At 38.5% G+C, this 576716-nt stretch overlaps 7 protein-coding genes and 1 long non-coding RNA gene across 21 annotated transcripts; 5 read left to right on the top strand and 3 right to left on the bottom strand.

The window, feature by feature from the left end:
• Positions 1 to 5584: 5584 nt before the first annotated feature.
• On the bottom strand, positions 5585 to 25938 carry BNC1 (basonuclin zinc finger protein 1). 2 transcript variants are annotated; one of them, XM_075045150.1, is made up of 5 exons: positions 25772 to 25938; positions 13180 to 13282; positions 12785 to 13020; positions 9631 to 11558; positions 5585 to 7564 (listed from the first exon to the last, which is right to left on the bottom strand). In XM_075045150.1, the coding sequence occupies exons 1-5, from the start codon at positions 25778 to 25780 to the stop codon at positions 6883 to 6885; spliced, it is 2958 nt and encodes a 985-aa protein (XP_074901251.1). In that variant the 5' UTR covers positions 25781 to 25938; the 3' UTR covers positions 5585 to 6882. The 2 variants fall into 2 exon arrangements, with proteins under 2 accessions (XP_074901251.1, XP_074901250.1); XM_075045149.1 differs by lacking the exon at positions 25772 to 25938 and having other exon boundaries at positions 13180 to 13348.
• Positions 25939 to 133761: 107823 nt separating this feature from the next.
• On the top strand, positions 133762 to 191957 carry SH3GL3 (SH3 domain containing GRB2 like 3, endophilin A3). Of its 6 annotated transcripts, none has more exons than XR_012652787.1 (10): positions 133762 to 133896; positions 174569 to 174637; positions 175857 to 175929; positions 177422 to 177565; positions 179153 to 179286; positions 180655 to 180813; positions 183668 to 183771; positions 184991 to 185118; positions 187468 to 187575; positions 191081 to 191196. XR_012652787.1 is itself a non-coding variant. In XM_075045147.1 (10 exons), exons 3-10 carry the CDS (start codon positions 174629 to 174631, stop codon positions 191284 to 191286), a joined length of 957 nt encoding a protein of 318 aa, XP_074901248.1. In that variant the 5' UTR covers positions 133783 to 133896; positions 141767 to 141920; positions 174569 to 174628; the 3' UTR covers positions 191287 to 191957. The 6 variants fall into 6 exon arrangements, 5 of the variants coding, with proteins under 5 accessions (XP_074901245.1, XP_074901248.1, XP_074901247.1 ...); XM_075045147.1 differs by lacking the exon at positions 187468 to 187575 and adding an exon at positions 141767 to 141920 and having other exon boundaries at positions 133783 to 133896; positions 191081 to 191957; XM_075045146.1 differs by lacking the exons at positions 133762 to 133896; positions 187468 to 187575 and adding exons at positions 140265 to 140374; positions 141767 to 141920 and having other exon boundaries at positions 191081 to 191957.
• Positions 191958 to 192687: 730 nt separating this feature from the next.
• Positions 192688 to 210406, bottom strand: LOC142039036 (lamin-B3-like). 4 transcript variants are annotated; one of them, XM_075045140.1, is made up of 12 exons: positions 209988 to 210406; positions 205334 to 205490; positions 204239 to 204364; positions 203142 to 203312; positions 201685 to 201810; positions 201341 to 201561; positions 200418 to 200643; positions 199396 to 199503; positions 198350 to 198466; positions 198143 to 198250; positions 197945 to 198015; positions 192688 to 196274 (listed from the first exon to the last, which is right to left on the bottom strand). In XM_075045140.1, the coding sequence occupies exons 1-11, from the start codon at positions 210353 to 210355 to the stop codon at positions 197974 to 197976; spliced, it is 1770 nt and encodes a 589-aa protein (XP_074901241.1). In that variant the 5' UTR covers positions 210356 to 210406; the 3' UTR covers positions 192688 to 196274; positions 197945 to 197973. The 4 variants fall into 4 exon arrangements, with proteins under 4 accessions (XP_074901241.1, XP_074901240.1, XP_074901244.1 ...); XM_075045139.1 differs by having other exon boundaries at positions 192688 to 195658; XM_075045143.1 differs by lacking the exon at positions 197945 to 198015 and having other exon boundaries at positions 192688 to 195658; positions 196243 to 196274.
• A 10481-nt stretch (positions 210407 to 220887) lies between these two features.
• ADAMTSL3 (ADAMTS like 3) lies at positions 220888 to 409985 on the top strand. Of its 4 annotated transcripts, none has more exons than XM_075045138.1 (31): positions 220888 to 221034; positions 223278 to 223369; positions 253084 to 253203; positions 307864 to 307991; positions 310401 to 310446; positions 317519 to 317755; positions 330725 to 330851; positions 339907 to 339981; positions 345383 to 345540; positions 346536 to 346647; positions 349940 to 350078; positions 351677 to 351727; positions 355879 to 356083; positions 356949 to 357096; positions 358467 to 358551; positions 365274 to 365560; positions 372688 to 372817; positions 373868 to 374060; positions 374725 to 374904; positions 375695 to 375848; positions 380192 to 381272; positions 383381 to 383508; positions 383851 to 383979; positions 396035 to 396217; positions 398222 to 398341; positions 399156 to 399368; positions 401846 to 402029; positions 404566 to 404770; positions 405630 to 405739; positions 407272 to 407486; positions 408019 to 409985. In XM_075045138.1, exons 2-31 carry the CDS (start codon positions 223295 to 223297, stop codon positions 408126 to 408128), a joined length of 5328 nt encoding a protein of 1775 aa, XP_074901239.1. In that variant the 5' UTR covers positions 220888 to 221034; positions 223278 to 223294; the 3' UTR covers positions 408129 to 409985. The 4 variants fall into 4 exon arrangements, 2 of the variants coding, with proteins under 2 accessions (XP_074901239.1, XP_074901238.1); XM_075045137.1 differs by lacking the exon at positions 220888 to 221034 and adding an exon at positions 221639 to 221820; XR_012652786.1 differs by lacking the exons at positions 220888 to 221034; positions 405630 to 405739; positions 407272 to 407486; positions 408019 to 409985 and adding an exon at positions 221639 to 221820 and having other exon boundaries at positions 399156 to 399271; positions 404566 to 404700.
• Positions 409986 to 411659: 1674 nt separating this feature from the next.
• SAXO2 (stabilizer of axonemal microtubules 2) lies at positions 411660 to 423788 on the bottom strand. Its single transcript, XM_075045136.1, has 4 exons — positions 423620 to 423788; positions 417397 to 417576; positions 415990 to 416192; positions 411660 to 414322 (listed from the first exon to the last, which is right to left on the bottom strand). The coding sequence occupies exons 1-4, from the start codon at positions 423658 to 423660 to the stop codon at positions 413340 to 413342; spliced, it is 1407 nt and encodes a 468-aa protein (XP_074901237.1). The 5' UTR covers positions 423661 to 423788; the 3' UTR covers positions 411660 to 413339.
• EFL1 (elongation factor like GTPase 1) lies at positions 423776 to 504335 on the top strand. Its single transcript, XM_075045135.1, has 20 exons — positions 423776 to 423837; positions 424435 to 424537; positions 425231 to 425298; positions 425495 to 425579; positions 427007 to 427140; positions 427760 to 427897; positions 428789 to 429003; positions 433423 to 433546; positions 434450 to 434526; positions 434664 to 434800; positions 435625 to 435747; positions 438360 to 438459; positions 448310 to 448461; positions 449161 to 449339; positions 450035 to 450170; positions 476526 to 476657; positions 478514 to 478661; positions 484857 to 485860; positions 490732 to 490916; positions 503774 to 504335. The coding sequence occupies exons 2-20, from the start codon at positions 424447 to 424449 to the stop codon at positions 503960 to 503962; spliced, it is 3417 nt and encodes a 1138-aa protein (XP_074901236.1). The 5' UTR covers positions 423776 to 423837; positions 424435 to 424446; the 3' UTR covers positions 503963 to 504335.
• A 42071-nt stretch (positions 504336 to 546406) lies between these two features.
• MEX3B (mex-3 RNA binding family member B) lies at positions 546407 to 552519 on the top strand. Its single transcript, XM_075045133.1, has 2 exons — positions 546407 to 548746; positions 549677 to 552519. Exons 1-2 carry the CDS (start codon positions 548479 to 548481, stop codon positions 551131 to 551133), a joined length of 1725 nt encoding a protein of 574 aa, XP_074901234.1. The 5' UTR covers positions 546407 to 548478; the 3' UTR covers positions 551134 to 552519.
• Positions 552520 to 567195: 14676 nt separating this feature from the next.
• LOC142038506 (uncharacterized) lies at positions 567196 to 570556 on the top strand. 2 transcript variants are annotated; one of them, XR_012652583.1, is made up of 3 exons: positions 567196 to 567939; positions 568340 to 568533; positions 570213 to 570556. It is a non-coding gene; the product is annotated as an uncharacterized LOC142038506 (long non-coding RNA). The 2 variants fall into 2 exon arrangements; XR_012652582.1 differs by having other exon boundaries at positions 568340 to 568649.
• The last annotated feature ends 6160 nt before the right edge of the window (positions 570557 to 576716 follow it).

Below are 576716 nucleotides of genomic sequence, written 5' to 3'. Positions count from 1 at the left end.
TGTGCTCCATGCACTCCTTCACCCTTTAGAACCACCATGTGGTTGCTCTCCAAATTGCAGCCCCCCAGTTTCATTCCCAGCTACCGCTCTTCTTCTTTCTTGTTTGTGCAAGATAAGGCTGAGAAAAAGCAAAAGGAGCCTGGAGATTTTTGTCAAACTCCACAGCAGTGAGAGAAACCCAGGTGCCCCCCCTGGAAAGGAAGGAGATGGAGAAATAGCTGAAGGATAAGGATGGGCACAGCAGAAGCTCTAGCTACTCCATCCTTTGTATACAGAGGGTAAAGACATGGTTTTTTTGCTAAAGCAGGGGGAAGCAGAGTGCTGGGAAAGCAAGCTAAGTAGATTATTTAACTCAAATGAATTTTTCCTGCATATGCCTAGGAAGGCAGAGAGGCTCACAGTATAGGACATCAGTGAAGGCTGGAAGCTCTGCACAGTGACTTTCTGAAGAAAGATAAGCCCTCATTTTTGTAGATACTATTAAGCAGCCCAGCATTACTGTGCATATGATAGTATTAGGCAAGTTGTTAGTTTGGAGGACGCTCTATTCAAGCTGTTCGCAGCCCGAGAAGCCTGTGTATACCTCTCACTTGCACATGGCCTCTCTGTGCTCAGGAATCCAACGTAAGGTTTATATCATCCCACACAGAGATGCAGATGTCAGCTCCCCAGAGCAGCAATAATGTGTCTCCCCTCTGGTAAGTTATGTTGTTTTCCTAGCATCTCTTCTGAAGTCACTCTGGCTGCTCCTGGTTCTCCCACATCTCTATATGCCATACACTCACACATTTTGTTGTCTTTAGAATTTTTGGCTGGAGACTGTCTGAATGTCATAAGGTATATCTGTCCAGATTTTGAACTTGCCTAAACTGGCAGAGCTCACTCAGTGCTAGTGTTTTACATCTACACAGGATCTGTCTCATGCTATCTTACCAGCAAAGATAACACTTTTCATAGTACAGTTGTTACATTGGTCATGTAGAAATATAGCTGCAAACTAGTAATTTGTAGTGGGCATGGGGGCATAGAAATTAGTAAAACTTATTTGTTCTTTCAAAGTATTATATTTTGACCTGCTTCAGTAAGCTAGCAATTACAAAGCAGTATAAGCAGCCAACATGAGCCTATGTACTCACACATGTAACTTAGGATCCTTGTTGAGACATGACTCCAGCATTATATGCCCTGTTCTACTGAATTAATTGAAATTACTCCCAACATATATTACCATAAATGAGAGTGGAATTAGGTTTAACATGAATAAGCAGCCCTATACATATGCAATTACACTATGTATGGATATATGTGTGCATAAATTACCTATGCATGGAGTGCATATATATATTGTCATTCTTATAAATCAGCAGATTCAGATAAGATAAATATTTTTCTAGAAAAGGGCTTGTATAATGACTATAATTAAAAATAATAATTTTGGAATTAAAATGAGAACTCGGATTGAAATCTTTTTGTCTGCTCAGTTTTACTGCAGTGTAAATTGCTCAGTACAGACCTTAACAATGATGTGTTAGTTGCAACTCAAGGATCCTCTTTTCTAAAAAATTAGGAAGCCATTGCAGTTTATTATTGTGACTGAACAAATGTTAGGACTAGTTGTTTCTGAATTTGAATGAATACAAAGAGGAGGTGAAAAAAATCCAGGGTGGTTCAGTTCATCCTTGACAGTTACCTCACTGGTAGCAGGGTTTATGGCTTTAGGCTTCAGTGAGAGGGCAGGCTGGGCTTCTGGACTTGAGAAATGCTAGTCTGTGGTAGGAGATGTGCAGACAGGGAATGAGTAGGAAATGTGTTACACATCCTAAGAAACTTACAGTCTGACTCAAAACCTCAAAAAGTCAACAGGGAAGCTTCAAAAGTACTGAATTCTCTCACTCATATCATTATAAGAAAGGGAAGGCTTGGGCTTTTTCTAGTACATGGTGCTTCTAGGACCTCTTTTCAAGCAGCACATCAACATGCTTTCCTAGAAAGTGGTAACTGATTTTCACAGTCTAACCCTGACAGTTTCTCGGACTTGCAACTACCCACTAAGTATACAGTCTTCAATGACTGCCTCTACTTAAATTTGTAAGCTTCAAAAGAGCAGTAGAGGTGGGATCTAACAATAACAGTAATAAGAGGACATGTTATGGAAATCTCTACACTGAACGAGCAGCAACTATAGAACAGGAAGATTAGTGACCAAAGATTTAAAAGATTGAAGCAAAGAATCAGCTCACTCTTAAGACATGTTTGGATTGGCCTTAATTTATTGAAAAGAAAAAAAAGTTTCAAAAAATTGTAGAAGGATGCTGATAGATGGTACTCCTTACAATTCAGACTAATGAGAGTTTTGCTAGAGACTTTGGCAAGCACAAGTTTGACAAACTCTTTTAGTATTGCACTCATGAGTTAAAAGCAACTTCTCTGCTTGTGAAACACATGCATCTGCAGGCAATAATGGCAAGTAATTCACAGTCAGTTTTACCAGCTTAGGATAAGAGCTACAGAGACACAATACAAAGGGCTACAAGTGCTTCTGTGAAGTTCTAGACCAGCGCAGAATTAGGTGAAGTGCTCACCAGAGGGGGACTGTCACTTCATGGCATTACCTTTCCTTTACTCGTTTATAGCACACACATGAAAGCTGAAGGGTGCTCACAGGGAATGGAGCCGACAGGGCTAGAGCTTAACAGGGTGATGTTTCAACAGTACATTTGCAAGTTAGCAACTTCACATAATCCAAGGAGTGCCAAAAGGCATGGGGAGCTGGGGGGTGGGGGCTGAAGGCAAGGGGAAATTAAAAGCCAGTCTACCTTCAGAAACATGCTTGCTGAGGTTACGTGGAATTCTCACTAGCCAGCAAACTGTTCAAAAGAGTTTTCCAAAAGTTTTCCAAGTAACTCAAAGCTGACTTGATCACGCTATGTGTACTTAATCCAACTTCAAACCTTACCTTTTTTATATATTGTCTTACCCTCCCCTCAAATGGGGGGGACTGGCAGTAAATGCTGCTCTGAACAAAACCTGTAGCCTGGCTTTCTCTACAAAATCTCTTTGATCCAACCTTCCTTCTCTTATTGCATTGTTGTCTCCTTCCCAATTCAGAGTCAAACTCTCATTTCAGTTTGGAAATGAACGCTCACTTGCAGGCTGAATGGAATCCTTATGGGCTGTATCTCAGACTCTAAAGGTGTTTTTAGTTTAGCTGCATTTCTTAAACCTATGCTTGCTGATTAATCAGAAGCTGCTTGTGAACCCTTTTCAAGGAGGACCTGGCACCCTATTTAAAAATCCCTGGACTAAGTCCAAGTAGCTTAGCTGTTTTTTAGGCTTCCCTATTCAATGCAGGGCATCAGACAGGTATTTTCAGAACTTGTTTCTCCACTTCGCTGGGTTTTACAGTGTATAACTTCACTAAAAATTCATCAGAAACAATAACCTCTAGTTTTGCCACAGTTCTTTTCAAAGTACTCAGAAAACTGGAGCTATAAAAACAGATCCCTTACACTCAGTTCAAAATGGATTTCTGCAAATACTTCTGTAAGCACTAGGATACTCATTGTTCCAGAGAGATATAGGCTCACTACCAAGAATTATTCAAAATACCTGTATTCTGAGAAATCGGATGCTCAAACGTACAGAGTGGCTACCCCGCAGTGTGCATCTGTGCGTTCTCCTTTGGAGTCACAGAAAGATGACAGGATCTAGTTTTTGAGGCTCTTGTTTTCTAAGGAAAAAAAAACAACAAAACCAAGTAAAAAAATGGAGCAACATACGTGGGTAGTAAGGGTGGGCACGTCCAGGCCCAGTTCAAATCTCATGTAAAGATTTGAGCCTCCAACTGTACATACTTGCAGCATCACAGATGTAAACATCTCTGGAACAGAGCCTCAGTCAGTGGGAGCTGCTTCAGCTTTCCAGACTGACTCTGAAAAGCTCAAAAAATAATGGTACTACTATTCTGAAGTGAGGTTACTTCCCTCAACATCTGTGGTGAATATGTGATACAGGCTGCTATAAGCATCACACATATTTAAAACTAACAGGAGATGTTAAGGCTTGGTCCAGCCACATTGTGGTCATTAGGAGGAGGGAGCTACACAAATGCTTCATGAGATACATATGCTGTACTAGGGGTACGAAGGGCTTAGCCTACTCTGATAAATCTCCCATCCTGACCGGATTTTTGAGAAATAACAAAACACCCTTTCCAGAATACAAAACATAAATAGGGACCAAAATATCTATCTTTTAGCACAGTTCTCACTGATGAGATATTTACCTTCTGTTTAGCTGATGGCATTTAAACTAATCTTTTCCTTTGCCTACTGTGCAGAGAAAAGAAAAGAAAAAATCTATAAAATATTTGGCAACATTCATTACATTATTTCTAATGGCTCATTAAAATAATGACACTTCCTTATTATGGAATAACTTAGTACCATTGTCAAAACATTTCTACAGATGGAATATATTTTCAGAATTTTTTTTTAATAAAAATTAAGAATAGTAGGGTTGGTTTTTTTTTCAATCACAAAAGCCTACTTTTTTAATCAACCAGAGGCATTAGTATTTGTTTTTATTAACACATACAAAATTATTAGGGTATACAAATGTGTTTCCTTTTTGGACACAGTGAAAGCTAAATTAATGGGCATTACAGCATTAGTTTACATCACACTGTTTCAAAAAAACACCGTTTATGATTAAACAAATAGGTTTATATATATATATATATAAAAGAGCTTGAAATAGCTGGATAACAAATCATTGATTTATACTATCAAAAGGCTGGGAGCAATTGTGTCTCCTATGATTGTGCCCTTACCTTTCAAACCATGATCTCCACTGATATGAGTTCCCGTTTAAAACAAACAAACACACACCACCCAACTCCCCCCCAAAACCCCAGAACACCACCAACACCCCCCCCCCCCCAACACAAAAACCCAAAGCAATGGCACAACTTTCCCCAGGCTAGTAATTTTTCCTGACAGCTTCAAGCACAAATGGATTATTTTAAATATCACATAAACCTACTGTAAATTAAAAAAATAGAAGATTACTTTACACAATGCATGGAAACCATTTCTAGTGAGCACAAACATTTACAACTGTGTCATGTTTTTTCCTCGCATAACCCATACTCACACACAAACCAGTTTTCAAAAGAATTAGTGAAATATTCAGTCCACTTTTGTTTTTTTTATACAATATGAAATGGTTACAATACCATAGTATTTTAGAATAAGTTAAACATCAAAACATATGGCAATAGCATTGTACTATTCTTTCTACATACATATGAAATCCAGAAATTCAGTCTATTTTTGATTGGTCACAAAAATGAATAAAGACTAAGATCCAGTTGTACTGGAAAACTAGACTAGTTCTAGAAACCACAAATACTGTAAGCGCTTTGGTATATGTACAGATTGTGTTGTTAATATAATGCTTGCATACTAGAATTGATCAACAGATTTCAAGTGGTGAATTAAAATAAAAAAAAAAAGGTACTGTAAGACTTGCTTTCTTATTTCTTTTGCTTTTTGGAAATGATTCAGTCAAAGATGATGCACCGCAAGTACACACACAACATTTGTATGATGTGACTACAAATTAAATATTAAAGTGTTTTTTAAATACAATGCAAGACCAGTCTTCTTAAGTGCATAGAACATAATGCAGAATACTGTTAATTACAGGGACAAGTACAAAGATATTAAACATTTTAACAGGTAATGAACAATGTTCTCATAAAAAAAGGTGTGAATGAGAATAAGCATTCTTCTATTGTTACAAAAATCAATGTGGTTTTTTCCCCCACTGGTAAGAGAAACAATAACTGCTGAATCATGAAAGATATCTACTGCATCCATTTTATCTCTGTCTCTCAAAGGCTTAAAATTGCATTTTTAAACTCTTAAGCAGTTTGGATATTTGGTTGTTCTGGTTTTTTTTTTCTTTTCTTTTTTTTTTTTTTTCTTCCCCACCCCCTATTTTTAACAAAAACTCTTCCCTTCCTGGAAGTGGAACTCAAAAAGTGCATTTTAAATTAAAGGGTTTACTTTTCCCCCCTATTTTATGGATGCATTTGCTGTGGTTTAGAAATTTTAGCTTAACCTATTCATTCTTTCTATCACTACAATTTGTCAGAATGTTTGACATTTATTCAGGCAACCCTACCAAGTTAGGTATCCCCTCCTTTTGCAAACCAAAGGGTACTAAATTCCAAGAAAGCCAAAATACTGCAATCTTTATTCAAATGAAATGTCAACTTAAAGAGTAAGGACTGTAGGATTTTCAGAAGATTTGGACTGTATGTAAAGTCTTCCCAAATTTGTGTTTTAGCTTTTGGATTTTGGGATATAGTAAACTGCAAATACCACATTCAACTAATACTGCAAGTCAGCTTCAGACTATGGTCTCAGGAACGAAATGGTAGCCCCAAAACTCTCAACCCAACCAGAGGAAACTCACCCCAATCGTTACTCATTTCTTACATGACACAACAACTCATTTAACATGTAAACACAAGGGATGATGGTTCTCATTTGAAGCTCCTATTGTTGGCAAGTAATACTTCACAGGTATCAGAAATACTTTAGTTAATGTCACCATATTTCCCCCATTTCTAAGATGCTTTCTTTTCCTTACAGAAGCTTTAGCTATTTAACATCAAACCAAATAATTGCACAAAAACTACAGCACCAAGCTTTGCTAAATGAAACTGCTGGAGAGCACACACAGGAGAAAAGAATTTAACCGTGGTTGTTGAGTGGGCTAGAAGTCAAATGAGTTTAAATAAAACTAATGTTAACACATTCCTTAATTGAAATGATTAATTCTTAGCAGAAATAAATTAAGATCAGCATGATCTTACTGTAGGCTAGTTGGTGACCCAGCCAGACTTTTGTGCAGATTAGGGTTTTGACTGTGCCTGTTCCGACTGCGAACAGATGAAAACATTGTGTTGCAACCTGGGACTTTACATTTGTGGAGCTGGCGGAGATGCACAGTTTTGTAATGAGCCCTGAAAGTCCCTTTATTACTATATGTTTTTTGACATATGTGACAAGTTATTGGCAAACTGGAAGGTAGATTTGTAAAGTTTTGATTAGCTTTCTCAATTAAAGTACAGTCTTGGTAGAGTTCATCATTGGTCATTAGGCTGGGTCCTTCACAGCTTTCATCACTATCATCCAAAGGCATGGTGCATATTTCACTTCCTCCGTCGGAATCCCAAGAAGAATGAGCACTGCTCTCAGATTTAATGCTGGAAGTAGTGCTTAGATCCAGAACAGCTCCATCATTCAATGGATCGTATCCATAACTCTCAGAACAGGGTTCTCTAATTTTGCTCATTGGAAAAACCAAGCTGCCTGTTCTGTTCATTCCTTTGAAGATTACAGAAGTATGTCCAACATGTTGTTTTAAAGAGACATCTTGACAAAACTCCTTAGCCATGTCTTTCAAGAGGTATGTTGCATTGAAATGGTTGTTGAATTCCAGTGTATCTTTAGTCAGAAGCTTATGATGAAGATTTAGGTTTGAACTATGTCTAGAAGAACAAAGACAAGCTTAGCAAGAAAGTGTTTTGCCTCACTTAACAGCTGTTTCATAATGATCATTAACAAAGAAAAAAAAATCAATATTTAGTAGCATGCATGAACTGTATACTTCTAATTTGACCAACTGCCACACTGGGAGTGCACATGGGCGATTTACACACGTGACTGGGTATCTGAACTTGCTTGCACTGGCATATATCAGAAATAACTCTACAAAAATCAATGTTTCAGATTCTCTCCTGCATTGTGGATAGCTGTCTGCTCCACTCGATCTAGTGCTGGGCCTAAAAGAGTTGGAGGACAGACTGAAAACCTGTATACTGAACTGAGATCAGAGAATGGACTGAGGGGGGTAAGAAACAAGATTCTTTCTCAATGGACAAAGCAGGAAAGGAGTGACACCTGAGTCTGCAAAAAATATTGATGATCTCAAGTACTGTAACCATGTGCCAGGATGCAGCTGTACACATGAGTACAGAGCTTCTCCTTGACAGGAATTTCCTTGAAGAAAGGAATACTGCATTTTATGCAACTTGTAGTTTTCAAATGGGCATCTGCGGATTCAGTTTAAAACCACCAAAACAAACAAAATCACTGCTCCTCATTGAATACTATCAATAAGCTCACTGGGAACTTCCAGGCTCTGGCTAGAAGATTCAGTTTATTGCAAGACAGGGAAAACATTCATTTTTCCCTTTGCCATCATGGTTTAATCCAAACCATGAACTGTTCAAAAGGGCATAGAAATATTTTGCACTTGCAGTCACAGCACTCTATGTAAAAGTGTTGAAAATTCTGCAGAGTTTTTCCAAATAACTACTGTTTTGCACAAAGCTTGTCAACTTTCTTGTGAGTTGGCTTTTTTTTTTTGTTAATAAACCATCTTCCAAAAGCACCTGTGTTAAAACTTAACTGAATATATTGGTGTGGGAAGGAATTCGCGGCATGTGAATGCAAATCTTACTGCTGGCCTTCTTTCCTGTGGCCCATATCACAATTACAGTGGAGAGGAATTCACATCTGGGAAGATGCAGGCAGCAGATCAGGGTATGAAGCCCTGCCAGCAGCAGATGAATCTGTGCATCTCAGATGCAGCGGCCAGTCCTCAGAGACTGGCTCATCCTCTCTCTGGACTGCATCAGCTGGCTCCAGTACTCCTAGCAGATTACGGACAATCTAAACCTTGTGTCACTCTGAACTACTATCCAGGCATGCTTCCTGCAGCCAAAAGCTGCTGTAACGCTGTTACAGAAGAGTTAGAAATCTTAACAACACTTAGTTGCACTTTAGCAGGTTTGTTATCTACCACTTATCAGTTCAGATGCATAACTGATGGTCAACAATAAAGCTTCAGTTCTTGTTTCTCAGTTTATGTGCATAATAGGCTGAAATAAAATGATTTATAGCAACACAATACTGCAGCTAACAGTAAACCGAATCAAGCTCATGATATAGTTTAGGAATTAGTATGTAATCTCACATAAAAGCACTACCAATGTGTATACACACCAGATAGTGTTAGTTCAACTAGCACTGTGTGATGTTAATTTTGTACTGACATAGAGTAACCTTGCTTTTCTTATGGGCTTCTTCCCACCAGCCTGTTCAAAATCCTTGAGTAAAGCAAGGACAAGGGCAAGTGAAGATTTCCTGACTTGATCTCATTGCTTTTTCACTAAAGAACACTGTATACATTAAAATACACATGAAAGTACATATTAAACATATAAGTCCACACATGCGTCTACTGGAAAATTGCTGAATTCATACCCTTGTGGCTTTCCCTTTATGTTCTAAAGTATTCTTTCAACTATTGCAGTCTTTATCAGTTATGAAATTTTCATGGCTTTATTTAATACCTTGTAGCCTAGTGGAAAGGAAATGTTTCTTTCAATGGATTTTCATTTCATGAATGTTCTGATAAGTTATCGTACCTGTTATACGAGGATACACAGAAAATCTTTGCAGGCTCCATTCCTCAAACAGTCATTTTAATTTCAAATTAGGCTCCATTGTGATGGTAAAATAAATACAATTTTGTTTATAATTTTCTTACCTGTCTCGACTTCTACGAGAAGGGAAAGCAGCATTACAGCCCTCAACTGTGCAAATATGCATTTCTTTGAGATGTACATTTTTAAAATGCATTTTTACACTGTAAGGGTTTTTAAAAGTCTTCTTACAGATGTCACAATGAAAGCGGCTTTCTTCCTTCTGAATCCCTAGTGCATGTTGACTGACATGATCCATATCTTTAGAGTCTTCAAAACAAGGAATGGCAGCACCCCTGTTTGACAAAGTGCTGAAAAAGCCCCCAGTCAGCAAGTGGTGTTGCAATTCAGGGCAGTCATTTTTAGGGATCCTGCGCTTTGACTGCTCTTTAATATACATGGGGGCTTCAGTCATTGGTTTTATAACATCATTGTGGTGGTGTTTTGGATCTTCATATATAATCTCATGGGAAACTATTTTTAAAGGTTGGTTTTCTTCTGGTTTAACCTCTTTCTCACAGTGATGCAATTCATTCTCAGGGATATCCTTGATGTATTTGTTATTTGGCGCAAAGACAGATTCAAAATACTTTGGGCCCTCTACCCCAGAGATAGATTTCCATGAATTACCTGAATGGGGGTGCTTTTCCACCCTGTCGGTCACCCGCTTCTCTATCTTATGCTCACAGGTCTCAAGCTCTCCATCGCTTACCACCTGCAGACGTGTATCATCTTCAGAACTGGCAACATCACTACTTTCATTAGGTGTCTCAACAGCTTCTTTCTCTATCTTAATAGGCATACTTGATTTACGAGATTTCTTCTTGGGTAGCATGTCAAATGGCAATTCATTTGAAACAAGCTGCTCTGGTATTGAGGAAGAAACAAGAGGCAGAGAAGGAAGAGTACCTGGAGTATTAGCAAGCTCAGCTGGTGTGACTGGACTACGATAAAAAGGAAGAACAGGCTGTACTGTCTTCAGGTTTGGAAAGAGGACACCATTCTGTCCAATACTGGGAAATCCAGCCTGACCCTTCGAATCTGTACAGGAGCTGGCATAGCTGGTAATAGTTCTGCTATCCGGAGTTAAAATTGTAAATTCTGTCCTTTTACTATCTCCAGGTCCAGCAATGGTCAAACCATTTCTTAGATCTTTATCCCTGTTATTTCTGTTCATTGGCATATGGAGTCTGGGGTTAGGATTTGCACTATGACGATTTCGGCTACGCAAAGAGCTAAATACCATATTGCAGCCCTCAATTGTGCATTTGTGCTTTATCTTCAGATGAACAGCATTGTAATGTATTTTCAAAGTACCTTTGTCATAAAATGTCTTTTCACATGCAGTGCAGAAAACACGCCCTTTCCTTGGCCCAGCGCCATTTTTTTCAACAGATTTAATTTTGTTTTCTGGAGATAGTGCTGTCATTTCAAGCTTTGCTGCTGTATTATGTGAACTGGAATCACTTAAAAGGGCATCATCTTCTGTTTTAGTAGTGACATCTGGACCATTTATGCTGCTCTCATTTTCAACTTGAAATGGTGCAGAACTAGAAGTTAAGAAGCTGCTTTCAGAAAATGGCATCTGAACATCTTGTTTAGTTTCATTGCTATGGTCTTGACCTTGCTCAATCAAATGTCTTTCTGGTGGTGAACCTATCAAAGGTGGAGGCACTGGACTGAAAAACTGAAATGGCAGCATGAAAGCCATGTTATTTACAATATTTTCAAAGGGATGAATGTTGGTGGGACTCATTTTGTCCAAGGAAGCAGAAAAATTAGGACTGTGTTGATTGCAGCTCTCAATGAATGCCCTAATATCCAAATTAGCAGTTGGTGGTGGTATTATAATTGATTGCCCTTCTTTCTCTTGAATTGCCATTAACTCTACAATGGACTTAGTTTCTCCAAAACGAAGAAACTGCTGCAAAGTAGCCAGTTCTTCTTCAGTGGTCATTATGCTCCAGTGATCCAGCACCTTTCCTGAAGCATCCTAAAGCCAAAAATATTTAAATGAGTCAGACATTAGTTAAGGCAAACAAAAAAACCCTCTCCCTGAATCTCTCATTTTTTCAGGGACTAAAAATTCTTCTTCAGCAAAAAGATAAAGTCATTCTATTTAATGAGAGATTAATGCCAATTCTGTGATACTTTCTTCCAAAATTTACCACATTGGTGATATTATTTCTTTCTGAACTGACAGTAATACTTTCCAATAAACTATTTTTTCCACCAAAATTAAGACACGTCACTTGAACAACGGTTAGTAACGTGTAAGTACAGACAGTGGAGATGGAGCAATCAGACCAAGATTTAGCTCCTCATTTAAGTCAAGTATTTTTTCATTGCAAGTTTAATAATCTTCCAAGCAACTAAGATCAGAGAACAAATGAACCTGTATTGATCTATTGCCAGTGTTCACAGAGCACAGCTGTAATTACACTAGAGTGTTGGAGTTCTTTCAAACTAGCTATGCCTAACTTTTCCCAATAACTACAATAAATATTTTATCACAGAACATGTATTTGATGGCCTACTGAGATTTTTCACAGTGCATGTAAGAGTTTCTAAGATGATGAAGAATGTAACATTATAAATTTTTCATGTGGTAGAGGTTCAAGGTAATTGATTCCATATTTTTAATCCTAACACTAAAAAGCAAGATTATCAAGACCATTAAATATTGATTCGCGTCATAATGTAAGATCATAATGTTACTTTACATAAAAGGTAACTTCCACAGTAGCAAGGACTAACATAAGTGTAAGCACATAGGGCCAAATTCATCCTTGATGTAGCTCCAGTAAGGTCAGTAGCACGACACCAGAGATGAATATTGTCCCTGGTGTTTAAAATGATGGCAAGTTGATTTATCAATGTATTATTCTGCTGTACAAACGTAAACTCACTGTTTAAATACACACTACAGCAAATTCTGAAGCCTTTACTTCGATACATTCCAAGTAACTTCTGATCTTGGCTTACCTTTGGTGATAGATTTGAGCAAAGTAGGAAGATTTCAGTTAAGTCTGACTAAAGAGAGCAATGACCAAAAATCCACCCTTTCTTTTCTGGCACTAAGCTTGTACAAGTCTATTACTGCCTTTCAGATGTACCATACTGTTAACACATTGTGAACCACTGATAAGATTAAGCTAGAAAACATTACGAAATACTGCATAGCCATCGTATTTATATTTAAGAAGCCCCTTTAAATACCTGTAGCACATATCCACGTATATAATCCTGTAGTGTCCAATCCAGAGCATGGAGAATTTGTATCACTTCTTCCTGCTTCAGAACACTGAAAAGCCGATCTAGCAGAATTTTAAGGCGCACAGGAATGGCTTGGGTTCCATACAACATGAGGCTACTGATATCAAAGACAACATTGGATTGAACTATTTCTACCTGGCTTGATGGGTAGAGGTTGGGAATCCTTAATTTGCTCAGGGCTGAAAATAAAATCACAAAACGTAAATAAACTTGAGTCACAGGAGGTAGATAAAATTGAATGCAACTATAATTGGGGTGTGTGAGGGGTGACACAAAAAGCATGCTATAGTGAGGAGGATCTTAAAAGGTTTTATATAGATTGTAAGAACAAATATTACCATGTGCTACCCATCCATGCCGGCATTGGTCACATTGTCGCTGATTTATTTTCCCAGGTTTGAAACACTGACAACTACAGTTCACGAGAGTGCATCGAATAGCCTGGAAATCAATAGAAAGCATGACAGGTAATATATAAGCACCACCTAGAGTGTGCAGACTATACATGTACCATACACCCATAAAATCCATATGAAGACAGAGTTAACATACCAGCACATACCTATCAATGTGCAATATAAGTAATGCAGGCAAAACCTGAGTTATGCAAGACTACCTCTGCTTTAAAGAGAACTGGTCACCAGCTAGAACACTGGAATATTATGGAAACAAAATATTTAGTGACATATGTAGCAGCACTTTTCTGGATTTATTTAGGCTGAAGAACCTTTATAACAATAATAATATGTTCTTGTGCATTCATCTAAGCTATGATCTTCATGTAAGATCACTTTTTCAGGAAGGTTTGAAAGAAAGACATACAAATGAAAGTCCCACTCTCTTGAAATTTTGCTGGAACTCCATACTGCAATATAGGAAGTTCTAATGAGCAATGTATTAGCTCTGCATAGGTGCCCATCCCTTACATACAGCAGTATCCACACAGAATATATCTATCCTGTCACAGATACAGGAGTTCACCAACGCTCCTCAGTAACAAAGCTCACCAAAAAGCACTCCAACTCCTCAAAGACTGTAGCAGTCACATTTTGTAAGGGAAATGCTTGAAAGAGAATAGGCAAAACAGAGCACACAAACAGACAGCAACCAGTTGCACAGTTCAATTTGTGCATCACTTTATTCTCACCAAGGTCATCTATAATGCAAATCGAATTAGTATTCAGATATTCCTAATCAACAGTGTAATACAAACTTACTTCCTGAAATATATGCTTTCTTCTGTATGTGCCCATCTGCTGCAGAAGGCAGACAGACAACTTTGAGGTCCTAGTTAAAGCTCCATAGGGATTGCTATAGAGCAAAGCATTTGTATGATTCTGTATTGCTTAGATCTGATACTGAGAATAGTTCCTGCATAAATAGAATATTTATTAAGGGAGGGAAAGTGAAGAAATTAATGTGCAGAAAGTCTGCACTGGAGTAAAAAAAAAGTTAGATTATGCAATTGTAGCATGTCTGCATTTTTCTGTTTTTAAACCAAAATGTTTTACATTTTAAAGTACAGAGAGGCAAATATGAAATAAGGCAAAGTTATGCCCACTGCTGGCTGCTACTCCTGCTCCTAGGGTCTTATGCAAAATGGGGACTTCCACTACTTATTAATACCCACAGAAAAGCAAGACAAGACTTGAAGAAAAAAGTAATGTCTTTTCAGTGCAGGCATCCCCACATTGGCACTTTTGGAAAACATATGAAGAAGCAAGTTTTTGGACAATAAGGCTAGGAAAGATGGATGCAGGAAATGTTTAAAATGAAAAGAACAGGAGAGAAAGGTAATTTCACTTTGCAAGGGGCATTTCTTTGGGCTTGACGAATTTGACTGACTCAGGGCAGAAGAAGACATGACATACAACAGTTTACTACAAACAAGCATGTGCAGGATATTTGGGTGCCTAGGGCTTTACATGACTGGATTTGGAATGAGATTTTTAAATCTCAGTAGCTGGCTTATCAAGGAATTAGCTTACATGCACATCTCCAAACTGCAGTGACTTGATGCTGAGATTCATCTTTATTTGAAGGACTGGAACAAGTGGCAACAGGGCTATTGAAATCTCTGAACCACTTTGCCTTTAATCTTTTAAAGGAGCCGTTGCAAAATACTGATTCTCGGGAAAAGCTCTGTGCTCCCCATAAAGTCATAAAATACACATCAATACCCTACGCAGTGTGAATTGCTTCAGTTTAATGGAGGTTATATTTTCACTTAGATGCTAAAATACTTTCATATAACAATAAAAAGCCATAAATTTCTTATGGAAAAGTTGGGGAAAAAAGGTGTAGTTGTCTGCTGATTCATTTCTATTGCAAGAATTCAAACAATAATGCAGTTCAAGTCTTCTACATACATTCATAATATTCTGTGACTTGCACAGACCGAGCCCCTTCCATAGGCAATCCTGCTAGGTTTGGTAAGCTACAGTGCATTCCATGAATGCATCTTTTGCAGACCCTCCAGACAAAATTACGAAAGAGTTTTTCCTTTTTTTTCTGCAAGAAGTAACAGAAATATGCACAATGAAAAAAGCTGTCATGATGATAATTTAATTGAGATTTCAATTTTTTTTTCCATTCCTTTTCCTTTGGACATGTTCCACAAGTCACTGACCTTTAGAACTATTTTTTTTTTCTTAATTTGTGTACTTAGACAAGAAAGATACACCGCACAAAAATTTGCATTCCATAGCTTTGTGTGAGACCTTTCTTCTCTACTGTACATGTATTTATTTTGTCTTCCTGTATATGTGTAGAAGACTGCATGTGCAAAAACCAGAGAAAGCAAAAGGAGGACATTTTGTTTTACATATATGAAAGTGGCTATTAGAAAGGGAGTAGACTTCCCCTTCTATTCTAAATATGGGATTGATCCCCTCTCAAGTCAATACATTACTGCTTCTGGACACTAGACTTAGATGTAGTTAGCTTGCATACTGCTAACATATCAAAGGTATACCCTCAAATCAGGGATCTGTCACTGACTTAAAAAACTACTTGTAAGAATCCCTGAGAAGAAACAAGTGTGATTTTCAGGTTGGTAGCATTTCCTTTCATTTGTGCTTGTCAGAGTCTGCATCTCCTAAAACTTTCCTATTTGTGTTAATATAGTCACAGAGAACATATCACATGGCAAAATTAACTTTTAAAATAGTCAGGGAGGCACAATTTTAAATCTTCGTTCATTGTTCAACTTAAAAAGGCACTTGTAAAAGATGCACTTTGATTATCTCCCAAATTAACTTATATCAGAGTTTAATGAAGAGAAACTTAGCAAAACTTCATGAGATTAATATGCTTGTCTTTTGCCTGCTAATCCTACTATCCTTAATACGCCTATTCTAAGGTACTGTAATTATATCAAGTCTTTTAATGAGCTTTATTTTCCCAACAAGAGGAATGTACACACAATTTCATTCTACAGAACAAAGGAATAACTTTATATATTGCATACATGTAAAGCTTCAAAATCATAAAGGATTGGAAATGTGATGGAAATTAAAGTGGAAATTTTTAAAAGTGCAATCCTTTCATTCAGGTTTATTATTTAGTTTCGTTTTCCAGAAACATAAGGCAGATGTTGAAAAAAAATTCAATCTTTTGCTATCATGAAGGATCTTGTTATTGTTTTCTGGTCACTCTCTCCATCACAAATGGATCTTTCCAAATCCATTATCAGCAACACTTCCTTCATTTTTTTTTAAATAAAGTTGAAAATTCTGATAAAAATTTTCTGTGGTTTTACCAGCATGACTATGGGAAGCTGAATGTCAGATTTTTAATACAAATGATTCCTTATTACAAGAGAAACAGATTAACCATTAAACTGGCCACTGAATAACATCTAACTACTAACCACTGAAAAACAAATCTTAATATCTGTTGCCTGAAAGTCACGACTGCTGTCATCTTTTCTGCCAGATATTGATGTGGCTTCGATTATGCTTCAAAAGTTACCAAATGTTTCTTTGCAACCCACTCAAAGCCTTCACAGCTGAAGAAAAGAACAAGCTAATGGGACAAGTTCATTCTGATTCTCTATATGTAACCAGGCTTTGTTTCATAAAATAAGTTTGAGATCATCTATGCTCTCCTGAAGCCTTTTGGGACATATGCTCACTTGCAACATACTAACAGCAGGTTTTAAAAAATGCAGCAAGGGAAGAAAGGCAGTATAACTGTATCAAATCTCATTCAGTATTAAGTGGATTCTGGTTTGACGGCACTTTAGCTTGGGAAACAAATTAAAAGTAAGACATCTCTGCTCACGCTAGAAAGCTGGTCTGGCTCTCTGCACGCAGTGAGACCTGCAAGTGCAGACACCAGTAAAATGGAAGAGCAAGTCCCAGATTGCCCTGGTAGTATTTAGTGTCAGTAATGTACAGGTCAGCACCTTCACATGTTTCTGGCATCCAAGAAGAACCCCTGTCTTCTTTGCACAAAGCTACCCCTCACTTTAGAAAGTGCCTTTTTTTTTTAAGCTACTGCCATCACATGAAGAGCATGAGAGCTTCGCTGCTCTGCTATGAGGATTACTGACAAAATGGTGTCATTGATGCCACGTTACAGCAATATCTTTTGCAAGCAGGGATTAGAAATTCCTGTCAGTTTAAAATGCAAGTTTGAAGAAGAAATAGGAGTTACATGAAAGAAATGTGTGAGAGAAACTTTCATTAGACGAGATATAACAGATACGGCTTTTCACGTCCTTTATTGAGAGCTTCTAGCAACAAGCCATATCACTTTCATTTCCCAGAAAAAGTAATCCCACTGAATATATGCCCCACTGAATATATGTAACCCTGCAAAATATGTGCTCCGGTGAGCACATATCCTATAGGAAAGAACTGGGATGTGTCCCATTTCTGCAGAATAGACTTGCAGTAGCTCCACAGTAAGAACTCTTGTGGAGGAAGAGGCAAGATTTATAACAGGGGAAGAAGATAAATTTGTAAAGTATTAGGAATTTTTTTCTCTGCCGATCAGCTAAAACATGAAAGCCTTTTTCCTTCCTAGAGTACAGGTAAAAATATCCTCACATATTAAGAACAATTCACAGAAATTAAGCTCTCTTTTTGGTTTGTAGAAATAAATTAAACATGGGACATATGTCTGGTTATTAGGAAATATTTTCTTGCTTGCATGTTGTAAAAGATTTGCAAGGGAAGTAAAGGGATGGATACATTTACCATCTCTTAAATTAAAAGTACAGCCCACAGCTAAATCAAAGGCCAAATCCAAATCTGTGTGCATCTTTCAGTAAAGAAAACAGTAACTATACATGAGTGCGAAGTTGCTTTCCTGTCCAATTTTTCTTTCCTGTTTTTACTGTTAGCCACTGGGTTTCTTGCGGTTGCAAAGTTTAAATAAGTCTTCCTTTTTCATCACCCAGTTACATTTGATTACTTCTGCATTTGAATCCTTTGAACAACCACTGAAAGCAGAGACAAATTAAAACCCCCTTATCTTAAGCATCTCTGTCAATGCTGTACTTTTCCACATCATACAATGAGCAAAGCTTTGCTTTGTCCATTTTTTTGTCAGGCAACTTTTGCCACTTCCCCTAGGGATATATTCCACTGATAAATAATACTGTCTGTCAGTTTTGTCATGATTTAAAACAAGTTCTCAATTTACATTTTGTCCACCTTACTTTCACTGTATCATAACATAGCTGTGCCTATCTGTATCATGCCAATAATATTTGGGTTTTTTTTCATCTACCCCACATGTATTTGTATCCACCCTGTCCACTCTATAGTACATATTTAGCCCTTGTGTGTGTTCTTCCTAAACACAGGCTTCAGGTTTGGGTACTCTGTTGAGCTCCCTGCAGTTTATTGGAACTGAAATATATTCCAGTATATTCCAAGTACAATCACAAAAGGTGTTGGGCTGCTCTAGATAATATAAGCACTTGTTGAAGACATAGCCCAAGAATTAAGCCTAAATTGCACATTGATATTATATCTGTTAGAGTTTAGATTAGGCATCTTATATCTCTATTGTTCCTTGAAAGTTTAGTAAGGCTATGAATCCCATCTGCCTGCAGACAACATGAGGAGGGCTGCTGCAGCATCTTCAAGGAAAGGCCATTTTCTTCTTCCTGGCATGCTTACTTCCATGAGGAAACAGGATGCCTGAAGGATGGACAGAATATGGAAACCCTTTGCTGCCTGTAAGTAGAGCTGGGAGGACACACAGGGAATGGGGAAAAGGGAGACACTCAAAAGCAATAGTACACTGAAAGGCACTTCCATGTGTATAGGTCTGATGGCAAGGACAATTTGAGTGTTACTCTGCACAAAGTAGACTTGGTCCATGCTACAACTTGCACACATTCAGCTCAGTATTATGGTGTTTTCTTCTGTCACGTCTTTAAGGTTCTCAGTTATGGCTGAGGTCAAAGCTGTACTGGTAAGTTACACACCACCGATAGTATACATACACTGCCTGCCTTTAACAACCTTAGCCCTTGAAACAAAGGGATTTCCATTCATGTACATTTATGCCTACTCAAGTACATTTGGCTCTTGCAAGTTCAGCTGTTTCTATACTAAAGTTTAAAAATCCTTAAGACTAAAATAAATAATTACACAAAATTATTAAAACAAGGGAAAGGTCCTTATAAGATTTCTAATTATATTGGACTGAATGCTGCACACACCATTTCCACAGTCTTATCTCACTAAAATATTTCTTTCAAAGAACGAGCTGATGTTAATACAGTGTTTTAATAAACATAATAAGTAACAACAAACATCTTTCATGAGAAGTAAACAAGCCTTGCAGTTTGTTGTATACAGAAAACAGTCTGATATCCTCCATATTTTGAGCTTTTAATTAAGTAAAGTTGCACTCGGCTGTGACAAAATAAACAGCACTGACCAAGTAGCTCCAACCTTCTCCATTAACAGACATGTTTAAAATGCTAGCCCTAGATGATTCATTTGGCAAACTGCTTATTAGTAAAATAATTTAGCAAAATTCTTGTCTCCTGCTTAAGAGACCAACTAGAAGAGAGATGGGAAAGATGGAGATGGGTCACAACTTGCCTTTTACAGTGCCACTAAACACAAAGTTACACTCACAACTCAGTTCCTAAGTCCATGACGGCTCCCAAGTAACTGGGCTGGTTCTCATACACACCAATCATGTGCGCTTCTACCAAGCTCAGAAGGTGCAAGAACCTTTGAAAAACCCAGACAAAAAGCTTTTGTTTCAGAAGCCAAACATGGCTTTAGGAGTTGAACTTAACACCTATTACACTGAAAATTTTGGCTGGTGCTGATACCACTCAACTCCCACTTAGCCCTTCTCTGTGGGGAAATTATGTTATGATTTTTACTCCTATAAGAACACAAAGGCCACAAGTTGAATACATTTTCTAGATAAGACCACAGAATACATCCCATTAATTATCTGGCTCCTTATGTATATATTCATATTGTTTATTTGGGGTCAGATACCAAAACCTGACCTCCTTCTAAACAGCCACAGCTTGAGAATACACGTAAACAGAGTATTTACAACCCAGATCCTGCAGCAAGTCGCATTATCCCATTACCGTCTCCCTCAGTGGGGCTGAACAAAGCCAATTTTGGCATAGAATTTGACCAAATCTCTCTTGTGGGTGCAGTCGAGCACCTTGAGCTGAAAATGTTTAATTGTCCTTGTAATAATTAACTAAAACATACTCAAAAACTGCCAAAAAGGGGGTGGGGGGGGGAGTGAAAAAGCTCAGTAAGATGGAATTGAAATTAGGTAATACCTTCACACGATGGCACCACCCCATCAAATCAGCCATGCTTGTGGATTAAAGAGACAGTTTTAGGTAGCTACTGAATTATGGACCACGAGTCCACATGTCGCCACTTCGTTAAAAAGTTTTTCTAACTCAGAACAGTCCCGAGAGTGGGGAGCTGAGATAAGAGGCTAAACTAAATACAGACTCACAACCCTACAGCCAATTCGGGCTCAGCGGCAGCTTTCGCAGCTAACGGAGAGGAGCTCTGGGCAGTCTCGGGCAATGCAGCTGGGTGAGGAAGCAGAAGGGAGCCGTTTCTGAGAAAGGGAGCATGCTACAAGGCCGAACCTTAATCACAGCATAACTTGTGGGATGAAAATCACTCCTCATGCATGTCACTTACCCTAAAGGGCCCCTTAGGGCAACTCTTGTTAATGACACTGTCAAAATAATTATAAAGAGAAAAGAATGTGTGTGTGTGTGTGCGTGCGCGTGTGAGCACACACACTCAGACTGCTACTCTTCAAACAAAAAGCACTGGACGGTAAAACTTAATTTTGCTGTTCAGCAACATGCTTGTAGATACATTGGCTTATGCTGCAATTAATCTCACTTGTTAACAACAGGTGTGTGCTGACAGACAGCTTGGTCAAACTCGGGAATGTATTTAGATCCTCTTTTACCGTTTGGTTTGGAAAAGAAAACAAGAAATACAAATTGAGGGATGAAAAATGTCACATTATCATGATCTTATAGTTGTGATTTACTTTTGATTCTGAAACAGACTACAACACTACAGTTCCCATGGCATACCTGCCCTAGCCTGCGTAGGTCAGAAACATTTCGCTGAGTATTAAGCAGCGTCTATCACAAGATATTGAAGTAATTTTGCTTTTTAATAGATTTACAGGAAAAACTATTCTTATTAGTGCATTTCAAAAATGAGTAACAGATTGCTGCATACTGATGAGAAAAAATGCTCAGGCTTTAGGGGTAAAGATAAGTCACTAGATAGAAATGGTGTGAAATTTCTTATGATAAAGCACTAGATGCTATTTAACCTAGCAAATAAATTGCGCACATACTATTTATCTGTATTGGCATGCTATGCACACCATGTTAATGCTGAAACTACAGACCTATCCATGAACTGAAGTTTAATTAAATATTTAACTCCAAGCCCTACGTTAGCAAGAAATAAGTGTTATAAACGCAAATGCACAAGTATCAGAGAAATGACGAATATTAGTATAAATCAACTGCAAACCCCTTAAAATATGTCTCTAACTCTTTTCCTAATTTATAAGATGTTGTATATGTGCAATGTGGGTGAGCTAACATTTCAAAGACAATCCTAACTTTTTCAGCTCCCCACATCGCTGCATAAGTCTCAAAGCCATAAAATATGCATGCTTAAATTTTTTTCCTTTTTTCCTGTTACAGTTCAAAGACATAGATTAAAGAATAAAAGAAAAGTAACAGCGCTCTGAAATATTTAGCGTTACACAATTTCATTTAATGCAATTTCATAAATTTTAAACCCAAACAATATTTGTACACACATACATGAAACTATCACACGATACTATCTATGGTGCTACAGTTATGCAATATTTTATGCAACAGTATAGCTTCATTGGTAAGTTCACAATTTAAAACTGTATTCCTTTTTGTTGAACACAGGCGAGGAAACTTTTAACTGGCTTTCAGACATCAGCTACTTTCAAATGAAGAATAACCATTTCTCACTGTTCATCAGCTATATTTGAAATTTGAAGCCAAAAGTTTGCATTTTGCCTTTTTCTTGTTTTGTGTTTTTTGTTGTTGTTGTTGTTGTTTTGTTATTTTTTGAAGAAACAATCCTACTACGGTTTTAAAGTGTGGAATGAAAATGTCATTGTTCTTTATTCTAAAATGACAAGTCTGTTAGAAATTGTCATTTTTCCTTATTCCCTGAATAATATTTTTTTTTTAGTCTGAATATTGAAGTTTCAGTCCCTAAGCAGATTTTTTTAGATAGCAATTAGCAACAAAATAATAAGAAATAAAAACTAAAAAGAAAGGTAATGACACTTGCTGTAAAACTTCAACTGTAGCATCTCTTAGGACAAAAACTGCTGGCTGCCCAGCACATAGGGACTGTGAGAGTTCCTGCACCACTGAAGGCAGGAAGGGCAGGAGATGATCCAGAGGGCCAAAACAATAGTTTTTCTTCCCTGCATTTGGTGGATGTTTTGCTGGAATAATGAATTCAAGATCCGTACCTAAGTTTTAGCTCAAATCTGCATGGAAAATGTTTACTAAATGCAAAATCATACAAAAAGTGCTTTTAAAACATACACATAGCAAAAACCATAATCTAAAATAAAATGAGAACATTTATGTTCTTATCAGAGGTGTATTTAATATTATCATAAGTAAGTCTTTATCACTGAAAACAAAATAGATCACTGGCTTGTTTGATTGGAAATGGAATGACATGCTCAATGTTGTATGAAGAGATTTTTCAACAATATGAACAGTCATGGAAGCTGGAAGTCAAGACATTTGGTATCAAAAGGCCAAACCTTGTTGCAGCCTAAGTAAGAAGAATTTCATCTCGGCTATAGTAAAGCCCATGAAGTGGCCCACAATTTGTAGTAATTTTTCCTGTTTCTGTGAAGATTTAACTCTCATGAATGTGTAGATATGTTTGCAGATACCATTATATTTAGAGTTCTGAATAGGTTGTAGATGGTTTGGTAGTTTGAAGAATAAACAGAACAATTACTTTTTAAAAAAAATTGAGCAAGCAAAAATCTGTATATTAGGTATAACAAAAATGCATTTTCCATAACATAAGATTAGTTACTTTTTACATGTTCACCTACTGTTAAAAGAAAAGTCTGACTAAGCTGCAAACTACTAAAAACTCTAGAGTTTAATTCAAACAGAAATACACAATTATATTGATTGTAAGGAATAATTATTAGCGTTATACACATAATGGTAAATAGATGTAATGGAACATACATATGTTCTTTGAAAGTCTGTATTTTTTCCCTTTTCTGTAAAAGAAGAAATTAGAAAGGTATTCCTTAGTGTATATTGTTCTAATCACTAGAACAAAAGAAAACCAACATGCACTGTTGTTAGTAGTTAAAAATAATGCTAGTCCTACTTTGCACCATGACCTGAAGTGGAGTGAGGCTCCCCACCTCCCACTCCTCCAGCACTGAGAGCTGAGCCACAATTTCAGTATTTTAAAACCAAAGTACAGAAACAGAGACTCTTGTCTAACGTAACGCATATTTTCCAGCAAACTGCAGTAAACAAAACTGTATTTTCCAAAAGGATGTTGAAAATAGAAGCATACGATCTTTTCCCACCTAGAATTGTATCCTTACAATTAAAGACTATTAGCTGGCATCCCTTTTAACCGTCAAACTCAGACAGTGGCAGTTCTATAGCCACAAAGAGAAGCAGTAAATGAGAAGAACATGTTACTACACTGCATTTGAGAAAGTTTGGCTCCAAGCTATGCACTGATTAATATCAGATCTCCTTCTTTACTTGCCTCTTGACAATCTTGTCACATCTGGCTGACAAATCCTTACAAGCTTATCCAAACCAAGGCAGCCCAGATCATGCTCCGGGAGTAGCTTGAAGGAAGCGGCAACACCAGCCATGCACTGATGTGCCATCATGAAACTAATGAAGCTGACTTCACTTGCAGACTGCAGGAACACGAAGAAACACAACATGCCTCAAGGTTTTGCAACATAACGCAGAGTTAGCTCACCAAAAGATAAGACAAACAATCAGCTCCCGAGGTTCAAGAAGCCAAGTAGTTACATGAATTACAAAAATTTATATAGAAATCGCTTGAACAACAAATCTCAACTAAATGAGCACAATAAACTCCAACTTCAGATCAGATGTGAAAATTGACTGCTAAATGCCTTTCAAACAATGGTTTATTTTAAATTAAAACTAAACTAGTTTATTTCATTTTCTCTCTCACACGTCTCCAAAATATCAGAATGTTGCCTGGCTCCCAGGTTATTCAAACTGAAAAACAACGACAACAACACACACACACACACACATAAAAAAAAAAATGGTGGGGGGAAAATAGTGTCACTTTTTACCCACAGGATTTTACAGAAGGATAAACCACAGCCTGTGTATATCAGTAGTCCTCCCCTGGGTTAGCGATCTGCCCTCTCCTCATTTTTAAACCACGGATTCTTTACACAGAGGACTAGAAGTATTTGGCCACTTAATAAACCAGAAAGTAAAATGCTGTATCTTAAACACATCTAACAAAACCTCATCATGTATGAGCTGACAATTAAACCATGTTTATTTTTCTATGTGATGAAAAAAAAAAAAGGAGAATAAATTAGTATCTTGTATTCTGATGCATTTAACCTCTTAATTAGCACAATATATTTAAAAAAACAGACCCCCCCATATATACATACACACAAACACACACTCATTCTCCCCCCCCCCCGCTCTCCCCCCTGAAATACAAACAGATTGATCCTAAGAAAAGAATTACTGGCCTTATTTTCTGGATGCTAAATAGTCAACAATAAATTGTATATAAAGGACATACATTAGACTCCACTTTAGTGGTAATTTCTAAAGAACTTCGTAGTGAAATTACATTGTTGTCTGCTCTCCAGTGCATTTATACGTCATGATAATGATAATGTATCTGCTTAAAACACTTGACTCAGAACACATCTGAGTCACAAATCACAGATTTTATTGCTATTAATGTATACCGAGGATTTGTACAATTAAACATTGTCAAGTATTTATGATTTACATGCTACTACTTCAATTGGAAAACAATTACACAAGTGATGGCTCTGCTTATTATAATCAGCCTGCAATTCTACATTACTTACTGTAGAACAGAAAAGTCATACAGTTGTTTACAGTGCACAGCAGAAAGAAAACCAGGATTTTTTACATAAACTAGTTTTCTACTTTCACAGTATCTTTTCGTAATTAAGATATGGAGAGTACAGCTCCCTACAGCTCTCATCTCCATTGTTCATTACCCAAAACAACACCATTGCAAGATTTTTTATATCTCCACAGTGCATAACCACAAGTAAAAGTTGCACAGTAAAAATACACATTCATATAGAACTGCAAAGAACTTTCCTTACCTCAGACATTCTTACTGTGCTTATGTTTCCAGAGCTATAAAACAGTTTCCCATTCCCTCAGTGAGTTGTACAAAGAAGTACTGGAAACACTCCTGCCTGTACAAGTACTAAGGCAGAACCATCACACGCCTCTTTACTCTTGTCTGACTCTGAGCACCTCAAGGTCTGATGTATGCTCAGGCTGTGCACAGGGGAGTGAAATAAGATCCTCCCCCTTGGTGTTCTCCAGACCTACAGTACGAAGTTGTGTCTGCCTCTCACCTCTGCAGCCAGCTCTCACCTCGCTGCCCCGGAGTGGTGTGCTCCAGCGTGCTCCTCCAGTCGCAGGGCAGTCCCCTCACAGCTGGCTTGAAGAGGGCATGACACTCATCTTTCACAGAGATTTGATCAAAAGGAGTCACGGAGGCTTGAGGCGCTCCTAATGCAGTGCGAGGAGATTCTACCTCTGCTCTGGCAGCCTAAGTAATGCATTAAATCAATGCAGCTGACCTAAGGCCTATTACAGGGTTTTTTTTTTTCTTCTCAGAGTGTGCAACTATCTGCAAATAAGCTATGAGGTACTTACGATTAAAATTACTTATTTTTAGCGCCAGAGTGTTGTTTTTCAAATTGCAGCTGCTGTGGCGTTTGTTTTTTGTTTGTTGCTTTTTTTCTCTTTTTAAACAGTTGCAGGTCTCAAAGGTTCACTGAGTGGGGTGTGTATTTTTTAAAGTGAAAACATTTCCCTCTATCAACTTACTTTTGAGCTAGGGCTGAATTCTATTTCTTTTTATGAAGTTGAAGCTTCCTATTAAGAGAAATACAGGTCATAAAGACAGGAGAAGAATTACTTTTCAGTAATTGGGGCAAAATCTGGTTTCAGTTATTCAGGTGTTAGGTTGCATTCATGGGTTAGAGCAGGATTTTTGTCATAGTCGTTTCTCACCTATTTAAAAAAACAAAACAAACCCCCAAACAAAACACTTCTCCCCTTCTCTCTACTCTACTTTTGCCTCCTGTAGATAATTTCTTGGCACTCTCCTAACCCAGGAATACACTGTGCTACGCCCAGAGATAGACATGAGCAAGTCGCATTGAACTCAGTGGGAATCCTTGTAGGAATACACCAGGACATATTTGACCAGATGAATACCTGAAATCCCATAGGAAAGGCAGCAGGAAATAAGACGGCTGTAGGGAGAAGACAGCTAACATATTGTTATTGTTGGTTAATTTGTTGTCTTCTTCTAATCCTATTTACTAGTTGCTAGATAGGTGCACAGTGCTTAAGGAGAGAACATAGTTTATGTTTTACTTAATACTGGAGTACAGTTAACGTTAACTTCATGGCAGCAGCTGGAACCAGGCCAGCATAAAGCCAGTGTGATACCAGAATCTGGTCCCACAGAGCACGACATGAAGCATACGCTTTCCCTAAATCCCTAGGTTTCTCCACCTTATACCTTATTTCTCTCACCAAGCTATTGAACAACACTGAAAAATAGAAAGGGGGATTTAGTTTCATAGTACCATCTGCCAGATACTTCTGCCGAAAAACACTGAAGTGTGAGAAGAGTCAACCACTGATGGTGGCTTGGTCCTTCCCCAGCAGATCTCTACACGGGAGCTCCAGTGCCACCTCTGCCCCCCTGCAACATGCCAGGGCACTTCTCTCTCAGGCACACAGGACAGTTACAGGTTATCAGCAGTCTTGTAAGCTGTAGTAAAAAGTGCCTGAGAAGTCATGGCCAACATCATGCTATCTGAGGTGGCTGTTAACAGCAGTGTTTTAAAAGCATATGTTCTATGATGAGGACAAAGCCTAACTGCTCTCTCAGGATGATAACTCAAAGCCAAAGGCACACCTTGTTACTAAAATCATATTTCCTTCTTAATGAAATAAGCAGCGATGTGACTAAAAAGGACTCTACCTGATTGAGAATTCTGCAACAAAAGTGGGAAGAGTGGGTTAAGATTACATAAACTGCCAGAAGCTCTGAACTGACTTCAAAATGATAAGTGACTAAAACTTAGATGTGTGGAGAGCTGCTCTCCCCTCTAGCCAGTTCCTAGGAAAAAACTATTTACTAGCTATCTGCCATTTGCCTGGAAGATAATTCTTATTAAATGGGCTAACTATCCATAGCAAACAATTTAAGACCAATTTACTTTTTTCTTAATTAATTATCTACTAACAGTCTTTTATTTTAAGGATTATTTTCAGTAATTGAGCTTTTTCAATGAATATTTTATGGGGACATATTCATGCCTTGTTCTTTTTAAAGTATTCACTGTTACTGATCAGCAGTTTTTCCACATTTTACTATCTGTGCACCTTTTCGTAAAATCCAACTATCTCTAGCATAATGTGACATGTGCAAGGCACAGTTTTTATCTACAGGTCAACTTTTAAAGAAATACTGGCACATTAACAGCGTTTTCAGTAATTTCAGCTGATACATAGTTCAAGCTTGCTTGTACAGAACAGCTATCAAGACGCATCTTGAAGAATGATCAAAATGGAAACCAGAGGGCGACTCCCATAACTCCTCTTCCAGCAGTAAAATCTAATGGAAAAACAGCTTCTTGTAGAAAGGAACAGGCATGGGAACAGGGCACCAGGCTTGAGCCAGAGGTCTTGGGCTTCATTTGGGGCTCTGCCACTGAGTTGCTATTTGACCTTGGACAAGTTACTTCAATTATGATTTCTATTTCCTTGCTTCAGATTTGTTGTTTTCTTTTAATCTCTTTGAATTGTAAGCTCCTTGAGGAAACCATGGCATCTTACTGTGTTCTAAGGGGCAGTGCTGAGGGCAAAGGAAAGTGGTCCCCAGGTCTGAACTCCAGGTAAGTCATAACGTAAATACCTAGAATCATGGCGTAACAACACAGCCCAAGGAAAGCTGCTTTCTCCTCCCACCTGCCCCAGCCTGCTGCTTCTTCTCCGTGCCCCAGCCTGTGTGTTCAGAGCAGCATGAATGTAAGGGGATGTAGGGCAGATTGTGAAGTGCTAAAACAACCAAATACAAGAGTATTCATAGTTTTAAGAAACTGACTATAAACAAAAAGCTGCTGCTCTTACCTGATTTTATTATCTAGGATGCTTAAAAAATGGATATTAATCCTAGGGAATCACTGCAACTGAGCCAGTGTGTTACAGCACAAAAGCACAATACAATCCCTAGGAAAAGATTTCTCCTAACTTTTAAATTTCAATCACGACCTGAATTTTGGTGTTTGATTTCAAAAAGAAAAAAAAAATCATTCTAAAAAGAAGATCAAGAAATTAATCAAGCACAGACTAAGCATTAGGAGTAGGTTTGGTGTTTGCTGCTGTGTTCTCTAGGCAAATGGGCACGTAACTTCCCCAACCGCATGCTGCCTGCTTCCCGCTTCTATCAGAGTTAGCTGCAAATGGTGTTAACCTCTGTGTCCTGCCTGCTTGGCCTAAATTCCAAACACATAATACACTATGTTCCTCTTACTTAAATCAACTGCTGGCAAAGATCTTAGCACTAATTTAATGCTCTGCTCACTTACCACCTTGGAAAGATGTGTGGATTAAACATTTCACCTTTCAGAAGACAAGTGAAGTAATGGTCAGCCCCATGATCACACAGATGGGCACTGGGTCACCTTTCAGGGAGAAAAGCCAACAGGAGTGGGAATTGCCATTCAGGACTGAAGGGACACAAGATTTTGGGGAAATAGGAGGGAAAAGAGGAAACAGACCTTGAAAACGAGGAGAACTGAGGTCCTGTCAGCAAGATAAACAGAGTTGAGGGTTTCAAAGAACTTGCAAGCCCAATGTTTTTTAAAATTTAACAAACTTTTGCACATGAAGATGAAAATAGTTTTAAACTTAGTGTGCTGCAGCATAGGTTTTGAGCACTAGTCACACTAGAACTACAAACAGGCCTGCTAAAGCCATAAAGTACTTGGTAAAGTTCCATAAGATCCATGAAAGGTCAGGTAGGGCACTCCAGTTCTCATCTAAGCAACAGAGAACCCCAAATCTCTTGTTCAGTATTTCCAGGTAGGCTGATTTTTTAAGTTTGGTTTTGTTTTGTTGGGTTTAAGTTTTTTTAAGCAGATAATACTGAGCTATAAAGTGTCCAAAACTGTTTTCCACTAGCAGTTTAACCAGAGTTCAAATGTTGATCCCTATCTTGCCATTTACATCCCCTTTAGTGCAATTAGACAAGAAGAACCCAGTGAAAATAAGAAGTTTATTTAATACCTTTGCATTTGCGCCCTTGCTTCAGCACTAATTTTCATCTAATTGCTCACTGCATTACTTCTGTAGCTCAAAGTAGCAGTGAAGTTAAGTGAGTACTGGCCATTACAAAATGCTAATATTTGAAGTAGTGCATAAGGCAGACCCAGAAAGACATCACCAATACCAGATCATACCACTGATCCATTACCGTGAAACAGTGCCCCTCCACTGAAACAGCCACTAGGATCAAGAAACCCTGCAATTAGTAATTATGAAAAGCCCTGCCTGAACAGTGTTTCTTTTTAACATTTATTAATTATTGCCTTATGCCACAATGTATTTGTCTTTGAAAAAAATTTGATTCTATAAAAGTTTGTCTTGTAATATAGTTTGGTTTTTTTAAGTTCCATCCTTTTTCAAGGCCAATTTCTCAGCATGAATGGTACCATATTTATACAACATAGCTTAATTATGCATTGTGCAGAAAAAGCCTTTTAATATACTGGTTTTAAAACATTTTGCTTTAAAACATGAAACAATAAACCAAAGGACTTGGTTTGGCTTCTCTGTGCTAATCACTACATTTGTACATGTCATATCTTATTAATGTCCTCACTAATTGAGGTGGTCCTGTTGATGATCCTCCTACCAAAACCTTCCCCTGCTTCCAATAATTTCTATAATTGCATATTTTGATTCTCCAATTTTCATTCTTCGTTCTTTGTTGAAATCTTTTTGGGGATGTCTTAGGATCACCAGAAAGGATACAGTGCCCCTCTTGACTTTTTGATAGCATTAACATACTTTAAATATTACTCTATTCCACTCTTTTGCTTTCTAGCATTTTAGTTTCCACCCTTTAATGCTGTTTTTCACTGAGCAAAAGAGACACACAACTTTTAACATATACTTGATGACAGATAAATAAAGCATTTTCTCTCTCCTAGTAAAAGCAGTAGAGTCAATCCATTGTTCATATATGCCATACTGGTGAGTTCACCCAGTTATGGGATAACTTTCTGTTGAATGTTTACAATTTCTTTCCAGGACATTACAGCATTTACAAAAACTCCAAATTACTTCTTTCCAGCATGCTCTACTTTGCATCTTTCAACAGTTTTATCTGCTCTTTAGGTAGGTTTATTAGATCCTTCAGAGAGCCTTACAATTCAGAGTCTTAATAAGTCTAAAGCATGTATCTTCTCTGCAAGCAGCATACCTTCTGTACTCTCTCCACCCTCCCCAGCTTTTAAAAACACTGTCTGACCCAATGTGGAGCCTGGAGCATCCAGCTAAACTATTAGCCATTTGCAAACTCACTGATTGTTCCTATTGTTTGTTCTCTGTCTTTTTGCCAGTTTATAATGTTAAACTAAATATATTTCCTTTCACCTTCTTGCTTAGTAACTTTCTATACTTGGGTTTCAATATGTACAACCAAAGAGTACAAGAAAAGATTATAAAAGAGCTTACATAGTGACATTATCTTTAAAATGTTTTGTAAAGCAGATCAACCTCCACAAAATTTAAACTTCAAGGAGGAGAGGGCTTCACAATCTGAATCTGTATTTGTAACTAAAGCTAGTAAATAGGCCAAAAAAGCACCAACTTTGAAGTTGTCTAACCCCTACAAATATATTTATTTAAAAACACAGAAATAGAAACATTTTGTATATATATGCAGTGAATATCAAGATTGGAAAAGTTGTTACGAAACTATGAATCGCAACACATTGCTATCCAAAGTAAGCATATTTAGTGACTTGCCTGAATTGTAACAGTTTTAGAGGTACACTAAAGGACTTTACTTGCTCCCTCCTCCCAATTCCCCACACCACCCCCACCCCCCCCACCCCCCCCCCGCCTGTGAGAGACAAAACTGGCTTACCCATATATTCTGTTCTCTACCTTTCTATTTTTTTTTTTTAAACTGCAATGAAGTATGCAGCTTCCATCTAAATGGATGGAAAAAGACTGCATCATTTTGTCATATATCAATGTCACATATATGAGATACCTACCCAACTAGAGATACCACTCTAAAGAGTGAGATGGGAATGCTGCAGCAAGGGCAACATACCCAAGCGTTCCCTGCAGCTCTGCCCATCTTTCTTTGCATGGTCAGTCTAGTTTGGGGTGGGCTCGCACAGAAGTGCTAGCAGAGAATATGAACTTGCAAACCTTTGCGCTAGATGAGAAAGGTGTTATCAAGTGAAATGCAATTTTCAAATATTATCTAATAACCAAACAATAATGGGAGTTGAAGTCTTTTGCTGTCAGGGATTAAGGTGGGAGCTGTATTGGCTACACATTTCCCTTTCTGCACAATTCTACCACCCCCCACTCTCATCTTGCAAGTTCTGTGAGGACTTTAAAACATTTAATTGCTAACTCTATTATTAAGGAATCTACTTTGTCAAACTGCAGCTCCTAACAACATTAAGTCTCTTAGAGCAAATCAGTTTTGATACTGATGTTTCTCATAGGTGCAGCATTTAATCCTCAAATTACAACACAAGTTTTAACAGGCAGATTTTGTCTGTCGCTGAGATTTAGTAATTAACAAAAAAAATTCAACCCCCTTTCTAACACTAATGGTTTATCAAAAGAATACCAGTAATTTCAGTTAAGATATACAGATGAACCAGGTAGAAATACAATGGGGAGACAGATGTGTTTACGCTATCTGATTGAAAGGGCCGAGACAGATTTCCAGAAACTTTGTGTTGTCGTAAGAGGAATAGTCAGGAAACACATTTGTGCCCCTGGGCCAAAGGGTGTGACATCAGTCCAGAGGTGTGTCAAAGTCAGAATAAAATGCCTGCCATAAAACCGGTAGCTACTCATATTTTACATGGTTAAAGAAAAGGAGTCTCGGCAGTATGATACCTGAAAAGGTAATGCTGTTGGGGCTTTTTCCAAAGGCAATTGCATTCTACTGGTACAGGAGACAGTTCACCTACAGTGTGGAGCTTCATATTTATTTTCACAGCCTCCAGCATTTTCCTTCCTTTTCGTTGTGGTGTTTTTTTTTTTTTTTTTTTTTTTTTTTTTTTTTTTTTTTTTTTAAGTTTTCAGTTGGGTTTTTTTGTCCTCCTTGTTCTTTAATACCAGGTAGTGGTTTTCAACGATTTAAACTACAGCATATAATAACCGATGAGTAACATAGCAGTAATACCAGTGGTGGCAATTTTGCTTTGTTTCATGGGAATGTTAGAGTATTAGAGAGATGACTAGGACATGTCTCAGTGGCAGACTGATAAAATGAAAGATGAATTTTCCCCATGTACAAGTGTTGCCAAGTTTTAATCATAAACATCACACAGGTTACAGGACACTTTTTTTTCCTAGACAATGAAAAAAAAAGCAAATATTTATATTTTTAAATGATTTTTTTGATGAAGAATTATTGAAAAGAAATTACTGCAGTTTATCTGCAGAAGATTTTTTTCCAAGGTCATAAGCTACAAATTTCTGAACAAATGGTTGAGTTTAACAGCCATGCCTAAAAGTACTGTTACTACTAGGACAATCAATGTTTATTACAGAGGTATATTTACCAGCTCTCCCACTCTGCTGAAGACTTTTCTTACAACTTTATGCTTTAGCCAAAAGTTTTATTCTCAGTTATCTTTTCCCATATACATTCCCTTCTTATTGATTAGGAGGAAGAAATTTCAGTTCCTATTTTACAGTGACATTCCATGAAAACTTCCTTGAAAGGGTCACCCATCCTCCACATAGTAGATTCCTTTAAAACTGCCTCTTTTATTAACTTACTCCAGACATGTACCTGTTCTTTTTATGTCTAAAATACTTGTTGAACTTTTGAATTTTACCCAGGAGTGAAAGCAGAAGGTATAGCAATGTCCTGGAGTAGCACGTGACTACCCCCTTCAACCGGCAGAGCACATCGATACCAGGATGGTTTGCAGTGGGCTGGTTTTAATGGACAGCTCCCAGGTGACACCAGACACTGCTGCTGCTGCAGCCGCAATATCATACATCCTTGATTGAACTTTGATTAATTTTCCAGACTTTCAGAGCCTGTGGCAAAAGGATCCACAGCGGTAGCTGTAGCCATTAACTCCATCTTTTGTGATTTCACCTTCTTCATTATGTTTGGGTCTTGATTGAACTTTGTTCCAAGTTAGTAGCTTTTGGCTATGGACAAGGGAGATAAGACTTTAGAAATGGAGTGCAACGGGATAATATCTGAAAAACTTGCAGTGAAAGCTGCCTGGCTAGTTGGTGGTAGTTTTAGATATACCTTGATGATATGAGTGGTGTTAACAAAAATGTTAGAATTCAGTCTAAACAACACAAACCATCACTTTATGCAGCCATAGTCCAAACGTCTTCCAACATTTGTGCATGGCAGATGCCATTTTATTACGCTGAACAAAGTCAAAGTTGTTGCATTCACATAATGAATAAAATTATCAGTCCTGGGCAAAGCCAGAACTTTACAGAAGCACTTGTTTAAAATACATGAAGTCTCAGTGGCTTCCAAAGATTATTTGCTGAGTGTGCTGCTAAATGGTGTGAGTAACTATCCCTGTATTTGTCTGCTCAATAGGACAACTTTACACTGTAGAGTCAACCTAGTGTCTGTTACAGTATCTTATCCAAAAAAAATAGTTTATCAGCAGCTAGGACAGATCTTACAGTTCTGGGGAAAAATCTAAAACCAATGATACTTTACTGAAAATGTTACACCAAATTCTTCCAAATGATCCTTCAGTGTTTTCATTACCTTACTCTTGCCCTCATTTTTGGTCACAGAATGTCTAAATACTTTGCTAATAAAGGGACATTTCAATTCTAAGAAGATTACTTAAAAAAAAAAGTCTGGTTTTCCTAGTCTTTTTTCAGTTAATATTTGACTCCACCACTGTGATACATTCTCAGAATCACTTATATCTAGTTTTATTGCCTGCTGTTGGTATTTGCCAATGGTGGTGTATAGAAATGGTATGCAGAAGTGGCTGTAGTGATCTGTAGAAATTTTTGCCAGAACCTACAAATGCTGTGTAAAAGCCCCTTTCAGAGCCTGAAAGCTGAAATTAACTGATGGGGAAAAAAAAATATTAAACTATTAAGGGTGATTCAAAATCCACTACGAATTGAAGATCTACATGATGTTTCCATAACATCTGACACAATGGGTCTTTGTCCCTACAAGAGGCCTCTAGGCATTCTTGTGATATAAGCAATAATAGATTTGTCTCTGTGAAGATTTGAGTTACTGTGGCACCTCCAATACACGCAACCTCGGAAATAATTGAAAACCTGGAAATAAAAACCACCTTTTAAAAGTAAGATACATACATACATATACATACACACATATATAAGCAAATATAACTCTTCCTTGCTTTAACCTTTTTATTCATTGCCAAGAATAGCTGGCTGAGGAATCAGCATCTGCTGTGAGCTCTCATTTATTTTCCAATGCTGCCTTGCCCCATTGCCCAGGCGGTCTCTGCAGTTCCCATCCTCTCACCCCCTCACCACTTTGCCTTCCTCTGAACCCAGGATACAGAGCAGCCTTCTAGCACAGAACCCTTCTCCACTTACAAACACCCTGGATTTCCAGCCCCTTTCCTCCTTCTCCCAATCTCTCTCTCACTGAGCTTTCTGACAGGAGACTGCTTATACAGAAAAACCCAGAATCTCTCTGCTACCTGGTATTTTTTAATAACAGGAGCATTAATAACAGACTTTTAAACTGGAAATTATTAGCTTAAATGTGTTCAGACTGGAACTGAACTCCTTGTCAGCTCAAGCTGTAGCTATTTGGATGATCTGGACACTAGACTTGGCTGAAGTGGCTGGGAAGCTTATTTAGACAGTTCCTACTTCGGAACTAAGTAACTTGTGGGAATGTTTGAATGTTGCAACAGGTGGAAGCAATTCAAGAAACACAAAGTTGCTATGAATAGGTGTTGTGTTGGCTACCGAGTCCCTTAAATTTTAGCATCCATGCTGCTTGAAATGCACTTGAACAAGCACAAGCCTATTTTAGGGTGAGACCGGAGCTGCCCTGTTAACAACTTTGAAGCACTGGACTGGTTACCACGGCTTTCCCTCTGCTAATACCCTGGTTTAAAATAATAGGGGAGTATGCATAGCATGAAAAGTGGAAAAGAAGAAAAGTGCTTCAAGACCAACCACTTTTTAGTGGACGCTTGGGAATTGCTTGGAGGAGCGCCAGGCCTAGAACAAGGTGCGAAATCATACAATTAAAAGAAGGATGGCAGGTGTAAAACAGAAGCCTCTTATGGAGCAGTGGTTTGGGGGTATAATATCTGCAGGAAGCTGACTGCCAGACCGACACAGAAGTGATTGAAGGAGGCCTGGCAGCATTACCACAAGGAAGTAATGAGCCTTTGGGTATACTAAACACACACACATTTTGTGTGACTTTTCACAAACCTCCTTTTCTCTTTTATGTTGTCCTAATGTTAAAATAAACCATACAGTAGTAGTAAGAAGCAGCCTGAGGCTCCTATAGAGAAGAGCTGAATGGTCATTGCCCTATAGGATGTAAAGGTGACTATACTGCAACAGACTGTATTGGAGCAGCATGGGGTTAATGGGAGTTCAGGATTACTTTTGATGCCATTTTCAATGGCTTGGACAGGTGTCCCCTCCTGCTGAGGGTCTCCACAAGCTGAAGGACTTTATCCTGCCTTTGCACTGCCAGCATGACTTGTATTGCTTGCTTCAAGGGGAGCAGGATCAAGCCCTCTAGCAGTAACTGCGAGACATTTTTATTAGTCCAGCCACATGCCTTGTTCCAAAGCCCCCAGCTTGTCATAAATTTTTCTGCATTAAACTCTTCACCCAGATATGGCTCTACCATACGCACCTTGCCCAACAGATTATTAAGAGAATATTCTTTTTGAACTGTCTCTTCTACAAGCAGGCGATGCAGCTGGCATCCAGCCTCTGCGACTCTCTAGTAAAGGAACTAAAGCTCTATGTTGATTAGACAAAAACCTGAATAGGGAAGTAACACTAAACTCAACAAAAGCATTTAGTGCTATCTTCTTTTGAAATCACTCATGCTAAAATGAGGCCGTGATATTGTCAGCACAATCTTTATTAAAAACCTGTTGTAATTTTAAATAGAAGTTAAACACTTGGTGTGATCTTTAATTTTCTCTATAGTAAAGAAGGACTACTAAGAAGGAAATACCTTTTTGTACTTCGAATATATTCAAATCCTCATTGGTATAAATCAGTTTAGTTCCAAGAAACGTGATTTATACTGAATCTGTAATAAATTCCATATACCTCTGAGGCCATTCTTTTCAAGTAATTTCAATGCATTTTATTAAAAAAAAAACCAAACCAACCCAATAAAACATCACAACCCTCGCCGTAAGCTTAGCATTATCTCCCTTTTACAAACCAGTAAATTTGTGATTTACCCAAAGTTATATAATAAAACTGTGACAGAGCCAGCCTGTCATTCAGTCAGTTCTGTGGCTTCATCCTCCTCCCAAGAATAGCACTTTCTCCTGACCTCCATTTTAGCAAGTGAGTGACAATTGTTGTTTATAAAAATAGCAGAGTATAGGTACAATCCCTGCCTTTACAAACTCTTCCTCTATAGACTTAGAAAAAGACGTCTTTGTGCAGAACCATAATATTATACCGGCCAGTAAAGAGAAATAGCAGAGCCTTTGCAATACATGTATTAAAAAAAATTGGCTTCTTTAGAAAGCTCTAAAAACTAATTTCTAGCCATAGAAATTGTGTATTCTGTTTATCAAGATGCTTTCCCCATACTCCAAACTATATTATCTGGATGACATTCATTGTGAAGCATCAGCCTCACAGAATGTGAAACACGTGTTTACAAGGGAGGAGGGATGCAAGCTACTTTTATATACAGATTTTGTGATGTAAATAAGCTGTTGGAAACCCAGTTTGTGACAATGCCAGTATTTGGTGCTTCTTTAGGCTAATTAGAAACTGCTCTGCACAGCCCAGCCATTAGCAGTGGAACACACCGCTTATTTTACTTACCAATTAAAGTGTTGCATTGCACCTAGCCAGTCATAATTAGAAAAACTGGCACAGTGAGCATAAGTAAACAACAGTTGTGATCAGGAGTCCAGCAGATCCCTACTTTATTATCTCTCTAGTAAATAAGTGCAGTTTGAAACAATGACTGTTTATCAAAGACCTGTAATTTGCAAACCTCAAGTGACTAACAACGGTATCCTGGACTGGAAATTACCAACTGGCCTCTTACCATCTATACCACGCTCTCAACACTCAGCTAACTTTGAAACATGGCTGACAAGTAAATGAGCCTATAAAATAACAGTAACCTTGGGAAAAGACAGACATGCATATTAAAGAGCATTTGCTCCTCCTGTCTGAAATCATACAGTTCTTTACCAGGAAGCACAAGTATCACTCAAGCATCCACCTAGGGAACACAGAGGGGATACCAGGCCCAGCATCCTGCTGGGATCCTTTAGGTGAAAATACACCCATTTACCGATGCCAGTACCTCGCACCAAGCAGTTAGGGCTGCATAGCAGGACTGACATTTGCACTGATCTCCTTTTAAATTACCTGTAGGTATTTATGATTTTTTTTTCTTAATTATAACAATTGCATTTTTAAAAACAATTAACTTGAGCTTTTACTTAATAGTAACAGTAAGAAGATTGTACTTGGAAAATAACTTGACAATTTGGAAAAAAATATTTGCGTAGCTCTTCATAATTTCATTTTGGGTCAAACTGCTTTATCTGTGTCAAAAATATTTCATTTCAGATTCAGATGGTTTCTTTAAAGTTAAGTTTAAGCATAAGACTTTTAATGTTTTTAAAATACTTAAGTGACTTGTGTGTCACATTTAAATTTTCACCCTACAGATGAAACTGCACAAGAGATGTCACTGAACCTGCAATTAAAACCCAAATGAACAAACATCAACCATGTGAGAGAAAGGTTTTCTCTTCTTCTTGCAAAAAATTCTCTGGCTGCTCAGACAACAAAATCCACGGGCCCCATGATAGTGCAAGCAGATATTTAAAATTTTATCTTATTTTAGCTGTTGAGGAAAGGCATCAAACAGACATTTGAGGGGCCTCCAGACAGGGACTAGGTGTGTATGCTTTCCCACCCTGTCCCACCTACCACCCAAACCTAGCTCTGGAGAGACCAACTCTAGAAATACATGTTCTCTTTTCACAGCTCACTCAAATCCTTGCTTTCCCTGATCCTGCTGAATACGGTCTCATTTACCAAAGAGAAAAAAAAAAAAAAACAACAAAAAAAACCAAAACACAAAACCCGGAACAGAAAAAAAGATGGCAGTTTCAGCGATGTGTACACCTTCTCATGTGAGAACTAAACTGAATCCACATGTGAACTGAACTGAGACCTATCAACTTTCACTTCTACATGGTGGAACAGTTTCCAGTCATCGTTACTGAGGTTAAAGCAAGATAGTAATCCATCCTGTTTTAAAATTATCTGTACTATATTTTGTGAAATTCATTCTGCTCTGCAGTGATCTCATGTAGAAGAGTGATGAGCCACAGGTTAAGTTTTAAATGCCAACATTTTATCTCTGTGGAACAATGATGGTTTTTATTTGTGGAAGATATATTGCATCTCTTTATGTACAGCAACACCAATACACTATTGGAACAAATGTCACATGTTTCTTTGTCCACTTACAAAGCAATGCAAGCGATTTTAGGCACTTCTTTCAATTACACCTGGATTACCAACGATCTATTAAGAACAGGTGAGAACAACAGGAGGGTGAACTTGAAAGTGAAGCAAGGCAGATTTTGGTGAACTATTAAATACCTTTGTGCTTATGCTCACTTACTTTACCATCTGTAAAAGAAACCAAGGACCTCTATCCACTGTAATCACTGCATTTCACATTTCCATCAGTAATAAGGTGAGGACACCAGCTTTTTCATGTCTGGAGACAATAACTGACACTGACCACAAAAGTACACTGGAAAAGGGACACAAAGCACTGAAGAAAAGGAATTACACCAGTGATGTATTTGACTTGCAGGTTTGCTTTATTTATTTATTAGGGTTTTTTTGGAAGTTAGCTTCCTGCATGCCTCTCAGCCAAAGTTCTTTTTGGTTTTATTTATGTGCTAAAACACACACACACCCCCACACCCCCACACACCCGCCCCTTTTAAAATGAATGGATGTGCTCCAAAGCACACCCCTGGGAAGCTGTTTGTACCCCAGAAAAGTCTGCATTCTTCTGTCCTCGCTACTGTGTCTGTAAAGGCTGCTGGAAGGCATGGGCACATATTTTGATCTGCAGTGCCACATTAACAGGCAGATAACATTCAACCACAGATCCACTTCTCAGTGCTTGACAAAGATAGGGGACTTTATGAAACAATCTGCCTGTGACTCATTCACATTAGCTAGAAGAGATTGGGGGGTTTTGGCTGAGAAATATTTGGAGGACTGAGTAGGAGCAGTGCCTGCTCTGCATATGCACTCACTATTCTTGGCTTACAAGCTTATGTACAACAGTGCTTGTCTAGAGAACTGCCTGTTTATGGCTGGGGAAGAGACCATGCAGATTCACCTTGCCTTGGTCACCTCTATACAAGATTAATGCAGTGCATTCTTCTTAGCTGGGCTGAAAGTAGAGCAGGTGCAGAAAAGCATCTGTTTTCCCCCGGAGCAGAGAGAACCTATGTGAGCAGGCAACACCTGTACGCAGGCCCTTTGCTGGGTTCAGTATTCATTGTGCTAGAAAAGTTTCTTCCAAGTCCCGTGTAGTTCTAGACTCAATCGTAAGTGATATCCTCACAACAAAAGTACTGTCACAGCTATTAAGATCTGCCAGGAAGCTCTTGCTCTAAGGCTGAGGTAAGATCTCCTGGGACTGGCAGGCTCTCAACTAATAGTCTCAGTCTTTGAAATTCATTCCCTTTGGCAGCTTCCCAAAGCCAGATGCTAATGACCTTAGGCATGATGCAAGACCTTTTTATTGGCATAATTTTTATTTTTTTTTAATTCCTGAAGTAGCAGTGAAGCCAGACATTTCTTATCTTTGGAGCAAGTGTCCATTTTAGCATTGCAAGTAACAACCTAACTTTTACAGAAACACCATCTGAATCAATCTTACATGTGAAAAGGTCATTCACTCAGTAGCATTCAACAACAAAAGTTTTTGAAGGTTCTTTATATAACAAAGGAAGACCTTATGATTTGAGTTTCAGTTCAAATACCTTTGGACTGACATACATTTATTATACAGTTTTCCAGGGAATTTGGCCTAATGGGCTAAATACTGACTTTGGACTTGAGAGAGCTGAACTGTATTCCCAACCTTCTGCCAGACAATTGTGCAACTACAGGCCAGTGATTCCATCTCTCTCTCCTCCCTATTGCCTGTGCAATGGGGTTTTCCCTATTTGCAGAAGTAAGAGAGTACTTTGGGCTGCACTGCTAAGGGCTGTTTCAGAGCCAAATAGTCTAGTGCTGTTGTTCCATTAGTTAACCTCTTGTAAAGTTTTGAAAACCCTATATTCAAGAGAACAAAACTTGAGTAAACTGATTTTTAGCACAACAGTTTCCTGACTTCTGTGATAATTAGTAAGCATGAACAGAGGATATTCCAAAAGATTATTCACTCCAGGCTTCGTCTACCTTCAGTGCAGAGGGAGAGGCTCCTTCTGCGGGTGTTTCAAAACAGGAGCCTAATGGAGATATTCTGCATAGCTCTGCACAGCCCCCTACAGAAATGTTGATACATGGGGCCTAGGAAGATTAGCTTCATTAAGCATCATGTTTCCTCCCTTCCTTCTCTCTTGCCTCCAAACATATTAAAGAGAACACTACCAAACCAAGGTAATGTCACAAAACTACAGATTTCTTAGTTTAAATTCCCTTTAAAGCATATTTAAAATTAGATCCCAGTATGTTATCAGTGATAAAAGCAGCAACAGTGACTGTGTTCCTGCACAATGACACAGTAAAGAATAACAGGATACTTTGATATTCTGTGGTAAATGAATTTTAGTTTGAGACATTTAAATGTCTTGACTGTTTTCTTGGATAGGCATTTTAGAAGTTCACAAATGGTATCTATGAACCCTCTCAAACATGAGTTCTTGCTCAATATTTCAAACAACTACCATAAATGTAAGAAAACCAGCTGCAACGCACTTGCACAAGAAAATAGGCACAATGAACAGGTTTTCATCTTATTGCAGGGAACTTCAGCCTCTAAACAGACAGAACACCAAACTAACAGATAACAGACAATGAAGGACTTGCCTATGTTTGAAACAGGTCTGTAATTCTAATCAGAAACACTGATATTTTGCTGTTCTCCAGTTTTAAAATTAAGGGAAATCATTATTTTTGGGGTACTTTGTTTAGGTTTATCATCTCAGCAGTAGATTATCAATGCAGAAATCCTTAGTGGCAGAGTTACAAAGATGCTGCAGCACTAACTAGGTGAATACAGAACGATGGAGTGCTTCACACCACTCCTAAATCAGGAAAAAGGAAATCACCACTTTCAAGACCAAAGGGAGGAAGCAAAATGTATTTTAAAACCCTCATCCCTAGAGATTTTCACCTGCTGACAAAATCCATCTTTTTGAATGGGCAAATAATTCATTCAGCTACCTCTTTCTAAAATTCAGTGGGCTGCATCTATTCATTTGCTCGAGGAACCTACACAGGTATCGACATCGAGCTACAGTCAAAGGTTTGGAAAATATCTGGAAAGGAGGTAAGAGCATGAGCTCTACAACTGGAGCCAAAGGATGGAGACTCATACCGCATTTCAGTGGCGGACTCCTGCTCTCTGTGCATTAAAGAAATGTAACCTCAGCTGAGCAGTGGGGATATACTGGACTTCCTGTACTTGACGATGGGAAGTACCCAGCACAGTTTGCCATGCTAATGGTATTTAAGCTCTTCGCAAAGGTTGTCCCCAAAGACATGACTGGGGACTTGTCCTACCCTGCTTTTATGCTGGCTGGAGGAGCTGATGTAGCAGAGGCAGGCAATCACTTGCTGTTAAATATTCTTTCTCTGACAGGCACTGCTGCAGTACTCTGCAGGATTCTGATCAGTTGCACCGCTTTTACAGTTCAATTGTGGATACTTTCAGAGTATTTCTAATGATCTATTATTAATTGCTAAGAATTACATTCCAGTCTTAAATTCAGAAGGGAGAGAAACTGTGCAGCTTTCAGCTGTCAAGGACAGTAATTCAGTACTTAAATCATAAGCGTCAGAAGTTGTAAGTGGACTGATTTATACTAATTTGCACAACCTTGTTCACCTAGGTGAAATCTGTAAATAATGAAAGAAAAACAGGGAAAGGGCATTTGAGTAAGCTGGTATCACTAAACCAGCATACAAGTGATTAAATCAATAAAATAAAGATGTGCTGGTGTTAGTATTTTAGCGAGAAGTGACGACTACAAGTTCACCACAAAGTGTAAAGAAACCGTATTTTGAAAAGATCAAATAAAGGGAAAAATTCAGATCTGCAAGCCAGATCCTTAATATACCTCAGAGTGGTGTAAGACCACTAAGGTCACTTAAACCATGCCATTTCCCACTGACTCGAGGTTTTGTCCTGTGTTTATGCAAAAGAAAATGACAATGTTAACTAGTTTGTAAAATAAAGACCTGGCAGATCTGCAAAATAGTCTGCTGCTTGACTTTTCAGTTAGAGTATGCATTCCATGGCTGTATAAAGAAAAAGGGGGGGGGGGGGGGAGGACTGGAAACTCCACCTGGATGCTATCAGTCTTGCCCAAGTAAACAGTACTGACATTAGTGCTAGCCTGCTGAGTGGTACAGGTTAGGAAGGGTCACAAAGGCAAAATGGTGACCAAACGTGCCTTGAGGTAGAGATGCTCTGGAATCTGTCACAAAAGGAGAGAGCTGAAAGCTCATTTTATCTAGAAGTCATTTCATTTTGGAGTTCAAAACAATTAAAGACATTGAAAGAATTGTACAAATGTGGATTACAGTAAGACAGAAACAATCTCCTTTTTCATATAAACATGCACTCAACTACATGCATACAGTGTGATGTGTATTGTTCTTGAGACAACAGTGAAGCACACCCATAAAATGGCAAGAGAATGTATGAGATATAGCAAAAAAACCCCACCCCTACCCCAAAAAACAAACCAACCTCCAAAAACCAAAACCAAGTTTTCCTCATAATACTAAACAAATACTCATACCCATGTAATAGAGCTAAGAATTTTGTGTTTGTTTGTTTTTTTAATAAAAAAAGGAAGAAAGCCTCTAAGAGGCAAATGCCATAAAAGAATTTCAATGTCATGTCCCAATAGCTAAATGAAGTTTTTGCTGAAGTCCCTTGAGATAAACTTTCTTTTGACACTCAAGTTGCACCCAAATTTGCAAACCAGAAAAATATCTATTTGTATGCATTAATCACTGTGTTGTGACAACTGTTTCATTAGAATTTTTTTCACATGACTTTAAAATTAACTTGAAAACCTTACTAAGGGAAACAGCCTACAATAATTATTCACTTGAATTTTCTAGTTTGTTTTCTTTCTCTTCTGTCTACAAAAGCAACCATGAAACTACACCTGGAAACCCTAACTCCTGAAAAATAAATTTTACCAGTAATACTTTTTTTTGTAGTAAAAGCTACATAGATGAAAGATTTTTTTCCTAATACCACTTGCAGTTCCCTCCCAATGCTTTAGTCCATACCAAGGAAACAGAACAAAGCATGAGTGATACTTGCATATGGCATTAAGCAACAAGACCCAAAGTGTTCACATATTTTGACAATTTTCCAAATCTACAACCATGCTGAGAGGCTATGGCTAACTTGGAAATGAAATGGTTAATAAATCTTAAACACTGATCCTTTTCCAGGCATGTTCAAATAACATGGTAAAAAAAAAAAGCCTCAACTGTAAAGTGAAGTTCTGAACAAATTTTACTTCTCCTACAGCATGCCAGGAAGTGTATTACATGCCATTGGCGAGATACCAAACCTGTGACTCTAGGGGGATGACTGAAGGAATCCTCACAATTCTACATCTTGGAAATAAATTCTATGCTAGAAGGAAAAGCTCTGTAACACATGCCATCTGGTACCCTTTGCTTTCTTTTTATGAGAAGGGAGAAAAGAGAGAGATGCTGCTTCCTCATATATAGACCAAGACACAGTGAACCAAAACCATCTCTTGGTCACAGCAACAGAAACAACTACTCAGCTGGTGCTTTTCTGTCCCAGTTGCATCTCTGTAGAACATGGGCACTTCCATAAGTCTCAGTATCAATCTATGTTATCTCAGATTTATATCAGGAAGCTTATTATAATAACTGGGAGTGTCATTTGGCCCATTAATTGCAGGAGAAGAGCATTTCCATGTAAATGGAAAGGATTATGCTGAAGCCACTGTACCACATTGAACTCGGCTCTCAGCTATTGTATGATTTTTCCTTTAAAATACAAATTTGTGATGTCTTAAGCAAAAATTGAAACTATATCCAAAATTGAAAATCAAGTGTTTTATTCAACCTTAAAATAAGTAAATAAAAGCTCAACTGAAATCAATATTATATATACAGAAAATACAGATGAGAAGCAATTACTGCTTCAGGATTACTGAAAGGATGTTTCAGTAATTCTTTGAGAAACAATTATTTTAAGTAGATGAGAAAAATTAAAATACCAATAAGACTCTTAACCAGACAGGTAAAGAACTGTCTACCATTTATTCCCACTGCCCCAATAAGCTGTCCTACCTATTCTTTATCCTGCTAGGAGTTAAAGTAGAAATGGCTATGAGCCAGTGTGAGTTAGCCCCAAGGAAATTCCAGCAGAGTAGCAGGAGGCATGTTGGGGAGGTGGCTTGAGCATTTCTGCATTCCAGCTCTCTCCAGTGGCTGTAATGACTTAGCAGGGCCATCTGCAGCCACATTTCAGTTTGGGTAACACCCAGGCTGCTCTAACCTGGGATATGGACAAAAGTACCTCATCTGGCTGAGGATACAGATACTGAAGGAGTATAAAGCTCCCTTCCTTGTATATGAAGTACTGTGCTGATGTAGTGATTTATTTGGGTCATTCATTAAACTGTTGAAGGACGTGGCCCATATAAGTTAAAGTTAGTGTTCAAATCTCATGACACAAAGAACACCTCATTTATAATGATAAGAAATCACCAGCATAATAAAAATCAATAATTTAGATCATAAGGCAATACTATTGCAACAGTTTGTTCCATAATAAAGCAGTAAAAGTTATTAAACAAGCAATGTTTATTTAAATTATGTAATATAACCATAGTTTGTATCATGACTGGGGTCTATTTTCCTCTGAGTGCAAATATTTATCTCCCATTAATGTTAACAAGAGGTTACCTCGCATGTACTTTGGCAAGAGAATAAAACCTGAATTTTAACATTAATCTTAAGCAAGCTTTCAACTTGAAAGAATCTTGAGAGTACCTTCTATTAACACTATCTTAATTGTTTTGAAATCTGGATTTTGTGTGAAGCATATACACAGATAAAACCAACTCATGTTAACTTTAAAATGTGCATTTTAGAATAATGGGAAATAATTGTGTCACCTTTCTGTAAACTGCATAGCTCGCTCTGCGAAGGCACTGTTAGCAGAGACAATGATAAAATCTTTGAAGAGTTCTCTCTGTTTCTAAGCACACTTTTTCCCTAGCCTTGCCTCACAAAATTAACTCACAGTATTTTTCACAGTAAGAATGGTGGAGGAAATTCCTATTATATTTGAAAAAGAAACAACTTTTTGGCATTCTCTGTTTACAGTTTGGAGACTCTCCTTGTTCACATACACACTCTCACTGAGGACAGTGAGGTAGCATAGATATATAGTGCAAGTAGAATCTGGCCATTTTCATTTTGTGAAACTGCTTTGATCATGACTCTCTCAAGACATTATTTTAAACTAGAATGCAATTGACCGCTATTGCACCATATGTTCCTTATGTGTGAGCTCTGTCTTGTTCATTAATTTTTATGCCACTACTGTTGGAATTCAGCCAATGTAATGTGGAGGCAATTAGCAATGTCAGAGTGTTCATGCCAGCATATAATGAGAGAGAAAGAAAAAGAGAGAGAAAGAGAGAAACGGGGAGATTATACTTCCTGCTATAGGCAAGGGTCCTCTTCAGAGGGTTTTCTTTCTTTTTTTTAATGTTATCTGAAAACTGAAAAATCTAATAAAAACAGACAGGTCACAAGAAATAAGAGACTTGTTATAGAAGTCAGGTTTACTTACTTATAAAAACTCTCCCCTTAGCTTTTTCATATGTTCCCCTATTTTCAGAGGATGAAACTGAAGACACCCTGTGGCCTGATGACCTCGTCTTCTAATCTTACAAACACTGAAGTCTGCTTTATCTCTGTACAAAATGCTTAATTTTAGCCTAGAAAAAAGGTGCATGCACATACTAGAACAGAAATGTATATTAAATAATATATCTTCCTATGACATAGCATTTACTGACCAAATCTGTGGCTTGTTTTCTTAAAAAGAAAAGAAATAATACTGCAAATCTGGCCATCTGACGTCCAAGATGTTTGTCATTCTTGTTGCTATTTGTGTTTTTTAAGTTTTCAAGATAAAAAAGTAAGATATATGCCAGAAGTTCCAAGGAGAACTGGAGACCTCACTAATGTATCCATCTCTTCCCATTCTAAGCATACACATGCACACAGACACACCCCCCTTTCCCTTCCAGTGAAGAAATGGGCCAGTTTCAGAATATAGTTTCTGCCTTATCTCAGGATACAAATGCACCTAACAAATTCTGCAAAAATTCTGCAGTATTAGAAATCTTGTGCCTGTAAAACCAAAAGTAGAACTCTAATAGGATTATATCTCTCACAGTATCTTCCTATTGAACTCCATATTATTATCCCATGAGATAGAAGATAAAAACCCCACTATATACACAATAACTCCTTCACAGTTCGAGACTTCATAGAATTTTGTTGTTCATGAGTAAACATCGACATGTATGTTTACAAAGTAGATAGCAAAACCTGACTAATAAGAAGAATGGCTCAAGCTGCAAAATCTAAATCCACATTCTCCTCTGCTTCTTTCCACTTCACATCATAAGTGATTCAGACCCAGGCTTGGGTTTCACAGTCCATTAAGGAAACAGACAACTTTGAAGTTCGCTGGGGACACAATTTTCAGTTCTATAGTGTTTAATGGTTTAATTATCTATTTGTGTGTGAAGTCATTAAGCAACTCTACACTAGTAATATGCTTATGAAGAGATACCTCCCACTGCAGTCATTTAAATACCAGTTACAGTAGCACGGTTCTGCTTGTGGTAAGGGTCTTGTGGCTTAGTGGCAGCCTTTCACTTTTGAAAGCTTGGCAAGTTTGACTAATCCACCTTAATTCTTACTGGATATTTACTCTCATCACAAATATCACAGCATCTGGACAGCTTCGTAGTGTACAGTCGTCTTTAAAGAATCCCACTCAGAGGTTAGCAAAGGCATTGCTGCACTGAATTAACACACTTAAAGAGCCTGATCCAAAGTTCGCTGAGGTCCAAGTCATGGCTTATTGGGCTGAGAAGAAATATATGCAGTTTGGCAGTATGGCCTGCCTAGGTTCCAGCTACTGTCATTTGTTCAAACTTCATGAGCAATAGAATTCAGTCCGAGTTTTTAATAGGTTACTAAAGCAGCTCAGAGAAGTGTCAAAAACTTTCTAAATTGGAAGACTTTCAGTGAAACAGTCAAAACCAAATGTTTTGGTAGCACAACACTAGAAAGTTTCATTGAAAAATTGGAACTCGTCACTTAGTTTGAATTAAATGATAAAATATTTTGTTTTGAAAGTACATTTCTTTTGTCCCATTCATTTGGACTTTTATGTTACATATGATATTTAATATTGAGGAAAAAAGTGGAAGAAAACTGGGAACATCCAAAAGGACAGATTTCTGTAGCTTAGCAGCTTCCACATGCCCGTTTGTCTTCCTCAGTGGAAGCAGTAAGAGATCTGCACAGCTATTTAAATCAAAAGCAAACCCCACCTTTATATCAGAGACAAACAAAATCATATCTGGTCATTACTGAACATCTTCTTATTCTACTAGTAAGGAGACAAATTACGTGCTGGCAAAAGTCCAATGAAATCAACTAAATATCAGAGCAATACAGTTTAACTGATAGGAGACAGCAAAGCACTGACATCTGAAAAGTATGTGCTTTGCTTACTTTCATGTTGTTTACAGTAATAATACAGGGGAGTTTCACTTTAATTGCATGTTAAGAATAAAAAAGAAAGGAGAAGACTTAGAGAGCAGTCATGAGGCGACTGGATTAAGAAACAAAACCCAGCACTACTGAGTAGCAGCGTAATTCTTCAGTCAAATGTTATTAGAACAATTAGTATAGTCCCTCCACTGCAAACTAATCTAGTGATTTCAGTTTCCTGTTAGTTGTTTGGGTTTTTTGTGTTTTTTGTTGTTTTTGTGTGCGTTTTTTTTTTGTTTGTTTTTTGGGGTTTTTTTTTTTTTTAGAGTTGATATATTTGCATGTAGCATGCAAGACCAATTTAGGAAAAAAAAGATCTTTTATAGCTTTACAGAAATCTCACATTAGTAGCTAGATTTTATTCATGGATCATATTAGCAAACGGTGTCTCTCAGACATTTGCATGGCAGTTTCAATAGACTGTCCTCCACCTTTTCTGATCACCCAAGAAGAGCGACGGTGAACTCTGCTCACTGAGTCTGTGCAGTCGTCTGCCCTGTGGCTCTCCTCCTCTGGCATTCACTTCCGAGGCCCTCCTCCCCGCAATGCTCCTAATGTGTTCAGACACCCGGGACGCAGGGAGAGGCTGTGCATTCAGCATGAGGCATGACAGAAATGCCAGCTACAATCACAAACTTGCCCCAACCAATTCTGCTTCCGATATGAATTGTGCATCAGACACAGAGTTGGCAGGAAGCAGTTTCACGGGCAAATGGCAGCAAGGACAGCGAAATTTTATTTCTGAAGCAAATCTCTACTTTGTTTCCTTCTCTCCTTGTCTAGAGCTCTCTCCAAGGCCAAAGTATTCACACAGTATGAAAGACAAACTCCAATTTTTTTGCTTCAAAATCTAAGGAATGTGCTGCTAGCTGCAAAACTGCAAGTGAGCAGAAACAGTGTGAGGAGTCTCAGCCTCTATGAAGACCTAGGCACAAATAGTGTTTGATTGCTGAAAAGATACTTCCTAACACATAAGGTGTAAGCTTCCCAAATGCCATAACATGCATACGATGTGACCCTGTCATCTACCTGGGACAGCACAAGTCTCCCCCAGCTTAAACTCATGGGTATTTGTTACTTAACTGAAGATTCCCTTCTAGGGGTAGATTTGCCGCCAGGGGTTCCTTTCTCCTTCTTGAGAGCCCCAGCCAACACACACTCTGTATCTGTGCAGACAGGTTGGCTGAACTCCCGTCACTTCATCCCACTGTGAGATTTTGTGTATCAGGCCCCTAGCAGCACTGGACACTAGCAGTAGAACGCCGAGCACTGTAGGTATGTTCCCAGAGCTACTACCTAGGTATCGCTGCTACAGAGGCTACTATACCTTCCAAAGCTATACTCTGGCCCCATTCCCCCCTCAAAGCGAAGACCAGAAGGATGCTCAATTCAAAACATGAGCTGAGATTCTGAGGTAATCAATCAATTTCCAAAGATGTCCAAGACACAAACTGATGTAGTTACACCTTAATGTGATCCACAGCAGTTACTGGCAGAAGAAAAAAAATCCTGGCTCCAGAGATCATCCTTTTGTCCAGTTTTCAGAGGAAGGAACTCTAATATTTACCTTCTCTCCTAGTTCTGAAATGGATCTGCCACGCACTTTTGAGCACGTCACCTGAAATTTCCATACCTTCCTTTTCTCGTATACAAGGTAAACGACATTACCAATCAGTTGGCCCACTGATCAGGCTGAATTTATCTTTTGTGAGGGACTTGAGATCCTTTGGGATGAGTTGCTGTATATGTGAAAACTGTTATTACTCCATTCTTGTAATAACTCCAGAACATCCCAGGGAGTCCAACAGCAAAGCTCTTCCACTGAACACAAGAATAGTTTTACAAAAAGTAAAAAATAAAATAGTAAAAAAATAGAATACTGAACATTCAGGAGAATTAAATAAGAGACTGGCTTGTAGTTTTCATGTGCAGTCATCTGAGTCAGCTCTCCAAGGAGTGCCAAGGGCTAAATTCAGCCTTGAGCTATGCTGGCTTCTGCCAATGTAAACCAGGACACGCGGCCTCTGCCAGCAAAGCAGGGAGAGGCTGCAGCAGTGGAAAGCACCCACAGCCTTCCTCTTTGTTGGGGGTCTAAATGCAGCCACAGCAACACTAAGAGAGAGCAGCCTGGCCAGGGCAGGTTCATAGCTGTGGCAACCCAAGGTGTCATGGTGTCAGCATCTTTTATGGTGGGGTCTATTACAGAGATTCAAGCAGATTTTAAAGCAGTCTTTGGCAGAGCCTACTGCAACAAGGAATAATGGTGACCCAACCTCTTAGCAAACCAAGGCAGGGTGAGCTTATAATGGAAGGGTCACTGGCACAAAGAGAAGTAAACCCGCCTCCAGGGATTTTGTCCATCTTCATATTTTTCCGTGCAGTTTGTATCACTGGTCAGTTTTGCCAGCCTGTGTTGCATAACACAACTTAATATACAGTCAGATTGAGCCTGTGATTTAACTGGGAAACAGCTGTGTGACTCAGATGTTTTAAGGGGAGGGCAGAATACTGTGTACAGAAAACTGTCCTCATTCCACCATGAACAAAGAGTGGCAAAAACACAGGCACCTCTCCTATGCCAGCTATGTTGCTGCAGCATAGCAGTCCTCACTTGGCAAGATATAAAAAAGGAGATTAGCAAGTATAATAGCATTTTACTGTGCTCTTTAGAGTGAAAAATCATTTGTATGTTACCACTACTGATGATCCAAAACCACAATGCTGAAACTAAACAGGGAATCCAGATCTGAACCTTCATCCAAACCCCACCCTCTGGGTTCAGTTCTTTGTTAGATCCAAGACTGGAAGGTACCTATTTTCTGTCTTCTGGAAGGCTGGCGTTTTGTGAGGCCTCATCAAATTCATAAACTTCACAGCTGAAAATCTTGGGAGGAGAATCTCAATTTTGGTTGCCACAAACCAGACTTGCCAACCTAACTGGCAACCCCCAAACTAAGTCCCAACCAGAAGCATGCACCACTCGCTGCCCAGTCTCTCCCAGGGTGGAGCTCTGCCAGCAGAAGAGGCCAGCAGCCGCCCAGGTATAGCTCCATTACATTACGAGGACGGCTCCAAGTTTAATCCGGAGGAATACACAAAGATTTGGCTTTATGTAAAGACTAAGTTGTGACTGAGTGTCTCATCTTGGTCCCTGCTGGAGTGGAGCCCAAAACCACCACACGCTTTGGCACTGTTTGTTGTACTTGGCAATCTTTGCTCAAGCTAGGTGGGTGCATTGGCAGGACTTGTGAGGAACCCCTCCTCTTTAATTGGTGGGAATGTACCTGTAAGGCTGAGCTGTGTTTGGTAAGGCTAAGTGTTCCCGCAAGGGAAAACGACTTGAGACAATGCAGTTGGTGTTTAGAGTAACAAGACAGAGGATGACTGAGGCACTCTTTCATGTTACCTGGAGGGCCCTGTTAAGCTCTCTTACTGCTTTCTGTTGTTTCACCATGAAACTGTGTCCCTTGCTTTAGTTAAAGGGAAAGCTGATGAAATAGTGAGACAGCCCAAAAGAGGTTTTTTCCCCAGTAATTGAGAGAAACCTAGACCAGATCTAGCTTCAGTTACTATTTTGTTCTATGTCAGAGGTTAAAAAAACAACACAAGTACAATTTTTGCCATGAATTGTCTAAAGCAAAGAAATGCAAAGCTACAACTGCTGCTCTTTTTAATTTATTAAAATAGTTTCTTACGGACAGGAAGATTACATGAAAATTAAACTTTGTTCTACTTACAGGCTGCCTAGGCTTTTTTTTTTTTTTTGTATGTGACAAGAGTTGGTGATGTTTATACATTTCCTGAAGCTAAGTATACATTTCATGCATTGACTTGAGAGCTATTAATTCTACAGACAAGGAATATAAGGGGTTTAAGCTGTGTTGCAATTTTAACATTAGTAGGAGTGTTTTCTCCAAGCCCCATGCCTTTGCATTAGATGACAGAAGGCTGTATATCAATTCCCACACAAAATTAAAAATATTCAGAAGTATGTGACCTCTACTGTCTGAGCTAATGGAGTCTCAGATACCTCAAGACTGAAATTATTACAAACAGATAGCTGAAATATCATATCTTTTATTCTATTCAGTAGAGGGCAGTGGTAGATAAAAGCCATGCACACCTATTAACCTATCTCCAAACTGGTTGGCTGTCATGAATCTAATGGCAGCAAACACACTGGACAGACAGAAACAAGAATGGTGGATTTAGTGCTTTTGGCCATGTTCCTCTGCTCACTCACTCCCATCTCCCCTCCTACCTCCCCTTTTTCTTTTCTGCAATGGATGGTATCATCAAGGCCAAATGCCTTCTACAAGGTGTTCCCCCTGAAAAGCAGTCAGGAAATAAAAAAGCTCAGAACCTTGTGGGATCAAGTCCTTAATGGTTCTAAACGAGAGTAAACACATGCACATGTGCATGCATGCACACACACACCCAGCATCTATTTGTCAGACCTTTTTACCAGACAAGAACACAAGCTGGAAAAAGACTGTTGCCTAGTGGCAAGGGCACCCAGAGGCATGGGGGGGGTAGTAAGTTTTAGTGCAGTCCCTGCACTTAGCAAATTAAATTAATCGATTCATTATACAGTGTCATGGTTACAATTAAATTAAAAGTGCCAAGAAATACAGCAAGAGTGTTACATTTTGCTACATTAGCTCACAACTACCCATGCAGTGTCATTTCACAAACTCTGATTTCTCAACCTGTGCAACTGAGTAGGAAAAAAGATAGATACATACTTTATTAGAGTATGTAGCATTGTACATTTAAAATTATGTACAGAAATATATATATGAACAACTGTACATATTCTAACTCTTCCTGATCTAAAATATCTTATCTTGGCAATTTTAAAGCATACAAGAGAAGGAAAACCCTACCTGGAGACAAACAATGGAGAGATTCCAAGTGAGAACATAAGACCAAGGAAATGGGGGCCAGGTCAGGAATACTGGAAACAGGAATTCTGAAACAAATCTTACTGTATTTGTTTTCAGGGAAAAAAAATTTGCAGGCCCACTTCTTTTATTAGAGGTAAAGGATAATTGTGCCACAATAGAGTATATCTTTATGCCTTATTACAATCATCTTCAAAGAGAATTACTGTTGAATGTAAGAAGCATGGTGCGTGTACGTCTTTACACACTTATACAAGCTGCTGAATGGTGAATGGCAAGAAATATTGATTCATTAAAAAAAAAAATCCCCTGCACCTTGACTGGGGGGGGCGGGGGGGGGAAGGCAATGACTACTACATGCACAGTTTGCCATAAATGCAAGTTACTGCAACATTTCTAAAGATCAGACGGTTTTACCTGCCTGGCTGCAGAGTGGACAAGACATGCAAGTGGCACACCGGTCTGACTGACGAGTACTGTCCTGTAAGGCTTTGCCTCAGCACGCCTACACCTGCGTCCCCTTGTTGGTTCTGTAGGCTTCAAGTTCAGTTTGGTCTACAGCCTTTCCAGAGACCTATCTGCAACTGTCAGACTTTATAGCTGTTGAACGACACTTCCTATCAGCAGCTACTTAATGAAAGAGGCTTTCCAAGAGAAGGATCAAATGTCAGTCTACTTTGCCCTTCTCCTTCTCTTCTAGAAAAACATGCAGGTCAAAATGAGAAAGACTGTTTAGCTGCCATCTCACAGGATTGCACTGCAGCACTTTAAACGCAGCCCAGTTTCATCACTGGGCTGTTTTCTCTTCAGCTGGAATGGATTCACTGGGGGAAATTGTGATAGCCTTTCCACCCACCCCACAGCACTGCTGAAGGCACTGCTTGTGTCTTGGGTCATGTGGAAAAGTTGCAGCTGAGTAACTCTGCCAGCTCACATCCGAATGATGGCTGCATCTAGCCCTGCTCTTCCAACCCGCATTCTACTACCTTTACCAGCTGATTTCTTGAATCAAGAAATATGGCTGGGAAAGATCCCAAGTGTGTAATGACTTTTTTTTTAAAAAAAAAAAAAAAAGCAGATTATGCTTCAGTATCTTAACAGTGATGTATAGCTTTATTCTGCTCTCATTTCAAGTATTCAATGTTTTAAGCTAAATTTAGCTGAAGAACTTTATTTGCATTAAGGAACAAACCCCATATTTACTATGCTAAATGATGCTATTCTGCTTACATATGTGTCTGTAAGCAATAATGTCATTCACCCTTTATCTCAGCCTTTTAATGAAAAAAAAAATCACAAAATGAGCAAACGTATGCTGGGACGATCTACTAAAGCATATGCTGAATTAAGGTACCTTATAACAGCAGTAAAGTGATAAAAAGGCAAGAAAACAACACTGAACAGGTAGAATTAAACACTTGGTTCTTCGTAAAATATAACTGTCCTCTTCACCAGAGCACCAGAGAAGTTTCTTGTTAGCAAGTTGGCAATATTTGAAGTATTATTTCCTGATTAAGTTGATAGCTGGTATTCATTGCAATCAGTTGAGGATATCTTAGTATCCTGTGCAATTTTAATTCCACCATAAAATACCTGGAAGGAAGCCTTGCAAACTATCTAACATTGACTCAGCTACTTGGTGACCAGCTGCTTTGCTGTGGTAGCAGTAAACTGCAAAGTCCTGTACTTACAGAACACTAAACACCAAACCTTTGTAAGTACAGAAACAATACACTCAGCAACTATTTATTTGCTGCCTTGTCTCTCTGGCAAAAGCCCTGCAACTTTCTCATAGCCTGCCTAACAAAAGCCCTGCATGGATTTCCTCCTGCATGATACATGGGAACCTACTGCTTTCTCAGAAAGAGCTGTAACTTGTAATCTTCACCCAGATTTGTACAACCAGCCATTGGGCTAAGGCTTGGCAGTGGTCAGTATGCAAAATGCTCCCACACACAACTAACCTCAGAGGGAAAATTCATAGAGAATCCACCCCATGTAGACTGCAGAGGCATAGCGCAGCTGTCTGCAGCTATCCAAATGTTTCAGGCTTGGTCATCTTGATCTTTTTAATGACCCTGCATATCAGCAGAATACAGGCATCTGTTCAAAAGAACCTAGCAGCTCCTGACAGAGCAGAGCACACATCAAAGCAGAGTGGGTCAGATTCTGCCGTCACTAGATGCATTAATTCAGAATAACTGAAACGAAATCAACAGAATTATCCGTCATTAACACTACAGTAACCAAGTGCTAAATTTACACCATTCTCTTTTCACAAGTAGCAGATGTGCTACTTTTTGTACTTCAAAATATCTATATGCTTTATGGCCTAACTACTTTTCATTTTCCACTGGCAAAATCAAGGGTAGATTCTGAAGAAGATGAGAGAATGACTATATTTCTATAGAAACTTTTTGTCACTGGCATTACTGAAATGCTAGCAAATGCAACAGATCTGCAACACATCTCAGGGTGCAAAGAGTTAATCTCCTTGCAGATCATCTATATCAGTCCAGATGCTTGGTTGGGAGGAAATATAACTCAAGTGCCTGGACTAGTGCAGCAGACTAAAGAATAAAAATATTTTTATGTACTCTGCTTATAAAATATTCTATTTGCTGTGCAGTACCAGTTATGTTTAGAACCCTCCTTCAAGGATTTTCTTTTCATATTGAGAAAAATAGATCCACACACTCCTTGTTAAAAAACACCCCTGCCTAAATGTTTAACCTCCTCTGTGAAAACTGATCCTTTGCTGTTGGTCTGCATCTTTATTGTGCCTTCAAACTTATATGTTAAAATAAAACGAAGACAATGGAAATCACGGTAAAGTGCCACTTAAAGTCAACGTAAAGTTTATAATCTTTTGCAGTCCATTCTTCCATTATGCTGATGACAAGTTAATTTGGGTGATAAAATGGAAACAAAAAGCAAGGAAGTAATCCTGTTTTACAGAATATTATTCAAACAATAATAGCTTCCTTCGCATAACACTTATTTCATTCCATCATTACCACTATTATTACTACTATCTTAAGCTATGACAGATTGTGAAGGGTCAAAGACAATTTTTATCAATCAGCCTCCCTTTGTCTTTGGCAGGTTTAATCATGTCACTTGGAATGTAGCATGAGGGGCCTGATGAAATTGGAAAAGCATGTGAAGATAAAAATCACTCTCAGATGAATTCAGACACTTCCTGCCACTCTGCAGATGCCACAGTGCTGCAAGCCACCCTCCCAGGAGAGATGATTCACCTGGAAGGAGGGCCAGGCTCTGCCAGATGTGTAGGAGGCTGCCTGAGACCCACATGCTAACACTGTCTCAATTGTATGAAGCATATGCTTTCAGTCAAGGGTGAAAAATGCAGGCACCAGCACATGCCAAAAGTCTTTCAAGCATGGCCCACCAGTCAGCCTGAAGCCTAATGCACTGATCCATCGAGTCAGCAGATGTGTGTCACCACAGTACAAGTTGAAGCTGGTTAAAGCTATAAAAGAGCGAAGTGACCTAATCCAGACATTGAAATCTCACAAAGAAAACCATATTGTTGTCACTTTGGGGGGCTTAATGTGGGACTTTAAGCACAAACACTGAAAGCCGCCTTGGAGTAAAAAGATATGTTGCTGTGAAAGCATAAATCCCAACCCTGAGCTACACTTGTACTGATTTCAAGTTGATCTGATAAAAGCATAGCATGGCTTTCCTTTTTAGTACTGCACATACAAAAAAGAACATCTGCAGAATTTTATTGCTAGAGCCATAAATGCTCCTTATCCGCTTGGTTTAAGGCAGAAGTCCAAAAATACCTGGATAGAAAGTTTATTTGCAGAGTACCACTACGTACTTGGTAGAGCCAGTGAGTTATACAACATATTCTTTCACTCCTGGCAGAGTGCTGTCGGTGTCAGCTAGGAGCCCAGCAGCAGAAGCTGGCTCCGTAATGCCTGGGAACTCCTCCCTCCTTTCCATTTAATAATCATTTAGTGGGTACAGTATTTCCCGACACACTCAAAGTCAAAGCACACTTTACAATGAAAATATTCACCTTGTTCACATGAAGAATGATTTGTTTAAAGAAACCAGATCTCCTTAGCACTCAAAGATCAACCCAACACTTGGACGTGTGCAAACCCACTTCACTGTCAACAGCAGTTGTTTCAAATAGCTTGTTTGGAGGTAGGTGATCAGATGTAGTTCTCACTGGGCAAACACAATTAGGCAGATGTAAAGATTTTTCTTGAAGTCCTTTCTGTCTATCACCTGGAATCCAGTTCACAGAGGTTTCTTAAGTATTCCTGTCTGTAATAGCCAGGTCTCTGGAAGAACACTGATGTTTCACAATGACCTCATTGTGCTTTGACATAGCTTTCCCGAGCTGTGGCCTGTGGCAAACGCACACCTGTTCCATTTATGCCCAAGAGGCCAAAAAAAAAAAAAAGGTAACTTGAATATTATTTGAAGTTCAAACAACAAACAGGGTTCTTCTGCCTTAAGAAAAGTCCATCCTGCAATCCATTTTGCAAAAAGCAATACCTGGTCATTTAAAAGTTAACTCTTTTAGCAACCTCCATAGATCAGAGTTAAGAAACCCCATGCCAGCTTAAGGGGGAAACACCCACTGTGCATCTGAAGTTTTTTTCCCCTCACTCATTTCTGCACTTATAAGCATTGAATATTACTATTGCTTAATAACTGAGGCTTTCTGTAGCCTAAAATCAGGACTAAGCTGGTAACTGCACTAGGAATCACACATATGTATTATGAAAAGGTTGCAAGACCAAAAGCTATATAAGCTAAGTGCAGGATGAGAAGCAGCAGAGATACAAGACACAGGTAGTACCGCCAGGAACAGAAGTACAAAGTAAAAAAGTGTGTACATAAACACACACACACATCTTCTGTGTTACTCCTACCCAGAAAATGAAGGATTTTTTAAATTACGTTGATCAAAAATGTTTTTAATTAATTGGGTTGGGTTTTGGTTTTCTGTTTTCTTTTTTTAGTTCTCTCCTAATTTTTCCATTGCCCTGCTCACCTGCAATTTATAGTGGGCCAAAAAAGATTTCTGGCACTACCCTTATACCAAATACCTTCTGCATGTCAGCTATACAATGCTTTGCATCATTTATAGTCTCCATTAGCAAATTTGCCCTTTCACCTCAATAGCACCGATCTGCCATTTCCACAGCTCCAGAAGTGTTTCCTACTCCACCAAAGCACATTTGGGGGTGGTTTCAGGGCAAATTCTTTAATTCTGGTGCTGGAACTTCAGTGAGAAGAAAAAAAAAATAGGAGAGAACAGTTGAACAGTTTCAGAAGAAAATGAATAAGACAAAAGTAGAGCCTCATGATTTTTTTCACAACTCCTCTCTTGTGTCTTTTGTGAAAGAACTGCTGAATGCTACTTTCCCTATCCAAAAAGCTTTTGTTCCTCAGAGGGGTAAAGGATGTGCTGTGGCTCCTATGGAAGAGTAACTGGAGGCTAGTAGAGGAATGGAGGTGAAAGGGTCCTCAAGACATCCCCTGTGGTGCTTGAAGACTTTGTCTTTGACTGTCATGGCAAGACTGGATTCAGCAGGAGCCAAAATGACAATATCAATACTTGTGCAAGATACTAAAAGCATAAACAGAGATGGTAAGGAAAAGATAACAGTGAAACAACAGAACACAAAAGTAGCAGGTATCAAGTTGAGTTTTCTTGTAGCATAAGATAAAACATGGCTTTGCGCTACCTAAATGCCATTGAAACCTCACACAATAGCATTTGTTTTCATGGTTTTATATATGCTGCCTCAGTATTAGCTAGTGTAAAATTAGATTATTCTTCACTCATAATATATTCATCAGTTTTCTGCACTATGTGCTGTAGAAGCATTCATTGCTTATTTCTTTTTTTTGGGACTAATATGGAGAGAATAAATTGAGAGCTCTTCAGGCTTACCACTTCCCCCACCCCCCTCACCCCGAGTACATGGACACTGGCGAGCACAACAGTAGTACTGCTGTGACACTACTATCAACTCATGCTCCTGAGGAGTTTAAGGAAATCAGAAATTCTGCAGAACAACAAAAATGCATTAAGTGATTGAGATATGTTTATGCTTTTTTGCAAAAATAAACTGTTATTAAAGAGTTAAGCCACTGTATGTGTGGGCGAACTGCTTTCTGTAATTGCTATCTATATACAGATCTTGAGAGATGTTGATCTTCTGAAATGAAGGGTGCAGACGCAAGTCTTTTTAAACCAATAAGAATACCAACATTTAAGTGGGTTTTTTTGCCATAGATCCTTTGTATGCAAATCACTCAGGTCAGATAGAAAATTAAAGACTTCTCCTTGGACAAAACATTGTCATTTGAACTTAAGAAAATACATGGCTGCCAATAGAAATCTAATCTGTATTTGACAAAGTTCTCCACTTTCCCATCAGAAAGCCTCATTATGTGATTTGTATTTGGAATTTACACATATTAATATTAAAAAAAGATCATGGCTATCCTTCTCCTGCTTCTTTGGAGTAAGCCACTCTGTAGCACTATGTATGTTATAACCACCACTAAAATCCTCTGGCTTTGCACTGAAAAAAAATCTCTTTCCATCTACCAGGAAAAAAAATTCTTCTAAAACTTGGCCCCCTCACATCCCAATCAAAACATGTTGATGTGTGTACACAAGTTCAGAATTATTTCAGATGGCTCCGAAATATCCTAAATAAATATTTTTAAGGGCCTGTCCTAGTTGTGGATATCAAGCAGTATTTCTACCTTGCAGTGGAATGACTATGTAGAGAGAGGTTAAAGACTGAAAACTAGACCTGACTGCTGCCAGTGTTGGAACCTCTCTCATTGCTCTGTTTTCCAGAGCTTTCCTTGTGTATTACGCTGAAGTTGTATTGAATAAGGTAATACATACATGCCTCATATCTAACATGTGATGTGACCACACGTTTTCCTTTCTTTGGGCTTGATCTTGCAAAACTTTTTCTTCCACAAATAACCTTCTTTCACAAAAGGTCTATCATGGAGGTCTGTACTCAAGTAGGAAAAATACTTCTGAAGATGGAATTAGAGCATGAATGCCAAGCAAACAGCTGGTGGGCTTACCTAGCCTACAAAATATGTCCTGGCCCATGGACTTCCCATGAATGTTGGCTCATGCCAGAACTGTGCAGCAGTGCATGGGGCAGAGTGCTGACTCACACCATAAGATTTCATGAAGCTCTGCAGACCTGTCTGGAGGTACCAGTTCAAACCTGGAAGCAGTAAAGTCACATTTGCATTGAATCTTCCTTGTAGGGTTTTAAGCTAGGAAGAAACACTATGCAGGGGTAGCTATGCCACTTTCCCAAAGCAAATCAGCCCCAAACAGGTTCAGACAGTGCCAAATATCAAGGAGCAGTATATTGGTATTCAAATTTAGATTTTATCTATATATAACTGTGCAGAATTTAGTAACTTTGCTGTAAGTGGCCTTTCTACATGCCAGAATATAAAGTAGATTTGGCATCTTCGGATTATAGACTGGTGCCTGCAGTTTGCAGTTCCAGGGTTTGCTTTGAAGCTTCAGATTTTTTCCTTGCAGTGGTTTGACAATGGTCATGATTCAGCATATTCAACATGCTTAGATCCAGCTGGCTTTTCTTTTATCATTTGGAACTGAAGGAAAACAACAGGGACTTTTTCTAGCCCTTTATGTCACATTAATGAACCAGTTAGATTCTATGGCCTTTGCACTCTTCAGAGGACACAAACTAATTCTTGCTCCTTCCTTGCATCCCAAGAGGAGCGTTACAATCAGATATAAATAACCCTCATTTTTCATCCCACGAGAACTATGAAAGTAGACACAAGATGGAGCAACACTTGTGCTCCCCAGGAATGCCAGACAGTATTCAAACAACACTCAGCAGAAGTACCCTGAGGTGTATTTGCTCCATATTGTTCCCAGCACCAGACAGGACCCAAAATTAACTGTGATCCATTATTTCATTAAGTTTGAAAATGAGGTCAGTGGGAGTTGTCAGGATCAGCCTTCCTACATTTGTGGAAGGAAATATTTCCTTTTCTTTAATATCTCTTATCTATCCTACCTGTAGACATAACATTTGTTACAGGTTCAGTCGATTAATTAGAATATTTCTCTTAAAACCCACATTAATTCACTCACTTGACTCCACTAATTTTCCAAATACTTCACTTGTTACTCTTTTTGTGTACAAATCTTTATTCTTACACAATGATCTAGCTGTTCTGTTTGTAGTTTTCTGACAATAATTGACTCCAAAAAGGGCACCTTCTCCCCAAGTGTGATTAATGACAGTTTGATCTGTCTATAACTAGTCTAGTACAGACTGTTGATTCTTTCACTTCAAACAGTCAGAATTGCAAAGAAGATGAAAATGCTGCATATTTTAGAAAGGACCATTTATGGCACAGCGCATACCCATGAATGAAGCTGTGACCTCACTGGGTTATTTTAGGGGATCCTTCTGCACGTTTGAATGCTAGGGCTGCACTTAGGCCTAATATATATTCTAGTATTTCTAATAAGTTATTTGCATCCTTATACACATACTGCTCTTACAGAATGTCACAAAATCAGATTATGAGCAACAAAAAACTGTGGTGCTACCTTAGGGTTACTCATGGGAACAGGACAGTTACTTAGAAATGTTTTTGTAACTAGAAAGAATCTGTGGGAGGAAACAATCCAGGGAGCAGTTAGTGGGTTTGGGGTTTTTACAGTGGTCTTAGGGATTGGTGTTTCTGTTTAAGACTTGCATTTCACTTATGCGTTTACAATGTCCTTCACGATCCAACTGCAAACTGAGTCCTCACAGCTATGCTGGTCCCGCAGCGAGGCAAGCTATCCCAGCTTCAATAGAAAAGTCATTTTTTTTCCCCATATACTAAGATGAAGTACAAATTTTGAAGTCAAAGTATTATTAGAGAGATGCCAAAAGTGACTTCATTCCTTGCTGAATGCTGACCCTCCAGGTACATTCAGCAACTGCTATAACTAAATGCAACTGGCCATAGTTGGCATGCCCTGATACTACATTTGTTCAAACAGATATTCCATGTAGACTGATGCCAGAACACACGCATGTTCCAGCAGTGAAGGCTGTGAAACATCAGGTTGTGACAGCTGGCTTTAAAATAAAAACTGTCCAATGAAATAGATGAAAACATAAACAAGAGGACTCTTGTTAGCCATGGGGATTCAGTCATTTTCTCAATGCTAGTTTTAACTTTACTATGTTTATCAAATTTATACCTTTAATGCATACATAGTTCCACCTACTTAAAGTGAACAACTGAGTACAAATTGAAGAGTACCTTCTGTGCAGAGAAACAAAAGATAACATCTCTCAGCTTCCTCATTACTTTAATCACTATAACTTGCACAAAGCAAGTAAAGAGGTCATCAAAATGCTGTGGCAATGCTCCATGTTCATGTTGCAAATCCAAAATCAGGAATTTCAAGGTCACGATGTTTGCTGTATTTCTGCTTTTCTCACAGATGTCCCCTTGCAGAAAACAGATAGAGTACAAGACATGCAGTCATCTACAGTTTTAGAGCTACAAGACAATAAGGAATTTCATGAAGGGCTGCAATTTCTAGAAAGAGTTCACCTGCAGACAACCTAGAATGCAACTGCTCATCTGATGCAGAAGAATCCACGGTTTCTTCATTTTGCTGTACCTTCCCTGCCATTTAATAATTCAGTATCACTTTAAAAGTAAGGCTTTAATTTCTACTAGATGCCAAAATTACCTCCACAATTTCCTTTTTAACTTAATCTTTCCTGGGCACCTTGTATACCACCTAGTGCTACAAAAATCCCCAAACAAGCTCTTCCCCTGGGGTGTAAAAGACTGAAGGAAAAAAACCAACATATATCTGCACCTCTTAGACTGAATAATTACTGCAAAAGGACACTCTTAGGCTTATGAAGAACAATAGTTTCAAAGGATAAAATTAGATAAATTACAGTATTTTCATGATTATTTTTGTCTAAAGGTGGAGCTCCTCTAGAAAGGAAGGTGATCGTTAAATGTAGAATTGAGAGACAACTGCCTAATTATTTTTTCTGTCTTATAAGCCCCTTTGGTACTCATTTTTCCAGCCATGAAACGTCTATTTGATCATTTTTTTCATGTGACATGCGAGAGTGCTTTTTCTTGCCTTACAGCATCATCCTAAATGAACCACCCAGCACTGTTTGATTCTTCACCTTAAGAAACGTACGTATCTCAGACTTTAACCCACAAAAAAACTCATTACACAGTGTCCTGCTAAATATGATCCAGAGAAATAAATAAAAGTCATTACTTCCCATCTGTCCCCTTCCAGCTATCCCTATTTTCCTGTTGTCATCTCCTCCACTTACATTCTGAAAACATAAATATCTGCTTTTGAGTGTTATTATATCATTTTTGGGTAAACAAAAGGAAATTTTGAAAGAAAATTTCACCAGAAATCTAAAAAGAAACCCTTATTAAAACTCACAAGCTATAGGTTAAGTGACATGAACTGTCAGTTTGAAGCATATAAATTGTTTATATTTTTGGAAGGAAACAAAACCACTGTCCTAGCTAACGATGTATTGAATGAATTGATCTGAAATGATGATCTTTCTATTAAATGCTAAAATTTCTTCTAATAAATATTTTATTAGCTTGCAAGCTCTGTTCTATATACACAGTCAGACAAGTATTATACCTGTGTCCTGTAGATACAATGATAGCCTACTGGAAACACTATAGGCTATGGCTAGAAAAGAAAAGAATGCCTCCCCAGAGAATAAAGCAGTTGCAACTGTGAATGTATTAGGGGTATGAATAGGGCAAATGGTCAGGTTTTGCTTATTCACTTAATAGGCTTGGGGACAAATGTTACCTGTTTGGCCTGAGTCTACAACTGCCACTATTTTCACTGGCAAAGCGAACTCGAGTGGAGCTGTTCTACCAGGGACTTGGGCAGGCTGGGGCTAAGCTGCTGTTCCCTTTTGGGTCCTAAAGACACAAGAAAAGGCAGACAGCAGGGGATAGATGCAGTATTCCCCCCACTGAGTCACACAGGGCCGCAGAAAGCCCTGTATGAGGCTCCCAGGTGGCCTACAGAGTCCCCCTTTACTTCTGCGAAAGATATAGTCCATATTCAAAAAGCCTTCTCTGCAATAAAGCGTGGGACACAACAACTCCCAGTTCTTGATTTACATGACTATACAACTTTGATGACAATGGAGATACCTTGGCTTCAAAACTGAGTAGTTTGACAGAAGACCTTTACTAGAAGTAGTAAGACAGATTTTATATATGTTTTATGCTGCTACTGTACAGTGCATTCACTGAACAGTACACATAGAAAAATCATTCTTGAACTAGGTTTTGTAACTTTGAAGTAGTACCAATTACACTGTAAAGGTGCACACTGAAGTAAGTATTAGAGGTCTGTTGCTACAGATTGTATTTTTCCTTTTATACAATATTTGTTAATATGAATTTTATAGTAACCAGTGGGAATATATTTATATACATATTTTAAGTGAAATCAGACATCAATGCAGTCCTTACATTTTATGTTTGGAACTGCACAACCATGGCATGGTTTTGTCATTGTTACAGTAGAGCAAGTCTGCTATTTCAGATCAAACACAGTATGTAGTCCAGATGTGTTAGCTGTCACTCTGTGAGTAAACATTTCTGATAGACAGTGTGTTAACAACAGATTATTACTCATGATGTTGCATGATGGTTACAAAAAGTTAGTCTGAGTGTCAGAGATAACACCAGTGAGAACTGCTGGTGGAAGTGATGCAGACTGGTATGTTTACAGTGATTTCTGTCATGTGTCTCCCCCCTTTACTCTTCAAGGGAGAATCAAATATGATTTGAACAACTCCCGATAGGGACTATGGTGGAAGCATGGAGCTATTTGATCTGAGGGGCAGAACTCACACTGAAGCAATAGCTATCAAGGAATGTTAAGCAATGCAATATTAAATTTATAATTGTGCAGTTAAGCTATTAAATACATGCAGGTTTGCCTCAAGTGCTAAGCACATTAATTTATACTGGCATTTATGTGCTCTTTTAAGAGGATACTTGTGAGACGCCTTAGATTAACAGAAGTTAAATGAAAAAATGTTTATCAGTCCATACAACAAAGGCAGGACAAACAATAGTATGTGCAGTTTAAGTTTCTCTCTGCACAGGCTGACCTCAGCCCGGGCAAGAAGAGACCCTTCTGAGACAGGGCTACCATTTATCTTCAATAAACACTCAACCTTCAATTTCCTTTCTGTCACAGGGAGAAGGGGTATCCAACTGCTAACAAGGTATTGTGCCTTTGTGTCCTTGGCACATTTCTAGAAAACATGATGGAGGGACAAGACACGGCATGCAGATCAGCAAATTCTGGTAGTCCTGCAGTGGGCACATTCTGTCGTGCATGTACAACCCAAACAAAAAAGCTCTGCTAGACTTGTGCTGGCTTCATGTAGGGTGAAGCCTGGGTATGTCTGCACCTGGCTCCTCGAACTGGAAGCAGTGGCACCAGAAGCTTTGCTGGCAGTGGTAAAGAAGGTATACAGCAAGTGACAGAAATCCTGAGGCAAATGTCAGTAGTTCTGGCAAGGTGTGAAAGATTGCTGATTTCTTCTAGCCTGGTTAGGTTATCAGCTAATTGAGAACTGTTAGTATAGATCCCTAAACTGCCCTCATGGCCATGACTCCTGCCTGTTGAGCTGAATGCTAGCCATTTCAAAGTACCTTTTTTTTTTTTCTTTCCCCACTTGTTAGAATATGACTGTTGTGATATTCTGCTCCATTTGTCACTCCTGACAACTGAAAATAACAAAGAGCATCTAATATGCAGTTATGTTCCTGCCGAAGACCTGGAGTCCCAAGGCTAAATTGTTACGCCATAGAGAATTACAGGCGATTATGTAAAGAGTTACATATTCATATGCTAACAAGCATCACGAGACATACATGAGAAGAGAAGATGACACTGGTCTATTTTTCTTTCCCATATCTATCACTATACAACACAAATTCTGACCAGCAGGTTACAGTGTCCTTGGGCCCACCCAGCAGCTCAGGTCACTTAAGTCTAATGTAAGATCGTGATCCAAATTTTTAAAGAACAGTTTTATTTTTCTTGAATTCAACAACTCACAGAAAATATAAGGTTTTGCATAAAGTGTGGTTAAGGAAACTGCCCCCCTTTCTTTACTAAAGAGATGTTTCATAGTACAAAATACGACTTGGAAATTTCAGCTGCTTTCAGTATTACTGTACACAAAAAAACCCTAATCAAACATACCCAGCTATTCCACCTGACAAAATACAAACTCCTTACATGTTACAAACTCACAGTTTTAAAATTTATTATGCCACTCTATCACCTCAGGCTAATCTGCAAAACATCACTGACTCCAGTTGACTTACACTGATTTGTGCCAACTGGAAAGATAGCTAGTCCATCCACAGTGCCACAAATTATAATTTTCAGATTCTTATGAAAATATAACAAATTTAGAAAAGTGCAGGAAGCATAAAGTCCACTGCCTAGTGTACTAGGTATTAATTTTATTCTTAAAAATTGCAGCAATGTATGCTTCTGGTTATGGAGGTGTGCCAGTAGTACTACAATTAGGGTTGTGCTGTCACTTCAATTATAAACCCAAGTTTTTGAGGGTTTACTAAAACTCCAGATTAAAAAGAAAAGCTTGCTGCAGGCTGAAATGTTTTGTACAAGATCTCAGCCAGGGGATAACTTGTTTCCAACATTCTGAATAAAATTAATCAGGTGCTTCAAATGTTAGAATTTAAATGTGCTTGAAGAGACAAAACATTAAAAAGAGCATTTAGTTATGAATTCTCAGTGCAAAACAAGTTGCTTCCTGGTTCCTATCAGAAATATTATACAGAAACATGACTGCAGATTATGCAAGTAGAGAGGAAGAATAAGGAAAACAAAATCCCAAATGTTTGCGGGTTTTGTGTGTGGTTTTTCAGTGTTTTTTTGGTTTTTTGGTTGTTTTTTTTTAGGGGGGGGTGGGGGGTGGTGTTTGTTTTTAACAAGCACCAAGCAATTTCATAACTGGGATTGGCTAGATCAAAAAGAGACAGTGACCTATGCAATTTTAAGGAGGGAGGAACAAACCACCCCTTTTAAAAGTGAAAAGTAGGGCAAAGACCACACAGACAATGTAGGCTTTCCTCACTCAACTGAGGGATGAGGCAGAGGTGTGACAGTTTTTACACGTGCACACTGTAGTCCATGGTATTGGCAGCTAGTGTCAACATGCCTCAGACTAAGTTTAAACCAAAAATAATGTAATGGAAGATGCACAAAGCTCAGTGTGGGCTGCAAAATTCAAGTGAGCAGGCAGTTTTATACTGAGATGATTATCTTGCCATGAGCTCTTGCTGAAAACATTGTATCTAAATAAGACAGTTCTTTGAAACCATCCCAGTTAAATTTGAATTCATACTCCTGACTGCAGTGTGGGCATACTGTCCGAGGCTGAAGACCATTAGTTAAACAGAGAAATGGTACCGCACAATGCATAGTAGTGGTTTCTTCACGCTGTCTTTGCTCTCTTCTACAAACACTTCTCATAAAGGAGGGATAACTTTTGCCCTGAAAATTTATTCCTTGATCTCTCATGCTGGCAGGCTGGTGACACTGACACCTCTTTGCTATTGAAACAACTATAAAACGTATCTATGCCATACAAACAGACCCTTGTTTCTGCATCTCTTGCAGCTTAGAAAGTTGCAGGTCCCACACATTCATTTTTGCCAAATTGGCAGTTGCTAGGAAGCATAAGAAAAATGCTGGCAATGGTTCTGTAGGACTAGGGAGCATGCAGGCCGTTTTCCTGCAGCACAGGAAACAGACAGGAATTTTCAAATGACTTTCCAAGCCAGAGACATCCAGGGATGTCTACTAGTAAGAAACCAAAGTAGCTGCAAGGGAATGATGGGAATGGGCTAAACAATAATGATGCAGCTTTTGTAATGAATTTAAATTGGACACCTTGATTTACTTACCTACTCTAGTTGAGGTTTCTATAGAGACAGAGAACTTGGTTAAACACTGATAGCTTGCACAGTCTGTCACTGCACAGAAAAAGCAAGGTTTTAAATAGGACGTAGTCAGCCTGAGCTAAAATACAAAGAGATAAATTGCAACTGATAATTTCAACTAAAGACTCCCTTAATGCATGAGAAATAGTTCAAGAACTGTTCAGAAAATAAACCAACACTGTATTGCTGCCACACTTTAGCAGCAGTTTCTCTTCTTACACAGAGGAAAACGGCACCAAGCAGAAAGACTGTCAGAAACCTGCAAGGTTAAAGGTATACCAATAAATGGAAAGGTCAAAAGCCTATTTTTACAGAGCACCAGGCCTAGCTATTTATTGCTTTCCACTTTTGGGACAGGGGGTTTGTAAAAAAAAATAAAATTATCTGATACCAAGACATAAGATCAAGCAACTGTACCTAGACTGCTGTTTTCTGAAATATTCTTCTCACACAATAGTGAAAAATCACACGGGCAACTGCACTTGGTAGCAAATGAAGTGCAAGTCGATTCTGCTCATTGAAGCTAGTAGCAATATATCACAGTGGTGAATTCTTGCCATTTAAAATATGATTTAAACATGTAAAAAATGATTCTAAGTTCCCATTATATATGCTGTACATAATGTACTTTTATTTTTGATCACACTATACAATAATCAATTATACCCCGCCTTCTACTAGCAGAAGCCTTCTCCATTCCAGCTGCCCAATTCTTGCAAGAGGGTCCATCAGGGCTCTCAAAAGCAACCATAAGCTTCACACTCTGCAAATACTTAGGGTGTTTAAGGATCTGCAGGATTTTTCCCCCTCTCCACTTCCTCCATGGTGCTCATTTATAGTAAAATAGGGAAAATGCTGTTGGCAAGAAGATACAGGAATGATTTCCTTCTCTTGCTACTTTGATGATTCCCCTTAGGGGACACAGAACAAAGAAAATCAGCACTGGCATTAGCAGGGAAGATCCAAAAGTCTCTTTTAGGGCAAAGGACACAGGTTGTGAAATAGCTCTCTTCTTCTGGATCTATTTAATACAGTTCAATTGAAAACTCCACATACCTTACTGCACCTTCTTTTATGTTGCTGCAGTGCCCGATGCCTCATGCAACAGGGTACTGCACAACCTCTACTTCTGACAGACAACACAGAAGAAAATAAAAAGTAATCCCACCCCCCCACCCCCCACCCCCAATACATGGGGAATTATTACAAAAGGCAATTAGGGGAATCTTCTTCCTTCAAGAAATATCAATATTGTCTCAAACGCAGGTATGTTTGCAGAAATTCATGAAGAATTGCCACCCTAAGTGAAACTTAACCATTTTAACACTACAAACACTGAATACCTTCCTTAATCCAGGTTTAAACTGACAAAATATAGACAATTAATACAGGTAATTTTGCAAAAAGCAGCAAATATCTGAAGTACACATTGTTTTCTTGTTAGTTCTTGACCAGAAGACACTCACTGTCTAACACATAACCCACAACAAGATAATCAGGGAAGCAGAGTGATTCATGGGACCTCCGACCTCACAGTATTTGCAACACTTCAGGAAAACTAAAGGCGGGAAGTTCAGGAAGACTGCTTGCTGGACTTTCAGCTCCGTGACCTGTATTCAGAAATACTGTACCACATCTGACTCTAAAACCTGTGATTATTTACTGTATACACTGTACAGCAACAAGTCCCTTCCAAAAATATAAGAAAAAATTGGTTTGGGAAATCTGTCAGCTTTTTAACTTTGAGCACCAACATCACCAGCACATACTTCTCATCAACTAGTTGTACCAGAAGAGGCCAGGCCAGGGTGGAATATGTTGCACAGTTCCTGATTCTTTTTGGTCCTCAGTGAGACCCACTGGCATAATTTAAAGTTCATCTTCATAAGGTCATAAATGGATAAAATATTTCTTAGATATTTTCAAAAGCAAAGATATATGATACAAGACTTTTCACAAGTTTTGAGAAGAACCAAAGCTAAACTAAAAGGTTGATCAATACAACAGTGTTGAGTCAGAAACCCCACTTAATTTACAGTGGCATAAACACAGAACGAATAATTCAACTTGTAAACTCATCCCCTCATGTCTGTTTGTCTGTGTGCACATATACACAAGCATGCTTACACACATGAAACACACATGCTTACACACAGGGCTAATTGAAAAAAACAAAAGAATATTAATGTTTTGGCAAAATACTATTTTGCTTTTACTGGCATGTAAGACCAGGCTGCACTAGGCATATTTTAGCAATAATGATCAAAGCACAGGCTTCCCCTGAAGATTAATGACTGGCTAAGAGGATAGTTTGAGGTCTGTTTACCCCAGCTGGTCCTTAATTCCCAGGAAAAGCATCTGCAAAGCTTATTATTGCTATAAACTTAAGATGGAAGGAGGGGTTATGCTGTTTCAAATGATACGTACAATAACTTTTTAGAGACTTAATGTCTTGTATATTAGCCAGACTGTTTAAACCATCTCTTAAAGAAGTATTCATCTTGAAAGTAAATAACTTCATACTTCCGTAGCGATGCTCTTCATGGAAGCACTACAAACTCCTTTACAACCAATTCATTAACTGCCCCCCCCCCCCCCCCAACTCTGTTATAGCAAGTGAGGAAAGAGATACACAAGGATCATTTCACTCTTCCTTGAAATACAGCTACATCTGGGTGGAGAATGAAAGCTATTTAACAGCAGACAGAACTCCTATGTAATTTTTAGGACAGAAAGCAAAGAATATCATATTTACTTTAAACTGAAGAGGATTTAGCTACATAGAAAGCAATTGCTTGACCTAACAGAAACTGATGTGTAACACTCTTGGAAAATATGCATGTGGTTTTTCAGACAGATTGTGAATCTCTTATCCACACTGCTGAACAGGTACTCAAAGGAATAATTTCACTGATTTAATGGAGGACCTGTTCCAGTTTGAGTAAGTAGTTTCCAACCTGAATCTTATTTATCACAGTGGTCAAGAATGTCATGGCTCACCAGAAGTTCCCAAAAGCCTGCACTTAAGATAGAAATGTTATTCCTTAAAATATATGGAATTCTCAGTTACAATGAATTTGCATCTTAAAATACAAAAGAACAGTGAAGATAATATGCTAAGCTTAAAGTCACATCAAGTTCTGGATTATTAATAGTAACTGGCCCAAGGAGGGGCTATGGATTTTAAGTTATTGTAATGTGGCAACCAACTGACAGGTTAGATTCAAATCTTGAAGGTGTTTCATTTAATTGTATATACGTTAGCAATCATGTTTAGACTTGAAGTAGGCTATATACTATACTTTCCTGTATATTTTCCCACAGACATAATCTAAACAACAACAAAACAAGTTGTTTTTAGCATCATTATGAAAAAAAATAATAACTGGATGTTCCAAATTAAGCGTGTGATTCAAACAGTCTCTTTATAAAGGATGAATAAACCAAACAGGATTAATTTATTAAGATTCCAATGATCGAAAGCCTATTCAGGGCTAGTAAAAATATTCATGGCCTTGAATGGGATTTGCATAAGACAAACTTGTGTTCTAAACAAACTTTACCTTTTCTTGCACAAATAAAGCTGCTTTGCTATGTAGAGCAAGGTTCAGAAAAGTGTGCAATAGTTTTGCCACCTAAAACTCCTTTTCTGCTTGCATCTACTGAATTTTCTGTATCTGTCACTCTCTTTTAAAAAGATTGGCATAATAATAAATACACCCTCAAGTTAGGTCTCTAGATTCTTCATTATCAGTTTGTAAGGTAGAGGGTAGACTAAGTGAACAAAAACAACCCAGTGGAAGATGGTGTAAAAATGTATTTCTAATTTTTTATTCTCATTATCTGAAACAGAGCTCTTAAAAAAATGCATTAAACTTCCTCAAGTGCTGCACTCACTTTGGAAAGAGCCAAAGGTTTTTGGAAAACCAACTTCCAAAACGTTTGAATTTGTGTGTGTGCCTAGGTCCTTTCCTATAATTAAAAGGGCCTTTCAAACCACAAGCCCATGGGCTTTCTGTAACTAGTAGGAATGATCCTTCTCTCTATGACAACTTTTAGCTTGTTCCAACATATCTCCTAAATGAAGACACCCATAAATGGAAAATAAGTTGATCTCATTTTTGCAGGTAGGTGTGATGCAAAACAGCAGAGTAGCCTGGTTGTTAGACGCCCATACCTATACTTACTGGGAAAACACTCTTTGGACATTAAAAAGGGCTACTGCCTGATCATGACAAGACATGATTAACATAATTTGTAAGCATAGTAATGCATGGTATTTCTAGTCACACACACAACTGTGAGGACACCAAAAGAAGCAGAATTCCTCTGCTGGTATATACTTTCTCAAACCTTTTACTTTCATGCATACAGCAGGGTGGCAGGATAACAAAAGTAAAGCTTTTGTTTATGAAAAGTGCTGATTTTTATGTTTTTATAAACATATCATGTTTATAAAAGATGCTGAGTAGGCTAACATTATTTATTAGCACATCATTGTGTGATCTTACACTTCATCACTTTGTTCATTTCCTGTTTTATGCATATATAATGAATCCATGTAACTGGTTGTTTTGGTTGGGTTTTTTTGGGGGGTGGTGGGGGTGTTTTGTTGTTTTTTTTGTTTTGTTTTGTTTTGTTTTTTTTTTTAACTTGGCCTTGTATAGCTGAGCCATTTTCTCTGGCTTCAGGCTCCCTCCAGATATCCTGACTAGTCCAGATCTACATAGTTTTGAGAGAGAATACCTATGATATTGTGATTGTCTTCTTTTGGTTTTGGGGTTGTTGTTTTGTTTGTGGTTTGGTTTTGTTTTTTTTTTAATTTTTACTACTGGTATGTTGTTTTAATAAAGTCTTATTGGCTCCATATTCCACTATTCTAGACTACTTCAGACAGTTACAACGTATGAGCTCAGATGGTACTATATGAGAATACAAAATGACAAAGATAAGATTATACAGAGATCCCAACAAATATAATTGAAATCAAATGACCTGGTAATCCAAACAAGATTCAGACAGCAAAGATGATCAGAAAGATAATCCACTGAGTAATACATATTTGATATCTATGTCTTCATTGCTCTTTAGCTTCTATTGCATCAGGTAAATCACCTAGACCTGTGCAAATTTAATATAAAGCGACAGCAAGACAGACTTCAGTGTACAAAGAAAGGTACCAAAAAGCAGCTACTTCACTGCTTTGAAGCAGGTTAATGTGGAATCCCACTACAATTCTAGCTGCAGAACATCTTAGGGAATGCGATAACATCAGCAATGTTTGAAAACACAATCCTACCCTAAATCTCAGAAATGACTGCAAATTTTTGAACACATTTAGCAAAGCATCTCTAAAAATGGTAGTTTCACAGATGTTTCTGAGTTTATAAACTGATTTGTAGCATTTTTATCATACATCCGGGTGCATTAAGATGAAAAGAACTACCTGGCTGTCAGTGTGAGTAATTGTGTCTGGCAAAAAAAAAATTCCAGTTTAAAATACCTCAATAACAGCACAACACTACTTCTTTCCTTTAAAATAAATGCAAACTCAACAAATCAGATAATGAAAAACAAACAGGAAAAAAACATTTAAATATGGGTTTAAACTTATTGTTTAATATATTAAACATAATATTTAAAAAAACTGATTGTGTTTCCTCCTCAATAAGGACTTAGCATTGCTCTTGCTCCACAGTCACTATGAGTTTTACTGTAATGATAAGGAAGGCAGGATTGGTTCTTCAGGTCATGTTAGAGGATTTATCCTAATACAAATCAAAAAAGTGCATCCCTGACTTCAGCACAAATACCCTTTATCCTAGGAATATTATTCATACCCGAATACACCAAAATGTATTTCCCAGTCTGAAACTTACTTATTACGAAAGAGGCTCCAATTTCAGCATCAACTGGGTAAGTTAGAACTTATTCAAGCATAGATATATCACATTGAGCTCTGAGCTCTTACAATATTTTTAAAGCAAGCAGTATTTCAGAAAACTGGGTTGCATAGAGCAGTTTAATTAACTTTGAAAATATATGACTTTTATTGAAAATAATGGAGTTATCTAAATAATATATATATGTCCAAAAGAACATAACTTTACCCATAAGACTTTATATACATTAGACTAGATCAGAGAATTTTTTAGATACAGGATATGATGTTGATACTTAAGCACTATCAGCTTCTATGACTACATCTGTATTCTACCATCATGAAAACACAATCACATTTATCATTTTGCTTTAAGAAAGTGAAGCAGGAAAAGTAATTTTGTACTATAAAGGGGGCCACTGCTTTTGTATTAAACTTCTGCAAGTTGGGGTTATGCCTTAACTTATGTCCTAAGAGAAAATTAAGAATATTGGGAAACCCAGCAATGTTGAGTAAGTGGCTTCCAATAAGAATAATAAATATTGCTTAAAGAGAAAAAATAATTTAATCCATCCTGTCAAAGAAAGCCAACTTGTTTCACTTAGTTAACATTTACTATATGGGGATATCTTGACAAAAATCAACTGTACTCATTTTGTTCCAACTACTATAATTACTGAATATTTAACTGTATCAGGATAGAAGAAAGTAAAGAATAAAGTCAATTTTATTATGAAAAAAAAATGCTTGTAAGCCTATACTAAAACTTAACTTCCTATAAATGTCAGATTCAAAAAGATGCCAAACCATGAACATAACATGCTTACATTTGAGCTCTGTTAACATATCAGTTAATTATCCAAACTGTCTTTAGTGAAGACAGTTAATTCCCTACTTTCTTCATGTACTGTACCCGTTATATTTATTTGCAAATGAAGGACCAGAAAGTACATTTGTTTAAATGTTATTTACAAGCACTTTCAATGTGCCTCCAATGTAATATATCATCAGCACAGTCTTTGATTTAATTGTTGCCGTCATTCATTTTTGTGCACTAACACATGTAGAAGTTCCAAACGCCAAAATACTCCTGCCTTTTTTTTTGTGCTACATACCAGATTTTGTAACCTGTGTCAAGCTACCTCCGATGCTTACAACTTGTGAACAGAGGCCAACAATGAGCCTCCCCAGACACTAAATCATAATCTTCATGTTTTTCGTATTTCACATTCTAGCCACAGTTTCAACATCCATACCCCGTGACATTAGGGAAGGATAAATCAACGTGGATGACAGCTCCCTTGTAGAGACTGGTACGGCCCTGGGATCTGCCACACCCAACACCCACAGCTTCTGCCAGATGTCTTGAAGAGTTTTGTGGTATTAACCCCTTCAGGAGTAACTAAGAGTTTTGTGCTGAACATTTATTAAGTAATTGCCTTTTTTTTTTTTTTTTTTTTTTTTTAGAAAGAGGAAATAAACCCCAAGCCTTGATCCAGCTTAATAAAACTTTGACTAACTAAAAGACAGATAGTGGGCTATCAGTTATAGTTAGCAAACGAGTACTCATATTTCCTTAAAGACAGGAATTAGAAGCTAAGAGTTAGCGTTATACAACATTCCTTCTTTCATACCATGGTGTGGTCCCACATGTTTATATAAAATGACACAGTAAAAATTTCAAAACAGTTTTATGTTCACTTTTTGAGACCTAGGACACTGCTTTACCTTCTTGGAACCAGAATGCTCATTAACTGCCCTCGAGCCAAACAGACTATGCAGGCCTTAAATCAACAGGATTTCTAACCCAAAATCCGAACGGTAAACTCTACAACTGTTGCTCTGGGTCTGATCTGGCCCCAGGGACATAAATTTGCATGCAACTTCTAAGTTTGTGAATAGTCCCTGGGCTTAAAGTTGCACATGTGCTTAAGTACTTTGTTCAGTCTGGGTCTAAGACAGCTACTTTAAAATGAAAACAGAAGCCTTGTAAAGAATAACATTGTTAAAACCAATTTTCCTCCGTAAGGAAAAAATGTAACAAAATAAACACACTGATTCCTAAAAGCACACACTGACCCAACAGTAGGTCAACAGCAGCTAAAAAGCCATCAGTCAATATTAATGCATGCCAATTCACATAAAAGGGCAGAATCAATTTTATTTAAAAATAAAAATAATAAATGTGAACTGTATCCAAGATTCTTTGTACACTATTGCAGGCAAAAGTATCTGTGGATATAAACCGCAAGCAAGTGGTCACAGCTCTAAGAGTAAGACTGGCCCCTATTCTTCACCTAGTTTATTTTGTGGATTTGAAAGTAGTTATCTAGGCAATTTCATTTGTCTCTCCTGTACAAAATGTGTTCACCTCTCCTGTTTGTGTATGACTTTTCATAAAAAAATAACTCAGTAGAAAACTATTGCAAGGCTAGCACTATTGACAAATATAGTTATGAATATTGTACTTCCTAAAACTACTTCTGATTTGCTTTCAAATGGGCTAGAATTCAAGTGGAACATCAGCATTTCTTTAAATAGTTATAAAGAATACATTTCAGGTTTCCATCATTTGTGGAAGAAATTACACTGAAACTAACAGTTATTTCAGCTCTTGCTGAAAACAAACATACAATAATCAGTGTTGAACTTGGTCAGAAAAAAAATAACATGCTTACAACTATTTTTCATTTGGAGAACATGCCACTAATAATTTTAAAAACACTGAAAGTAACTAACCACAGCTCACAAGAAACAAACTCAGATGCAGGTTTTATAATTTAAATTAATTGCTCATAAATATCAACACTGATGGGCTAAGGGCTTGTTCTCATTTACTAACATTTCAAAATGGAGGATGAATATTTCATTGTTTGGTTCACACCAATATCTTATGAAGAATTTCCCCCCCCCCCAAGTTTGTTCTTTATATATGTGCTATATAAGTTAAAGGGTTAAGTAACCTTTATATTCCAAAGAGCAAACTGTTTGCCTCAGGGCCATCTCCTCCTTACTCCTGATGAATTGCCTGACACTTCATGTATCATACATTACTTTTCACTAGGAAGTAACATTTGGTTCCAGTCATTATGTAAGACCTGACTTTGGAAGTATGAAGCAATATGGGGTAGATCAAAAAAATTGAAGTACATCATCATCTGCTAAATAGTCTATAGCTAATTAGCGATGTACTAATTTATAAATGTGTATGTTTGTACTCAAAAAATTGGCATAGAAGCATATAAAGAGAAATTCTATGCATACTAAGATGAGTAAAAGACCAACTGTGAGAATCAATATCTGAGTGACAAGACACTTACACACTTTTCTGGACTAGAATGAAAGAAATGCTAATGTAATTGAGGGCTTTGCACTAAAAATGTTTGTTAGATACAAGCTAAACACAAGCATAACACTTAAAAGTTATTTTTTAAAAGAATTATTACAAACAAGATTTAAGTAGTAACAGCCCAACAAGTAGCTGGCAGAAACTGACCAAGGTTTCAGCACAAAGGCACAGTATTGATTCTTTTCAGTGTATTCTGCAGAGGAGAGGAGGTAAAACTCCTGTTTGGAACAACAGCAGGAAAGCAAAAACAAAAATAGTGGCATCAACTTCTGGTTTAAATTGTTTTGTCACAAAACATTTAGATACTTATTTCAAACACAACTGCAGATGTGTTGTCACTTGTGTGTGTCAGAACTTGCTCAGGAAGTAAAGGGGAGGAAAAAAAAAAAAAAGAAAAAAGAAATTCTACTTGCCAGTGCTCAACTTTTCCAAACTATTCGAAAGCCAAATTAATGACTTCTGTCATAGGCAATAATCTCTTTATACCATACTATCCAAAAATACTATATTAATTTTGTGAACTAAAATACTTCAGTAAGTACTTCAGAGCAGTTTACAAAGCTTTGCAAATATTACATAAGACAGCAAACCAATCTTCTATAATGAAAAAGGGTTTGAAGTTTTTAGTAGGCAGAGATTAAACTTGAAGAGTTAGGCTTACAGTTTTCTCTTAAATATTTTTTCTCTTGCTGTCTTGCTTTCTAGCAAAACCTGTGCTTAATGGATAAGATTTATATAATCCTGCGTCATATTACTTACTTATCAGGCTCTGTGTTTCAGGATATAAATGTCCCCCTGTAAAATGATTCAAGCTACAGAGACTAAATTCAGGTAAACAGGGCTGGAACTGTGTACTGCTCCTTTGTGGAGGGCAGCTCCTTCCATTAACTATGCATCTGATGCTTCTATGATGGAGCAGTAAAGAAGGAATGAGATTAAAAAAAAAATTTAAAAAAAAAAATCGGCGAAGTCTGGCTACTGAGGAAGGAGGACCAGGTGGTGAAAGCACAGCTCTTGGGTGGAGTTTCTGCTCCTGGGCTTGGCCCAATCCCCTCTGTGATCTTAGGCAAACTGGTCGTAAGACACTAGGGGTTTTTCTTGTGCAGCTCCCACTGCCAGTGCTTCACATCTCCGAATCAGTGCACCTTCCTCCCTTTCTTCTGTGGATGGGAAAATGAATGCTTCCTTACCATAAAGGTACAGCAAGGGTGATTTCATAAACGTTTATAAAGCACTTGAGACTGCAGAAGCTCTGGACTGCAGGGTATGCAAGGCCTGAATATGAATTTTGAGCAAAATACCTCTATGAGATGAAGGAAGTGGTCAGTGTAATAGGTACCAGAAGAGAGAGGAGAAAGGATGCCTTTTTTTTGAACATATCATTTTCAAAACATCCAGATGGTGTAGGAAAAGAAGAAACTGGGGGACAGAGGAAAAGAAGCATGCTTAGGTGACAGACTTTAGGGAAGATGGGGTGGGGGGGAGATAGAAATACATGGGCCAAAGCAGAAGGGTACAGAGCTCAGGAATATAGATTTCTCAAACAACAGCTGTCAGCAAAGAGTTACAAAATACATTTACATAACAGAAGTCTGATCTCTCCCCAGTTAGCTTATTTAACAGCATGTTTATTGTTACCAATAAGCCCAGTGAGGTGAAGATCTGATGTGTGAAGTTCCTTCTACAGGCGCTGCCCTTTAAATCCTATCCTATAGCTAATGAACACAGTTCTATGGGTTTTACTTCAGAGTTTTTGCTTAAGTGAAAAATAACATTAAAATACACGCTGAAACAAAATAATAATACAGGTTGCAAAGTTGAAATTTCCCCTGTTAATACACGCCAGAGGGCTTGCATGTATGTGTGCACCACAATTCAGTTTTACGTCTCACAGTGTGATTATCCGATTATTCCATTAAAAAGGACAAGACATACAAAAGAACCCCAATAAGTCAGCATTATCCTCTATGTGTGCTGAGTGAACCACGTCCCCTGGAAGGCACATAATTATAAGTAATTAAATGAGTACCATAATGCAGAAATCAGCCAGATTAAGATTGTCCAGGCAAACACCATTCCCAATTTGAGAACCTGGCTTTGCAGTCTTTCCTTTTAATTTTCCCCTGTCTCAGACATAAAGCTTTCTGCATTAGCAAGATGGTCATATATTTGAGATCATCAGTAACATTCATAAAATGCTCAAAACTTATAACCAGTCTTCCTTCCCTCCTAAGAATTTACTTCACTGAAGACTTCCAAAGCTGTCTTTGGCATCTGGCTTTGAACAATGGTGTTTTGTGATTTATCTGTCATAGGTTCTTGTCCAGCTGTATGTTTGCACATATAGCTGACAGACTGCTATGTTAGCTAAAATCATTAAATCCTGAGCGTGTTTGTTTGCTATCCCAACCAGAACTAATACAAGCACTCTTTTTCTAATTACAATGATTTAAAGATAAAGGAGATGATGGAAAAAATCTAGAATAGGGACAGCCAGTACAAACACCAATAGCTGAGGAAGTATCCTGTATCCACTCCTTTATTCACATGAGACCATAAAAGAGCCGGAGAGCTGATGGGTTTTTTGGTTATTTTTTTTTAACTAGAAGCATCCCTGAAAGATTAAAAAACACTCCGTAATTCAAAACTGCCTTTCAAAGCAGTCGTACAGCAACTGAAGAAGTGACCAACTGAAGCACACATCAAATGAAATGGTGTAATCAAGAAAACCTATTTCACAGATAAGCAGTTCAATCTTTTGAAGGTAACACGTGCTGATTTGGCTACAAGAAGAACTGCGAAAAGGGTTCTAGAGAAAATGTATTGGGATGTAAAGTTAAAAAAAAAAAGGATAAAAGCATTTTTGCACTTCCCTTACAAGTTGCCTTTTTGGTTTGTAGAGACCTTTGTACATGAAAGGGTCACATTCACCTGTGAGTAATAAACATAATCAGAAAGTTTGCTCACAAGAGTGCTCAACTGGGTTCCGGCCTCTCAGTAGTTGAGAAAGAAGAGGCACTCCCAAAACACAAGATGGGATGTTTGAATGCAGGAGGAAAGAAACCTTAAACATTAACTCATGACACAAAAACATAGTGTTTGTATAACTCATTAAAAATTGAGCATCAAAGCTAAATCTAAGAATTTACCTTAAAGAGCGGTACAAGTAAAATGAAAACAGAGGGTCTTTTGGAAGATTCCTGATGGTAGGCCTATGATATTGCTGTCAAATTTTCAGTGATTTTGGGTACATATATGTATATTTCAATAAATTCCTATGACCACAGAAACATTTCCTTTACTGCTATGGAAGTCTTTAAAAGGTAGCAATTAACCATCATCAAAACGCGTAACGCCTAAGTGTCCTAATGGAAAGGGCAAAAAATCATGTCCTCTGCCAGTCCAAAGAAAAAAAAAAAGAAAAAAAAAGTCAAAAAATCGAGGCCAAAAGCAACCTCGTACTTTAGCGGAGCACGGGTAGGGGGAAATTAACCGTGCCTGCGCCCGCGAGGCCTTTCTCCCCGCGCCTTCGGGGACGCGGCGGCAGAGAGGCCGTTTTCCCGCCGAGGCGCCCACCGTGCCCTCGGCCGTTCGCGCTCACGGGGCCGGGGCCGGCCCGGGGCCGCCGCCGCCCCCTCCCGCCCCGTCCCCCCGCCGCGGCGTCGCGGTCGCTGCCACGTGCGGCCGGCGAGGCGGTGCCGCCGGGCGGGGAGCGGGAGAGCGGCGGCGGCCGCGGCCGGCCTGCCAGGCTCTGAGCGCCCGCACCGACCGAGGCGACCGCGGAGTCGGCCTCGACCCGGCCCCGCCGGCACGTCGCAGTCAGGGACCGGGCGGCCTGCGGGCGCCGCTTCGGCCGCCGGCCCTTCCCAGAGGCTCCGGCGGGGTTTCCCCCCTTCCCAACGGCGCGCCACATAACCCCGCGGTCCACTCGCGCCGCCGCTGGAGGAGAAGCCGCCCGCCGGCCCCCCTTAACGCGCCGGGAAGGTACTTACGGGCTCCATGTCCGAGGGGGCCACGAAGCACTCGGCTCAGGGGCTGGTCCTGAGGCGGCCCGAGCCTGGCGGCAGCATCCCCTCTTCCCCCAGGCGGGGCGGCTCTGCCCCCGCCATGATTTAACGCCCGCTGCCCCTGGCCGGGGGAGGGTGACAGGCTGACGGTCACCTGCGCGGCTGTCACCCCGCGCTGGGCGGCCCCGCTCCGCTCCGCTCCGCCACACCTGGGAGCGCTTTGCAGCCCCGGCCCGCCTCGACCCCGGCCGGAGGCGGCGGCCACCCCGGCCGCCCGCCTCGCCAACCCCGCCGCCGCTCCCTCGCTACCAGCGAGCTCCCCTCAGGTGTGGGCCGCCCCGCCAGCAGCGCGGGTTGGGCGGCAAGGCGCCCTTGGCCCGGTTTCCTCGCAGCGGGGCTGAGCGTCGCCAGGCTGAGGGCGGTGCGGGAGAGCGGCCGAGGCCAGGCCCAGCGGGTTCCCCCGCCAGGCTTTCGGAGGAGCCACTTTGGACGTGGAGGCAGTGCTTCTGGCTTGGAGAAGGCCACAGCTCGGGTACGGTGAGGAACATGGTCCTTGACTCCTCCGAGGAGCCTCTGGTGGGGACCTGCCAGCGGTGGGGCAGGCTCCTCTCCAGACCCCCGCACCCGCTGAGAGAAGGTGCTCAGGACCCTTTGACAAGAGGTGGCCTTTCCTGTCCGTCAGTGCATCAGCACAGAAAGCGTTTCATGGAAAGTCTGAATTTGACTTCTAAAACGGTGTGAAACGCGAGTGATCCCACATCAGTGTGTGAAGTTACGTTAGCGTAAAACTGGGGAGAGTGGCAAGAGAATTAACCTTCTCTTCCTCTTCTTCTAGAGGCTTCCACAGCTAAGAGGGGCCACCAATGTGGTCAGGAATGGAGAAGTGAATAGTTGTCTGAATTCCATTTATCTTCCCAAGAAGATATAGTCATTTAGAAATACTGACTCTGAGGTATGGATCCTATGGATCACTACATGTATAAAAAGTGAGACAATTGCATATTCATTGTGTGCCATATACAAACTATATTTGTGCATACCATATACACAGAACATAGGGGGAAAATATCTTAGCACCTTCTTGATATTGAAGATCAGTTTGCATGGACATAGTTACACCTTTGCTGTTTTATTATTTGTTAAATAATATGTAATTAACAAGGACCACTGTACATGATTTCATAAAGCAACAGGTGAATATACTTAGATGCTCATATGACGTACAAAATTCGAACCCTGTAATCACTTTATGCCCTCTGCAATCTCATTGAGTCTTAGTGAAAACAGTAACTAAAGTCAACCAACTATCCACAGTTAATCATGTGAGAAAATGTTTACAGAATCAGCTTACTAATTAGACAAAAATGTTCAAATAATGAAATAAATTAGGCATATTACAGTAGGCAAACTGAGGATGTAACATGAGGCTTTTGATATGTATAATATCCGCACTGAAATTCTTTAGTGCCAGGTGGTGTTATAACTATTCAGAAAGCAAGCAGCTTTGGGGGAAAAAGTTGTATTGATTTAATGCTACAAGTGAAGTTATTAGTATTCTTTATTTAGTCTTGCAATCAAAATGTGGGAAATACACAACAGAAAAAAGTCTTTTAAATGAAACTTTTGTAAATGTTTAGCATATGATCACCAAAATAATGAAGTTCACAAAGCCACAATTTTTCTTCTTCATGTAAATGGGTCTTTTCAAATTCAGAAGGTTTAAAATGCATGTGAATAATAGAGATCTTATAGACAACTCATTCTACACACCACTCTCCTGTTTTATGTCATGATCATCATGATTCTGAAACAGAATCAAAGAATCTTCAATTCTATAAACAGGAGTTTAAAGACTCATTATTTTCTTCTTTGAAATGAGTCAATGCTCTAAAAGCATAGTGCTGAAAGGCTGCCAAGCTAATAGTCCAGTAAGCACTAGGAAGAGATTAATTTTGTACCTGGAATGAGTATATACAGTTTCCATTCCATTTAGTGAAAGGGCTGGAATGTGAACTAGTGTTTCCTTCATGGTGCAGTGTTATGTTAAACCCTGGAGTAAAGAGTCAGCCTCTACAACAGAGAGAGTCTGAATTCAGGACTGTGACCAGCTAGGGATGTTAGTCCACAAAAAGTAAATCAAAATGGGAAGTTTGAGATGCTTACTAGCAATTTTTTTGCCCAGTATTTTGTTGAATACTGGTACTGGTACTCTGAAATCAACGTGAATATTTGGGAATGCAAATATGTTATAAGCACTTCTGTTTACTTTGAAACATGCCTATATTAAAATGGAGAGGTGTGTGCTAGCAGGCATGGTCTCCTCACTAGAGAGCTCTGCCTGAGGCGTAGCCAGAGTTGTAATCTCCAGGTGTGTTCTTCCTACTTTTCAAAGGATGCCTGATCAATAAGAAAAGACAGAGTGAAGGCAAGGCACTGGATCTACTTCCACAGACAGGTTAGCCAGCAGTAATTACAGAGGAGATTTGGACTTCCAGATCAATTTTGGAAACTGTACCTTTAAAGGTTTTCAGAAAAGCTATATTAAGTTGTCTTTTGTTTTCCTGTTGCTCACTGTTGACTGTTCAGAACCCCAGGAATGGATTTCTGAAACAACCCCAGGCCTTTCTGATTGTTAATCATGTTAAGGTATTTGATGCAATATACTGGGTCATCTAACCAGGACCCATACATTGGGTCGTCCTACCAGGATTATTCAGATTTTGTTGTTCAGTGTGAAGAAATGTACAAGGAACAGGAGGATGACATCTCCTCCATACCTTCTCTAGGGCAGCTGGAAAAGAAGGCAAGCATTTCTTGCTTGGAGGAGTTCAGTCAAGGTTACCGACCAGGAAGAACAATGCTGAAGGAGGGTTTTTCTCCTAAGCAAAACTGTGAGTAAATTACATTCCTGAAAAATTATCAGTTCCTAATGGACATTCTTGGTCAGAAGTAGATGACATAGGATATAATGAACATTTGCAATGTTAAAGAATGATCAGAAGGAGCAAAAGCATTACAAAAGTTGTTCCTTTATGCCACATGTCATGCGAGGTTGCTATTCTGGACAGAAACATACTGAGGTAGGTGACCACACCTCAAATTTTTGTGAGAAGAAGAGGCATTGAGTCATCCATTTAGTCCAAGAAAATCTCCACAGGCAATAGACCTGGTTGATATAACAGGGTCCTATACCTAGAGACTTGCACAAGTAAATTAATTGACTGCTAAATCAGGAAATTGATAAGCCAGGGAAAGGCTATTTAAAAGTATTTGAGAGAATGGCTGGGCCTAGTGGGATGTTTAACATAACACTAGATTTCAAATAAATATGCAAACTTCATGGTTAATTTTCATATTTGGCTGAGGAAGAAATGTGAGGAACTGTAACTGTAGAAAGTTTTGTCAAGAATCACTTGGAACTTTTTTCAGTCATGTAGAGATTCATATTACACAATACTAAATACAAACCCAGATAAAGTATTCATTTTTTTTAGGCTCTTTGAAACTTAAGTATGAATAAATACAACTTTGAAGTAAAACCACATAGACATATAAAACTTAAGGCCAGAGGTTTCATTAGCCTATATTGTCCAACGTCTCAAATACCAGAGTTCATTACCTTTTATTCTTACTCTTGTGTTTAATTCATTAATACACTGCCACTGCAGATCCCAGCAGCTGCAGAGACATTCTGGACCCCAGATCAGATTATTTTCTGACTCCCTTCACCCTCTGGTTATTTTCTGTTCTCCAGCTGTGATGACTTCACTCCATCATAGTCACTCAGATGCTATTACATACTACATATGGGAGAAGCAACATTTGCCCATAATTTGTTTAGAACTGCATTAGAAAAAAGAAGAGTTGTACTTATCAGAAGAATAAAGGGTACAGGGGTAGTTCTGTTGTAAAACGGTTAGCCTTGTCATATAATGATTACTGTATTGTAACTTCATAATGAAAATTAGTTGTAGCATTTGATACACAAAGCTTCTAAATTATTTGCATTCTAAAATTGTTGGAAAATGCATCTAAGAGTAATCATGGTTCTAACCACTGGGGAGAAAAAAAAATCATGTGACCCATGCCAGCTGCACAATTTTGTTGAGCCACTGAAGAGTCTCCCTGCATGAATCTTTGGTAGAGGTAGGATTTTTATCATGTATCAGTACATAAATTCAATAGAATGAACAGCAACTCAATTTTTTTAAAATTTTTTTTTTTAGTAAAAAATTTTATTAATGCCACAGTGACCTCATACAGCTATGTTTTGCGCTTTTGGCATTTTGGCTCACCGCGGCTAGTAGATAAGAAGGATATGTGACCAGCTGTAAAGAAATAAACAGTCTAATCATGAAAATGATATGGTGCTGTTTCACTTCTGGTTCATCTTGTTTCCTCTTGTACATTTATTGCAGGGTGAACATGCAAGGTTATGCTATCATTCAGCTAAAAAACTGGTTAGTAATGCCATGCCAGCTGCAGAGTCTCTGTGTTAAGCCAGCTGAGAGATTCTTCTCTCTGTGGGGCTGTAAATGTGAGTGACAACGGTGAAATCAAGAATTGCATGAGACAACAAATTCTTGGTTTGTCATTCTGCGGTTGGCAGTTGGATTGCTGCATCACACAATGGATCATATAAAATACAGAGAAAAGGTGGCATAACAAAGAAAGTATTAATGAATGCTACTTTTCATTAAGATGTATGAATATATGCTTTTCAAGGATATTAATTTGTTTGGAGTAATGTCAAGGTGTATTAATCCAGAGGAAGTAGCAGGAGGCATTTTGCATGTCCGCTGCTGTGTACACGTGACTATACTGACCAGTTTTGTGGGGACCAGGTCCATGGCCCTTTTCCTTTCTACTGGCTATCTCTGTAACAAAGGTAGCAAGAAAAGAGTACTCTGGAATTTTACTTTCTTCAGGTTATACAAAACAATTGAGATCCCTTGTGGGCTCCTCTCTGCCCAGGCAATGAGACGGCTCTTTCAGCGCTGGCCAGTGGTCAGTGTAATTCCAGTGTTTAAAAAGAGGAAAGAAAGTTTGAGTCATTGTGACATAGTAACTCATGTAACATTTTCTGAGGCAAACGAGGACTTTTCTGACTCTATTACAGCTGCACGAGCAGCATATGTCAAACCCTCACAAATTATATGCTCTTCTGTATCATTATTTTCTTTAACTTTGAGCTTTCTTTAATAAAGAAAGATCTTACCATGTGGAATTACAGACCAGTTAGGTTAATTTAATCTGTAGGAAAGATATTTGAAAGAATTTTAACAGATTAGGGGAAGGAGTATCTAGTGAAAGCATCCTTCAGTCTGATTAGTTGTATACACATGGTTTAGGAAAAAAGAAGTCATGCTTCACTAGCCTTCTGGAACTCTTTGAAGATAACACTGCCAAGATAGGGTATACCATGGACATTATATTTTTAGATTTTCAGGAGTCATTTGACAATGTTTTACCCAAGAGATTAATGCTTAAAGAGAGGGGAGTGAAGGGGCAAGAGAAAAGTTTGCTCACGAAATTGAAAAGTAGGTCTAAGGAAGAACAATGAGGAGCTAAAAATGCCATTTTTACTAGGGGAAACAGAATTTCTAAGGCTGCAGCATTTCTGTGTATCGAGTTAACTTGTTTACATAAATGGCTTGGATGGATGTACTCTTTTGAAACTAAAATAGGCTCATTATCATTCATCTGCAGTGCTAAGAAGCCCTAACAGGATTTGTAATCCCAGTGTGCTGAGCACTGTATATGTTGAGACTGTCCCTGCAGCCAAGTAGACACTGTAGAATAAAATTAGGAGGTAAGTATTATTTTCCTGATTACATACAGGGTGTTCTGAGGCCAGGGCAGACTTGATCCCAGCCACAGAGTAAAATCAGTAGAGCTGATGTGTGAACTCATTTTCTTAGTCATGAGACCAGATTTCTGATTTGGAGATGATACTTTACAGGAAACAACAGTAAATTCCAAAGCACAGTGAAGTACTGAAAAGCAAATATTGCCAGCCCAACAAATGTGAAATTAATTTCCAAATAAATACACATTCTAACCAGAAAAGAGATTTAAAGTTTATTGTAAAAGTATATCTTTCAGCATAACTTATGCATCTGTAAGAAATGTAATTTTTATATATAAATGACTTAGAAGAACACATTTAAAAGAGTTATCTCTCCATGATGTAAAAAATCTTGCAAAAAATGGCGCAACATTCCTAATTAAAACTTGCTTGGTTCAAATATAACTTTCTAAGTTAAAGCCATATCTTAATTATTTCTATATGTTACAATAAAAGAACTAAGCTGCAAAGAGTGCTTATTTTGGCCCACAGCATGTAGATAAAGGTACAGCAGTGACAAATTGAGTGAGTGTGAGAACCACTATGTCTACAACTTGGGTTTGAAATATTAAACTTTGCAAGATGTGAACGTGACCACACACATCAAAAGGATGTTCCAAGGTGCTGGCTGCCTCTTTCTGTGCATCCACTTCCAGCATACTAAGCTTAAAATCATAAGTGGTAGATGAAATTTTCAAAGGAATTGCCTATACTGTAAAAAAAAAAAAAAAAAAAAAAAAATCTTTTTCAACTAGGGATCCATCTTGCATTCCTACATGCCTTTTACCATATACCCAGTCTAAATACCCTCTTTTAAAAAAATGAGACCCTACCCTTCTGCTTTGGTTTTGAGCACCTAAGAATCCTGCTTGACTACACTTCTGATACAGGATTGGAATTTACTCTTGCAAAGGAGACTTCATAATACTTCAGCATAGATAATCCTGATTTACCATGCTATGAAATCGATCAGATTCAGATCTGTAATCTTAAAAAATATTGTTCCTCTCTTCCCATTTTGCTTATCTTCCCCACATTTTACTGAGAGTTCTTGGAACTACTCAGTGCTCCTCTCCGCTTGTTTGTAGTCCCCTTGCTTAGTGCATATATGCACATAACTGGCATGTAACTGTGGGAACAAATTCCTGTGAGGCAAGTTAGGGTGGTAGTTTGCAGTATTTGGTACTGCATGGTTAATTGTTAGGGTATATGCTCTTAAATCTTGGTAAACATAAGGTAATTTTAGGTAGTTTGCTGCTCAATTAAAGTGGGCTAAGCAACTTTGTACCCACCACAGGAAAAGAGTGCATGCATGAATAGCTACCATGGATTAGGCAACACACTGTAAATTCTTACCTTTCGTACTTCACAGTTAATGCCTGGAAATAACTTGTTCTGGTTGCTATGTCTAACTTGTTGAATGACTGAGTGATTGTAGGAACTAATCCATTCATTACCTAAAACAGCCCTTTAGCTGGAGTTGTGCAGGCTAAGGATTTTGATCTTAAAGACAAAGGCTGTAATCCTAGTTCATTATCCATGTGGTTAATAGAATTGCGTGTTTGAGACCACCCTATTCTTTATGCAAGATGACTGCAATAGGGTCTTTTATAATAAGACTCTGATACAGACCTTAGCCTTGCTTAGGTTGGAAGTGCCACACCTCTTATATGGCATAAATAGGTATCTAAGTTAGAAAAGCTGCTCAGTGTGCTGTTATTGCTTGTGTTATGTCCTAAAGGAACATGAGTCAATCAATAATTAAGCCACAAAGTACTGCCTGTTGACATGGCAACATGTTCACAGATGTGACGTGAACTTAATGTCCTTCTTTCATGTCTCCTGTGAAAGTAAAAGTCTCCTAAGCTCAGTAACAAAGAATTGGAGCAGGCGTTGCTGGGCAAAAGGAGAAAATGCAAAAAATAGACAATTTCTTTTATAAAAATGGATGACTTTGAACCTCTTCTCTCTCAAATCTACTGTATAAATGGTTTCTTTTTTTAGTACAAGGACCTTTCCCTAATCAAAAAATCCCCAATTGCTTATTGCCAAATCCTTTTCAGAAGCATGAAATGAACTTCCTTACGGATCGTTTTCATGATTGCTTCTTTCCCATGTATTTCACCCCACCCACATTTTTTAATGGAGCTGAAGCGAACACAACTCTTTTAGGTTACTTCTGTTTAGGCAAGACTCTGTCTAGCTCCAAGAATAACATTAGCTGCTGCACTACAGATTAAGGGTTGGCATGAAGGTCCAAATGTGAAGTTGTCATCGTCAGTTGATGCCTGTTGTTTTGAAGACGAAAGAAGAAGCATGAGTTTGTGTGACATCAACTTCCGTATGTTGGGATCATTTCTGCTGGCTGTTTCTGCAGCTTCTCTGCACGTGCTCCCACTTTCACATTCTCTCTGCTTGCCAGTTACCCTATTCTCCTCTTGGCTTGCATGTCTTTCTTCCAAGCTTTCTGCAGCAGATGTTAATAGGCCTCGCCAACATGCTTTGTTTGCCACATGTGTTGCTACCTGTGTCACAATGGGTGAGGTTCTTTTTTCTTTTTTTCCAGGGCATCTTTTTACTTCTGCCTCAGTCGGTCTCTTGATCTTTCACACATTAAAAGTTTACTAGACATTTTTTCCTTTGGGAGCTTGGTGTCCTCCATGCAGAGGACATGTCCAGTCCAGCAAAACTACGCTTTTATAAGATTGCTTCAACACTGTTTGTGCAACCACTTTGCAGAACTTTGTTATTCATGATTTTATCTTGCCACTTGATATGCATAATAGCTTGAAGGTGCCGTTGATTAAATTTTTCCAATGCTTTGATGTACCAGTACTAGCATTTCCATGTTCCTCAGCTCTAGAGTGAGGTAAAAATTAGTACACTACAGAAAAGCTAGGTTTGGTCTTATGTCTAATACTGTGCTAGTTCCAGATTTATTGGACCTAATTCTCCATCTCAGTTCATCTAAATATATAAAAACTTATTGATGTATAAAAGCCAACTGTTTTGAAACTCACGTTAGGGAAAAACATTAAATGGGGAGTTTAAAATTCTCACATGTAATCCTTGCGCTTTAAGAAATCAGGTAATAGTTTTGATAGCTTAAATTTTATAAAGGTACAAATCTCAGCTGCAGGCTACTGCACAGCTGGGCAGTCTGAATGTTAGGTGGACCATATAGCCTTCAGCAAGTATTAATCCTAACCTTCCAGACATAAGATATGTGGAAAACTAATACACAAGTTCAGTGATAAAAAGAGACTGACAAGATTGCTGAGACAGCAGGATGACTTCATACTTCATCAAATATGTCCCTTCTTTTCTCCTTTCCATTTTATTCTTAATGTATTTTCTTCAGTGTCCTATGTGATTTCAGATGCCTGAGCAGATGAACTTTTATTTTTAAACAAGAAACCTCTTTCTACTTGTATCACTTTTCAGATCAACTTTGATAACAAAACTGTACTCCAGCAATATATTTTGGGTAGGGTCAGGAGCAATTCAAGAACTTAAGGTCCTTAACAGCATTTTTGGGTTTAGGTCTGGGCAAAATGTGCAGCTGAATGACATGTCTGTTGTGCCTTTAATAAAGAAATTGCTCACTGGCTGTGTTGCTTGCAAACTGACAGCCTTTAGGCAATGCCCAATTGCCCTTTGTAATAGTTGAAAGGCAGGTTCGGTTCAGCTGGAGAAAAGGGTCCAAATCTCCATTTTAAAATACTGACATGGCTTCTGCTTTTGATATTTTTATTTACTGAAAAATAATATTCTAAGGGTCTTTACTTGGAATTCTTCTGTGAATTTTTAACACACAAATCAGTTCATAAACCTTATGATACATATAATTTACAAACAAAAGCTAGACATTTAATGGGATTTCTGCAGGCACATTGTAATTATACCTGAACAATAGTCAACAGGGAAGGGAGTGATGGTAGCACTATTAGGAAAAGAGAAGCATGACTGCTACCTATGCAAGACTTAACTTGATGGGAACTCAGCTATTCCCATGGCAATTCAAAACACTGAAATTATACTGATTTAGTACTTCGTGTGCAACCATGACACTTTTACTTTTTTTTTTTTTTTTTTGATCTTACTTGAAAAGTATCACATTGACATAAGTGGGTCTCGTTTCTGGAAGAGATTTATCCCAGGCAATAAAACTGGAAAGATCAGCCCCTTACAAAAGGAATGAATATGTGCAATACCTTTAGTTCTCTCTCCAGCACATGCACATTGTTTTAAAAAAATACAGCAAATTATGATATTATTGAATGCATCCAAATCTCTTCTAAGCTGTAAAGTATACTTTATTCTGTCCTTTATTACTTAGAGAGTTTCATTAATTTTGCAAATTACACTGTTTCTCTGTTTCATTCATGTGACTTTAATAGCCCCATCTGCTGGCTGAGCACCAGGTGAAAGCATTAGCTCATACCTTTGAAGGTCTCTCATTCTAACAGGGCTTCCACGAACTTGCTACTGAATTGTTCTGGTTTTTTCCGAAGTGAGACAAAGGATGGAAAATTGGAAAACTACGTTTTACAGATGCATATTATCTCACAATGTTGTGGAGTTTATTTTGTGTTTACAAAGTTCTTAGTTTCTGCCAGTGTCAGTCTGCTTTGTTAATGATAAATATGCACTTTTTTTGTTGTAGGTTCTTAATTTCCTAAAACACTTTACAGTTTGCTGAAGTGAAAAGGCAGGAAACTGTAGAAACTGTAGGAAAACATCAGATTAAATGTAAATGGCAATGCTCACTGAAAAAGGAACTAAGCAAAGATTTGCTTTCAGGTGCAGTGCATCTGTAGCACTGAGACTGTGTTGTGTTCTGCAGAATTTGTCTTATTGCTACTTTTCCCTAGGTATCCATTTATGTTGAAGATAGGATACAGGGTAGGAGAGACTCTTGCTGTGACTCAGTAGGCTCATTTTTATGTTCCAATGTCCTTTTAATGGGAATAGATGCCACAAATGTCCCAGAAATAAGGGGAGGGGGTGGTGGTGGTGGTGTGTTGTGTTGAGTCATCCCCTCAGTCTTGAAATGGAACTAATGGAACTACACTGCACTGCTTTTTGAGGGAAAGCTTCTGATGTTATATGTACAGCCATGCTACCACTCATTCTACATGGATGTAAAGGGGTAGTTTATAGGATAGCTAAGGAGTATGAGTATGTTTCTTGTGCATCATTCAAACTGAACACAAATTTGGTATTGCACCTGCGGATTGTCCTGAATAAGTATTCTTACAACAAGCCTGTGATTTATCTATGTATTAATATAGCAAAAGCACATGAATAGACTTTAATGTGTTAAAGAATTGAAAAATAAATATTTTATCTATAAAAATATATTCTTTACAAAAACTGTCAAATGGCCTGGGAAAGGAAAAGGAAAATCATGAAAAAAACAATGCTGAGGGAGGATATTTGTTGGAGGGGTGTGCCAGGATGCAGACATCTGATTGTAGTCACTCTGAAGAAACAAAAACTTGAGGGGGAAGGGAAAAGGATTAATGATTGTACCGTTGCTACAGTCAATAAGAGAGCCTAAACTGCGTTATAATTTCTGATGCTGTCTATTGCAATAAAGATCACCTTAATTCTTTTGCAATGTGCAGCAAAGAGAACTTTGCTGAATAAGAGCACTGTACCTTTTCCCAAAGTTTATTCCAGTGACTTAAGACGGAGAGAATGATTTAACAAAGCTTAAAGAAGCATAACAGAAAAAAAAGTTACCACAGCCATCCTATTAATCTGTGGATTCTGTTCTGATAAGATACTTGGATGTTTTTTAGGGCAGTGAAGTCTACAAAAGCAAGGCAAGTCAAAATCACTTATGATATGATGGGCTCACCAATATAGCAATCCACATTTTCTTATGACTGTGAAGATGTTGAGTCAATCTTTGCAAGGAAATCCCAGTGAAACTATTACTCTATTAGTAAATTAATGTTTACAAAGCCTTGTGAACTCAAGTTGGTAAGTAAATGTTATCTTTGCTTGTAGTCTGGTCTAAAGATATAGAGGGAATGAGTATCAAAAAGAAAGAAAAGATTTTGTTCACAAAGATGAAGTACAGGATTGTGTTCATGCTCTTTCAAAAGCTCTTTCAAAACTTGGTGGCTGAAATTTTCAAAATACCTAAATGCTTCAGGTGAGTTTTTCTGAAAGTCAAAAGGGTTTGTGGTCCCCACTCACATAATTGCTTGTGAAAATACCAGCTCCCATCCTAGTTCTATAATAAATAGCACATGACTTACAAGACCAAAGGATAGCTTCCTGCTGAAGATCATGCACTAGCATACCATGGAAAATTTTCTGCTGATGTCAGTGCAGAAGATACAACACAGGATGCCCTGAACTGCATTAAAACAACACAGATGATTTTAAAAGGAAACCTGGGAAATGCATTAATCGTATGTTCAAGATCAGCATTTTCCAGTTAGTAGGAGTGTTCATGTAATATCTTTCTTATTGTGCAAAAAGCTGCTCCTTTTCCTTCCAAATGCATTTAACATAGTGACCCAAGTAAATCCACACTGATGCAGCTTTACCAGCTGCTGTACTGTTTCCCTTCTGCAGAGGTGTTCTTTAATGAACATGTTGGTCACAGATAGTCCGCTTTATGCCTGACTGCATTTCTTTACAGGTTTTAAACCCCAAAGCCTTAAGGCACAAGTCCCGTATGTATATTGGATGAAAGCCTGATCATTCAGTGGACACCTCAGGTGATTACAAATTACTCACTTGTGAAATCCTGAAGTGATATAACCAAAAGGACTGGTGGATCATAAAAACACTGATTTCTGTTTTAAAAACAATTTAGGCAGTTTTGAATCATAGCATCATAGAACTGTTTAGGTTGGAAAAGACCTTTAAGATCATCAAGTCCAACCATTAACCTAGCACTGCCAAGTCCACCACAAAACCAGGTCCCTAAGCACCACACCTACACATCTTTTAAATACCTCCAGGGATGGTGACTCAACCACTTCCCTGGGCAGCCTGTTCCAATGCTTGACAACCCTTTCGGTGAAGAAATTTTTCCTAATATCCAATCTAAACCTCCCCTGGTGCAACTTGAGGCCATTTCCTCTCATCCTATTGCTTGTTACTTGGGAGAAGAGACCAACACCCACCTCACTACAACCTCCTTTCAGGTAGTTGTAGAGAGCGATAAGGTCTCCCCTCAGCCTCCTTTTCTCCAGGCTAAACAGTCACAGCTCCCTCAGCCGCTCCTCATAAGACTTGTGCTCCAGGCCCCTCACCAGCTCCGTTGCCCTTCTCCGGACACGCTCCAGCACCTCAGTGTCTTTCCCGTGGTGAGGGGCCCAAAACTGAACACAGTACCTGAGGTGCGGCCTCACCAGTGCCCAGTACAGGGGAACAACCACCTCCCTGCTCCTGCTGGCCACGCTATTTCTGATGCAGGCCAGGATGCCGTTGGCCTTCTTGGCCACCTGGGCACACTGCTGGCTCATGTTCAGCCGGCTGTCGACCAGCACCCCCAGGTCTTTTTCTGCAGGGCAGCTTTCCAGCCACTCTTCCCCAAGCCCGTAGCGTTACATGGGGTTGTTGTGACCGAAGTGCAGGACCCGGCACTTGGCCTTGTTGAACCTCATACAACTGGCCTTGTCCCATCGATCCAGCCTGTCCAGATCCCTCTGTAGAGCCTTCCTACCCTCCAGCAGATCAAGCCTGCCTCCTAACTTGGTGTTGTCTGTGAACTTACTGAGGGTGCACTCGATCCCCTTGTCCAGATCATTAATAAAGATATTAAAGAGAACTGGCCCCAATACTGAGCCCTGGGGAACACCACTTGTGACCGTCCTCCAACTGGATTTAACTCCATTCACCACAACTCTTTGGGCCCTGCCATCCAGCCAGTTTTTTACCAGGCAAAGGGCATGCTGGTCCAAACCATAATCACACAGTTTTGAAGTTAACTGAAAGATTTGTAACAAATTTCCTGTATACCTTGAGAAATAGATACATATATAAAGGTCTTAAATAATTGTTACTTTTTAAATATCACATAAAGACATGTAGAGAGGTAACCATCAAAGAAACTGTTACAAACAGCAGGCCTTAAACTTTGTTTTGGTAGGATTGGCAGCTAACACTGACCATTTCTTCTCAGCAAAGATCTGGATTTGTCTTCTTCTAAGACTAGCTAATCCTTTCTCTCTTCTCCAGGAATTGTATTCACATCTTTTTGCATTCACTTGAAGAACAGGTGGCTCAGATCAGCCAAACCTTAATCCTAGCAGACCTTGAACTTACTAGAACACTATTGCTGTTCCAGTGGGCTTAGAAGTTTTCTTTCTTTTTCCTGCCATTACTATGATTAATAATGATCTTGACACACAGACACAGATGTGCTCATATATACACTAATAAACACAAATAGAAAACATAATAGGTTAAGATGTTAAAACCAGAAATCAGCCAGGAAGGCAGAAACCAGCAGTTTTTTAATGTGGTAAGGCAAAAAAATCATATTTTTACTGAGCAAAAGCAGAGTTAGTATTTTGGATAGTCTTACAGGTCAGAAACAAATGCTCTTCATTATCCCTTGATTAAAGGAAAGACAATTTCCTAATCTACATTAATTTACTGAACAGCTGGACAACTCTCTAAAACTTTAAAAAAGATTATTACCAAATGTTTTGAAATGTTTTGTTACTGTGCTTTGCCTGTCCTAAGTCTGAATGCTGTACAATTTGATTGTCTGAGATAACCAATTTGTACTCAGAGTAGCACAGAGCCTATGACAACACATCTCTTGTGACTATCCGTACTTAGCAATCGTTTCTAAAATCCTAAACTGCCCACTATGAGTTTTGAGTACTGAGACCACTTACAGACACTTTTCCAAATTATGACTCATTACATTAAGCCTTCTTTTCATGAAACTCTGCTTAACTGTGCATGTGCTGATTGTTTTCTTTGTCATCTGACTTTCAGACTGGTTACTGATCTCCTTTGATATACTGTACATGACATCCTAACAAAACCAAGTCTTTAATCAAAATGATGAGGATTCAAATGTGTGCCACTGTCAGACAGCAGGGTAAGGCTAACATGCAGCAGATGTGTACTTGCAGGTCAGATGGAATGAATGGATTTAAGACATAGAGTTGGTACAATCTTTAGTTTAACCCTAGATCTGATTTTAAAAACCAGGCAGAACATTTTCACAATGAGCCGCGTTGGTTTTAACTGTCAGCTGGCAAAAGACTGGCACAAATATTTCATACATGGGATAGACCTGACAAGCCTTGAAAGTCACAATCTAGAAAGCAACAGGAATTTATTGCAGGGAAAGAGGCAAATGGTTCTGCAACTATGTTTTTTGCTTTATGACAAAAATCACCTGCATTAGTAGCTCTGTGTAAATATTTTCTCTTTCATGCTGCTAATCTACAAGATGTGGAAAAGCCAAAGACACAGCCACAGGTGATTGCTTCTAACAGATTTCATTAATGCAAGCACAAAACACTGAGATTGCATAAATGAAATCTGCAGCTGCAAATCAAAAATAACACTCCCTGGTTAGTCAATTAAGGATCAGGAAGCACCAGGAGCAAGTATGTCAGAATATGATCTGCTTTAATATACTTTAGGAAAGAGCTTGTGAATTTAAACATTTAATTGTGTAAGCTGAACTTTTTCAAGAAAACAATTTATAAACTGTGGGATAGACTGGCATATTTTCCTCCTACACATATGCAAAAGTTTTCATCTTAAAACATAGTTTCAGTCTCACTGAGTTCCATGGGAGCTGCAGTGCTCCATACTTTGTAAGAGATGCTTTGTTGCAAACCAGTTCCGAAGTGACTGGTGCCACTGGTGTTTAAGCTACAGCATGATTAATTTTCTCGAATTTGTTACAGACATTTTAGTAGTAAAGACTGTTCAGGGCACTGCTATTTGTTAGGGAAAGTGTTACCAGATAGATTTTTACTTCATTATAGGGAAGTACAGTAGATATAATTTAATAGACTATAAAAAGAGGAAGGTTATGCTTTTTGTTCTGTTCTGGGAAAATAGAGATTTTTATGCACTGTAGTGATATTTATTTAATGCTGTTGATTGTGAACTGTAGAGTCCTATCCCCCCATTGCTATTGGCAGATGCCAAGAATTTGTGGATTCAAGCTGTGCACTGGTTAATTGTAAATTCACTGAAAGATTCACAAGAAATGCTCATGGCAATAATAATGCTCAACTGAATAAGCAGTTAAGCAGATACTAACAAGTTACCATGTTGATGAGCCCAGTAGAAATACTGAGATGGATAAATTAATCAGGGACTAATTCCTGAGTCCTGCTCAAGAGCTCTGAGCAGAATGTATCATTCTGGGAATACAAAGGAACCAGAAAGCTAGTAGGTATCTCCAGATGTCAATTCCTCTTGAATAAGAACTTTTCATATACAGCATTTCTAACAGTGTCACTAATGTGTATGTCTGTTGATCCCCAGCTGAAGCATCAGTCCTTTGATGATTGTAGGTAGAGGGTTTTAATTCACAGCAACTCTAATGGTGCTCTAACATATACCAGACAATGAAATGGCTTTTGTCAGCCACGAGTTTGGGGAAATGTTACCATTTGCAGCTTAATTTTTCACTGAGAATAGTTTTTACTCTTGGACAGAGGTGAGTGAGTCCACTGAGGTTAATGAATTCATGAATGTGAGTCAGAGATGCAGATCAAAACTCTTGCCTTTATTCTCTTACCATATACTGAAGAATTTGTACAGTCATAGCTTTCGTTTTACTTGGAGAGAATGGCATAATGATAGCTTTTTTTAAGGCATTGTAAAAAAAGTATCCCTATTGTTTAGTCATATAGCATAATGGGTCTACCAAAGCATGACATTTGTATAAAAAATGTCTTTCAAGAGCACTCAGAGACTACAGGGCCCGGTTTCGTACTTGGGTGCCCTACTCAAAACCAGTAGAATATTTTCAGAAGAAACCCTATGTGTGATCAGTACCATTTCCTTTGCGATGCCGATGCTCCATACATTGCAGTTCATCTGCACCCTAGGATCTTTGGGCAAAGAAAAGAATCCAGTTCTACATTTTTCCTTATTTTATTGGAAAGAATTGTATTGAAGTTTTGTATGAGAAAGAGTAACTACTGAAAATGTAACTTCACCTTTGTGATCTTAGCACATTTTCTTCAGTTTTGTTCAGCACACTGAAAACTAACAACGTCACAATGAGAATATGCACCATTATCAGAAAGTAAAGCATAACATGCAAATGCACAGTGCTGTGGTAGTTGAGGATGGGAAATTTATTTCTGTCTTTGTGACCACTGTAGTTAGGTTGTACAATGTATACCTTAATAAGTCAATATATTTACATATTCCTGTAGAGGTATTATGTTCAATAGTATTTATATATATTATCATGGAGCATTATGGCATGTCATTAGGCAACCCCTATTTTATTCTATTAATATACTCTGATATGTGATATACTGTAACTTCAATCATCTGTATAGCCTAGAAGGTAACTTATGCTACCTGTGTATATGATGTCCAACAGCAGTGAATGCCATCGGAAATTCCACATTTTGCTATTCCAATATATTCTAAACCCAAAACCTGTTCTTGGTGACATCTATGCAATAGTGCAGTTTGTAGCAGGGTTGACATAGCATAGCCGGTGCAGGATTTGCCTTTAAAGTACACTGTGGAAAATTTCTGGTTTAGGCTATAAATATTCTGCAGAGAATATTGTCTTAGCTCTCACTCTTGCCATCTTTGGTTTCTATAGTTCAGTATAGACCCACTGACTTCTGACTGAACATCTAACCTACATATCAGATTCTCAGATACACATTCTTCTCTTAAAAATCACAAAGTAAGAGTTGCACGTTATTGATAACCACCAACTACACACCTTCCCTGTGATGAAGAATGTTTTCATAAGTCAACACCTACACTTCTGCCTTTTAATCTTATGTCTCTGTACAGCTCCACGATAGTAATATCGGCTACCTCCTCTCACATACCTTATGATTCTTCCTTCCAGGGCCTCAAATCTTCCACCTGTGCTTTCTTGTCCTCTCTCGCTGTCCATACACAGTATTCTGAGGTCTCATTGCTATACCTAATTACTAGCTGGGCAAGAGGCAGCATGTCCTGTGGCTGGTTATGAGCTGTATGTGTGTTGATTGTCCAGCTGGTAAGCCAGACAAAACAGAACTTTTGAGTTCACATTGCAGTTTTTCCCTTAATGAGGCCAGTCATCTATCTAGTCATCATTTTCATGTAGCTGGGTAGAACTTAATATCTTTGAGATCACTGCTCTTCTATCAAATTTGTTTGAGATTGGCCAATAGATTCAAAAGTTAGTGGGAAAGACAGAAAACACAGTTGCATAAGCTTGGGATGATCAGGTTAGGAACACAGTAATGCTTTCTGAATACTAGACTAGGCTGGTGTACTACTTAGGTGTGTACTTACTAGACTAAACTAGACAAACAGATTCAGAGATCAGATAGATAGTTTCTTAAACACTGTAAATAACGCTATCCCAGGAATGGGTCCAAGGAGACCTGCTTATGTCAGCACACTCATGTTGCCTCTCCTTCCACATTTTGTATCATGGAAATACCTTTGAAACTAGGACAGTCTCTTAGGCTAATTATACTAGCATCTAGGGGAGAGTTTTGGCATTCTGGAAATGTGCAGCGGAATCCCTATACGCTGCATTTGGGAAAGGATTTTCGAAGCTGTAATAAATGCAGTTGTTTCATTTAGTTCTTTGTTGAATGAGAAATATCTATGGTGTGTTGGTTATTCAACTCATACATATTTATCCTTCAAGTAGGCAGAATATGTAACTGAATTTTTATTTGAGGCTTGAATGCTCCTATCTACATGCTCCATAAAAGATCACCATCTTGGAATGAATGACCTCTGTTATGCCAAAGGGAACAGGCCAATTCATTTGAACAAAGTGTGTTGTATGAATTCTTGCTATAAATCCACTGCAACCAGTGGAGTTAACAGCGGTTACAAATTTGACCCACAAATTTTATTTTTTTTTTTTGCCATACACATTCTGTAAACAGTATTTTGAAAATACTCATTTAACTCCTCAGTATCAACATAGTAATGTAACATGCCATGCTTGAACTTACTCTACATAAATTGATTCATATAAAGATTCTGTCTGTGAATTTCTTTATGTAACAAGTATTTGATGCCTTGATTCACCAATGTAGGGGTCACCAGTTGATGTCTCAGTGCTGTTCAGAGCTTTTTGTTTTAATTTTTCCATTTCTGATTGTCAGGCTTAAAAATAATATGATTTCTCACTAAGTTATGATGTTGTGCTGGACATGGATATATATATGCATACACATGTATGTATAAATTCGTATGTATGTTTTGACTGGCATACCAGTACATGTCAGTTAACAGAATCAAATATTTATTCAGTTTTGAGGAAAGCATATCATATGTCCTGGCTGTAAAGAGGCCATAGTCTGAAGTTCTTTGATATAGTATTTCTAATGTCTTTGTAATGGCTGTATACATACAGTTTTTCATTAAACAAATCATAATGTTTACTTCAAAAGAAGAGCTCTTACCAAAGAGCTTCTTATGCTGAAAAAATTGTGAAGATGCAAATTAGTCAAAGCAAAATGAATGCCTGCTTGCCTTAATGAACAACTAATTCAGTTCTTTTTAATTCAATGTTATTGAGCTGCTTCTCTGTGGTCTTATATGATTTGTATTGTGCGATTTGAAACAGCATGAATATACAGACACATTTACAGGACTGTTACTGTGGCAGTAGACAACTATAGTTAGTTTGGCTGGAAGCACTGTCTTTAATGCACTTTTTTAACTAGATTAACTTCTTATACTCTTACCTAAAAACTCAGGTAGGACTTGCTGGTAAATTCAGTTGACTACATGTGTCTTTTAAATTAAAAACTTGTTAAAATTTAGGATTTATAAGGGGGTAATTCATTTATAGAAGTGGTAGACTTCTGTTTACTTTACACAGTAATTAATTAACCTGATTATAAATAGGAAACATTTTTTAAGTTTTCTGCTATCATAAAGCAGTTTGCAAAGTCAGCTTTACATAGTATAAAAATGTCAAACAGAAATCCATCTGTCTCTTATAGTTCGCTGATCACCAGATGTGCTTGTTACCCTGTTTTTCTTCTTCTGAATAAAAAGAAGAAAAAAAAAAAAAAAAAGAATTTGTGACCTCCTTTTGTGCTAAAATATTTCATTGTTCAATTCCCATTTTTTTCTTTTTTTAAAAGATAATCATAGGCAGATCACAAACTTGAAGGTGCGTATATTGGACTCACATAAAGCCTCTGAAGCAAAATGTATCCATTTCTTCAGCTTAGTTTATGTAGAGGCAAAATAAATCAAATGCGTGAAACTTAGATTCAGAGTTCACAGATTGTTCTTCGCAGAAGAAATCAAATGAAAGCTCTCTGAATAACCCAAATAATCAAACTTATTTGGTGATGGATGTCCTGAATTTAGCTGAAAAAGTTAGCAGTTTGTGGTGGAACCTGCTTTATATAATGCAGATAGGAGGCTGCTGTTATAGACATGTCTTCCTGTATCAACAGCAGGATTTATTTGGGTAACCTGTGTTATGCTGTGGGCCTTTATAGTAATTGATTTCTGAGATCAACTCCACAAATATATATACTGCAATGTTACAGAACTAGACCTTTAGTGTACCAGTCCTCTTGAAAAACTAAGAAAAAAACCTTTACTGAAATTAAAAAACATTTTACAAACACCAGTGCTACTTCTTTTGCAACAGTTTCCAAGGGGGGACATTGAGCAATGCTTGTAAATTATCCCCATATTTTTAAGATGCAGGAAGATGTGCCTCTGTTTAGTGCAACTGAGAAGTGGAGGTGATGCTGCTGCTGGATTCCAGTGCAGGACCAAATTCACAGGGCCATTAATTTTGCTTTGCATCACTTCCTCAACACAAAGCAGACTTAATGCTATATTAACTAGCAGCCCAGTGGTTCACAGTGTATTGGAGAATCCAGGTGGTGCAACTCTGGTGAAATGGCTTCTATAGTCCCTTCCTCACAGTTTCAGTGTAGATGTTGAGCAATAGAGGGTGGGCAAAAGCAGGGGCAGATGAGTTTTCAGTACAATCTTTTTCCTAAATTCACAGCTTCCAAAATTCTGTGGTTAGGTAAGAATCTCAGCTTTCATTTAAAAATTAAGTCTCAGAAGCCATAAAGTAAATAAAAACAGACAGATATTAATCTTGTGATGTTTGATCCAATTTTGTGTTTTGGGGAACTGTCTTCTGGTTTTTGAACACCTGGATTTGGCAAGGCTGCTATCATGGCTGGAACAACATACCCAAAGTATTTTCTTACTATCACTATTCCTCTTCCACTCCCTTTCAGGCAAATTAACTAATTTGGACACAGTATTTCAACACATTTTTGCATTGAAGGTGGCTAATAGCCTACTATAAGCAGAAAGAATATCTCTAAAAGCCCAGATAAATAGCTGAATAATGTGCTCTTCACAAGCTAAATGATCAAAATCTATAGTAAAAATATTACAAATTAATTCCTCTACTTAATGGCCTAAGCCCATGTTCAGGATTCAGTGTTTCAAGAGATACAAGAACAGCATAACTGCTATTCTAGGGGCTATCAGTTCTCATACTTTAATGAGTGCCTTGACAACACTAGGATATTCACATTAGAAATATTTTGTATGGTAGTAGAGACAATGTGGGAAAGAACTTACAGTTCATGATTTTGTACTGTTTAGCAGCTTAAGGAGAGTAAAAAGCCGAGTGTATACATTATTTAAATTAGTTAGGCTTTAAAGACCCTGAATTCCCAGATCTGTTAAAACTAAATCCTAAAATGTGTTCTAGCAATCAGCAGTTTAACTGAAGTAAAGCATGCATTTGAAGTTTTTTGCTGGATCAGTATCACATTAGAGGTATCCTGCAGATTAGAGTCCTTTATATCTAAATATCCTGAAACTCTACAACAGTTACTTATAAGCCCAAAACAGAAAACAAAAATATTGCATAAGAACTTGAAATGGAGGAAAAGACTTCGAAATCCCAGGTTTTTGAATAATGGGATCCTATTCTGATATTTGCAAAGGCACTTTATTAATGACTTAGGATCTAAAGAAAAATTTCTTTAAAACTTTACAGTTTATCTTTGTATAAACTAAGGAACACTTTGAAATACCTATTCTTCTGTTAAAATGCACTCTAGGGGCTTCTGTGAATCTTATTATTTACTGAACAGACTAGAGTGACTCACTCAGAAAAGTTAAGGGCTATCAAGTAAAAAAGTATTTAGGGATTTCTTTAAATGTCTGTTATTCACTCAACAGACTGGAACGGCTTCTCTATCACACTAATACTTATGGACCTCTGTCGATAGTTATTCATCTGTTTTGTATAAAAAGATATCTGTATGCTAAGAATGCATTATCAGATTATGAGTGGAAGAATTTCATGTGCTCTGAATGGCTTTTAATGTGGTAATATACTATGCATGTCTTTTACTGAAATACCTGGTTTCGCTTCCTGATTTTTTTTTTTTTTTTTTTTTTCTGGTGTGTGTGTGACTCGTTCTTTTACTTAAAGACCTAAATGCACTGGTCAGGAGGACTAAAGAGCTCAGAATGTTAGTACTGAGATATAGAGCCCTTTTCTTCTAGGTCAGTGGCATGAATTTGACCCTGGTTAGTAATAACGGGGAGTCATTATCAGCTGGTGGCTGTTTGGTGGCCTACAACATACAAGCTGGTGGTTTCACTTTGTGTAATGACCCTTGGCTGCATACACATACACACAGCCTTCAGTTAAAACATGTGCAGATAGCTTGGAAAATACCACATATCTCACGATTTAGCTTCAAAACCCAGGCTGAAAGGTCATCTGTGGTGGCAATTAAGAGTGACAGGCTTTATACCCTGTCAGCCACAGAGAACAAGGTACTCACCAGCATTCACACAGGTCATTTGTTTCTGCTTGGACAGTGGTACATACACATTTAAGGCAGAATAACACAAAATAATGGATAAGTACTAAATTCATTCCATACAAGACAAAGTTATGAAGCAAAGTCCTTACAGCTGAGGAGTCCGTGAGCAAAAAGGAGGGAAGCAGAAAATAAAGTGGAAGAAAACCTGGAAAAAAAGGTAGTGGAAAAGGGAAGATATGGAATGGTAAAACAGAGAATGTAGAGAAATGTAAAACAGCAAATACACTGCTGGCCCATGCTTCTCAAAATACCTGACCTCTACCCCCACCTCCTTTTCAGAATTAATCTACTTCCTGTGGGGGAAAAAAAATTGGCTTGTTATATAAGAAGAAACATTCAGCAAAGTATTTAAGCACATTTTTCACTTTCAACATGTGAGACATCCTGCTTGTTTCAGCCGAGTGACTGTCATCCCTTACATTAGGTTTTTGCTTACCTACCTTACCAAAGCAAAGTTTCATGATTATGCTGTGTAGACTAAGGTAAAGGGCTTGGTTATGATGATGGATGGTGGCTTTACTACATCATCAGCAAGCAGCATGATGACCAGGAAATTAGCAAGGAGTAACAAAGAAATAAGAAGATTCCCACTGATGTCGTATGACCTTTAGAGAGGGTTGGGAGGACTTTTGGAGCACACACACGCTGGGTCAGTATTTTCCACGAACTGGTTCACCCATCTCTACAGTTACTGTTAAATATCTGTGACATACTTGAGTTGATTCAATGGTGAAAGGCTTAAAGATCAGGCTGGGTTGACATTTTTCTTGTAAGGCTCAATATCATGAAAACATTCGAAGTGTAAAGAGCTGTAGAACTGGCTAGTTTCACATGTCATACTGATGCTATGTGGCTTTGTAAAAGAACTGATACACTTTGACGCTCTAGGCCTGAAGCAAATACAAAGCATAGGACTTCTGTGCATGGTAAGAGACCGTGAAGCAGCAGCATAGAGTACCAGGTAAGATCAAATTCCTGGCTGTCTTCCATTTTGCTGTCACACTGCATATGCTTAATAAACTGTTTTTACAATAGTGATAGGATATGACTGCCACCTGCATGCTATGTAATATGTATACTCTACAGTAAGAACATTTAGCAGCTGCAAGATATAACTAGTTTAAGCCTAGAATGCCTGGATGTTCTTAGGTGAGCTCACTACTTTCTAAGCTGTAAAAATGCTTAATCCCTGTGTCACTTTATATTATTTTGTAGTTAATATTGTCAGTGCATTGACAAAGGCATGTAACCAGGGGCAGAATCTGGCCTATCATATTTAGTTGGATATGATTCCTCAACTAGAGACACTGCAACCTCGTAAGGGCACATATTCTGCTTTGTTTTCACATCTGAAATGTGAGAGAGTAGATCTTGTCTTGCAGCACTGTAACTGCCACCTCTGCGACAAACATATGTGACCTCAGTGCTGATACATAATAACCCACAGATGCTAAGACCACATTTTGGTTTAAGAACTTTAAACAAATAACTGACTGACAGCTTAGCAATATATTTGTGTTTGATGCTTTTGACTGGCACTTAGATGGAAAGCTCTTTGGAGCAGGAAATCACCTTTTATTTGATAATTATAGAAGGCCCTGTTCCTAACTAAAGTTTTACAGAAAAATTGTTATTATATTGTTTAATGATTTTTTAAACTTAGAATAATGCAAATGCCATAAGTAGCTTGAATTAAGTTTTGAGACTTATTAATGCTTCTTATACAACAGTACATGTCTCCTCTTTAATTATCTTCTGCTCTCCCATTTTGGGTCTGCAGTCACTTTTCTTTAAGCTTCAGTTATATTACCTCATTAACTTTGTCTTGTTCTGCAGAAGCGGTAGATTCTGCTCTGCTCAAAGGCAAATCTTTACGCTGTAGTTAGTTAGCAGGGGACTGTTTGTATGCAGGTCTTCACTTCCTGCACATTGTGTCTTTTGGTACTTCTCACAATAAACTTGGCAAAGCTGAGGCTTATTGTGTATCAGTTATATCTTTGTCTTTTACAGTCCTCCATTGCTAAATAAGAAAGCCAAGCTTCTTTCACAAATAGAGGAAGCATCTTGCTGCTTTCCAATAGGTAACCACACATACTTCATACGTAACCATTGATTTTCTACCCAGGGATATGTAGGAAATCTTACAAAGAGCATGAGTAAGGACGCATCTAATAACATGTCAGACTTTTCCTGTTTCCACACTTGAATGCTCAGTCCAGAATACTGATCCCCGCACCAGAGAACAACCACAGTTTACAAAGTCAATATATACTGTATGAAGTAGCTGTATACTTATGATAGTTACCACAGGGAATGAAACCTAGAATTTTTAGATGCAAGCAGAGGGCATAGGCAGGATCTGACTTTTCTCTGAAGTAGGCTCAGCTAGAGGAAAAATATTGATTTTCACCACAGCCATCCTTCCTTCAAAAGTTATTTCATGTTTGAAAGGAATGCATGAGGCTATAGAGGAAAAGAAAAAGGGTGATATTTTATCTTAATTTATAATTTTATTTTATTTACAGGATTAAGTTATTTTATGTTCATTCTTCCTTATACAAAAGCAAATAGAAGATTTTCTTTAACTGCAGTATTTGATGCATACTGCGTTGGAAGTTATTAATTCATATCAGTGGTCAGTCATGGTAGTCATGCTTTTTTCCAAATAGGTGTTGCAGATATCAAACAAAAAAAGTAAAAGTAAATTAAACTTGAAAGGTTTAGTTTGCTTGTGTAAAGCACTCAAATGTTAACAGATTTCTCTGAACCAACTGCTAAGTCCTAAATCTGCAAAGTCTGAAAACGACTTTCCTAAGACTGCATGCAAACTGCCAGCTTCAGTTCATGAGGTTTTCACAGACTGAAATGAATTGCTTGGTTTCAAAACCCTTCAGTCAATACTGGCTTTTACATGAAGAAAGGCTGTTGGGCTTGGTGGGCCATTGGTCAGATGTAGAATGAGGTTGCTATTGGGATTGGGTGGATTTTGATAGAACACATTTATGCAGAAATGCAGGTGTTCTTCTTTCAGATGGGGCAAATGAAAAGTGGAGGAGGATGTTGGGGAATATGCAGATTACATTCTCTAAGCCCCCTGGAAAATCTAGTTTTGCCTGTGTTCCTACACTCATTTTTTCAATGTGAGCAACTGAGAGCTTGATATTCATGAGCATTAGGAAAAAATGAAATAAAATTGGTTCAAAAAGAGTATGCTATATAATTCTCATGTTATGGTATTTACTTGAGATAATTACCTGTTTTAGAAATCTGGCTAGAGTCATTGTGTAATAAAAGCAGAATTGGACACTGTACCCAAATTAAAATATACCTGCATTGTAGTATATTTTGTTCTCGTGAATTCTAGTATTATTCCTGTCCCTTTCAAAAGAAAAAAATGTAAGCCTTTTTTTTTTTTCCTTAATTTCAACAGTTCCACTTAGTGTTCTTTTTGCTCATTCTTCTGAAGAATTTCTGCCTGAAGCACAGCTACAGTACACTCATAAAACATATCAAGGTATCAGCATTCTCCAATACTCCAACCACTCCAATCACTGCTGGATGAACAGCTGAGAGTGCATTTTTTTTAATATTTGCAACTAAAAATATTTCAGCACATAGAAGTGCCTAGTTCTGCAAGCCTTCTTGGCCAGGACACTCCTCAAAAGTTCAGTGAAATTCTAATCCTAGTAGGATTGCAGATTCAAAATAAAAATCTTGGGGATGTATACTTCAGGGGGTAAAAAACCAAAGCAATAAATGAACTGTGAGAAAGAAATCCTTTTTGATTTAGAAAGCACAAACTATGGTAACAAAACAAAATTCTTAAAAATACTGACTATCATAACAGTGCTCTGTATTCCTTATGCAGGAATTAACATTAATCTAAAAATTCTAGGTTTCATTCCCTGTGGTAACTATCACAACTATACAGCTACTTCATACAGTATATATTGACTTTGTAACTTGTGGTTGTTCTCTGGTGCGGGGATCAGTATTCTGGACTGAGCATTCAAGTGTGGAAACAGGAAAAGTCTGACATGTTATTAGATGCGTCCTTACTCACGCTCTTTGTAAGATTTCCTGCGTAACTAAAGTTCACTAAAGCAAAAGCCCAAACCTGCATTCTTTTCCCATTCCAAACTTCTGCTGACTTCATGCAAACATAAGTGCTCTAAAAATGTCCTACTTCCTTATTAAAAAAAAATATAAATAATTAGATTTTATAATAATATAAGGAATCATGAACCTTACTAATACAGCACCTATATAAAATTACTAACAGTCATGTAAGCATGGATAGTATGAAATATGCAACAAAAGGTCATGGATGTGAACAGAAATTAAAATGTGATTTCAGCAATGGGCTTTGGCAGATTCTGCTAAAGAAGGTGGGCTGCAAACCCCGTGAGTCCAGCAGAGGGTATTAGATGAACTAAATGTAAGGTTATTCATTCCTCAGTTGACTCTGAAGTAAAACAATTCTGCATGAACGGAATATACCAATGTTTTCAGCCACTGATACTTAGAATGTTTAATTCTTCATATTTAGAATATTCAATATTTGCATATTGTTAAGTGGGTGAATAGTTTTCTGCTTGTTCAGCTATTAACAGTAATTACTGATCCTTAGAAACAAACATGCCAAACATAACAGTACAGAAATATATACGCTGAGACTCCCTCACAGAGTGTTGTCACAGTAGCAGGTACACAAATACTGATTCAGTACTTCAAGGGTAATTTTAGGCATGGTAGTTTGATAATCCTGAAATAAAGTAAAAGTGAATGGAACAGTAAGGAGAAAATCCAGACATTTAATTACCTCATAATTTGAAATGTTTTTTGTTATTATTTTTCAATTTATAAAAACACGATGTTTAAATTAGATGGGTTTATGTGTAGTTCATCCATACTTACTATACCTGCTTACCAACACAAGAGATTTTGAAACGATAATGAGAAGTCTTCCTCTTAGTTCTCAGATAATTTTGTTTCATGCTTACTACTGCAGTCTTGTTTGAACTGAAGGATGCACAGGTTGTTAAGGTGTGAGGTATAGAATGAGATTTTATATTTTCTACATCACGTAGCAGCCAATTAAATCAGCTTGTGAAGGAAAAGAATTCTGTTACTCTTCTCACAGTACACGGTAAAAAAATAGGTCCAAAAGTTTTAGATTTTTTTTTCTTCAACTCTTGAGACCAATTAATCTAGCCAGATGAAAAAATTACAGGGGAACAAGCCCTCAAATGGAATTCTTAATTCTTCAGAGAAGTTCATCACTGGAACAATGCTGCTACATACAGTGATAGAGCCTGAGTGTATATTAGGTCTTGTCTAGTCAGTTGTTCATTCCTCCAGCAAATCCACCTCAAGTCTTTTGCTTCAGTAGCTCCTGTATTTAAGACAACCCAAAACATGTAGATGGTCAGGGGTTTACAGTTTCTTCTTAAAACTGGCTCACAAAACACCTATGACTGCATCTCATGCATCAAATAATGAACAATGAAAATCCATGACATGAAATTGGACCTTGTGGAGCTTCTTAGTGGAGGCAAAGAACTGAAATAGGAGAGGAAAACAACAGCTTCTTTATTAAAACAATTGGAGAAACTAGTCTAGTCTTAAGATACTTAATCTAGTCTTAAGATACTGTTTCTATTCCAACATAAAATGTAAAATCCCCACTGTTCTGGAAGCAAATCTGTTCCAGATTCACATGGCAAGCAACATTGTGTTCAGTTGTAGCCTATGTTTCTGAGCCACAGTAATTTTAATGCCACAAGGAACATAGACTATTAAGTAGAATCCGGCTAATTCACATCAGTGGTTCAAAGCCCCAATGTCTATTACTAAAATTTGTAAATTAGTAGGTTATCAAGCAGCATGGCCCATTTTTACAATTTTCCCATGAGCGTTAGTGATATTTGATGTTTTCTTAAAGTCTGCTCCTGCAGGCTAGTGAGTAGATGCAAACTTCAGCTTCCATCAAAAAAAAGTTCTAGCCTTTATGGTTAGAGATAAAACATGAAAACATGAGCCAACTGAACCCTAGAGTATCAAAAAACAGAAGGCAAATAAGCAGAGCCCCAAATTTATTTATTTATTTTTTAAAGATCTGGCAAGCATCAAGCTAATCTTTTGATATTTGATGGACCACTTTATGCTTTTTAAACACCTGTAGTTAGCAATATTGAACTGGCACAGAATGAAACAGAAGAGCACTCCAAATATCATTGTACCAGATCCTGATTTTGCAAGTCGATAAACACTATGCAGTGGGAGCTTACGGCACTGTGCAAGTTTGAACCTTTATTTAATAGATGCAGTTTAATATTAATTATTTATTAAAATATAGTGTAAAATATTCCTTTTTTTCCTGTATAAAATTAAAGTAGTGCTTGTAATATGAAACCTGAGCACAGCTCTCTAATTTAGCACTGCACACAATTATAGAGTTAAGCACGTGTGAAAATGCTGATTCAGCTTTTTTCTTCTATGTCTGCTGAGAAATAGGGTGGAATCTCTAGATTACTTAGAGTTTTATTTTATTATTCATTTAAGAGCAAAACATGACAAAAATGAAAAAGGTAGTGGGGTCCAAAAGTATTAGAGGCACAAATCTTCAAAGCCTGTGACTCATTTTATTGCATGTGAGATATTGTCAAGCTCCTCAGAATACATCCATGAACAAAATGGTGAAATAAGTTTCTGTATGTAGATTCCAATTTGTGCAAATAATGAAGTAACATTTGTAACAGATTTGGCTTTCTAAGTCTTGTTGACCTAGTAGAATATGGCTCATTTTCCTTCAGGACCATTGCAGGAATCTCAGCTAAAACCTTACATCTGCCAGAATACAGGATTAGACAAATTGGCAGGTGGTAATAGATTCAGAAGTTAAAAGGAAACAAACTAAGCAGCAGGATAAAATCAGGGCAAGGTAATTAACATTCTGTTTATATTTTCAAAGAAGAAACAACAGGAAAAGAACAGATGCCGGTTCAGATTTGTGGACACTCCCAGGAATTTTTTGCTTTAGGTAAAACAGTAAGAACTGCCCAGAAGCTGTGGGACTCAACTGGCCACTCTGGTGAAAGAGGTCAGATTGCACCAAGAAGCAAGAGGCATAGAAGGATGTAATTTAATACACATGGTTGCTTCCTGCACAAAACTGTTTCTCAGCTCCAGATGCACTTCTGAAAAAAAAAAAATAAAAATCACAGAGCAACTAGAATTTAGAAATTATAATATAAATTAAAAGTGATATCAGAGCTATTGGGAGTTTGTTTAAGGCATATTTTAGTCTGGCATCATACCTTAACACACCCGAAGATATATAGTCAGCTCAAGAGCTACAGGGAAAAGCAGAACAATCATGCAACAACCAGTCATTTTTTAAAATACCGCATGGGGCATATGGCAGAGAACTGAGATTATTCTGCCTACAGTACATAGTGCCAATATGGTATTCTTTTAGGGGCCGATTCAGAAGTCAGTCTGATGGAGAGGGGATTGGGTTGGTATCAAAATATGTAAGGTTTTGGGGACTTTACCAAAGGAAAGAGAAACCCGATATAAAATGCTGGCCCCAGTGAGGGCTATTGCAAAATTCCCAACTGTCCAAGATGGACCAGATCATTAATGATTAAGTGCCCCTGAAGCTTTGCAGAAGTCAAATAAGCTTCAATTTCACCCTGTTGGCCACAGGCTTGATCTAGTGACTGCTGAAATCCTTGTAAGTTTTTTTCAATAATCTCAGTGAGCTTTAAAACATACCCCCATTTGGGTTCTGTAGTCTTTCACCTGTGGTGAGCACAAGAACTACCTGTGCATCTGATTTTCACTTCTACACAATTAATATTAACATAATTTTACCAGTTTGTTTGAATTATATTAGGCCTGTAAACATATAACAATTGTATCTGAATAATCAAGTAGAGTTGATTTCATGCAGAGAGAAAGAGAAATTCTCATTGCTTTTCTCCTGTGTAGCAATTTATACCAAAGTAGGATTGTCTTCTGTTCCAGGGAAAAGAAGATAAAAAAGTATAGATGCCAGTGAAAGAACTGTTGAGGCAAAATACCTTCCAAAATTGTCTCTGCAGACTCAAAAATTGAGAATTTAACCTCTAATTTCACATATATTTAGAGTGAAGCTCTGGACAAAAGAGTACTGTGACACAGACTTTCAGTGAGGTGTAGTCTGAACACCAGGTAGGGGGTAAGGCATTTGTCTGGCTAAGGCATAACTATGGAACCTGAGAGAGATGTTCGGTACCCATTTTTGATATCACTTTCTAGGTCAAACCCCTTAACCAGTCTGTATCTCTGTCCTTTCACTGGTAAAATATGGATCACATTCCCCAACTGCACGATGAGTTAAATATCACATCATCCTTAACATTTATAAATGCTTTGTAATAATTCACTGTGAGATCATAGAGAATTGCAAGGTAAAGCATAATCCATGGGTAAAGCATATTTCAAACATACATGCAATGCTACTGTTACACCATCTCAAGTTTCTTATGACAATATTAATCTACTTGCAATGGATTGTAGCATGGTGCTACAAGGTCTTCTTGCCTGAAGAGGGAACGTGTTGATTTTCATGTATACTAATCCGGGGTAGCATTCATGGCAATGAAGGGTTTATTTTACCTGAAGAGATTTGGTTGTTAAGGCAGCAGTGTTTGTTTGCTGTTGTCTTTCTATGTTGTTGTCTTATGTCAGGTGGTAAAATGGACTTTTAGCAACATATTTTAAAGTTTTACTGAAAATCTTTTATAGTAAGCTGATTTTTCTCTGAGATGTGGTGGTTACATTGTTTTTTAAAGTCTTTAACTTTTCCTTTTTTTATATATATTTTTTTCACAAGGATCACAAAAGGAGATTAAAAGCAAATTTCATTTGTACAATTGATTGTTAATTTATTGTTTCTGTGTGGTGCTCTTGCAGAGAGCCTAGATACATGCATTTTGCATATTATGTCCTTCCAGAATTACCACTGTGTGGGTATGCAGGGAGAAGTGGGGCACAGAGGGCAGATTTACATTTCCCCCCTTTATTTTCTTAAGAATTTTATCAACTTGTTTTTAGCCACAGTGTGCTTAACTCTATGTTATATAATGTCAGAAACATTTTGTTGAAATCAAGTTTTGCTATTTGTCTAGTATACTGAATTAGAAAGACGGTAATTTTTCTTTCACTAACTCAGTTCTAACCCAGTGACCCAGATCCCACTGAGTTTCCTTAAGCTCAGAAATACTATTTCACAGAACAGTCTGTACGTTTGTGCTAGTTCTACCTTTTATTTATTGTTTTCCTTATGGAAGGTATTTTCATCTGGTTATATATTCTTTCTGTTTGTTTGCTTCTGTTTTAAAGGAAAACTAAGATAATAATAATAATAATTCTTGGTTTATCAACATGCCTTAGTTGGCTTGCCATCTTCCTTTTCCTAAACTTTTCAAAGGAATTTTAAAATAAAAATGTTATTGAAAAAATGAAATTTCAGGCCATCATCCTACAGCATAAGAAGTAGATTTAAAGGACATTTACCCATCTTAAATAAGCAGCGTAACAGGCAGAAGATATTTCACTTGGAAATATTGGAAGGAAATCAGTGGAAGCTAATTGATTTATAAAATAAATTATTATAATTATTATAAATAAATTATGAGCAGGTATACTGGAGCTTATAAATAAACCCCATATCCCTCTAGATAGTTCCAACAGACTAATCTTAGGAATCAATGTATCAGTCAACAAGAGCAAGGATGCTGTAACATTGCATGGCTAGAGATCATGTGATATTCTTGGCACTTACCACATGTTACTTAATTTATGGAAACTAAATTTCAGCACAGACAAGACTGCACTTCGCATGGTGACAAAATGCCCGATGTGCCATTCCAAAAAAGATGCATTTTTAGGCATCTGGGAAAACTGCAAATAGCCTCCATCTCCCTGGAGGTCAGGAAATCTAAAGCTCATGGAAGTACTACAAAGCAGTTTTGTATTGAATCAACCTTTCAAGAAAAGTTGAAACAATAGGTGGTATCAGGGAGATTTGAATAGCCCCCTTTAAATCAGATTCTACTGTATTAGTTTGCTGAACAAATTTTCACCAGTTTATCTGGAATTCTATATATTGATTTAAGTCATGCTTCAGTAAATGTTCAACATGACTTCAATGGATGAGTGAGTTTACATTTATGGTTGCTCAGTTTAGTAGCAGGCAGTGCTTCTAATCCCTGTGGAGTGGTTATTAGCCATTGGTTGACCTGAAATTCACATGAGCTGGCTTTAGTTCAGAGTTTGGTCTGCTCTGCATGGTTTGCTGGTTTGGGGTGTTTTTTGTTTGAATTTTGACCAGTGGCTTAAGCCAGTTTTTCCTAAGTTTTTCTTCTTATTCTTGAGAATATATTTTTTTAAAAAAAGAGAACAGATTACTTTATAATGACTGAGAGCTTGTAGAAATACTATTAAAAGAAGCTTTTCTGAAGTAAATAGAATGGACACTTTTGCCTTCAGACTTATGTGGTCTTACTAGTACTAACCTATTTTCTTTTTGTAGGATTTCTGTTTTGAAAATACTAACAATTGTCAAGATGAGGAACTGAGAAAAAAGCAATGAGGGAACAAGAATGATCATGTATTTGAATAAAAATAACAGGAGCTACTTATATATCACATGGATGGAGACCATGATGTCCAACGCCAGTGCTGGCTTTCTCATTGATGTTCTTTTGTCATTGTACTCTAGAAGAAGCTAACACAGCCCTTTAGAAGAACACCTTTCTACATCCCTGAGCTATATTGACTGTATTCCACCTTTGAGTTTTCTCCTCTGTGAGGACATACATTGTTTCTCCTTAAGCAATCGTCCTAGCTAAAAGTTTGCTAAATGGCAATCCAAGGTAATCCAAAAGTAACAGTGATTTTGAAAGAAAAATGAGATTAAAATGAAAGGAATTCTTTTCTTAACATATATAGGGGTCACTTCTTGTGAGGCCTTCTTAGCTTAATTACAGGGCTATCTTACATCTTTTGAAATTCTCTTTTTTTTACTTACCCTAGTAGCCAGACTATCTCTATTGCAGGGATATCTGGGTAGCAATCCTTTTTCTGGCCTGCAGGCATCTTATTACCCCTTGTGGATTGGTGGGGCCACATGTACAGGTTCATCTCCTCCAGCGGTTTTCAGTAGCTATACCCAAATTTTCAAACCCTTTGTAATAAGGGAATGTTAGGATTTGCTATTCTATCTGCAGGATTGATCACCAGTGATCTACAAATCCTTTAATCATGATTAATAAGTGTCTTTCAAAAAATTTAACTATCTAGCTGAGACATAACTTGTTGCAGACCATGACTTGTCACCTTTGTCTCGGGCCTCTCTAAGCCATATTTACTTACTAAACCATTTTTCCATCTCAAAAGAAAATTGAATTATGCACCAGCTCTAGAGCCTAACAAACAGGTAATGACTGACAAATACGCTGCTGTACTGTTAACCTTACACAAAGCCCTCTCCAGCCAAATGAGAACAGCAGAAGAGATGTGAGCTCGCTGCAGTGGAATGACCTTTGCAATTAAATTGACACCATTTGAATAAGTGATGTGGAACCTGTAGCCTTGCTTGCAGAGTATCTTAATTCCTGCATACACCAAGCTGGTGTATGCAGGAGCTAAGGCAGGGCATTCTTTGCTCTTCCCTGCCTCCCACCTGCCAGAGTTCCCTCCCAAACTAGATGTCCATATCCCCAGGGCCCAGCCTGCAGTGCTTTTTTCTGCTTGTTGCTAGGTATGACATGTTGGATATTGCTTATAGCAGTACTTTCTAGCACTCCTTGGATGATCATGCTATTTCTTGTGCTTATTGTCTTTAGGGTTTGACCAGAGTGGTAGGGAGGGCCAGGGACAAGAGAATGGGCAGAGAGGAAAGCAAGAGAGTGCTTTCTGCATGGCCTCTAACATCAACATGTTTTGTTCCTTGCCTATTAGGAACACTCTGAGTGTCCGGACAGTGTAATTAAATTCCAAAGTTACTGGAGGGAACATTCCACATGTTTTTAATAATGACCCTTAGAAACTTAATGTGACCTTTTTTTAGTATCATTTCGGGCCTGGCAGTCTTAACTTTTGATTAGACTGCAGAAGGGTTGCGTTTTATATTAGAAAACCTTATGTCTCTATGTGGCTTGCAGAAAAGTACCTGAAAGCTGTGTGCAATCCTTAGTAAAGAAAAGGTTTCTTTTTTGAATGCTATGTTTGACAAGCAAATACATTTCCTCCACTTTTGTAACAAGGGCAATATTGCTGTTGAGTTAAAAGTCTGAGATATTTTCTGGAATAGGGAGTATTCCTCTATGTTTTTATTGCAGATTTCTTTGTATTTATCTTATTGGAAACTACTAGGTGATGGGACAAAACTGTGATTTGCAATATCTTTTGGCTTTAGAAGATCCTGGTCTGTATTCCCCATGTGTGAAAATCTTACTAGCTGGCACTACAAGGGCAGAATCTTAATGCACTTCTTCAGGTTTCTTTGGCAGAGCATTGGTTTGGTGTGGCCTCTGCCTTTTTACTAGCTAATCAAGGTCCACAGGGACTGAAGATGGGTAAGTAGCTATTCCACTTATCTTGTACATGTCCATATACAAAGATACATGATTACTTACCACGGAGATGGACAGGAAATAACAGTGAGGGGGAAGATCTTTACCTCATTAGTAACATTACATTTCCTATAGTGCATATTTTTCATATATTAAAAGTTAATAAGGCGGTGTTAGCTTACAAGACTTAAAAAGAGATGTGATCATAGTAAATGTGTTTAGAGGTTCAAAAAATATTACTAAGATATTTCAAAGCATATCCAGAACTTTTTCCTTCATATTCTTTGTATGTCAAACAATAGTATTTTTTTTGTTCCTTGTTTAAAGTCTTAAGGGCTGCAGCTACCATAAGAAAATAAATGTTTCATATTATATTGGCTATTACAGTTGCACTTCGAGTCCCCTGTCTTGACTGGGTCTTTGGGATAGTAGGTGTGGTGCAACACACTTAGCAGAATAGCTCCTTTCAAAAGACATTGAAATGTGTCTGGACAAGACTCACAGAAGTCCTGATGCATCCCTTTTATAGATAAGGAATTGATAGATTAAATTATGCACTAAATTAGTAACCAAGATACAACAGAAGTGAACAAAATCTTCTTTGGGGAAGGCTCTGTTTATCATTCCTATAGGTATTGTGTATGTTTTGCAGTGGGCACACTGTCAACCAAAGCTAAGTTTAACATGCACATAAAAGGTACTTTGTTGGCATCTTTTCCTTGCCATTATATCAAAATTACTGTAGCTCAGCTGCCATGGCTTCAAATTGCTTCTTCCATATATGAACAAAGTGTTGCTTGTAAGAACAGATAAGAACCAAGAATATATTTGGCACTATATAAGTAATACTTAATATTTTCATCCTTTTATAAATAACTCTTTTGCATTCTTCTCTCAAGTTTACACACATACCTGGATGGGGTTCTGTTTAACATATATATTTTCTCCATTGTTTAGATTAATTTTCTCCATTCGATTAACTGCACATAGCCCAAGAGTTATAAAGGTCAGTCACTTCTCAGAAAGCTTTGGAACTCCTGTAAAATGCTTCCATGTATTTATGTACCTGAAAATAGGAAACAAAAAATAGAATAACAATGATGTTGAGAAAGAGGATCCATCAGAGAGTAAAAATACAAGGAAAACCCCAATAATGGAAGTAACTGGCATTGTCTCAAGTCTGGCCCTGTGTGGTAGACTCACAGCTTAAGTAAAACATAGACTGCACTGCAGTCTTCCTCTGTGCCAAAGGTAATTTTCTGGGAAGTTTTTGAGGAAAATCCAGCAAGGTGCCATGGCCTTTGTGTTATATTCAGAGTCTGATCAGCTGATGCTGTTTATTTTTATTAGCTTTTAGCATTAAACACACTTCTTGAAACTAGCTGGACTATGCTCTTCGCATGGCATCTAACTGTCCAGTAAGCAGCTGTAATTGCTGTGAGGGTGGCGAAGATGACCATGTTCTCCTGTCTCTCTTGCATAAAACACTGAGTAGTGACTAAGTTATATTTCTAGCTATGTGGGTGATTTTAGGTAGTTGGGCGTAGAGGCAAAAGAACCAATTACTGCAAAGTTTCAGCAGACAGATGAAGTCCTCTGAAGAGATTTCTGGTGAGATTTAAGATATTTATTGTAGCCTGTAGAGATGCTACCTTCACTGTTTTCTGATAGATCTAGAAACTTTTGATTATACTGCAATATTTTCAATACTGAACAGACAATAGTACTAAACCGATTTACTGAAAAACAGTTTCTTACACAATACCCATCAAGTATACAAGGACTGTAATTTAACCTTTTCTTCTTAGTGTTGACATTGTATCTTGCCTTACTTTTACACAGTTCAGTGGAAGTTAGGCTTGCAGCAGAATGCAGACTCTTTCCTTGTGTCAGTTCTGAAACATTTTCACTAGGTTAAGCAGTTTGAGTCCTGAGAATAGGAGATACGGGCTCACTACCAGAGTAGTTTTACACAAACTCTTCATTCAGTTACTTTCCTTTTCTTTTTTTTTTTTTTTTTTTACTTTATTTACGATGACTGTATTTGGTCTGCATAAAAGTGCAGAAGTAGTTGGAATGTTTACGTTATCACCAAGTTTGTATGGTAACATTTGCTATAAACTTTTTTTTTTTAAGGTTCCAAGAGAGTACAATTGATTAGATGCATATTTTCTGCCTTATACAACAGATCACACCCAGCTGCACAGCTTTTCTCAGGTAAGTGAACTATTATATATTCCCCTTTCTCTTCCCTTCCCCATCTTCCTTAATTAATAAGGAAAACCAGACATCATCTGCATGAGGCTTATTTTAAAGTCAGTGCATAGATCCATGGAAAATACATATCTAGTTACTAGGATTTATCCACTGGGGCCAGACAGCATAGATAGCTCTAATAATGAATTTGAAATAAGATTTTCCTACTATACTGAAAAAAAAATTCCTCAGACTCAAAGATAAATCAAAGGAAAGTGGCACCCTGGTGGACCAGACAGCCCATTGGCAGCCCAGTCACATGAGAGCCTCAGAGGTCACTACCTCAGTATCAGCAGAACTATTTGTAGAGCTCACTGTGGAGTTTCACATCACGGCTAAATCAGAATACTTAATAATCTGGCACCCAAATTTCACATGTTGCCAGCCTCAGACCTTATGTGAGCCTTCCTTTCACTGCTTTGGAAGCTACCCCTTTGAGTCGTAAAACATGGATACACATTCCTATGTTTTGACAATTCCCAAAAAAATAATTTAGAACCAACATGAAGAGATTGTTTTAATTGTGTTGATGTACAAGTAGGTGAATTTTATTGCAAAAAAGTATGCTTTCCTCACAGCAGACACTCTGAAATGAGGAGGAAGAATTAACCGTAGTGAAATCTTTATTAGTTATGTGCTCTTTCTTCCCATCTATGATACAACTAGGGCCATTACAGAATTTTCCTCAGAAGCCAACATTTTTAGATAATTAACTGTTTTTGAGTAAACTATCTGCTTTGCATGAATTTGATTTATTTTTTTTTTTTAGGATGCTTTGATTTCTTGTGGGGGAATGGACATGTGGGTCAGACGCTTGAACCCATTCCCGCATACATTCCCTTTTCTACACATCCATAAATTTTGATTTTGAAAAGTCACAATGGGGTTTTCTGAATTTTCTGAATTTGTGTCTTATGTTCCTCTTCTAATGTAAAAAGTCTTCCCAGCCAGTTCATATCTCCCAAAAGTCTCTGAAGCCGCACAGGCTAGAGTGGTGGCCCGTCCTCACTGCTAAAGGAGACTGTGATGCATTGCAGGAGATGTAGTTCGACAGGAATGTTCAATCTATACAGGAGATCAGGAGCCAAGAAATACTTGAATACAGCTCCCACGGCTAAGCAGGGCTCTGAGCACCTCGCTTAATCTACAGTGTGACCACTCCCCATCTGTAAATTGACATATACTTCCTTGTTTCACAAAGGCTTCAAGAGGATAAAAATCTGTGAAAGTTATGAGATTCTCAGATACTGTGATAAGTCCCAGGATAAACAAATGTTGAATGCAAAACAGCAGCTTACATAGTACATATTCAAGGGCATGTGGAATGAATTAGAAAGATGAAGAGAGGGAGTAGAAGAATGAGAATGGGAAGAAGCAGAAGGGACGAAGGGTAGACAGTAACAGTGCAAGTCAGGCAGCATGACTGGAAGCTATGGGAGAGTTATGCAGAGTTCTAGCACACTTTGAATTCATGTTGCAAACAATCTTGTAAGTGTATCTAAAGCAAACTGAGCCAATGGCTTACTAAACAGTTTTTTGCAAAATTCTAATGTTGACACTTTAGTGAAGTAGCCAAGAGCAGGGACTCCCAAAGAAGGGACCTTACTGTGTGCATTAGAGTATGAGTGTATATATTAAACCTAAGTTTTATTTAGTATCTCACAAAAGTATTTTTTTATTTTTTGGAGGGAGGGCAATATAAGCAGGTTAAAAAATTAATTTTCTGTACTGTGCCCTATTTTCTCTGCCAGTAGTGTGAGGCAAAAGAGCAAGTCTGGGTATATACACACGCACATGTGTAAATAAACAGGGAATAAGGCCATACATCCTTCCTTAGCTGCCCTTTCCCATCTTTTTGGGGGGTGAGAGTGCATATTATGAAACTGTGTACTGCATACTGGGAACAGATTAATGGAATATTTTTCTGACAATGGAATATAAAAAATTAAACATTCACTCATTAAAAAACAAATCCCTTTTTAGAACTGCAGGTTAAGCAATGTGGATAGATTAGATAGAGGAACTGCTGCTGTTTTTCAAAGAACTGAAGAGCATGGTAGTAAGGAAGAGGAAAAGCTATTTGGCATCATAAAAAAGAGGTGAAAAAATTCAGCAGAGGAAATGTAGGATGCATGTATAGAAAGCTCTTAAGACAGTGATGTCAGATAGATGTTTTTATGTTCCTGCTGGAATGGGTGGAAAGCCTGCTATTGGGATGATGAGTATATGTCCTTTTTCTTCCAGGACAAACTAGATCTGATACATTCCTGTGCAAAAGGAGATAACTCCCAGCTAAGCTTTCCAAAAAGGATTTAAGTGATGCACAGTAATTTATACTGGCTTTCTGCACAAGAAGTTGTCAAAATTGCCACTGGTATACCAATGACAAGCCTCTGCTCGACTGCAGTGAAACAACAGTGACTGTAAATTAGGTGTACTGATGTTGCAAAACATCCTTCAGCAGCAAGGAATGAAATGGCTTAACATTAAATGGAAGAATCTGACACAAGTGATTTCTCATGATTTGCTGAGGAATGTCTCAACTTGGAGTCACTCTAAGGTATCTAATGGTCATACCATTTAAAGTAAACTGGGCTGCCTTAGAAGCAGATGAATAGTTTTGTATTTTTTGCTCTTTGCAGTGATATGCTTTCTACTGAAAACAATGGATATTAAGAAATTAACTGGCTTAGGTACTTCTCTGTGTCCATTTGCATATACATGCATTGTAGGCGTCTTCCTCCCCACAAATCCCAAAATCTCATTGATATTTATAATCTTCAGAAGTCAATATTAAAATGCTATTTAGATGCTGTTTGAAATCCTGTTAGGCACCTTATCTGCATTTGTGTGTCTAGATACCATTTAAAATCTGATGCTAGAAGCCTACGTGACACTTAAAATAGAATTTTAAAAATGTTGTTATTTTTATAGTCTGATCTTCATGAAAAGTATCATATTTTAAAATTCTATAGGCAGAAACATTAAGAAAAAATCAAACCACAACTGAAAATAGTGACAAAAGGGAAAGGCTAGACTTTGTGTTATATTTTGAAAATTCTCTCTGCCAGTCACCAAGCAAGGTAGATTTTGGAAGGCAAGACTCTAAGTCCACCAAAATTAATAGAAGTACTGTCTTTGATTTCAGTGGGCTTCACATCACACCCTTCACTAAAGTATACTCTGACAGCCTTACACACTCTGTTTACTGCATTTTATTTGAATGAAAGTAAAAGCTAATGCAAGTGTCAAGAGAAAAACAGTGAAAAATTAAACAGGTGATACAGACCTGCTGAACAACTGATGAAGGAGGTAGCTAAGTATCTTGGGAGTGTGTGGGGGGGGGAAATGCAGATATTATTTGAATAATCATGTTTAAAATAATGAAGTGTATCAAAGGTATGTACAAGATGTCTAGAATGCCACCATAGCATTTTGATCATAGATTAATTCCAAAACACAGTATTCTAGAATTTGTCATCAAAATCCTTCGATACAGAAATTAAAAAGTTCTAAATGGCATGATGTATTTTTCTCATTATATGAATACAATACAGGGTATACCTTCCTATATTCTTTAAGTACGTTTTAGTTTAAAAAGAAGATTGGTATATAGAATTAAGTTAACTTCATGACTGATTTTCCCCACATCTGTTTTGCATAGTGGTTTTAATTTTAGGATTTACCACCACCACAACCCCTTTCCTCCTGAAGCAGGCAGTGGAAGATCACTGCCATCTACAGATTGGAGATAGTATCACTAATATTAGAGTAAATTGTTCGAACAGTTTCTCTCATGTTGGAACATTTTTCTATCTTTGCCTTGAGCACTTATCTTCTCAACCACTCCTTCCCCTTAAAAAAACCGCACAAAGTCACCCAACACACACTATTGTCTCTGTGGCACCCTGGTCATAATCACCCTCATTAAAGGAAAAGCATAGTACTTTAAGAATCTTAGAAGCCCTGTGATGTTTTAAGTCAAAGTTGAAGGGGGGAAAAAAAAAAAAAAAAAGCCAGATTCACAAATGTGCTTTCCATTACCTAGTATATATGTCAAAACTTAGTATACATGTCAAAATTATAAATGGCTTCTTACAGATTTCTCAGATAGCAGTTGAGAAAAATAACAAACTCTGTGGACATTTGTATAAATGGATTGAGTAAGTGGGTACATGCTTTCCAAGTATCAGTACCTGGGTCATATTTGCAAGACCACCTATCAGAAAAAAACAAGCAAGTATGGCACTGTAGGAAGAGCAGAGATACAGATTAAGCTCAATTTAATCCCCATCTTTTATTTTCTTCCTCCAAAGAAGGGAGTAAAAAAAAAAAATCTGATAAAGCTTCATGCTATTTTTATTGCAGAACCACACCTTTGCAGCACATTGAAACCCATTGCATTTAACATAACAGTAAAATGGAAAAATAATAAAATTCATCATTCCCCTCCAGTATCATCCATATTCAGATAGAAAGTTTTTAACTGTAAGGAAAACTTCTATCAAAAACTCAGACATCAGTTATTAATATACAGTAGCTGTCACTATTTTTTAATCTCTTCGAATGTATGCTGTTTCACTGAATCCTTGAAACTAGTGCATATCTGACAACATTAAAAAATATTAGAATCACAGATTAGGCAAATTAAAAGTGGTCCAGTGTCTACAGTAAGGTTGATTTATCAGCTTGCATAAAATTTCTACCATGTTATACTTGACACAGTAAAGAAATTGATAAGCAGAACCAAAATGACCTAAGAAGATATGACTGATTTCCCACTGATATATCTAAGTGTATGATTAGACTCACTGAAATTATTTTTAACTATGACTTGAGAATTTAAATCTGCAAGAGATCACGCAACTGGAATAGCTAGGTTAAAAAATAAGGGATAAGTTAAATGCAGTAGGGTTAAAGAAATCTGTAACTGCAGGGGATTTCAGCTACTGTCTGCCCATACATTCTTCCTCATGCACTGGAGAAACTCTTCTTATTTGCTTCCCCAGGTGAGAGAAATTCCCTGGCTTGTTTCCCCTGTTGTCGGTATATCATCCTAGCAGCCAGAGTAGAATTTTGCTTTGATTTGGGAGTCCATTACACCTTGATAATATGATTGCTTCAAGGAACATGTTCTAGTACGCACAACATGCTTTTACCTGTACTAACAGCACCAAACAACTGTAAGTCTATTACTGGAGAAGTTCAAGCAATAAAAGTGACAGCTAATCTGGTCCGATATTGGGAAGGAAAGGTCTCTGACTCCAAAAACCTCTCCATCATTGTTTTGCAGGACCAGTTTCCTCTTTAAAATACTGTGCCCACTGAATTGCAGAAGAATATACACCTGGCTTCCTTAAAAACTTTTGAAAATTCAAACCCCAGTTCACAAGAGCAGCTTTCAGAAAATACAGGCTGAAAGTTTGGGCCCCACTGAAGTCGGTGGCAAAAGTCCTGTCAACTTCACTAGGGTCAGGAATTCATTCATGATATTGATTCAGCTGCTACCTTTAAATACAACAGTTTTCAGGTCGTTTCTACAGAAAGTCAATCTGAGGTGTGTTTATTATTTTAAACTACTCAATTTCTTTAGAAAAGTAAATATCTGAGTACCTTTAAATTTCAACAAGCAAGCTAGGAAGTCTGTCAGGAGGCATGTCCATTTCACACATTTTTAACATATATTTAATTGAAATAGTTATCTGGTAACTATGCGATGAAAGCTGTGCTTTTTTCCCCCAATCGCTCTCAAAGGGTGTTTCTGTGCATAGCCAGAAGGTGGCATTCATGGTTAACAGTCAAATTAATATTTGCTATTTCTCCTTTGCATATGAGGGAGGGGAGAAAAAGGTTTCTTAGTATAGCGGCAATTACTCAATTAACCATGATGTTTAAACTAATGCAATAAATTTGATTTATGTATTCTTTGTTTTACAAGGAGTGGCAGAGTTATCCAGTAGTAGACATGAATCTTCATGATGAGACAACAGGGACCTGGCAAGTTGTATTCATCTTCCTGTAAAGCATTTGATATTAAAAGTCCTTGTCTTCAATTACGTCATTTTGTTCCTCCAGTTTCCAATAATTCTTTGACCACTATAATACCCAGTGTTATCAGAACAGTTAGGAAATTCAAGAAAAAAAATGCTGAATTTTATCCAGTCAATGAATCTTAATCAGATTTTTCAAAGTCTGATCATTCCCATTTGTGATCCAGTCGGTCTATGGAGTATTGCCATATTTAACATCTGTGTCACATCATGCCTTTCCTGTTGCCTCATTGATCAACAGACAACATGTGATGATTCCCAGATGTTCAAACATGGCAGATCCCAAAAGACCTATTAAATTACACTGAAAGCAAAACAACATCCATGCTGTAAAAGTTTTGTTAAAATCAGGTATGTCTGAATATTCACAAACTTGCTACAAGGTACTTACTGATATTCAAACTGCTTTTAAACATCAGTCAAATTCTTTGAACTGTCCACATTGTGTATTATGTAAGGATACTGTGTCACAGAGTTGATACGACTTTCTGCCCTGTAATATGAAGCAACTTAAAATAGAATTAGGCATATATTTATACATGGAGAAGATAAATCACTGGATTTTTTACTTTATTTTATTTTTGACTGTTTGTCTCCTTTTATTACATACAGTCTGTGTTCTTTCAGATTTTTACTCAGATTTCTTACTGATTTTATGGTTTTTTTCCCTGATAAAGCTGAATAAATTATTATCAAAGAAGCTTGTGCATTGCATTCCCTAAGCAAAGGAAAGCAGCACATGTTGTTCTTCAATGTCTCCTTTTTCCTCGGAAAGGATCATTATAAAGACCAAAACTTACTAAGATGATACTTAAAGCTTTGTTCTATAACTGAAGAGCAGTTAAATGAAATTCTAGATTGGATTTCAAATAGTAAATGTGATCCAGTCTATGCTGGAGTGCTACAAAATTCTGCTTCGAAACAGTCCTCACCATTTATGATACAGTAGTTTTACCATGAAGATGAATATCTTTTATATCTTCCTGAAGCTAGTGTTACTCTTCTAGTGACATTTCAATTTCAAATTTTGTGCTGCCATTGTCAACAATGAGAATGTCATCACTTTCTGATGAACACAGACAGCTGTATGCAGAAAATTAGTAGCTCTATTTTGTTGCCTGTGAAATAGCAGCACAGAACTCAGGTGAAATTTTTTGAAATCAGAGCAACATTTTTGCTTATTACCATACTGACTCGTTTTAAGTTACAGTTTATTTTGCCTTACTCTTTAATAAGAAGGAACATAGCTACTTTAGAAAGGCCAGCAAAAAGAGGGATGTTCCTTATGTGATTATTTCTGATACACCAACATTTTTTTTTCTCTTAAACAAAATAAGTTTTTAAAATAGGTTGATTTTTCTTCCCCAGAGAAGAGGTTAAGAAATTTCAGTTCAGAAATGGTTACGAATTTCTTTTTGGTATTTTCCAATAGAAAAGGGGTTTTTTTTCCTTATCCTTAGTGAAAAAACTGTGGGTCCGTTTCACAACCCAGCCTTTTCTCGTGGATTTGTTACCTTGCTGTACCTCCATGAAGAAGCTCTGCTTGGCAACAACCTGCTCTTGTCCCCCTGGCTGGCCGGGCTCCTGGGCAGACTACATCACCCACAGTGCAGTAGGCTACTCCCCCGACCAAACCCACGCAGCGAGGCCCCCCTTGGTGCGCACACGGCCGCAGATGCATTAGGGGAGATGTAGTCCCCCGAGGGAACACGGCCCGGAAGGGAGACTCAAGCGGGCAAACCAGGTGCTTGTGCGAAGGAATGCCGCTGTACTGAAACCCACGAGATCTGAAGTCTAAATGACGGTTTTTCCGATTTGGTCAGAAAACTGAAACATTTCCATTTAGGATAGACCTACCCAAAGGAAAACTTCTTACAGTTGTTGTTTGTTGTTGTTTTTTTTTTTTTTTTTTTTTCCCAACGGTTTATCAGGTTAGAAATCTCAAGCATGGAGGAAATAAAAATGTTCTGAGTATGCAGGATTAGCACTAACTAATACTCTATTATTTCCAGATTTGTCTCCACTGTGGACTATTTTTTGACACTCACATCTTTATTCTAATTTACATGTGTAACTAATTTTTGTAGAACAGTCTAGAGTTGCCTGTGAGCACTGAGTGCCTAGGTATATGTTAATAGTAAAAGCTAATTTTTTTACTGTTACCAGAAACAACATAGGCACCTTGAATTTACAAGATCTCCAAGTAGGAGCTCTTACAGAGTTCATCCACATAGTATAATTTGCAAGATTAGGAGTGCAAAATTTTTACAAGATGAGTGTGACAGAGCTGCATACACAAAAAATAGGTTGTTGAGTTTTCAAAATTAGGGTACCTACTTACATTAGCCACATATGTAACTTTAAAAAATATCTATATCTAGATTTTAAGTTCAGCTTCTAAAATGTTTGTATGTCTTTTTAAAAGAAACATGTAATTAGAACTATATTTATTAATTAATGGCATAAGACCTAACAAGCTTTTGTTTTGTTGTTGACACTTGCAGAACAACAGCCAAAGATTTAGGAAAGTAAGTGAGGATAGAACGTATCTGCAGGATGATGGAGAAGCATGTGGAATACAAACACAGGAAGGAGACAAGAAGTGAAGCAAAGATCTGGATAATGGTAACATATGGAAAGTCAGCTTGAGAAGAACAATCACGTATGCCAAAAATAATTCACTAGTTACATTTAGTTAGAAGATCTGGGGAGCAAACATAAGCATCCTAAACAAATGAAGTAGGTTAGCCAGAGTGTCTACCGGCCCCAGGGTCACATATTCTGGCTCTAACTGCCAGCAGCGTCCATGTGGAACGGGATGCTTTCCAAGTACTGGCCAGTGCCGGCTGTGTAGAGGAGACTGTCTGTTCTTTTCCCATTCTCATGAAATGTATACTGCAACGCAAAGCCATGTCAGAAATACTTGAGCTAGTTTATCTGCACAGAACATGCTATGATATGTAGAATTTCTTGGTTATGTTCTAGAAGCAAACCCACAGTGTTAGTCTGCTCCTGTACATGAACATATTTTCATATCACCAACTTTAAATTTAATTTTAAATAATTGCTTCATTTAGGGATATAGAAAGGGTGCTAAAACAGGGTCATGAGATGTCCTTACTGTCTTGGGCATTTTTTTGTATCAGGAGTCTCTTCTGATTTTGTTTTTGGGTAGTTTGCCGTTGGCATTGTTTTCGCAGTGTCAGCTTTCAGGTCTGTCCTGCAACATCAAATGTGGGAGCTGACACCAGGAAAATAATTAAATGGATGAAATTTGGGAGCAATTTCATCCAGTGTTGTAGTCCTTTGGATTTCACTCTGGAACACTATGTTGTACATTACTTCATTTACTTGGGTAAATATTCAAGTATCAGTGTCAATTCAGTTTAGTATTCCCCTCTTTTTTTCTATAATCATCAAATCAGATGAACTCCCACCTTGCTAGAAGAGCACACAACCTTATATCTGAGCCTGCTTTATTTTTAAAGCTTTCTACAAGTTTGCTCTTGTGGAGTGGGGTATTGGCCAACTGTTCTTTCAAATGGCATAATTTTCCTAGAATGCTTATTTTCTAAGCACTAGTTTTCAACTGTATTCTTTTCCTATGACAAAAAAAACCCACAGCCTATGACCACAGTTTTAACAACTAACATGAAAAACTAACCAGGTAATCTGCACTGCCGTTAGATACATATAGTCCTTATGGACCATTAGTGGCTATCACATCTGTTCCTGAGAGTCTTGCTCACTTTTGTTTGTCTAACTCTTCACCCCTTCTCTCCTATTCAACATAGTCCTGTGGATGTACCATTTCTGATGTAGCAATTTTTTTTTTCAAGCTGAAAGCCACAAAAGCCTATAGAAATTTAAGGGTTTGGGGTTTTTTTGGTTGTTTGGGGTTTTTTTGTTTGGGTTTTTTTGGTGTTTTTTGTTTTGTTTTTTTTTTTTGCTTTTGCTCTCCTTCCACATTGCCAGTATTTTGAAGATGAAGTTTGGGAAATCAGAATTCCTCAACATGTAGAGAATTCATGTGTAGTTTCCATTTATTTTTCTATTATGAATCCAGATTTTGGGGTTGCTAATCTCCAGTTCAACTACAGATGAAAACCTCCCTTATGGGTTTCTCAATGACCTCGGTCCTGGTAAGCAATAACTTGGTTACTCATTAGGCTGGTTTCCCCTGTAGTTATTCTTGTCCTGGATCAGGTGAATACATCCAAAGTCTCCTTCTAATGCCATGTGTACAAATTTATGCAAGGTAAGCTGATGCACGGTAACTTGTTTTGGATATTTAAGCCTTAAGGAATAAATAAGTGCTTTACTTGGGTAGTCAGTGTGGCCCAGAATCAAATCCAATAGAATTTCATCACAAACTCATCTTTCCTCCCCTTTTTGATGTTTTCTTTTGTGGCAGTAACTACCAAAGACCCAGATCACATTTCACTGACAGATTTCTCATTATTTTTAAGAGACACTCAGGCAAACATGGATGTAGTTGGCTTCAAATTCGAAGTAATTTCAACCGGTAAGATGCCTCTGGATGATTTTTTAAATATTTCTAGTTTTCATTCTGCTGAAATACTTCATATGGCTGCTATTGCAATTTCAGCTCTTACAGGTAAGGTAATTTGTTCATTGAAAACCAAATGCCTACAAGGTTGTTTGCCACACCTTCAGACTGTGTTTCTGCTGACTGTGTTTTTTGCATAGTATTAGCCACACTGAAATCCAAGTGAATTATGAATTTATCCATTTATCCAAGTATCTGTCTTGTTTGAATTTCACAGGACCAATTTTCAAGCCCATTTCTCCCATGTATGTAGCCAGTGCATATTTTCTAGTTACTGCTTTGATTTGAGCCCAGTTAAGAGTTCTCAGTTTGTGCAAGTTTCACCATCCTTTTTAGCACCTCTGATTCAATAACAATAACGCGTTGGAGCTATCATCTGTTGTTCTTGTGTACTTCGAGATTTCCTGAGTAGCGGGACTGTAATTGTTGTTTAAATGCCCAGACATCTAGAAGTTTTGCCCCTGAAGGCCTCCTCTTTCCCAGACTCTGTGAAGCATTTTTCACCATGCCCATGGAGCACTATGCCCTGGCCTGTCTTCTCCTTTTAACAGTTCTTTTTAATAGAAGCTTTTTTCCCATCATGTCAGCATTTATCTGAACCACTTCCCACAGTTTTTATACTATTTCCGATTTCCCTCATTTTACAGACTGAATTAGTGACTTTTTGTAAAACTTGAGGAATATCATCCAGCAAATCACAATCTTTTTTCCATGAGATATAACTATGTCTGTGATTATAAAGCTCTTAGATACTGCTTAGCCAACGTATGTTATTGTCTACAAGCTGTAACTTTTGCTTGTATCTGAACTGAATACCAGTCTCTTTTTCAGGCTGTGTCTACCAAATCATTAACACCTGGACCATTCAAGCTGGCTCACTAATTAGGTTTTCACCTTGTCTGTATCATTAAGGAATTAGGCTATGAAGTTGAATTTCCACAGGGCATTTCCCACCTGCAAATTCTTGTATCACTTCAGCAGAGACAACATGGCTGCTATCCTTGGGTTACAAGCAGGATATAAAAAAAAAAGGAAGTTGTAGACATACAGCCTTACTCAAGTTCTTTATCTAATCCAATTTTATAGCTAACTGCCACAGTGACTGCATAATCCATTGATTCCCCTCCACAGTGACTTATTTCAAAGTCCTTTCCTTCTTCACTTCTGGTCCACCCTTTCTTAAAGCTGAAGATTGGCAAAAGCCACCTTCTCTCCCTAATTCCATGGTACACTAAGAGGTTGCTTTAATACCTTTTACAGAACTCCCATTTCCTAGTGTAGGCCTTGCTTTCTCACCTGCCATCTCTACAAATGTGTTCCTAATTTAAGCCATAACCAATTTTGCCTGCACAGTTAACATCGTGCTGCCTGTTTCAGTTAGGAGGAGAAATTGGTACTGAAATCAGGTGCCTGTGGTGTAATCATTGTAAAGAGGCTGAAGATGCTCTTTCCCTAGATACAGGCGGCCCCAGATACCATAGTGATTGCAGACCTCTTTCAAACATTACTCAGTCCAAAAACCTGGAAGGACTTCACCTTAGAGTTTGTCTTCCAGAGCAAATGTTGACTGGTACTATCCTCTTTGCTTTCTCTTTTGTCTCTTCTGTCTCTCGGGTACAGAGAGGCCTTTGTCAAATAATAGCCAGTAGGAGTTCCTTAACTCATGAATATGTCTGTCTTTACACTTTGTTTCATAGTGGTATATAATTGTTTCTAACAGATGAGACAGTGATTCCTTTCTCCCAGTTTATAACGTAACAATTACTCTGCAAGTTCTTGTATTTTTTGCCATTGTCCTCTTTGCTATTATAAAGAAGTAACTATAATGCACTCTGGAAACACCTTTCTTTCCCAACGCAATAAAAGTGCAGTAAGCACGACAGTGAGTAACACGAAGAGCCTTGCTGCAGCCAGCAAAAGGTTCTCTCTAAACTGCTTCCCAGGCCCATGCGTAAGTTTCAGCTGAATCATAACTCCCAAGTGATCTTACGGCCAGGATTGAGCAGCACATCGCGGAGCGTATCTTCCCCAGAATCTAAGTGTAGTCTGGAAGTGCTTTACCGGTGCAGGCATAACCACATCGCATACTTGTATCTGCACATTGCTCATACGCAATCATATTTAAGCATACAATGAATCCATCCTGTAACAACCAAGCAAACAACTACACCATTCTTCCAGGGTAGCTCTTTCTAGTACATCTGCTCCTCCGAGAGGGAGGCAGTCGGTGGGGGACTGTGCCTTTCTGAGCCTTGAGCAGCATAAACGCAGCTATGGAGTCAAACTACCAAGTGGATTTTGTTCTGCTGCGCAGCAGCAACCAATCGTGTCCTGGACCGCTGCAAGAGCTTTCACGTGTTAAAAGCTCCAAATAAATTACAACGCATAATAACAGATCTGAGGCGAACGAGCGCAACTAAAGATGCTTCAAGGAAACACGAGAAATGCGAGCTACAAGGAGAAAACTGGAGCCTTATTAGAAATAGGACAAGCTAGAGGCAGCCAGAGAGCTAACAGGCCTGTCGGTGCTTGAGCAGGCGCCCTGTGGCTGGGAGGGTGCCGCTGCCGCAGCCGCCGTCCCACCTGCACGCAGGGATCCTCCCCCCCCGCCCCGTTCCCCTTCTCCGCTGTCTCCATGCAACATCGCGGCGTGGGCGTCGTCGAGCGCTCGCATTTGCATAGCGCCCGCCAGCGGCCAATGGGCCGGCGACTAGGGTTCTGTCATTTGCATGGGCCCCGGCGGCGGCCAATGGGGCGGCAGCCGCCGAGCCCGCTTGGAAGGCGATGTTTCCATCTGCGCGGGGCGCCGGGGCTGTAGGTGCGGGTGACACAGCGAGAGGCCGGGTCGGCCGCTCGGCCTGGGCAGCGCCGCCGCCTCGGGCAGCCGCGGGGGAAAGATGTCGGTGGCGGGGCTCAAGAAGCAGTTTCACAAAGCCAGCCAGGTAAGGGGAGCGGTTCCCGGGGCCGGAGCGGCGGCGGCAGAGCCCTGGAGGGGGCTTTGCTGTTGATGGGTGGCTCGCCCTGCGCCCGCTCCCGGCCGCCCGCCCGCCGCGAGGCGCAGCGGATTCCTCGACCTTCTCCTTCTGGCTGGCGGCATCGCTCTCTGGCACCCCGGGGAGCGTTGGCTTCAGCTTCACCTCTGGGCCCTCCCTTTTATTACTGCCTCTTGCGTTGATCCTTGCAGGAGAGGGTTGCCTTTCTCCTTCTTTTGCTTGGGGCTTCTAGGTGTTAGTATTCGTTATTTCATGCTGGGTTTGTGTTTGTACTCCGAGGCCTCGGTTAAAGATACAGGCTGTAGGGTACTAGCTTTCCCTAACGAGTTCATTGTGTTGTTCTTCCACAAAGTACTGGTTTATTACCCTACCTGGCATAGCGTGTGTTTGTCCTATAGGGGGTATCGTATGTTTCTAGAGTTTTCCCTCCTTTTCTAGATGCTGTACTCTTATCTTTTCCTGGGTGAACCTTCATCTTTTCCTGACCCTTTTCTCTCCTGTTCTCTTTTCTAATGTGCTTCTCTTTAATACTTTCACTGATGTCTCTAAAGAGAGAAACCGCTTTCTGTCAGGCAGGTGGACTGGTTGCATTACACAGCATGATAGTGCCGACCCAAAGCCCCACGTTGGTATGGTAGCTTCAGGAAGCGGCAGCGGTGGGATTCTCCTTGCTGAAGGTGTTTGGAAGCCTCACCTCAGATGCTTTGCTTGCTTATTCCAAGCCTGAGAGATCTGTATTTCTATTGGTTCTCATTAATAATAATGGTAATACTGAAATCAGTGTCTGTAACCTATTCAGTCAGATGGGACAACTGTTCTTGTCTTGGTGAGAGTGGAGAAAATAAAGGTTCATTGAGTGCTTAGCTGTCATCTTTGTAGGTCCTTCTTCAGATATTTGGCTTGTCAGCAGCCCAAATGCAGAATGTGCACTTTGTTTGGACATAGATGCTAAATATTTTTATCTAATGCTTATTTTCAATAGTGTTCTTTCTTTCATGTTGTGTACATATCTTGAAGAATGTCACGAATCTGTATCCTTTAGTTATCTTTCACTGTCCCTTTGAGAAAATGTGGGACTTCCAGGGTAAACAAATCCAAGGACAATTTATAAAAGGTTTTGGCTTGTTTTGCACCTAACTTACGCTGGTAAGTGATGCAGCCTTTGCTATGGTGAGCTTGTAACTCAAGAAACAGAAGGTATTTAACTGAGGAAGTTAGAGAGGTAACCACAACAAGTGCTGTCTCATCTAGCAACTGGTAACAGTGCAAGTTGCTTAATCCTGCCCAGATGTCAGGTAAACATTTAAAAAAAAAAAAAAAGGAGGGAGGGAATCTGATAAAGGTAGTACTAATGGCAAAAAGGAACAATAGAATATGTTGAAGTTGACTGTACATTTATTGAAAAGTTGTGGTATGGCTTCCAGTATTTGTGACAATGAGGAACTGCCATGCATAACTCGGATAATATTCTTCTCAGGGTGGGCCAAAGGTAAAGTTTCCACTTATTTTCAAATGCAGTACTGAGCAAGGAATTCAAAGTAAGTTGACACAAAAAGGCTTTCTTCAGGGAAAGAAAGACTGTTTAGTAGGAGATTAATGTGCAGAAAAAAGATACTGGAATTGGATTTTTTCGGTGCTTGAGGAAACACAAGACGCTTCTTAAGAGCTCATTCTGGAACAATTCAGATAAGATGTTGGTCAAAGTAGTAGTGGAAAAAATAACAGAAGAAATAGCATGTATAGAGTTGATAAAAAACATCCAGGTCTAAATAACTGATTTGTTTATCTCTGACACACAGACACACAGTCATGTCCATATGCATAAAGGTACAAAGTAAACAATTGTTGAAACTAAAAAAAATAAAGTAGAACATGCAAAATGGAAATATTGGCAATCCATCTTTTAGCTAAATTCTTTTACAAAAATGCTAAAACAAGCAAATGCAGAGCATGAAAGAGGTATTTCTCAACAGAACATTTGTTAAATCTCTTAAGTACTGTAGAATCTACTTAAGGAGACATATACCTTTGTGTATTGAATGGATGAAGGATGCCAAGGGTAACTGTTAACAGCAGAGACAGGCATTGCTTGGGGAAAGAATGAAATTAATTCCTTTAGTGTTCCCAAAGGAGAATGGGGGCAGATGACAAAAACTGGCAAATTTCCCAGAGGACACTGAGGAATACTGAAGGGAACGAGACTTGTGCCAGGACATGTGATTAAGGAATAAGAATAATATTTGAAGGCTGACAGAACCTAAAGACAAAAAATCTGAAGGGTGAAGCAAGTGGTTTAAGAGTGTGTGTATTTAACAATTCATTCAGAAGTGGGAATAAATATCAAAGAAGTTACAAGATCCATATATTTTCAAAAGATACTATTTCCATGTCAAAATACATTTCTATTCAACTGAAATAAACCACAATTTTAATTGAAATATAGAGTAATATAGATATATAGTTATAGAAAGATTAAGTAAAATAAAATAAATGGAGTTATTCTGTAACTCTGTACACTATAACTGAACCACTTAACTGTTGCAGAACTGTTTTTGCAAAAGAAATGCATTTTGGTTTTGTTTTTGTAAAAAGCCTGCCTCTTCTGTGTGTCTTTATGTACAGCTTTTGTGTTAACTAGTGGTGATCACCTTTGTGTGTAGGCTTAGTTTAGAGATTCCAGGAAAAAAGCAAACAATACTTACGATTCTATACATGCAGTTGGGGTTTCTGAGATGTTTGTGTGGTGAATGTCAGCTTGATTTATCTAAAGTTACAGTTAAGTAAATAAGTGTTTGCTTTATAAAAGGTCAGCAGCTAACTTGTTATGGTTACTAAAGCCATCACCAAAATCAGGCACGACATGCTATTGCAGACTTGGTTGGTGTATTAAAAAGTCACCATGTGTCTGTTTGTAATCCATTAATTCACAGTAAGTGATCTTGATGGTTTTCTCCTGGAATTTTTTACCCAATTGTATTTTTTTTTTTCCCACTGAAAACAGTGCATGTGTATACTTTTTCACCAAAGTATCTGGTAGTGAGATTCAGAAGACAACTGTTGAGTTACGAGCATCTGTTGGAATTATTGCAGTAAAGTCTGCACCCCAGAGTGAGTGGCATTTTAACTATTTTTCTGTATATTCAAATATATAAAGCTGCAATTCTACTCCATTGTCTGTACCCTAATAATTGCTTCCTCTGGCATCACAGAACTGATAGACCCAAAGCTTATATATAACCCAAAGGTTATATATCTGTTATGTAATAGATAATAGCTTTCAGGTACACTAGAGTTTTCTTTACTATGCTTCTTATTTAGGTTATAAGTTTAAATTGAAACACTCAAGTGGACTGGAATGAGGATGGCTTCCATTCTGTCCATTTAATATCAGCAATGATCCCTTGAGTATAACTCATTTGACTAATGAAATACCAAGCAGAACCCATGTGGTGCCTTACCACCTCTCACTAGCTGGTAAGTGAGGGCAGGCTGCTTCTCAGAGCTGATTAACTCATGTGCAAGTCTCATGGAATTAGCTTTTTTTCTGTTTTCTAATGTATTTTCAAACAGAGGTTTTTTTAATTAGCCTTTAGGGAGCTCTGTTCGTGATGAAAATTTGTCTCCTGTCACTTTCAGCCTCTGACATATCTTATCTGTTTTCCTGTTTTCAGTTTGAAACGTTTTGATGTAGGTAGGTGTATCTCTGCCTACTGTTTTTGTAGGCCTTGTTCTCATGGTGGTTGTGCATGTGGGATAACCCAGATGGTGGGAGGACTGCATCTTCTGATGCATACTGGGAGTATTTTTAGAGTGGTTTTACTGTTTAGAAAAGCAGTAAGTAGAGAGTGAATAAGAAAGCCTTAATAGGCAGCAGATGCTATTATAATTTCTGCTGTGCTCTAAAACTGTAGCCAGGCTAGTATCTCTGTGTAAAGATACATGATTTTTCAAAGTAGTTTGAGGCTAGTGAGCTGAGAGCTTCCCTCCCTTAGGGTGTTTTGAAAGCTTAGCCATGATGCTGGCATAGGAAATCTGCTGTTGACCTTAAACTCACATATTTGTGTCTTTTTTTTTTTTTTTCCAATTAATTGTAGCTAAAGTCTGTGTACAGCAGCAGTCTCATTATCAACAGCTTATTCATAGTGTATTTCTTAGGCTTAGCTTCTCAGCAATAGTAGAAATTAATACTTTTTTGAGGAAACACATGACTGCCAATTACTGTGAATAACTTATTTGTAATGTAGGCATCAACAGTTATTGTTAGCCTATGCAGACTGGTTTCTTAAACCTTCTCCTCTTGTCAGTGAAGGAGAGGGTCCCAGAGAATGTGAATCAGGAGCTGGCTCTATTGTCTATAGATAGGGCCTAAGGGTGGGCAGATTTTCTAACGAAAACAACTAAAATGTGTTACAACTTTTTTTGCCTTCTGAAAGTGATTTAACCTAGTGTAATAAAGTATATGCTCTGTGCTTTCATCTCCTCATATGCTGAATGGCATTTATCTTTTCAAGTACTGCATCTTTTTTTAGATTTTTTTTTTTCTATTTTTAATTTTTTTTTTTAACTTTTGGCTGTCACCAACAGTTGCAGGAATGCTGCTTCTCCTCTCCCAGATTTCTGCTTTTACTCCATTGATTTATGTGGCATTTTGATCCAGTCTGTTGGAATGAAGACCAGATCAGAATCAAGACCTTCTTGTTCCTCAGACAGAATAAGTCTTGTGATTGGGTTTTGTTGTGGTTGGTTTTTTTTAATTCTCCTGACTATTTTTCTTTTCTGTTATGTTGTAAATGAATGATACTAGCCTAGACATAATATTTAAGCCTTTTTTTTAAAGTCCATGTTGACGTTGAGTTAATACAAAAAAACTTTATTTACACAAGTGCTTGTTAGCAAAGGAAGTACTTCGGTAAACTGAGGAAGAGACAAACTCTGTACAAAGAGAACCTGAACTTGCCAGTGAGACATGAAAAGAAACTCTGTATTTACTATGTGCAGATGTATTTCTTTCCAGGACTATTAGCTGTTATCATACAGTCTGTTAGAGATACTGCCATTTCACATCTAACTTGTGTTGGGCATGATGAATCCAAGACCTAGTAGAGAGCAAGCGTCTATCCTGTTCCTAGTTTTTATTAGATAATTGGATATACTCTTTTGCAAATCTTACAGAATTGTGGGGGTAGGATGGTGGTGAAAAGGACATTAGAATTTAGTTTATTGTCTGAGATGTTTTGAAATGGATAATTACACTTCTTGTATGTGTTTCAGAAAGGAGAGTAAACCCTCAGCCACTGGCAAGGACAAAAAATAACATTCCTCTATCCTCTATGTATATGTAGATTTCTAATTAGATGCTATCATTTGTCTTTACCTGTGTCATGGCTAGAGACTGTTGTTGCGCAATCCAGTAATTATAAAACTATAATGTAGATTATACACTGTTCATCTTAAATTTCTAAGATGATGTGAGAAGAGACCGAGGGTTTGTGTAAATCTTTGAAGACTTGTTAGTTCATGGAGTATTTGTTGGGTTTTTCTGTGATTTTTTTTTTTTTTCTTTTTAGGTGGAAAACAGTGCTTGCAAAAGGAGAAGTCCTCATTTTGCACTTTCTTTCAAAGCAAAATTATTAATAAAAGGGAGGGAAAAGTGATCCTGTAGCAAAGATCAGCATGGATTTGGGGGAGCGGGTTGCTGTGGAGTAAGGGGCAGTAATCTGCACTTCAGTCCTCTTCCTTTGGCATTAGTAAGGCTAACTCACTTAATTTTGAGTTAAATGGCTGACTTTTGGTTGTGCAGCCCACCCTGCTTACGCTGAAGCTTGCTTCCTGGCTCCAAAGCACTGGGCTAATAGGTAGGAAATAGGAAGATGATTTCTTGTGGCATGAAGGTGATTTTCAATATTAAAAAAATATATCTGATAGAGTTGGCAGAAGGGGGAAACTAGCTCATGAGATTTAGGTTTACAGTTATAAATACAATTGTATTTATCACCTGCTAAGTAGCCTGCCAGTAAGGCATAACTGTAGCAAAAAGAAACTTCGAGTGCTTCAGTCAGCCTGCAGATTAGCAGAAGATAGCAATCATATGCCTCTGCAACCTTTAACAATGCAGGTCTCAAAGCTTGCAATAGATGGATCATAATGCTGTAAATTGGGAATCTAGCAGAGGTGCAGCTACAGTTTGGAAGGAGGTTAGTTATATTTTACACATAAAATATTTATATATAAAAGTCTGAATGGCATTGCAATAGAAAATAGTATAGCATAATGGAATGGAAACTGAACTTTCTCCTTGAATGCATTTCCTTTTCTAGATTCTTGGCTTTGCCGAAGAGTTTTGCACAGGCATCCTGAAAGTTCGAGTGAGAGCTGGCTCTCCATCCTTAACTCATGCTGTTGCCTGAGTCATTGCGGCACATGCTGGGTAATATATTGCAGTGCAGTCTCTTGAGAATCCTGCAATGCTGAAAAGCAAATAGACGAGTGAAGCACAGCAACAGCATTGCATTAAGATTTTCTTTAGCATCGTTTGCTAAGTTTTACTCGAAGTTGCTTAAATATCTTGAACATAGATTTCTACCAAGAAGTTGCATTCCTGTACAGAATTTGGGACAGACTTTATAACATACATATAGGAGGACAAATTCTGCTTAGTTATACTGCTAGAAATCTGGGCTGACTCAAGGGTCTCTTGCATAGGAATGTGCAGCATAATTGTATAACTGGGAGCAGAATCTGGCCTATAAACCCTCCGTCCAAGTGCTTGCTTCCTATTAAGATAAGAAAGTTGTATATATTCAGTGGCACAATATAGCTGCAGTTCCAGAACAAACTAGTGCTGAAGAATGGAAGTGTTTTTAATACAATGTTTTGTCTGTTATGCCATCCAAACACCAACACTTTCTGTAAGCATGAATGAAATTCAAGTTACAAAATGCGTCCCATTCTTCATACCTTCTGTAAGAACCCTGTAAACCCCAAACTTTGGCTTGTAATGATATTGTTAAGAACAAACTGCTTATATTTATGTTAATGCCACTTTCATTCCAGTGTATTGCAAGTCTAATTCTATACTGTGTTGTGTTCTCATTGTTTGTCTCTTTCCTGTTAGTGGAGAGGAAGCCAATGCTGGAGTTTTATGACTAGTTGAGAATTGAAGATGCAGGTTTTAACAATACTTTTAACAAGTCCAATTAGAAAAGGGCTATCAAATGATAGATTACACCTTGCATTCTATTTTCTAGAGCCCTAGTGTCCTATCACTGTGTACATGTTTCTATTATTAAAGTTATTAAAAGTTACATGCATTGATGGGAGAATATACCAGTTGATTTCCTGCAACATCTCAAATATCAGCAGCTGTGTATGTGAAACACAAAAATAACTTGGCCTTACATGCTTTCTATTCAAAGGACAATGCCAAGCCTCTGATGAGAATTAATTCTGTTTCTGTACTACCCTAATTAAATTACTTTTTTGATACTGTACCTGTGTTTAATGAACTGCGACGAGTGCAGTGAAATTAGCCTGGTTAGGAACTGAACATGATTATAAGAATCCAGGACTCAAAGGAAATCAAGGGGTTCTAAAATTCTGTTTTCTGTGATTGGCAGTATTTCTGTTCTTGTGCAGTCAGGTTACAGATCTAAGATGAAAAAGTGGGGAAAATTTTTTTTTTTTTTTTTAACAAAGCAAAAAAGAAATAAAATATTAAAAACAAGTATAAATGGTCCTAGGTAGTAACAGCCCCTTTATTGCCTTGTGAGTGCTTTGCAAATGCAGGTAGGTCTCACTGTTCCCATTCTTTTTTTTGCAGATGCAAATAAAAAAGGTACTTGAAGGTGACTTGACTTCAAGGTTAAGAAGCTGGTCAGTGGCAGAACCAAAAGTAGATTATGTGTTTCCAGACTATAGCTGCAATGTCCAGTCATTAGAAATTCTGCTTTCAAACTTTGTTGGGGTTTGAAAAGGTGCGTAGAAGAACTATGTCACATTCACTGTGGTTTGTTTTTTTTATTTTTATTTTTATTTTGCATAAGATGTATGAATAAATATGAAATGTAGATATGAGTTTGGATTAAAGCTTCCATATAAATGTGGTATAATTCCACTGACTCAAAGTTCAGCAGGGCTGAACATGGTATGTTCACTTTACTGTTTTTAATACCCTTCTGGAACAGGCAAGCATGTTTTAGAAACTAAGATTTTCAGGTACAAATACCTCCTCAGCAGAGAATAAGTGTGTGTGGGGAATTTACTTGGTGCCATAAATAAGACTTGGGATTGGAGGTCAGAAAGGCATTGTTTTGATTCAAAATTGTGAATTTCCCTTTCACAGTCCTGTTGAGAGAGCTAGAAAGTGAAATTTGGTGCCTGTGCCGTATGGCAGTATGCACAGTCAGAGAAAGCCACAGGCATGGGGAGCGCTTTCTCTTTCCCGCGGAGAATGTAGCACCTGTCAGCTTGGCATCTTGGTCACAGTAGATGTGTGCATGGTGGGAGGGGAAGAAGCCCCGTTAAAGTAAATTATTAATCAAAGACTATAACTTTTCATCAATTCAGAACTAGCAGTTCCAGTTTGCTGTGCAGAAATTCCTTCCAAAGAAAATAATAACATTTTTAAAGACATTGGGATGAATTCTGCTTTTGGTGTAAAAGGCTTGGATGTCTGCCTGGGGGCACTGGAACATAGCAACTGATACCTTTAAGATTAACTGTTTATTGTTTTATGGCTTTAGCATCTGAATACTCCCTACCTGTTGTCTTCTTTCTCTGTAAGTTGTAGTAACCACCTAAAATGACTTTGTTGGTGTTGGAGGTGGGGCTTTGGTTTTTTGTTCACTTTTTCTGGAGGGTAAGGAAAGCTAGCAAAACTTCTTCACTTCTGTGGTCTGTCCTACAGGTCTCCATGTGCTCAAAGACTGCTGACATTGCTCCTCAGTGGAACTTTCCCTTCCTTGTACTGTTAAATCTAAGTTTGTGTTGGTGTCTGTCGCAGTATTTTAATTTAATGGGAAGGAAAACTTCTGTGGTGAACAGTAGGAAAGAGATGCACACAAACACAGGTGAATTGTAAGCTTAGGCAGGAAGGGGGTTACTTGCAGAAATACCTTCATATTTGAGGAAATATGTTGCAAAAGAGACTCCAAGATAACTATGTCTTCAGTGGATACTTTCTCTCATCAGTAGTTATGCTCTATAGGTTTTTCTGAAACTGTACACTTGGTTACTGCTTTCATTTATTCTGACTGGGCCAGGTACAGGCGCACTACTCAAAAAGGGGCTGAGGGCACTGATAAACCCCAATGTTGCTCAGCTGCCAGACTTGTAAATGGTTGATGCTGGAGCATGGTGGATGGTTGCCCCTGTGGGTATGTGTAGTACCAGCAGATAAGATGGAGGAGGTACTCATCCTTTGTACACCTGTAAGAAACAAGAGGAAACTCAGTTTGGCTGCTTGCGTTTACGTCAGGAGCTTCTGTGCCTGATTCTTCAAGAAATTAGGTGTGCAGTTTACAAACCTGTTCTGTGACACAGATTGAGGAGAATGTTTAGTGTGGCAAAGACTACCAGAAAATGATGATAAATTGGCTTTGGCTACCTGTATGAATATACCGTGAAGAGAGTTGGCTCTTACTTTTCAGTGATTTCTGTGACTTTTTTATTTTTGTTTTGTTGCAGTCTCTGACCCTTTGTCATCTCTGTTCCATTTGCCATTACACACGTGATTTCTTTTTAGAAGTTAGTTGTCCTGACTTTATGCTGCCATTTAATATGCTGTCTTGGGGAGATTCCTTTGTTTCCCTTCCATTATGTAAAACTATTTTAGTTACAGAAGAACTCAGACTATCTTTTCAACTGTGTATTTTTTGGGGACTCCCTCATACGCTTAGAGGGAGTGTAGCCTTTTATATCAGTGAAATGGATCTTGCATGATTTCTACAAAGTATTTTTCTTTTTTTTTTTTTACATATTGGTAAATTATCTTGTATGTTTAGTCATTGATGTATTTGATGTGGTCATACGCCATTAAGATTTCTTCCATTTAGATATTCTTTGTTTATAATGATGCATTTTCATTGAGATAAACAATAAAAAATTATATTCTGGATCTCTTTAGGTGGTGGAGAAAAAAAACCCAAGCAGTTTCTGTTTGAGGTCTTATGATTCCTGTGAGTCGCCAAAAATATATTTAGGACATGAGAAAGCTTTTGACTAAAGGCTTAGTTCAGTTCTCCCACTGAAATCAGTTGAAGGAGACAGTGAACACTAGAATTTGAGGTGAGCATGCTATTGTATACTAGAAAAATTCTCCGCTTTTTACTTTCTCAGCCCTCATCAGGTTGCTTTGGAGGAATCGCTGAGCCCCCAAAATAATCTGTAAAACAAGGATGTAAATAAGGTAATACAAATGGAAAGGAAAACAGAAGCACCTACAGTTAGAGATTTGGCCCAACCTAAATGTCTGTTAGTGTAATTTCCCAAAGACAATGTGTTCTTGTTTATTAGTGTGATGAAATCTGATCTATCTTCAAAAGTCAGGATCCCATGGATTTATCTGCTAGAGAGTCATGAAATTACCTATGGAATTGTCTGGTATAGAGTCATGAAATTACAACTGTGTCCATCTGGCCTAAGAGCTGTGGTCTGTGCAGGTTGAATGAAGCAGGTCTTTGCAATGTTCTGTTGCCATTTGTGGCTAAATGCGAGGTCACTAGGCTTCAGCAGCTTTTTTGATGTGACTTGTTTGTGGTAGAGGAATATTTTTCCTGTTTCCAGCTTCTTTCAAAAGGTGAAACAAAGGGCTTTTTTCAAGGTGGTTTTAGTTTTAGGCAAAATCTGTTCAACAGTTTGAAGTGTGTATGTATATATTTTTACAGTTAATATAATATCACTGAAATCTTGAAATGCGTTGGAATTTTAAAATCCCTAATGCTAATAAGAGTGAACTGTCTTACCTCTCTCTGCCTCTGAAAGTTCTGGGCCCCAGTTTTCCTGTGGGTAAATGGAAATTGATGACAGTACTTCCATTATTATGTATAAGCATAGTATATATTTATATATAACCTGTATTTCCTCCCCCACCTTCTTTAAGCCTTTGGACAGAAAAAATGCCTCGTAGATAGCCTCTGCCCAAAATGTATTTGCAAGACAGAACACAAAAAATCTGCTCCTCAGTTTCCAGACTTACATGTCTGAGCAAACATTGCTTACAGAAGAACTGAGAACTCACTGTGTGGAATCACACTGACCCTGAGCAGTACTGCCCTGGGTTGCTGACTCTCTGTCAGAGGTCTAGGTTGAATTACATGGTTTCTTTATCAGATATATTTGCAGCTTCTTATGTTGCTTTTTTGACATTACTTTTGTGGAAACACTCTTTAGAGCTTCTTCATTAGTTATTGTTGTACTTCTGAGTTCTAGTCAGATTGGTGTGGGATGGCAGAAATTAAGCCTTTCTGTGTGGGATTGCAGCCTTCTGCAAAGAAGAAAGAACAAGTTAAGACCAAGAAGTCTTGTGCTATTGATAGCTTGCATAACAGATTTGTAACGTTGCACTTAGCACCTCTTTGTCTATCAGCACATTTGGGAAGCAGCCAGAAGACTAGTATGGCTCACTCTATCGGATGAACAAAAAGTTCGTTTATACAAGGGGAAAAGATGCACATAAATAGAGCTACTCTTGCACAAAAGTACTAATGCTTCTGGGAATTGTGCTTTTTTTTAAAAATTATATCAAATTAATCATCTTAATGTTAAGAAAATGAGGAAATTATTTTGTAAAAAAAAAAAAAGTCAAACTTTATGAACTCATCTTGCCAAGTGTCAATTTCTGTGATACCTTATTCAAAATTACACAAAATTCAAAAAATGATAGTTTTTGAAAAGCCTAGTTTCAGGTGGAAGAAGATTGTTAATGAAGATTGTATGTATTCTTTTGGAACATTACTTATTTTATGATCCAAAATAGTGATTCCTTGCCTTGTTAATTACTATTCATAGTGTATCGTCTAAGTTATTCCTTCAGTGATGTTCAGTTGTTACCAGTGTATTTGAGACTGAGTAAATTTTATGTTTTTTTCATCACCTGGAACATGTAAAATACACCAAATGGGTTGTCTTTGCATCAGTACTTTGACATATATGAAGCCTTGATGCTAATTCTAGTAATGCATATTATTATTCTAGCAGGTGACTGAAATAAATACACGGTCTGGCCAATTACTGTTCTAGATTGGTGCAAAAGAAAACGCAGTTTTTGTCAACTTGCCAATTATTTTCTAAATTCAAGTGACTTACATATACAAAAAATGCAAGTGTTGGTATACCAGTTGTAATTACTACTCAGAAAATACTGCTGTGCAAAAGCCTGTGTGTAATTCTTTTCCTCTTGTAGTACTCCTGGAAGCTTACATCTTTCTGTGTGTTTAATGCAGTTATAAGGATGCATTCAGTACATTCATAAGGATTGCTCAAAATAGCATTCATATTCATATAAAAAATATTCAATTCCTTTATTTCCATAATCCAAAAAGTAACTGTAAAATGAATTGGGTTCTGCAGACACTGTTGGAATCCCTGTCAGTTAGGGCTTTAATTTATGCATGTCATTCTACATGGCACATCTTAAAGGGGTTGTGTGGTGGGTTGACCCTGGCTGCACGCAAGGTGCCCACCAAAGCTGTTGTATCACTCCCCCTCCTCAGCTGGACAGGGGAGAGAAAATATAACAAAGAGCTTGTGGGTCAAGATGAGGACAGAAGAGATCACTCACCAATTACCATCACGGGCAGAACAGACTCAACTTGGGGAAAATTAACTCAATTTATTACCAGTCAACCAGAGTAGGGTAATGAGAAATAAAACCACATCTCAGAACACCTTCCCTCCACCCCTCCCTTCTTCCCAGGCACAACTTCACTCCCAGATTCTCTACCACCACCACCCCTCCCCCCCCAGAGGCACAGGGGGATGGGGGACAGGGTTTATGGTCAGTTCATCACACGATGTTTTCTGCTGCTTCATCCTCCTCAGAGGCAGGACTCCTCACACTCTTCCCCTGCTCCAGTGTAGGGAACCTCCCACGGGAGACAGTCCTCCACGAACTTCTCCAACGTGGGTCCTTCCCACGGGCTGCAGTTCTTCACAAACTACTCCAGCATGGATCCCTTCCACGGTGTGCAGTCCTTCAGGAGCACACTGCTCCAGCGTGGGTCCCCCATGGGGTCACAAGTGCTGCCAGAAAACCTGCTCCGTGGGCTCCTCTCTCCACAGATCCGCAGGTCCTGCCAGGAGCCTGCTCCAGCGCAGGGTTCCCACAGGATCACAGCCTCCTTCGGGAACCCACCTGCTCCAGCGTGGGGTCCTCCCCGGGCTGCAGGTGGATATCTGCTCCGCCGTGGACCTCCCTGGACTGCAGGGGGACAGCCTGCCTCACCATGGTCTTCCCCACGGGCTGCAGGGGAATCTTCGCTCCGGCGCCTGGAGCATCTCCTCCCCCTCCTTCTTCACTGACCTTGGTGTCCGCAGGCTTGTTTCTCTTACATGTTCTCAATCCTCTCTCCAGCTGCCATTTCCGTCTGTCCCAACTGTTTTTCCATCTTAAAAATGTTATCCCAGAGGCATTACCACTATCGCTGATGGGCTCGGCCTTGGCCGGCGGCGGGTCTGTCTTGGAGCCGGCTGGTATTGGTTCTCTCTCAAACACAGGGGAAGCTTCCAGCAGCTTCTTACAGAAGCCACCCCTGTACCCACCCCCCCCCCCAAAACCTTGCCACACAAAGCCAATACATTCCACCCCTTGCCTCTGTGCATCACATTTTTAAGAACAATCATTAAAATCTACATTTGTCACGCAAAATCTTCACTCACATCAACAAAAAAAGAAATCTTCACACTGAAATCAAAATATCATCACAAAACCGACAAAAAGTGAACAATTTACACACAATCCACCCCTCGCCCCTTCACCACAAGTACAACAATAAAAATTCCCTGCTTGTCATGCAGCTCTTAACTCTGGCTGCGTTCAGTCCGTGTTTTGTCTGTTACCTCTCTCAGTTACTATCCTTATCTCGAATTCCTCGCGTTGCCCACATTCTCCACCAAAAAGACTGTGGTGGGTTGACCCTGGCTGGACGCCAGGTGCCCACCAAAGCCGTTCTATCACTCCTCAGCTGGACAGGGGAGAGAAAATATAACAAAGAGCTTATGGGTTGAGATAAGGACAGGAGAGATCACTCACCAATTACCATCACGGGCAAAACAGACTCAGTTTGGGGAAAATTAACTCAATTTATTACCAATCAACCAGAGCAGGGTAATGAGAAATAAATCCAAATCTTGCTTTTGTTGGTACTTACTTTTTCAAGCAGCAATTTCAAATTTTGGGAAACTCTGTGATTCTGTATACTATGCAATTTAGTGTATTATTAATAATGAAAACATTTCTATATGTGTCTTCTTATCGTATATATTTGATCTAGATTTAAAGGGCCATTTCTAATGCTCTGTTTTGTATGAAGAATGCAAGGATCATGACATTTTCATTGCAAGTTAGTTCGTTGGTGATTGAGATTTGCCCTTCAGTGATCTCTTCAGCTGTGGTTAAAAGTTCCCGTTTCATGGAACTTGGCTTGGTTTTGCTACTGGTGGATGTACTGCCTTTTTTGTAGGAATTTCTTGCTGCAGAGCCATGTGCCAGTACAGAGGAGGACAGTGCCTTTTGGCCTCATTCATACCAGTGCTTCAGAGCTTGGAGATTTCTCCAGAGGTCTGTGTTCTGTGTGTAAAGTATGCTCGGAAAAATTTTCCAGTTTTCTCTGTCATTTGTTTAAAGGTAGAATTTGGTAAGGTTTGATGACGATGAAATACAGACAATTCTGTGTACATGCTGAGGGAGGTTTTTTTCTGTCCCCATGGATGAAGTCTGCAGTGCTGCTGTTACTGCTAGAAAGAATTGTACCTTATGGAGATTCAGGGCAGTGCATGTCTGTCTTAGAAGTGTGGCTGGGAAGCCCTATTATCCCCAACTGCATTTTAGTTTGTGGTATTACATAACAACATGTTGCTGCCTAAAACCACTAGTATGTTTTGAAATGGAGTTATGAAAATAAGGCAAAAACATACAGTGACTTCCTCGCCAGACTAGTCACAGTGAACACAGAGATGAAAATAATCTTCTCTTTTTTTTTTCCTCCTGCTGTGATACTTGGAGTTTTTCATTTTCTGTTAAGTGAATGAAGGGAGATGGATTATTAAAAACTTCCAGATACACAAGTGTGTTTGAGACTTGATTGTTCCATTTATATTTTGCAACTCATGATGAGCACAGGTTGCATTAGCAAAGAGAGTAAGGTATCTTAAGTCCTTTTGTTCTTCCCACGGATATCATTGCTAAGGGCCTCGCGTGAATCCCAGTGAAGTCAGCAGTGCTGCAGAGCTGCTGGGAGCACATTGTTGGATTTTTCAAAATATTCGACTAATGAGACTGTAACACCATTAAAAACCCAGTTGCATTTGTAGTGGACCCAGGAACAGGAAGCACATTACTTCACAGTGCTCTAATGCTGAACATGAACTTAAAGGCTTGTGAAAATTGTCAACTAAAATGGCCTAAAAAAAAAAAAAAGAAACAAGAAACCTCTCAAGCAGCGGACACAAAAAAATCTTGCTGATTCAAAGGGAAAGTGTGCAATCCATGTACAGCAAGAACAGGTGGATTGCATTGAGTAGCGAGTAACAGGGACTGACTGTATGGCAGAAGAACGTGGGTGTTTCACAATGTACTAAAAGCAGTGGAAACTACAAGGCTGACTGCTCAAAAAAGTAGGAATGATGCCACTTAAATCAAAATAGTGTGCAATAAAAAGGGTAAGAGAAGGAGTTGTCAATCCATTTTATAGTGACTTAAAATGCAGAAGGCTAGTGTAAATGCTAAAAAAATGTAAGCAGTTGTTTATTAACGTTGAAGGACAAATCTCTAACTTGATTATATGGGAATGGTATTCCATCAGAATTACTGCCTGATGGAAAGTAGTTTCTGAAAGAGCAATAAATGGAGATTATTTGTCACTTTTCATGCATAGAAGGTAGACTTGCTGATAAACATTATGCTGAAGTGGTGATCAGCAATAGTATGGTAATGTGGGGAGCAGTTAATTCTAAACCAAATCAACAAAAATTATGATTTGGGCCTTCAGTGTATCTGGCTATATACAACTTCTGTTGACAGTCTTGTTGTTCTGCTTCCTCTGTACAGCTCACTTGGGGCTCTGTAGTGGGTGATCTTGACCACATTTTTTACCGGTAATGGATTCACTAAAACTGTCACTTTAAACTATGGCACTTCCAAGGAAGTTTTTACTTCAGATAAATACATAGTTGTATAGTAACTTTTAAAAACTAAAAATAGTACTCCTAACTATTTGCAGCATATCTTTTAGTCATAGCAGCTCTTGAGCCTGGACAAATTTAAGAATATTTAACCCAAATACATAAGCTTTGAGCTTAAACATGTAAATCACCATCAAAAGTGCCCGTATCTTGTCTACATTATTCCTCCTGTGGTTCATCTGTATTCGTGCTTAAAAGAATTTGTCAGGTAATTTCTAAGATTCAGATTTACTGCTTGTGGTGTTGAATGTATAGTGAGATAGGTCTGACTTCAGTGAAGATGATGGAAGTATATTTTGACTTTACAGAAATCAGAATTAGGTTAGCCCAAAAGTTGAGTAAAAACCCCTGACTTTTTCCTAGCCCTTACTTTGACAGGGCTCTCTGACATCAGTTGTGATTAAGTGATCTTTTTAGTCTTGCATGTGGGCATTGAGGTTGCGCTCAAGGCATAAAGTCAGGAGGAGGTAGTAGGTGCTTGGTGTCCTGATAAGGAGGCCCAATGTACTCAGCCTTAAAAAAAAAAAATTAAAAAAATTGAACTACAGTGTTGAACCACAGCTGATTTTTATTTAAATGGGTTTTCAATAAAGCCATCTAATAAGCAGAAATTTCTGGTCGTGGAAAATACAGGAGGGCAACTAGATAGTCATGCAGCGCACTTAAATGTTTTCAAGAAGAAAAAATTATTTAAATGTTTTAAGGATTTTAATTGCCTATTCTGCACATGCGAGCTATGAATTATGTGTTGATTGATCTCTATTATTTGAATAACTAGAATTTAATTTTTTGTTTCAAATGATGTAAAAGAAATAACAACACTTGCATATGTTCATATGTTACTTTAACATAAAAATGTTGCTATTGGCTATTCTATAACAACTCTAACCAAGTCAGACTTTGTATGGCACCCAGCTACAGGGTAATACACTGGGCTTTGGTTCCATGAAGCCTTGAAGTATTTGCACAGCTTTACATCCATGGATAGCTCTGGCACTGTTCATGTGCTGAAAGCTGGCTAGACCCTCCTGAGTTCAGGCCTGTGCTATAATCAGTGACTTATTTAATGTAGCTTTTGTGAGGGCCAGTGGGAGCCATCTTTCCTGAATAAGCTAGAATAGCTTAACCTGGGAAAAGGGTGAAGGATCAATTTTCTGGGGTTAATTCCAGGCCATTGTGCTGGAACTGGTCAGATAATGTTCTGGGAATGTGAAATGCAATAGATTCCTCTTAGAAGCTATGAATCAGAGTAGTGCACTCTTCCAGAACTATGACTGATAATATGCCAACATTTTCTAGAATAAGGCAAAGCATAGTTTTTCACTAGACTGAGTGACAATTGCTAGATGTCGTGTGAAGAAGACAGGAATGAAGCAGTATTGAATGGACAAGGTAATGTAAAGCTTACTTTGTTTAGGACAGAGAGGTCATTAAAGAAGTTTGACTACCGCAGTGGATGGTTAGATTGTTTTTTGTACATGTAATTTTCCACTGCATATGCAAGTACTATGTTTATGGAATCGGCTTTAACAGCTGGATGCCGTCAGACTGAGGATGCAGTTGCATGGCAACTTGCATCAGCCTAAATCTAGGCCATTGTAGCCTCGCTCTACCCTCAGAGTAAGGTCCTGCCCACTTCCTTGAGTTAGCTCTGAGTGCTTGTGTGAGCACACACTAAGCTGGTAGAGGCAGCTTATGCATCTGGAAATTAACCCAGCTCAAATGTGTGATGAGCTTTCAGGTAGATTAACTCACTGAAGCAGCTCACAGCATCATCGCACGAGAGCTAGTACCAGTGCAAGGGAAGTGGTGGGAATGTCTCGACAGGGGTGAAAAGGATTTAAAGAAGGCTAAGCAGCTGTGGAAAAATGAATATGAATATTAGAATGTTTTGTTCACATTCAAGTAGAATAAACTGTGCTTTGTTAGAGATTTTTATCATTGACATTCTGAATGATTAGCCAACAAGAGATCTCTGCCACCAGTTCCCCCTGTTTTTCGTGGTGACTATCAAGATTATGATAATAATCATGTGAGGGCAAACAAAGGAGACAAAAAGATCTCTCCGTGTTCCAGTAAGCCTGTAGTCCAAACAGGGCAAATGAGTGATTTAAGTATAATGGTGGTCAAACTGGATGTAGGTAAAAGGAACGTTACCCGTGAAAGTAGCATCTCAAGCCATGTAACATACAAATCCTTTGAGTCATAGGACTTAGACTATCATGGTAACTGAGAACACTGTTGGAGGAGGGGCGGAAAACATACATTTTCTGAGTGGATGAAAGAGTGCTCGTATTTCAACTGTGAGGAGTAACAGGGGAAGGAAGTTCTGCTCGATTAGAGTGAGGACTAGTGTGAGAAATGATGTAGAACTGAGATACAAGTTAGGGTGAAGTTTTAAAAGGATGTTAGAGGTAGCAAGAGGCAAGCTCACAGTAAAAAATAGATGTGGTATAATTTTTCATGTTCTCTCGATATTCTTTGGGCAAAACAAAATGTCATTTGGGACCACTTTGACAATTACATGTTAGCATCTTAAAAGCAATCTTTAAATTCCGTCATGAGAGATGTCTAATATAGAAACATCTTAAATCACACAGGAGTTGGAGTAAGTAAGAAGACAATATGAAAGGTCTTCATATTACTTGGAAAGGAAGCATGTAAAGGGGGTTATTTAAATCTCTAATTTTAAGAGTTTTGTTTTATAGCATAATCACCCTTCTCATCTTCGCAGTGGGCATATATGAATATGTCAAAAGGAAGCCACACCTTCCTTAAAAGCACAAGAGAACAACTTTAGAAAGAGGGATTGTTTTAAGGCCAAATCAGGATTGTATTGCTGCCAAGTGAATTTTTGCACTAGGAGCTTGTGGAAGGAGGAAGAAGTGTTAATGTGATAACAGTCAGTGGAGCTCGCTCTGCGTGTAACTTGTCATTCACAGCTCTAGCTCCCCTCCATGCAGAGGAAAGGGGACGAAATACTGCCCAGTTGTTACACCTGAAAGAAGACATCTAAACAGAGGCAGGAGATGGTTCTGGCAGGGTATGTACCCAGCACTGAGTCTTGCTGCTCATCCTTTGTCACCCTGCAGAAGGACTGCCTCTGTGTGATGCACCCACTACCACTACCACCACTTGTCTGCAGTGCTCATGCACATGCTGTCTCAGTGTATTCTGGCTGGATAAGCAAATGCCAAACAGATTGTAGTTTGGAATAAAAATCCCCAAATTTTACTTTTCAGAGAAATTCAGAATGTTTTCTTTAATAAAAGTTTGGAACTGAGCAAGGAGTCAGTGAAATTGGAAAAGTGAGGAAGGATATTAACTAGAGGTTTTTTTTTTTATTGCCCTTTGATGGCTTTACACTTCTGTTTTTAGGATATGCTCACTTCCACAAACAGCAAGATTTTAAACAGATTAGGGAACAGTATTTTAGATTTGCAGAATTAAATACTGAAGTAAAAGAGTGATTCTGTCTGTGTGGAGCTTTGTGGATTGAGGTATGTCGTTGTTCTTGGCTGCATGAAATCTCACATCAGTGAATTTGAATTTTTGTCAGACACTTCAGTGTAATCAGGTTTTCTCATTAAAAGCACTTGTATCTTCTGAAAAGTGGACAGTCTTCAGTCTCACACTTTATTACATAGTCTTTTAAGTATGCTTGCAGATCAAATAATGTGTCTGCATCTAAAAATTTAGATAGGTTAGTTTGTTACATTTGAATTCTTACAAAAATGTTTTCCTTTTGAGATGTGTGCAATAATGATTACTTTCCATTTACTAATTTATAAATGCATGTGTGGGCATCAGTGTTGAGTTCTTTGGGAAACAGTGGAAGTTTGTCAGGAAAGCGTTCAAGGTTTTGCAATACAAAGTAGTTTTTGTTGTACAATGCATGTGCTAAAGAATAGCTTTAGCAGACAAGTTTGACTAAAATGCTCAGTAATACTGTGACGTGTCACTGCCTGGTGCGAAATGAGTCACTCCCTATAGAAATGCAAAATCGCATTATAGAGTCCAGAGTCTTGTACTTTATTCATATATGGACAAGAATGTCCTTTGTCCACAATACTGTTTTTCTTCAATATCTGCATGCATTTAATTTAAGCTTATAAACACCATGCTGAGTATTGGTGTATACACTATCTCATGCTAATGATCTGTTTGATTTGCATCATTTGCCTCTGTTTTCTATGGGTTCAGTATCTTATTGTCCTTTTTCACTGCTCTTTTAGATGTGATTGGAGATGAGGTATGGTTGTCAAACTCGAATGGCTATTTTGTAATATGTAGAAATACCGGCCTCAGAGCTGTGTTTATTTGCGCTTGTCCAGAACAATTGCTTATGTTCTGTCTGAACAGTTGCAATGAGTAGGAAAGGTCATTTAGTGCTACTTGGAAGGACCATAGCTAGAAGTCATCAAAGGGCAGTGTGAAACCTTTCTGTGCAGAGATCTGGAACAAGTTTGGAGAAAGCATGATTGATAGTTACTGGAGCTCCGTGATTTATACAAGGGAGTGGAGATCAAGGCTTTATTTAGGAATAGGATTTTGCTCTCTGGAAGGGGGCTGGATTTTGCCACAAGTAAGTTGGATTTATTGGCAAGGAGGAGTAGGAGGCATGTAGAAATCTTGAAAAACTATGAGTTTGCAATGGGATGGACTCAGTTTCTGGAATGTACTTCTCAGTGTTTTTGCTGCCTCCAAAGTTCAGCAGCTACCAAGGGCATCAAGAATAAAAGCACTGTGGTTTAGACATGCCTATGTGAAGCCTGCGTTGCTTGCTTTTTCATCCCACTGGTGTGGTCAAACGGTTAAAGTGAAATAGGCAATGCTAGGGGATGCACTGAGAAAGCATATCTAGGTACCTGGGAAGGATGTGAAGTCCGATATGGATTTCAAATTTAAAGCATTTGAGGTGGCGGATCACCATGTCCAAAGGAGAGACTTCAGATCACAATGTGTCGTAAAATTGTAGCGCTAGAAGCAGTGGCTATGCCCAAGTTCAGCTGGTTTAAGAGCCTATAGTACCCAAAGGTAAAAGTCCATCTTCAGGATAATGGTATTACCACAGCAGATTGGATAAGTTAATAGCAAGCTCTGTTAATCATTGGGTGGTCCAGCTCATTTGTGAGAGACTGGGGGGGAGCACTGGGGGAGGAATTATGTTTGAATTGTTCTTTATTAGAGTTCAACTCCTTTGGCCAGAATGTCTTGGAATAGCAAATGCCAGGCCTCTCTGCAGTTGAGATGTTGTGCTAGCTCCGTGTTGCTGGGATCAAGCTTCTGCTTTGTGACAGCTGCTCTTTTTTCCTTTAAATGTACAACACACATTTCTCTTTCTGTTACTCAGCGGCAAATGTTTAAACTCTGTGTTTGTGGTTAAAAAGAATAAAGAATGCGTGTAATTAGGAAGCTGAGAAAGTTATGGGAAAGAAATAAAAGATGGTGCTTTTACAACTACAGTTGAGAGTCTTGCCAAAATTATCTGAATATGGTTACTGATTGCTTAATATTTCCTGTCAAAGAAGTTTAGCAAAGAAAATTATTTCAAACAAGTACTGTATCCATTATAAGAGAAAGGACTTAGCCTTTTAGATTTAGACGTGGTGGAATACATTCCTTAAACACTTCCTGCTAGAATAACATTAAACATTCTGTATGTTTCTAGCTTGTGTATTTGTCTAGTAATCTTAGCTCGTAGAGCTGCAGGGTCTCACCAGGAGCTTAAATCAAAAAGTGTTTTGCTGGTGATAGATCTGAAGGCAGGAGGAGACTCAAGTCCCATTTAAAAATTGAAGGATTTAATACACACTGGTGACATTTTGTTTAAGTGACAGACTTCAAATCAGAGACCTTTACTCTTGCAGATGATACAGAACTCATGGTGTATTGCATTTTCTGAATCTGGCATTGCAGTATTTTATAAGCCGTTTGGCAAGTAGCTGTTCACAGTTAATATAACTGGTGACACTTATATGTTGTGTTCTTAAGTTCAAGTGTCCATACATGTGTGGGAAAGTGCTTTTGCAATTTAAAGGCAGAAGGTCAAATTTAATGAAACAGAATCATAAACAGTGCATATCTTTGTGATAGAAAGCAAAGCTGATAGAAAGTAACTTTTCAAGCAAAGGTTTATTGCAACTCCCCTTGAAAGCAAAGGTAGTTATATCTCTTTCTAGCTGTTTTCTCCCCTCTCCTTTCATTATTACCTGTTTCTCAAAATAACAGCAAGTACATGATCTTCTCTGGGATGTTCGCTGCAGTATTTCTGTCCTAGGACTCTTCACTCTTTCAACCTTGAGTTACAGACTATATAAATTAACAGGATAAACCAGTCTTGTACTTTGATAAAAGAACATGAGAGTGTACCAATAAATGACTCCTTAGCAGAGTACTGAAAAGAACAAAAGTATATATAGCTCTTGCTGGGAACAGAAAACAGAGACTAGTGGCGAGGAGAGGGGGGAAGGCTGGAGGCGGGGGGGGGACCGTGGGGCTGGCTTGTGAGAGAGAATATTTAGGATGGAAGGCTGGATGAATTATCATCTGTAGATGCACAAAGTAACTGGTCATTCTAAAATGTTTCATTTCCTGGCTAAGTATAAATTCTCTGAACAATTTATCAAGCCACTGCTTGTAGCGTGGGAAATTTATTTTTTTTTCTTGATGCTTATGCAGCAAAATGGAACCATAGCTGGACAGTTCTTTTGGCCCTCTGAGTTGGGCTTAACACAGGAACTAACATCATGATTAGACTTTTTTTCTGGTAAAATTTATCTTTAAGTGATTTAATTATGAATTGTTTCATAGGACCAATATATACTGATGACAAGGGCGGAGGGGACACAAGTGCATCTGGAACATGTCCATGAGGCCACCATTCATGAAAGTATCTAGATGAGAAACTTGGCGATGGTCCTGTCAATAGACTTGTCTTTAAGTGGTAAGGAAATGCTGTTCTTCAATGCAAAGCACAACAGGCTCTCACTGTGTGACTGTAAATCTTAAGATACAAAACTAGTGACTTAAGTAAATACACAATTTACAAACTGTCAGATGAATCTCCAGAGCTAACCTGTCTAATGGACATGACATTACATCAGTGGATGCCCTTTTTTCAGTTTGACAAGGCTATATCTAGCTATATCAAATTCCAAGGTGGGAGAGACCTTAGAGATAAAAGCAAAGTTTATCTTCTCTGCTGTTTGAACCTGAGTTGACTAAATCAAACAGGGTGACCTCACATTAAAAATAGACTCTAAATGCAGTGAAGTATGCTCTAAATGAGTTTAGTTTGTGTCAGTATAAATAAATATAAAAAAGCTATTTAAAAAATCTATATATTATAGATTCCCTGAGTTCCTTTGATTTATGTACATTCACTGTAATTTAAAAAAGGAAACAAACCATAAATTCTCTGTTTATGTTCAGGTTAGCAATGGAATGTTTGCATCATGCTAGTGGGAAAACGATTGGACTACTTGAAGGTACTGTCAAATGCAGAAAATAAACACACTGAAGAAGAAAAGACTTATTTTCCTGTCTATTCCCTATTGCACTTTTAAATCTCTTTAGGAGATCATTCCCTAATTATAGGAAAAAATCCGATATAAAATCATTTAAATAATGACACTTCTTTAGTTGTTACTTTTCTTTTAAAGGGAATCAATCTCTCCCCTCCAGGCTAGTTGAGATAGAAGTTAAATTGCTATTTTCACCAGCCAGTAAACAAGTAGCTTATCCAGGACTTCTCTTTCATTCCCATGTGTATACGTGTGCAGATGCAAACTGATAATCCATATGGTCTGTAATAATAGGTTCTGAAGAGTTAGTTTAGTTCATCTCGAGTTACAGTACGTCAAGAAAGTTATACTAAGAGCAATATTTTCTATGGCAAAGATGCTGCTGTAGAATGTGCAGAATTTCAAAAGTTACAAAGGCATTTGTCTGACTAAACTTGAACATACCTCTAAGGAAGAAATGGACAACAGGTGATCTGCTGTCCCGAACAAGATACAGATAGGAAATATTAGAAACCGTATAATAGGAACAGCATAATAACCACAAGGCACTTAGTTTCCTGCGCTTCCTGTATCACCTTCATTAGTGTTACTGACTGTGGCCTGTGTGCAGCCATAGGAAATGGTATTGCTGGATTTGCAGTGGCAATATACTGTGTAGGAAGAAGGTACAGAAGAAGGAACTTTAAAAGAAGTTTAGAAGTAGTAATTGAGCCGTTTTGCTTATAGACTCCCATAGCTGAGCAATATACTTGGTTTGGTTTCCGTTCACTGTGAATGCACATGCATCCCCAAAAGAAATGGAACCAATTAGAAAAAATAAAAACATACCTTGCTCCACTGGCTTTAATCTCTAGTTGTTTTTGGAAAGTTAATGGAAAATATAAACAGTGCAAAAACATAAGCCCTATGCAGAGACAGTGAGTAAGCTTTCCTCAATTTGTCTACAAGGGGGAAAACCAGCTTTGTTTATTTAGGCTTGGTTTTGAGTCTTGGTCTGAAGCTGCAAGGAAGTACTTTACCTCACATCCAGATTTGCACGCTGCAGAACTGCTTTTATCTGACATATGAAGCCTCAAGTCATGTAGCAGGGCGTATTGCTTGAGTGCTGTGATGGGTAGTTTGGCCTTAGCGGTGCTGATAATTTTATTTTTGCACAATATAAGATGGAGGTGATAAATATATGGTAATAAGACCAAATGCCTTGCTGTGATCAAAGTCAGCATTTATGTTTTACACCACTGCCTCTTTATTCCGTCCCTGTCCCACTGACATTAGTAGAAAAACCTTTTTTTCTTTTGAAATTTCCATGGTTCAGCAGCGTGAAGATTTTGTGTGAGGGGTGCTTAAGCATCAACAGAAAATGGACTCTAGATGGATTTAAATCTAAAACCTGGAATCTGTTTCATGAAACCACCTGTTTGAAAAGCTATTCATGGAAGAAAGTTAATAAGTTTGGAAGAAAATGGAAGAAATTGCCCCTCTTTTCTTTCCCTCTGAGCTACTTGCTGGCAGCTGCTGGAGACTGCCAGCTCAAATGCTGCGGCTCTTCCCCCCCCCTCCACGTGCGTGTGCGATTTGCTCAGGTTTTGAGCAGGGTCTTGCATAAAGCATAGATGGAGAGAAGTGTGTGTCAGAAGAAAATAAAGGAAATGGAAAGAAACATAAGGCAAAGAGATAAGTGATAAGGAGCAGTTAGGCAACTGAGAGAAAAACAAACTAAATGGAAGCAGTGGTAGTGAAAAGAGACTAAGTTGAATTGTCTGAATTGAAAAGAAGTGCAAAGGGATCAGTGATCAGTGCATGAGAAGAAAACATGTCTTGGGATGCATGGCTGGCTTAATGTTTCTGTGAGAGAGAGAAAATCTACAAAGCTTAGTAGAAATACTCAAGCGATGGGAGAAAGTGAGAGCTCTGCACTGCTGTACTGTAATGTGAGGTAAGCATGCAAACAGGACTGCCAGGAAGACCTGGCGCAGGAGTTTAGTGTCTTAATAGAGCTGACTGCCCCTGGCACAGAGCTGTATGTAATACAATAGTTGTCAGTGGTGAAAGTGATTTTCTGGCTCTCCCCTTCTCTGCTTCTTGTTTCAGTTTTTGAGCACTGAGCCAAACTCTTATATTTCTCAATTTCATGAAGATGATGATACTCTAACAAAGATCAAGCTTTGTCCCTGGTATTTGAACTTGTGGCATTGATTTAACCTTGATGGTATGGAGGAGCATCGATTTTGCTGTGTATTTCCCAGGAAGGCAAACAGTGTTTATACTTCAGCCTTGCACTGAGAGCTTCAGCAAGCTTTTAGTTGTCACTAGGTCTCTGGGAACCCAGCTGGTAGTGGCTGCCTAGGGAATACACTGAATTGCTGCATCCTTTCTTGCCAGGGACATGTTTCATTCCTGTGCCTCTTTTCCAGTATCAGAACTATGTTGGCTGTCAGAGGATGATAGGTACAGCTAGGGGCCACCTCTTTCCACAGGCTCTGAAACTGGGATCCTCAGGCTGCCAGGAGAAATTGCAGCAAACCTCTATTGAAAGCAGAGCTAAATTCTCACAGGTTCACAAATGAAGTACATAAAGTTAAAGTGCTAATGTTTTAATTAGGATTTCAAATTAAATTATTATGAAGCATTAAATGTGCTACCCCTTCCAAAGTAATAATTTCTGCCATGATTTCCTTTAAAACTTCATTTTTGCAAATTCTGGCACTAGGGATACAGGTGAGAGAAGTGCCAACTTGAGCTAATTTTACCAGCACAAAGGACTGGGATTTGAGAGGTAACAAAAGGAGGGGGGTAGGGGACTCCCAGAAGAAATTACTGAACCTATTGCAGAAAAATAATGCTGTAGAAAATTGAATTTCTGTTTATAATTTAATATTATTATATATGCCTTTTGGGTGGGTAGGATTGCCATTGCTTTACCAATAATCATGCGCTGTTTCTTTGCAAAAGTCTGTCTGTTGCACTGGCAGAGTGCTTCCAAGCCAGGAGCCATTGATCTGAGTTTTGTTGTACAAGTCTGCCTTCTTTCTAGAGCATTTAACTTTTTTGTGTAATTTTTAAACACATAGCTTATTTTTGTGGAGAAGTATTTGCTGATTGTCAGAATTCTTAATGCCATTTGAAATGTATTAGGCCACAGTGCTATGGATCTTTACATATGCATGGTAGTTTGCAAATAAGTGTTGAGACCAGACATGCACAGGTAACTCTGTAGTCAAGCAATAGTTTAAATATTGGTAATTTCTGAAGTATTTTCTGTGTGATAATTGTAGACCATACACAGATGTCCTAATCTGTATGTATGCCCTAAAGGAATACTGATAGTTCTACATTGTAGATGCATAGATTGTTTAAGAAAATACCCACCACCTATCCAGCCATTATTTATGAATGTAAGTAAGAGAAACCTTTGCTATACTGTGCTAGAAGAAACACAAGGACAAAATATTGCTTGAAAAGAAGGCATTAAGTAATAATAATGTAGTAGTTTAGCTGTTTATGACTAGAATATGAAATTAAACAGAGCTCATATTTTGGCAGTGTTGAGTCCTGCGTGCTCCTCTGATGAGTCTCTTGGGCTAGACTCTTAAGAAGTATTTACATGCCTAGAGATTTAGATAAGCACTTGGTGGGGTTTTCAAAAGCATCCAGGTCTCTCATACCTCTTGGGTTTCTTGAGGGGATAAGGGGGTGCATGTGTGTATGTGCATCCATATAAAAGCTGTTGATTAATTCTATTCTTTCGAAGCAAAAGCACATTCAATTTAATAGGAAATAGCATTCCATCCCAGTTTGCTGAGCCACTGAGCTGTTTCACAAATATTGTTTTGCTTGCATCTTCCTTTCCTATAATTTTTCGGTTTATTCTTGTTTTCCCTCACTTGCTTGTATTTGTGAGACAAAGGGGAAGCTTGTTAATACTTGTACCTTCTGACTTGCATGGAGAAGGGTATCCTTTGACACATATCAGCAGGTTTAATGGCATGATGTTGTTATGTGTCCTATTTATTGCTGACATAAATTTTGCAAATTCCAGCTTAGCATGGTTTTGTTGATGAGCGCTGACAGATTTACATTTAAGACAGAAAAAAAAAAGAAAAAGCTAGAAGTGACTACAAAAAAAAAAAAGTGTAAAAGTGACTGAACTAGGGAATATTTTGTAAAATATTGCCCTTATGTTTCTGATAATTGTCCGTTAATCTTCCAGTCAGCACAAGAGAGCAAGTGTGTTATATTTACTTGCATAATCAGTATTCAACATTTTGGTTACTGATGTAGTATTTAGAAATGTTGACTCACTGTAACTGTATGTGATGTGATTTATGATCCTTATGGAGGTTCTCAGCTTCGTTAATGATACTCCTGTGGAAAGCTACTTCTGCTGAATCAGGACTGCAACTGGATGTTGTAGTACCCTGTTGTTTTCTATAAATTTAGTTTTAGCAGAATCTATTCAGCTAGTCTAGGATCTATTATTAAAAAAAAAAAAAAAGTGAATCCTGTAATTGCAGACTCAGTTAAACTTATGTTAGTGTAAAATAAGTGACCACATGTTCCTTGCTTTGTGTACAATTTCAGGTAGCTTTGATACAAAGTTTTCTGAAGTTTGGTTTTGAGACAAAGGTGTTCAGCTGGACAGCACAGAGTTTATTCAATTACTTATTGGGGTCAGAAGTGTCTCGTATAATCTTGAGCAAACTGTTCAGCTTTATGCTAACCAAATGATTGCCTATGTGCACTGAATGCAGATTTTTATTTTCCCTTTTGTAAAGTTGCAGTTATTAAGGAACAATCCATGGTTGCATATATCAGCAGGAAACCAAAACAATTTTGCAGATTTTAAAAGTGTTATCATTCAAAATCTGAAAATTTGAAACATCTAGTCATATCATTTTGCAGATGGAAAACAGGTGTAAACACTTTTCATTTCACTTTTCTAACAGACTGTCTACAATAAAAATACCTTTCTTGCAGAGATTGTACACTCATTTTTTAATTTTGCTCTCTGACAAAACCTGGAATTGCATTCTTATAATAAAGTTTAATGATTGTGCAGTACTTGACAACTCACAATTTGTATCCTGTAAACATAGCTTTCACTTGCTTTGCCTGTTCAGAAGTACATGTAGACTATTTTATGTAAGACAGCTTTCTTCAGGGCAAAGAGTAGAGATCTGGGACTCTGGCATTCTAATTTCAGAGTTACCACTTGTTTACTGTGTGGCCAAGGACAAGTCCGTTTAACCCAAATTCAGTCAAGTATTTAGGCTTCCAATTCCCCCCCTAAATTACTGGCACATTAGGAGCTTGGGTGTGTGGTTCAGTCTCTACCAATTTGTTCCTCACTATTCCTGTAGCATCAAAAGCTATAGCAGTGGCTAATAAGTAGCTGTTGCTGAGAGCAGAAAGTCTGGAATCCAGACCTGTGAACAAGCAACGTCAGCAGCACAAGTAGCATGGGCTTTCTTTTAATGAGAGACTCAAGACCTTTGGAGTGTCACAGAAAAAGTCAAACTGTCCATTACATAGTGAAGATAAAATATTCCGAAATATGTTAAGAACTTTGAAAGAGCATGCTTTCTTAGAGGAAGAGACAGCACCCTTCTCAGTGTGCAGACTTCTTTTTAAGTCTAGATTACACAGCCTATATTTACACATACTTTGGCTGGATTTTGATAATAAGGTTAATTTTAAAAGACTGCCTGGTTGTGTACAGACTGGATCAGCTGGGTACAGGATTTTGAGTGTTGACCAGGTAACAGCAAGTGCACAGCATTCCTGACCCTGCTTAGAATTCACTTTCTGGCACAGACTTCTTGCAGAACAACTTAAAGGAGTATCAGAGCTATAATGTAATGTCTGATGTTTTGGTTACTAAATTAACAAAAACCATAATCAAACCCTAAATTCTGGCAAAAAATTAAATTATAAGAAATATATTAGAAAGAGCATAGCGATCATATGGGGTAAGTTCTGAGTATTGCTGTCAAAGAAAGGAGATTTAATTTTTTTTTCCACAGATATAGCAAATAAATTGAGTCATAAATAATATTTCACTAGATGTTATTGTTGACTTTCATAAACTGCAGGACCATGACTGGCACATTGTCCTGTTTTTACAGATGACTTAATTGTTTAATGCCAGACACTTCATCTTACCTTATGAGTTGTAGATATTTGCTTAGAGCAGGAGGCATTACTACATTGTTTGCTGCTTACTTTAGAGATGATGAGTTTCTAAAGCACATACACAGAATCTTACAGGTCTGTCAAGACCTTTGATATAGTTGTGTCTGTTTGCTTTTTTTTTTTTTCTTGAAAGGCCAGCAATCAAAAAATATTTCATGCATCCCAGAGTTAACATCAGAAGGAATTGCAAGGGTGCTAGGAAATCACAGAAATGGTCAAACACCCACATTGTATATATTGTATGGCAGATCTTTATATAAAGCACTCATTAGCTTTGTCAAAATGGCATGCCCTTCTCTTGAAAAATTTCTATCGTGATAATACTCCCACATGGCAGAATCTTTTGTTTAGACTATGCAAAATCATATAGGTTGTTCAACTAATCAGACTCTTAATATTTTTTTCTTCTATCTTTTTTTGATTGTGTAAGTCCGTCCTGAAGAAAAGAAGGCACTCATCAACCAGTAATCTCGTTAATGTCATGTTCTTGGGTTCTGTGCCTTTTCCTTTTTCTTCCATGTGGTTTCCCAAGCAAAGGCTGTTAGATTGATTAAATACGTTTTGACATGTACCTAGGTGCCGTCAGCAGTCCTTATTCATACAAATTGATTTAAGTTAGGAGAGATCACACTAAGTGGTACAGAAGAACTGTGCATAAAAGAAATTAAATCAGCGGAAATTCTTGTCTGCATAGTTACGAGTTTCTAACACCATTAGTCTGAAAGCAGAACCTCTGGTTGATCAGTTGGTGAGGATTTTTTTTGCTGAAAGACGTCTTGGATTGTCTCTTTGAGGTGTGTCTTGCTGAAACTCCTACATCAGCGGGGAGTTCTGTCATTGCTCAAATGTTCCGGTATGTACCAGTGCTTGTAAGGGCTTTCTTGATCCCAGAATACATGGCTTGTACTATTTGAGCTTCCTTTCTAAATAAAACTAAGCTGCCACTTCTGAACCTTTGCCAGAACTGTGCTGTTGCAGCTCAACAGCTGTGGCTGTTCATTGATTCAGCGTGGTAGCTGTAGACCTTACGTTACATGATGTGAACGGGTATTTTTTTCTTTATGAGCATATGGGGAGTTTTGATAGACTCAGTCCATTCTTGTTGATACTGGCAGCTGTAGAGTTGACTGTAGTGGTCTCAGCTGATTGCCTGGCTGGGTTCTCTGAACTTTGGGTCATACTCAGCTGTGAAATATTTGTTCCATGTTAGAAGGTAGGCTTAATAATAATGCTTTACATATATCTGCATGCGACCCATTAACAGTGACATGCTTGAAGCTGAGTTAATGTTACACCAGCAGCTCACAGAACATCACCACGCGGGAGGTACGCATGTGGGGACACCCTCAGATCCCTACTTCCCAGGCAAGTCACATTTGCAAACATATTTCTCTTCTATTCCTCTTTATTTGGTGTATCTTTTTATATCTTGGTTAATCTGTCTTCCTAAAAATAATCTACTGTGATCTTGTTGCTCGTGTTTGAGAAGTTACAAGTAATGAAATAAAGGGTTCATAAATATTAGTGAGACAGGAATGTTCTTCATGAATGTAAACACTCTGGCAGTACTTTCATGCATTTCTTTAACTTTGTTTGTGTGATTCAGAGATCTCTCGGTAGAAAAAGTATGTTTTGCTTCTTGGGAAAGAGGTCCTTGAGATTCCTGGTGTCCTTTAGATGGCCTGGAGGTTTTTTTGTTATGCAAATAGAATTTCGACCCTAAATCTGTGCTCTGAAAATGACATGGGGCTCAGTTTTTATTTTTCATGTTGTATGAAATTTTTAAAATTAGAAAATATTTAAGAAGTATTTTAATGGTATTTATCTTAGTCTGTCCTTAAAAGTTACACATTTCTACCTATATTTAAAATCCTTCATATTTTTTAAAAATACAACTCTTTTTGGTATTTTGATTTTGTTGGCTGCTGGGACAAGATTTGCTCTTGGGTCCATCACAAATCCCTAAAGGCAGTTTAGATGTAGAGCATGCCCTTTCTTTACTCAAGATAGCATGAGCACAGTCATGAGCTGTCGTTGAAGTACGGGCACATCCTACAGCTCATACTTTGTATTTCTACTTTAAATATCTGGGAGTAGGGATCTTTGGTGAAACACTAGGACATGAATTCCTGTGGCCATGGATGTGGTGTTCTGAAGTTCTGGTTCAGCTGTTTGTAATGGGTAATGAATTCCAAGAGAATCATCCAACTGTATGCAACACTTCTTTGTCTCCCTGCATTTATATAAAAATGTACTCTGCCATAGGTACTGCCAGAACACTGTTTTAATTTTTGTATCCACAATATAATTATAATTTTTAGTCAGTGTTACTGTCTCATGTAAATTCCAAAATATTGTATTACATTTTAGAATTATGCATAAACTGTTAGCAAAAGAGAAAGCTTCTTTTTTGTTGTTTTGTTTAAATACCCATGTACAAGTGTTGTTGAATTCAGAGTTATTTTATACCACTAATGTAGCCATGAGACCAGTAACAAGTGTTTGTTTTTTAGGGTGCAGCTTCTTGCACTCCATGATTTTGATTAAATATCAGCAGGACCCAGTTTAGCTGCTTGATTAATCTTTTCAAAAACCCCAGTTCTCTCTGTCGCTGTCAGAAATCTTTTTTAGTTTTTTCCCAAGTGCTTTGGAGAAATCTGTGCTACTGCTAGCAGAAAGTTTAGTGGAAGAAAAAGTTATAAAATACTCCATGTAAAGGTGATGACCCTTTGAGCTTGATACTGCGAGGTGCTGAGCACTCCAGTCTTGATCCAGCAAAGCACTTACACACTTACTGAAGAATGAACTTAAAACGATTTGCTGGAGGTAAGCCAGAGTGTTCCATATTTGCAAGACTGAAACATATGCACTTTGTAGTAGACCCCTTATTTATTTTGGGGGGTAGAATAAATCTTTTTTTCTTTCAAGTACATCAGCACAAGAATATTTTTGTTTTCTTTGAAAACACAACATAGGGAGGCAACTGAAGAGTTCTTGCCATCGTTTAGTGCTTAACCTCCAAAATAAGAGGATTGGATTTTCTCCAAAGCATTAGAATAGTATGAGCTGTGTCAATATAATTCAAAGAACAGCTTCAAGTACTGGTACACTTTTATAATTTGACTTTTTCCCTCATTCTGTTTTTTTAAGGAGCCTGAGAAAAATCTCTTTTTAGGTATATATTACCCATTTTCATTTGCAGATGATTTTCCACTTTTAGTGGCTCTGACATCCTTGTCTCTGCATGGCTCCAGGCCCTGTCTTGGAACATTCTTGGTGCAGGAGAAGAGACCTGAAGAGGCTGCCATTCTCATACCTGGTTGGTTTCAGCATTCTCTGCAGCTGTTCCAGGGGCGAAGTGCTGTGTTTCTTTTGTCTTTTGTTTAGATTTGTGTTTGAAAATGTGCATCTTAGTTTAGTTTCTCAGTGTGGGGCACCACTTTTTCTTCTGATCACTCAGACCTTCAGTAGATCTCTAGAAGTCAATCACAGGGCTGTCTATAAGCTGCCCATTCATTTTGGGTGCTCACCTAGTCAATAAAGCAGAACGCTTTGTTCTTTTTTTAGAGTATTTTTCTATCACAGTGGAAAACTTTGTGCAGATGGCTCTGCCAGTGTGTACTCCTTTATGTTATCAAAGATGTGCTAAGATACAAGACATTAAGTAAACCATGTTGTAGGTTCAAGTTCTTGGTAATCTGCACTTTATGATCTAGTAGTAACCTTCTTTTTGAGTGTGGGAATTAGCAATCTATATGAAATATAGCAATCAGGAAAGAGGAAAACCAGGTGATATACATAGCATTGTAGTAGAACTTAGAAGCACAAAACAGGGAGTTACGGATATTTGAAGTTAAGCTACTTTTGATCTAGAAGACAGGCTGGCATCTTGGTTCTCTAATCTGATGGAGCATTCTGGAAAAGGACAAAAAAGAAAATCTCTCTCTCCCCTGAGGAGGTTGGACACTGCAAGGAAATTCTACTTTAGCCAGAAGACATCTTGCCAGCCACCTTATTCTTCCCATTGTTTATGATAGGCTTTAATAAGATGCTTCAGAAAGCTATTAGTATTGTCACATTGCATTAAACCCTCTATGCATAATAATTTAACACGAAATGAAACAATTACATGGCTGCAGGGCAATAACTGGAAGTTTTAATGATTTATTAGGAGAAGCGTAACTATTATGCATTAACCATACTGGAATGTAGTATTTTGTACTAAGCGCTGTATTTAAAGATATATCTTAATGTTTTGTGCGGTTTGGCCCAGTTATATGTTTCTGTGGGAAATGTAGCCATATAGTTACATTATTTCCTGGCTTTCTATGTGTTAACTTTGGGATAAATCTATCAGTTTTCCCAGTTGATTGCTTACTTCCTTTTTAGAGAGAGGGAAATAAATTTAAAGTATTTTCATAGCTTTGGCTTTTTTTGTTAAAAGATTTTTCCTAAAATCCAGGTTTTTGCCTCATGGGTTTGCCACTGTGCATATTTATGACAAATGTAGGAATTTTCCATCCCATTAAAGTTTCAACAGATAATTTCAGCAGATACTCCTTCAGAACAAAGTAAATGCTGTTACTTGGTGAGGAGTCATTAAAAGCTCTGAAGTCTTTAATAGAATATGATACCTTTCATTCAGTCATTAAATAGTATTTGATGATTTCTTGGCCAGTTATATACAAGAGAGTTTTTGCTGGCCAGTTAAAGACTTCTTCAGCTCCACTTGTTTCAACAGTAGCTGAGTAACAACAAAAAAACCCGATGGTTCAATTCCAGTTAATGACTGTTGCAAAAGAAAGGCAAAACAAGTGGAACAGAAGGTCAGAGCATGTGTGCAAGTATTGGCTGGCAAGAATCCTATTGACTTGTATTATAAAATACCCAGTGGATATATAAAAAAATAGGGTAATTGTTTTGAGACTTTTATCAGCGCTCTGTTGATCTGGGATATTTTGGGCAGTTTCTCATGTTCAGTAACCCTCCTTAGTGAAATATGAATAAGTACTGTAATTTAGTGGATATGATGTGCAAAACATTAGTAAAAGCATTTTTCTGAAGCTTGTTTTTATAATCCATATGAGAATGGAGAAATGTACTATTCCTGTGCAGTAAGAAGGATAAATCTTAACATACATAAAAGTACTGAAAAATTACATGAAAGCTTGAGGCTTTCTTAGTTTAGAGTTCTGGTGAGCCGTAGATTTTAGTTTAAACTGTAGACAGTTCATGTGCTGTATTCATGCTTCTTTACAATAGAACAAATCAAAAGAAAATTACATTATCTCAAAGAAATTAGACTAACAAAGAACTAGTGTGAGAACAAAGTCTCAATATTAGGTTTGTGGAAAAAAATGTTTTCTCAGAGAATTTATTGGAATATAAATTCCTTAGCAGATAAATATTTAGTCTTTTAAGACTGTATAACAAAATTGCAATTTGCATTTTGAACAGTAGCTGCATATACAGAATTAAATAGAAATCACAGTATCTGGAGGGATTTCTTTCAAAATCTATTTGTTTTTTTCCAGATTTGTCTTCCTAGAAGATTCCACATATGCCCCCCAGAGACTCTTAGATTGTCAATAATACAACATCTTATTTAATTTTTCAATATTAAAAAGAACAGTAGGATCTAGGAAGAAGTTACAAGCAAGGGGCGTTTGCGTGCAAACTGCAGTATTTCTTCAGGCAAAAAAGGTCTTCTATTATATAGAACATGCAAGTTTTACAGTAAAGGTAGTTTGCTATCATATATAACTACAAATGAGAGGTGGCTATGCAATGGCTGATTTGTAAGTGTTTTCAGGTTCGTATTTAGGGGTTATTTTCTTCTCCCTGCTAACTGTAATACATCAACTGTGATGGAGGGAGTTGCACAGACACCTGGGAAGAAGAAATTTTTCTTATTTCACAGCTATTCTCTTGGTGTAAGTTTCGATCCAGAGGAAAACTAATTAGCTGCACCAGAAATACGACTAATGCATGGCTTTAGCTTCCAACCTGGCAGTGGAATAGTAAGATAGTGGTGGCCCCCATGGCGGGAATTGGATTTTTTTCAGAGCCCCCAATTCTGGCTCTGGCCCTGTCTAGTGAAAAGGTGCTGAATCCATGGCACCCAGCTTCCAAATTTGGAGGTGAAGGAATCTTCCTGTACAAGTAATTCCAAGCTCCCTCAGAGTACATGCCTTATGTGATGGTAGCAGTTTCTCCTTTGATTAGCTGACTCGTAAAAACTGTTAGATATTACCACATAACTACACAGCCCCACAGTTGAGCATGCTTCTATTTAAGCTTAAAGCATTTTGCAGCTTGATATAATGCATGTAAGTGATGCTCAGCAAATAGTCAGAGAACTAAAACTCAGCAGCTGTCTCCTTTGTGCATCCATTTTCAATTAAATAATTAATTGGGTATCCTGTGACTTTTAATTGGGAAAGTGGTGAAGCTAGTTTTTCAACTCCTAAATTCAGTATGATCAGAACAAAAGCTTTTGTGTTCCTAAATGCGAGAATAGTAAAGCTGATCACGATTATACCAATATGAAATAAGCTGTAGTGGTGTAAAATTTAGTGATAGCCATTAGAACTTTATACCAATTTTTACTGTCAGGAACGCAGACAGCTTAAAGACTTTAAGGAATCATTCTTCATGGTATCTCTCTGAGCACTGAGGTAGTCTCCTTTTCAAAGGAAATTAGAGCTCAGAGTAAATGTCATTGAAGAAGTGTCTCCTTGGGCTAGAAATTGCAGTATCATTAATGTTTCCATAGAACTGGGAAGGTGCGTGAACAAACTTTTTCTTATGGTCAGTGCTTTTGCTCCTATAGATGTAGGTGCGCGTTAGGTTGTTTTCAGTGTCTGCATGAAATGGCATCTGCAGATCCTGTGGTTGGCTCTATGGAGTTGCATTCACATGTCGTAAATACGGAATTAGAGTTGGAGTCAGGTAGGTGAGAAGGGCCCTCCAGAGAGCATCCACTGCAGCCTCCCACTTGAAGCAGGTCCTGTTAAAGCAGGTTGCTCAGGGCCTTGTCCAGGCAAGGCTTGAATGTCTTCAAGTATGGGTGCTCCACAATTTCTCTGGACGACCTGTTCGGTGGTTTTTTTTCTTCTTTTTTATTTCCTTTTTTACAGGTCTGAATTTCTTGTTTTCCTACTAGTGATGGTTGCTTCCTGTCCTTCCACAAGATTCAGGCTCCATCTTTTCATACGCTCCCACTAGGTAGACACCCACTTAACCTCTTCTAAAGGCTGAACAAGCTCAGCCCTCCGTATGCCATGTGCTCTGGTCCCCTGCTTGTATCAGTGGCCCTCCTTCAGACTCACCTAGGATGTCAACGTCTTGCACTGGGGAGCCCAAACAGGACACATACTGCAGATCTGGTCTCACAAGTACTAGATAGAGGGAAATTATCACTTCCCTGGACCTGCTGTCTGTGTTGTTGCTAATAAAGCCCAGTATGGGGTTGGCTTTCTTCACCTCAAGGACACACTTCTGACTTAGGTTCAACTTGTTTTCCACCAGTACCACAGGTGTTACTCTGCAGAGCTGTTTCATAGCCAGTTGGCCTCCAGCCTGTACTGTTGCATGGGGATATTCCACTGCAGGTGCAGGGCTTTGCATTTGCGTTTGAGCTTCACAAAGTTCCTGTCAGCCCATTTTTTCCAGCCTGTCAAGGCCCTTATGAAGAGCAGCCCCACCATCTGGTGTATCAACTGTTCCCCCCCAAGCTGGTGTCTTCTAGACTCTGAGGGAGTGTACTGTATCCCATCATCCAAGTTGTTAATTAAATTACTCCATTATTCTCTGCAAATTGTAGATGCAGACTCTCTCTCTCTCTCTCTGAAAGCTGGTGCATAGAAGTCTCAGTTGTTCTGTGACTTTCTGGATCTAACTTAGATGCTTTCCTTACTCCCTGCTGCTTCAGCAAGTCCATAGGTCCCCTTGCAAGGAGTGACTCAGTATTGCTGCAGATAGTTTCTCCCTCTGTGCATGGCATCAAATTTTATCCATTGAAAACACAGTGGAGAATTTTGCAACATTTCAGAAAAGAAACCAAAACTAAACATGGGTGGCAGCATTTGAGCAGATGTGCAAAGAGGGTGAGCAGGCTGCAGCGCAGTGCTGAGGCACGTGTCTGTCGGCGCTGGGAGAGCAGCCTCACTAGCCAAGTGCAAATGCCTGGACCAGCAGCTGCAATCCTGGCAAAAACAGCAACAACACAGTAAGCCTAAATTTCAGACTACTATTTGAGGGAGGTGTGTGACACCACATATGGCCATCAGTAAGCCAGGGGGAGCTAAGGGATGCCAATGGATAAAGAGTGTGTATGCCCTAAGACATTTACTGAAAACATAGCAACTTCCAGTGTATCTGATGAGAAATTGCATTTTTTTGACTATCTTTGCCAGCCTTCCAATGAGCCAGTGGAGTTTTTTTTTCTTTCTCTGGCATTTCTGTTATTGTGTGAACTTCCTACTCATCGGCTTGTGCTTCTAGTTACAACATTCAGATCTATCCTCTCCAAGTGTGGGACATTTCGTTATTTTGGTCATTTGGTGCAGTAATTTATTATTAATTATGCTTTCACAGTCGAGCAATCATGTTACTTCATTGCATTTATTCTTCGCCAGCATATAAATGGATTATTTGTAATGAGACAGCTATGGGTTGCTACTGAATATGGATTTTGCAACTTCAGCCTGAGAAGGATAATTCCTCCACTGCACTCAGCCTTTGAAAAGGGATCATCACCATGAGAGGCTTCAGGAAACCACAAACCTGTTCATTGCCTGCTGGCGAAAGAGAACATGTGAGGCTATGGAAAATGGCATCAATTATTTTACAAATTAACATTACACAGAAAGGAGACAAACTGCCAGCATAAAGAAGCTGCACAATTTCTGATAGGCTGCTTTCCATGAAGCTTTTCCATGCATCTTTCTCCATCTGTGCTCAGGGACTCCTCAGATGTCTGCAGAGACCTGGGCAGTGTCCCCTTCCATGGGCGGCCTCTGGTTGCTTCTCTGCTGTGATGTCTTACAGCAGCAAGATGATGACCCACAGGAACTCACTGGTACTTGGGCTTCTCCATCTCTGTTTTACCTGCTTTTGTGCTTGTTCCGTCAGTACTCTGGAAGAGAAATAATCTTCACAAGTTTGTGGGCTGCTTGGCCTATTAAGCATAAAGATTGTGAGTCCTACTGTAAAGCCAATAGAAATAATTAGCAGTATGGCTCTCTTTGAACTCACATTTTCCCTTAAGCAGGTCTGTTCTTTTGGCTGCGTGGTAGCAGTGATACTGATGCAAGGTCAGCCGCCACTGAGCTCCCAGCTCTGCTTCATCAGCTCATTGCTGTTTTTTTGGGAAGACAGTGTGCTTGCTCCACACCTGTGTGGTGCAGGCTGTGACCAAGAAGAGGGAACCATTGCGCTACAAAGAGCCATGACCCATTATCAGATTATGCAAGTCTCCAAGGTCCTTTTAATTCAGTGAGATGAATTCCCTTTTAGAAGGTGCTGAGGACAAACAAAACGCTTTACTGGGGGCAGGTTTGGGGAACACCAGCAGTCAGTGAGCTAGGCCTGGGTTTTACATTACACTGTTACAGATTCAGTGATAAAAGCCAATTAAAACAGAGAAATGCATAGTATTTTTTCATGAATTATCCTAAGAATTTGTGTTTAATGTTCGTTGAGTATGCGTTAAACCACATCTGTCGTAGTTGAGTGATGCTTTCAAAGGCTGTTTCACACTGGGTGAGGATCTGGCTTTCTTTTCATGCTGTTGCAGTGCAGGTACCATGCACTGCAAGAAGCAGACAGCTGAGTTCTGCTCGAGTGCGTATTCCCAGCCATGATTTACTCAGCGCGGACCAAACTCAGGTCTGATAGCCTGGAGTTTTTACACAAAATTTGGATAATGTTAAGGTTTACTGAAATCCTTTATTTAAAATTGGTGCTTTGAGTTTTTGAAGAACACATGGCATATTTTTTTTTCAGCATCATAAAGATGCTCAGTTACACAGGTGGGTCACAGTGCAGCATTTTTCAGAAGTCTGTTCCTTCCACAGAACTGCACACAACTCCCAGGAGCAGGAATGGGAGTTGCATCCCTGAACCTAATGGCATACACGACCAGAAGGTACTCAGAAGTACAGAGCTGGAGAGGCATACTTGAAAGAGTTACTCTGGATTTACCTGCAGTCAGACTCTGGTCCCTATGCCTGAAGTCTGCAGTGTAGGTCAGCCTTTAGGGTACAAACTGTTTAAGCATGCGAAATAATTTTTTGTTTGCCTGTTGTAAATTCCTATCAGGTATCTCTGTCTCTCTTGAAATGACTGCTTCACTTCCAAGACTAAGGTTACTCTTCTCTTGCACAGTTGCCTCAAATGGTTGCTGCATTTTTCTAATCTGGAGTGAATTCCTGTGACTCTGAGATATTTATTCTGTAATTAAATAATCATGCAGTTTTTTTGTTAAAATTATGTTTTTACAGTTGTTCAGTGAAAAAATAAGTGGAGCAGAAGGAACAAAGTTAGATGAAGAATTTCAAGAGATGGAAAGGGTAAGGAAAGTTACATTATGTTTTTCAATATTAAGTTATTGCAGAATCAAAAATGTTTCATGTTTCAAGTGATAGAATGGTATTGTAGATTTACCTGGGCGGGGGGACACCCCACCATGTGCTTCCAAACAGAAATATATAATGATAAGTGCAAATTTATCCTCGAGCCGTGGCAACTCAGCCAAGGAAGAAGAGACATCCACAAAGGCTGTGTGAGCAGAGGAAGCAGGTGTGGGAGATTAGAGAGAGAAGTCTTCAGTGTTTAGTGAGTATTCGTAAATATCACAAAGCCTTCCCATCTGATATTTTTTCCTGATAAAAGTCTAACTACTAGGGTCAAATTTTCTCTTGATACAGAATTATATTTCTTAGTTTAAATCTATGTTCAGAAATTTACATGAATTGTTGTGGAAAGTGAGATGTTTGCTATCCACTTATTGGTTGTGTGGCAAGTTAAACAATATTACTGCTACTTTATGCTTTTTCAGCTTTTATGTGCTTTTTTTTTATTGCTCTTGTCTTTCTGTGTATTTTTTAATGTTCATAGTAGACTTAGGTCATAGGTTTTATTGCTGGCAGAGTGAGGAAAAAAGTCTTGTGTGAGTTGGTGTTTTTTTTTTTTCCAACATGCACTTTTAAATTTATGATCTAAACAGGTTTCTAGGTTTTGGTTTCTTTAGCTACAGAATAATTATTTCCTTTCTCTGCATTATAAGGGGAAAAATAATGTGCAGGCCCTAAGGGAGGAAGAGGGAAACAAACCAGAAATGTGATTATTTTTTTTAATAGCATTTTAGAAACTCTTAAATAGGAAAACAGTGCAAACTACTGCTTTAAATGCCCCTGACCCCAAGATTGTGAGGGATATGTTCAGTCTTTTTCACCTGTGGAGAAAAACAGTCTTAGTAACAACTGTTGGGCTGGCAGGAAAACTGTAGTCTAGAATGTGTAAGCAGTAGTCCAGACTGATGGGCTGGAAAGGCAAGCCCACACTTTGAAATAAACCTTCTCTCCTTCCCAGTACTACCTGCCAATTAATATGTTTTTGGTAAAATCCTGTCATAACTGTGACATGGCTATGTATTTTAAGCTACAATATTTGCTTTATTTTAAATAAAAATTTCATAATCAGCTAGAATAGTATATTATGTATAATAAAATGATAAACTTCCTAGTAATTGATTTGCTTTTTACTATCTGTGTTACTTTTCTTTTCCAGAAAATCGATGTTACTAATAAAGCTGTAACAGAGCTTCTGTCCAAGTCCACAGAGTATCTTCAGCCAAATCCAGGTAGGATAGGAACAATAGGTGTTGGATTTTGCTTAACATTGTCTTCTTACTTGGAAATTCATCCTAGCTAAATAAAAGCTAATTAGGTCATCATTGTGAGGCTTCTGCGTGTCCTAAAGAGCTTTACCTGTGCGTGCAATGAACAGCTGTAAAGTTTATATGCACTCAGTCTGATCTGGGATAAATTCAACTTGCAGCACACAGGGCATCTGATTTACTGGGCATGTGTAGGTTGTGCGTGCGTGACATGTCTTGGACAGCTTGGGCCTGTGGTACAGCACTTGTGTTTGTGTTTGTGCTGGATTTCCTGGAGTGGGATATGGATCCCTAAAGTGAAGAGAATGCCAAGAGGTTTTTCAGCAGAGATGTAAAAAGCCGTTGAATTTAACTCACAGGCTGCTGCCCTCAGAGGTACTCGTAACCACGTAACCACGGGGAAGTGGGCTGTTACTTGCTTACCCGGTATTTGAATGAGGTTTTGCATTTTCTGAACACTGCTAGGCCTCAGTGGATTTTGGATCGTCAGTCAACACAGGTTTTTCAAATGTTGTTTTAAGAAACAAGAAAGGAGACACGTTTACGTTTGCAGTCAGTCACACAGTTTATCTGTTATGACCTTGATTCACTGTCCAAACCAGCTGTTGGAAGAACCTTCATTTTTTGAGAACTGACTGACAGAATTCCTTTAGTCATCTACACCTGTGACTTCAGAGATAGCTGTCTCTTATGGGTACCTTATGAAATGCACATCCCTGAAGAAGTTTAATGGGTTATGTCTACATAAGGATGGTAGGATTCAGTCCTTTACCAAGGCCCAGCCAGCATGTTTAACATGAAGCTAGTCACCATGGTCCACATTCCTCAGGAATGCCCTGCCTATGGCCACTACTGTGTTGAAGAAGCTGTTGAGTGATAATAGTAAGGAGTAGATTGGAAAAACTCTCCAAGAATAAGTGCATGTTTTTGTCATGGTACATGCAAGATAACAATAAATTAATTTGTATGTAGCAGGCCATTCTGCAGGATAATACTGGAACAAAAATAAAGAAGCGGGAAGGAAATTCTGCAAAGCTCTCGCAAGCGAGAGAGAGAGCGAGCATGAAATTGGCTTTGGCTGTGCTTGTATCTAGTCTGTGTTTGCTTTCTGCAAAACTTCTAATCAAGGAGTTTGCAAGCAGAAATATTGAAAGGAATGTGAGTATTGGTGAATATCCACAGAAGATGACAAGCAATCCCACTATATATCTGTGTGGAGATGTGATGCTTATTCAGTTGGGAATGAAAACCATTTTCATGTGGCCCATATTGTTGAATGGAATCTTATTTAAACTTTTGACTGTGAAGTACTGACAACAAAAAACTTAGGAATCTACAGACCAGCTTTGTGACTTGCTTTGTGATATTGCTTGTTAAATGATTTATTGCTTTAAATGTATTAGTTTTAAAAGAGTTTTTATAACTTTTTTGTTCTTTTTTTTTGTGTCCTTCTTAGCATACAGAGCCAAGCTGGGAATGCTGAACACTATGTCAAAGATCAGAGGACAAGTTAAAACCACAGGCTATCCCCAGACAGAGGGACTCCTAGGAGACTGCATGATACGGTATGGCAGAGAGCTTGGCGATGATTCTATGTTTGGTGAGTTTGTGTATCTCCTCTGTGAATATTTCAGCATAAAGTTCTTTGCAGAATATTACACAGTGACATAACCTATGTAAATAGCTACTGCAGGTAAGAGGGAAAGTTAAGTACAGTGATCAGGAGGTGATTGATATAATTAACAGAACATGATGCTTCTGCATATTTGTCCACCTCTCTTGAGGTGGATTTGATAACACTATTAGTGATGCTGTCTGATGATTCATATTATTGCCATAACCATTTTAGTTTCTAAGATGCCAAACCTAAATAATTCAGGGTGATTCTTAGATGCACTGTATTTCTTTTAAGCTTTAAATAAAAATGGTTACTCTATATTTGAGAAGTAAACTAAGGGAAAAATTTTTCATAGAAGAAAATAAACAGTAACTTTGGGTGATTTTTATTTTTTTATTTTTTTCTAATAATGATCTGGTATTTCTGTGCTTTGGAGCAGTGCATCTTAAATATGCGTTTTCTTGGTTTCATGAAAATGAACTCTAGCTTGGCCATGCTACAATTCTATGGTAAACCAAATCTTACCTATTTCTTCTCAAGATATGCCGGTAGTTCACAGCCAAAATCTTGATAGAGTCCTTGCTTGCTGAGCATGCATAGTGTGTGGGCTTGACTGGAATGAATCTGAAGCATTGTCACAGAGCTACTCAGTGTGTGCTTTTTGATATGGCTGGGATTAAGGGAGAACCAGGGAGAAATACATGAGGAAAGGAGAATCCTGGTTTGGGGAGAGAGAGGGGAGTAGGGCTAGGAGAGAGCTGTATGGGCTGGGACTGCATGCAGAAGCCGATACAGAACTGGCTGGCTCTATGTACTGTTGTTAATATCTGCAATTTTACACACCGTGGTTGTCTTGAAATAGTAACGGCTATGTAGGTGTAGGGACTTGACACCTGAGTCCAAGTAGGTGCTGCATAGGAAAGATGCTGCTGATAGCCAAAGACTCATTTATTCTCCTCACAAAGAGTGAAGTGGCACAACTCATCTGTGAGCTGGATGTATTTTTATTCTGCAAAAGAAACAGGGGTGCTAAATAAAACTAGGAAAGGGGAAAGAACATTTCACTGTTCTGCCTGCTGATACTTACATGCTTAATAAAGTATACAGCTATGTTAAAAAGATGGTTTTGAAGAGGCAGCAACAATTTTGACCAAAGGGAGGTTTGGAAAAAAAACACACTATATGTGAGGAAGCTGTAAAACATGATTTTCTGATTAAAAAATTATTCACTTGTTGTGTATTTAATAATACCACTAAAGTTGTACAAGTTAATCGGCTTGGTTTGCAGCTCTCAAAGTGGAGGAGGTTTGTAACCTATACAAATACAGGTGGGAAAATGGTATTATTTTTTCCCTCATGCCCTTCAGGAAAAAAAAATATACTTTGGAACAAAAATTTTCCAGTTCTAGTTTTCTGTAGGAGACAAGCAAGTGCATAGCTTCAATTATTTTTTCACTCTTCAAGGGCCTGCAGCAGATACAAAGATACCTATTTGAAATAGCTGTTTCATCAGACAAATTTTCTGGTTTTACATATATTAAGATATAAGTAGCCTATTCTTTACCATAGGCCTTGCACTACTGGATGCTGGTGAGAGCATGAAGCAAATGGCAGAGGTGAAGGACTCGCTTGATATTAATGTCAAACAAAATTTTATTGATCCTCTACAGTTACTGCAGGACAAAGATTTAAAAGAGATTGGGGTAAGTTTTCCAGGGTAAAGCTTCACTTATCAATAATCAGAGTCAATCACGCTCTAGTTCCCTGAGATACTTTTCTTGAAAGCAATAAGGTAAATAAATTTTACTGAATTTAAGTTTGTCTCTCTAGCAAAACACTGATGAAATCTGCTTAAAATCAATGCCTGGCTATTTCTTACTTGTTTAGCTTACTCAGTTTGCTATATTGCTTGTACATGCAGTACAAGGAGGATAGTGAAGAAAATTATATTCTTTATTTCTATGCTATTTTATTTTAACTGACATTTTTATTAATTGTTATGAACATGTGAGTGTGCTGTGTTTTTCTGCAACTGATTATCCTATCTTGCCATGTCTGTCAGCCTATGGAGGATGACTATAACTGCTGAAAAAGGCTATTGAGGGCAATCACAGGATGATCTGGAAAGTGCCATAAAATGTTGAAGCACCATATGCCACTATAGGAAAAATATAGGAAGTTGAGGAGCACAGTTTTAACCTTTAGAGTTAAGTTTTTCAGTGCTTTTGTTTACAATGTGACAATTCAAAGAAAGCCAAGCAGTCTTTGTATGAGTCTCTTGGTTCCAATAGACTTGGGGAATAAGCAAGTTAAAACCCTGATGAAATGCAGAAATGAACATTATTTTATTTATTTACACATAAATGGATGTGGAAAGCATAGCAAAAATAGTAATAATGTCTTGATGTCTGTGGCTGTCTCCTATGATACATAACCGTTTTCAGTTGTAGTTCTTCTGAACTGATGAAAAGAAATTGTTTGACATTAGCTTTAATGAGTGTTTTGTACTGTCACTTTGAGTCCATTCTGTAAGTCTGTCAGTCCCATGATTTTTGGCAACAGAAAAGCTTGTGTCGTTATATCAGATAGAAGTGTCGGCACCTAACAAACGAAAGCAAGAATACAAGATTTGTTGGAGCACTGCTTATGGAATGAGAGGGGAAAATAACCCTTTAACTTTTAGCTGTCATATTGCAAATAATTCAAGAGGTAAACTTGAATTATATGTAGAATATGGAGACACACGTTTAGATTGGATCCTGCTTCTCATTTAGACAATGTGACGTGTTGCACATCTAGTGAAGTCCATTAGCTGCATGCCTAAGTTTAGCAAATCAAGATATAGCCAATTCCCCAAGTGTTAACAAATGGCTGTTTACTTAAAATTTCATTCATGTATACAGTCCTAGACTTCCCTGATGCTGCCTTAGATCAAAGGGATGGACTGGATAATCTGAGCCTTGTGTTTCTTTGATTCTGCATATATTTGCATCCATAACTGAAATTTCCTGAAATCACGTGTTTGGACATGTCCCGTTTGGACCTTCTCATAAATGTTCTGTCTTATTTAGCATCATTTGAAGAAACTAGAAGGACGCCGTTTGGATTATGATTATAAAAAGAAGCGTTTTGGAAAGATACCAGATGAAGAAGTTAAACAAGCAGTAGAAAAATTTGAAGAGTCAAAGGAACTGGCTGAAAGAAGCATGTTCAATTTCTTAGAAAATGATGTAAGTCTGTCCTGCATTTTTGTTTGCTGCAGTACATCCAGGAGGGCAATGTGTGTGGGATTGGATAAAGCCTGTCCCATCCTTCATAGGAGGTAAGGTCTGAAAGCAGAAAGTGTGCCTCTTTCCTCTTTTAATCTCCTGTCAGTGAGGAACATAATGCACAGCAGTAAATGGCAGAACTCAAGAATTCAGGAATTTGTTCTGGAGACACAGTGGCTCAGACAAAATTGTCACAGAGGTCTTAAGTAGTTTTATAATCTTTGAGCAATGAACTACCTGAGAGTAGAATGCAGTTTGATCAGCAGAAGGGAGAAGGTTGGAAGATTAACATAGTCATAGACCTGCTGCTGAAACTATGAGCAAGGGTATGTACCCTGCACTTTCTGAATTATAGCTCACTTGTAGTCAAAACTTTGCTGCTGATTTGAAGTCTCTGAATGATTTTACCTCTGAAAATCATTATTATTACTATTTGGCTCTGAAAATTACTCCATAGGGTTTGTTTGTGGCTTGGGCTTAAGTACCTGGACTTTGGCTCAGAGTCCAAATCCATCATGAAATTATGTCTAAATAAGGAGCAGCTGTGGTCATGCAGGATAATCCTCTGTTCTGTCCATACACAGAGGAATAGCAGGATGTGCTTTCTCCCATGTAATCATGGAATTGGAGGAAAAGAGAACTGGACCTATTTGGGCCTATTCCAAAGCTTTCTCTCCTGTAGATGCAGCATTGCAGAAAAACACACTTAGAAAGTAAGAAGTGTGCTGTCTTCTGCGAGCAAACTGCAATGAGGAGGAGCTGTTAAGTGGGAATATTGAACTGCAAGCAACTTCTCCCTCTATGCACAGCCATGTAATGGCCAGTTATAAACTAGCCTGCAGTTCCTAACTTGTGAGTGGGACACATTTGTTAGAAGAGTGTATAAGTCAGTAAGCCTGTTGCTGTTTTACCAGTGCAAGTTGTATGAAGGCAGCAAAAAAAGTAACATCCTCTATCAACAGTTTCAGCACACTGTTCCACTGTAGGCTCTACCAGTTGCCTGGTTGCAGTGTCTGTGTTTTATAATTCTGCCTTGCATAAGCAGCTGAGAAATGTTTCACATAGTGTTTATCATTAGTTGAAGCACCAAACTGAGGATAAAACAGTGCATGGATTAAAAGGGTTTAGCTGAGCCACTAGAGAACTGATGAGTTATACGTTCTAGTATAACTAATTCTGCATTTGGGAGGGGGTGAACTGGATGTCCCTTTGAAGTTTTTTCCATACCCACTTCCTGTTGTTTCTGTTTAAAGAAAACTCTGTACTCCTTCCCTTCCATTTTCTGTGCTGAGCCAGTCTGTCTGTCCTCCTCAAACTTCTCATTACAGCCTTGTTGTCTAATCCTAGACTGTCTCACTGGGTTTGCAGAGATCTTAACTGTAATCGCTTCCTTCCGATCCTTTCCAATTCCCCAAATGACTCCCTTTCTTGGTCTCCTTGCCCTGCAATCTCTGTTCTCTGAACTCTGATTCCCAGTCATCTTGGCAGGTGCCTTTGCCAGACTTAGTCCTGATCCACATCTCTTTCTCAGGTTTTTGCACAGCTAGTTTCAGACCTCCCACGTAGACACTGTTGCATGCACTCCTTATCGGATCCATCTTCCTGCCTTTCCCACTCAGCCAGTCCCAGGCTCCTCTTGCTAAGTGGCTTTTAGTCTCACAAGTTTCTCTGGCTCTTTCCCAGTCTCTCTTCTACTAATCCACAATTCCGTATCCCTCCTGGCTTTTAGTCATGTTGTTTGGACAGTCCTTGTCTATCCATTTTCTTTGACTACCTTATCCAAACCCCAGGCACTTTGTGCGTTTTCCTCAGGTGGTTTACATTACTCTCTTCTGACTGTGATGGAATTCTATCAGCTGTTGATTTGGTTCTGTGCATTTCATTTCTGTATGCTATGTGACAATGTTTGGCTTTCTTGGACTCCCGGCGGAATTTCTAATAATCTTTTTAACTGAGTAAAAGCAGACAAAGTAGAGCACAAAATTGCCATGGGTCCATAAAACATTTGCAGAAAGCTTACTTGGATATCTTCTTGTGATCCAATGTCTGAAGACATCACGGTGGAATGGAAACATGTCAGACTTCTTGGGGTCTGTCTTAATGTTGTCTTAAAGGAAGAGGACAAATAAATATCTGTTACTGCTCCATACCCAGTACAGCTTGAACTTTTCAGTTTGTGTTAGGGGCATGAGATTATTTGTTACCTCATGAATAAAAATATTCTGATTTTTCTTTCTTCTTCACATTCTCCCTTTCCTCAGCATTCATATTTTTGAATGATTGGCTGATACTTTTTAAATCCAAGTAGATAAATCATGTTTCATTTATTGGTTTATAAATGCTGCCATCTAGTGAGGTAAGTCCAGATCATTTCAGAACTGTAGTTTGTAAACATTGTTAATAAACACTAATGAGTCTGAGTCATAAGAGCTGTCACAGTGTAATTTCTAGCAACATTGCTGATCAGAAAAGCCCCACTTTCACCTGCTAAGGGGTCATGTCCTTTTGAATGTTTCCAGCTTGGGTGTTGACAGACAGCTGGCTTGGTAGTTGAAAGCAGAAGGGATTTGCACATTGTGAGAGGAAATAACTCAAGGACCCAGCCCTGAGCTAGCAAACTAGAAGTTACACCTCAGTTTTGTTCAGCTTCCAACTGGCAATTTCTTTGATAGAATCACAATGCTCTTTTTCAGTAGCCTCCACAAGGTATCATGGTCTTTTGAGATACCAGGTCTATTTTGAATGATTTGTTTGTTTATCCTTCAGCTGAATGTACTGCAGGCTTCTTACAACTATTTACCTCTCTATATTTCAGGTAGAACAAGTTAGCCAGTTGGCTGTGTTTGTAGAAGCAGCACTAGATTACCATAAACAATCCACAGAAATTTTGGAGGATCTGCAGAGCAAGCTGCAAAACCGGTAAGACTGAACCCATCAGAAGATTTTCAACCTCTTTTTGCAGCTGAGATTCATGAATGTGAAAAGTCACTGAAGCAACAGATCTTGTAGTACCATCTCACAGATGCACATGTGCTGTGCTCTGTGCCTTGCTGGACTTCATTGCTTTAAACCATTGCCACCTGGCAACTTCTTGCAGTGCTGTGAGCCTTTAATGTAATGCAGGGTCTGCCCAGAAAGCTTTGAGTGTGTGCAGAATCTCTCACTCACAGCTGTGGAGGTTAATCAGGACAGCCTCTGTTTGTTTGTAGGTTTCTTTAAACTTACATACTTGTGAGTTGTGTTTTGGAGGCTTTGCTGAGAAGTTGGCCTATTTTCCTTGAGAGTGAGGGGTATAACAAAATTCTGCAGCAGAGTAGGGAAATAGCCAGCTGGCTAGGAACACAGTTGTGGTGTAATGCACTTATGAAAGGCCCAGATACTTTGTGTCATCCTAATAGAAGAAAAAAATGCTGCTGTCATTAATTTGTTATATGTTGCTTAGAGAACCAGCAGAGAACAGGAGACCTAAATGACTTGAGTGTCACCATAGCATAGGCTAACATTACAGTCACAAAGTTGAGATAACTGGGGCTTTCCTGAGATCAGGGTGGACGTGGTGGCTGTGAGTATTAGCATAGGGGTAGTTGTTGTCTGTAGACACCCTGCACCATCCCAGCTGGAGGGGCCAGTGAGACAAGGAGGTCTCAGCCGGGCCACATGCACATACAGGAAGAGGTATTGAGACAGTTGTGCTGACCAAATGGTTGTTTCCCATTTTCTCTAATAAAAAGGCAATGTGTGAGATGCAGTCTCTGGGCCTCTGTCCTGGCTGGGTTTCTGCATATGTCATTTGCAGTTCAGCTTTCCAGAGAGCTCATTCCTGGGACTTCTGCTGAACTCAGTGGCAGCTGTGGATGCTCAGCAATTCTCAAACTCAGGCTGTTAAGCTTTATGCCTCTGTCAGCAGGACCAAAGCATTAAATAAAACAGGGACTTGCTGAAATTGAAATACTGCATGAGAATTGAGCAGCTCTTAGTGAATAAACCTGCCCCCCACGCCCTAAAAAAAGAAGCCTAAAACCAAAACCAGTAGAAGGTTTTTTTTCCCCACCTTTCAAACACCTAAGCACTGAACCTGAATGTAAGCTCTGTAAGTATTTCTTCCTTCGATCTCTTGCCACTCTTCTCTGTGTTCCAGAATAAATGTAGCATCTAGTCGGCCTAAACGTGAATTTAAGCCAAAGCCTGTAATAACTACAACTCTGGAAATTGGTGATAATCAGCAGCACAATGGGATTGCCTATAGTTCTTCCATAAAATCATCAGGTAAGTCTATGGCCACAGAATTAACAAGTCTATAGATGTTTTGCCAGGTTGTTGCTTGAGGTATTCCTTGTACCATGAGAACAATGGATCCATGAGGCATCAGTATCCATGCAGTTTGTTTCCCAGATTTGGAAATGGAACTGTGAAGCAGGGTTCCTCTCAACAGTCTCTCGCCCATCTGAAATTTAGGTGTGGCATTCTGCTTGGTCTTTTAGGTTCCCTGTATTGCCACTGAGGGTGGGAGGAGAGAGAGGGAGAGGCACTTGCAGAAAACAGTTCATTTCTTGCAAAGACAGATGCCTAAGGTGGGTGTGTTCGTTCACTGTCTGGAATATCTCCAGATGCTAGTTTCTCTCCACAGTCTGAGACCATAAATGATCAGGCCAGGATTTTAAGTATTAGACATGTAAAATTCAGAGATGACTCCTACCCTTATTGATTTTATTAACATATTTTACTTTACTGTCCCCTAAAGTATGCATCAAAGTGTGTGCATTTATGAACTGATGTACTTAAGCACCTATTGATGTGGGAGTAGGATCCCTTCCTTTGATTAGGCCCTGATTCCACAAAAAACATCAATTGTTGAAAGCCCTTGAAAGTTGTGTGAATGGTAATAATTAGTAAGGTTACATGACTGATTGAAATAGCTTTTCCTCATCTCATGAATAAAATTATTTTGACCTATCTCCTTAATGGCTACAGTGTATCATGAGAGAAGATCAATTAAAAAAAAAAAGCCACAAAAGACAACAATATCCAAAGAAAAGAGAATGAAGAAGCTAAATTTTTCCATAAACATTATTTGTAAGGAAAATAGAGGGGAAGCAGTGAGCCAAAGGTTCCTTTCTCTACTTGGCATGGTACCTAGGATCTTTTTCTAAAGCTTTTTTCTTTTTACTTTTTTTTTCTTCACTCCAATTTCTTCCTCCCTCCAGTCTTGTTGCTTTTTAAAGGTTGTTGGGAGAGAAATGAGAGAACTAAAGGCAAAAGAATAAAGCTTGGAGCTGTAACTTCATGCTCCTTCTGATGTCTCTCTAATTTCCTTGCACTCTGCTACAAGATGAAGCTATTATACAATCCATACTGAAGGGGATTTGCAGCAGTTTGGCAGCATAAATCCACCTGGCAAAACCTTACTCCTTCATTTGTTTCTTTGGTGCTTCAAGCTGTTTGAGGGTGTGTTAGTGAAGCTCCCCATGCTGCCCAAATGTTAAGAGCAGTTTTTGTGTTGCTGTCAAATGTGGGATTGAGGGAGACAACCCCCTCTTTGCACACTCCTCTCAATTCAGACCACTGGTTCCCAAGACATGTGATTACAAGGACACACTTCATTCAAAGCACTGGGGATGTTTGCAGCAATCAATAACTTCCTAGTTATTTTCACAGCACATCTGGATGAAAGTAGCAAAACCATAGCAACCTTTATTAAAAATTCAGCATAAAATTTCTAGGCCCCTATCAATTACTTATCAAGTTATGTAGGCTTTATGTTTTCTGCTTTGCATGTGCAGTGGAGAAAGGAGATTCGGATTCAGCATTTGTATATAAACTAGCGTGTCAAATCAGAGTTTCAAACCATATTATAGTGGTTTATCATTGCCATGAAGCAGTTGATCCAAGATGTCTTTTAAGGGTAATCAATCCTGCCTTGGGGAGAAAGACAGACTAGATGACTTCTCAAGGTTGCTTCCAGCCCACTTAGTTAAAGAAAAATCCCGGTTTTAATGAGCTGAAATTCAGTGGATAAACTGAAAAAGAAATGACCACTGATCACTAAGATAAGGAAGGAGTGAGCCACTTCCATTTATTGATTCCATTCATGGACTATTGCATCAACTGTTTGCATATCACTAAATGATGGGGTTTCACTTGATTTGCTCGCTCAGTGCTGTCAAAATGGAAAAGAAATAAAACAATAATGAAAGAGATGAAAAGGAGAAATGGGATGTATGTAATAATTGTTGCTATGCCTAGTGTTGCTAATAGCTCAGAAAGACCATGTATCATGGTTTTTATATCCTGAAGAAGCTGTGGGTGCTGTGCTTACTGCCCCAGCAGGTACAATCATCAGTGAAATCATTGTTCATTCTCCTTTCTTTTCCTGTTCATACTCAAAAGTTATCCATATGGATTTCTGTGGAGCTGTGGTGGGGTCAATATGCCCTGCTTGTGAATGGGGAAACCTTTCTGTTGCTGTTTAAAATCAGAATCATAAAACAGATTCAATTTATGGTCTGTGATTTAGAAATGTGAACCAGGCTGCTCTAAGCAAAACTGTGAAATGTTTTAAGGTCTCCATGTGATAAGGGGGATAGCATCATGATCGCCCTCTTTCTTTTTGTTTAGAAAACTGACCTCTTCATCCTACACAAACAAGCACTTTTATGCTTAATTTCCCCTGTTTAGACCCTATCAAAATGCAGACCTTTAATTTCTCTGATACTGTCACTCAAGGTGAGTAGCATCTTAGTGTTCAGCAAACCCATGGAAATGAACAGGACTGTTCAAAGCTGTGATACCTTCAGCACAACTACCACAGTCCAGTTCTGAGTGTTGAAATGGCTTTTTCTGTGTTTCACCATAGCTTTTCAAGTTAAGTATCAGCTTCTTGGAGCAGAAATAGTATTTTCCTTTGTATGGTCCCTAACATGTGGGCGTTATTTATTACTAATGACTTGCACACATTTGCAGGGCTAGATTCACGGAAACCTAATTCTGATGTTGTGAATTATTTAGCTGCTTTGATTAAGCACAGATGACAATATTTTTGTTCTAATTCATTGTTATCCTCATTAATCAGCTGTGGCTATGAGCATCATCTGGCTCATTTTAGAACTCTCTTTAAATGTTGTATTACATCATGCCTTTCATTCTTTTTGTTTGTCAGGTTTGACTATGATATGAAATAAATGGATCTGGTTGGCATGTGCTGGAATTTAACATAAGCATCTAAGTGTTTACTCACTTCAGCTGTGAGAGAGACTTGGATTAATTATCTTAGCAAGCTTCCAGTTTGTGATTATTAAAGTATAATTTTGCTACCATATGTATATAACATGGTATAGAAGACAGAGTAGATGCAGGTACAAGCAGTAACTCCCTTTGGGGAAAAGAAACAAACAAAATCAACATTGAATGGCATTCTGGTTTTATCCTGTAACACTCCAGAAATCACAGATAGCTTCTTGCTTAACCTGTTTTTGTGCTGTCCAGGTTTGAGTGGTCTGGAGATTAATGACAAGTCATATTTGAATGTGACAGTGAAGTGTGGCAGTTTAACTCCACAGCTGGAGAAATTAAGGAGGTGTGCATAGTGTTGCAAATTAAGATAAACCCTATTTGCAGAAAAAGAAAAAAAAAGTTCAATTTCTTTAGCTTAAATATCTGCAACAGGAAATGATGTGCAAGTATTTAATAGACAGGAAAAGGCTGGAATCATGTCACCATTTCTGTGATGTTAAACAGTGTGTGTTGCAGACTGTCAGGCAGTGCTGCCCCCATTACCTCTGTCAGGGAAGCTTTGTCTCATTGGATTATACAGTAGCAGCAGCTGCCTGACTCTAATGAAGACTTTGACTGATCCTACAGCCTGGAGTGAAACCGGTTGTACTGGCTGTGACCATTATTTAAAAATCTTTCCAGGCTGCCAGACATTTCTTTTCAGTTCTTTGGAGCTTAAAATGAACCAAATGTGATCCATCTCATATCAGGTACCTTACTGTCAGAAATTAACTGGCTTGCAATAATAAATTAGCCCCATCGGAGCAGCTGGTGAAAGCAATGCACTTTGTCAATTATTCAGAGTGCTGCCTTCTGCTGTTGACAGTTCCAGTGAGCTGGTACCAGTTCTACCTTGGCAAAGACTGAAAATAACTTGGCTATTTTTGAACACAGTCAGTCCATTTTTGCTGGGAAACGGTGGCTCATCATCTTTTTTTCTGCTTGGACTGTTTCAGAAAAAATATGTCTAGAACCAAGCTTTCACCTGAATTGTTGTATTAGACTACCTGTAATTTACTTTGTTCTTGTAAAACTTTGTCGCTACCCCATGCCTTCCACAGGCAGAGGACTAGTCTGGCATTGTTACAGCAGTGTTCTGGGGAGGTTTGCTGAGGAGGATCTCTGTGTTGACAGCTCTCTCTCATTGTTATAAATAAAAGCTCTCTTCTGTTCTTATAAAGGATAAAACATACCCAGAAAATAGAAGAGTAATTCCTACTTCCCAGTTTTAACACCAAATATTACCCCCATTGTATTATTGTCAATTAAAAAGATGCTTTCACCTGTTGTCCTTTACTGATCACCAGAGTAGTTGTCAGCTGGTTTACTTAAGAGACTTCTCCTAATTCCTTTTACTAGAAAATGCCTGAACAGTTTTCAATAATTTCCTACAGGTTACCATGATTAGCAGATTAAAATGCATTTTTGCACGCATTTTTAACACCTTAGCTATTGTATCTGTATTGCATTACCAGTTGTGTGCAGATTTACCCAAACAAAAATTATTCAAGATGATTGCATAATTAGCATGTGTGATAGCTGGGAGAGAGAGTCAAGACTAGAATATTTGAGAATTGTTGCAATGTTCCAAATAAGACAACCTGAATAACTTAGTATTTAAGAGATTTAACTGCTTTAATGGAAGTACTAGAGTGTTCTAGAGTTGTCATGCTACAGTGTGTTTTACTACTGTTTATATGGCAGCAGCATGAAATCTTTTCTCCTATTCTTCCTTTATAAATACATATCAAATTACCAGACTTTTACTTGGATATGCTGTACATGTTTTTAAAAGACTGTTATGGCTGAACTTCAGTTGAACCTCTGGCTAGTCCTTGGCCACAGAGCTAAAGCTTTACAATTTGAACATTAGATTACATTTTATTAGAACCAGTTATTATTTATAAATATGAATGAAAATATTACATATGTATCCATACCACAAATCCAAGCCAAATAGCACCCCTTCCTGAGAATATCTTTTAAAAAGGTGACTGCATTTACAAGCTTAACTTCTTTTGCTAAGGGTGATTCTGTTTTGTACTTTAATTTATATTTACTTGCTTTCCTGTAAATGTATGTACTTACTATTATGTTTGCATATGGTACCATCAATATTTTAAAAGAGTAATTTGGAATTAAGATCTTTATAGCAGGGCGAACAGCATAAGTCACAAGAACAGCCAGATACTGCATCAGAAAACTGTTTTCATCTGTAAAATAGTTTGACAGGCACCATTGTTCCTAGCATAACCTCTGCTTTAGTTCAGATGGATGTGTACAACAAAGGATTTGAACACATGAACTTGGGGAGCAGTAACCCAGAAATGACTGTCACTGCTCAAGTGAGGTGAGGGTGGAAGCCTTAACACAGGAGTGGCTGGAGTGGCTGATGGTTCCCTTTCCTCCTGCAAACACACACGTAGCATAAACATCCAGGAGGCTGCCTCCAGGCTGTAAGTGTGCATGTAGGACTGGCTGTGAGCCCCTGCCCTCTGGTAGGTATTCGTGCAGTAGCAGTGTGCTGCAGTGCCATTTGTTTTAATGATTACTTGTCACTTCTCCTGTCTACTCTTCTACTCCCTCAACTCCTACCCTTCCAATTCCTCTAGCCACCACTCCAAAGAGACCACACTGATTTTGACCACTGTGATTACTGAAACTATCAGTTTGAGGTAAACATCCTTTCAAAAGGGAAGGCAACTAGGAATGAAAATAGAGTAAGTAGTATCTGAACTTAAGGGAGAAACAGAATTATGCTTTAAACTAATTATCACTAGTATTATTTTTTTATATGTAGAAGCACCAGATGTTAGTGGGTGAAAGCAATGGAAAAACTGTTGGGAAGAATTCATGGCAGCAGGGCTCTGTTTTTTGACCCATTGTTTTATGCTTGGTGGCTGATAGGATGCTGTGAAGCTCTATTAATATGGTGTGTTTCTTCTGTCACTGGGGGCAGGTTCTTCAATGCACATGGATCAGCCTTGCTGCCAAGCTCTCTATGACTTTGAGCCAGAAAATGAAGGCGAGCTTGGGTTTAAGGAAGGGGACATCATAACTTTGACCAATCAGATTGATGAGAATTGGTACGAGGGAATGTTAAATGGAGAGTCTGGCTTCTTCCCCATTAATTACGTTGAAGTGATGGTTCCCTTGCCTCAGTGATTTTGTCATTCAAGCTGTGAACATGATTTCATGACTGAAATGGATTCACAAATGTTCTGTCAGTGTGGCATTCTGTGAAAGCCTTGCTATTTGACTGACTTACTGACTTTTGTATGCGTCTTTTTAAAATGTATTTATTTTATATTCAAAAAAGTTTCACCTTCCCTGACTCATCAACCTGCAAAAAAACCCATACCCAGTTTTTTTGCTTTGTGCCTTGAAGATCACTGTATGAAGTGTTTACTGGTAGCTCACTGTTGCTCCAAAAATGCATTTCCTTGCTATTATTGTATGTGGATTTTTTTTTTTAATCTTTGGCTGCAATGATATTACTATTGAAAACCATTTTTAAAAATACTGTAAGTGAAGCTAACTGTAACCAGTTCCTAAGTTACTGACGTCACTGAGCTCTCTTCATCCACCACACTGTAATTTATTGTGAGCAAGTTAATCCATGTTTCACATTGTATGTTGACAAAAGGCAAAGTGGTTGTTGTCAATATTATGATGTTGTTGTACTAAGTACAAGTTCTCAGCATTGAAATTCCTATAATTTACTGACCAAACTGAATAAATATTTCTGTGGGATAAGAACAGTGGTTGCTGCTTCTATTCCTATAGTACTGGCATTTGTTTTTGAGCTGGAGGTCACTTGCTAAATTAAAAATGCATGAATAAAGCCTAAGTAGTAGTTTTATGACACCTCAGCCACTGGCATTTTAATAATCTTGCTCTCTCCCTACTGACTGTGTAGCCTTTATAATGTCTGTTAAAATTTTCTTCTAGCAGGAGGATAAGAGAAAAATTCCTTTGAACTAAGTACAAACTGATCCTAGCTCCACAGGGTTTGTATAGAACTCCATTGAGATAAATAGGTGAGTATCACTGCTGACTACTGCAAACAAATGAAAAGTCAGTACACTTCTACTTTTTATATTTATATGAAAGGGGTGGATATGGAGGAAAAAGACTAAGTGGAAAGGGAACTTAACTAAAAATATGCAAAAAGAAGCTTCAAAATGAAGGACAGACAGATTCAGGCATCTTAAGCACTATTAAAATGAAGATAGAATTAATTTGCTTTTCTGTTAGCCTTCTGCTTTGCTTAGTAAATGCAGATGTAGTAACGAACAAAAAACTCAGCAGCCTCAGGGGAACATGTAATCTTTTGCCAGTTGCTCTCTGTACAAGACAGAGTGATGAGAGGGGAAGCTGAACTCTTTATGGGCAGACTGGCTTGAATCCAGGTTCAGATGTTCAAGCTCTACTTGGTTCTGTAGTCCAGTTGAAACAGCATTCCCTAGAGCAGTGTTGTGGTTTAACCCCAGTGAGCAGCTAAGCACCACACAGCTGCTCACTCACTCCCCCCCAGCGGGATGGGGGAGAGAAATGGAAGGGTAAAAGTGAGAAAACTCATGGGCTGAGATAAAGACAGTTTAATAGGTAAAGCAAAAGCTGTGTGCACAAGCAAACCAAAATAAGGATTTCATTCACTTCCCATCAGCAGGCAAAACCAGCACAAGAGAAAAGAATTTCACATGTATCACGGGTGCAGTAACTTTTCCATCTAAGAAGGATAAATAGCCTCTAACTGGCTCTCAAAACCATGGCTTTCTGGTTTCTCTCATCTCTGGCCTCAGCTTGCACAATGGTTGTAAGTAGAGGGTTATTCTTTGCAGCTTTGGCTACTGCCTTCTACTTAGGGCACATAAGTCTGAATTCTCAGATTACTCATCTAAAGAAGAAAATTTGTCAGCCCCTTTTGAAATTCATGGGCAAGTAGCTAGTAGTTATTAGAGCAGCAGCAGGGAAAGCAACTTGTCCTGATCTAGTTCTTCAGTGAAAGTAGCTATGATGTTCTGAATATAAAAAGGTATGGGACAACTTTCAAAGGTTTAAGTATTTGGGATTCACAGCTGCTTTTGCTTTTCCCCCAACTTTATCAGAGGTCTCACCAGTCATCCCTTTCTATAGCAGGCAAGAAAAGAGGCACTGAAATCTTTCAGCTCACCAGAATTCCCTAGAGGAAAGAATTGCATATGCACATGTGTGCATACACACAGATAGATACATAAAGGTTTGAATTCTCAATATACTTTGCAGTAGGCAGTTGCCATTTAGTATAGAGCTCCTAGTCAGGTGCAGTAGATGTCTCATCTAACAGAAGTAGCTATTGCAAAAGTTGTAAGTTGAAAGCCAGTCAAGAGAGCTATACTGTTACTGTTTAGGGCAAAGTATAGCGAGAGGTCATAGGAAACCAACCCAACCATCTTTAAGGTTTGCTACCAGAAAGACAATTTGCACAATAGGATCTGTTGCACATCAGAGTCAATTAATATGTGCCTTTTTAAGACTGTATGCTAAGAACAAATTTAATACACTGTCATGTAGGTTCTGTAGTTGAGTAAATAAAGGTAGATCTTGTTTCCTGGACCACTGATGGTGTTACCAAACAACATCCTGTACCACTGCTATTTCCTATCAAGACTTGTACACTAATTCAAATCTTTCATTGTTGTTGCTTAATACCATCCTTCCCTTGTGCTACAAAAAGGTTTCATTTGAAATAGTGATAATTCCTCTTAAGTTCATAGCAGTTTAGCTTTATATTTATCACTCAGTTCTTCAAATACACAGGGCAGCATACGCTTTCTGAAGGTTTCTTCAGTCTGCAGGGAATCTTCCCTAAACTCACTTATTTTATTACTTCAAAGTCTTTTGAGCTACTCTAAGATCAATGAACAAAGAGCTTCTTTATTATTTAATCTGCAAATATTAAAGTACAAGACTGCTTTTATATACATGAAAAAATATCTTTAATAGTTAAAAAAGTTTAAGAAATCAAGATAATATAGCAAGGTTGTAGCAGCAGCTATTTCTATGTGGGCCATAAGGTACAACAGGAATTCAGATCCGTTAAAACGCAAGTATTAAACCAGCATCTACTCTTCACATGTCAAAACTAGACTTTATAAATAACTTGAGAGTTTAAGCTAGTATAAGGAAAGCCTCACCTTAACAACTGCATCTTAAGACAGAACAGGTCTTAAATTCAGAACTGAATACTTTGGCAAGGTAAGAGGCAGCATTTGGAGAAATCTGCCTTCTCAGCTGCTCCCCTTCCCTCATACTCTTAAAGAGGAGTGTACTTTATGTGGCTCATCAAGGCCCTTTACCATAGAGACAGCAGGTAAGCACTTTAGTAAAAAGAGGTTAAAAATAACTGAATGCAGTGGCCCCAAAGGCCAACTGCCTAGTTTGAGGGTTATAGGTCAGGCTTTACATGGACTACAGAGCTATTCAAGTTACAGTAAATTACATACTGGCCAATACAGTATTCCCCCAACTGCTCCATTAGACATACACAGAGCAGTACTGCAGACTGCACAGAGATTTAGGACACAAGGATTCCAAGAGCAGATGTTTTTGATGCACCTTTTACGACAGTTGGTGCTTTCTAGTTCTGATTTTTGTTTCAGCATGTTTTTCTAGCCCTAGAAAGCTGGCTTGTTGGGACCACAGTACTAATATTGCTAGTTACAGTACCTTCTCTGTTGGAATGAGATGCTTTTTCACATTTACGGGATACATCTGTCCAAGTTAAGGCTGACACAGCTACACTGTGATATAGTGTATCTAGGAATATACAGTACTGAAACTGGTGGATTTCCAGGTGCTAGAATACAGAAACAGTACATTTAATAAGAGACAAGAACATTTTTACAACTTCCTTTTAATTTTAAAATGTCTCTCTCTAGCAAGTGATCTAGACCAGTTTCATATATTACAGCATCAGGATCTGAGCAGGAAACATTTCAGACACTCAGCACTCTTCAAGATAGTGTTTTACTTCTGCCAAGTTCAGACTTGCTCAAGGTGCAAGCTCTGGTGTGATCTGGCCCATGTAGTTTCCCCACTCAGGCTTGAAACAGAAATTACCTTTGGAGAAACACCATATTGGAATATTGAGAAAGCTGAGGCAGCCTCATGCTCATTGTCAAGTATTTAGCATCCTTCTAGGGCATATGTTTAGAAGCTTTGTAAACTGTGTACTCGCCTCTGTTTCAGCAGGTCATGGAAACCAGATCCTTGTGTTAAAGTAAAAATAACTTCACATGGAGCTTATATTCTACTGCTCTTTCTATCAGTGAGTCCAAGAACAGGGTCCAGTATCAGAAGGTAGGAAATTTCATCATGTTATGGGCAGTGTTTCTTACAAAGAGGTCAAATAGGAGATGTGAATTCCAAGTTTCAGATATTGCAGAAGATACCAAAACACATATAGTCTATGTCACCTGGTATTGAGAAGTTTTTTCAGATTATCATCTCTTTGTCCACATTACATGATATAACAGCTAGGATCCTCATTTTGCTGCAGAAATAAAACATGAAGACATTAGACTAATCAGCATGTGTACAAACTTAGCATTTATTGCTGGTTACCTATTCAAACCTCAGGTAGGCATATGGGGGTTTTAGTGGTTTTGTAGATTTAGTTACATATTAATAAAGCAAAGCAGGTTTTCAGGGGAGGCAGTACCTTAACTATACTAGATGGTTTGAGGGTGGGGGGAAAAAAGAACACAGGCTTTTAAGAATTTGAGTCCATGCAATACATGAGCCTATGCCTTTCTTAATGAAAGGCTATCAAGCTATCAGTACCTCTGTTTTGAAATATCAAAACTTCACTGGCATGCAGATTCATGCTACCCTGGTTAGGATGGTAAAAGCAGAAGCAAAATCCACAGAAACCCTGCCTTCCCTTAAAGCACAGCATGCTTTCTTTACATCATTTTACTGCATGCAAGAAGTTAACTGTGTTTTACTAAGCTGCCATTATTTCAGTACCACCAATGCAGCAGAAGCATATAGATACTACTGACAAGAGTTTGATAGAAATTCAGCAGACAGGAATGACATTAATGTTTGAGCGGGAGTATTAGAATTGATTCTTACCATAAATGGCACACAACTGTATTGTAAAGTTGCTGATAAAACATTAGAGGTGTAAGGAAAAAAAAGTTAATTCCACTTTCCATCATTGATTGCCAAACAAGCCATATTTTAGTCAATTCAAATAAAGAGCCTTAAAGAAAACCTCACACCTTAAGGAGAGGCCCTACTCTGAACATGAAGAGAAGCTTGTATCAATAAGTCTCTTCATCAGCCTAAAGCTCCACTGGTGTTACTTCAACCATTTTGGTGTATGCTGTGCATTAAGAGTCCAAAGGCCAGAATAGCATTATAGAACCATTCTCAATAGCCTATATAACAGGGTCTCACTCAGCCTTCTTCAGTGAGAGACTGAAAATATTACAAGAACATGCATGTAAGTCAGGAGACTTTGATAAACATCCTTTAAGCCAGATGGTATTATAGTAATAGATATTTACCTAGATTTTCTTGTTTGAAAGCAGGAACAAGGAAAAGAACCAAGCAGCAGGCAGTAACTGCCTGTTCCTAGGTACATTTTCTTAAGACAGTACCAACGTACTTTTAAGTTAAGTTTTCAGACAGGTATATTATGAAAATATCTAGGAAAAGGTGGTGGCTTTAAGACCTGGTGCAGCAAGAAGCAAGTCCTCCTTGTAACCTGTGTAGGATCAGTTTTAGGAAGAGCTGTGTTAGCTCAACATGCTGTTTCAGCAGGAGGGAGAAAATGAATTTTTAGCTAGGCATCCCCTTGCACTTAGGGTCTTGGAGTTTGTACTAACAAAGGGGACTTGGTGCTATTTCAAGTCAAGAAACAAACCAACTCCAGAGTCAAGTACAGTCTGTAATTGTTCAGTTATGACCATTTTAAAGCCCTTGTATTAGTTCTGGTTTAGACTACTTCAGCAATTAAAGATACCTGACTACTAGTATATCAAAGTACACTAGGAGCATCCAATATGCAGCAGTTCAGACTTGTAATATTGTCAGTCAAAAGCCATTTGGAGGGGCTAGAGTGTCTTTCACAGGGCATTACAATGTGAAAGTTGTGAGTAATGCAAAGGGTTATAAGTATATTGAACACAAAACATTCTTATTCTATTTAACTACATTAATTCCATTAGCATGACCTGCATCTGTGCTGAAGTTCCACTTGGAAAGTACTGAAGGTAGTATTTGTAACTGAAGCACAGCCAAGATACTATTTTTGCACAGCAAAATAAGAAAAAGTAGTTCCTGGAATAAGCTGTAACAGAAGTGCTTCAAACTCATGCCTCAATTTGAGGGACTTGCACAATCAATACACCAAGAACTTTGATTTCAGCCTCTTAAAACTTTTTGAATGGAAATATTAGATTTCTTCAGTGTGAATTTAAGTCAGGGACATTGTTTGGAGTGTCAGGTAAGTCACTTCATCCCACAGAAATAAGATATTTCTAGTAAGTGTTTGCATTCTGTTCTTGGGTTAACAGCTTTTAAGTTTATTCGTAGTCACATGTTTAGATGGAACAGACATTAAAGCCAGTATTTTTCTGTGTGTCAGTAATAAGAGAACAAACAATTAATGCTACTATTTGATCATGTTCAACCAGAGAATAAGCAGAACATCAATCCACTTCTGATGCAAAGCCATGCAAGCTATATCCTACGTGGGACAATAGGCTGCAGCAGTATTAATGAAGCAAGTTTTACTATGAGATGACAAGCATGATTCTCACCATCTCACCTGCTTAAGGATGCTCACAGGAACCACTATCATGAAACCAAACAACATTTCTTTTTTCTTCTTCTTTTGGTCTGACATCAAGAAAAATGTTAAGAGTTGTAGGATACAGATAGTACTTGGGAAAGTATTTTCATACAGTAATGAAAAGAAATTGAACAAGACTGTTGGTAGCATGTATTTAAACTTCAGGCAGCTTACCCGAGATGGAAACTCTATTTCACTTCCAGTTATTTCTTCATAATCATCATCTTGCTCACTGCTTTCTTCTGCTCTGGGTACATGCATTATCTTCCTCTCTGCAAGTTCCTAAAATACAATTGACTTGCCACCAAGAACCCTCAAGAATTAAGCACATCAAACAAGTTGAGTATTAGGAGAGTAAAAACTATTTACTATCTCACTTACCTCACCATCATCTGTGATGAGTGTAACACCAATACTATCCCCAGCTCCCCAAGACATCTGAGACTTCCAGACCAGATCACTAGGACCTGGGCTTACGCCAGCAGCTGCGCCCCAGATCTGCAACAGATTCAGAGTGAGCTTCTGAAGAATCTTATTTGTAATTAGATTAGGATTTAGTCTAACATATGTAACTATTAAGTACTCCAATACAAAAGATGTCCAGTAACACAAACTGGACTACTGTGATCCCTGGCAGATTAGTTCTTCCAGGACTACCAACAACAGTGGTAATGTTTTTTTGGGGGGGGAGGTTTGGGTTTTGTTTGGGGTTTTTTTTGTTTTTTGTTTTTTTTTTGTTTTTTGTTTTTTTTAAACAGAAGACTGTAAAGCAGTATAGAAAAGGCTGTTAACAGCTTCTGCCTGAGGTAGAGGTAGCCTTGCTTGGACATGCATACCATTTGATTTACAGAGCCAAGCCAGAATTACAGACATATTCCTGTCAGCAGTTTGTGTATACAAGATAGCCCCTAGCCTGGGGTCACTCACAGATCTCTTGAGCAAGCTCATGCAGTCTGGGAGTACAGACTGTAGAGTTAGGCTTTGATCACTATCTAAATGTACTTGGAGTATGATTTTAGAGTTAAAATCTAGCTTAGTACCATACATGGTGAGCTCAGCATTGCTGAACTGTAGTGGAGTAAAGCTTTTAGCAACAGTATAAGTCTTTGCACAACTTTTATCAAATCACAGGAGTATGGGGAACCCTAAGAATAAACTAGAATATATTGATTCTGTTCACAATAACAGCATGTCCCAATCTGGGATGATCCAAGTTCAGTCCAAGATCTAGCTTTAAAGAAAATTTAATTGGCATTTAAGATCAAGACACTGCAAGGATTTTTCCCATCTCCCTCTCCACATAAAATAAGGATTTCAGTGTTTTAGGCACTTGCAGTGTCAATTTAGTTTTCCTTATTACATGAATCTCTATTGCCATCTAACATAAGAACAGACCTCCGAGTAAGTTTTACAAAACCACTACATACTGTAACTACTTGGCCTGCCTGAAGAGTGAACAGCGAAGGAAATTTGTATGTTACATCTGACACACTTCCGAGATGTCGTCTTAACACCCATCCATGTAGTGGCTGATCCTGTGGGACAAGAAATTTCTCTTAGCATTATAGACCAATACCACATCATACAAGTGCAAGGTTCTTTCAGACTCAAGGGTCAGTTTTAGTCCCACTCCTGTAGCATACAAGAATCTGATCAATTTTGAGGAAGCCTTCAAGTTTCCATTAAAGCCTCCCTATGATTTCTCCCTGTTCTTCCTTGGAATTAATCTTAGTCCCACAAGTTTAGGCACACCTATTCTTGCCTTCTGTTCAAGGCGGATCATGATGCTCTTTACCAGAGAGATTCTGATAAATGAAGTTTGTCATGCCCATCTACCAACTTGGGCCATATATACAACACATACATAGAAGCCTGGGAAGGTTTAAGGCATCTCAGGCTGAAGTGGCTAAGCTACCAGCCACAAGTTTTGAAGCTCTGAGAATTAATTCAAATAATTCTGGATTTGCAGACTAAACTAGTCAAAGAATTATGTAGCTGGTCAGATAAACCCTCTGTATGGATTAGATACTGTCAGCTGTTTTAAGAATTTAAGTAATAAGCTGTCAGTAACCAATTTACTAAGTACCTTATTTAGTTAATCGAGGATAAATAGTACTTCTGATGGTGCTAGCCTGAACCTGATGAGAAACAACTGAAGGTGTTAGATTTCTGCATCATAGAACCCAGTGCACCTCCCCTCAAAAGCACCTCCCAGACAGCCCCATGAAAAAAACCACCTGCAGTAACTGCCCCCCCCCCCCCAAAAAAAAAAGTCTCTAGTCTTCTCTTGACAGCAGCCAGGTTAGCTGAGAAGTCCCCACTTTGCATTTTTTTGGCAGTACTCTTCCCTCATCTCTTCATTCTTCCCTGTTGTCATCTCTGACTAAGCTACAAGTTGGTTCACAAGCAGTCATACTTTGCAAGGGAGGCCATGCAGACTTGAATATACCTCATCAGAGTTGTTTTTAAGCCTGACAAATTTCCCAGCTGCATCAATTTCTTCAATAGATACATTTCCAGAAGATGAAGCATGATGAACAATCTTAAATCCAGCATGATGGCCTCTCTCTTTAGCTTCTTTCATTTTCCTTTTCTTCCCATGTAGGAACCGTCGCCCTTGACTTGTTGCTTGAGTTGCAGTGCTGTGTGAAGATGGACTGGGTGACAGCTTTAGCCTAGAAGGGAGTCATATAACATTCACTTGACTATCTGATGTGCTTATTTCTTCTCACTCCTATCCTCCCACTATAGCCAAGCCTAACAGCTTCTTATATTCAAGCTTTCCATGAAGTCTTGAATATAAGATTTTATTTTTACTGGCAAGAATAGCTAAGTAGCTTGTTAAGTTTGGAAGACAGCCCCAGCCCTAGAGTTCAGAGGAAGCTTATGTCAGGAAAAGAAGATTCCCAACTGCAATAAGTATTCCTTTAAAGTCTCTACAGAGGCAATCTTTAGTGGAAGTAGTTTAAGTCTTTGACCCTTCTTAGCATGTATTGAGAGTTCATGTTGTTCTCACCAGGCAGTATCTGGATAGTTGGGAGTTGATACAATTTCCCAGTTTCATTCACAAAATTTGAGGACTCTGATATGTCTCTAGGATGTAGCATAAAGCTTTGAAAAAATTGAGGGATGTCTAACGGACCTTTGAACTTCTATCAGTTGTGTTTATCAAGTTACTTGATCTTACTACATCATATGGTCGATGTGGGATATAAATACTATCTACAGAAGATTATGCTTCAGGAACTATTATGGCACTAATGACATAACATTTATTTCTTGCCTCCTCCACATTCTGAAGAATATATGGTTAGTTAGTGTAGAGATCTTTGATGAAGCAAGTTCTCATGTGAAGATTTTGTCATAGCCTACCTCTGTTCCTCTCCCTCCAGCATCTTTCTGTAGCTACTTATTTCCAGATCTAGAGCCAGTTTCACATCTAAGAGATGCTCATATTCTTCCAACTGTGCTTGTGTCTGCTGCTGGGCTTGTTCTATTTCTTTCTCTTTTTCAGCCATATGCCTTCGATAGAGATCACGATCATAATCCAGCATCTCCTGTAGCTCTTTTATTCTGTTCTCCAAAGCAACATTCTAAAATTAAGATGATGGAAAAATCAATTAAACCATAACTGAAGATTACAGAGGAGAGGCCAATATTTTGAATTGGGTATCCAAATTAAAATAATTCTAAGGATATACAAATAAACATAGTACCTGGCTTTGATATTGATTAACTTGAGATGTCAAAGTATCAACTCTCAGCTTTGTTTCCATCAGTTCCTCCCGAGCAGCATTGGCAAAGTCACTATTTCTTGCTGCAGATAGCTGGGCATTCTCCATCTATGGATAAGTCACTGTTAGTAATGAGTTGCTTGTGACCATGTATTTTAAATAAGGACAGAAACCCAAGTGATTTCCAGCTGTTACATCTGGAAATAGTTATGTTTCACTTAAGTGTGCAGATACCAATAAAGTCCAGGTCAGAAAGTTTTTCATTGCTTTTCAGGAAGGTTTACACAAGTTTGACATTCATGTCAGAAAAAAGTCAGCAATAATCAGGTAGTGAAAACTGCTGGATTAGGATATTTCAGGTACAGATGCATGAAGACTTTGTATAGATATTAAGTAAATTCATTCTCCAGAAGAACAATGGAGAATGTTTAGAAGCTGTTTGTCAAAGCATGGGCCTACAGGATATTATGTGTTTATCAGACTATTGCTCTTCCCCCAAAGTTTAGTAATAAACAGTTCCTGCATCACTATAAGCAGCACAAAGCTATTTCTAGAGCAATTCAATCTTGAGCTGTTCCAAGAAAGGATAGAGTAGAGCCATGCTCCTACAAGAGACACTCACACAATTTCCAGCAAAAACCTGGACAGAAGCATCCAAAGGAATTCACTGAGTCAGCATATAAATTGGAGTATAAAGAAAACCAGAGCCACCAGGAAGAAATGAACACATGTGCTTGTTGACAGTGCAGAATCACATGATCTGCTACTTCTGAGTATTAAAGAAGGCTTAAGATACTAATACTGTACACTGCAACCAACCCAGAAACCCCTGGGATGTTACCTATCAAGAGTATAGGCCTAAGTATTACTTTTTCCTGCATATGTGGCTGATGCTGGGAAAGAGGTGACAGACCAGTTCTGGAGGACACAGTCAAGCTCCTTCCATAGCCACCCTCTCCCCCTTATCAAGTACTAGCAACTGGGAAGGGACATTTGCACTCATACCTTTAAAAGTGCTCTTGTAGAACTGTAAGAATACCTTATTTCATGCATTTTATTAAAACTATAATCAGCAGATCCAGTTTTATTCAATACTGAAATTGCTTAATAAAAAAAATAGCACACCTTGGTCCTGAATTTGTCAGACAAGCTCTCAGATTTGTCAGAAGTCTGAATTATGATCAACTATTACATTAGCCATTCCTACGCACTCCCCAAAGGGACAGTATTTGTGCTTGAACCAGTTTTGTTTGGGACCAAGTGTTTGTAGAAGTTCTATTGTCAAATTTGACACTGCTTTGAAATTCCATAACAACTTACGCCAAGAAGCTCTGCACTGAATGCAAGGGCTCTATCAGCCAGCTATTTATGCTAGTGTCACTTTAATCATATCAAGGTGCAGCTCAAGCTTTGTTTTATTGGCATTTTTATAGACTCACTTTTGCACTGAATGTTCGCTCCAGCTCCTCTTTGTATCCTTTAATTTGTTCTTCCTGTTGTTTTCTGAGCCCCTGCAGAGCATCTAAGAGCTTACTCTCAAATTCTCTCCGACGGCCAGATTCTATTTCTGCTATCCTGCTCTCGTGGACTCTTTTTGCCTCCTTGAGCTCCTAGAAGAAGAAATTTCTCAGAGAATAAGCAAGCCAATACAGTTTGATTTGAGACTGGACTTAACTGTACCAGCTTAACAAGTAATTCAGTATTGAAGCAGATTTATCATTGAGTGCACAGTAATTCATCTTAATTCAGATCTTAGATATTCATCCATTAGGTCAGGTACTTCTACCTTGCTAGCTGCACTGGGTTGTTTTGCTACCTCACTGCCAACACTGCTTAAACTAATAAATGCAGTAGTTTGTCGAATTCTTTGAACTAGAACGATTTCCCTGCTTTTCTTTACTTAGAACACATGCATATACACATCAGTTTCTTTAAGCACTGTTACTCTGTTACTTCACCTATTCTTGTTTTATTCAAAAAGTAATAGCAGTTGGTTAGAGAAATTGGAATTCTCTATTGCTTAAACCACACACTTTGAGAATTCTTCCAGTCAGAAGGAAGTTGGTTTACATTCACATGTTTTTTAGTTCTATGTACTGCCTTCTCGCACAAAGGTTACCAGACACCTTTGATAAGCGTTAAGGAAGTAGGGAACATAAGTTGCTTATTAAAGGAGATTTAACATCTTCGATTATTTTAGGCTTCTAGCAAACATCTGGAATCATTTAACTTTAACTGTAATATATGCACTTTCAGTTACACAAAGTAGTATATTGGGATTGTAGTTACCTTCAGAAGTGCAGCATGAGAAAATTATGTCATATTCCAGATACCTGTTGGTACTATGCCAGTTAACATGAGGTTGTGTACTTTTTTGAAGACTTCCTAGTCGGTGGGTTTTATTGGCTGGTGGACTGTCATAGGTTGACTCAGCTAGTTACCTTTTTAAGGATAAAGCACATCTTAACATTGCTTTTAAGTGCATCCAGGGATCACAGACACCTAAAGAAATCCTTGTTAATAAGCTAAAACTTACATCTTCATGAAGACGCTTCTGGAATGTCATTTGTTCCTGCAAAGTTTTCATATGATTTTCCAGGTCCACCCTCCTCAACATTTCACTGTGGAGATGCTTTTTGGTATCTTCCAGTGACAGCTTCAACTAGAAAAGACAGACATCAGGGTAATAAAAATTAAGAGGTTATTTTTCCAAACTAAGACAGTCAACTTATTACAGGTCATGCAACTCCATTCCTACAGCAATCAAAACACGCTGCTTAAGTGAAGAACTTAAGGAGAGTAACCAACTTATTTCAGTGGGATCCAGCATATTAGCAACAGAAAGAATCCTAATTGTTATGTAGACCAGACTTCCCACAAGGCAGACAGAGCAGCCCTTAATCTCACCAGCTCAGTTTGACAACTCAGTAGATTTCCGATGAATCAGTTGTACCATCCATACACATTCCTCCCCTTCATAACACTGAATATTCCAAACTTCCCCCTAACTTCCAGTATTATTTGTTTGATGTTTAACAAGTGAAATCCTTCAAATACAGCCTATGTTGAAAAACTATTGTACATCTCCAGTGTTGGAATGTGTTGCTTTAATAATACAAGTTGATTGGTTGGTGGTTTTTTTTTTAAGTTTTCATCCTAAAGATTTGAAGTTAGCTTATTCAGTGATCACGCTAAAGCACAGATAGAAAAGCTACGCTCTTCGAATCTTAGTAGTGCAAGAGCCTACAAAAAAAGTAGTTAGAATTTTACTTATTCTACCTAGATTTAAGCATAGTGAAGCAGGGGTCATCAAATGCTCCCTTTGCTGACATGTTAGAGAATGCTGTAGGGGCTATAGCAGTACAACACATTTCAACTTGCTTTGTCTGTAGAACAAGAAACATTACATACTGTGGTCATAGAAGAGAACTAAAGGTACCTACAAGAGTTGCAAGTTTTAACAGACCAACTATCAGTAGCATTTGCTTTCAACAAGATTGCAGAAATCTTTTTGTCCACCTGTCATTGCCATTGTCTTTCCCTGCTTTTAAATCTCAGTGACTAGTTGGGGAAAAAGAAGCAAAAGCTTCAGGAACAAAAGCACAGTTTAAATTTCAGAAACAAGTCTTACTGTGACTACTTGATCCTTTAATTCATGAAGGCCAACCCCCAAACTTCGGTTCTCAGTCAAAGCTCTTGCTAAGTCAGCTTCCTTTGCGTTCAGCTGAGCATCAAGGTCTCTGATACGAGCCTGTGCCAGGTTTAAATCAGCTTCCTTTTTTGAATTCCTACAAGTGAAAGTTTTACAGCCATAAGTTGCAGCTGGTGAGGGAGAAAGTTTGTTTTTTGATGTGTTTATCTTCACAGGGGTCTGTGGCAGAACTGAAACAGAAGAGAGGTTAGTTAACACTTGTGGGAAGAGCACAGGGTAGGCTGTAAAACAAACCAGACAGGCCCCCCAGACAAGCATCATTTGTTTAACCAGAAAGACTTCTGACCCAGTTTCCAGCTTGTTTTGTGCGAATCCTGCACAGAAGCCAGCTCTTTTCCATGCCATTACCAACCAGAGAGGGAAGGGATGGCACAGGCCACCGTCTCCACAGGGAAGGACTAGTCACGCTCAAAGCCAAAGTTCACCAGTCCACAGTGACCCGCCACCACTGAACAAGCTGCTCACACAGACACCTCCTTTCAGCAGCAGAGGCCACCGCTGGCTCCCTGGCAAAGTGCCTACTGGCCATTAAAACACACCGCACCACCGCTGTGGCCCCCGGGGCTCTGAGCCCCGCACCCCCCTCACCAGGGGGGAGCAGCCATGGAGGCCGCCGGCCCCCCAGGGGGAGGCCCTGCAGCACCTGGGGGCAGGCAGGCTGGGCGCCAGCAGCTGGAGGCCTGCCTGAGGCAGGGTGGCAGGTGGTGCTGGTCACCCATGGGGGCAAAACACCCCCTCCTCCGCAGGCAGAGGCAAAGCACAGCTCTGGCTACCAGGTGGTGTCATCCCTCCTTCTCTGCAAACCCACCCCGCCACGATGTTCCTGCCCACAGCACAGGAGGAGTTTCATCCCCAGGAGGCCACAGGCCCAGGTATTGTCTTCAGCCCATCCCCAGCTGGGGCTTTGCCCCCTACAGCCCCTCAGCTCCTGCCACAGGGCAGTGAGCCCCCGCAGCAACCACCCTTCCCTCCCAGAACCCTTGCAGGGGACTATTCCCCCTCAGGAAGGGTCACGCAGTCTTCCCTCCTTCACACCATGGTGGAGTTACAGGGCAAGAGAAGCTTTGCCTTCAGAAGACGGCCATTTCCTTGCACAAATACCCAGGTACAGGCCCCTCGGGTACCACCTGCGTGGCCAGAGTTGCTTAAATTGTCAGTTTTACTTGGCACCACAGTGGAGAAGTGCTGGCCTCACAGTGAATTCCTGTCAGAGAAAGGGGTGATCGTTTTCCAGACTGCTCTAACTTCCAAAATCCTTGCAGTTGCCCAACAGCTATTCAGAGTCTGACTTCCTGCTCAAAACTCAGATCTGAGATTGCGAAGAGTGAAGTGTTCAATTTATTTTAGCAAAATCTGTTCTGCCAAGTGGCTAAGTTGAGATAATTCATACAATGAGTTTTCCAGTTGATAACTGAACAGACCAGTTGGAGAGAGCCCAAAGTCATTCTGCAGGAGTGATCAGCTCTAGAAAGCTTGGAGTGCAAGGAAAGATTGGAAAAAAATAAGGGTTGTTTAGTCTAGAGAAGAGAAAAGTGACAGGAGACATAACAGTCTTTACCTACATGAAAGACTGCTGCGTAGAGGAAGGGAATCTGTTTTCCATGTCTGTTGTGGAAAAGATAGGAAGTTGCAGGCTTAAATTGCAGGGAGGAGTATTTGGGTTAGATGTTAGGGAGAGGAAACTAACAGTAGTTCAACACTGAAGCACATTGCCTGGGGGGATATTCTGGAATCTGCATCATCTGGAATTTTAAAAAAGGGTTATGCAAACATCTGCTGGAAGGCATGCAGGTATGGTCAATTCCAACACAGGCCTGGGGCATGTGGCTACATCAGGTTCTTGCTCAAGGCCTTTTCTAGCCCTGCTATTCAGAGACATTTGTTGATTGTGTCCTCGTATTTCATGATCATGACAAAACCAAACATTTTGCTAGCAGAGGTTATTTCTTCTTTACTCAGACTCTAGGAAAAAAGAAGCTTTACTGGGGTAACAATGAAAAACAGGATAATGTGTTGTAGGTTTTTTTAGCATTTACAGGTTTCTTTCTTTTCTAGGTATTAATTAGCCACCTTCCTTTTGGTATCTCTGCTACCACTACCACTTATTATGAGTATTAGTTATGATGTTAACAAGTACATCAGTAACACCACTTAACAATAACATTGACTGTTTCATCCTACAATAATGTAAATTTCATGCTGCAATCAAAGCATGTGCAAGACTGAAATTCCATTATTATCTGTGTTTTAACAGTCCACTTTCCTGATGCAGGCCTCTGACAGCCAGGTTCAGGTTTCCTATATTCCTTCCTGACAAACATTATTTTCAGAGAACCCTGAAGCGAGTCTTTTCATCCTTAAGAACAACAATTAAACAAGCCTGGCTTTGACAAGATCATTTACTACCCTTTTAAACCAAGTCTTACATTCAGAACACCACATTATTATGCAGCAAGCAGTGACAGTTACAGTACTCTACAACATTCTATATACCAACCATTCCAGAACTAAACACAGCTTATTGACTATCAATTACAAGCAATAACTTTGAGGCACTGCCAGTCACATTCCTTGTAATTCAGGGTTTCATATATGCTTGACCTGGAGAATTTAAATATTTTTACCAAAAGAGTCAGTTATGTTTGAAACAGACTCATTTGTCAGGACAAGAGGACATTAACAGCACTTGCAGAATTCATTGTTACAGCTTCAGCTTGCTACACCACATATGTCAGATTCAGTAACAAAACGCACATCTATACTCACTGGTGCAGAAAGAAACTGGTCTTGTCTTTCTCTGCTGTGCTACTGTAGTTGCTTTGACCTTCCTCAGGCTCTGAATTCAACCAACTGATATGCTTATCCACAACTTCTCCTCCGCAAACATCTTTGGCCTACTTCCAATTACCACTGTGAATAGTACGAAAAAAGCTGAAATGCAAGCACACTTCACTGTTGCTGAAGCTTTTAGTCTCTTTACCAGCGATTAGTAAGAGCCAATGGTTAATGCTGTTGGAAAATTATCTGGTAACATTCCATCCTATAAGAGTTCCAGGTTATTTAAAGGGTATACATATAAAGGGCACGATACCCTCAAAGTAGTTTGTTCCAAGTCATCTGAGACATTTGCAGTTAGGCAGCCCAGATACAAAACACTCATTAATATTTGTACTTCAGTCTAGTCCTTTCAGAAAGCAGCATGTACTACGTATTATTTCCCATGGGCTGTAAAGTTAACCACTTCTAAGACCTAGTTACTTGAAAGAAAAAAAAAAAAAATCAGTCCAGAGGATTGCATACCTGCCAAGCCTAAAGCTTTATAAACAAAGCCACAAGAGTTATACAAACACAAAGAGCAGCAGAAAAGTTTTAGAACTGGCATTACCCCTCTCCTTACTGTCCACTCAAGTGGCTGGTTAGATTTATGAAACAGATCTATGAGCCAAAACCCAGCATGAATGAGACAAGCCCAAGAACTTCCAAGCAGCTGAAAGCAGAAGCTTAGAGTAAAAACATGTTTTATTCCCAAGCAGAACAGCTACTTAAGTCCTACTGAGCCTGTGAGGGGGCAGTATTTGCTCCATACAAGTGTTAAAAAGCTGGTGCCTAAAGTTGCTATGATGCAAGTTTATAACAAGATATCGGGGGCCTGTGGACACCCAAATTGTTTTAAGTCTGTAATTGATGTAGCAGTACAGTGGCACATTAAAGCGACGAGCAATGCTAGCACTCTTTGTGTATCCATAAAGGAAGATTGTTGGCATTGGAGGCTTCTTCTCACCTTCAGGAGTATTTAATTGCACTCACATTGGGCAACCCCTTTGTTCCAGGCTTGGCAAGACTAGACAACAAGATGATTCCATGCTCAGGATACACAGCTTGCAAGAAAGTCAAACCTGAAACAGCAAGCAGTTCATCCCAGTAGCATGTAAATCAAGACCTAAAAGCCACTAGGACAATTTCTGTGCAGTACCAGCCTGGACCAGGTAAGCTATAGTACTTACAGGACTACCTTCTCTGTGTATTCCCCTCAAGGCAATGTCCAAGCTAAAAAGCCCCCAAAAGATGCAAGCTGACTCCACACAGAAACTCCTCCCCCTACCCCCGTAACTTTCTAGATGCTTTCCAGCATGGCAGCTTCTTGAGTGTCTATAAACACAGGTGTAGTGCCAAACCCAGGCAGCTATACGTTCTCACAATACTGTCCCCATGAGGCTACCCAACACCCCAAATTCTGGAGGAGCCCCGTGCCCATCACGGGCAGGTGCTGAAGCGGCCCAGCAGCACTACAGCAGGAGGCACTCCCAGCGGAGTCCCTACAGCGCATCTTCAGGACGGACATTAGGGTTTCTCCTAACCGAAGGCCCTCCAACCCCACAGGGCCCTGCCTTTGGGGTGTCACCGCTGCCGTGACCCAGCCACCCCGCAGCACCGAGCACTGCCTCCCCAACACGCAGCTGCCGGCCAGCAGCAGCCCCTTCCCCTCACCCTGCAACAGCCCCGAGGAGGAGGCAGCCGCAGGGGGGCTCCCAGCGGGGAGGCCCGCTCGGGGCGGGAGGGCCGGCGCACCGACCTGCTGTGCAGCTGCCGGTGCTCCTCGCCGATATTGCCCAGCTCCACCTGCAGCTTGGCCCGCTCCATGGCGATGTTGTCCAGCGCCCGGCGGGCGTCGGCCAGCTCCGCCTCGTAGCAGAGCCGCAGGCTGTCCAGCTCCCGGTGGCTCCCCGCCTCCTGCTCGGCCAGCCGCTGCTGCAGCGCCGACTTGTCGGTCTCCAGCGCCCGCGCCCGCTCGATGTAGGCGGCCAGGCGGTCGTTGAGCTCCCGCAGCTCCTCCTTCTCCTGCAGCCGGCTCAGCCGCATCGGGCTTAGCGGCGAGTCGGCGGAGGAGCGGCTGAGGGAGCGGCTCCCGCTCGCCGGCGTGGAGGTGAAAACCGTGTCCATGGCAGCCTCCGGTCCGGGTCCGGGCCCGGGCCAGGGCCCCGCTGCCGCTACCGGGACCGCCCCGCGCAAGACGCCGGGCGCTCGCCGCCGCCCGCGTATAAATAGCCGCCAGCTGCTGCCGCGGCCTTGCCGGCGAGGGTGGGCAGCTTAAAGGGCTAGGGCTGCTCCCCCGGCAGCTCCGCGTAGAAAAGACACTTTCTTCTTTGGCTTTATTTTTTGACATGTGCCTTGCCGCGCTTCGTGGGCGGCCCGGTGGTGCTGCCCGGAGAGGGCGGGGAAGGAGCTGTCAGGAGAAGCCTGCTGCGGCCCGGCGTTTTTACAAACCCGTGCGGGGGGTCGGGGTGACAAAAAAATTCCCAGATTTAGCAAGATGCGTGACAGCCGCAGTGATGCGCACACTCCAGCCTGCTGCCATGGCAGTACTCCGCCTGTTCTGTCTGGCTTTTTTTGCAATTTGTTCACCTGATGGAAGTAAGCTAGTCCCTGCTCTTTTTTTTGTTTTGTTGTTTGTCTGTGGGCGTTTTTAGCTTTTGGGTTAGGCTGGGGTGGCTGTCAGCCCTCCCAGTGCTACAGTGTTTCGGTTGAAAGCTGATGTTGCCTGAGCAGAAGGAAGAACGGAGAGGGAAAGGGAACCTGCATCAAAACGAATGTGTGAAGCAGTCTGCAAAGCCTTACGCTAATTACATTTTGTAATAAATCATCGTTCAATAAGAAAGTTGCTTTAGCCCTACTTCAGTAGCAACGCGTACTGGGATAGTTGTCAGTTTTCTCCAGTAGCTAATTAATTTACCCTTTTCTTTTTCACTTCATTTTAGAGAGCAGGTGCTGTACAGATCTCATTCCATATGAGCCTAAAAATCCCTGAACATCAATAGAACTGTTAATTTTGGTGTTTGTTGCAGCAGTTACCAGAAACTTCACTTAAGAGCTTAGCTTAGGTCTATGTTATTTCCTACCCAGAAAAATAGCCTTGACATCCTCTTAGAGTTCTTTAAATGTAAAGATAGTTTTCATGAAGGTCGTAGGCATAAATTCAAGCTTCACTTTATAGATCATTAGGCAGGTAGCATAGGAGAACAACATAGTTGGCCCCAAGATTGTAGCTGGAGATTTTAGAACTGGGTTATGTATGCCCCTGGATACAAAGTTACAAAGTAGATGAGGACATAGAAGGAGATATGGGTGCTCATCAAGTGTTTGTTTTTTGTTTGATGTTTTGGTTTTATTTTCTGAACTTCTTTACACTGTTGTATAAAAAAAACAAAATTCAGTTTCAAAACTCTAAAATTACATGCAGCATGCTAATGACATATGGCCAGACTGAGCTCCTCTGGTTCTAGTTCTAGAAACAGCACCAGGAAATTCTTTTCTGCAGAGCAGTTCCAGTTTCTTATTTTGATATAATGAGTACTTACTTGTCTGCTCTTCATTGCCAATAGAAAGCTCAATTCAAGAAAAATAAAAGGTATGATTTAAATCTGAATATGTACCTCTAAGATCAACATGTGTACATTTGAATGTTTACTTCAGCTTTGAAACCTCAGTCCTCTACGAAGAACACTGTGATAGTATGTCAGTGCCATGTTTGATAGTTGCATGTTACTGGCCAGCTGTTCAAATACAATTGTATGGTTTTGGAACAGATGCAGAACAAAGCAAGAAATCTGCTATTCTAAGAATATTTTCCTTGCCTGCCAAGGCTATGTAATAGTGCAAACAAAAACAGCTGAAAGAAATAGTTCAAAAATAGTCTGAGCTAGTGTAGGGGTCGGCGTTCGGAAGATCTCGCGTTGTCACGGAAAGTTAGAGGGTTAGTCGCAGCCTTGTGATGTACCTGTAACCCCACCTCCCCTTGTTAGTATAAAAGGAATTAACTGCGCAATAAAAGCCGGAAGTTGGCGCTCACACTGTGTGTGTTATCTGTCTCTTTCCCTGGTCCGGGCCGACCAGTGATCTAAGCGTGGCACCTTGATATGTAGCGAATGCTACAAGCTAGTTTTATCCTTTGTATTCTTCACCTACTCTCCCTATGCAAGAATAGAAGGTGGCAACTTAAGAGCATAACAGAAGTCTGTTACTGATTCCTTTTTCTGACATTTTTTCTGACTTTTTCTTTGATTAAGACTGTAGTCTGTACTGCTTAGACCACAAGTGTAGCTGAGGAATTGCTGCAAAGATAAGCCTGTGCCATCTTTTCCTACTGTTTCAAGTATAAAGATATCAGGCATGTTTCAGGATTAAGAGATATGGAGGGTATCAGGAAAAATTGTGGGAAAAGGTACATATCCCAGACTAAAGCACAGTAAAAGCTTTTCTAGAAATAGTCCTTTTGCAGGAAAATGTAGATATGGGAGATTTAGACAGTATTAGCAGATTCCACAAAGTTGGAATAAATCAAACAAAAATAAAAATGTGTGGACTTTTTTCAAGTATCTTAATCAGGCCTTGATCTTGAGCTGGTGAAATTAAGTGAAGAAAATACAGCAATACAGCAGTACAATGAAAACCAGGAAAAAGTCAACTGAACTTTTTGCTATCTTTCCTTAGGTATCTGCTAACTGATTGTAGCCATGTGCAAGCAGTCTGTTAGTATTGGTTCCAAAATGTTGTTAGGGCTCTGAGTGCACTAATATGCCTTAATGACCTTGACCAGCCTCAGCTGGGGCTTCCACCCACGCCTCTGCCCAGAAGTGCAGGAACTCCATTTAAGCTCTGGCCTGGCCCTCAGCTTCTCTTTGAGCTCTATTATGGTTGTATCTAGCTATAAGGTTTGTTGGCCCATGGACTGATTTTTTGGCTTGACCTTGTACCTGCCTAGTTATTGCAGCTTTGCCTGGGCTCTCTGCATGCCCTGGCTGTCAACTCTAGCCCCCTGCATATTTTGTCTAGGAACAGTGGGACAGGGCTCTGGCTGGTGTCACTCCTGCCCTGCCAGCCTGGCTACCTGACTTGGCTCTCTGTCCATTAGGAAGACACTGGACCTTGCCACTCCTTGGATGACAGATTGTTAGAGAAAAGACTGCTAAATACTTAGGTAAGGCCAAGTTTCTTGATAGTAGTATCTCTTTTTAGACTTTTTTGTGACTAAATACAAAATGTTCAAATTCATATCTACTTTCCAAGTGTTAAATACATTTGAGGCTATGCATAGTAAGTGGACAGGCTTGACTAGTGTGAAAATACTGTGCTGGCAAGTGTAGGCATAGATGCAGAATCAGCATAGACAACAGAAACTTTTGTAGTGTTTTAGTGTTTTTCTCTGATAGTTGTTCTGCTCTCTAATTCGTGAGGGTGTCTTCCTAAATATCCATTGGGAACAAAACAAGGTAACACTGGACAGCCTTTGTAACAGTTCAAGAAATCTGTACATATAATAGTAATGTTGTTTCAAAGGTTATTATTCTGATGCATTAGAATATATCAATAAACACTTTGCTAAGCAGTCTGTTTACAGACAAATGTTGGTGACTTACATGTATCTAGAGCTAATGAAGACAGATTGAGTTCTACTAGCCTGATAATGATTGCCACTGTACTAAAGTAGATATGGAGAGTCCCTGGAAAAATTAGAGATTAGCCCCTAGAGAGTTTAAAGGGTAGTTTCTGTTCCTATGTCATTGGTGGTAGTATACATAGAAGGAGAAGTCCCTTCCAGAACATGTAAGTGCACAAGTGATCCTCTGGTGTAGTACTTCATATGCCCCTACTTGCCTAGTTAAATTAAGCAGGACAAGTCAGCTTACAGTGGCTTTTGCCTGTGTTGCAACAGCCTTCTATAAGTTGGTAATCAGTAAAGAATTGAAATTATTTGTGGCATTACTAGATGCAAAAGTAAACAATAGATTTTGTTTGGTAAAACATGAAATATAGAAAATATACCCAATAGCAACATTTTGTAGGTGACACCTGATAAGATTCTGTCTTAGGCTGTCCTAGTTTCCAGTTGGCACCAACCAAATTCTACTCTAAGGTATGAATGCAGAGAAGCTGTTCCTATGTACAGTTTATATTGGTACTGCTATGACTAGAATCTGGCTCACTGTCTGAAGATACATTCTCTCTTCCAGTTTTATGTAGAATGCACCTTAGGTTCTGTAAGCAATGTCTATACAGAATGAGGAGGAAAAGAGGTCTTAGGTACTGCATGGCTCTGCAAAAATAGAATTTTGTTCTGTAGGCTTTACTAATACCTGTATCAGACTTTGAAGAAATGTCACGGATTATGAGGAGTTCTCATAGCATATGGCAACAGAGCCAGCAAAGTAGAAAATATGAAGGAAAGTGGAAAATAAGCTGTTTTTTCAGTGAGTATATAGCTCCAAACTGTGAATCTGGAGCTTTGCAAACTTTCTTTCCTTCCATCCACCAAATCATGCTAACCCTTCTTCATCCTCATTAATTGTCAAATAGATTGTATTCAATTATGTCATCACTGACTGTTAAGAATAATGAGTACAACTACTGGCTCCCACAGGAGCCAGGAACCACCTCTGATCCACCAGGGCTAAGTCAAATCTGAGTCCCTTGTGAAAATGAAGTCACTCCATCTCTTTTAGTAGAACATAATAACAAAAATATCTTCATTTATATCCAGGCAACATTGCTGAGTTGAGATGTGCTGAATGTATTTCATAGAGAGCAAATAGTTTATCCCACTATTATTGCACTTGACTCAATACTTCACTCAATATGGAGCACTTGGGCTGCAGCCAGGCTGTGGTGAGGAGAATGGATACTTTTCCTTGGTAATGATTCACAGTATAGTCTCTTAATGAAGACTGTAAATGTGCAACTCAAGAAACAAGAGTATTTGCCAACATAGCAAAAGAAGTTGGCAAGTAGAAGAGAACAGAAGAATCAAAAATGAATTTCAAACTTGCTTTCTGTCCTCACATTTACTTTCAACTCTAAGTATAAATAGAGCTGGGGGTTCTACCCTCTGTTAAAACATGAAGCCCAAAACTAAGAATGCAATAGTGTACTATTTGCTGCTTTGTTCCCACCCTGTTGTGATTTAACCCCAGTCAGCAACTAAGCACCACACACCTGCTCACTCACTCCCCTCCCCCACCCAGTGGGATGGGGCAGAGAATTGGGAAAAAAAAAAAAAGTAAAGCTCATGGGTTGAGACAAGAACAGTTTAATAGAACAGAAAAGAAGAAACTAATAATGATAATAGCAATAATAAAATGACAATAGTAATAATAAAAGGATTGGAATATATCAGCGATGCACAATGCAATTTCTCACTACCCGCCAACTGATGCCCAGTTAGTTTGCGAGTGGCAGTTCCCCCCAGCCCCACTCCCCCCAGTTTATATACTAGGTGTGATGTCACATGGCATGGAATACCCCTTTGGCCAGTTTGGACCAGCTGCCCTGACTGTGTCCCCTCCCAACTTCTTGTGCCCCTCCAGCCTTCTTGCTGGCTGGGCATGAGAAGCTGAAGAATCCTTGACTTAGTCTAAACATTACTTAGCAACAACTGAAAATGGCAGTGTTAACTTCTCATACTGAACCCAAAATGTAGCACTATACCAGCTACTAGGAAGACAATTAACTCTATCCCAGCTGAAACCAGGACACACCCACACAAGCTTACAGGAGTGTGTGACTGTTTTATGTTATGGGTTTTGTTGTAGTTTTTTCTGTATTTGTATTGACACGCAGAACGTATATGAGAAAGTGGAAATTTTGTTCCTCTTGCTGCCAAACGTTTGATGCGCATTGTCACTTTTCTGAAGCTATTTTCTGGTGACCTCATTTTTGGTTTGGGAATTTAATTTTTTAATCTGTTTGAACTGTTACCCATGCTTATTCTTTCCTCTGGTTTTGCTGCATTTTCCTACATTAATTATTCATCTTCTGCTTTCATAACCACATTGTCTTTGTCACTAGTATTCCTCCCAATGATGTATCATGTATTTCTTCCAACCTTGTCCTTTTTTCATTCCTTCTCACTGTTTGCTCCTTGCTTATGTTCTCCTGTTTCCATATTGGCGTGCATCTCTAGACACATGTAGTGACATGCAGAAGTCATCTTGTGAGGTGGAGGTCACCTACTTTACTCTTCTTGCTTTTCCCCAGTGAATCATTACAGTAAGGGCAGTAATTGTACTGCTGACCTCTATCTGTTGCTCATGACTTGCAACATAATGGATTTCCTCAGAGCCCTTGTTTATTCACCAGATGTTGCCTCTTTCACGTAGCACTCAATAACATTTTATTTTTGACAATCACAGAAGTAACGGCTATCACAGACTGAGGAAAACAGATTGTCGTCACTGTTGTATAAGAAGAAAATGGCAGACAAGTTCAGGAATTCAAATCTGGCATATCCACAGTCCTCAGTGGGGTTGCATTTTTTTGCAAACTAGGGAAAAAAACCTGTTAACACATAGCTACGTTTAAATAAACTGAAGCTATTTTACTTCTGCAATGAATTTTTCATTTTGCCTTATTTGCATTCAATCTTCATCTATACAAGTTCATATTTTCTAATTATGCCCACAATAAGCACCTAAATCCTTTTGAAAAGATATGCTGCAAAACCACAAAATGATCATGTAAGCGTATTATAAATTTATCTCCAAATGTTGGTTCTAACATTTTAGTTAGGGCTATGAACACTAGGCTACAACAAAAAGTAAGTATGTGCCATCTGAATCAAGATGTGTTTGTTCTGGAAAGTCATGAAATTTAATGCATCTGCTACTACTGTACAGGATCATAAATATGCAAATAAGCCACAAGTTGTTTTGCTTGAGGATAAAAAGGAATTTGAGAGACAAGAAAGGACAAATATTTATTCAAATACTTGAAATAGTGACCATTTGTATATACTGTATTGGTTAATGCTACATTCATTTAAACACAAACTGAGAGGAAGCCAATAGTTTTCCTCTATAATGTTAGGTCTATATATAAAGTAGTTTTTCTTTCTTTAAGGCACAAGAATTTTTTTTCTCCTTACTATATTGAAGGAGCTGTTTCCAAAGCCCAGGGCAAGGATCAACGTGGAACGCAATGGGTTCCATAACACCAAGAAATCAAAGACACACTGCTGTAGCTGAACTTTGTACCTTTATACTAATAGAGGCTTTACTCTTTATAGCGCAGAACATATTTGTGAAGTGTGACAGTGCGTGATTGCTCTCTACCCCAGAGAACTTGTTATTTCAGGGTAAACAAGCACCCTGTACAAATACAATGCAGGGCCAAAGAACTGATTATACTGTGTCAGGGTTCTCATGACTCTAGTTACAGGAAATTTAACATTTTCCTTTTATTAGTCAATCAGGTGCAGCTCTATTACTGATAACTTTGAGGCCTCAAACCAAAATTCAGTTTCGGCATGGGGCCTCGGCAGGATACTTCCAGTTTTGGTATTCATTAGACATAATCCTGATTTATGAGCCAAATGTTATTCTGCACTGTTTCAGTGGATTTTAGATTTGTAGTTTAGCCAAACATATTTTTTCCTGAGTAGCATAGACTTTTGTTATGATGAAAGTATGGTCTTCACGATCATCAGATTTGCTTAGCTGAACTTGTTTTGAGAGAATATTTATATATAAGTGGAGTCTGCTGAAGAAGCGTGTATACCTGCATTTCAGGACAAAGATAAATAGAGAAATGTGGGTTTTCTCTTTTAGATGTGAAGGTTTTCTATTAATATTTACTGAGAGAGTGAAATCTGGTGGTTGTCATGTGATCAAACAGAAGTTTTTGTTTACCAGGCCAGACATTTAATTTTCTTCAATTTTGCCCTTAGCTGTATCTTGCAGGATCTTTTTTTGCTGTTGTTTCTGCCTGCACTGTTGAGTGTAAGTTGAAATTTTCTATTACAATTGAATGTAAATCAACAAATGGCAAAATATTTCATGGCTGTGTTCGATAGTGAAGACACATGGTCTTAAGTCAGTATAAAACAAAGGATAAGACCATCATATTTCCCAGCCAGCTTCCTCATGAGAGATCATGCCAGCTGTACAGATGGACAAGATCATGATTGTGTTCAATGAAATAATAAGTGCAAATGTCCATATTTCACAATTTTATGAACAGCAAGGGCTTCACAGCTGTCATATTTAATGTCATTTAAATGATGAATATTTTAGAGAGCAGCAAAAGAAAAGCTTATATGTAATAAAAAAGCATTGCTAATAACAAGAGACAAATACAGGAATTATGCATATGAACTCCGAGCATTAAGAGCATTGCTATAGTTTCCTATTCAAAAATCTTATACCAGCTTTGCCAAGCTAATGTGGCATGAGCGGGAATTAGAAGACTGTGTGGTAAAAACTGCTAATAAGGTAATACCTAAAGGACTTGACACTGGACCAGGGATTGTGGAAACATAATGTAAGAGACAAAGAACAATAGTTCCTGCCTTGAAGAGTTAGCAGAAGAGAAGTTAAATGTTTCCTTAGAAAAGAGTGATTACTTTTAAACTTGAATGGTCAATTAGTTTTTGCAGAATTGCTGACAAACTTATCCAGGGATGAAAATTCGCCATCCAGAACCTGTAGGTTTGTGGCCTTTAAATTTAGGGAGCGTATTGAAGGAGTCTGCCATGGAGCTGCAAGTGCTGTGAATTTTGAAGTGTTTTTTTTTCAAACAGATCTTGCCTGGACACCTGAGTTTCATTCAGAATTTTGCTTGGCTTGGCAGAAGGGGTTATGGAGATCTCCAACAGGAGTCAAAATCTCAAAGCTTCCAGTCACTGGAAGTCTAGAGAGACAAGAGTAAAGTGGCAAGGGGGTGGAGTGAGGCTGAGATGAAGAGTTTAAGTAAATTGGATAAAGGAGACAACAAATCTGCATTCAATGAGAATGAGCTTCACATAGGAAAATGCCCTGTTAAAAGCTGTCCAAACCCCTGTATAGTTTCCAGTAGCAGGCCGTGGCTATTTTTATGCCTCAAATACTGTTATTTCCTGGGTGCTCATCTTCCTCACAAAAAGGATGATTTCGATGGAATAAAAGCAAAACCAGACCATGAGTGGTGGAGGAGAATGGGATTAACAATACTATGTCATTTCAGTAGCTTGGGCAAGACATATCGCCAATTGCTATTTTCCTAGGTAGGTACTACAAGGTACTTGCACTATTTATTATAATGCTGCTTTCTGAAATCTCCCTGATGGGTAGCGCTTGCAGGTGCTTACCTCTGTTTTCTTACATGCTGTATAAATTCAGACATCGAAACTGGACCAAGATCACACAAGGAACTAAGTGTGTATGTAAGCAGCAGCCTCGCTTAAGTCACTGAATCTGATGTGAGCTAACCTAGGCTACTTCCTATTACACAACTTCTTTTCTGCTGTCAAATTTATTGCAGGAGATGAACAAATGTTTCTAAGACTTGCGCACATGATGTTTGATTATCCTTTATGGTTAGGGATGCACACAGCCAACTGATCTGAAGCAAATGACCAGGAGCAGCATTGAAGGAAGGTATCGGAGAAAGCAGAGAACACAGAGATGAGTACCACTGAAAAAGGGAAAAACAAAGAAATGCCGACCAGCATTCAGATTTGGAAAATGTTATTAGAATCTCAGGGCCAAACCTTTCAATATAATCTATGGCTAATACAAGTGCTAGGAACATAGCCAGGGCTATTTTGTCTAAATACGCCCACCTGGCAATCAAATTAGTAGCCCACTGTGCAGCTTTTGCTTCAGGGACCCAGGGGACTGCTTCACTATTGAGGGGTAAATAATTTTAAGAGAAGTGGTATTCTAAATAGGGATGGTGCAAGCTGTGTACATTCCTAACTAGATGGCAGGTCTTGAGGGTCAGCTTCATCCCGCGGTTGTGAACATCTTTTGGTTTTTTGTTCCGGTAGTACTTGCAGTACTACCAGCCATAGTTTTGGGACAGGAGAATTCATTTTTGGCCTCAGTTGATCTAATGGCTAAATTCTAGCTTTAAAATCACTTGCGATCAAGCCTGAAGTATAAGCTGACTGCACCAATATATCTTTTTTGAAGGTAACAAATTGCAGGGTTATAACTGAAGCCATGGTTAAAGGACTAAGGGGTTGTTTAAGTAACTGTAGCAACTGAAATGGATAGAAAGCAAAGCTTTCCAGGAAGCTGATGTACTTTCAGCTGACCAGTGTTAGAAAAAGAAAAGATCAAGTCCTTAGCAGTACTCTTGCCTGTTACGCAGCCTGTTATCGTGGTAACGTGCAGACTGGAAGGAACAGCTCGCCTCAGCTGTGAGGGTGAGCCTGCAGGCAGCGCAGCCTGCGAGTCTTGCAGTGGCGTGGAGGAGGCAGAGCGGGCAGCGCAGGTGTTCGTGCGGAGTCGGGGCTGTCCCAGAGAGCCGTCCCCTGGGTGCCGCAGCGAGGCGGGTGTGCCGCTCTCCCCCCGGGGGTCCGCTCCCCGGTCCCTGTGTTGCCTTTGGCCGGGCTCCCCTGTCAGCCGAGTTTCAGCAGAGGGCACTCTGTTCCTAACGATGGAGGAGGCGCCTCCCGTGCGGGTGAGAAACCTAAACAGATTGGAAAAGTTTCCAGCGCAACATATTTGAACAAACTCTTCATCGGTTATGTTTAGTTCACTGGAGCGTATTTTTAACTTCAGTGGCAGGGATAATAGCCCTTTTTCTACGTGCTGCTCTTAGCGGACGCGACGCAAGCTTGGGACATCAGTGGAAGCCGTAGCGCAAAGGTAGAGGATTTTAGTGTTCCTGTTCAGCAGCCCAAGGCTGTCGTGTGAGACATGCTCGTCAGATTTACAGTAGGAAGCCTAAAAATATCGTAGAGGGCAGCACGATTAAAGACCTCCTCGGTGCGCGAGCAGATTTGCAGCTGTATTGTGAGAGTTACTTGGAGATGAGACACAGGATGGTTGCGGTTTTGGGAGCTGCTTTGCATCAGAGCTGGGGGCTGACTTCGCGGTAGCTTTCGCCCCTCGGGGGAAGACGAACCGCTTGGTCCCGGGCTGCCGGGGTCTGGGCCGCCGGCACCGGAGCGCCGCCAGTGCCTCCGCAGCCGAGGCGGGGGGGAGGGTGCCGGGCCCCCTTGGCCGCCCGCCCGCCCGCTCATTCGCGCCGGCCGGGGAGGCAGAGGCTGCGCGGGGGGTGCCGAGCCGCGGCGGCGGAGCGGGCGCCGGGCCGGGCCGCGGCCCCGCGCCGCAGGTGGAGGCGCCCGGGCGCCTCTCGCCGGGGCCGGGCTGCGGCGGGCGGGCGGAGGCGGCCCGCTGCCAGCAGCCTGTAGGACCTTGGCTAACGTGCGGCGGTGGGCTGGAGCCTGGCGTGAGGGAGGGGCCGCCGCTCGCGATGCAGGATGCTGTATCCCCGGTGCCGTGACAGGCAAGGCTCTCCCCTGCCCTGCGAGCGGGAAGGAGGCGCCGGCAGCGCCGGACCCGCTCCCCGCCTCCCTCCCTCCCTCCCGGCCCCGGCCCCAGCCCCGCTGCGCGCTCCCCGCCGAGCCGGGCGCCGCGGCGCCGCACCAGGTGGGTGAGCTCGGCGGCAGCGCCGGGGGAGGGGAGCCCCGCGGCTGCCCGGGCCGGCCCGCGGGCGGCGGCGGGGGCGGTAGCCTCCCCGACCCGCTTCCCCGGGCGCGTTCCCGCGAGGGAGGCGGGCGGCGGGCCGGGTCCCGCGGGCGGCTCCCCCAGCCGGGCCGGTCGGGTTCCGCGTCAGCGGGGGCGGGCGCGGTGGTGGGCGAGGGTCGTCCTAGAGGAGTCTCCGGGAGGGCAGAGCGGCGCGGGTTGCTTGCAGAGCCCTTGGGGAGCCCCGGCGCCGGCACCTGCGAAGTACCGGACTCCGGTGTGTTTCGCCAGTCGTGGCTCTCAGCAGTGCCTGGCGGGGTGTGTGTGTGCGTGTGTGTGAAATAAAAAGAAATCTTCCTTGTCTTATTGCCGTAGTTGATTGAAACTTTCGAATGACAAAAGCATCCAGGAGAGCTAAACCTTTTGGGAGGGAGGGGGACTTTAAATTTTTTTTGGAGGGAGGGAATAAAACACTTCCTTGTGTAAGGAATCTTAATTATGTTTAGTTGACAGGTGCAAGAACTGTTTGGATAGATGGTTTTCCATTGGGATATCTGACCTTTTAGAAAGGAGTACTTGTTTTGAAGGAGGGATGTGCATTCACTATGGGGCTTTGCACAATAGTGGGGTGGTGGCTGGGAGGAGGGGAGGGAGGGCTGTTTGTGTTTGCGTGTATATGTGTTAGGGGTCCGTGGAACTTGTACTGTTTTGAGATCACTGTGGTAATGAATAGTCTGAGGCAAAAAGATGCATTGGCACTAGGAATTAACAGAATTAGCAGCATTATTACATTACTTTTTTCTTGTTGGCAGTTTTAAGTTGAAGTTTTTAGTAAAAGTGACTGACAGTTTTGTGTTGGCCCTGTAATGGTGATGATAACTAAATTGATGTTTTGTTTGGGGTTTTTTTTTGTGTTTTGGTTTGTTTTTGTTTTTTTTTTCCTCTGCCCTGATCACTTAGTCTCTGAGCTGTTATGATCAGAGCTTTCAAAGGCAGTGCAAATGACTGCTGAAGTCCTGGGGCTGGGCTCTCAGCTTTGAGTGGGTGAAAGTGCTGGAACAGTACATCAGAAATCCTATGCTCCTTGGATTTTACCTTCTGGAGATCAAGATGGGGGGGTTCCCAATTTGATAAATTCTCCTACATTCAGGAGATAATAAAACTTGCCCACTACTGCCAGCTTCCCATTATCTTTAATTTTCCTCCCTTTCTGTTCCCTAATTGGAACTACCCCACCCTGCAGGCAGTGCTCATGGCATGCACTGCGCGTTTGCTCCTCTGGCCAGCACAAAACTCTGGTGTTTGCATTGCATTTCTTCCAAAGGCCAGTTCTATGCCTTTGCCCAGTTTGCTTTAGTCATTGAAATTCTGGCGGAGCCCACTTGATTTTGTTTGTAACTTGAAACAATTTCTCTCAGCAGAGCCCCAAGGCACGAGTATGGCTAGCCCTAAAGCCACAGGGCTCTTCTGGGAGATCACTTGGCTTGCGATTGCTATCTATGCTCATCTACAGGTAGGTAATGATCTTGTTGCTATTGTCATGCCTGGTCCTTTATCAGATGATCTTGCTGCACACTTTGAATTACTCTTTTTTAATCAGAAAACTGCTGAAGGAACTGCACTGTAAATAAAAGGCTCCCGATGAGAAGGTTTTCCTTTCACTGTACTGAATTTCAAAGACATCCAAGTGGGAAATTAATATTCTTTCTCTTCCTAGTAATATTGTACCTGACTTTACTATATGGGGACCAAAGGGAGAGATGTTGCCAGATGTGTAATGCCATGGGTCTTTCTAGGCAGAACAGCTGCTCTTTGCCCTGAGGAGGTTTAGCACCTGATAAATGTTAAGATACTGTAAGTGACAAGGGTTATATAAATACCTGGGTAGAAACATCTAAAGCACTCGGAAGTCAGTGTTGAGGCAATGGGGGAAGGTGGTCCAAAACGGTCTTTGCTTCAAGTGTTCAATGAATACAGGAACCATGGAGGAAAACCATAGCTGCCAACTGATCTATTGCCTGACACATGAGCCTAATCGGTTCCAAGAAGTGAGTATTTCAAGAAATATGGTGTGCTGGCATGCAGCAGAGATGTTGTTATATTATGTCATTCTCTATACTGATAGTTGCCACAACACAGAACGTTTCAAGGATCCTTCAGTCTTAAGCACACCCAAATCCAGAAATCCTTAGAAAAGGACAATTAAATAAACTGAAAAATATCTTTTGAAATAAATAGCATTGTTTTTTGAAGAATTGTAGTAGTTTTTGTTTGTACTATTGCAATGCTGAGAAATGGTCATTTCAAACTGGAGCCTGTTATGCTGGGCATTATATAAATGTACATCCTGAAGAATTTTGAATTGAGGGATAATATAGCAGGCGAAAGTAAATTCAAAAGGAGTATGAAGAACTGAGGAGACTGTACTAGACAGCTGAGTACACTATGATTGATTTAGGGTGGACTTTGAGGTTTAAGGTAGCGGGAATGGGGCTATCCTCAGTAGCACTGCTGAATGCACAGTCTGCTGTGAGTCATTTGGCAGCTACCTGTTGAGGAACACCTCCTGTATCTGTATTATGGTTGCAGCTAGTCATGAAAGTACGCTTGTTACTTGAGTAAAGGACTTGCCATTAAAGTAAAAATTATTAGATTCATATTAATTGTGCAGTAAAACGCAGTGCATTCAGTGCACGCCCAAGCAGATAGGGCGACAGTGGGATCTTCTGCTTTTTGCTGTGCCTGTTCAGCTTGTACTTTTGTGTGCAAGCAGTTGAGTGATGCTGTAATAATGGGCCCTATAAAATGCTCAAAAAGTAGTATGTAAAGTTCACTTAATAGTTCTCTTCAAGATGAGAATAGAAGTTCAGAGAAGGGAAATGTCAACTTTGTGTTTGGGCCTTTTGGTTATGAAGAGACTTTTTTTATATACAATATTTTTCTTGTATTTTTTTCTTTCATATTTTTCTTATTGTAGAACTGGAACCAGTAGTGGCATAGTTTCCTTTTCTCCACGAATGGTTTGGCATAGCTTCACTTGTCTCTTTGTAATAAAAACAACCCAAACACATTGTAGTAATCAATAGGCTATTGTGAGTAGCTTTATGAACATTTCAGTCCAGGTCAAATTTTTTGGTCTTGATTGTCCTTTAAAATATCCTAATCTATTTGGCATATTTGAGTCATTAGCACTTAACCCCAATCTTGTAGGAGGCCCTTGTGCTCCTAAGTTTTAGGTGTTTTATCACAATTTTAGGCACATTAAAGATATTTTATATTATTTAACATAACATTTTTGGTATCCAATAACCATTAATTCTTTAATTGGTTGCTTGGGGCCATACTATATGGACCACACACAGTCATTCTACCCTAATATTGTACCATAGGTTCTACTTGTGTTGTTTTTGGCTATTAAAGTGCTTATGTCTGGAGCTAATCAATTAGAAACAATTGGATGCTGGGCAAGGTCACAAGTCTATGTCATGTCACTTATGTGCAATTGATTAATTTCATCCTGCTTGAGGCAGGTACAGAATAAAATAATGACCATTTTAAAAGAATGTGGTGGAAATGTGGTATGAGTGTAACGCAAAGAAAACTTTAACATGAGAAGTTGTGAAAAAGAGGTAGCTGTTACTGCGAAGAAATGAAAGTTAACTTTGGTTATAGGAGCCCTTTCTGATTCTTCATAGCATGGTAACAAGCACAGCACGGTGTACAGCCAGGCTCCAGACTGAACTCTGCCCTTACAGATACACAGCATCTCAAGTTTGACAATTATTTTGTCAGGGGCAGATTAGTCACAGGTAGGTTAGATTTCATAGGATAACCCAATGAATAGTTTACCACTGAGCATTGCTGAGCTGCCTGTTCATTAATTCTGCTCTGTGACCAAGAGCAGTGGCATAAATGACTCAGGAGATCACTCATGGGCTAGCCTTGGCTGTGTTCTTTTGCGTACATAGAGCCTACTTTCTCTGATATGTACCAATACAAATGAAATTATTGGAACTGTGTTAGTCTAAAGCCAATGGTAATCCAAGCAAATGATGTCTGTATGTTTTTCTTAAAAACAAATTAAAAAACCTCCACCACCAAATGGTAACAGCAACATGGAATAATTTGTTTTTTCTAAAGATTTAAACCATGAATCTATCCAAAGAAGTTACTGTATTCCACAGACTGTATGTATTTGTGAACATTAACTATACCCTTGGCCTTGAATGTAACTATTCATGTGTATTTATTGCTAAATATAGTGTAAAAGGCTCCTAATTTTTCTCACATGATAGCAGGTGAGCTATCAATACTACAGATTTTAGGAGATGATTAAGCTAATAGAAGTATCCAAGTCCAATTTTGCTGCTTTCAAGGGATCTCTTGAGTACCTGTGGCTCCATATTGGTAACTGAAAAGGCAGAACGCTCAGCCTGGTAACCAACTCTTTCTTAACCTTGTGATAGCATTTTATTACACCATTCAGCTAGATGCTGTTACATTTGTTACAAAATGTATGTAAGACTGTGTATCTCTATATTCTTACTAATGGATTAATGGCAGCAAGAAATTATGGTTAGCAGATTCATATAGATAAATATATATCATCAAGAATTTTACACATGGGTTCATTTTAGATTTAATCTCTGGTATGTTGTTTTCAAATCAGGAATATGCTGCTATTTTCTTAGGTTCCTACAGTCCAAATCAAACCCTGTACAAATCAGTCTGTTTCACCTCCAAAGACCATAGGGTTGCTAAAGTCTGAGGAGGGAATAACAGGAAAGACGCCATGTCTGGATATTTAAGAAGCATTAGCTGTGGGTTTCTATGGAAGAAGTTTCATAGGTCACATATTCATTGAATAAACTGTTGGTTGCTCCCATGATTTATGTTTCTGCAATTCCTGCCTGCATTATGTTTTTTTTCTATCTATTTTGGATATAAAGGATATACATGCTGAAAACATTATCAGATTCAAAATGATTCTGCCATAACCAATCTGCCAAAAACTACCAACATAGTAAATGTCTTTAAGGTTGAGTTTTGCAAGGCCAGAAATCTGATGTCCATTATATGACATAGTGGACTTGGACACCATCTTTGTGGAAAACCTTTGGAGTATTGTTTTACAGTCACTGAATGTATTGCACAGCAATGTTCAGAAAATACACTATGATCTACGTGCCATACAATAGTAAGGATTCTTAAATCTCCAGTAACTTTAATCAAAAATATTAGGGTGAGATTTGCAAGTCCAGAGTTAAATCTGAAGCAGTTTCCCTTTTTTTTGTAGGCAGGTTGCAAATTCTGCACCCATCTGGAGTTTTGGTATCAGCCTCGATAGGTCTGTGGTTTTGTTCTTAGTTTGAAGATTGAAATGCCTCTACTATAGAAAAATAACACTTTTGAGACTCTGTAGGAGTGTTCTGACTTAGAATATTCATTGTTATTGACAAGGTTGTAACTCAGTGACAGCATTACCAGAAAACTTCTGTAAGTTTCTGAACTTGCTTTGAATTTATGACTAATAGTGATTGCTCAGCCAGTGCTCATAGGATCTGAACTGCTGTTACCCCCAATTTACAGTCCAAAAGAGTTGAATTGCCAGAAAAATTGTGATGAATCTGTCTTGTGACTTGAGACACAAACTGTGTATGAATACTTACTTTTTTAAAATGTACTCATAAAAAATTTAAATTAACTATGGGAGGTGACCAAGAGTACAGATGATACCAGTGAAGGCATCCTTTTACTATCTAATTTATTTGTTTTCATTTTCTCAGTAAATACTTTTATCACAGTGATTATGAATGATGCTTGCAGTGATACAACTCAAAATCAATCTTTGGTTATTCAGCTAAAGCATGGTCCAAACCCATTCATTCCAATGTGGCAAAGGTGGTTTAATCTCAATATCCAGCTAGATTTTGAATTCTCTATCTATGTCTTCAGACATGGGTATCAATGGTCACTGTGATGATAATTTCTGATGAGGTTACAGAGACAGGCAGAGATTCTCAAATCACTTGTGTGTAGAACTGCAAATTGCTGGTTCCAAAACTAGGTATCCAAGAGTCAAACACTTTTAGAGAAGCCTCAAGTGTAGGAATAATCTCTCACCACAGCCTGTGGCTTCTAATTTCTCTTGAGAAAGTAGTAAAGAAATGAAGGAATAGCTCTAGGATGATCTTTGGTTTTAGCAGATACTTGAACACTTAGTCATTGATGATTACTCATTTAGGTCTGCTTGGTGCATCTGGATCCTTCATATTCCTTACCAAATTGGGGCATAAACGGCACTGAGGTGGCAGTTTTGCACAGTGTACCAAATTCCATTCCTGCCTTTGCATCACAGAAAATGTACGTGACTGATTGTACTGACATTAAAGCCTTTTTACTGTTCATTCAGAAATCATGATTTGGCCATCCAAAATAATGAGTTTTGCTTGAAAAGAACATAAATTTTAAAATCTGAGTCCTTTTTATTTGATTTTACTTCTAGAACCAGTAGGGTTCACATATTTATGTCTTTATCTGCAATTTTGGGGCCTGAAGCTTTTCTTAAAATAGTTCTCCGTGCTCACCTGAATCCAGGAGCTGGGGTTTAAGTAAACACTGAATATAATGTGGCTTGCAATTAAGTAGTAACATACATTAATTGCAGTGATAGTGGGAGCAGATTTATAATTGTGCCTCTATACTTGTTTGTGTGGTAAGGCTGTGAAAGAAATGTTTGGGCATGAGTTACATCATACTGTGCAAATGTTGTACTTTACTGTTAAGTCAGTTTGTCGTTAAGATTTTATATAGTTGATAATACTGATGATAAAGTCTTGTGGCTGTGTACAGTACAACACAGTCTTACTTGACCAATTCCAGTGTAATTCTTATTATGCAAAATCTCTGTAAAACAGAGAGAGTTTGTGCATGGTGGAAGAATGGGTTTGTTTTTGAAGTACAGTTTGCTAGTGAGCACAGCATTCCAGAAAGAACATTGGATATAGCCATGGCAACTCTAGAGAGACAACGAAGACCCACACAGGAACTGTATAGAACTGCAGTTCTGATATGCCCTCTGCACTCACTTTTGTCACCGACAGATAAATAATTCCTTTAGATTTTGAAAGCATGCATATAACTTTCTTTCTCATAAGAGGAGAACTTTTCTTGATGTTAGCTGAAGTCTGTCGACTGTGAAGTGCTCTTGAATTTAAAGGTCATACTTTCAAAATGGCCGCATTCCCACTTCTAGGGGGAGCTACAGTTTTATGAACTCACTTTTTGATGACCGTCAGCCACACAAGGGTGCTAAACTTAATGCAGATATAGCAGCATTTTCAGAAGGGTCTGCGTGATGTGGAGCCTTTGTTTTGATGACTTCATTAAGACTTGGGACATAAGTGAAACACAAATACTGTTAAGTACTTAGCTGTATTGGTAGGTGCTTAGCTGGATTTTTTGAAACAAGTAACAAGGTAAATTTCAATTAATCCAATGGAAATTAAGCATTAGGTGCCTTAGGCACTTTCAAAAGTCTGGCTAAGCATTTGTCATCATATTTAGCTGACTAAACCAAAACTTTCATGCTTAAAACTCTTTTGAAAGAATTGGTTTTTGGTGTCTAAGTTCTAGTACCTGGGTGTGTAGATATTTGATAATACTCGAGAAGTGCAAGTACAAGCATCATGTGTGTATAAAGGAAGGGCAGTTTTTGAAAACTTGGCCTAATATATCCCTTCCAGACAGCATGTTACATAAATTGTTTAGGAACAATGTTATTTCTGTTTCTAATTTTATATTTATTAGATTTAACATCATTATGGAGAGAAAATGAAAACAGTATTCTCAATCTGTTTTGAGAAATGTGGTTTCCAGGAATTGTCGGTTTGTCATGCTTCTGGATGCACTAGAAACACAGTGAATGCAAGTCAGCTCTACTAAATTGTGAAACAATATTAAAAATGCATTTACGATTGCAATTACTAGATTGTTGTTCTATGCTAACTGTTGTCATTTGTGTCATGGTGGGAGGTCCCAACTGGTTAATGATGCTGTTTTGTGGCATTAAATAAGTGGAGCATTTGTTTATATGTGGAAACATGTATTTCTGTATTTATGTAATATTTTTTCTGTCATCAGGTGCTTTGCCAAAAATTGATGCTGCTTAAAATTTATAGGATACAGTCTCTTGTCAGTGCATGCAAGCAGAACAGGGTATCGTTTATAGTGTGTATATGTGAAAGGAACTATAGAGGCTCGCTCTATAGTAAATGCAGACATAAAGAACAGAGTTTTAGCTGATTTATTGCCTTTTAGTATCATGGAAGTAAGATGACATGGGCACACCTGCACTGCCACAGAATGTGAAGGGTAAGGGATTGTGTTCTCTCAAGCTCTGTTTGGCAATAAATGTTTCCTGGCCTGCACCTTGCAGAAGCTCTGAGAAGGTTGCAGAAGCTGGCATTATTCCCAGCTGGCTGATTCAGCAAGAAATTAACTAGCTCCAAAAAAATCCTCCCCTTTTTCTTGCAGTTTCCCTGCTTGTATATGGGGCTGCTCCAGGCCATCTACTGTGAAAGGACAATGCAAGTACTGGTTCCGATACATTCAGATTTGCCTCTTCTGATGGGAGTTTTCCTTGCTTTCCCAGCTACTGCAGCCTCTTGGTGGTGTAGCAGTGGTGTGGAAGCAGAAGGCTAAAGAAGCTCAGTGCTCTCTCTGGATGTATAACAAATGAAATATGCTAAAATATGATTTGGCTTCCTCTCCTGAGAGTCTGCTTTTATTAGATGGTTTCAAGGTCTCATTACTCATTTGGTCTCCAAATAGTTTTAAATTGTTCCTTGGTTGACTAACATGGATGTTGGCTGAAAAAAACAATAGCATAGTAGTGTCTTGAGTATTGCCTGCTTGGTAGATGATGTTCTAGTTGGAAACTGCCAGGTACATCCAACATATTACTGATTCTGTCAGCTGATCTCATCAACACTTTTGTTAGAAAGCAGAAGAGGGGATACATCTATCACTGGAGAGATGTGTTGTGTACGCTGTATGCTATGTAGGGATTTTACTAATGCCCCTAACCGATAAGACTGCTTGAACAGGCGCTGTTTTTGTGGCCTGATATTATAGCTTTATTTATATGAATATAAGGTGCTTTACGTGACTAACAATTATACTTTTCCTCCAGATGGGTGATTCTCAGGTAAGTCTTTTCATGGAACAGACAGCTGATAGCTTGGCAGCAGTTAACAGTGCAAACTGAATGGTAGGAAATGCTATGAAGGGAAGGTGTAAAACAAAGCAAAGAGTATCATCCTTTCACTGTATGAATTCCTAGTTTGCCCACACTTGAGTACTGTATACAGTTCTGATGCCTTTATGAATGGGGTGGAAAGGCTAGACAGGAATCAGCTGGTAGCTTGTTTCTTCCAGCATAAGAACTGAGTGCCGTTAAATAAAACTACTAGGAGACAGATGCAAAACAATGAAAGGTGGTTGTCCTCCATGTAATGATCTTTGGCACTCCTTGCCATAGATTTTTTTTGAGTAGAAGATTACATGGATTTCAGGGGAGAGAGAATGAGTACTGGGAAGATCCACCTAGTACTACTATATAAACAAACCACAGCAGGCTAAGAAAAGTAGGTGAGTCCAGGAAAGTCTTCCAGGGAAGTATTGTACGTACTTGCTCTGGACATGCTCTTTGGGTGTCTGGTTATGGCTACTGTCAGAAGCTGATGGGCTAGATGGATCCTTGGTCCGAACCAGCTCAGCTGTTCATATGTCATTTTGATGTTCCTTGGGGCTACACTTCAACAAGGTTCTTTGAACCAGAAGTTAGAACCAGTCCTAGACCTACTGTCACTTATGACTCATAATTTAAAAACTAACAAAGAAATACATTCTCCAAAGTCCAAGTGTATTGGGGGGTATGTCCTGGATGCATAAGAACTTGCTTAAAACCTGCATAGGTGAGGTGCGTCCATTCTGAGTTTCTTTGTGTCTGCCAGGAATACTTTTTATTTTTACATGGTTATTAAATTTTTTCTTTACAAACAATTTTATTATGTTTCTGGTGCATATTCAAATTTTAAAGTTTTGGAATGGTTTTTAAAGTATACAAGGAGGTTAGGGTCATATTGCTTAATTGCTGCAGTAGTTTCTTGTTTTTAAACAAATGCTAGTATTTCCTTGAGCAAGATAAATAGAGAAATGGTTTCTGATATTTTACTAAATAAGGCTTGGCTTAAATTCTGCTTTCATTATGTGGTCAGTCCTTCTGCAAGACACAAATATTCCAGACATTTTCCCTGCAGGAGTGAGCACTTACCTTCACCCCAGTGTGAAACTGCGCACCCAAATGCTTTTCCCATTTCCTCTTCCTACCTCTTTCAGTTAAATTCAGAACACAATAGGTTGGTTAAAGCTATGAGAAAACCTCCAGAATGCCATCTTAACATATGGGTTTTTACCATGCAGCTGTTTATCTTCTGCTAAGAGGAAACTATAAATGTATTTTTAATGCCAGGAGTTGGGCTTAAAATGCCATTACTTATCCAGTGGGAATAGGTTTGAAAATTAGTAAGCAATTAGATCAGTAGGCAAATACATTTTACTTAATGTTGCAAGTCTCATGGGCCTTTCAAATATCCTGTTAGCATCACCTGTTCTTAACTTGCAACCTTTTAAATCTTTACCTAGTCTTAAATTGCAGTGTTACTTTGAAAGGGAAAATTTTCTGTATATTTTTAATTTTTATTTGAGCTGAATTTTAATTAAAAAAAACCCCAAAACTTGCATGGTTTCTCCAAGGGCAACAGAGATGTACTGGGAACACTAAGCTTTTCTTGGAGAAAATTTCTTCCTGTAGATAACCATCTTGAGAAGGGCCTTAGCTGGGATAACAGAACATGTGGGTCTTGTTGTGATCTTTTGAACTTGCTTGAATTATGTCCTTAGCAAACACCAATGATGTATTTGTTTATAATTGCTTATTTTTCTTGCTGAATTTAGTCCTCTGTGAGCCATCTGTCATATGTCACATAGAAGCCACTATTTAGAAATGGGGAAAACGCAGGAATTGTAGACTTTCTTATTATTTCAAATGTTAAGGCCAGTCCTTGAAAACAGTGAAGAAAAGACCTTGTCCCCTGCAACTGTACTATATGAGTGTCCCATCATTCCTTGTCTGCCAAAAATTCACACTGAATCAGTAGTAGTATGAGGACTCTCAGCCTAGGCACTATAAAACCTCAGTCCTGAAAAAGATCCAGGCTGGGGAGTCCTGTGGACTTCATTAGGTTGCTGTGCCACAAGTGAGACCTTGTTTTGTAAAATTCGGGCTTTCTACTTCAACAGTACAACGTTCTGCACTTGAGTAACAGTGCCAGTGAAGTCCGCAGGCACTTTGTGGGAGTTTTTCTTGAGTAAGACCTGCCCATAGGAAGCAAACTGAGGCTGAATTTCATTTGTGCTAACTAGTTGGTTATCGTATTTCCTGTTGTGTGGTGTGAATAATTTCATCTCTTCTTCATGTAACTGCTAAGGACAGATGGCATTTAAATCTGTGTCTGCAGCTGTTAGTTTTCTTGAGAATTGGCTGTATTTATCCCTCTGGAAAAAAAGCAGAGATGATAAAAAAGATAGTTTGCCTGTTGCTTATAAACCTTGCAAAATTTGAAGTGATTTCCATTTTTTTACATGTCACTTTTTTATTGTGTGCCATTGAAGACCATTTTATCAGGTGTTCCAGACCATCCCTGTTGGCAGGAATTTCTCCAAACTACTGCAGAGGGAAACATCAAAACCAGTCCTTAGAGCATGTACACTATTTTTCAGGAGAACTGAAGCAGAACATGGAAATTCACTTTTTAAAAATCAATGTGACTTTTTGCCAGATTTACTGTATTCAGAAGATTCCTTTGAACCTTTTAAGGGCTTGCACTCTCCACTGCATGGTGCAGTTCTGCTAATGAAAACAGAGGGAAACACAAGCACACCATAAATAAGGAAGATATAGAGAGTTGATTTCTACATGCAGCATTTTGTCTGTGCATATGAAAATTGACATCATGGTGTTGGAATGTTGACCGTGTTTTGCATTTTGCTAGCTGCTCTTACTGGAAAGCATGTGTTTCAAAGGGAGTTTTCAATTTTTATAAGTCTTTGCCTTCATAATAGCCCAGTCTTATTTTGAATGTAGGCTTCAGCTATGAATAAAATTTAACTCATGAAGTAAGAGATTCCTCTGGCATAAAATGTGAATGAATTATGCAAACATTAGCCAGTAATGTGCATGTCTGGATCAGTATAGTCAAAGCCAACCTTTAGGTTCCACTGTTACCACTCAACATTGTCTTACTCTGTTCAAGAATGCCTTACTCTGAGAGTAAGGATACTGAGTTCTGAGGAACTCCTCCCAAAAAAAGCTGCATTAAGTGTGGGGAAAGCATAGCTGGCTGCACAAAAGCAACCCTTTGTGGGAAATTTTCACTAATGTGCTTTCTTAGCTCCAGATGGGTCTGTGAAAGAGGGGAGCTGAGAAGTGAAGAAAACAGACTAGCAGCAATGAAAAAGTGGCACTAGCCCTTCATCTTAAGAGTAATCGTCCAGATAAAATTAGCAAAATTCAATTAGATTATCTTTCAGTAAAGGGCTGGCCTCTCTCTTCAACCTTCATAATCCAACTCATTTTCTCAGAGTTTCAGGGTTATATACTCGGTAGAAAGTTGGCAACCCAAGTTTCCCATGTCATCAACTCTATCCAGTCTCCTGAGAGAAGAGTTTTCTGGTACAACATCCTTGCACCTGCTAGTTCTTCCTCAGCTCTTCTCAAAATCAGGCCACTCTGAGCCCCTTCATGAAATTATTCCATGCTACTTAAGCAGTTTACTAATTTTTATAATAATGTGATTCTGCAAGTGATACGAGGCAGGTCCAGTTCCATTAACCTGTCCTTGTGATGAAGGACCCAAATTCTTGCTGATATTTACAGTGTCTAAGATTGACGAGTTTGAAAGAGTTAGGCATCTGTATTATTCTGAGAAATTATGTCTGCATCTTCAAGTTAAATCGAAAGTACCTAGTACCTGTCAAAGTGTATATACCTTTGTCTGCAGAGAAAAGCTAGCACATTTTTTTTAAAAGGGGCATCTCATACCCCTAAAAAAAATATAATTCCCTTTTTAGGTGGTGGTGTGCAATGTTGAAAGCTTCAATGCACTGCTAAAGTTTTAGACTTTATTTGTATATGTATGCTATATGGAAATATGTGCATGTATAGTGTATGTAATTGCACTAACAAAGTGTCAGGCAAACTGAGATTGTCTTTAGTTGAGTTTTAGTCTGAATTAAGTGTTAGATGCAGGTTCCTGATGGACTCTTCTCTGCATGTAAGTTACAGGGCTGCTGTATAAAACAATATACAATGATTTACCCTGGTTTTATTTTTAGTTGAGAAAGTAGACACAATCAGATCTTTTTGCACAGCTAAATGAGAACATGGGTCAAGACAAATGAAGAATGATATTTCATGTTGAAGGGTGATGCAGCTTGCTAGGCTGAATACGTGCTTGAACTGGGGCTTGCAGTTGCATGATTGGTCTTGTAAAATTGGGGCCTGCTTGCCTGATCTATATTTTGGGTTGGAATTGGCTCTTTTAATAAAGTAGCTAAGAAGAAAATGCTGTTCAGAGCTGCATGATTAGCATCAGAGAGGTCAGACATAATATATGGAGCACTTGAAACAAAGTTTAAATTGGTAGGTACGTGCTTGATTCTAATGCATCTTGCTTTATTCTTTGTGGAGGTATTTGTGTCGATACTTGTTAAGTTCTGTTCATCAATACTTGTTAAGTTCTATTCAGCTTTTAAAATGCTGGTGTAGCTCATCTACATCCATTCCTCTTTTCAGAGGGCTACTCTAGCAGCCTGTGCTGTTTATATGGGCTGTTAGTACCAGAGGATCTGTGCTGCAGTAGTCATTTTTCTCTCTCTTTGGATTTGCATTGAGGGTTGGTGCGGTACTTGGCTCTTCTGCAAGGTGCTGGAGTTGCAAAGGCCTCTCAGTGGGATCAGTCCATTCATGGCTGCTACAGAGGGCACGTAAGAGCTCACATTTTTCAGAGACGTGTACACTGACTCACAGGGATCTCACCTATCTCTTATTTTACTATATCTTGTTAAGGTTTATGTTTTCTTTTATTTACCAGTTGAAAAAATATTCATAATTATTCTTAATATTTCATCAGAACATTTCAATGTAAACAGCTAACTTTACATCTCAAATGTTCAATTATTAATTGTCATGATAGCTACCTATGACTTTTATTGTTTATTTGTAGAATCCTATTTCAAGTATAGTAAGATTTATGCAAGCTTTATTGTTAGGGGTGAAATTTAATCTTTATTAGGATTAAGTGTTTAAGAGTATAATTTGCTGCATATGTTGCAAATACAAGCTGCAATGAATAGATCCTCTGTAAAAAAAAAAAAACATTTGATATGTTATGTATGGACTTAAATCTAATATGTTGCTATCTTTAACTAAAGGAAATTAAAAGAAGAGATTTACAGAGAAGGGTTTATTCTATTAACTTTAATTTGTTTAAAACATTCTCAACTGAAGTTGAATTTGGTTTCTGTATTTTGACTTTGTTTAAAATGTGCTATACATAACTTCCTTTGTGCCTTGAATATTATTCTGAAAATAGTGCAAATTGGCTGTTTTTCATATACATGAAGAGAAAAATATGAGTAGTAGTAGGTGGAATATTTAAGTGGGGTGTCCTGTTAGAAAAACTTGTCCACTCACAGTAGACTTGAGGATTTAAGTGCAAGGTTTCCTGTTATATTACTGTTATATTTATTGTTATATTACTGGAATTTTTTAATGTAATTCTTATACCTTGAAAAGTACTGGGAGAAAGGCTCTCATTTCCCACATGTCTTCAGCCTCCCAGGAAGCAGTAGCATGGAATACATTGATTTAGAATAGGTATCAGGTTTTTGCTTGATGCTGAAGGAGCAAAAACAGGAGGGCAGCACAGCCTTGTGTTTTCCCAGTCTGCATGAAGCATTTGATTAATCTGTGAAATGCTGGTGATTGGTTTGGATTCTTATGGCTTTTAGGCAATTTGGAATGAATCTCTGTTTGTAAATTGCAGGAATGAATAGTTTTGGCTTATTTTGAGATTCAGAGACCATATTAAATCATCTTGGCATAGGCATTTTGACTTGGAGATTTTCTTATTGTCCCATACTTCCTTTTAAAGTGTGTAGTTGCTTCTTTGAGGATTTTATTTAAGTAGGTAATCAGACTTTTTTGAGAAATTGTTGTATTTTTTTATAGAACAATTTGCAGTCAGCTCCTTTCTCTGTTATTAAAGCTGGTGTGACACAAAATGAGGGAAATCGCTGCATGTACCATCTTAACTCTAAGAAAGGAAAAGTACATAAGGAAGGGACAAATCTCATTCAGTCATTTTTGGATGGTTTTCTGCAAGCGGGCAACAAATTTCAGACCTTGTGTGGATGTGTAGGATTCCTTTCAGCCTTTCTACCAGGAACTATAAAAAGGTTGTGTAAAGGCATAGAATGACTACAGCCTGAGTCAGGCCAGCAAGTTGGCTTTTTTCACTATAATCAGGATAAAAGAACATCTCTCTTGGCAAAAAGGGCTGGCTCTGAAATAGAGATGTTCTGGACTGATAATCCCAAGTACAGCCAAACTTGCAGAGAAATACGCAGGTTAAGATTTATATTCGTGTCTTGTTATTTAAAATGGATGCTGTTTAGGCTTCATATAATAACATTTTACTCTGTACAGAGTACAGAGGAAGCCAGGCCTGTAAAAAGTGCAAGTGAAAATAGCACAGCTTGGCTGTGAGAGTGAGACTATCTTACTGTTTACAATTTGTAAAGCAGTGTAGAATGTAAAGAGATGTATAATTATGCAGAATAAGAGTAGATCAACTGAATCAGTAAGAGCACAGTATTTCACACCACTGTTTGCAAATTCACTAGATTGTGTAGTTTCTAGCTTCAGTAATTTCCTAGCGTCATGGTTGTCTTTAGTCTGAGAAGTCGTAGATATGTAGGGCAAAAGGAATCCTCTGCAATTAAATAAAAGGGCGGATGAATTTATTTCCCTGCCTTTGCACAGTCCATTGTTCTTGGATTCTGTCTATATTTTGAAAAGTCTTAGAATGCTAAAGACAAACATATGAGAATCTGGAACCATGCTAAAGCTTTAGATATTGAACTGTTAAGCTTGGCCTCTTAGCTCACTTTAGCTTGTACTGGCAAACTAAGAGCTGACTGCGGATAAGAAAATTCAGGGGAGGTTATTGCCACAGATCCATCCAAAAGTGCTCAGGAATAGTTGAAAAATTTTCTGTAGGAATAGTGCCCTTCTGTAAATCTTTAAAATTAAACTATGCTGTCAAGAATTCTGTTTAACATTACGTGCAAATGGTAGTGGTAAAAGAAAAGCTGCTAGACATGCAAGAATAGGTGATTTTGCACTGTTGGTTAGAAATCAGGCATGTATTGGGAGCTCCACATTTCCTCCTGCTCTTGATGTTTTTAGGAGGAGTGAGCGGAGTAACCCTTGTCCTACAAGAGGCATGAAAGCTTTTCAAAAGACAAAGTCAAGTGGACAAACCAAGATTATGTCTACTCTTTTACAATTCAGTATATAAAAGCTGCTTTTGAAAAGCTGTTCCTTAGTAGCTGTCCCACTTCTGGAGAAAAACAGTGGTGTTTTCCACTTTGCTGGAGCAGGGCAGGCCGAATGACTTGCCTTCTAAAAGATGTCTATGTCACTTAGAGCTAATTGCTTATTTTGCATGCAAGACAAATGCTTTAAGAGATTTGATTGTACCAGCAGCAACAATAAGTGTCAGTCCCTCCACAACCTTTCCTGTATTGGCCAAGGTAGGAGGGCTTTTTAGTAGCTTAACTACAGCTTGTACTTAGTGTTCAGTTGTGTGTCTGATTTTTTGTTGCTGGTAGATTCAGTGAAATGCCAGTAACTAAGTACATACTGAAGAGTTACCACCCCAACAGTTAGATTCTTCAAACTGCTAGAAAAGAGAAGGAAGCAGGACAATTTATCTTACTAGCCATTTGCTATGCCATCATAAACTCCGATGTGGTATTCTGAAGGAATAAAATTATTCTGTTAAGTTTCCCGTAGAAAGACAATCATTATTGGAAAGCATTGCATGACTTATGACATGTCTCAATTCATCTGTCCTGGGAGCTATCCATTGTACATACACATCTGCTTCTGTACACCCACACAGGATGGGAAGATATTACTCCACAGGAAGGTCTTCCGTTCCCTCAGTATGCAGGTGGTATATATTGGCAAATCACATATTGTGGATATGGTAGCCAAGTTCCCAGAGTAATGCACACATAGTGAAGCAATTCACTCGACTTCAGCTGTTCGAATGAGAATACAAGATGAGTGACTACGAATATAATCACATGGCTTATCTTTCAGTATTCCTTCTGTGATACCTGTTTTAGTCACTTATACTTGCTACTGGTTGCATTTGAAAAATAGGCCATTAGAGCATTAAAAATGGTATGTTAGTGAGATCAGTCACAGTGAAGACCCTTGGTGCTAAAAATATTTAAAAAGAAAATGCAGAGCATTTAAGAGGGCATCACCCTCTTTTTAAAACACTAGACAATGTCTTGCCTTTGAATTACAGATGTTCTTCAGTGTTGTCCATTTTTCATCCTTTTTCTGTTGTCATGTTCATTGAATGTCTTTCCATAATCACCTGGATCATTTTAGAACTGCTTAATGAAATTTATTTGCTGGTCATGGAAGATGGGTAATAAAGTCGTAGTGTTGAAACTATCCTGATTGGAGCAGGCATCCTGTCCTGAATTAGCAGTTTCTATTTTCATTTTCTGTCAGACTTGCTCAGCTGTGTCTTTTAACATTTCAGCAATTCCAGTTCATTCAAAGGATTTATTTCATTCTTTCTAGCAGCAGATCCTGTGTTTATCTTTTCTCACCTCGGTAAGAGCCCTTTCCCCTTCACCATATCAGTCCTCCAGCATTACTATACACATCATGTAGAACAAAAATGAGAGTCATTAAACTAATGACCATTAGTCTTAACAGTTGTCAGTGAACAGATGCCTACAGTGCCTGTCATGCAAGCTTTTAATTGCTCTGTTTTTTACTGCTAAAGCATAGTTATCTAAGTAGTGGCTTATTAGTAAGGGTACATGTGAAACACTGTCAGTTAATGCTAGTAGATAAATTGGACCAGGAAGGGGACAATCTTCAGATTAATGGTAGGTCCTCTTTCATATTTGGTCTCTTCTGATTTGGAGACTTGGCATTTTTTGGGGTGCTTCTGCTTCTTTTGCTACATTATTTGCTTTTTGTTCACTTACTGACCTTTTTCTAGTCAGCCTTTGCTTTGTTAATGCTGGGCAGTGTGGCTGCCTCAATATAACACACTGTTAAAACCTTGCCCTGTTTGAGATGCTTTCACTGGCAAGAGACAAAGGCGAAGTACACTTGGAGAACAACCACCCTCTCTCCCCGCCAAAAAATTAAAAGGAAACGAGAAAATGGATGGATCAAAGATATCAAGACCAGCATCTCTGGATTTACAGAATAGTTAAGCTGAGATTTAAATGAGGCTAAATTAAATATGTAACAGTATGGATGCATGCTTGGATAAGTGAATTGCAGTGTTTGAACAGTGGGCCTGGGTCAGGAAAAGCATTTCAACAGCAGCAGATCAGGTGGGAATGATCAAGATACTGGAAGTCAGTGGCAATAATCTCAAAGTGGTAGATGACAGAGATGCTAATAAGACAAAGATAATTTCTTAGGGGAAAATGGCTTACTAGGAAGTAGCAATGCTTTACCTGGTGGTTGGTGTATCAGTATTCCTGACATCAGTAAAGCACAAAAAGCTTAGAAGCTCTAGAGTATTTGCAAAAATGCATTTGAGACTTAGAGGCTGCGTGCTGTGAACAGTTTCTTTCGGGAATTTCTCTTTAAAATTATGCTGAAACAGGTGTGCACGCGGGGAGGGCATTTGGCTGAAAAGCATTCACCTCATGTGCCTTATTAATAGCCTTAAACCAACATTCCTACAGCAGAGCTATGACCATTTAACTGCTTCCTTATTGTGAAAATGTGCCTGACCGAGTCAATGTGCTAGGCTGCTCAGTCCATAAACCCTGCAAAGGGACTTACTGCAATGGAGAAAGAAGAGTAGACGAAGAACTGAGTATCACTAAAATTATCAGAAGTGGTGGAAAACTAACAGTGGAAAAATCACGTTTTCCTCACCATGTGTTAAGACACATTCATGTGCTGAGCTGTTGTAAATCATAAGTTAGCCCGAGAGTGAACATCTGGCTGTGGCATTCTTGGCAGTCTAATTTCTTTCAGGTGAGAAAGGATTCATCAGCTAGAGGTCACAGGGAGGAGAACCATTTTGATTATTTACACTCTTATTCAGGATGGTCTGTCTTTGTAACTAGAATTTTGGGACACCCCCCGCTCCTGGCCCCTCTTGGAAGATACATTGACAAAATGGTAGCAGGTGCTCTCAGTGCTCTGCTGAAAGGTGGATGAAGAGCAGTGCTAGCCCAAGCTCTCCTATTCCATGGGACAGCAGTACCAGGAGTGTGTATATAAGTATTTTCATGGTTGCTGTTAGGCCACCACATACCATCTTTCCCATCTTGTTTGTCGAAAAGTGAGAAAATTATTTCTGATAATAAAGGACAGTGTAATACAGCACAACCCGCCCGCCCCCCAGGCTCATCCAATGCCCTAGATCAGAAGCTAGGCAAGTTCAGAGCAAAAATGTACAGAATTTTAGCAATGAAGGTAATTAAATGTAGAAATAATGTATATATTGGGTATATTCCCTTTTCCTTGATAGACTCTAAACTGACTGAATCTTTTAGAAAATGTTTACTATTTTCAAAAGAAGTGGTGAGCTTGCTGCAGAAATTTCCTCAGCGAGTTCTGTGGGCTGTGTCGTGTGGGTCATGTTAGTGCCTTTGGAACATACAAGAGAAGTTCTGGCGCCACTGATGTCAGTTCTCCATTTACTTGAGCATTTTTGCTCTGTTAATCTGTACATGCACAAGCTTTTACACAGACTTATCTATGTGTATTTATTCTTTGTGGAAGTGACAGAAGTAGGTCAGCAAACACCACTGATCAATAAAGATTGTTCTTGCGTCTTGTGTTATTTTAGTTTTAGTTATTTTAATATAGCTGAGTGACCTTTGTGTGTATGACATAAGTACATTCTTTTTTAGAAGGATATTTATGTATCCTACAGTAAACTGATTTAACTTGTCTCTGAAGAGGAATCTTGCCACCTTATTCTTCAAATTACTGAATTATACCTGTTTATATGGTATTTACAGGATTCTGAGGGTCTCATTCATTGAGAAGTTTTCTGATGGTAGGTGTTGATTGTCAGAAACTTTCTATCTTCCTAATCTGTCAAAGTTGCTTAGTTGCATGCTCTTTTGGTTCTCCTACTTGAGTTTTGGGCTACTTGGTCTTCAAAATAGTTGCACCAAAGTTTATTTTCTTATTGAGAAATTGTTCTAGTTTTTTGCAGCTGAGAGCTTGCCTGTTTCCAGGTCTATGTCTGTTATGAGAATTTGTAGTCATTTACAGTAGCAAAGCAATTCCATACATTTCATCTACCTGTTCAGTTCATGATAAACACCATGTTGTTGCTGATGACAACATTGCATAAACAGTATGCAATGAAGAAAAATTACTAGTGCTAGGGCACGCTTTTTTTGGGCTGAATACTTGCCAATTTTCCCTTGCCACCTGAATCAGAAGCAGATGTACTGAGATTGAAGGCAGGGAGAAAACTCCCTGTCATTAGCAATGAAAGGCATGGCAATGCCCTGCAATGTATGATAAAGAGTCACTGTTCAGCCTTCCCCACATTACAAAAGTCTCTGTAATTGCACTTGTGAACATCTTTAATGATAAGATCTTCAGTATTCAGCTCTGAAGTATATAGTGGTTTAGGATTCTCCCCCCCCCACCACCAAGTGCCATGGTTTTAATACCATTCCATTGCCCCACACATTTCCCTTCTTTGTGTTTTCACTATGCAACAAGAATTCTCTTAAAAATCTGGATCCGCCACTAGTTCTAGCAGGTGTTTGACTTCTGAGTGCCAGAGTTTTTTTCCTTACACAGCTTATGGATGAGAATTTCACTGCCCTTAGGCACAATTTCAACTGAAGTATATGAAAAGCATGTTACTATGTCAGTTCAAATTATATCACTATTGAAGAAAAAAACTCAAAAGGAAATTAAATACAAATAATCACACTAACATAACATAACATTAATAACATTAAGGTTATAATTTAAATTAAAACGAATCAGGAAAATCTGAGTCAGGAGTCTCATGTCATTCTTAGCCAGACTCTCCTGGGAGCAGCCATTGTAAAATGAGAATAATGACAACTTTGAGTCATATGAGATCTCTTGATGAATAGTACTGTAATACTATAGTATATAAGAACTAAGTGTATTTTCTCTGTATAATATACTGTATAGGAACTAAGTATTGTGTGAAGTCTAGTATCCTACTTTCTCTCATCATTAGCCTATTTATCTGATAGTAGCTAACACTTTTTTTTGCAGCACCCAACAATGTGCTAGGTCCCATTTTGCTCACATATAAATATTTATGAATTGCTTGCCACCTGTATTGTCTACCTTGGTGTCTTTAAACCTGTATGTAGGAAAGGTTGGTCGTGTCTAACTAAGGATATTGTTCCTTAAATCCTGAATCCTGTAGTCACATTAGTGTGTGTACGTCACTGTGGCCAAATGAAAACAAAGGGGCTTTTTGCAGCTGCTGTGCAGAATTGCTTACAAAATGGTGCCATGAAGTTTCGCGTGCCTCAAATTCTTGTTTTCTGTTAGCTTTTAGGAAGCTTCCCATTTAGATGCAACTCTTGGTTACCTGGGAGCATTCACACCTTTCTTGTACCCTTTTTTCAGCATTACTAGTGCAATTATCCAGTCTAGATACTGGGAAAGGGGATGAGAAGGAAGTAATCTATTAGAAAAGGGTGATGTTGCCCTTGCAAGCCTATTTGGTGCTATTTATCTTGCTAGAAAAGGATTTGGCACCTGCAGCCCATAGCCTGCTACAGCCTCTCATTCATCTCACGTAGCCCGCAATCATAAATTTATTTTTGTGTTGTTATTGAATAATTGTAAGGTCTATGTTAGTGCATGGCCTGCCAAAGGTACTAAGGTGTCTTGCCTCTATGTGATAGAGGCTCCTACCGCTCATTGAAGGAATCACTCTATATCCTTTCTCATTTCACCTTGTTCTTCCTTTTACTCCTTAAGCAATGTAAATCTTCATTCAGTGCATGTATTGATTTGGTGGGCTTTATAATTCCACTGCCTCTGACAGTGAGTGATCCTGCATAGCCTTAAACTATGCTCCTTTCTTGCCTTTTGTAAATAAATCTTTTGTTCCTCAAAGATTATGCTTCCAGTCTCCGATGTGTTACTGGAGCTGCAATTGTGTCCATAGATGGACAAGCAAGATTGTTTCCCGCAAATGAGTCCAGTTGTTAGCAGCTTGCTAGTTCAGCACAAAAAAGTTCTTTCACTGCATGGTGTACATGATAAAGGACACTTTGAAAAAAGTTTAAAAAAAATATTACAGATTATCCTGGTTTCTTTGCTAAGGATGCTGACAGTACTTTTGTAGCATGTTTTTTCAATGGAGATCATAAGGACCCTTAGAAACCTTCAACGAATAAGAGATAAATAGAGTTCTGTGAGAACATGCTCTGATAATGCTGAAAGGACTTGATTTATGACAAAAGTTTTACCAATTATTAGGTTACTAAATAAAGAATGAAAAGAGGGGTGTTTTTTTTTAAATAGTGGAACATATGGTGAAAGAAGGGATAAAAAAACTCTTTTTAAAGACTTCAGTCACCTATGTCTGTCTTGCTTGCAAGACTTGAAAAAGAGGTTTTAATGAAAGAGTATTTTCTGTCTCATTTCCAGACTTTTTAACAAGATATTCCTTCCCTTTCACTGTTTTAGGCACAGAGGAGTGTTCATCAAGAGGATTTTAGTAAAACTTCAGTCTTATAAAAAAAAAAGTGAAAACATCTCCTAACCACTCCCCCTGCCCCTAAAGCACCAAGCCTCAGAGAACGTGAAGGTAGAATCTTCCTTCACCATTCAAAGCCATTGTTAGAATTTCACGTTATCATAAGGCAGTGCTTTATTTAAGATAAATTGTTGAACAAGACCTTTATATAAAACACATAAACAAGTAAAGAAACAGAAGAATGCGATGGAGCAGTCAAGGTGTGCATACAGGAGGTGTGAGTTCAAGGATGAATTCCTTTCCCTCCATACAGCAGGTACAGTCCCTCCTCACCAGACTGCCAGCACCTCTCAGCCTTTCAACACTATGCCACTGGCATACTTAATGCAAATTCTCAGCATCTGTAAGCAGACAAAGTAGACATCCCACTATGCTGGGAATATAAGTAGTATCACCACTGTGTCAGGAAATCAGAGGACAGGGATTAAAATTACTGTGGTTTTTTGTTATCTAGTTTCTTCTCTTTCTACTGGTAAATCCATACCTTTGCAAACCTTTTTTCTTGTTCTTAAGAATAGGCTTGTGCACTTTGTATGTGAAACTCTACTCTCACTGGTAATAGTAATACCCAGATTTTATAGTGTATGTTTTATCCGTATACTGTAACATTACTTTTATGTTGGCTCTAAATATTGTTGTGCCCATTCCCCCAAGGCTAAACTAAAGACTTAGGGAAATAATTGGGCATTGCATATTTTGAAAGCAGAATCTGATCCACAGTCACTAACTTTCTGACAATAATTGGAAATGAACTGCTCTAGGGTCATCTTGTCTGAGTGCTGTATTTTTCACCTTGGCTCTTATTTATGCAAAGCTAGAGAGCGTAGAGTATCTAGTGTTATTACAATTCTAATAGTGAGTGTTATATTGCAAGGGATGTTGTCCTGCTGCAGATGTATTTGGGCCTTGGTTCTGTAAGGATGTTGGTGGGAACTTTGCCATTGATATCACTGGGAGCAACTTCAGTCTGCTAGTGCAGCTCATTTAAAACCAAGTATTAGACACATCAAATCAATCCTTCGGAAAGAAGGCAGAGTCTGCCTAACACAGAGTTTAGAAGCAGCTTCACTGGAAGAAGGAAAACTCCAGGGTTTGTATTTCTTTTGGAAATACGAAACAGAGTTGATATTTAAGCTGGGTTTTGAAACTAAATGAGATTTTGGCTGAATACTACTGCAGCCTTTCAGTGAAAAGTTTAATCTTTTAGTCAGACCATAGTAAGAGAAAACACAAGTAGTTGTTGATAAATATCCAAAAGTCTAATCTCTAGTATAAGTTTTAGAAGGTACTGAGAAATATTTTCAAAATGTGTTGATCTTAGTGTGCAGCCCAAGCTATGCCAAAGAAAATGTATTTACATTTAATCAAGAAAAATTTTGGTAGAAATGTCCTTTGAAAAGACTGAAAGATAGTATCTTAATTTAAAAGCAAAATGATCTCCGTTATTATTCTTGTGTTCAGCGTTGGCTTTAAGTTGTACAAACCTACAGCATGAAAAAAGGTTTAGACTGAGCACTATTGTTTTGATGACATGATCTTAAGCACATTCAAGTCAGTGGGATGAGTCCTAGTGCTTAATGGGCGCAGGATGGGCTTGGTCTGAGCAGCTGAGATGATGTAGGCAGTTGCTTTCTTGCAGTTCTGAATATGAATGGAGTTATAGCTTAAATTCAGTTTTCAACGGTAGACACTATTCAAGTAATAGCTGAACTTGCAGTTTCTAAGTTGCTTGCTGACACCATTTTGCTGTGTTATAAATAGGTGGCTTACGCAAAATACTTAAGAATTGTCTTTGACTTATCTTTGTGTGTATCTTCAACTTACAGGCACATTTTCCCAAGCTTGTTTTATTTCTACATGTTCTAAACAGATCTAGAATGAGAGATGAGAGGAAAAATCATTAGATTTGGTCTTAAATCAGATAGGTCTGAAGTCTGCTTTTAGCTAATAAAGAGCATGCACCACGGAAAAACAATCCTTGAATCACACACTTGAGTTCTGTCCCTGGAAGAATTTTGGTTCAGTCTTTCAGGTTGTCTCGTCTTCTCACTTGTGACTTCCCTGATGAAATCCGACAGTCATGTTCAGTGTTTCAGGGTTCTTTTATGAAGAAGTGCTTGGCTTTCATCAGTTCAGCTGAGTTTTTTTCTTTTTTTAGAAGAAATGACATTTATAGTTTAATTCTGGTTTGAAATGCTGACCTCTTAGTTTAACATTAATAAGTAAATAATTGGCCTGGTCTCCAGAAATGCTGAGCTGCTGGCAGCTTCTGTGGAAACTCAGTTCACTTGAAGGGTCTTTAAATGTTTCAGAGTGTCTAGCATTAGGAAGTTGGTTTTGTAAATCTTGGCCATGACAAAAGCTAATCTAAGTCTTACTAGATACTTCTTCATCAGCGTTGCTTGCTCTGGAGATGTTTGAAGTTCTGAACTGTTAATGTGACTTTGTTTATCTGCTAACACATCATGTTGTGATGAAGCTGGAGTGCTATGCTCTATCCAACATTTTTGTACTGGAGTCCTTGAAAAGTCATTAAACTGAACTGCTACTTAGCTGGTATATTACTTCCCTGGGGCGTAAATCATATGCTACAGCAGCTTAGTAGACAGATATTTAACTTGAATTAAATCAGAAGGCATACATTTTGGTATATGATTGAACTTGCCATGCATATTAATCTGACCAAAAAAAAAAAGTATTTACAGGTCATTAAGAATGCAGACAGTTTTTCTTACTTTATCTGCTTTTCCCATCTTTTTCCCTAAAAGCAATTTTGGAAACTAACGCTTTCAAGACCCTGCCCAATTTTCCCCTTCCAACAAGAACTAATAAAAGAGCCACAAAACTATGGGAAGCAAACTGCCTTCACTATGCTGGTCTTTTTATAACAGAATTTACTTTGGGCAGGATAGTACAGTTGTGCATAACTAAAGCTTTAGGTGACTGGACCTTTATCTTTTGTCTGTTCCTCTTTTTAAAAACAAGATATTGAGGCAGTTTCAGGAAGAGTGTGGTATTTTGTCATCTTGGGCATTTAAAATAGATAATTTTGAAATTTTCATCTTCTTCATTACACAAAACAACTTGTTCTTATTATGCTCCCAATTTTAGCAAGCATGCAGGCTTGGTTAGGGAATGACTGATTTAAGTCTAGGTAATGCTGATTTGCATTAAGAAGTGTACATGAGAGTATAGTTCTTATTTTTCTCTTAATGTGGTTCTTGGTGCCAAGAAACTCTAAAGTTAAAAATTCCTCTGTACCTGCAAGATTAGTGTTTTATTTCTAATTACGTTCAAGTTGTTTCTTTGAGACATTCCATCTCTGTTTTCTCATCTTCTTGACCTTCACAACTCAGATTTAGCAGAAAGCTCACTTTCTAAAGCTGCTGCTGTTTATATATAAATATGGAACAATTACTTTCCAGTCTCCTGGTGGCTATGATTAAATAGAATAGTGGCATGTTATTATGAGGTTCGGTTGAACTTTTTCATAGCCTTTGTATCAAATGATCCCTGAGAATTGTAGACTAAACCATATTTTTTTAATTTATCTGAAATTACAATAACAGTTTAAATCCTTTGATGAAATTGTTAATCTGTACCTTGGAAGGAATGACCAATGATTAATATTTGTAATTTTTAGTCATAGGGAAACTCCACATTGTAGTAACTGTTCTGATTTGATAATTACAAGTGAGTTGGATGGCAGTAGTCAATGTGAATCCAGGGTATCAAGGAAAAAAAGAGCTGTTAAAGTAGTTTGCATTGTGTAGCGGTTTCAGAGTGTGCTAATGGGATTCCTTTTGGATCAAACTGAACCAGAAGATGTACCCCAGCAGTACACCTACTGTGCTTCAGTTGCTAAGAGATACTCAGTCCATAGGATTGACTAAAGCTAGTTTAAAATAAGCCCCTCTCCTTCAAGTATGTTTTGTGTGGGCATTCGGTCCTGCACACCACTTTTATCTGCAGATTCAGCCCTACTCAGCCGTGCTACTTGCTAATGTCAGCATTGGCTGCGAAGCACTCAGTAATCATCCCTCTTACTTTCAGTAATAAAATAAAATATAAAATCCCCAAATCCAGCAACTTCAACTAGGGCAGATGCTTCTAGTCAGAGCAGTATACAGAGCAATGAAATCAGGCAGCAGTAAAAATGACAACATGCAACTCTTGGTGGAGGGAGATCTAAAAGCCAGAGGCTTGGATATAAGCTATTCATTTTGTCTTCTGCAGTTTAAAGTGGAAGAGTAATTTAGTCTTTAAGCACTGAGGTGGGGAGTGATGAGTGAGGAAGCAATCATAACCTAGGATCAAAGCTGTGCTCAGAGCATAAACCTTTGAATAAGAACAGTGCCATTTTACACTTCCCAGACCCTGCATACATTGTCTACTTACCAGGATAGTTCTCCTTGATCACATAGGTAGAATGTTGTAGCATGGAAGACCACATTTTTTTTCAGTTTCTGACTAATAAGTTACATGTTCTGATTAACCGATAGGTAGAAAGATTTTCAAACACAAACCTGTTTCCAACTTTTAAATTTTCTTCTTTGTCAGTATGGTAGTACACACTTCCTTGCTACCTGATGTATTAATTTAAATGAATTTTAGGCAGTGATTATTATTATATCTTGTTTGGCTGCATTATCACCTTCTACCGTCTTCATATGTTTAAGAAGATCATAAAAGCTGGTTTAAAATGCCCATTCTATATCTTAAGTGTACTTGTAATTTTGACACGTTTAACTTAAAGCTATTAATATTAAACTGGCCATTAAACAGACTTAAAACACTAGCATGAAATGTAATTGTTTTCTGAAACTTGCACTTGCAGTCTTTAGTTTAAAATATGAATTTATATCAGATTAGCTAAGTCATTCAGAGATGATCCCAAATATACTATAAACCCACAGATGCTTGAAATCTGAATTACATTTAAGCAAAATTGCCCATAGAAATATAAAAGCCTCATAAGGAACATTGGTAGATTCCTCAGTGGGGAATAAAGTGGACTAAGTGGAAACAGTATGTTTTGTGTTCAGTACAATGTGTGAATGAAAGTGCATTGGACACATGCAGCTTATTTGAAGGTTCCTATATCTAGAGGGAAAAAATGTTTTTCTGCTACTTTGAGTTGATACAGAAGAGTTCTTTGAGCATTTGAAGCTTTGATTTTTTTTTTTAAATTAACTTCTTGATTTGGGTTGTTTACCAGCTGTAATTACTTGGCTTCAACTTCGGTTTGCCATGACAACTCATAGTGTGTTCTTAGTAGGTTTTTATTTTCAATTAAATGCTTTGCTGCATTCTTCCTTACTTTAGTTATAGTGGGTAGGTAGCAGTACCTATTGGTGTAGTTAGCAGATCAGTTTCCATTGTAACCTCCTGTGTAACCTTATAAAACATTCATCTTTTACATTGAATTTTTCCATGCCTGGAAGCCAGATTTTACTTGCCTTAATGTAGCAAGCATTCTTCTGCTTCTCCTGTGGCTACCTGCTCATTAGCTTTTAATATGAAAATTGAATGTGTGTGAGAGAAGCCTTTAGTTTTTCATGTCATATTTATTAAATTGTTATTTCAGCTTCAAATGTTGGCATCTTTTATATTCAAAGCATAATACTGATGAATGTCCAAAGACTTTCTATTTTAAATGTTTAGCTTATAAAGATGAGAAACACAAGCAATCTAAGAAGTGTGGTGGGGTAATTTGGATTCTCTTCTGTCTGTAAATTAGGCAGCTTTTTCAAAAATATTGTTATAAATCACTAGCACTTAACACTATTCTTTTCCAAAGTATTTTACAAATATAAATTAAACTTTGCAGTACACCATTAATGTAGGTCAGATGGTGTTGTAATTGTGTTTTACACTTGGGGAAACTGAGGTAGAAATGTTATGTACTTTCACCCCAGCCACTCGAGATTTAGAACACATATCTCTTATCCATTAGTCCTGTGCTGAAATCATAGGATTACATCATTGCCATATTCCCTCACATAGGATCTATCGATAGCCCATTGAAACCAGTGGGGAAAAATGCCAGATTATGTCAGCCAGTTTCATGTCTGGGTTATACTTAACATGTCAAGGTTTGCATCCGCTGCAGCCAGCTTGGATTCAGCATGAAGCATGACTGTGGACCTCTCTTGGTTGGTTTATGGGGAAACTATTGTTATCAAATGTAGATTTATTCTCCATATTTTATGATTTAATTCTGCATAAATAAAGTCAGTTGGCTAAAGTGTACAAGTGAGACCACTGCTATAATAGGCTTTATAGAAATGTCATGATAACATGATGTGAGCATGAATTACTCTTATGCAGGTCTGATGAAAAAAGCCTCTTTAAAATCTTGTTCAGTCTTGCATGCTAAAATATGACCTTTTACCCTAGTCTAGACATGTCCTTTGCAAGCTATTTCTAGTTGATATGAAGATTGCTTGATTTAAAACAAGTATGTTAATCTAATGCTGTCACGAATGATGGGGTTTACAGTCTGAAAAGCTGACAGCTTCTTCTTTGCAGAACAGAGTAAGCAAGAGCAACATGAACATCTCCAGACCTATACTGCAAATGACATGTCGTCTGCCTTTTATGAGATGAGTTGTGAGCTTCAGAAAGTGAACTTACTGCAAGAGAGAAACTGCAGAAGGTCTTGCCTTCCTTTTCCACCAAAACCTGGTTAAATTATGTGGATTACTTTTGAAATCTCTAGTTATCTGGCACTGAGATTACACACCTATATTTGGTACAGTTCTAGCTGATAGTCTGGAAACTGGTTGATGGCCACTGCTAGCTTTCATGTAAAATTACGATGTAAATGTCAAAATATAACAAACAGTTTAATTAAACCCCATTTATTAAGTTGACTAATTGGGAAATGTCCAGCAGTAACTTGTACATTTCAGGCCTTGTTTTCTTCCCTGAAAGGTGTCAACGTTTTGGAAGGTAATTTTCATTTCCTTGCCCTTTCCACTCTCCCCTAACCACAGCTGGACTCAATACTCTGCATTCAAAAGATGATTGTGTATTTTCTCTATTATGCAAACCAATTAGCTTCTCAGGGTAGACTTACAATGTAGTAGGAATAAGGACATAAGAGTCTGTGCAATACATTTGCCATATATCTGGGATGCTTTAGACCTACAATGCAATGACAGGGTATCCAACCAGCATGTGTTCCTCATGTCTAGCACATTTCAGGTGTGTTATGATACTGAACATGCATAGATCAGTAAAGCAAAAGCCATTTGTCTAATAAGTGCCCAGGTGTCAGACAGCCCAGTTGGAGGTACTGACTCTGATTCTGACAGAATTAGCTCCTCTGTAGCTCAAAATGGTCCCTTCTTCCTCACCCAGTCTGTTCTCAAATTGCTTTTCGACAATTGCGAATAGCATACAGAACTAATATGGACCACTGCCTCGTGTTCAGTCATTCCCCATTCCCCTCCGATTTCTTCTTTGCAGTAATATTTTCCTGCAGGATAGGAAAGTAATTTACCCTGTCATGTTTTCATAGGTTACCCTACTTTGAGGAGGCTGGACAAGATGAGCTCTCAAGATGTCTTCCAAGCTGTTATTCTGTGATTCTATGTCTTTGTATCTTCCTGTAAGAATAGTTATACAGTATTGAACCAAAAACCCATTATCTGCAGCAGCCAGTAATGGTCTAGTGAAGTGTATAAGGAAAAAGAAAGTGTAGTTTAATGTTGCTTTTCCAGTGTGGTTTTCACAGTGTCTTTCAGCAGTGATGGTTGATAAGGGAGGGATAACATCCTTTTGTTTAATAGATGATTCTGCTATCGAGGCATCTTGTTTGGTTTTGAACCCCTGTAAGCATTTGGTATATTGTCGTCACACACCTCTGTAGCAAAGTATCCACCCAAAAATACTGTGCCTGAAAACACATACCTTCCCCCCGCCGAAGTTTGTGTCTAGTCTTTGTAATTATATGCATAGAGATTTTAAAATTTTTACTTGTGTTTGTAGTAGCTGTAATGTGACCTTTCTGAATCTCTTACAGACAAGAGCAGAGCAATCCCAAGGTGCATACTTCTTGCCTGAGTTTGCACTTTCTCCACAGGGGAGTTTTCTTGAGGATACCACGGGGGAACAATTCCTCACTTATCGTTATGATGACCAGGTCAGTGTGCCATATGTGAAAATGGTAAGAGATTGTCACATTCATATAACTCTGAGATATAGATTACTGTGAAATAAAGATACAAAGTGTGTGTGTTATCTTTTGAAGACACATCAAATTTATAGCAAATTGAATGATAACACACTACATGAAATGAAAATTAAGGCACTTAAGTGTAGAAATAATAGATCAAAACCACTTATGGAAAATATTATTTGGATGTAGTAGAAATGAAAGCAACAATGTTTTATTGATATGTTAATAGATGTTTATAGTTAGTTCTCTAAAATGTGTAGAATTAGAGGTGGTTGTCCTTTCTATGAATTGTTTGACGTATCCTAAATTGTTTTATTTCATGGATAAATCAGTACAAGGCAGATCTTGCATTTCCCAGCTTGTGAAAAGTCAGCAAATTTTATTAGTTCATGAAGTTTTCAGAAGGGAAGGTTGAGTGAATTATAAAGAACCAAATGCGAAGCATAATAATGGATGAAGCAGCGTGTTTAGAAAGCAACAAATGATGTATTTTAAAGTTAAAGATCTTTAATGCTTTCTCCAGACCCATAGAAACATTATGTTAAACATGGAATATAGATATAAATGTAAAGAAAGCAACATGAAAGAAATGCTGTTAATCTTGGCAAAAGATCTAAAGTAGACCTAGGAAATGTGTGGCATGCTGTGGAAATTTACTCATAACACAATGTGTTCCAGAAGTCAGTTGAACTTCACATCAAAACTGTCTGAATTACATTCATAGACACTTACAGTACATTTCTTAATTGAAGAGGAGGGAATTTGTTAGGAAACACTCCCTGTAAAAGTGAGTGAAGAGCCAAACTTGCCCTGCAGTCACAAGATATGGTTCTGTCAAGTGATTGGCAGCTTTATTTTGAAAGATGGTCTCCTTGTAGGAGCTACTTTGCGGAAAAATAGTTTGCTTATCACTACTCTAAAGAGAGAAGAGAACTGAGATGAATTTATTAAAGCTTTAGACTAAGTGTCTTTTTAGGAACACAAAAGGAAGCAAAAAAGATACAATAGAAAGCGTGCTGAACTACTGTAATTTATTTGAACTTAGTTGAAATATGTTTACAATAATTCATGCTTTTGCTACCCTAGAGGGTCTTGATTATCAACAGAAAAGGTACTTAGATACGATGTCCCCTGGATCAAACACCTGGAAAGCAGTAACTTACAGGACAGTACAATGCAGCTGCAACTCAGGCTGCATTTAATGACAGTAGTTGAAAAACACTATAAAGGTAATACACTTTGATTAAAATAGTTTCCATTAAATGGAGCACATTTTAGAGAAGGTTATAAATCAAATATAACAGAGGGATAGTCTGAGTCTTTGAATAGACTGTTTGGACTATGTGAATAGCATAGGTGATTAAAAAACAAACAAAATGAACCCCACCTCACCCCCCCTCCAAACCCTCAAATACCAGCATAGCTCTATACAGAAGCCAGTTCTCATTTCCAGTTGATGGAAACTTTTCCATTAATTCCATTGGGAACTGAATTGGATCTGGGATCTGGTCAACTTCTGTTCTTTCACAAAGGTGATCCAGCTTTGAAGCCTGCTCTTCTCAGACACTTGGTGAGCAGTATGAAATTAAGTTTGAATTCTTGGAACTGAAACTGGTGCTAAAACATGAGAATGTTGAAAATAAAAGCAACTGTGTTAGTAGTAGTTCTTTTAATCATAGGATGGTGATAATGTACAGTTGTAATTTACTTACGCTTTTGCTGAAATGTTCATACAAGTGGTCAAACCGAGCCAGAAAACTTGAAATTTTCTTGTTTTCTGTGTATCATTGTACTCTCTCATATGACGTTGTTGTGGTTTAACCCCAGCCAGCAACTAAGCACCACGCAGCCGCTCACTCACTTCCCCTACCCCGCAGTGGGATGGGGGAGAAAATCGGGAAAAAGAAGCAAAACCCACGGGTTGAGATAAGAACGGTTTAATAGAACAGAAAAGAAGAAACTAATAACGGTAATGATAACACTAATAAAATGACAACAGCAATAATGAAAGGATTGGAATGTACAAATGATGCACAGGGCAATTGCTCACCACCCACCGACCGACACCCAGCTAGTCCCCCGAGCGGCGATTCCCCGCCCCCACTATGAGCACTGCAGCCCAAATGCAGTCTGTCCAAACTAGGACAGACGTTTACTCAGTGAATGGAAGAAAGTCTTAATCCAGAGGGTGAAAATCCTTCATCACATAATTTCTTGAATTTTTGTAAGCTGGTATGGATAGGCTTGGTATGTGGTAGTTGTGATAAGGATATGCAGGTGAATAAAAAGAGAGGAATGTATGTATATTCAAAGGCCATTTTTAATTACCTAATGTATCCAGCACAGAAATGGAATTGGTACAGGAAGGTTGCCACATAATAATAATAATAATAAAAAAATGCAGTAGCATCTTCTCGCACACCTTAATTCAATTTTAGCAATTCACTTTCTGTCCTGCCCCACTCTGAAGGGGTGCTTGCCGGGAAATACATTCCCCCCTTTTCCCTCAACACCAGAATTGACCTGTGGGCATCCCTACAGAGTCCTGGTTTTCCTCTACGTCCTAAGTTACATTAATGTAGTTGAAAATTGGAAAAGTGAAATAACCTCATGCACTTGACCCCAACAAAACAAGAGGTCGGTGTTTTCTGATCTACTGTGAAGATCATACTTCCATCTGTATTCATGGAAGGGAGCAGAATAGATAAAGGGGATGAGAGGTTACTAAGACTGTGGCATGGGGGTGGGAGAAGAGGGTGGGTCACAACCTCTGTTCTTTTGGCTAGCCAACGAGATGTTGAGACCCTTGCAGGAAAAGTCATCCTTCCGTATCTTCCCAAGTGTGCCCTTCCCCCCTTGTACTGTTCCTCATATCCAGGCCAATAAAATTTCCAGTTTCTTGGGATAGAGGGATATTATTTTTATATAGCATCATCATCATCATGATCCAAGATTAGTTTCCTTACACCCTCCGAACACAGGAATGTTTCAAAGGGGTTTTCTTTGGCTATTGTGTTTGATATTTTTCAAGCAGGGAGCCAGTTTAATCAGGATCATTCATTCCTTTGTTAGTAAGTAATCTCAGTAAAATAGAACTAGCTGTTACTTAAATATCCAAAAGTATTTGCTATCTGAAAAGACGCGCTTATAGTTTGAAATGGAAGATGAGTAAGTATTAATGGGAACACACTGTACTCTGTTCTAGCCCAGCAAAATTACATACGGATTCATGTTGTACATGTAAGATAGTACATTTTGTTCTGGTTTAATCTGGCAGGACTGTGCTCTCATTTTTGTACAGGATTGTACTAAGCCCTTTGCATATTCAGTTGCTATGTGTGTACTTAAGAATTACATGCAAATGAAATTCTTTGGCTAGATACTTTCAAAATTCAGTGAATATATGTTTGTTTTTGTTTTTGGTTTTTTTTTTTTTTTTTTTTTTTTACCCCCTCTATGACTATAGAAGACCTGATTAGATACTGCCACCTTTATTCACTGAGGTGACATCTGGACAGAATGGTACATTATAGTTTTGACACATTTACTGCTTTATCTTCAGGGAAAAAGAAAAACAGTGATTCAAAGCAAATACTTTTGAGGCCTCCCAAAGAACAGAAACGTAGAAATGTTTACATTGAGCATTTTCTTATAGCTCCTGCATTGTTCAGCAAGCTATGTCTTGCATCAGTGCATTGCGTACTGCATTTCTAAAATTCTACTGAGTCAATGTAATTTAAATCTAACAGTACCAAATAGATTTTGATGCATAGCCAAAGACTTCATTTGCCATTAGAAATTTGAGACTGAAAAAAATATGCCCCTCTCCTATCATTCTTGAATGAGTTTTAAATAAATACATAAGTTATAGCCATTCCCCCAACTTTGAGATACAAGTTGAACCTTGCCATAAGGAATAGTTTCCTAGTTTTCTTTCTGATTTCTTTTGGCTTTTCACCTTTTAATCTACTACGAGGAATTTTTTTCTTTTCCAGAATACTAGTACTACTGGAAAGCTTTCCTGCAGAAATAAAATGTTCTTGTTTTCTGACACTTAAGGTATTGCTTCCAAGTATTAAAACCATTCCATATGACGGACCACCAACAAGGACAGCAGTGAAAACTTGGTAGGGCTGAGTATGTTTGAAGTACCTTTCCACTTTGATTGGCTGGCTGAAAGAGACAGCTTGGGGCAGGGGGGAGTGGGGAAGAAAAAAGAAAAAGAGGTTATCTTATTTTAAGTGAGAAAATGTTTGCTTGACCACTTAGTTTTCTAGCTGACCTTGCTCCTTCTAAATTTTATGATATTTACCAGTTTAAACTCATAACAAGGACACCCTGATTCTGGAATTAGACATATGGCACTAAGTAGTCCAATCTTGGCAAAGAAATGCAGTGTTTCTAAACAAATCTTTATTTTAAAAAAATACAGTCAGGAAGAGTGGTAAATATGGGCATCTTTAAACCACCCAGCAAGCAATTAAAATAATGAAAAACTGTACTTTCAGACTTGAGTGTTTAGCCATGCGAGGTAAAGTAGAAACCAGTGAGTCTGTTTTCAACTAGATATGCAAGTTGTAATAAACAGGCTGAGGCTGTTACAGTTCTTTTAATAACTGGCTTTTCTTTGGGTTTGCTAGAAAAGTCTGGTATAAAGTGAATGCCAAAATTGGGAGAGCAAATATTCTGATATATGCCTTGTCCTCCAGAAAGAGAAATACTCTGGCTTGGTTTCTGCTTTTTTGGGGTTGGGGCAGGGGGGAGAAGCATGGCATTTAAAGCGTTAATTAAAAAATGGCAGTGGAACCCAGGATCTGGATGACTTAAAAAATTAATGTAGAAATAAACTGATGGAACCTATTATTCTACCTTTTTATTTGTAGTCAGCCAGCAATAAATGCTGGTGTTTGTTGTGTAAGTTTTTCGTATCGTATAAAGTAAACTATTATGTGGACAGAAGTTGTCTTACGGATCCAGCTGGGCTGACAGCCATTTTTCCCCCAAATTCTCTCCTGCTTTCCCCACTTCACCTGCTGATGATTGCCATCCTCTCTGGTCTGTCTGCCTCTGGAACTGTATGTGAGTCACAGCCTGGTTTTGAGTATCAGCTGCTTGCTGGCTTCTGCTCCTAGTCTGAGCCTTTTTATTCCATTGCCAGCTAGTTTGCATGTAAATCACCAGTGAAATGGAGCTAGAAATTTTGGGGCTTGGAGATGAGTCATGTAAGGGACAAACTTATTTCAAATTAACACATCAGTGAAGACAAGCTCTAATCCTGAGAAGGGAGTAAGATTTGTAGTTAGCAGCACGCTTGCTACCTAAGTACATAAAGCTCCAGCACACTCATTTTGAGAAGGAGCCAGAAACTTGTGTTATACTGTGACATGACATTTTGTTGATACCCTGAAGAAGGAATCAGAACTATTAAAAAGACTTAACATCTTGAATCTCAATGTGTAACTTTTCATTTAAAGAACAAGCTGTTCTCAAGTGGGCATAAACTATTTCAGGTGTTTTTCTACAATGCAAATCTGCCACAAGCAAACACTCCCAGTGGTTTCATTTATGTATTCTGAGAATGAGCTGGTAGACTTAATTTTCTCTGAGCACCAGAGGTGCAACTGCTAATAGTCGGCTACCTGAATTTCAGCATTATGTTAGAAATATTCCTCTTCAGCTGAGTAAGGGACTGACCTTGCTGTCTTTACTCAGTCAGTGTGCTGATATTAGAATAACAGAAATTCCACTGACTTGAATTCTGTAAGTAGTTCCATTCACTTAGCTGGGACATCTTGTGTAAGTAACAAATTATGCCATCAGGTTTGTGGTACTCCATACTAATCCTATGGGTGTTAATAAGGAGTTTTAAATCATGTTCAAAGAGTTTAGAGCCATGTTTATAAGGCTGTGTGAGGATAAAATGCATCATTTGGTGTGTTTGTGGAAAATTAACTGAAGGTGATGTTAGATGCTCTGTAATATTTCCAATTCTTTTGCTTGGTTTTTAGATACCTTTATATTTTGTCTTCAGGTTTAATTTGGACCTCTTTATTTTTAAGTTTTTTTTCTTTGTTTGTTTCTTTGTTTTTAAATATTACTTGGATAAAGAAATTAGCTCTGTAATCAAGTGAAATGTGTTTCTGATTGTGAGGGGCTGAGAAGGAGGCAGGGATTAAGAGCAGATGAAAACCACTTACAATTTCAGGCAAAACTACTCTTACAGAGACTGGTACTGTGTAAGTCAGGCATGATCCTATTCAAACAATAGTTTTGTTTAGGTTGATTGCTTGCTGGAAGTGTGACTAGCATATGCACAAATAATTACATCATTAGTGATATATTCTTGTGCGTGATAGATTGCTTAGTGAACTGACAACTGTTTGAACATACTTTTGTTTATTGGCAAACTGCATGGGGAACTGGCACTTTTTAAAGCACCAACTAATATTTTAAACTCAGGGTTTTGTTGTTCAGAGAAAATAGTAGAAGTGCTGCATACAGTACACTTTTCTCTGTGCACTAAGAATTACAGCCTTTCTTGTTTTGTATTACTGCATTAGTCCCAACCCTGCCAAAGGTCTCTGTGTGTAAATCATACTTACAGAAGCCAGTAGGTCTTCACCTTGTGCAGGGTAAGTGCCTTCACAGGGAATCTGTAATAATACAATTTCTGCAAAAAACACATTTTATATCATTTCAATTTGGATCAAATACCTACTACGAGGCTGTAATCCTATTCCACTAAATTCCGTGGTAAAACTCATTGGCCTGGATGCTTAGTCCTTCTGTGACTGTGATGATCCTGGCTTCAGCAGCTGGCAGAGAATTCTCAGGTAGTAGAAGCAGCCCCTCATTTGCAAGCTTCTTCCCCAAAATGACTTCTCAAGGAAGAAAGGAGAATGGACATAAACTTTCAGGTGTGTCTGTTATTCCTGCTCCCCTGGGTGCTGGACAGGTACTGAGGCTGCTCTAATGGATGATAAAAGGCTGTACAGGGATGCATAAAGCTTTGCTATATACCCCTGCTTGGAGTGGTGTTGAGAGCAGCTTGGACGCAGTATGCAACTGAGACCCCTGGCTTGGGTAGAAAACAGTTTCAGATTAGAGGAAATATGTTTGTAGGGACTGACTGAGTGATAATCAGGAGTGTCTTTTCCATTAATGGAAAATAGAACTTAATTGTTAAAACACATTACCTTCTGATATACTTATTTCTTCCTTTTTTTCTTGGACATATCTTTGGGGCCACAATTGCATGCTTATTCAGTTTTAGACTGGTCTGTATCAAAACAAAAAACTTTAATATTAAAGTGCCTTGGTTTTGTAGTGTCTCTGCCATGTACATTTTTCATAAAGGACTGAATTTTTTTAACTCATGTTCAGTGTTTCATGTTCTGAGGTGTGGTGGATTAACCCTGGCTGGATGCCAGGTGCCCACCAAAGCTGTTCTATCACTCCACTCTCCTCAGCTGGACAGGAGAGAGAAAATATAACAAAGAGCTTGCGGGTTGAGATAAGGACAGAAGAGATCACTCACCAATTACCATCACGGGCAAAACAGACTCAACTTGGGGAAAATTAACTCCATTTGTTACAAATCAACCAGAGTAGGGTAATGAGAAATAAAACCACATCTCAGAACACCTTCCTTCTTCCTGGGCACAAATTCACTCCTGGATTCTCTACCTGTCCCCCCCAGCGGCACAGGGGGATGGGGAATGGGGTTTACGGTCAGTTCATCACATGTTATTTCTGCTGCTTCATCCTCCTCAGGGTGAGGGCTCATCACACTCTTCCCCTGCTTCAGCATGGGGTCCCTCCCACTGGAGACAGTCCTCCACGAACTTCTCCAGCGTGGGTCCTTCCCACAGGCTGCAGTTCTTCATGAACTGCTCCAGCATGGGTCATTCCCACGGTGTGCAGTCCTTCAGGAGCACACTGCTCCAGCGTGGGTCCCCCACGGGGTCACAAGTCCTGCCAGAAAACCTGCTCCAACGTGGGCTCCTCTCTCCACAGATCCGCAGGTCCTGCCAGGAGCCTGCTCCAGCGCAGGGTTCCCACGGGGTCACAGCCTCCTTCGGGAACCCACCTGCTCCAGCGTGGGGTCCTCCACGGGCTGCAGGTGGATATCTGCTCCACCGTGGACCTCCCTGGGCTGCAGGGGGACAGCCTGCCTCACCGTGGTCTTCCCCACGGGCTGCAGGGGAATCTCTGCTCCGGCGCCTGGAGCATCTCCCCTCCTTCTGCACTGACCTTGGTGTCTGCAGGGTTGTTTCTCTTACGTGTTCTCACTCCTCTCTCTGGCTGCCTTTCCTGTCTGTCCCGCAACTTTTTTTTCCATCTTAAAAATGTTATCCCAGAGGTGTTACCACTATCGCTGATGGGCTCAGCCTTGGCCGGCGGTGGGTCCGTCTTAGAGCCGGCTGGTATGGGCTCTGTTGGACACAGGGGAAGCTTCCAGCAGCTTCTCAATGAAGCCACCCCTGTAACTACCCCCCTACCAAAACCTTGCCACACAAAGCCAATTTAGAGTTTTCCCAAATACATTTTTCAGTTCCTAGCAATAGATTTAAGATCTTCTGAACCGCACCACTGCTGCCTCCTGCCGCCCCCCCCCAGTGAGCAGACAAAAGGATGTGTACTCGGGCAAATATTCTACTGTAACATCTTTAACTCAGTTCTGCCACATGAAACTAGTAACAAGACACCTGATGAAATGAATTAACAATATACAGACTAGACGTTCATTTGACATTCTTTACTGGAGACCAATAATTAAATTGTGGGAGATCAATACAATATAATTTGAATTTACCACTGACCTCCTCATGCCCCCAGTGCACCCCCAGCACTTGGCACATGTACTTGTCCAAGAATTTTGAAATTGATAAAGGCTTAGCTTCAGACTTCTAAATTAAGACTGAAAGGTCTGGAGGTAGCAGAAATGATTCCATGCTCTGGCATCCCAGCTCTGATGCACCCCTGCTATCATCTATCAATAAGACTTCATTGAGATATAGTGGAGAAGTGCTTCTCAATCAAAAAGATATATTTCAAGTACTGCAGGAAACAGTGCTTGGAACTGGAAAGCTGTTCTTCAGATGTACATGGAAGAGAGGATGTTTTAGAGTGATAAAGCCCAATGGTGAATTAATCAAGTTGTTTACAGAATACTTACATTTTAGAACTACATCTTTTCAGTGGTCTCAGTCAAGATTGTATTTAGTTTTTCAATAATATAGGTAAATTTATTAAACTTCTGAAGCTGTTCAGAACTTTTTTGTTAAGTTTTGCACAAATGAGAAGATAAAATTGTTTTATTGCTGAATTTTTCATGAAGGATTAATGTGATGAATTGGATTTTTTTTTTCTTCTGTGCTGCTTCTGCCACAGATAACATTAAAAGACCCATGAGAGTTTATAGCAGCTTCTCTCTCTTAACATGGAAAGCCTTAGTGCAAAAATAAAAGAAACTTCAGTTTATACTGGCTCCGAAATAATGCTAAGTAAAATGCTTGCTTGATAAAAAGAATCATTCTATACAAGGTGTTTCTGATATAATTCTATTGTTTTGCAAGGCAGTGGGTAATTTAAATACAATTTACATTGTAGAGCATGTGGATAATATCCCTCACATCCTTGACAGTCATTGTTTCAGGCCTGTCCAGCATGGAAAACAGATTTATAGTACAGGTTGGATGTCACAATGACCTTTATTAGTGGAGATATACTTGAATCTAACTTTCTTCCAGTTTGTATGCCACTACTGTGGAAGATGAAGTGAAAAGGCTTCTTTTAACAATCTGCATATCTTGGCTTTGTGTCTAGAAATAGTTAAAATGGTGCTTGATATCATTAGCACTTGGGTAATGAACCAGCCTTGGGAAGGCTAAGGAACAATCTCCTTACCACTTCAAACAGTTATTTCACTTTGCACTATTTCAAAATAACTGTCAGTGTTGCCAGTAAACCTAATTTATTTCTACTGACTATTAGAATTCAAAAGCTATTTGCTCATAAGGAAGAAAATTACATACATTAATTACCAATTTTGGCAGTAACAGCAAAAATGGTAAATGTAGGTTCTTGAGAGGTTCACCACTGACAACTGTATTTATTATTTTTAGAGCTTAGAAAGTGTTACAGGTTGTGATACTGTAAGACCTGAGCATTTTAATGCTCCTAATGTTAAACAAACTGTACCAGACTTCACAACCCACATAATAATATTCTGTTGATATAACAACAAAATAAGGGGACTGTCTCTTCTATTTCCCAGCTTTCAGCAACTGTCTTTTCTGGTATCTAATTCAATAAAAGTGTGTTTATGTGATGTGGTCAAGTGATCTGGGTGCAGCATGGCTATGAAGGGCATCTCCTTGAGTGACTGGATGCTAAATCTTTATGCTGTTCTATAAATGACTGTCTCAGTTTGTGAAGGGGAGATATGCGTTTGTTACTTGGTTATGTTAAGAGACTGATAAGGTAATGATTGATGAAAAAGGAAGAAGGTCAAACATCTTTGAACAAAGGAAAATGCCATTATTCACTGTTTTTTGTTACAGAAACCAGAACTGATTTGCACGCCAGGTTGTAGAATGGGCAAGAATGATTGAGCTTCAGGATCAGAACAAGGCTAGGTAGAAGAAATAATATAAGGAATAATATCTTCAGAATCAGTTTGCCTTTAAAAAAAAAAGAAAAGGAGTACTTGAAAAGAGAGACTTGACTTCTTGCCACTTGAGCCTGTGTAATCTAGCTTTATAAAAATATCTTACTGCTAGTAAAATTTATTTTTTTTTGTTTGTGTTCTTGTGCTGTAAGATAAAGTATTTTAGTGCTTTGATGGTATAAGCCTTTCTTCAGTTAAGATTTTTATGTGCGTAGGAGAAAAAGGATTTTAAAAAAGGCACAAACCTTTAGCTGATATGCAGGTTCACGAAGCAAACAAGTATTTGCACATGGGTGAGACAATTCAGTAGTATGCTGCTGTATGCTATGGGATGTTTTTGTAGTTTTTAAAATAACCCTTGGGAGATGGTTGCAATTGTAAATACAAGATAATATGTTCTCCTTTACCTGATTATTTAGAATTTTGTCCAAAAATCATAATAATTTCGATAGACTTTGGATCAGGCCTTCATTTTTTCAGTGCAAAAAGAGATTTGCCATTGATACCAGGCAGATTGGATTCAGGTACCCCAGAAGAAATACTGTAGAGTGTTAGACTAAGGCATTACTGGAAAATCTGATAGAAGCTGCAAAGCACAAGCATCATTGTAGCCTCAATATTCTGCAGAGAGACAAGTTCAATGTTTTTTTTTTTCAAATCTGGTGTCAAAAAGATGTGTGAAAACTTGCTGTATAGCAAACTTTATTAATTTGAACAAACTGCTGGCAGATTTGGTGAGGATCACAGAATTTTCTGTGATTTATACAAGCAAAACTATTCACACACCATGAATGCTGAAATGAATTTTGTTTAAAATATTTGATCTGTTTCATTAATTATGTTGTACTGAAATCACATCACCAAATATGGACAAAATGTGGTTTACTATTCCACTCTTATGCCCCATCTTTGCTAAAAATGTGCACATTTGCTTAAATGTGTAGCATATAGGTCAATGATCTTCCTTTGTCTAAATGTTATAGCTTTATGTGGTATAAATCTAAAGAAACAAGCTGTGCTCTTTCAGACGGCTCATATAATGCCTCATAATATCAGTATAACATATGGCAAAATACCTCTTTTTGTTATACCGCTTGAAAAAAAAGACTTACAATGCATCAATTTTTACTTACAAGAAATGCAGTGCATTGGCTTGAATGTTTTTTTTGATGTGACTAATAGGTGATGCAAAATATGTTCAAATATCAGACTATAAACCATGAAATTTTACCACCTTGAGTGCTGGCTTCACTAGTAACTACTTGCATTAGGGTAATGCATTCTAATGTATGAATCAGAATTATATCCTACATATTTAGGTACTAGGGCTAAGTTTTAAACTTGCCCTGTTCTTTTTATTCCACTCGAAAAAGATTTTGTTCTTTTTGCAGGTATTTTTATCCTTTACAATGAACTTGCCAGTTAATGTTCATTCTTCTCTTGCTCCTTCAATATTGAGGCTATAGGATAGTCTGTTTTTCTCATATTTTCAGCTCTGCATTCTAATGAATGTGAGGCAAAGAAAAGGAGGCTGAAAATATTTCTTATGAGTGGTCCTTTTTCTATGCAGTTAAGTGACTTCCTTTTAATGAAGACTATTGCCCCCAAAATAATTTTAAAAAGGATGTCTTTAGAGTGTCAAAAGAGATTATCATCCTTCTAAGATATAATTATAATTGAAATGATCTCCTGTACATTGCTGTATGAGAGGCCAAGGTCCTGCATACTGAAGGGAGGTTTTGCTAGCAGCACCATGAAGTCTTTCTGAGAATTAGTTCTACGTATGTTTGTTAATATTTTGGTGAGTGCGGACAGAAAATTTGGAACACTGTCTACAGCAGATAGGATAGATGACGTCTCTTGCACAGACCTCACAGTCTAGGGCCAAACACTTATGCACATGCATAACTTAATTCTTGTGAGGACTCCCATCTACGTCAGTGAACTACCCACATAAGTAAAGATGCACATGTGCAAACGTGTTGGCAGGATCAGGGCCTTGTTTCCAGCCCTGTTCTTTGAAATTCCACGCTTAAACTCCTGTAAGACCCCAAAGAGAGAGCACCTCTTGGGAAGATCTGAACATCTCCTGTTCATATTGCAGTGAGTGGAAGTTGAAATCATTTGTGTAATACGATGGGGCCAACAGGTCTTTCTCTTTCATAGCTCAGATGTGTACTGATTTAATAACTCCCTGTACTCCAGCGTTGTCATAAAGCTTACCATGAATTGCAATCAGTCTAGTTTACATTTTAAACATTACTTTTTCTTAAATGAGGGACTTGAAACCATTTTTGCAGATTGACGACATCAGAAGATTTTCCAACTTAATGAAAAAATCCAAATGACCACGTAATATTTTCAAAGAACGGAGTGATGGAGGCTGGCCTGTTGTCAGAAAAATAGTGTGTGAATTAACTTTGCTACATTATGATTTAATTTAAAATTAACTTATGGTTTGTTGACAACATTCATATTTCATAGAATAGGTGTAGGGTGCAAGTTTTCTGTATTTCCTACCATGAAGAAAAAAAACCATTAACTCTGACATCTGTTTTTAGCACTTTCCTTCATATTTTTGGACGAATGCCTGGCAAAAGCTGGAAAGCGACTAAGAGATCAACCAAAGATGGCCTAAGGGCCTGTTCCCAGCTGGTACGACATCTGGAATGTTATATATAGTGGATAAATTCAGAGTTGTAGTTTAATAAGATTGGTATTCAAGTATTCGGCCTACAGCAAAGGACAGGACAGTGAAGCTGACAGCAGGCATGGTGCATAATATGTCAAGGTGTCTGAAATATAATTTGCTGGGTTTTCACTTTCATTTTGGCAGATCTCTTACGCTCATATATAAACTTTCATCTAGTATTGTTTTGAACCCTTACAAAATAAAGGGTGAAGTCATGTTGGTATTATATCCAGAATCTTATCTTTTCACTAAGCTTAGAGTATGTCTGGGTTGGTTTCTTTTTTCTTAGGAAAAAGGTGCTAAAGACAGATTTTTATGAGCTGACTAGAAATAACTTAAGCTGCTACCTTTGCAAATTTTAAGTATATGTGGTCTTTTAGTGACGATTTTACAGAATCATAAACTATTCAGGAATCTGGACTTGTGCTGTACGGAACCATACTTGCAAGATTTATATCTCAGAAGGCCTGTTTTTTTTCTATTTAGGGATTAGTTAATCTTCTGACTGTCTAATCACCAAACTGTAATTAAATGTGTTGCTAGTCAAGACCAAAAAAGTTGCAGGCAGGGATCAATGGAGAGCCACCTGCTTACAACAGCTCTGAACATGGGAATGCTAGGTCAAAAAAATGAGCTGAAGGTGTTTTCTGTTTGCAGTCCTATAACTACACTAATCAGATAGTATGCTTGCAAGTCCCTCTACCTTTGCATTGCCTTTTTGTGTCCCAATATAAGGTAAGCATTGCATATGTTTTGCATTGAAGGCCAGAAAAGGATATAGTTAGTGTGTCTAGTCCTGCAATGGGCAAATCAGTTCACGTGACTGGGGCCAGACCATGGCTCAAGGCTGCAGCCGGGAGAGAGTTGGCCAAAGCATCACTGTGTGGGGCTGTCCTGTTCTGCACGTGATCCCTTTCTGTTTTGCAGCGCTATGGTCTTCTCTCTCCAATCTGCATCTTTTCTGCAGGATGCTGGAGTAGCGGGTAGTCTGTGAAACTGCACTTCTAATATGTGACTCACAGGACTGTGGCAAGGGAGTGTGAAGTGGAGGAGGGCGTAGTGTGTGTAATGTGACAGGACTGTAATTGATAGAGAGGGCTGTAATGTCAGGTCTTATTCCTCTGTTTTTTTAAAAAGGACTTGCTTGATAATTCCTCAGCACATTGTGTTTATTTCTATGTTATTTATTACTATGCAAGATCTTGTAGGTGAAGACAAGGTACTTGAATATGATTTGGCAGGAGACCAACAGAGTCTAGGAGGAGATGGACCTAGAGTGGGAAGAGAGATGACTTTTGCAGCTGCATTTTGGTAGCAATTTAGATTTGGAGGTGGGAAAGCCAGATCTGAAAAGACTGCAGCTGACAAGGAGAAAGCTAATTTGTCTGCAGGGTGGTGTCATGAATTGCAGTTTAGCTGGTGGGGATGTCAACAAAATCTTATTATAAACTTGTGTGTGTAGTGCAGGTATATGTGCATGTAGCACAACTGAAGCTTGAGTGGCTGAGATCATACAAAACAAGAACAGGGTAGGCTGTTCATTCAATGATAATACTAACAAGATAGAAATATTTAGTTGTTATATGTAGGAAAACAGAAAAAAGGGGTGTGATTAACTTGCAAATCTTGTGACTGTCTCCTTCTTACCCTTTCTTGTGCTCAGCCAAACTTGCTCTTTCTTAGTGAGTTTGGGCATACCCAGCAAAATCCCTACTGATATCTACTGCTTTATTCTGGTATGCAAAATAATAGTAACAAAATCTAATTCTAGGTGGTGCATACTTTAAAAGAACAGATATTCTTGGGAGAGGAACTTAGTACCTCCTATCACAGAATGTGGAGTGATTGCTTTGGCTTTTTTCTTTTCCTTTTGGGATGATTCCACTTCTGTAGTATCTGTCATTGCAATACTTTCTATTGAGTGGTGCTCTGAAGAGTTCCAGAGTCTTGATAGGTTGTTAGCCAACATGCTCACTTTTCACTTTTCTATATATCTATGGGTTATAGAATATTTACAGTTGACTCAAAATTCTTCAGCCTGAATATCATAAGTATTACTTTGCCTTTGGAATTGCTACCATTGTCTGTTTTCATCTTAGCCCTTCCCTGATTCTTCTGTTCTTCTGTCCAGGTAGACCGTGTTGCATTCTTTCACAGGCAAGTCTCCAAGCACTCAGGTAGCCTAATGGGTCTTCCCAATTTCAGACAGCTGTTTTTCTACTAGGATAACTTTCACTTTTTCCAGACTATTAATAATGCATATTTAGAACAACAAAGCGGCCACCTAAACCAAACATTATGTTAAGGCATAACATGATGTTAGCACCACTATCTTGTGTGATTTTTACAGTAACATATTGCCCAGTCTCACATTGCTACCTGTTAATTTAAAACTGGTATAGCCTGATGAAAATAAATAAACAAAGAAAATAGTGGGATTGGAAATGATGGGGTGGGTGGGCTATAACCGACAACCTTAAATCTAAGATAGCTAGCTGTTTTTATAATCTTTTATGTGTTTGGGGTCTGATCATGTACTTGTAACGCAGACCAAACTTGCTATGTCCCTGTTATCTGTGCAGTAAGAGATTATGTGAATTAAGTTAAACCATATGGAGTAGATATTAGTTTACGTAAATAGTGTAGATCTAGTTGGAGGAGTATTGTCAGACTGAAGATGAAGGATGTGCTTCTTGCTTGGAATTTAATAATCATGTTAAAACATCTGTACACTTTCTAGAAGAAATCTATGGTTATTGTCAACACTTTATCTATTAAATACCATTTTGTATAAGATTTTATAACGTATTATACTTTGGATATTAAATATTAGTGCCAGGAACAGAAGGATTTACTCTTCCATACACAACTCCCTGTGTAGCTTCTTTGGTAAATGAGTTATACAATGCAACACGAATATAATGTTTCTAGATCAAAATAGTTTGTCCCTACAATGACAGAAGGTGTTTATGTATACCCTTTTGTATTCATTGCACACACTTATGTAGACACTGTTATTTTGAAGTGAAAACACTATCTTGTTTGTTAAGGAATATGTGTTTATTTTTAAATGAAGCAATGCTACTAGCAATCATGTAAACCACTCTGTAAATGGAATTTTACCTGGGTATGATACGTACTCTTGTCTTCAGGAGCTGATTATTATTTATTATAATTCAAGAAGGCGGCAAAACTCATAGAGCTTCAAGTGCAGTCACACTGGGGGGGACCCGGTAAGAATTTGGTATAGAACTTTGAAAGAACTGCACATGAAACCATAGCTCTGATAGCAGGAATTTTTAACAAGTCTATCAAAACAAGGGTGGTACCAAGTGGCTAGGGAATAGCTAATGTAGTACTGAAATATATAGAAGGGAAAGAGCCAGGAAACTCTGAGTGTATCTGTCTGATCTTAAGTGTATAAGGCTTTGGAATGCTTTTTGAGGAAGGAATAATTAATAACATAAAGGTAAATGGAAAACTCAAGAAAATGGATTTATCTGGAAGATCAAACCTATCCTAACTCATTTTATACCTTTCTTTGATCAGTTTTCTTTTTTCCTTAAATGAGGGGAATACAGAGACCTCATATATCTAGACTTTGGTAAAGCCATTTGATATAATGCCATACTGGAAATTAATTTAGAGGAGATGTGATCTGGTGTGTGAAGTGGGAAATGAATAAGGAATGAGAGAGGAAGATAGTAACTGTGCCGAAAGCGGAATACTAGCCTAGAGAAAGGTTATACACAGAGTCACCCTGGGACTAGAGCTGCTTAATGTTTCATTAATGACTGGGACAAAAGAAGATTAAGATTGGGCTCAGTACACTTTATGATAAGATAAAGTTGGGAGGAACTGTCAACACAGATGAGTATGAGAACAATACAGTAATAACTGGATGACCTTGAAGATGGGAGTAATAAAACAAAGTGCATTGTCATGCACATAGGGACCACCAGCAAAAATGTCTTCCTGGAGCTCATAAATGGAAACAAGGCAATGTAGAACTCAGTTCTAACTTAATAGTACTGCTGAGGTCTAATATGGAAAGTAACATTCAGAGAAAAATAGAGAAAGTTTATCAGTGTGATTAGGGAATGGACAGCGTAACAGGTTTCTTTATACTGGCTGAAGAAAGGTGTTGATGACATATGATTGCTGCCCGTCACTGCATGAGGCTAGAAAAGGAGAAGTAGTAATATTTAAAGACACTGTGGGCACACCAATAAGTGTATTGGCCTTCAGTTAATCTTACTAGAGGGAGGGTTCCTAGCCATCTTGTGAGTAAGATTCTGAAGTAGCTGCCCAACAGGAGTATTGAGAGGGGGAACAAACTGACATGTTTCATTATGATACACAATCATTTATAGAAATGTGATGCTGCTGCAAGTCTATATTTGAAGCCTCAGGAGCTCCATTCCAGAACTGCATTTTTTAGAGTACCAGTTGTGGGAAAATACAAGCCATGCTGGTCATACATACATATTTGAGTTTTTTAACACATTGGCAGACAAAAGTGGTATCTTTTCAATGTTCAACTAGTTTATGTGTATGTTATTTTCTGCGCTTTAATAAATATTTAGTAACTAATATATGAAATTAACACTAGATTTGGGGACATTCCTAGCCTGTATTTCTTGCTGAAGTATTTGTGCATTGCTCGTTCATATTTTTTTCCTTGTTAGAATAATTTTTCTTAGCAACCTTTATAGTTATTAACCTCTTTGTTTAAAATAAAATTCCTTCCATTAACCCAACATTTCATAGATGACATGCAGAGATGAAGAAAATTTCCAGACGTTTTTTGCCAATGAGCGGTAATGCATATGCATCCAGATACTATTCAAGTTGGTTTGGCAATAGCACTGTAACTTTATAGGTTTATATGCTTACACTAGGATGGTTCCTGCTGTTTTAAGTATTGTCCAGAGGATGTATTTTCTTAAATGAAAATTGCTTGAAACCATTCATTTTTTGTGTGACATGTGAAGATATCAATTGCTTTCTCTTATTGCCTGTACGGAATAGGAAATGTTAATGAAACTTAACTTCTGAACCTCCTGATTGGTAAATTCTTGGCCACCATGTTGAAAGATCATTGTTGCAGATCAAGCAAGTGCTCTGTTTTACTCTTTAAAGGTCACACATGAGACAGAACAATAGGTGAGCAATAAAAAGGGGAAGGGTATTTGAGATATGTATAATGTATTAAAATTTAATTGCAGTTGTCATTAAGCATGATATTATGGCAGATCTACCTGCTCCCTCCTTTTGTCTATCCCTGTTCTTTTGTCTGGCCTTATGTTTTCTGCTTAAAAATCTGGTCCAAAACTATTGAAAGCAAAAGCATTGGAATTTCACTGTGGGAATTCTTCTACTGACTTCAATGAGTCTCATTTTAAATCATGAAATAGTTTTCTTTTTCTTTACGTAAAGATGTGGTATTTTATAGCTCACATGTTGCAGGCTGCTGCACTGAGACTTTAACGTGTGTAGTGATTACAGGATTGTGCCCTTAGGATTCTAGAAAAGCAGGAGGTTAAGCGTAGATCCATTTTAACTCAATTCTGCCTCTGAGACTGGATTTGTGCTGAAGAAGAGTGGGGCACTGCTGATTTCCAGTGCAATTAGACTCCATATGTTACACATTATACTTTTTGAAGGATCTGGCTGGTAGCATGAAGGGTCCGTATCAGTTATAAGCTGTGTACTTTAAATCTTCTGCCCTCATGTATTGTATGTTTGAATTTCATGTTTCCCTTAAGCCTAGGGTTTTATCCAGAGAGTCTCCAGACCTGTTTTTGTCTCTCTAATGTGCAGTTAAGCACCAGGTTTCAGGTGGGAGGGTGACAGCTAATAGCTGGGAGGCATTAAAGCTTAACTGTTTGTCAGCTGTACCTGACTTTTTGTGGAGACTGATTAAAACTGCTCAACTACTTTTATTGAGACAGAGTTACTGGAGCATGGACGATGGTTTTGTCTCATAGCAAAAGCCTTTCTGTTCTTACTTTGGAAACAAATTTTGAACAGATTTTCTGAGGTGGAAGGGGTTCTTCATAACACTTTGCAGGGAGATAGTGTTAGGCATTCATGCAGAATTACCAGACGGGTATGTCCTGTGCCTGAGTCATTACTTCTACTTTACCCAGCAGTATTTGGCTTAAAATCATAGTTAAGATAAAAGGTAACACAGAAGCATGGAAGCAAAAGCCTTCTGTTTATTGTAGAGATATTGCCAGTCATTTGCCATCATAGAACTCTGACTAGTTATGGGGAGTGATTTTTGGTATTCCACATTTCTGCCAACCAGAGAATCATATGAAAATAAACATTTTTTACCACTCTTAATGCTTTAATATATCCTCATAGTTGTTAAAATAACATTTGTAATTTTTTACTGGAAATACTTATATTTGTTATTGTTTAACTGACTCAGAAACTTACTGGCATGTGCAACGTTTACCCTTCCAGATGAAAAAGGGATGATCTACTTGACACAAGTAGCAGAGCTCCTCTGCACAACCTTAGAAATGTTCGCTTTGTAGATAAGGTCATTTGAGGATAGTCTGTGTTTGCTCACATTTGAGCAGAAATCACTATTAAGGCTGAATTGAGATAAGATTTTCCCAGTCATAAAATGGATGGCTTAAAAATTGGCCAGCTATTATGACTACTTTTTATCTGTGGTCTGAACAAGGAGTATGTTTGAGATATCCTGTGTGTGTTTTCAACTAATGCCCAGGACTCTCATAGATGGTGGCTCTGAATGAACAGGGCAATTAGCTGGGTGCCCCTTTGCTATTTGGGTCTGGTGACTTCTCTGACTTTTAGTCTGGTCTCTTAGTAAGACTTAGTGAAGAAGGTATGTACATGCCCGTGCCTCAGTTGTCACCTAATAATTTATTTTTTTCACTGATTTCATCCAAATTTGACAGAGGTGTGACAGACCCCAAAATGTTAAGTTTTACTGTATGGTTTGTACAAATAGGCATTTATACGCAATGGAGAACTGCTACAAATGGCCTTTACTTGAGTGAAAGGCTGCAGCATGAGTTGAGCCTGTATTAGACATCAGAGAAACCATGTGGGATCTCAGCCTTGTTACACAAATCCATAGGGAAACTAACTTGGTTTGGAGACCTATGTAAAGTATTTGTGAAAGTGTACTAGCTTTTATGTGGCAGTATAATGGATGAAATGCAAATGCTTCCCTGAAGCTAGTTATGAATGCAGTACCATGCAGACTGTGAATGACAGTATTTCTCATTTCTCGTGTTTCTTTCAGTGTGAAAACGTATGTTGTTGGGGTCAATGCAAATCTCAATGGCAAATTTAGATCTGCACAGGTGTGAGGGATTTGCCCCATCATTGCCAAAAAACTACAGGAGAAGAAAGCACAAGTACAATATCTCACCTGTACAGCTGAGGTACAGCATCAAAAGCCAAGATTTTTATATATATAGTATTAAAGCCAAATACATATAGGATATATCTATAGCTCTTTTATATTGGGATGTGTGTGTATATATTCACTATCCATATATTCATTATACTCCTTTCAGGAAAAAATGTATTCTTGTGGCTAAAGCACAGAAGTAGCCATCAATTTTTGATATAATCTCACATTTCTGATTTTGTCCAAGGTTTCCTGCAGACCTGTCATGCTCAGGTGTTGAACGGGAGACTCTGCAACTGGCTGTTCCTTGTGCTCCCCTGCAGCTGGAGCTTGTTCTCTGCTACTGTGGGGCTGTGGCCTTCCCTCCGAGACTCCAGACACAGCTGCTCTGGCAGATCCTTTCATTGCATTTGGCACTGGGATCCCTGAACAGGGGAAGGGCCAAAGCAATGTATTCTGCTGCTTTTGGTTTGTTTCTGAGTGAGGAGCTGCTAAAAGACATATCACTCTATAGCCCAGTACTGTGGCCCTGGCATATTGTGTGGGCCAAGACAGCTTTTCTCATGTCATGTTGCCTGATGTGCCAAAAGTTTCTCATCATGTATTCAGCATCACCCATCTCATGCGTTGATGCAGAAGAACTGTGAGTGTTGGATCCTACGTCACATGAGAAGTGCTAGGCTTTCCAAATGTAAACCCAGACAACTGTAAACTCTACTTTGCATGCTTTGGCCTTGCAGAACTTCAGGGCAGGGGATGATTTGTTAATCTTTATCTCCTCTGTGTTATTAGATAGTGCTTTTGTGAAGTGCTGTGCAATCTTGGGTTGGGTGGTGCTACACAAGGTTAATAGATCTCTTACATTATTACAGAACATTTAAACCTTTCTCTGAACCCTACCCTATGAAGAGTTCTAGAGATGTATGCCCCACTAAACGAAAATACAGACACTGAAGTGGTTTCTGTGTATTTGTTATTTTTGCATTAAGATTTTCTATGGGCTATATCATGAGAATACAAACTTCAATGTGTATTGCTTGTTATGAAACTGGAAGTGCTGTGGTTTCTAAATGGCGGAGTACTGAACTTGGGAGGTGTTTAACTTTTCTGTTACTGATATTTTAAGTATATTCATGTATATTTTGGTTGGAATTTTTAATGAAACTATATCAGATTGGTACTAGATGTCAGTTAGAAACAGATGTGGCATGTTACACACACCCTCCGGCCAAGGTATGGTCTGATAACTGAAGAGTACAGGTATCCTTGAAAGGAGTTGATATCAATCTGCTTGGATACTAAGTTCATTTCAGGCTTGTATTAGGAGTCCTTGACGGAAGACTGGAGGCAGTGTATATGTGCGTGTGTGTGTATGTATTTTTAGGGATTAGCAGCAGTTTCAATGCCAAATGTTTTTGTACTGCTTTTTTAAAAGAACATTTTTTAAGGCACATCTAGAAATGCAGTCCATTGACTAATCTGTAGGTAGCTTTTTAGAGGGTCCTTCCTTTCTTGCAAGGTTATCAGTTCATGACAAACCTAAATGGGGCTGTCTTTTCTTGCTACTATGTTTTCATAGTAGCAAGCTTTTATTGTGTACATGAGATTATTGGGCAAGCCTTTGGGCTTGCTTTTACTGCAGTGTTACAAGAGGAGTGTATATAATTGCTCAGGATTTCATTTTTAAATATTTCTCTTATCTCTGTAATATATTTTGAAAAAAACCTATCACTTGGAGACAGTCTGGCTTCATTTGAAAATGAGAATTAATTGACTTCAAGGCAATAGTTGTTAATATATTTGTTCAAAACTGTCCACTAATGGGCTTCAGTTTGATTTATAAAACAATTCTGTCTTATCATAAAAACTTTCATAGTTATCTTTTGTTCATGGAGAACTGAGGGAGTAAAGTCAGTTTTCACTGAGACAACACTACTGAAATAACAATGCACAAACTATGACTGAAAAAAGCCTTAGACATAAATGTTGTGATTGTGCCAGGGCTAATGTTTGAATTTATGAAAGACTTTAGATAAGCAATATGATGCAATGCTTTCAGAATTTAGAAGAAAATAATTTCGTTCTTTGAAGCAAAGGAGTCTGAATCATTGGTTTGCATATGTGAACAAGAACATACAAAGTTTGTGTATGAGAGATTAGTAGAAGCCAATGTAGCAATTTTAAATGTACAGTGGGGGAAATATTCAGTATGCATAGGCTCAGCACAATTAAGAAGGTTTGCAGCATTTGGAGCTTTTATAGTTGTTGTGCATTTCTGGATGTGCAGGTTATTTTTGTGCCCAGTTTTCACTTGACAATGATATTGCAAGAGTTTTCATGTGTAGACCCCTCTCTAACTAAAAGCCACTCAATTTGGCTTTCGTTCAGCAGAATGGATCCTGAAGACTGAGTGGAAGCACCAGTTAACACAGAGTGTATCTACCAGGTCATCCACACTGCAGTATACTGTGCATGAAAGGCTGCACAGGCTGACAGCTTGCTTCCTGGCATTTAATTCTATTCTGAAGTACGTATTCACAGTACAGGTTTGTAGAGGGTGGTTGCAGTAGGCATCAGATCTAATCCAGTAGTTGAGATCAGCTGGAACACTGCTGTGGGCCGTACTTAATTTTGTATGTTAAAGACCTGGGAGTTTCAGTGGAGAGTTGTCAGCTGCTTTTTTGCTTTAAAAGGTGGCTAGAAGTTTATGCATAATCTGCATGTTAAGTGGCTTGAGTAGTTTTCACTGGGTGACGCTATCAGTTTGGGTAGGTGCACTCAATTTGCCTATGTACATAGAGTATATAGGAAGCATAGCACTGATAAAGGTATCGAAACCACACAAATAACATCTAAGATAGTTGCTATTTTTCTGACATCATAAGGAAGAACTTAATGCTGAGGTCCATGGTAACAACTTTTGGAAAATCTGCCTATGGTTGATTGTAAAATTACTTTAAATAGCTAGGATGACATACTAATAATAAATATTGTTGTGGTCATAAAATTGGTCCTTGTTTTTCCAGAGACAGCAACATATTTCTGCAAATAAGTAATTCAGTCATAATTCCTCTGTATAGTACTGGACGTTACGAAAGAGTGTGGAGTGAAAGGAAGGAGGCATGGATCATTCAGCTCAGACTGGGGACTCTGCTTTCTGAATAATTCTGATTGTATGCAGTTACCCCCACTTGGTCTGAGAAGAGGTTGAGTTCTTGCTCCTTGCAAATGGAATGCTTTTATCTACATTTCTATTTAAGTAGGTGCTGAAATAAAGATTAACACAAGCATGGTGGAAATGTACTGTATATGGCACCTCTTCCTGTAGGATGGGAGTAGTGCTACAGCAATATGACTAGGTAGCTAATACTGGGGTTCTCAGACTATAGGCTAGATGTCGCTGCTCTTGATAGAGAAGAAAAATCCATAGAAATCAATGGGAGCTCACATTAAAGATAAAAGGATACAGACCCATATTTTCTGAGTCAGCAGGGTGGACAGGGTTTCCTGCACCCCAGTATGAGAAGAAAGGCAAAACTGTTTCTCTTCTAAAGTCCATTGACTACAGAGTTTGGAGAACTGTGATGCTAGTATAACTATACAAGTACATTGTAGATAAATGAATCAAGTTGTATTCTTTAAAAAATGAGTAGGATTTGTGGTACCTTTCAAAGGGACAATAGAACAGACTGACAGGAAAAAAATCCAAACCATGTATTGCACCTAATTGCTGAAAAATGGGTTTTTTTCCAGTGTATGGGATGACTCATATGGTGATAGGGATCAGAGTCTTTTCCTCTGGAGTCATTGGTTCAAAGTGAATAGAGATTATTGTAATTCCCTGAAAGAATTGGAAGAGAATGAGATAGTGATTTCTATCACCTTAAGTGCTAAAAAGAAGAATCAAGGCTACATGCTCTATGTCATCTCACAGTCTGTAGAATGCTAAGTTAAAAGAAATATACATATATAAATATTCTATTTGAAATTTGAATTTGCCAAGATTCCTTAGGACCCTTTGCTCTTTTTATGTTTTCCTTGTTTATGGCGGAGGGTGGGGTAGTGTAATTGACTTCAGTTTATGGCATTAAAATTTTCTCATTACATCTTTCCCTTTGGAGAAGAGTTTATAGTTAGTCTGTGTCTTAGATTCACAGACGTATAAAAATGTAGTAACACTTTCGGTTCATTTCACAGAGAGCATACACTAATAGGCACACCCTTACTCTAACAGATATCTGTAACAGATTCCCACTCCAGCTGCTGATTCCCACTAGACATAGGTATAATAGACCAGTACACCCATAATGTCTATGTGTAACAACAGAAGAGAAAGAAGGCAAAAGAGCTTCTCACATCAGGTAATTCTGTGCACAGTGTGGAAAATTCTTGAGTATCTTTACTGCATGGAGAAAGGGCACTTTACTGGTGTTCCGTCCTGGCTTATTGGAGTATCTCTGTTAGGAGGCCTGGCACTAGGCAGGGCTGGATGCCTTCTCCAAATTCAGAGATGAAACGCGCTTGTGTTTCACTCCTGCATTATTTTTATATGTGACATTATGTGGCTTCATAGGAGAAAACAAAGCAGGAACCATCACTGAAAAACAATTTTTTTTTAAACTTTGTCCATGATGTAATAACCCACTTCTTGGAGGGGAAGAAAAAAAAACCAAACCCCAAACCAAAAAATCTAAAAATCAAACAAAATACCCTAGAATCCTTTTTCTGATGTGTGAGTGGTGGTGTAATGAGAGTGTAGGTTTTTTAAAGTAATTTATCATGTAGTAATTGTCATTATTCCCGTACTACATTTTTCTCTATAAGATTAGGAAGCAATGGCATTCTTAATGGCACAAACAATTATAGTACTGACTTGGCACTGCTTTACTGCTTTGGCTGGCTCTGATGCTGCTGACTTTTAAATTGGCCGCAAAACAGCCTGTGGGACCGATGTATAATCGGTCGTCTGTTGGCGCGTGGTTCTGGATAGCGTTTTTCCTTTGACTCGTCTCTGATTGCAGGGAATTTGCTATTGGCTGTAGCATATTTGAGAATATGGCTATATGCAGAGTCCCTTTTATGGTAAAAGCAAATTGTTTCACATATAACATGAAAATATGCACCATCCCTATTTATTGTTTCATTGCTCCTTGGACTTTCTTTCTGAATTTAATATTATAGACTCTTTCTAATGATCCAAGTCCAAAATCTGTGTGACTGAGTTTTGCCAAATAGTGCTTGTACTATGCTTAGATATTAGAAATTAAGGTTGAACCAAACTGAGCATCCTTGTAGTACTCTTTTTTTGGCTGAAATGATATCAGCCTCTCTAAGTGTTTCTTGAGGCACCTAGTAAGAGCTGAAGCAAGGAAATAGGAGGAGACAGGCCAGATCATTAATATTGTAGTGCCTTTCTTTGTAGTATATTTATAGTTCCCTTTAGGCAGAGACCTTTGGGGGATGGAGAGTCGGTCAGTTTTGGTGATCACGACTTGACAATGGAGATAGTTGCTGATGGAGTTATAGAGCAGCTCGGTGTTCCTGTTTGACTGTTTCAGAATGTAAGTGCTGCTCCCTGAAGTGGGATGGCTTTGTAAACTTCTGCTAGACCAACATTTATACCCGTGAACTATCTGTGCATGATTTCAAGCCGCATCATGTTCTAGTTTACTTGTTAGACCCATGCAAAGCCTAGTGCAAATGTTAAGAAGTGTAGTAATACTTAAAGCATAGTGAAAATACTATTTATTTCTGGAGGCATGTAGGGGTTACCTCTAATATGTAGGGCTGTAGTCTGGGAATACTGCATGCTGGCTTGGAGGTCAGCATTTACATTGTGTATTTTCTGAGGGAAAACTCCAAAATTTTACCCAGAATTGGAAAAAGAAATCGAAGGACAGATGCTAATAGAGGCACAACATCAATCTGTACAGTCAGCAGTTGTAATATCTTTTCAGTTGTAATTTTGTTACTGTGCACTTTGACTCCTCTGCCTTGATATCTCCTGTCTGTGAACATTTGACAAACTGTCTGGCTGACATCAGCTGAGAAGCATAGCCTGTGCGCACCTATTGATGTATCAGGAAAAAAAATCTCTTCTGTTTCTGTGAGGGTCAACTTCAGTCAAATTTTTAAAACCTTTTAAGAGCTGTTAATATGATGGAAAAGATGACTTTTTAGTTGTACTCACTAACTGATCAGCTTCTCCAAATATATGCCTGCTTTCCCCTTTTTTAATTTTTGTTTGGCTCTGGTAATGGTGCTCTGCATTGAAGCTGGGCTTACCAAGGAGGCCGGTCCAGGGGCTCGTGTTCTTTTTCTCTTGCTGTCTGTCTTCCACTCTATTTAAAAACAATTTTCACCAGTATTAGGTGTTGATTTCTGACAACTTCATTTTTAATGAGTTTTATGGCAATATATTGTGTCATTTTGTGAAACTCGTACGGGTTTTTTTAGTGAATGCTTATCTCAGATACAATTAAAACCTATCAAACTAAAACCTTTCAAACTTGAAGGGTTATATACTAGTAATTGTATTTCAAGCTAATAATGCTATATATTATTTTATGTTATTTGGAATAGCCTGTTTGGTATTATAGAGTGAAAGCAGTTGAATTAATGATACATTGCAGTGTGTTTAGCAACCACATAATGGCTGAGGAGGAACTGCGAGGTCTGCTGTATCAAAAACCGTTTAGACTCTTTGCACAGAGGTGGCTATATTGAGCCATAATGACTCCAAAGAAGCAGTTACTGCCAAATGAAAAGATAGCCCTTGAAGATTAGTTGTGTAGATACTTAGGGGCCTGACATTGGTGTGGACTGTACTGTTACTACAGCCTGAAAGTTGTAACATGCACCAGTGTTTAAACCATCCCATATATTAACCAGTTTATTGTATCCATTTTCTCCCAAGTGCAAGAGGAGCCAAGAAAACTTTCATTAAAGAAATGATCCAACTAATTTAAGCTGGTGGAGGAAGGAACTACTGTGAAGTCATAATTTGGCTTTGGTCTGCTTTACAGTAGTACCTCCTGGAATGACCTACTGTCAGGTTGTGCAGGAGCTAGAGCTACTAATGGACATGTGATAAGTCCTTTATTATAATAGAATGGCAGTGACAAAAGAATCAGTGTTTCTAATACATGCTTATTATTTTAACTCTCAGAGTGCCTTCCAGCATATGTACTCTTTCTGCTGCTGTCACACAGCCCATTAGAACAATGGCTGTTTAATGATCTGAGCAGAAATCATTCTGCCAGCTTGGTGCCAGAGGAGACCCTGTTCAACATGGCTGTCTTCACCTCTCTCTGATGTGGTGGGACGATACTTCATCTCAATCAGGGATGTTTAAGAGTTGAGTAAGTTCAGGAAATCTTAAAAACAAAATGCAGGGAACCTTTATTTTTGCTTTTGAGTCTAGAGATCAGATTTCAGGTTTCTTTTCTAAAATTAATGTCTGAAAACATGTTGTTGTAGTTACTTTTATGTTAGTAAATGATGGTATTTTCAGAAGACCACAAAATACTGAGGATACTGGAGGGGGGAAGTCCTAGTTCCCATAAAATTTATTCCCAGTTAGAGAGCCTCTTTGTGCTAGCTGCTCCTAGTTCTGTGCTCAGGCCAGGGTGCAAACTGCACCTTTAGCAGAATAGCTGTGCATCTCGTCTTTTCTGCAAACACCACCCATAATGCACTGGTAGCTGCTGAAAGAGCTGAAATAAAACTGCATCATTGCTGTGCTTAGGAAACCCTTGTTCCTACTAGTGACCCCATATTGCTCTTATTGTAGAATTGAGCTTATATTTCTGGTTGTCCTTTCAGCTGCACTGTTTTCATCTTCTATTGAAAAAATGGTCTATAGTTGAAACTGTATTTCTATCTGGAATGCTGTTTAATTAGAATGAATGATCTTGTGTGTATATAAGGTTATTTTTCTTTAATAAATCTTTTTTCCATGTGTATATTCTATGACAAAACTAATTAGGAATGACAAACATGTAATTCAATAGGTTAGAGGGAAAAATTTTGTAGTACCCCTTGTACTGCTTTTCATATCCAAATTTTGGACACTGTGGGTTCTTTGTTTGCTCTATCACCTTGAAGTTCAGCTTACCAAATTTAGCTCAGCATTCTTGTGTTTTTGTAATTTGTGCTGATGGCCATCTCAGGGTTCTTATTTCAATTACATTTTTATCACACTGATTCTTTTTTATTAAGTTACCCTCTTATAAAAGTTCATTTTAATTAACTCTAGCAATAAAGAAGTTATAAAAACTGTAACTGAGAAATGGTAAAGTAAATTTTCACCAAAATGTGCATTTAAAGAAGAATGGAAAGTTTATTTCTCTTGCTATTTAATTAAAAGTTAAGAATCAGATATGCAAGCTGAGGGAAAAAAAATATAAGATGCTTAATAGAGTTAAAATGAAATATTTTCTACTCTGTTCATACTATTTTAATTTTTTTTGCAAGTTATGTAACTTTCCCCATCAGTTTTTTAATTTTTGTCTGTCTGAAGTGATGCATCACACCTGTTTCTGAAGTCCAGGGATAGTTCTTTCTAATTTTTTTCCTTTTAAGGAACAAATACTGCTGTCATTGGAATCTGTTATGAAAACTGTAGGGACTTTTTGGTATAGTTTCAGGCTTTTGGTAGTCTTAATCCAGTGACACCATCATTTTCCTGGGCCCTTCATTATTGCTGCAAGCTTTATCACTCAGTGCCTTGCTGTGATACACTTTGATGCAGACACTACTCTGTCTTTTCTGTAGACACTAAAGCACTGTTCTTGTTTACTTTTTTTCAACATCTGCATTCTTCTCCATCTCCTCACCATTCACAACGGAAGATAGTTCAGCTTTTTATATAATACCACTGATTTTCTTCTCTGTTTTTACGTATCAGATACAGTTAGTGATGAGAATGACATTGAAGTTGTTACTGCTGACCCACTTTTTCTAGCAGAAAGATACTGTGTAGTGGTGGATGACCAGAAAGAGCCCAGTGTTGTAAAAGAGATGCTCTCTCTGCTCTGAAAATAGCATTAGACCAAAAGAGTTCCTGTGTCCTTGTGCCAGGACTGGTATTCTTCCCTCCCCTTGAGTTTCTTCAAGACTTTCTTCTCTCTGCCAACAGCACCTTTCTACGTTCATCTGAAATTACAGTTCATAGGGTGCGACCAAGATACCTTTCATGTTTGTTCCTAAGTTGGATCTACCTTAAAATCTCATGCAGGTAGTAAATCAGTTCAGCTACACTGGTAAATTTCTCTGGAGAGAAGGCAAGGAAAGGAATCAACATAGTTTATAAACTTTAAAAATACGTAGTAAGAAGTTTTTCCCTTAACTTGGTGATTTACTTCTATTCATTGTTAGTAAGTTAATATAGAGAAACACTGTTTTTGGTGCCAAAAATCATCAGGAACATAACCCAGAGCAATTTTTAAGGGCACAGCTCTTAAACAAGCTTCTGGAAGAAGCATTATTTGACAGCATACAAGTGAAATAACCCAGTTTGTTATTTTAATCTCATATCTCCACTTCTGGTGTTCTGTCTTGTGGATGATTTGCATTCAGCTGAGGCTTTGGCTAACGGGTTACCATAAATGGCTCAAAACTAGATTGGGTCCACTTACATACAGCAATATCTGTATATAATCAGAATAAAGCCAGGCAGCTTTCTGAAATACCTCTTTTCACCTGATTAAGCCTGGAATCATTGTTCCTGATATAAAACAGTTGGCTTTTTAGAAGTCCATTTTTTTTGTTTCCCTCCGTGAAAGATAGGAGGCACTGTTCTTTGAAATAGGCATTTCTTGAATAAGAATATTTTATTTGGAATTTAGGTAAACTCTAATACGTGAGGATTTGAAATTAACTATTTTTGTATGTATGTTTTAAAAATATGTGGTCCCAAAATATGCTTTGAAGAGCAGTGATAATCTTTGTAAAACAAAAAAAAGGTTGGATTTTGCTTTGTGCTTATTTTGTTAATTATGTAGAGACTTTATAGGCAATTCTACAACTAATTTTTCATTGAAAACTGAATACCGTACTTGTCCAATTTGTCCACTGAATGAAGAAAGCTTAGTAGCAACTTTGGAAATTGTCTCAGAGGCTGAGCTGATGTTTGAGAAAAAGGGGAATTTGTTAGAAGAGGAAATAATTGACATTTAACATATAAAACCAGAAAAGTTTGCTTCCAAATTTGTATGGGTATGCTGCTTATAAAACAGCATCTGGTTGTTTCCTGACCTATGTAAGATAGCATTTGTTTTGCCTTTTTTTTCACTCTGTGCAAATATATGGAATATTGGAGAATACATGAGGTGACTTTAAAGACTTGTCTACAGTTAAGAGGCATATCGAATTTTAATTGTAACTTGTACCAGAGACAGAAGAACAAATATTTGTAATTATATCTAACCCTGAGATCCCAATGATGTATCCATCTTGATATCAAACATGTCTAAAAATATACATTTGTTTCTTCAAAATTTATTACTTGTTTTGCAGGAGTAATGTAGCCACACCCCACAGTATTCCTTTGCTATCTTCTAGACAATGAGATGGTAAACTTCTGAATTAAAGAAAACAAGAAATGTAGCTGAATGTTTTCTGCATTAGTTTGAAACACAACGACATATTTTTTGTGCTTCAGTTTACAGCCAGGCTTAATGAAATCTTGTCTGACGTTGACCTGCCTTGGTATTTCCCCATATAAAACTTCCAGTTTTTATCTGTGCAAGTAGAATCAGGCTGGTTTTACTGTATCTCGATGTGTTGAATTTCCTTACAGCAATCTGATTTTGTTCCCATTGTACCAAATATGAATTCTTCCACTGAATTCACAGAGAGCAAGAACAGACACTAAAATGTTTTTCTGGAGTAGATCTACCTTCCATTATGTAATAGGAAAGAAGGTAATTTTTTTATTGAATCATGAAAGAGTCTATCCATACTGGTATGTGACACTTGCCAATTGTCCAGCCTCTTGAGGGACTACACAGTCTTCCCAGTCAATGGCTACGTGGCAGCCTTCTGTTTCTGTCAAGAATTCTAAAATAATTCAGATGCAAGAGAGTAAGGAAACAAAGGCAAGACCTTTGGTGCCACCAAAAAATATCCGAGAGGGAAAATCATCAAGTAATATTTAATTCTGGAGTGCAACTTTAGTTTACTAACCCTCTAACATGCCTGTTTTGAACTACATCCATGCTGCTCTTGACATTGTCTTTATTTCTTGATCAGAGACTGAGATAACATATTCTGGACATATGCAGAGTAAGAAAGCAAATACCTTTTTGGACTAGTTTACCCTTGTCAAATGAAAAGAATATGCAGCAAACTAACTCAACAATGTAGTCCCTGATCTGTAGCTCACAGCACAATCACAGGGAGGATTAGTAGAGGCTTTTTCACTGAGCCTTTCCCAGGCAAAGTGTCACTAGGGTATTAGAGCCCCTACCTCACACATAGAGAAAACAGTTGTTGTTTTCTCCATCTTGCAGGACAGTCATGGTGCTTTATTCTTTACCAGTTTGTCCCAAAATTTGCTGTTTGCCGAAGGCCTCCAGATGGGTTAAGTGGTGTGGTCTAAGAGGCTGCAAATCTCTCTCACCTCATTATTATTGTGGAATAAGATGTGGATGACAGAGAGCAGACATAGCTATCCTTTGAGTATGTTGTTTGAGAAATCTCCTTTTTTGGGCTAGGATTGGTTCTTCCCCTGACCCAGCAACATGAGTTAGTGAAGACTGAAAAACAGAACAGCCAGGACCTTTCTATGTAAAAGGCTTTCTACTGTCTACTTGTTTTCCTACTATTCTGCTGAGGCCTCATAACAAAGTTTGTGACAACTGCTTGTGTGCCTACCCTCATTTACAGATAAACTGGTTTTATACCACTATATAAAATCTGAGAAGTGTGTTTTTGCAGCCCAACAGCTTCTGCTCCAAGGTTGTGTGAGCTTGCTCGTGGTGAATGCAGGGTAGCAGTCCATGATTGGAGTGCTGAAAAATGAATGTCAGAATAATCCATTTTCAGAAAATGCAGATTAATCTGAAGTGAGTCAAGTTCATGGAACTGAAATGTAGGTAGCGGATAAACTGGTAGAAATTTCCAGTGGGATTCCAGTCTCTGTGGGAGGTTGCTGTACATTATGGGAATATAAATGCTTTTTTTCCACAAAAGCACATAAAAAAGGTTGAAAACAGTTTAAAGAAAATAAGAAACATCTGTCTTCCTCCTCACCCTTTTTTTGTGTAGGTTATTAGACACTTCCCTGCTTAAACATACTGCCATATTTTAACCTTATTTTTTTGTGTGTGTAGGGTTAATATGGAGAAGCACTGCCCAACTGCAAGCTGTTCTTGCGTTTTGGGTTTTTTTATGTGTGTGGTAGCCGCCTTTGGAGATAGAAAGTAAAGACAAGAAGATTGCTCTTTAAAGTTTATAACCAAGCTCTTGATCTCTAAGCTAGGTTACTTATCTCAAAAGCTTTCTTCAGATTTCTTCCTCAGCTATAAGTTTATTGACTGTTTCACCTGGAGTTAAACTTTTCCCTTTAGCTGATGGTCAGCTTCTTGGAACAGGCAGAGGATGTTGCTGGAGCATGTCTGAAGGCAAAAGAGAAAACCAATGAGGCCAGTCTACCCTGGGCAGCTCTCCAAAGGAAGTATTACACACTTCGCTTTCAAGTCCTGATGTGTGAGACCTTGTTATTTGACTATTTGAAATGGTAAAACTCGAAGTATAATTTAAAATAGAATAGGGTTTGCATTGTGTGGTATGGGCTATACATGTTAGCTGTGACGAGTGTATTGTAGTGATATTATTTGGTGTCTAAATAGCATCTTTCTCTCAAAGGTTATTAGCCTGACTGTCTCCAGCTGTCTGTTTACTTAGGTGAATGTTACATTCACTCATAACTTTTGAAAAACAAACTTGCCTTATGTGTTGTCAGGATTAGTTGCACATAATCTCACTTATTGGTTGGGAAACTGAGTCAGAAAAAGTTATTTATCCAAATGCTTGTAGTTGCTCCTCATCAGACATGGAAGTAGGTGCCTGGATCCCAGGTCTTGTGTTCTAGCCACTAGTCCATGCTGTATGTGTGTTATCACCCACAGGCAGCTTCTCTTCACCAGAATATTTGAGCTTTACTATGCTTCGGTGCCCTCTACTGCTCCGTTAAAATAATGCTGTCTCCTTGCTATTGTAGAAGCATGGTTAATTTTGTTCTACATTTTTCTATGGGCTAATTGGCCCAGTAGTTCCCCTGGTGAGAAATTGCTAGTAGTCATGATTAGAGTAATGGACATATACTGCACTGAAAATTAATTTTTCTGAAGAAATTTCTTCTCTTCTGAAAGTCTGACATGATTCCCACTGAGATCATGGGGTTTTCTTGTTTTACGGCAAGGGTATATTTTATATATATGTGTACAAGAAGTTTTTACTGCTACTTGCTTGAGTTTCTGAATATAGAACATGTAGGATCTGATATTCAGAAGTACAGAGCCATTTCAGGTTCCACTGAAATCAGGAGTTACGAATTTTGATTTGGGAGCGCCTCTGAGTCAGCTGTGAATTAAATTGTAGATTCTCATTCTTTTCCTGTGTTTTTGTGGGTTTTGGTTTTGGTTTTTTTTGCTGTGTCCTCCTTTCCTCTAAAATGTTTTGCTTTTTACCAGCTACACTGGTAGATTCACCCTCTGATTAATCCTGTTGTTTAGAAAGAAGCCTTAGGGTCTGTAAGCCATTGACCAACACTTTTGCTATAACTGGAGGCATGTTGTTACCATATGGTTCAAGCTGCAGTGGTCTTTGTGGAGTGGAGCGTAGGAAGCATTGCATGTTCTCAGCCTTGGAGAACTAACTCAGACAGCTATGTAATCTCCTTTCAGAGTTTTAGTCTTTGAAAAACTGATCTGTTGTGGAAACCATTGTGCCATAATGACAGAAATGTTAGTCCTCTGTGGCACCTCTTTTGTATAATTAGATGCAAACCAGACAAGGTATTCAATTTAATTCAGTTTTTTAAATGTATAATTTGCTATTAGATCCCCTGGTATTAGTCCACATAGGTTGCCACTTGATTTTTGAATTACGGTCTAATGCAATGGTAACCTGGAATTTCAGCCCATTTCCGGTTTGCAATGCTACGTTTTCTTACCGGTGTTGATGACTGATAATGCATTTGAGAAGTGAGTGGTTGTCCATTCATGGTGCATGGCAGCGTGAGATTTTTTTTTTGCACATTTTCAGAATTTGTATAGTGTGTTCTAATATCATTCATAAACAGATTTTAGACTATTCGTAAACCATCTTTGTGTTGCAGATCTCCCTATGGAATGAGATTCCTAGCTGCAGTTTTTATTTCTTCAGTGGTTCCTTCTAGCTCTCAGGAATACCCCTGGTAAAATGTTACATTAGACTTGGTTTTCCCTATTCTTAAGATACTCACAGAATTTGAAAGAGAAAGGATTATCAAATGATGTTTGGGACCTTATGTATATCCAATTCATCCAGTTTATCTTTGTATCAAGCCAAGCAGTCGTTCCTTGCATGAAAAATGTGTGTCCAGTGTCTCATTTGAATTTGTCCAATTTCAGCTTCCAATGATTGGTTCGAGTCGTGCTCTTCTACAATTAATAGACATAAATGGGCTTCCAGTAAGTGCTATTTGCTCTTGGGAAGGTATTTGGAATGCTATAATCCTATGTTCTCTCTGTTTGTGAAGCTCCATAGTAAGACATTCTTTCAGCCCTTAGGCCATATTTATTACTACTTTTTGGAGCTTCAGCTTTTCAACAGTTTTTAAAAATATGGCCACCAGAATTGTGGAGGGCATTTCAAAATCAGTTTCACCATCTGTAAGTGTAGTTGTAATTATTTTCTTATTCTTACTGGCTATTTAGTGCTCACCTCACCTGCTTTTATTTATTAATTAGTAATTACACTTAATTCCTAATTCCCTTTGTTGATTCCTTGGTGAGGGTTAATTGAAATCTGCCACTCATTTACATTCATTTACCATATGCTTTATTGATTTTATAAATCTTGTTTTTAAAATTGTGTGTACCAGATCAAATGCCTTGCAAAAGCTGGTATGTTTTATAACTATGATTAACCCTCCCAGCCACACCTGTTGCCAAAGTGTGGCATCAGGTTTATTTGACAAGACTGTCTTTCTGTTGGTGTGCATAGCAAAGTTTTCCTTGGTTCTATGCTTATGCTTTTCTGTTTGGGAAAAGCGCATGATTTCCCTTATCTGTATGGAACCATTACATTGGCACAGAAAGCAAATGCAATTTATAATTCTGTTTTTAAGATAAGCTGTCAGCAAATCCTGCCCTGACCACTCTTGAGAGTATCATATACAAAAAATAATTGTTCCTAGTTTTGTGATTGATGTAGCAGAACTGATAAAAGTTACATTGTTTAGAAGTGTTTATAAATCACCCTGTCCATATGTTCATTTCCTGTAATCTGTCATTATGGTTTCAAACGTAATTGTGAGAGACACAAAACTGGCTTCCTAACACTCTGGAATTAGTTTTGCTTCCATTTGGTATACGTTGAAAGGTGGCTCAAAGCAAAAATTATAATCCTGGAATACCATGTATGTTACAACAGGATATCTTTGCTTTGTGGTTTTGAATTACTGAAGGGCGTAGTCTGTCTTCTGCGTTTTTCCCCTAGCATTGCTGGGATTTATGCAAAGTAACTGGGCCAGTTATAGGGCTTGCTTGGCAGAGAGGATCGTGTGTTTTTTTTAAATACAATTCTTGTTCTCACTTGGGAGGTTAATGTTATGACAGGCTGGGTTTACAGTCAGCGTTGAGCTGGGGTTTTGGCTTTGTCCAACACAGATGGGCTACTAGAGCGCTGTGTGGTATGATCACAGACACAGAGCGCTCTGCTCCGTTCCTGAAGATGCTTCCCAGTTTCTCAGCTAGGCCTAGAAGTTGAATGAGGGAGCAGTTATTGCAGCAAGAGTGAAGTCTGAAACACTCTCTTCATGCACAGGTTTCTGCATTGCAAGGGATGGAAAAATAGTTTTGGAGAAGCAACGTAAATTTTACTACCTTTTAGTTCTTTGTCAAAGTCAGCCTGGAGCATGATGGAGGCAGAGGTTTACTCTGTTACAAAGTGCCCCTAGTCTAGCAGCTTGCTAAACCGGGAGAATAGGTATAGCACAAACATGTTCTTCTAAACTCTTTGTCACTTAGGGTACCCAACCATTGCTGCCAGTGAGGTTACTAGCCTTCAAACAGTACAAGTTTTCTTCTAATTTTAAAGATTATTCCTTTAAAGAAGAAAGATAAAGCACGCAATATTGTCCTCTGAAGCTGCCACGCTTTCTTCTGGAAGAAAGTATTAACTGCCTACACATCCTATTCAATTTTCCTTACTTGTGAGTCTTGTTAAGGAAACTGTCCTTTGCCCGGCTCCATCAAACCATGAGCCTCCTATTCTGCATAGTGGGCAAGGACATTTTAATTCAGTATGGTAAAAACAGGGAAGTAATTTTTGTGCTTTCTGCCTTTTTACTTCGCTGTTCTCCGGGTAAATTGTCAGCTGTCTTACTTTGTGTAAAGGTTTTGGACTCACAGACCAAAATCTTTCACTGACATCTCTGTCAGTTAAGTAAAATGCGTCATTGTTGCAAACTTGTTTTAAGGAGCAGATTTGAATGAGTTCATAACTGTAAATGCAAAAATTGTGGTGTTTCATAGGCAGATGCAAAGTTTCTGTACTGGGAGATTTGATTTTAGTCAAGAAGTACTGAACAGCTTGCTTTCTGAATTAGGGTTTTGGGATATAATAAAAAATGTTAGCTGTGCAGTTGAAAAGTATCCCTTACGTCCAACTCAGGATGTGCTTATTTTTCCCCATCTGAAAAACTGGGAAGAAATAACATATTTGAGTTCTGTTGCTCAGTAAAGCAGTAAGAGTAAATTCTATTGCTCTTGTTACAAGACCTCAGAGTAGATGGTCAGGCTAGGTGCTCATCCTCCTTTTCAAATCAGCAAATCAGTGCTTTATTCCTGTTTCCCAGGAGAGAATTTATTAGCTGCTTCAGGTGTTTGTTCATGCTACTGTATCAAAATATGGTTGGTGTGATGGTACATTTCAACGCTCTTTTATTTGTCAATCCCTTTATTAGACTTTTATAGTTAAAAATTTGGAAGAGATTTCTTTTAACAACATGATCAGTTTTACTGACCCTATTAAGTTAGGAACTTTCTCTTACTTGGGGAAACTGTTGGTAGTGTCTAAACAGTTATCTACCAGCAAAGCTATATTTTCCTTTAATGCATCTCTGACTTAGACTTGTATTCATTTGCATTTGTGCAGACACACTTGAGATCTGCTTTTAATTACTGGATAGGATTTACAAATCAGAAATGCAAACACAAGCACACAGCTTTTTTATCATATGTAAGTCACCTTTCAAAAACTGTCAAGGAATCATATTTTTAGAAGCTGTACTTTTATAGACACAAGTAATGCAATAGCTGTGTCAGTCTTTGAGATTATGAACATGCTTACGATGAGAATATTCTTGGCGTAAGTCAGGAGTATTATATAATAAGGAAACAATGTCTTTTTATACTTTTCTTCCAAAACATTCCCTAGTGAGAACTAGACTAAAAACACCCCATAGGATTGCCTATGAATAGATCTTGCAACATGATAACTTTAGCCAAATTACACAAAATAGATTTAAAATCCCTGTCATGTTTTCATAGTTATATTTTTAAAACCCTTTATTGGCATCTAATATGGATTCTGACTGTATAACTGTAAGTCCCAGACCAACAATGTATAGATGTACAAAACTGTCCCTCTAACAGTATGCATGTCTAAAAGGCAGGAGACTCAGTGATCAAAAGCAATAAACTACTTGAATGAATTAAAATAAAAGCAGCAGGACTAATCCTGCTTTACTGGTGTCCCAGAACATATGAAAAAGCAGTGTGGAAAGCTAAGGAAAATGTCTTTGGCTCAGTAGTGGTATAGGTCTATGGTTGTGTACAACACAAATATAAAGCCTAGCATATGGTCAGGACATCCTCTGTTGCAATGCAACCTCCAGAAAGGTCAGAAATCTGCTGTACCTCGAGGTGTCAGAAAGATAGGGGATTGGTGCCTACAGCAGTTCAGATTTGGAAAATATGCAAGTAGTAGATGGTTACCCCCCTTCATTCCTTTTGCTTCCCCTGTGACTTACGTAGCTTTCAAGTGCAACACAGAATACAGCCCAACGCATTCTACATGGCCACGTACAGATGCTGAAAACTGAGGTGGAGCAAAAGGAAGTTGAATTTGGATATAGCAGCTGTCGTCTGTGTTAATGATGTTTCCTAGTGTTTTATGAGTAGTTTCTAAAGAAAGCTGTTAATCCATGGTGACCAAGAGTATGAGAAAATATATGTGTATGATAGGTGGTATTTGTAGTGCAAATAAGGATTTGGGAGTGTAAGTTAATGATGCAAATTGGGCAGGAACAGTTCCTCAGCAAGCTTAAAAGCCGCAAAGGAGAAATAGGTTTTGGGTGTGCAACGTATCTGTTTCCAGACAGACCACCTGGGAATAGGTATATATAGCCAGTCTCCGGAAGACAATGCAATTGTCTTGTTTGAGTTATCCAAGCTGCTTTTACATTAAATAAGAAACACAAAGTTGATTTGTGATAAAAGGGTAGAGCAAAACAGTAGTTAGATGATTTGAAGGGTGCTGCCTAAAGCGGGAAATATATTGTGAAATAGTCTGTTTTGGAAGGGAGTTTTCTCTGGCAGGCATAAACCAGCACACACATCTGGGAAAGAACAGATAGCTGAGAGATGGACCTTGTCTCCAAGCAAAATATGAGTCATTGCAAGGCATATGGATTAAAACAGTGGTAGACCTTTCATTCCTTACTTTTGTTTTCAGAATCCCGATTGCTTCTTCAGAGTAGCTAAATCTTAGCCCTTCTTCTCCCCTCCCTCAATGTCTGTTGTAGATCAAACAGAAAATGGCTCTGGAAGAAACCCTGGTCTGTTCCTTTGCTCCAAGGCAGGATCGACTTCAAGTAAACTTTTCCTGAGGGTTATTTGTCTAGCTTGTTCTTAAATGCATTTGGTGATCAGGATTGCACAACCGTCCAAACCCCAGCATTTACTTATCGTTGTAGTTAATTTACATTATTGTTCCTTTATTCTTATCTAGCTGCTGTTGTGGCTTTGAGCATGCAAAGGGGAAAGGAGAATGAGATCACAAGCCAAATTTATACTTTCACCATTAGCTATTTGTCATCTCTGCAAAGACTGAGAAGCTTGTTCTCTATTTTTGAACCAATGAGATGCTACACAGATAATTTTTAATAGAGTTGAATGATGTGCGTGCAAAAACCATGAAAGTTAGATGCAGTGCATGAGTGAGGAAGAAAAATTTGGTGCTGATCTGCCTTTGTGCTCAGCAACATAAATATAGTAAACTGATTATATTGTATTCTTTGAATTAACTGATAAATGGTGAGCAAGATATTTTTTTTTTTAAGGGAAAACGAGCCTCCTTTTTTGTGAGGATATATTTTTGGAAGAGAAATAAGTAATGCCATAATATGTGGAACATTCAAAAGTGTTTGGAATCTGACAGTGGGTGAACTAGTATAAAATCTGTTAGCTATGCATGATGCACTGCGTAGCTCATTGGTCACGTAGCTCTCTGGAAATCTTCACTTAAATAATTTAGCTTTATGTATTTTGGTGGGAAAAAAAGTGTGCAAACAAGCAGGAAGTTGTTTCAGGCTTTCAAAATAAATTTGTATACAGAATACATGAAAAGACATAAAAGATACATCTCTCATGCCAAAAAAAAGAGCTTATCTATACTAAAGACATTGAAAAAATACCATGTGGTTAAAATGTATGTGTGGGGAATCGTTTGAAGTTTCTTATTGTTCTCAAGACTCTCATTTAGTATCAGTGCAAATATTTTCATATTTAACCCAGAGAGCGAGATGAGATGATGGTAAGAGGGAGACTTTTCACAACTAAAATGTGACTGACAACTCTTTGCAACGAGGGTAAACCAATCATAGTTTATCTAACAAATGCAACTTATTTTGGGGGTTTGGGGGGGGGAGTCCATGGCATCAGAGGCACAACTTGGCTTCAATAGATAACCAAGAGCTGATGTTGTTTTCTTTCTCTTGTGGCCAAAAAAAAGATGGTGTTCTTACATGGAACTTTTTTGTGGGTATTTGAAGAAGCATAATTCTAGACTCCAACCAAATACCTGCTTTATAGCCAGAACACTGATAAATGGAAGCTGGTAGAAGAAATAAATTTGAGAAAAGTATGTAGGAGTTGTTTCCCCTCTTCTTTGATGTTTTATCTGCCCATATGTGTAAGAAATCACATCCACGTCTCTAGTTTGGCTGTATCTGACATGGAATTCAGGTGGTTCTTGTAGGTCCTATACAAAGTCCAACAAAGTCAGTGAGATACTTTCCATTGATTTCAGTGGCTTTTAAATCAAGCTTTATTCACTAACTGCCTAACAGTAGTATTTTGGTTATCTTTCATTTACCAGAGTATAGGGCAGAATTAAAAACAAAAAAGGAGCTTTGCTGGTTAATGTATTTACACAAATTTTCCTTAAGTCCAAATGCTAATGTCCCTTTTAATAAAAAAAACAAAAGCAACAACCAACCCCCACCCCACCCCTTCTCTAAACCCTTCAAATACAAGCAACCAGGGAATTATATAAATAGATATTCTTACCTTTACTACAAAAAATTCATGCGGAAGTCCTATCTTGGAATAAGCTATTCATTAGTTGGCTTGGCAGAAGGAACACAATCCAAATGAATGAGCTGCCAAGAGTATTTTTAGTGGTTTTATGTGTTGCCCATTCAAATCTTGGAAAATTTCTTTAGAAAATTGGACAAACTGACCCCTCATTTTTATGGGCTTTTGCAAGATCTAAACGTGAAAAACAACTATTGTATTTAGCATCTGTTAATGGAGGTTTCAGGCTACGGGACTTTGAGAAAGTACTGCTGGGAAGCTAATACAATAACCATGAAATATTGGACTGATAATAGGAAACACTGGCACTGAACCTATATGGAAAGAGTCATGCTAATATTCCATATCCAGGCCTGTTACCCTGTGCCGAGTGCTAAAGATACTGCAGTTAAACATACACAGTAGTAGAGATCTGGAATGAAGTCAGAGTCAAACTCAAGATAGATGAAATTGTCTTTTCCTACCATGAATACTATTGGTTGGATAATTCTGTCTCTGGAGAATTAAAAACGGGGAACTTGGACATGGAAGAGAAAGCAAGTTGTGCTAACATTTTTCCAAAAGGGGAAATATATGTCCTTACCCCACATGTGTAATGAAGCCCTCATCTTAATTTTTTTTTTTTTTTTTTTTTAATTTCTGTGGGAATTGGATCTAGACTCGTGCTGCCATTGTAACTGTTTCCTTGACAGGTTTTTTCTCCCCAGGCTGGAAGCTAGAAAATCAATAAAAGGGAAACTATTCACCAGATATCAAATGAGTTTCAGTGGATTATATTTTATTTGACTCAAAGTGGAAAAGAATGACAAGAGAATATTACATTTTTAATCCCACATAAAATACCTTTCTGGGAAACTGTTCTCTGCACATGAAGGTTAATTTTGAAGACTTTTTTCTCAGCAATGCTGTGTTTTTTTAACCTGTACAATGATGATATCCAAAAATCTGCCCTCAGAAGATATTTTGGCATATTCTTCTGCATATTGGGATCCTCTGCAAGATGAGCTATAGGCAGGATATTTTAATGTTTTTTTGATTATCTAAAAAAAACTTCCTGAAGAATTTGACATATATCTTGCTGTATGTGGGAGAACACAGCTGGAGGAAGCTTGAGAATTGGTACAAGCTCTTGACTGTGAATAACCAGTGATCAAACAAAAGTTACGTGTATGACAGAATAGCGGCAGAAGCAGCTTAAGGATGCATTTCACCAGTGCAGGTGCCCACCAGAGAAGGTTCACAACATCTCCAAGTCAGGCTACCCTTGTGTAAAGTGAGCTCTTCACAGCAATGAAGGAAAGTGTTCTTCAAGTGCAGGAAATCAGCTGGAGCCAGTGAAGCTGAGCAAACTTAAATATTAAATTTGTCTCCAAGTTAAGCATGAGTAATAAAAAGAAACACTAAAATTATATTTTGATTTTTGGATCAGTTATGCCATTGCTTAATATCACCCAAAGATCAGCTCACGGTTAAAGGGGCAAGAACTGTTTTCTCTGAGAAGAAAACTCATCTTGTTAAATTTGATTTATGCCACAGTAAAGAGGCACCATGATCAGGCTGACAAGTTTTAGAGTTACTTTGGGCAGAATTAACTTCAGTCAGACTTCTTCTCAGTTATGGGCTTAATAAGTCTTCTTTAATATATAAATTTAAAATGGCTCTGCACAAAGTGATACCTACTTTAAAAATCAGCGGTGAGAAATACATCAACATAAAATAATGCCTTTAAAATTCAAAATTGATAAACTTAATTGTTCTACATTTATGGAAAGGAAAATTAGGATTCTTATAATTGCTGTCAGCTAACAATGTGGCTTTAATATTTTTCCTTTTGACATTTGTTCTGTTGCCAGGTGTATCTGCTTATGTTCTGTGATCTGCTTTGCATTACTTTTATAGAAATATTACCATTAAAAGTGCTACATATCGTATTAAATAGCAGGGTGAGTCAGGAGGCATGGGTCGAATCTCTAGCTCACAAATGAGAAGTTTGGATGCCTCATCTGGGTGATATGGTATAAATATGCATAAGAAAATCATCAGTCTGGCACTACTGATGATCTTGGCATGAAATTGAGCCAGGCAGGAGTGCAATATCCCAATATCCAGGGTTATGAATATTGCAGATTATGGATAGACAAAATGCACAGGAAAGACTTTTCTATACTGGCTGCTCTTGCTGCAGTTTATTCTTCTGTCAGTATTTCCCCTATAAACTCCTTTTATTCATAGGTTTGGCAGTTAGCCATAAAATTTTGCTTCTAGCTGGAACTTGGCAGACAGTGTCTCAAGTCAGGAAAATTATTTTAAACAAATTTTTAAAATATGTGATATATATTGGGGCTCTTTTAAATGTTAGAGGTGCAGTCAATTTTTCCTGAGAAAAAGGATTTTTTTCAGTGGTTTTTTTCATTGTAAAGCCTCTAAACAAATTCTTAAAAAAGGAAAAAAGATTGTAACAATTAGAAAGAGAAAACATGAATTTTCTTTCGAAAGCATGTGTATAGAGGTACTGTACATAAATGTTAAGGACTTGTGTATTTTGAAGTGATTGCTTTTAGGGTATTGCTTTAAATTAAATACATAATTTATCATTGTGATGGGATAAAGCTTGTTTACGGTGTTATATACTGTAAGGTAAATAGTATGTAACATATAACTAATTTTAAATGCCCGTACTCCCTCTTTATTTACCTTTTCATAGCCTGTCTGCAAGTTTTGTACACAGGAGTCTTGGCAAATCAACCCTTTAACAAGTTCAGCATAATACAGTAATTGATAAAGTTGTGGGAACAAGCAGATACCATTATGTCAATCTGTTGTACTGTCTAAGATCCAAGTATACTCAGATTGCGTGTACATGTCATGTAAGCAGAATAGCCTTTCTTATACTTCGGGGTTTGCAGTGTTAATTTGGGCAAATACCACCAGTACCACCACAAATCAGCAGGAGTGAAATTTGATGGTGATTGTGGTAACAGCTCCTGGCTTTGTGTCAGGGTCTGTTCTCCATGTTCTTACAGCTTACCTGTAGGCTGAAAAACAAGAAGTCCCACCCTGTACTCTCCCCTCTCGCTTTTGTCCTATTTGCAAACTGTAAATTTACTAATAAATTTACTGTTGATTAATTTTAATCTAGAGCCTCAGTAATTCAAAGCATTCCTGCCATAGCTCTCCTTACCTGGAATGACTTCCTCAACTACTGTCAAGTGGGTCTCCATCAAATAAACAGTTCAAGAAGGAAATGAGGAGGCACAGGTATTTTATCAAGAAGAGATGAGTCTAGGATAGGTATCTGACCCTTAGGAGAAATGTTTAGGATTTTTTGTTTTGTACTGTTTTTTACATGAAAAGCATGATTTAAAAGCATTCAAAAATATGTAATGACTGAAGTATGATTGCACTTTCATATGGCATCAGAATATGGAAAAAAATCTGAAAAATAAGCCTCGACAGGAAAGATTTTGCACATTTGACAGTGGCACCAATGTGGGTTCTTTGGAAGCTGATGGAAATCCTCTGCTTTGTCACAGGCATAACGGTCATCCTTTTATCAGTGTTGCTCTTCTCTTTCCACTGCATGTGCCTAAGTGGTGCAGTTTTTAACTTTTGAGACCAGTTTTTAAAATTGCATGGTAAAGCATTTAAAAGCACCTTTATTTGGATGTTTGCAAATATATTTAATAAGGTAATTCAAAAAAATAATGCCAGATATATTTCCCAGAAATTGGAATCTCTTTTTCTATTATGCACCTGAGGAATTCTGCACATTGGACTCTGGCTGACCCACCACACTGTTTATGCTGGATGAGGAACATGTGGTGTGCAGTGTGAAGGTGGAAAAACCCAGTGTATGCAGGTGCAAATTTTGAATAAGCATTCAGTAAAGCTTGCATGAATTCTTAGAATTTTTATGGACTCCGGGAAATATATGGAATGTTGTTAATGCAGATTTATATATAAGTAGGCCTAGAGATAATTAACATATCAAAATGTCCTGAAGATTATGTTTTCCCCTTCATATTTTATACCTACTGTAGATACACACAGTAGAAAGGACAATGTTTGTAGTTGCAAAATAGGAGGTGGAATAGCTCTATAAGAGGCACTAAAATCCAACTTTGGACACTGAGATGTAATTCTCAGCTGTGCTACTCGCATAATGCACCTTCTCCTCCTCCTTCCTGAGGTCAGGTTCTCATCTGTAAAATGCACGAACAATACATAGCCTTAAAAGCTGCAATCAAGAAGTATTAAGACTGTGTATTGTATTTGGCACGTGAAAATGAAAATGTTCTCATTATGACTGTGACAAGATTTCTTTGCACAACGAAATGCAAGGACTGTGTATTTAATAATTACCATGTTGTGGAGAATCTTATGTAATTGATTATAATTTAAAAATTATTTTTATACTTATTAGGATATAACTTTCAAATTCTGCATTGGGAATGTTAATATAATCGATATTTTAAACAGGAATATCATATTTCTTATAAACTTTCTAAAGCATCCCATTCCTTCTTTTTTGCTTATTTTAAAATTCTGCCTTTATCTCTCTTCCAAGCCCTGGCAAGTGTTTGCCTCAGGCTGGCTACTGAGAAAGTGGGCAAAGAGTGCTACAATTTATATTGCTTTCTTGGTTATGTTCCCTTTCAGAACCTCTGGGCTTTTCCCAAGGTCTGTGGCTTTTGAGTTGTTTGCCAGCTACACATGCAAATCTTTAAGTTCTAATTCTCCAGACCACTTAGAAATGGAGGGAATTGGAATGATGCTAAACATTTCTCAGTGTAGTTTTCATTTCAGATGGGGCAGATTCAGAGGAATGGATATGCTTTGAGTGTTCAAATTTATGTATTTCCAGCTACGTATTCATGTGTACTTCTAAATCTTGGAAGACAGTGAAATACTGGAAACCCAGGGAAAAGTTTTTCATATTCTTGATCCTGGTCAGCTGTCCTGGATGATTGGACCTAAAAGCGTTAGAGAAGCATGGACTTCTTGCCTGACTGTTTAGATATCACCAAAGTTGTTAATTAGCCTTCCTCCCTGTTCTCAGGTCCTAAGATGTTGTCTATGCTCTAGTATGGGTGAACGTGGAATAAAATTTACCATTATAGATAAGGCAGCTACAGGGCTCATACGGCTCTATTTGGGCAAGCATTAATGAAAACCTAGGCAACCAAGTCTGGATTGTCAGGTGCATTGTCAGTGATGTGTATTTGTGGGACATGCTTATCAGGGTTTTAAAAAGGATTGGTCTCTTTGTTAGACGTTTATCTGTCAAAACAGTAATTTATGGAAGATCACCCAAGAAAGTAAAACAGATTGCTGTTGTCCAGAGGAGAGGACAGAGGCAAGTACTCCTCTGCTAAAAGTCAGTTATGTAATAAAAATGTGCCCTGGGACTTCAGTGTAGGTCATCAAAACCTGTCAGCAGTGAGTAAAACTAGAATTTGTGTGGTTTTTTTAAACTCATTGGACCAATGTAGTTAACTCAGAAATTGAAAAATAGCAACTTAATTATGCTTTAACTACTTTAGTGCTGATTCCTTTAGCAGGAACACGTAGGTGCTGTCCTTAGCTGCTGTTAGATGCAGAAATAACTGCAGGAGTCAGCTCTACTAATGCAGTTGCTTTCTGCTTGGAGTTGTTAGGGCGGGAACCATGATTCCTTCTCCATGCCCACAAATTCCATGTTCCCTCTGTTACTGCTCACAAAGAAGGAAGGAGGTGATACAGACTCTTTTCAGTGCCAAAAGCCTCAGCTAGCTCATAGGTGCCAAACAGCCAAGCAACATTTCATCCCTTCCTGGATGCCAAAAGCCTCAAGTATCCCTGCTCCACCTGCCAAAACCTCCAACTTTGTCCTGACAACTCCTGCAGTGCAGGCCTGTGTTGTCAATATGAAGTTTTGCAACACACTGACAATGGAAAATCTGGATGCAGTATAATACTGAAAAACATGCTGGGATTTGCCTTCAGTTTAGCATCAAAATGAATTATGCTGTAAATATTTCCTGTGTGTGACTCTTTTGCATGTTTTATTTTCCAAAACTTGAATTTGAATTTATTCGAAACTGCTGTAGAATGAAAATATATTACAGAATTCAACGTTGAGAACTCTAAACTACATCTGAGCCCTCAGATGTATTTTCATGTATGTGAATAGGTCCATCATTTGCCTTTTGGCTCATTTCTTGCTGGTGATTCTCCTGGTCCGTTGCTGAGCTTTACTAGCTTGTGTTTCTGAAACGTTCTTTTCGTTACCAGGCACAGATTCCATTTTGCAATCAGTTTGTAGTGCATGGACACCCCTATGCAGTGGGAAGCCAAGTGCAAGGAATAGTTAATGTGACTGAAATAATGTTAGTAATATTAAAACTAATTACTTATAAACATCTGCTTAAAATAGCTACATTTACTCTCAGGTGGTTTTTATCAGTCTGAAATAATGATGTGTTGTTTTTTCTCCAGGATTTTATAATTCCAGATATGTCTTTTTTAACATACAGAATAAGATGTATTTGCTTTGGTACATATAAGTAAAAGATTTATTAAACTTAGTGACATATACAATGCACAATTAGGTAATATATAGTGCACCCAGCAATATATCAGGAAATGTCTTGAAATCTGTCATAACGAAACAAGTGGAAGTTTTTCTGCTAAAATCAGGTAATGCAAGATCTCATTAATAATTCTTATTTGTCTAGAAATAAGTTTTGACTGTTCTTCTATTTAGTTGCTGCCACAACTGAAACAGTTTTTCCTAAATCTGTATTCTGCACTCTACACCTTACTTCGATTGTACAAGAGAGCGGTGTAAATCGGTTTTGTAGGTGACCTTAGCAGGGAAAGAGATTTCTAGTATAGTTTGTCACAAAGCCATAAACGTAACAACCAGAGTTAAAAGTGAAGAACACAGTTGTAAGGCTGAACAGCATATCCAGTGATTATCTGCAGGTAAATACTTGTTCTTTCAGTTATGCACTCTGCTCATGGATATAGTCAACAGTGCAATATGATACCTTTTCCACTAAATGTAGTCTCTGGGAAGAAGAATCTGGGAAACGCATCACAGAGCTACTCAGGCAGGGTATTTTCCCTTCAGTGCCACAATTGCTTGCGCTACCTCTGTTTGGAGCTCTTGTAGGTATGAGGAGAAGAAAATGGCATAGTGGAGTGCTGCACATGAAGATTAGTGAACAGCAACATAACCTTGTGCTTTGGAAGACTCTGAAAGCCAGGATAGTGTTAATAGTATTTATGGATTGTAAGAGTGGGAAGAAGCAATAAAAAGGAAATGCTTCATCTCTGTTCAAAATACCATCAAGGATGAAATTCACTCCTGGGAGAAGGGCCAGTACTGAGCTTTGTGTATTGCTTAATTTAGGCCTTCAGTGGGACTGAAGTGGTGTTTATACCCTTCAATAGGTTCTTTCACTTGGATGAATTAAATCTGGAGAATCTAAATTTTGTATGGAGAAATTTAGTTATATGCAATGTGTTATTAAATAATAATATGATATGGCTGTGCCAATGTAACTCCTTATGGGGATTCTCTTTTGGAGTTTGGCATGCCTTTTTGAATTAATACAAACCACGTTGATAAGAAGCCATGAGAAAAACCAAAGAGCACTCACCCAGAGAGCTGCAGTGACATCGGCATAGTAGCGGATACGTTGGTAAATATTTCTGCATAACCAAGTCCTTACTTGTTGTGACAAAGTCTTACTTTGTGAGCCACATCATTCTAACCTGTTTGAGTAGAGCATTTTATACATCCATCCAGCCCTAGGCATGGTCTGCATTGGTAGATGCTGCCCAGAGGTTGCATTGAATCTCTTCTAGAACCTGACAGAGCTGGGCACTCTGCTCTGTGGAGGTGCTCAGGGGCACATCACAGGGCAGAAGTTGGGTAGTTTGTGTTGCAATATGTACATGGCAGAGGGACTGTCACTTGGGGACACTTGCAGATCTGAGTGTTGGGTCTCCACGTTTTTTTCATTACACATACTGTTACAATGATTCTCGTGTCAAATGCTACGTACATGGCTTGTGTTTGTATTTAAAGCAAAATGTATGTTAAAAACTCTGGAAAACAAACATTTAAGGTATTGGAGCATTTCTGTTGAGAAGCTGAATCTTTGTTTTGCTGAATGCTAAACATTTACATATCCAAGCCTTATGTAATGGATGTCTGAAGAATAATAAAACTGCATAAACTGACCTTCATTCTCTGGCACCACATCTCCTTTGAAGTCTGCATGACCAAATTCAAGACAATTATGTCATCCTTCATAACAGCCAAACAAAAGTTTGGCCAAATACTCATTTTTCTCCATATAACAGCACAGTGTTTGATTTTTGTAATGTGTGTTAATGTAGCTGTTGTTATTTACTGGGTGTTACAAGTGACGGTAAAAATCCCCTTGTTTTAGGTTAATGATCAGCCCTGGTAACATCTGGATTTCATTTATTTTACCTCAGTGCCCACTTTTGCTATATTCAGTTACTTTGAGTAGTACATTGCAAGGCAAGTATGGCCTGAAAACACACAAATAATTTGCAGAACGTGGTGTTACAGTATGTGCCCATATGTGGCAGAAGCAAAACAGAGCCCTGGATAGAAGAAGGGAAACTGGCACTAACATTTCACCCCCTGTCCAAATCTACCAGTGCCACACTTTCAGTAAAATTCTCCATGTAGAAGGGCTGCCTCTGTAGTTAAGAGTTGTCAGCAGAGACTCAGATTGCACATTACTGGGCCTCAGACCTTGAGGAAACCTTGGCATACTGTCATCTCAGTCTTTTGAGGCTCTGCCTATGTCACCAAGTGCTTCAAAACTTGGAGTTTATTTTACCCCATCCCCTGATTCAAGTGATCCTTGCCCAGGCCCGTGTGCAGTGTCATGACTTATTCTTTTCTTACTTTCATACTTTCAAAATTAATTGTAGATTGGATACATAGATTGGGATGAAATATTTGAAACTACCTTTATCATATAAACTGGATTAATTTCTGCAGAGAACATTGTATATGTTCTTAAATGTTGCTTTGAGTGCAACGCTTGCATCTAACCCTGTGTTCACGTGTGATGCTTTTGGAATGGACACAACTCCACTAGCGTAGCTGGATCCAGTGGAAGTGTGACGCCTTTTCCCATCAACTGCGTAAAGAGCAGCAAATCATTTAGGTTGTATTTATAGCTGTTTTAAGTTATTTTATCTGGATTCACTACAGCACTTGTGGCTTTACTTGATCATGTTACATCATGGGTACACATATGCATGTATATGCACACATTTATGTATGTGTAGGTACATACGTACTTTCACAATGAATACACTTAATGTACGTGTTGAACTTCATCTGTTGCAAAATTAAACCACTAAAGGAAAAACACTTCCATTCTAATATGGTTCAGCAAAGCTTCACTGCTGAGCCATGTTAGAGTTATGGCTGAAGACAATAAAAACATGAAAAATTGAAGTTAAGAAGCAAACCATGAATGCAATCCTGAGATACAATAATACCCTTTTGTGCCCAATTGCAATTAGCTCTTGATTTAATTCCTAAATGAGCTTCCAAGGTTTTGTTGGTTTAAATCATGATGTTGATGATCTTTTCTTTATTTTACTTCAATTTGGTACCATGGTGTAGACAAATGTAATATGTAGAGTTTATGAAACCAGACAGCTAGTAAATCAATATTATTTTGCTAGTAAATTACTAAGCCAGTGCAAGCTGCTTTTAACTCTTTCCCATGGGACAAATAGTTTGAACTAGCTGGAGTTTAAATCAACACTGCAGGCACTGAATTAGTCAATGATTCTGAAGAAGGCTTTGTTGGCCTAAACTTCTGCTTTGATCATCCTAGTATTTACAGCTTTTTAATTAGATACAGTTCAGAACAATGGCTTTTATCAAAGCAGTTTGGTAAGTGAACAACTGGACATTGTTTAGGGCTTTAGATGACATTCTGTCTGTTAATATCATGTGGCTGGTTTTAATATAATGATGAAGTTAGGATTATTTTAGGCATTGTCACTGCTTTGTCAAAGGAAACTAGCTATTCTAAAAGAAAGAGTGGCATGTATTGCTTTTTTAATATCATAAGTTTAATCACTTCTCAACATACTAAAAAACAATCATTTGCCTTGGGATTACGGAGGACAAACTTTAATTTCATACTCATAAATTTGAAAGAAGTGACTCTTTTGTTCATCTTGACTTATTTTCATGTGATGAGTGATTTGTTGGGAAGTGCTGAGCTCTTTTTGCTCAAGATTGAAGGCAGTTGGTTCCATTTTCAGTGTCAGACATTTCAGAGCTGGCTTCTGATGTAAAGTAAACCCAACGCCAATGTGAAAATTCCTTGGGGATCTTGGCAGAGCTGGGCTCTATCGTTTCTGGAACAGTAGATTGGCCTAAGTACATTTTTAAAGCTTTATATTAAGTGTTTGTAAAATTCGTAAACTTAGGGGAGCAAGAAAGTTAAGGAGCCACTGATGTGTTTAGACCAATTTCTGCAGTTTACTGTTCAAATGGAGATAGCTTATCCTCTAATTAACAAAATTTTTTTACAAGCTCAAGTTTTTCGAGAAGGGGATGGAAAAGTTTGGAAATTGCTGACATTTGTTAGCTGCTTAACTATGGGGAGTAGTACTATTATACTAAATCTGCCTACTCTTATTAATGCCTTTAAAATGTGTTTGAGTAGTCCTTAGTTCTGCTTAAGTGTAGCTAAGTTTAACTATTTGCCATTTGGGTTTCTAAAATGATGCTTGTTCAATAGTTATACTTAAAACTGCTGTGTGAATGCATCCTAAGTGTAACAGCTCATTCACCGAAACAGGCCAGTTTTCTCAAGTTCTGTGGCACATGATTTTTTTATTATTTTTTTTTACTATAATAGAGAGATGCCTTTGCCTACACAGCACGGTATTTGAGTCATAATTCTTGTATGGTGCTATTTTGAAAAGAGCTTTGGTTTTATTGTTTGCCATTTTCACTTCAAGCTTGGTAGGCTTTTATCTGAGTTAACTTCTTCACAGCTGAAGATGAGCTGACTTTATCTGTACTGTTGAATTTAAGGAGACTTATGTATTTTATCCCCCTTGTACTATAAGATTTGAATTACCCATCCCTCACTTTTAAATCACTTTCGTGAGGCATTTTGGAAGAAATTAGTACTCAGTCTTGTTCTCATGAGCTTTACTGAAGTTATTTCTTAGAGAAAATATGGATTACTAAAGTGTGTTCATCTGGTTTAGTATTAGGATATACACTAATCTCTTGCGCTTCTCTGCATCTAGTCGCTCATGAAAATCTTTTCAGCATTTTAAACATTTTTTGTTGTTGTTTTTGGCACTTATGAAGACTTAAATGTTTACTTGGATGCAGTTTATTTAGTAATGTTTTTATCTCTTTGCCTTATATTTGCTTACAGCCCTTTGGTTGGTGTTTCTGTGCGCTTGTTTTTTGGGAGGGGGAGTAAAGATTCTGAAACACCATCTGATTAAGTTGTGCCTTCCTATGGTGTCAAAAATAAAATAGTCATGTGAATGTAGTGACTTTGTTTATCTATCTGAGGTCTGCTTGGATGCCCACTGAAGTCAATGGGAATAAAAAGTTGGCTGTATAAATAGTTGTTTCAGTAAAGCTTGGATGAACTCTTCACATTCTCTCATTTGGAATTGTATTGGGGCAGAGTAAATATCGGCCAATATTCTCTGTCACCTGAGATAAATGACTCATTGCCTCATTTTTATCCACAGTATGGCTTTCATTGATAATGATATTAATAGCAGTTACATTGTTATGTTTGCAGTAGTTTATGTGCAAACTCTATCACCATGGTGATTAGAGAAATTGGTGCTTTCATCTCAGTCTGGGTGTAATTTAGGGTTCTAAAAATCTTAATTTCTTTATGATAACAGGTCCATTATATGTCTGACAGCTCTCAGGGAATTGTTATGTTTGACATTTTGTTATAAAAATCTGTGCATGTTTTTTCAAGAGAGAAATTTTAAAGGTTGCAGGGACAGAGGAATGAAAGTAGCATGTAAATAGAACAGCTGCTGAGGAATTGTAGTGACGTCAAAGAAATGCTTGGGGAAATCCTGAATTTGATTTCCCTATGCTTTCTTCATGAAGAAAATCATAAACCAAAGAGTACTCTTTTAAAGCAAGACATTATTGAATAATTTGATTCATATTACTTTTTAATATTGAACTATTGTGCTTAGCTACCACGTTCTAAAATGTTTTGGGAATTTTCTCTGGGAAACATCAATTTTCTTAAACAGGCTACAATGCAAGTGAGAAATGACATTTTTAAGGGGTCAAGCAGAATTTTGGGTTTTGTCACAAATATTTGATTTTTATATTTGTGGTGTCTGGTAATAATGGTTTTGAAGCCTGTGTAAGTGAATTTAAGCTTAAATCACTGTTTAATTGCTATAGCCTAAAAATCACTCCTTAAGCCTTTTTCCCCAATCTCTTTCAAATTAGTAGCACTTTTTATAATGAAGTTGTATTCTTGGTTTGCTTTTCTGATTGCAATTCTGGGCATTCACTTTATGAAAGATTTGAGGTGCTTAATCTCTGTGCTACTGCTCAGTGCAGGCACAATTTAGGAGATAAAAAGAGACTTTTGTCCTCTCATTAGTCCTGGATATGAAACTCCTTTGGTCAGGATTTCGGAAAGCCTGGCAGCCTGCTCAGAACATGATGCCTGGTCTGGCTGCTTGAGATCAGTTGTGTAGTTCTTACACAGTGTGTCGGACATATGTATGTTGGTAATGACAGCATATTTGGAAGTAGCAGTCCTGTCAGCAGAAGGCATCACATCAGATACACTGTATCTTCAAAGACTCTCCTTCCTTTCCCATGTAATTATTATGTATGAAAATAGTAAATAAATCTGAGGTACTGTAAATAAGCAGCAAAGTAATATACTCAGTACTATTAATGCCAAGCAGTAAAACCTGTACCGAACCAATTAATGGTTTTTTTCTCCTCTCCATCCTCCATTTTTTTCAGACCTCCAGAATTACCCGCTCTGATGAAGATAAGGAAGGCTCCTGGGATGCCTGGGGGTCCTGGAGTGATTGCTCACGGACCTGTGGGGGGGGAGCCTCTTACTCGCTGAGGAGATGTTTAAATGGCAGGTAAGCCACATGCTTGTATGTATTTATTCTTCTGCAGCTCTGCTGTATTTCCCAGTGCTCTGATGGTGTCTATAGAGAAGCATTGTTGCTTCTATTTCTGGAACTCAAGTGCTGTGTACAGATGAAGTGTTGTTAAATCCTACTTTTAATATATTTTCATAATATATTAGATAAGTATCTGAGCCTTCATCTCTGATAGAACTTCAGCATGTTATTAAATATGTTTGTAGAATAACAAGAATGATTTATTTAGTACAGTCAAATACTGAGAGAAGTCCCTGTCACTGTAATATAAAGTGAATGGTGAGTTACCTGCCTCCAAATTAGCCTGCACTTGAACATTACTTGAAGTAATGTTCAAGCACAGGCTCCTCCATGTCTTCCTTGCAGTAAAAACACAAGTGACTTACTCCACACATAGATGTATCAAATGCTGCTTTCTGTTAGGAAACTTTTCCTCTGCCAGTTCTTTCTATGCAGTGGTCCTGGTGGCCATATGTTTTCGCGGATAAGCCTCAGTGTAGCTTGAAGAGAACAGTGTACGCGGTGAAAACAATTTACCTCAGTAGTAAAGCTGGACTAATGTAGGACTTGTTGCTACAATCCTAAAAGTATGAGTAATGCAATAGGCTTGTAGTCAGGCAAGAAGAGATCCCAACCAGCTTAGAAGCATCTGTGCTGGCATCCATAATTGCTTGCTTTATTTGAATTATTCTTAAACATTTTAAAAACTGCTGATTATGTTTAAATTTCTATTTTGCTGAGATTTTTTTAAGTTAAATGCAGTATCTCCCAGGAAGTCAATTTTTCTTAAAGAAGGCTTGTAGTGTGATACACTAGTTAAGTGCAAACTATGAAATACATAGCTAAAGATGATCGATTAAAACACTGCCTGTTTCTTTTAGTGCAAAATGCACAAAGATCTTTGAGAAGAGTAATATTTCCAGCAAGAAGCCTTGATATTCTACCAGTGTGTTAGGGACTGTGAAATGAGCTCAATAAACTGCAGCAATATAAATTCCACTGTGGTTTTATTAATATTTTTAATGTGTTCCCCTGTGAAAAACATATGTTTTCCATACCTTGACAAATGTGTAGTTTAAAAGGTTTTTTTCTGTGTTTTACTGTTGTTGTAATGTCCCGGAAATGCGCAATTGTGAAACAAAGTTTTCACATTTGTATGTATCATAAACATTTTTAACTTGCATGTTGTGATGCAATCATTCTTGCAAAAGATTGGAAATTTGAGACATGTAATATCTTGAGCTCGGAGAGTTGTACCTTCAGCTGAGCTGGTTGAACTCTTGCTCCAGGCATCCATTGCTTTTTCCTTTTCAAATGATATTTTTCAATCCCTCACACACATTAAAGAATTTTTTAATATTTGCAATAATTTTTCATGCAAAAAGTGGAAAATTTAATCCGAGCTGTAAATTAACAGCTATACATTCATGCACTCTTTAATGTAAGGCAGGTCTTTTTGGTATGAAGGGATTATTCCAAAACACTATTCCTGATTTTAGAGATATTGCTAATTATAATTTCCTGTCAAGTCATTTGAAATATGTTTTCAGTTCTTTCAAGGGCTTGATTTTGCCATTCTTAAGAAGAATAATATCTTACCCTGTGCAAAACTGCTGGTCAGTTATTGAGAATTTTGGCAAACCGTGTCCCTAAAAAGAAGTGTGAAACCTGCACATCCCCATATTTATGAGACCACAATGAATAATCATGACTTTATTATATGCCTGTTATTTCAGCTACTAACAACAGACTTTGTAGATCTGAATTGCCTGGATTTCAGGATTCACATGCATTGTGCACCTTAGAAATGCATGCAGTCCATAAGAATTACATTTCATTTAAAATTATGAATTCTGCTCATATGGCTTTGGGTCAGTAAAATTACGTGCTGTTCTTCAAAAGTGTTGCATTGGTTTTTGGGAGAAAAGAAAGGTTTGAGGCTGTTTTTTCTTTCCTAAACAAAATAGGAGAAAGGAAGATCAATTCTCATTAGCCGTATACTTCATTTAAGGATCGCTTAGATATTCTGATCCTCTTTTCCTCTGGGTTACATCCTGTGGATTAGAAGTAGCTTTGCTGAAGTCAGCATAGATCAGGCTTAGGGGTGCCCTGTGAAATCTTTTTCACAAAATAAATGTGTTTTTCATAAGGTTTGCAGTAAATTGGGCTTACAGGGAAAGCCACACGTTCTTTGCTGAAGAGAGACAGCAGTGTAACCTGTTGAGTCCCCAGATCCCCTTTGTATTTAAACCTTGTATTTTGAGTCCAAATTATGGTCCGGCAGTAGCAATAAAAGTCTAATTTTCAAGAGAATAACTAGCTGTAAAACAGGCAGGGTTGTGTTTTGCTGTTATGCAGTGTAACCATTTTTACTCTGTTTTTCAGGAACTGTGAAGGTCGGAATATTCGATACAAAACCTGCAGTAGTAATGTGAGTCTGGCCTGTAATCCTATTTTACTTATTCAAACAATGTGTTGAAGTTTAAGAAATGCTGCTTCTTGTTTAAAACCTTATGGTGCGTAATTTTGTTTCCATCATTATTACCATTTTTAAAGATTTTAGTCTGCATGACACCACAAGGTCTCAAATTTAGGCTTCCCAAATGGACATTTTCTTCTGAAATTATAGTGCCAATTGTGATTCAGAATACATCATTTTAATATCATTTATTAGGAAAGTTACACATTTTGGAGGATTAAAATGTCAGTTCTCATCTTAAACTAGCAAGTGCTTTTCCTAGGGGTGCTGTCTTTCAGATGAAGCATTAAACTGAGCTCCTGATTATTTGTGATCATTAATGGTATGGTGGCACTCTTCACATAAACAAAGAGGTTAACTGCCTGTGTCCCTTTCAAATCTTAAATTGGATAATTACTCCTTATATTCCTTCTGTTTGCCTAAGTCCAGATCTTTATGTGTCTATATGCAAAAGCATGTGTATTTAGGTACACTGGCATAGACAGTTTCTGTGACTGAATGTAAAGCTGGAGTTTTCACTATACAGTTGCTGTTACTGTGTTGCAATCACATTTTGTTTTTAGACACGTTTTATGAAAACCGGTCACATACAGTATACTTCATGACTTGTGCTCAACTGATTTGTAGTGATGTTTTGTCCTGTTTAAACAGCTGCTGCCTTCCACCCCAGATGTTGTAGTCTATTCAAGGTGTGCAGCTCATGCAGGACTTTGCGATACCACTGATCAATAGACCATGTGTACAAACACAATAATTCAGGATGGTTTATGGTCAGCAGTCACCCCCTTGCACGTATTGCCTTACAGTACAATGTGACATTCACGTAATCCCTTTCCAGAAAAAAGAGAAAGTAATTAAAGCAAAAACATCTTTTTTTTTTTTTTTTTTTTTTTTTTTACTGTAGTGCATTTGATTAATCTGCCTCTAGCACTGGGAGAAAGGCAGCAATTTTCACACAAATACCCCTTAAAAGGTGAGGCCTGCAGTTCCCTTGAGTTGAATTATACCCAGGCAAGCACAGGTGATACTCATGTCATTGCCAACCCTGTGATTTCTGCCAGCAGCAGGCAGCTGTGAAGTATGACATGTTCTCCTTAGGAGGCCTGACACTGGAAGTTGCCCAGTAAGTATTTTGAATCAGTATATCTCCTGGGAGAACTGGCCATTCCCACTCTTCAATTTGCCACACCTACAGTTTCTTGTGTGCCAGTTGGCTTCTGCCCTCCTCAAGAACAAGTCTTGCTAGCACCTTGAATTGCTCTAACACTCCACTACTCAGTGTTGGATGGATTTTCCACCACAGCGGCTCACAGCCTAAGCTTCTTCTGGCAGAAGCTAGTGGAAGTGATTAATGAATCAGGCCCAGTTTGTGCAAAAATCAGATTCTGGAGACAAACCCAGTCACTTGCCCTTTCAGAAGAAAAGGCCTAGCAGCTCTGTGCATGATGTCCCTAGCTCGCAAACAAAAATGCCCCATGCAAAAAATACCATAATCTTTTAAAGCTGTGTGATAAACTAAATTGCAGCCAGCCAGTACGTAAGCAATAAACAAACTGCCACTGTAAAATCTATTTGCTACATTCTGTAGCTAGGTATCTAGCTGTATGCATTGTAAACAGTAATATACCTCCAAATGCTTGATCCCATGCACTACAGCTTCCTATGCAACGGTACAAACAGGTCAACGTAGTATATACCTTGTTCCTCCAGCGAAAGGACTAGGAAACTACGCAGTGTACAGAAAAAGGAGAAAGATGAGAGCAATCTGGGCATATTTTCTGCTATAAGCAGAGGTCTACATGCTTTTAGGATATGTAAGAGCAATTGTGGACACTGTTCATTTTAAGGATTATGCAGTAAAAACTGATGGAAATGAAGGTACTCTATGCTTCAGCATAGAGAAAATTAAGATGATTACCACATCCTTTCTGAACTCCCAGGGAGTTTTTCTGAAGTCACTGGGGCCTGTTTTTTAACTTTAGGACTTTTTTTAAAGCGATAAGTGGCAAGCGTCTTGTATGTGAGTCTGTTTGAATTTATGATGATTCAAATGTTAATTTCCAGACAGGAAGTTGCCTTTACAGTTCTGCTTTTGGGGCATGTCTGAAAGGGATCAGGTTTCCATTTCAGTTCAGATACAGCCAGAATCTCTCAGGAATGGTTTTTCCTAGATTATGGATCAGATAATGGAGAACTCCTGAGAAAAATATATTTCATGAGACTTCCACTTTTAATACAGTTGATCTTTGGATGTGATGTCACTGCATTCAAACCCAGTATTAGACCTGACTTAACCTTGAAATGGGAGCTTACACCTAATGTAAACCTGGGACTACTAGACCAGTTTTGTTTCAGATGATATAATTTTCCCCAAAGCATTAGTTCTAATGAATGCTTCTCACTTTAGGACTAAAATTTTAGTTTGAAAATTAAGAGTTTATACTAGCTTCTTTCCATATTAGTAGGTATTATTGTTAACCACATGAGACATTCAGTATATATACACTGTGTAAAGTTGTCTGCAAATGTAATTTTGCTACATGATACATTACACCACTAACATCTATATTGGAGAGTACAAATGAAGCACAACTTAATATGTGTGTCATTCTAATGAAAAGAACAAGAATCATTTTACCAGAAAATTGGTTTCATCTGGATTTGTAATAGAATAGTAGTAAGTTCATTGAACTCAAGCATAGTTCCGGAATAATATTAGTGATATTTCAATCAAAAAAATTAATTCAAGGTCTTAGCAACAAAATAATTGCTGAGATTAAGGCATATGTATAGCCTGCTTATCTTTCTGTCATAACTGAGATGCCAGGTGCATGACTTCCTAAAACTGCATGTATGCTTTCAGCTTTTGTTATAGAAACTTTAGAGAAATAAACTATATAAATGATTCATTATATGCTGTTCAATGAGATTTTCAGTCTTTCTTACCCCCCCTTTTTTTATATTTCCATTTTTGTATATACTGTTACATTCTAATGCTATGATGTGCACTATATGGAAGTGTTTAAGATAATCCTTTAGGGTCCTATTCATAGAACAAGTTATTTGGGCCTTTTCCCCATAAATTTCACATTCTTATGTGCCAATAAGTCACTGATACATTTGCCAGAGTGACTCTTCTACAGTAAGAAAAAATCACTATTTTGTAACAGATTTGCCCATGTTTAATTCCATTATAAACTTGTATTACATGCAGATAATGCTCACACTTGTTCAACATATTCATCAGATTATTGTCCCAGCATCCACTTCTTAACTAGTTCATTTATCCCATTCAGAAAATCTTGGCTGAACTGTGTCTATTTTAGTCCTATAGTATTTCACCTTGAGTTGCATAGTTTCTCTCTAATCTATTCATTTATTTATTTTATATTTATAATGCTGATGCACTGTATGGCTCTCGTGGCTAGGGTTTCTAGCTTGGGTATCTTCATTTTACTAAGAAGTGGCCTGAAAATTGCATAGGAAAAACATAGAAGCTGAAGCTAATTTCAAAAAGAAAACAAAACAATGACTTCATCAGTTTTGGCCAGGTTTCAACAAAATGAGATTCAAAGAATAAAACTAGACAAAGGGCTAGACTTTCTTTGGTGTCATCATTTTTACTGGTTATTTTCTTGCCTTCTCTTTTGTGCTTTTTTCAGCAGAGTAATTGTTGGCAGGAGTCACAGGGTCTGATGCAACCTTCATATTTTGTTCATGAACATTGCCTACAAAGATACAGATTTCTCAGGTTAGCTTTGTTTTCAAAGGCTAAGAGTGCTCACTGCCAAAACTAAAGTGATACATTTCATAAGAAGCTAGCCCTTGAATGCAGTAGTTTTTAATCATCTGTCACCAAAAGAATAGGAATATATATATATGTCTTTTTAACCTGCATGGTAGTCATATCTGAAGCATCTTTTTCAGATCAGTCTGTCTAATAATATGTTCATAAGTCATGTCATAAATACACTTCATTCCACTACAAGATCTGGATGCGATTATTTTGCCAACATTTTCATGTATGAGACCTCATAGATACGTCTTCAGCTCCTTATGTTGTGTATGAGCCTATGAACAGCCTGGCTGTGGTTCGGTGGATTGAGGGTAGGGCAAGAGCTCTTTCTGAAATTAGGAAATCTGAGAAATCCTGAAATTGGTACCAAAAATATTTAACAAACAATAAAAAATGTGGAATATTGAGAGGAAAGAGAGAATGACAGAATGAATTGATGTCTGAAATAGGTTAAAACCAAAAAGACATGCAAACAGGATGAGGATTGGGGCCCATGTATCATTGTCTGACAGGGTGGCCTTGCCCACTTCCAGAACATCCTTCACTCTTGCCTGCCTGTCCCACATCTTGTGCTGCCCCCCCCCCTGCTATTTTTTAAACTCCCTCTCACTTTTCTGACCCACTCTAATGGAATTAACCTGAAATGTACAAGTCCTCTTGTTGTCGTGATTACATTCCTTTCTGTGTTTAGCTGTCTTTCTGTTCAGATTATAAACTCCTTTCTTTATACAAATATGTATGGTTTCCAGGAAAACAGGGATCTGAACTTGATTGCCATCCAAATGCTGATATAATGTAAATGATAATAATTTCAGCCCTTTGATATCCCTTTGTGATGTTCTTTTTATGCTCCTGGTTTTGAACACAGCTCAAACATAAAGCAGGTGGAACTGGCATATGACTCGAGCTGCCAGGATTGCTCTGTGTTCTTTGAAGATGCCAAAACCGAATAGGGAGATGAGAATTCACTTGCTCTCAAGCAGCCAGGAAGTGAGTGGAAGGAAGGAGCTGCATTGTGTTGAATCAATGAGAAACATACAGTAACCACGGATTGACATCGTGACATTGTGGTGTTTGTGTCTTGGCATTGCATCAACACCGAGTGATAATAAATTGCAACAACAGCCTGTCAAAAGTTAGCCTAAGGCCATCGCTCTGCCTGTTTTACAGATAGCTCTTTATTCTTTGTGATGAAAACGTAGCTGTGCATGGCTGAATAACACTGCTCCAAAATATTCCTTCTAACTTTACCTGAATCTAACTTCCACTTATTGTTTTTATCCTTAGCTACTCCTCTATTTACAATGGTGGAAGGGAACCATATGGTATCCATATGAACTCTGAAGTCCTCTCTGCTTTTTAGACTTGCTATTGTGGAAAATGAGAGGTGACAGATAAGTCAGAGCCAAATTCTGCTCTTATTTACACCAGTGCAAATTTGGTGAATATCTTGGGAGTGACACTGCAGTAAATAAGGGAGGTTTGTAACAGTATTTGCTCAATGTTTTTAGAAGCTCTCACTTGTGGGATTTTGCAGAAGTAAAACTCTCAAAGAATTAGAGTAACTCCTTGTCTTATTCCATCATTTTATAGTTTTTTAAAAAGAATATGGCTCAAACTAGTATTATCCCAGATTAAAAATAATACAAAATGTATTAGCATTGTTCTGAGTTATCCTCACCGTAAGGTGTAGCACTGGACAGAGTTGAAAAGCATTGCTGGCAAAGCTCAGTGAATTGCTTGGTGCTCAGTTGCAAAAAATGCCTTGTGTTGATCAGTAGAGAGAATACTGATTTAGAGGATATTTTATACAGACTGCAAGTAAATCAGAGACATTTCTAGGTTACTGTTTTCTATGGTGAAGGAAATCTGGGGCATTGACAAGGTATTAAGCTAATGCAGTGCCAAGTCATCCAGATTCATAAGAGCAAAATGGTGTCAGGACAACATTGTTGAGGCCATCGGACTGGAATTCGAACATTTCTAATGTATATTTTCATCTCCAGTACTGTGTAATGCACTTACTATTTCGTTAGCTTTTTTTCAGGGAAGGTTCAGTTCATTGATAAGGTTGAAGCTGTGTTCAGGATTGGTATTGTTAACTAATACTTAGTAATAAGCTCCATGAGTTCAGCTGACACATCACAATCTTTCAGTCTTATATCCAATGAAAACAAAACTTTGTTAAGATCAGCCTCACATCTGGCTTATATGTGCAGTTGGAATTCTTGGAAGAATATCCTTTCAGTCTGGCGTATGGACTGTTTGACGCTGGACATACTTTCAGATGAAGTCTTTAGTGAGAAATTGTTTGACACACTAACTCCTTTGTCAGTACTTTACCAAAGTTATTTTTGAATAAATCAGTATTCATCTCCATTCCTGTCAACATAGTTTAATATTAACATCATTGTTTGGGTGCAATGCTTTATGTAGAAAAATATTTTAGAATATTTTATTTCAAACAGTTCTAATATGTGGTCTTTCAGCTGCATACGCTGAGGCTCTGTATGGGAGGAGGTATGGAACTGTCTCATTAGAACTGGAACTATATAATCAATAGTTACCAATTTGAAGTATATTTTATTTCAACAAAGTAAGCCTTTCTGCTTCCGTGAAGTGAAGGTATTTTGTAATTAGACTAAAGGACTAAGCACTGAAAGTTCTGGTGTCTCCTCCTAATGCTCTCGTCCCCTTTCTGAGCAATACTGAACAATTAGACACATTTTTACTTCTTTATGTATAAGTAGCAATAATACCTCTTTCATTACACTGACATATCAATTGATGAATGAGTGCAGAGCACTCAGAAATCCTTAAGTGGAAAAAGCTATTGAAAAGAGAAATATTAAATGTCAGCCATCTCACTATAGCCACTTAAAATATAGAGATTCCTTTAGAAGCTAATTCTTATTACAGAACTAGACTTTAAATATACTACATAGTGTCATAAAAAGTAGCATTTCTAATTATCCTTTCATATCAGTTATGTTGTTATTACTGGAATATGCATAATATTCTGTTAACTTGCACGTCAAGCAAGGGATTAAGCAACGAAAATTCTTTTAATACACACAGTAAAACTTTGCAATATGGCATATTTGTCATAGCAGATCGGTTCTTGAACTAAGCCTCCCTGAATACATTCTGTGTAATTCATCAGATAACTTCACTGCAAATGCAAAGTAATCCCATCTTAAAAAAATACTTCCTTTGGTTTGTTTTTAGGACTGCCCTTCAGATGTTGGTGACTTTAGAGCACAACAGTGTTCAGCCTACAATGATGTCAAATACCAGGGACATTTTTATGAGTGGATCCCTGTGTATAATGATCCTACTGCACCGTGTGCCCTGAAATGTCAAGCTCTAGGAAAGAACTTGATTGTGGAGCTTGCCCCAAAAGTGCTAGATGGTACTCGCTGCAATACTGAATCCTTGGATATGTGCATCAGTGGAATATGCCAGGTATGTTCATGGTGTAAATCTACTTGTGACCTTTGTTGTGAGACACTTCGCACATTGAGCACTTTTTGGTTATTTTTCATCTTCATGTATCAGTTTACTTTAGACATATCTGCAAGTACTGCCAAATGAATTGTAGATAACTTACCTTTCTCTTGCACACAGAAGTTCCTGACTGCCTTAGCTGTTGATACTTTTATATATAAATAAAATGTCAATTACATTCTCTCACTCTTCTATTTATACATATAAAAATTAATGAAACTAGTTATATTAGTTACAGCTTTCTAACCTTCAGTATGTCTGTCAGGGTGTGATGAATTACACAGCCTTCCATTTCATTTTACTCCTTCTCTGAGTCTTGCATTTCATGAACTCTGTTAAGGAGAAAATTTGATATTTTATGGGATCCAGCCCAGAATGGCAGGTGTGAGTGTGTATATCTGTCTTGCATGGGTGAATGAGTATATGTTGTGATTGAATGAATTGATTGTTAGTATCTACATTTCTAGATATATTTATTATTATTATTTATTGTTTATTAGAGTTATACTATTGACTTTACACATTTGGTGTAAAAACAGTAAGTTATAATATTTGAGGCTTGCCAGCTTTGCCCATGTCTCATTAGTAAAGAAATATTGCAATCTTAAGTTTTATGAACAGAACAATTTTATATAGACTGGATATGTTATTGCAATTAGTTTTCTTTCTCTGCAAGTGGTTGTTGCTCTGTTAAATGCCTAAAATGTGTGTGACTCAAAAATGCAGGATATGGCCCAGTGAGCAAAATAGCTCCATTATAGGGGAAAATTTGACACATTTGGCAGAAGACTTGTGCACGGATTACAGCAACATTAATGTATGATCTGGACCTTGCTGTGGGTTTTATGTGACTTCTATGTATACTGCAGTTCCAATACCAGTCATGCCAATACACAATGCATCTGCTGCCTCTAAAATAGAAGAATTCCTTACAGTTTTCTTCTTCAAGAGACCGCATTTGTCAATACCACTTCACAGAGGTGTCCAACAGTGTTCAACATCTAAAATAGGATATACCTCTGTAAACTCTGGAAGCACTTGCCAAATAATACATTTCTTTTGCAATATTCTTGGTGATATCTCCTCTTCTAACACAAGCTTTCACACTGGAGGATGTCAAAGCCTTTTGTATGTGGTATGTCTACAGCAGCCTTTGCTGTTTGTGTCCATTGCAGCACAGAACTGTCCTGCTGAATGTAATGGAGCTCTGGGTTTTTCAGAGGCTTGTGAGACTCTTGATCAGAGTGCTGTGGGGTTTCCTGTGTTTCCCACAGTGACCTCAAACATCTACCGTCTTTAATACACAGCATAAAATTCACTCTGTCTAGAGCAGATGCAATTTTGTGAAGAACAGTTGAAAGATGTATTTAAAAGGGCTGCCTTCAATGTTTCTTGTTCGTATTTTGCAGTATTCATGTATATATCTGACATCAAATGCTTGGAAATTTAAATAATCTGTTTTTAAAATAAACCGGGTAGTGGCGGAAGAAATTAATCATTCCAGAAACAGGCACTGGGAGCTCTTTGACACTGTTAATGAGGATCAATTGCTTTTCACCATCTCTTCCATTTTTTTTTTCTTTTTTTTCATTATTTCTTCTAATTCCACAAAAATATTTTCAGTGTGAGAGAACATCTTTGGGGGGGGGAGGGGGAACCACCACCATGTTTAGGATGTGTCCTGTGCTGTGACTTAGCAGTTTAATTAATTTCTAACCTAACCTCATAAGCTGTTAGGTGCTTTCTCTTTATTTCCTTTAAGTCTCTGGCTATTGCCGAAGTGTTTTTGCACAAATGGAAAATTTCTCCTTTTTAAAGTCTATATTTGATAATTTAGTGTTGGATAACTTTATTGAGGTAAAAATGAGTCTCTGTCATTGAATAAGCTTTTTCTCTTTCCAGACTGTTTTGGGGGCAGAGTGGAAAGGCTGGTTGCTTATGAAACGGACTGCGGGAGGTGGGGGACTTCCTTAGAAACCAACACCGAGCTTTGTTGCTACTCCTGTTCAAGCAGGAAAAGAAAACAAATTGACATCTAATCTTTCCTGGAAAAATATGGTTATTTAGTCAACAGCTGTTAAGAGAGAGACAGCAAAATTGTGATTCTCTACAATTGTTGCTCTAAGATCAGTCTGTTGGGTTCTGACATATACTTGGCACAGCCTGCAAATAACTTGGCAAGTATTTTTACAGTTAACTCATCTAAATAAACATGTCATACTGCTGATGTGGATATCTTTGCTTTTATGCCTGCAAGCACCAAAGAGTTAGTATAAGGAGACTGGCTTGCCTGAGTCCCTTTCCTACTGGTGCTGGTTTTGCTCATTTATTGTCTCAAAGTTGGCAGGCTTCAGAAGATCTCAGCTTCCCCCCCCCCCCCCCCCCCCCCCAACATGATTTCACTTTCATCTGTTTTCTTGTTCTTGGTAAGATAGGGCTGCATCACTAATTCTGCCTCTTGGATTCTTGTTCAGACTCTCTCCTTGGCAGCAGATGAATTTACAAGGACGGTGAGTTCCTGTTGTCCAGCTTCAGTTCTGATTCTTTGCACTTCCCTTAACAAGCAGTATTAAACTAAGTAATGTTCTGTCAAAGAAAATCGTGAGATGACAAAACTGCTCTCTGGATAGGAGGTTTGAGGCTTCAGGGGAAGTAAAATCTAAAGGCGGTGAAGCAGGGAAAAGTTTATTGGGAAAGTTAATAAGATATTTTGGGGTTGCTTGAGGCTTAACTCAGCCAAACCATTTGATCGTGTTTTTGTCTACTACTGCCTTGCTTCTGTTACCAAAGCAAATATCTGGGGCTGTTGTCTTAAATGGGGACAGGTCAAAACTCCACTGCCGGGAGGATTTTCACACTTAACTCCTGATTTTTTTTTCTAGTCCCTGCACAACTCCCAACACATTTTTTCATATAATATATTCCTGCTGTGCCCATCTGGATGTGGGTGGAGACATTTAAAAACATCTGCATGTCAGACACATGTGTGGGCAACATTTACCCAGTTACTCCGCCTGCTTTGGGGCCCTGCCTCTCCTTGGTTTTTGTTTTTAATTCATGCAGACCTGCTTTTTTCTACCAGAATGCAGAATGGGGTGTTAACTTGTGTCAGTACCTGAAATGGTTACAGTGATAATTTTCCTAATATGGAGTAATGTGTTTGAACAATAAATACACGCATCACCCAAAAAATCTGGAGTCCTAAGGAGCAGCCTGAGTAGTTCTGTCCTAGGCTGTCACAATTAGGTCAAAGATGATGTAAATCCTGTGGTGAACTTTCCATTTAGTGTCAGCAAGTTGTTTGTGTTCCAGAAAAGGCGGACACTACACTATGCTTTGTAGCATATGGCATAAATTTAGCTGACATCAGAACACACCCCATATGTCAAGTGGAGTGCCATCAATTTCTGCCATGCTAGTTCTTTTTTGTCACATGTCGTGATATGGCAAGTAGGTATCTCTCTCACTCACCACCAAAGCACTCTTAAGCTTGATATAAATATCTGTTGGAGTTTTCACTGAAAACAGTTTCTGTAAGGTTTTGGAAGACTATTGTGCTTTTTTTTTTTTTAAGGAGCTTTGCTCGTGCTTAAAACTTAAGATCATAGCAGATTACTAATTTCTTCGGAATCTTTACTCCTTTTATTCTGAGAGATGCTTTCTCAAAGTGCTAATTTAAGGTGTTTTGTGTACTTTCCCTTTGGGTTCTTGTAGATACATCTTTTTGCCTGTAGATGTGTTAAAGGACTGCCCAAGATGCACAGGAGGTTTGGTGTTCAGACACTTGGGAAGGTATATTTCCTTTCCATCCAGTGTTACTGCAGACATAAAGCTGTGTTTCTCACATGTTGTTGGAGTAGTTAATTCTTGAATAGCAGTTTAAAAAGCACCTTTTCTTTCTTCAAAATGAACAATCTTTTTATAATATTTAAAAATAAGAAAAAATGTCCATATTTCCTTTTTCTCCTTTTTAGTCTTCAAACCTCAAGTAACTTATTCATGGGAAGAGTTGATTTCGAGGTAGCTCTGTGTTAAGTCAGCCTTTATACTGAACCTGGCATTCTTTCCTGGGTACCATTAATTAGTGAACACATAGAGCCACCCTCCAAGGGCTGCACTTGCACTACTTTTAATGTCACAATCCACCTCAGTATAGTGGTTCCCTTGCGATGACATTGTTGGCAACTCAGAGGTGTGCTTTTACTGCATGTTATAATAGGATATTCTCCGATACTGAAAAGGTCTTTTGGAATCACTTGTTTTTATTTTGCAGCTGCCCACTGCTGCTAGAAATTGAAGTCTCTTTTCATATCGTCTTACTCTCCCTCCTACTGTTTCTTATGGAGGAATACTCCCTATAGGGATTTCTTACTGCCTAAGTTTATCCTTTCTTGTCACATAAGTAATGGATTTCTTCTGATCTCCAGTTTCTTATCTATATTTCTTTTTTCCTATGTGATTCTTTCTCCCAAGTTTTGTTTTGTTTTAGTGAGCTTTGTACAAATCTGATCTTACTTCCCAGCCTAGGAAGGTCCTGAAGCATGTGAGCAGTGATAGTAGAAAAACTCATGATTTGGGTGTCGTCTTGAACTAGAGCCTTAGTAACCTTCAAATCCCCCAGTGCTAACTTCACCTTCATATAGCAAGGCAGACTTGGCTGGACCAGCCAGAAAAGCAGCAATGTGATTCCATGTATTGATTTCTTTTTCAAAAGCATTCTCACAAACAAGAAGCCCAATGGGAGTTTGTGTCCTATCCTCTGAGTGTGTGTATGTGTATTTTTTAAAATGGAGACTGTGTGGGAAAGGGTACTTGCTCCCCTACTGGGTGGTCCTATAATCTCTTAGCCGCTCTAGCATGTGACAGATCCTGTAGTAAGAGTTAAATATTTTGGAAACACTTTGTTTTATTTGATGGAAGTGGATTTACAGAATTGCAGAACACTCTTTAGCCTTTTGCCTTCAGATATAAAATGTTTGCAGAAATATGTGGAAAGTCTTTTTAGGAGCCCTTTAGTATGCAGTGAATTTTATGCACTGTATTTTTTTATCTTCTGGGGTTTTTTATTGCTTTACATTCTTTTCCTCTTTATGGTTGGCTGGGGAATTTGTACATCATGGTGTGTCTCCTCGTGCCCATCGTTCTGACTTATTTTATGCCTCTGTTCTGAGGTTTGCATTTTGACACACTTTGCCTTTACTCCCTGCTTTCTCATCTGTCAACAACTGAAAATCCTTACACAGGGGAAATTTTCTTACTCCCACTGCCACTAATACCCGTTCAGCTTGGCAACTGGGACTGCTGCTTCATTTGCTGTGAAGTGATGGGCTGGGACATTCGCTGTTGATCGGAGTACACACTCAAGATCCTTGACGGGCCTGTATTCTGTTTATTGACATATGCTGAGGCCTGTGTCAGCTTGTCTGGGCTGCTACTGACCTGCACTGGCTCGAATGCAGAGATGTGAGAACCTGTGCCACAGTCAGGCCTTTGTTAGGCTGAGCTTTGACATAACTGAAGAGTTATGACACAGGACCATGTGAGGACAAAATCATGTCTCAGACCAAGTTAAATCTTCACTGAAGATAAACCAGATTTTGAAAGTGGTGCTTGAAAGCTAATATTCCACACTGCTTTTCAAAGTAATTAAAAAAAAAAAAAAAAAAAAAAGAAAGGAAGTGGCTTGGATAATTGGAGGGATATTCTGGTATCTCTCCCTCTGCTTGTCAGAATCAATTACGTGTAGATGATGAGCATGGGAAAGAGGCAGTGGGAGTTTTTTCTTTATATTCTCTCCAGGGACATATTTTATCTGTGTAGAAATAAAGTGCAAGCTGAAGTTATCACAAAGCAAAGGATGAGAGCAGAGACTGCAAAGTAAATGAATAGATGGGCTTTGAATGACAGCAGGGTTTTACAGCAGGGCAAAGATACATGGAAAATATTGACTAAGACAGAGCAGGATTTTCACATGACAGGTTTTATACTCATGTTTTTATTACCGTAAATTCCCATAGCCATATTTAAAATTAACTATTTGTTGTGTGGATGCAGACATTCCTAACATCTGCCTCTACTGTGATTCTGTGCTAAGGCAAGTAGAGCAGGAGAAAATGCAGCAAATAACTGACATTGATGCAATAAGATCCGTGTACTGTGATAGCACATGTGACTGTACAGTCAAATACAGCCTTAATTTCTCTAAGTTTTGGATTTTGTGGTGTGTGTTTGTAGAAATAGAAATCCTTTTTTTCTGACCAAGACCCCGACGATTTTAATTTTCCATAATGAGAGTGATTCTAATAAACTGCAATACAGATTTATCTTTTCAAGCATGTAAGGATTTTTCACTGTTTTCTTCTTTTACTAGTAAATGTTGAAATAAAATGTGTCCTTTCTTAGTCAAGTCACAAGACTAGGAGAAGATATTTTTGCCAGAAATAATTCTGAGGTTATCTTGTATTTTGGGCAATGCTGATAACCTTTAGAAGTATGTGGATGTTTTTGTTCCATTTTTATCTTAGTTCTGATCTCTTGTGAGGCTGAAATAAGTAGTTTGATTATAACAACCTGAGTACTGCTATCCTGGTGGCAGGGCAGTCATATGACTTCATTGGATCTGTTTGGTGTAATATTGTATTTTCATTCCATATTTTTTATGTCTTGATAAATTTCATAGGCAGTGAAAACCCAATTGCACCTAGTCCACAGTGTCTTTGCCACCCTTTAGCAGATCACTGGTCCAGCCAATACAGGATTTGCTTACTGAGATACTGTTACAACAGATCTGTTGCTAGCTGATTTTAAAACAAAAACTACTGGGCAACATGTACTGGGATAATTACAGACTGTTCAGCCCTTGAGGAAAAGAATGTCCTGTATAATAATTATATCACATTCTTGTGAAGAAGTATAATTATCATCTCCATTTGTGCATTTTGCAGTGCAGTTCCTTGTTCAGCACAAATGTAATATTTCTTTTAGATTTTAAGCACATTGGGTACTTCCCCTTAAATTATTTGCTGGGTTTTCTGCTTCAGCTGAATTTCACTAAATGCCATCTGTGTGTTTGCATTAAAATCCCACTAGCACTCTATTTCATGAGTACGCATGGTTGTGCATCCTTTGAAATAGCCAGGCCAATGAAAGCACACTAATGTGAATGTAGTCACAGTAGCCTTCATCTGGATTTCCCCAAGCATTGGGGGATGGTAATTATATCATATTGAGATGTTGTGGAATTGATTTTCTATTTTTATTTTATTAAACCAAATCACATTAATAAAGGGCATCACTCCCTTATGTTGAGCTGCCAGTTACTCGAGTAAACATAGAACACTGAAAAACATAACTTAACTTATCATTTTAATGGAATTGCTGAAAAGTGAGAGTCTATATCAATCAAAAACTTATTAGTCAAAGTAGAAAATGATACCATATTTAACATCACATTGCTAAATATTTAAACGGTCTATCTGCTACAGAGCTTAGTCTAAGGCACAGTAGGTAAAGAAAGAATGGCAGTAGTGCAACTTCAGTCTTAACGTTTCATAGAATTTATGTATCTGTCACAAATAAAAACAGCAGTGATTTATTCTTTTCTGGCCACTTATATTAGGAGAACTCAGTATGTTTGTTTTTTCTGGCTGTACCTGGATCTCTGGCTCCAGAGTACCACAGAAGGGTGGGAGCCCCTTTCTAAAGAGAAATACTGTATATAATTATATATATTACTGTGTATAATGTCATGCTTTTGATAGTAATAATGACACTTAACACTTAAATGGTGCTGGTTATACACAGATCTCTGGTTTTACTCATGTTTCAGATAAGTATTCTTTTGTAGAGCATAGGTATATCTTCAGTTTCGTTATTTGAAGTATATAATCTTGAGTTGTTAGAATCCCAGAAACTTTTTTTTTATAATTGACATGTAACATTTTTATAATTGACAACTCACCTCTGTGGAATGTGCTCTACAAAAAATGGTGTTGTGCCTATTTTGAAAGAGAGTGCCTGCAGGTGGAGGTGAGTGGTCAGTTGAGGGAGTAACACAGTTAAGCAGGTTTAAAGCAATGGTCTAACAAGCAGAAGCTGAAATTTGAAAACCTGATCCTGCACTGGGCTCTGCATTGGCAATTCTAGTCCATGTTTCTATTTAGGTTTATTAAGAGAAGACTCTGAAGGGGGTTTGGGATTTGCCGAGTATTTCACTACAGTGTGTTTTTTTGCCATATTGGAATCTTAGTCAAAAATCTGTCACCTTGCAGTCCTGTCCATTTTCTCATCAGAGTTAATTATAAACATCTCCTTAAGAAAGGAAGATCCTTGAATTTAACAGATTATACTTTGACCTTCACAAATCAAAATTAACATGCTATATTAATTTCTCTGTTCAACTCTAATGCCTCTAATGCCTAGCTGAAACCCTACTAAGTTAATAAGAGCTAAAGCAACAGCTGTGGGAGCTTCTGAGTGATTTTTGGATTCATATTTGCAAAAGTATTTGTAACGTTCCATAGTCATCTCTAACATATCAGCAGCAATTTCATTTTTCTCTTTCATCTGTATTACAAAATTTTATACCCTGACCTTCTGCTCTTCCTTTGCCTTTCTGAACCTACATGAACTATTCCAAGCATGCTACAAAATATTTAACACCCTTCAGTATTGTCTTTCACAATAGCACCGGCATACTAACATTTAGTTTAGAAGTTTGTTGAAGCAGATGAGCATTTCTGTTCACTATTTAATCAGATGCTTTCTATCCTAGCTGCTTGTGACAAAACAATATTATTCTCTTTCATATTTCTATTTTTTTCTTTGGAAGAACACAGACAAGTAACATATTCAGGTTCTGTCCAAAAATAGTAATAGATCAGGCACCTGTTTCTGAAAATAATCCTGCCATATCTGAATTCATAGTTATCCCACCATGGACAATTTATTAAATGCACCAAGTACCCCTTTCCTCATTATCCTTTTTATATTAAATTTCTTGTTCATTTTGTTACATATTGGTCGATTTTTCCCTTCTGTCTGTGGAGCTCACTTACAACCTAGGCATTACAATACTTCTATCATTTTTTTGAATTATGGTATTTATGATTGCAGATTTCTTAAATTTACAGGGTCCCAATCCTTCCATTACAGTTTGTATTATCACTCGTTTCATTTATGCAGCCTATGTTAAAATCACCTAATATAATTATTTCTGACTATACCCTAAAAGTCTGCAGATGTTTTCCCAATCTGCCTCTAATATTTATAGCTGATCCCTTTGCTCTGTAAACAGCGAGCAATGTGGGGTAAATTAACCCTAACAGACGCCTTAATCATGAATATCATCAGACCTCTTTGGCTTGCTGAGATGGTGTGTGAACTGAGGAAGGCTGTTGCCATATATCATTTTCTTGTCCTTGTTGCGGCTTTGCTTGCAAATACACATGTACTCTCTTCAAAATGTTTTATCAAACACTGTGTTTCTCTAATAGGTATTGGCTAAAATATGAATACCTTAAATTCATAATGTTTGGTGTCAAGATACCATATGTGTTTGAGGCCTGCAAGGCTATACCTTGCAGCTTCCTGTTATTTTGGTGAGATCCGTGGCTGCCCAGCTTGTCTGAGAAATACTGCTTCCTTGCTTCCTATCACGGTTTTACAGATAAAAAAGGCTAACTCTAGACACTCAGGTTTGAAATACACCCCACCCTAGTGTTCACTCATTAAGATCCCAGGGCTGCAGCACTTGTTGAATTAGCTCTAAATTTGAGGCTTGTCACATTAGAATCTGCAGAATTTTCGGGTGCTTCATGTTAAACAAAATCTGAAATTCTGTGCTCATTTCAGGCCTAAATTATGATACTAATTTGAGTTATTTTCTGAATTGTGTTCCAGGATATCATTGCTTGATACTTGTATTCATAACAGTTGATACAAACATAACCTCAGAAGGAAGTCCACAGAGGGTGAATACCTCTAGCTGAACATACCACCTTTGCTGGCGGGGGAGCCGTAAAGCTTTTCCCACATCCAAGTCCCTTGCAGCTAGCACTCCTGTTTTATTTCTGTGGCATTTGTGTATCATTAAAAAATAAGCAATAATACTATATGAAACAGTCCTCTAAAGTATGCTGCTGTGCTGATTATCTTTTTTCTTACGTTCCGTGTTGGACACAATAGTGCCTTGTGTTTGCACAGTTGTATAATTTTTGTTATATGCAATGAGAGTTTGTTTTCATAGTGACTGTGTGTAATAGCTCAGTATGTATGTTTATTATTATCATGTTGGGCTTTAATGGGCTGGTCTTGCAAGTACTCTGCTTGCTCAATTCCCTCCTCCTACCAAAGGGTTGCAGGATCTGTAGTCTACAAATATACAACAGCTTAAACTAATGAAAATAGCAATTTCTCACACAGAGTATCACAATGTGCAGCTTAAATTTCCTTTGAGAATTAATTGATGAGTAAATAAACAGATTCTAAATATTTAGAAAATGAGATTACATGATGAAATGGAAATGTGTGAGATCAGGGGAGAGATTACATTTGCAGTAGTTCTAACAATTTACCTCCGGGTGCTAGTAGTATCTTTATGTGAATAAAAGCAGGAGCAGCAGTGGAGAGCAATAAATACTTTAAAAGTCTACCCAAGAGAAATACAGACTCTCTCAACTACTGGTATGGTCCCTGTCATTGCACCATCTGAATGTTTCAGAATCTTTAGGAGATTTATTCTTGCAACATAACTGTGAGGTGGGGAATTCAAGTTATACCCCTTTCACAGACTGGAATTGAAAAGCAGAGGAAGTTTTCAAAGGTCAAAAAGAAAGTGTTGTAGAGCTGGGAACTGAAAGAGCGTTATCAAGTCTAAGGCCAATGTGTCGAGCATTGTATTATTATATCCCTTGAAATTTTATCTGCTTTCTGATTCACACAGTGGCCCAGTCAGTTTCTGTTTCTGAAATGGTGGTGTTTTCATAAAATGGGAAGATAAGCTTATTTAGAGTAATTTGTTTACAATCTTTTTGTTATTTTCTGGAGGTCAGTGATGAACTCAGAGCTAATGTTAAAAAACATCTTCAAGTGAAAACATTTTAATCTTTAATCCAATCCTAAATTACAATATAGTGTTCTCACATAGATTCTATGTAGTAAATAAGCACTTGTTCTGAGATGGTCTGATTTCACATGCACGTTAATTTGTTTCATTTTTACAACTAAGTTTTTGTTAACACTTAACACTAACATTAAATCATTTCAGTTAAGCTGCTTATTTCTTTTTAAATGAACTCTTTGCTGGGCTACATAGGATGAAGATCTCCTTCAGTTGCAGGAATAAAATAATTTCGTGCTGCTTAATGTAGAACTCTGTGGTAAATCTGAACCCTTTAGTAAGGAGATGCCATTCAGTGCAGCATGTCTCTCAGCCAAAGTATCATGAACTGTCCTTTGTAATGCCCCCCTCTTAGGAGAATGCAGGATGTAGGGAATTGGGAAAATAAGGGAGAGGGGCAGGAGTGGGAGGTGGGGCTGCTTTGCTGTCTTTTCTATAGACACATGAAACTTCAAGATTACATTTCTCCATGTTTGGCAACAGATGTGCATGATTTGTGCAGTGTTTGTGTCTGTGTGTGTGTGTGTGTGCGCTAACTCAGACTGGAAGTCCCAACCCTGCCTCTTACGTGCGGACTCGATCCTCACCTCTCCAAGGGGATCGTGTGTCAGTTTTGGCATAGCACAGATGCAGTGGATCTTGGCAGCTAGGACTCCCCCTTGCAAGCATTTTTATATAGGAAGAGGAGTGTGCTGGCCAATTTCAGAATTCTAGCACTGCTTTTAACTGTGAATTTCCATAGTGCTTTCTATCCATTTGTCAGTTTGGAGTTTGGTTAAATATATATGTCCATGATGAATTAGCTGCACTTCTCAGGGATGTGTGGATATAAGAGGCATATAGGCTGACTTGAGAAAACCTTAAGCTGCAGATTAGCTTTTTACCACATTGCTCAGCATTTGGTACTCCCTGCAAATTTCTTCTACAAAATGGTGAAGGGTAATATAGGCGAGGCCAAATATTTATCTCCCTTTCAGCAGGAAGGTGCTTTTAGTTAATGTTGTCTGTTCTTATTTGTCTTCCCATTCTCATTCCTATGCTTCTTGTAGGGTGACTGATATGAAGAAAAAGGAAAACCCGGAAAAATGTTTTCATTGTAGTTTGGAGAGTTTTCAGTTGACAGCTCTTCAAAAATGTTGCTTTTGGAATTGTTGGCAGTGTTTAAGTTTGGGTGTTTTTATAATAATCATTGGAAAGTTTTATAGATTGGGTGTCATATTCAGAAATAAAAAAAAAATCAAAAGGTGAGAACTGAATCATCCAAGTTTTTTAAAACCTGGTTAGCAAATATATACGTGATTGACATTGATGTAAATGGCAAATAGATCTACATGCATGCCAGTTAAATTTTGAATGGCCAAGACACTAGATTATGAGCACTGCCCACAGCTGCTTGTCTGTGAAGCTGAAGACTGAGTGCCCTTTAAATATTTAACTTGGGTTATTTAATTGTATTAATCCTTTCTCAGGCATAATTAAACAGGTGATGAAAAACAAATTGTAAGTAACATAGTTGTCCCTTGTGTTGGAAAGAATAACACTCAATGGTATTCATTCACATAAGCAGTGGGAAACCAATTCATGTATTTCCTATGCTTGAATAGCTTAATATATCAGTTGTTGTGGTTCATCATTAAAATCATGGAAATGACAGTGTGCTTTTAAAATCTTAAATAGCAAGATATGCTTTGATAGAATGAGGCCAGCTCATAAAATCAAAAGGATAACATAATAAATAAAATTCCAGAAACCTGAGCATGTCTACTACAGCTTTGCCCTCCTTCTGACTGTGGTGTTGATGTTGGCAGGCAGTAGGCTGTGATCGACAACTTGGGAGCAATGCCAAGGAAGACAACTGTGGAATCTGTGCAGGAGATGGTTCAACATGCAGGCTTGTGAGGGGACAAGCTAAGGCACATGTCTCACCAGAAAAAAGTAGGTTGCAAATTGATCCTATGATAATTTATCCTTCACTATGTTTTCTGCTTGTATATTAACATATGTATTGCAGAGTGTTGACCTTTTAACTATATACTTGTTTGCAGTTTTCCAAAGCTACTTATTCTAAAGTCTGTGCTAGATTAGTCTATTGAAATTCCATGAGGGATACCACACATTAGGGTATAGCTAGGAAAGAATTTGAGATATGCATATTTTTTTTTAATAGAGCTACTCAATTCATTCTATCAGGAATAACCATCAAGATGCACATCTTATTTTAGAGGGTATCCTCATGTTGCAATATATGTGATGCTGCAGCAATGTTTTTAAATCATGGAAACATCTTATAGATGGTTTTATGGAAATTGTGGCCCGTGACTGTAAGTGCCTGGTTTTCAACTTAGCTTTGCTTTTTTTGTTGTTTTTTTGAAGTGTCTAAAGACAGTTGAATTTCAGAGGCAAGTTAACTAACTACTTGTATGGTACAAAAAGCACAAGGTAAAAGGGAATAATGCTTTCTTATCTTTTTGTGTGTGTGTTTGGCTCAAATTTTGCCATTCTTTCTCAAAATCGTTAGCATCTTACTGTGAGTAACTCTGTAGGTCTCAGTAGTATTGAAAATATAAGAGAAGAGGGGTATCAGAATTAGACCCTTTACTGGAGTCTTAAGGGTCTGGCTATTTTTATATCCAGGCAAGGTTTGTCACATGGAGGCTCGCCTCTGACACTTGTGCTTTCCACGCTCACAGATGATGCTCCCTGTAATCTCACAGCATATATCCCATGTGTTTATCATTTGAGACAGTTGCCTTACATCTATTTTTTTCTGTTTCTGAACTCACAATGTGCATTTGTCCCGTGCATTTGTCACATGGAGATGGAGCCTTTGGGGTTTGTTACCTTCCTGCAGAGTCACAAGATGCAACGGTGATAATCTGGTGCTCTTAGAATAAAGTCAATACTCAAAGTTCAAATGCAAGCAGGTATTTATTTTTTTTTGATAGATGAAGCACCTGCCTTTGACAGCTACATATAGTTTAGTACTGTTGTAGTTCAGCCTGCAAAGATTTGTCTTGTGCCCCGATTTTGAAAGAGCTGTTGTGTATTGAATCGTGCTTGTTTCTTATTGCATTATATGTAAATATTTCCATGTTTTTTTTTTAATGCCACTGCTTGCAGTATGCTTCAATGTGGCTGTAACTTGAAGTGCAATGTATGCTATCTTAATGCTTGTTACCTTGCAATGTAATTACTTGTATTGATTTACAAGGTTTTATGTTAGGTTATCTTATACTGTGCAGGTACATAATTTCTGTAATTCAATACATGGGTGTAACAAAGGTAATCTAAATTAAAAAGTGAATATTTTTGTGGCAGCATCTTTTAAAGTCACATGGTAATTTTGCACAAGTCAGAGAGCCTTTTTTATGTACCGAATGGGCTATCACTGTCAGCCTTTGTCTTGCCTTTACTAGAGGCCTTTTTCATGGATGGGAGAATGTAGTTCAGTAATTTATAGAGTTTTTCATCCTGAAAGAGTGAGCAAACGTCTTGAAGGTTTACAATGAGCTGAAAAAGAGTTTTCATGGAGGGCCACTTTTTATTCACTTTGTCATATCAAATACTCAGAGCTTCTGGTCAGCACAGAGCAAGTGCTTGTGAAACAGTAAAGATTGCATAATATTTTTGTAGTATTACCAAGTGCATTTATTTTTTGTGTCTATATATAGGTAGATATAGATATATAGGGGTATGTACACACAAAATATCTCTTCCCCTTTCTGATATGGAGGTCAGCTGGAAGAGAAAGGAATTGCATTGTCTGTTCTCGTTTTACAGCAACAGAGATTGTCCTGGAAAAGGACAATTCCTGGGGAACACCCTGCCTAGTTCTAAGGCAACCCAGACTAAACTTGTTGGAATGGCAAAACTGATTGGTTAGTTCATGATAAGTGAAATAAAAAGATTCACATTTAATTGCTGCTTAGTATGTAAGTACAGTAAAGACAAAGTGGTAAAAAGGATCTGGTTTTGAAACTGTCATTTTGCGACAGAAAATATTAATTTTACTTGTGATATTCTGGCACAGGTAGGAGCTGACTACAGCTAACATCAGTTGGTGGAAGGTCTCCAGTTGCCTTGACCATGTTATGAAGAATAGCCATGATTCATTTTCTCTGTCATAATTCAGTGGCTCTTGAAGAGTTCTTAAAGATGAAGAAAGACTATTCTGGGGAAGGATGTCAGTTATGTCAAGTTTTCTCGCACTTCAGTAGGCTAGATTATATGAATGAATTACCATTCATGTAAGAAAACAGTACACATGGTACTACAATCAGAACTTTTGATGATTTTCTCGGTATTGTGATAGTGCCAAAATCTTTTTTGGGGTCAAGTTGTTCAACACTATGAAAGCACTTCCACATAATCATCCTCCGTGTGAATGAAATGTGGAAATAAAGCCATGTTTTCTTTGTGCTAATATATCAGTGAAGGGAGACACAATATCTTCCAAATAGTCATTTGGAAGCTTTCAGAACTAGCGTTGAGAAGTAAAATATCGACACGTGACAGATGTATTTAAGAGGGAGCTTGTAAGGTTGTGAGCAGGATGTAAATTTTATTGTGCAATGAGGCAAATTAAAGAATTGAAAGGGAAGCAAGAGCCAAAGATTTTATTATGAAAAAAAAAAGAGAGACATAAGGGAAAATAAAAGTGCCTAGTTATCTTGGTCCTTATTTTAAAAAAAGAAATGTAAGTATTGATAGCGAATGATTTCTCGTAAAGAACTCAGTTCGTTTTATTATCTTTTTTTATATGTTTTTACATAAAATGAATGCCTCTCTTTGATGGGAAAGCTAAACAGCACTGAAAGAAAGCTTACTGTTTTGCAAATATGAAATGAACTGTCATTTCAAAAGTTCTTTATTTTTTCCACTAACACTTAATTGCCTTTGAAAGACAAAGTAAGTTAGACTTCGGCCAGCAAGCCAGATTCTAACATTCTGGTAAAATGATTAAAGGTTTGACTAATGATATTCAAACAAAGAGTGTAATAGGTTGTAAAATGTACCATCCCATTGGGAAATGAGGTATCATGGGCCTGATGTTTCTAGTACTATATGCATGGAACTCCCATTAACTCTACTGCACTTTGTGCACGTGGAAAAATTGTAGGATTGGGCCCTGATGTCTACTTTCTGCACCATTATTGGCAAGAAATGGTAGGAAAGTGTTCTGGTTCTGGTACCAAGGAAGAAGAAAATATGCTGGTTCTGAAATTAGCAGAGAGTGAAGTTGAAGGCACAGACTTGTCCTAATCTGGTCTTATTTGATTCTCAAACTGTTTGATACTTGCAAGTTTTACCTTTCTTAACTTTTTGCTAAAAGCTTCATACCAAGAGTTTCAATGTTGATAGCCTTGTAATTGTTTGAATTTCTTCTTGCCATGCGTTTTATTTCCTATGGCACTTGTGTAATTTACCATTGGTCACTTACTGTCTCGTGTTTGTGTATCATCCCCAAGCACGCTTAACCAATAACCTAATTTCACTTTGGTCATTTATCTAAACAGAGGCCTTCTGCAAGGCTCCTTGTTCAGTATCATCAGCCATCTGTTTTGTGACAACTTGCTACCTTGCATCTTTTTCCCTTTGAAATCAATATACATGGAGCTAGTAACCCCTGTTGTCAAGGTTGCCTGATACTTTATATGAATGATTTTTTGCCAAAATTCAACAGTTTGGTCAGAAACTTTCCATGCCAGGTGCTGAATGTTTTGGAGAAAATTCAGCCAAAACAACTTAGCATATTCCAAGGACACAGAAGAGGAAAAACATGTTGTTTCCCACTGTCAAAACATTCCTGAAACCTTTTCTTTAATATATCTTAACATCCCCCATTGTTAGACTTGATCACAGATCAGGGATTTGAAATTTGGCAGGCAATGGTCTTCTGGTCATGGATAAGTCTTTTGCAATATCTGTGAATATCAACACATATTTTACTACAACCCTTCAAAAAAACCCAGCCTTTTCTTTCAGGCTCTGTAGAGGCTTCTTGGATTGTAACAGCTGACATTTCTGAAAACTTGTCCTTCTAAGTGTCCTCTAGCTTGTTACGTGTCCTAACTGCAAACAGATCATATGTGTGCAATCTCCTTAGAATAAATTAACATGTTGCTTTTTCAGAGCTAAGCTATTAAAAAGTGTCCTTAAGCTTGCTCATCCTTTCTACTTTGCTGCAGTGTAGAATGGTTACTGTGGGAAGAAGTCTGTGATGCCTCCTGCCTCACATTCAGGCATTACAGAAGAGATTTTGTGGAGAGCTTTTGACTCTCCCAAGCTTCAGACTTATGACTGGGGGTGATGAGATCACATGAGGAGAGGGAAAGACAAGATGAGACTAGCTGAACAGAAAAATTTGACATTGGTTCATATAGTGAGGGAAAGACAGATATGAGAAGGTGGGAGGAGGACCTAGGACTGGCTATACTGATATATTGGGTCAAGGAAGAAGAGGAAGAGCGGAAGGCTGAGATTAGATAAGGAATCTGGGGTGGGAGATGGAGTCAGAAACACTCGGAAAGGAAGGAGAAAAATCAACTGTATGTGAGCCAGGAGAGGGAATTGGGACTGATTTGGCAGCAAAACTGTGTGTGGGGAGGGATAGAAAGCCAATACATTAGCATTTCAATTTGGATAAAGAGTATGTTTTTTGAAGCAAATTTCGTCACGGTCCTAACATACAGCTCATCAGTTCACATCATGGAATGGTCTTGGAGAGCATAAACTGGATTTTTTTGGATGAAGCTGAACCGGAAGATGTGCCCCAGAAAAGCACCTAATGTTCTTCAACAGCTACTGAATATGCAGTCCGTGGGGTCAGACTAGAGTTAGTCCAAAGTGAAGCACCTGCAGTGTGTATAGTGTGGATGCTGGGTCTTCAGCACCAACTATGTCAGTCAACACATCTGTTTAGTTTGGTTGGTTTACTTGGCTGTTGTAGGTAGTATGAAGCCTCCTTTACTTTCCTGATCTCTCTTGCCTTACTTGGAGAAATTCCTGTGTAAGAACATTGGCTATTTCATTATTTATTTCACACTTCATTTCCTTGAGATCCATTGCTTACTCTGTGTCTGTACATTTTCTCCAGTGCATACAAATTTTAGACGAGGTGACTGGAAGTAGAAGTAAGTATGTAAGTCCAATGAATTGAGGCCACACTGTTTGTCTCAAAAGCAAATTACCACACCTTAAAAATACTTAAAAATGCAAAGAAGTGGCACTCTCAGATGAAGAGGCAGCCTTGAGTCATAAGACCAGTGGACAGAGGGATGGAGGTATAGAGGAGTGGGAGAGTGTGAGACTGGAGAGGAAAGGACTCAAGGAGAGAAAGGATGTGCCCATACAGATTTTGCAGTGTGACTTTTCGGGTCAAGATATATAACTGCTGCTTTCAGTAGCACATAGCCGTCTAGTTCAGGTGTCTCTTAAAGAGTATGTATTTGGCTTTGCACAGATCCTTGTCATTAGGCAGGTCAGCACATATCCCAGCACCAATGTCTCCTGAAATTATGCCTAATGTTAGGGTGGATGAAGGAAGTCACTGCAGTAAGACTCCAAACATTTTGAGCTTTATAGTTCCCTTGTGCTGGTAGTTGTTCCTGGACTATTGTTCTTTGTCTTTTGAGAGCACGTAGGCCTTTGATCAGAACTGGAGGACCAGCAGATAAGTGCTGAGCAAATACATGGAAAGAAACAGTTTTTATAGACCTGAAATAAACCCTCTGCCCTGGTGTAAGAGGAGAGAGGAAAAAATCCCAACTGGCCCACATGTGAAACAGTAAATGGGTCCACCATGGCCCACATGGAAAAATAAATAAAACCTGCTGAATTGGATTGAGCTCAGGAATGTGGCTCCTTTATTTTGATCCTGGGGATTAGCTCCCAGTCTTACCATAGCAGGGACTCTGATCTTGCTCTCATTGAAATCCAAAATCTAAATCCACATTAACACCATAGAAACAGGATCAAACCTTGCCATCTAAAGTAAAAGCAATCCAGGAGCTTAATCAGCAAGTGCTGTGTGTAGCGTGCGCACACATTTGCTGAGAGAGTCCCTGGCTAAGAGTAGAAAGCCCATTTCAAGCAGGTGCTGGAAAAAGATGACCCACATGCCCTCGGGAATCCCTACAGTAGAAGTAGTGTTAGAATAGAGAGACAATATCTCACCTGTTTCTCAGTTTTTGCAGGTCAGCTATATGACTCTAAAATCAGATTTTACAGTCTAGTGTTTCTGCATGTTCCAGATGATTTGGGGCTTATTTGTTTTCAGCTTTAGACAAAAGTCAGCCACTGACTCTCAGAGATACATAAATAGTATAAAGGGGGGAAAAAAAGATAATAGCAAATTTTAAGTATAGATTTCAGGGTAGCAATTTCCCCTTACGTTTTCATGAAAGTTCACTGCTTTTAACAGTGTGGATCCTACTGATTTAATGGGAAATGTACAGCATAACAATTTTTAAATGGATTTACAGGGCCTTGTGTTCCTTTAAGAATGTGAATTTTATGCTTCAACTGAGAACTGGAGACCTTTGGAATATATAGTTTTGGAGCCAGATCTGGACAATCGTAACTACTATTTCGAAGGAAGTTAAAGCTCTCCTCAGGAGAAGGTGGAGTCCCTTAGGTCAGCTCTGTCCCATATTCTTCCAATTCCCCATCTCAGTTCAGAATTCCAAAAATCTCACTTTTATTTTTTCCTATAATTTACTTCATCTCATGGAAAGGCTGCCCTAGGTCATAATTATCTCAGTCAGGTTACAAGAATCTCCTGCTGTCAGATTTCTTGACAGGTCTGTGGGGCTGCAGAGGTTGAACATTGCTGTGGTGGTGAACTTAGTCATCTCCTCTAATGCAAATAAAATACTTTCTGGTAATATTGTCTCTGCCACAGAGAAACACCAAATTTAGCACCCCCATGAGACTTTTGGACCATATCAGAGAGTGCTTCGGTGAGGGTGGAATGTCTGTAGTACTGCTAAAGGAATGTGAAGCATCCTGAAAAGGGATCAACAAGGCCTGCCGAGGCGAGCGGAGCTTGCCGTAAGGAGGTGGAGGACGCAGAGCAGAACGACCCTGGTCGTTCTCAAGAGGAGCAGTCCTACACATCTCTGCACATCTGCAAATCTGGGCCTCGTCTGTTCAGCACGGAGCGCCCTTGGTTCCACTTCAAAACAGCAGTTGCAGTATTCAGAACTGGTTGTAATCAGACTCTTATTTGAGGTTTTGTGCTGTAACTGCTGGTTGGTTGTCAAGACGGGATACAATTCCTGACCAAGTAGGGACAGATGGGCCCCTCAAACCTGCTTTCTCTCAAATACTGTAGAGCACATATGAATTCAGTAGTTATTTCCTTACTTTAAAGATATACACATCCACTACCTTCTGGCTATCTTTAGCAATTCGCCTGATGAAAAACCAAGATGCAAAAAGATATTAAGTGGTTCAGTAGTTAATGTTTTTTCCAGGGCTCCTTAACTGTATTATTGTTCTTACTGTAGTATTTTGCACTCTGGTGGAATACCCAAGTATGAAATTAATAAAGATCATATTTTATTACATCCAAAATAAATTGTTATATTTAAATGACCTTCCTAGAAATTGGCGATATAAAACCTGTAACATAAGAAGGTGTTTATTTCAGAAAAAATAATTGCAGTATTTGCTTGAAGTATCCTGAACATTTGGCAGGATTTCATACTTATGCTAAGGAGATGTAAACCAGAAGCTGATAATTTAGCATCTACTGTAAAAGAGTCCGGTTTAAAGTGGAAAGAAACATTCTTCAACTATTTTTTAGTTAAAACTAAACTCAAATATTCCTCCTCTAAATATTGTGCGAGTAATTCTGGAGCCAATGTATCACTGACCTTCAACTTGCATTACTTTTTGAATTTGCAAAAATGAACTTCCTTTACGCCAGCCCCTAGATATATGTTAACACCATCGCTGAAGAGAGCACCCTCTGCGGGATGTACCTGCGATGGGCCCATGTTTGCACATCCTGCCTCAAAGATGATTTGCAGTTGGGCCGTGATGGAAATGGGAGACAACACGTTGGCACTTCATTGCTTGGACACTTCTCTTGTCCTTTTGTGGATATGCCTGTCATGCACCATGCATACCCTTTTTTGAGAGCACTGCTCTTGTTGGCGTGAAAGGCTCTGGTCTATTGATTTGACTGTTAACTCAGTTTGCTTGGGCAAATCACAGATTTCCTACATTTGAAATGGAAAGTAATAACTTTCTGCCTTTGTAAAATGCACTGAAGTAAGTGTGTTGTACATTTATATATGAAGAGGCCATTCAGGCAGCCAAAAGCTGTTTTGTATTGACATGTCCTATTCAGGGCTGGTTTCGTTTATAGTTAATTTTAAATTGAGGCTCTTACTGGAAGAAATGATCTTGTATGGTAAGTTAGATGCAGACGCTCTCTTATAACATATACATTATAGCTAATATATATTTGCTCTTAACTGGTCTGTAATTGGTTAAGGGTTAGTGTTAAGTAGATGATTTATTTCCTGTAAGTCCTGCCACTTATTAAAGTTGTGACCTGCAGCAGGAAATGAGGTGTGGGCAAAATGAGACTGAACAGCTGCAGGTTTTTGTAAGGGGGGAAGTACTACTTAGCAGATTCCTTATGTCAGTTCAGTGATTAGGAAATAAAACTAGGACAACAGAGTGTAAATATGTTCCTAATACACTACTGACATTTCAGTTGGTTTTGTTAATAGCAAATAATTTTCCAATAGCAAGAAAGATTTACAAGTCCATTCGTAGGTCTTAATAGTTGCATAGCATAGCAAACAGACTCAGTATATGGTACTTAATAAAATAACATATGATTATTTTTAATAGAAAAATTGTGAAACCTGTTAAACATTTTCTTAGACACATTTGACAGTTTTCAGTCTAGTTATGTGATGTGCAAATTCCCTGATGCAAGATGACTTCTAAAACAGTTCTTTAATTTTCCTAGGGGAAGAAACGGTGATTGCTGTACCACATGGGAGTCGCAGTGTGAGAATTACCCTGAAAGGACCAGCACACCTTGGTATGACTGAGCTGTTTTATGTATTTATTCATAGGCAGAAGGTAAAAACAGAACCTTATATCTGAACTCATCCAAACTTTGGGAATATGGGTAAGATCATGACCTTGATTCCTCTTCCTATCTTTAATATCCAGCCTGGAGATAGTCCTACAGAACACTGGAAGTCCACTTAGTAAAAAGAAATAGTATACATACTGGTGGTTTCTAAATTTATGTAAACCAGGGAATTATTATATAAAGGATGTCTAAAATACGTTACACTCTTAAACTACATGCAAACAGTTGTGTCAAAATTACTTTCAAAGGGTTATGTGTGGGATCGGGACCACTCATATAAAACAGCACCAGATTTCTGTTGAAGTCTGAGATAGTGTAAACAGTCCAGTTGAAGTCAGACTTGGTCAGTGAGCCATGTTCAAGGAAAAGTAATCTAGGTAAAGATGAGGTAAGATAAACAAAATAGATAAAATAAACTACACAAGTCCTGTTTCCTTCTAATAATTTTGGTCATGACATACCATCTATGAGAAACAGTTTGCTATTCTGTTAGGTGTTTGTTTCCTAACATTTTCTGTAAGGCTGATGGTAGTATCTATGGTAACTTCTTTGTCCAGAGGCCTACTTTATATAAAGAACTAATTGTTTCAATAAGTGCGACTACCATACCAAGCAATGAAATAAACCGTTCATTTAACATTTTGAACAATTTTTTATTAGTGAAAGTGGAAGACTTAGTCTGAATCATAGAAATAAAAAGGACTTCTACTCCTCTGAGATAGGTAAATAGAAGACAGAAATGCATTTTATTTGAAAATTGCTCATCTAGTTTGCTTTGAAGAAAATATTGTCATATTCTTTCAAAGGAAAAATTGAATAAGACTTCCACTTTAGAGCAGCTCCAGAGTGACAATAACTTCTAGATATAACACTGATATCAACAATGTACAAAACTTAACTTATCTTGAAATAAATAGTATTCATGTAAAACTGTTGCAAGGGACGTGTGAAGGAATGATCCTGACCAGTTCAGGTCAGGACTCTTGGTCTTTCTTAAGTAGTTCTGCAGAAGGAAGTTTTTGTTTCAGCTTTGTATGAGGAACAAGTACTAGATTCAGTGCCTCCTGGGGGGTTTCTGGAAAGCTCCTGAGGAATGCAGCAGCAACTCAGTAACTAAGTACAGAGTGCTCCTGGCTTCCTACCCAGGGTGGTTCCGTAAAGAAGCTGTGGCTTGGCATTACCTTTGTTAGCTAGTTCTCTAGCTGGACGAGAATTGTCAAATGTTCCTTTAACCACTTCCCCCAGCACATCTGTTTGCAAATCTGTGAGGATTTAGACATTTTTTACCTAAAATTAAAATGACAGAGGTGAAAAACAAGTGAGAGCTGTTGTGGGGAAGGAGGTGGAAATTGCTTCTGGCTTCATAGCCAGATCTTCAAGAACTGCTATTCTAGGGGATGTGCTTTGGGAAAGTTTGCTTGTCTGCCTTTCTGACTGTACGTATGTTTGTGGGTGTTTGTCACTTAACAGAAAATATCAAGTGATCTTTGGTCTGCAACTTCATTAACTTCTGTGTGGGCGTGCTGGTATAGAGGCAGAATTTAAAAAAAAAAAAATCACCTATAATTACAGGCTCCATTTGTCAGAGATGTTCTTCCTGGCTTGTAAAGAGTTGAATTTAACAGGTGGAGCAGGTACTACTTATTGTAGAATTCTATACTGCCTCCTGTTGCCAGTATATGTTTGCTCTTCAAGTAAAGTCAGCAGCAGTAGTGTACACTCGAAGAGCACTATGGAGTGTCTGGCGCTTTTCCCTATATCTTGTGTTCTTTTGTGCTTCGTCTTGGGCTTTATGATCTGCTCTTGTTCCAGGGAAACACAGCTGCTGGATTAATCAAAAATGGCAATGTGGTTGGAGATGTAGCGCATAACAGATTTGAAACAAATAATTCTCTGAACGTTGTTTTACAATCAGCAGCTTAGTGTTTTAGGAAAGACTGCATTTCTTTGTAGCTGGTAAGAATAAGTATTTGTTTGTGCGTATAGACACATTAAGACAGACAACAGATTCATCAGAGAGCAAAGGTGTTACTTTGGGTTTTTTCCAAATAGGCCCCTTTTGTATTTCTGTCTGCTTGGGTTTTGTGAATGATTTGGTGGAAAATAACCAAATAATTAGTACAAAAATGGTTATGAATAAAATGTTTCATTGTGTTGGTTTTGGTTTTGATTTGGACTGTATTATGGCTTTTATAGCAGTTGTTTTAAGAGCATTAGAATCAAAACAAAAACTGAAAGTTCCTTGAAATTAATCCTCCAGCAGAAGAAACAGGAAAACCAGAAGCTAATATTTTTACAAGTGGCTAATGCTAGATAACTGAGTTCATGAACTTAAGGGAGTTAAACTTCACTAAAAGGAACTGAAACACTTTTTTGCCTTTTCGTCAATTTCTTCTCTGCTTGCAGTGATTTGCATTACTTGACAGTATTTAGCTATACATCTATGCACTGCTTTGTCTTTTGACACATGCTAAGAAGACGACAATGTCACTTGCATTTTGAAAAGAATGCGTGTTTTAATTTGGGCCCCTGTATTATACTTCCTACGAATGAATCGCACAGAAAAGAAAGAGCTTTTGTGTAGCAACATGATTTGCTCCTTCTTGCACTGGGAGCAGGAGCTATTTCCCTGGGAATTCTTCCGTGTGCCTCTCTACACAGCGGGGTATCTGCAGTGGGTTCCCCATGCCACACTGCCCTACTCCTGCCTGCCACTGAGTATGGGAGGCTTTTGCGGTGGCTCTTCCATCCACAGCTAGGCAAGGCATTTCCATGGGGAACGCACTCTTTCTATCAAGGTGAGGGAAGTAACACAAAACCAGACAGTTTTGGGTCTTTGGCACCGGTGATTATCTTGTTAGGCACAGAAAGAGGTGAGCACTGAAGAGAATTCCCTGTCCTTTTGACTCTGCACATCTGGAGTCCTAAAGACCCCTCTAGGAAATGTTTCCCTAACGTAGGATGGGGGAGCTTACTCCTGACGTCAAACTTCCCAGTTCTTCAGGATTACAGGACCCTGCAGAACAAATAAATGTTTGGTGAATTCTTTTCTAAACCTTGCCTATAAGCCAGTTGGTGAAACCTGTGTTCCCAGTTACTGCTCTGAAGTCAATAAAGTAGTTTTTTTGGGGGATTCCCTAATAATAGTTACTATGTTATGTATGTGTCGCATACACTAGATGCTTGGTTTCACTCTGTTTTAGAAGCATGTGATGATAAGCACTAGATACTACTGAGCAGGAATATATTGCATCTGAGGTTATCTGTTGTGCTGTGGAATAGCGCTTCATCTCCCTCTGTGACACACTTCTGGGAAAATCTGAGCAGCTGTTCTAAGCTTCACTGATATGACCTCCAGAGATACAAGCCATCACTCTATAGTTGGACCTCGCAAATAAATGCATGCTTTGGATTCAAATCTAGTGTAGCTCTAACATAAATGTATGTCAGCTCTTGGTGAGTTATCATGTTGTTGGTTACTGAACAATATTTTGGTTTGTGCTTAGAAAAACATAAAAATTCTTTTTTATTAAGAAAATTAGCATAAAGACTGTAAAGTAATGCAGCTCTTGTCCCCATCTTCAATATCTTTTTGCAACTGCCAGAAGTCTTGCTTTGCAATCCTAAATGCTAGTTTTGAAGGGGTCCTGTACTGCTGAGGATCCTACTGACTTTATGTGGAGTTGGAAGTACTTGAGATTTGCTGATTTGACTCTTAGTCAACTAAATGATAGACTAACAGGCATCATGCATTAATACTTACTGTTAAGCAGTGTAAGTTTGGGGTCAAGGCTTGCAGATGCTTAATCCAAGAATGCTGAGTTCTGGATATTTAAAAGGTTATTTTGTAATGCAATTGTAAAAAAAGTAACAATGCAATTGTTACTTCTACTCCTGTAGAAGTAACAAACAAAAATATGTAATAATCCTCTAAGTAATTGATTTCTCTGTCTTTTGTTTATATCTATCTGTCCCTAATGGAAACACATTGGACAATGGGGCACTTTGATTCCCAGAGTTTCATTTTTCTCTCTTTGACAAAGTACATTTGAGTCACCACTAGATTCCTACCCTATGATCAACATAAAGTCATTTCCTACAAACATATCCTTCCTTAAACTTCCTTCCAGCCATGTATGTGATCGTTGTTATACCTATAAGCATAGTGGAACCTGATGCTTAGAAACTTGGGATAATGTTGGTACCTTTTCAGGGAAGCTGATTTTTTCTAGAATTTCTTCACTGGCTTTGTTGGGTATGCTCTAGAATACATTTGTATTTTGAAAGACATTAAGGAGGAAAACAGTAATGATGGACTGCAGCATTCAGAGTATGTTTTCAGTACAGGTAAAAACAGATGCTCTTAGCCTAAATTATCTAGCCTGAATTAGGTAACTCAGTTTAAAGTACCAAAAAAGGCAAGGTAGCTAGAGAAAGAGGGTATTTATAGCTCATCAGAAGGTTCCTTTTAGCTTGCCTTGAGCTCATCTGAGATTCATGCCTTTCTCATGCAGTCCTCTGACAGATTGTAACCAGACCAGTGTATTTCAAGTCATGCATCTTGCTGTGCCTATACGCTGTATTATGCAGAGCCTAAAATTCTACTTTCATTATGAATATCTTCCTTTAGCTTTGTCCACTTATAGTTCAGTCAGTTTGCTGGAAGTGACTCAATCCTAAAATGCTTCATCTGTCTTCTGGAGGTTGTTGGGCTGTTAGTTTAATCTGTTTCCAAGGAGTGCAGAACAGCTCAGAAAGGGTTTGCACCACCACCTGCTCTGAGAAAGGGACATCCCTCCGGCAGTGCTGCAGCTACCCACCTCCTGGCCGTGCTTTCTGCTCACATGGGAAATATGCAAAGTTGAGTTAATGAGCTCTGGAATGGGTAGAGTGATACAGGTATTGAGGTGAGTGTTTGGTGAGTTTGACACCATTCAGGCTTCTCTGGAGACTGATTGCTGAAATTGCTAGGCTTTTGACTTGCATGGAAGTATGAGTTATTTTTCTGTGTATTGATTCTATCTGTTTTGAGTTTCTTTCAGCTTGTCCTGCTGAAGCTATTCCTTTATAACTATTTAGAGCACTTGGTGTAGGTGTCTCAGAAGTGCTTCTGGTATGAAAAAAAGTGTGTTCAGGCAGGTATTCCTGTGCTGGCATGTCGTGCAATTATGTATCAGCCTACAATCTCTGAAGCAGCTAATATTCTCACAGGTACTCTGTGTGGTTTTTTAATGCATGTATACAGCTGTTACTTGCAAGGCAAAGTTGTAAACATTACTTTCTGACTTCCTTGAAAATGAAAAATATCCCATTTAAGTTTACTAATTGCATGTTTCTTCTTTAGTTATAGAGTCAAAGACACTACAAGGAGACAAGGGAGAGCACAGTTTCAATGCTCCTGGAACATTTGTCATAGAAAATACAACTGTTGAATTTCAGAAGAATACAGACAGGGAAATCGTAAAGATCCAGGGACCTCTTGGAGCAGATTTCATTATCAAGGTGGGATGTGTGTACGTACAAATCTACAAAGATATTGCAAGTATGTGCAACAGAGTAGGTGGCTGTCCCTCAGGTTGTAGAAATACAACAAAATCTTGTAGCTAGCAAATAAGGAATCCTAATTACAGTCCAGAGATAATTTATACTAAGTGTATCCAAACAAATTAAAATGTTATGAGGTTAATGTCTTTGCTGTGGTGGAAAGTACCACAGGCTCTTTAATGGTAAAAATGGCCAGGACTTTTGTTTTAAATGTTACTAAAGGACTAACAGCAGGATCCTGTGCAGTGGATTGGTGTTAATCCAATTGAAGACTGCCACCTACTGAATCTGAGCATTGCTTCCATCAGCGCCCTAAAATCTCCCTTAGGCATTGCTAATCCAGCTGCTGACCATTTCTAATCCTTTTAAATTTCTCTTCTACCCAGACCACGTACCAATGGCTTGCATCATACATGCAGATATTTATATGTAGAAACATATCAATATTTGATTGCCAAAGGAAGATAGTCATACAGTTTTCCATTGGAAATGATGGCTGTTTCAGTATTATCACACCACTTGGTTTTATCTGTCATGTTGTAGAAATAGAATTTCTGTAGTTTTTATTTTGTGTCTTCAATATCACATGTGCAGTTAGACTTGCCTGAATATGAACCAGTGTGCTTAGATCAATTATAGACTTCCCTCTCCAGCAAATTTTAAAAATTTTGCTAACAGAGAGATAAGACAGAAGAATACAGTTAGGAACTTTGCCAATCAAGGATAGATAATCACATAGTGACATTAGTACCTTGAATAATTTGAAAAATAAAGCAACATACAAGTGTTTGACTATTGGAAACTTAAATTTAAACGTGACTGTTGACTTTCTAGAGGTATTATGCCTGTTACTGTATCACTCTCTGCACTGCTATTATATATGAATTATGTTTTGAAATGACATGAACAGTGGAGTACAGTATACACATGTGTTGTAATGGAAATTTCTTCAGACCAGGTACTCTGGATCAAAAGAGAGTGTGGTTCAGTTCTTTTTCTATCAACCCATCAGTCATCAGTGGAGGCAAACAGAGTTCTTCCCCTGCACAGTGACATGTGGAGGAGGTAAGTAATGGCAATTCTTCAGGAGTGTTTACAGCTTGTCCTGGTTTCAGCTGGAATAAAGTTAATTTTCTTCTTAGTAGCTGGTACAGTGCTGTGTTTTGGATTTAGGATGAGAATAATGTTGATAACACACTGATGTTTTAGTTGTTGCTAAGTGGTGTTTATAAGTCAGGGACTTCTCAGCTTCTCGTACTGCCCTGCCAGCGGAGGCTGGGGGTGCACAAGAAACTGGGAGGGGACAGAACGAGGACAGCTGACCCAAACGAGCTAAAGGGCTATGCTATACCATATTACATCATGCCCAGTGTATAAACTGGGGGGAGTTGGCTGGGGGGCACTGTGGCTCAGGGATTGGTTGGGCAGTGGTCAGCGGGTGGTGAACATTTGTATTGTGCATCACCTGTTTTGTATATTCTGTTAGTAGTTTCCCGTCTTTTTCTGTCCTATTAAATTGTCTTTATCTCAACACATGAGTTCTACTTTTTTTTTTCCCCACTGAGGGAGTGGGGAGTGAGTGAGTGGCTGCATGGTGCTTACTTGTCAGCTGGGGTTAAACCACAATACAGCTGGAGATTAACAGTGACTGATTTTCAACCTTCATTTTGCATTTTTATTGATTAAATGTTTGTGTTTCTTTGCACACTGGTGGTTCCTCAGAAAAATAAATGACAGAGTAGCAGTTAAGTTGGTTGGTTAAGTTAGTATGAGCATAGAGGTTTTTTTATACCTTGTATTACTGGAAGTCATAGTCTTCCATAAGGAATGATCATTTGAGTAAGAACGAGATACCTTATAAATAACAATATGACATTCAACGTGGAAAATGACAATTCATAAAGGATAATTTGGGAAAGTAAGCAAAAAAATACAATGAGATTTTAAAATAAGGATAATCAAGAGATGGAGGAGGAAGCTGTTTCTGGCCACAGTAGTAGACTGTGTAGACTCTCTAGGGAGAGTTTTAGAACACTTAGTTTAGAAATTAGTTACGCAGAAAGCAGGTAAGTAAATAGAATTTAAAGAACAGCTACTATCAATACCTTTGGCTGTCTGATCTTAGACAGTCCTGATGGTAGTTAGGGCAGCAGGTAGTGTGCTGTAGGGTCACTGCCTGCTTTAAACACTACAGCTTGTACAATGGTTAGATGAAGTGCAGCTCGGCTCTGCTACTGCTCATCCAGCCCAGCCCACTGCTTGTCATGTCTGGTTCTGCAAAAAGCGTGACCTCATTGTAGGAGGAGTGTTTGACATTATAGATAGCTATTTCAGTTCAGTTAGCATTACCCAGGTCACCTGAAAACAGACTGGGATACTAGTGATAGCGGTGTAGTGGTTTTCTTGGAGAGTACATACGTGGTTTAAATAGTTACTTGGGACATGAGTCAAATGAGTGAAAGATGTTTAAAGCGCAAGCAGAATCTGGGGAACTTTTGATGGACCATCCATTTTGGCACTTGCATCTCACTTTAATCTGAAATGCAGACATTATATGTGTATAATATGTAGTCCCACAGGAAACTACTGTATCTTATAAGATGCTTGGCCTCATGAAGTGTGATTCTTGCTGGAACTGTGAGTGGCAATACATATCCTCTGATGATTCTATCACACTGTGTTTATGAATTTTTCCCTAACCTGTCTGACAATGGAAGAAGTGTAAAGCATCACAGTTATTTTTGAGGACTGCATGTAAACACTAGATAACTTAAGGGACATATTTACCTTCAAAGTTATTGGCTCAAATCCAGCCTTCTTCACACTGGTGTTATGGATTGAAAACTATAGCTACATGTCAATCTCTTTGAAATTAGCCAGGGTTTTCAATGCCCTACTCTGTAGCTGCATGTCTATAATACGAAACTGGTACCTTTATTAACAGAGCTTGACACTCTTGATGGCAGTCCTGAGAGAGACCAGTGACTGAAGAAGCATAGTAACTAAGCTATTGCTTACCCATGAAAGTAGTAGTCTTAAGAATGGCATATTGCTGAGGCATGCAAGGAAGTTGTATTGCAGCTGCCTGGCTGTAGCCTGTTACCTTAAAGTGGATTTAGTATCCAGATTGTCTGTTTGGCGCCTCTTACTGGCAGTAAAAGAAGTTGTTCCTCACAACAGAGACTTGGAACCCAGGCACCACCGTTCCTCGCTTGGATGCTGCTTCTACATTTACTTCTGTAACCTCCATGTAGGGGAAGGGGGAGTGTGACGGGCATCTCAGAAAGCAGAGTCAAGCTTGAATGAGCAAGGACGTTTAAAAACTGTGTTTATCTTGTTTGCAAGTGGCATATCTTCTGGGTCCTTTCTGTACTTACAAGAACTGGAACATACATGCTTTGAGCACTGGAACTGTTAGTTCTTTATGGTTATCACTCTCATGCATGATGACCCTTTGAATCAGCCAAGAGACACACAAGTGAAGCCATTGATATATGATACTTAGCATTTTCAGTAGACGCTGGGACTTGTGCTGATAGTTTATTGACTCTATTTGGATTTTAATTCTTGTGGTTTCAAAATTTTTTTCTTTGCACATACCAGAACATCCTCCTCCTCTCCTCAGTCTAAGTCCAAGTCAGCTCTTTTGAATGAGTCTTTTTTTCTTAGCCAAAAAAGCAACCTAGTGGTTTATAAATCTCAGATGCCTTCTTGTAACCAGTCTCCATGCAGATTTTTTTATTTTTTAATTTTTTTGTGCCAAGTAATTACTTCAAGTGTTCTTTAGTTGGCTCTTCAACTAGGAATGTTCTTGAAACTATTTCTTGGTTTTCTACAGTTTAACTTAGCGATGTTGTTGGATCTCATCTTCAATTCCTCTGGTGTTCTGTTTTAAGTATTCATTTTTTTTAGCATGCAAAGCTGTGTAATATAGCTCTGTAACATACATGGTAACTCCTCCTTGGGGGAGGGCAGTTATAAATTGTGGAACGTGTAGTAGAACCGTATGACTTTGTAGGGTTGCCTCGGTGACAGCTGAGCTGCTCCAGTACATGTATTCCTGCATCACATAAAAATATGTATGCTTTTACTCTTATACTTAGAATATTATTAGAATAATGTGCCAGAGTCTTATCTAGTGTTAAGATACGTTAACATAAATGTTATGCTGAATTGCCCTTAACTGAAGATCTGGTCCTGCATATTCCTGTGTAGTGTTTACTTATTTAAAAGCAAACCGAAGAAGAGTAACAGGAAATTAATTCGATGGGCAGTGCATTATTGGGGGGGAGGGGCGCAGAATAAGGCTGCTTTAATTTATCTCCATTACCAAAATTTAACTTTGCTTCTGCATTAGGTTATCAGCTTAATTCAGCTGAATGCGTGGATGTTCGTCTGAAGCGTGTTGTTCCTGACCACTACTGTCATTACTATCCAGAAAATAAGAAACCAAAGCCCAAGCTGAAAGAATGCAACATGGATCCCTGCCCTTCTAGGTTTGTGTGACAAGTAAATTTAAGTGTGTGGTATAGTCAGTTACTAAGGAACAAGCAATTGTATTTACTTAATTTCAGTTCTTTTAATCTTTAAGGCTACTTAATCTTGATTGATTATTGCACATGTTAAAGGCTGATGTCTGGCACCATGGCTAAAAGATTTGTGGCACTTCTTCAGTGTTGCAGAATAGGAGACTTTGCTTTATACAGAGGTATTGTAAATATCAATTTGTCTGTTCAAGGGCTAATTCTACTTTTATGTCTTTTGCTGAGTGGTACAGCACTAGTACAAGGATTTTGTGAGGTTGTGTGAGGAGGACAGATTGTTTGCCTGCTTTTGGATTTATCGATGTTGCCATTCAGGTTTTCTCATTAGACAGCCAGTAGCTCCAGCTCTCAGTCAGCATACAAGTTCTGCACATGGTTTAACTTGGTTTATGCATCTGCCTACCGTAAAAGTTTCATTCTTCATTTGTACTGTGGAGTTGACAATTATTAAAGTTTGAGGGGTTTGGTTTTTCACACTAAGAATTAAAAAAAAAAAAACAAACCCAAAAACACCAAAAAACATTCAAAGTAAATATACTTGTGGTACAAATACCACAGAATATTGTTGCCAAATTATGAAAGCTATAGTATACATAAATTGTATTGAATTGCACTACAGTATTTCAAACTAACTTTTGGATTGTCTGGTGAGGTTTCCTGGCTGTGCTAAAGAATCTTAAAATAACATCACAGTATCAAGTCCCAGAACCTCACATTAATATGCCAGCTGGCCGAGCTAGAGTTATATGCAAGAAGAAAAGGAAACACTCTCAATGGATTTCATTTCCTATAGCTAAACTGTCCATTTCCTTTCATTCCTGTTGAACATAATTGTTGATAGTGACCTCTAACAGTTATAGATGTGCAGACTTTCAAGTTTTTTTTCCTGGAGAGTTGATCACTATATGGAGTGGTAAGACCTCAGTAATGCTTCATGGGAATGGATGCCAAATGTTGCGAAGCTGGAATGGGAAAATTAGGGAAAGAAAGGGTGTGATTATCTTTTTCCTTGCAAATTTAGCTTATACAGACAGAACAAGGAAAGTACTACTGGATATAATGCTATATTTCTTAGTTCTGGAAGTAACTTTATGCCTGCTCTGTGCTGCGCAGTTCAAATAAACAGCTCTAGAAGGATCCTAAGTACCATTCAGGACCTGTCTAGGATTAATACTGTGATGCATTCATTTCACTGCCACTCATATTCCTCAGTGGTCTTTGTTAAGAGTATGTAACTATTTTCTTGTTAATAAAATAACACAGACCTAAAGGATCAGTGATAATAAGATTCTCTGCCGAAGGCTTGCTCATTCAATATTTTTTTGATGGTATGAAGTGGAGAAACTGTATGCTGAATAGATCTCTATCTGTGCAGAAGAGGTAAGATTATACGAGTCATTGTTTACCACAAGGGTAATGTGTAATAAATGTAAGATTCCCCCATTTCATGTTGGGAATTGCTTACTTTAAGCATGATCATGTAAAAGTATGTACTTGACATACAGTCTCGGGTATGGAAAATAGTGATGCAATATTTATTTTGTTGACAGTGACGGATTTAAAGAAATCATGCCCTATGATCACTTCCAGCCACTTCCTCGGTATGTATAATCAGGATAGCATATGTGTCAGCATTAGCGTAATTTTCACTGCAAATATACTATTTGAGTACTAAGATCATGGAACATCTTCTGATTTTTGGCTGTACAGGAGAGCAAGTTTATAACAGTCCTGTACACATTTTGAAGCTTGTGATTTATTTCAGTGTGCTCTGGATCATTAGCTTAACAGTAAGATGTTCTTGATATTCTTGAATATATTCTTGAAAATATCAATGTGGAAGGATTTAGAATAAAGAGTTGTCCCCCTAAGCCTTCTCCTGCTGCAGTGCTGAGAAGAGCATCTCCTTCAAAATGCATGTATGAATTCTTGTCTTGACAGGTTTTTATTTTGAAGATGTATGCAACGAATATATTCTTTTATAAGAACAGGTCTCCCTATGTTACAGGATTCTAGAAATTCTCTTTCCCTTGAGAGGTCTCATTCTTCTCTTTTTTAGACCTATACTCTATTTATTGACATCAAGGCTGACATGTCACTTTAAAGATACTGAGTTGTCTGAATATCTATTGCCTAAAATTAAGTCATCAGAGCACAGTTTGTTGCCTTTTTTTTTTTTAACCTGAATCAATCACAAGAATTTAAAACTTCTCTGGAAGGCTTAAATGTTTTGTAAAGAATGTTAGGACTAAAAAGCATTGAGCCAGATTTACTGTTAATGTGAAGAATTATAGTTGATGGAGTCAGATGCATATTTATCTGAGTTGAACCTCTGCCTTATTATGTCATGAAATGAATAATGTGTATTTTTCTAAAGAAGTAAAGATATGAAGTAATAAGAATGAAATCATAGACTTGCACGGCTCAGTGGAGCTACTGATTACAGCTGATATAAATGTCGCAGCAATTTACGCTTGTTGTGGATCTGCTGTCCTGTGATGCACTTTGGCTTTCATACATAGATTGAGGTTTTTTTTTCCTCTACGGCTTTATCCTGTAATGTTCCGTAGTTATATTCTGTGTCTCTCCCATTTCTTCTGCCAATTTCTTTGTACTTTGGATCTCCTCTGGAACACAGCACAATTTATCTACATGAGTATTTCATCTTCTGAACTGCTCACGGCTTGGACACCAGTTGGAAGAGAAATTTAATCCCCCTTTCTGTGCTTTACTATGCTCAGCACGTTTGCATGACGCTGTGGTGAGATAGATTATGGCTGCGATAAAGCTGTGAGCAGGTTCTCTTATTTCAAACACTAAGAACTACAGATGAAGGCCCGCCTCATTTCAACACCTCGGTGTGTCCTGTCAGAAGGTATCATGGTCTGTCTGGGTGATGCTCAGGAGTAAGAACTGTAAGGTAGCAGATGGCCAAGCAGGGCTCGGACTTGGTGCCAGCAGGAAAGAGAGATTGGAAACAGGCTGTGTTCCACTGGGAGGGCACATAAAGAAACACAATGGACATGTAAAAGCACCTTTTCTTGCTGGAATTTCTGAAAGAAAACAGCAGCTGAACCAGCCAGTTTGTATACCTGCGTCAAGAGGTGAATCTGGTCCAGCGTGGATCCAAGTCTTGCTTCAGTGTAGCAGGATGTGTTTTCTCTGTGCTGTTGCTTGTCAAGTAACTGCAATGCATCAGTCTGTGCCAGTTCTGCTGGGGCTTCTTCCACCATTTCTTTTTGCTTTTTCTTTTCTTACCTGTTTCTTACATGCTAACCCAAGACTGTTCTTGCAAAGCAGGCAGAAAACCAAAGTACTGTAGATATGCTTGAGCAAAGCTGTACAGACTCCTTCACCTTGACCAGCAGTTGTACATCACACCTCCTACATAACATGAGGGCCGTGTGGAGGGCTGCTTTGCAGTCCTGTGGCATTTACCACTACTTTCCCATTCACACGAGGAAGTTGTGGGAGAGTCATGGTGTGTACCGCAAGATCTTGAAAGACTTCTCCTGTGGCTAGAGTTGTAAATGCCCCACTGAAATATTTTTACAGATGGAGAATTCTTTTGAAATAAATAGAAAAATTTCCCAGGATGAAAATTTTCTTTTAAAGCTTTTGGAATGCCTCCATTTATTTCAGACTTGGACTGTTGAGGATCCCTTGACAGCTGTGGGTTCTGGAAAGTATCTCCTTGACTGCTTGCCCAAGACCCCCCTTTTCCCCAGTAGCCATGGACCTCACTCCATCTTGAAAATGCTTGTGGGAGTATGGGATCTGGTGTGTGTTCGAAACTGATGAGATAAAGAAAAACAACTATAAAACTTCACGCTATAAACACTTGTGAGGCTAGTATTACATATAGCACAGTGAGCCTTATATATATAATTCCATGAGCTGCTAATTCATTGAACAGTTAATTGCTCTTTAGTTCCTGAATTTTTTTTTAAAGAAAATGAGTTAATGCTGGCTATTCATTTAAGTCAAAGAAAACTGTAACTATTACTCTTCAAATGTAATTTGTACTTGTGATATGATATCAGTATCTGGGCATACAGCTTTATTCTGAATGCTTTTGAGTATATCCTCTACGGTTAATGTTCCATGGCTTGTTGTATGTTTCATGCTCATTCTTCTGTTGAGCTTAAGCATGATTAATATGTTTTTGTAGGCAGTTTAATGAATTGCTTAAATTAGGAATTGTCCTTGTTTCACCTGCTGTATCATAGAAAGTGGGTAGTAATTACTTAAATTTACCTTTGATTTATAGGCCTTTGCTTCATCTAGTCTGAGGTTATGACTTCCTTTATGTTAGCTATGTTACTCTCGATGAATTGATTTTGGTGAGATATTGTAGTACTTTCTGAGTCCATTGCTCATAATGGACCTAATTTTTTCATGATCCTTTCTGACCCCCTGCAGTTGTAATAGGAATAAGTTTTAAACTAGCAAGACATTGACAAACTGTAAGATGTGCTGCAGGACTCAATCATTTCCCAGGGCTTAGCTTTGATTTGGGTGGGGGGTGGAAAGAAAGCAAGAGATAGGAGGTGACAGGTGAGTAAATATTGCATGGGGGTCACTGGAACCGATAGACAAATGCTATGATAGGAGCTTGTTATCTCTAAACACGACAGGAGTGGGATATTATTGAAGTTATTTTTTGTTGAGAAGTGGTTACTTAAGTGTACATTCATGCTAAGACCAAGAGATAAATTAAACAGTTCGTAACCTAAGAACCCCCATGTAATTCTCACTTCAGATGGTGTAGCAGTTTCCATCTTTATAGTGGTTAGGTCTAAGATCATGGATAGATGTCCATTTTGAAGACCTTCCCTCCCAGCAGGTTGTTTATCATCCCTCTGTTAGAGGTTACTACCCCACAACTCTGCTGGTTGACAGGGCTGTGTGAGTTTTCCTTAATCTGTGCATCGCCCTGCTTCAGGAGGAATCAGCTAGCCTAGCCAAAGCAGCTGAAATGGATGAGCAGCTGCCTTTTGCTTGAAGCAAGTTGGAAAGTGTGAATACAAAGTCATTCAACAGCATTTTAATGAGGGTGGAAAACTCTTGCAGAACTGCAGTGATGACCAGCCAAATGGTACCTGTCATGATTTAATTTGTTCACAGTCCTTATGGATGAAGACAGTTTGAAATGAAATGGCTGGGTTTACCCAAAGCAAGTATTAGAGTTCCCATAAAAATTCTTACATGAACACATTTTTAAGGGTAGTGTGCATGATGTGGGCAGTGATGAGCAACTGTGGGTAATAACACCCTCAGTCAGCACAGCCAGATCTGTCTTTGTCTTTGGACTTCATATAATCTCAAGTACCTATGCTTCTCAGTCTCTGACAATGGTAATAAGAGTATATGTGACCATGTAAATTAACTGTGAAAAATATTCTATTTAGATGATTTAAACTATTTCTAAGTAAAATCATTCCAGTAATCAAACTCAGTATATTTAGGTTAACTCATGTATGAGAATAAGATTTTCAGTTATTTTGGGAAATGTACTTAAATTTATAGCTTTATTTTTCTTCTCATTTTGCACATGAATTTAAGCCTGGAATAATGCAAGGTAGCTCTGTCATTCAATGTATTTATATTCAGTGTGTGATAAGAATCCAGCAACTAAACTATCAGTGGGTTTTAAGGACACTAAGGTTGGATTCGGTATTTTGCACTTTTAATAGGGGTTAGTGGAATAAAAAATAGACTTCTTTTTAATATATGTGAGTTCTTTTTCCAGGTGGGAACATAACCCTTGGACTGCATGTTCAGTTTCCTGTGGAGGTGGTATTCAGAGGAGAAGTTTTGTGTGTGTAGAGGAGACCATTCATGGAGAGATACTGCAAGTGGAAGAATGGAAATGCATGTATGCCCCTAAGCCCAAAGTGATTCAAACCTGCAATCTGTTTGATTGTCCTAAATGGGTGGCAATGGAATGGTCTCAAGTAAGTTGAAAAGTAATTTGGACCTTTATTCTTGTTTTCTAAAGAAAGCCTCTAGTCTTGTGTTACCATGTATTTGTGAGCACAGGCGTATTAGAAAAATAAGCCCTGCAAGCGTAATTCATAGTACTAGGAGAAGTTTGCGCTAAGTAATTTGGCCTGATGATCAAAATATTAACATGTCTGTGTGGAGAAAATTGCATATAGAATTATTTATGCCTGTGGAATTCCTGCTTTACACAGAGGAGGAATTAGAGCCAGAGGTCAGGCCCCTTCGCAATCAGGTCATCTCTCAGTTCTTGATAAATGTAATATTTCACTGCATGTAATAGCTAAAGGCAAGTCTGTCTAGGGGCTGACATGTCTGCAAGGGTGATTTTCCAGCATTCTTACCTTCCATTATAGTAACAAGAACATAAAGCCAACTTATTTTGGCTGTAGTTATCTGATACAGTCAGATAGCTCAACACTTCTATAATTCCATAGTTCTTCCAAATGACATCACTGATATACAGTGAAGAAACTGTTCTTGCAGCACGTCTGACCCAGCTTTAACTGAAAATGACCACTGTGAGAGAGCATATTCTCAGTATATAGCCACCTCTGTTCCAGACTGTTGCCAATCAGATAAGCTTTACAGAACCCCGAGAAGTCACTTGCGTTCCCAAAACTTAGACATTTTTTCCAGCATCAACTTTTTCTTTATTCACCTAGCAATGCAGGGACAAATTCATACGTCTCTGATACCTGATTGATTGTAGAAAAACTTTAGTGAACACCTCATCAGTACTTCTAACTTGCTTTTTAACAGTATTTGTAAATATAATAAAAAAGAAACAGCGTGAGATGGTTGCATTGTCTCCTGCAGTGCACAGTGACCTGTGGCCGAGGCTTGCGTTACCGAGTAGTGCTGTGTATTGACCACCGTGGGCAGCATGTCGGTGGCTGTAATCCACAACTTAAACTACATATAAAAGAAGAGTGCATCGTGCCAATACCGTGTTACAAGCCAAAAGGTAACTGGAATTTTGTCTGGGTCTGTTATTGTTTTACATTTTTGTTACGAGAATTAAAAGCCCCTGGTAACCTTTTTCAGAAATGCCAGAAGCTGGAATTTACTAGGACTTATTTCAGTCTTGGCAGAAACAAGCATTTTAATTATTGGTGCTAGGAAAAGTGCCCTGCTGATATTTTTTGCTGATAATGTGGCCAGACTGTCATGAGGTGAACATGCTAACTAAATCTATACAGCCTGGTCAAACTGGGAAAACCAGAATTAATGAGTTCAACATGGGGAGGAGGAGTTGTTCAGTAATACTGGAAATGGTAATGATATTCCATATGTATCATCTGTCTTGTTTGCATCTCATTAAATGTGTCAACATTCTCAGTGGGCCTCGTCAGTTCATTAAGTTATAATCAAACGGGTTTCCTTCTCTATTCTCCATTTCTGCATTTTTAGAAGGTCTATAGCAATGATGTAAATTGGCAAGTATTCTCTAAAAGAGCTGGTAAGGCATAAAACAATAAAACAGTGCATGGGAAGTCAAAAGAAAAAACAAAGATGAGGGGAAAAAACAGTATATCTTGTCCCTTGCTTACTTCTGTCCCTCTGGGCCCAGACCTTCACAACTCACCATAAAGATTTACATAGACAAAGTGAAACCTATGTGTAGACAACCCTATGTTTCTCTTCAGGATGTTTTCAGACTCCAGAGAATTCTTCAAGCAGAAAACTATTCAGGGTTAAACCATGAAGTAGAAACTAGCACTGAAATTTTAAGAACCTTCTTCTGGGGTTTTACTTAAGTTTGGAGGTGCAGATCTTCAATTGGCTTACAGTACTCCTAGGAAAAAGCAACACAGAAGTGTAGGATGTATAGACAGATAAAAGAAGCTAGTGTTGTTTTTTAAATTAATTTCCAATTTTGGGAGAGCTGGATAGCTCAGCAAAAAAACATTTTCTGTGAAAGTTTTCTAATGAAGCCAGTCTATCTGGAGAGCAATGTACATTTGCTATGCTCTGGCTTCTTTTTCAGCTATAAACTTAAGTTATGACGATAATCCATTACACTGAAGTATAAGCTACAATCTAATAGAAATTGCCTGCATTTGGGGAAGATGTGGGAAAGAAGTAAAAGATTAAACAGGAATGGAAATTGGATTACTGGTACCCTCTCAGTAAAAAGGGGTGTCAGAATGGTGCTCAAACATGATGAAGAAATTTTCTAGGAAATTATGTTTTATTTACCAGTATATCTTTATTCAAAAGCATTAGATCAATAGGCAATGTAAAGTGTGAAGTGCTAAGGTGAATAATGCTAGCATCTATCTATTGCTTTGGTTTTGGAGGAATTACTTAATGTTTGGGTTTTTTCTCTTCCAGAAAAAAATCCTGTGGAAGCAAAATTGCCATGGTTTAAACAGGCACATGAAATGGAGGAGACCAGAACAGTCTCAGAAGAGCCAACGTACGTACATTGTCTTTTACAGTGAAGAAACATTTCCGGCATATTTTGCATATCATCTGGAATGACTCTTGCTATGCAGTTTGCTTTGACAGTTGGTCCTCCTTGGGAGATGAGTTGTGTTGTGAGCTGTTCCTAATTTTATGTCTAAATAGTTTTGCTTCTGGAGCTCCTGTTCTGGATGACACAGAGCTACGCTATTATAATATCCCTATATCATTCAAGCAATGCAAAGGGATCTTAATTTAGCCTAATTAAGCCCTAATTAATGCATGTGGAAGCATTTCAGCAGATGGAAATTAAATAAACTCAGTTTTATCCCAGTCATTGCTGTTACCTCAAGAATGTAGTGGTTGTATTAAAAATTAAGAGGTACTTTGTAGGGTTGCCAGGATTTCCTTGGAGGGTGAGACCAATGCGTAAAGAAAGTGAGAAAAACCTACTGATCTCTGAGCTTAGCTGAATCTATGGGGATCAGTTGTGATATTTTACACGTGTGTATGTGTGAAATAACATCTGGATTTTGTGAGTCCCCTTAAAAGCTGATGGGGGTAAGCCTTGCAACATTTAAGTCCTGGGGAAGAAAGCATAACTTAAATCCAGCTACACTTGTTCCCGTCCCTTGTATGTTAGGGCATCCACACAACTGCTTACTTATAGGCATGATACATACACAGGGGATATATGTATCTAATATATTCAATATATAGTATATAACTTTCTAGAAAGTAGTAACTTTCTATAAGGTTTTCACGAGAGGTTTTGAACAGTATTTTGTTGTGCTTTGCCAAGTTCTGCACTCATTTGTAGTAGTGTTAGTTTAAAATAATTCAGATGAGCTTACTGAAGTTGCTTTGGATTTATATTGCTCTGAGAGTGGTGTGTGCCCTATAACTTATTTCTCTTCCTCCATCTAGCTATTCCTGATTTTTGGCACACATGCACTAACAGGTGTGATCATGAGTAATAAAATCTTTACACCTGCACTGACTCACAGAAGAAACCTCTTGCCAAACAGGTGTTTGCATAGTTATGGTGACTGTGCTTTAAACTTTTCCCTACTCTAGCGTCTGAAGTCAAGTGTCAACCTACTGTGAGCAGTTATTTCACTGTCCAAATTGGTGGCCCTGAATTCAGGCATGGTAGTAGCAAAGATATAAAACTAAAGTGTGATTGTCGAAGGGGGTGATGCAATCAAATGTGCCTGTTGAATGTCAGCATATCAGAATGAAGGTATATGAGGCCACCTCTGAAGAGGATTCAGCATGAAGCTATAAGGAAAATGATCTCAAGCATTACAAACTCATGCTGTGGCAACCGTGAGCTAATGCAGTCTCTAGGTTTTTAGGATCCTTCAGCAGCAGTCTGACAGAACAAGCAGGGAGGACTGGCAGGGACATAGCATGCTGGTTCAGAGTATATTTAGAATATAATAGAGCTGAGCCGGAAACTTTGTAATGGGTTCCCTTGTACCTTGTCCTCACAAAGAAAGCAGTTATTCATGCCTTCCTAGACATGACTGATGTATTCCACTGCAGCCTCACAGTGTGAATGCCGCCATGTGTTTGAGTTCTCAGTGCATGTCGTGTCACAGCTGTGCAGTTTTGCAGTTTCCTGGATCTCTTTTTCTTCTTCACTTACTCTGAAGACCTAGATTTTCTCCATCTTTCATTCATGATCTTCATCCTGTTCTGAGAATCTTTCCTTCGCATCTTCCAGAAGCATCTTCACCTAAGTCTGAAAGGTTTCTCCAGCCACTTCTTGCTGATGACTCTTCTCTGCCATCCTTCTCTTTACTGAGGTCTTGCTGAGGTGCTGTGCTTTCCTAGGCTGGGTACTTTGGGCTCTCCTGGGACCCAGCTCTAACGCTGCAGTCAGATTCCCCTTTAGTTTCCTTTTACCCGTCTTCTGCTGCCACCTGCTCTTACTTTATTCTTCTAAGGAAGCTGGCAGGTAAGGAGAAATGAGAAATAACTGATCCCTGACTTCATCCCTTTGTGCAGATTGCCTGTTGGTCATGTGGACAGTGGTTTGCAAACAGAGCAATTTCTCACTAGGCGCTTCAAATCTCATGCCCGAACTGCTCCTGTCTTTTCCAGCTGGAGTGAGATTTCTGGGTCAGGGTTTAGGATTTAAAAAGAAACTGTAACAATAGGTTGTTGCTTCTCCCAGAGTAAATTATAACAAGATTTCCCTCTGGTTGGGATCTGGTTTACTTTGTTTTCTTTAATTTACACGTGGCGCAGTGATAACTCATAGCCCACCTCTGTCTAGCATGAGGCTTATGATTTCCTTGGTAAAATGCCATCGCTTTTAATTTTAGTTAGTCTCTTGTCATCCAAACTTAAACTGCAATATTAAGTCTCAACTTCTACTCCATCCTTTTATTACAACTGTCTTTCTATGCTTTCGTGTGATATTTTAGTTGATAATGAATAAGAGAATAAATGCAGCTGTGTTTTAGAACCCACAAATGGTGGATATGCCAAAAGTAGCTTGTGGAAGATAAATACTTCTGCTGCTGTGGTCTACCATGGCTGGTGTCCTGAATTTACATAGAGGGGGGAATGTTCAAAAGCTGCTTTTTTTTATTATTAGCAAAATAAAAAATGACTGCCCTTAAAGTGAGGCCAAGAAAAATGTAAGTCTGACCTTTTTAGTTTTTAGTTTTGGAATGTGATGACAGTTGATACCAATCATTATTTTAAACGTTCTTCCCTCGAGCCTTCTTAGTTACAGTGGGATTCGCAGAGAAGCTCCAGCAAGGTTTTTGCATCCTTTTTATTAATCGTAAGTTAAAGAAATAGACACGTCAGCTGCCTTTCCCTGTCATGGCTTAGAACAAAATTAAATGCTTTCAAAAGCTGATATATTTTTTCGGCAACCTGAGCTAAAAAGTAATCACTAGGTTTGTGGAGTTGCAGTCGCTGAATGTGAAATGCGGTGTCTCTCATAAAGGTTGCTGCTCATTGCGTTTGAGTCATTTTCACAGAAATGACCCCATTGTGCCTTTGGTGATAGAGAATTACACGTTTTTCACAGCTGCCTCTCTGAAAAGGGCTAGTGATTTTTTCCAACACTTTACACTCCAAGTTGATAAAACCTGGCGGTGCAGCTCTGCTTAGAGCAGGCAAGGGTGGTGCTTCAGGGGAGGGGGAGGGTGCCAGCCAGCACCGTGGAAGTTCTGCCCCAGTAACCAGCCAACATTTTAGATGCTTCTGCAAACTTTTATCCAGGCCCCTTGGCGCAGTAGGGTTGGACGGGAAATATCACAAGAGCAGCCTTTTTTTCAGGATTTAGGCATTTCCTGTCTTAACTGAAAGCAAGAACTGCAGGCATGAGGAAGCTGAAAAAGAATATTAAGAGACACCATGTCATTTTCCAGGTCATCCTGCACTGGCTTTTTCGGAGTGTGCCAGGTGAATGGACATGTCCGTTAGTGTTAGACTAATAGCACTGCAGCATGGACATAGTCACCACTGCATCTGTAGTATGTACATCATTTATACCTGTGCAGATGATTATAGGAGCATGTGATTTCTACATTGCACTGGGAAGAATGACTGTACAAAAAGGCTGATTGTGAAAATTGTGCCTGCTCGGCTTTGCATTTTTCCATTCTTTTCTTCTTTTAATCAGAAGAGGAGTCTCATCTACAAACTTAGTTAAAGAACTCAGAAAATTTTCAGAGTTACCACCATCTTATCTGTTCCATTATAAATTCCTGATGATCTGCAAGGCATCATAATACAAGTGCTTAGGTGCTTCTTAATCCTGACTTGAGTTCACTTTGAGTGTATGCCCATCAAAGGCAGAGTGAATTTGCTTCAGGGAAGTGATGTGTCCAAAGCATTGCCACATGTGTGCTGTGAATGCCACTGTGTAAAAAATACATCACTTCTGAGGTTGATGGAGTTTGCTTTAATGATCTGTCACAGGCTTTGGTTGTGCTTATGTTAAATAAAAAATAAAAATTAAAAAATCATTTGCCTGAACTCAAAATTCAGATACAGTGCCAAACTCTAGAGCTTCCTCACTGTCCAGTCAGTTCCTTGCTCTAATTTTGTATTAGCAGTCTCCATTGGCTTCTGCTGAAGGTACTTACAGTGGACTTCAATTCGGTCATCCTTAGAAAAGTTCTATAATTTAGGATTTTAATACCTAAATAGTCATGTGACTAGTTTAGCAAATGCCAAGGTAGAATAAAAAGTATTTCGGGTGGCTTTTTTTTTAATTTTGCACTTCACTAAAAAATACCAGACACTAATATTCAACAGGAAAACCTCAATTATAATATAGGCTTGCTAGAAGTCAAAGAAAAAATGCTTAGAATTTTCTGAGTTTCTTTATAAATCAATTGGTTGCTGAGTGAAAGGACTGCTGTGGTTCAGAATTTCCTTTCATTTATATAGGATTTCAAAAGAATGCATCGTACATTATTTTTTGATTGTATTCAACTAACAGTGTACAAAACTAACACTAATTTCTGGTATGTTGCTTTCATACTTTTACCAAAAAAGTTATTTGCTTTCAGACTGCAAACTGTTAGGTGTGGTCAGAACACCAACCAACTATTTTAAACTATAAATGTCCATCAATTTTATTTTTTAAATTAGGTACATAACTACAAATGGACTTATATGAGGGTTTTTACACAGAAAGGAAAGTCATAATTTAGTTAAGCCTATGCACAATGGCCTTGGTCCAATAAAGCACTTAAGCACAAGTTTAACTCTGAACACATTATAGTCATATTGACTTCAAAGGACTACTAATGTGCTTAAAGTAGGCACATGCTTAAGCATTTTGTTGGATGAGGGTGATTTTTATCCATGGCCACCCTCAGTAGTTTGCATGGCTGTCTTTGAAAAGACTGTAAGATCTGATGTTTCAGGGTTAAGCTGATTTTTATCTGCTGTCATAAGAGAAAGCCTTCCCTTGCAGCTTTTCCCACAGATGTTCAGTTAGAATTTGTTATCAAAAGCATCTGGACATTGACCTCTACCAGCTGTGCCATTGGACTCTGTGGGTTGTTAGGTTGCACCAGTAGGGCATTTACACAGATGTTATCACTGTAGGACATAGCTATCTACCATTTTGATAATACTCTTCCAATAAAAATCAGTCTGGTCATCTACTTCAAAGGTAGTCAGACTTGTGATGTGATGAGCACTTGCAGTTTTCCCTGGTTTCAGGACGAGCTGGGGATACCGCACCATTTACTGAAGTCTGTCAAGGACCAGTAAGCTCTAACTAAAGTTTTGAGGCTCTGTTCAAGGATTTGAAGTGGCGGGCTTTGACATCTTTATTTATCTTCATGGTAGAGTTGTAAAGGTATTTCACCAATATGTCCTTAAAGAATAACCAGTTACCTTGTAACCTTTATTGGCAATGGGAGTAGTCTCCTCCACAGCAGACAGTCTGTCTTGAGGTCGATCCCAAGCACTGCTTGGGTGACTACCCCAAGGGCTGGGTTAGAGTACCCTTATGAGTTACCCACTCATCTGTTCTCCTTTCTTCTATTTGATTCTTCCTCTGTATATACTGGCAAGAAGTTATTGGCTCAAGATGATAAACTGTCCACAGAATCAACCACGCTGTGTTGACATTTTTCTATGCTTACTGTGTATGCAGAGTGTAAATACTGATTTTTGTCTTGCACAACTGTTCTTATACTTGTAAGGGCAGCTTTCCTGCAGCAAAGAGAAAGATAATTCTTAATCAAAGATAAGGAGAAAATCTTTGAATCCTAATTTGGATTTTTCCTTCCAAATATGTTTTTAGTATTGGTCAAATGTATCTCCCTTTTGTGTTTTGATCATCAGCTGCATTTGGACATTTAAAAAAGAGCAACTGCAACCCTTTGAAAGAATGTCCTATGAAATTCTATATTTGACTTCTCATAAATTGTACCGTAGAACCGATGACTTCATTGATGAAATTCAGCCCCTTGAGTCTAGTGCCATTGCTATCAGATATTAATGTGACCCTCGAAGTCAGAGAATATTATAGACTGAAACCTCCTTTTATTCAGTAAATTCATGATCTGTAAAATAAGATTTTACTATAGTTCATCAGGAGTATAAATGCTTTCTAACAAAAAATGATAGATTATAGACTGAGCTGCTTAGACCTCTTTACTGAAGATGAGAGGCTTCTTTCAAGATTAAATCTGAACAACAGCCTGCGGTGGTGTGCTTTGGAGATTAGCTAGGTATGAAAAGTGCTTTTTTTCTGCCTGGTTGCAGATTATTAGTGTGACATAAGGTGATGGCCTTTCTCAGATTTAAACAAACTGCAAATATACTTTTGGCATATGCCTAAGTTTGCATACCTGGGGAGCTATTTTATATTCTATAGATATGTCTTCATGCAGTTTCTCCTTTTTTTCCACTGAAGGATTTTGAGAAAAGATTTAGGTGATGTCCTTTTTCCCCCCAAAAGGATACAACTTTCCCTATTCCTCATGATTCTTTCTGATCTTTTCTTACATCTTTTTTTTTTTTTTTTTTGTGAATTTTGAGAAATGGTCTGAGATGGAGGGCAAGTGAAAGACTTAAGACGCTTGATTATGCACTCTATTTAAGCATCAAATAATATTATGTATTGTCTGCTTTGTGTATAAACATACATTTATGTGTTTTAGCTATGTTTTAACTGTGCACACAGACACAATTATATGGAATAAAATGACAGTGTTTTTACTGCGCTGTGATTATTTGCAGGTTTATTCCTGAACCCTGGTCTCCATGCAGTGCCACGTGTGGCAATGGCATACAGGTGCGAGATGTGAAATGCCGAATTCTTCTCGTGTTTACTCAGACTGAGGTTGAACTGCCTGAGGAGGAATGTGAAGATGTGAAGCCACCAACAGAACGAGTCTGTCACCAGGCATCCTGTGACAGTGATCCTGTCCCCTATACACCAGAATTTTCACATGCTGAAGATGGCAGTGTGATTTATGACTGGGAATACATTGGTTTTACTCCTTGTTCAGCCACATGTCTTGGAGGTACCTTTATTTATTTATTCATTCACTAATCTTGAGTTGTAAGAATTTGGCATTGTTTGACATTGTTGGGTCTTCTGTTAGTGTTACCCTAAATTAACTATGTTGATCTGTAGGGAAACATGCAGCTTCAAGTTTTAACTTATTTCTAGGTTATCCAGAGTATTTCAAACTACTTTGTTTCCTTTATATCCTGTGTTCAAACACCAACTTTATTTGGTTAAGTAAGGTGCGAGAAGTCGTTGATACAGCAACTTGCTTTAGTCTTGTTGCTGCAGGAGTCTCGGCTGCCAGGTGGCACCAACATGTTTAATGCATTGGTGATGGGCATGTTTAGATGACCTGTCTTTTCCTAAGAACTGAAAGTGTATAGTTTCAGACTTAAAATGCCCATGTTAATTATTCCTTATCTTCCAAAATGCTGCCATTTTCTGCAGTACAGTAGGGATACAAAGTTGTAATTAGGGAGACTTGCTTTCAGTCTGACCAGCATGAAGATCAAACGGGAGTTTGTTTAGGTCTTGGTACAGTATATCACTCTATAGGAACTCTGTGCCATACATCTGTCTGCAAGTAGTTAGGCACATTCCTTTTTGGATGTAATCGAATCTCCCTGTCGTCTTAAGTACATGTTACTAGACAAGGTTGCTAGTGTTGCTACTACATACTGTACTTTGGGACTGAACACAAGTGAGTTATGAAGTGTTAAGTGGAGGCAGTGGAATTGTGAACACACCTATATATGACAGGACTGATGACATCAGTGGGAAGTGAAGACAGTTGTACCCATAGAAGAAATAAAAAATGTAGAAAAGGGGAGAACAGAAACAATTGGAAGCAGAGAGCCAGTCTAGAGCTCACGGAAAGCAGCCTCCTTTGTACTGTTCACCAGTTCAAACCTCAAAGACAGAAGCTGGGAGGGATGCCTCAGAATGCTATCAGCAGGATGGTAAGTGACTGATAAGTGCCTCCTTTTATCATTTACTACTGCTGTTTACTGATGGGGTTGACCCATAGCAACAGCAGCACATGTCATCACAAAAGCTGATGCATCCCATTCCCTCCACTACCTTCAGTGGGCGTTATGACTGGCAAGGTAGAAGAGGCTATAGTCCAAGTACGTATGGATAAAAGCGTGATGGTAGTGACAGCTATTGTGACTGAGTGTCTCTGTTTCTTCATTTTAATGAGGGAATCGTTTTCAAAAGTAAGGAAATTATACTCTAAAGCAGAAACAAGGCTTTCATTGCTACTAAATTTGTACTTCTCTTTTTCATATCTCAACTGATTTTTGTAATGTACAATCATTTCATTGACATCTTAAATACACTTTACTACTGCTTTTTAGTCAACATCTTTGTCAGAGCTGTTCTAAAACTCCGAAGTTTTTTAATTTTGAGGACATCAGTAGACATCTAGGCTGAAATAATCTCTAGTCTTTGCCTGCTCTTGCACATGTGCACATTTGCATTGCCTGCATCTTCACATGTGAGTTTGTCCATGCCAAAACATTCACATAAAAACTTGCACTCGAAGTGCAAGCTGACAGTAATTTAAGGAGCCTGTAGTGAAGACAGTAGTTCCATTTGCCGGCATGAAGGAACTTCAAAATGACCGATGAGCAGAATCCCGTGCTCAGCTTAATTTTGTTCCTGAGGGAGCTGAATGTGAATTCTGTTGTTGACTTCTGGCGCTTTCATGAATTTGTGAGGTTGCCTAACCCGGAATTGTTCTAGTTCATAGTAGTTCATAATGTTCATAGTAATCCAACCATTTGTCTGACACACAGTAGAAATGATCCATCTGAAGAAGTTTAAAAGAAAACAGTTTGTGTTCTTGAGGCTTCTGTGGTATCACTGGTACTATGTCTAGACATTTTTCTTATGTGATGCTCCTGGGAAATGTGGGAATTTGTCAGGATATTTTATCAATGAACAGCTCAGAAGTCCCTGTGCTGTTATGCTAGTTAGGTAGCAGTGCTTTTTCCTTCTATCAGTTCTGGTCGTCTTGCTGCCTTGGCAAAGGCTTTCAAACAGACCAAAAATTACCTGCCGATAAATAGTTTTAAGGGAACCAGACATCTCTTCTGTTTCCAACTTACTGCAATGTACTAACTAATGATCTCACTGTCTACTATTTTTCCATTGTGTAGTTCAAAGGAGTTGATCCATTTCTGCTAAGTTTTATGTTCAAATCTCATTTCAATTAGATGAACTCTTCAGTTACAAGAAATAAATGTTGTCTGAGTTTGGAATATCCCAGTGTAATGTAAATTATATTAGGTACTTTTTCTCTAGTATGTATGTATCTAGCAGTGGCTATTAAAATAAATTCCTGTGGATTTTCAGTATCCTTGGAACTCCCCACCCCCATTTCTTAGTGCTTGACTCTGAATGAGGGAAAAGTCTGCAGGGTCTATGTAGGCTGCAAGCTTTATAGCCACTGTTTGAGCAAGGACTGAATCTCTGTTTCAGTGCTTGTCCCTTGCACCTTTTTTTTTTTTTTTTTTTAAATCCTCATACAGACTAGACTTTTAATTCAAACTCTCCTCTGGTCCCTCTCCAAAGCAGACGTAAAAATACAGATGGAAACATTGCTTTTTGAAGTATTAGAATTACAGAGATAGAGTGATCTGCAAGGCATTATCAAACATCATCTTTACTTTCCAGTTCGTCATATTCAGCAGGTTCTAGAGCATTAGTAACATGAGTCTTTGGTGGTGTTGTGTGCTTTCTGCACCAGATCTGTGTGGCTTGTCACACAGCTTATTGAGTGCTGTACAACTTGCTGCTTTTGTGGACTGCTACGTTGTGTTATGCCTGCTAGCATAATTAATACTTCTTTCATCAATCTTTCCATGAGTGCAAATAAAAGTTGTCCAGGCCAGTTTGTCATGAGGCAGATGTCACCTTTAACATCCATAGGAAATTCTGTAACCATCCTGAAAGCTAAGATCCATTTTGTCTTCAGTGCCTGAAGAAATCCCAAATTGAAAATAAGCCAACCGTGTGCTTGGGGATCTCAGGATTTGCCCTCAGCTTCCCAGAATGTTTTTTTCTTTTTTTTTTTTTTTCCCAAATCTGAAGAACTGTGGCCCTGATGCAAAAGCCCCCAGTATAAGCAGAAGTTTAATTTTCATAGTATTGTTCATGAGAAGTAAAAGTCGTAATCAGAATAAAGAGTAGGCCTGAGGAGAAGAAATGTTTTTCTTGTAATTTGTAGTATTTCTTTAGTGTTGTCAATCATTTAACTGCTCTAAAATATTTTAAAATTATGTTTTCCATTTAAAAAAAAATAACTGAACATTTCCTGGGTCCCTGTTCGAAAATACCTTTAATTGCAAGAGACAATTTTGGTAGTTCAATGTAATTATTATTATTATTTATATTCCATATGCTTCAAAAATTATGATTCAAGCCCCCTAAAGTCATTACATCAGCTTAAAAATAATGAGATTAAACAATAAATACATATGCACTTCCTGTTGTTTCCTCTATAGTCTGTGGCTTTGGAAGCTTTAGGGTGCAATCAGGTTGTGTTTTCAGGCTTTTGTCTGGATCATAATGGCTAAAAGTTTACTATTTTATTTGTAAGAAACCTGAGATTCTTAGAAAATCAATGGATTCTAGCCAAATTTAAGGGCTCTTAAGAAAAACAATGACCATTCTGAGAGTCACATACAAAGTTGAGAGCACTTGCAAGAGTGTTGTAGGCAATTTGATAACTGGTTACTCCTATCACTAGTTTCATTATCTGCAGACACTGTTTACTCCTTTACAGAAGGACTATAAATAACATTGCCAGTTTTGATAGATTTGCAGAGAGGCTCAAGCATATGTAGGACTTGGCATTTCTCCTGAGTTATTTTCAGCTGATAGTACATATTTTTAAGCAGTCACCAAACTGACACTATCTGATAGAAATAAATGAGTGTCCTTCCTCTTCCAGTTATAGAGAACAGATCCACCCTCTTACCATTTGCACAGCAACTTTCCACCCCCATTTTCTTTGTACTCTAAAAAAGGCAGAAACAAAAAATCTGGGCTTTCTTCAAGCATTCTGATCTTTTAACACAGCTTCGTGCACTGTGTATTTCACTGCACAGAAAAGCTTGTAAAAGAATGTAAATGTATGTGGTTTGGATGCTGGGTTAAAATAGAAAATATTCTATTTCACTGAATAGTAGGATAATTACTACAATAGTGCATCAGATTACTGTAAAAATACTTAATGCTCCCTGCTGCATACATAATGTTTTAGTTAAATTATCTACTATGTTTATATTATAAGCCAAGAAAGTCATACATATAAAACTTCGTTTGTTTGAATAATAGATTTTTCCATCTTCCAATCGACATTGAACAAGAAATGTATCAGTGACTGAAGTTCCCAACTAATGGAAAATTACAGTTTGGGGTGAGAAATCTGATTAATTGTCAAGTCATATTGACAGTTAAGTTCAAACAAACGCTGCATCAATTAAGTGTAGTTATTTACTGAATAGAGTCCTCCAGCTGAGACCCAAGGAACAGGAAGGGAGCGCGTGGTATATTTTTAACAACTCTTTAATATCTGTTTTGTATTTACGGCATCAAAACAGGGTGCCATTTTTCTTTCAATAAGGCTCCTGTGGGGAGGAATCACTACTGCAGTTTGCACCCTGTAGTTAAGTCAAATGAAAGATACACTGCATATCGGGATTTTCTTCTGGTAACACAATTAAAACTAGGTAGGTCATGCTGCAAGGCAGAAGTGGCTTAATGAACTCCAGGTGGCAACTTGCAGGCAAAACCCGTCACCTGGTGTGACATGCTTTTTGTTCATTTGGCTGGCCAATTTAGTTTTTGTAACGCGGGGATAAAAAGTTCCCATGGGATTATTGCCGATTTAGATGGTCTGAAAGGAATCTCATTTCATTCCCCTCCTTCATGTGAGAAATTAAGAAGATATTACTCCTTGCAACCTGTTCCAGAGCAGCATCACCTCTGAGTGTGGCTTTCCCATAGGAACACAGTGAGGTCAGTGAAATTGAAGGTTGGTAGCATAGGGTAGATTTTGACCTAAAATAGAGATTAAATGGATGCTTGATATGCTTGTCTGGTAATGTCATTCTGTTTCTGCCAGAACACATTTTTTAAATCTTTATTTCTCTCCTGTAGACAGTCAGATGTGCATTTCCTATGTAAAGGGACAGGGAAGCTGCTCCTCTTAAACAAACACATGGTTGTTAGTCTGGAATAAAATAGTAGAGTTCTAGAAACCATGTTTATTTACTGGTTTGTCTTTCTTGGGGCATTTCAATGTCTGCCTTATAGTAATGGTACTAGCTGTTAAATATTTCTTTTCAGTCCTGCTAGTAAAATAGATTTTACTCAATGCGTGTGTTCTATATTAATGTAATTATCAATACTTTGATATAAGAGACTGAATAAGTTGTCAATCATATCTAAGGTCAGGTCTTCTGTTCTATACAAATTCATCACTTTGTCGATGTAGTAAAAAAATTTATATAACAAGGTCTTTCTGAACTGAAAACGAGTCCCAGCGGGGATCTAGGGGTGTACCAGAGAGCCTGAGAGAAATTGGAATCTACATTATTGTGAAAATCACTGCCGGTCTACTGCTGAAGTGTCTGAAATAGTTGGACTGGTTCAGGTGTCGCAAAGAGGGATTGCGGCCTGGGATGGCTGATACGCTGGACTACATCAGAATTGTTTATGGATGGAACAAACAGCGTTGTTTTTTGAGAAGAATGACAATGCTCATTAATGTGTTGTAAAAGACAGAAATATGGACCATTGGCATGGAGACAAAACTTTTGGTGCAGGATATTTCATCGAGCCCACTGAAATCAGAATGGCTGATGATCAACAGTGCCAAGAAACCAGTCGTCATGCACAGTTGACACAGAAGCAGGAATAGTTATTGTAGCCTTTGTGTAACAATAGTGGTTATGTTTGGAGGTAATGTCATAGGTGATACCATGAAGTGGTTAGTGAAGGTTTCTAGTTAATAATTTAACTCCCTTTGAAACCTTAGATGTTGGTTGTAAGAAAAGAAATATAACCTGCTGCTGAAAGCAAGTTTGTATCCTTACAAAAGCACTGGAGATAGGTGAAAGGTAGGAAGGAAATGGTTTAAAAATCTTTAAACTGTGACTCTTCAAAAGCCATTTTTACCTGGAAGCAACAAAATAGGTATTTTATTATTTCAGTGCCTTTTTGTTCTACAGGTTTATGATCATTAGCATTGCTTATATAGGACATCCCAGATACACAGGATCCCCCAAGTACATCAGAAATCATCTTGTCTTTCATGTGCATACAAGTAAGCTTTGAAATTGAGCAAGACTTTCATACTAAAAAATACGATATATAGAATTGGATAATTATGTAGGTTTAAAATAAAAGTAGTTCACAAAATGTGTATTCGCTAAGCTGACTTGTTCTAAAGCAAACATATTACGTTTCATTTTGACTCATAGAAATTTGAGTATTAGTAATCTTTCGTGCTTCAGTAATAAGATCCAGGTAGCAAGAGCTGCAGATCAGAAGGTGCCAAGAATGGTCATGAGTTGAGGAAAGCTCTAGGTTGCACCAGATTTGCTGCCTTCAGCAAAACTATTGCATCTCTTAGCCCCTATGAGAAAGGTTCTATGTTTAGTCAGCCATTGTCCTGACTATAGTTTTGCAAGTTTTCTGCAGTTTTATTACATTTTTTGCAGATCTTTAGCTCCTTAAAGTCAAAGTAAGTGAGAAGTAATCAGTTTTACCCTGATTTTGGCAATGAAACCAGTAGTTGACTTGGGACCATCACAGAACCAGGCAGATGAAGCATCTGATGGTGGACAGCCAGAGAAGTCTATTTTCTGTTGGTTTTCAGAGAGGTAGAGTGTCAAATCAAGCCTTTTAAATATTAGAGAAGTAAAGTGCTAGGTATAGTTCACAAATATCTTTCGAGCATTAAATATATAAACTACCTCTGTGTTCCTTTTGACTTGAGATGTTACTTCTAAGCCTGCTATCTAATTCAGTGTTTAGAACTTTTTTACTGAGTATTATTCAAGAGTAAGCTTTACAGAAATCTCTTCCATCTTCAGTGTTTCATGGGTGTTTTCCTTTTTAATTCAGGAACACAAGAAGCGATTGCAGTGTGCCTGCATGTAGAGACGAAACAAGCCGTCAATGAAACCCTGTGTGACAATTCCAAGAGACCACCACCAATGGCTCGTACTTGCAATATGAAGCTTTGCCCTCCAAGGTACATTGTAATAATGAAATCATACTGTGGCAAAGAAATGGTTAATATGACTTAAATAAACATTGGCTTTCTCAGAAAGGGTTCAGATTTTAGGACTGTGGTCTTGCTTTGGGATGAAATTTCACTACTTCTGTCTTTAACAAGGTTTTGGGGTTGGGTTTTTTTTTTGGTCTTGTTCACTCCTTTTCCACCCTTCACATCTCACCAATAAAATAGGGAACATTTTCCGAAATAAATCTCTTCTGTGCAGATATTTGCTAGAGTTGGAAAAACAGCCATAAGTCTTCTAGTGGTAGAAGGAAAATTTTAAGGCAATTTCACAAAAAAACAGAGAATATTTACTTTCTATCCTTACCGAATAAAAAAAGTGAAATTATGATTTAAAGTTATTTTAATTACATGCTTCTTTAGTAGCCCCAAATAATTCTTATGGCTTCTTATGTTTATTTGGAGATCCTGGGAAAAGAACAAACCCAGTCCAAATCCAAGAAAACCTAGCTAATTTGGTCACTTGAAAGGGCCATATGTGAAATTTTGACATGTGTTTCCTTATTTACACACTTTTGAATCCCTGATCCTTTGCATATTGTTTCTATGTGTTTGCAGAAACCTCCTCTTGCAAAACGTAGAGAATAAGTTAACAGGAACAGGATGTTTTATGGAAAACATATACACATTTAAATGAAATTTTGTAAATGTAAGAAAGGTCTATTTACATATTTACATTTATAAAGGTAAACGTCAGCAGGCTGCCAACCTGCTGTTTTTTTATGAGGAGCATTCTGAAAGTAAATGCTGGAGTTGAATTTGTCTGGAAAGGAATCTTTATTACTTTATTGTTAATAACTTCTGCATTTCCTTGTTACCTGCAAGTTTATAAATCTAGTTTATAATTTTGCATTACAGCCAAACCAAAGGGATGTTCTAGCCATCTATCAATAACTATGCCTTCAGTTATTTTTCGCTAGGGTCTGTTTGGACATGATTGCTCCTTCCTCCATCTGAGGTGAGTTGCTAAAACGTGGGCTTTTGTCTCTGTTCTTGGAACAGGTGGCAAAGCGGCTCCTGGAGACGCTGCTCAGCTACGTGCGGAGTTGGGATACAGACGAGAGATGTGTACTGCCAGCAGCCGGGGGGATCTGCTGTTGCTGCTGAAGACTGCAAAGACAAAAAGCCTCATTCTTTACAAGCTTGTAACCAGATTGATTGTCCCCCTGGTTGGCATGTTGAGGAATGGCAACAGGTATGACTGAGTTACAAAAATAGTTTAAATGTGTTCCTCTGGCGACATACTTGAAATTCTCTAGGTGGAATAAGGTGGAAGGTCGCTCCTAAACTTTGGTATGTGTTTCAACTGATTTCATTAGAACAAACCAATCCAGGGTCAAAAATACTGCTTTTGACAACAATGCCAATGGGTAGTCACAGGATGAGGTGGAATGTCCTTTTTAAGATTTCAGAAGGCTGGATACCAGCTACTCCAGACATCACCTCTCTTTCTATGCTCTACAAATGCAACAACCTGCTTTTGGAGATATTGCCTCGTTTTTTTTTGTCTCCAGGACAAAGTTTCCTAAACTCCCACCAGATATATTAAGTGATGCGAGACATAGGCAGATCTGCATGTAAGATGCATGTTTTTCTTTAAGATTTCTACTACTTAATTGCATTCAGGTGGTGTGACTTTTTAACTTAGTAGTTAGGTTCTCATCGTCTCTAATATATTACCTGAACATTTTGACTGAAGAATTTTCTACATGCGGCTTGCTTTTGAATTAAAAGTAGATGTCATTTTTCAAGAGAGCATAACAGGGGCTGGGGGGAGCTTACAGTGTTTGTGTAAAGTGCGATGGGTGAGCCCAGATGTTCATGCAGGTGTACATGCTATGTTCTCTTTTTCTCCTTAGTGTTCACGTACTTGTGGAGGAGGGATTCAGACCCGCAAAGTGTACTGTAGGCAGCTGTTGACGGATGGAAGTTTCCTGAAACACTCCGATGACACCTGCCTGGAACCTAAATTGCCAACTAGTAAACCATGTGCAAAAGTTGATTGTCCTCCTCAGCTAGTTGTAGGAGAATGGTCCAAGGTAAGCAGCCCCTGACAAGGGTGAACCAAAACCCTCTGTTACAACATGAGCTCTGAAGATTTCTGCTTGGGCGAATAAGATGTTTGGAGCAACAAATTCACAGGGTAGCTGAAGGTTTTGCAAGGCATGTACCTGGACTAAACTGTGCATGCAGTTGCTGTGCACACCTGCCTACAACCAGACTGATCACAGCCCCCTTCCTGAGCTGTGTTTGAGTTGCTGAACGAGAGGCTGTAATGCATTGCACGCGTTCTACCAGACCTGTTTAGCTATCAGTTGTTTCATAGTACAGCTTCCAAAAAGCATATCTTTGCATTACTCTGGAATATGTCCCCCTTCTGTCCCATGTAATGCAGGCTTGCCTACCACTCCCCATTCAAAAAAGATTTATAAAACTGAATTTAGAAGCTGCAATTAAAGGTTCATGCAGTACAAGCTAGGAGAGAAGGTTGGGAGATTTGACACAGACTGTTTGGAACATGCTGAATTGTTTCTCTTAGCTACTAGATCTCATTGCTCTGTTCTGCCCATGGTTAGACATAAAGAAATACTGTCATGTTATTTTAATTGTTCCTGAGTTGCTTGCTGGAACAAATTATCTGTCTTATATTCTTATTGCCTGGAAAAGTGGAGAGAGTTTAATATCTGGATAACACAAATATTCGTATGAACTAGACTGTATGCTTGCTTTCTCAGAAGAGAAAAAAAACCAAAACCCAAACCTAGTTTAAAATTAGCATGTGTGGTGTGGGACACCAAGTTTAGTTTGACTGCATCCTTCCTTTCACAGTGCTCAGTAAGCTGTGGTGTTGGAATCCAGAGAAGGAAACTTGCCTGCCAAAACCTAACAGCAAAGGGCCAATATGTCACATTAAATGGATCAATGTGTAGTGGTCTGTCTCCTTCACTGCTTGTAAGGACTTGTCAGATGAATGCCTGCAACAGTAAGTATGGTAGTGAATGTAGTTTCTTGCTGATTTGGAATGATCTATTTATAAAGAAAAATCTGTATACAGGTTAATTCACTCATCTCCCTATACTTTCACAACATTACTAATCTGGCATAATCAGAGTGTCATAATTGCTAGACCAGTAGTAACAGGATCGTTTTTAATTTTTTCTCTGCCAGTCAGAAATAAAGGTTATGATCTCAAGAAGTAGTTTTTGAATACATGTTAATGGTACATACCTCTCACCCTCATACTTACCTATGTTTGATCTGATTTTTCCTTTACCCTTCACACTATCCCAACTGCAAAAAAAAAGTCTATAAATTGACTATAAATTACAAAGGACATTGGAAAAGATAAGAATCCAGTTCCGACTTGTCATATCACTGTACATTTGTATTACACTGGACATTTTACTTAGCATAGTGGAATTCAAAACCTGAAACTCCATGCCAGTGGTAGCTTTAGGTATCATTTCTATCTTTCCTTGTAGAAATAAGAATCCCAGTCTCATGAGCTTTGCAGGAAGTGACGACAGTACAGACACTCTTCAAAAAAATCCAGTATTTCATTACTGTCTATATAAGAATTTTTTCAGAAGGATTGCTTGTAGGAATTGTACAATTTGGGCACAATCGAGTTACAATACTGATGTTAGTTGCACTAATTGCATATGTGTAACACTGATGGAAATACTGATATAGAGTATGTTCAGTTACATACAGTAACCTAAAATAGGCAGTTCTAAATGCAGGTTCCTTATGTCTGAACCTGTGCTCTCCTTCCTTTATAGAAGAGAGTATTAGTTTGCAGATTTGGGGAGCAGGATGCTGAAAGGAAACAAAAAAAGGAGAGTTTTTAGTTTTGAGGTAGGGGAAAACCAAAAGCCTTCATGAATGGCCTGGTTTTGATCACAGATCAGAGAGATAGACGTGTTTTGACCCAATTCATAGTGCTGTCAAGAAATAGCTACTTTATACATTTTGAAGCTTTGCTTTAAAAATTAGTCACAAAACAAAATAAGAAATAGAATAATTACTGATTCATACATAATATGAAACTTCTTTTCCTGGCCTGCATTTCAGATTAACATGCCAAAATCCTGAGGTTCAAAACTCCACTTAAATAAAGCCCTGTGGACTTTCAGGAATGTCCTTGGCATAAGGTTTAATAAAATATTTTGAGCTGCATATCTATCTGAATTTAATTAATTGTGGATAGTTGAATGGCAGTGTAGCTGGTTTGCAAATTGCTTAGCACAGGCTGATATTAAAGTTACATTGTCAGCTTCCACCACAGTGCCAAGAAGGCAGGGCAGTGGACTGTAGAGGGAATGCGATTGTACTGAATGGGTGCAGATCAAAGTCATAAAAGAGAATCACTGTCCTCTCCCTTTGTCTCCACACCCTTTTGGAACAAGGGAGCCCTTGCAGCTCAGATCTGCCTGAAAAATCCCCGGCTATGCAACAGGAGGGCAGGGGAAGGCATGAGACACGTCTGTGCCCAGGGTTCCAGTTAGAGTTTGGCAGAAGGAGCCAGGGCAGCGGCAGTGGCAGCAGCAGGCTTTGGATTCACAGGGACGTGCAGGAGGCATCTCCTCCTCCCGCAGCAATGGGTCCAGCCTGCCTTGAAGGGGGAGTGAACAGAAGACAGGAACATAGCATGGCCCTAGGGCCGGCAGACGGCTAGCTACAGAGAATGAAGCAGACTCGGTGAAGAGTAGCGTGGTGCGTGGCAGGTGTGCTGTTTGGGGTTCTTGCCTTTGAGAGCAGTGTTTCTGAATGTGCCTCCTCAAGATTATGCTTCTGTGGCTCAGATGAGCTCCTTCTTTTTTACTGTCTCATGACAGTGCTGAGGCTTTTTAGACTTAATCTTTTACCCTGGGACTAGTAATTGGAGCTGTTTTCTACTTAGTAAGCCCTATTAAGTCAGAAACATTCCTGCCTGTGGGCTCTGAGAAATAGGAAATAACACTGGTCTAGCCCTGAGGTCAGCAGGACCTGAGGTCCAGCTAAAGCTGCAGAGGACCATTAGAGGTCATAGATGCAGATGGATTTGTACCGGGTGATAATGAGGTCCAGTGGTTCCAGTACAATCTAATCCTTAGGCAAGATTTACCTTGTAGAGAAAAACCTCTTCCAAAGAGTCCGTTACCTCAGCAGCTGCAAGATTGGATGATACTAAGGATCTAGAAGACGCATACTTCTGTGGCCTCATATATTCTTATGACCATATATACTTATATGGCCTGCCATCCACAACGCTGAACTTTGTTTCACTCCTAGCCTTGCTCACCAGTCACCAGTAAAAATATACACACCCTTTAGTGTTGAACTGCTAATGAGAGTTAGTGGTCTTTCTTTTTTTTAAAAAAATGAAATGGATGAGACTTGTTAACATATTTATAAGTATGCACTGGGTTTAATTCCATGTTGGAATAACTAGTGTAAACAGACCACAGCCTGAAGTATTTTAATTTGTGTGTTTAAAGTTACACTTACTGTGTCTGTAAGTTGGATTTTGGAAATGGAAGATTTAATACTGGAACACTTCCCTAAAAATAAATATTTGGGGCCCAATGACTTATTAAAAGCAGGACACTACTTTAATGATTTTAGTAAACTGCGTGCCTAAAGCAATTTATTTGTTGTACCACGTGAAATGGTTGAGGGAACCATGTATCTGGATAATGAATACCGATTTAAAAGCTGTGTAATTATGAAACCTTGATATCCCCACAGGTCTGAACTCATTACCCAAAACATTGAAAATAACCATTTTGTTTTATAAGCATAAGAATGCACTCTAGGGTGTAGTTCATATAGTGTACACACTTATTGAATGCTTGAAGCATTTAGCTTTTCACCTATTTCTTCACAGCATATTTGAAGCATATGTATGTAAGAAGCATGCAGTTTTTCAAATATCATTTGTGTGCCATCAGTGCGGTTGTCATTTTATTTATGTACCTACCAAGTGGAATAGTAGTAATGATTTGAGATTAAGGCACGCTGAGAAGCATTTTGATATGTGTGTCCATTTCCTGGCTCATCCACACATTCTGCAGGCTCTGAGGTTTTTTTCTCTGTCACGTACCAAAAGGCTGGGTCACCAAACACAATTGGATTGTTTTCTAGCACCAACGCAGAGTGTTTCCCGACTCTTCCCAGCTGGCCAATTTCATCTTGCACGGAACGAACTCAGGGGGTGCATGCCCTTGCTCCATGCCTCCTACAGCGCTTTGTTTCTCACCTACCTAGTGTTTTCTTAGTAAGATTAGTTCTACTGATCAAAGTGGGGCACAGTAGTTGCCAGCAGTGAGTCAACACAGTGGTATCCGAAGCATTGCAGTCATTCTCATGTTGTCTCCGGTGTGCCTATCCAGCCACTGCTGGGAAAGCCTGCCTGTGGTGGTATTCATTCAGGCAGCTCCCTAGAAACCTTTCAGCATCCAAGTGCCTGCAGTACAACGCAGGAGGAGCTTCATAATACCCAGTGTCTCCATACCCACGCTGCATGAAGCTCTATGCTGTTATTGTCTGCTTTTGTCAATTCATCTGATTACTTTATTCAACCTCTGAAAATTTTGACTTATTTCTCTCTTTCCTCCCTTCCCTCCCTACTTTCTTGGCACAAGACTGTGAGCAACTCATCTTTCAACCCAAAGAAATTACACTCCGCCAATGATTACAGGGTGGCTTTGCTTGTTGCATGTACTGTGTCTTCATTGACTGTTTCTTTCTCCTCCTATGTTGCTATCAGTTTGGCTTGACCCAGTCAGACAACCAGCATGGCCAGCCAACAATTTAAATAACAGTCAAGGGGAGCCTTACTTTTTGGACAGGTTTTATGTAGGTCATTCTGCACTCAACAGTGCTCAAATGTGGGGAAAATGATAATGTGTTCAAAATTTTTGATTCACTCTTTCCATTCCCATCATGCCTAGCCTTTCTGAGGCAGCAATAGGAAATATATAGGAAATATAACCGTAACAGGATTATATCTATAGTTTAAATTAATATATTATATAATACGTGTATATACACATTTGTGTATGTGTGCACCATCTATGTCTTTCATATAGGTATATGTTGCCCATTTCTTTTTATTGTTAGGAGATTTGGGGCAGAAGCAATAGAATTCTTGGCTGGAGCAGGGGAATGTTATGGTTTCATGTTCATATTTTTGCATTTTTGTCACTCAGATAAAAGCTCAGCATGTTGCAATCTGACTTGAACAAAGTCAGGAAAAGCTCTGTCAAGCATTCTGTGAAAAGCAGATTTTGTAAGCATGGGTGCCAATGATTAGATACTTTTCAACACTTTGTTTTCTTTCAGAGATTAAACCAAAGCTTCCAGAAAAGTATTCTGCTCATGGACCTCAGATTGTCAGTATTCACCGAGTCTATATTCAAACAAGACAAGAAAAGCGCATTAATTTTACCATAGGAAGCCGAGCCTACTTACTTCCAAAAACATCTGTTGTAATTAAGTGCCCTGTACGAAGGTTCCAGAAATCACTTATCAGGTGGGAGAAAGATGGACAACATTTACAAAACTCTAAAAGACTTGGCATCACCAAGTCAGGCTCACTGAAAATACATAGTCTTGAAGCTACTGATATTGGTGTGTACCGGTGTATTGCAGGCTCTGTGCATGAAACATTTGTACTCAAACTCATTGGTACAGACAACAGATTGATAGAACCACCAAATCTTAGAAAACATGCCAGTGAGACCAGTAACCCAGATCACAATGAGGCCAACAGCTTTGGGGCCAAATGGCATAAAATGAGCAAAATGTGGCAAATGTGGAGTAAGAAGAACGAGCTCTATCTGGGTCACAGGCAACTAAATGATCAGCCATTTCTGCGACATCTTGAAAACTTTGGGAGTAATTCAGCAGAAGACTTCAGCTCTCGTGAATTCAAGAATAAACGATTGGAGGCAGCAGTTCTCCAAGGCGCCTACAGCATGGACACGGTGCAGTTTGAAGAACTGATAAGGAACATGAGTCAGCTCATTGAAACTGGAGAAGTCAATGATGACTTGGCATCCCAGGTCATTTATCAATTAGTTGCTGAATTATCTAGGCCTCCACAGCCAACTACTGAAAAATGGAAGGGGGCCCAGGATGAGAAACTTGCCTCAAAACTCACGGGCAAATCACCAAATGAATCTGAACGTTTCAGCACAAAAACTGTTGATAAGTTAATGTTTGACCAGAAGGTTCCAGTTATTATGAGGCAAAAGGAAATTCCTCGAGTTTCCTTCAACAAAACAGTAACTGTACGAATTGGAAATACAGTTTTTCTGACCAAGAATACTCATGCTGTCAATCTCCTGTGTGAAACAGCTGGTATTAGTGAAGTGAAATATACTTGGACAAAAGATGGCGAGACATTAAAAGCCTCTGAGAAGTAAGTAAATATCTTCTCTTTTATTTTTGAATGACTTATTATGTCGCTATCAACTGTAAAAATCCACCCTGCTGTGCAATATTAAAACATACTGTTGTAAAAATGAGATAAGCGTGAACACTGTGCCTTCCATCTTTTTATTTAAGTAATTTTTTTTTCTTTCAAGTGTCTGTGTTGTTGTTTGGGTTTACTAACATCCAAGTGTATGTCCATTTCCACAATATTATGTGGGAGGATTGACTTTTTTTTACTAGGTGAAGTGTTTTGGATGTCCTGACTGTATTTTGTGATCTGCCTTAATCATTTCAGCTGCATCAGAAAATGAACAGATTTATACTCAAATTAAGAATCCTGCTGGATTTGTTCAGAAACCAAATACAGTGGGAACACATTAAAAAATTCTGCCATTGTAGAGATGAAAAGACATCTTAGTTCTTACTCATTTTAAGGAGGGAAAATATCACTGGCAGCCTCACCATTCTTCAACACAGTAAATCTTTAGGTATAACTGCAGCTGCATAACTTCTATTTTAAAAGAAAGAATGAGCTTTTATGGATTTTTTTCAGTACTTTAGAGTTTACAAATATTTCTGTTGAGGATAGTGGAATACAAAATAATAAAAGACCTGTATTACCATCACATTTGTGAACTATACCTGAAGAACAAGTACAGCAAGTGTGTTATATTCAGATATTTGCTCAAGACTGAGCAAATACTTTTACTTCATTGCTGATAAATTAGAAGTTCAGCTGATAATAACATTAACTTCGTGTGTGAGCCTCTTGGAATTATAGCTAGCTCTTGAGTAATGAAAAAAACGATTCTGAAATGATAAAGGCGCTTTTGGATATTTCTCAACATACTTAACTGATTAACTGCACTGCCAAGAAAAATATACTTCTGCAGGGCTATCAATTAAAGCAAAGACACCAAAACTAAGCCATTTTTAAAAGTGCAAATGTTTTTGGAACCATGTGGCTCCCACCAGTTATGTTTATTTTATGAAATATGCATAATTTCCCATTAATTTCTTGCAAGTGATACTTTCATTTTTTTGGACATGATGGTGTTTTGTTTATTCACAAGTGTCTGTTTGATTCCTAATGTCTACTTCCATAAACTGCCTGCGTTTTAGCCCAGACCGATATTTTTGCACTTACGGGATACATTGGCAAAGTAGGTTTCTTTCCAATTGTTTTCACAGTAAGGTCTCTTATACACAAATCCATATATATGTGTGTGTGTGCTCAAAAGCCAGTAGCGTTAATAGCATTACATCTATGTATAGGGGGTAAACGGGCTGTTTATCTGTCAGGTTTGTAAAAGAAGGCCATACTTGAGCCATGCATGAGGTGACTTGTTTTGTTGAGACATAAGTATTTTTAATATGTTTTTGTGTATCTCTTACTTTTGTAAGTGTACTCAGTGTGAGAGAAGGCCAGAGCTACAGTTTTTTTGAACGTAATGGGTGTATGGCATAACTCGTGTAACTTACTGCTAAGAAAGGTAACAAGGGGGACAAGTCCAGGCTGCTATTTTCAGCCTCTTCCCCAGCCTGTGATGCGCTCTCTCCTATCTTGCCCCTCAGATGGCAGGCAAGGTATTCAAGACACCTGTGGGGTTTTGGTGGAAGACTTTAGCTTTAATGATGATAATTTTAAAAACAAAAACCCACCAAAACCTGGAGTAATTTGGAAGTCAGATTAGACCATACATTTGTGAATTCCCCAATCCTGCTGAAAACCAGGCTTGCTCTGGAGAGATGGATTTCTTGCCAAGCCTAATACTTTTAATCGTGGTAGTCTGATTTATTCATGCTGTTGTTCCCGAGGGATTCTGGTTTCTAGTAGCAAACTCGCTGTCCTCCAAAGGGCTGCAACTGGGACACAGCTTTGTAGAAGGATATGTGAAGAATCTTCCCTGCATGTATCCCTTAGCGCTGCCCTTTTGTCACCACAAAGGAGGCAGAACTGTTACTGCATGCAGTGGTCTAGAATGGTAAACTCCTAAAAAGGAGGTTTGCTGATGTATCTGTAACTCTTGCAAGAAGATTCAGCCGGGTTTGTCCCAGGGTAGTAACCCTTGTCTTTCCCTGAATATTCTGCAGGGTGATCCTGGACACCATTGGAAAAGTGCAGATTCGGAATCCTAGTCAAAAGGAACTTGGTACATATGGATGCCTGGTTGTTAATGACTTTGGTATTGATATGGAAACATCATTGCTACTGCGTGCAGGTATGACTGTAGCATCCACAGCGTCAGGCACGTTTTGTTTTGTTGGTCAGTTTGGGGGTTTTTTTATATATATAAGCACCCATCCCAACTCCAATGTGAAATAGTTTCTTTTGTTGGCAATCCCTGAAACTCTGCCTGACTTAATAGGTAGCAATAAGATGGTTTTGTTGCTCTAAAACCACAGCAGGTGTGAACTCAGTCTGCTTGTATCTACCCACCTGTATTTTCTGGCTGCTGCTTTGCAAACTGAATTCTGTTCCAAACATGATGAATTTAAATACAGGATGTATATTTAAAAGCCAAATAAAGCTTTTAAAACTGATTATCCCTTTAATTTCAAAGAGATTCCTGTCATCTTGTCCTCTGAGTTAAATGTAACAAATCTGGAAGCCAGCAGTCTCTCAGCAGTTGTTGGAGGTACAATCGTGGCAAGAATTGGAGCAAATATTATGGTTGATTGTCCAGTGAAAGGTAAGCAAGAACTGCACTGAAGTTCTTTGTAATGTTGGAATCAGAAGTTTACCTTACATCTTGAAAGAAATTACCGGTGAAGGTAGAAAATCATTGATCATTAGTCATTTTTTATTAGGCATGTCACCCACACCAGTCCTATTTCTTTTCTGTCTGTCACTTTAATTTAAACACACATGTATATGTTCAAACAGACTTTCCTTTAAAAGTGCTTTTCTTTCCATGAAGTCGTCTGAGGCTCCACTACAGAGCTTAAAGCCCACCAGAGTGAATGACTATCTTGCTGCAGGAGCAACCATGGCCAGCTGACTTGCTCATCAGAGAACTTTCCTTATCCCTATTTGAGATGTACATATGTCTAGACTATTGTTAAAACCGAAAATGAAATCTCCAGCCGTAGCTTAATAGAACTTTAAACCTGACAGTGAAGTAAACTTACCTTTTAGAGCCATCAGTCTGCAGCTGCAGTGAGGAAACAAAGAAAAGTGCCGAGCCATGAGAGCATATAGGTATTTCCTAGCTTGACATCTGTGGAGCAGCATTAATGTTAATCAGAAGCTACATGCATTAAGCAGTTCACTGCTTCATTTTATTTTCTAGTCTTTTGTTGGACGGGTAGATATTTTCTTGTAAATCTCATCATTACTATCTGTTAAGTTTAAATTGTAAGATTTAACTCACAACGGCAATATTCTGTCAAATATTTAATAAGCTAACATCAACCTTTTGTGCCTTGTTGAAGAAGATGTATGAAAGTGCTAATAACAAAGAAAATTGCAACTAAGTGCAAAGAGAGGCTTCAGAAAAGTCAGTGTGCTGTTCACGTTCATATTGCTGGGGGAGTGCATATCAGAAGGCGTGTTGATACTGAACCAGAGTAGTGATAGAAATATCCAAATAGTTCTGCATACAATAGTGGCGCCAGGCTGACATATATTAGGACATGTGGCTCTGCTATTCACTGTTGTACCAAGGCTAATTCTTTGATGAAGTAATATTTTCCAACTATAGTTTGGCAACTCTATGTATAACTGACCTACATCTCAAATTCAGCAGAGAGTTAATGTCACACTGTTAATATTAATATTGTTAGGATGGGTAAGCAGTTAGCAATTTAAATATAAATTAATATTTTCACATGGGACTGTAGATTTCCAAATGCTTTAGAATTGTGTATATTCATGAGCCAAACTTTAGTTATGCTAAGACACCAGTGTTGACTTAAAAAATGATTTATCTAATTGCTTTATTTCCTGTTATAGCCAAGGAAGTATTACTATTTGTGAATAAAACAGAGCTTGCATGTCTTAAAATGTCACTAAGCCTAGAAGCAGAAAAACTTATGCACTGATGTCAGCAGAGTTTTTTCTGATCTCCTTTCCTAAATGAAAACTAATAAACCACTGACTGTAGAAGATTGAACTTAATAGCACTTTATGCTAATATGTTTGTCTAATCGGTGGGACCCAAAAATATGTCCATTTGCACCGTAGTAGGATGAGAACTTTGTTGTGAATGCTGATAAAACATCATGTGAATTACCAGACAAACAAGAGTTTGAATCAGAAAAAATATGAACATTTCTATGCACTCTAAAAGTTCTGTTCCTACAAACAGGCAATGTGAGTCTGCAAGAGTCCTCTTCTCCTCACCAGACATGTTGATTTATACTAATAATCTCTTGCCGCCTTGGAGTAATAGCCCACTGCAAATCCTTACAACTAATATCTAGAGTAAAAAAGCCGTTGGACAGTGATCAAATGTGACTATCAGCTGAGGATCTCTTAGAATGAATTGTAAAAGTAATTATAAGAGAGCGCCCTTCTTTTAGTGTCAGGGAGACCTTGGCTAGATCTGGAACACCTTTTCCTCACTGCCCTTCCTCCTGAATGCTCAGAAAGAAGGATATGCTTTCTTTGTGGATGACAACATCTCTGCCTGTCCTGAGTGAGATATTACTAGATAAGACCGTGTGTGTTCTTCATGTTCTGCTGCATACTTATTCAGGATCCTTCTACACAGATGTTACTCATGCAGATATCTCAGTGGCATCAAGCAGATATATCTGATCTATTGGACTTTTGCTAGCCCACAAAATAGTTCTCTGTAGGAATAACCATCTAACGAATGAGGTGTCTCTGTGTGTGTGAAGAATAGTAGTGCCATGCCACTAGCAGAATTCTTAAATTACTTTTAAATTTCTTGGCTGCAATGGCTTCTGAGGTTTTTTTTCTGTAGGCTGAATAATTTACCATACTTTTTTATAGTTGTTCAAACCATAGTTTTCTCTGTGAATAAATTTACATATTGAGTGCTACATTTTGTGTCTAGCAGTGTAAGGTCTATTCAGGAATTTTCTTTCTGAAACACATATAAAAATTCTGCACATATGCAAAATGGTAAATTAACAGTTCATTTAGGAGAGAATATCATGTCATAGAGCAGAACTTCAGCTGGAAGTAGGAGCAGCCTACCCAACAATCTGACAAAGACAGTTGTGAAAGGTAGAGAGGAGGTGTTGTTGTAAGGAAAGATACGCTTCCCAACTTCCTCTACTGGCTGGCTAATGGCTGTACAATACACACTTCAATTATTCAAGCCCTGAAGAGAACCAAGTATATTCCACTTAAGGGGCTCTGGGTTCATTAGGGCATGTTACACAGGACAGCTCTTGTTTGATGGTTTTAACGGAAAGGACGTGAAGTTTAGTATTACATGCAGTGTTAGCCAGCTGACTACAGTTTTTTGCTTTTTTCATTGTTACTGATTTGGTTCTTTTTGTCCTTTTGAAAGTCTTTCTTGCACACTCCAAAAATCACATTCAGATTGAAAAAAACCTTTGAAATGCTGAAGAGCAGTGTATCCTAATAAACAGAAGAACATCAACGAATAGATTAAAAAAAGTTAGTTGAGCTGCTGAAGCTAATAGTATAGATTACTTTTCCCTTTTTAATTTATAACAAAACTATTTTTCCGCTAATTATAATAAACTCACTTTTATAGCTCCCACACGAGCATATGCTAGAAGATATTCATAACATTCTGGATAGATTCATATTCCATTCTTACAGCCAAGAGCTTTTCAATCAACACACATGGTATAAATATCAATACTGATTGCTCCAAATTGCTCTTGGATAACATTTATTGTATTTGCAGAAAAGATCGTCTTGTGATTATTACTAAAATAAACTAAAACTGTCAGAGTCCATTTACTGTGAAACCTTGAAAGTTCCAAGTTGAAGTAAAATAGGGGGAAAAAATTAAAATATGTCTAAAATGTGCATTGTCTGCCACCTGCTGGTGAGAGAGTAGCAGGGAAATATCCTGAATTGAGGTTGTTTATACATTATATTGCATCTCTGACATATCTTGGCACAGAGGCTTTTAAAAGTAGAAAGTCCATCCAAATTTGGCATTCCTATGAATATATTTTGGCTCTGTAAGAATTGATTAAAATATTGATTAAAAAATTGTGAGAAATACACAAAACCTGTTGAATCGGGGTCATCTTTTTGCACGTACATTTCACAGAGATGGACCAGCTACTTGCTGTCAGTATTGGAACTTGAAACATGTCCAGATAAATCAAGAATTTGATTTTCCATCTGTTCCTTCATTTACCCACACTATTCCAAATGTAACTTTGATGCTGTCCTTTGTCTTCTATGCTTAACCCCTCAGAAGACATCTCAGTGAAGAAAAATAGCAGTTTAATACATAGGATTCTGGCTCTTCATTTCTTTTAGATTTCTTCTAAAAGATATTAATAATGGATTTCAAAGGTTTCAATGGGTAAGTACGGATTTATCTTATGAGGAAGGAATGACACTTTTTATAATTAGTGTAATAAAAGGAAAATCTTTTGCTCTTATGTTTCTTTTTACTATAAGTGCATCTACATTAGAGTTTTTGTCTGGATCAGGCATGAGCGGGAAGGACTGAAGGATGTACTTCAAAAGCTTAATTGTGCTTTGCTTTGTGTCTTGCAACAGTCCGGGAACCTGAAAACGGAATCCCTTTGGATATAACTAAACTGAAAGGTGTGCCTGGGGACTATACCTGTTAACTTTCCAAATACTAATGGGCAGTAAGTCCAAGGGTCCAGGCAAGATTCACCAAGTAGTCCAAACCAACCCTCATCCAAACACACATCAGGTGTGTTTTGGGACCTTGGTGCTAACTATATCTCTTCAAAAGCGCATTCCTGATGCCCTCTATTACTTCCTAATGTAGATATAGCCTACAGAGGTTGTGGGGGGGAAAAAAAACATAAAATGGAATGGTTTACAGCATTGCTCTTTCTGGTGTGTTTCTCCCTTTCTCTCCCAGCTTTCCTTGTTAGAGCAGGGGTTTCCTTCAAATTCCTAATTCAGAAAGGGTTAAGATGGATTGTGTTAGAGGAAGGCAAAATTTCAAAAATCTGTTAGAGTTCTTGGAATGCTCAGCAAGCATGTGGGTATTCCCTTGATACTTCCTACTTCAATTTGCAAAAAGCTATCAAGAAGTTCCCTAGGCAAAGTTTAACGAACTCTCAGTGTGTGAAAGAAGAGGTTAGCTTGCTGGTTAGTATCTGATTAAATGATCGGAAGGAACAAGTGCTCAAATTTTACAGTGGAGAGAGGTTACCAGTAGGGTGCCTCAAGATTCTGTTCTGGGATTCGTGATGTTCAACATTTTTATTTAAAAGTTCTGAAAAAGAACGTGAACAGTTAGTTGACTAAAGCTGTGAAGAATCAAGATTTATAAAGGCTAATGAGATCTAAAACTCTCTGCAAAGAGTTACAGTAGGATCACAGAAGTAATGTTTAATAGCTAAATGATGGCAAAGGAAGTTCAGAATCTATCTTTGCAGAATAAATGTACAAATACAACAAATAACCTTAAGTATAGATGTGCACGTGGCTGTACCTGAACGACTGCCACTCAGACAAAGATTTGTGGAGTCATGCTGGTAAGTTCTGTGGGAATATCGGCACACTCCCTTGAGTGGTGTCCATAAAGGCAAATCAAAACTAATGGCAGAGGAATGGACAAAACAACAGAAAATATAAATTGGACATTGCTTAAAGCTGTGGTGAATCCTGTTTGCAACTTGCTAATCTCATCTCAAAAAAGATACAGTAGCGATAGAAAAGGTAGAGAGAAGAGCATTATAAGAGGAAACAAGCATGACGGTCTAAGTGCTACTTCTGGTTCTGGAAGCTAGGAAGATATATTGAGGAAGCGTCGTTCAATAAATGCCATAATTTTAGTACTCTTTGCCTACATATCCCCAGATGCTCATCATTGGACACAAAGTGCTGAGTTAAGTGAACTTCAGGTCCGACCTAAGAACAGCAGTTCCTGTGTAGTTCTTCAATTTCTGATTGTTTTCCAAGTCCCTGAGTATGTATCTATTTTATGAGTGTAAATGTCTGGGTCCTTGGTGATATAACACGGCTCTTCAGTAAAGTGAAAGTATAATTCCTAACCAGTTGGGCAAACCAGTGTCTGATAACAGCGCTGAATTGTAGAATTGCCCCAATACACACCAACCAAGTCTTTGTTGGGGGTCAACTACAGAATTCAGTTTAGTAGTTATTCATGTTTATACTTAACTCAGATCCCCTTATTTAGTTGCCTAAATATAGTTGCCTTATTTTAAATGCCTGATTTTGAAAAATCTTAGCCTTAAACTTCTGCAGCTGGATAAATGATCAAGTTCTTTTTGAGCTGACAGCCAGAGAACTAAGCAGGACCCAGCAGAGCTGTAGCAAGAGTGGGATGGGAAGGGTCTTGCTTCAGGAACCCCTCTAAGGAGGTCACCATATGTCAGTAAGTATATCTAAATCCTGCCAGATGTTGCTACCACCTAGGAAGAGGGGCTGTTGCATGGCTGGTAGGAAGAGGCAGAGGTAATGGCTTTGAAAGACTGCGGGAGAATGGGGCCTTACCGGAGGGCAGGTTGGAGGATCATACCAAGTGCCAAAGTGTCTCATGCTGGCTCTCTGTCCAAGACTGTTATTCCTGGTGAAGTTGGCAAGGCTCGTACAGGTAATTTCAGTAGCAGCATGGTTAGGCTTTTTAGGGTTTGCCAGAAGTTGATTGCTCAAGCATAATTCCAATGACTATAAAGGCAGTTTGTGACTTCTGCTGGAGAAGATACGAAGACGTAGAAAAGAAATTGCATTGTAAGTTATGCTAAATCCACTGTAGGTGTTAGTGAGTGTAGAATAAATAATAATCAGATGACATTCATTGTGTATATTACTGACCCAGAATCGTTTCCTCTGAAAGATGCCATGTAAATTTAGCCTTTAAAGTTAGGTAAACTTTTAGCAAAGTGCAGCAAAATGTGATTTGTGCCAGCACAGTTCTGCCTTGCTCTTGAATGGGAAATACAGAATACTTTATGACATTCTACATAGCTGGGGGAAAAATTTCTGAAGACATATCCAATGTTTTAGAGCAACTAGTTAGCAGGCCAAGATTTTTATGGTGTGTAATATTTCATAGGGCTTTCAAGGTTGGAGGAAATTTGCTTTTGAACACTGAATATTTTAAAGGCACACTATAGTGTGGATTCCTTTTTTTTTTTTCCCTTCTTTTTTTAAACACGTATTTCGCAGTCCCATCCGGAGCTGGAGTTTTTTCCATAACATTTGCTGTCCCAGGGCCACTCATGGTGGAAAATGACTTTTTTCATGGAACATTGAGTATTTTAGAGCTGCTCCAGTGCTAGTGGAAAATAACCTGTGTCTGAGGTCAGAAAAATAGATTAAACTAATTTTAAAGTTTTATAGCCACTTAGGTCTGTAGTAGAAATTTTTAACATCAGACAATTTAGATCCGTTGCGAGAGTAAGATTCTGATTTTTAAGGTTTTTCTAAGACTAAGAAGGCCTGAGTTCAGGAATGTGTCTTTGGTCATGAAGGACAATTACAGCCATCCTTAATTTTAAGCATGTGTTTAATTGCATTCCCTAATAGGGATGGATTTAATCCTATGCTTAAGTGCTTTCCTGACTTGGAGCCATAGGATATGATTGATTCTGCTACTAGCTGATGTCAGTGATGGATCTCCCATTTGAATCACTGGGATCTAAATTGCACTCAGGGATTCTGAACCTTTGGCAATTTGGGTGAGTTGATACCTTTGGGCTCATCCTCAGCTGCATCTGTGTGGAGATGGGGTATGAAGGAAACAAAGGTGGCTACAGGCCATCTCTTACCTCTTCCCCTTTTTGTACTGGCTGGGGATCAAACCAGGAATTCTTCAGCTTGAAAGTAATATTTTCTTGGATGTAGATAGGGAATGACTTCCTTCCAGGATTACAGACTGGAAGATTTACTTTTTTTCCTGAAGAGAAGGTCTAGGAAATAATTCCCAGAATGATTTGGTGTCTTCTGATGGATACTGAAAGGCAGCCATTCTGTAGAAGAAGCTTATGTAGATGTGTTAAATTTGGACAGTAAGGTGAAAGGAAAGAGGTGTTTTAAAACTGTCTGGGAAAGGACAAATGACAACAGTAGAAACTTCTTTGAGTCAGAACAAATGGCAGAATATTATAGCAGTGAGGAGGAAATATTTTTAAAATTCAATTTTATTAGCTTTTAAACATGTCTGTTAATAGTCTTCTTGCTAATATTCTGGAATGAAGAGGCTACTGAAGACAGTGTGAATGTTATTTTTGTCCATGTAAAGTCCCTTTGCAAATCCACCTGTATGTAAAGGAGAGTCAAGCATCTGCAGTAAAATTCAACCTTGTGCAAAGGACAAACTCCTCCGTGAAGTCCTACAAATATGTCCCAAAGCTTAAGTATAACTTCAGCTCCTTTAAGAAAAAAGAAAACACCCAACACCTTGTGGTTGGCTGATTTTTGTTTAATTTAGATTCTACTTGGATAAGAAAACAGTACTTAAAACTTTTAAAGTTTTATTTACATGAACACTAAAGGGCAAAGCACAGGTTTTAGGCCTCAACTATTTGCCTAGAAAAAAAGAGCTTTTATTGCATTTTGATGGTATGCTTGAACTCTGTCCTGCAGTTTCTGTGTAGGAAAATTGGTGCTTTTCACAGCGCTACTGTAAGAGTCTTGCCACAAGAGGAATGTGGGAGTTGTATACTTTGCCTACTTTCTCACAAGAGCTGATAGATGAGACTTAACTCAGTGCGCAGTGCTGCATACCAGTAGGGACGAAAAATCTTATCTAAGGAGCAGTAGATATGAGAATTTCTAAAGGAAAAGCATAGAACATCTGCATGATGGAGGCTTTTTCTCCTGAAATGTGTAAATGGTGGCTGCATGTTGGGGTTGTGCTATGTTATGAGAAGGAGTTTTATGCAAAGCACTGTTAAGCACAGACACTATTAAAAAGGTAAATGCACACCTAAAACTAGGGTTTTTTAGTATCCTCCAACAGTAAGAGTTCCTCCTGATAGGAATTCCAGAAATGACAGTATACACAAGAACTCAGCGTCTCTCATGAGAGTTATGGCAGAAAAGGATTTTTCACTGGCAGTATGAACATACGGAGATAAACTGAAGCTGTCCAGAAAAGCTTGAAATGTACATGCTGCTTTGCTGAAGAATGCAAAGGAGCTGGAGTATAAGGGTTGCCTTTTTCTCCTGCTTTATTTCTTTAATCCATTTATAGGGTGTCTATCAGCACATGGGATAGCACCACACGATAAACCTTTTTTTCTGGCCGGATTCTCTACTGCATCTCTCTGGATGCACAACTCTGAAACCTTTATATCACATTTGTGCTCACCAATTTTGGGTTCCCCAAAAGGCAGGGTTAGATGCCTCTGATTTCTAGCATACAGCTATGTCCTGACCTCAGAGTGTGCAGAGTCCTACCCCATCTCCTCTCTTGCCCCCTCTCTTCCCTCCATGCTATACTCCAGCCTGTAATAGGTCCCTGAACTCTTCTGTGAAAGGTATGTTCTTTTTTCCCTTCGCTCAGGGCTCAAGTTGAGGATTTGCCTTAATATGTTAATGGCAACCTAACCAAAAGCCCATGAAAAAGGACACAGAAGGAGCTTGATTGCAAATATCAGTTGTTCTTAAGCAGATGGTCCCATATCTCCCGGGCTCACTCTCGGATAGTGAATTGGTTTTGTAAGGTTGGGGAAAGAAAAGGAACGATGAAATGCAAAAACTTGAAGGGTCATCGAAATGATTGTGAAGACGCCAGCTCAGAGGGACTCAGCATACAATTCACATAAAAATTATTAACTCTTAGATAAAAATCTTACTTCTCAGTAGTTTTGGGTAAAGTACAATGCAGGATTGTTGTGATTATCCCCACTACTACTTTCAGCTCAAACAGCTCATGTTTATGGAGGCACCCTGAAGGTGTCTAGATAACATTAACTCTGTTTTAAAATGACAGTGTGCAATAACCAGGTATAATGCATAATAGTATTGTTTTTTTCCATGATGTATTTAACTGATTGTTTTTCACGGATTTCCCCCCACACACTTTGTCTGTAATTGACAGCACCCCTAAGATTGCTTGGATGGATTCATTGTGCATTTCAGCTGGACTGGTTGCGGACTGCCATGCAGGGCTTTGTCCACACTTCTGCTCCTTAGATCTAGAATTTATGTTTGTGTATTCACATTATTCACTTGAGAAATGGTCTGATTAATTGTGTGTGTGTGGTATTACTTGCTTGTTTCCCCTAAAGAGAAATGTATACAACTCTTTGGAGAAAGAAAGAGGAATCATTTGCTATAACTTAAATTGTGTTTAAGGTGTGTGACAGATACACAATTTTGAACTTAAAATGAGAGTCAAAGCTGTTCTGCAGATTTCTTCTGCAAACCGAACTCCAGGTTTTAAAAGGTTCTACATGTCTCTGAATGAGACATGGGTAGAAGAGTAGAGACATGGCAATTTTTCTGGGATAAACTCTAGGATACAAACAAAGTTTGGAAGAAAGAAATATTTCACTTAAGTTAAATCCCAGAAATGAGGTACATTTCTGAATGCTGTGGTGAGAGCAGAGGGAGGACTCTATCATGGGGTGATACGGGGCTGAAGTTTGATAGAGGCTCAGGTTAAAAGCTTAAATGTGAACCTTTCCAAACATTTTTGTGTTTTGTGGAATTTGATTTTAAATCTTTTGACTTCAGTCCCACCTCAACCATGCTGCTTCTGGCTTGTTTTTGGCTCTGATTGGTCTGCAGGATTTTGGTGCCATTAAGGGTAGTCTGGCCCCAAACCTCTAGGCCTTAGATTAATATAGCTCAGCATCCTCACAACACCTCCTCAGCCCATCTGCATAGTAAGTATATATGTCTGAATGGCCATGGAAAGTACACTGTAAAGGAAAAATATGTCTGAGAATGATATGCTTTAGCCAGAAAGCTGGGGTAAAATGGAAAAAAGACCCTTAAAACAAGACCTCATCCTAATTCCAAAAGGATTTTTTGAAGTGGCATAAAGCTTCTTCTGGAAAGTTGAAAAACAGCCTGGTTTTTTGGACCCTTGTGCACTCTGCAGATCTGTACTTTGTTTTATGCAGTTTTATTCAGTAAAACAAAATCTCATGAGTTTAAAAGCACTGAACAGCTGGTAAATTGTCTAGAATAAGATCTGTGATTATGCAGAAGAGTGTTTCTCTCTGCTGTCTTTCTAGACAAAATGGTGGGGGGACCTTTTCCCTTCAGTGAAATAGCAGGTTCCAAAAAATGTGTCTGGTTCCTATTACAGTAAAGGAAAAACTTGAGGTGTGCATTGGAAGTGCTAAGCCAGTGATTGAAATGTTAAAGTTGTTCCTAAAGGCTATTCCACATCATGAAGACATCATCTGTAAAGTAATACTGCACAATGATCTGTGAAGAGAGGAGACTGAATTAGCATTCAATATGGCTGAAACTTCCATATGTCCCATATTCAGGTCAGCTTCTATAGCAGAACCTGTTTTGGTAGTCTTCAGTGAGCACTGATCGATATATTTAGCGAAAAAAGAGTGCAGGTGAAAGACAATTTAACTGCTCTGACTTGTCTTGTGACCTGCACCTTTGTGTACCTCTGTGGCTAGTCACTGTGCCACGTATGTCAGACTTACCCAGTGATTTATCTAGGGTTTTGGAGTTTTGAAAGAGCACTTCTGCTTCAGTAGCTCAACCAGAGCACAAATGATGAAGTGTCTGATTTGCCAACTTGCAAAATATCTTTTTAAAGGCAAATGTTTGAGGAAAATAAAACAGTAGAAGTCTTCCCACAGAGGTAGTACTGTGCCAGTGGAAAAATCATCTAATTAAAAGTAAATGTCCAAAGTCATGCATTGATTAAGATTTAGAATGACAAGTTATCTCCAAATGCTGAATTTCTCAAAGTTCAAGCGTTACAATAGGAATGATGATAGACCTTTGGCTTTCTATAACATGGTAAATGAAATTGCTTAACAACTGAGCCCCTCGTTTAGTTGTTAATAGCTCTTTCTGTTCCTTTTCCTTCACAATGCATTGTTACAAGTTTTATATATGACATCCGCAACTTGCAGAAGTTTTCAGGATCTTTTTTGGCAGAAATACGCCAATATATTGTCTAATCTAATTGATAAATATATCCCTTTTTTTCTTCGAGAGAAATATTTTGCCTCCTTTTTTTCCTTTATTTTTAATTAGAAATTGAATATTCATTCCTTCCTTCATATATTCTGGGATGCAGGTTGAATGAAAAGATGCAGTGCACATTTTTACGTCAATTCTTCCTGCTTGGAATAATGGTCTCACAGCTTTCAGCAGCAAAACACATGAGCACATTGCTTGTGTAGGACTGGTGGCAGTTTTTAAAGCTGCTCTTTGAGCTTGCCTTAACAGTGCTTAACCTTTAATCTTAGTGGGATGCTGAATTATTAGTAGGGCTCACAACTGAGAAGTTTTGTTGGGAATAGAAAAAGTACTTGCTTTGCTGCAATGTTGTTACTTTGGTTTATGCTATCTGTGAAGTGACAAAGGAACTTAAGATTCTTGGATGTTACGGTAGCAGTTAGCAATATAAAACCTATGGTTTATCTCTCACAATAAATGTTTTAATTATTTGCATTTTAAAGGTGTTCCCCAACCAAATGTAACATGGTTTAAGAAGAAAGACATTCTACAAGTCAATTCTTTTTTGGTTTTGAATGGCTCTTTATTTCTGAGGAATGTTTCCTATGAAGATGCAGGAACATACACTTGCAGAGCAACTAACGCTCTTGGAAAAGCTGAAGCTGCGTCTGTTCTTCACTTAACTGGTAAGTGCTAAATGAGAATTCCTTACTGATAACAACACTGAACCACTTCGATTATGAAGTTTAACCAATAAAATAGTGGGGGGGATATTTAACACTTTATTATGAACTTGGAATTTTTGATTGCATCTGACTCCCTGGGATCTGTTCTCTATTTTGTGTTTCCTGTAATAGTGCATCTACGTACAGATGGTTTGACTTGTGACTTCTTCAAAAGTTGTTCCATCTTCTTGCTTCCAGGCAACAAATATCAGCCCTTAAACCAGCAGACACATTAGAAAAATAAATCCACTGTCATATTATATTGATCCCAGTGCTTCTATGAAGGGAAACGGGCAGGCTTGAGTTATTCAGAAAATCTGCAGTGAAATGAAAGCAAAGGCTGGGTTTGGTTGTGGTGGGTTTTTTTGGTTTGTGTTTTTTTTTTTTTTTTAATTATACAGGCCAATAAAACATAGGGATATGGAAAACAAAAAATTCTGAATATGAACTGCTAACTCTCAGAATAGAAAATGTAAAGAAAAACTCCATTTAAATGACTCTACTGTAAGTAGATTAATATTGTATAATACAATCACACCTTGCAAATAGCTCCAATAAATGGATCATTCAGCTCTAGAGATTAACTTTCTCACCATTTTGCTGTACGAAGTACAACGCAGTTATACATGGCCAATCCTGCTACAAAGCATGCTTTCTTAGGCACACATGTGTAGGGCAGGTGATTGATGTTTGGATCTGTTGGCCAAGGAAGACGGACCAAAGACTTAATAGGAGTCTCTGTGGGAGGATGAGTGTAGACTGAAGCTCCCTTCTTGGTTTCAGTTTTCTGGGACTGGGAAGATTGTTCACCAGAGTCTGAACTTCATTTCTATTCCTGGTCACATGACATTAGTTTAAATAAATCTTGAGTGGATAGGAGAGGGCCAAATTCTGCAATTTTTTTGGCTGTGCAAAACTGCAGTGAAATGGGAGAACTTCTGGTGTCAGGACTTGCAGATTGCACTGACTCAATGTTGTCTAAAGCGACATCATGTCAGCCTTTTGGACTTTGCTACAGTAATTACTGCCTGACCTGGGGCAGTCAAGCAGTAGAGCAAAATCTGTGCAGCCTTTCTAATAAAAGTTCCTAAGGGCTGACAAGGCACCTAGCCTTTTGCCTGATGGGACTGGCCTCACTGTGGTTCTGTGGAGGCTTTTTTATCCCAGTGTTTACACAGACAAGCAGGAGGCTTTGTACAGACATTGCACACTGAGGAAAAATGTTGACCCAATGTAAAATGACCCACAGAAGTTAGAATATAACAAAAGATTTAAACCGTTCTGGAAGGAGAATCATAGATATTATGCACATTCATTAAAACAGAAATGTTGACTAAGTGGCAAGAACTGTGTGTTACTGACAGATTGCCCACATTTTTGGCAGTTATTCTGTCTGGCATATGATAAAAAGGAGAAATTGCTATAGTGATAGGCATATGATTCTGCATACATTATGCTATCTCTATGCATAATGAGATTTTAAAGGATTTTCTTCTCTTTTCTGTTGTAGCACTTTGTCATAATTCCATCTAATGGAACAGAGGAATTGGCCTGATTCCATTGAGAGAATTATTTTTCTTAAAATTTCTGTATGTGAATGACTGGTAATGAAATAATAAACAACATTGTCATGAGAAACAGGAAATACATCATACATCCTGTGAATCTTGTTTTTACACTAAGTGTTACAGGCTTATTTTTCTAATAAATAAAATTCAATAAATTTGATTAATTTAGAAACTTGCATAAACATTATGAATAATTTCTGCATTTCCCTGTTCCCTATCTGAAGTATATTTGTTAGACAGACAATTTAACTGCATAAGTGAAATTGATCCTAAAGAATTCCAAAGCACTATTATCCTTCTGCTTCATAACTAGCATGTTGGATGTTTTGATACATTTTTTTTTTTAGCATTGTGATTTAATTCTTGCTAAGAACAGATCTTATGCATTGTGTTACAGAAAAAAGATTTACAGAGAATAACACTCTATTATCAAAGGTAAGCAGAAGAAAGCGTGTCCTAATGGCATCTGGAATTGGTACAAATGTCAGCGTGGTACCTGGAGAGCCACTAAGAATAGGTATGTTGTCTTTTCTACTTTGTCATTTAAATTACATTAAATATTCATTTCATTAAAATGGAGGGGGCCCCATGGAGAAAGTGAGTGTAATTCCTAAGAGTTTCATGTTTGGTGACCTTCTGGGTTTTCTAACCATATATCAGCTTTCTGTTGTTAGGGGGGGAGCCTCAGAGTAAGACACAATTATTTTTTGATTCAGCTTTTCAAAAAATGTTTTAAACTGGCAACCCTTTAGGCATCATCTAGGTGATTCACCATGAGACTAAAGCTGCATAATTTCTCTTTGAGCTTCACTTGAAAACAATGGGAGGGGATTCAGCTGGGCTCTAGAGGTGTTTTTTTATCTTTCTGTCTAAATGAATACCTCTGTTTCCATCTCTACTTGTGCCTATGGAGTGAAAATGCAGCAATTTCATTTAATGTGTTTATGACTCCTTAGAAGATAGAAACAGATAGAAACTCTTTCATTACAAACCGATTTGCATATTGTAGAGTCTGGAATGAAATCTTTGTTCCATTTAAATAATTGTTCCCCCCACCCCCTTTGTTTATATAGAAGTTAAGTTTGTAAGAACTTACTGAAAAGGAAAATATGAAGAACTATGGCAAGTATACATCAGCTTACACAACTGATAACCCTTAAGGGGCAGTCAGGATTTTGGGCCATAGCTTGGACTTCAGTGAATTTATGTATACTCTTGTTCTTATTTAGATTGGTAAGGTCTTTTATGTAGAATCACACAACCATACATACTTACTCACAAACATTTCAATCTGTTTAGAAAAACCTGCTAAAATGCTGTTGATTTTTTAGGTTGCCCGGTGCTGCCCAGCTACAGAAATACAGTTCACTGGCTTTTCAGAGATAGTCCAATTGAGGAAGTTAAGACCTTGGAATACCGAACCCTGGTTGGGGGTCGTATCCTAGAGGTGAACACCAACTCTGGTCAATTTGCTGGACAATTCCAATGTTGGACTTCAGCTAGTGCAAAACTAATGTCAGTTTGGGTAAATGTCAAGAAGGAAGGTTTGTTGAAAATTATATGACAAATTCTTAAATTTTAAAATATTTTCTTTCACTCTCTAAAGACTTTCCTGAAACCTAATCTACTTTTATACATAGAAAGTAATTCATAAACACATGTTTAACTTCACATCTGTGAATAGTCCCATTTAAGTCAATAGACAATGTCCATACTCAGAGTTGGATATAGGAATTAATGTGTATGCAAATATTACGTGGTGGTCCTCATTTCTTACCTGTGTAGCTGAGAAGCTGAGAGAATGTGGCCTGATTCAGCATCTTGCTGCTTAAACAGTTTTAAATCAGGCAGATTTTTGCAACTTCCTCTTCAACAAATCATACAAACTGCTGCCGTGATAGCCCACCAGACTGAAACTAAACTGACTTTGAGGTCATCTTTGGAAATATCTTAATTATAATCCAAAGAATTTTAATATAATTGCCGTATTCCAACATCATTACAATGATATGGTAGCCACATTACTGCAGTCACCCTTAAACACATTAAGGTACTAGAGCACACTGCACACTCATCACTTTCAGTGTTAAGTTTTCAAGAGCATTTTGTAATATACTCCAATGTAATGAATGCGCTTGCACAAAACTGCATTTCTAATAGTAGGTTATAAAATGTGCAACTGAGGATTATAGATCAATTTGACAAGGATCTTACATATGCACCAGCAGGACAATAGGCTGTATCTGCAAACATTTTATAAAGTTTTAAATATTTATAGTGCTTTAGAAATTCATTACGTTATAATTGGACTTTAAAAAAGAGAGGTAGGAACTTGGATCCTACTAAAAGTCTGGCAGCAAAGCATCAAACTCCATTTGACAGTTCAAAAAAACCAAAAAATCTCTAACCAGTCAATACCAAGGAAATTCAAATCAGGTTTAAAAACAAGTACCTGTTAAAATTGAATTTTTTTGCATGTGATTTATCTATTGACCTATCAATATGATTTGGCTTACTGTTTATGTGCAAAGGACTCAAGCAGTAAGCTCAGATCTTGCAAATCCCCTACACTGCGTATAAGCATGTGCTCAGTGACTGCCAGTGGATTACTTTTATGCGTGAGAATGGTTCTGGTATGCATGGGATTGCGGAGTCAGTTACGTTTACAAAGTAATTTTACTGAAACATATCTATGATCAGAATGTTTATTTTTAAAATCAAAAGTAAATCAAACAATTAATGAACTGAATCAGAAAATATCCTAATAGAGTTTATAAGAAAAAAAATCCAGGCCTTGGTCCTAATATAGGTCTCATTAAAGTTAAAATTTCTGAACAGGTCTGGCCAGGTATTGAACTATCCACCTGTAGTCTTTAGCTGGACTGCCTTTTGGTTGCCCAATCCCTTTCCAGCCAGGCTGCTCAGTATTTTGGGGAGATTCCATTTTCTAGTCATGAGCTTTCACTCTGATTGATGCTTATGTAAATGTTTCATCACTGAAATACCCATGCATTTTTAAGACTGCAAAATCTCCTTTGGTGGTTTTTGCACAGTAGGCATGTTGAGGGCACTTCTGAGCAGTATCATCCTAGTTAAACAAACAATACAGTCTCTCCATCATAGTTGCAGTCAGTAAATTTAACTATTTCTACTTTGAAAAAGGCTCTTTTGTATTATTTTAAGAAACCCAGAAGTAATAAGGAAACATTGAAAAACAATAAGTTAAAGAATTCATTATGTGCTGGAAGAGTGAGTCTGTGGACACAGCTGGTAGCTATCAATTATTCTTGGTTATTACAGAAAAATCTGACTCCTTCTGTGATCACATAAAAATCTGTCAACATTGCATAGTACTTCATCTTTTACCAAGTGTCAAAAAAAAAAAAAAAAGGTGGGGGAAGGGGTAAGTGTGGAATTGTGACTAAATATAAAGGTAGTAATTGTTAGAGGTGATCGGTTTTTAATATGAAACGCTCTTTAAAACAAACTCCTTTTTCATCTTGCCAGATGGCTCGGTGGCAAATTATTTATGCATTAAATATTTTTCTATAGTTTAGTACAGGATTCTCTTAAATCCTGAAATTATGCGAAGTGTCTGGAGTAAGATGAGTTTTCTTCAGAATAAACTTACTGTACAACAGCAGGAAACCTAGAGAGCCTGATTTACAGTTTCCTCTTTTTAATGCTCATTGTATAAAAATGTTATGAAAGTTTTAAAAGAAGTTCATCAGTTCCTACTGTGAGCCAGGTTCTGCCCTTCATGTGCACGCACATATGCTGATCCCATTTGCCTTCTAGAGAACTTCATGCTCACATGTAAGAGCTGAACTTGAGGGGAAGCTGAGTAGGACTAAATTCTACTTTGGCTTATGGTCCTGTTTCACAATGCTGAAATATTTGCTTTTCTACAGAGGATGCAGTATCTATCTAGCTTACAGAATATGCTGCCAAATCAATTAAAATGTGACACTGTTACAATGTATAGTGGCGCTCTCACACTACTTTCAATTGCACTTCTTAGATTATAAATGGGAATATGCGGAGTGGAGTACTTGCTCTGCTAGCTGTGGGAATTCAGGAACGCGCTCCAGAAGACTACAGTGCATGAATGCAGAGAAGCACCGAGTAAATGAATCATTATGCAGAGAGCTGCAAAAGCCAGGGATTATTTACCAGTCATGCAACACAGATGACTGCCCTGCCAGGTAAAGTCCTTTCTACTCTATTTCCATGTGCTCTATATGTATTAAAATGCACTCACAACATCCTGAAATTGTTTCCGTGTTTATACTCTGAGTCTGAAATGTGGGGTTTATTTCATCATGAATCCTAAAGCATGAGAGATGAGAAAATGGATCACAAGCAGGTAAGGGAATGCTTGATTCAGCTGAATGAATGAGATCTGTGTAAGTCTCCATGCTGCTGCAGCAAGTCTTGCTGCTAGCACACTAACACATTAAAAGCTAAGCTGGAGGTCTCTCTGAGACATTGTGATGTGCTAGTTTTGTGGAATCTGAGCCAACACACAGAGAGAAAACTCGTCATGTTTAGAGCAGCCAGGATACTCTGTGTTCACCTCCTCTCCTTCCGTGCCAGCAGAGCTCTGAGTAGGATGTTTACTGTGGAATGCCTCATTCGTCTCTAATGTCCCTCACCACAGTGTCACACTCCTTGCATGTCTTTCCCTGCCAATTTTCTCACTGGATCGACTGGGGTATCTTGTGATCTTGGGGCAGAGAATCTTTTTATCACAGACAAGTATACCACAATATCTGATTCCAAAAGCCCAAACCTTACCTCTAGACTTCTTGAGTTGCGCTAAACATTCCAGCTCAACAAGGCGTTGCTCTAGGTTTTTAGCAGGAAATCCCACAGGAGTCCTCAGAACAAGTGCTTTCAGTTGCTTAAAAAAATCGGCCATCACTGTCAGCAACGTAAAAATCCGCGAGGGATGAAGAGTCATGCACACATTTTGGAGCTGTCCCTCACTGGAGAATGTTTGGAGAGAAGTGTTAAGACCTTAACTGACATTGTGGGAGTGCATCTTGCCAGTATGTTCTAAACTCTGTTCTAAATACAGAAAACATAGCAACAGATAAATATCAGGAGAAGTTTGTTTATATTTCATTATTAGCAGCCAAAAAACCAGATCATCTTAAATTGTGAGTCTGAACTCCAGCCAGCCCATAACAAGCGAACTTTTTGCCAGTGGAAAAATACTGAAATAGAACTAATAGGTTGAAACACACAGACTCAGTTGCAGGTTCCCCTCTTAAAATCCAGTTATTCAGAGCAGATGACACAGGAGGATACTAGAGGGCCTGGTGCTCCCCTGAGCAAGGTCATGCCTTTTCAGTGGACTGCAGTGCATGACTTAACAATCTGATTATCACTGGACCCAGACCATTCACCACAAAACCCAACCAGTTATTTCATATGGCTAAACAGGCTGCAACCTAAGTTGTCTCATTAAAATGCTTAGATTTATTTTGCTTTTAATTTGGCTTTATGTATTACCAGTGGAAGGGAATTGTGTGTGTACTAACATCATTAACTCTACCTTGAATTATAAATGTATGCTAACATACAAATTGGTTTTCTTTTATGAAGTATTCCACACTTCCTATATAGGAAGAGTGTCCTAGTTGCCTGGAAAATAGCCCTGTGCCTGGTTCCTAGTGCCTCTAACCTCTCCCCCTTCCCTGTGTTTACTAACCTGGGAGGGAAGTGCAAAATATTCAGACTTCCTTTCCATTCCCCACTTACTGATTTCTGCACAATCTTTTCATCCCAAGACAGCTCTTTAGAAAGTATCCATAGAATTACAAAGGCTTTAGATGTATGGTCAGTGTCATGTAAAGTGTTTCGCATGTGTTTAATCACTTCTCTCCAGCACAGCGTAGAAGTACAGTTAAGCAAATATAAGGGTTTAAGCATGTACTTAACTTGTGCTTTAAATGTTTGCCAAATTTGGGCCTTGCTGACTTGCTGTGCATGCACTGCACCAAATGTTTGCAAAAGTACTTCAGCTTTAAAAGGGAGAAAAAGACAAGGGTCCAGACTAAAAGATTAATCTTCCTTGAATGGATATAAACTGTTTGACTGTAAGAAAATGAAATAATTGCTAAAGAGGATAGAATATTTTTCCTGTTGTCACACTTGTGCTACACATAAAGTCCCATTCTGTATTTCTAGCCTAGATTTATGAAAAGCTCCAGTCAAGTAAAATGTATTACCACCTGCTGCTTCCCCGGTATTGTTCCTAGCTGCCACGAAAGACTAAATCTTTGCAATTTCTAATCAATAAATAACATGTTCTGCTTGAGCCATTATCTGGCAAGATCTTGATGTAAAAAATTTGGATGAGTTATGACACCTGTCACCTTAGTAGTAACTAAATCAGTACTCTTCATTTTATAAGTTACGGAAAAGTACGTTGCTCTTCCTTCAGAAACGTTAAATCCAGCAGGGTCTATAGGGTTTGCTTAGTATAACCTTTTGGGTAACAAGCAGCGTAACTTCTGTTAGCTTATATTGAGCCACAGTTATCTTAGAAGTCATCAGTTAACCAAATTTATAAGATCTTGCTTAACAACTGAAAAATCTGATTCTACCTTTTTCACATCTAGAACTGTCAATGACAGGTTCTTTTGATTTTTATTTGCAAACAGATTGCTGCAAACTATCAGCAAGTTTGCAATGCTTTCATAGTTGCTATAAATTTGTCTCTGCATCCTGTAGGTGGGTAACTAGTCCATGGTCTGAGTGCTCTGCATCTTGTGGCAATGGATTTCGCTATCGACAAATAACTTGTCAACAAGTAAAAGCCAATGGCACTGTCCTGACACTGCTACCGGATGCTTGTATACACAGAGATCGTCCTGTGGGAAGGAAATCCTGTGTGGGTCATTTGTGTACAGTGGGGACAGTACAGACAAAAGGACAGGTAAGTTACAGAGTTTGTCTGGGAACTCCTTGTATTATAAAAGCATATCAGTGTCATCGTACCATTGGCTGAACATCTATTCTCTTGCACAAAGGAAGAGCTATGTGGCACTAGTTGTAATTACCTTTCAGATCAGTGAATTACAAATCCTGTTTTTTTTCACTTTGTGATGTCTGAGCTACTTTTATTTGTTGAAGACGTGATCTGAAACCTGAGTATTAGTTTCAGTATATTTTATAAGCTAATCCATTACTATGTATTCCATTTTTTGAGCTAGTATATTGCTTTTATTGCAGTCTTATAAGAACAGTTTGCATAGCTGTACTTGTGAAGTCCCCAAAGAAATATGAATGTGCTTCAGAAGCAGTTGCCACAATATTTGAGAGAAGTCTGCTTTCTTATATTTTCTGTTTCTTCATTTGTGCAGTAAACTTCTGTTCATATTGATATGATTTTTATAATTATTAACAGAGTATTTACTATTCAAGAAGCAAAGTAATGAATTAAGAGAATTACCATTGCCGCATTCCTGATACAGGTATTAGCAAGGCAAGTTGGTGATTGTCAGAGCTACAGAAAGAATGTTGTAGCACTAGAGGTGTGAAATGATGAGAGCATAGACAAGGGATTTTGCTTTATAAGTAGGTAGGAAAGTCAGTATCTTGGCAAAATTTCACACAGAGAACCCGAAATATCTAGGTCTTACCCAAACTGAGGTGTGATAGGGTTGAAGGAGAAATACAGATCAAGAATTATGACTGGGTTGTGTAACTGGGTAACTGCCTAGAGCAGTAGTTCTGTTGTTATTAACTTGGCTGTTTCTTTTTCTTTTCCCTCACCCTTTTCTCTCACTTTTTAGTGTTCTGGTCGCTGTGTAGGCCGCCCTGTAGGTTTACAGCATCGTCACTTTATATGTCAACTTCGTAATGGATCTTTGGTGCCAAACTCTTCTTGTGATGAAAGAAAGAGGTATACAGTTTGAAGCAGTACAAGTTAGATTCTTTAGATGATCGAATTAAAGATATAGGATTGTCAATGCAGTATAAATATGCAAATTCTTATGTATCAAACACAAGGAGAGGAGGTAGTGACAGTCATCCCTTTGTATACACTGGATGAATTCAGGGACCCAAGGAGGGTAATGGATTGGATCAGTGTCCTCTGCTGTGCTAATGGCAAAGCTAGAAATAGAGTGAGAGAATACTGATTCCCAAAAAGAAAATAGAAATTGGAATGATCTGCCATAACTTTTTTTTATTACTGCTGAACTAGGTCTCTTCTGATATTACTTTTTATTCTGGTCTACCGCTGCCCAAATTTTGTAAAGTAGGTTTTCCTGGGCCTTATTTTGTGAACCATGTAAATTGATTTACTAGTTTATGATTACTGAAATAAGGTCTACTTCTCTGCATAAGTAGATCTCGTTCTGCCTCTTAGTATGTACTGTTAAGGTATGTATCAGGTATGTAAAACCTGAGTAATTGAGGAGGTGTGACTTTCTACTTCAAGGTACACATTCTTTGTAAGAACTCTGTTAACTGTCTTTAAACAACTCCTTTCAATACGAAAAGTACCAGCTTTACACCTCTACAGAATCTTAATAAGCAGATTCGTCTGGGGCTATGCTATAGCACAGGGGTGGATGGCAGTCTCTATAAAACATCATCATCTCAAAAAGACTGAATTAAAGACAAATTAAAATTGAATGTAAGAGTCTGATGGCACAAAATTTTGTTCCAGACCAAATGTGTAGGTAGGGCAATGAAGAGCAGAGAATAAATGGGTAACAAGTACATACATGGCAATTGTTACCATGCTTCTAGATGACTGAACCCAGCTCTTCATATTTCTTGCTATAGAAGTGCTTCTGAATTTTGAGCATTTTAAAGCAGTTTTGCTGTGCACACAATGAAATTTTGGCTCCACTGGCGTACATGGTGAAACTTCCATTTACTACAAAGAGCCAGGATTTCACTTTGGCAGCTTCAAATGTTCAAGGAGGTTCAGCGTCAGCATAGAAACATTACCCGTGTTCAGGAGAGAGGTTATGCATGAAGAACTTGCAGCATCCAGTATGCAACATTTCAGGGTCAGTTAAATTTTCCTAAAGGTAGAATATTTTTTCTATTCCAGGATTAAGGAATTGATTTAAAGAAACAGGGCTTTGTCTTTTGTTTCCTCATGAGTGAGGCATGATGAATGGACATAAAATGAAATATGGGAAATTCAGCTTAAATATAAGAAAAAACTTTTTTTTACTGTAAGTGTTCTCAAACACTGGAACAGGTTACCCAGAAAGGTTGTGGAGTCTCCATCCTTGGAGATTCTTGAAACACAAATGGAGACAGTCTTGAGCAACATGGTCTAGTTCACTGTGCTATGAGCAGGGGGGGTGGACTAATCAGTCTCCAGAAGTCCTTTCCAACATTGGTTCTATCATTCTGTGAATAAGGGTTTAGCACAAAAGTAAACATTTAATTGCCATTTGTTTTCCTCCACAGGTCTCCTGTCAGAAGAAACTGTTCTTCAGAGGCATGTGATGTCTATTGGCGGACAGGCCCTTGGAGGCCTTGCAGTGTGGACTGTGGGAGCGGATTTCAGTCAAGACGAGTGTACTGTGTACACAGAAAGAGTAACAAACCTGTGGCTGATCAGTATTGCGGATGGAGGAAGAGACCAGTGACCTGGCAACACTGCAATGACACATCCTGTGGCAGTATGTAAATGCTTATTTATGTATGACCATAGTAATAGTTTGTAGCAGTTATATTAGAAAGTGACTCACAGTTGTACACTAATGATCCTGCAAGCATTTGATTGTACATCAAAGGTAAAACTATCCTCTCCAAGGAGCACTTCATAATCCTGGGGTTATATTTCTCTGAGTTAGGCCAGTTTGATATTAAAGCCCCAAAAGCACTTTTAGAAACAGGATATTTAGGAAGTTGTTTTATGCAAACTTCCCTAAATGACTGTGCCAGTTGTGACTCATAAGACTCTGAGCAAGCTGTTAATTCCTGAAAAATGGGGTAGTTTTCTGAAACAGACAATAGGTAAATGAATGCAGTGAGATCACACCTCTTACTTGTGACCTAGTTTAGCTTTGAATCCACTGTTACCAGAAATGCAAAGTAAAATAATTACAAAGCTACCAGGAATCCATCAGTTGTTTACAATTACGATGATATGTTCTACTATTTATCTTTTGTCCATTATAAAGCCTTTTAATGTTTAAATATATTTTTCAGAAGGCGAATGCAAGGATACAACTCACTACTGTACATTTGTAAAGCAGCTAAAGTTATGCTTGATAGCCACCTACAAACAAAGATGTTGTCAATCATGTCAAGAAATGTAACTCTTCTATGGAAAGTTCATGATGCTGCAGTGAAGAGATGAGAAGAGAGGTTCACTAAACTAGCCTGCTCAAAGTATATACTTGTAAATAAGACATTAGTCATAACAGTTAAATGGAAACATGGGGCTAATGAAAAAACAGTATTGCAGATTGATATGCTGGACAGGGTATTTTTTTCTGGGAACTTTCATTATCTGCTCTTTGCAATGGAACTTTTAATGTTTTAAACATTTTCATGTCTGGATTAGGAAGATAATATCATGGCATATCATCTGTAAAATTTTACAGGCCATCACATTATAATTTTAGTGGGGAAAAAGCGCTATCTAAAAGCACCAAGTAGTGCTTAACTTATGAGAAAAACAAAGTCACAAAGTCCTTTGAAGAATTTTGGAATGCAGCAACTATTGACCCCTAGGTTTTGTTTTTATTGTTTTATCAGATTTAACACAATTTTTAAATTTATAGAAGCTGTGGCTTGTAGCTGTAAAATTTTTGGCAGCAACTTCATTTTCATAAACAGCTTGAGCTTAAGGGTCGATCTCACAGGATATGTTTTACTGATATTAGCTGTCAGATGGATACACAGAAGTACATTCCATTTTTCATGCTTGTATTTATGTGTATGCAGTAAAAGACATTGTAGATGCTAGTACAATTTTCAAAACAGCAGTAGATCTGTTTTGAATAAATGAGGTGTCATTTTCCATTGTTTCTATTCTTCTGCTCCAGTCAACTGAAGTACAGTCGAAGTTCTGGCATGATTAGACTTCTCTACTGATTTTAAATTAGACGCAAGGTTTCCTTGTCAGAGCTGTGAATGAAACATTTGTAAGCACTGTTCTCTTGCACATCAAGTCAAATGGGGAGCCAATAACTGGCCAAATATGGCTGTCAGATTTTCTGTCTTGAATAAATATTCCTCCCCCCCGCCCCGTCAATGGGGAAAAATGTCTGAGCAAGAATTATTAATTATGAAGATAGACAAGTGCAAGAAATATATTTTGAGCAGTTTTCCATCAAGATGACTTTTCATCGTGACCATTAGCCATTTGAGTCTTTTGCAAGTTGATAAATTCTGATTATGATATTCCCGGGTAAATTATTTTCTATATTGCAGATTGTCTCATTAGGGCTGCAAGCAGAGAGAACCCCACAGGAGGCAGCAGATAGATGGTTTCTTTCTTCTGTAGTTTCCAAACTACTGCACATATTGGAGCCCTGAATGCTTGTATTGACTTGGATCTTGTGTTACATTACTGAACTACATTACATGCTAATTAGCAGGCATGCTGTAAGAACAGTTTTAGAAACAGCATTCCTGCAAAATGGGTTTGCATCACTGAAAATTAGATTAGCACTACTGTATAGAAAATGTTTAATGTGGACTATTGTGTCCAAGGCTGACTGCAAGGAGAGGATATTCTTGATCATTACCTTTTTAATTAGCAATGGGTCTTGATTGTTTAAGCAGTTTTTTAAATTAAAAGAAAACATTTGTAAGATACTTTTGTAGATATTTATTGTCTGATTTAAAAGTGCAATATTTTGTTTTGTACAGTGTTTAATAAAGATTTTTGGACATATATTTTTTCTTATTACCAAGATTTCTTATTCATGTTTTTCCTTTATATTTAAAGTTTTCAAATGTTAACACATAGCATTTTCTTGTTGCTTTAATTTTGTCTTTGGTTAAGTATGCATGCTATACAGAAGCAGTGCTGTAAATGTTTGTTATTGCAATTGGCATGACATTCCTCTGTAGATTATTTTATTGCTTCTCTAGTAACTGAAGATTTTAGCTTTCTTGAACGTAGTTTTGGTATTTCTGAAATAAAGTCGAGTTTGATTATTCAACACTGTGATTACCTGGAGATTGTTTATTACTGTGATTTTCATGGTAGCTATGCTTTCATTCCAAGTGTTATTTTATCACCTACTATGTCCATAATTCTGGGATTTTTTCAAAGCTAAAATTAGTTCTTATTTTTGACAGCTTATCAGACAGGTTTTCAACTTCATTACAGTCTGCTTTGCACTTCTACTAAGAGGCAACATAGATGTAACCTGACTGAAAAAGTGGGGAAGACGATTTGTCAAAATCCAAATAAGTAAACTCTGACTCACTGAAATCTAGAATCAGGATTCTGTAAAAAGGTGGAATAAAGTTACATGTCTTCGCCAGGCCTTCATGTACTGCACCAAGCAGAGTTCACTTAGATCCAACAGAACAGCTCTATGTTTTGTATTTAGTGGGTGATGGGAATATCTACGTGAAAAAAACTTGTTTCAGAATATCCAATATGTGTAATAGTCTTTAAAAAGAAGAGTCTCATAAATAATATGAATGAGAAAAACCTTAAAAAAAATTATTAAATTGAAAATAAATGTATAGCAATGAAATGGTGGTGTTTCAGTTATCCTAGATGGTAACATTGGCAAAAGTGCCTGGGTCTATTTAATTTTCCTTTTGTGTCACCAATGCATTCTTTCTGTGCAGTCTTTGGAAAAAAAAAATATTCTGTACAGCAGTTCTGTGGAGCATGGCGTATATAGCACAGTGCATGAAAAGCACTTTTAGAACAGCAATTGAATCCATGAGTAACTTTCCTGCTTTTACATCCTGGTTTAGCATGACATCATAAAATGCTTTTTTAACAGCTGTTATTTTGAGAAATATTAGTTTTCCAGCCTGCTGTTCATTTTGTCTGCATTTCAATAATATGTTGCTTATGAAAAGGTTGACCTCAAGTATTGAATACTGTCTGAAGTTTTATAATATCATTTGATGCTTTCCCTGGAAGCACAATCAGTAGGGTGTGGCTCTTTCAACTGTAATGTAATAAAGGCTTCTCTCTTTCACTATTAAACTTAGGGGAAAACATTAAGGGCAAAAGGAAAGGGAATACGCCCCCTCCACCCTAAGAACGTCTTCAAACACATCTGCAGAGGAACTGCTAAATGTATGCAAATATGCCCTCCATAGGTGGCAGCAAATGACTTTCCATAACTTAAGCAGGGGGAAGTGACTTAAGAACTAAAAAAACAGCTGTGAAAATTACAAAAAGCATCTGGGCTCACTCACAGACCCAGAGGAGGAGCCATTTTCAGCAGAACGTGCAGGCACACATAACTTCATGGATTCAGATTGCATTTCCCAAAGAGTTTTCTTCCTCCCTAGAAACGAGAGCTGGAGGATATTAGGAGCTTCTGTAAACTTCTCATGAGGTACCAAGATTGCATATAGGATATGGACTCAAGTAGGTGTAACTGTGCGAAGTTTTTGCTTTGTTTCCTCAGTTGTGGCCAGACAGAGAATGACTTAAGTTTCATAAAGAAAAGGGTGTTTGTAGTTTGTTTTCTTCTGTGGTGCAGAAGGTTGACAATAAATTGGACTTTCTCCTGTCCTGCTTTTAGGATATCACAGCTTTACATTGCCCTTGTTCATTCCCAGTCCAAAACATGTCTTTACCAACTGGGGACATTGAATAATCTTCAGAGAGAAAAGTTTAATTGAATTGCTGTTTCATTAACACAGTAAGTCATATTACAAAAACACAGTACAAAGACAAAAATTACCTAAAGGTAACTGGTGCTTTAATAATGTCTGGAGCTCTCTCATGCAATGCTTTTATGCACAGCTAATATAATCAGTTCAGCTTTCTTCCTTGCATATGATCCAGTTCCTGCTTTCAACAAGTTTCCATCATTGATTTTAGTCGTTTTATTGGTGATTTGGTTTATGAAGTACGAGCACTAATTCTTCAGAACCCAAATGACTGCCCTATACCAATGTGTACAAGATATGCAATACTGGAGTACTGTGATAGAACATGATAATACTGTTAATCATAGATCTATTTATTGGGACTTGCTTAAATCATGAACATAATAGGACTCAAATCAGTTCATCTAGATTTCTCAAAATCAGGTAAAGATACATATAGAAAATACTAAATATCTCGTACAGAAGCATAATCATTCCATGTACAATTTCTATAAAAAAACTTTGGTTTCTGTGTACTTGTAACAAGTAATTCTTTGAAGAGCAGACAGACTGAAGCCAGGCTGTCTAGAGATTTCTGCATCTAGGCTGATATTTCTTTTTTTAACTGAGTTTACACTATTTTCTGTTATCTCTACATACACCTATATAGTTTTCTGACATCTTCCCCTTCAGACTGCCTCTGCAGTGAACTTTGGCAGTGATAACAGGCTGTTTAGCTTTAAAAAATCAGATAGCAGGCTCAAAACCTGCAGTGGATGGATGTTAATTTTTTGAGCCTGATTCTCTGCTTCCTCACTATCTACCTTAGAAACTCGAAAACCAATAATCTGTGAAATCTTTTTGTGAAATATGGTTGAATTTTCACACTGGGTTTAAAAATTACTCAAGTGGGGAGGACACACACTTAACTGTGTCGGTGTGTCCAAAGCTTTGCATCAGCTTTGTTTCCTTTGGAAGTAAGGCTGAAAAAGCACTATTAGGGAAATTAGGAAACAGAGTCTGATGACCTGCTTTTTATGTCTGAGCGATTTCAAGTATGTGTACAGAAAAAGAGCAAGGGTACTTCTTGTTAATTGCTATCAGAAATTACAGTGTGACCTTTATACTCTCCTCAGAATTGAATGAAGGAAAAGTAATGATGACTAAAGCTAAAACCAGGTTTTTAGAAATGCCTAGGTGTTATGGGATGCTATCTTATGATTTGGGCAGCCAAATGTAAAGAAAAAAAAAATCTTATCAGATTACTTGAAATATTGATGACATGAAAAACTGGACTGATGAACTAATTATTTAGGTTATTATAGCATTATTTGCTTACTATGAAAAAGAAGTTATCAAAATATACTTTCTATTTTGCAAATACAATCATTTGATTTGCAGAAAATCTGAAAGAATTTAATGTACAATACATATGCTTGAGATGGAGCATAATGAAATCTGGGAAGTCAAGGAAACTGGAATGCATGATCAAAAAAAGCATAGATGCCATATAAGGTGTATTATTCCTATAAAAATTGGCAAATCTTTATTAGTCTTGTAATAAACTTCTGGTTTTGCTTTGATTTTCTTCAAGCTATCAGTTTAAATGCTTTTAAAAGCAGAATTTGCATTATTTAATTTGCTTTCAGTATTATTTAAAGAAAAAATTAACAAGTAGGATTCCAATTATTTCACCAGGGAGCTTGAAATACTGCATTTAAATATTATGACACAACAGCTACTTCCTTTGGAATAGGATTACTATTTGACTCAGAAAATTCTGGAGTAAGCTGGCGGAAGAATTTGTGACCATGAGAATCTGTGTTTACATAGACATAACCTGGAGGAGATGGATAATTTGCAGGGCAGATCTCTTGTTTCTTTGGAGTATATTCTGTGCGATACATAGTTTCATCTTGAAAAGGAGCTGAATTAGGAACTACAGCATGTACAGGTTTGAAACTTTGAGCTGGAATGATCTGATGTGGTATGTAATGAGATTTGAATGTAGTTAAATCATAAAATTTTCCTGTGGGTCTTGGAATTTCCTGTTGTTTCTTAGTAATCTCTTGCCGACAGCTGCCCCAAGCTTTAAAGTCTTCTTTCGTAGTAGTATTCCCTTGAAAAGGGACATTGGTTCTTCTCCCATTAGAAATTGGTCTTATGGGGACAGCAGGAGAAATGTCATGCTTAATGTAATCAAGATGGCTTGTGGAGTTAAAATCCATGTTGCCTGGGGGTGGAATGTACTCTTTTCTTTTGCGCACCTCCGGCAAGGAGACCAACCATGGCTGAAAACAATCCTGGAATTCAGTGACTCCATTAAAATAAGCATTGGATCCGACTTTTGCATTTTCAGGCTTGCAGCTTTTTGCAAGTTGCCCAGGTAGCCCTTTAAAATCATTCCGGTGGGTTGTGAGATCTTCAAAGGGTTGGTTGCTTGGCTTGTACTGTTCTTTTGATCTTATGAATTTTGGTTCCAGTTGATGAACAATATAAGAAGTGCGATGGCTAGTAGCACTATCAAAAGGCACATCTGAAAGCTTGGCTACACAAGGAGGTTTAAAACTTTGCCTGGGATTCAGTTCCCGAGGAACAAAGTCATCTTGAAACGTAGTAGAATTTCCAAACTTCTCTGTAGGTGGGTGGTATATATGCTCCACCTTACTAGGTTCCCTTCTTTGAACTTCCCATGACCTATAGTCATCTTTAAGGCAAAAACAAAACTTCACCATACAAGTGTTATTACTTAAGACCATTCCTTTAAAATTAAGCCAAATTCTTCTGGTGTTAAATCTTGCAAAACAAAGAAAATGGATGTGAGAATGATAAATGTTATCTGCATGTTTGTGATATGACAAAACTGTCTTCTATTATTGGTGTGATAAAAACAGACATAGTTCATGATGCCCTGTTTTGACTATTTCCTCAAGGAAAAAGAAAATGTTGCATGTACATATTTAGTGTGTGTTCTATATAGAAAATAGCCATATGCAGGTTTTATATACAATATCTTACATTTTACTTGGAAGTTTATGCAAATATACAAGACTGAAAGGAACCTTATAGGTCAATGGGTCATGTGTACTAGTGATTGGGAGAATTCTTTCTCAAAATTTCCATATCAACATTACATCATCTTAAAGCTTGTTGGGATTTTTTTTCCTTCTTGGGTTTTTCAGTAACGCACTGTTTTGCTATGGTTACAAAACTTACTGTTCAGTCTAAACCTCTTCACAGGCAGTTGAAATCAATTTGTTGTCTTGCAATCACTGTACTTACTTCAGCTTCAGTGTTTTTTCACTCCTTGATCCTTACTCTTTGTTGAACTGCTAACATACATTTCAAATGAAGCAATTGCATGTTTTCTTAGTTGTATGCTAAGACTAGGCTAAGTTATTCATTATTTGCTAGCTACTACTTACATGTAGGCTAAATAGAAATATTTAAATTTCCTTATAAATTATTTACAATTAATAAATATAAATAGAATGTATTTATATAAATGCCTTTCTATCTAGCATAGGCCTAAGCTTCAAGAAGCTAGTGAAATATAACAGTTGGGTGTTTTTTTAAGAGCCTTTTTTCCCAAATTTTATCCTTCCAACCTTTTCTGTCACTGCACTCTCCCCTCTGCTCATGTTGCACCAAGTATTCTAACTTCCTCTTTTAATAGCCATATCTGATTCTTGTCATCCTAGTATCTTGGTATCTTTTCAATACCACTGGCCCTCATAATCATGAACAGCTTGATTTTCATCACGGTAGGAGATCATATGTCATCATTTATTTCTACTTACTTTTAACTGGGGCTACAATGCAGTACGTGTAACAAATTCAGTAACATATTTTATGTATAAAATTTTCTACTGGTATAAAGTACATCAAGGTCATGTGCCAGAATGACTTAAAAGGAGATTTAGTGCCTTTGTGCTGACCATTGTAATAGAATACATTGTGTCAAACCAGATCATTACTAGGATGATATGCAAGCTACATGGTATACAAGACAAATCTAAAATCAACTTTTGACCTACTCTGTGGAAAAACATGTGTTACATGAGCTAAAACTATCTGAAAGATATATTGCCACTTTAATTACAACCAACTTTTGTCTGAGATAGCCTAAGCAAGTGTACGTTAGAATTTCTCTCCTTTTAGCCAAGAAAACCTTCGAGAAGGCTTTTCGTTTATAACCAACAAATGTCACCTCTAAACAACTGGAGTGCTGAACATCTTAAGGCATTATCACCTCCTTTTTATTATATCTTACTCTCTGGCCAGAACTAAGAAATCCAGTTTCTAATATAGATAATTCAGAATACTACCTTCATCTTGGTTATTTCTCTTTCTAAAGCTGGCATTTATTATTACCTTGATAGGTTGGTATGGTATCCAATTTTCCTCCTGTAGTGTGTTTTCTCTCTAGAGGTCTTACTATTGTCACTGGTTGTATTTTATGAGCATTATAATCTTTCTGGTATGTGGTTCCCAGTTCTATCTCTCCCGTCTTTGGTTTATGTTCTTCTTGTACCTGAAAAGGTCGCTTCACAATATCATATGGTAAATAATCAGATCTGAATTGGGGAAAAAGGAAACACTGGTTAAAAAACTTTTTTCTGATGCAGTCATTTTGTCATTTTTTCCATTATATGGAAAAACAACAACTTACAATGTTTACTCTGAAAAATCAGTCTGATGCCATATGTTAAAGGGATAGCAAGGAGGAAAGAAAACAATAGTACATAAATCTAGGGTCTCTGATGCATGATAGAGCCTTTATTCAAAGGTAGATGGTGAAGCAACTTTTTCAACAGTCCGAGTCTCAATCCCAGTTTAAAAATATTCTTTAAAATATCCAAAAGGAGACTAGAAAAAGTTGCTGCAATTTTACAAAGAAATGATCCAGAAAGCAGAAGCAGAGCAAAGATCACACTACTACAAGTGGCAGCATTTACTAATTGCATGAGGAGAATCGAATATAATCAGAAACAGCATTTCACTGTTTTTATATGGGCACATTTCATTAAAAGGGTGTATATTACATATGTAAGTGTTTAAACAGTATATGCAGTACACAACCAATCTTGTAGAATGGCATTTGGCCTTTCTATGTATATCCCTTTTGTTTTTTTAATAAACAAATAAAGAAGTTTCATCTGTTTCCCTTGTAGCTTAAAAGAAAAGCAATAATGGAAAAAGTAAAGGTTTATGCTCCTGTCACATTATTAATAATGAATGAGTGATGTCTTTTTCTAACTCTTTGAAAGATGCTCAATTTCATAAGCTTAACATCAGTCTGTGCACTGACAGGACAGACCTACTGAACCCCTTTACAGTTGGCTTTCTTCAAACTCCTAACAATTTAGAACTGTCTGAATAAAATAATCCCTGTTCCTTTTTCTTAAGGTTTCACTTTCCCACTATCTCAGATTCCACACATGTATTATAGAAAGTTCCCCAGCTTGTCAGCTTTTTTGGGCTTGATGAGACCTAGATTTCCAAAACAGGCTGAAAACAAGGACAAAAATTTTAGATTATCTTTACAGGTTAAAGAATGCAAATCTTGTTGTATATGTGCTTCACTATTTTTTATGATCTTTTTGTGGTAACTGTATTTCTACACTCAAAATTTATATTTTTAAATATGTGAAAAGTGTAAAAAATGCACTGATTGCACTTTGAAAAAGATTACAATACAATGTTCAGTCCCCCCTTAAAAGAGAAAGTATGAGAAACTTTATAGAGTAATTGTAAAACACATTGCTTCAAAATGTTTACTTAAATGTTGTAATTCCTTCCATTCTCCCATGATGCACTTGGTACTCTTGTTTCGGCTTAAGGCTCCGAGGAGGAGAGATGTTGCTGTACTTGGGGTATTTTTCCACATACTCTGTTGTGAGGCACGGCTGTTGTCCATTATCATAAATCCTTGTGGGTTTATGAGGGCAGCGATGGCGCCTGGGTAAAACACATCAGATGATATCATTCTGAATAGTTTCATTTAAGGGGAAAACCCATACCCTATCTACTGGGAGTGAATAACAAATGGGGAAGACTGAACAATGTGAGTAGCTTGAGTTTAAAATCTTTTCTGAGGATAAAAACACAAAATATTGTGCTGATGGCACAGGTCCCAGAGCCCAGTATACTAATACAGTAATAAACAGTATCAGCATGCGGGTTAGTCCTTAGTACGGAATAGAAAGGATAGAGTTGGTCTCAGTCCTCTAAATGATGCTACCACCAAGATGCACTTTCCTCTCTTTTTTTAAACTTTAATGATATTACTAGTTTTATTTGTAAAAATAACTAACCATGCTTCATTTCTCCTCTTATATTGTCTCTTTTTTACTGTTTTTCCTCATCGCTTGTCTTTTTATTTCTGTGCATCTGCTCACCTATTTTCACCACAACTCTTGATTAACCCTTTTTGATTAAAATTTTAGTGGTGTGAAATCTCATCTGTACTTCTAGTGCTCTGCAGGCCATTTCTGACTTTTCAGCCCCTTTTTTTTTAAGGACTGACTAAATCCTTTATCCAAAAAGCTAGGTTTGTTTAGAAGTAATGACATCTCTTTTTTTTAATAGGTTTTATTTCAATCACACCTGCTTGTCATTGATGCCTATTTTAATGACATCATTGTGTTAAAAGGTGTTGAGGTATATCATGACTTAATTTATTACTTACACCTTGTTCGTTTTGTGTTAATTATGCATGAAATTAAAATGTACATATTATTTTCTACGTTGCTTTGAAAATCTTGTTATATTCATTCTAATTTGCATAATACACATATCTCTCTGGTAGTTTGTTTCAAGCACAGCTTTAAAATTTTATTTCGGCTGACGTGATTATTATTTAATCTCTCCTTTAAGGACATATATAATGAAAGGTGTTCCTCCTACTTGTGGCTGGCAACTTGCAATACTGGTTCAGATACAAGCAAAGGGAAATAACAAGAAATAACTTTTAAAATGAACAAATCTTGTAAATTCTGTACATGAAAAGCAAAAATAACTGAAGAACAAGAAGAGTAAAAGTGTACAGCTCTTCCTGGGTACAAATAAATTCAAGTTTCAGGAAGCTAGATACCCAAGGAATAGTTCAAAGGTCTGCAGAGAAATTTAGCTAGCACCGAATACCAAAAAGGAAAAAAATAAATTAAAGCAAGGTAAAATAGAATACAGAAACAGACATGAAGGACTCCTGCTGGGAAAAGTAAAATGAAAAATACACTAAAAGAAGTTATCTGGAACTGGAGATCCCTAAAGCTGGTAATAGTTTGGGCTGCCTGACTTTGCCAGCTCAGTAGTTCAATAAATGAGAAATGAAGTAGCTCTGTCTAAGATGCCAGATCCTTTCAAAGCCTCAGGTGCTTATTCCTTTTCAATCAAGGTGCAATGGATAGTCAAGTAACAATTGAGAGACCTATTAAGAACACAGCAGAGAAAGGAAAAACGATGAAGCGGGAAAGAACAGGAAGGGTAGGAAAGCAAGGAGGTAAGCGCATGCTATTTCTCAGCACAGTGCTTGCCTGCCACTACATTTTTCATTAAATTCAGTTACCACCTTAGTAATATTTTTTTTCAGTAAGTATAAACAGCATATGCTGTGTCATGTAGCATCTAAAAGTAACAGCCAAGCAGAAACTAAAATCATTGAATATATGTTTTGAAAGCTAATTGAAATACAGGGTATCAAATTATAAAGTTCTTCACATATTTTAGGCATACAATTCAAAGGACTTTGAAACAAACAATATTCATCTGCAAAAACTTCATTCAGTTTGCCTTAAGCTGGTCCAGAAGACCAATCACCAAACAAAACACCTTCTCTGTTCTGGTGTCACCAGTCTTTAAGGACTTAACTCTCACATTGTCTAAGCAATATTGTCAGTATATCCCCCGTATTGCTGAATGGTCATGCTACAAACAGAAATAGATACTCGAAAAATAATTACTTGCAGAGTGACCCTGTAGTTCTTGGTAGATTCAACACAGAGGTGGAAGTAATCTAACATATCTCTCCAAGGAAAGAAGTTTTTGTAATTGCATTAGAATTCATTTCTGAATAAAAAATGTTCTTTATCCCAGTCATTTCTAGCATAAGAAATAATTATGAACAGCCTCTAACTATGGACAAAATTACTTGGATTCAGATGAGACTGTTCAGGAAGATCTTACATCCTACTCTGTGCTGTGAAAGAACTTTCAGTGGGCCTAAAAGGCAATGTAAAATTACCTTAATATCAATGTGAATTTGACTTGGAGAAGGATTAGGGGTTTTTTGGTTAACTGATAAATCTACTTTTGGATGTTGTCCAACTGCTAAACCAAAAGTTTTCATTTAGATAATAACTTCATAAAACTGATTACATAGGGCATCACAGTTCTTTAGAGATACAGTGCTAAGAATCATCAAAGATGACAGATTACAGCTCAGGTAAATGAAATATGTTGCTTACAATGTGGCCAGAACTCTTTGAGTCACTGTTTATTTTAAGCTTGTTACTTGTAGTTACCTTAAGTTCAACCCCAGAGTTACTGATAATTAAAATGAATTTGGTGAGAATATGCCTTCCCCCATGACTGGCTGATGCCTGCTTTGATGGATTATTATTCTTTCCCTTCTTTGAGGGAGACTAACTATCTTGTGGCTTGCATAAGGCCTGAACAGAATGTCAACTAAATAAAATTGACAGTATATGAGCTCCCTAGTGCCAAATGCTGTTGCTCTGATTGTTTTAACAGAATGATGCTGAATTTCACTTATTTAGGATCTGGCATACATACAGTTGTTTTTTATACAATGCTAGGAAGACCCTTGAAGTTTTCCTACAAAACATTTTTCTCCCAGAGAACTAGACTATTAATGAGAAAAAAATAATGTTTATCATCATAAAAAACTTATTTAAAAAAACCCCAAAACAACACAACTCAAAGTTTTTATTTTTTAACTGCAAGTGCACATGCTACGGGCTGAAAGACAGAAGTTATGTAAAAGACAGAAATTATGTAGGGACACTGTATTTTTGAGAGTCATCTGCTTTCCTAGTGTTGACAGAAGACCTGGAAGTTTTTACTGGGTTTGCATGTATTTACGTGTGGTCAGTGTGAAGGCTTAAATATTCCATATTTTAAAGAAATCTTTCCTTTTAACTTACATTTATTCAGGAATCTAGATTTTTATGATAATAACAAAATGCAATAAAAGGGGAAAGCTGTCAGACTGAGAAGATAAAGCAGTAGTTTATATCTCAAAACTATACTTCTATGCTTTTGTATGCTATGATTATCTATTAGAGTAGACAAATACTATTCTTGAGTGCAGAGAGTACATCTACCTCAGAGGCCTTATTCTTCTTTTGGAAGCCAGATTTAACATCCTGTATTTGCTGTTAGACATTTCTGTTGAGCCAGTGATCTGAAGCCTGACTGTACTTGCTAGCAGGGCTAATTTTTCTCCTGTATTAAGTTAACACATTTGGAACCTATGGCAAATAACTAAATAAAAAAAAAATTTCCTTCTCTTTATGGATCCAACCCCAAGTAAGACTAGCTCATACTTTCTCCACATTACAAATATACCACCTCTAAAATAAGAAATGGATCTGGAGTATCTTAGGAAACAATACAGAATCTAGCCATTACACTGCACAATGCAGTTTTGAGAACATTTTTGTGGTGTATTAAAAAAACCCCTCCAACCAAACTCACGTTTCTACCATAGCAGCTTGAAAATGATCATCATACTGCCTTGGCAGCATCTTATGCTACTGCAAAAGTCCTAAAAGTCTTAGGCTTGAGAAGCTAGAAATTATGTCAGTTATTAAAAATGGAGAAGTCCCCAGTATTAGACCTATTTTGCAAATTGATCTTTGAGCATGCTCAGCACCGGATACACTTCCAGTGGTTTTTGGCATTAAGATTATTTGCTGATTTTGAAAAAGATCACCTAATAGGCATGGAAAGTGATTCAGTCTAATAAGAAGGAATCTATTCAAAATATTCTTAAAAATCTTGTAACAATTATTTGATTTAAGAGCCCAGGACTGCAACCCCTAAGTATGAACACTAGCACTCAGATGTGAGCCTCTAATGAGTGGACTGTGTATGTTACAATGCAAAAAAGGTCATTCTGGAATTCTGGAGGCTCTTCTCATTTCCCTGTAAAGAGAAAGCAGAATGAAGTTCTTGTCTTACTGACTTCCTTTCCCTGTATTTGTAAAATTTTTCCGAGTGTTTTTTTCTTCTGTAAACAGCTAGGAAAGATTGTTTCCTTCTATTTTATTATTTAGAATTGAACAGTAATAGTATCTCCACAAAATTTCCTGCAAATTGCTAAGTAACTTCTACAAAATATTAGATCTTTTTCTTCGCTTTGAAATCTATTCTAAGATGTGTATGCGTTACAGTATCCAGGTAACATTGCCAAGCTACCAGTCTTCCCCTAAAAACAGAAACACTATTACACTGAAGCAAACACAATGTACTGCTTAAACCAATAATGGCTTAAGATTTTATTGACTATAAAAACTTCAGTGATGTTTATTTTAAACCATAAGTTTTGTGCATGTTTTATTCAATTATTCATACTATTAAACCGGGGTTTTGAATTGAGAATTTTCAGTGGAGTTGAACCTTGTTTTGTGCTGTCAGATTGTGTTATCTCACCATCTTTATACTTGAGCCTGAGCCAGATTTGTTATCTCATCATGAAAACAATGTGTTCCAAGTCTTCATTAATCTAGGACTTTTGAAACAAATTTATGGGGCAAAATACACCCATAGTCTTGGCCAAAAAGAACATGAGAAGCTTTACATACTGCCTGCCTCTCATCTCTGTCTACAGATCAAAAAAAAAAAGAGTGGCTGATGAACAGATAGAGAGACTTCCTGTATAAAAACACATAAGGAGCGTGTCTGCTATACAAACCTCAAAATGAAAACTGTAGTTCATGGTGCAACCATAGGGTTGGCCCTGTACTTCCACAAGTTGGTGATCACACTCTTGTGATCTTATGATGACTCTTCTTGTATGTAGTTGTTAAGACTTTTTTGGTTCTGTTTTTGGTTTTTTTTTTTTATATTAAAGACTGAATCTTTGAATCCTAGGACGAGAACCCTAGGATGGTTATTCTTCTGGGTTGTTTTTTGTTGTTTTTTTTTTTTAATAGAGAAGAAATTGAAAATATTAACAGTACTGACTCCAAACCTATAAACATATATAGATGAATTTTGCAAGGTTTAAATCCCTTATGATTTTGGGAAACCTGACTTCTGAATTTTTTTACCTATGGCATTGCTAATATTGCTTATAGACCTGTAATAGTAATTTTAAACAAAAAAATTGCCTGCTGTACCCTTTTATGCCAGCCTCCCTGGGCCAAAGAGGCTGTAGTACAATGACGAACTACATGTGTCCGTATGGGATCACTGAATGTAAAGAAATAGTGGGGCTTTCCTGCACGGTGGAGAGTATCACTGGATGTGATGTTAGAAAGGCAGCAGATATATTAAATCTATTTTAAAGGCTGTAGTGCTCGCACAGGTTTCTGTCAAGGCTGATTTAGCCAGAACTCTTCTGAAGGTTCCTTTGCTGCAGTCCCTCAGTGAAAGCTGGCTCTGCTTTATGGAAAATTTTGCCTGATCCTGAGGTTTAGTCTAGGTGGCCTTGAAAGACTGTCTCCATTCTTCTCTATTTTAAGATCTGCTTTCCCCCCTACCTGATTTAAACGTAAACGTATTACTTCCTACGTACTGCGAAAATCCCTTCTAGAAAGAAGGGAAGCCAGAAACTGTTGAAATGGGAATGTTACCCAGTTTCTGCCTTGCGCCTGCTAGAAACGGTAGCCGCGGCCAACCCGGGATGGGTGAGGGGTGGGGGGGAGATGAGGGGCGTTGGGAGGGCGCGGAGTGCTGAGGGGGAGCCGCCGCCATCTTCCTGGGGGGACACCCTCCCGGGGGCCCGAAGACGGTGGCGGCCCGCGGGGCTGCTTACCCGCAGGTACAGATCTCACACAGACACCGAGGCGGCTTCATGCTCCCTGCGGCCGCCCCCGCCGCTCCGCCGCGGTAACCAAGGAAGCGCTCCGTCGCGCGGCAACGGCGGCGTCCTCCGCCGGCTTCCGTCCGCCGTCACGCACCGGGGGGCGGGGCGGGGGCGGAACGGGCGCGGGCTTCCGGGTGCGGGCGGCGCGGCGCCGGGAGGCAGCGAAGGTGGGGTGCTCCCCTCCCCCTCCCCGTCAGGGGCCGTTTGGGGCGGGGGGCGACGCGCGCGGCAGGGGGGGGCGCGGGGGCGGGGCGGGGGGGCGGGGCGCGGCCTCTCCCCCCCCCCCCCCCGCCTCATCCCCGGCCCTGAGGGCACCCCTCACCCTCAGCGGCGCTGCGGCCCGTCCCCGGCGTGGAAACGCCGGGGGAGGTCTACGGCCCCCTCCCGGGGCACCGGTCCCTGGGGCGGCTGTGCGCAGCCGAAGCGGTGGAGGGCCGGGAGCAGCCCCGAGGGGAGCGCGGCGGGGGGTTGCGGCTCCCGGCGGTGGCCGCTGGAAGGGGCGGGGGGGGGACGGCGAAACGGGGGACGGGGGGGCCTTCGGGTGCGGAGAGCTGACCCAACCTTCCGACTCGTGTTTTGTAAGTTTTTGGTGTCCCAGGTGTAGTACAGATGGTGTCTGAGGAACGTGACGCACTCCACGTGTCACAGGAGGTTTCCCCGATGAGTAGTTCTAACCACAACTTCCGTAATTAAAACAAAACAACAACAACAAAAAGCTGCTTCTTCAGTTGCGACCTAAATAAAATACTTTCCTCTCTTCACAGAATTAGCTAACCATGGTCCTCACAAGTGTGGGGAAGATGGTTGGCCTCCAGAAGAAGACTTCTGGAATCAGGAATATCTGTATATTAGCCCATGTGGATCATGGTAAGACAGGTGTTTGTGACTGGCAGAAACCTTGTGAGGAAAACTTGGGTGTGTGTTAGTTTGAATGCTGGTGGGATATTGTGGTCGCTGTTTTGAAGCAGTAGGTTTTCACGGATTTAGCTTTAAACTGTCCCGATTCTGAGAAGTAAAATTGCTTTATGCACATTTCTTTTGTCCTGATGCAGCTTATCTTTTAGAACTTAAGAGAGTATTACACTGTAATAATTTGGAATAGTTGAAACTGAACGTTTTCTACATTTGAGATGCTGCATGTTTGCATGAATTAAATATATGCGTGTGTGAGGTAGGCTGTTGTATTTCTATGTTTACTAAATGGAAGAAGTTTGTAACGTAGGTGGAAATAATAAATGCTCATTTTAGGGCACAAATCTTTCCTCTAATTGCATGATATATTGAGATTCTGATGTAGTGTTTGTTATTTCAACTGCTGTTCTGGTCATGACAGGTAAGGTTGCATCCACTCTTCAAAAATAAATCTGTGTGCACCTGACAGGTGAAGTTGAATAATTGGATTTATTTTTTTCTAAATTAGCTTGTACTTTTGTGGCATTTTAAAGCCTTTTGTAATGTTGATATCTCAGAACACTAGATGTTGCCAGTATTCATAATAATGTCGCATCTTTTTCTATTGTCTGTATTAATTTAAACTAAGTAATTTATTTTTCTTTTCAGGTAAAACTACTCTAGCTGATTGTCTAATATCTAGCAATGGAATAATCTCTAGCCGCTTGGCAGGAAAGGTAGAGTTATACTGTCATTTTTAACAAAAATCTGGTGTGTACGTGCTGGCATTGTAAATCAGTGATAATTGAGGAAATTCCATTCCTAGTCTTGCTAAACCTCATTTTCTTGCAGTTGTACTCTTTGACAGTTGATAAGTAACTTGTGAAGATAATTCTACAGATTTATCACCACTTCTTTTGTTTTTGTGCTCAGCTGAGATATCTAGACAGTAGAGAAGATGAACAGATCCGAGGAATAACAATGAAATCTAGTGCAATTTCGTTGCATTTTGTGAAAGGTAAGTTGTTGATGCTGGCAAGTATAAACTTTAATACATATTTTTGTTATTTTCCCTGTCTTTTCATTGTTGCTGTTGAGATCTTTTTGTATGCAACTTTTACTTTTGTGGTTCTCAGTGTTAGGCCATGATTCTGCAAAGACTTAGGCATGTATTCAACTGTTAACCAAGATAATCGAGTTCCATCTCAGGATTAGGAAAACCATCTTCAATCATATCTCAGAGTGGAGACAATTAGAATAGTTGCTTTTGTCTTTTTATTTTAGATCTAAATCTTTATATTTTGACCTTAAGTCTTGATATAATGTCACTGAAAGGTAAGATCTTCTTTCAAAAACCAACAAATTTTTAAATGATTTTGTACAGTCTTATCTTTACTGTACTTCCGTGTCAAGGTGCCTGTTATACTCTGCTATAAATTGTTCAGGGGTTTGGTTTTTTTTATGTTGTAGTTACGGTTTCATCTCTGTTATGACTCCATGTTCTTCACCAGTCTTATACTCAGCTAGGTGAATGAAAAACATGAGATACATTATTAACAGGCTTGTGCAGAAAAAGGAATAACAGAAAAATTGCATGAACAGAAAAGCTACCATTAGTCTTTCCATTTCAGCTACAGCTGACTATAAAAAATAGTTGAAACTGATGATTTTCCAGCTAAGTATTGTAAACTGTGGCTGGTTTATTGTTGACTCTGAAATGACCTTACTTTTAATGGTTAGAACCTGTTATATCTGTTGTTTTTCTGTTGTATTGAAATTTAGGCTCTAATGCAATTTCTTATACAGGAAAGTTGTTTGATCTTATTTTGATTATGGCTGAGGTAAATGCAGTAAGCTCATGAAAAGTTGAGTGGAGTCTTCTCTAAGCAGAATTTTTTTGGGGAGTAGTGTAGAAAATACTGAAAACTTCACCTGTAGTGATATATTGAAGATATTTTAGTAGTATGGAATCAAAAAACATGTTTTAAAAAATGACAAGGATGAAACGAGGCATTTTATCAAGAATATAGGGTTTATTTTTATGATAGTCTGTCATGATTTATCTTTAAAATGCAGACTGTAGTGTAGTTGACTTGTGTTTTAGCTAGTGATGTATTTGTAGTGCTGCTATGAGCTTGTTCAGGGTTAGGGTTTTTCTTTTTGTTTGGTTGGCAGGTGTGGTTCTGTTTTTAATTTTCCAAAGTTAGCTGGGCATTGAAAGATGAAGATTGGCATTAAGAGTGAAATTAAAACGAATTAGGTACAAGCTGCTAGATGTTATGCTGCTGACAGTCTTCCTGTCCTACTGGACTTTTTCTTAAGCATAAGGGTTACTGCAGATTTGGTGTTTAGAAACTAATAATAGCTTAAACAGTATAACCACGTGGCTGAAAGCAAGTATTTTTGAAAACTGTTCTGAAATATTAATTTATTGTTTGATCCTAGGTGATCAGGAGTATCTGATTAATTTAATAGACTCCCCAGGGCACGTGGATTTTTCTTCAGAAGTATCTACTGCTGTCCGACTCTGTGATGGTTGCATCATAGTGGTGGATGCTGTTGAAGGAGTCTGTCCACAGGTGAAATAAAGTATATTAATTAGAGAAAGGGGGTAGAGAAGACAGAGTAAGCAAAGTCTTAAGTGTATTATGTAGAAATAAAGATGAGCTGGTTTAAGAAGTTTCGTAAAACTTTTAATAAATGACAATGTACTTGAGGTATCAAAGAGGGTAGTTAGTTTCATAGTTGTGCTGAAAAACTGAGTAACACTGGTGAATGGGTGTAGTGATGTAGGGTTGAAACAGTGAGTATGCAATTTTTCAGGTAATGGAATATTTATATAGAGAAGAAATAAACGTCTTAAGGGAAATAATTTAATATCTACTTGTGCTTTTAGGGTATTTAAAGTGGAAAAATATGCAAAATAACTGCTTTTTTTCATGGCTTACTTTTATAAAGACAGGTTATTTTGCTATTGTGGGTGTTTTCACCATGATATTCTGCCATTCTGCAGAATTCTGTAATAACTTACACTATGTACTATGGGCGTCAAATTTCTGGTTTGAATGCCAACCTGTCCTTTATTATATGTTTAATTAAATTTTAAAATTGTATTGTCATTTTCTTTAACATTCCATCTCTTTTGTAGTATCAAGCTTTCTGTAATGGATTTTTTTTTAACTATTTCCTTCTTAATAGACTCAAGCAGTTCTACGGCAAGCATGGCTAGAAAATATACGTCCAGTATTGGTGATTAATAAAATCGATCGCTTGATTGTGGAGCTCAAGCTCACCCCTCAGGAAGCATACTTGCACCTTAAGAATATCTTAGAACAGGTATTCGTGCTATAGTATCATGTTCACAAGGCAGATTTTGTTGAGTGTTTTTTCTTCCCCCTTTTCTCCATTCTTGAATTGCGAGAGACTGTAATTTTCATGCCTTATAGCTGGAAGAAATTTAGTGCAGCAGAACCAGTTTTTTCTTACTTTGCAGGATCAAGCACTGTAACATCTAGTCTAACTTTTAACATTGAGGTACATTTTATTTCTAGTTGGTTTTGAGGTTCATTCAGAATGCCCATTATGGAGAAAAGAGCATTAAATGCCTCTTGATAGGTCATTAGGAAGAGTCTTCATTTTTAGAAATAATATGCTGAATGTTTTGTTCTTCTCATTAAATTCCTTAAAATTCTTTGAAGGTAGATAAATAATATCTTTAGGCTGCTCCTGATATTGATGGATTTATGCAGAGATAAAGTTAATTAATCTTTTCAGTTGCAAGTTAAGTTGCCTTCAAACTCTGCTCCCCCACCCCCCCACCCCCCGCCCCTAGCTTACTTTTAAGCACTTATCTACCTGGTTTCCCTTTGTTGTTTGTTGGCAGTAGCAAGTTCCTATTTCACCATTCCTTGTTCTGAGAGACAAAGTGTATTACGCATGATATTCTAGATCTGATTCGGTCCTGAAGTGGTTGACTTTGACTTGGAAAGTACATGGTGTTTAAGTCAAAATGTTAGTCTCGTCAAACTCCTGTTGTCTTCGAACGGGCAGGATTAGATACACAAGGTCTGTGTTTCACATTGCAAAATGAGTCACAGGCATGCTCTCTGGTTAAAAAAACCCACCTCTCTTTTTTATATTTTGGAGTGTGTGGGGAATTGCATTTTAATTGCAATGGTTGTGAAAGAGTGAATGAATCTTAGGATGTTTTTACATATTCTTCTGTAGATCAATGCAGTCACTGGAGCACTCTTTACCTCTAAAGTCTTAGAAGAAAGAGCTGAAAAAGAAACAGAAAATGAAAGTATTTCAGACACTGCAACAGGAGATCAAATTTATGACTGGAGTGCTGGATTGGAAGATACTGATGATTCACATCTTTATTTTTCACCAGACCATGGAAATGTGGTGTTTGCCAGTGCAATTGATGGTTGGGGTTTTGGGTAAGTCTGGGATTTAGTTACTGACTTTTTATATATTTTTTTTAATTGATTACTGCATCTGATTGAAGTATTTTCAGTTACTTCATATTTCTAAAGATGTTTTTTATATTTTTCTATGATACGCAACTGAATAGAATCAGTTCTAATATATTATTAACCTTGGACAGCTGAAAATACTACCAGCTTTGTCATCTATGTGACAGGGACCATTGTTTTACTTACACAGCAGCTGCTGAGCCCACTGTAGTGTCCAGCCTAGCCTGGTAAACTGAGCATTTTATTAGTTGCTGGCATTTGATAGGCTGTAATAGACTAGGCAAAAAACTGTGGCAGTACAGGAGGTGTTTCACAAGTAGATTAGACTTTCCAGCTACAGGGACAGTGATGTTCGTAACGAGCATAAGACCGGCAACTGGCATCAGGGCAGCAGTTTCAGCTGTCCAGTTCAGTCCAGTACAATTCTGGGTCACAGCATTACTGTGATCTGTTTTTTCTGTACCAGACTTTGACTTGTCCTTGAAATTATGTAGTTGTCCTGAAGTGGTTATGCTCATCAGTCTTAATCTAGCTTTTTTCTGTTCTTCATTAAGGTGCATTTTTTATCTCTTGTTACCTAATATCTTTATATTTCTGTTTTGGGAGGTTGCTAAATAACAGTGCAGAGATGCTTAAGTAAGCGTAAGAATTTGGGGATAGAACAATTTCAGAAAACTTTCTGGATTACTGATTTGAGTTTGTGATCAGTTCTGTTTTTCAATCCTTTTAGTGGTTAGTTTGAAAGGGCAGCAGGCTTCTGTAAAGATTACACATGTTCTGATTGCTAGCCACAAGGTGGAGTCGCTGTCTTCATCATGAAAATATAATTAAAAAGATATACTCAGTAATACAGTGCATGTCTTTAATATTGCAAAACCTGTAAAAAAAGTCAGCTAAAAGTCTGCTCCAGGTTTTTTAAGTCAAAGTCAAGCTCTTAAATAAGGTTCCATACGTAGTTTGTAATCTAATGCAAACATTTCTTATCGCTGCGGAGGAAAGCGAAAATAAACCAGGCTATTTTAGTTTAATTATATGTCATGAATAATAACAATTTATAAAAAGAAAAATCAGAGTATGAGTGTGTAAGGAAATTGAAAACAAATCTTCAAATTTGGAAATGTCCTTTAGTCTGAAAGAGATCTTTTCATAGACGATGTGAACGAGGGGAGACCTTTTCATTGCTGAAGGCTAGAGGGGGTTTTCTGGTACTTTCAGTGGTCTGCACATTAACACACATCTTATCTGAAGTCCTCAATTCCCATATGGTGCCCACAGTCACACTTCTCTTTTATGATGTGCAGGGAAACAGTATTTTGATTTCTGTAGGCTCTAGCTTTCCTGACTTGTAGCTTTTCACTGAAATTCCATGGAAAAAATGGATTATGATTGTAACTTGTTATACAGAGTATTTGGGATGCAACTGTTACAAACTTGAACAAGTTCAGAGTCAGAATATGAACATTTTCTTTAGCAGGTGTTTAAATGATTTAGAGTTATCTGCTATTTTTGACCTGTATGGATAAAGATTGGGCAATTTGCACCTTATTTTTGTTTTGACTACAGACAAAGCCTGTGAAAGGGAATAAATGAAAACAAAAAGCTAAGTTTTTCTGTTGGGAAGTTCAAAGGTGGCCTAGGTTTGGCATTAGTATTCTAAGTATGCTGCCAGGGAATGCTAAACATTAAGAAAAATGTTTCTTAAAGAAAATAACAACAGTGGAGTGCTTTGTTACAATAAGTAGAATTATAAGCTCAAAAGCAATTTAGAAGCTGTTTCTTTAGATCAAGCTACTTGATATTTGCAAGTAAATGATCAACTATTAAGATTTTATAGGTTACGGAACTGCATTCTGATATAAGCATGTGGTCATAAACACCGGATGATCACCTTTGTAATGAGAAAGCAAGCATGTTGTTCTTAAATGGTGGGTGAATAGAATGGTTATTTTTGTAAAAGTGAGATTTCAGATAGTTACCTTCCCTTCATGATTTTTTTTTCCTCTGATAATTTCTCTGCAAATAGAATTAAATTTCATACATATGTGGCAGAAAATTGATTTGTTTCTGCAGCTCAGAGGTTTAGCAAAAAATACTTCAATTTGAACTGTTTGACACAAGAGTTTACTCTCAGATGTACTTCCAGGTTATGTATCTGATTTCCAATAACATTGGTGTATATACAGAGCAGTGGAGAAGAAAATTTCTTTAAAACAGTGCTTAGGGCTTCAGAGTGCTCTAATTTGTTGTTTTCAGAGATAATACCTTCTGTTAATTTTCTTTTTTTTAATTATTTTTTCCCCAAAGCTTTTAGCACTTGGTACATGTTACTAACTGATATTTCTGCAGAGTAGAATGTGTGATAGATGATTAATGATATATGCTAGGGTAATCTGAAGTGGAATGATAACTGGTCAAGCTTTAGTTGTTTCTTTGTATTTGCTACATCCCTACCACTTGAAATGCTTGTCAAATGGCTTGAACCTTACTTGCAGAGTTTCTGTAAGGCTGAAATCTAAATATTCATTGTAATTTACCTTCAAACAGGGGGGAAGAAATGGGCCAGATATGATCTGTCCTTATTTTTGTGATTGGTATATTGATATACTAGAGAGGACTGCGGCTTTCTGTTTATTCTTTGCCAATACTATACTGGTACAAGATGAACTTAAACTTACAATGCTTTTTATTGAATATGAGACTAAAAACCATGTTTGCTAAGATTCCCCAAACTTTAATCCCCTTCTGCTTCATATATTGAAACCTTTTAAAGATCATATTAATTGAACTATCCATGTACAATATTGTATCTCGGCCAAAAACATTTATGCATCTAACTTAGGCAAGGAGTGTTAGTATTCTGCTGCTGGGTCTGGAGCAGACTGTTTATACATTACACAGTAGACTAATTTGTGTTAATCTATTCTCTATCTCACAAAATGTGCTTACGGCTTGGACAAATAACAGGATTCCTATCTGCTAGTTTTCTTATTTGTACCTGTCCTAATTCTCCATTTTTTTCCCTCGCATCCTGAATATGTTGTAATGTATTTGTTGAAGCTGAATGAGGATTGTTGGCTTTCTGATACTACTTTGTTTCTTATGATGAACTGGCGGGCCCTGGTTCTGATAAATCATGTAAGGGGCGGTAGGGGAGAAGGAACATTTTCCTTAATTAGTTTCAAGGGGTACTTCTGGACTACCAGCAGTACTATGTGGTGAAATACGAACCAGTGGAGCATTTTCTTAATTGGGGCAAGCCTTGACTGCTATTACGTGGTTGTGGGTTCTGTTCCTAAAGGTATTATGATTTGTCATGGCAGAAAAAATTAAGCCATTAGGCAGTGCCAGCCTTATCCAGTGAAGTTAGTACATATGCCTTTCTCATAATCCTCAAGTGTTGAAAAACACCATAAATACATATGCAGGAGTTGCTGGCACAAGAATCTTGAAGGTTCTGCCCCAGTTCAGAGTTTGGGGTAGTTTCTGGAAAAAAAATAATCTCCTTTTTGGTCTTAGTTCAGAACTCACAGCTTATGTCTTGCTGATATGAGCAGGTCTTTTTTTTAGGTGTGTAGAAATTTAAGAATTCTGGATTTCAAAGAACAGATTATCAAATGTCATTGTTCTGTAAATAGGATTGTTCTGATTGTAAATGTATATTTCTGTTTCTGCCTGCACAGGGAGCAAATATGTGGAAATTTTTTCTATTATTGCTTACTGAACATTTTCAGCAAGGAAGCCATAGAATGTTCAGGACTCCCTCTTTAGGTCATAAGCAGCCTGCTTTTATTAACTCATGGGGACCACTGAACAACACAATTGGCTTTATAACACAGTTATGGCATTACCATTTTTATATTACTTTCTGGGTTTTATTCATTATTAAAGAAATGATTCAAACAACAAGAAGTGCCCTAAGTAGTTAATTTAAAAAATAATCACCACCATCTGATAGCTCAAGTGTTGCTCAAAACAATACTTGGTTTTTAACTTGTACCATTCTGGTCACAGACCATAGTTAAATGTGTCATTGGACATCTTTCATAGAATGAATTTGAGACTCATCTACATAAATATTTAGAATTTTTGTATTATGCTTTTGAGTTTTTTACTGGAGGGGTAGTACAGAAACATTTATTGAAGCTTGAAGCTGACTTAAACCAAAATCGTACAAATACTTCTGATGTTTTTGAGCTGTTATGACTAAATATTTTTTAGCAGGTGTAACAATGTGAGCTAAAGTGAAGATGATTGGAAAAATGGGAGTAAAACAAGAATTTGAGATTTGTGTGTGATTTTCACGTAAGCTCTCTGTTGCTTAGGCTGATAAGCACGTGTAAACAGCATGACACTTTTATCAAGATGCATTTTGTTTCCTTTCAGCATTGAGCATTTTGCCAAACTGTACAGCCAAAAGATTGGAATTAAGCCTGCAGTACTTCTGAAGACTTTATGGGGAGATTATTATCTAAATACAAAAGCAAAGAAGATAATGAAAGGTGATCAGGTAGGGAGGTTGTCAGAAATATTACCTGGTTTTTATTTTGTTTTGTTTTGTTTTATTCTGTTCCTCATAGTGTATTCTGAAAATTGACCTCAGTACCTTTTCACTCAACGTCAGTGGAGGTATAAAGTCACTAGGATAGCCTTGCATCAGCCCTTGGAGAAGAGAACATTCCAAAATTGACCATTCGAAAGCTATATGGAGGAAATATCATCTAACAATGCTCACAGTTGCTCTTAAATATCTCTGTTCACAAAATAAGGGACACTCCAGCTTCAAGGATTCAGCGCGGACTGGAACACACAAGATGAATGGAAGGCTTAACAATGTAGAAATGAGAGTAATGAGTGGGTTTCTATCTTACTTGAGAGTCCTTCAACAGCTAAGGATTTAGGATACTCATGTTTAGCTTAGGATTTAGGATTTTAAAAAAATCTTTTTTGCCTTAGTGAAATCCCATTCAATGCTGTATTGAAACCCTGGCCTGAAAACTACACTTTTCTTGCATTAAGTGTGTCACCACTAAAAGTTAAGGGAGGAGAAGGGAGTTTCCCTATAGTCATTTAATGATGGTTTTTTTTGTGTTTTCGTAGGTGAGGATTAATAGTTATAAAAAGGGTGATAACCAGGCTCGAGGTAGAAATGTTCTGTATTTATCAGGCTCTTTCTCTGAAATTGAAATGCTTGTACTTCACTTTTAAATTTCGTGTTTATTTTTTGCCTCATACCATTCTTATAAGACAGACTGTTGAAGTAGTGATCTTGTGTAGAAACAGATAACTGTCTTGATTTTTAATAAAGGTTTTACATGCTCCCTGTGAAAAAGGTCAGGTAAAAGTGCAGTCTTAAGCGTACTGTAAAAGTGAGGAATTGCTGGTAATTAGCTCTATGTTTATATTCTACCAGTCAAAAGGAAAGAAACCTTTGTTTGTGCAGTTGGTGCTGGACAACATATGGAGTCTGTATGAAGCTGTTATGAAAAGGTGAGAAGATCTATAAAGTTTTCATGGAATCTCTTTTCATGTGCTATAGTGATTTTTTTAAATAGACAAGAAATGTTGTAGATGCTTGTTATGTATTGGTACTGTGTTTTTTTATCTATTTATTATTTTCCTTACAGAGACAAAGAAAAAATTGAAAAGATAGTCACGTCTTTGGGATTGAAAATTGGTGCACGGGAGTCACGACATGCAGACCCTAAAGTTCATCTTAATGCCATTTGTAGCCAGTGGCTACCAATATCTGATGCAGTCCTCTGTATCCTTAACGAAGATAGTACTTTTGGTTCTATTGTCAGTTCTCAGACTTCAAAGAATGCTCACGTATTTCAGTATTTGATTTGGTATGATTTGTTCTCTTTTTTCACATCTGTGCCTTTCACATCCAGCTAGCCTATGCTAGCTGGACCTATTTCTCACTTGTAATATTGTTACGTATCTACAACTAGGCTTACATTTCTACCAACTTCATGTTTTTGCATGCATCCTTTTTTAAGGAAAATAAGTTATGAAACTGGAGGTAGTTTAACAATACACTTTCATTATGTAGTTTTATATACAAATTTTAGTGTTCTTCCTGAAGGATAAGCCAATCTCCTTTTTATAATAGTATCTTAGGTCTTCTGTCCATGAGCTTCTGTAAATATCCGGTGTTATGTTTTAGGCATATAAATCTAAGATCAGCCTTTGCTGTTTGTCTGCTGTGTAGACGGCCTTTGTATCCTTTATAATATAGTACCTATTATATTATAGTAGGTATGGTCAAAATATTGATGTGTAAGTACTAATTAGTTCTATAAATCTTGCCCCAATTGTGCTATTCTTAGTTTCCCAGTTGTACATAGTGTGAGCCACCCCTACTTAACTATCCATTCTGCTCTTGGATAAATGCCAGAAATTGTTGCTGACTTGAGAGGGAGCTGTATGCACTGTAACAGGCAAAGCTGGATTTTAGCTATCCGTTGTTGCTGGCAGTTAGTGCATGAGGTTGATGTAAAGAAACAAACATTGAAAGCATTTGTCTTCCTTCTATTTGCATTCAGTGAGGAAATATAAGTATATATCCTTAGCAATGTGTTTTAGCCATGGTGTGTAATAAACTTCCCAGTCCTCTTGATATCACTGCAGAGAGAGTGGAAAAGCTGATGTGTGTTGGAGCTAGAACATTTGATTCTTTGCCACCAGAAACTCAGGAACTGAAAAATGGTGAGTAGGTGTTCTCCCATTAACATGAAGGTGGTTTTGTTTGTCTTTGGATCATAAAGTGTGTAGTAATCTCTACTTAAATTTGTAATTACTTTACTTGTAGTAGCTTTGTTGATATTTGTCAGTGACATGTCATAGTATTATGTCTGATTTTTATGGCCATACGTTTTTCTTCAATCCCATATATTCATGGTTTTTAGACAACTCAAGCTACAGGTGATGTAAAGTCTAAGACTCTGAAACTGGGGATTTTGGAAGGATATGAGGCTAATACTTGTTTTTGGTTCTAAACAGTAGAAGTTATCAGGTAATTGAGAATTGAATATTTTACCAACTTCTATATTAAAATCACTAATTTTTAGCCAGTAGGGGGTTTGAATTTGGGTTTCATTTTTACAAGTATATTGATTAGCTAGGCCCAACTTTAGGTATTTTAAAATAAAAAACGTTTTTTGTTGAATTTATTGCTAAGTAGTTTGTGTACTGAAAAGAAGTTGTTAAGATGAAGCTTAGCTGTTACCCCAAACATTGTCATTAAGAATTTCTTCAACACTTCCATAGCTCAAGGTATAACTTGATTTCTTAGTTATTTCATAATATTCCAGAATGATCAAAGATTAGCAAAGAAAAACAAGAGCCAAAAGAATTCCAGGGCAACAAATATATTTTGTTACCCAGAGTGTTGAATGAAGATATGAAATCCTGGTATTTTGAAGTTAGTTTGAGTTTTGCCATCGATTTCACCAAGATCACAATTTCTCTGGCAGAGTTCCCAGCTTTAACTAAAGAGTTCCTCCTCAAGAAGGGTTTAGTAGCGTATTCAGATGCTGTTGTGTTGATCATTGTGATGTCTATATGTGAAAGTAAGCAAGAGGAAGTTTGATAATCACCAAGTCCTGTGCTATAAAATTGTAATAGGGGATGGAAAGACTGTGTTCAGTGATTTAACTTTGCTATAGGCAGTAAAAGAACTGTATATAGGCAGTAATGAAAATAAACTTGGTGTACAGGATGCAGGAGAGCTCATAAGATGCTCATAGTCCTTTTTCTATCTTTGAATTATTTATAAACATAAACACTGTGTTCATGTATGTCCTTCATAAAAATTGTGATGGCTTGGAAAGGAAAATTTCTAGTGAGTTCTTTTCCTGAAAGAAAGATGAGAACTGCTGAAGCTGAATTAAGTATTTAGCGGAATTGAAAATCAAAGTTGAAACTGATGGTATGGGTGTAATGGACAGTGGTGAGCAAAGCTCGTATTTCTGCATGTGTATGTGGTAATCTCTGTGGGGTAGGAAGTTCTATATAAAATCAAGTGATGTTTTTCCTCCAGATTTGGTAGTCTAAAAAACAATGCTTCCAGATTATCTTTTCAGATAGGTTTGTAGGGGACAAATAGACCTTATATGGATTATTTTGTTGTTCTGCAAACATTCTGTCTAACTGAACAGAATATAACAGACTGCTATTTTGCTGTAGTAAGGTAGTAAATGTTCTCTGATATTTCAAGAGGTAGTTTAGTAAAAATTACAGGAAGATACCATGCTTAAGCTAGTAACAGTTAAAAGCATTTCTTAACTTTGTAAGTATAGTGAAAAGTGTTTATCGAACAATATTTTGAAGAGAGCTTCAAGAAGTCTAAAGGGATGAGATACCAAATGTCAGTTTAAGACGAGATGTGAATGCCAAATTGACAGGCTGTTAGGACTTGTTTTTCATGGGTGAGGCAACTGATATTTTCATCCTTTACTGAACATTTAGAAACAGTGTATTCTCCAAACAGTATTCAATACTGTATAAGTTAATTGGAAGAAATTTGCCTCTGTAAACTCGGATCTTACTGCTCTTGCTTATGAAAAAATAAAGTACTTCACATTTAGTGAAACTTGCTGATTTTTAGTAGTACTTTTGCACTTTATTTGCGTAAGCACTTTACAATATAGTCTTTTCATACATCAGACAAAAGTGAGAAGTGTAGAAGACAACAATTTCTTTTCTATGTTGTTAGAAGTTTTGAATGGTATTGTGTCTGTTTTGGATTTGATAAAGTGTTCCAAGTTGGTTGAAAAAAGTAGTTTATGGGAATTTCCTAAGTATTGAATGATTTTTGTGTGGATCTTTCATCCTTTGAGGAATATCCATTCTTGCAGTTAAGTTGTTACAATTTTGTGAAGACATGAGTGTCTGGTCATTTGCAGGACTTCCTCCTTTAGATTGAAAGGAGGGAGAATACTTTGAGGTACTGAATAAATCGCTCAGTCTTAATGCTAAGCTGCTCTGTTTTTCATTCTAATCTAAACCAGCCTATGAACTCAAGTTTCGATATCAAAAGAATATGTTTAGTTGGACTATATGTAGTTTGTTATGAAGAGTTCTAATTTTACAATTTTGCTCATTTAGTTTAATTGTGAAACAGACTTGAAGATATAGGCAGTGTTATCAAATGATTAGGCTAGAATAATTTTCTACTTTTCCTGTTAATTTGTCTCAAGCATATTATCCATTGAAATAGGAAATAAACAGCAATTCCTATAAAATTCATGGAAAGCCATATTTTTGTTCCTACTGGTGGGAAAAAATTGTGCAAATAACTTCCTTTTATGTTTCTTCAGCTTTTATGAAATGCAGTAGTGAAGGAACAGCCCCGGTTATTGTCTTTGTTTCCAAAATGTTTGCTGTTGATGCAAAGGCGTTACCACACAATAAACCAAGGTAAGAAAATGTAACATTTAACTTCCTGATCTACATAGATTCTTTTAGGAAGAAAAGTTATGTTGCAAGTGTGGATAAATTGGTTTAGACCTGAGAAAATAATTCATGAATTCTTGAGATGCAGTAAAATCTTGTCAGCAAGTAGAGATTTTCTGAATGAGTTTGAGATGATTTGTTTAATCATATTAGTTTTAGAAGATTTAGCAAATTTGGTGAGGAGTAAAAAACACATTTGCTGGAGAATAGTACTTTTGTCCAAATATATCATCCTAATGCATACATTGTATACTGTTTCAGGATGTTTCATTGAACATATGATTGACTTCTAATGCTTTCTTAGTTTTTCAGTAAGGCTGTGGTGGCATGATCATAACAGCTTGTGTTTATACCAAGAAATGCTTCCCATCAAATCTGGCATAATAGCTAAGTGACCATCCAGTCCATTGCAAGTGCAAAATTAAATGGGTTAATTAAAGTAGTCTAAACCATGACTAACTTTTTGCAGTGAACTGAAAGGCATTAATGCATTTCTAAAGATTTTCTTCTGGGAGGTTTGGAAGATTTTCTTGTTACAGCTTTTTATTGTTTAATGACTGTCTTATTTTCTTTGAGGGACAGATCCTTCTTGATTTCATTTCCCTGACATACTTAACTGCACTACTTTGAGCTGAAGCCATCTGCTTTTTTACAGAAGAAATGTACTTTTCTGTTGAGTTTATAAGAATGGGGTTCATCTCAATCTTTCATCCCTCTAAGCCTCTGGAATATTTTCAGAAGTCAACTTTTGTATTAACTGGCCATTTTATGTTTTTCTGGGATTGTCACTGTGCAGTGAAGTCATATAGAAAATACTAACCTTTGTACTAAATTAGACTGATTTTGACTGTTAAATTGTTGTGCAAAAAATGGTACTGTTCCTGTAGTAATGTTTGAAAGCTTTATTGCTATCTTAGGTTTTTCACACACTTCCTAGATTTACTTCAATTTTTTCTTACCACACTTATCTACGAATCTTCCACCAAAAATCTTTCCTGCACTAAGTTTGAAGTCAGGGAAAAGATGCATTGCATTTATGGGTTGACCAGACACTAGATGGTGCAGTTTTGCTTTGAATTCTGTCCTTAAATGTATCTGAAACAAGAGTTCTTGCTCAGGTACTGGTGTAGCACAGCAGTGCCATTCCTGCTTTGTCTGCTTTCCTGGATATATACTCTAGTTACTGGAGAAGACTACACTGAGGCCATCACTTTCTGGCTGTTCTATCACTGATAATGACCTGTTCTTTTATTTGTTGGGAGGATTGAGATTCTTTGACATGGTGAGGATGTAACATAGAGGCAAAGATGGCTTTTAGATACACCAGACACAGAAAGCCTTGGATGTATTTTCAAGTTTTTAACCAAAATTTTGAAAAAAGGTAGCTACTGCAAGTCCTGCTTTGTTTTGTGTTGTGGTTTGGTGGTTTTTTGTTTTTTTTTTTCATTCTGTGTCAGTTGCTTATGAGCACTTTGCCTCATAGATAAACTCTCCTTCCATATCTCCTCCGATATTCATCTTACATTTTTCTTAGTGGGTTTTTTCTATTCTCCTTAGTCATCCCCCACCAGGAAGAGAGCTATTTTACGTGTGTTGTTATATGCCATGTGTTAAACCTTTATTCTCTTAAAAGAGAGAAAAAGTTCCCCAAATGGACAAAAGAATATTTTGAAGAAATTTACCAGGTATTACGGTTCATAATATGTGTATGACCAGCTCCGTTTTTTTGGAAAATGATGCATTCAGTACAGAAGCTTATGCACTGTGACTTGTTGGTTGTATTTTCTCCTTAGATAAAAAAACCATGCTGCTCTCAATTTTATTGGTTTTCAGAACGCAAATACGATTGCATTTTTGCACTCTGATACATATTGTGTAACAAATCTGTAATTCTGGTCATCAATCTGGTTTGAAAAACTTAAAGATGTTTTCTGAGTTGAGTGAAGGATTGCAGTTGACTGATAGTCCAAGTAATGCAGAGCTGGTCCAAAATTCCAAACAAAATTTAGATAAAATAGGCTTTCTGAAGTAATACTGCAGAGAGTAAGGACTGTCCTGGGATTTTTTCTGGGAGACTTTAGGCATATTGGTGATGACTGTAGACAATATGTCCTTTCTCCCTGTTTATTCAGTAAATTGAAAATTGTAGTGTCTTGCACTGTAGTTTGTGTGAAAAGTATTTCTTGCCAGCCTTAATATTCAATTAGTTACTAAATGGCTAGCATTAAAATTAAATGACATGACTGTTTTTCTTTGAGATAACCAGGCATTACCAGCACCATGTAGTTTTGCTGATTAGGTAGTATTAACAGTTTTGTTTTGGAGTGACAGTTGGATTCCACTTTTTGAAAAATAGTAATATAGCTAAGAGTGTTTTTCTTGATATTTTAATTGTTAATATTCTACAGGTAAGCTGTTCTTGAAGAAATCAGAGAAGGAGGTTAGTTTTAAAGAGGGAGGAAAGCTATCTCCATGAAACAAAGTATTTCTTTTGAAAACACAGCATTGTGTAAATGTGGTTCATAAGCACATGTTTTGAATTATATTGACCACTGCGTGCTATTTACAGTTACACAGTGAAGATTGTGCTTAACAGAATGGAGTGATGGTTGTGTGGAGTGTGTGAGATCCAATATTTAAATCAACATTTCATGAGGATGCTTCATAAGAATGCTTGAGCATAGGGAGGAACAAATAAGTACACAATGTTGATTAACAGTGGTTTCATGTTTACCTATTTAAGAACATTAATACATGTTATATGTTCCATTTACATGTTAATTTTTAGGAGCCGTAACTGTGTTCTTGTGTATTCTGGTGTTTGACTGCTGGACCTATCAGCTAGGTTATTTGCGTCCTTTGGGGGGGTGGGGAAGGGAGTATTTTTAAGCATGTTAAAGCATATAAAAAAATCTGAGATTTTTCTCCAGTTTGGTTGTTTGGGTTTGGGTTTTTGGGGGTTTTTTTTGGCAAGTTTGGCAAGACACATATTCCTCTACTTCCAGAGGAAAAACAGTAGATCCATGCTACTGTCTTTTTCTTTCCTTTCGTAAGGTAGTATTGGGTGATCTTACCTTTTTGTAAATTTCTTGGAAGCTGTGAATTGACCTTGCAGTTTTTATAGTTTGTCTTATTTCTGCCATCTGCTTTTCATACTTTTTAAGCATAGGTTGGGGAAAGCAAAAAGCTCTTCTAAGTCCAGGGTGTACAGTAAATGATAACGAAGGGTGGATTTTTAATTAAAACAACATCCTTTGAGACTGCTGTTGGCAACTAATATCTCCTAGAAGGTGACTTTAAAAATTAATAGATTCTATACTAAAATGGCTATGTTTTTGCTTTTACTGTTTAAATAGCAAAGTTTGTTAGCTGTTACAACACTAGAATACATGGGAAAATAATTTGTGGTCAGGTTACAACAGGTTGGCAGTTTATCTTTATCTTTCTTTGGAAAGATTTGAAACTTGACTTTTATATGGTACCAGTATGTCCCTGAGTTTTTATTAGGTTTTCTAAAGAAAGGAGAATTGTGCAAATATGTTTTGTCTTCCAGTTTCTTCTGTCTGAACTTATGAAATTATTTGCTAATTCCAACCAAATCAGACAAAGGTGTAAATTTTCTGAAAATTGGTGGTTGGGCAGAGTAGACAAACAAATTAGGACGCCTGATAAGACAGTGTAGGGTGATCTTCTTCATTTTAGATATTAAAATAACCAAACCAAAACCAGTAGGAAATAGGGCCATATTGGCTTCTTTTGGAGCTACTTGCTTTATGTAATGAGGCCATGGTTATTTGATGATGTCTGTGGTTATTTATTCTTAAGTATTGCTGTGTGCAGAATTAGGTGTTCATTCAGCATATGCTGTTTCTTTCTCTCTACTAGTGTTTTACATTGAACTGCAGTCTAAAACAGAATGGTTGAGTGTAGGTGTATAAATAAAAGCAGAGCTTGGCATTTAGGTACAGAGTATAAATGTTCTCATTTGCTCTTCCTGAAGTTCAGATTTCTGTCTTTATCTAACACAGTGTAGAAGAGAAATATTTAGTAATTAGGTACGATCGCTTTCAAGTAGTTTTAGCTGTTGCTATGTGTATTTAATATAAAATATTGAGAAAATGTAAATCGGATATCAGATGTTTGTTATGATGAAATCCTCTACTAACTTTCTAGAGCTTTATGTATAAATGTCACAGTGATGTGATGCAGTGGCAGCAATGGGAGGCAAACCATATGTGTTATTTCAAGTCCATCGTTCTTACAATCCTGCTGAATAATGTAAATAGAGTACACTAAAGAAATTCCATTTCTGCTTTTCAGTGGTAATAAAGAAAAGTGTATTGACCAAATAATCTGATGTACTAAAATTATGTTTCATGACTGTACTAGGGGATATAAAATACAATACCCTTACCATTTTCTTCCGGATAATGTGAAAGGTACTTCTTTCTCCTCAGTCAGCTTGAAATCAGGATTATTTTTTTTTCTTAGGTGTCACCATAAAAATAGGCACTTTCCCATACAATTCTGCTTGCAATTATGAAGATAATTGTTTCATTGTTTTGTGGTACAGCTTGTTTGCATGTCTTAAACCAACAGATTGTAGTGTACTTTGTCTGTTTCCTTTCTAATGTCTCCTAAAAAACTGTATTGGAAAAAATGTAAATCCTGTGATTTTTGCCCAGCCTTCAGCTAAAAAGACCTTACATTGTCTTGATCAAAAGAAAAGAACGCTTACAAAGCTCCAAGCTCTGTAAGAAATCACTATCTTCTTGCAAGTAAATTAATTATGTTTAAAGGCAATATGACTTTCAGGGACTTCAGTGTGATCTGAACCCATCATTTTCTGTTTGCATTAGTAATAGTTTGTTCAAAAATGTGGTTAGTGCATTAGAAATGAATATGGCATGAGTCACCTGAACAGCCTGTCAGATTTACAGGCTAACATCTGAAGATGGCACCCAGTTATATAATTAAGAGTCATATATGCTTTTCAAAAATTAAAAACCCTACTTATGGCTGTTGTGAAATAAATTTCATTGTAACAGTATGCATTTTAATCCAGCTAAGACCTTTGGAACTGATCTAAGAGGAATATGTAGTAATGGATGAAATTTGAATCTCTGGACATGATTTAGTTTGTGTAATTGTAAGCTTAAGAGAGAAAAGCTTGTAACATTCTGGAAGAGTTTTACTTCAAGATTCTTCTTTCTTTATTGCACATTTAGTATGTGAGATAAACCAAAGGTCAGTATATCAGTCAAGAGTGTTTTTCATTGATATTGGTATCTTAGTTTTCTTACATATTTCAGAATGAATGAAAATTGCTATGTAATATAATACAAAACAGTTATCGAGTATTCCCCTTTGCAGGAACCCTGGAAGATTGTTGTATGAGATTTTATGTAAATTCTGATTTGGATGATTTTCAGTTGTTCATTTTGTGTATACATGTTTTTTTCTACTGTGAATTGCCTAGTGCTTTCAGTTGCAATAGAAAAGATAGGAAATAATCTTAGTATTTGTACATTAGTTTGTGAATGGAAATAGTTCCATAGACATTAAGCAGTTTAATCCAGAAATTAATGAACTTCAGAAGGATTAGGAAGACCACCGGACATACTGTGTGCTGAATTGTAGCAAATAAGCTGCACTTGACAGAGCTGTCCGTAGGGATGCTGTTATCAGAAGTCTTCCAGTGCCAGGTGGTGAGCAGAACAGCAGCCAATGATTTAACTAGAACTTAATTCTGAAGAGCAGAGTCATGAAGAGTAATCCAGAAGATTCTCTATAAATTACTTGGATTTAAAGATGTTAACAGAAATTACCCCCTTAGCTTCATGAAGTCAAGCATGTGTCCATGAGCTCATGGAATTTAAACTGGTAAAAACTGTATGGAGAGAAAGTATTCTTAGCCACTTCAAAAACATTGTTTGTGGCATAGGAGATGCATCACAGACACTTCTTGATGGTAGTACCAATGTTTTGGAAATCAGTTGATGTTCTGACTGTGGTGTTTCCTTTTTAAAATGGTCTGAGGGTTAAAAGGTTAAAAAAATAAATGTAACACTTTCCATAATAATCAGAGGCCAATTTATGTTTGGGTTTTTTGTTGTGTTTATTCACTATGAATTTTTGGAATGAAGTCTGTCTTTGATAAACATGGAAGGGTAGAAAAGCTATCATATTCAGAGGACTGATTGCATGAAGTTTAGTTGTCGTTCACTTTAAACTAAATGAGTTATCCCAGGGGAACTGGAGTATCCCAGGGTTGGAGTAAGGAAGTCAGCAGTAGCTTGCTTACATTACCTGAAACCTGATGCATTTAATCAACAATCTACTAAATATTAATAGTATATATATTACACCCTTTTCCACATTATTATTTCCATAGCATTTGTTTACCACATGGTTGAGGTTAAGATGAGTTAGTAATAATGTGGTTACCCATCTGTGTCAGCTCTATTACTTGTGCCTGGTTCATGTGTATGGTGTCTGGATGCTGTAGCATCTCCGTGGAGGTAGGGACTCTCTTCTTCTTTCCGCTCCAGAATTTTCATTTACTGTTTTTTGTGTGCCTGCATGTTCCCATTTTTTTCTGCCAATATTATGAGGCTGTAGATCCTTTCTTATGGAGTGAAAAAAGGGGATAGAAGAAATATGGTATGGAAGAAGAGGAGAGAATCTTTCTTCTGTTTTGGGCAGCATTTGTTCTAAATTGATTTCTCTTCTGATTGGTTTTGCCAACTGGAGAAATTTAATAAATCAGGGAATAATTTAAAACTGGTTTTGTTGCAGATCCAGTGGCTTATGTGCATTAATCTTGTTCTGTGTTCTGCTTGAGTGTGTTACAATTCTGTATAAGGATTTATTTGACAACATTATCTTTTTGTGGTTTCTAATGATACTACTGGGAGTGACTAATTTTATAGAAATTGATGCTGACAGAAACCAGGATGGAAGTCTAGGTTGTACCTACTCGCTAAAGTCCCACCCACACTCAATCTGCTGCTTATCAAATTGAGACTATAATTAACTGTGCTTATATGTATTATAACTTCCACAGGTGCATTCAGAATTTTAAGGTACCTTTAACATTTGTGATTAGGGCTATTTGACACCTGAATATACTGATACTTTTAAAAATACCTTGTAAAGGGAAAAAAGCGAAGAAACTTTTTTCTTTTACTCTCAGGTTTATTTACACAAAATAGAAGTATTTTTGGACAATAAAATGTGTTGGAATGCACACATATGTCCTCCTGTGTATACTATGCCATCATACATAGACTGCGTTTATGACACCCTTGGCTGTCTTATCTGTACTTTTCCTATCAATCTCTCTCCTTTGGGAATTTTTTCAGACATTCCAAACCCTTAAATAGCTTTGAACAGCTGCCTTCAGGAAAAAAAAAAAAATCATCATAAAGTTTTCTTCTCCACCATCTGCTTTGCATTTTGTATTGTTAGGTCTCACTCTCTTTTGCAAGAAAATAAACAAACCAAACAGAAATACCACGCTCCAAAATTTCAGAGATACATATTCTTAATTCTGTCACAGTGATTAATAGATGCTTTTTTAAAAGAAAAAAAGTTGCTGAGGAGTTTGTAGTGGCATTTTTGTCTTGCTTTTGCCTTTTCTATGACATGCAGTATGTCTGTCCCAGGTTCTGAGTTCTGAAAGTCTGTGCTTCTGATTCTGACGTTTTATCCTGGGGGCCTCTCTTAGGTAGTTTTTAGAGAGATTTTTAGTTTGTGTATAGTTTTCTTCCTCTTTTGAGTTGAATGTTTGGATTCAAGGTAGGCATGATAGCTGTGTTCAGAGTGATTTCCTCAAGTTCTAAGAATTTTGGTAAAATGAAGAGTCTCATTAAGCATTTTTTTAAAATTAAGTTTCTTGCAGAATGTGTTGTATGCAGAAAAGCATCCATATTGTGATATTAAAAAAAAAATAAAAATCTTACTGGAGGTGAGTTGGTCTCAGCCACAGAAGCTGTTCGGGGCTTTCCTCCCCTAATTAATCCAGTTAAGGGCAGAGTAAGCATCCAGTAAGTGTCTCTACTGGCTACGCATAAAAGCTTTGACCATTAAGTGATGGGTTTTTTCCTTGTTTGGGAGTGTGGAATAGTTGATGTGGGGATGTGATTCAAACTTTTTTTTTAGTAACGATCATACTTATGTGCCTGTTGTGTAAAGAAAAATTACTCTACTGCTGTAGTGCTTCTGGTCATCAGACTGTGATTGATACAACTGACTGAAAGAATCCTAAACCATCTTAATACTAAGAACTGTTCATTGTTCTTGCCTCCATCATATGAGCAAATGCAGCCATAAGGACACACCGTGTAGGTGGGGTTTTGCTGTGGGATTGTGTTCACCTTCTTGAGTTGAAGTCAAGATCTAACACTTTGTGATTAGTTTGTCCAGTTGTGTTGTACAAATGCGTGTTTTATGATAGAGAGAATTATTCTGTTTTTTCTCTTGAGTTAGAATTCCATTAAGAATATTCATATAATACAAAAAATGCATTGGTTATTATTTTGGAAATAAATTATTTATTAATGCTGGAAAGCAATATAAATTTCCATTGCTCCCAATGGGAAAAAAAAAAAAAAGAAGGCATTCTAGTTCCATGAAAAAAAGTATATCTGCATAACTTAATTATTTTTTCCTGCTTTTAAGCCACAGTGATAAAGTTGGTTTTTTTTTAATTTAGGCACCTGACAGCATGTTACATGAGAAATTGAGGATATTGAAATTACTAAACAGAATAAATTATTCTTAAGAGTATCTGTAATGATTATAGCAGGATCATAGGTTCAGCTCTTTTATGTGGGAAATTAATAGAAACGGGAGGAACTGGAAAGGGAAGATGACTAGTATCTGAAATTAATTTCCTTATTTGGACTTAATTAAATTAGAAGATAACCTCATATCACAGATTTTTATTTAGGGCCAGATTTAAAAATCAAATGGACAGTTTTAGGCAGTGCTGTTAGACTTCATATATGTGTAACTCACTTTGCTGCTTAAAATGCTTGAAAAGAGTTGCGTATAAAAACAAGTCTGTTAATATTGCCTTTTCTAGGAATGATAATGTAATTCTTAAATTTTTATTATTTATTGCTTTAAATCTTATGTTAAAGCACTTTGTTTTAAGGCAGGGTTTACCAGTAAGTAGATGGAAATTGCATCAGAATATTAAAATTAGTTTTTGTTGGTGGTGTCTCAGTTTTAAGTCTTTTGTCCTTTATGAAGCTATTCACTTTATGGAAAGGTAGCTATAGCAAGCAGAGACTTTTCCCTACATTTGAACACTTGCTGTAAAGAACACCTTAAAATAATAAAGATACCACAAGTAATTTAAAATGACAGTGTTTGGTCCCTATGTATTTGGAAGAAAAGTCTGGTTGTTTTTTCTAACTATCTTGGTATAGGTAAGCTTAAATTAGTATATTGTATGCTTAGTCTTAGCTGTCATTCTAGCTCAGGATAACATACTGGACATGGCGTAAAAAGCAATTTTGAAAATTGGCTTGGATCTTTTCTGAAAAAGTAGGAATTCACACATCAGTGGGAGAAACTTGACTTATTTTAACAAAATAAACCGAAGCTTAACATGGTGGCATCTCCCTAAACATGGTAGAGGAAGTTTGCTAATTTTAGCTGACTTAAAATACGTAGTATCATGGGGACAAAAGGCATTCTGCATAAGTCTTTACTTATGCCAAATATAGTATTCTAATTATTGTGATTTAATTTATTTTAAAATAAATGACATTTCCAAATACTAATGTTTTAAAATACTATGTAGGCCTTTAACTCAAGAAGAAATAGCTCATCGGCGTGAACTTGCGAAACAAAGGCATGCAGAAAAATTGGCAGCAAATCAAGGAAGGGAGCTGTCAGAAAAGCCCCCAAGTGAAAATTCATTTGAAGTAACTGGGAACACTGGTGATATGAAAGGTATGTAATGTTCTACTATCTGTTTTTCTCAGAGGACCTTTAATAGTAGTATCCAGGTGTTGTCAAGGGGCTGTGTACCTTACAAAGAATCATCCACATGCCAGTCCAAACAGTTCAATAGATGGAACCGAACAAAGAGTAAAGGAGGGATTTGTAAGAAGGCTGATAGTTCATAAATGCTGCGGTAGCGCCATGGATACCTGTTCTATGGCCTGAGAATGTGGTTGGTGTCTGTACTTTGAGTCAGCAAAGCCAGGTGATGCTTGAAGGGTATGCTCTGCTGAAAAATTAAATAATTCTTACTCTTAAGTAGAAAGGTGCGGCAATTGACTTTCGCCCTTGTGTATGGGGTAGAAAGATTCAGGTTTGTTTAGCTTACTGCTAGAACCTTCTTACGGACTTGTTACTAGGATACTTTATGCCAATATAACTTTAATTCCTTTAAGCTTTTATGAGAGTAACTGTTTCATTAAAAAAAAAAAACAAACAAACCAGAAACAAACAGCCTAGTAATAAGTTGGTACAAAAGCAGTGTATGAGCAACAGGAATGGATTATGAGTTACAATGGGGCATTCTTGCCATCTTGTAATGTGTCGCCAGATGTGGTAGAATAATATGTAATTGATTATTTATTTTCGCTTCAGGTGATGAGGCAGAAACTGCTTTTATTCTTCATATATTTTTCTAACTTTGATTAGGTGAAGAGCAACATCTCACTGGTCAAGTAGAGATCATGACCTCAAAGGCAATGAAACAGGAAGCAGACAACAAGGAGTCTTTCATTGCTTTCGCTAGAGTGTTCAGTGGCATTGTGCGAAGAGGGCAAAAGATCTTTGTTTTGGGACCAAAATATGATCCTGCTGAGTCTTTGCATAAGGTAAGAGGTGACAGTGAACTGTTACCATAACTTGGAATTCTTTTGAAACACTGATGACTTAACTTTTTACACGTTGCTCACTCAATAAATAAATAAATCAGAAGTTCCAAGTCAAAAATTCCAAAAAGTATCAAAGTAATTTAGGTAATTCTGGTAATAGCTGATTGTGTCCATAAACTCATTATAAACCTTAACATTTCCAAAATAGTTTAAGCACAGTGTTGTATTAGCTAACAATAAATCCAGTATGTGCATACTTTGATTCAAAGAAAACTTGTGAAGGAAAAAACAGTGCTTTTGGGGAACAGGAAGGTGCATAATAGTATTGAAAAAAATGGTGTTAAATGTTTTAAGATTATGATCATAGAAGTTCATTACTTATGAGTTTACTTAAAAAAAATTGTTTTATCAGTGACAATGAAAAGTGAGCTAGGAGTAGTACACACCTAAACATTACCAAAGAAAGCATTGTTTTTTATTTTCTTGGTAACATTTGCTTGTTTGCCACAAGACTGGAGTTTTGGAAGGGGAAAAAAAAAATTTCAAGTATATGTTGATTTTTAATATCTAACTTTTGAAATGAAAATGCTTTAGAATGCATTTCTTAGCTTTAGAGTGGAAGGAGGTCTTGAGGAAGAAGCTTTTATCAGCACTAAGTGATAAATATTCAACACTGGCTGTTTTACTTTGCGTAGCTGTCATCCCAGTGTTCTGCTACAAATGATCTGCCATTAGTACCTCATATGACTTGCTGTACATTGGAGAATCTCTACTTGCTTATGGGAAGAGAACTTGAAGATCTTGAAGAAGTACCTGCAGGAAATGTTCTGGGTAAGATGTAACTAGTATTTAATTTCCTAGAGCCTGAATCCTTGTATCATCCAAAATACACTGAAATTGTTTTGATGTGATTCATAATAAGAAAACTTAAATAAATCTATGAATGTTTTTAGGTATGTGTGTGCAAAAAATGAAGGTACTCTAAGGTATGATTTCTGTGAACTTTGAATTGTGGTGAGGGAAAAGATGCATGAATAGGAGAAAACTAGGGATTACATTAGCCTGTTATCTTCAGGTTGGAGTATTGCCAGGAATTGCAAAAGGTAGCAGTAAGGTCTCATATTTTATAAATTGCAAGGATTATTTATAATATTTTCCTAACAGTGGAAATTCTGTAATATGACTTCTCTAGTGATGTGGAAAATTGTGGTTTTATTTATGGGTTTGCTTGAACTATGGTGCTAAAAATTATTTCTTTTATGGCTGTGGCAAATTTTGCACTTTCTCCACAGAAAAGGATCTAAGTGATAAGTCATCTTAATCATTGAGTTATGCTCTTTTTTGCCAGATTCTGAGCTGCTTTGCTCTAGACTATGAATAGCATTCTTTACTGGTTTTGTCCTTCATTTGTCTTTTTTTAATATCAAAATTAGTGGTTAGAATTTAGAAAGTGTAAACTTTAAAAATTATTTGATTCTTTATTTTTTTCATTTTGTGAATGAAAATGTATGAATTACAGCAAAATATAAGATTTTTTTTTTTTCTCATGTCTATCATCTGATTTTTAGCAATTTATAGTAAATGTATAGTAAATTAAAAATAGGTTTATTCTGTCAGGATTGGATTTTGTTAATCAGGCAGTTAACCATGCTGGTTGCTTTTAGCATGGGCCTGGTGTTCAGAACCTAAGCAGCTGGTGAATTAGTTTTATTTGGAAGCTTAATATTTTAAAATTCTGAATTACACCTTATTCTAGTCTGATGCCCAAGTTGACCATTTTCAGTATCAAAATGTATTAAGTATATGGTCTGTTTACTTCAGAAAAATGATTAAGAGTTTGGAGAGAAAAAAAAAAAACCACCCCAAAACATTCTGCAGTAAAAGGGACAGGATATTGTCTTTGTGCTTGCCAAATAATAAGTAGTCCTGGAGCTGCCTCCTGCAGAGAAAAATATATTGTAAGAATTATATTACGTCTTTAATGTTAAGATTTGGACCAAATTTCAAGAAACGTTTTTCTAACCAATTAGTTCTACGAAAAGGCTACTCTTCAGTGGGGTCTAGCTTTTCCATAAAGAAGAACATATTAGTTGAGTAATACAAAAGTACTAAATGGTGACACAAGATTTGTCATATTTAGAAAAATTCATTAGAATTTTAAGATGATATTAACAGTCAGAGCTCTTAGCCAGACTATGTTCGGTATTTCATCTCTTTTTACCAGATCATTGTCTAGTCTCTTTATATATTGACAAAACAGGTTTTCATTTTTACCTCAAACATACAAGCTCAGGTATATATGTGTTAGGTTTTGGGTTTTTTTAATCTGATGTTATTTTAAGGAATTTTTAAAACTAAAAGCCCTAGATACCTTCTTGTTCATTTGTTTCTCCCATTTCCCTGTGAAGCTGCATTGTTAATTTACATAACTTCAATAAACACCTTTACTGATTTGATGATGATTTACCACACTTGCGAGAAAATGCGATACATTTATATGAAAGGAATCTGTAGCAGTGGTGATGCAAGACTTTTATTATTCCAGTTAGTAACAATGATTTCTGTTTCAAAGACCATTTATCTTCTAGCTTTAAAACATACAGCAGTGATTTCTCTCCAGCCATATAAGGAAATTGCTTGTAGATTATCTAGTAAATTAAGGAAGCATTTCTGAAAGCTCTGTAGTTTTACTCTGTATAATTCAATTATTGCCATAAGGAACACACAGTTAATTGTGACTGACTATTTCCACTTTAAAACTCATGGTATGGGGCTTTTTCAGATTTTTTTTTTTCTTCATGGTTTGGGGGGGTTTTTTTTGCTATTATTTATAGGTTGTTTCTTACCAGGAAGAATCTGCTTGGTCCTAGTGAGCAGCCTTTTTATTCTTTATACTGGCTTATGCAAAGGTTTAATGATCAAAGACTTGTCTTGATACATAGGTTGTTTCACTGAAAATGAAAAGATTTCATCCCTTGTTCCTTGTGTTCAATTAATATTTACTTAAAATACTCATCTCCTTTTAATTGCTAAAATCTGAGAAACTTGTGGTGAGATATTGTAAGAGGAAAAGGTAATGAAGCATACTGTATTGGAACTACAAAGCTGTCACACAAACAGAATTCAAGAACATCCAGCTGAAAAGTAATACCATGTCCTTGTCTAATATGCATAGCCATTCTGGCAAGCTTTGGAAGGTTATTTTCTGGTACTATTCTGAGTTCCTGGAAGTTAGGAGAGACAAACTGCTTTGCATTAGTTAATTTGTATTGCAAGTTTGCAGCTCAAATGTTTTGTCAAAAGTAGTTGTCAAAAAGCTTTAAGCAGTATGTCATTTTCGAGTAATATGGCAAACACAAAATACTGCTTCCTTCCACATAGCTGTTTATAATTCACAATTTTTCTTCTTTACAGTCTCTGTGACTACCATACATTTTTTGTAGTCCTTGAGTAGGAGGTGAAATATGATTTAAAACAAATGAAAAAGTTCATGGGGACCAAGGATAACAGTCTTTGTAATAAATCTTTTAAAAATTATTTGTCAGAATATTCTATGAAAAGAGCAAAATTCTTGTCTCTGACAAAAACACCTGGTTTACAGAATTTGTAATTTAGAAGCACTATTGATTTCTCTACTCTGAGAACTAAAATGAGTATGTGAACAAAATGCCTTTTGAGGAAAGAGTACTGTCTTATTTTTCACTTTTTTTTTTTTTCTCTGCACTTCTGTTAGAGGTCCTGTGCCAGCAGACAGGAAATTATGCTTTGTAACTGGTACTAACTACTAGGTTCTGCTTTGCACTATGAATGAACAGAGACCTTGCAGGAGAAGAATCTAGTTACTGGAGCCACAGATAAGGTTATAGTAGGTTAGGTATGTGCCTTCTGGTTCCAAATGGCACTTGTATTTAGTTGAAACTGCTGAATGAAAAACATGATAGTCATTGGAATGGACCATGAAAAGTATCTTGAGGTTTAATTTGGAAAAATGTTGAAGTACTGATCCAAAAATAAATCATGTGTAAATGTTACTGTTTCAGGAATGGCTTATTTTTCTGTATCGTGTCGCAGGCCTTTTGCATGATAGGCAGTTGCTGAATTTGAGCATCCCTGTGGTCATCAGGTCTGACAGTCCTGGGAGTGAGAGCCTTGTCTTGCAAATGGTCCACCTACTTCTTCTTATTCCAGTGCTAGCCTTCTCTGTATCGCTTTGTTCTGTCTTAAGGACCATGTGAACTTCTGTACAGGCTTCACTTGTCTTGCAGTTGGCCTGATGCCTTATCTTAATAGAAACAGTGTTACCTGTTTTGTAAATTCTAACTAGGTATATCAAAATCGTGCTTAAATTCCAAATGCAGAACTACTCTGTGCTTGCAGACATTAAATGTGACAATTATGTATGACACCTAAATCTGTATCTCAAAATCAGCTCAGATCTTTTGATTCCAAGCGTCTCGGGCACATTTTGTGCTCACCTTTTGAAAACTGCCTGAACATCCATTGGAAAGAAAACGTTACACAAGTCTTATGTGCTGTTTTGAAAATATTGTCCTTCCGAGTCTTTAAGGAGAGAAACACTACTTAAATATTAAATTCCAAAGACTCTTCGACTGATGTATCATTGCATATTGTTAGTGACACTGTAATACTGACCTGTGTTTGCATAATCTAATGCTATGCAAATAGCAAGCTATTGTAATTGCCCCACTTTCTTTAAATATTTGTCCTTCTTTGCTATGACAAAAATATATCAGAGAAAGGAGCTTGATATAAACAATCATCTGGCTATCCAGGTGTGTTAAGCTTCTTTATTATTACAGAAGCTTAGGTTCTTGCTGGGACACTCCCCCTTGTTGTACAGGAAACGTCTATGGTACTGTGGGTTTCTGCCACCATGCAAACATCCTCTCCAGATGTGTTGTATTTGACAGGAAGTCAGCCCCTGGCTGTAGCGTGAAATCCATTGATCTCTAGTTTAGTTATCATAGCTCTTCTTACTAGTGCTTAGTTTCTCTTATATAAAGGAAAACTATAAATGGTCCAGTCACAAAATGTTGATTGATTTAATTTGGTTGTTGTATGTAAGTTCTGTTTGCCAAGTACTGTTAGATATTGTTTAACAAACTGTAGAGACTGATAATGCAGGTACAGAAATAGAAAAATTAACACTAACATAAACATTTTTTTTGTTAATGAAAGGTATGGGGAAGCAATATTTGTTATGTCATTTCATGAATGAAAAAATGTTGCTTCTTTACCAGGCAGGAAAACAATAACTTAAAATTGAAACAGTGTTAAAAGTTTCACAAAGGAGATTAGTTCAGGCAAGCTTTAAATTATTTCTGTTATGTTTCTATGTTAATATTTCCTCTAAATCAAGACTACCTCTATCACACCAGTAAGTGTTTTGAAGCATTAATAAGTCTGTATTCTGGGGAATGCAAGAGGAAGTGGGGACGCTTGATTTGCTTGTTCCCATGCAAGAATCTCTCTTTATATATATATATTTTTATATATATATATACACACACACACACACACACACATATATATATGGGTTTTAGGTATTTATTTAAACCATGCAAAGGAAAAGTACAAATACAGGAAAAGTGTCATGTTGTAACTCTTGTTCTGATATTTTTGTGATTGAAGTTGGTAAAAAGAACTTAGTGGTTGATCCCCAAAGTGACAAAGGAAACATTAGAAGGCAATATATGAGGAAAACGTAATTTGGGCTCGTAAGTAAAGATTGAGCAAGTACATGCCCTCCAGATGCACATAATAGCTTCCTCCCCCCCCCCCCCTTTTTTTGTTATTTTCTTGTTGCTGTCCTGTAATTGAAGGCAAAATGCCTTTTTTGTTTTATGCAAAAAAAGGAGGTTTTTAATAACGGAAACAGTTGTTGAAGGTAGTGTAAAAATGTATTTTAAATAGGCAAAAAGAAGTAGTGTTTTTTTGTGATGATACCATGCACAGATGAAAGGCCTAGGATTCCCATACTGGGTATTGATTCATATTTCTGAGTAATTTAAGAAAACGCTGGTGTAAAAAACAAGGAACGTGTTTCTAAGAACACTGGTTTAGGTACTTGTATAAGTACAAGCATCTTTAGGCACTTGTATAAGTGAATAATGTGGGGTTATTTTGAATGTGGTTCAGTGTCATGTTTTTCTGAATAAATAATTGAAGGATCAAGTGATACATTTTTATTAATTGGAATAAAATTTATCTCAAGGTGTGTTGCATGTGCAAACTCATGCATGTGCATACACGAGTTCAGAATAACATGCATCTTAAAATTGACACGTATACTGCTTTTTATCCAGAAGTACCACAACAATAATATTCTTGTGTTTGCTAGCATACAAAAACCAGATTTTTCGTAGAGCTGCCTATATGACTATTTAAGTGCTTTTTGTGTTTTGTTGAATACTGTTAAAAGCAAAGCTTCTCCCTTAACGCTAGATTTGTAGTGCCTTAGTGTAATGCTCATAGGAGACTAAATGATTTCCTGAATGTTTTCAAATGCAGTTAACTATGTGAATAGCAACTGTTCTACCAAATTAAGAGCATTTGTTTCTTTAACTTACCAAATGACATTGTTAAAAGCAGGAATCTAGAAGTCACTCCTGTTGCCAGCTCACTATGAACTGACTTCCTACATGACAAACTGCTGTATACCTTGGTTTTTCCATTTCTAAAATGCTTGTTTTCCTATACAATGTTCTTTCATGTTTTAATTATTTATGAAGCACTTACAGGATTCTTGACATGTAAACAATATGACATGGGAAATGTGGGTGATTACAGATTCATACTTCTGGATTTTTTTGTATCTTTCTGAAGATAGGTGCCATACAGCTGCAGTTAGCATGAAGAGCTGGTATGAAGTAGTATAGCTAACCTCGTTACAAGGTGTCTAACAAGCATTTTATTCCTTTAGGACTTCATCGAACAATTTAGGAGCTTTTAATAAGCAGCCTCTGTTAAGAGCAAAGAGCAGCTGCAAGCAGCGATGCCATTTTAAAGGCCCAGAATGGCTTTCTAGGACTGATGCCAACCAGCAAGCATTACCACCTTCTGTGAAAGCCCTGGAACAGTCCTGCTGTTGCACCAGCCTTTTATTTCTGTGCAAACATTTGGTGGGCTAATTTCACTCTCTGAATCAGTAATGTGATTATTTTTTAAAAAAAAAAAAGGCCAGCTTGAAGTGATTCCAGCTGCATGGGCTGTCTCATCTCAGCATACTATGATCAGTGAACACAGGAGGGCAGTCTTTCTCAAGAATGTGACTGAAATTAGTGGAAAACAGTGAATGAAACAAAGAAAACTCAAACCTTTGTCTTCAGTTTTGGATTACTTACAATTTTTTTTGCTAACTGCCATCTTACAACCCCAATAAAATAACCTTTCATTCTTAACTAGTTTATAGTAATCCAGCATTAATCAGGAAAATGTATATAATTTAATGAATTTTGTTATTGAATTATGTTTTCTGTCTGAACTGTTGAGTTTACCTGACATCATTGTATCTATATTAATTTCCTACCCAATTAATGTTTTATGAATAGTTAAATTGTTGAAAAAATTAAATATGTTCAAGTTTCTTTGAGCTAAATATATAATAGCTAATCTGTTGTTTGACCTCTTTCAGTGTTGGAAACTGAAACCATTTTCTTAACTCTATTTTTGTGGTAGTGGACTTAGTCCATTTGCAGTTACTGCTCTTTGCTGTGTGTGGTTGCAACAAGCAGGCTGAGTAATTTGTGTTGCTTATTGGGCAATGTAATATCACATGGTGTGCAGCTAATGAACTAGTTTCAAATGAAATTAGAAGTGTATTTTGCTGATTGTCTAATAAGTTTCCTTTACTCCGTTTGCCTTACCATTTCTGCTGGTTTATTTGTGATTCCATTTCAGGGCATTTGACTTGACAAACTTTTTTGCAAAAGAAATAAGTGATTCATTACCTTGCTTTCAAATCTATATCAACATATCACTGGAGAGGAAAAAATAAGTCTTAGGTCAGAGGTATAGCACTGACATGTCTTTATTGAGCCAGCTAAGGTTTTTGGGGGAAGAATGCTTTGAATGGTTAATAGTTTTCTTATAAAGCCTTTTTAGGCTGGTTGGTTTTTTAATTTATATTGAAGAATTTAAATTGCCTTTTGAGTAGCTATATTTTTTCTATTTTTCTGACTGTAGCTTCTTAAGACTATAAAAGGAAATCATAAGTGTAGTAATTCTTTCTGAAGAAAACCACTTCTAAATTCTCTAGTGCTTCTGGAATGTTCTCTGCTCTAATTTTCAAGAGTTTATTATGAGACCTTAAAAATGTGTTTAGTCTTGCCACTGGAATACAAGGGGGTTTTTATCATGTTTAAAAATTGAACTGTATAAGATTATTTAAGCTAAAGTCATCATACATTCATCTAGCCAAAAATGCCTTTAAGTTTGCTCTTAACTGCTGTTGTATTACAACGTCAAAAAATTAAAATAATTAAGTTTTTGAGGAAAGGATATTCTGTGTCAGCTTTAAAGAAATTTTTAGTTATTATAATATGTAAAATCTGAGCTTTCATGTAAATGAAAATTAGATTTCGAAATAATCTTCCAAATGTGAGGCAAGTGCTACTGATTCTTTGGGGTTTGTATGCAAACAGATATTTGGCTGATGCTTGAGGTTTCCCAAATAGTACCAGAAGGAAAACTGCCCAGACTTGTCGATGTTAATTGTTGCTACTTATATGCCTATGGGCAGCAGTGGGACTAACAAGAGTCAAGACAATGTCATACCATTGCTGCTTGAAGAAACTCACAGCACAGCAGCAGGCACGTGCTTTGCAGCTACTTAATAGAAATGATCTAGAAATAGGCTGGAGAGAGGGTTTCAGGTGCAGGCAGTCATCTCTGTTTATCAGCCCTGTGTTTGCTTCAGAAAGAAGTGTTTTTTGGCCTTGGGACTTCAAATTTCTTAGAAGCCTATTATTACACTAATATACAATGATCAGAATTCAGGGCCAATGTTAAAAGAGACCGACTCCTTTTCCTTGTGTAAGGGTGGAGAATTGACTTACGTAGTCATTGTCTCTGGGAAGGTGTTACTCAGCCTTTCAATAGCTAACTGTGGGTTTAGGTCCCAGATAGTAGCTGGCTTATCTCCAAAATTTCCAAATCTTCTGTGTGGGTACTTGGTTGGGTGTGATTTTTCAAGTCTCTTTAAAATGAGAGGATAGGGATTTTTCCCCAGCATTTCACAGTTACTTTCTTTAGTCAGCATCACTGTATTATTTTTGTCTCTTCCTCTATGAAACTGAATATGTCCATAGATAAATAAAAGGAGAACAGTTGTCTACAGAAATAGCCATATTTATTACTTGACTAATGAACCTCTTATTTTTTCCAATACTGTAAGAGGAGTGTTAAAGTAGTTAGTATCACTGATGTAAAATGGTAATAGAAGTCAAGGTGAAGTTTTGAGATAATTGGCTGAGCTCACATCTGTAATGTTGCATTTGGGTTTTTCTCCAGCATACTGAGATACGTCACTGATGATTTTGGGAAATTACCTCACGTTTTCACTTAAAGAGCCTGAAAACTATACCCTCCCTCAATCTGCTTATAGAAATTACTTGGAGCATGCTTTTGTCTTTGATGTTTTGTATCTTTTTTTTTAAACCAATATCATCTCTGAAACCAGAATGTCAGTATTGTTTAGTAGGTAGTGGTTTATAGTATAGCCATGTGCTCTCCCTTCTTATGATGTGGTTCTAATGGGAACCATCTAACTTGGCTTGATTGGTTGAAAATCTCTAAAGAGACTTTAGGGTCCATTACTAAATGAGGATCTAAGATAGATGAACCAAAGTGACTTCATTTATGTTCTCAAAGTTGTTAGAATTCCATTTCTAAGAATATCCTACCTGTTAGTGCTGCTATGATATATTGTACGAAGTAGTGGGAAACACCACGTTCAGTGATGAACTTGGACGCTAGGGCACTAGACTAAATGGCTGAGAGATTCAGCAAGCATGCCTAATTTGAGGAATTAGTGTTTAAGGTTCAGTTTTAAACAGAGGTGTAAATTACCTGATTTAACAAGGATCTGTATTTAGATTGTATAATTGAACCTTTTATCCCTCTGTACAAAACGATATTAGGCTTGTTTTCCTACTTCTGAATTAAACATGCTGGAGAATTCCCTTTGCAGAAGTAGTTTGCTGTAGTACTCAAACTTCAAGAAGGCAGTTTTAAAGGAACATTTCTTTTGTTTAATGTGACCATGGGTTTTCTAAAATTCAAACTAAGAACATGCAATGTCATTTCAGGAATAGGTACAAAATAATTGCTTTAAGCACAAATGAGTTTGGAAATATATGCCTTATTAAATGTAAATTCATGTGTAGCAATTCAGACGTAAAAAAGACACCATAAATCAAATCTGTTTAGGAATGTGTGCAATTACCAATGCACAAAAGAAGTTGTATTCTTAAAGTATTTTAAGTTTTACAGTGTTATTTATGGAAAATACATCTCTCATGCTACTGTGATGGTGTACTTGAATCAGATAGTGACTTTTTTTGAGAAGAAGCGTGTACTTTTAATCAGCTGGCTATTCCTTTAGCTGTTCTGGTCAGATAAAGTTCAATTTCTATCAGATTAATTAAGCTTTTCAGTTTCATTGCAAAGGTAGTCAATTCATGTACTAAAAGGTAGTTGTGAAATGTAGATAGTTGTCATAGTATCAAGTCGTAGTATAGTTTGGGGCAGATAACTAAAATAAAAATGTAACTGGAATACTGTCTCATAGGTATCATTTAGGCTAGACTTTATGGTACAAAATGTTTTAATTTCTGTTGTTTATCAGTGCTGAATTATACCATGTATAACTTGGGGGGTGAAAGAAATTTGGATCTGGAAATTACAGTTTAGTTGTCTCAAAATGTTATCCTCTCTGTGCCCTGTAGGAGGAATTGAATGAGTGGTGGATAAAAGTTTTTCTAGGCAGTATAGATTTTGTTGATTAAATCTAGTTTTGTCACTATTTTCGCATAGTTCTCAACTTCTGAGTAATTTCTCTTAAATCTTAACTTTTTCAGTTTTAGTACATCAGGAAGTTGTTCTCTGTATATGTGGTTTTTAGCAATAGAAAATTTATAGTTCTCTTGAATTTGTAATGTTGTCCATTTCTGTATAATCTCTTTTCCAAGGTTATGCAAAATTGAAACTGCTTTAGATGGCTTTGGTTGGATAAGGCTTTTTCCCATCTTTAAACACATTTCCTGTGAACAAAACGGTTCTGAAGAAAAAAATTGGTGGTTTTCTTTGTTTTTCACTGAGTTACAGTTTCTTATGACATATAACCCTTACCAGACAGTTGTGCATATTTTAAGTTGAATATCAAATTATCTCAATATTCAGAGCATCTGAATTATGATGAAGATTCCTTGAAAAATTAGGGTAGTTAGAGAATTGTCATAAAATTCTCCATATGTTTCTTTACTAGAAATGGAAATAGGAACCAGGTAACTTGCTTCATCCGTTAAACTGTTTTCTTTTTCCCATTTAATGTGAAGCCAGAGGGCACTGTTCTTCATACTATACAAACGTGTAGCCATTTCAATTTTGGGTAAAGGTCTCACATGGATTCACAGCACTGTCACTGTAGTGAAAACTTTGGATTATGATTTTTAATGTGCATTTCTTCATGCAGAAAATTTACAAATGTTTTGACTCTAAATTAAATTAATCTCACAGAGTATTTTGAAAGCCAAAAATCTGCAATCAGTGTGGTGCCTGCTTATTAGCTCAACTTAGAAATAACGTACTGGTTTCAGAGGCAGTGTAGTGTTAAGTAAAGCCACTGTCATGAAAACATCTTGTTTAGCTTCCTTTTTTTCTTTGATGCTTACTTTGTCCTGAGAAAAGCTACTGTTTTATATGAAAAAGGGATGGGAAAATTCTCATCTCCGCATGTTTCTTCAACTTTCATAGTTACACTAATTGCCTTCTGCACAGAGTAATAGCGAGGCTGTAGAAATTAGGCTGGACCTCCCTCAGCTGTCTTTGGAGTGTTAACATGGCTCTGAAATCTACCCTTTTTCCCCTAAGCTCCCCACCCCAAATCTTAGTGTTAACTTTCTGTTTTCTCTTTGGATTCTACCTTTCACTCTGCCTTTCCATCTGTTACTCTACCTCAGCTTTTTATTTTGATTACCTTAGTTATCACATGTCAATAAAGTAAGACTATAAGAGAATATTTTAGTTAACCACAACCTAAGCAAATGCAAAAGCTCTTCTCCTAACTGGCACTGTTTATGCAATATAAACCACTAATCCATGAGGGCAATTTATTTGAATGTGTTTTAAATTCCTGCTGGAGCACTTCCTAATCTTAGCTAGGCCTCCTGTGTAACGGAGAGAGGAGCAGCATACACGCTTTCACACCCGCATGTGAAGAAGTGTTTGTCTTATTGTGTAATAGACCTAGTGCCTGTAATATACAGCATTCTTGCAATAAATACCATCTGTGGTTGTGAAATGCCTCTACTTCTACATTTGAGCTAGCCACAAAAACCTTTTATTACTTCGTATATTTCACTTTTGCTTCCATTGTCTGTTGTTACCAAAATTTCTTCAAGGAGTTCAGGAAAAGCAGGGAGGGGGTTGCAGTGAGGGCATGGGAGTCTGAGCAATGAAGACCAGTTTGGATCAATTCTGCACGCAACCCCACTGAACACAAACACGGTTGCAGAGAATTGAAATCCTGTGTAATAAATGGGAAGGTTACAAAGTCAAGAGATTGTTAATAGAGGCTATGTTTTAGTGAGTTATTTTCTAAATATTTTCCTGAAATTTTGATGATGTTTCATGCTTCACATTAAATTGCAAAAGTAGTGTGAGGGTTGTTTGGCCTGTATCAGGGTGTGAGTCATGAAGTTGGCTTTGTCTGGCTTGTGAACTGTGGGGGGGAGTTAAGGCAGAGCTATATTTAGGAGTATCAACTGATGTCAAACTGTGGAGCACTGCTAAACAACAGTGTTTAAAGGGGCAGCACTGGATAGTTTAGGCTCAAAGTTTAGATTGTTTGTAGTGGTTTATCATTTAGTAAATAATTAGAAAAGCTGATATTTACTAGAAATATTCTTCTGCAGAGGCTGCAAGCCAAGCGGTGTGAGTTTCAATTCCATTTGTACTTACCTAGTAACAGCTATTCTAATTTCATTGTCAAAACTGTATGAATTGAAAATATCAGGCATAGATAAAAGTTCTAGTTTTACCTTATATGTTTCAGAATATGAATTTGTAAGAATTTGTTATTTATAAATAATTGTTTAATTCCAGTTACAGGTAGATAAGGATAATGTTTGAGGGGCTGTTACTATTGAGTTTTTGTCTTAAGATACAGAACAGCTGCTGATATTACTTGATTGTATTTTGAAATTCTGGCATTAGTACCTGGAACCAAATTCAGGTACCTTTTTGCATCTAATTAAGACTAAAAGAAGTACAGTTTTCTAACCTTTCTTGCTCCCTACTACCTAATTCTCTCCAGTGAGGCCTGTTATGTATTTGGGCAAAATTCAAGCCAGTGATTTTAAAAAATGAGAGGCTCCATTTTCCAAGGCTGCTCCTCTGTCATAACTGTCATAGATTCTAGCTAGTGTTTTTTGTGGCGTTTTGCATTTGGTAGCTTTCCTTTGTGCAGGCATGTTTTGGTAGATAATTCACCTAATTTGGTTAGTGAGCATTTTATATTGTCATCTTTGTTTCTGGGCCTGTCTGTCTGAAGACAGTGAGATCACAGTAGGAAAATTGCAGTGAATTTAAGGACCCCAGCTGAGACGTGAGTCAAAGCTTTTCCTTACAGAATGGAGATTATTTCTGTCATCCTAATGAATTGGAAGTGGGCAGGTTTTTCAAAGGCACTTTGGTGTTGGTTTAAGCACACTATTATTGCTGGGCAGACCTGAGCCAAGACAATGTACTGGTGGGGAAATAGAAAAATGACTCTCGGAATGTATAAATTATACAGTTGTTTAAGCTGACGTATGGGGGGGATAAGTCAGTTTATCTGTTGCTGTCATTTTAAGCTTCATTGGCTAAAGTATTGTCATTGCCAACTTTGACTTGATAGACTAATTGGATTTCTGAAACACAATATTGAGCAACAAATATTCATTTAAATACTTGGTGTTTTCCAAGGGTCATATGTTGAGATTTGTACAAGTAATGCTTTATGAAATATTGAAGTATTGGGTCAGCCATTGTGAATTGCGTGGCTGTGAACCAGTTGATCTAAATGAAAATGCGAACCTGCTGGTAGTTCTTGTTACATCAGTTATTGCACTTAGACATCAGCAAAGACATTTGAACCAATTCCCTCCTTTTTTAGTCTGCTGGAACTGTTGAGGACAAGGAATTTGAAAGCACATGTGATGAATTCTAGAGACAGCCTATATGGTTCATTGATGCAGAGCTGTGTATTAAGAAGCTTTCAAAACAGGACCTAAAAAGTTTGGAATCCTGATGGTTACATTTTTCAGAGCTTTTCCGCAAAAGACGAATTGTTTTGTGACACTCAAATAGCAAATTCTCTGAGCAGTGGTACTAACAAAGCCTGGATTCCTGTGGACTGGTGTCCTTAAAATCCGCAGCTTCCCTCTAAGCTACGCCTATCCTGCAGTTGTGCGTGTCTCAGTTGGCCAGCCAGGATGCGCATGCTGGTCGCCAGGCAGCTGCTTCCAAGCAGGATATATAATGATCGTGTTTTGCCTGCCCTTTTGTCAGTGAGCTCACCAATTTTGGTCTCCCTTCAGTACTTAGCCATTGATTTTACATAACTTGTGGAAACTTAATTATATCTAAACCCTCTCCTCTCTCTCACTGGTAAGCTTAGTGGAAGTCAACGACATGTTTAAAAGTTGTTGAGGGGAGACTGTGTGATTACAGGAGTTGTGTTTACTTTGGAAATGAGACTAAAAACATACTCCATTTTTACAGATTCTTTTGTGTACATAATCCCATCAGGAAGTATGACATACTGTGTTGGAAGTGTTGCTTCTCAACCAAAAGAAGTCATTTAAGTAATCAGCCATTTTTAGTAGAAATGCTTTTCATTTTTAGTAGAAAAGGTTCATCTGCCTAGAACTCTTCCAGAGCATTTAAAGCTGATACCTAGCAGTGGCAAATGGCCACGTTTATTTTGTTCAGAAAAGCAGCTGATCTGTGTTTTAAGGTTTTGCTTTGTCCTGAAGCAGCAGCCGAGCCGCTGCTGTTACTTGTGGATGATACATGATACTGCATCTGTGGACTCTTCTGCTTCATCAGCAAAATGTCAGCCAGACTGGTCTAGTTTCTGAGGGCTTAGCAGTTGGGCCTGGAGACAAATTAACTTTTTTCAGGACCATGAGGTGTTGGCTGCACTTTCTACATGGGTGGAAGGGAAAAAAGGTCTCTTGACTAGTTTTATAAGATGCTGATCTGGTTGGCTTCGTCATGCCATAGGAGTTTCACTATGATTAATATGTTGATTTGCCATTTCTTGGACAACATGTCAGAAGCAGTGTCTCTTACAAATGCATTAATGCTTTGTTAGTTGGGGGAGTGAAAATTGGGTGAGAGGGAAAATTGCCTTTTCATTAAGTTAATTTTTCTGTTTATTTAGTATCCTGAATTGGCTCACCCAGAGTCTGACAAATGCTAGTGCTGGTGCTGGGGGGGCAAGCTTGCTGTTTTTTGATGACCACTGGCTGCTAGATCATCCTAGCTGTATTTGAGATGGTGTTCTTAGACTACCTTTTGGGGTGGGGTCTCTTTTCCTTTTATCCTGTAATGCAAATGAAGCACTCAGTGACTGGTGTTATTACTGTTGAAAAGTAAATTAAATACTAAGGGTTTTCCAGACATGGAAATGTTAAAGCTCCAAGCTCCCTTCCTGGTATTTTTTGTCAGTGTGAGGCTCATGCCTGTTTTTAACAAATGAGAAGAGCAATGTTGGGGATGTGATCGTTGCATGTAGACTGATGGGATGTAAATAAAATGAAATCTTACTAGTTACTTTTTTGCAAGGGGGCATTAAAAATCAAGATTAGATCTATTTAATTTCTTTTCTCAGTTTTGAAATAAAGGAACATTTTAAAGCCCAATTCAATTATGCAGTCTTCTGCACTAGTCTTAAGAATTCTTGTATCTTAGGAATGACCTGTATATTTTCTCCCATTTTCTTCTTGACCTAGAGCTAATAAAAGTTAATATGTTGCAATATTTTAGGAAGTCAATGTTATATGGGCTACGAATTACAGTAGTAACTCTCAGTGATACATTAACTGAAGTAATCAGAAATTAGGGGGGAAACGGCAGTCTTTTTTCCTTTCCTTTGTGGAAAAAAGGTTGGGGGGATAAGGAGTAGCAGTCTTAATTTTTAGGTTATTTTTTATGTTTTAAACAGACATGATTTTAGTATGCTTAGTTTACACAGATGCAGACTGCCAGAAATACTTCATGTGAAGCTGACTTGTAAAATTCAGGATTTAAATAGTTCTAATTTTGTGGAAAAATAAGATTTTTTTTTTTAATTGCTGTGACAAAAACCTATTTTAATCAGAAAAATGAAGGGCTAGCAGAACTTCTTCCCCAGAATTTTGTATTTCTTGGGTACTTTTGTCGGTGATTAATGTGTGTGTTTTGAAATAACTTCCTGGAATTCCGCCTTTTTCACTAAAAATTTGTGACTATTCCAGCTAAATTTTATTTGATGTGTTTGGTGCACATCTCTGCCTTTTAATCTAAGATCAGTATTAATGGCCCAGTCATAGGTTTTCGTGTGGCAGTAACTTCTTTATTTTTTTTATTTGAATGCGTTTTCTGTTTATTCTGGAATTTATTTTGCTATTAAAGTAGAGCCATGATAAATAACTCATTATCAGTAACTTCCTAGGCTGCTGATATAACAAGTGTTTAAGGCATCCTCTGTTCCCTCTCACGCCGTCTGTTTGTACACCCATTATGTCTAATAGTCCTAACCGAGCCATTGGAAAGGTGCTTTCTTCTGTTAGAATCTTTCTTCTGATTAATTATTCCCCAAAATATTATTGCTTGTAATTAAAAATGAGCTATTTAAAGGTTTCTTTTAGCTTGAAGTCAAATTTTATATTATTCTTTATCCTTCTTGAAAATTATTGTATTTTAAAATAAACATCAAGTTCTGCATAATGTGGACTGAAATGATCCATTATTCATGGTACTTCAGAACACTTAAAGCCATATTTCCCAAGGCAACAAAATAAGCAAGCAGAAATCACTTATAGGCAGATGTAATGGGTAGTGTATGTGTGCCTTTAAAGGAGAGCATTAGGCATTGGGTCAGGTCTTGGAAAATTGAATTTTAATTAGTTACTTGCATGTCTTGCAAGTTAACAGGATAAATGGTTAATGACTCAGTAGGGCATTTCCCACAGGATATTGTACACATTTGTACAATACACAAATGTACAATGTTACTACATTTGGTAGTTGGTACACTGCTTCTACTTGTGATGTCCGAGATACCCTAATAACTGATTAGTCTATCTTTGCATTTACCTGGTGTATTGAATGATGAAGGCCTCATTCTTTTCTTAACTTACGAAATGCAAATCAAGTATATTGGGATTCTACAGTTAAGTAAATTCTAAAATCAGCACAAGGGTGGTCAAAATTTAATAAGCTTTTATAATAACCATTGTCTTTTGTAATTGGCACTTCTAGTAGTAGATTCTAAATTCCCCATGTACCTAGGATACGTAATTCAGAACTTGTAGCAATATGTTCATGTGGATTTTTCTAGGCAAACATGACAAAACCTCCAAGACTTCTACAGATTAAAATTAATTCCTTGCAAGATCAGTGCCTGAAGGCCTCGTTAATTTTAACACCACTTATAATTGATTCTGGGAAATAACAGATGTTACTTATATTTTATAATCTTCAATTTAAGAGAACAGTATATACATGAAGTCTGCCCATTTTCAGGACACATTACTAAAACTCAATAAAACCTAAAATGGCATTTTCTCTTAGTGGTTGGTTGGTTGTTAGACTATGTTATAACTAGTCTGATTTATGAAGAAATCATTTGATGTTATTGATCTATTAGCTGAGATTAGTTATTTGCTTTGTTGTGGGAAGCATTTGGTCAAGACATTAAAAGAATTCAGTATGCAATTCTGCTCAAAACCCTAATGAAATTTAGATCTTCACTCGCATCTTGCCTCAAGTACTCTCATAAAAATATTGAAATATTGTATGGGGTTTTATGTCTTCCCAGTGTCTACTTAAAAATAAATATTGAACTTTACTACATTTTTAAATAGAAAGGCTTTGCCTTCATCTCCTTTCCTCTAATGTTAAACACTTTTCATGTTCAATCTGATAGAGCACAATTGAATCAATGCTTCCTCTCAGCCTTGGGCTGCTGCTTCCCCCTTCCCTGCCTTCTGAAGTTGTATGTACATTTCAATGTGGGCGAAATATTTTAAAAACATTTTAATAGAGTGAAGTGAGAAGTGATTGTTTGGATTAATACTTCTGATATATAATCTTTTTATGTTACTGACCTAAGAAAACAGGATCCTATTTTAGTAGATATCCAGAACTGAGCATGTGTGCGTAAGCTAACATTATTAATAGTGGTCCTACAAAAGAGTAGAATTACAATTTGTCTACTTTTTTTCTGATGTAACTACTATGATATATTCAGTGAGCCAGAGAGGTTTTTTTTAAAAGATTTTGAATTTTCTCCACTTTAATGTCCAAAATATAAGCAATGTAAGCTGTGTTTTTGCTAGAGGACTGCTGGAACATAGATATTTGTCTTGTTCTTCTGCTACTTTGAGGGTGAAGAATCTTGGGTCTTTTAGTATATGTTCCTTTTGCAAAACTTAATTAGATATTAATATCAAGCCTGACTAAAGTATTCTAAAAAACACTTCAATGTTTTCTTGGGTTTTGTTGACTTTTTTTATCATAAGATTTATTATCAATTTATAATTATGTACAAAACAGCTTTATGAAGGGTCAGTAGCCCATCTTTTTCTGTCTTCTACAAGGCAGATGTCAGCATTATAGCTGAAGTCCTGGAGAGTTTCAATATAGGAATTACAAACAAAAGAACTTTTTTGGTTTTTGTTAAATACTTTTCTCACTGAACCAGTAGAAATCATTAGTAGACAACTAGCTTGTGTTTATCTGTGGGACAAAGTAGGGAGGCTTCCTGGAAAGAGCTACACCTGTGACACACTTCTCATCTCAAAAAAAATACATACTCTCTTTAGAGAGTGTAGTTAACGCTCTGTTGTCTAGAAGGCTTTCTTTTTCCTTAGAGGTTTGCTGGGCAAAATTCTTTCCCTTGCATAGAATTTTCCATATGAATTCAGCTCATCTGTTTTCCAGTACAATATGCAATTTCATTAGTTTATTTACAAAAGCACATTTACTACTACTACTAAAAACTCAGCAAATCAGCATTTCAAAGGACTTCTAGATTATCAAAGTAAGTATGTTGAAACAACCATTCCTAAATTCCATTTGTCTGGGACAACAACCATGCTGAACTGCCTCTGAAGTTCTGGTGGTCATTTAAGAAAAAGATTAAGTAAATTCAGATGTGTTGCTGTCAGGTCAAATTAAAATCATTTATTTAAAGTAATTATAAATCTAAAATTTGGTTTGTGTTTCAGAAACCCTTGAAGAGTCTGTATGGTGCTAAATGCTTTCTGCATGCAGTAATGGCAGCATTGATTTGATGTACAGGCTAACTGAAGTGATTTCCAGTGCCTATGTGATAGCATTGTACAAAGATCTGTCCACATATTTACTGTTGATCAGTATCGCTGCTTTCAAGTCACGTCAAGTTGAGCCTGTGTGTGGAAAGGAATTATAATGTGTGGGCTCAGGCAAAGTATATTACATGTATACTGCTGAGTAGAACTACTAAAATTTTTATAAAACCACAAAAGGTACCATTTAGTGCCTTTATCAAGAATGCTTTACAGTTAAAAGATTAAAGTAGCTTAAATTGGAGTAAAGTTTGGTGGGTTTTTTTTACATATTTCTTTTTTTTGTGAAGCTACAAGTGCATTGATTTCATAATATGTAAAGAGGAATGGGGGTAAATTACAGATCTAAGCATGAACTTTCTGAGTTTCTGTGCTAAAATTAAGTTTACCCATAAATATTTAAAAGTCAGGATCATTTACTTTAGTTTTGAGCTCCAAAAACTATTATGGCATGACAAATGAAATAATTTTGCAGCATAAGAAAAACATCATTATCTGAAATACTTTCATCTTCTATATTTATTTGCATCATTAAGCAACTTAAAGAAATCAATATTTCATTTTGACTAGACCTGTTTATAAACCCAGAAGTCAGATTTGGAATGTTAACTGGTTTTGGTTTAATTCTATTTACTTTAAGGTAAATTTGTATTTTACCAAGCAAATTCCTGACTCAGCTTTGGGCTCTGCTTTTTCACAAAGACTGAGTGCAGGTAGATCTCTATCCATTCACTTTATAATTTTAAAGATGTTACTGTTTCATGAAAGGGGTTTTTTATAGTTTCCTTGAAACCGTTTTTAGTCTAGTCTGAGAAAAGTATAGGAAAGTTCATAATTACAATTGTCAACTCAATCAGCAGTTAGGAAATGTATGTTATCATGCAGTTTAAGTACTTAATCAAAGATATGGTATTTTTTTCCAAAGAATCTCAGCAGAAGATAAATGATGCTTGTTTACTCATTATATATGTTTGCAATCCTCTTTGAAACTGTAATCTTGCAATAGGAGATTTTAGTGGAACATGCTATTAGATAACACTATTGCTTTCCTTGCAGTTCTTCTAAAAGCACACAGCTTTGAACTGCTAGTCTTTTTCCTAAAAGAACTCAATGGGGTCCCCTAGCACTTTTTCATCTTTTACTACTTGATGATTCAGTAGTGAAATACTGAGGTGCTTCTTGTGTCAGAAGTCGCTTATTGCATTTAATGTCTTATTGCATAATTGTGTACCTTGGGGAGAGGGGATTTTGCCACAACATTATTAATAATATGGCTGAGTTTACTCTCATCTGATCAGAAAGTTATGCTCAATTTGCCCTCAAACTGCTGTGAACCTAAAAGTAAAGCTTTACAATAAAAGTATAACTTAACACCTTTGTATTGAGGAACTCAATTAGTTTCTGCTTGCTAATCTCTAGCACATATTTAGGTAGAACTTGTTTCATTGAAACTCATGAAAAAACTGGGACAAAGGCTTCTACATTTTATTGGACACTGGTGATTTTTAGAGATTCAGCTCAAAAAAAAAAAACCCATTGGGAAAGAGGAAATGAAATACAAAAGAAAATGTTGAATTAACTTTTTCTGTAAAATATTGGAAAGTACTGAGAACAGCTGAAATCATGCACATACTTTACAATGTTCTGTTTTCCATACAAGCAATTTCATTTGCCTCAGAAGCAAGTAAGAACAATTGAGGGGGAAGTGCATAATTACAGATGAGAAGAGGAGGCTCACCGGCAATCTGTGCTAACATGTGGTCTGTATTATGGAAAAAGTTGATGAAATCTCAACCAGAATGTGGTCTGTGTCTTGATTTACATTCCCTTCCCTTCCAGAAACAGTTTCTAATACAGAAAGGTCAAGTTTTGCTCTCAGATGTCTCTATGCAGTGCCCATGAGACTCAAGAGAAACATGCTTAAAATCTGAGGCGATAAATGTATAATACAAGGTATTCTTAAGCCATAGTAGCTACTTGTCCAAACTCCCTACAGTTACCATCATTAATCCCAGTAATTTGTAAAACATTTTAAGATTCCTCAAATATAAAAGGCATACTACTGTAACCGAGTTAGATCCTACCAAAAGCCAGTTTCCCCTTGCAAAATCCGCCCCCCCCTTTTTTTTTTTTAAATTAGGGATAGTAATGGAAGGATGGGGGCTGATGCTTAAAGTGTACATGGAAACAGTGAGCCAATATTAGTCACCCTAATAGGTAACAGTGTACTAATGGTATAATCTTTTTCTAGGCTTATAGTAGATAGTAGGAAAAGGAGAATTCTGTGGATAGGTTTGAAGGACAGTGATTATTGATATGGAGTCATTTTCATTATTTTTTTCATTATTTTAATATTATTTGGTAAATACTTTTGCCTTTCTGTTTGTTTTAGTTGGCTTTTAGCCTATTTACTTTAAGGAGAAAGTGGAAACATCTAAGAGCCAATCATATTTTTAAGGTGGATTTGTGAATTTATTTTCTCATATGTGTTTTTTAAAGCACCTTTTAAAAATATTTCTTTTCAAATGTCTCTCACTAGGGAGGAAAAAAAAAGTATTTGTATTACTGCCCAAAGAAAATTATAGAGGTCTTAGTCTGTTTGTACACTCCCTTTGAAACAAAAGGCACATGCTTGTTTTAAGATTTCAGATTGTGTAGATTTACAAAAGTTTGCATCACACCTCCTTTACATGAATTATGAATGAGCTTGCATGGTCTTTCTTCACCGATACATAGTGCAGTGCATGGAGCATTTAAACCAGGAGGCTTTGCATATTGTAAAGTCTTAATCTTTCTGAACAAACAATGTTGATAAGAAGCGATATATTTCAGTGGGGACAGAGCCTTACTGGGAAGATTAACATTAGCTTTTTGCTTTACTTAGTTCCTTACGGTGTTAGTCCAAAGCTTGACATGTCTCCATTCCAAAGCAGCCAAGGATTCTTAAGTGGTGATATCATCAGTGAGGGAAGATAAAGATCCACTGAACTGATGTGCTGAGGCTAGTAACAATGTGGCAGAAGTTAAAATTTAAACAGCTTTCATTCTTCTTTGTTTGATTTTCACACTGCAAACTAAATTATTTCCTTATCTGATTGAAAATGTTATGCGTGGTGGTGTGTGCTTCATTTTTGCATCTTGAAAGAACGTTAAATGCTAAATCTTTCTACATCAAGGGAAACTAATTACATATATCTTGAAATTGATCTATTATGTGTTCAGATCTTTATGGCTGAATTCAGCTGGAAAAGTGTACTTTATCTTTAAAGGCAGCAAAATTATTGTCTAACGTGTAGTGGTTACCAGCAAGACATAGACGCAAAAAGTAAATGGAGACTTGTCTTAAATCTCCTACTGCTTTTGAAAATTTCAGTCGTGATGTTCTTATCTATTTTTACCATTTAGTTTCTGTCATGTGGTAAAAACGCTGGTGATACAAGTAGGTATATACTTGATTTAGTATTCTTATCTTCTGGGGCAAGTAATAGAAAAGACTCAACAAAAGAAAGACTTTTGTAAATCTCCATCTGTGTAATAATTCTCCCTGATACACACCATAAGTTGGTCTACTTTCAAATGACAAGCAACCAAACTTGGAAGGTCGGACTTAACATTATGTCACAGGCTTTTAATGAGTTCCTTGTCTGTTAAGAGGAAGTCTTATTTTCAACCTACAGATTGACAATTACTGTTGAAATACTAACTTTAATACTTTGAAATGTGTTTATTGTTGGTCACTGTGAATGATTTGTCAGAGTAATCTGAATATAGTCTATGTAAAAAGTACGCAACTGGTTACATTTCTATAAATGTGGACAATACTGTTAAAATACGCTAGCAAAATTCAGTTTGATAAACAATTATATGTAGCATTGACTTCATTAGGATAAGAGAGATAATTTTTAATCTTTTAAAAATTGTATCTCCACATAATATTTGAAGTCCTGCCTGTTTCTTTTAAAGATGGTATCAAGTTTGTGGAACTAATGCTACTCTGGGTGTTTCCATCTGAGTGTTAAGCTTTATAAAATTACCTTTCTTTCAGTGAAGTCCTTGGCACATAGACAGAGCCCTGGGTAGTGATGTTTTTCAGTGCCCATTATTATTCAAGTCCAGTTGAGTTCAGGCACACTGTTTCTTTATTGACCAGTAGTATGTGGGAATGCTTTTTCAAAACAAAAATATTAGCAAAGCATTTAGATGACGAATTTAAGAAAAAATAATCTAGTCTCACACTTACAATCAAGTCTTGCATGGTATCCCTTGGTAGGCTTGACTTTTCATCATGGATAGCTTGCTTTGTGGTTCTCTACGCTGTAGTCCCCTTAATCTCAATAGGACTATGCACAAGAAAAAAATACAGTAGTAACTCTTTAGTAGATATGGCTCTTTGCCTTATGTTATAAAATCTGTGAAGGTGATTTGGCTCCTGACTGGGAAGAAAAGGCTTTGCTACCAAGTACAATGTTAGAAGTAGTGTTACACAGTATATAGCAAAGTATGTGATATTTCTAATAAGGAGTTTTTAATAAACTCTTGTGTCTTTGAAATTTACACACTACCCTGAACAGTCAGAATTCAGCATTTTCTTTTATATAGAAATTAGGTGGGTGACACACCACAGCCAGAGTTAATAAAAAGCAGTTTCCTGATCAAGTTAATAAGTTTAAAAATTCCTATAGACATTTCTAACTCTAGCTTCTCTTAAAAATAAATAAATAAAAGCAATGTACAACAAACTGTCTACTGGCATGCATGTTTATTTGTGTAACAGACTGCATACTTTGTAGACTAGGTTGTTTTTTGAGAGATGACTATTCAAAAATACTTGCAATGCTTTTTAGTATTTCATTCTTTAAGCTCACCTAAAACAAAGGAGCAGTAGTTTGTCTCACCTTCCTTGCTTAAGCAGTTTTTTCTTACGTTTGGTCCCTTTCTTTTTGCAAATTATTGTACTACAAAACCAAATGTGAAGTAGAATGCATGTGTTATTATGATGTCTTTTTTTCAAGGGCTGAACAGGACAAAACCAATCTTAAGATGAGAGGCATATTTATAAGCTTAATTTTGGAGTGCCTTTTCTAAGACCATTCAAGTAGATAACGTATTAATACACGTTTGAGATATGTGATCTCAAGTAGTATGTGTAAATTTCAGGGGTGAACAATAAATAGGTTTAAGATTTATGTATCAGCATAATTAGAATTCTTCCATTGTTAACATTTTCCTCTAATATTATTCAGAAAATACATAAGCAGTTACTTACTCATAATCATATTATGCAAAAAAGTGTCCAAGAACCTTTAATCTTTATGGATTTTTTTGCCAACATTTGTTACTAAGAATTTGTAAATTAAATAGATTCATCAGGGCTAGCCGCTGCTCTATGCCAGCTCACACAGTTAAGCAATTGAAACACTCAGGTTTTAAGCCTAACATTTTCATGAAAACTGACAGATTTTTTTATTTTTAGTGTATTATTGTTGCCAGACACTAGTATAATTCATGTATTTTTACCTTCAAACATGAAACAAAAGAGCAGAGAGCTTTGTTTTCTTTATGGTAGTAAAAGTACAGTAATGTGTGTTAAGAAAAGAGTGAGTCTATCTGAAGTAAGATTTAGTAACTTGATTTCTCTGGTTCACATTACACTGCGAAAAGAAGCTGTTCACCTCCCACTCTAAATCATTTTCCTTTTACCAGCTGGAGAAGATCAGAATAAAATGCACCCATCCCTTTTCTTAGTCCCTGGTGGTGATGATGATCCAGCATTTGTTTTTCATTCAAACCACATGTTGAATAAGTGAAAAAGAGGAAATACATGCTGGTCATAGGTCAGGTGCAACACAGAGTTTATACAGATTTATTTTCTTCGTAGCATCTGCTACCCTGCATTTAAAGCCGTTGAATGTTGTTCTGCTTCCAGTTATTTTGAGGCAGATTTTCTTAAATAGTGACATTTTGGGTTTTGGCATATCCTACTAGCCAGACATTCAGCCTTCAGAGCTGTAGAAACAGCCCGATTCTGCAGATGATAACTCTGCAGCAGACTGGCTTTTCAGAATTTAAACTCCCTCATGATCTCATAGGGTGGAAGCTGACTCTCTGTTTCTGGCCTCAAATAAAGAAGACTAAGCCAAAAAAAGAACCTGGAAAAGTATTACAGTGATAATGGGGAGCTGGGGTTAAGATTCTCTGCTTATCACTACTTGGGCATGTAGGAGAGAATGAGGAGGAAGGAGCACAAATATACTGCAATCTACAAATATGAATTAAATTTTTAAGTAGGTATTGATTATGAGCTAAAGGTTTCAGTTTTCTCGTAATAAGTTACATGTGCATTTAATTTATACTCCATTAGAAGTACTGCAGTGTTCATTGCTTATGATTGAAGGAGAATCAGGAAAAGTGAGTGTATCAATATCAGCTTTATTTGTTGTCTTTATTACTCAAACACTTCTGGTAGTGTTTTTATAGCTCGTGACTAAATTATGAATGATGTCCTGTTGGTTAGGAATTTGAAAGCAATAATTTCAACTTGTCTTAAATGTCCCAGCCAACCAGCCAAGACTAAATATGCATTTACAGCAGCTATTTTGCAGACTTATAGCTAATATTTTTTTCTATATTTTTTCTTATCACTACAATTTAAGCTCAGTTTTCTCCAACTTGCCAGCATTATGAAATATATTAGGATTAGAATTAATAGCTTACTATGTGATAAATTAAATTTTACAGGATTCAAGTTGCAGAACAGGGGAATCCCAAATGGGCATAAAGGGAGGGAGGGGGTGGGAAGAATAAAAAAGAAAGCATTCTTCACAATAAGAGTAATTAAGCACTGGAGGAGGTTGCTAACAGAGGCTGTGCAGTCTCCATTATTAAAGGTTTTTAAAACTTGACTGGACAAGGCCCTGAGCAACTTGATCTAACTTTGAAGTTAGCCCTGCTTTGGGATGGAGCTTGGAGCAGATGACCATTGGAGGGCTCTTGCAGTCTAAACTTTTCTAAATTTAAACCACCAAAAAAAGTCTGAGCTGTAAAAAAGGATTGGATATATTAGAAGGGAAAAAAGTCCTCATGTCCTTTCTGTTCTTCGGAGTTATAACGTGCCTTTTTAAAATACAGAGGGAATGCAATGGGAGCTGTGAGACTAAATATCAAATGTCACGCCAGAGACTTGAGTACCCAGATTATGCACAAATATTTTAACCTATTTTACATGAACAGTGAGGAATTTTTGAATCTGATTTTTGTAATTACAATAAAATAAGCTTTTTTTAGCTTGATGATCATGGCTTTAGTCTCATTTAATATGAAAGGGAATGATTTATCATTGTTTTGCTTTTCTTTTTCCAATTTCTGTTAGGAATAGGAGGCCTGCAAGATTTTGTGCTAAAGTCTGCAACACTGTCAACGTCACCAGCTTGTCCACCATTTACACCTCTCAACTTTGAAGCTACACCGATTGTTCGGGTAGCTGTTGAACCGAAACATCCAAGTAAGTTTAAAGGAGAATGGGAATGCAAATTCAATGTGGTAGCAATGCAGCTTCCCACCCTTAGTGATTTGGCTAGTTTATGATCTATCCACTGAATCAGAGACTGACCCAGTATAAAATGAATATATATGTTGCCTAGAGGGCCATACTTTATTGTCCTTATGAATTCTAGCTGGCTAGCTCATATCTCATTAGGTGAGGAGATGCAGAAGAGCTTGTTGTGCCCTTTATGGTGAGACTTAGCTGTTCTACAAGAAAGACATTATGTGATGCTAAAGGTTCAATATTCCTTTACTGTGAAGATAAGTATATTTTTGAGTTTTTCACTTCTACTGACATTCTTTTATGCTTTATCATTAAGCTTGTGGTACAAATTTGCAGTACTGCTATCTCCCCCAACCCCATACCCAACCAGAGAGTAGTATATCTCTGGCTATATTTGAGTTTCAGCCCAATTTCCATTTGTTGTTGTAGTGTTAGTAGAACCAAAATAACTGGCTTTCTGTTCAGTTACAAAATACTTTTAACACTAATATCACATGTTTTTTAGAAAGCAATTGGACAGCTTAGCAACTATTTGTTGACAAGATTGAAAGTCTTTGTTCAACTGTGTTGGCCATGTGAACTAACACTCTGTTTTTTCCACATTCTATTTACTTTTATGTCTGGTTTTCAAGGATACTTTTCTATTACACCCTTAAAAGCTTAGCATTAAATATACAATATCATATTTCTTTTAATAGTCTCCAAGTGAATGAGAAGTTTAATGTCACTCTTCCTTCTGAATATGAATATGCATTCCTAGAAAGCCTGTGGGTATTCTTTACCCCATATGTAAAATAAGAAAAAGGAATCATAATTAATTTTTTTAAATTGTATTAATTGTGAAAGGCTGCTGACAGGAGGTGTTTATGCATAGCTTTGATATAATCTGCCAAATTTGACTCAGCTGTGGTTGTAGATGCTCCATTAACTTTAAGGCAACTATTTTTAAACACCTTCATTTTAGCGACAGCTGTGTTTTGTTTCACTGAAAAGCTCTCACATTCCTGATTTTTCCCCTTTTCAGGTTGTAATAGCATTAAAGCTTTTCAGTGGCTTCCAGCTAGTTTAAATCCTTCCTGTGCTTCATTCACTCTTATGCCTTCTAAGTAATCCATATGGAATAATTTTTGCTTTTATTTCAGTAAAGTTAACATGTTATTATTTGTGTCTTTGGAGCATTTTAAGCATTAGCAATTTACAGGTTGCTACACTTAGCCATGAAAGATTGCAAAGAAATACAGTTATTTACTGAAAAATGACTTTAAACAGTTGTGATAAATAAGAAAGGTTATATCTCTTGATAATTTGTGAAAATGAGGAGAGAAATCCTGAAATTTTTAATCATTCATATCAATAACATTCAATTTTTTTATCACCTGTGAGCTGTTTATGAGCTGGAGTTAATTGTATATATGAAGCAAGATAACGTAGTCATAGTCAGTAGCTAGCTTGGTATACTAAACCTATTGTAAAACTATGTAAAACAAAAATGTGCAATCCATTCAAATGTGTACCATGGTTATGATTGTATAATGTGAATTTTATCATCAGTACATAAATTCTTGGTGACAAATTATGAGTATAGCTTATGTCTTCATTTGCTGTTCTTAAACCATACCACTCTTTGTGACTCATAAGCAGACCACAGAAAGACCTCAGAACTTCGCTGAAAGTTTTTGAGTATTCCTAACATATGTATTTATGTTTAGCCTTCCATAAAAATGAGTGTTACTGTAGCTCACCTTAAGTCTATCATACTTCACCTATTCCTTCTTCAGTGTTATGTTGTTAATAATACCTTATTTTGCCAGGTGATATGCCTCAGCTGGTCAGAGGAATGAAGCTTTTAAACCAAGCTGATCCATGTGTCCAAGTTTTAATCCAGGAGACAGGAGAGCATGTGCTAGTGACAGCAGGAGAAGTTCATCTTCAGCGTTGCTTGGATGACCTGAAAGAAAGGTTAGAGGGGCAAGGAGGAAGAAATATTTTTAGTTCAGTAGGTGTCTGTTGTATTTCTTTGTCAGATGCATATCTTTGATTTATATTCTGATAAAATAGAAGCTTCATCCACCAACAATTTTTACCACTGGATCATAAATGTACCTCTTTGTAGCTGTAAAATTACCTGCGTTTGGGCAGAAGCCACTAGCTCATCACTTCTATACATCTTATACACCTTTTAGGCAATTTGTAGAAATGATAAATTGCAGTAGCTTCAGGAGTCCAATTAAGAATGTAATGTACCATTTGTACAAAATAAAAACTGTGAGGGCAATCATGTCTGATAAATGAACTCTCAAAAATTAGAAAGCGCCAAGACCAAAATTGTATGTGTACACTCTATCCCGTTCCTTTGCTCTTCACATTGATATTTTTTTTTAAAGTGTTGATCTGCTCTCTTATGAGCAGTATCTTCTGCAAGCATAAGTATGTACATTTAGTATCTTCTGATGTTTCTTCAAATGGTAGAAGAATGGTTGTCTGAAACAGTCCTTTCCTAGAACTTCATTTACTAAAAAATTTCTGGTACTTCTGTACGCATGCATTTACTGTCATTTTCTTTTCTAAACCAAAATGCAAACCTAATCATGTATGGTTGACTGTCTTCCTTCTGTACCCATATTCATTCCGGTTAATATCAGACAACAATCTCTTCTTATGGAAGTTAGACTGGATCACTTGTAAAATTAGTTGTGTGCTTTAATGGTTATCCTCATTACAACTTAGTGCAACACATTTTTATCTGTTTTAAAAACATAGTATTATTTATTGATACACCTCACTTGAATGTAATGTCTTAAATAAAGCAAAACTGGTTGCACCTGTCTTCAGTGGCAGTTTGCATAGCAAGATGTATAAATGCCTTTATTATTGGCATTGGTGAAAATCTGGGAGAAAAAAAAAAAAGCAATAGGATTATAGTGAGCAGCTAGTAGAAGTCCCTATATTTACATTCCTAACCTTTTCTGGTTTGGCTTTTATTAAGAGAGCTATAAACTGTCAAGCGTGACCATTTTGTGTCCCTTACTTGTATTCCTCAAGAAAATGTCAGTGTTCCAAACTACCAAAGCACATAAACACACTGTGCTTGTAGCATCATAAGCAGAAACAACGTACTAGCTCGTTGGACAAGAATTGTCTTTTCCTTCTGTCACCATTTTGTGGAAGGAAAAGTGAAGAATGGAATCCCTATCTTGCACCATTCCTCATGGATTCCATGTGAGTGCTGACAGTGGTAAAGTTGCATCAGTTAACTATTAAAGTGTGAGGAGGAAAAGTTGTGGTCTGAAATGTTAGTTGTATTAGCTCAATGTGTGTTTCTGTACAAATGCTTAACTTCTTCTAAGTGCACATAGTTTGGAATAGCAAATTGTGAACTAGGGATCAAGACAAGTGTATAATACCCTTAAAATGTGACCCACGTGGTTTTCCCCCAAAATATTGGGAAAGGTTGTTCAAAATACTTAAGTCGCACTTGAAGTAGTGGGGCAGGATTCTGATCTTAGCATCTATCATTGTGTCACCTGGGTTTTGAAGAGTTGACATTTTTGGAGTAATTACAGAAACTGAGGAGGTTCTGCTGAGTGGAAACTACACTGAATTGTCTCTGTCAAGATTTTAATCAAACTTTTTCAAAGGCACATATTTAATTTTAGCTTTCCCAGTGTGTATTTGGAAAATTATGTTCAAGTGATACTTATTGTCAAAGATGTGAAGAGACATGGAAAGAAATAAAAGATCAGGGTCATCCATGTTTATCTAAATGATTAAATATGGATGTTCTGCTTAATTTCCCTAAACTTATTTTTATTTTTTCTTCCTAATTAGCTGTTTTTGAATAGAGTAATAAATTAGATCTTTTGACTTTAAATGTTTTATTTTCTGCATTTTACAATAGAAATTTTTAGAACTTTCTGTCCAAAGAGCATTGCAAATACTTAACATGAGTGGATTAAATTGCCCTGTTCAGAATGAGAAACAAAGAGAGTGAAGATGGTGGTGGAGTGGGGTTTTTTTGTTTGGTTGGTTTTTTTTAGTATAATACAAGTACATGGAAAAACTGCAAAAAGGACAGATCTCCTGGTTTTAAGTCCCATGGAGATAAAGCTTACAATTACATTTACTTTTCCTCTGCAACTTTTTTATCACTCTGCAAAATTTACCAGAATTTAGGAAATTTTGGTTAGTCCTCCTGTAGTAATGAACCTGCTTAGACCTCACGAGTGGTTAAGAAGGATACACAACTCTGAACTTTCAGTCTGTCAGATAAATGTAGTAAATCATTCTTCCTTCTTTCTTGCCAACAGTCACAACATTTGATATGCCTGAAATGTTTCAGCTGACTTTAAAGCATCACTTTATATCATGAAACTGTTATAATAGTGGTTATCAGACTAAAGGACAAAATTATTTCTGTTAACACTGATTGCCTGAGTAAAGCAGTGCTTCACTTCCACTTTCTGTATAATAACCCTTGGCAGCTTTTATTCATGCTTAGTTGCAACAAGAATCCAGACACAATCCAAGCTCAATTTTATTTTTTTCTTCGAGTTGCACTTTTCTTGGAGTTTAGACTAATAACTTCTAAAATAATCTGGTTTAGAGCAATTTTTGATGCAATTAATGGTACCTTATATGAAGGTTTAGTGCAAGGTTTAATAAAAGGGGGTTTATAAATACCAAGATTACCAATCACAGAGAAATAAGAGTTAATGTTAATCATCACTGTTCCCAGACTTGTGAAGTATTTTGAATAAGTTGCTTTAGAGCTTCTAGGTCCCTGTAGTCCACAGTGCAAAAGACAGAGCCTTTGGGTGTTTCTCAAAGCTTAAATTAGATAGATTAAAACTGATAAGTTACTTTGAGCTGTTTTTGCTTGGATATCAGTATCTATGACTTCAGGTGGTAGTAGTTGTGGTTGTTCTATTGCAGGCAAAATATTTAAGCTTTAGAATGAGATAGAGCTGAAGTATGAGTGTTCCTGAATGCATTGTATTAGCCTCACAGATGTCCATGCAATCATGTAAGTCATTCATCCTTTAAGTCATGCATACTGGAACATGATTTTTGTTAATTTTGGTTTTTGAATGTAAACTATAGCAGCATCAAAATCTAACTGCACCTCCTTTACAGGGGTCAGTGACTTATCTTTATCCAAAAATTAACTTTCTATGTGTATAATAAAACAGTTCTATATAAGCATTCATTAGTAGGAAAGTTGTATAAATAAAAGTAAATAACGACTGTGCCTTAGAAACAGGTCATTCCAATGAAAAGAGTCTTGTTTCTTCCATGTGTTTTAAAAACTGAGCCTAATTCAGATGGCAGTATCAAACATTATTTTTATACCTTCATACGCAAATGATAAACCAAAACCCATTGTCCTTTGATCTGGTGCTAGCTTGCTATGCCACAGGCTGTAATTGTAGCAGTGAGATAATTATCAGTAGAATAAGATTTTTATAGATTATATAGCTAGACAAAGCTGTTACAAATCTTTGAAGACACAGGATTACCATTTTACCAGTGGTAGGAATGTTTCATTTCCAAACAAGGTATTTCATGGGAGATTTTGCTATTGTTTTTCCCTTTCAGATCAGGTGAGAAATACAGGCTATTTTCCAGTTCTGAAGGGTAGCTTTCAACATTCCTGTATGTTCAGCTGAGTTAAGTCCTGAATGTATTTGAACAAGATGCTGATTATGTGCACTTAATAAGCATCCATTTCACAGTTCTGAAAAAAACCAGGGTTTTGCCATGGCACCATTGGCAATTTTCAGCTCCTGGGATTACAGTAAACAGATAAAATACCACACGGGATATTTTGAAGTCATAAAGTTGTACTTGAAGATAAAACAGGTGATCCTTTATGAATAAATACAGAGATGTTTGTTAAATATATGAAAGAGCTAACAAATCTGGCACTTCCTAGCTGGGTGGTAAAATAACACATTGGCATACTCAAAGATGTGAAGCTTTTACTTTTAGAGTGTTTTAATCAGTAGTAATTAATTTTCCTCATCTTGTGAAATACCTTTTAAAGTGTAGTGAAAGTTTTCCTGCAGAGTACTCACTTCAAGACAAATAATTAATAAATACAAACTAATCTGAAAAAAATTGCTGTTGCTTAATAGCATTGCTTCAAACGATATATCAGTTCCTTAATAATCACACTTTATCACTGTTATAAATGCCAATACTACAATATTGTTGAAACTTCTGTCATTCTGTCTTATTGTGGTCTGCTGTACTTGGTTCTTCCTAAATGTTTTTATTTCCAACACAGGTTTTCTTCACTGTGTAGGGTATTTCCCAACTTAGCTTAAAAGAAAAAAGAAAGCTTCTTAGGTTGTATCTTTCAACTCTTGACCCAAACTAATTATTTTAAAAATTGCTAGCACTCTTGCAAAGCAGAATATAAGTTATTTATAGTTAACTATAACAGGCTGAACTGCATTGGTAATATTTTTTCCTTTCTTTTGGTGTGGAAAAAGACGAAAATCTTTACCTACTATCTCATATCTCATTTTATTTCGTGCTTTCTGTGGTCCTTTAAAGGCAAAGATTGAATTTACCTTTTCTTAATTAGTCCAAAAATAAGATTCATCCACAGCATTACAGATTTGTTTTCTTCTGCTAGGAAATTTTATTATCTTTGAGAATCTTCCAATATAAACTCTTCTAACAGACTGAAAAATGTTTAATGACCTGAAATAATAGGGCTTTCTGGTATAGAATTGATAGTTTAATTTTTGTCTGTAGTTAATGGTCAATTTATTTTAATTATCTCCCATAGTTTCTTTTAGTTATGTTTTAGTTTTGTATAAAGCTGTACTCACATAAGTAACTTTTATATAAAAAAATTATCACTTAATTTTCATTGAAGCTACTGTACAATATAAAGTTACTTGGGGTATATGAGGGAGAGGGATTGTGTTTTGCTTTATAGCAGAGGAAAGGCTGCTACTAATGACAAGTCTATACAGGAAATAATTATCTGGCATAATTCTATAATGAATGTGTCCCTATCTGGTGATACTTGGGAGTAGCTATTTCACTTGAAATTTCTTCCCTTCCTCCAGCCAACTTAAAAGCATTCCAATGTAGGCAGTCATTGCTTCTACCTTCAGAGTAGTGCCTTGTATATTTACATTTGTTACAAGATCACAGTTATGAATGATCCTTTAGGTTTGCAAGCAAAATAGTGGTTAAGGCTTCCACTAACTAATCACAATATGAATTCACCAGGGGCTTTTTTTCCCCTACATTAATGCTCCTTCTGCTTCTGTGCTGCAGTGCTAGTTTTCATGCACATGGACAGCACAGTATTGTGCACAGATTTGAATCTGCTGTGCCAGGAGTATAGAGAAAATGGGAGTATCACCTCTCCAAGCGCTCCTAGCTGCGGAGAGAGTACTTGATCTGAACCTGCAAGGTTGTAGAACGGTGGCTCCACACTTCTTTACAAAAACCTGTTCAGCTTACCCAGTGCTTCATCTTTTCAGAGCATCTCACTGCATGAACAGATGTACTGGTTCAAATCAAGTGTCCATGTTGCTCAGTATCACGTCTGCAGCAGCGTGGCCTAGAGCAGATGTCTGGGGAAGAATAAAAATGGAGTAACCATAATGCTTTCCTGGGTCTTAATCTTTTGCAGTTCAGGGCCTGTTCAGGGCCTGTTGTGGCTTGGTTGTCAGTTAACCCTGATCAGCCTTCCCCAAGTCCTTCATGATTTTGTAGACCTCTATTGTATCCTTGAAACGTCTGAAGGCTGCTTGTACTTTCATACCTTTGATCATCCTCATTCTCATTTTTTTTCTAGTTCTATTGTATCTCTTTTGAGGGGAGAAAACAGCAGCACATAGTTTCCAAGATGTGGGTGAACCAGTGATTTACACAGAGGCGCAGCTTTTTCTTCTATTTTCATCAGTTCCTTTCCAAATCTTTCTGAAGACATGAGAGGCAATGCTTCTTTTTTGAAGTACATAAGGTTTTTAAGAGCTTGAATTTGAAATTCATTATCTAGTAATCTGTGTTGCAATCAGATTTATTCATGAACATCTGTTCCATGCTAAGGCCATTGCCCTACCTCCCACCCCCAAGTTTAAAAGTATTTTTTAAATTTTAAACTAATTTTTCAACTTTATTTTATAGGTTTGCAAAGGTACAAATTAGTGTATCATCACCTATTATACCATTCCGAGAGACAATAACAAGACCTCCAAAAGTCGATATGGTGAATGAGGAGATCGGAAAACAGCAGAAGGTTGCTGTCATACACCAAACAAAAGAGGACCAAAGTAAAATTCCTGAAGGAATTCAGGTTGATTCAGATGGGCTTGTTACAATATCTACTCCAAATAAACAAGCTACTCTCAGTGTAAGAGCAATGCCACTTCCTGAGGAGGTAACTCGACTTCTTGAAGAAAACAGTGACTTAATTCGAACTATGGAGCATCTCAACACATCTCTGAATGAAGATAAAAAAACCCATGAGATAAATCAGAAGACTCTGGATAGGATCAAGGAATTCAAACAAAAGTTGGAGCAAAATCTGCAGGGAAGAAAGTGGAGAAATGCTGTTGATCAGATCTGGTCATTTGGACCACGGAAGTGTGGGCCCAATATTTTGTTATATAATTTTGAGGGCTATAAAAGGTCTGTGTGGCAGTGCCTTGGGAATGCTGTGAAAGAAGTAAGTAAATACAGAGACTTTGACAACAGCATAGTAAGTGGATTTCAGCTGGCTACGCTTTCAGGTCCAATGTGTGAAGAACCCCTTATGGGTGTTTGTTTTACAGTGGAAAAATGGGAAATAAATACAGTTGGAGAGATGCTGTCAACTAGCAGTCAGGATTCAGGGGAGTTTGATGCCGTAGAACATAAACAAAATGAAGATACTACTCTAACAAGCAGTTGCACTGATGAAGTTTGCAGTGTGAATGAACACCAGGGCAGCAGTCAAAGTGTTCCAAAATCACCTGAGAAAACGAGTAAACACAAGGGAGAAGTTTTACTTGCAGATTGTTATGGTCCCTTCTCTGGACAACTGATTGCCACCATGAAGGAAGCTTGTCGTTATGCTTTGCAAGCAAAACCACAGAGGCTTATGGCAGCAATGTACACATGTGAAATTATGGCTACTGCAGAAGTTTTAGGTAAGACAGAAAAAATAATCCTTTGTCAAGAATTTGCTTTCTGAGTTCCAATGTTAGGTTTTATAAATTAGACTGACTCAAAGTATAACTTGATTAAAAGTTTTGTCAGAAGTTTTTTATAGTTCTCCAGTGGATTTTTACAGTGACTCTCTGATGCCTGTACTATTTATACTGTTCTGAATGAGAATTTAGCATTCTTCTTGCTTATCTGGAACATATCCTTAAATAGCAATGGTACACTTTTTTGGAAGTGCAAGATAGAAAATGTTGCCTTTTTGTAATATAAACTTAAGTAAATATGAATATCAATATCAATTGCTCATAATTAAGCATTAGTTCCATGAAGAGATGAGGAAACCTATCCTGTTTGTAAAATGAGTGTGCAGTCTTAGTAACTGTCGTTTCATGATGTTTTAAGTTAATATAATAATCAATATAGAAGTAAAATCAGGAAAATGAGATAATATTAAATTATTGTTACAGTCCAGTTTGTAGATTATTTTTCTTTTTAGTAGCATCTGTATCCTTCTGGTATTCAAGTTGCTCACTTTGCAAACCCAGTGCATACCAAATTCATGTCACTTATATTACCTTACCACTTACACCTACTTAAACTTGTTTTAATGACCTACTTTACAACAGTGCTTAACTTTCCGTAACATTTGTTCTTGGAGTTTTCCATGGGAGTTGCTTGCACACTGAATCTGATCCAATGCACCAAGGTTTTCATTAAAACTAACTTCCATTGCACTTAAGCTGTCAGCAAATTTACTTTGACTATACTAATGATGACAGAAATTATAGTATATCCTACATACAATAATCAAAGATTTGGTTATTTGTTGTAAAAATCTCAGCTGTTGTGCACACAAGCATAATGATAGCAGTGATACAAAACAAATGTACAAAATGTATAATTGTGTGTAGGGAAAAGAAATGCCTTTGAATGTACAATTGTTTTGTACAGGTGCCTGATCCTGTTCTTTTCTGGAGGTACTCTTTAGTAGGCCTTGTAAAAGGTGTCCTGCAGTAAGCTTATTAGCACATTACCTTAAACTACAACTTACTATGACATAGAACTTCTGCATTTTGAACTATCTTTAATTATATGTTAATATGTAAGAATGCCTGTCAAAATCAGACTTCATAGTGTTACAGACTACTGTTCCAGGAGCACATTAACACAATATTTCTGACTATCTATGTCAAACTATAAGCAAGATACCAATTTTCAAACAACAAAAACATTGTATAAATTGCTGTTTTCGAAAATACCCACTACCAAAAAAGCATGATTGTTTATAGTGATGTAATTAACGTGCATTGCCTCATCAATTGTGCCATAAAACCAAATGGAAACATGGCTTTCTAATGCATATATCTATATATTTAATGAGTGTAATTTAGGACTCAGGCATACAAGCAAATTAGTCCAGTCTAATGAATGTGAGTTGTGTGGTAATAACCATGGACATGCACTTGGTTCATTACAAATTCATGGGTTTAATTTTTATTATGGAGGGTTAAGCTAATAAATTGCATCCTCATTAGGGGAAGTGAAGAGTATGCATGCTATCCAGTAAGACTTGGCAGTTGACGTGTGATAAACCACTGGCTTTTGTAACTTCATTCTTTCAGCTGGTCTTCCATACATTGATACCCAGTTTTGTTTAATATATCTTCACATTAATCTGCTTGTTTTGAAGATGTTAGGTTCTGAGAAAGCTAGTTCTTCTATGTTCATTGTCTCAGTATATAAAGCTTTTTCCATCAGACTTTTCTGGCAATGAAAATAAACTGAAGTGGAGCTGAGGAGAGGAGCAAGGAGAGAGGAACACAGAAATGTGTTGCAAGCTTACACATGTCCAGTGTAACGAGCCTTGGGTTTAGACTTGGGTCCTGCATACACCCAATGTTTTCCAGTAGGTTATACTTTGAGCATCTCATTCCTGCAGTTAGTTCAGAAAAATCCATTTTTACACACTCCTGCTTTATGGAAGTTCTATGTAAACTGCCAAAAGCTGAAGAATAGTCTGAACTAGTATCACATGTTTAATTATTATTAGCTTTTGCCTGTTGATATTCCTACCTTTTGAGCTCTTCTTCCCTTCTCTCTTTTGTGTTCTGGAGACTGAAAGCTAGACTCTTTTCACTTTGCTGATGTCAGTGAAACTCAGCTGGGAAAGGACTTTACCAGACTCTGTTGTAGCTTTGGTTTTTTGGATTTTGATAGCAATTGTCATGTCTTTATTTTTTTTTAAATAAAGTTATTAAAATTTTAGATGATGCATTTTAGGGGGCAATTCACATCAATTCATAGTATTATCTCTGGCTCAGTTGTGCGAGTGAAAATGTGGAGATTCCAAAATAGAAGAGCAGCTCCTCCTTTCCTGTTTGCTAAGTTTATGGTGACCCCTAGGCCCTTGCAAATGGTGATCCTGTTTTCCTTCCACGGTATTTCTTTCCAGTCTGAAGCTTTTTTTTTTTTTTTTTTTTTTTTTTTAGTATGCAGGGAATGCAGAAATTGTTTAGCATTTTCACTTGATGCACTGAAGCATCCTTCAGTAAAGTGATGAACAGGACTTAAATATTTTAAGGAGCTGGACTTAATACATATTTAAAGTGAGCCTATTATGCACAGACTTATTCTGTATGTTGCAGCACCTTGAAGCTGTTTTTGAAGTTGCAAAATAATTTGTTTTAACTATTTTGAATAGGAAGATCTTACAGTATTTCTTGTTGATTGATGCTGCTAAATCCATTCAACTAATTAGTGTAGAGGTAGAACCAGTATTTCTTCAGTGTACTGCAGTCTGCTCATAGTGGTAAAACTGAAGACCTTATATAGCATTAATTGAGGAAATACTCCAGACTGCTTGGATGAAATACATGTAGCTAGAAACCATTTAGTAAGCTATAAATTGTCTTCTGGCTTTTATGTTTTCAAAGAATAATCTTCAGTGAATTATGGCCAGAGTATGTGAATCTAAAGTGCTTTGTGATAAATGTTACCTTACTTATCTCATTAATATGTGTGCAAAGTTCTCTACGTCCTACTTAAAACAATTACTAAAATAAATATTTTGAATTATAACATTAATAACCTATAAAGTGGTTTTGAACTTACTTGCTTTAACAAATGGCTTTAATATATACTGTGTAGTACATACACAGTATACATACAGTGACCATGATGTGATGCTCTTTTGCAATGGGTATGTTTAAACTTGCATTTTAAAGCAGTTACTGAATTGTGAGCTGCACTGAGATAGGACCCTTTCATATCTGAGAATTTTCTGGACTCACTGAAATTTCCATAGACTTGAAATGGCTTAGTTATATTAACAAAGGCTGTACATGCATGGCAAACTCAGTGACTTATCTTCAGAATGCCTTAATCTTTTTGTGATTTTAAATACAGAATCTTAAGTATTTCCTCAATTTCCTCATGAGCAGTAAGAAGACCATTTTGCACAGTACAGGTGAAGTTCAGTCAGAGGAACAGTGAGGAGGTCCTGGTAGTGGCACAAGCAGATAAAATTATCAGTGATGATAGAAAGAACACTTCAACCCACATTTTATTAGAGAACTATAAACTCTGAAATGATTGGTGCTGAGCTGATGCTTCATTACCTGCATCTGACAGGAAGATTTAACTGTACTAGCTATGTGCTTGTGCTGAATTTCCTGAACAAGGACCAGATTCTGTATTTAAAAAATAAAGACAAATAAACCCACTCCAGCATTTCCTCTGGTATCCCACAAAAGGCTTACAGTATATATGCAAATCAATGTACATGGCTACAGTATTTAATAAGATCTTTCTGTCAACTCAGAACAGGTGGCAAGTATTATGAAGTAATGTGTATTTCTAATTATTTCCAATAAGAGTCAGGTTTGCCCAGCTGTTTAAAAGGTAGCAATCTGCATGCATGTTTTTTCAGTGCAATATAACATAAAATATTTGAACCTCTTGGAAATTGGTACAAACTTGTTCTTCGCAGCAAGGTACTTTTCATTTGACATCTAATACTAACTATTCACATTTGTAAATGAAGGCATTCCTAAAACTTTTTTCAATACATAGATTTTCTTGTTTTTATTATCTTGATCAACACAAATGTATTTGTTAGTATTTTTCTGTAGAATACTTAGCCCATAAGTTTGCAAAAAACATTTTAAAAAATTAACTTAATGCCTACTGTAAAGTCAAACATGGGCGTTTTTACAGCTATTTTAATGATATATACACTGCATTTCAATGGATTGAATATTAATTTGGGAAAGAAAAGTAAAAATTATCCATTACTAGCTTAAGACTGAATTGATTAAAAAACTAATTGAACATATTAAACATAATAAATATGTAGCATTTCAGATAAACTAGTTTTCCGTGATTAGAATAGCACTGCAGTATCTGGGACAAGTACCATATAGGGATATGGTGATCCAAACAAACTTCTAAAAGTAGCTGACATATGATTCCTGAAAAACAGTAGTATTTCGTAGTAATGTTTCTCAAATATTTGATTGTAAGAAATAAAGTTAGACACATAATCTGTCAAAGTGCCCTTTAAGAAATAGCCATATGATTGCATAAAATGCAACTAGTGCAAGCATTATCTAGATCCGTACAGTAATAATAATTTATTAAATGTTACTCATATCGTTCTGCACATTGTAATGGCAGAATATGTTTGTTTGAATTTAATGGGTCCACTTAATTGATACACTTACAAGGAAGAATTTTAGCCAGAGAAGTTATGTATTTTACTTAATGCTGAAGTTTCCTGAATAAATATTTATGTATTTCTTTTCATGATGCAGAATATAAATATACTGGTAAGCTCATCAAAATTATGTCTTTGCAGGTCGCGTGTATGCTGTCTTGTCCAAAAGAGAAGGCAGAGTGTTACAAGAGGAGATGAAAGAGGGGACGGATGTGTTTATTATTAAGGCAGTCCTGCCAGTAGCAGAAAGCTTTGGTTTTGCTGATGAAATCAGGAAGAGAACTAGTGGCCTGGCCAGTCCGCAGCTGGTGTTCAGCCACTGGGAGGTAAAAATATCTATTCACTCCATCTGGTTTGGTGATCTATTTCCTGTAGATGTGGCAGACTGGAATAATAAGTGGGAAAGGTTAAGTTTTGGTCAAGACATTTGATTAATTCCTTTCTGAAATGAAGAGGAAAAAAATAGCTTTATATTAGTCTTATTTCCTTTTATAGATATGCTGTTCAGGAATGTATTTATATTTTTTTAGATGGGATGCTTTTTTATTTCAGTAGAAAGTAAGTCCTTCACAAATGGAACGGATTCTTCATAAATGTGTTTTCCTGAATTTTATGTGCCTTTTTTAATGAGTTCTCTGGTAAACTTGTTTGGGGCTGGAAAAAAAAACCAAACACAAAACAACCCCAACCTACCACTAATAGAAAATGTAACAATAAATCTAATGCATATGAAAGTTAACCTTTAAGGCGTTAGCAGACACCTAGGTATTTTTTTTTGTTCTTATATATTCCAATGCATATTTTGATACTTAAATGCAAAGGGAATAGATTTCGTTCTTTCAAAATTGAGTCTGGTGATAGTCAGTAGAGGTGTCCTCAAAATCATTCCCTTTGGTCATCTTTGTCACTTAAAGAAATCAGGTGAAAATGAAGGTATAAAGGAAATATGCAAGTGGGAAAGCTGATAAGGAATGTCATCAGCTGACAGTGGACTGTATTTTGTTGCTATGATGTGGATAGTAGGTCTTCAAGGAGAAATATAAAAAGCTATAAGTCAGAGTTCCTTGTTCAAGACAAACAAACCTGCATTGTAGGCTTCTCAGAAGACTCCACTGAAGGAGCTAAATATGGGTTCAAGGGCAAGAGTTAGTGGGTATAAGCTTTTCACATGAAATTTTTAGAATAACTGAAGTCTAGGTTTTTCTGATGGTGTGGGGTTTTTTTGTTTGGTTGGTATTTTCTCTTTAGTCAGGTGTTCATTTATTTGGTGTTAGGACCACAGAAACTTTTGTAAATGGATTAGAAAGTAGTTCGTTTGTTTTTGTTTCATCTTTGGATTTATTTTGTGACCTCAAATGTCATGTCTTTGAGTACAAACAACCGCAGATTTTTGAGGTCAGTAATACTCCATGCAGTTGCCAGCTATGGTTCGTTTACCACTGTTTCTGTCCGATGTATGTGCTGTTTTTTCACATGGTGTGGATTCTTCCTCTTTTCCTGTAGCTAAATTGTCCTAATAGGTAGTAGTATCTGTTAAATATTTCACTGGCAGTATTTCTTTGTTAGTAATTTTAACTGCTTTAGGAATTTTATGTGGATGCCAATGGAAAAGGAGGATCTCTGCAAACCAGCTGAGTCATGTGCTATCAAAAGAGTTGGGAATCATTGAAATAGCACACTTGGAAAAGTACATTATTTTTTCCTTGGCAGTGGTACCTTACTGGTGTTAGAAGATGCAGTGGACCAGGGACTTACCTTTCCTCCCTCATTACTGGTTCATTTAATCTTCTTGTAACTAAGTCTGACTTCACAGAGAGCCACGGAAGGGAAAAACAGAGCTACACTGAATGAAAAAGAAAAAAAAAAAACCAAAGGCAATCCTCCGTAGATGTTATATACACAAAAAAATAGATAAAGCAACAACTTTTTGAATATAGGGATCTAGGTGTAAGCCAATAACAGATTAGGTACCTCAAACCAGTGAGTGTTGGCAGTATTGCATACACTAGTCTTGTCAGTTTTGGATGTTCTCATCTGAAGTGCAGCTGGTGAGGTTTTGTGGCTTAACTGGTCTTTTGACTGAACAGCCTCTGATATCAGTGCCCTAAAGAAATATCAGTCAGAACTGTTAATTCCAGCTAACCATTGTTTTGTGCCAGTTTCTTTAGGATTTGTAGCTACTGTGTGCTCCAGTACTAGGCAAAACATAAAAACCTCTTGCCTCTCTGACCTTCCCTTTTATCCCCAAACCTCAATGTGTATGTTCACTCTGTCAGATGCTACAAATTTTACATAAGAAAATGTTCACATGAAATTATAGATATGCATAGGAGAGGGAGATTTGAACAACTGTCAACATTTTCTAAAATTGACCCTCAAGAGAGATTATAATTACAGCTAGTATATTACAATGCAGTGATAGTAGGAAAAAAGATTGTGAAGCCAATCACCTTTCCACTTGGTAAACCTGTTGATGGGGAGGGTTGGGTTTTTTTGTCACATTGAAAGTCATGCTCGCATATTTTTGTGACAAAATAAGCCTTTTACTAAGCTACTAGCAATGTTGGCTCTGTGCAGCGATGGCACAGGGAGTGCATGCTACTCTCACATCAGCAGAATTGCTAAATAAATACAATTTTCAGAATCTGTAGTGGTGGTATGACAGAGAAGCCAGAAAAAATAGGTTTGTGTCTCAGATCACATGAGTAATTTGTAGAGCTTTTATCTGTTTCTTTTTCCTCTTTATATTCTGCTAAAAAAACCAAAACAAAACCCCCAGATTAATAAAGAAAACCCTATCGGGTTTCATCAGGTATTAGGCATGACTTTGACATTGCTACATTACTGATGAGTTATGATGGTAAATGTATATACGTGATAAACAACAGCATTTTATTTGAATCCCAATTATTTAATTTATCATTGTGTAAGATAATAGGATGTGAACTCTCTCTGTGTAATCTTATGCTATTTTTTCCTTAGTGCTAAAAATGGAAAGGGTGTGTGATAGCTACTTAGTTTTGTTTTGCTTTTCCAGTGTTACCCAGTGTATGGTTGCTGCTTTAGTTACATACTATCTAAACCCTTCCATGACATCCTGAATGAATTCTGTGTTAGTGGTGTTTTCTCACTGTGCTCAGCTCATTAGCGTATTCCTCTACACAGATTCCTTCTAATGTATTGTTATCCCTATTTTACAGATAGTGGAATAGACATTTCTTGGTATTTTTAAACTTTTAAACATTTAATCTTATAGAAATCACATGCATAAAGTATGTTTGAAGAAATGAGGTTTGAATTAATTTTTTTATTATTCTTGTATTTCATTAATATGATCTGTGGACTGTAAACACAGGAAGGTCAATGATAGAGCCTACATTTAAATGAAGCCATTTTGGTCTCTGTGGAAATGAAATTACCATTTTTTTTTTCTTCAGTTAATGAATGTATTTTGTATAGTTCAGAGTGCTCCAGCCCCAGGGGATGGAGCAATACATGTATCGAGGTCTATCTTGTCAGATACTCCTTTTTTATTAATTTCTTCTGTCACGCTTATACAATTTATTCCTGCCTGTAGAGGATGGCACCAAATAACCATTAGTGGGAGATTTCAGTTTGGTCCCAATTTAAACAAATTAATTTCAAGAGTCAGCCAAGTATTTTCTTTTATGATATCCCTAGGCAAATGTTAAATGTATTGGGTTTACGTGGCCATATTTTCTTAGATTTCAATATAAACTTTTTTCTGAATTCTTAGTTTAAAATATATAACTTTGGGATAATTATAAACTCCTTGTATTTTTTTTAATCCTTGAATGAATAATACATCTTCAATTAGTGTATGTTTTTGCCTGAGCCTGTTTCCTTTGTTCTCTCAATTCTTGCAGTTACATCTTTCACTCAATCATGTCATTTTATCTTAATCATAAGGTTCTTTGAACCAGAAGGTATTTGTGATTGCACAATGCTTAGAATAATGGAGCTCCTAATCCCATTTGGGAAGTCTGTGTTACAGTAAAAAAATAATGCATGTGGGTCTAGTCAGATGCTGACTGAATTCGCAGCAAGTGCAGAAACTGTCAGACATCTGCTAGTTGTAAAGTTGTGAAATGTATAGTATTCCTGTTAACGTGCATCTTTTAAATTGCATAATGATTGGCTGTTAGACACACTTTTATTCTTGGGGGGGCATGGGCAAACTGTAAACACATGTTTAATCTGAATTCTTTTTCAGTATCCCTTCTAAGTAGAATAGTGTCTAGAATATGCTTTAGGGCTCTGGAGAAAGGTAAGAGAAGGACTGCATATAATAATTGGTAGAAATATGAGGCATTCTGAATCTGGAAGTTTTATATTCTGAATTTTAATTTATTCCTTTCAAACTGTAAGTCATTTTACAACTCAGAAGATGAGGGCTTAATGTAGAAGTTGCTGGATGAGATTGTTAAGCCTGCATTAAACAGGAAGCAGACTAAGGTAATGAGAGATACTCTAAGAATCTGTGAATCTATACTAGGTTTGAACTGTAACTTTACATACATCATTGTGCCAGTGACAGTTTAGGCATGTAAATGAATTCTAGGAGTAACCTGGAACCTTTCAAATATGGAAAGCTCGTTGTATTGCCCAGGATATCTGAAGCTAATTAAAATAGTAAATAAAAGTGGTAGTGGTGTGGCTTTAATTTTCCCTTTCAATACATGTTTCTTAAGTAATAGGAAAAAATGCAGCAGTAGAGCCACACGTCTCCTTTTTTTCTTTCAAATTCCCAAATTCCTGTTTGTAGCTACTGACTGAAGTCAAGGCTAAAGCTCAGCTGTCACTGATTGAGACACAAACAAGGATGATGCTCTTGAGCTGAAATAAACTTCTATGAGTTTATTTTATAACTAAATGTGTAAATGTTCATTATTGCAATATTTATTGGAAGAGGAGTTCCTCATATCTGACTGCAGGCATTTTAAAGCCTTGGCCATCCCCTTTATATATTGTGAATGGGATCTCTGAATTATGAAATACTGTTGGATGTTCATTTTGCTTGTAGGGAATCTACGCTCCTAATGCATCTCTGCACGTTAAACATCTGAAGTTTGACTGCAGGTTATTCTGTACCCCCTTAAACCTCCTCTCTCTGAAAGAAAACAAGAAGCTATGAATCTGATACTTTTTTGGATTTTTGAAGCTTTTGGAAGATGGCCATGGATACAAAATAAGTGAACTTTACTGTTGGGTTTATAACTTCCATCTCTCTTGCTTGCTCTCTCTTTTTTTTTTTTTTCCCAGTTGTATTTTTGCCAAACATTGTAATATACAATCCAGAGCTGTTGAGAGAAAATACTCTGAAGGAATACAGAGAGAAATAAAATTGGGAGGTTTTTCCCAAGTTGGTTATGAAGAGAGCAGTCTGTTTTCATGCTTTCTTTTAAATGCCTGTATAAAAGTAGATATAATAATCTTGAGAAGAAGATATATTGTGTTTATTTCTTTGACACATAAGTTGGTCTATAGTGATGCAAAGTGGCAGCATTCTGTGAAGCCAAGATTTGGCTACAAGGTAGTCAACTGGTAAAAAGGGAGGCTGAAAATTAGTCATTTTTTTTTTTTTTCTTTCAGGATGTGGTATAGAGATTAGCTATTTGTAAAATAGGCAAGCTGTTACACAAAGTATTTGGTACAATGTGAAAGTTTGTGTTTTAACAAAATAAGTGTGACTTGTTTTTATTTTGAGAATGTTTATGTGTAGGTTCTTCTGTAAAATTCTTTAGCATATTGTAGATGTTTCTCCTCCCACCCGCTGCTGCTTAATCCTCATCCCCAGCATGATGTTCTGTGGAAGTGTTTCAGGTGCTCAGCACTTCCCACAGTCACTCAGTACGCCCAAGCAGGAAAGGAGGTGATATCTGCTTTCCACTGTGGTGGAATGGGCACAGCAAAATGGAGAATTTGAATCTGCAGAGAGAATATTCTCTTCCTTTCTGAATAGGAAGCATTTGGGGCCTGTAAGGGTTTACAGAGGAATAAGATACCTGTTCTGAAAGGGTTTTTCACTGAATAAAACCAGTAAGACCCCATAGTTGGTTAAACAACAACCAAGAAATGACAGAAACTTGCAGAATCTTTCCTTGAGATTTTAAGTTGTGGTTTCTTTCAAGGACAGGCTGAGATCCTGGCTGCTTTGAAAGCAGAATGGCAAAATTAGTAAGTTTTTACCTAATCTTCAATTGTATATTGCTGAGCAAAAGTATTTCAGCGCTGTAGTACAGAAATTGCTTTAAAAAAGGTATTTGGGCTGCTCTACATTACAGGTTATGGGAGCTCCTAGTCATATGCTAGCATCAAGCTGTTTTACCTGGAGTTGATGGAAGGCAGCTGATTGCTTTTAAAGTTGCCAAATGTCATCTTGCAACACTGCTCTAGGATCTATATTTTCTTTCACATGGAAGTAAGGAATGACTTGGAAAACTACCTGTCAGTACAGGCACGAGCATGGTATGTATTAGGCAGTAGTGGGCTGCCATATGCCAGCACTGCTTTCCAGACTCTGTAGCTGGTTGGGTTAAATACAGGAATTAGCCAGACACTTGGGTACCTTTGCATTACACTGTGCGTGAAACTCAAGGAAGGGCTTATTTACTGACATAATGGGTCTTTCTGGATCTGAGGTCACAGGAGTGTAGTCGGGAAATTAGCCTCTATCCACTTTTGAGATTGTCATATCCTCCCTGCTCTGTTCCACATCCCAAAAATGTACGAGGCACTGTTTAGAGCCCACCCCAATCCACCTGACCTCAGTCTTATTGGGTACCCTGCCTGGTGTTCTCTGTTCTGGAAGCACACTACCAGTACCCAAATGGCCTTGCACCATTTGGTTATGTTCAGTACAGAAGCACTTTTACAACATTACCCAGCATATTACTGAAAACCCAGCAGGTAACACTTTTTCAAGGTTACATTTCACATAAAACTCTGCAAAGTTCTATCATTTTACCTGAAATGTAGAGGTAATTTCCATTTGATGGGGCTGCTTCAGACATCTAAGACATGCATATCAGCTGTACCCTTTTAGTTGCATCGTCTATGTCATTGCTAAGTGATGGGCACCATTTGAACTGTGAATGTTCTTGAAGTATCTTTCTAGCATCAATTTTTCTAAGGTAGAAAGGATTGTGATACACCAAAGCCTGTGTCATCTTTGAAATTGTGCATAAGAGTTCTTCTGAAATTTTTTTTTGAAGAACAACTTCTGGCATAATGTTTTTCTTGGCATGCTAAGGGCTGCTTGTGGTAGTGCCCAATCACACTGAATTTAGTGGTTCTTGGGATTTCTTACTAAGCAGTTCATGAGGGCCATAATGTTGCTTGCTGGTCTTAAGATCTTCATTGGACAGTGTAAGACTGCTCTTTCTATTCATGGTCGAACTAAAGAATTTTCCATACTGATGATATTTGGCTCAAAAGAAATTTTTTGTCCTCATCAGGCAGTAAGGACCAGTAGGGGAAATGCTACTAGGAACATGGCTGTGTTCCCAGATTTGTCTGACCTTTTGGATGAACTAGGCAGATCCCTTCTGTTTGCTTTTGATGCTTCCCTCAACCTTGTTTTGCATAATTAGGCTGCCTTAGGCAGAGACTGCTTCATACCATCATTTTGTGAAATACACTAGACAATGGGACACAGATCACTATTGGAGCCATCTGGGTGCCACTGAAATGCAAATAATAAATCATCTTCAAATCAAGGCTTAAAATTCCAATTCCTCTTGAATTGGAAGTGATCTGTTCTAACTCAAATCTTACTGAAAAGTTTGATTAGCTTATATAATCATTTGCAGAATTTAGTACACATTGTATTGTCTTCCAGCATTAACATAGTACACTCATAGTGTTTGTATTTTTATGGATTATTTATTACAGGTATTCAGATTATGTCTCTGATAAAGATACAGGCATTTATTGTTTGAATAATTAATGTGGAAGTTGTTAGGCTAAAAGAAAATGACAGCTGTTTTGCCTATGCTACCCTGCATGCGGTTACTAAACAAGTCTTATGAGACTTCATTGTTTGGGTGTGTTGGTTTGAATAGTTGTGACATTTAATGAAACATCTTGCTGTAGAATGATTTCTTTTTCTCAAGAACACCCTTGCACTTACAGTATTTGAAGTAATCTGTTCACTTCTTTTGAAATACCTAATCCCAGCTGACTTTGTTATAAACAGTGTTTTATCTATACCTAGAGTGGGCTCATAGTTCTGCAGTGAGCTATGGAACACACTCTTCAGCATGTATTTGACTGTTTCTTTTCTTTTAAGTGTAATGCCATTCTAGTGATTTGTTTGTAGTCATACTTTAAACAAATTCTATCACCCAAGACTTCTATAAAATAGATCAATGAACATATTGTTAAACAATACTATTAAAGAACACTTCCATCACTTAAGAATTGCATTTGCAATAGCAGATTTAAGAATTGTATCAGCTGCTGTGCACTAATTCATTTTACTGTATTGCATTTTGTATGGCTGCATTTAGAGAAAATATTTTTTCTCTAATACAGTAAATGCTAGTCCAGTGATCCACTACACAAACCTTGATGTATAATTCACTTTTTGAAAGAAATTGTTTTCAGAAGAACCATGGGGATATAGTGTAGAAATATTTGGTTGTGTTAACTAGGAAGCAGTAGCTGTCTTGCTGCTTTGTCATGCATGCTTTGGAGGAGTAATCATGTCTTTGTTCTGGGCTATTTGGAGTCAAGGCTGCTGTTGTCCCCATCAGATTATTCTGGTGTTGAATAATAAATAAGCATAGGCCAGTGGCTAGTTTATGCTGTTATGAAGAAAAATTCCCAAGTCCTAGCAAAAGTTCCCAAAGAAAAGGTACACCGAATTTCCTAGTTATCAAATCACACACAGTGTGGTGGTATTTTAAAATGTACTTTACCATTATGTCATTAGTTTTGCATTGTCTTTCTCCTAATATTGGTTCCTCTTGATGTTACACTGGGGGTGTAAACAGTTTGGCTGTGATAATTTTCTTGTCACCCCTGCTCAGTGGTTCCCAGACACATGGCACACAGGCAGAATGAGAGAAAAGCGGACAAAAGACCTTTGGTAGAAGTTTAACTGAGCCACTTAAAGATTTTTTTCAGCTGTGAAAGGCATGTTATTTTGAATTTCCAGTTCCATTTTGATTGAAGTTTTTGTTTAGGAGTGTAACTTTTTGAAAAAGCACTGTTAAGATGCTATCACATTTCTGTTTTTTAAATTAATCTTAGGCTGTATGGTTTAGTTTTGTACTGAAAAATTAGTACGTGGAAACATCTAAATAATTTTAAATTAAAGATGACATGCAACATAGAATAACATTTGTGGGTGTCTTTTTCTGCTTTGATCCTGTGAATCTTCCAGGATCCACAGTACATGCCCTCTGTTAAATGGTTACATCGTATTCCAGAAGGATCAGTCCATTTAGAATCTAATTAATCATTTAGGACTTTATCCAGACAAAAACTCAATTTCTGTCACAGATTCCAGAGTCATCCCTATGCGGTTCCCATGAATACAAACAATAGCTCAGGGGCTAAAAAGCTTCTCAGCTCTGATTCCAGGAAACCCAGACCCACCATTCTGACAACTACTATTGTAAGCAAATTGATGACAATGCTTTTGGAGCATTGTACGGAAATGTTTTTTTTTCCTTTTGCTTGCTTGCGCTGTATTAACAGAGTATGGGGAATGATGGATGCCACCTGCTATATGCATTTACTTTGATTCATTAATATGATGTGAATAGAAGAGGGACAGTCTAGTCTGTGCCCTCACCTTCACTTACAGAATCAGAACTTTTAAAAAAGAAAACTTCTGACTTTTTTTTGTATCACTGTGTCAGTAACACCTCTGTGCGGTTATATTAGGGTTACATTAACATGGCTATTTGCTGACTTCTTAAAGGAGATGCACAGCTGATGCCCCAAGTTCCAGCTGACTCAGTAGAACTGACTTCCTCTTTCTCATTACTTATGATGGTGTGGTAATATAAATACTGCATTCTAATTAACCTCATCTTTTGCAGTGTGTCCACACCATTCAGATAGGCATGATCCTCTAACAGAAATTTTCAGATGCCATCATAACTCATTCTAGAAGCAGTAGACAGGTTGAGAAGCAAAGCTAGCTCCTGAGGTGGCTTTTAAAACCCAATTTATGTCCCTTTACAGTGCTGTTCTGCATCATGTAGCAGTACAAGGTTCGCTCAGGATTCTGTAGCCCCATGCTGCAATAAGTTTGCAGTTTAGCCTTGCTGGCTGCTAAATACTAAACAGTACATACATTTGGGCCTCCTGTTATGTTGGCTTTCCTGAGAGCTAGAGATACCTGTTGAGGCATAAAGAATTATTATCGGTAGAAGAAGTATCCAGTGCAAAACTTCAGTTAACAGGAGTAGAACAAGTCTTTAATAAATTATTGAAAGAGCCAGTCTGTCAAACCTGGGGATTTTTTAAAGCATCCATCACTGCAGTATTTAAATATTTACAGGTAGATTAGATCGCTAAATTCAATTTTGTATACTTTTGGACTCCTCTGTTGTATTCATTCTTCAAGAACCACTGTTTCACTGTTTTTCTCTGGGCATAACTTCTGGGTGTTAGATTTCTTGCTGATGTAAAAAAAAATTCATCAAAGGGGATAGTAACAGCCTTTAAAGTTATCATAGTTTGTAGCTGTATAATCTCCCACAGCAGTACAGTCTGGAGCAAATCCATTGAGCATGAATCACCTTTTCTTATTCATGTGTTCTTGGACTTTGAAATTTTTGTTTGTTCAGCTCTTTAGGCAGATTTGAATGGGGAAGTCCATGGTGTTTTTCTATCATTAAGATGTTCAGTATGAACATCACTACAACTTCATCAAGTCAACATGCAATTTTTGCCCAAAAGTTGGAAAAATCCCAGTAGTCTTCACTGCCTCTTTTCTTTATTTCTAATGTATAAAAGAACGGTAAAATTTTCAAGCTGTCCAAGAGTGAGGACCATTCTTTTTGTATTGATGTAAGCTTTAAGTATCTAGGCATTGGTTACAAGGCCCTATACAAGACATCAGAACGGGTATGACTCAGGCAGATTCTTCTATGGTTAGACAGTCCTTCTTACTTTCATGTTAAAAATAAATGTAGAAACATTTGGAAAGCTAAGTTTTGTACTGTTTATTTATGAGCTGTGCTTGCTTTTGGTTTTCAGCCAGACAACCCTGTGCATAGTCATTTCCCACCTAAACAATTGAGATTGGATGTTACTTTCAGCACGAGTAATGTTCCACTTAATTTACCAGCATTGAACCTACAATGTTAACCTAATACAAAATAGTAATCTTCTGCCATAGTCATTTTCCTAACTCCCCATAAAGTGTAATTTGTTTGATTGTGTTAAGTGTTATTTAAGATGAGGTATTAAATTAGGACTTTACAATTGTTGATGTTTCTGGGGAAAATTGTCCATCTTAAGCCATCATTTTTTAATTCCTGTTCTTGCTAGTTTGTGTAACTTAAATAAGCATTAGGAAATTTTGCTTAGTTTGAAATATCATATGGCAATTAAAAGTATTTGTCGGAAGAAAAGGTTTATAACACTAAGCTAAAATTGGTAGTTTAGGGAAGTTTGTTCCCTCCTTGTCAGTTATTAATGTTAGTGCTAGTATTATATATTTCAGAAGTTATTATACAGTGATGTCCTCAATTATTGTCACAACTATCACGATTCTTACAGTAACTAATACTTGTCCGCACTCCTTTTTCCATGAAGATTTTGTTTAAGAAATGGATATAGTATTACCTTTGGGTTTTTTAGTAAAAATATATTACCTGTAACTGCATCTTGTGAGGAAATCTACAATCATTTAAGTGAAAAAAGTATTTTTGAAATTTGCCACAGAACCTGAGTAACATATATGGTCAATTTCATTCCTTCCTAATGCTCATTTTTAGCATTCTTGGAAGGTGATCTTTTTATTTTTCACTAAGTTCCTTAGTGCTCATTAACTACAGTATTTTTTACTCTGTTTTATGGCTAATTGTCCACTAATGGGATGGAAAGTTAAACCTCAGGACTAAAACCCTACACAATTTTGGTTGGTCACCCAGACATCAGTTCACTAAGGAGCATTTCTCAGGTTTGATTACACATACACGTTATATGAGCCTAAGATTTGATGATCACACTTGATGACTTAGTAATTTCTCATGCCTGCAACAGTTTAACATATGAGTAGAACTGAGTTGGATTCTTAGGAGCTTAGAATTGGGGGGGGGGGGGGGTCTCCTTTATCTTTAGGTCTTAAAACATTTACTTGGAAAGTTAAGACTTCTTAAAGTAATACGAGAGTCACTAACAGTAAAGGAATAAACTGTTATCTTTGGCTAGCTAATTAAGCATTAAGCCTAGAATTTGTGTGAAATGTACATAGTCCAAAGGTAGAGAGTAAATATATCTTCTGACTTTCTTGGGGAATTAAAAATGTTGTAGCTTTGCTGTGCAGGATAGAATGAGGAAAGGTTTTAAAGACTTTGTAAGATAACTACATCTTTGACATACTGTCTATGGTAGCCTGAGAAGTGTGGGGTATATAGGATGAACTGAGGATAAAGACATGTCCAGTTATTCTCTGATGGTGTTATATCTGAAATCTCTTCTAGAGGAGGGCCCCTGAGATATTAAGCTGCAAGAACAGCTCTGCTAAATAAATTAGCACCAGAAATAATGATTTTTAAACCATCTGTCGAACTCATAGGGATTGAAGAACGTCAGGAACAGAAATAAGCAGAAACCTTCAGTTCTTATAAATTCTAATAAAATCATAGTGACATAATATTCTAAATAAGGAATTCCTTCTTGAAAACTGAGATTTTTCTGAATGTTATTTGACATTGTTTGCTGACTGGCACTTAAATTTGTTTTTCAAATTGCGTGTGCAGATAAATGCAACTGAATTTGAAAAGGTACTGTGGGCTTCTTATGACAAGTGCTACATAGTGTATCTTAACTCTTGTTTTCTGCTTAGTTAATTGCAGGCTTTCCAGAAAACTCTTATCTGCTCTACTTTCATATTTCTCTACTTCAGAGATTGATTCCTGAAATGTACTAATAAACCTTTGTACTACTTTACTTTTTTGTTTGTTTGTTTTTATAGATCATTTCAAGTGACCCATTCTGGGTACCAACCACTGAGGAAGAATATTTGCACTTTGGGGAAAAGGCAGACTCAGAGAACCAGGCCCGCAAGTACATGAATGCAGTAAGAAAGCGAAAGGGACTTTATGTAGAAGAAAAAATTGTGGAGCATGCTGAAAAGCAAAGAACTCTCAGTAGAAATAAGTAGCTGTGTCTGCTTCCTTTCTCTCCTGACTCAGCTAAGTGCGGGTGGATTATTTTCTATGCAGCAGATTCAAAATTTCATCTGGACTTTGTTCTTTGACACCACTTTTCTTACTTGCTGTAATGTCTGTGGCTTATGTTTTAATAAACTTAAGCCTTTCCAACTTTTATACAGAGAAAATAGTTTATTTATTTAAATAAAATACAGGCATATTCATTGTAATTGGTCTCAATTTTTAAAACATAGTGCCCTATTGAACTTTCTGTCACAGGATTAGGAACTCCTAATTTAATTTGTTTCTTTCTGATTTGTCAGTTGTAATTACATTTAGAGCTGGTTAGCTAGTTTGTTGCAAATAAACTATGCACTGAATTTAGCTCCTTTTTGACTGTTTTTTAAATTTATTTTAATTTCTGTAATATATTTGTACTCACCAGTACTTTCCGTAGTTACCTATATGCAAATAGGTGTAAGCCTATTAGGAGTTTCTAAACTATTTGTTTTACTCTGTTCCTTATGTAAGCAGTCATCTAAAGCTGTAATGTATCTTCTTTAAATCAGAGGGCAGGCAAAAATAGCACATGTGGAAGACTAAGCACTGCAAACCAAGCAAGGTTTGTCTTTTTTCTCTCCTTAGAACACATCTTATTAAAAAGTTCCTATGATTGTCTTAAGCTGGCAGCTGCTGTCTCTGAACTAGGCACGCAGCTACCTCTGCCAATCCTGTGTGTTTACAGACTCTTGCAGAAATTTCTACCCATTCAGCCTGTTGTCTTGAATTCAGTGAAGGGAAACAATTGCAAAAATATACAAAATGTCTTGCTGTTTGCAGGTGTCTAGGATGTAAAAGGCTCCAAAATGATTCAGACCAAGACTAGCAGGAAAAAAAGTCCTCACAGGGTGTAAGTTTTAGTTAAGAAAAATGGAAACCTTGGATAGAAGAGAAACATGATGCATGGATTATCTTCTCATTTGGCTGCTTAGATTTGTAAAAGGAAAAGACAATTCTAGAAGGTTAAGACTGAATAGATAGGTGTCCTTGAAGAGTTTCTGATATTTAGTTAAATGAATGGGAAATAAGTCCTTAAATCTTGTGCCAACTGGCTTTCTGCTACCTCTTGTCTTTGCTAATTGCTAAGAGTTCTGTTTCAAATAACCATGCAAATGGATTGTCCTTTTCTTTCCAGAATATAACCATTTTTTAAATTTGTGATTGCCTTGTACTCCTTTAGCACCTATTTGGTCTTTCTGAATAAATATTCTGTGTCTGTCAGTTAATGCAGCAGGCAGAATTTACTCATATCAGTTTTGCTTCTTGTGGGAAAGAAACCTGTTACTTGTTTCATGAGTAGAATGATTTTGAATGCTTAACTTTTATTTTAAATAGCAGCCTTTTCTTTTCCAGCTTGTTTGCTTTCATTATGGAAATGTTTCCTTTTAAGATTGTATTTATGAATTATTCAAGAAAATGAAATATTCGCCTTTCTTAGAAGGTTGTTCCATAAATTGCTGTTATTTTGCAAGGGGTGTCTGAACAGCAGCCCTATTAGAACTTGAACAAACATACTTATGTAGTTTGGGCACTGCTGGCTGGTATACCCATGGCAGGCATGGTAACTTACTGCAGCCTGCAAAGAAACAGGCGACATAAATGTTTGTAATGAGACCTTGGCTAATGCAGCTACCCTGCTATAGCTGAATCCAAGATAGAGTTGGGGATGTCTGGCCTGCAGTCACAAAGGTGTTTGAATAGGTGATGTAGAGATGGACAGGTCGGTGATTGTTATTACCACGTAATTGTTAACTGTAATCTACTACACACTATACTTGAGTGAGCAGAAAGAGCGTTAACATAGATTTTAAAAGATTTAACAACAGCTTTCATGTTTTGTTATGGCATATTTTTGGATTGCATCTCAAGCAGCATAAAGATGCTAATTCAGGATGTTGCAACACTATTATTTGTAGAAAGCAAAAACTCCACTAACTGGCAGAAGAAGATCGAGCGAACCTGCAAGAACTGCTAGCAGCAATATTTGAGATCTGTTTTCTTTAGTAACAGCTACTAGTGGGAAGAGAATCTAATTGGTTATGTGCCATGAATCTCTAAGCATTTTTCTCTGGATTATTCAAAAAGGTAACTTGATGTAGCTGTTTTTCCCCAGCTTTGTTACACATACATAACAATATGACATAATTTTGGAAAATCTCTGCAAAGCAGGATAAATAACTTGCTGATGGAGCAAGCCATGGAAAGATTTAATTGAGAGCTAGCCATTTTTTAATTTCATTTTCCATCACCAGCTTTATTGCTAAATACAATACATATTTAAAATGAGCATACACAGCTCTTAAAATATTTTATATGTGTAAATGTTCAGTACACTTTTAACTTTCTAAAAACTGTGCACTTAATTAATATGATTTGGCTCTACTGGCTTGAGTAGAATCAAGGCTCCTCACAACTGATAATGTGTAAAAACAACAGCTTCTATGTGGTAATATTTACTAGAGGATTATAACTATTCACTGGGCAAACCATGTGATAGTCCAAATGATTCCACTTCGTAGAAAGAAAAAACAAAAATAGGAGCTAGATTTTCCCAGAGAAGAATAAAGACCAAACAGTGTCTAGCAAGCCCCTTTCTTGTCTCTGGCCACACATCTTTTATCTTTTTGCTTTAAAAATCTTTCATTTCCTTAAGCACTAGTAATATTAGGAGATTCACCCTTTTTTTCCCCATATATTTTTTTTCTTTCTTTCAACAGACTTCACTTATATTTTAAAGCAGGAGTCCAAAAGAGAAATCAAAGTATAACTGGAATCTGCTTTGTTTCCTTTCCTACCCTTCTTTCTATGTTAGTCTAGGGCTTCAGCTGCAGCCTCAATATTACAATTGATGAGGACAGAGTCACCAGAGAAGCACAATATTTCTGTGCCAAAGCATGTAGTTCCCAAATTAGGTCTGAATACAATCTCTTGACTCCCTGCTAACCTTAGGAACTAACTCTTCTTGTTTGAGACAGTAATATTTGGAAACTTATTCTGTGGGAAATAGAGCGTGTCACTCTTTCATAAAGTCAGCTGCTGCGCTACCAAGAAGAGAGAAACATGCAACATTTGAACTGTACACAGTACTTTGATAAATTTAGAGCATGGAAGAGTAGCTTTGGCTGTAAGTGATTTTGGGATGCTTTATTAGATTGAATACTTTGATAGCAGAGGGTCCTGGCAAAATTCAGATGGCCGTTGTTTTGAGTTGAAACTCTTCTTTAACAATTCGGGGTTGGTTAAGCAATCACAAATAAATATCCTTTACATTTCTCATAGTGCATGGTAGAACCCTCTGCTTTTCTGTGCATGGTGTTGGATTATAAATATATGGAGAAAGCCATAATAAGTCTATAGGGAGGTTGTGAGCAGCACAGTTCAAGTACCTTGCAATCTTCTTGAGTAGTCCTTCCAATAGTATAAGAGGGGAGAGGTGGGTCAAGTCAGGCTTTACAACAGAAGACAAATGAGCAACAAGATTCTTCTCATGAAAAGCTGTGGGCAGGAGAATTCTTTGATGCTGCTTGAGGAATTTTTAGTTGATCTTTCAGACAGCCAGATTAAAAAGGGAACCTTAAACTAATGAGTTTTTGTACAGCCAGGCCTGGCATATTGCCATGCCTGAGAAAAATTATGTTTTTGTGGGTGCAAGGAGTCACCTGTTTGTGCAACTACCTGAGACCCATGAGAATAAAAGAACCTCAGCTTTTGCTAAGTGCTTGCTTGTTCTTTGTTTCCACAGACTGGGTGAGGGAAATAAACGTCTCCAGTATAAATGAGAAACTGGACATCAGTTTCCTTCTCTTACTTTACACAGGAGGTAAATACACTGTACTTGGCAATTCTGGGAGTAAAACAGCTCTCTTGATGAGAGAGGTGTTCCTCAAATATATGTCTGAAACTTTTCATTTATAAACCTAGTGCCAGACAAATACCATTTACAGATGAGACAACTTGAAGAACAGAAGCTTGCAGGTCTGCTTAAAACCTTCCACAGTGTGACTTGGCAGCAGAACTCAAACTGGGAATTCAGGTGACTTTTCTCCTGGCCCTGATCATATCAACCTAAGTTCTTTGGGCAGGGTATCTAAAGGTTTTGCTGCTTCTATTAGGGTTTCTTCTAACTTTAGTTTGGTTCAGAATGCTGTGTAGACTTTTCTGTGTTTCTTCCTAGTTTCCTTTGGAAGCAGAAATGGAAGTAGAAGAGCATGTGGAGGAGAAGATGTGAATGAGCTGGATTATTTTGTCAGCACCATTTTTTTAATGCTTGGTTTGAAGTCTCACATAGCTTCTGATTCATTTTGATTCTTTTTCATACCAGACTGCCTGTGAAAACTCAAGAGTTGAAACAAGGCAAGGGAGTATAGTTTTCTTTGCTGCATCATGTATAGGATAAGGACAGTCAAGAAAATAGTGGTAAGGTCTTTTCAGTGCTCGTAGTGTTGACATATAGTCCTCTGGTATTCGTAAAATGTTTTGAAGTCCTTCCTTGGAAGGTGTTAAATGTTAATAATTTTTTTTTTACTGTATACTACAAGATCCCCACTTAGAGGATGCTTATAAGAAATTTCCATTAATTGACATTACTTCTGATATGTAAAATCAATGGAAATGAAACCAATTCTGAAACATGATTTTTAAAGATCAAATATTTACATAAAATTTCCAGGTAGTAAGTGTTCTTTTAACACTGTAATTTGAGGGTGTTTGCGTTGTTGTTATTCTCTTATTTGGACTATAGTTAAGCTTTTCTATGGATCTGAGAGTCTTTTCATTAAACTTCTTTATAATAGAGGTTGTCATGAACAGGAAAAGTGACCTGAAAACAAATGTTTTAAGCTAGAAGTATTTTAAAAAGCATGGATGCACCACAGCTTTCCATTTTCAGACTGGAATATTTTCTTCCTGTATTTCGTCCGCCCCACCTCAACAGATATGAATCTTATTAGAATATGCAGAAAGCCAAGTAAATACACATTCTTGTCTGAAACAGATTTTTTTTATTATTATTATTTTCTGAACTTCAAGCTTACAATTGAATTCTTCAGATTCATTTATGACATCTCAGCTGTGACTGAGGGGTATAAGACACAAACATCCACATTGGCAGTGTACCAGGCACAAGGTGTTTTTAAAAAAAAGCTGATGCCATTCCCACAGCCTTAACTCAAGCTTCTTGGGAATTTTCAGCAGAGTGGGATCCAAAGAATTTGGGGAAAGGTTGGCAGAATGTGGAGTAAAACCTTTTATTTTAAACCACACATAGATATGTCTGTAAAATGATAAAAAGTGCGTACATTTCTTATTGTGCTGTTCTTCACCAGTTTGCAGTTTTATTCCTCAAATTCGCAGTGTCTGTGATTTGCTTCTTCAGTACAGCCCTGAGAAGGAAAATACTTACAGTGTTAATGTGAGATGTCTGTGTAGGCCTGGCTGATTTTACTGGTGCTTAGACAAATAGTTTACATGCAAGATAAAACATTTACATGTAAATACCATTCTGATTTAGCAATATTGCTGAATTTTGGTCTCTTACCTACTTGGTGTGGCTTAGTCATATCCTCTATTGTGAGTGTGTGCTTTTTGACTTGTTTTGTGCTAGTTTGGATCTACTGAAAAGTATATAAGATAAAAATTAATATTGATCTTTACAGTTTCTATTAATAACATTAACTGAGAAGTTTGGGGGGCATTGGTCTTTTACAGCTGTATCATTCCTTGATTATAAAACTCCTGCAAACCATGACTAACAGGAGGAAAAAATAGATACCGTGAAGTAGTGTGGTTTGGGCTGCTTGGCAGAGACTTTTCTGATTCAACAGATGCTGTTTTGCTACAGAAGCTTTATTTATTTATTTATTGTTAATTTATCCTTCCTCCCCCTCTACTCATCCCTCCTCCTTCATTTCCTATTTTACCAAGAATCTAACTCCATAACCCCCCATTGATTCTTTAGAGGAATATTTTTATTATCAACTTATTTACTCCTTTTTACTGAAACTGCTTATCTTTGTAAAGACTTGCTGATTCTGGAATTTGAACCAAAAAAAAAAAAAAAAAAGAGGCAAAATTCAGTAGTGTTTTCCTGTTAGCATTTTTGATGGCTGTATAAAAGGCTTGTCCTTCACCCTTACAAAGTGGCATGTCTCACTGTTCTCCGGTGAGTTATCTAGATGCATTTTTTTACCTCAGAAATGCTGCTGGTGTAAAAGGCTAACAATAAATAATAACCTGCACAGGCAGCAAAAATAAAACTTTGCCAAAAGAATCTGTCGCCTTTTTAAACCCTGCATTTCCTACATGCTCACAAACACATTTGCTGTCCCCGGAGAGGGAGGGGAATTCAGTAATGTTATGCTACTTTTCTGTGAAGTGGCCACAAAGCACAGCTAAAATATGCATCTTCTCAAGTGGAATTACAAATGGGAGGCAGATTGATCATCACCACCAATTCAGTGCTGGCTTTTTCCCATCTGTGGAGAGCTCTTTTCAGAATTTTTCATATGGTTCTTTTACACTGTAATAAATTAAGCCAGGTAATGAATAAATCACTCTTGTTTCATTGCTTTCTGAATGATTTATGCCAGTGTAAACTGCTACCCTGGAATATTTTGTCATTGGTTTTGCTGTAGCAAAGGCCTCAGACTTAGAGGCAAGTCTTAAGAAACTTTTGGGCTTTAGTGATGACTCCATGACAGTTATGTGTATCATTGTCCCCTCTGCCATATTCTCCTGAAAACAGTAATTCTGGATTATAACTTGCTTAAAAAAGAAGGAAAAGCCCACAATCTTAATGTAAAAAAAAAGGCTGTGGAGTAAGCAACAAGCTTTAATAGAGGGCATTAGTACAAAATGACCCCTGGCCGCCTAACTCAGTGTGCCCTACGAAAGCAATTTTTTGCTGTAGCGATGATTTCATAGCATTTGAAAAAAGGAACATTCATCTGTCTTGTAATGGTAGGATTCAAGAAAATAGTTCAAGAAAATTTCAAGAAAATAGAGTGCCTACCATGCAGTGCAAGCCTAAATGCTGTCCTTAGTGGAGCTGTAAGAATGTTGATCATGTTGAAGAGGCAGATTTAATCAGACGACTTAAGAAAGTCCATGGCAGCTTTAGGAGTCCCACTCCTTTGCCACATCTGAAGGCAGTATAACTTTTTGGCTAGACTTACTGCCTGAGTACTCTGAGATTTTACTCCTACTTTGTTCAAAGGGGAGGATGCAAAGTGAAGGTCAGTCATGTAGGAGTAGGGACTGAGATGACAAAAAAACCCTAAAAATTTTCATGGCAGGAGTGATACAATCATTAAGCAGTGGTTTCTGGTTGCCTCTAAGATACGTCTTTGACTGTAAGTCCTTTTTTTTATTTTTCTTGTGCTCCTTTAAATTATGGTTTTATAACCATCAAGGCTGATTTATTTGCTCACTGATACAGACATATCTGGAACCAACTGGTGCTGAATGCAATACAGCAGCAGGCATGCTATGGAGCATACCTGCAGCTAATCGTTTTCTGTCTTCCATTTCTTATCATGGTATCATTTACCTTTAGGAGGTCAAGGGAATGGCTCTTTAGAAGAAAAAACTGGCATTGCTTCATGGAGTGACTGACAGAAGGAGCTGTGTAAGTGGCAGCTGAAGCTGCACTTCCCCTGGAGACTAGGCACACAGTATGTTCATGACAAGTGCTGCTATCACTGGTCTGGGGATTGAAAGCTGATCCTATTTATGAATCCATGTCTTCTCCTTGTAATGTTGCTGTCATGCAGTATGAACAGCTTAGAAAGGTTATTTTAAATTAACCTCCCTGTGTTAAAACAATGTCTAGTCTGTTCCTATCACATCCAACATGGTTAGCATCAGGGCCAGTGAGTAATTTGACTGCAGCTGGTGTGAAAGGGAAAGGCTGGAGAAGAAATGTAAAAATGCTGTGGAAAAAACAATATCACACTTGTATGGGTGCCTTTATAGGAACTATTTTAATTGCATAATGAGATTGCTTTGTTGCTCTAGAAGTGTTCAGTAATAGATAGTGTGCAAGTATGCTATATTAAAGATATGCTCCCTTGACAGGCAGATTATAATTATCAGTCAGAGCATGCCTTCTGTATAGCCTTGCCTCTGTGAAGGAAAGCATGAAGAAACAAGCCTCTAGCTTGTTCCTCTGTCTCCCTCACTGTCCTGTAGATTTCATAGAAACCCCTTGACTGTGGCAGGCTCATCGTTTCAGGGAGCATGGTGGAAGGGAGTTGTGCATTCCCAGCAGCAGCTATTCCCTGGGTACCAGTTTACTGACTGTATAGAAAGCAGCTCTAAATAAGCTTTTTAATATTTCTCTGCTAGGACCCAGCAGTGAATCATGGCTTTTATTGAATCTTGCTGCTGGGACAGGTGGAGCCTGAATAACTGCATGGAAGTGTATTTTGAAGGGATGTTGTTCTGAGATCCACAGGCTGCATGAAGGTGGGAGGCCCAGGATCATGAAATTACAGAGCTTACTCTCCTCATGTAAGAGAATGCTATAAGGGAAACACCTTTTTTTTTTTTTTTTTTTGTTCTTGTGGTTCTCTCTCAGTTGAGCACCCCAAAGCACATGAAGAAGCCTCTGCCAACCTGAACTGGAAGAGTTTGGGCCATAGAAAAGGGAAGTACAGTACGTGACCTGCTTTCTGATAGCTATCACTTGTGCTTGAGCTTATTAACATCGTTTCTCCCAAGCCAAAGAGAAGATGCTAAAACTATGATTGACAAAGGAGAATACCTAACTGTGTAGACAAGAGTTGGTGGCTGAGAAGCTGAGGTCTGCTTTTGCTCTAGAGCTTGCAGGTAACATATTTCTCTGGCCAGAAAGAATGAAACTATGTATTTCCTTATAGCTAACTAAAAAAATAGCTAACAGCTGCATCTTCTAAACATGTCTGAAAGGTGAAGTAACTTTAAGGTTCCCTTGCTTTTGTTATATAAAAAGATTTAGTATTGATATTAGCAGTTTGGACTTGAGCAATGTCATTGTCATATTATGTGTGATTCACCCTTGGACAATCAAAAGAGAAAAGTTCCTCAGTCCATACCATCGGCTGTGTTAACCCAGAGAGTGTATGTCCTGTGAGCAGGCAGCCAAAGGAAGGCAGAGGCCAAAAGAGTTGAAGTTGCATATTAGCTTTAACCTTGGGCCGGGAGGAACAAAGGAGCTGTTCAGTGAAGAAAGTCACTGAACTGTTGAAAGAATCACTGAACAGTATGAAAATCATACCTATTTTGCCAGACACTCTTCAGTGCAGCCATGTGACTGGTATGGCATTTGCATTGGTGTGGCAAATTGACCCCCCTGTGTTGCCTCCCTGGAGGATAGGCACTTCTTTTGCAGCTGATTACATAGAAGTGTGGTATGTAATACAGCCTAGCTTTCAGTTTTTAGTACATATAGATTGAGATTTAGGACCAGAATCTCATTTTAGGTAATTCATTGTGGTTTATATGACTTCAGTTGAGTCCTGTTTGATTTTTGCCACATGAGGATTTGGTTTTTGTGCCACTTCCGTTTTGTTCTTGACTTACAAAGTGACAGGTATCTGTGATAATGCTAGCTGAGCCTTTTTTCTTCGTAGGTTTATTACTGGAAAGCAGAAATGTGTCTGCAGACTTTTAAGCACTCCTATAAATTGCAAGCTACTGTGCATAAGGAGACTGTTACTGTTGCCAGCTCCATGTTTTTTATGACAAATCTTGTGATACTTTGTTTTTCCTAAAAACCTCAGGTCTTGTATTTCATCAGAATCTCTGTTTTCATTAAATTAAAAAAAAAAAAAAAGTTTCCAGCTTGATGTTGGCATCAAATTAGAGAAGAACATGAAAATGTTTGCAGCTTCACCATGATGGCAGAAAAAACAAAACACATACGAGAACCCCCAAGTATAGTATTTTACTTTAAAAGCAACAAACAAAAAATCCCAAACCACCAAGTAAATGAAAGACCTGTGGTTTTGAAGGACAGACTCTTAATGTCTTGTGTTGTGGTCTTTTACAGTTACTGTAAAAGTGACTTTTGTAATACTTTTTACAAAGTGGTGGTGGGTTTTTTTCATTACAGATAAGCTTCTTGCAAAATCCTTATTTAAAAAGAAAATATGTTGAATCCTTTGGAAACATCGGTCACTTTATAAAACAAAGAGCTGCTAATAGTCTCTGAACAGATGCCTTTTTCTCTAGATTTAATTCTTGATCTGAGTCTGCATGATCCAAAGCAGAAGGGCTGGAGGCTGACAGTAAATCTGCTAAAATATCGAGCTGTTGTGGGGTGAAATGCTAGCCTTGATTCTTCCCTCTTTGCTGGATGTGTGCTGAGTTATGCCTGCTTTTTATCAGGGTAAATGCTTAAGAACAGTTCATTCTATTTTAATTTTTAGACCTCAGATTTCATTTTATAAAGTTTTTCTCAAAATAGCTCAGAGCTAGCTTGGCTCGGAGCACACAAGTGTGTGTGTACTGTGTTTTACTAGAGAAGTCTCAAGTCATCACTTCTGTGAATTGAAGCACTTAGGCTAAATCTTTGGGGGACTGGTCAAGTGATACCAAATGAGACTACAAACTGAACTAGAGCTTTCCTTCTCTTACTGGTTCTTACAAATTGGCCTTTTTTCTTTGCTCAATGAAAGAAACACTTAAACATTGTCTTGCGCAACATCATTATCCAACACTTCAGCAAAAGGGAGAGAAACTACAGGTTGTTGTGTTTGATATTTCAGATGTAAAAATCAATTTGGAATTATTTCAGATCAGCTTTAATTATCCTGAAGATGTAACAAAAGGGCAAAAAGTCACAGTGTAAGCTTTTCAGTCTGCTTTTGTTGACAATAAATGCTGTTGCAGATGAACCAGTAGTGAGGGCCAGAAGAGCGAAAGATGATTACTGGATAAATGGGCATACTTCACTTTTGAAAGTTGTGCAACCAGAGGTAACATTATAGAAGAGAAAATAAGAATTTAGTAGGTTCAAAGGCCTTTTTGCTGCAACAAATATTTTGGAAAGGTTGATGGAGTTGTTCCAGAGGAGGTTTGCAGAAATAATGATTTCCTGATACTAAGAGATTGAAATTCTGCAACTTTTATTAATTTCCAAATCAAAAGATATTTGCCATGACTTTAAGCTACAATGGTTTTATGTTGTTATCCTCTAAAAAGCTTTCTTTAGAATTATAGCAAAGTAAAGGGAGTTTTTTTATTTTGCATCCCTTTTACTCTGTAGATTTAAACAAATCATTTGAATCATAGGTATATTTTCAGTGTTTCAAGGCAAAGATGGGGACTTCCCCTATTATGCCATAGTTCCTTTTCTGATGGTGCTATATCAAACCTCTTGGTGATGATATTCATCACTGACTTACAAGGACACTCCCAAAGAGCATACTGCTTTTCTTTTGAGATATAAAAATAGGGGAGAACATCCCAGGAACTCATGAAGTTATCAAAAAGATGTTTTCTCTTTTCCTTCAGTCCTGCAGCAAATGTCTTTTTGAACACTACATAGTTTGCTGTACAGTGTTTTTTAAAAAGCTAAATGCGTACTCATGGGAAGTGAAATGAATGATTTGTGGATTGTGTAGCAGAGGAGGAACTGGTGGCAAAAACTGGGGTGTTTTTTTCTATGCTGATTGCTCAGGGATGTGTTATATCTAATTGGAAGTCATTACTGGTTTATGCAGCATTAATTCGTACAGCCTTCCACACATACACCCTGTTGGGTCCCTCAGGGCAGGATGGTTTTTTAATGGACCACATTCCGGAGATCAACTAATAGAGCTGCATCATTCACCTTCACCCATACAGATGATCTGCAAAGTGAGCTGTTAACTATCTCACGAAAGAGGTTGGAAAGTGAGTTTTCACTCTCAGCACTTACTGCTAAAGCAACAGCCTTGGGTTTTGTTTGCTTGTTTTTTTAAAAAAAAAAAAGATTATCCTAACCTTCTAGAAGGAACACCCAGAGGCAACATACTTTGCAGAGGGGTCTCCTTCCTCATGATGATCGGTCTTCTAGCATACCAATATTGATCAGTAACAGAAAGACCTGATTTTAGAAACTCTGTAGACTGTGCTAGGATACTGTGATAGCATCAGCTGGGAATAGCTGTGAGTGAAGTATGTCTACCACCTGGAGGAGCATTCACTGTAAACTCAGAATGTGCCACTGGAATGGGGTATGGAAGGAGGGTGAGGGTTGCTGCTGAGAGAATATGGGGATTCAGAGGTGGGTCTAATTTTATTGATGTGTACAAAAAGAAAGTAATAAGTTAATAATTCCTTAAGAAGGATGTTTTAAATACTGAGAAAATCCTTCTCCACAGCTGTAAGATGCATTTAAATCACCCAGCGGAAGCAGTGATCTATATTCATGTAAATGTGTTTTGATGTCCTCTTAGAAGTTTAAATGAAACACCCACATCCAGGAAGCTAGTTAGCTCATGTGGGAGCACAATTGCAATTCTTCATTAAATGTACTCTGTAGGACTTCTTTTTCACTTCAGAAGCACTGAACTTTGGCAATTTGTATTTATTTGAGATGAAAGAGGCAAGCTAACAATTCAATGCTTATCACTTCCAAATAAGGGGAGACCTTGAATTACAAATTAATTAATAATTTTTAAAAACTTGCTTAATTTTTAATGAATTGCTCATTCCTATTGCAGATGATCAGCATTACTCCCTGTTCTGTAGAGACAACTTTTCTTTTTAGCACAACACAGCAACCTCCACCCCCCATGTCAATAGGAAAATGTTGCAGGAGATAACGGAGGTACAACCAGTAGGATTCTGTAGAAATTACTCAAGGAATAACAAAAATGTGGATGTTTTCTCAGATAGTATAAACTTGTGTAATTCTCTTGTCTTGGTAGCTAACATTAGTTAGCTAGTGTTGTAGCTCTTTAATATAGAAGAAGTTAAACTGATTTATTCTGGTTGAGAACCTATGGGGGATTTTATTCTTTACACAGATTTGGATCTTAACCAGCCTGTAGAATTTTAGTGCAGGAAAAAGATGTATATTAAACCTTACATGAAAGTTCAAAGGCAAACGCTCCTTTTTTAATGAGCCACATTATTTAGTTCCATGTAGATAGCAGTGCTTCTATTTGAAATTGAACCAGACCTTCTATTCAAGCTTACATATGCTTATAACATTTTCTTTGTAATGTTTTAGCAAAAATAAGTGGGACTGGGACCCTTGCAGAGTAAGCTTTTTCATGAGTGAAGCTCAGAGCAAAATCTACAGCACTCTACTGTATTACATTGGAGAAAGTGCTGCCTCTGTAGCTTTCATCTAATGCTCAACATAGGCTTTACATGTATGTCTGTTTGATTATTGCCCCTTGGAGCAGATAAGTATATGGAATGATCTCACTCTATTGTTAAGATAATTTGTCTCTGGGGATTGTGACCTTCTTCACATTTCAATGACATCATCCTTTTTACAGACTATAAATCACTAATGTTGACTCCTGGCCTTGCTAATAAAACCTGCAGAAATGTAGTATGGAATAACAACATGCTTATATTAATATTGTTAGGTGTGTAACTAACTTTTAGCTGCTCAAAACTACTTTTTAAAGGTAGTAAATTTGGATACTCGTAGCCTCATTTAATGTTCCTAACATGTCCATTATATGCCAGCCCATATAGTATGCACATCTAGCTGAGCTGTAACTTTGTTTTCTTTTAATTCTGTGATCTAAATAGCTTTATTAATTAGCCTGAAACACAACAGCAAAGAGAAACTCTTCTCCACAATGACCGACGTTTAAATTGCAGAAATATTGCAAAAAAATGAAACATTACAGCAAATGGCCTTCATTTATAGAAAAGGCCAGTTTTGCATGAACCAATAAAGAAAATTGTCTCATTTAATACATATTTTCAGTGGAGCATCTTGCAAATGATTCTTTCAAAATACCTCTGAATGGTGCCTATGAGTTTCTCTAGTAAACACCTTCATGTTGTCATCCAGGGTGTTGCAAAGGGTGATAAAATGCAATTTTTCTGAGTCTGAAGAACTTAATATCCTTGTCACAGTGTATTACTGGGTTGAAGCAAAGAAAGCCTCTTTCCTTTGCTGGTCCTTCCATGTGTTGGCTTGTGTGCATTTTACCTTTTGGGCGTTATGGGTCTTCTGTGTTACTGGTGCTAACTTCTACTGCCTAATTAATGCCTCATAAAATGGCATTAAAATCAACCAAATCAAACTAGTGTTTTCAGATCACTTATGTGTCTGAGAGTAATTTGTGTACAGTCACTTTCACTCTCCTGCGTATTCAAACAGTTTCCTATTTCTTTGCATGGCTCTTCACATGCAAGAGGAAGAGAAAACTGTTCCTAAGAAGGTATGATTGCAAGGTACACACACTGGACAGTTTGGGAACTAGTTTGAAGACTGTGGAAATTATTTTTTACCATTTTTGACTGATTTTATTTCAGGCTGGCATGTGACCTTTTTGGCTTATTAAGGTGATCTGTGTCCTATGCTAAACTAAAGGGAAAATGGACAAAAATTGAAGCTGTTTGGCAGTAGCTACCAATGTGTACAGTGATGTGCAAATACAATTTCTTTGAAGCTCCTATCTCTGGGATTCATTTGCACAGGAGAAGCATAATTTCACAAGCCCTGCACTTGTGATTGCTAATCACAATTTTAATAACCACATCTCCATTTTGAATCATGTATCAGTTCCAGGTCCCCAGTGATACCATAAATGTTTTAAAAAACCTTGGCTGGACAGTAGTGAAATCCAAGTGTGAAGAAGATTGGCTTTGTCCCTTTTTCCTTTCCTTCCTTCCAGCTTGCTCTTTTTCTCTTTGCCAATTTTCCTTTATTCCTTGTTTTCTTGGGAAGCTCTGTAGCTATAGAATATAAATCAAAAGACCAGCAAGATTACATGTTCTTTGCAAACAGCCAGTGTGCCCTGTATTGATCGTTCATTTATTTTGCAGTACTCCTGCCAAGCTAAAACTAACCTGAAATCATCATTCTACCCTTTTCATTTTAATGTCATTCTTTTCAGTTTCTTGTTAGAAGTATTGTTTTCTCCATAAGAATCCATGGGAGGTATTTGCCATTTTAAACTTTTTAAAATGTTTTTAAGGAAGTGTTGATAACAGCCTATCTTTTCCTAAAAAGACTGAAAAGAAAAAACAGTGGGGTTTTTTTCCTCATAAGTCCAGACTTTTCCATTCAGAATTGCATTTCATCTCATAGATGTATTTAAAATGATCTGTGCAGTTTGTGTTTGTTTTCTTTGTGTTCAGAATTATGTGCTGTAGGCAGCGACTTCTGAGCCTTTTGGAGCTGCCGATCAGAAGACAAATGGGAGAGAAATATTCTGAAAAAAGAACCAGACTGTAGTCTGTGTTGTGCTCTTTATGTATTTTCCAGCTGGTTTTGCTTCAAACCTTCAGCATTCCTCATGGGACACTGATGCAAATCTGCATTCACTTTTTTTTTTCTCTCTGTATATAACACACAAGACCTGAAGTAAAGCAGTAATTTGCAGTATCAGGAAATGTGGCTCGGTGTCCCCATCCCCAATGTCAACATGCACATTTAAATATGAATGAAAGTGAGCCAGAACCCCCTTGAAGCTTCAAGTTGATGCACAGACTGCCTGTTCTTTCCGGTTTAAGTACTGTACTTTTTTTTTTTTTTTCTTTGCCGAACAACAGCTACCATATGGGCTGAGCTTCAGCCAGTCAGCTACTAAATTACAAACACTCTTTTGACTGTAAATTGAATGGAAAAGGATGTCAGTTATCGCTTTCCTCCTGTGGCCACACCACAAGAGCACCTGCAGTAGAGAACTGGCATTCATGCTCTGAAAGGCACCACATGCTTCTGTTGTTAGCCGAACAGTATCTAACCTTGGCTTTGCTTACCCCACTCCTATCGCAGTGAGAAGATTGCAAAGATAAGAGTCTCACTTTTGAATACAAGTTCACTTAGAGACACGTCTCAGCACTTATCCACGGTATTTTGTTTCCGCTAAAGGAAGTAAAAATCTGCTTAGGAAGATGGCTATCTGTGATATCCCTCGAAGAGGAGTCTTTGACTTCAGCACACGTTTACCATATTTATTTTGAAGTTTGTTATGAAATTGTACCTGCTTTCTCTGAAAACTTCACACTGTGACCGGTTCAGCTCACTTATAGGATTATCTGGTTTCCAGCCTGAATGCCAGAACAAGATTCTGTTTCTTGCCTGTGCAAAGGTAGACTGGAATTTGACCATTCCTCTATCCCCAGGGCAGATTTGAACTAGAAGCTGCATAAACGTGTGCAGAGAGGATTTGAGCAGGGAGAAACTGATGATGTCTGGAAGCAGTGAACTGGGCAATCCATTAAGGGAGACAGCTGTTAGGCCAGGAGAGGTTGCTTGTATCCCAGTATGTAATATGACAGCTGAGCTGGGGAGCAGGCTGTGAGCGAGCCTGCAGCTGCTGCTGTCAAGGGCCTACCAGCCGTTGTATTCTAGGAAGGCTGGTGAAACTCTCCATCATCTGCTATGTCCATTAACTCTTCCTTTCCGAGAGAGAGATGATGTTGTTGAACTAGCCAAAATGTTTATTCAGTCTGTGATTTAAAATTAGTGGGAAGAATGGGCAGTTCAATAATTAAGGTATTTTCTTTTATCTTCTGAAGCCTAAAGCTACATAGCTGGCTAAAGTATTAGTGTTTTTGTTGAGTTGCCCAGTAGCTTGTTAGATGCATTACATATCTGCCTTATGGCTTTTGTTTGAAGACTCCTTGAAGTTCAGTGCCTACAAACATAAACTCTACTCTTGAATCACTAGAGGGAAGTCATTAGGTCAAGGCTCAGTGCACTGAAAAAAGTATTACAGTGCTAAGGAATTTATGGGGTGACCAAGTGACATTCAGAATGTTAATTTACAATTACTGCTTATGACTTAAAATTGTACCAATTGGAGGCCTTAAGCATTTCTGTCAATGTTAAAACCCACAACCAAATAATTTTAACGTTAAGCCGGCTCTACAATTCTGGTGATTATCTGGCAGCGTATAACATAAAAGAGGTCACGGATTTTTATGTATGACACAGTGTAGTTGCCCTTCTCCCCAGAAGTGAGTGGATGATAGAAGCTACTGCTGTTTGAATAATCTCAGAACAAGATGCTGATGTTCAAAAGTTGTCTTTAGAAAATGCTCTGGATCTTTACAAGGTTTTAAAATCCTTTCTTCTGAAATGGTAGATGACACCTTATATAATGAACGCCGTCAGACAGTTCATCCTTGGTTCCTCCCACAGCCCTGGGTCTTCTTTTAGCATTCATGCATATTATGACTACTTTAACTAACATGTCTGGAAAGTATTTCCACATGTTTATTAAGTTCAGAGTCAGAAAATTTAATGTCTTTTATGTTGGTTTTTTTTGGATATCTGTTTGTGCCCTTGTTTCCCACCATCTGTGCAGCGCTGAAAATGTAATAGCCCAGGTTTCCATTACCTGTACCATTTGTGAATGTTTAGCCTTCATTCTTCCTTTGTTTCCGATTCTAAACATTTTGTAGATAAAGCAGGCGTATGTACAATATTTGTTACTTTTTAATAAAACCTGTAGAGTTCTTTATTATTTGTGCTATTTGAAACAGGTTTGGAGAGATGCTGTGGCATAGCTGGCAACTGGAAATCTTGTAGCTGCTTCACAGTTAAGGTTGCACCTTGTCTCTCATGGTGAGCTTGTTTTTCACATCTTTCCTAGATTCTTAAAAAATAATTTAAATGTGGTACATCTTCTAGGAAAGCAAGTCCAAGTTTGGGAAAGGTATATGAACGTCTGTATTTAAAGCACCACTTCTATTGCTAGCTTTTCAACATTTGCTTCCTGCCAATTTCCCCATGAGTATCTCCAAAATGTCCTAACGGACAAAATTCTAACTGTTTTTTCTTTGGTTGCCATGTCTGAGTAGAAACTCCTGGTGAATTGTTGCAAAGTTGTCTTCAGGGTTCACCTACATGATAATACTGTAGAGAGGAAAGGGAATGGAGTGACTGCTCATCAGAGCAGGGAGAACTGGGGAAAAGAAGCATGGGATTGTGGAGAGGCAAATGCGGACAGGAGAGCGTGAAAAATTTTCAGTGTGGATAAAATGTATGTCTCCCTTTCTGCTTCTCTCCATCACCCACAGCCCTGGGCTTGTACCCAAAGAATCACACAATGGTTGAGGTTGGAAGGGACCTCTGGAAGTCATCTTGTCCAACCCCCCCCGCTCAAACAGGGTCACCTAGAGCAGGTTGTCCAGGACCATGTACAGTCCAGTTTTGAATACTTTCAAGAATATCGCCAAGACAGCTCCTGCATTCACACATATGCCCTTGCTAGATGCCCCAAAATCTTTCAGAAGGAAGATTCCTCCAGAGAGGCCTTCTAAGACCTGTTGGACCACAGAAGGTCTTAGGTGCCAATCTTTCGGGGAGGGGGAGAGGGTGCAGAATTCCTAAATAAACAGAAAAAACATGCACGTAGAGGAGAAAGCATGTGTAAATGTGAACATCTGTTAGGTCTGATTGTACCTACAAAGAAGTTTCTCGTGTTACAAGAATTCTCAAACCTTAGGAAGTCTCTGAAATATGCAGGTGGATTCAGAAATTTGTATTTCTGCTGGAGTCGGAGATTGGAAGTGTGATATTTGTTTCTTAAATACGCTCTATATACAATATTAGGAGAGACAAATCCTGTTCCTACCCAGTGTGTTTTGATAAGCTCAGTGTGAGCTCGCATTAACATATGCTTATTCTGAATTTACTTTTGCTCAGAAGTATTTTGGAGTTACTAAAAATTTTTTTTTTCCATGCACTGTGTGTTCCCTTCACTTACCTTAAGTCAAGCAGCTGCTTTTATATCCTGCTTTTCTGTCTCTTACTAGCTAGCTCTGTGCCTGGTATGGGACATCTTGCTGCAGTTGTTCTGCTTTGGACATGTCAGTTATGTAAACAGAGAGTGGGGATAGGTGTTGTTTCCTTTGGACTGTGTGAAAGTGGTGCTGGCAGCATAGAAAAAGCTGGGCTGAAGTAACTTTCTTCCATTAGAAGAATAAAAACCTGAAAATAATAAAGGTCTGAATTGCATTGAGAGGTAAGGTGACTGTTTCCTTCAGAAATCTAAAATATGGATCCTTGCTTCTTCCCTCCCCTGAATTCCAGAAAATATGATTTGTCTTTGATTATGGATGGGTTGAGTTTTTTTTAAAACAAATGTTTTTAAATGGGTAGTTTCTTTGGTATGCTGAAAGAAAATAAATATATTCAAAAGGGCTGAGAATTTAAACCCAGGGAAGTGCTAAAGAAAAACTAGACAAATTCTTTTACTGACTCCATGAGCCCTTTGAGTGACAGATTCAGCACCGTTTCCCCATTTGCTTAATGACACTTAGAGTCATCACAACGTTCTTTTAGCTTTTGTCAGGGCTGGTCTGTGGAGAAGAGTTATACAAACAGTAGTGCTGTGACAGGAGCCGAAAGTCAGAACGATACTGATGAAGGCTCTGCTGCCATGGGAGGAGGGGAAAAAACCCAAACCTCTAGCAAGTTACACCCACACTGACAGTTCCCACAAGGCTTTGCTTTTACTTCTGCTTGCTCTCAGGGAGGCTTTTCCTGCCTTTCAGTCACCAGCCCCTGAACACTTTTCCTCTCTGGCCTCTCCAAAACACCCCCAGCTACCCCAGGGTATTATAGCAAATAAGCGAGTAGCTTACAAGGGCCCCTTGCGTAGCAAACCCTCTAGCATCTTCTGGCATTTTAACCAGATGTTACTTACATCACCCAACTCACAATGATAAATGTTTCTCCCTTTTATATTTTTAAGGTGTAAAGTACAGAACTGGAAGAAACACTAAATGGTTTATGAAATCATTCAAATTTAGTTTCTGCTTGGTACTGTGCAACCCAGGAGCTGTCCCTGACTTGATGCTTTAAATAAGCTCATATAGTTCTGTTACAAAACAGAGACCTGGCCTTGGAAAGAAAGAAAGGCGTGGTTTGAAAAAGAAGGTGGCATGGGAGGCTCTAAGCCCATGTTTCCTAATGGGAAGTCAGTAGCCATTGTTTCCTCAAGTCTCTTCCCTTTGTGTTTACATTTCTCCTGACAGCTGAGAAGGAACAAGTTTCCAAAGGCTCAAGTTTTTTTTCAGCAGCACCCAGAAGTCTGGCACCTTACCCTGACCTTGTAAGTCTGCAAAACTAGCCTGGAAATTAAATGGAAACAGACTGTCTCTTGAGAGTCCAGCTCCCTCCTGCTCCTGGTTGGGCCAGAAACACTCTGAGGACAGATTTCCTGCAGTATCCTGGCACTTTCTTACCTGTTCCTGGCCAAAACCAGAAAGTGTTAAAAAAAAAATAATAAAATTCTATAGGATGTGGAAGGAGAGGTGAGCGCTGGATATTTTTAAAACACAAATCTTATCTGAGTTTTGAGAGTTTGGGGTCAGTTACTTCGTCTGACTGGTTCATCTACCCCTCTCCTAATTCCTGTGTTTACTGCAGAGCTTTGCAGTTTCCTTCCTCGGGTCCCCTTGGTTATCTGGGTTGGCACGGAGCCAGGGTTGTGCTTCCATTCCCTCTTGCACACCTTTGTGTCCCCAGCCACTGGATCCTGCAAAGGCAAGTCTTAATTCTTCTCACACCTTTTTTTGTGATTTGCAGCTACTCAGGGGCGCCCTTTGCAGGCTGGTGTGCTCAACCTTCACTGCTTTGCCTTTGGCTTGGCCTGTGGTTTTTGCTTTCCTTCGTTTTTTCTGGCTACCCTGAAGTGCTCAAAATGCTGCTGACAGCCCATGGAAAACTCAGCAAAACATTCCATGCAGAGCGCTTGCCTTGCCTTCACAATCCTTTCCTGTGCCACATTCATTTTTATTAGGGGTAGCTGAGCAAACAGGACCTTTAGGCTTTGGCTGATCTGCCCCTGCTGCTTTCAGACACAACATGCAGGTCTGGACCTACCTGCTCTTATGGCAGAAGAACCAGCTGGAGCACTGTTTCCCCTTCATCCAGCCCAGCCTTTTAGCCCTATGATGGCTTCCATTGGTTTCTCATCAGGAACTTGCTCTTCAATCAGCTGTACAAGCCAACTGCTTCCAGCTTTCCCAGGTTCTCTTTCTCCCTCCAAGTTATCCAGACAGCTAATACTTATTTCTAAGTTTGGGTCCTTCACTTTTATGGTTCCCACTAGCTGCTTGTTCCCTTCCTCCCTTGTTTTGAGAGTTCTGGCAGCAAAGCCTCAAAAGTTTCAATACTCGGATGTTTCAGGATTTTTATTTGCCTGGTAGATAAGTAATGATTTTGTAGGGAGTTAAGGAGGCATCTTCTAATGTGATCATGGCTTGGTACTTCCCTAGCTCCTCAGCTTGATCAGTCCTTCACTAACTCCCAGGTAGCATTAAGCACTTTATTGTAAGCCACAATGAAAGACATTTAGCAGCTCAGAGAAAGGTGGTGTGACAAGCTGAGCCCACCCCTGTCTCAGGCTGCTTTATGTGACAAGCCTGGAGAGGAGGCTTCTCTCCCAGTTAAGGAATTTCAGAAACTCGCTGGTCCATCTTCAATTAGGAAGGAGCATTTGCTAAGATTTCTTTAGATGCAGTTGTCACAAGCAGATCAGCATGGCCACAGGCAAAGACAGCATGTGAACACGATAGCACACCCCTTTTCAAATACCACCAAACATCCTTTGAGGCAATTTTCAAGACCTTGCTCAGCATCTGCATAGATCTCCTTCCATTAAGAGTGGACTTTCGATGTTGAGTAGGGTGAGGTCAGCAATCTCAAACAGTTTTGAAAACCTTGTCCCCAGTTTCTTGGAACCACACAGACTGCAACTACATGTGGATGCTTGCTTGTGCCATAGAGCAGTGCGTTCCGTAGGTACCTTACTTTAAGGTACAGAGCTGTCCCTTTAGGTCACTTCCATGTTAACACTAAAATAGCCTGAAGCAAGAGAAGCCAGGCTAAAGGTACGCTGGTGATGATTTCAGAAGTAATTTTCAATATGAGGAGCACTTGCTTTGAAAGCCAGTTGGGTGCTTTAGATACCAAACTTGGAACGAGGTGGCCTTGTCTGTATTTCTTTCTACCTCGCAATGTCTGCTTCATGCACTGGAACTGGTCTTTGCTCTCCAGATTTCTTTACTGTGATGGTAGAACCTCCTCTATTCCGTCATTAATAACTATGTTGGATTTTATTTTGAAAATGTTTTCTCTGTGTGCTGCCATCTCTCAGATTTTATTCCAAACCAGTTTTAAGGATTGCAACCCCTGCAGGAGTCCCTACAAATCTTATGACTGGATCTCATGACAACAGCCTCTTCAATGTTGTTGATTAATCTTTGTTCTCTCGAAGGTTAAGAAGTTTGCACAAATAAGAAAGCCCTCTCTATTACTCAATAACTAGCCCAACTTGCATCCTAACACTACAGTGGAAAATTTGACTGTTGTGGGCCAAAAGAATCTAACCATGTTACCAAAGGCATTATGCAAGACTAAATGAAGTTACATTTTCTTCAGACTATTCCACTCTCTGCATAATTTACTTAGTATTTTAATCATCTTTTTGAAGAGTCCTTACTTTCTGGAAGGTCAGAAGTAGCCTAAAAATAGTTACTATCATCTGATGACTGCTTTTCTGGATATGAGATTTGATTCCCAATAGACAAGATTTTCACATCATAAAACTGTAGTTATCCTGGCAGTAATTAGCATCCTTGCGGATGGTTTGATACAGAAATGCAAAGCTTGACTGTGTGCTCTTTGCTTTTAGAACGTGCTATTTATATGGTAAGCTCTTTGGGGCAGGGACTGTCTCGCATTATGAATGCTTCATACAACTGATCTTGAATTCGTTGAGGCCTGAAGGCATAAGTCTAATTCCAAGAATAGTATGATTGAATGGACATGGAGACTAAGCAACTTTCTCAGTCCTAGACATGACGTCAGAACAAGATTGAGGTGGAAGTGGAGAACTTGTACTGCGCGGGCTATCTGCTGTTTGGATAGAAACAGCACTCCATTCTCTAGGTTTATCAATGGGTCACTGTTAGTGAGTACTCCCAGTTCATTTAAACTTTAAGATCTTTCTGAGTACAGGAATTGCTCTTAAAATCTTGAAAGAGGCAATTTCCTTTTTTAAAATACCAACAAGAGAAAAGTTTTACTTGCTTTGATTCTGCAGTGAATGCTGTGGTTGCTGCTGGTTGTTAGTAGCAAGGATACATGCGATAAGTGCCGAGCGTTAAGGCTACCGTAAACTTAGGATTTAGGCATGAGAAGACACTAAGTGAGCCAGATATGTTCACAGGAAATGAAGAACTTTTTTCTGTACTTGTTTTGACTAAAATAATAAAATCCAATCTTATATAACTCTGTTGTTTGATCAGGACATGTAGGAGAAATGAAGATAGACCTGGCAGGCAACCTTATAAAGATTAATCTTAAGAGTTGAATACCCAGATGTTAGCTCGATCCAGGAAAGTGGTAAATATCTTTCTGCTTTAAAACTGAAGCATGGTTATTTCTATTAGCCAAGATCTTACTGTTCACCCATTGCTAAGCAGGATAGAGCATTAGTAATGAGGAGCTAAGCTGGCCCACAAACTAGCAAGGTCTGTTGGACTCCCACTACCACCCTCTTCAGTCTTGTGCACAACTGCACCTCAAGATCTTATTCTTTGAAGATCTTTGCTAATGTCCTCACAGGCTGGAAGTTGTAATAATGTTTCTGATATTTATTACCTAACCCTGTTCTTCTAAAGATGCTATTTCTTTTCCTTCCTCTTCCTTTGCACTCAGCTTCAAGGATGGTAGGAGGAAATCAGGAAACCCACCTAGCGTGTTTTTAATCCGGGCCAGATGGGAAAACTCATGCCTGGCTCCAGAAGCTAACCTGTTTGGTTCAGAAACCTGGTCTGACAGTTGTGCTGCTACCACCCAGTGGGCAAGGCAGCTTTCGGCAGGGAGAGCACCTGTGCCTGCAGGCAGTGTAGAGAGAAAGGCAGGGACTGAGGCTGCTCAGAGCCAACTGCTGCCTCATCCCTTCTGCTCCACCAGCGCAGCTATACTGGGACAGGCCACAGGTCTGCCTGGGCCAGCATCTTGTTTCTGAAGGAGGCCAACAGTTTCTATATATATTTTTAGATATATAAAAAATTAAAAAGCTTCTCGAGTCAGGCAGAATTTTCCCATCTGAACAGGATTTTTATATATATAAATATATATTTATATAAAAGGAGAGTCCATCTCCTAGCTCTTGTGTCTCCTTTGTATCTTCTGAGCAGAAGGAGGAAGGAGAGATGATCTAGTCTCCTTCCAGTCCAACCAAATACTCAGTGAGGATGTACAACCAGAATGAAGTTTTTAGACGTAGAGGAGTTGTTTATGCAGTTTGGGTTGTTGCTGTTCAGTAATTAATGTGGAGTGGCTGGGGGAACCACTAGCGCTGGTAGTTACATAGCTCTCTCAGAGACATCACCAGCCAGCGAGAGTAGCTATAGGAAGATAATATGAGCATGTAGGGACAAATACTTGCTGCTGTGAATGTGTCTCCAGTATGACGTGTGCATCCTTGAAATAGAAATGAATAAGCTTGTGTCTGGATTTGGAAAAATAACGTACGTGTGTGTGTGTGCATGGCAGGAAGCTGTCCCTGTCATGTTTGGCCTGGCTCCATCTACTGCTCACCTACACATACGGCTTCTTATACCTGCAACAGCACTGTGCAGTGTCCCTTATTGCTCTCACAGGCATTAATAGAAATACAGTGTGGACATTTGCTGTACCCTAACTCTGTAAAATGCGTCATGTTTCAAAATGCATTAGTACCTGTGGGTTAATGAGCCTCCTTGCTCCTTTCCAGCCAGGTTCTGCTTTGAAACTTATGTTTTTTAGCACTTTGGAAAAATATCTATCTACACCTGTCTCTTGTCTCCCCTTCCTTCCCCAGCGTGGATCATGATCACTTGTAACAGAGCTGAAATAGCAGTACATTGGGCATAAAATTGTGTTTAATGCTGTGTTTGCTTCCATGTTTGCTTCCATGTTTGGACGTGACCTCTTCTAGTCTGGATGAGACCACAGTGAGAGTGGAGTTTAATAATGAAGTGGAATCACAGAAATACAGAGAAGATACCACTACCCGTCATTTTGTGCTACGTTTTCATCCAGGCAGGACTGAATATAACTCTGATTTCTATTCCTGACAGGCTGTTTGACATTCCTGTCTTCTGCAGCAGTTAGACTCTGGTTTGTAATCACATGCTGATGCAATAGCTTCTCCTTAGTTTAAAAGGAAGGGAAAGAATAGCTAGGAGTCCTTGATATGCATCTAAGCAATAACTTCCTCTTGCAACCAAACTTCACTGGCATAGGTCACTAACTCAGCAGTCAGACTTGAGTCTTGTAGATGAGCAGCATTTAAAATTTACACAGCTTTTAATATGCCCTGGGCCAGCCAGTTTTCAATTACATTCATGCCTGCACCTTGTCTTTGATGTGCAATGGTTAACCCTTTTGATACACTCTCACAGTGCTACCTGTGCCAGTGATACTGTGCACTTGCCAGGAACAGATCAGTATACGCCAACACACTTCCCAAGGCAGCGAGTCAGCCATGCACTCAGCTTTTTCCTTTTTTGTTGTTGTTACTGCTTTAAATGCCATTAGTGAGGCATGAAAGTATTCTTTTTTTGAGGGTTTTTTTCATGGGATTTCTCATGGTCTAGGGCACAGCAAGATTTTTTTTTTTTCCCTCTGCTCTACTACCATGTATGAGTGGTACTTGGGCATGTCCCCTTCCCCCTGGGAACCATCCGACTGCAGGGAACTATCAGCTTCTCTCTGGGCACTGGCACCAGCTGGTAGTATATGGTATATTTATCTTAATTTGATGCCCCTTTCACCCTGTCCATCCTGTGGTTTGTGCTGTATTTAATTTTTCTTTGTTAAAAAGAACCATTCCATATTCTTCTAGCGTCTGCTGTTGCTGTTGTTGTTTGGCAGTGTAAATAGTTAGAAGGGTCTGCAGAAGAGGCCGTCAGATGGGTTAAGCTAATGATCCCTTAGTTATGATCCCTAACAATCTTGACTTGATTTGGCAGTGGAAGCAATTTAAGGAGTGAACTGCTTATTAAAATGACCTCTACTGCATGTGTCCGTAGTCACTAATTGATACAGATTAGCCAGCTTTTGATAATGGACTAATCCTGGAAGCTGAACTTTTTTCTTGGGAGCAGCTCAGAACAAGTCTATGGTTGCTGCAGGCTTCTGTGTTCTCCACCCTCTGCGACATCCCCTTTACTCCAACTGCTAAATGCATCAGTGCATACAAAATCTCCTCTGAAAGAGACATGCACTGTGCAACTATAATGGTACCTTTTAGCAGAAAATGCCCTCAGAACAGAGGCATAAAACCAACCTAACAGTTTTAAGGACAAAACAGCTGTGAGGTTTAGAATAAATGGGGGTCTTCATTTTATTCTATGTGGCGTGTGGAAGCATGCCAGGACAAGCATGCATACGTTGTCCAAGGAGCTTGCAACAGCAGTTCTGTCTGTAAGGCTATTCAGTTTACGAATGTTGATGTTCTTGGGAATGCATTCATGTACCAGTAGAGGGCACGCAGGCTTCATTAAATGGGGACATGTGCTAATTAATAAATCTCAGAAGTAGGTAGGAGTCTACCTGCATCCATATCATTCCCAGACAAAGCGCTCATTCAACGGTGCAGAAACTGCCCGTTCCAACAGACTTGCGTTATCTGAAATAGGCAGGAAGCGAGGGGACATAAAGCACATGTTTGGAATTACATAATCCGTAGTCAAACCGTGATCATGTTTCATGTTCATGCTTAGTCACACTGTGGCAGTGATTAGGGTTGACTAAACAGTTACTGTACCTCCCATTTTTTCCATTGTGTGGCATCTGCTAGCTCTGTTCATTGTTAAAGTCTCAATCCAGGCAAATGACACATAATGTGGATCAGCCCCATAATGAACTAGAGGAAATCAGGGAGAGAGAGTCAGCAGTTTTTATAATATATTAGCACAGGATTATTGGGAAATGTGAACTTAAAAGGAAGGCTATCTGCATCTGAGAAACTAAATCAAAGATAAACTGTAGACTCCTCTGTTTTATCCTGCCCAATGCACTTGCAGTACATTCATAATCTTCATAAAGGAGAAAATGAATTGGTGAAATAGGCGGTTTTATGATAATATCCCATATGTTATCAGATTCATGCAGGCAGAATCACACTAATGAAGAGAAATTGCAGTTTATGTAGGGCTTGCAGGCCTCGCTTAGGCAGATTAACAGTGGCGAGGGTAAGAAGCAGCACACTGCCTTGGCAGGCTGCCCAAGAACTAATCAATGCAGATGGAGTCAAAGGGACTGCGAGTCTGATTCCCAACAGTTTCATCTCAGAACAGGAATGACTGTATCCATCAGCGCTCCTTGATAAGACATCCTTTAAGCTTGTGGTAAGAATGAACCCATTTGGGGAGGCAGAGGCTGAGCAATACTAAAAGCGATGACTCCACATGCGGTGCAGGGGAGAGGTGGGTGTTTAATTTTAGCTACTGACCTGATTTCATGCTGAATGACAAGTATCTATAGGAATCCTCAAGGGCCAATCAGTTGCTATGCTAGTGAGGCTTTTGGAGAAATGCATTTAATTTTATTCAAGTGATGCCTTTAAGGAAGCAATTATGATTTTAGCTCTCAGAAGTTCTGACTCCTTCAGGTTGATTTTGTCTGGTGCTAAGCTGAATTTCTTTCATGTTGCTGAAACTGAAGTCTAACTCAATTGTGTATTTAACATGGAACACACTAATGTTCTGAAATACCCCGATTTTCCTCTGTGCTGTTCAATTTTTTCACCAATAGGAAAGCAGATTTGGTGCAGAATCAAAACAACTGAAGGCCTTTTGCTATTTGCATGCACATCCTGAAGTGAAGTTTAGAAAATGAAGCAACTGCAGAGCCTTATCATTGAGGAACTCCTTTGCAGAGGGTTCTCATGTGTGGCTTTGTGCTTGAAGAAAGTGTACTTGTGGTGACCTAGGAGAGGGCTTTCATTTTTCAAGAGGAAGACTGGCAAACATCTCAGTCCACATATCAAGTCCCTTGTCATAGAAGACACTCATGAAAAAAATATGAGAGTTGGGCCCACACATGGGGCACATGCTTCACTTCTCACTGGTGATAGCATCCTGGCCACTGCGAACATTAGTCACTTGGAGTACTTCCCTTGGTGTAGTGTGTTTCTAATAAAAAATGAAGGCTGCTTTCAGCCAGGAGCTAAGCATTAAATTGTCCAGTCTTACTTCATGTTTAAATATAAAGTAGTAGGGCTTTTACTACTGCTAATAACATGGGGTAGCATGCTCAGTTGTTGTGTTCATATTCCATGCTGCTGCTGCTCCTGGCTTATGTAGGTAGCGTTTGGATCCAGGTTTGGTTCATGCCCATCTTTCCATAGTCATATTGATTGATTTGAAAGTTTACGCCTGAAGATCCCTTTGCATTTATCCCCCCTCCCCGCTTTTGACTTCAGTGAAAGATGGCTGGACCCAAATGCCAGGCTTTGTGGATGGGATTTGTTTTTCTGTGGCTAGTTGCTGACTGGAACCTCATCTGCACGTTTGTATTGGCTTTTTATTTTCAGTTGTCTCTGAATCTGTCCAGTGATTAGTTTGTTGACAGATGGCTTTTCCCTTGAATAAGATACAGTGACTAGATGTTCTGAATGTCCCAGAAGGGCTCTGGCATTTGTCCTCAGGACAATGAAAAACACCCTGGCATTTTCTGCCTTCTCTGAATTTGCCTTTCATTTGTGTATTGTATGCATTCCTCTAAGGATATGGAAAGAAAAATGTTAAAAAGTGGTTATACCAGGAAAAGTGATAGTTCAAAAAAGCCTTTTACTCAGCATACCTGCAGTTTCTGTGTATTGCAGTTCATGCTTACTTCCTTCAGTAAATAAATATGGTTTTTACCACTGTTTGAAGCTAACACAGCAAAAAGAGAAGGATAGATTTGATTCCACTTGCTTTGTTTTGACTGAGTTCCCATCCCTTGCACCCGTGCAAATGGTTTGAGGCTCTGAGGTTGCACAAACAATGCAGACAGTACAATGGAAAGACAACAGGGTTTCCACATGGGTATAGTGGGAGCTGTGGGACATTTCCTCAGTGGTGATGTGCAAGGAGAAAAGAACTTAATCTGACTCTGTCTCCAATTTGAGTCTGCAGGGTTGGCACCTAAGGGAGAGGAGGATCCCTCTCCCTATTGTTATGTTAACCAGCCTTGAAGTGGAACTGCTGAAATGCAATCACTGAAACACACTGAAACCAGGCACCCTGTGATGCTAGAACTGGTCCCTTTTCTGAAAGGAAAAGAATCTCAAAATTATAATACTTTATATAATCTCTTAATCACAGCTCTCATGAAACAAAAGCCTTCTAAGAGCATCCTTTCTTCAACAGTGGCAGACAAAAAAGCCTCATCTAAGTAATGCACTTGCTGAACCCACTGTGCTGCTGCAGCTGGGTACTAGGGACAAACTCACCCTTTTCCCCAGAGACAGTGATGTGCAGAAATCCACCCTCTGCTTTTTTTTTTTTCCCCTGCACCGAATTCTTCAGTTTTGCAGCATGTGAGTCAACTTGTAAAAATGACTCACAAGCTCATTCCAGCCTTCTGAATTGGGAGCCCAATTAAAATACTACTTGTAATGCACATATTGAAGAGAACGAAAAGTGTCTGTTCCTGAGTGTCAGGCATTAGCATAGCATATCTGAAGGCCCGTCTTGAGCTAGTCTGGTATTTGCCAGCAGGAAACCTTGTGTTTAATTAAGATACAGGTAACAGAAAAAATATTTTGGAAATCGACTCAGCTAAAAAATATATGTAATTAAACTATAAATTTGATTAATTATAAATAATCAAAGTTTATTATTTTAAAAATATTTTTTATTTATATAGATACAATGCTATTGTTGGATAGAATGTTTTATTTATAAGATATTGAAAAGGTTGTTTTCCTGCAGGGCTACAATACCTGGCAATTGGCTTCTACTGTTGCTGGTTTGACTTTTGGATAGACATTGTCATTGGTGTAACTCAGTGTCATGTGGGCAGGTGCCCCCGTAGAATGGCAGGGGTAATTCTTCACAGTCTCAATCTTTGGCCTTCAGTGAACCTTTACATCAGGACCAGCCAGTCTTTCTGCCATTACCACCCACGTACCAAAATCCTCTCTGGAAGGTGATCTCACGGAAGAAGAAGCAGTAGCTGTACTGCAGCACCTGGACTGAGTTTGAGTGCACTGCAGGTTGTGGAGTGACTCAGTAATGTCAGCCCCAGCTTTCCTGACACATTTCCTTTCACGGGTGAGAACTCGGTCATGCTTAGGTCCTGTTGACATAGTCCTAGCACTAACTTGAATTTTGACTGGTATAAGTCATATATAGTCCAAAACTAGGCATCGTCCACGCCAGCACCACATTAGCAATCAGATTTTTGCCAGCAGGCAAATGTCTCCAGAGAGAGCATGCAGGCTGCAAAACATGTCATCCAAGCTTAGCAAAGATATGTTTGTGGTATTCACATGTGGCCCTTTAACTAACATTACTTTCTGGCATATACATCACAGCACTTTTATCTCCAAGATGTTTCTACAGCATCACTGTGAACCGTAAGGCAAGAAGGTGAGAGCTGCAGCAAAAAGCGAGGAATCACTTGAGGAAAAGATGTTTCAGGGTGTGATCGCTCCCTGGTGTTATCTCCTCTATCCAGCCATGGCCCTCCTTTTCATAGGCCTCTGTGTGATCAGTACAGAAGAGAGGTCATACCTAGGAGCAGCACTTGCCCAAATTTTCCTCCCTGGTCTCATACCACCATTGATTGTAATTTATGCCTGTTTCCAGAACAGTGGGTATAAAATGGCGAGGTCTGTAAGCCTGGTGGTACCATGTCACCAGCCTTCTATGGTTGAGCAAAAAAAACCCCAATCTTACATTAAAGGGATGCACTGACAAAAGCAACAAGCTTAAATGAGAAGTGCTTAAATAAACAGCTCTTCTGGCTTAAGTTCTTATTGAAAAGAACAAAATAAACTGGTCACACATTGTGGGAACTACATGCACAGGAATATGTTTTTCTTCAAATACAAATCTAGTAATTGTAAAGATGAAGCCTTACCTTTGTCCTAGCAAAGTTCATGCAAATCAAACGTGCACATATTGTTACCACTTATCAGTATGTAAATAACATACATGAATAACTGCCAGTAGGTGGTAGTGTGTGTTTTTCAGTTAAGTTTGTAAGTTAGTACTGCAAGTGTTTCATGTTTGAGGTGATTTAGAAAGATCCTGTCATCTTTAATGTATGATCTCAAACCATCATTGCTTTGAATTCAGTCCCTGGTTTCACTGATTTAATAGTTCTGTTTCACAAACATCAGCCCATCTCAGAGAGGCATATTTTGATTTTCTTTTTCAAGCTTATGGACAAACCTAACTGGAAACATTTTGAAAAGTGCCAATTACTGTAAGCCCTGAGAATTCAAATGCATGTATTCATTGGAATAATTGGATTGCTCTCTAGTGTTTCATTTTAGGAGGAGAGCTTTTGATAAATAAATGCATTATTTTAATGATTTATAAACTTAGAATTGCCCTGTCATAGAAGCCATTTTGAGAATTCCTGAAAGAGCTCACTGGAAAAGGAGTAATACAGTTACTGGACATACAATTCTTTTCAGTGTCTCATCGTGCTTTGTAAAGAAAGGAAAGAAGTGACCATCTGGAAGAGACTAAGGGGTTTTGTGGAAACCATCACTTCCTTGGCCTCTGTGTTATTCCTTGCTGGGACTAATCTATACAAAATCAATGCTGTTCCCCCCAACTCATCACGCAGGAAGAGATGTCCACTTATACTCCCTGGCTGCCTGGGTGGACATTCATCCTTCCCCAGGTAACGACCAAACCGTGTTTGCAGCCCGGCTGGTCTTTCTTACTGCCTTTGTTATGCTTTTGGGAAGAGTGTATTTTTGTTTGGCGGAAGAAGGGGATGCCAGTGGTAAAGATTCTTTCTGTGGTGTTGCCTGCCAGGAAGTGAAGCAGAGGTCGGGAAAGGCTCTATAAATATTTCTGTAATAACTCAAAGGCAGTTAGCGTTTTGGTTGATTTGTTTTTCCTGGTGTGTATGAGACTGCTGTCCTCTGTGCAGGTGTCTGATTCATGTGGGGCTTCCTTTTTTCTTTCTTTTCCTACTTATTTCCTGCCTCTGCAATTGTTGCTTGCACTTGTAGCACTTTTACTCAGCCTGGCAGTCCCACTGAATGCAATTAGGTTATTTGTGCAAATGCTTTTCATCATGAATACGGTCTGCAGAGTCAGACCTTTTGCTTCTTCCTTCTGCTTCTAACCTGTCCCTCCCAAGTTTCCTTTCTCATTGTTTTTCCTTTCACTTATGTCTGCCTGGTGTTAGAGCAAGCTAGCAGAGAAGGAAGTGGGGGAGGGCTGTTTCTGGAGGGGTTTCGGTGCAAATAGCTGCTTGTAATTTCTTGAGCAGATTAGGCTCTTCTTGGCATGCACTCAGGCTGAGAGAGAATCACGTATTGCCAGGTGAAGTTAATGTGTTCGTGCCACCGGTGTCTACAAGCTACACTGGCAGGAATTGTAGTGAAAGTAAGGAAGGGAGTAGTAATAGGCCCTTCCCAGAAGCGGAATTAGTGTAGCCCAGAGGAGCTGTACAGAGGAGATCTGTGTCTGAGTCAGGTTGAACAGATTCCTCTCGAGCTCAGGGAGCTGTAGTCCTCCTGCACCTGGAGGAAGGCTTAGGTATATTGATGAGTCAAACTACCAAAACAGAAAGCTTCCAACTTTGATGGTGAATGACTCCTGGTTTCACTTTACTGCAGCTTGATGGATATTTACTTATCCACGTGATATTTTTTTGTCTCAAAGTAATACTTACGGTCTCCATTAATGAAAGAAAATGCAACATGATATAAATAGGTGTTGGAGGTGATCACGTGAGCTTGCGGCCTGCTTCCAGTCCCATGCAGCCATGTCAAACCACTCTAGGATGGAGGTGAAATGTAGTTAACCTGCCCTGTTTGTCTTCCTGTATTATCTATTGTTCTTAACCTGTTCCCTTGGGAACTAAGGGACTGTGTGGTAGAAGGTGGGATGGTAACCGATTTTGTGAAGAAATTATTCTTATTGATTGGAAATGATATCAAGTTAGCTGTCCAAAGTTGGAGTCCATTTGGAAAATGCTGACCTTAATATTTCTGTTCTGCTTTCTGTGTTTCAAACGGTAACTGCTAGACACAAACTCAAGTAAGAGACATCCATGTTACCCTGATGTGTGTCCTCCCCAATATGTAAATGTATCTGTTAGTATATTGATAACAGAAAACAGATAGTGAGAGTTGGTTTCGTGCTTAGAGAGATTAAATTTCATGAGAAACGTAGACTGTCGAAGGGAGGAATCTCAGGGCTGGAAGCTGGTTGTATCATGTGGAAGGCAAGAAACCACAAACTCAGTAGCAGAGAAGTGTTGCAGAAATGAGAACAGAGATGTTAATTTGGCAATTGAAATCAGCCATGCCGGAGACTTTTTAATTGTGTTTTACTTGTATAGAAACAAATAGTCCGTCCTGGAGCAACAGTATCTCTGCTGGATGTTTCTGTTTCTTCTTCTTGTTCAGTGGACTGGTGATATCATGACATGTGGTGGTAGGTCTCAAAACTCCTTTGAGTTTTCTATTCAGAATTAAGGAGGAGAGTGGGAGGTAGCTTTATCTAAGTGCACACAATATATAATCTGTGAATGAATACAAAATGTGAGCTAGATGGGACATTGTTCCTGTAACAGGACCAACTCATCAATGCTACAACACTCTAAAAAAAGAGATCTTCCTTCTCAAACTACATGTAACATGGGGTTGTGCTCAGAAATGTACCTCATCTCATACACACAAATTCCCTTGAATATGGCTGAACTGCCTTTGTCCTTGTCTAGACAGTCTGAGAGCGGGGCACAGTGCTAAGGCTTTTCACCTGAATCCCAAAGTGCTTTTCCTCTGGATTCAATTCTCCCTCTTGAGTTAACATGGTCTGAAATACAAAAACTAAGAACATAATAATTGTTATTTCCATCTTCCTTTCAACATTTTCTTTCTGCTAGGAAGCAGGAAAAGCATAAGGGTGACACACTTCAGTTTATACTCTCACCTCTGGCTGCCAGAGCTGTAGAAGCTGGGAGGCTTTGACAAGGCAGATGTGGTGAAGCTGAGCTGGGGCTTATTCCATTACAACTTCCCAGTACAGCTGTGGCAGAAGTCCTGACTGGGAGCCTTTAACACTGAGCATGACGCATAAGCCAGAAGGATATAAACTAACCTCCAGCTCACTGGCTGAAAGTAGGAGAAATAGTTCTAGAAATCCCATCAACTTTCACCCAACACCTTTGCTTCCGGTTGTAGACAGTGCAGTTAAAAGTACAATTGAGGGTTTGGGTTCTTTATCTAAAGTAGTTTTGACGGGGGTTACTAAAAGGCAGTAAAAGTGAAAGAATATTGTGCTTTTTTCAGAGTCCCTTCTCAATGATTGCCATTTGAGGAATGAGGATGTCGAATTTGCCGCGTTGCACAAAGTCATGGCAGCTGTTCCATATTGCTAGATTGGAAATTAAAATGGAGATCTATTCAAATTGTCTGACACTTCCAGCAAGCTTGAAAGCAATGCTTTAAAATATGACAGAACTCTAATTTGGGTCCTGAGGGATAGTCAGTAACACTGAAAGCAAACGTCTTTTTCCCAACGGTCTTTAACTACTTTGTGTGTTTTCCATTTCCTTGCTAAATTCTGCTTTCCGTGGCAGCCGTGTGATCCAGCTGAAGTCAACAGGATTGCTGAGAATGTCAAAGAAAGACCAAATCCTAGGCGAGAACATTTCAGCAGGTCTAGTCTGTTATGACAATAAATATTTTCAGGAATGTTGAAGCTATACTAACCTTTAAAAAAGAATGGCTCACATTTCTACTTTCTTTCTTCATAAATGTGTGGTGTCTCAATCTTCTCAACAGTTTCTTCATCTAAAGATAAGACTGGATTTATCTGTATCTGTAGAGGGTAATGCAATCTCTTGGTTTAGGAATTTGTAGAGGTCAGCCTTTGCCTGTTAACACACAATCAAATCTACCTTTCAATGCTAGTGCTGCTGCTTTAGTAACACTAATTTTATAAAGGCTAGGAAAACTCATCATCTAGGAAATGGTGTTCTTTGAAACACGTGTAATTCCAGACCTGTGCTTCAGAACTCAAAGTTTAGCCAGCTTGATTTGTTGTCACCAAAAAATATTGTTTAAAAGCATTAATGTTTTTATCTGGTAATTCTTATTCCACAGAAAGAATGCACTGTTGACATCTCTTAGCATTATTTTTTTTTTTGTCCTAAATATGCCAGTTCATCACTTATACTGAGCATTAATGACCACAGTAAATGTAGCATTGTGATGTGTTCAGGAAATATAATTCACCTGCCCAAAGCTCAAATAAATACGTGACAGACTCTTCTGCTAACACAATTCCAATTCCACTGGTATCTGTTCTGTTCTGGTTTGCTTCCCACACATCCTGTAATGACAAAGATACTCTCTTCTAAAATACCATTTGCTTTTTCAGGGTGGCACCGGAAACTACAAAGGGCTCAACAGGCCCTGGAAAGAGCAATGTGCTATTGATTAATCTGTCCTCTGAATGAACCCTGGTAAAGAGCTGTATTTCCAAAATCCTAGATGAAAGAATAAGTATACAAATAATGGCAGGAGGAGTGCTCTCTGGGATGATATGACTACATAAATAAGCAGTTCTTCAGTGCAGCATGTGGTTTTCTAATTTCCAGTAAAATGGAATGAGTCACACATGACAACACCATTGCCACTAACCAGTGTGGCATGGCATCTGAAAAAGATAGCACTGGAAGGGTGTGAACTGCAGAGCAGATGATGGGGCTTGAAACATCTTGTTTGCTTTGGCAGAGCAACCAAAATCTTGATGCTTTCCCACAATCTGCTCCAAGGATATAGGTTTTGCTGTGCTGTATCAGATTATTACTCTGGGAATTTGTGTGTCCTGCCTTTGCCAATGGACAGCTCTTGATGCTTCAGATAAAGATAAATGCCTAGACTCCCCACAGGGGAATTCCAAAGTTAGATGGTGTTTCTTCAAGTAGGGTTTACATTACTGCAGAATTAACCAGGGGAGGTTTTCTTTCTCCGGTACCAAGTCATAAAGGATACATCTACTCAGTCAGGCAAACAAAGGCCCAAGACAGCTCTCAAGTCCAGGCTCACATACCATACATATTATTTATATGTAAGTACATGCTCTGGTATGGGCCTTAGGCCGAGTTCACTCCAGAGGGAAAGTCTAGCCATAGTCATGTCTTAGCACAAGCCCAAGATTTTCTTCCTCGTGTTTGGAAAGGTGCTGCTTGGCAGCACAGCTGCACAGGAGCAAAACTCCCACTGATTGCTGCTGCTGTTGAACCCTGAGACTGACAGGAGATGATATGGAGTCTCAAAAGATGAAGGCCCAAATTAAAGGGATTAAAAACAAACCCCTCCTTTTTATTTCTGCTTTCAGACCTCTAGAACTGGGGATCAAATCTTCTGGTGTTAATAAACTGGAACTCTGAAACTTTTCACGCAAAATGCCTCCAGCAAAACTGGAGGCATATGTTCAAAAAAAGAAAGCTGAAAATGGTGTGGCATACTTGCCTGGTCCCTGTAGCAGGGCATTAAGGTTGTCACGTTGGTAGTCATGAATGACTTGTGCTTTCTTGGATCTATTATATGAAAGTGGCATCAGACACTTTTGCCTTCAAATGTTTCTCAGAACAAATACTTGTTAGAGGCGTGGTGGGAGGAGGGCACAAGTAATACTTTTTCTCCTCCTGACACATCCCCAAACAGCACTGCTGAGTGCCGTATTTAGGCAGAGTTAATGGTGATGTTCTAGGTGCCCAGCACTACATTTTCATTGGTTTACGTTGCTTCCTCCCTGTCAGTATTGTCCACACTAAGGGCTCAGGAAGAACAGTAGTTTAAGCTGCAATTTAATTCCCTGTAGATGGAGATTTGCTGTGACAGAAATGCCTGTCATCCTGGCAGTCTCTCACATCTGCTGGAGGCAGAAGAGTATGTGAAACAATAACTCTGCCAGCAGATGTGGTTCTGTAGGGACAGTAGTGTCTGTGGTACGAAAATTCTCTCCCAAAATACAGATCTGTGGGGACAGTAAGGGTCTGTGTCAGTTACAACTTTGCAGCATCTGCTGGGACAGTAATGTCTGTGATACGTAAATGCATCTCTGCATCTGCCGGGTCAGTCAGAGAGATGTATTGTATATACCCAGTTTTAGATGTGAAAATCTCCTTCACTTTAATTTAGGGGTTTTGTTTGATTCTTCTTCCCACAGAGTTAATAAGAACTGTCTTATGTAAGAAGAGCTAAAGGTATTCGTGAGTCTTTTGCACGTAGGACAGACATTGCCACATTTCAGCTGCCAAGAAATACTGCTACATTTTCTCCTTCCATAGTATTAATCATTAATGGCTTTGTTCTCAATGAACAGCCCGAGTATCTTCAATGATGCTCTTGTGAGTGCTAATGCTTCACGGTTGCAGTGAGAGCATCACATGAGAAATGTGTTTGTTCAGAGCAGAGATGCACCACAAACACAGCATTCTGACCCAGACCAGATTTCAAACATTCCTAAGTACAGGTGTGCGCAGATAAAGATTTTTAATTTGGCCTCATCTCTAGGTTAGGCACCGGACTCGGGTGAGGAAGGATTGCACTGGAGACAGTCAATTTTCCAGCAGCAGAAACTCCATTCAGACGTCAGGGTATTTTGCTACAACAAAGGCTGATGTTGACATTTTTCCTTGGATAGAGACAGATGCAAGAGCTTCTGCCTCAAGGTTATCCATTATACAGTATATTAACTAGATGTTTTAACATTGTGCTTCCTGCAGAGACAGAAATGAATGATGATTAATACTTATCAATTAAAATCTAATCTTTTCCCATGTGTATTTATATGCTGAACTTCAACCTACAAGGCAATTCCGTGACAGGAATTAGATACTCTTTTATTGGAGAGCACTGGGATTATGGTCAGGGATACATTATTCACTCATTTATTATGAGTATTGTATTTGTGCCTAGATTTTTGCCTAGGCATCGCATATAAACATAGTGTCTGTACAAAGGAGTTTATAAACGATTAGCATCAAAGGGACAATTATTTTCTCTTCCTTCTTGTAGCAGCACCGAGTAGGGGGGGAGGAATGGAAGAGAGAGGAAGCAAAGGTTGTACATGTTTTATGAGCATAATTATAATTAACTATTTCAGAGATTAAAATTAAATTAAAATTTAATTACAATTTACTGTTTCAGAGATTAAAACTGAGGAAAAAAGACTCAAGGTTACGAGCTACCTCACAGATCTATGAGTTATCTAGCTCAGTCTAAACATACAGATATAAATTATTATTCTTTTTAATCTAGCCACTGTTTAATAGACGGTGCCCACGAGTGTGATAGGTGCTTTACAGACTTGAGATGCCAGTGCTGCATCACAAACTGAATACTGGCCCAAGGGCCATGGTAACAAAGAGCTCCAATCCCACAGCCGCGCACAGAGGAGCGCTCCACTGAGAGCGCTGCACCCAGGAGCAGCCTGGAAGGCTGGACTCTAAACACGTAATGTGAGAGTAAAGGAAAGGCAGAAGTGATTTTTATTTTCAAACTCTGGTCGGCACGGTTGTTAAACACCACTTAATTCAGATATACTGTGCGATAACCCTTGTTTGTAAGCGAGAGGCAGAATGGAACAATAAATGAAGGAGGCCACTCACAAGCCAGGTGGAGAGTTTTAAAGTAGGCAGGTGATCTGGCTGGTTAGTTATGATTTATTATAAAGGCATCTTTATGCTTTTTGAATTTCCTTCCATGGGTCATGTTAAACAAAATGGCATTCTTGTAAGGCAGTTCATCCCCTACACACATGCACACACTAATCATTCATGTCAAACTAATAGCAAATGCATATGAAGAAAGTACGACGTGTGATGCCTATTACAAAAATCTTTTTCATTTTAATACACTGGAAACAAGGATTTTAGTTTAGTAAAGCCAGTAGCAACTGGTATGAGTTCACAGTACTGTATCAACATTTTCAGAGACTGATTTTGACTGTTAAAGGCCTGAGACTTTTTCTGGTTTGTGGCAAAATTGCTTTTCACAAGTTGTCCCAGAAGATCTTTGGTTTTAAAAAAAATATTATGCAAATTAATTCTATAACGGAGATGGGTGTAGAATTATGGGGATGAAAGCGCATGTGGAGAAAATCATCAACATCATCTCCCCATTTGTATTTTTTGATGTGACATTCCTTATCATGAGGGAGAGAGGCACTTCTGCAGCTTTCCTACCCTTGAGCTTCCTTCCATGTCAGAGAGGTATCACAAAGCAACTCAGTAGTCCATCTGCATTTTATTTCTTGTCGTTTATTAGCACAACCATACTGTTTTGAGAGCTCTGCCCATCCCTTAGTAAAAAGCATCCAAAGTGGTTGGAACAACTGGTGGAAAAATAATAAACATTTTCAGCTGCAGTTGTTCAGATTCTGGATGAGTTGTTTATAAATGTCTTGTCTAGAACTGTCAGGAGGTGGAGCTAACATCACTGAAAGATGATAAATTCTGACATGGTGCTCTGAGATTTCTCTGCCACTGAATGTAGGTTAATATGGGATTCAATAGGAAATCTGGCTTGTATATTGCTGCATATTACAGGAAACGAAGGAACTTGTCATTTGTCTGCAGATTGCTAATTGCAGTTTATTGCACATGCAAAAGGTTAATTTGGGTATGTTATCACAGTAATCACATGCACTGTCTCAGAATAAACTATACTCCCAGTCTTATTGATGATGGGGCCTGTGGGATTTTGGACATTATTTTGTAAGATTATGGCAAATACGAATTTTACAGTAAATGCTGTAACAGTAGGCAGCAGTGTCCTTAAGTGTAAACAACTGGGATAGAGTGAAGTTGCAAGTCTCTGGTATGACACACTTTTCCTTGACCCTTAATTTACTTATTCCCTGAGCTGCATGTAATTTATTCTTTGTGATGATACATTGAAAACAGAGGTCTCATCTGTTCTAAATGAAAATTATATCCTATTCTTATCATTGCTAATGCTTTGTATTTAGAGTAGTATTTAAAGGCCTCAGATTAATTCATGACCTCATGCTAGGTGCTGTACATATACATACAGTAAGCTCACTGCCCCAAAAACCTTACACTTTAATTAAATAAAGGTTGCAGGAAGGAAGTTCTATTACCTCTGTCACAAATGGGAAATGATAACAGAGAGAAACTAAAAGGACTGAGAATTACACTCCTCCTGCAATGAGTCCTGTATTTGCCTGTAATATATCCTCCCTTCCTGCTTTTGTTAAGTTGCTATAAAATGGTAGATAGATGGTTGGTCTCTCCCCCAGAGATGGAGTTTACTATAATTCTGCACGTTTTAAGGTTTCATGGAATGAAAGGTGTTATGTAGGTAGATAGATAACACTTTAATTTAGATCTGATTAAGTTATTCCAAAGAAATACTTCTGTGGAGTAGATTCGTGTGAATCTTGTGTGCATTGCTTGTTGCCATATGAGCACACTATTGCATAGATTCTGTGTTCCTGGGGGGGCTGCCCTGTTGGTACATGCGTGTTTTAAGGTACATCAGTATAACTTTTTCATTGTTACTATTATTATTCCCTAGAGTTTGCTCTTAAATGTTTTCTGAAATAGTAAAAAAGCAATAGCCCTCAAGATGTTGGACCATTCCACAGGATTTGTAGGAGTCTTGAAACACCGGTGCACGCTTAGTCTCCCAGAAATGCATCTCCTTCTCGCCCTGCCACCGGAAAGCATCATGCTTATTCTGAAATGCATTTTAAACATTTTTAATCAGAACTCCTAGCTTAAAATTAAAAAATAAAGCTAGATCAGCATGGAATTTTGCTTTGAGAAAATTTTTCTCATAGAGGAATAAAAACCTGAAGGTAACTTGTTTTCCTTTTTCTCCTTAGTCAGTACATGGATGTTCAGTACAGTACAGTGATCTTGGGCAGAAACACAATCAAGAGTTTAAGCAGATGGGGTGGGAATGGGGAGGGATTAAAAAAGGGGATAGTATAAGTTAGGAGAATAACCAAAACAAAGAACAGGCAAAACCCAAGCACAACTCAACCACTCTTCTCATATCTTTGCATTTCAGTATTTATGACCCTCCCTGTTGGACTTCAACAACAGTAATCCTCTATATTGACGTGTCTTTCCCTCATCTCTGTCCTGTCCTGCCCCTATCTGGTAAATGGGTACAGTTACTTTCTGTCTCACAGATTTTAGAGTCCTGAAGTTAAAAAGACTGCAAAGCAGCAGCCTTTTCATTTTTATTTTATTTAATAATAAAGAGCATTATTTTTATTGCTGTCAAAGGTTCTGTCCATCTGCTTTTTCTCTGTTTAAAACAAAAGATGCTCGATGCTGAAAATAGTTAAGGGCCTTCTGGATCCTTGAGCACTTTTAAGTAACCTCTCATGTACCCCCTATGGAAACCATCACTGCTGCCTATGGGAGTAAAGTGTAAATTTGTAAAAGGAATAATTTTTTAAATATGGAACTATAGAATTCCCTTAGTTGATGGGACAAGGCAAGCACTTAAGAAAACACATCACCAGTCTATACTCTTGCTAGAAAACAATCCACTGGAGCTTTGTTACAAAACCTGCAAACATCCTGAGGAAGTGACAGTAATTTGCAATAAACACTGCGTGTAAACAATTACCTGTGACTTGTTACACTTGTTTGTACAGGCAGCTGGCTAAACAGATCTGTGTGCACTTGTAAACGTCTGTCCCTGTCAAACTTGATACTGGAAAACAATTACTATTTGATTTCTCTGAAGTAAGAAAAAGTCAAGTCTTTTGTAGCCAGCAGCTGGCACGGGCTAAGTAAATGTGGGTGCTTACAGATACATAGAGAAAAGCTGGAGAAATAAAATGCGATGGTGGTGTTTTTATGAGAACGGTGAGGACACTTTCATGTCCAGTCACCAGACTGAAGGAAGATTTCTGTGACAGGGTACTTGATGAAAAAGCTGTTTTTACTGGTCGAGGGCTCCCGTGGTGGCAGAGAGGTGCAAGCAAGCGATGCGGTCACGCAAGGTCCAAAGAAGAGGCAGGGGCGATTTATTTTCTAGTCGTTTAGCAAAATGGATGTAAGACGTTGGTGAAATTACGCTAGAGCAGTTATGCGTGATGCGTTCCTCCCCTTCACACTCTTACGAAACAGAAACGCTGAAGTTGCAAGGCGAGGGAAGCCGGGGAGCGCAGGATTTGCCAGTCACGCTGCGGACTCTTAACTGAGAGCTGTCACCCCGCTCCATCCCCACGTCGGCCAGCCCGGCGGGCGGAAGTCACAGGCCGGGCTTTAAGGCCCGCGCAGCCTGAAACACGGTGGCACTTGAGCAACTTGCCGCCCCCTCCGCAGCGCCCAGGATGCACCGAGCCCGCAGCGCTGCCGGGGCAGGCGCCGGGGGCGCGGCTCCCCCGCCGGGGCCGGCCCCCGCCCGCCGGGGCCTCTCGGCCGCGGCGCGCCTCGGCGGCCGCAGCCCCCGGGCCCGCACTGGCGCTGCCCTCCCGCCTCTCAGGAGACCGCGGCTGGGGGCGGTCGCCGGCCCCGGGCCCGCACGGCTCCCGGCCTCCCCCCGAGGAGGGCGGCTCCGTCCCGCCGCGGGGGACTCCCGGAGGTGGGGCAGCCCCGGGGAGAGGCTCCGGGCGCAAGGCCCCCCCTCCCCGCTCTCGCTGAGGGAGCCGGGCCGGGCTGAGCGGGCGGCGGGTCCCTTCCCTCAGCCCCGGCCGCGGCGCCGCGCGGCCGCAGGGCGGGGGGGGCGGGGCGCGCAGGCGCAGGGCGCGCGCCGGCGGCGGGCGGCGCCGCGCGCGAGGCGGCAAGGGAGGGGGGGGTGGGGGTGCGGGCGGGGGTGCCGCAGCCGCCGCCCGCAGCGTCCCTGAGGGGCGGCCGCCCCGGGGCGCGGAGCCCGGCGGGCAGCGGCGCTCCGTTTGGCGTCCGGGAGGGTCGCCCTGCCGGCTCCCATCGCTACTCGCCGCCTGGCAGGCGGGGCGCGGGGCGTCTCCGGGGCCGGCGAGCGGCAGCGCCGCTCCTTCCGAGGCGGGCGGCACACAAAGGACCGCGTTGGCCGCTCATCTCGGCACCTCCCCACCCCCCGCCAAAAAAAACCCCCCACCCAAACCCTAAACAAAAAACCCACCCAGCACCAAAAAAAACCCACCCCAAAAAAGCCCAGCCCTCCCCCACCGGCGCTCAGCTGGGGGCTGGCGGCCGGGAGCAGGCCTGCTTTCGGGAAGGGGGGGGGACGGGGACGGACGCGGAGGAGAGGGGCAGCCCGCGGACAATAGGCGCACGCCGGGCCGGGCGATCGCAAACAAGCGCCGGGGTCCGGTATTGTTCCGCACCCGACAACAAAGAGCGGAGCCGGGCCGGGGTGCGGGGGACGGGGGGGGGGAGAAAGGGGGAAGGGGGGGGTCAGCGCCGGCCCCTCCGCGCCGCGCCCGGCCAATGGGCGCGCGCAGCGATGGCGGCGGCGGCGCGGGGCTGTCAGCGATCGGCGCTTACGCTGCGGCGCCCGGCGCGGCCCCCCTTTCCCTTTCCCTTCCCTTCCCTTCCCTTCCCTCCTTCCCTCCCTCCCTCCCTGCCTGCCTGCCTGCCTGCCTCCGCCCGCCTCTCCAGAGCCGTCTGGCTGCAGCAGTGCCTCAGACAGAGGAGGGGAGAGGAGGAAAAAAAAAACGCTGAGTGAGTGGAGTGGAGCCTGGGAGGGGCTCCTTAAAGAAACGCTGCCGTCGCTTGGCATTGTGGCCGGCGAGGAACTCGAGGGGGGGAAGCCATCGGAGCTCCTCTCGCTATCCTCTTCCCACCCCCCCACCCCACCCCCAGCCGACAAAAAAAAAAAAAAAAAAAAAAAAAAAAGGAAAGAAAAAAAAAAACAACAACCGACCAAAAAACCTCGGGGGGGGAGTCGCGGGGGGGGTCCTGAGAACATCTTATAAACCGGATTGCACTGAGAGGAGGAAAAAAAAAAAGCAAAAAAGATACAAAATATACAAGCAAAAGGCAACAACTGCCCGGTCTCCAGCAGTCGCCCACCCTCCCTCTCCTTCTCTCCTGCTGGCCATCTGCCTTGGGTTTTCCTTTGTGTCTGATCTTTTACTACTGAGCCGAGCGCAGGAGGAGGGTGCACCACACACGGGGACTATGCCCAGCTCGCTTTTTGCAGACATGGAGAGGAACGGGAGCGGCGGCGGCGGCGGCGGCGGCGGCGGCGGTGGTGGTGGAGGGGGAGAGACCCTGGATGACCAAAGAGCCCTTCAGATCGCCCTGGATCAGCTCTCCCTGCTGGGGCTGGACAACGACGAGACGGGCTCCATTTACGACAGCGAGCCTCGGAAAAAGAGCGTGAACATGACCGAATGCGTCCCGGTGCCCAGCTCGGAGCATGTCGCTGAGATAGTGGGGAGACAAGGTGGGTGACTGCTGCATGCGAGGGGGTGTGGGTGAGCGGGTCTCCCCTCCGCGCTGCCGGCCGTGCGGCTCAGATGCGACACTGGCCATTCCCGTGAAAACTGCAGCCGCACGGCGGTGGCCGCTGCCGGCTTCCCCCAGACAAAGAAAGTGCAGCAGACGTGATGTTTCCGAGGAGCGCTATGCATCGGTTTCGAGATGCACTTTCAGCTGCTGGGAGGGAGGGGGGGGGAAATCACGAAAATAATAAAAAATCCCTCCTTTCCTCCGGCTGCAAAAGTTAGATTTGCAAGAGGAAACGGGAAGAAAATGGGAGCCTCGGTGCTTGGGGGGGTTTCTTTGTGCCCCCAAAGTTAGAAATCGTGGATTATTTTTAAGGAAGAGAAATGGAGTGGGGAAGTGGAACAATGGGATTGGAATAAAGCATCCGCAGTGGGGAATGTGGCTCACTCGGTACAGCCGCTGCTCCTCACCTTCTTAAGAACTGATTTTATTTTTCCGAAAGGAAAGTGCTGAGCAGGAATGTGGACTGGCGGGTGTGTTGATATTTGTAAAGGCTGCTTGCATTTTATTTCTTTTTTTTTTTCCTCCTGGTTGTGCAGTTTTTCTGCACGCTCCTTTTTTTTGTCACCGTCCCTGTGAAGTGCATGTTGGTAGTTTTGGGGCAGTTTGCATGGCAGAGGTGTCGGTGGCCACTCGCGATGCCTTTGGGTGTGTGCCAGGGCTGTGGGCTGACATTACTTTACACCGTGACTGGGGCTCCTGGACGAGATGCCAGTGATGACCCGGGGTAGGGGGCAACTTGTTTCGGGTGGGTGTGTTTTTTTTCCCCCTCCCTAGCTGCACCCAAATAATGGGTTGTAACTGATTGTCGTGTCCCGTCCCGTCCCCCCCCCCCCTTCGCCCTCCATCTCCCGCATCTCGTTCCCAGGTTGTAAAATCAAAGCTCTGCGGGCAAAGACCAACACCTACATCAAGACCCCGGTTCGCGGGGAGGAGCCGCTCTTTGTTGTGACGGGCAGAAAGGAAGATGTGGCCATGGCCCGCAGGGAGATCATCTCGGCGGCCGAGCACTTCTCCATGATCCGAGCCTCGCGGAACAAGAACACGGCCCTGAACGGCACCGTTCCTGGCCCCCCGAACCTGCCCGGCCAAACCACCATCCAGGTGCGGGTGCCTTATCGCGTGGTGGGCTTGGTCGTGGGGCCCAAGGGGGCCACCATCAAGCGCATCCAGCAGCAGACGCACACCTACATCGTGACCCCGAGCCGGGACAAGGAGCCGGTCTTCGAGGTGACGGGCATGCCCGAGAACGTGGACCGGGCCCGGGAGGAGATCGAGGCGCACATCGCCATGCGCACCGGCGGCATCATCGAGCTGACGGACGAGAACGACTTCCACGCCAACGGCACGGACGTGGGCTTCGAGCTGAACGGCACGGGCAGCCTGTGGAGCAAGCCCACGCCGCCCAGCATCACGCCCACCCCGGGCCGCAAGCCCTTCTGCAACTACCGCAACGACAGCTCCAGCTCGCTGGGCAGCGCCTCCACCGACTCCTACTTCGGGGGCGGCACGGGGGGGGGCGGCGGCGCCCGCCTGGCCGACTACAGCCCCCCGAGCCCGGCGCTGAGCTTCACCCACAACGGCAACAACAACAACAACAGCGCCAACGGCTACGTGTACGGCGGGGGCGGCGGCGGCGGCGGCGGCAGCGGCGGCGGCGGCGACGTCCTCTCCTCCCCGGACTGCTGCTCCGATCTGCCCTTCGACTCGCCGCCCGGCTTCGACCTGGCCCCCGCCCCGCCGCCGGGGGCCGCCCTCATCTGGCCGCAGTTCGAGCGCGGCCCCGCCGCGCCCCCCTCGCCCGCGCCCTCGCCCGCCGCCGCCGCCGCCGCCGCCGCCGCCTTCCCGGGCGCCGCGCCCGCCAATGCCAACCTGGCGCTGCTGGTGAGCGGCCCCCGGCGGGGCGGCGGCGCCCCGCCCCCGGCGCGGCTCTCCCCGCCCCTGCACGGCAGCGCGGCCGGGCCCGAGCACCCGCTGGCGCGGCGGGTGCGCAGCGACCCCGGCGGGCGGCTGCTGGCCGCCTCCTACCCGCTGTACGCCAACGGGCTGGGCTCCCACCTGCCGGGGCTGCCCTCCGACTCGTCGGCCTCCTCCTCCTCCTCGTCCAGCTCCTCGTCCAGCTCGTCCTGCTCGTCGTCCGGCGTGCGGCGGAAGGGCAGCCGCGACTGCTCGGTGTGCTTCGAGAGCGAGGTGATCGCGGCGCTGGTGCCCTGCGGCCACAACCTCTTCTGCATGGAGTGCGCCAACCGCATCTGCGAGAAGACGGAGCCGCAGTGCCCCGTCTGCCACAGCGCCGTCACCCAGGCCATCCGCATCTTCTCCTGAGAGCCGCCGCTGGGGCCGGGCCGGGGCCGGGGGAGCGGCGGCCGGGGCCGGGGGAGCGGCGGCCGGGGCCGCTGGGGCCGGTGGGGCCGGTGGGGCCGGGGCCCGCCCGGGGCGGGGGGTGCGGGCTGACAGCTGCGAGCGCGCCGAGGGAGGGCTGGGGGGTGGTGGTGGTGGTGGTGACAGCGGGTGCATGCTATAAATAATAACGGGCGACTCCATTCTAGTGCTAGGCTAGTTTTTACACTGTACTTTAATACGAAGCTTCCAAAACTCCCCCTTTTTTTATAAACGACGACGACGACGACGATGACAAAAAAAAAAAAACATAAAAAAAAATAATATCGAAAGTAGGAGATGCTTATGATGATGACAATGGTGTGTGGACTGTTAGTAAAACGTGCTGGTAGTTCCTAGGATGCTTATTACGAAATAATTAAATCTATGGGTGGATACTTTTCTGAATGTTCTTGAAAGGGCAAGAAGTTCCTGTGAAAAAAAAACCAACCATGATACTGCAGCTTTATCGAAGTTTAAAAAAGAAAAAAAGAAAAAAAAACCCCACAAAACTGTAACATATCTCTTATATATATTAAAAACGTTTAAAGGTTTTAAAGATAAATTGCATTAATACAGATTGAAGTATTTTATTCTTTTTTGACTTGAAAAATTATATTTCATATTGCAAAGATGTTTACAAGTATTTTAATTTAAGTTCAGTGAACTTTTTGTAGCTGGGTTAAATCTTTTTTATTTTAGTATGGCCTTATGGCAAAGAACACTGTATTATTTTAATATCACACAATTGTGAACGGAATTACAAACCATAAAATGTGTAATGCTTTGAACAGTATTCTGTTGGGATGGAGATTTTATAGGTTCAGAAAAAAATCTTTTAAATCTGCTTCACCCAGCATATTTTCTATTCAGTGATATAAAGCATATTTTATTCTATATTATTACAAAAATGGAAATGTATAAACATATGTCAAAAGGAACTGTTGAAGCTTTCTAACATTTGTATAAATAGAATTCAGTGGAAATTACAAAAATTCTGTTGCACCACTATAGTTTTAGTATTTCTATTTTAATACATTTGTTTACCACTTGTTTATGTATATGTAGGTGACGTTACTTGAGCTTAAATGTACTTTACTGAGCAAAGTTTAAAAACAAAGTATATTTTATTTTATGATAAAGGGCCTTTAACCTCATGGTCAAATACTAATATTATATTTGCTGAGACAAAATTTGAAATTGTATCAAGAGTTTTATTTTTCTGACATTTAAAGTTCTACATAATAAAAGTAAAACTTAAGTAATGGTGCTACTTCATGTTTTTTTAAGTATTTCTATATAAATAAAATAAAATATTACAGAAAAAAAAAAGTACTCTGCGTGGTGATTTGATTTGACGTGCTGAGAGTGTCGTTTGCATTTTTTTTTTTACCCGCTTGTAGCGCTGAAACGTGTTGGGAGTTTAAACTGTGTCATGTCAATGCTGCTGGAACTCTTTAGCTTGTGAAGGCTTCCAGAATAATCCTGCCAGCCATCATACCTTATAACACGTTTTTAAGGGGAAAAAAAAAAAAAAGTTGTTTTTTTATTGTGTGGCATATTGCTGGCCTTATTCCACATCTAAAAATACTATTTTTTCAGAATTTTTAGGCCTGAAAAATACTTGGTTTCGTGTGACTTGTTACTTCTAGCAAATAAAGCCTATGTAAGAAACGGAGCTGACAGCTTTCTTAGCTTGGCGATCTAAGAGCGGAGAGCAGGGGCGGCTCCTTTGTCATAACGCGCCGACGGAGGCCCGAATCCTGCGGGTGCTGGCTCTGCCATGCCCAGGGACCTCAGAACCGCATCCCAGAGGCGGTGTTTTCTGGAGTGGGATGAGGGCTTTAGTATCCTTCCTCAGTTCTTGAAAGTGCTTCTTGGTGTTTGGCAGTTGTGGTTCGGGTAATTGGTGTTGACAAGCTTATTTGAATGAAAAATTTATTGCCGTGTAAAATTTGTTTGCTTTTGATGATGCCCACAGTGGTATTGGGGCTTTCTGACTAATGAGCCTACGAACCCATCAGGCAAACCCCGCAATATTTTTGTTGCTGATCGTAGTCAACGTGTTTGAGTGAACTTGCTGGATAAAGCGTGTTAGAGCAGATTTCAGAAGGTGGCTGCAGATCATTTGAGATGTTTGCTTCTGAGGGTGCCGGTGCACTTTTCAGCGGGCGAGCGAAAACAGCAAAACAAACCCAAACTGTGTCGCGTATTTCATATGTTTTACTTTGTGCTCAGCAGTGTATGCCAGAGCTGCTCTGCTCTGCTCTGCTCTCCTTCATGGACTCCAGAGCTGCTGGTTGGGTGGGAAGGGGGAGGAGGGAGGATGCGGCAGGGGATGATGGGATCTCTTTGTTTGATTTGATTTGATTTTTGCTTCTTTCATTGAACTGTGATTGTGCTATCATCTGATTTATAGAGTTAAAATCCCTCACTGAGTGTTGCATTTGTCTCGGGAAGCTTGTCGTTTTGAAGGGTGGAAAAAAATTCCCCAATGCTGTGGAAAAGAATCCAGAGAGTGGCAGAGAAGATGTGCTTAAATACAGAAGTGGTACGGACATTGAAAAAAACCTTGGCAAAATTGGTTACTTTAAAGGGATCAGGAAGTTTAAGTCCACGTGTATATTTTCTTAATGATGGGTGTTTAGGAAATGAACTCAAAATGCGTCAATCAATTTCTCGTTTCAGTGTAAACATCCTGTACTGGTGTCTGGGAAAAGTTGTGAAAATGACTATAAATAAAAAAGTGAATTTGATCACTTTGCTTAATTTTCCAAGCTTGGTGAAACTGAGCGGTAAATAGGGTGAACAAAAGGTGAAAACTGAATTCTCCTCCTTTCCCCCCCTCCCCTTAACGTACACTGCTGTGTGTCTCCATGGTGTTAACGGCGGTGCTATGGAAGACTGTGAGCAGCCGACGTCCCTCTGGAGAACTGCACTCGTGCGGCAGCTCGACAACCACCCCGACCTGGGCAGGGTGGCAGGGCATTGCCCAGCTCGGCCGCCGAGTCCCTCGTTACGTGTAACCGGCCTCATCGTCCGTGTTCGTCTTGCGGGACTTGACTTTACTCTTTTCTTTACCAAACTGTGGCTGAAGCAAAGGCAACCTCCCCCTTCGACTGTGGCTCTGGCTGCCTTTTCAGGCTCTGTAGGCCGTTTCACCCCCAGCGCATGCTCCACGTGCGTGTCGTTTCTGGCCGGGAAGATGGGCTGTAGTGCCTTAAAAACCGATCGCGTTCGTTCCTCTTTGGCAATTACTTCGCCCGCATTGGGACCGGTCTGGATTACTCTTGCTTTGGCGTCCTGGATGCAGCGAGTGCCTTTTGCCCCGTCTTCCAAAGAGCGCGGGGTCAGCAGCACCCACCTGAGGCACCTCTGCTGCCCGGTCCCGCTGTCGGAGGGCGTTTCGGAGGCGTACGGGCACACGCGGTGCCCGTCGCGTTACGGCTCGGCGCGTTCTGGTTGCGGTGCTGTGCCCCGAACCCCAATTTGCTCCCGGTGGCAGGGTGTCAAATCCCTTGTCTTTGGCTGGTGGGGAGGAGCGCGTGTGAGCAGGGACGGCGCGGGGAGGAATGTGCGGGCTACACGTGTGCGCTGCCCCCCCAGATTTATGCCGTAGGTCAGTCCCCTGGACCGCAGAGGCCATAAATCGGCGCAGAATTTGTCCCAGGGTCTGGGGCCATATGGTGTGCGGGAGCGGGAGAAGGAGAGGGACGCCCGCGCGGAAGGAGAATAAAGGCCTGTGTTTGGTGCGGGAATATTTCAAAGCCTGAGAAAGGGGCAAAGTTCAGTTTCTAATGGAGCGCTTTGAAATATAGAGATGTATATGGTCAATGTTTGTCTTCCAGAACAAAGATCGCTTTGTCTTTCAAACGTTTGCGTGTTGGTGCTGAAAACTGTACGGGGCTGGGGGGGTTGGTTCTCCACCGCGAGAGGCTGCCCTGCAATCTCGGCAAGTGCTGGGGGGTGGGAGCCCCCGGCGCGGGTGAGCAGCCTGGCCCTGCTGTCCCAGCCGGCTGCGGGGGCATCGGCGAGGACCGCACGTTCCGGGTGCTTCCCTGTCTTTGCTAACGCACCTGTATGGTTCCCAGTGCGTATACGCATAATTATCTTAAAAAAGGATACATCTGAACTTGTAAGAATTATTATATACAAAGTCCTGAGCTTAATTATTCCTCTGTCCGTATCTTGTCCTCCATGGAATTTGCATAACAATCAGACATCAAAGCCAGAGCCCTTTACCGGAAGAAAGGTCTTTCCACTATATTATTTTAATAAAACAAATTATAATGATCAATTTAATCTAAATTTACCCTGTAGATTTTTTTTCTGCAAATCGATTGAAATGAGACTTAAAAGCAAACTTTAAATTTAGTAGTAAGAATCTAGTACAGTAAGGTATTTAAATAAAATTGCTTTTTTGTTTGATGTTTCTCACTCCTCTCTGCCAACCCCCTCACCTGTCTTTTTTTCTCCGTTCTCCTTGTCTTGCCATTTTGGAAATTGAAATGATGCTTTGCTGTCACTGAAGTGAATGGGAATTCTGCCGCTGGAAGAGCATGCTGGTGAGTATTGTGTTTAATTGATCTAGAAATAGCAAAAAGTAATTATTCACCCTGCCTCTGCTTATTTGTGTTTCCTGTACCTGTTGTCTCTCTAGTAGAGATGATTTAATTAGAGAACAAAGACTATTTTAAATCTAAGGTAGCTAAAAGGGATGCTTCCGTCTGTATAATCATTTGAATTTCTGATTTACCTTTACATGATAGTCTACCTGGTAAATGCCAAAGGGCCCGAGTTTGCAGGTGAGTAAGTGCTCTATCCAACGGTAAGTGATGTGGGAAAGACACTCATAACTACTGCGTTCTTTTGTTTTCTTCTCAGAAAATATATATATAAATACGTATGTGTGACCATATATTCAATATATACTTGTGTACACAGGTGACTGCTTAAAATCCTCCAGACAATCACAGCTTAGAAAGTCTTTCCTTTTTCAGTACATTAATGTTAACAGAAACTCGCTGTAATACTAGAAAAAGTTTTATTGTAGTTTTATTCCTTAATATTAAGGATTTTAATGAAGCTTTCACAGTTGGATATGTAAAATAATTACATTTCATCTAATTTCTAGCTTTGATTAAAAAGTAAAAAGCTTATTCTGCCTTAGTTCTAGTGAATTAGGTTGTATCATGATGTGCTTATATAGTGAGGAAGCTGTATCAAAAACACTTAAGCATTTGGTATATGGGTTATTCTTTAATGTTATCTGTACATGTAGAGTGTGTGCAACTCTCTGCCCTAGATATATACACGCGTATATGTACAATATCGTGAGTACCGTATAGCCCCGATCTTTTAAAATTCGTGCGGTCTTGGTAAAGTGACGTTGAATTTGCAGCCTTAAGGAATATCGGGTGTGGCTGTGGCTGCAGAAACCACCTGTAACCGTCGTAGGCTGCATTTTTCTGAGTTTTGGGCTCCAGTGAAACCAGTAGCAGAAGCCCACCTTGATCAGGATTTAATTCTCCCCTTAAATTAAACTCTGGCAAATAAGGTTTGTTTGCATATAAAATCTTATCCGAGACACACAGGTAATATTTTTCCCTAATGAGGGTTTGTTGGGGTTTTTTGGTAGGGAAGTTTTTGCCATATCTTCTGTAACAACTTACAGCTCTCCACTGGTAAGAACTGGTTAAGAAAATCAGTCAGTTAAATGCCTTCATACTAAATGCATCTTATACCTTTACCACTACAAATGTGATTGATTAGCTGTCTCGAGAAATTTATAGCCTTTGATAAGATTGCACCAAGAGAAGTGCCTTGTTAGCTTTAAATGGAGAACAAAAAGAGATTTTTGATGTTCCTCATTATTGGTTTTTCACTGGTGATGGAGATAAAATACAGTAAAGTGCTGTTTCCTCTTATGTATAAGGGCTCTTCTGCCTTTCATACCTGGTAGAATTGTGTGGCCCACTTTACATTAGTATGAATGGCAAATGCCTTGTAAATGTGACTGCCATGAATGGGTGAATAGGCCGTCGTCTCCTGTTTTGTCCTTTGTCTTTATGTTTTATTCACTTTTACCTTCTACAAAAGAGCCTCAATTTAGACCTGAGAAAACAGTAGCATGCTCCAGTTCATTATAGATCTAGTGGCAGGTTTTATTTGATTTTGATGTTCTTTATATTTTGATGGCTGCACTAAACAGCAGAAGCTATTTTAATCAAAAGAAAATTTCAATGAGAGCATGACCTATAAATAGTGGTTTTGATAGAGTCACAAAAGTTTCTGTAACACATTTGGAAATTATTTCCACGATTTAACTGCAAAAGGCAAGTAAATCACGCCTCTTTAAGAGTTAGGAGAAAAGGAGTGTTTTTCAGGATCTTTAGTTCTGCTACTGAGTCATTGTATCATCTCAGCTAATTAATTTCACCTTTTATATGCTTCAGGATTTCCATCCGTGAATGAACTAATGACACCTACTTACAGGCAGTATTGTGAAGATTAATTAATTGACATTATTGAAGTATCCTGAGGTGGAATTCCTGATGTAAGTACAAAATATTATTGCCGATACTTCCTAATTAATCAGTTCACAGTAGCCAGCATGTGGGAATCATGTTGGTCTAGAGCAAACAATCACAGAACTGGATTATATTTGAAATCTGTGGGTTTGGGTTGTTGGTTTTTTTTTTTCAGATTTCTGGTTTTACATGTTATTTGAACAATCTTATACAGTGAGTGTAAGCATCTCCCTTCCTCATGTAGCACTTATAGGTGTGGTGGGCTTGACTTAGGAGAAATACATGATCCCAGTGTTATACATATAGCCCTGGTAGGCTTTGTTGAGGATACAGAAAGGCAACTTCGGCTAGCAATTTTCTTGCCTCCTCTGTGTAACATGGCTAACCCTTTAAAACGTGATGCCCTTTTTTGATGGAGATGAAACCGTTAGCGTTCTGAAGAAGCGTACAGCACTGATCTAGTAATCCCTGTGCGTGTGGCTGGGTATTACTGAACAGAGCTTTTCCTGCGTGAAGGAGGATGGGAGGAGTGATGTCTTACATCACGAAGCATCGGAAGGGAATTGATGTTGTGAAATTGTTTGTAATTTATATGGATAATAAGATCTATTCTTACTACTCATGGCTGGGATGCTGTTTGCATAATGATATGACTACAGCTGTGCAGGTCTTAGACCACATGTTTTAAAATGGCAAGAATAGCTGGGAACAGTGGAATTTGTCTGAGCCTTGCTGTGATTAAATACTATGAAACATGTACCTAATTTTTCATAATGTTGAATACACAGTTGGCAATAAGGTGAATGTAGTTGCTGTCTGTATCGCTTTCCAGAGACCAATCACATTCCTAAATGACTTGATACGCTTTTTGTTGTTGGAATTGTAAGTCACAAGATACTTTTTGGAATTATTTGCGACTGTTGCACAAGTGCAGGCGGGAGGTTTAAAGCTTCACAAACATTCATATTTCTTTCTCCTAATGCCACTTCTTTAAAAAAAAAAGTCAATCACATGCAATTCTGAAACTGCTTCATGTCTGACGCAGTTGAAGATGCTTTCAGGCCACAAAAATGTAGCTTTCTATGACTAATTTGAATTAAAACCCCACTCCGGCAGAAAATGTCCTCAGTCTTTGGAGTCACATGGTTCTTGGAAAGCCCTTTCTTGGCTGTGGAGGAGGTCAGTCTTTTAAGGAGAGAGTCTGTGCACAAACGTGCAGCGCTGCTAATGAGAGGAATTTCACACTTCTCCCCCTGACACAAGCTCTGTGTTCATCCTGCCGACTGCTGCCTCTAAAGCCTTTTGATATTAGATGTTATAATGAATGCTGGGCTATTACCCAGCCGGTGTAGCAAAAAGCTGTAAGTCTAGCTAAAGAGATGGCTTCCAGAAGGCAGGGTCACCCACTCTGCAAAAAAAAAGTAATTAAAGTTGGGGGTCTCCTGTTTGTCTCTGAGTGTGTCTCTGCTACATGACTGTCCTTCCTTTCCCCAATGCCAATTTTCAAGCCAAATGGGCCTTTCATCATCACTCTGGCTTAGCAGCAAAGTTGTCTGTTGATAATAGCAGGCTTCACTTCTTCCCCAGCTAACTGGGAAGCCAGGCAGCCAAAGAATGGCCTATCCAAAATTAGGATATGCTCAACGCACCATCCACTGGTGTTGTTCCCATCAGCCTAATTATATGACTTTTGGGTCAGACAATGTCTCATTGTGTGGCCCTTGGCAGCTACGGGATGCCTAATGCTGCATGAATGTCTAATGCGGAGTTTGATGGCTATAACTGAGGCTGCAGTTCCACGCTGGAATTGAAAATATCCGTGTAGTTTCTGTAGAAAACCAGGTCAATGGTGCTCCCATAAAGCATTAGCCCCCAGGAGAGCTATCGGTTGCACGCTGCCTGTACAAATCCATGCAGGGTGAGCAGTTTATGGTGCATTTCTCTTTCAGGTAAATGACAATTAGGGAGTCAGATTGATTCAGTCTTTAGTGACCTACTTCAGAATCTTAATTTATTGCAAGCACCATCCCTCATCCATTTATCTCTATCTTTTCTTCTATTTTGTGCATTTAAGAACACTTGTGAACTATCTCACGAACATTGCAAGCACAATGAATATGGCTTTGTATCGGTAGGTTAAAAAAGAAAAATCACTTTATGTTTTCTTTGACTGTAAAATTTTAGGTAGAACTGTCCTATCTTTACAACACCTCCTGTAAAAACCTGCCTTTTTTACAGGCAAAAGCAAGGTATGAATGTAAAAGGCAATTCATTGTAGATGAAGGCTGTAATATGCTTGTTCATTTCAAAGGAGAATGTATAGCTAATTACATTTTAATTAAATCTCTAACGTCAACAGCTGTTTTTAAGGGATCTTTTAAAGCTACATTTATTTTTAGTATTGTTTAAGATCATCTTTCTTTGCGTGCATCTCCCTTAATGCATTATTGCTTTTTTAAAAGTTTTCCCTCTTTTAAAGTACCAACCAATGCTGGCATATATTAAAGGCTGAGCGCTGGTAAAACTTGTTTTTTAAGATGCTGGCTGTGACTTTTCTAAGTAGAGAGCAAAAAGACATGACACCACCAAAACACCCTTTGTTCTCTTTTTTTCTCCCAGAAGTAAAAGGTTCCAGTTCCAAACCCCAAATTGCTGAGGCTGATTTTCAACTGACAGTGGTTTATGTTGGCTGGCTGTTATCAGTTCCTCTACAATGCAGCTGCTAATTACAGTAATAGCACAACTATCTCTTCAGACTGAGTGAGCCACACTGATTTAATCCTTTCCCCCCCTAAATCGAGAGCAGTGTCAGGGAGTGTCCTCTAACTTGTAGAGAAAAAAAAAAATCTAACCCCTTTTAACATGAAAAAAACTTAGCCAAACTTAGGGTTTCACGTATCAGGGCTTGGTCCCGTTGATTTTCCTGGAACTCGTGTCAGCCCATAAAGCTTCAGGTGTCATTGAGGCTTCTTAGTGCTCTTGGTTTGTCATTTCCAGCCTGGATCATCCAGAAGCAGAGGGGAAGAAAAAACCGAGTCTTTCTCAGCCTGTAGAAGCTTGGAAACTCTTTCAGGGGAGCCACCAGAGCCTCATGTCTCTCCGCCGCTGCAGGACTTCGAGGTGAGCTCTGTGTTGGGCATGAGGGTCAGAGCCACACGGGAGATCTCCGTCCCTGTCCCAGCGACACCCACATCCATTGCTCACCGTCTCTGCCGTGAGGGGATGACAGCTCGACCCTGCTTGTCTCCACTTCCACCTGAGCACGCCTGGGAGCCGGTACCGTGCTTCTGTGGAAGAAGGGGTTGACTGCTCGCTGCTGGGCAGCTCCCTGCAGTCAGGCGTCGCACCTCCAGCACCCCGCGGGGTATGGCTGTAGAACTGCTGTACCTGTCTCATCCGTGGTAAAATCATTCAGGGACATCTTCCAGCCCTGTGTCGGAGTTAAAAAACGCCCCCTCCGCCCCTTTCTCTCTGCTCTGGTCAGAGGGGTTGTGTTCATGTCGCGGTGGATTTGCAGGTAGCCTGGGTCTGGCTGATCGCTAGCTGCTCCTTCCAGGCAGTTGCTGGGCGTTCTGTAGTTATGTCATCAACCCGCGTTAAAGAGACCCTCTGGAACCTCCTCTGCTCCCCCTATCCCCTCTCCTCTTGCCAAACTGCATGTTTTTGCATGTTTCAGAGTCTTAAGCACTCCAGAAATGGAGGGAATTATTTGAGAGATGATTACTGTATTGCTGTGCAGGAATATGTAGCTAATACCAGTTTACTATCTAAGCTCTGATTTTCTGTAAACATCAAACCCCGGTAATCATGAGAGCCCTGTGTTGGTTTTGGAAGGTAGTTCCATTATAGATTGGAATGCCAGTGTACTTGCTAAAATTGCATAAACAATAAATAAGAATTCTTTATCTTGTTCAGGAAACTAGCCAAGAGGCTCAGAAAAACTTGACGTCTGAGGCTAAGATAATAATTGATCTAGGGGCAGTAAAGTAATGGCAAACCAGAAAAAATGGTGAATCTTCTAGTTAACACCTGCAAATGCATGGTGATTATGTTTTTCACTGATAAATAGAGATTTGTGAGACCCATGATTTGCAAGAGTGGAGTTGGCCCTTTGTATTTTACTGTTAAATTTCTCTTCTCTCGTTATAAGTGCACTGCGTCTAATTTTGATCTCAGGCAAGTGTAAATCACAGTTAACACTGGCGAGACATCGCTGTAATTGCACGTGTCTGAAGCCAGTGTATTGGAGAGAAAATTAGACCTCTTCCACCAGATTCCTCAGAGGAGGAGTCTCTGAAAGCGGAGCAAATTCACACGAGTGATACGAATTATCCCTAGCCTGATGCTGCTGTAAATGAAAGCTGAATCTGACCAGCTTAGTGCCGTGGCTTGAACAGTATTTTTGATGAAGCATGCCACAGCTCTCTGTACAGCAAAAAAGTCTTTTATTTCAATAGTGTAAAGTGATTAGAAATACTAAGATGTGTGGTGTTTCTTCAGCATGGTGAAGGACACTCCTATGTCCACACCTGACGGATGGGTCAGCCGTTCTTGGAGCAGCAGGCAGCTTAAGCCATTGTAATGAACTGATGGGCTAACTGAGCCAAAAAATGATCCTTTGGGTGCTTGCAAGCATTTCTGAGGATATCATACCGAGCAAAAACACTTGCTATGGTCTTGCGGGACATACACAAGAGAGTTGTTAGAGTTGAGCTTGCAGCTGTGCCATCTGATGTGAGTAAACCACTGGATTTCTCCTCTCAATTTAGTTATTAAACAGGGAAATAGTCTTGGCTTGCTGTATTAGGGTGCTGTGAAGATAAGTGAACTTGCATTAAAACATGCTTAAAATTCTGGATTGGAGAGCATAATAGAAATGCAAAGCGTCTTGTTATGTTAGATCCCGTAGAATTAGCAAGCATGGTTAATCCCTAGTGTTCAACAATAATTTCTCTATACCAGGACAGAAAAACAGGGCCAGTAAGAAACGTGCAGCTGCTAGGCTGATGGTGGCTGCAGTGAAACAGCATTTTGATTTGTTGGTCTCTCAGAACTTTGCCTAATGTGTTACTATTTCTTCTTGTTAGAGCTGATTGAATCGCATAAAACCAAATTCCAGGAGCTGAATAGCTACACGGCATTGTATTAGGAGACATACCAATCACTCTAGGATTGCTTTCCTGATGTCAACAACATGTACTGCATACCAACATCTGCACTGTACCAGAGATGCTCTTCTATGTGTCTGGAAAACTACATGACGATTTGTGCAAGATGACCATATCTTGCGTGCTCATGATGGGTTATTGAAAAGTTGAGTAACCTGACTTAGTGTTATTTTCAATACTATTTACCAGCAGACTCTATATATTGACTTTTAGACCTACTGTTGTGTTGGATGACCATCAGATAGTAATTGCAAAATTCTTTTTTTTTTATTTTTGTGTGTGTGTGTTTTCACAGGTAACACTTATTTAGCAGAGAGTCATGTAGAAAGCTCCTATATTTTTTTTAACCAACCTTTCTCCTACCTTTCACGTCTCAGGTCATGGTAGTGTACAGACAAGCTGCAGCAGATGAATTGTGCAGAGAGATGGTGAGGATTTGCTCCGATGCATTGAAGCATTCAGAATTTCAAAAGTCCTGGTGAATCCTAAGCTACCCGAGTCAATGTGCACTTTCCTTCTGACCTCAGTGGATCCAGGATTTTCCTGCAATGTACATTTGCTGCCTGGACAGCAAGTAAATGTTTCTTTGCTTGTGTGATCACACACGTAAGGCTTCATGGAGCAGGTATGTTCTGTGTGGCTGATAACTTGGGGAATGTGTGTTGTCTCCAGTCAGAAACATGCTTTTCCTGTTGTGAAGGCTATTCAAGTTATCTGTGTATAATATCATGAGCTGGAAGAGAAAGGGGATTTGTGCCCTTTGAAGAAGCTCCTCTAGATTCTTTTCTGTCTCTCTTCAGTGTGATACACCACCATTTACATTCTCGTTTATCTCTGTTTCTCCCCTGCTTGCTCTTTTCTTTCAGGCAGTTAGAGTCTGGCTTTGGTCTTGCTGGATGCAAGTTTTCATTTCAATGTGTTACCGGATTTTTTGGTTCTGGTGCAGAAGCCAGGCTGTCTTACAGCATCTCCCCTTTGCATTAGACCCTGTCAGGTCTCTCCTACACTGATGCACTTATTAAAAGCTTAGTTATTTATTCATTTCCTCCTCACTATCTTTAGGTATACACCTGGACTTGGAAATGATCAGTCATGTTTTTTTCATGTTGCCTTGCTCTTTTTGTTCTCTTCTATGAATATGGAAACCCATGTTGTTGGAATAGGACTCACACCTGGAAACCAATGTTTCTGACTCATTTATCTGTATGAATTATTTTCTGGATTATCTTTTCTGCTTTTCTGAACAAAACTGCTAACATTGAAGACTCCAAGCCCTTTCTTTTTGCCTTACCGACTCACCAAAATACAGCAGAACTTTTCCATTTACAGACATGACTGATTAACCTGACTTCTTCTCATTGCTATGGGAATGTTTACAAAAACTAGTCCATTTTCAATTATTGCTTGTATTACTTGTATTATTGTATATTATTTATACACCTGCCTTATTTTTTTTCTTTTGCTACTTATGACCCTCTTAAATGCAAATGTTTTGGAAAGAAATAAAAATAACATGTTGTGATAGGGCCTATTGGTCCTGTAGGGCCGGAGTGGTCTGGCTACTCTATTCCCCAGCTCCCACAGCTGAGAGCGCCCTGTGAAATGGAAGAGGCCAAGCCATAAGAGAGGAGGGTGCTCTGGGATTTGGGAATGACCCCTTCCAGTGCTGTCCTAAAGCTCTGGCTCGTGCTGCAGGGTCTCCAGGGACCTTTGTTTTACACAGACACTTCAGCTGTGTTCTGGCAGGAAGGCGATGCACGGGCTGTCTCTGCCGTTGGTCCGGGATGGGACGATGTGCCTGCAGACCTCTCCTAGGGGATGGAGAACACGCGTGACTGGGCTTGCATACTGGGGAGGAGCTTTGGAAAAAGCTGCCTCTCAGTAGGGATGCCCGGGGGGTGAAAGGATGGTCTGATGGGACAGTTTTGCTTCAGATTGTGTTTTTGTGCAAGGTTTTGTTGCTGACCTTGACTGAGAGAGATGGAGGTGATTTAGAGCGTGCTCTGAGCTGCAGCCCACTACGCATCCTTTTAAGATGTTCTGCTTGAAGACTGGCGATGTAAATAGCATATTACTACAGCCCTCAGAGACCAGACTGGAGTGTGTGTGGAGGGCAAAGGGGGCTGGAGGGATTTGTCCTCCTTTGCTGCATCACATAAACAACTGAAAGAAAGCTAGGAATTAGAGATTTCGATGGAGAAGAGCAAATCACACCAGAGAGAAAAGGCCAAGCTACAGATAAGCATGGACTACTGTGCTTCCTCAAGACAAGCAACTACCCGAGCGTGTCGAGCACTTGCGCGTGCAAAGTGAGAAGCAAAAGACAGGGGAGACAACGAGGTGGAATACAGCTTTTGAATCCAGAAGTTCCAGTCACACAGTGAGATGTGGTTTGTTTCAGGGAAATGAGCATTTGCAATCACCCGGGTCATCTGCTGGTACCTATCTAGACAGGTGCTGCTAAACCTTCTAAATTCAAATAGTTTAATTTTGAGGGAAAACCTACTAGTACAGACCAGTCTGGAGATACCCTTCTGCATGCAAATGGGAAAGGAGGAGGCTTGCTTTAGAAGCACAGATGTAACAGACATAGCCAAACAGAGGAAAATGAAGGTATGCTGAGAAAAGCCAAATGTTGGGTAGAGTAGAGAAAGGGCCTTTCATGGAGAAGTCACAGCAATGTAGTGACTGCACTGAGAACCATTAGCCCTGCCCTCTAAAAGCTGCTTGGTTATTGGAAGTTAAGGGGAAATTCCCTATCAGTGCTTTAGATGGCACAAAAATAGGCCATTTCCATGCTATAAGTTTAATTTGCCTTTTTTTTTTTTTAAGCATAAAATGTGATTAGACTCCAGGCAATTTCTTAGATGTTGAAGAGAACGGATGCGAGGCAACACTGGGGCACGGGACAGGTACGTTTTCACAGGTGTCGTGATCATTAATAAGGGGCTGTTCACGATGCAGGTTGTCACCTGGTAATATAAATCTGATCTGAATCAAGAGGCATGGCGCAATCACACTCCTGTCAAATTAGCCAGGATGAATGATGCAAAGTTTATGCAGCTTTGTGTTTTCAGATTAGCTTTATGCTTGCTGTGGGAGGACGGCTGACAGTGAGCCAGACAAGGTTAGCAGCTGATCTGGCCTGAAGTTTTCCAGTACAGAGTTACCCCATTAAAAAATTTGAAACAAGTTTGCAAAGGCAAAGTGAATTTGCATAGGCCCAGTACTTCCCATCGGGTGGTCACAATGTTGTGTAATACCACAAAAGCAGATTTAGCTTCTCCTCAGGTTGGCAGCGCAGCTCCCTGAGGTTCAGTTTTCCAAGGCGTAAGCCCCTGGTGACCCCCGTCGGAGCAGAGCAGGAGCTCAGCACGTCAGGGGACAGCCTGGCAGGTGCCGTCCATGCACGTGAGGCGTGTGGACTGGTTGTGGCTCTGTGTGGAGAGCCTCACATTGCAGCTGCAACTTAATTGTGGGGAAGTGATTGGTTTGGGGTTGTTTGGGGTTTTTTACACAACTGTATGCAAGTTAATTCTTGAGATACCTGCAGATGTTTCCAGTACAACAAGCTAGAGAAGAGTGAGCTCACCTGAAATGGTAGGTTAATATCTGAGTTTGTGTTAAAGCTGGTTGTATTCCCTGGAGCCAACTGTTAAAATCTCGGCTGATTTCCAAATGGGCATTAAAGGCTTCCTCCAGCCAGCTCTGTCTGCCCTCTGTGCCTCCTCCTGGAAACCTCTGGCTCTGAAAGGGACTTCTCCCTCTCCCTACCTCCTTTCTGCGCCTTCCATCTTCATGCTGTCCTTCTCTCCACCCTGCTCCTCTATGTTTCAGCTGCATTTGCCCCACTAGTAGTTAATCTGGCAACATGCACATAGTAACAAGACAACTCAATGTCCCACATAAATCAAATGCGAGTGGGAAACGGATGGTCGCACAAACATTTGTGGACACGGGCCAGGTGGGAAGAGACTGGCAGACTTCTTATAGGGCCAGAGTGTGACTCTTCTTTGGTTTCATTAATGTAATTTGCGTTCACTTGAATGTTGCCTTTCCAGGGTGCGGTCCATGAAAGGTACTTGTCTGACTGCAGCTGCTCACTCACTTCAAGACTGGAACCAGTACCAGTCATACTTGAGATGAGTGAAGATGGCCAAAGAAATCTCCAGTTGCTGTTTGCTAAAAGAAGCCCCTCTACCAGCCCGTGTCGTACCTGTTCTGCAACCCTGCTGCAAGGGGTGGGGGTAGCACCCTGGGAACTGGCTGGGGAGAGCTGGGGGCGCCTTGAATTTATGGACTCACAACTCTTTAGGGTGTAGCACCAGTTAGAGGGGCTGTCTCATGATTTTGATCTCTGCTGGGATCAAAGCGCTTCCTTAAAATCAAGCAGTCTCTAGTAGTTTGGGCTAGAGGTGCTTTTTCTCTCCCTATGAGCACGTAACAGCTCTGCTGCCAGCCAGTGAGGTTTTCTGCTAGTATAGCTACACCAGTTGCTGTAAACAGGTCCCAGCTTGGCTCATGTCTTGTCATCATTTAGTTTTACCTTAACACAGATTGTTTTTTCAGTTCTGACTAGCAGAAGCTGTGAAAAAAAATCAGATTAATGATGAGTTTCTCATGGTATCAGTTTAACTTAGTATGATATAATTTCCCCCTTTAACAAAACGGATTGCTGAAAGATGTATGAGAACAGATGAATGTTTTCTGCCTGAACAGCTATACTGGGAACTATACATTTTGCATAGGTCTGCTGTGTCTGCAGCTCAGAGAGCTGAAAAGGAGAGTGATAGGCACTACAGTAACTTGGTAGTGTAAGGGAACTGCCTTTGAGCAGAGCATTTCCTTGGCTGGATGTGAACAAAACTTTATCTCTGGTCACCCACAGGGAGTGGAAAGAAAGGGCGTTCCCCCGACATGACTGCGAGCTGACACTTGCCCTCTCCCCCGGCTCTTCAGGGTGCCTGGGTACCCATTTCTAATCCTTTGAATTGTGCCTAAACTGGTGCCCAGAGCTGAGGGAATGGATATCCTGTGCGGGAACACTGAGCCTGGTGCGTTATTCTTCATTCTCTCAAAAATGGAAAGTCATTAAAAGTAAAGATGATGGATAAATGGAGTTTAACGAAGAACTATCTTTGAGTGGGGTCAATGCTGAAGTAGCAAAGGGGTAGAGAGACTAGTTTCCTTATAATAAATGGCTCCACTTAAATTTGGTCATCAGAAAAGGGTAATACATGTTTTGTGGAATAAGGAAACACCACTGTTAAAAAATAGTGCGTTCATTTTTATTGAGTTTCCCCAATTTTAATAGTTGTGTCAGGAGAGGTAGGTCTCCTTTCTGCATAAAAGACAATTTAGAACAAGTAGAGAAGCCAGAAATATTGGTACAGGATTTTAAACCCCCCTGAGTGTGTCCCTGATGCCATGTTTCTCTGTGGTTTCCCCCTTCAGTGCTCTGTCAGTCGGGATCTGAAGGGGAACGTGAGCCGCCGTGGTCACCTACTGCTGCATGACGGGCTGGTAGAGTCCACGGGGAAAGCTGCTGATCTAGAATTGCTCCACATCCTTCATGCTTCATTACTGATAGGAGTAACTGAACAAGTGGCTTCATGGTCTTCTCTTGCTGCAGCTTTGGTCAAACTTCTGTATGTGGTTTTGTTAAAAGATATTTAACACAAGGTTTGGGGTTTCCCCCCCAAAAAAGAGCAGTGTCTGCAAGAGAAATTTCTCCTTACAGTTCCTCCTAGGAAGGATTACCCAGGTGTGTGTTTGTCGCTTGGCTGCTCTTGTTCAAATCTATAGAGGAAAAAGGGAAATTGTGGCAAAGGCGGCAACTGCTTGGAGGTGTCTTTTTTCTTGGTTAGCTGGGAGTTGGGGAGGACTTCTGGTGATTACTTTCTCTTGCTTTCATCTTCTTCATGTCGCAAGAAACAACTGCAGGGCAAGGAATTGCTAAAGCAGGTCTCAGCCATGTGTTTTCATAGTACAGGGTGATATTGGCTTCCAAATTGTCTTTTTCTCCCAGAAGAATATAGTGATCATTGGTGACAATAACTGAGTTGTGTAGAAGACAGCTTCTTCCACTCATCTGCTGAGAAGTACCTTGCTCCAGTGGAGCTGTTCTGCCCATTTCTGGGAGTCTACTTGACATCAGTAAAGTTTTCAGCCATACTGGATGAAAGTTAATTCCATAAGAACAATTTAGGCTTGCCTATTAATCTATAGATGAGCTTTTAAACTGATGTTTAAACCCCATTATCTGCCCTATTTGAAGTGAAGGGAAGTCACCCAAGTAAGAGATCAGAATCCTTGCAGTTGTGTTTTCAGTTTCTTTGTGAGAAATGCGACTTTTCCTTTCCTGCTCTGGAGAACGCATGTCCCTCCTCCTGTCAGAGTGGATCAGCACTGGCATCTGCGCAAACCTTGCTCGGGTTTCCCCATTGGGAGTTTTCTGACCTTGCTGCCCACACTGCCTCTCTAGAAACCACCTTTCCTTCAAAATCCCTCAATTAACTGTGAACAGTGCCAGGAAAGAGCCTGACCCCGTCATACCTCCTCTGAGCCAAACCTGGTTATTGGCGGAGGGACTTTCCATATGGTTCAGCTTTTGCCATTTCTTTCTGTTCTTCCCAGATAAGCTGACTGACCTGGGAGTCCACTTGGCCATGGCACAGTGTAAGCTGTACGTAATCACATGAGAAAAACAAAAGTGAAAAGCCAGTAAAAGTGTGGTTTCTGGACCAGGCACTTAACTGGGCTGTGGCAGATCTGCTTTCAGGTCCCAGATCTGCTATAAGCATCATCTGTAATTTTATGCGGGTCACTTAACGCCTCCGTGGCTCCCTTTCCAGTTTAGTCAAGTGGGGGGAGCAGTGCTTCTGCTTCATCCGATGGCTGTGCTTCCCGTCGTCCATCCTTTCGAGCAGGGCTTCTCTTTGTTTACGAGTTACCCAGCATGACGGTGATACGATCTTGCTGGAGGTCTGTGCAGTCTCCAGTAATAGTAACACAGACAATCAGTTAACTGAAACAGAAACAAGTATTCAAACAATATGCCTGTGAGGTTTCTCTCTTCATTGGATTTTACTATGATGTATTCTTTGTTTGAATTACTTTATACCTCTAGGAATATTTATTTAGTTTATTTATGACGTTATGGTTTTCTTAGAAAATCAGGACATGGTTCTGAGTGGTCACATGGATAATGCCTTTATTCTTGTTGCTTCTCATGTTGTGTTATTATCTTGTAATAATCCATAGCCTTTACAAACACCTACTTTGGGCATTGAATGTATTAAAATTCTTGCATGGTTTTTCCTCTCAGGTATGATGAAATACCTACTCCTAGCTGGCTGCATTTGGACCCTCTGTTTAGGCTGTGACAGCCACGTTACTCCACGCTCAATGCCACTGGGATTGCCAGACTTTCAGCGTGAGTAAGAGAATCTAGTTAACAGGAATAGTATGCACTTTATTTTTCCCTTTCAGAGGCTATATCTGGTGACTGTGTGACTGGAACAATGAGACTAACTTCAGTTTTACAGTAACAAAGCAGCTATGAGTTTTCTGGGTAAAGTATATTTTGACTGACATACAAGTAGCTGTAGCTTTGCTGCACAATGGAGAAAATGACTTCATTTAACAGCTTTCTGTGCCAAGAAAGAAATAAAACAGTTCTGAGAATGTTGAAGAATTTTTTCCTGTTTTAATTTTAAACCTAAAAGAAAAAGCAGTTGCCATATAAGTCCAAGTCAATGGAATATATAAATCTTTAAAAAGGTTTCATAAAGTAATAATGACTTTAGTATATGTACCAAATGAGATTAAAGAGCTACATTTGGTTCTAATACAGAGTTTCACATTCAAAAGGACCATCGGTTTCCTGTTTAAAATCTACTTATATTGAACTGAATGGAGTTCAAACATAATGCCATTGTACTTCAGACATTTATCTTAATTTAAAACAGCTGAAAAACATTAATACCAGAGCAAGGAGATGTGGAGGTATAGGCATTTCTCCCCTCCTTCTCCACTTTTTTAAAATAATGAACTCAGATGTAACATACTCCTGCTTACACTGTTCTGCCAGTCTTGTAAGAGACAAGGTGCACCGTGTCAGCCCCATTGAAACCATAAGAATAATACTCTTTTTGAAGGGGTGAACGACATGAGTGGAACTTGCTTCACCAAGTGTCTGCTTCTGAACAGGTGGGTTAAACAATGATTTATTGGGGCAGTTTTTACCTAGAGCATCTTCACAAAGCATTTACAATACAGGCACACTAAGCTGAAACTCACTGGCATGAACACTTTCCCACTTTTTGGCTTCGATCTCAGTCTCCTCTTTCTTCCCAATGAAAATTCTCCCTCTGCCATGACTGTCTTTAAACATATAATGTTGCAAATCATACCATCATGCATTTTACATGTCCTTCCTGTGAATTTCGCCTTCTCTATTGTAATTCCACAGAGGGATTGTTAATTCTGTGCCAGTCAAGCTTTTCAGAATTGTTCAGCTTCTTGAAGCTCTGAATTATTGCCAATAAAAATCAAAGCTGATTTCTGTTTTCCTATTAGAGTGTTGTCTTTCAGGAGGAGATGCTGAGTGAAGAAAATGCATGATAAGGGCATGAGAGGTCCGTTTTAGCATAAATACTTGAAATATGCTAATTGGGGCTGGGGCATTCTTGTGCTAGGTGCTGTACAAACACAGACAAGAGATAAGTCCTGCCTCTCAAGGTCTGTAACATAAGTAAGCTTTACAATAATTTTCCAGTGAGTTTTCACACTAGAATAAATTACCTCAAAACCCCTTCAGAATGATAAAGGAATCTTCTGCTTTGATGTTCCACTTTCGTGGGAACACCTTTTCCCCAAAGACGCCAGCTATCCCACCAATCAACGTATCTGTCTAGTGGAATAATGTGAGAATGTAGTTTTTATTATCAGGATCTTCCCAGGGAGCCTAAGGTACTTTGTAGTGCTATATTCTTTGCAGTTCTCAGAATCATGTGCATTAAAGGTTGCTTAACAGCTGGTGAGTCACATAGCTTGTTCTTTGAGCTCGAATGCTCCATTAGGACACATCCACTAGAGGTATTTTAACCTTTGAAAAAAATCAATACAAGTGGCTTAAGCATTCTAGGTTTTAAGAAAAAAACCCCACAACAGAAAAGCCTAAATAACAACAAAATGCCTGCACGATGTTTAATAAATTAATCTCTGTTCTAGTGGGTGCGTCTTAGGGGGTGTAGCATTTGCTAGAGAGCAGCACAGTTCTGGTCTAAAAAGGTCACTGTCCTTGGGCACCAAGTGAGGCTGAGACTCTGGAGGAAGCAAAATGTCTTCTGAGTTAAAAAAATCTCTAGTTCATTTTGTTCAACATACCATGTGGGGACAGGAATGGCACTTGGAAGAAGAGTACTCCCTAATTTCACTGGGGAGTTGGTCCTTTCCTTAAACCATGAACTGTATTTACTGCAGCTAATTGCGAATATGGCTTACATGTAGCAAGCCACAGTGCTTGACTAAGTAGCCAGAAAGAGAGAGGAATTCTGCGGGCAGTATGTGTTTCCCTCTAGTTTAAACGTGCCTGATGTTAAATGAGTTGAACTAGCCCTGTTTTAGCGAAACTTCTTGAGGAAATGAAGTATATGCTCCCACTTTGCTGGTCAGTGCCAGTGCTTCTCCTCTGTGATATAACTTGGTGGAGAAAGGCTGATTTGAATCAAATCTGACTGTGAGATGAAGGGCTGAGGGATATTGCAGTCCTCCAAATTTCGTAAGAAGAGGCGGTCCAGCAGAGGGAAAACAGATCAGTGCTCCCTTTAGGGAAAATACTGCAGAATTAGCTCAGTTGCATTATTAGACACCTGAGAATCCAGTCCTCTGCCACGCACACACAAGACATAACTGAAGAAAAGCAGATTTCCGAACTTCTGCCTGTGGAATGATTCCTTTACATAAAAAAGCAAAGTGGTTTGATTTTTCTCTTACGGTATAATCTCAGCAGTTTCATTTCTCATTAAGTCTCCTCGGGATAAATAACCTAGCTGTATAAAATCACCAGCCACGTATCGTAATGCCTGGATTTCCTCTGCTTTGGTCTCTTTGGCATCAATTTCATCCTGAGTACGAGGTCGAGAGGTCTCGCGATGCCTCCCATCCTCTGAGCCAGCCGGGTTGGGACGCGGCCACAGCTCTTCCCCTTGCGTGTGGCCGAGGGACGCGTTGGTGGCCGGCCTGGCTGGGAGCGGTTTTGGGTCACCGCCTGACGCCGTGGGCAGAGTATAAGCCGGCGGTGAAACCCTGGCCAGACTTGAGGTGGGTTCAGGATCCTGCCGCAGCCCCCGGATAGCAAGCAGAGGGCAGTGCCCGGGACGCGGCAGTGACAAGCCACCCCTTTTTCGGACACGGTCCGAAGCTGCCAGGCAGTCTCAGTGTCCCAGGGTTCAGGTACGGCACGGGGTTGCTGTCTCTCTGCTTGGAGTGGAGCCTGGATCTGGTGGAAGAACAGGCATTTCTCTGTGCTGGAGAACGGGCTGTGCTGACCTCCCTAACGATGGTGCGTACGGATTGCGACACGCTGTTAAAATTTGTGAGGATTGCTGTGAGGCAGAGCGCAGGGAGAGGAATGCTATTTAATACGAGGAGAATTTTCTGGTACTTAATGCCACCAGAATGTCAGAAGAGTTAATGGCAGATGTGGTTGTGAAAATGTTCTGTATTTTTAGACAACCTTTAATTAAGACACTTTGTATGTAGCAGCGACCAAATAATATGCTGCCACTTGAAAGCTGTCACAAGGGAAAAAGTGTACAAAGCTTCTAAATGCAGCCCTCTTTATTTTTATCTGAAAGTGAATTAGGAAACCTTTCCAGTAACAATAACTGTCCTTTCACATGAAATGATTTATTTAATGCACACTGTAAATACTTTGGGCATCTATATGGATTTATACTTAACCCCTTTCACTTCACGTTGTTTAATCTAGCCTCACATTAAAAAGATTACATCTGAAAGCTGAATGGGTTTTGTGATCCCAGCCTTTTCTTCCGAGACTAATGTTTTATATAATTATTTTGATACAGCGGAATTTTTTTCATCCTTTCGTAAACCTTTGTAAGGGGTGAATAGGCCTTTCAGGGTTTTCATTGGGATTGAATTAAGAGAGAACAAACATATAGAGTACAATTCCATTGTGAACTGGAAGATGCTTTAGTAATAGACTATTTATTTGCCTATAGGGTTAGAAAGATGTTAACATGATAGAGGATTCTCTAATTGAGCACTAACTCTTACTCTGATATAGCAGAGATATAACATTTATTGCATAAGCTTGGGCTTGGGTGGAAAGCAGTGAGATTTCAGTAAATCAAGACACAAAAAATCAGAAAGAACTGTACAAGCATCATTTTGATGTTCCTAGAATTTTGATACCTGTTACTGTTAGGATAAACACACAGTAAGTAGCAATTAGATTATTAGTTAGCCAGTATATTATGGACATTTACAGAATTAAATTGGTTAATGTATTTAAACTGTTCCCAGCCTGCGTTCACAGGCTGCCATTTGAGGTAAGCAGCTTGCTAACTGAGCACTGCCACGTCCCTTGTCATTCGGCTAGCAGTATGCAATAGGGTGAACAACACCCATCCAGGCCGTGAGTGGAAGACACAATGTTTAAGAATTGGAACAGCAATAAGTCTTCTGCACCCAGGTGGATATTCGGTCAGAGACTCACGCTGTCATCTGTGCAATTACAAAATCTCTGTAAGGCAGAATCAGGCCCAAAACAGCCCAGCACAATTTTGCCTTCTGCAGGGCTGCTTATATTCAGCTGAAAGTGCACACGGGTGGAAATGGTAGCAGGTGTGCTTATTTTCTGGTTTCTCAATTCAGTTTTAGAGTGTCTCCTTCATTCTTTGTGTTTTGTTAATTTTGCTGTTGGTATAAGCCCTGATATGCTAATGTATAGGGAGAATTTGCCAGCAGTTGCACAGGGGGAGACAATCTCTAAGCCTCGAAGGCTGATCAGGATGTTCCTACAAGTCCACATCACAGCTAAGGAATGCCGTCCTGCTTTCTGCTGTGTACCTGTCACCAGCTCATTGATGCCTTTTGTAACCACCTGCTACTTACTGAAATTATTTAAAGCATCTATATAATGCTATTAATATGTATTCTATAGCAATACAAGTAAAAAATACTAAAAATCTCTGTAGTCAGTGGAAACGCTCAGAGAAATTTATCTTGGGTTTTCAGGTTCTAGCTCTTCTAAGCTCAGGTGCAAAAAAAGATGACTAAAATACTCTCTGTGTGTGGTAAGGATGGTAAGAAAAGAGATAAGTGTCTACAGGTTTTCAAAAACAGAGGGGCTGTGGCAAGTGCAGGTCGATTGCCCATTGTGCATATGGCTATGGATTGTTTTTAGTAGTGTCCTGCAGGTGAAGAACACACAAAAAAGCAGCAGAACAGGTCCTATTGCTAAAAGCACCAAATTATTATTTTATTTTTTTTTAAAATTCAAAAGGTCTCTGCAGTGCAGTAAGCTTTTTGTACTTACTTCTCAAACCCTTATTTCTTTGGCAGGCAAAGGACGAGTTACTTGATTACCCTGTTTTCACAGGTGCTTTCTAACACATCACTACTTTGTAGTGGATCGGAAACCAGAAGAGGAAGAAAAGGGAGGATCCATTTCTCATGTTATTTTTCAGAGAATCTCTTCTACTGCCTCTGGGAATATTGCCACATATCTTGAATATCAGCATCTGAACCAAATCTGATGTCTTTGCTTGCACTGAATAGCACTCTATTCTGCTACTAGACCTACAAAAATGCTTGAAAGCTGTTAGTCACAAAAATGCCACCTCCCAAAATAGTACTTTAGGCAGTGATATACTAGAGCCAGAAATCAATGGGATTAATAGTAGTGCAGGTCATAATGATTGTTACCAGAGGCATGAGGATTTGTCCCTGAAAGGTTCTTTTTGAGCACCCTGTGTTGGCGGTTAACAGTGTTCAAGTGAATATTATTTCAGAAAGACAAATTTTGCACTGAAGGTAATCTCTTCTGTTGGACTGGCTCATACAGTAAAAATCCATGGTCACAGCTGTAGGCCCACAAGCCCTTCTTCAGGGCTGATACTTCAACCAAGAAAAAAAGAATCAATTTATTAAGTAAAGTACTTTTATTTCAGTAACAAAATACCCAAGCTGTTCTTAGAAGCATTGGTGTGCCTGGACTCAAAGGCACGCTGGTTCCCTCTGCCACTCGGGCTCGATCGAAATCCATCCTGTAAGAGCGACTGGCATAAGGAAAGGGGAGGGAAAACACAGACGCGTCAAAAACTGGAAAAAAAGAGACACTGTCCCTGCCAGGTTTGGTAAAAATAAAATAAAAGAGCCATCACTATCCTGGGTTGCTAATGAATTGTGATGGATTGAGATACCTTCATTAGTTTTCTGTGGAGGTGAACAGTGGAGACCAGCTCCCGATCTGTTACTTCGGTGTAACCAAGGAGTGTGTCTGTGCTTCAGTGACTGCCTCAGACACATATCCGTGAGCTTTAATAGAGATATTTTGACAATGAGTTCACTGCACCTGTAAAACCCACTCGAAAAGCTGGCTAAAAACTTTGGTGATTAACCTGTATCAAGTTGTTACCATCAGTTTCAGAGCTGGTTTAAAACTAGCTTTGATAACATCTATGGGAGTTGCAGTGTGCAGATGTATGTTTAGTTTATTACTAGTTATGCATGAATCTACATAACATTATAAAGGCAGGTATTTTTCCTGTTGTCACCTGAGCTGTGGGAGCAGAGCTAA

The sequence above is a fragment of the Buteo buteo genome, chromosome 13 (assembly GCF_964188355.1).
Source record: "Buteo buteo chromosome 13, bButBut1.hap1.1, whole genome shotgun sequence".
NCBI lineage: Eukaryota > Metazoa > Chordata > Aves > Accipitriformes > Accipitridae > Buteo > Buteo buteo.
The sequence above is the reverse complement of the archived record's forward strand: the minus strand, read 5'-3'. Positions and strand labels throughout refer to the sequence as shown.

Excerpts from the sequence above, each read along its gene's own strand:
- BNC1 (XM_075045149.1), bottom strand. The coding sequence starts at position 13,348 with ATGTATAGTCTGCACACTCTAGGTGGTGCTTATATATTACCTGTCATG. Across the intron at positions 13,021-13,179 it reads GCATGGATGGGTAGCACATG|CCCTGAGCAAATTAAGGATT; the intron begins GTAATATTTGTT and ends TTTTATTTTCAG. Across the intron at positions 11,559-12,784 it reads TACGTGGATATGTGCTACAG|GATGCTTCAGGAAAGGTGCT; the intron begins GTATTTAAAGGG and ends TTTTGGCTTTAG.
- SH3GL3 (XM_075045144.1), top strand. The coding sequence starts at position 133,852 with ATGTCGGTGGCGGGGCTCAAGAAGCAGTTTCACAAAGCCAGCCAG. Across the intron at positions 177,566-179,152 it reads TGGCGATGATTCTATGTTTG|GCCTTGCACTACTGGATGCT; the intron begins GTGAGTTTGTGT and ends TCTTTACCATAG. Across the intron at positions 183,772-184,990 it reads CAGAGCAAGCTGCAAAACCG|AATAAATGTAGCATCTAGTC; the intron begins GTAAGACTGAAC and ends TCTGTGTTCCAG.
- LOC142039036 (XM_075045143.1), bottom strand. The coding sequence starts at position 210,355 with ATGGACACGGTTTTCACCTCCACGCCGGCGAGCGGGAGCCGCTCCCTC. Across the intron at positions 201,562-201,684 it reads TTAATCAATATCAAAGCCAG|AATGTTGCTTTGGAGAACAG; the intron begins GTACTATGTTTA and ends TCTTAATTTTAG. Across the intron at positions 198,467-199,395 it reads AGGCAGGCCAAGTAGTTACA|ATCTGGGGCGCAGCTGCTGG; the intron begins GTATGTAGTGGT and ends AATCTGTTGCAG.
- ADAMTSL3 (XM_075045137.1), top strand. The coding sequence starts at position 221,652 with ATGCTGTATCCCCGGTGCCGTGACAGGCAAGGCTCTCCCCTGCCCTGC. Across the intron at positions 223,370-253,083 it reads CTATCTATGCTCATCTACAG|ACAAGAGCAGAGCAATCCCA; the intron begins GTAGGTAATGAT and ends AATCTCTTACAG. Across the intron at positions 346,648-349,939 it reads CACAGTGACATGTGGAGGAG|GTTATCAGCTTAATTCAGCT; the intron begins GTAAGTAATGGC and ends CTTCTGCATTAG.
- SAXO2 (XM_075045136.1), bottom strand. The coding sequence starts at position 423,660 with ATGAAGCCGCCTCGGTGTCTGTGTGAGATCTGTACCTGCGG. Across the intron at positions 416,193-417,396 it reads GAAGGAATTACAACATTTAA|ATCTGATTATTTACCATATG; the intron begins GTAAACATTTTG and ends TCCCCAATTCAG. Across the intron at positions 414,323-415,989 it reads TACCATACCAACCTATCAAG|ATGACTATAGGTCATGGGAA; the intron begins GTAATAATAAAT and ends TTTGCCTTAAAG.
- EFL1 (XM_075045135.1), top strand. The coding sequence starts at position 424,447 with ATGGTCCTCACAAGTGTGGGGAAGATGGTTGGCCTCCAGAAGAAGACT. Across the intron at positions 448,462-449,160 it reads GAACACTGGTGATATGAAAG|GTGAAGAGCAACATCTCACT; the intron begins GTATGTAATGTT and ends AACTTTGATTAG. Across the intron at positions 476,658-478,513 it reads TGTTGAACCGAAACATCCAA|GTGATATGCCTCAGCTGGTC; the intron begins GTAAGTTTAAAG and ends TTATTTTGCCAG.
- MEX3B (XM_075045133.1), top strand. The coding sequence starts at position 548,479 with ATGCCCAGCTCGCTTTTTGCAGACATGGAGAGGAACGGGAGCGGCGGC. Across the intron at positions 548,747-549,676 it reads TGAGATAGTGGGGAGACAAG|GTTGTAAAATCAAAGCTCTG; the intron begins GTGGGTGACTGC and ends TCTCGTTCCCAG.